This window comes from Hippichthys cyanospilos, chromosome 10, assembly GCF_059441005.1.
Source record: "Hippichthys cyanospilos isolate Australia breed blue-spotted pipefish chromosome 10, RoL_Hcya_1.0, whole genome shotgun sequence".
NCBI classification, from domain to species: Eukaryota; Metazoa; Chordata; class Actinopteri; order Syngnathiformes; family Syngnathidae; genus Hippichthys; species Hippichthys cyanospilos.
In genome coordinates, this window is record NC_142378.1 from 6,829,490 (window position 1) to 7,392,490 (window position 563,001).

General features: G+C 39.4%; 41 protein-coding genes, 2 long non-coding RNA genes and 20 other non-coding genes across 104 annotated transcripts in view; 44 read left to right on the forward strand and 19 right to left on the reverse strand.

Moving 5' to 3' along the window:
- Positions 1-15,196, forward strand: part of angptl1a (angiopoietin like 1a) — a 15,950-nt gene extending 754 nt beyond the window's left edge. The window contains exons 2-6 of the mRNA XM_088426479.1: positions 7,931-8,186; positions 8,417-9,037; positions 12,382-12,575; positions 13,558-13,828; positions 14,421-15,196. Coding sequence (XP_088282605.1) covers positions 7,997-8,186; positions 8,417-9,037; positions 12,382-12,575; positions 13,558-13,828; positions 14,421-14,608 — 1,464 coding nt within the window. The 5' untranslated portion in view covers positions 7,931-7,996 and the 3' untranslated portion in view covers positions 14,609-15,196. The remainder of the gene's footprint in view (positions 1-7,930; positions 8,187-8,416; positions 9,038-12,381; positions 12,576-13,557; positions 13,829-14,420) is intronic.
- ralgps2 (Ral GEF with PH domain and SH3 binding motif 2) overlaps positions 1-47,016 on the reverse strand; it is a 60,004-nt gene extending 12,988 nt beyond the window's left edge. For 2 of the 6 annotated variants that reach the window (XM_088426023.1, XM_088426022.1), the window contains exons 1-10: positions 46,728-47,016; positions 30,449-30,551; positions 29,466-29,552; positions 29,258-29,390; positions 28,971-29,078; positions 27,989-28,039; positions 21,150-21,233; positions 17,168-17,257; positions 16,980-17,072; positions 16,477-16,603 (exon numbers count right to left, since the gene is read on the reverse strand). In XM_088426023.1, coding sequence (XP_088282149.1) covers positions 16,477-16,603; positions 16,980-17,072; positions 17,168-17,257; positions 21,150-21,233; positions 27,989-28,039; positions 28,971-29,078; positions 29,258-29,390; positions 29,466-29,503 — 724 coding nt within the window. In that variant the 5' untranslated portion in view covers positions 29,504-29,552; positions 30,449-30,551; positions 46,728-47,016. The remainder of the gene's footprint in view (positions 1-16,476; positions 16,604-16,979; positions 17,073-17,167; positions 17,258-21,149; positions 21,234-27,988; positions 28,040-28,970; positions 29,079-29,257; positions 29,391-29,465; positions 29,553-30,448; positions 30,552-46,727) is intronic. The other 4 variants (XM_088426025.1, XM_088426026.1, XM_088426027.1 and 1 more) reach the window with 4 other exon arrangements.
- Positions 47,017-47,518: 502 nt separating this feature from the next.
- On the reverse strand, positions 47,519-57,087 carry coa7 (cytochrome c oxidase assembly factor 7). 2 transcript variants are annotated; one of them, XM_088425428.1, is made up of 10 exons: positions 55,447-57,087; positions 54,539-54,602; positions 54,196-54,383; positions 52,240-52,429; positions 52,088-52,145; positions 51,602-51,920; positions 50,953-51,093; positions 49,303-50,658; positions 49,084-49,224; positions 47,519-48,058 (listed from the first exon to the last, which is right to left on the reverse strand). In XM_088425428.1, the coding sequence occupies exons 8-10, from the start codon at positions 49,406-49,408 to the stop codon at positions 47,610-47,612; spliced, it is 696 nt and encodes a 231-aa protein (XP_088281554.1). In that variant the 5' UTR covers positions 49,409-50,658; positions 50,953-51,093; positions 51,602-51,920; positions 52,088-52,145; positions 52,240-52,429; positions 54,196-54,383; positions 54,539-54,602; positions 55,447-57,087; the 3' UTR covers positions 47,519-47,609. The 2 variants fall into 2 exon arrangements, with proteins under 2 accessions (XP_088281554.1, XP_088281555.1); XM_088425429.1 differs by lacking the exons at positions 52,240-52,429; positions 54,196-54,383; positions 54,539-54,602; positions 55,447-57,087 and having other exon boundaries at positions 52,014-52,167.
- Positions 50,093-58,318, forward strand: zyg11 (zyg-11 family member, cell cycle regulator). Its single transcript, XM_088425425.1, has 18 exons — positions 50,093-50,437; positions 50,515-50,680; positions 50,906-51,117; positions 51,660-51,977; positions 52,056-52,169; positions 52,319-52,435; positions 52,624-52,764; positions 52,836-53,012; positions 53,781-53,845; positions 53,944-54,043; positions 54,109-54,159; positions 54,228-54,389; positions 54,561-54,608; positions 55,397-55,594; positions 55,668-55,720; positions 55,833-55,930; positions 56,691-56,883; positions 56,959-58,318. Exons 1-17 carry the CDS (start codon positions 50,414-50,416, stop codon positions 56,870-56,872), a joined length of 2,226 nt encoding a protein of 741 aa, XP_088281551.1. The 5' UTR covers positions 50,093-50,413; the 3' UTR covers positions 56,873-56,883; positions 56,959-58,318.
- Positions 58,319-58,365: 47 nt separating this feature from the next.
- Positions 58,366-62,168, reverse strand: echdc2 (enoyl CoA hydratase domain containing 2). 3 transcript variants are annotated; one of them, XM_088425427.1, is made up of 12 exons: positions 62,071-62,168; positions 61,754-61,993; positions 60,951-61,018; positions 60,800-60,887; positions 60,517-60,603; positions 60,332-60,424; positions 59,859-59,915; positions 59,699-59,761; positions 59,049-59,173; positions 58,734-58,784; positions 58,618-58,665; positions 58,366-58,544 (listed from the first exon to the last, which is right to left on the reverse strand). In XM_088425427.1, exons 2-12 carry the CDS (start codon positions 61,923-61,925, stop codon positions 58,467-58,469), a joined length of 930 nt encoding a protein of 309 aa, XP_088281553.1. In that variant the 5' UTR covers positions 61,926-61,993; positions 62,071-62,168; the 3' UTR covers positions 58,366-58,466. The 3 variants fall into 3 exon arrangements, 2 of the variants coding, with proteins under 2 accessions (XP_088281553.1, XP_088281552.1); XM_088425426.1 differs by having other exon boundaries at positions 61,754-62,156; XR_015866959.1 differs by lacking the exon at positions 58,366-58,544 and having other exon boundaries at positions 59,049-59,169; positions 59,696-59,761; positions 61,754-62,158.
- A 7,988-nt stretch (positions 62,169-70,156) lies between these two features.
- On the forward strand, positions 70,157-86,133 carry lrrc52 (leucine rich repeat containing 52). Its single transcript, XM_088426694.1, has 3 exons — positions 70,157-70,690; positions 70,926-71,464; positions 81,095-86,133. The coding sequence occupies exons 1-3, from the start codon at positions 70,581-70,583 to the stop codon at positions 81,406-81,408; spliced, it is 963 nt and encodes a 320-aa protein (XP_088282820.1). The 5' UTR covers positions 70,157-70,580; the 3' UTR covers positions 81,409-86,133.
- Positions 86,134-97,359: 11,226 nt separating this feature from the next.
- mmachc (metabolism of cobalamin associated C) lies at positions 97,360-99,337 on the reverse strand. Its single transcript, XM_088426028.1, has 5 exons — positions 99,243-99,337; positions 98,921-99,118; positions 98,342-98,494; positions 98,080-98,253; positions 97,360-98,008 (listed from the first exon to the last, which is right to left on the reverse strand). Exons 1-5 carry the CDS (start codon positions 99,330-99,332, stop codon positions 97,826-97,828), a joined length of 798 nt encoding a protein of 265 aa, XP_088282154.1. The 5' UTR covers positions 99,333-99,337; the 3' UTR covers positions 97,360-97,825.
- Positions 99,338-99,571: 234 nt separating this feature from the next.
- LOC148416864 (uncharacterized) lies at positions 99,572-117,925 on the forward strand. 3 transcript variants are annotated; one of them, XR_015866998.1, is made up of 15 exons: positions 99,572-99,626; positions 99,850-99,923; positions 100,008-100,085; positions 100,262-100,304; positions 100,404-100,561; positions 100,760-100,841; positions 100,920-101,034; positions 101,111-101,184; positions 101,332-101,411; positions 102,578-102,672; positions 102,752-102,819; positions 102,988-103,116; positions 104,577-104,727; positions 106,926-107,147; positions 114,166-117,925. XR_015866998.1 is itself a non-coding variant. In XM_088425855.1 (14 exons), the coding sequence occupies exons 3-13, from the start codon at positions 100,020-100,022 to the stop codon at positions 104,714-104,716; spliced, it is 1,050 nt and encodes a 349-aa protein (XP_088281981.1). In that variant the 5' UTR covers positions 99,572-99,626; positions 99,850-99,923; positions 100,008-100,019; the 3' UTR covers positions 104,717-104,727; positions 106,926-107,347. The 3 variants fall into 3 exon arrangements, 1 of the variants encoding a protein (XP_088281981.1); XM_088425855.1 differs by lacking the exon at positions 114,166-117,925 and having other exon boundaries at positions 106,926-107,347; XR_015866997.1 differs by lacking the exon at positions 99,572-99,626 and having other exon boundaries at positions 99,645-99,923; positions 110,811-117,925.
- On the reverse strand, positions 105,728-117,246 carry LOC148416865 (uncharacterized). Its single transcript, XM_088425856.1, has 5 exons — positions 117,057-117,246; positions 111,594-111,761; positions 109,481-109,987; positions 106,947-107,104; positions 105,728-106,470 (listed from the first exon to the last, which is right to left on the reverse strand). The coding sequence occupies exons 1-5, from the start codon at positions 117,127-117,129 to the stop codon at positions 106,426-106,428; spliced, it is 951 nt and encodes a 316-aa protein (XP_088281982.1). The 5' UTR covers positions 117,130-117,246; the 3' UTR covers positions 105,728-106,425.
- A 173-nt stretch (positions 117,926-118,098) lies between the features above and the next one.
- Positions 118,099-142,805, forward strand: ipo13b (importin 13b). Of its 2 annotated transcripts, XM_088425724.1 has the most exons (23): positions 118,099-118,223; positions 118,550-118,666; positions 123,407-123,532; positions 123,602-123,958; positions 124,342-124,595; positions 127,178-127,318; positions 127,901-128,042; positions 128,112-128,278; positions 128,352-128,472; positions 129,329-129,476; positions 129,561-129,742; positions 129,828-129,854; positions 130,545-130,679; positions 132,043-132,192; positions 133,590-133,670; positions 133,762-133,899; positions 134,218-134,314; positions 137,513-137,565; positions 139,147-139,213; positions 140,417-140,475; positions 140,558-140,647; positions 140,770-140,951; positions 141,083-142,805. In XM_088425724.1, exons 2-23 carry the CDS (start codon positions 118,598-118,600, stop codon positions 141,177-141,179), a joined length of 2,883 nt encoding a protein of 960 aa, XP_088281850.1. In that variant the 5' UTR covers positions 118,099-118,223; positions 118,550-118,597; the 3' UTR covers positions 141,180-142,805. The 2 variants fall into 2 exon arrangements, 1 of the variants encoding a protein (XP_088281850.1); XR_015866990.1 differs by lacking the exons at positions 137,513-137,565; positions 140,770-140,951; positions 141,083-142,805.
- A 494-nt stretch (positions 142,806-143,299) lies between these two features.
- Positions 143,300-155,788, forward strand: pfas (phosphoribosylformylglycinamidine synthase). Of its 2 annotated transcripts, none has more exons than XM_088426512.1 (26): positions 143,300-143,447; positions 144,767-144,886; positions 145,001-145,136; positions 145,659-145,764; positions 145,953-146,148; positions 147,203-147,449; positions 147,539-147,663; positions 147,733-147,861; positions 147,939-148,076; positions 148,153-148,281; positions 149,403-149,476; positions 149,562-149,718; positions 149,787-149,848; positions 149,981-150,142; positions 150,440-150,676; positions 150,801-151,031; positions 151,218-151,398; positions 151,535-151,618; positions 151,680-151,835; positions 152,340-152,462; positions 152,894-153,039; positions 153,114-153,321; positions 154,486-154,577; positions 154,711-154,975; positions 155,160-155,300; positions 155,363-155,788. In XM_088426512.1, the coding sequence occupies exons 2-26, from the start codon at positions 144,769-144,771 to the stop codon at positions 155,671-155,673; spliced, it is 3,954 nt and encodes a 1,317-aa protein (XP_088282638.1). In that variant the 5' UTR covers positions 143,300-143,447; positions 144,767-144,768; the 3' UTR covers positions 155,674-155,788. The 2 variants fall into 2 exon arrangements, with proteins under 2 accessions (XP_088282638.1, XP_088282634.1); XM_088426508.1 differs by lacking the exon at positions 143,300-143,447 and adding an exon at positions 143,480-143,618.
- A 58-nt stretch (positions 155,789-155,846) lies between these two features.
- Positions 155,847-161,063, reverse strand: LOC148416868 (E3 ubiquitin-protein ligase RNF170). The gene is made up of 6 exons (XM_088426513.1): positions 160,764-161,063; positions 159,107-159,197; positions 158,633-158,741; positions 157,164-157,237; positions 156,585-156,695; positions 155,847-156,302 (listed from the first exon to the last, which is right to left on the reverse strand). The coding sequence occupies exons 1-6, from the start codon at positions 160,880-160,882 to the stop codon at positions 156,003-156,005; spliced, it is 804 nt and encodes a 267-aa protein (XP_088282639.1). The 5' UTR covers positions 160,883-161,063; the 3' UTR covers positions 155,847-156,002.
- Positions 161,064-162,365: 1,302 nt separating this feature from the next.
- On the forward strand, positions 162,366-173,819 carry hook1 (hook microtubule-tethering protein 1). 2 transcript variants are annotated; one of them, XM_088426643.1, is made up of 22 exons: positions 162,366-162,595; positions 163,986-164,071; positions 164,624-164,696; positions 164,778-164,828; positions 165,037-165,169; positions 165,354-165,421; positions 165,519-165,632; positions 167,044-167,127; positions 167,700-167,863; positions 167,929-168,069; positions 168,303-168,504; positions 168,570-168,680; positions 168,753-168,840; positions 169,513-169,564; positions 169,649-169,789; positions 169,859-169,946; positions 170,026-170,057; positions 170,881-170,963; positions 171,026-171,126; positions 171,201-171,302; positions 171,704-171,772; positions 171,837-173,819. In XM_088426643.1, exons 1-22 carry the CDS (start codon positions 162,551-162,553, stop codon positions 171,993-171,995), a joined length of 2,187 nt encoding a protein of 728 aa, XP_088282769.1. In that variant the 5' UTR covers positions 162,366-162,550; the 3' UTR covers positions 171,996-173,819. The 2 variants fall into 2 exon arrangements, with proteins under 2 accessions (XP_088282769.1, XP_088282770.1); XM_088426644.1 differs by having other exon boundaries at positions 165,519-165,581.
- A 207-nt stretch (positions 173,820-174,026) lies between these two features.
- Positions 174,027-199,296, reverse strand: LOC148416870 (choline transporter-like protein 5). 2 transcript variants are annotated; one of them, XM_088426642.1, is made up of 22 exons: positions 198,866-199,295; positions 192,235-192,283; positions 186,124-186,197; positions 184,001-184,079; positions 183,823-183,907; positions 183,593-183,706; positions 182,812-182,872; positions 182,610-182,730; positions 182,350-182,433; positions 181,654-181,766; positions 181,450-181,581; positions 181,269-181,368; positions 179,773-179,865; positions 178,116-178,206; positions 177,769-178,031; positions 177,600-177,694; positions 177,407-177,510; positions 176,823-176,896; positions 176,669-176,739; positions 176,489-176,583; positions 175,899-175,983; positions 174,027-175,798 (listed from the first exon to the last, which is right to left on the reverse strand). In XM_088426642.1, exons 1-22 carry the CDS (start codon positions 198,900-198,902, stop codon positions 175,686-175,688), a joined length of 2,133 nt encoding a protein of 710 aa, XP_088282768.1. In that variant the 5' UTR covers positions 198,903-199,295; the 3' UTR covers positions 174,027-175,685. The 2 variants fall into 2 exon arrangements, with proteins under 2 accessions (XP_088282768.1, XP_088282767.1); XM_088426641.1 differs by having other exon boundaries at positions 181,450-181,766; positions 198,866-199,296.
- On the forward strand, positions 198,686-205,134 carry LOC148416871 (alpha-N-acetylgalactosaminide alpha-2,6-sialyltransferase 5-like). Of its 2 annotated transcripts, none has more exons than XM_088426648.1 (7): positions 198,686-198,777; positions 201,107-201,325; positions 201,399-201,503; positions 201,841-202,062; positions 202,970-203,379; positions 203,692-203,799; positions 204,715-205,134. In XM_088426648.1, exons 3-7 carry the CDS (start codon positions 201,489-201,491, stop codon positions 204,980-204,982), a joined length of 1,023 nt encoding a protein of 340 aa, XP_088282774.1. In that variant the 5' UTR covers positions 198,686-198,777; positions 201,107-201,325; positions 201,399-201,488; the 3' UTR covers positions 204,983-205,134. The 2 variants fall into 2 exon arrangements, with proteins under 2 accessions (XP_088282774.1, XP_088282773.1); XM_088426647.1 differs by lacking the exon at positions 198,686-198,777 and adding an exon at positions 200,121-200,244.
- On the reverse strand, positions 201,696-217,012 carry LOC148416872 (uncharacterized). 3 transcript variants are annotated; one of them, XR_015867075.1, is made up of 5 exons: positions 205,749-206,042; positions 204,785-204,949; positions 203,026-203,217; positions 202,275-202,391; positions 201,696-202,100 (listed from the first exon to the last, which is right to left on the reverse strand). It is a non-coding gene; the product is annotated as an uncharacterized LOC148416872 (long non-coding RNA). The 3 variants fall into 3 exon arrangements; XR_015867076.1 differs by lacking the exon at positions 205,749-206,042 and adding an exon at positions 216,724-217,012 and having other exon boundaries at positions 201,696-202,391; XR_015867074.1 differs by having other exon boundaries at positions 201,696-202,391.
- ptgfr (prostaglandin F receptor (FP)) lies at positions 214,514-217,178 on the forward strand. Its single transcript, XM_088426645.1, has 2 exons — positions 214,514-215,308; positions 216,704-217,178. The coding sequence occupies exons 1-2, from the start codon at positions 214,514-214,516 to the stop codon at positions 217,055-217,057; spliced, it is 1,149 nt and encodes a 382-aa protein (XP_088282771.1). The 3' UTR covers positions 217,058-217,178.
- A 1,199-nt stretch (positions 217,179-218,377) lies between these two features.
- Positions 218,378-221,047, forward strand: btf3l4 (basic transcription factor 3 like 4). Its single transcript, XM_088426474.1, has 6 exons — positions 218,378-218,498; positions 218,729-218,790; positions 219,608-219,721; positions 219,789-219,990; positions 220,270-220,329; positions 220,436-221,047. Exons 2-6 carry the CDS (start codon positions 218,737-218,739, stop codon positions 220,480-220,482), a joined length of 477 nt encoding a protein of 158 aa, XP_088282600.1. The 5' UTR covers positions 218,378-218,498; positions 218,729-218,736; the 3' UTR covers positions 220,483-221,047.
- A 765-nt stretch (positions 221,048-221,812) lies between these two features.
- zfyve9b (zinc finger, FYVE domain containing 9b) lies at positions 221,813-237,590 on the forward strand. 2 transcript variants are annotated; one of them, XM_088426498.1, is made up of 16 exons: positions 221,813-221,979; positions 224,287-224,879; positions 224,970-225,069; positions 225,190-225,392; positions 226,024-226,135; positions 226,457-226,579; positions 226,657-226,812; positions 232,262-232,486; positions 232,617-232,699; positions 233,613-233,717; positions 233,793-233,943; positions 234,784-234,864; positions 235,233-235,395; positions 236,431-236,536; positions 236,606-236,785; positions 237,077-237,589. In XM_088426498.1, exons 1-16 carry the CDS (start codon positions 221,916-221,918, stop codon positions 237,236-237,238), a joined length of 2,607 nt encoding a protein of 868 aa, XP_088282624.1. In that variant the 5' UTR covers positions 221,813-221,915; the 3' UTR covers positions 237,239-237,589. The 2 variants fall into 2 exon arrangements, with proteins under 2 accessions (XP_088282624.1, XP_088282623.1); XM_088426497.1 differs by having other exon boundaries at positions 221,816-221,979; positions 224,284-224,879; positions 237,077-237,590.
- On the forward strand, positions 227,446-227,517 carry trnap-agg (transfer RNA proline (anticodon AGG)). Its single transcript has one exon. It is a non-coding gene; the product is annotated as a tRNA-Pro (tRNA).
- trnap-agg (transfer RNA proline (anticodon AGG)) lies at positions 227,642-227,713 on the forward strand. The gene has a single exon. It is a non-coding gene; the product is annotated as a tRNA-Pro (tRNA).
- trnap-agg (transfer RNA proline (anticodon AGG)) lies at positions 227,808-227,879 on the forward strand. Its single transcript has one exon. It is a non-coding gene; the product is annotated as a tRNA-Pro (tRNA).
- On the forward strand, positions 227,975-228,046 carry trnap-agg (transfer RNA proline (anticodon AGG)). Its single transcript has one exon. It is a non-coding gene; the product is annotated as a tRNA-Pro (tRNA).
- Positions 228,171-228,242, forward strand: trnap-ugg (transfer RNA proline (anticodon UGG)). The gene has a single exon. It is a non-coding gene; the product is annotated as a tRNA-Pro (tRNA).
- Positions 228,367-228,438, forward strand: trnap-agg (transfer RNA proline (anticodon AGG)). The gene has a single exon. It is a non-coding gene; the product is annotated as a tRNA-Pro (tRNA).
- Positions 228,533-228,604, forward strand: trnap-agg (transfer RNA proline (anticodon AGG)). The gene has a single exon. It is a non-coding gene; the product is annotated as a tRNA-Pro (tRNA).
- Positions 228,780-228,851, forward strand: trnap-agg (transfer RNA proline (anticodon AGG)). Its single transcript has one exon. It is a non-coding gene; the product is annotated as a tRNA-Pro (tRNA).
- Positions 228,975-229,046, forward strand: trnap-agg (transfer RNA proline (anticodon AGG)). The gene has a single exon. It is a non-coding gene; the product is annotated as a tRNA-Pro (tRNA).
- Positions 229,141-229,212, forward strand: trnap-agg (transfer RNA proline (anticodon AGG)). Its single transcript has one exon. It is a non-coding gene; the product is annotated as a tRNA-Pro (tRNA).
- On the forward strand, positions 229,308-229,379 carry trnap-agg (transfer RNA proline (anticodon AGG)). Its single transcript has one exon. It is a non-coding gene; the product is annotated as a tRNA-Pro (tRNA).
- On the forward strand, positions 229,475-229,546 carry trnap-agg (transfer RNA proline (anticodon AGG)). The gene has a single exon. It is a non-coding gene; the product is annotated as a tRNA-Pro (tRNA).
- On the forward strand, positions 229,671-229,742 carry trnap-agg (transfer RNA proline (anticodon AGG)). Its single transcript has one exon. It is a non-coding gene; the product is annotated as a tRNA-Pro (tRNA).
- On the forward strand, positions 229,837-229,908 carry trnap-agg (transfer RNA proline (anticodon AGG)). The gene has a single exon. It is a non-coding gene; the product is annotated as a tRNA-Pro (tRNA).
- On the forward strand, positions 230,365-230,436 carry trnap-agg (transfer RNA proline (anticodon AGG)). Its single transcript has one exon. It is a non-coding gene; the product is annotated as a tRNA-Pro (tRNA).
- Positions 230,531-230,602, forward strand: trnap-agg (transfer RNA proline (anticodon AGG)). The gene has a single exon. It is a non-coding gene; the product is annotated as a tRNA-Pro (tRNA).
- Positions 230,863-230,934, forward strand: trnap-agg (transfer RNA proline (anticodon AGG)). Its single transcript has one exon. It is a non-coding gene; the product is annotated as a tRNA-Pro (tRNA).
- On the forward strand, positions 231,029-231,100 carry trnap-agg (transfer RNA proline (anticodon AGG)). Its single transcript has one exon. It is a non-coding gene; the product is annotated as a tRNA-Pro (tRNA).
- trnap-agg (transfer RNA proline (anticodon AGG)) lies at positions 231,196-231,267 on the forward strand. Its single transcript has one exon. It is a non-coding gene; the product is annotated as a tRNA-Pro (tRNA).
- trnap-ugg (transfer RNA proline (anticodon UGG)) lies at positions 231,908-231,979 on the forward strand. Its single transcript has one exon. It is a non-coding gene; the product is annotated as a tRNA-Pro (tRNA).
- A 1,047-nt stretch (positions 237,591-238,637) lies between the features above and the next one.
- On the reverse strand, positions 238,638-258,356 carry elovl1b (ELOVL fatty acid elongase 1b). 6 transcript variants are annotated; one of them, XM_088425588.1, is made up of 11 exons: positions 258,196-258,354; positions 248,100-248,179; positions 247,909-247,980; positions 247,708-247,823; positions 243,210-243,303; positions 242,551-242,741; positions 242,378-242,458; positions 240,867-240,923; positions 240,683-240,788; positions 239,706-239,842; positions 238,638-239,414 (listed from the first exon to the last, which is right to left on the reverse strand). In XM_088425588.1, the coding sequence occupies exons 5-11, from the start codon at positions 243,277-243,279 to the stop codon at positions 239,088-239,090; spliced, it is 969 nt and encodes a 322-aa protein (XP_088281714.1). In that variant the 5' UTR covers positions 243,280-243,303; positions 247,708-247,823; positions 247,909-247,980; positions 248,100-248,179; positions 258,196-258,354; the 3' UTR covers positions 238,638-239,087. The 6 variants fall into 6 exon arrangements, with proteins under 6 accessions (XP_088281714.1, XP_088281713.1, XP_088281715.1 ...); XM_088425587.1 differs by having other exon boundaries at positions 247,909-248,011; XM_088425589.1 differs by lacking the exons at positions 248,100-248,179; positions 258,196-258,354 and adding an exon at positions 245,179-245,276 and having other exon boundaries at positions 247,909-248,093.
- Positions 258,357-262,351: 3,995 nt separating this feature from the next.
- Positions 262,352-265,980, forward strand: mob3c (MOB kinase activator 3C). The gene is made up of 4 exons (XM_088425762.1): positions 262,352-262,663; positions 263,636-264,186; positions 265,190-265,392; positions 265,621-265,980. The coding sequence occupies exons 2-4, from the start codon at positions 263,769-263,771 to the stop codon at positions 265,648-265,650; spliced, it is 651 nt and encodes a 216-aa protein (XP_088281888.1). The 5' UTR covers positions 262,352-262,663; positions 263,636-263,768; the 3' UTR covers positions 265,651-265,980.
- A 579-nt stretch (positions 265,981-266,559) lies between these two features.
- mknk1 (MAPK interacting serine/threonine kinase 1) lies at positions 266,560-274,498 on the forward strand. 2 transcript variants are annotated; one of them, XM_088425952.1, is made up of 14 exons: positions 266,560-266,685; positions 267,350-267,412; positions 267,818-267,923; positions 268,007-268,105; positions 268,181-268,278; positions 268,597-268,676; positions 268,773-268,846; positions 268,930-269,034; positions 269,113-269,168; positions 269,278-269,373; positions 269,512-269,706; positions 270,342-270,506; positions 270,594-270,637; positions 271,928-274,498. In XM_088425952.1, exons 2-14 carry the CDS (start codon positions 267,350-267,352, stop codon positions 272,199-272,201), a joined length of 1,455 nt encoding a protein of 484 aa, XP_088282078.1. In that variant the 5' UTR covers positions 266,560-266,685; the 3' UTR covers positions 272,202-274,498. The 2 variants fall into 2 exon arrangements, with proteins under 2 accessions (XP_088282078.1, XP_088282079.1); XM_088425953.1 differs by having other exon boundaries at positions 271,964-274,498.
- A 153-nt stretch (positions 274,499-274,651) lies between these two features.
- Positions 274,652-277,088, forward strand: LOC148416899 (transmembrane protein 275-like). The gene is made up of 2 exons (XM_088425954.1): positions 274,652-275,233; positions 275,574-277,088. Exon 2 carries the CDS (start codon positions 275,590-275,592, stop codon positions 276,175-276,177), a length of 588 nt encoding a protein of 195 aa, XP_088282080.1. The 5' UTR covers positions 274,652-275,233; positions 275,574-275,589; the 3' UTR covers positions 276,178-277,088.
- A 7,325-nt stretch (positions 277,089-284,413) lies between these two features.
- On the reverse strand, positions 284,414-342,720 carry faah (fatty acid amide hydrolase). 6 transcript variants are annotated; one of them, XR_015867032.1, is made up of 18 exons: positions 342,329-342,720; positions 341,524-341,637; positions 341,283-341,423; positions 340,454-340,587; positions 340,172-340,378; positions 340,048-340,088; positions 339,772-339,896; positions 338,807-338,932; positions 338,624-338,718; positions 337,939-338,038; positions 337,742-337,785; positions 337,629-337,668; positions 337,421-337,529; positions 337,084-337,229; positions 336,032-336,166; positions 313,117-313,286; positions 296,646-296,749; positions 284,414-284,608 (listed from the first exon to the last, which is right to left on the reverse strand). XR_015867032.1 is itself a non-coding variant. In XM_088426251.1 (16 exons), exons 1-15 carry the CDS (start codon positions 342,545-342,547, stop codon positions 336,041-336,043), a joined length of 1,767 nt encoding a protein of 588 aa, XP_088282377.1. In that variant the 5' UTR covers positions 342,548-342,720; the 3' UTR covers positions 317,133-317,237; positions 336,032-336,040. The 6 variants fall into 6 exon arrangements, 3 of the variants coding, with proteins under 3 accessions (XP_088282377.1, XP_088282376.1, XP_088282375.1); XR_015867033.1 differs by lacking the exons at positions 284,414-284,608; positions 296,646-296,749 and adding an exon at positions 287,741-287,777; XR_015867031.1 differs by lacking the exon at positions 284,414-284,608 and having other exon boundaries at positions 296,539-296,749.
- On the forward strand, positions 317,779-325,743 carry LOC148416901 (diencephalon/mesencephalon homeobox protein 1-B-like). The gene is made up of 5 exons (XM_088426252.1): positions 317,779-317,947; positions 320,031-320,187; positions 320,279-320,457; positions 321,667-322,084; positions 323,251-325,743. The coding sequence occupies exons 2-5, from the start codon at positions 320,034-320,036 to the stop codon at positions 323,649-323,651; spliced, it is 1,152 nt and encodes a 383-aa protein (XP_088282378.1). The 5' UTR covers positions 317,779-317,947; positions 320,031-320,033; the 3' UTR covers positions 323,652-325,743.
- An 880-nt stretch (positions 342,721-343,600) lies between the features above and the next one.
- Positions 343,601-345,182, reverse strand: uqcrh (ubiquinol-cytochrome c reductase hinge protein). Its single transcript, XM_088425202.1, has 4 exons — positions 345,015-345,182; positions 344,774-344,809; positions 343,954-344,115; positions 343,601-343,800 (listed from the first exon to the last, which is right to left on the reverse strand). The coding sequence occupies exons 1-4, from the start codon at positions 345,057-345,059 to the stop codon at positions 343,768-343,770; spliced, it is 276 nt and encodes a 91-aa protein (XP_088281328.1). The 5' UTR covers positions 345,060-345,182; the 3' UTR covers positions 343,601-343,767.
- A 556-nt stretch (positions 345,183-345,738) lies between these two features.
- LOC148416903 (uncharacterized) lies at positions 345,739-357,588 on the reverse strand. Its single transcript, XM_088425200.1, has 20 exons — positions 356,539-357,588; positions 355,521-355,669; positions 355,389-355,446; positions 355,048-355,317; positions 353,799-353,918; positions 353,549-353,689; positions 353,330-353,452; positions 352,293-352,415; positions 351,487-351,609; positions 351,197-351,319; positions 350,007-350,132; positions 349,021-349,149; positions 348,854-348,946; positions 348,681-348,776; positions 347,438-347,533; positions 347,266-347,361; positions 346,538-346,639; positions 346,369-346,474; positions 346,174-346,290; positions 345,739-346,058 (listed from the first exon to the last, which is right to left on the reverse strand). Exons 2-20 carry the CDS (start codon positions 355,647-355,649, stop codon positions 345,980-345,982), a joined length of 2,250 nt encoding a protein of 749 aa, XP_088281326.1. The 5' UTR covers positions 355,650-355,669; positions 356,539-357,588; the 3' UTR covers positions 345,739-345,979.
- On the forward strand, positions 353,366-355,392 carry LOC148416904 (uncharacterized). The gene is made up of 2 exons (XR_015866933.1): positions 353,366-353,935; positions 355,064-355,392. It is a non-coding gene; the product is annotated as an uncharacterized LOC148416904 (long non-coding RNA).
- A 97-nt stretch (positions 357,589-357,685) lies between the features above and the next one.
- Positions 357,686-374,980, reverse strand: ghrhrl (growth hormone releasing hormone receptor, like). Its single transcript, XM_088425201.1, has 13 exons — positions 374,147-374,980; positions 368,662-368,767; positions 367,379-367,486; positions 366,497-366,588; positions 365,811-365,914; positions 365,369-365,501; positions 365,121-365,274; positions 363,761-363,821; positions 362,643-362,712; positions 362,264-362,355; positions 359,993-360,122; positions 358,944-358,985; positions 357,686-357,926 (listed from the first exon to the last, which is right to left on the reverse strand). Exons 1-13 carry the CDS (start codon positions 374,198-374,200, stop codon positions 357,825-357,827), a joined length of 1,248 nt encoding a protein of 415 aa, XP_088281327.1. The 5' UTR covers positions 374,201-374,980; the 3' UTR covers positions 357,686-357,824.
- A 159-nt stretch (positions 374,981-375,139) lies between these two features.
- On the reverse strand, positions 375,140-391,411 carry fyco1a (FYVE and coiled-coil domain autophagy adaptor 1a). 2 transcript variants are annotated; one of them, XM_088425198.1, is made up of 18 exons: positions 391,365-391,411; positions 389,931-390,028; positions 388,460-388,566; positions 388,255-388,380; positions 387,703-387,809; positions 386,962-387,105; positions 386,752-386,845; positions 384,160-386,643; positions 383,999-384,091; positions 382,975-383,093; positions 382,728-382,895; positions 380,204-380,359; positions 379,908-380,137; positions 379,490-379,643; positions 378,234-378,326; positions 377,939-378,149; positions 376,179-376,288; positions 375,140-376,013 (listed from the first exon to the last, which is right to left on the reverse strand). In XM_088425198.1, the coding sequence occupies exons 2-18, from the start codon at positions 389,989-389,991 to the stop codon at positions 375,938-375,940; spliced, it is 4,533 nt and encodes a 1,510-aa protein (XP_088281324.1). In that variant the 5' UTR covers positions 389,992-390,028; positions 391,365-391,411; the 3' UTR covers positions 375,140-375,937. The 2 variants fall into 2 exon arrangements, with proteins under 2 accessions (XP_088281324.1, XP_088281325.1); XM_088425199.1 differs by having other exon boundaries at positions 389,931-390,031; positions 391,365-391,379.
- An 887-nt stretch (positions 391,412-392,298) lies between these two features.
- Positions 392,299-393,511, forward strand: xcr1a.1 (chemokine (C motif) receptor 1a, duplicate 1). Its single transcript, XM_088426144.1, has 2 exons — positions 392,299-392,380; positions 392,450-393,511. The coding sequence occupies exons 1-2, from the start codon at positions 392,342-392,344 to the stop codon at positions 393,467-393,469; spliced, it is 1,059 nt and encodes a 352-aa protein (XP_088282270.1). The 5' UTR covers positions 392,299-392,341; the 3' UTR covers positions 393,470-393,511.
- Positions 393,512-394,167: 656 nt separating this feature from the next.
- Positions 394,168-399,043, reverse strand: LOC148416908 (torsin-1A-interacting protein 2-like). 2 transcript variants are annotated; one of them, XM_088426395.1, is made up of 8 exons: positions 398,676-399,043; positions 398,353-398,484; positions 398,081-398,248; positions 397,539-397,637; positions 397,311-397,460; positions 397,102-397,227; positions 396,966-397,016; positions 394,168-396,117 (listed from the first exon to the last, which is right to left on the reverse strand). In XM_088426395.1, the coding sequence occupies exons 1-8, from the start codon at positions 398,749-398,751 to the stop codon at positions 395,333-395,335; spliced, it is 1,587 nt and encodes a 528-aa protein (XP_088282521.1). In that variant the 5' UTR covers positions 398,752-399,043; the 3' UTR covers positions 394,168-395,332. The 2 variants fall into 2 exon arrangements, with proteins under 2 accessions (XP_088282521.1, XP_088282522.1); XM_088426396.1 differs by lacking the exon at positions 398,353-398,484.
- Positions 398,736-403,341, forward strand: LOC148416909 (torsin-1A-interacting protein 2-like). Of its 5 annotated transcripts, none has more exons than XM_088426397.1 (7): positions 398,737-399,044; positions 399,392-399,488; positions 399,579-399,611; positions 400,084-400,251; positions 400,406-400,540; positions 400,627-400,770; positions 401,694-403,341. In XM_088426397.1, exons 2-7 carry the CDS (start codon positions 399,437-399,439, stop codon positions 402,455-402,457), a joined length of 1,296 nt encoding a protein of 431 aa, XP_088282523.1. In that variant the 5' UTR covers positions 398,737-399,044; positions 399,392-399,436; the 3' UTR covers positions 402,458-403,341. The 5 variants fall into 5 exon arrangements, with proteins under 5 accessions (XP_088282526.1, XP_088282527.1, XP_088282523.1 ...); XM_088426398.1 differs by having other exon boundaries at positions 398,737-398,937; XM_088426399.1 differs by having other exon boundaries at positions 398,924-399,044; positions 399,396-399,488.
- Positions 403,342-403,826: 485 nt separating this feature from the next.
- On the forward strand, positions 403,827-415,463 carry olfml2ba (olfactomedin-like 2Ba). 2 transcript variants are annotated; one of them, XM_088426690.1, is made up of 8 exons: positions 403,827-404,165; positions 405,351-405,614; positions 405,735-405,842; positions 407,703-407,870; positions 408,536-408,752; positions 410,180-411,115; positions 412,442-412,618; positions 413,496-415,463. In XM_088426690.1, the coding sequence occupies exons 1-8, from the start codon at positions 403,998-404,000 to the stop codon at positions 414,110-414,112; spliced, it is 2,655 nt and encodes an 884-aa protein (XP_088282816.1). In that variant the 5' UTR covers positions 403,827-403,997; the 3' UTR covers positions 414,113-415,463. The 2 variants fall into 2 exon arrangements, with proteins under 2 accessions (XP_088282816.1, XP_088282817.1); XM_088426691.1 differs by having other exon boundaries at positions 403,982-404,165; positions 405,422-405,614.
- Positions 415,464-417,675: 2,212 nt separating this feature from the next.
- On the reverse strand, positions 417,676-448,228 carry atf6 (activating transcription factor 6). The gene is made up of 16 exons (XM_088426117.1): positions 448,031-448,228; positions 446,964-447,040; positions 446,602-446,683; positions 446,116-446,213; positions 445,115-445,238; positions 444,747-444,950; positions 441,185-441,342; positions 434,743-434,928; positions 433,506-433,597; positions 432,205-432,339; positions 430,150-430,245; positions 429,825-429,927; positions 429,178-429,239; positions 427,964-428,075; positions 425,373-425,457; positions 417,676-418,853 (listed from the first exon to the last, which is right to left on the reverse strand). The coding sequence occupies exons 1-16, from the start codon at positions 448,125-448,127 to the stop codon at positions 418,657-418,659; spliced, it is 1,908 nt and encodes a 635-aa protein (XP_088282243.1). The 5' UTR covers positions 448,128-448,228; the 3' UTR covers positions 417,676-418,656.
- A 5,914-nt stretch (positions 448,229-454,142) lies between these two features.
- Positions 454,143-485,873, forward strand: rxrgb (retinoid X receptor, gamma b). 2 transcript variants are annotated; one of them, XM_088425913.1, is made up of 10 exons: positions 454,143-454,335; positions 474,600-474,835; positions 479,818-479,962; positions 480,034-480,213; positions 480,338-480,498; positions 481,541-481,670; positions 482,798-482,930; positions 483,108-483,199; positions 484,258-484,363; positions 484,488-485,670. In XM_088425913.1, exons 1-10 carry the CDS (start codon positions 454,305-454,307, stop codon positions 484,633-484,635), a joined length of 1,362 nt encoding a protein of 453 aa, XP_088282039.1. In that variant the 5' UTR covers positions 454,143-454,304; the 3' UTR covers positions 484,636-485,670. The 2 variants fall into 2 exon arrangements, with proteins under 2 accessions (XP_088282039.1, XP_088282037.1); XM_088425911.1 differs by lacking the exon at positions 454,143-454,335 and adding an exon at positions 462,585-462,760 and having other exon boundaries at positions 484,488-485,873.
- Positions 485,874-485,976: 103 nt separating this feature from the next.
- Positions 485,977-496,860, forward strand: lmx1a (LIM homeobox transcription factor 1, alpha). Of its 2 annotated transcripts, XM_088425859.1 has the most exons (8): positions 485,977-486,215; positions 487,348-487,528; positions 493,262-493,482; positions 493,575-493,750; positions 495,093-495,170; positions 495,416-495,500; positions 495,614-495,790; positions 496,475-496,860. In XM_088425859.1, the coding sequence occupies exons 2-8, from the start codon at positions 487,350-487,352 to the stop codon at positions 496,594-496,596; spliced, it is 1,038 nt and encodes a 345-aa protein (XP_088281985.1). In that variant the 5' UTR covers positions 485,977-486,215; positions 487,348-487,349; the 3' UTR covers positions 496,597-496,860. The 2 variants fall into 2 exon arrangements, with proteins under 2 accessions (XP_088281985.1, XP_088281986.1); XM_088425860.1 differs by lacking the exon at positions 485,977-486,215 and having other exon boundaries at positions 487,027-487,528.
- A 4,414-nt stretch (positions 496,861-501,274) lies between these two features.
- Positions 501,275-505,096, reverse strand: sell (selectin L). Its single transcript, XM_088426226.1, has 8 exons — positions 505,030-505,096; positions 504,935-504,972; positions 503,434-503,829; positions 503,070-503,174; positions 501,990-502,184; positions 501,820-501,912; positions 501,727-501,748; positions 501,275-501,563 (listed from the first exon to the last, which is right to left on the reverse strand). The coding sequence occupies exons 2-8, from the start codon at positions 504,960-504,962 to the stop codon at positions 501,527-501,529; spliced, it is 876 nt and encodes a 291-aa protein (XP_088282352.1). The 5' UTR covers positions 504,963-504,972; positions 505,030-505,096; the 3' UTR covers positions 501,275-501,526.
- Positions 505,097-506,137: 1,041 nt separating this feature from the next.
- On the reverse strand, positions 506,138-509,531 carry sele (selectin E). The gene is made up of 9 exons (XM_088426086.1): positions 509,442-509,531; positions 509,297-509,368; positions 508,762-509,160; positions 508,566-508,670; positions 508,292-508,483; positions 508,022-508,210; positions 506,847-507,044; positions 506,631-506,763; positions 506,138-506,544 (listed from the first exon to the last, which is right to left on the reverse strand). The coding sequence occupies exons 2-9, from the start codon at positions 509,334-509,336 to the stop codon at positions 506,484-506,486; spliced, it is 1,317 nt and encodes a 438-aa protein (XP_088282212.1). The 5' UTR covers positions 509,337-509,368; positions 509,442-509,531; the 3' UTR covers positions 506,138-506,483.
- Positions 509,532-511,397: 1,866 nt separating this feature from the next.
- LOC148416916 (14 kDa phosphohistidine phosphatase) lies at positions 511,398-512,584 on the forward strand. Its single transcript, XM_088426227.1, has 3 exons — positions 511,398-511,596; positions 512,144-512,268; positions 512,404-512,584. The coding sequence occupies exons 1-3, from the start codon at positions 511,455-511,457 to the stop codon at positions 512,494-512,496; spliced, it is 360 nt and encodes a 119-aa protein (XP_088282353.1). The 5' UTR covers positions 511,398-511,454; the 3' UTR covers positions 512,497-512,584.
- Positions 512,585-515,654: 3,070 nt separating this feature from the next.
- firrm (fignl1 interacting regulator of recombination and mitosis) lies at positions 515,655-525,913 on the forward strand. Its single transcript, XM_088426225.1, has 25 exons — positions 515,655-515,821; positions 515,971-516,099; positions 516,693-516,733; positions 516,827-516,915; positions 516,978-517,082; positions 517,165-517,305; positions 517,995-518,157; positions 518,272-518,356; positions 519,126-519,264; positions 519,466-519,555; positions 519,637-519,701; positions 519,799-519,947; positions 520,819-520,948; positions 521,046-521,232; positions 521,635-521,717; positions 522,523-522,574; positions 522,977-523,066; positions 523,188-523,373; positions 523,457-523,576; positions 523,650-523,745; positions 523,819-523,932; positions 524,450-524,557; positions 524,644-524,724; positions 524,792-524,938; positions 525,599-525,913. The coding sequence occupies exons 1-25, from the start codon at positions 515,766-515,768 to the stop codon at positions 525,833-525,835; spliced, it is 2,883 nt and encodes a 960-aa protein (XP_088282351.1). The 5' UTR covers positions 515,655-515,765; the 3' UTR covers positions 525,836-525,913.
- Positions 525,914-526,443: 530 nt separating this feature from the next.
- Positions 526,444-532,462, reverse strand: scyl3 (SCY1-like, kinase-like 3). Its single transcript, XM_088426349.1, has 14 exons — positions 532,226-532,462; positions 531,346-531,538; positions 530,958-531,143; positions 530,760-530,873; positions 530,025-530,081; positions 529,848-529,950; positions 529,653-529,764; positions 529,499-529,576; positions 528,926-529,065; positions 528,670-528,851; positions 528,432-528,603; positions 528,179-528,343; positions 526,944-527,539; positions 526,444-526,874 (listed from the first exon to the last, which is right to left on the reverse strand). Exons 2-14 carry the CDS (start codon positions 531,508-531,510, stop codon positions 526,809-526,811), a joined length of 2,136 nt encoding a protein of 711 aa, XP_088282475.1. The 5' UTR covers positions 531,511-531,538; positions 532,226-532,462; the 3' UTR covers positions 526,444-526,808.
- Positions 531,393-539,503, forward strand: lpxn (leupaxin). 4 transcript variants are annotated; one of them, XM_088426352.1, is made up of 9 exons: positions 531,393-531,566; positions 534,571-534,635; positions 534,994-535,049; positions 535,293-535,383; positions 535,717-535,932; positions 537,126-537,299; positions 537,412-537,493; positions 537,569-537,717; positions 538,350-539,503. In XM_088426352.1, the coding sequence occupies exons 1-9, from the start codon at positions 531,551-531,553 to the stop codon at positions 538,614-538,616; spliced, it is 1,116 nt and encodes a 371-aa protein (XP_088282478.1). In that variant the 5' UTR covers positions 531,393-531,550; the 3' UTR covers positions 538,617-539,503. The 4 variants fall into 4 exon arrangements, with proteins under 4 accessions (XP_088282478.1, XP_088282477.1, XP_088282480.1 ...); XM_088426351.1 differs by lacking the exon at positions 531,393-531,566 and adding an exon at positions 533,462-533,681 and having other exon boundaries at positions 535,744-535,932; XM_088426354.1 differs by lacking the exon at positions 531,393-531,566 and adding an exon at positions 533,611-533,681.
- Positions 539,504-563,001: the final 23,498 nt, after the last annotated feature.

Sequence of the window (563,001 nt, forward strand, 5' to 3'; positions counted from 1 at the left end):
GGTGGAAAACGTTTCATGAAAAAGCACATCTGTGATTGTTGTCAACTACCAGGACCGGGAAGGGACAGACTTTTACAATATGCCATAGTTGAAGTAAAAAACGGTACGAGCCAAAGACTTTGCGTTCCGAGATTTGAGAGTAAATCATAATATTTATCCAAAGCTCCAATAAGTCTGGAAAATGAGAGGGGAAGAAAAAACGCTGATATAAAAAGAGAGAGCAGATGCTTGATGAACATCCAGGACATTCCAGCTTTCACCTGAGACGGCCGGTCACTGCAAGTTTTGCCATGCTAACCACAAATCTGTTGAGTGTTTAAGACACTCGGCAAGCCACTGACCGGCTAAGGCAGATTTCAACGATTGATGCTAAGCTTTAGCAATTGTGGAGGTAAAAACACAGTGCTTCCTGTTGATTGGCTGACAGAATTGTCCACCTTCTTCCGTGTTGTTATTGAATGAAAAGGTAATAAAAAAAATCATCATTTACATTTTTTTTTTCTTCTCTGAGCCAAGATTTGAACCATAAACCTCAATCAAACCTTGTGTGCCTGAACGCCTGGACTCAGCTGACAGGACAGGTCGTCAAAAGATTAGAAGGAGGAATCTTAAAGTCTGTGAGGGATCTTCACGGAAACATACTGTAACTCAAAGCTAGCATTATGGGATGAATATATGGTGAAAAGAAACAATAGCAAAGGTGAATCCCTACAATTAAAGGCTCTAGTTCCTCCCGGTTCTCCACTCACCCCTGGATCTCCGAGCAGCTCCAACCTCACCTTGTCAGCGTTACTAACTGTATTACGTCAAGGGGGGAACCCACCACAAGGGGCTCCCACAGAGGGAATTTCCACCGTTGAACAAGTTTTGGTACAATGCCTGCGTGTGTTTCAGGAAAGCACACAGGAGGTTGTGTGTGTTCTGCGGTGATGGAGGGAGCTCTTTGGGGACCGGAGGGTCCTTATCTTGAATGTGACGGATCATGAGCGAGAGGGCAACTGAACCTTCACCTTTTATCCGATAAGATGTACTAAGTAGAAGTACAGAGTCGGGTAAACGCACTAATTCAATGCTGAAATGGATTGAAGTCAAACGTTCACAAATACATTTTTCACTAGCAGTTACGTATAATACTCGTCATTATAACTTTTTACTATTCACAAAATAATTTCCAGATATATCACATTTATGAGAGCACCATCAATCCTAATTTTTGCACAGCACAGATTGACGCTAATATTAAGAGTAAACTAGTCATTTTTAGCAGTAAAAAAAAAGATATTACAACCATCATTTTTCATGCATCACTACAATTAACACTTTTAAAAACATTTTGCGATTGGCTGTACACTGAAAATGACATCACATGTGCTTCGAGATTAGCCCAATCACGGCAAATTGGGCCTATTTGCAAATTGGGCCATAACTGTTTGTTACCTGAGCCCTGGGCACATGTCATTTTAAGTCGACAGCTGATGGCGAAATGTTTTTAAAGTTATTAATACATGCACACAAAATAATGATTATCAAATTGAAAATGGCTGAATAAGTATCCCGTGAATGGAACATTTTCAACTACTAAAAAATTCGAGAGATAGCATATCTAATATTGGTAAAATAAATATTAGCTGGTATGGCTATCGTCAGTTCATTTTGTACTGTCATAAATGTATCAAAGATGGTGGCCAAGCCTACCGCTTTAATTAATTCACTCTTATCCACAAAAATCAAACGTAGGCAACTGGATGACAGGAATTCCCTATAAAGAGCGATTAATTGAAGCAGCAGATGGGTGTTGGGGGCAAGAAAGGGGTAAACTCGAAAAAAGGTGGGGCTGCACCCTAATCCGGCGTAAAGACCTCTGACCTGACCATCAAGCAACATGTTTAGGGTTTCACTATTTGAAGACGGAAAGCAGATGGGGGGGTGGCCCTTATTTAAGGGGAGGCAACCAAGGTGAGATAGAGCTCAGTAGCTAACAAGCGAGACGTCTCTTCCGAAGTGAGCCACTTAATCTGGGAAAACATCTTCATCCACCCCCCCAACCCCCCATTTTCCACCTTTCAAACCCGAGGGAGGGCTCCGACGCAACTGCTGGATCGAGGCCCATTTTGTGAAGAAAACCCTTCGTCTCGCCTTTTTTTTTTTTAATACGTCCCACATGTGGCATTTAACAGCAAGACGTAAAACACCGCCACTCATAAGGCAACACAAAAGCATTTTCCAGCCCACGCTGGTGATGCCGGCTAATTTCTAGGAAGGTATTTTTCATTTAAGTGAGCCGCGTTTTTGGGTCTGAAAAGGTCAGCCGGCTTGCTGTGCTCGCCTCACATTCTGGCTTTTGTCTGATTACGGACAGTGTTTGGAAGTTATCGCTACAACATCTGCGTGAGCAAATCGAGCCAGTTTGTGTGTAGCGCAAACAGTGGCTGGTGACATGATGTCGTAATAAAGGACTTGGACGACAAACACAGAGTCCTCGATTGGGGGGTGACTTTTGTGTCTGAAATTGCTCATTTGTTATGGATTTCAGGGAGCTTTCAAGAGCCAAAAATCCAGATGGGGATTTAGTTGTATTTTTTTTTTTGTGCTAGGAAGTACAGTATATAGGCTATAAAAAATATACATTTTTCCCAGGTTACAGCATTGGTAAATCACTGCAGACAGTGAAGATTGGTGCATGGAACAATCCACAAATGCTGATGGGTGGAAAATGCATCAGGACTTGAAAAATGAACTCTTGTGTCCATAAAACATATAATGAATGAGTTTGAATCAACTACGCAACCTCTATCACAGACATCACACTCAAGGCCTGGGGGCTAAATCCGGCCTGCCATATTTTTTATTTTTAGTGGGTCACTAGAGAAATTAAAGTGCATCTATTTCACTTTTCTTGAATGGATGAATGGTATTGCCTTAAGTTTGGCGGAAAATGCTTTTTTTTTTCTTTACTTTTCACAGGCGTTTCTTCTTCTTTATACAATATATAATTTAAGCAATAGTTTAAGATTTCTGCATGTTGTGTAGGCAGACCATGGTGCTAGTTTGGTTATTATTTCCTGGATTTGCAAAGTTCAGAAACAAATCAAATTAGCCGCAGACACCAGTCGCAGAAACCAATACTGAAATTGGGTGCACGTCAATTAAACCAGTGGAAATGAAAACGGTTTAAGGAACTATGCTATTCTGATTTCAGTCATTTTGAGTGTGAATTTCAGGCCACTGACTTGCCTACTAGGGAATTTGCCAAATTCGGATGCAGGTATCATCTTAAAAATATGTGCATCAAATCGCCACAAAATTGGAAATGGTTAGATTGAATTAAGACTGTCTACTGGACAGCACAATATTTCTGGTAATCGTTATACATAGACTGTACTTGTAATATCTCAATTAACTTGATTTTACAGTGTAAACCGGAATTTGCCCTAACCATAATGCATTAACGTGTACATAATGTAAATCAAGGAGAAGAAAGAGCTTTTCTATCCCCAACATACATAAATGATTCTTTCCAACACTCTAAGTCAAAAACCATTATCCCTCTGCTAAAGCGCATCCAGCAACACATGGAAGAGTTTAAATTTTGTGCTATGTGTGTATCGTGAGCATTAAAACAACTTAAATCATCAGGTATTGCAGTAAGCTGTTACGTAATGCTTTCATTATTAAACAACATATGCGGAGCTCCTGTTTATGCTGTCTGAGACAAAGAGTTGCTTTCATTGTGAATAAATGGGGTGAAAAAACTTTAAATGACTCCATAAATCTCTGCGACTAAGAGGGCTCTCTGTATAGCACACACCTCTGCCAAAACCAATATAACACCATTTTTCACTCTGTCAAATTGATTAAATAAGTTTCCCCTCGCTACTTCCACAAACTGGTCATTTTTTATGTATTTATTTATGAAAAGGGTCTTGAATAAAAGGCCTGAAGCCACAGACGTAAAGTACATTTTAAAAGTTGCTTGTGTGTAAAATATATTATAATTCAGCTTTTTGAGCATTCACATTATCAAGTGTCCAGTAAGTTGTAGTAATACATTATTTTTCTTCAAAAGATGTAAAAATGTTCATATTTGTGAAAGATAAACACTTGAAAGTTGTAAATTTAAACGTGGACTTAAGTGACTCTCAAACATTTAAATGGTAGTTTCCCAGAAAAAAACATTAAATTGTCTTTTGTGACCCCAAACATAATAAAATAGATTTACACATCAATTTTTTTTTTAACCTGATCGACAAATGACCCCGCCATCACAGTATTTCTGATTTAAACACTAAAGAGCAATTTTTTTTTCTAAAAAAGCCCACCCATGTTGGACTTAAAATCCCCAAAGGACAAAAGAGCGTGTGATCCTAAGTTAAAAAAACAAAAAAAACAGGAAGGTGACAGACAAAATACAGTCGCTCCTTTCAAGGCAGAGCCAAAAACAGCAATGTAGCTGAATTAAACCGCAGTGCAGAACTTGCGAGTTAGGAAGAGAGGCCTGTTAATAACTGTCAGAACGGTGAGGACCCGGCTGTGCACTTCGAAAGACTTACGATGCTGGCCCTGTTGCCAAAATATACTGTAAGGCGGGCGGGGTTTGAGGCCTGCGGTGGCTCCTTTGTTGCCCGCTGAGTTTTGCTGCTTTCACAGCTATGTTATTGAACATGCGCATTTGTCAAGAGTGACGAACAAGATGAGGGATGGAAATAATCCTACTGCTATTCGGGGAGCGAGAATCGCTATCACGTTTCCCTTCGTGTGCCAAATCGCTTTCAGCCTAAGTGATTGGGCTAAAACCACAAAAAGGAAGAGTGGGAAGAGAGCAGAGAGTGTGATTGCATGAGAAGAAACGGCATGCAAGATGAGTGCAAAATCAAAGTGTGAAAATTGGCTTTTTTTTCCCTTAAATTAATCCAGACTCTCTCAGCAGAACAACAAACGCGCATATTAACATGTTGTCTTATGGCCTGTGACTGTTTTTCAACACTAACAATTGCTATTTTTTTTTTACTGTGTTAGCATAATATTTATACACATAGCACATTGCACAATTTTAGCAATGCACAAATCCCCTCTCTAAAGAGTCAAAACAATAAAGGAGTTCATCCAACGAAAGAACTGGAAGTCCATTCCCCGACTTGAACCCTACAGATTGCAGGGGTCTTCAATCCTGGTCCTCAAGGGTGGGTCTCCTGGCTGTTGTGTATGCCTCCCTGCAACACACCTGATTCAAATGATCAAACTGTCAGAAAGGTCCCTGGCAGCTGGATAACAATATCCATCATTTGAATCAGATGTCTTATAGCATGGAGACATACAAAACATACAAGACCCTCAAGGACCAGGATTGGAGACCCCTGCAATAGAGCCTGCATTTTATCTGCTGAAGAAGAGACTTAACTCCCCCAAATCCATACAAATGCAAGAATTGATGATCCATGTTCTAACATTGTCACTCAGTTGTGTGCGTGGCTTCTACGTGCCTGTATGCACTCCCTATACTGTAATGTCTGTGTATGTGTGAAACGTAAATTGATGCCATTCAAAACAGTCTGGTTAAAAAGTCATGTTTACGACAGTCCTGACATTAGTTTTTTTTTTCTTTTTTTAGATAATGCTGAAATTGAAATGACATCAAAGTGTTTCGAGATCATTGTCTGTTTTCTGCTCTAGTAATGGCTTACTCTATTAACAAACAATTATAATTTTAAGGGCTTTCAATACTCGTTTTTTTGTTGCAGGGCCCAGTCACTATGCTGTGCACATCGTGTCGGTTTACTCTGTTGCTCCTGCCTAAGTCATTACCGGCCGTCGTCTGTACGTAGACCGCCAACTAGCCTCTGGAAAGACTAGTAATTCATCTGGATATTCACACACACGCAACCCATCGCCGTAATCCGGTCCCGTCTTAACATAGCTCGGAGGGTAGGGGGGGAGTTGTCGAAATCCCTCAAGAACCACAATGGCGTCATAAGGGGAGACACGAAGGGGACCGGGTTTCATGGTCTTTGTGATGAGTCAGGACTGACTGTCAGGAGCGATGCAGTCGGATTAGAAGGCAAAACCAAGGCCAGGGAGCTAAGTGGGGTGGCGTCATAGTAACTGTGCCAGTCGGTTGATGGAAAACAGAAATAGAATTAGCAGTAGATGAGTATATAGACTAATTGGTGCCTTTGTTGAAAGATATATGCTTTTCCTGACTGATTTTTAAACTGGATTTACACTGCAGGGTTCCAGTGATGCAATTACTATTTTTTTTGCTCTCAAGTGACATCATTGGGATATACCGTATGTCATCATCTTACGGAATTAGGAACACATGTAATTATAGTGGTCCGCCAACCGCACAGTCTAAATAACGGTGCGCGATTGTCGATACTCTCCACTTTTCTCAAGCATGAGACCAGGACAGCATTCTCACACACAATCTGCTCATTCAGCTCAGGGCTCTTTTACACCTCATCTGTGCACATTTGCTGCTTAATTAAAGGTCTCTCACAGGATTTGAGCTGGAGTCATGTTAGGCCACAGCAGTTTCCTCAATTTGAACTGTTTAACTACAAAAACGTTGACACAACAATGTAACGTTGGATGGGCAGGATTGTATCGGAAATTAAATGTTTATGCACTGAAATCCCGGCTGTGTCTGTAAAAAAAAAAACTAGACATTAATTAGGCTGAGTGTGTTTGTGATGGGACAAGAGAATTTAACAAGCTGAAATGCTACTGGCATCGTCCATCATCTCATCAACCTTGAAAAAGCAATGTTCCACTCGCATTATTTAAAAAAGGTGGACATTATACACTCTCACCCATTTAAAAAGCATACACTTGAAATGCTTTCCAGAGACAACGATGTTGGCCCAGAAATGAAAGATTCCACCAACATTCATTCCATCAAAATGAATAATTTTGCATTCTCACATAACAGGGAATCTCCACCATTTAACCAGTCCCACAATAATGTATTCACTACAACAATGTACTGTATGTAATGAATGTAAAATATGTAATGAAACGCTCCTCTACTGTTATGCTCTGGCCACCTGTAATTTTCAGCATTATCTAAATAATCCATGACAGACATCTTTATTTGGTGGTGCGCTGTTAGATTTTCCTCATGTAAAGTATGTGCCTTGGCTAAAGACTGTCGATTACAAAGAAAGCAAAGTATGAGAATAAGTAGCAAAGATAAAGTTCAGTCGCCACACAATGGTTCTTAACCTACAGGCCCTCAGATAAACAGGGTGTCTACAAACGACCGAATCAACAGACAGAAAACAGAACTCCCTTTGGCAAGTAATCCAAATGTGTTAATTTGGGTCTTTCCACGCAAAGAAAACTCCGTCAAACAACCACTCACTAAAAAGTGTCAAACGCTAGAAAGGCTTGGTCGTTGTCTTATTATACCACGACAGTTTCCGTTTTGCCAGGGGCTAATTTGAGAGTTAATTATCTAAGGCTTTCCAAAACATTTTGGATCCAATTAGGCCTTACAAGCGAGGCATTTCTCCAAGGACAAACTCATAATCCTAACATGGATTAAACATAGGTCTACCCCTAAATGTACTCGGAATTAAAATCAAGCAAAAAACAAAAACAAAACTCTTGATTCTTTCAACGTTATGATTTTTATGAAAACATTTTTTTGTATGATTTAACCTCATTTGGGTCGTGAGTAAGCAGAATTCCATCTGACTTTTGTCTTTCATCCAAAACCAAAAATGAAGCGGCATTTGTTATGGCGCAATGATATCCGTGTTTTTCATTGAGCCAATGACAAAGTAGGGAGGAATAACTTTTCTATGATGTACAATTACAATCACCAGTCCCTATACTGGATTTAGTTGTACCATACACATTTTATTGTAATTTTCCTGACAAAGTCCGGTTGGAGAACCCCTAAACTTCAAATTTTTTTGTCTTCATGCAGGCGGGCCCGTGGGGCCTTGGAGGAGGGGAGCACTAGTCGCTGTCCATCAATCCCACCGAAACAGCAATGCAGGGGCTGATGTGGAGTCTGTGCGCCCTACTCTGCCTCTCCCTGTGGGAGGGAAGTTCCTGCAGGAACTCCAGGGAAACCCGGAGGACGAAAGAGACGTCTCTTCACAGAAGTAAAAGAGCTCCCGCAGACCCCGACGCCAAAAAGTGTTCCTACACCTTCCTCGTGCCAGAGCAGAAAATTACAGGTTGAAAGCATTTAGATTTTTGTTTGTTTCTTAAGAATGCCTGCGAAAACGATTTATTCAGAATTTTCATTCTGAGGGCGCTGGATTGAAAACTGGACTGTTCTGGTGGTCTGAGAAGATGTTTCAACTCTCAGTCAATTCCATCAATTGATGCACAAAGCCCATAAAGGACAGCTTTATGTCTGTAGCTGCTCTTGACGTCTCACTGCCTGCTTGTCATGTGTTACCAGGTCCAATCTGTGCCAGCTCCACAGGCCCTGAGCCAGACAAAGACAGAGTAACCCGCATGGACCTCGCAGACGTGCGGGAGGTGCTGAGCAAACAACGACGTGAGATTGACACGCTGCAGCTGGTGGTGGATGTGGACGGCAACCTGGTGAACGAGATGAAGCTGCTGAGGAAAGAGAGCAGGAACATGAACTCCAGGGTGACCCAGCTTTACATGCAGCTGCTGCATGAGATCATCAGGAAGCGGGACAACTCCCTGGAGCTGGCCCAGCTGGAGAACCGCGTCCTCAACGTGACCTCCGAGATGATACGGTTGAACTCCAAGTACAAGGAGCTGGAGGTCCGCTTCGCCACCATGGCGGGGGTGGTCAACAACCAGTCTCTTCTTATCTCGGCCCTGGAAGAGCATTGCCTGAGGCCCGTGGGGCGCAGCGACCTGCCTGCGGTGCCGCCGCTAGTGCAGGTGGTGCCGCAGACTATACCGGTCAACAACCGCTTCACCAACGAAATCCAGCGAGACCACAACAACAGGCCCTTTTCGCGAGGATCGCGCAATAACTCGCCCACTCCGAGCCCCTTTGGAATTGACCCTCCGCCGCCGCAGGGAACGCTCACTTCTGACGGTAGGTACCAAGTAGACGAGGCCGTCCATCAATTTATGATGGTTCTGAGAGCTAAGGCCAAAATAACAAATGATTTTATCCAGCTAGTAATAGCAGGGTATAGATTGGCCAAGTCAATGTCCAAACTTAAACCTCTATAGTGCATGCTAAGGAAGAAACTTGAGGAAAGTAAAAGTCCCCCAAAAGCAAATGAACACTTTTTGATCAATTTTCACTTGGTTCCAAGTGGCCTCCATATTATAGTATATGCTTGTCTCTTAGTTCCTGAGAACGGTTTCAAGACCGCCTTTTAAGTGTCTTGTTCTTGTCTGGAAGGATAAGGCATTTTATGTTGATGTCTACTACTACTACCGCTGCTGTGATCGGTGAGAAATTTCACAATTTGTAGAATCGAAACAAAAAGATTAGATTTGTTGAGTTGTACTTTTACTTCGCAGAATTTGTTGTTACAGAAAGCAATGATTTTTTTCTGATTTGTCTGATGTATGCATTCTTGGGTTGGGTTGGGTTGGTTCTCTCTCAGTCGACGTTGGCTAGTCAAGAATTTTAATGATTATGTGTAATGAATGGAAGAATTGATCGCAAACTCAAGCGGCTGTGTCAAAGTGGTGTGCGGAGGTTGGCGGATGAGCTGTTGACTCACTCAATTAGTCTGTGGTCTGAAGAAGAACGACATGTTGTCAGCTACGGGAAGTTGACCTATGTCCAAAGAGAAGCCCGCTGAAATAAGTCTGGCCAACAACGCATTTTTTAAAATGCAGAAAATTCAATACACTGATTGATTGACAACCAATGTAACCTATGATTGATCAAGTACCAATCAATCATTTGCTTTAGTAACATTTGACAGACGAGCCATCTAAAATATTCTTTTGCATGTAGACGAAAACATATTCGATGCATCCTTGGCATGTAAGCGAGACAGTGAAATCATCCAGTCCTTTATTGGCCGCTCTTCAGCAAGCATATGTACCCAATTACTCCAGATTGTCATCCAACAACGAAAAGGAACTAGATCTAGCACAACAAATCCTTACGAGAATTTGCACATCCGGTCTTCATGACCATAGTGGTGTATAATAAAACAAAGAGAGCGCCTAAAACCAAGTCATTCAACTTCAACATTGCAGGGGGTCTTCTGTTTAAGATGGCGTTTTGTTCCTCCGAATGGGGCATAACCTTAAATTTGTTGGATCGTACCGTACTGCATTTAATAGATAAGATAAAAGAGAAAAACAGTATGTATGGCACTGACTATGCACCATTTGTAACCTTGAAGCACTTTATTTCAATTGGTGATCAGTGAGTTGATTACTATGCACATTCCCGATGCAAACCGAAAACCTCTGGTTCAGCTACGTAGGGAAGGTTACAGAGGGAGCACGATTTACGACAGTCCCTTTTTTTCTGTCAATGTCACTCATACTTGGGGAAAATTGGGGAAATCCTCTAGCCTATAACTGACCTATAGGAACATAATTGCCTTACATTGAATTGACTTTATGAGGTGGGCCACCTCCGAATTTGAGATGTTCTCTGTGATTCTTTCTCTTGTGAAGGCCTTGGAGGCTCAGTTTTAAGGGCTATATAAATAAAGTTGACTTAACTACTAAACTGTAACTAGAGGATATATTTGACATTGATAAGTTTTAAATAATAATCTTATGATCCCCTCTTGTAATCCTTCATTAATTTAGATGGTTATGGTAAACTGAGGATCCTTTTGGCAATTGCACAGACAAGTTTCCTTAATTTATGCGCGTATGGTCGATCAAACGTCAACAATGACAGTACCGCTCAATTTCAAACAAGGTCCTTCTCAAAGAAGGGCTTTGCGACTAAAATAACACATTCACTTTGTTGCTGTTACAGTGTATGGTAGTTCAAACAAATCTTCTCTACGTACTGTAGCGACAGTCAGGATGAGAGTAAAAGGTAATACTTCAACCTCCCAACTTCAACAATGACCACTGATAGAATTGAGTCTGTGTACTGTACGTGCGTTCACCATTACTATAAATACACGTTAGCAAACCACAGTTTGGACTACTTAAGCCCCTTTTTGAAACCGCTGCGGCTTTGTGGGTTGATTTAGTTTGAAGTCCTAACATCTCAGGGCTTGTGTTTGCACAAAGTGATGTGACATTGACAGAACTGGAGAGGAATCGGGGAACGGAAGAAAAATAGGAGCGCATGTAAGGGATGTTAACGTTTATAAAACCGGGGGCCTGACGCCAGGTCCTGGGGTGATCCTACGCTCAGCTGAGAAAACCGTCTTCCATTGGCCTTTAGGCCCCAAAGGGCCCTCACGCAACACCGGCGTTCATGCGGGTTTATTAACACTCACACAAGGGTAAACTGAGGAAACGCGGTGGGATGATTCAGCTGCTTCGGCTTTAGGGCCATGCGCTTGTGAATATTCATTCACACAACAATGAAAAATGTGTTTGGATGGCTTTACGTGACAGGATGTTTGGAGGCTTGCGGCTGAAAGGAGATGTTATGCATCCCTTCCAGACACCGATTCGTTTGCCATGAATTTCTTTGCCATTTTTTGTTGGATAATTTAGCGAGTGGGATATCCAGGACAAAATGTATTCATTGTTCCCTATATTTTATTCATTTATGTGCCTCATAGTAATAATTATGAATATTTTTTTCCTTATATTTTTACTTTATCAGTTAATAGAATTTAATTCTAGATTATGTTGCATTTGATTTATTTTATGTTGGGTTGTGTTTATTTTTGGGTGAGTTTTTTAAATGCATTTTATAATAAGATTTTGCATTTTATTTAATTTTAGATTGTATTTCTTATGTTGTAGATTTGTGTTTGATTTTATTTACTTTTACATTTAGTAATTCAATACAATTTTTCGATTTTCAATTTACAATTTTTCATTTGATCATAGTTATATATATACTTTGTTAGTGTTATAACATTTTTATATTTACAGTGTTCCCATGCCATTTCTTGCTTCACTTTGTGCAACTTCAATGCTTCGCGTTTAAAAAAAATATGTCGACCATCATATAGTGATAATACCGTAGATGCCGTGTTTAAGAGTTAATGAGTTAATACTTTACAGTAACATCATCCGGATGTACTGCAATAACCCTGCCACGCTCAGTCTAACCACTCAAACAGCCTGGTAATATTTGCTCTTGTTGAGCCACAAAAAAATACGCTTTTGCTTGAAACGAAACCACCGTTCGTCATTTCGCTTAATTCACTTATTGCGAGGATTTTTCGGTCCCCAGGATTTTTCATTTTGTTTGTTCAGGTTGAAACATTTGACTGGAAATTTGACATCAATTATATTTTCCAATCTGTTCAACTTCAGGTCCGTTCAAGGACTGCTTCGAGGTGCGTAAAGCCGGTCACGCCACCAGCGGGATTTACCTGCTGAAAACTGATGGCAGCGAGCGGCTGATCCAAGTTTGGTGTGAACACGGCCTCGACAACGGCGGCTGGACCGTGTTGCAGAGGAGGCGGGATGGCTCAGTTAATTTCTTTCGCAACTGGGAGAATTACAAGGTATGTTTCAGTCATGGAAATATTGAAATAGGTCTTAATTCGTAACCTACCTCAAGCCCTATATAAATCAGCTGGAGATGACGCCAGCTCACAAGCGACATTAATGAGAACAAGCGCTTCAGAAAATGGCTGGAGGGTTCGTTTCAGGGACACTAAATGAACGCGTGTTCCGTGACTGTAAACAGTTTAGCCGCATATTTTCAAACACAGTGCAGTTGCTGCCAGGGACCGTAACGCAAATATACAGAATTAGCAAAGTGCCGGTAGACGGAGATGGAAATGCATCATGTGTTTATCCTTCCTCATGCGTCAGCCTTTTGCTTCACGACTTCATCGAGATACTCAACCCCTTCCAGAAAATGTCTGCTCAGGGAATTTTCAGCGGCGTCATAAAGAAAAGTACATTTTGAAATCAATAGCGCGGTTTGGCAGTGCAGCAAGAAAGGGATCTTCGCAGCTGTGAATTTGCTTAAGTTGAGCCATAGCTAAAACCTGACAGATGAACTACAGCTTTAATACATTACCATCTCAACAAGTAAGACACACATTTTCGTTTTACTTGATTGCAATCACGTTTGGGAACGTTTCAAGAAGGTCGCAAAAGTTGCACTCTGTTCGACTGCTTGTGTGTTTTGGGAATTGATTGGCCCAAGTCAAAGTGTCAACTGGTTTACACCTAAAACCAAACTACAGTGAAGTCACATGAATAACATAATAATCACGAAAACCCACAGATCCCTGGCTAATCATTCTTCCCCTCTTGACTGGTAGAACAAGGAAATGCAGTAGTGACAAGATAAGATTTGCTTTTTGTCACCCCTCCCACTAAAAAGTAATTGCTTGCATTTTGGAAACTAGATGCTAGAAAGATAGAAAACTAGCTCAGTTGCTTTTAAAAGCAAGTCCCTGAGCAATAAACCTGACTTAATAAACAACGAATCATCCAGCTCAAAAACAAATGAGAATCCCTTCCACCTTGCAGAGAGGCTTTGGCAACATTGATGGTGAGCACTGGCTAGGGCTGGAGAACATCTACAACCTGGGCAAGCAGGGCGACTACAAACTGATGGTGGAGCTGGAGGACTGGAACGGTAAAAAGGTGTACGCCGAGTACGGCAGTTTCCGCCTGGAGTCGGAGAGCGAGGGCTACCGCCTGAGACTGGGCACCTACCAGGGCAACGCCGGCGATTCCTTCACCAGCCACAACGGCAAACAGTTCACAACGCTGGACCGAGACAAAGATGCCTTCTCAGGTGAGCGACTCGGTGCAATTTTCTGCTTTTTAACTTATATTGTGCTTGTACTATGAAAAAAAGAATCTGGATATTGTGGGCTTTTATTCCAAACATCTTTGCTGTTGCTATTAGCTCATACGAGTTAAAATCACATTGTTCTGTTAATCAGTTCACAGCAATAGTCCATTATGTATTTTACCCACTGGAAGTTGGTGGTTTAAGGCTGGCCAAAGACAAGTCATTTGCAAGAAATCATTCTTGGAACACACAACAACAAACAATTCTCTTCCTGTAATAATGTTTTTTTCCCCCCTACCACCAGATCAACTGCATCATCATTATTAATGGCTCATGATTCACATTCCCACCATTTCATTCTACATTTCAACAGAGTTCTTATTTTATGACATCCTCATGGGAGCGGCTGAAAAAAAAAAAAGCCACAAAGCAATTCTGACAAAGACAAAAAATAAAATAAAAAAATACAAGTATAAAGAAAATCGCTTATGAAATATTTATGCTTGTGAACATCCCACCACTGATGATCGTATTGTTATTGATCTATTGGCTTTGTTTGCTCTTGATGACTAACTTTGCGTTCTTCCTCAAGGCAACTGCGCCCACTTTCACAAAGGCGGATGGTGGTACAACGCGTGTGGCCAAACCAATCTGAATGGCGTGTGGTACAGCGGCGGAGTTTACCGCAGCAAGTTTCAAGATGGGATCTTCTGGGCGGAATATGGAGGGGGGTTCTACTCGCTCAAGTCCGTCCGCCTGATGATCCGACCCATAGACTAGAACCTCATCTGCTAAATCTCATGCCTCATTTTACTTTCCAAATTTGTATCCGTGAAGACGCACTGCGCAGGTACGAGGAGAGGACGAGGACTAAACGACGGCGTATGTTCTTGCAAGAACGTTTGGACTCTAAGCAGCTCAAATGCCGAAATGAATAGAAATTGTGGTGAACGTACAGTTAAAAAAAAAAAAAAAAAAAAAGAGTCCTGGAGTAAATACTTAAGAAGAGATTTCTCAAGAGCAGCTTTACAATCAACAAGAAAGCAATTATGCTCATATGCGGAGCTAAAGAATAAACTTAGATATTATTTTTGAAGTGTCACATTTTATACCAATTTTCTGGCACTGAAAGGCGCATATGTGTAAATACCTTAAGCCTTTACTGTTTAATTTAAGAAGTATGCTTCTACTCAGGCCAAAATGTTCACAATGCCACTTTTGCGCACTTAAGCGCAGTCTTCTCAATTGATATTTTGCCAAGTAATGTCATGTGATAGCCAATTTTAAAGCTGGCTGCGATGAATAAAACTGCAACAGTACATAGATGCCAGCAAATTCTCATTGTAATTAAAGCAAACATTTATCCTCTCTCCATTTTCATTCCTTTTAAGTTTGTAGCAAATGAAAATATTCCTGCACACATTAAAAACCACTGCGTCCGTCCCTGTTTCGGAAAAGCCAAAAATGAGATGCCAGAGTGAAAAGGGGGTATACATGTATGAAGGAAAGCAAAATGGTGACACTTGCCAGTTGTCGTTCAATCTGCCCGAATTAAAAGTATTTTGTAAAAACCGGTGTGTGACATTTACTGCTGCAGTTGTTTGCTACAGGTACGAGCGAGCGTAGCATTTTTGCAGGATGATTGACCAACACCATTCACTGTATAGATGAGCAAATGTTTTCAACATAACAGGGTGAGAGAAGTGCGTGCTAAAAAAAAAGGTCCTTTGCTAAGAGGTGACAAATACGGACCGCGAGAATCAAGCCAAGCTCACTCTTGTAAATTCTAGTTAACGTGGGATACCCCAAAGAGCACTGCAATAACGGCGACTTCAGACAGGGTGTCTAACTAACAAATTAAAGAAGGTGTGTTTTATCACAACGGAAGCACACGTCTCTGTGGTCTCTTTGTGTACCCGTGATTGGACTTGAGTGAACAGCATCGAGTTAATCAGAGAGTTGAACAGAGTGGCACTGTGAAAAGCACAAACAAGGTGGCTGGCTGTGTCTACCGGGCCTAATAGCAGCCCTTGCGTACTGAATTTCGGTAGCTATGATATTGAACTAGAAAATATGCCAAACAAAAACAAGAGCAGCCTTTAAACACACACAAGGATTTTCCTCAATGGAAAACATTCATGTCATCATCTTGGCGTTAAAGCAAGGAAAGGGTGTAAATATTACAAGGAAGACAAGTTCAATTTCTCACTGATTTATGCATTTGTTCTCACTGAAAGGAAAATTGGTGTTTTGAATTGTCATCCAGCCAAATGAATATTCAGCAGAAGAAAGGAAAGGCAGAAGATTCAATTGTGTGTTAGCAACACTTCACTACTGCTTTTGTGTTGGCTTTTTTTTTTTTTTTTTTTAAACGTTCCATTCAAAGCAGGAAATTCCTTGTACGTGCATACTCCAAACTTTCAATGAGATGATGTGGCTTCCAAAATGTCTGAGGACATTTTGGAGGCGCGGACATTCTTGCCTTCAGACCTCTTTTTGAGGGTGAAGACTTTTAGAATTTAGGTTTGAATTGGGTTTGGGTAAGTGTTATGCAATAATTTCTGATGGTTGAGGTTAGGGGCTATGAAATGCACGATGTCCTCAAAAGTATAGCCGTACAAACGTGTGTGTGTGTGTGTGTGCATTACCTAAGTATGGTATACACGACACCATGCTCTGGCTGCTTATGTAGTCCCGCAGACGCTTGTAATTGTCCTCTTTGGACATCAGGAAGTCAAGCCGGTCAAACGTGGCTTTGTCCTTACGACTCAGTAACTGGAATGATTGAAATGATGAGAAAAAAATGCATCACTCATTAACACAAGTCACTCGTTCAGAAACTAAAAACATATACCTAAAAATAATACACCGTAATGTCCTTATATGGTTGAATCCATAAAACTTTAAAATCAGTCTACAATGAAGCCTATTTTAGCTATGAGCCTCAAGTAAATAATGTAAATAGACTTGCCAGAGGGTTAAAACCGACTTTTTTTAAAATATGCGATTATTCTCCTGCACTGCACTATCCATCTTGTTTTGTCACATGTGTTAGGTTGCAATAGCCTTTTGTTTGTGTCCTTTAATCAGTCCCTAAATTGTCAAATAAATAAACGGGTCTTGGCTTTAAACTGGGGATAAACACACTTACCGCCCATGTTTTGGTGAGCCTGAAGATGGGAGCACTCTGCAGGCCCGAAACAACCGCCATGACGGCGTGGAGGTTGTTCATTTCGCACAATTTCTACAATAATGACACGAGGCATTAGTCATGTGTTTTCAATGTAAACAATCGCCAGGACTTAAGCTTGTGTTATGCAGTGGCGGGGGAGTGTGTACCTTGGCGGTGCGGATGTATAGACTCAGCACCTCGGCTCTGATCTTCAGCGTTTGCGCGTGGAGGATTTCCCGAACCACCCAGAAACTGGTCTGGATTCAACACACACACACACACACACACAAGAAGAGCTGTTAAAAAGTAATGCAAGATCTGAGCAAAAGTAGGCACCATATAAAAGTGGCATTCTTCAAAGTCCTTGTTTTGCCGCGTAACTTCGAAGTAAAAATATATTTCAAATATTTTTCTATTTTTTATGAGGATGTTGATGCAAGTTAATGTAATGATGGGGAAAAATTCTTGCTGGGCAAAGAAAAAACCCCAACAAGTTTCATCATTTATGACATGCTCATGCGGACTGGGTGAAGTTACAAAGCCACTTTTAAGTGAAGTGAGGTTCATCTGAAACATTTTCATGCACTTTGAACTCAGAGGCGGCTTCTGTGGTTTCAAGGCTCTTAGCTTTGTTGTCATGGTAACAAGTCGGCTTCACCATCGGCCCAACATTATAAGGCCAGTTCACTCGCATGAGACGGAAACGACGCCTGCAGATGGAATATTTTGAAGCCTTGTCACAGAGGCGTTATTAAGAAACCTGAAAACACTTTTGAGTAACAAAAATAAAGGCAAAAGAAACATCCAGATGGTTGACATGGTTTATAAACATAAATCATAGAAAGGATGAGTCTGCGGATGGTTCCGCTTACAAACAAGCCATTGATTCAATCAGGCTGGAACGGAAAGAAGACTGAGGAAGACAAGGTAATTCGTTGGGCAGCGGCTCAACAAGCCAATCGTGTTCCCGATAACACTTGGGAGCATCTGGATATATTGGATTTATGTCCAAATACCATCCTCATTTAAATTCTGAACTGTTGCTGCTTTTCCTTCCACGGTGTAACTACACGGATTCACTCAGCATAGCAGCACAGGTGTGTTGAGTCCCCGTGCGCTGTGTGGGACGTGCGCACATTCTGACCCCACAGCTGGTTTTTGCCTTCTCTTTCCTGGAAAGAGCCACTTGCATTGTTTTTCTTTCGAGGCAGAGGCGAGGAAGCTGCTGGGCGATACGTTTATCCAGCTACTCCTGTCGCATTCTTTTTCCACTACCGCTATTTCTTTCCGCGCAGGTATTGCAGTAGCAAAAACTCTCTTTTCACCTTTGACAGTAAGAAATATGAAGCAGCACTGCGGATCTTTTTGGTTCATCGGGCTCACGGTTCTGAGGTTTGGGATTCAAAAATCATTTAAGAGTTCATAAAAGTTAGGTTAATTAAAGACTAGTCTAAATTGACACGAAAGGTAACACTAATCTGAACTTCTAACATTGCAGCTCTGGTTAGATTTTTAGTTTGGACTAAACTTTTGGTTTAGCCGTTTGGGTTATCCATCACTTGATGACAGATTTTCATCCAGTTTAGTTATTAGGTTATGACGGGAAAAACTTAATACAAAAGTCCATTGTCACAAGGCAGCGCAAGTTGGAAGGGCTCGCTGACACGTTTTGGGAACTAGCGAAAGGTTTATCTGGTTGTAGAGGTGCGGCGATTAATTGGTAAATCAACAATCAATCATCAAATAATTGCTTATGAATAATGGGTTATGATAACTAATTACCTAAGAGAACTAAGATAGCCCAATGTTCATAATTTCAGACTCCCTGGAACTGGAAATTCTTTTGCTGATTTTCTGACATTATAGACCAAACTAGCTATAAAACTATAAAAAAAAATGTGCTTTCTGCAATGCCATTTACAAAATGTGTCAAATATCAAATTAATTGTGGCAGTCCCACTTGGTTGTGTATTTTTACACTTGGGCTGACAATTCAATGACCAAACATTGATATGCAAAGAGTCCTGATTTTACGATGGTACGGATATACATAAATATCCATCCATCCATTTTCTATCGCCGCTCATCCTCACAAGGGTCACAGGCTTGCTGGTGCCTATCCCAGCAACCACACTTAAGGACATTTTATTATTCAAAACTCCTGCCATGCATGTATTTAAAGTGTGGGAGGAAGCTGGAGCGCCTGGAGAGAGCCCACTCGGGCCTGGGGAGAACATGCAAACTCCACACAGAAAGGCAGTAGGCAGCTGGAATTGAACTCAGGTCCCTTAACTGAGATGCGGACGTGCTAACCACCGCACTACGAGCCGCCCTCATGCATGTATAATTCATGAAAAATTTAATGTATGCCACCTTAATTAAAATGTGCTTTAATACATCACTGTTGCGTTTATAAACTCTGCCCTTCCCTACTTCACACATACCAGATTAAAAAAAAAAAAAAGACAAAATGTGCCACAGCAATTGGTCATGAACGAAAAGTGCGAGTGATGAAGTGCCTATATAGATAGAGCACAATTTTATCGTTGCGATCTTTGCACATGTACAAAAAAGTGGATCAATTAGACATTGCCACGTTGACAACATGTGGAATCAGTCTACCATATTGAAATGAAATGCACATACAAATGGGTCGGGAACTGCCAAGTCCATCAAGGCCAGCGGATTTTGACACAGGATCAAGCCAGTTAATGGACCGAAGGTGACTGAGGATTAATATTTGTAATAACCTGGAACCAACGATGCAATTGAGAAAATGTGATTATATGGACTAAGGTGTGTATGACAGTCCGCTATCTCTGCAAGTCCATTAATCTGTGGAACGCTGGCATTTACATCTGGTATTACAGGATGTAAGTCATTACTGCATCAGCGTTTGTGACAAAACTCATAAAGTCAGATCACTGCGCATTCGTCAACACGGGCTGTAAATTATTATCTGTGCCTCTCGTTTAATTGGATGGCCGGGCTCCATTCCTGGCGCATAGCGGTGCCAACAAAGCTACGCGTGAAGGACGAGGGTTTTTGCTGCTCGGCGGGAGTCCGGCAGCCCAATCCAATTATCCGAGCGGCTAATTTTCCTTGGCTGAGATTTGAGCACCCGACATCTTGAATCGCCGTTTGGGATCTGCCGTGTAAAGACTGTTTCGGTTTCCCCGGCAACGCATTCTTGCGTGATGGTCTCATCTGTTTACACTTGGGAGGCGCCGAAAGAGGGTTGAAAGGGGGCCGGTGGATGGGATTAAAATGTGACCCTTTGTTCCATTGCCTACAAGACGCTTATCTAAAATGTTCACAATTGAGGTTATAGCGATCCATAAAAGGTTGAACCAAGGCAATTGAACCTTTCTCATGGTTGAACAGCACAGTTTTCGCTTGTGCTTTGAAAAGGTAGAAAATGACTTGGGGTATTATGCTATTAGGCTAGCATTGTATTGCATTAATTTTGCTATTTTTAAACTAAAAGTTGACTGAAATATTTGTTTTATTCCATATCTCAAACTGTTTTGAAATAGATTTCTTTCAAAAGTTAAAGGACACTAACGTTATTTAGCAATTGTTCCAGATTAGCAGTTTGATGATGACATTATTTTTCATGTATGTACAATTAACACCTTTAAAAACACGTTCCCTTTTGCAAACAATCAAAAATGACACAGAATGCTCAAGGCTCAGGTAACAACCAATCACAGCTCACCTGTTTTCTGGGTTTGGTCATGTGACAAGCTGAGCTGTGATTGACTGTTACCTATGTACATGTGATGTCATGTTTTAGTGCCAGTTTTGAAGCGGAAGTTGTTGTTTTTTTTTAACAGGTATTAAATGTACATGAAAAATAATTTAATTATTCATTTAGGTACAAACAAAATATTCACGGCTGAAACATGCCAAAGAAGTTTAGTATCCCTATGAACTGGGGAAAGAAACGGATTAATGATCAGGATGGTCTTGACCTAGCGAAGTTATTGTGCAGAGTTCAGATGCAAAAAAAAAAAAAAAAAAGTGATGATTTGCAATGTGAAATCTCCAAAAGGAGGACAAAGGTGGAAGGATGAGGTGTAATCCGCCAGTTTGCTGATAACTTTGAATTCCGGAGGGCTTTTAACTGTGATTGATGCGCATGCTCACCTGATTGAACCTGCGAGTGAAGGCCACGACGTTGGGAGCCGAACTGTGCTTCTCCTTCTTGTTCCAACCGCAGCTTGACAGCTCCTGAAAACACACACAATCAGGGGGGGGGGGGGGGGGGGGGGTTGACATCCGGGAGCTGAGCATAGTCAGCGTTTTTTTTTTTTTTTTTTTAAATATGTGTCTACAAGCAGGCCAGTGCGAGGGAGCAGGCAAATAAACGGCTGTAACATAAAAGTATATTGAGTAGAGCACAGACCTCCACTGAGGCCCAACAAACTCGACCATGTTTGACTGATTCAGGGTTCTAGGTCAACCGATCCTATTGTCATGGAAAAGCCCACTGGGCCTGTACATTAAAAGAGTGAGTTGATGTCATTTCATGGTGCGCTACAAGCAGGGTTAGAAAATGACCAGCTGTATGAGGACTGGACACAATAACCTCATGTGTCCATCTGTATGGCATATTCTAGTCTCAAAAACCGGACCAAACTGGAAGCTCAGTTTTTGTAACATATGGTGAAAGCAAAAAACTGATTCCAAGATGTTGGTACGGTCCAGACACGGATGTGGAGGCTCATTACAGACCTGTGTGGAGGGAGGACGTGGCTCACCAGAAATCAGGAGCCCGTCTCACTGAGGTCAACTGGTTATTTAATACAATGTGCTTCGCCCCTGTAGACCAAGTCAGTCATCATTCTTTCCAGACCGCCATCTATACCGTTACATGACTGTTCTTGCACAAAAGTGCTCTATGGTCTTGACAACCAACTGGGCAGAACAGGCATGTGGTTGAAACCCTCTGACCACAAGCACACAGAAAATGATGCTTATCTTTCAATCAGGGGCCAACTGGAATTACTAGGTGAGAAGATGATTAATCGACAAGTAACTCATAAAGAACTACTTGAATTTATTACATTGAGAGACCTTAAATAAATTGTCCAAATGCTCATTATTACAGCCTCTCAACTGTAAATATTTTGGAATTTCTGAAATAATTTGCAGAACTTTCTGTTGAATCAAAATAAAACATTTACATTTACTTTTAAAGGGTGTCCTAAATGTGATGGGCACACAGTGACATTATCTCCAAAACGTTTAATGATATACATAAAAGCACACGTCACATTCTAAAAGCATTTCAGATTTTATATGGGATGTTCAACGAGAGTACCGTTACACATCGAGACAAACTCAAGGATGCACAATGCCTTTTCTGGTTGAGTGAACATGATTACTGGATCTGAAAAAAAAAAAAAATGAATAAGTCCTTAAAAAGACCAAAATAAACTTATAAATTTAGCTTTAAAATAGTACCAGTTTCATCTTACTGCCATTCATAGCTGAATAGATCTAAGGACTTAAAATTTGCCCGAGACTTCAGGAACACCCTGTACTATGGGAAAATGATAACTTCTTGGCTTGTGTGGAACCAAAATCGGAACAGAATCATGATTCATTTATGTTTGTGCATTTTCTACAGTCAGTTTGATCTGATGTCCTGTTTTGAAAATAAGGCTGCAATAAAAAAAAAAAAGTTAGATTCATTGATCAGCCAACAACACAATCAACCGCTGAATCAGTCAAAAAACTTGGAAGGTTTTAATGCTTGAGAAGTGAACTGGTATAGAAGAGGTTGATTTGAAAGTGAATGAAGATGTATACGTGAGCAACCACGCTGCAGTATAAAGAGCCCCAATCTGTGGAACATGCCGAGACGCAGCCCACGCCAACACAGCTGGACACATAAAAGCCCAAATTTTGGTCATTAAAAGCAAAACGAGGCCTACCACGAACTGACGTCAACTTGTTTTAGAGACAAAATGATCAGCTAATGACTCCAGACACACTTGGGCCCAGTAGGACTTAAAAGCACGTCACGAGACGTATCGTATAAACGGTCGTTGCAGGATAAGATAACCAGCTGCAGCGCAACCACAGATGACCTCATGTGCGATACGGCGGCGGTTCCTTTTCCCATTGTCTACATCGGAAACGGAAACCTGCGGCGTCGGGTACCCTGCGAGACCTGAGCACGTGAAGCGTGCCGGGACAAGAGTGGAGGTACGATGGAAAAATTGATTGAACAAGCGCGTTTGCGGCAAGGGACCAGAGATAGGAGGAGGGATTCGCTCGAACGGGAAGGAAAACAGGGATTGTTGATTATGTGAACATCAGCTTGCGGCGGACCAAGCGGAACCTTTGACTGATGTGGGACCGCGCCAAGTTTACTTGTTCCCTCTTGTTTGGACAAAAAACAACAACAAGGGGAAGAGAGAGTTACGATAGGGATAAGGGCAGCCGTAAAATGCCCCGCTGCCTCTGAAGTGTAGACTGGCTGGGATCTGCTCTATGTCCCAGCCGACATTACTACCTTTTCCTGTGCACACCGTTGGAGGCGATGACTTTAGCAGGCGCTCTTTTGCTACAGGCCACTGGACTGATCGTTTGTCAAGAGCAGTAAAATTACACCGAGCGTGTTATCGCTTCAAGTCTGCAGTGCAACCTCCACCGCAGTCTAGATTAGTGATTCCCAACGAGTGTGCGGCGAAAGCTCAGACGCATGATACTACCGTTGCTTCCTTTACGCCGTCTGTAAAAGCTCGTTTTTCTTTTTTGTATTTAAGGGGTCACTGGTCTACCGAACGGCAATGACATGCAATTTGTTTTATTTTATTTATGTGAATGGACAGACGTGATTAAACTAGTGAGAATCACAAAAGCAAACCCAGAAAAGAGGTGAGCTGTGATTAGTTGTTACCTGGGCGCTAGGCAACGATGTCATTTTCAGTCGACAACAAGAGGCAAAATGACCACCCAATGAGATGATGCGAACAGATGGGTTTTGTGCCTTGATTTATATCCCACAAAGGCAATATGAATCAAAATGTTTAAGTCTAGTTGGAGTACATTGAACATATAAAGCTGCAACAACTAATCAATCAATAATCATTTTGATCATTGATTCGTTTCAAGGCCTAGTTTTTTTTTTTTTTTTTACCTAAAATAATCCTAATTATCGGAATTGCAATCCATCAAAAGATAAATATCTGATTTATATAGTCCTCCACATGAGCAGAATTATTATTTTTATGTTTAATCCAAATAAAACCTTTACAAACTTTTGTTTTTATTCTGAAAATACAATGTTTGCCTTTTCCGATGCAATATGGACCAACCCAGCAACTGCATCTTTAGTCACTATATTTTTGCATTTTCTTTATTGCGAATTTAAAATAATGTCCTATTACTAAACTGACCTTTTTATATACGATATATCAATAAATGAACAGATTAATCAAGTGTTAAATGAGTCGCAGCCTGAAATATATTCACGCAGAAAAATTGGGGGAAAAGTCAACTCAAAAAATATTTTGACAATGTTCTATGTGGCTCCACCAGTCTAAACACATCGTTCTGATAAATAATGCATTATTATAAATAATGTAGATAAATAATGCACCCTAACCCTAACATGGCTTGACTTCCCCTTTAAGAATAATTGAGTTTGAAATAACACAGGACTGTATTTGTGGATTCAACTATTATCGGCAAATATAAAAACAAAATTTGGCAGTGATGGGTGACACGAGTAGCTGGCATCTGTAAAATTAAGTTTTGCTGTATTTAAATCGTTGGCACACTTGCCATAACTGTATACTGTATTTGGAAATACATTATTTATGGGGATGTTCATACCTCTGCCTCCAAATTGTAAATGAATGGCCACCGCTGGCTAATTGAACCACACTACCAGGAACAAACTCTTGACACATTTTGTGATACATATTTTGTTTACAGTGAAACCTTGCTTATATACTATACGTCAAACCTTACACCGTAAATGAAAACAAGACTCATTTTGTGTCTCGCGTTTAGCACTGGAAGCCAGTAAGACGTCAGGAGGCCATGTTCTCGAAACACAAGCTTCCATCTACAAGCCTGACACGTCCATGAGATTTCTAAAGTGTGAACGTGTGAGAAAGGCACACGCAGCGCAATAAAAAGCAATCTGATAGCCGAGTTTCCAGAGGACTTTAAAAAAGGATGCTAGGCAGACGGGGGACTCACTACATAACTCACTAGGCTGATGTGATCATGAGTGACTTAGAGGCAAACGCTCCCTGTCACTTAATATTTCATCGACTCCCAGCTTGAGATGATTAACTTTCAAAAATGTGAAAGGGAAAGACTTTGTAAGGACATTCTACAGTCAAATCTCCTGGTATAGAAAAATGACGAATCTGTCCCAGAGCTTTTTAATTCAAGACAAGCCGGTCAACCGTTTCAAATCATTGCGGCACTGACTCGAAACGTGATTTATTATGAACATAGTAGAGGGAATGGACAGAGGGAGAATATCATGGAAAACTGACGGATTATGGCTTGTATACACTCCAATGAAGCAGCTATACAAATAGCTGGCCCTCTGGAGTGGCAAAACTGCAGAAATGGGTATCCTGGGAGGACGGAGAATGTGCTGAAGGTCAGGACAAGAGTGAAGGTATGATGGAAAAACTGATGGGTGGGCACATTTCAACCTAAAGGCGGGTGTTTCAAACATTTCCAAAAGCTCCCGCGGGAATGGAATTACGGCGGGTTCTGTGGTGTTTGCAAACGTGTGCAAACAGCTCAAATGAAATCAGGGCGACAAAAAATAAATAAATAATCACGGAATCTGTTGATCATTGGGAATTAACTGAGGAATCCGATCAGAATTTATTTCGACACAGGACATTACTTCCAATGTGCATTGAAAAGGCTACATTAAGATTCCATTACTGGCTTTGTCTGTAATGTCCGAAAAAAGGGGAAATAATGCCAAAACATGTTGATCATTTATTTACAAAGTAAAAGCAAATGTTTGGATATGTTTTATTTTGACTCAACACAAATGTAGTTCTGCTTCCATGGGAGACTACAGAAGAAACTTTACTGGTGGGACGTTAAAATGGATGGAATTTGGTCAATTTTGAACTGAACTAGGTCTCCAAATAGTTCATCAATAGTCAAAAGTGGTTGTCAATTATTTTGAAAATTATTGTGTTATTATTGTTATTGATGAATTTATTTGTTATTGAGGATTTTGAAGGCATTTGAAGCGCTCGTTCCATAAAAATTCCACATAGATGGAAGCCACTTTTTAAATTGCTAACGGGAGGCAGACATGCTAACCACAAGACCACCGTGATTCTCGGTTAACAAAATTGACTTGAGAGCTAAGGGGTCAAATGCAGGTTAGCTTGCATTACTGAATACATTTTAATCAACGCAAACACTTTGAATTAATCCCGAGGAAGACCGGCTGGGGCTGTTTTTGTGACGATTATGCAAGGGCTTCGTATAAAAATGTCTGATCTGATATCAAGTGAAGAGCAAATGCGGACGAGTGGGAGCACTGCAACGCGTGAAATTTAATTTACGACATCTAAACAGAGAGATCCTCTCATCACGTCTAGGAAGAGATTCTTTCCCGCGTTCCCGTTTTACAACCTTTATCCAAAAGAAAACATTGAACAATGATAAGATGCCTTATAAATCCGTTATAATAGCAAACTAGCCTGTGTAAATGGAACCAAGTAAGGGCAAACATTTTGAAGTTCAATCAACATTTTTGGGAAAAAAAAAAAATACAATTGTGCTCATAGGTTTACATACCCTAGGGTAAAGTAAGAACAAAAAATAAATTACACAAATAGAAAAAAAATAAAGATTATGCAAATTAAATACACTAAACCACTATGTACTGATGATTGCTATGCCAACACTTTTTAATTCCTGCTCTTTATTACTAAAAGTGAGTAGTTTTACTTTCTTTTAGATTAACTACACAATGGCTAACTTTTCTGCTCGCTTATGAGCATTTAAAACATTAAAATTGCATGGAAAAACGAATTCACTTGCATTATGTATTATGTGGGAAAGCTCCCCAGTGCAAAACTTAGCAAGTGCCAAGTTAAAAGAATATTACACAACCGGTTATTTAATACTTTCTTACCCGGCCAGGGAACACAATCGGGATGGCAGGCAGGCGCACGCACACACACTCACACACACACCTGCTTTTTGCATTATATGACCATGCGAAGGACAAGGAAGTGGAAAATAAGACTTTCAATCAAGAGTACTCCCCCTCTACATATCGCCTTGGTCTCCAACAGGACGGCTCTCACTTCAAGATTCCAACACAATAAGCGTGGGCTTGTAAACCTCAGCCAGTGGCTCCATTAAAAGGAGACATTATGGCACTTGTTTTTCCCACAATTTAAAACCCTTTCAAGGTGACTAGAGATATGGTCTCCAATATCCTTCAAACAAGTAAAGAATTCAAGACACTTAAAAATCACTTGTCAAACTCGCTCAGGTTTGGGAGGGTAGAGCTTTTGTTACCACGGCAACCAGGGGCAGCGATGACAAATCAAGTGGGGCAGAACAGATGCTGTTGAAGCATTTATTCGCTATCCAGCTTGATGTCCCAATACAGATAATGGAAAGCTCGCATGAAATTTAATAGAAATAATTTTTTGTTTTGCCTTGTCAAAAAGCGAATTTCTGATATTCGCTACCACATTCTTACAAGTCACACTTTTCATTTCAGATATATGCAATACCATTTCACCAGGGAAAAATTGTGTCACTTTTACTACTTGAGTGTATGGTGCCAGTCGATACATATAGCTTACTATAAATACTGCAGAGATCAGGCTTGTACAATAAAATTCGATATCTGTTCTCCCCAGTATGAGAGATTGACATTTTTTGCAATATTTTTGGGTTGTTTACAACCCGTTTACATTATAATGACTGTTTTGGCATGCATTCACAAACTCTCTCACCTCAGGCTGGATGGCTTTGAATACAGGAGCATCCATGAGTGTAATCTGGCCCTGGAGGAGATAATTTCATAAAACGTTAGAAGAGTTTCACAAAAATAGCTACTGCTTTTCATACTGTTCAAGATCAAGACGAGAAGCTAGAGTGCCCTCTTGTGGTTAAAAATAAGGCCATAACGCCTGCACTCACATTGCAGTCACTCTTGAGCAAAGTCACTCCCATTAAAGTCGGATTTTCAAGCTGCAATTTCAATTGCCCGAGTCCTTTTTAAATACCATTCATCTGCCATGTACATTTCAGATGATACATATCCCATATGGCTAAGATAATGAAAAACAAGGTATTGGTTCAAAATATGTGTAGTTTACTGCCCATTGGTTAAATTAAATAAATGTTGAAGGAATAAAAACGGTTACAAAGGGCTATATGCAACCGCATACTACTTCAAAGTTAAATATAACTGAACCGCCGTACCTACCCATGCAAAGGGTCGACATTTGATTCACTGATTGTATATGTACATGTAGAGGGAGCCATTGTACCACACTTTAAGATACACTTGGCTATTTATTGTTAAGAGTTAGCATTATATTTTCTGTATCGTTTGTTCAAAGGTGGGTGCATATATGACACTGATTGGTGTCACGGTGGCAGACGGGAGAGCCCATTAGTTCTTTTACACTGCATTCCCATTTGCATTTTTTTCAAATCTATATTTAAACAGGCTCCATCCCAAATATTCCGCATATCCCAAATGTGTCATTTGAAGTCAGTAGTGTACATCCATCCTTAGTCGGGATGCGTTCAAAACTTCCATGGAAAGTTCACTTCAGTCCAAAACTCAGCCTTTGACTTTTCAAACCCAACAACAGTCATTGTTTCACCTTAGCTCAGCACATCATGTTTGTGCTTACGCTTCAAAAACGCATACAGGTTAGTCGGACAAGGACAGTCAGAAACACACACACACAAATACACACTTACAGCATATTCTTCCGGTGTGACCTTCAGCACGTCAAAGACAACTGCATCAAAGCTCTTCTTCACCTCAGAGGAACCCTTGTCACTGAGAGACTCTGAGCTGCTGCTCCTCTGGAACACAAAGCACACAGTTTCGTCAAAATGATTGTTTGATGATAAAACAATGCATCACGTATTTATTTATTTTTTTGCAAGGTAGATACGTGTATTTGGCACTGTGGATGGGGGGGGGGGGGGGGGGGGGGGGGGGGCAAATGCTTGGCAGGAGGTACTGGTGATAGAGCCCTGACCTCTGAGACAGTGGCAGCAGTCAGGGCGAGGCTTGATTGGCCATTGGGGAAGTCCATCATTCCCACTGCATGCAGCTCTAGCGCAGGAGGCCGTCGTTCATCATGCTCCGCTGCAGCAAAAGCCCGCCCTGCCCTGACAAAACAAATTAACAAATCACAGCAACACAAAGAGTACAGTATTAAATAGCATAAAGCAGACGAGGCTCACGCTGTAGAGCAGCAGCACCACCTGGTGGCTGGCCTCATTCCAACATCAACAAAGCTGAATTCATCCACTGGCAGATTGATTAGTTCACTGACATTGTGGAGAGAATTGATAAACTGAAATTAGGTCTTAGTGAAATTAGTGCGTATCATATGAATACGTTCATGGGTAATGAAAGTACGAGAGGAACATTAGGAAAAGATTTGCACTAAAGGGATCACAGTACAACCCTGTTGTCCCAATCGTGAGTCACTGCAAACATATAGATGCGGTGGAAAAGCTAAGGCTGGATAAGAGAGTGATGCAGCGTTGCTAATTCAAGCGAGTCTTTAAAAAACACACACACACATACACACACACACACACAAAATCAGCCTTTTTAAACTAGAGATTTAAAAAATGGAATCAAGTTTAAATACCTTATTCTAATTTTACTAAACTCTCGAACTCTATTTCTATAGCAGTCCCTCTCACTATTAGGAAATAAAAAGATAACCCTTCCAAACCCCCCCAAAAATTACCGTAATCCCCCAAGTATAATGCACACTTTTTTCTCCCAAAAATGAGGGCCAAAAGTGTGGGAGCGGGCAGTAACTTACAATGTTTTGAATATAATAATCAACTTACAGTATATTTTCCTTACATATTTTATAAATTAACATTAACATTCCTTACATATTTTATAAATGAACAATTATTCCTCAAGGGTTATCACATGGAAGCTATTTTTTAATATATTTTAAAATCTCACGCTTTTCTGAAGTACTTTCACATACCCCCATTGGAGAACCACTGCACTACTCTACACACCTAACAAATTCTCCCAGGGTATATTGAAGTTGTTTATCCGCATGGGAAGAACATGTTGAGACTAACACGTGGCTAAAACGCAAACACAAATTTTACTGGCTGATCACACGACATGTAACGGCCGCTTACAGCCCCCGGGAGCAAACTGACACGCAAAGAGCGGTTCTTCAGCTCACCGGTTGAGTGTCAGATGAGCATGATTCCGGAGATGAGCTCAGCCTCTCGCCACGTGACGCTGTCTTGACCTGTCAGGTCGTGTTCCGCTGATGCACGCTGAAACTTGAAAAAGAAAAAGATAAAGTCAGTGTTTTTGTATGTGATTGATTCTATTTAACAACAACTACAAATGGGAAAAAAGGGCTATTGGGCTTTAGTGTGAAGTTCTAGGGTGAACCCAAAATGCAATATAACCTTCATGAGTGGACTTAAGTTGACGTTTCCTGAACTTTAGCCTGCATTTGTCACACTATTTGAATTTTTAGAACTTTTTACACTTGAATTTCTGTTCCTTGTGAAAACGCCAACTCCATGATGTCAGACTTACTTACAAGAGACCTCTGCATAAAAACCTTCAGGGAGAAAGAAAATCGTGTGTTTTTTTGCATAGCCTATCATAAATTTCGGCTCTTGAATGATGGTGACAAAAGCATAACATGTTGAGAAGACACCTGAGATTGGTTTTAAAATGTGATCAAACGTTTCTTAAAAATTGCTTGTGTTGCATAGTAAAAATGTAAATGTACTATATTTTTTGACAAGTTCAGAATCACCACTTGTTGTTACTCATATGGCAAAATAAGCCATAGCTTCCTGCAAGTTCATGCCATTTGGGTCATTCCATGTCAAGTCACATACCATCCGTGCGGAAACCCTTTTAATTTTACAGATTTATTTTTAGTAGTGTCATGATGCCAAATGAGAGAATCAGAAGATTGAGCCTTCTAGCTGAGGCAATTTTTGAGTTATGTGCCAGACTATATGTAACCTCACCTCAATCAAGGTTACACTGGATTCCTGATACGATGTGAATTATTAGTTCGTGGCCACTAGGTGTCGCAGCGCGCAAAGGAAACATGTTGCACTGTTATGCACAAGGAATGATTAGGGGTGGGGGGTAAAGGGAAAGCAGCTGCAGACAAATGCTGCATGCTGGCAGGCTTTTGGACATCAGTTGGAGGTTAAGATCCCTCATCCCCTTCAGGTTGTTATCCCAGAGGGAGATGAGGGATGGGGATGCGTGTACAAAGCTCACGAGCAGAACAAACATGGGATTAAGATTTCTGATCTTCTTCTGGTGAATGGAAATATGGATGTTTTTTTAAGGCTTGTACACAAGTTGTAGTCGTAAACAACATAGTAAATGGCAACTGTAAACAATGGAAATATTTTGTTAAGTTGCAGAATTTTTCAAACCTGTCTGTGAGCTCATCATTCTGCACTTTTGCTTAATAGTGGGACAAATTTAAATTTTAACCAGCACCCACATTTGGCAGAGCCACTTTTGTGTTAAAAAACACAATTATGAAGAAACACTCACATCCCTCACAAGAGACATCCACCGCTATCATATCAAAAATCAAAAAGGTGAACATAGCTGCATTGAGTTTTGTTAAAGATTTTTTTAAAAAACAGTATTGCAAAATAACAAAAATACATATGTGAGCATGGAATATGCATAGTGCTAGAATGCAGGTGTGATTATCTGACGGGTCGTATCAACGTCTAACGAAGCTTGTTCGCTGCCCGTCAGCGACCATCCCGTCGCACTTTGCATCCGACAACTGCGCCGCACATAAAGCCGACGCCTCCTCCTTTTGAGTCACCAGCATTTCGAGTCAATCTCCACCGCCACACAAAAAGAATATTAAACTATCTGTGACAAACAGTCAAAGGCATGCCAAAGCTTGTCGGCGAGATTTGGAGCCAGGCTGTTAAATGACATCCACACTCATGCAGGCTGGCTGCAAGTTGTTGTCGCACACAGGCCGAGCGTAATTGCACATGTGACTACGCATTCCGTGAAACAAGCCTTCGCGTTCCTGTCGGCAAAAAAAATGCACACCTCTTTTGTCAACAGCTGTCCATCTCATTTATCAGAAAAGAAAAAAAAAAAAATCAACTTTTATGCACTCGAGAGACCATACATAATGTGTTGTACAACAACACTTAACCATATTTACAATTTCATATATAATGCTGGAAAAGTGGTGTTAATAATTAGGGCTGTCACTACAGAAATTTTTTAGAATTGATTATTCTACTGATAATCAAATCAAGTTTTATTTTGAATTAAATTGCATTGCAAAAATTTTTCCCAAATAATGTTAAAACAAATTATTCAAATTTACTATTGTTTAGCGAATACAAAAAACCTCAAAACAAACAAAAAATAACCATGAGAAGGACTGATGTACTCACCAAACTTTTGAAATGTGATTCAGTTACCGTTTCAGTAAGTGCTTACCATAGTAAAAATAGATGATTGAAAACGTCTTTTTTTAATTAAGGGCTACAGAAATCAGAAAATATTTACCAGGTAAAGCAGGGGTCCCCAAACTTTTTCACCCGAGGGCCACATGACTCTTCTCAGATGTTTGGAACAAAAAGTGTGACGATCGCAAGAGCTATCTGAACGTGATCGTTTATTCTATTGACAGCGTAGGTAAAAAAAAAAAAAAAAAAAAAAAAAAAACATACGTCTAGTATTGTTGGGACCGGGCAAAATGCGGAAGCGGGCCGGATTTGGCCCGCGGGCCGTAGTTTGGGGACCACTGAGGTAAAGCCTAAAATTAAGTTAAGCTATGGCTCTAGATGATTACTTGATTATTAAAGTAGGAGTTGGTTAATTTGATAATTGATAAATTGTTGAATAAATGACACGCCTTCGGACCATACTGAAATATATGCAGGGTAAAAAAAACTAAAGATGAAGTATAGACAACACACGTTTTATACAATACTTAACCATGTTTACAATTTTATATGTAACATCAGAAAAAATAATCACTATAATTAAAAATAATTTTTAAAAAAATTCAAGAAGAAATCCAAGATCTGTATAAAAAAATGTGCCTTTACAAAGTTGGTAACTTAACTATGAAAAAACTGGGTGTGTTACCAGAAGCTAATGATTACTCTAGCGTTGTTGTTTTATTGTATCTTTCTTCCAAAGTAGCCATAAAAGTGCGTCAATAAATCCCAGACGGTTTCCCATTTACGCCTGTGCATATTTTTATGTGTCCCAAGTCCAGGGAAACAAACATGAGATTAGGACATTTAAGGCCTGGTGAGGAAAACGAAGAAAATATCCCTTTGGCGCTTCCAGCGAAAGGTCACAGAGTGCAAGAGGGAACGGGGTTGGTCGTCGCTTTAGGCGCCATTCACACCTCGGGGGCCCCCGCGAGTGTCGCCTATCAATTTGCTTGCGAGTTTGCACGGTGACGCGGCCACTAAATGTCATTCGCGCTGGCCATTTTTTCAGTGTTCGGAGGAATATGCCATAGATAACTGAACTTATTTAACTCGCATAGATCCATCTGACTGCTACCTGAGATTTGAACCACAAACCTCATGGCTGCAAGGCAATCTTTTATCTTACCTGAGGACAAATTCTATTGAAGCTAAATATACTGTACGTACATTTGTTATGCCTAAGAAAAACATTCAAAGCTTCAAAGAAAAAAAAAAATCTTCCTAATGTTACAACATTTTGAGTGGGTGTGTTTAAAGTTAGCGTGCTACGCATGCATGCATTGTTTAGTCTGGCCGCAGTAGGACGTGATGCGTCAAAGAAGCAGCACGTTGCGCCAATGTCAGGCTGGGGTAAAAAAACAAAAAAAAACTGGGTCAGTGTGTTGCAGAGAGGATGTGACAGTCCGTTAAAAGCTGCACCCTCTTCTTTTGCTTTCCAAGCACGCCGCCGCATGTGACGTCGCTGATTACGAACTCCAGCGGGGTTTCTTTGTCGAGCAGCAGAGCTTGTCTATCTGCAGCGCTTCATTAATTCAATCATGGCAGTCCACCTAAAAAGAGCGCTAGTGATCCAAGTCAGGGGTCACCAACCGTTTTGAAAAAGACAGCTAGCTCTTAGCTATGGATTCGTGTGAAAGGCTAACACTTTTCTGAAATCACAGTTTTTCTTCAATAATATCAATTATTCAGGTATGTGACGACGAAAATTTCACATGTAACATTTAAAAATCTCTACTAGTGTTTGTATTTTCAAATGATCAATTCTGCAACATTCATAGAAATATCACAATAGCTATGACAAACGTTAAATATTCAGATTTGTATCCTACTTCATAGCAAAACTTGGTGCCCTAATATTTTTATACGGTATGCGATGGATATAAGAATATCAGTAGTGTTAAAAAAAAAAAAAAGTATGTTTTATTTTCAATTGTGTGCTTAAAAATCTAAATGATTTTTTACATTTTATCCCAAAGATTCTAATTAGTAACCATAGAGTATTTCTTTAATTATTACAATTAAAATACTGTAAGTTTATCAGATGTCATATGCTTTCTACTAATGTTTGAAGTAGAAGTGAAACACCTTTTTTTATATTTAAAGATTTCTTTTTGTCTTCTAGGAACTTGATTAACTTTGAGACTAAACCAGGATAAGACTATCGTAAACATCAACTTTTATTTTGGAAAAAAAATAAAATCAACCTTTTTCGCAGATTTTCTGACGTGATATGGAAGAGTGCCTAGTCTTCATCATCAATTTTGAAAAATTTATAAGAAATATGGAAATAAAACACGTTTTTTAAACTTTTAGTTCAACAAAAATCTGCACACAACACACACTGGCAAGACGTGTGTGTGTGCATTTAAACGAATATCAATTTCAACGAATGTCAATTCTCACCTATGGGCACTTTCGAGTCATCAATAAATCAAATTTACAAGCGAGCCTTATGCATTCAGAATCACTTTCATTAATAAATTATACAGGAGTCATTGATTTACGACAAATTTCCATTCCGTGGGTGATGTCTAAATTCGTTGTCGACACGCTATAGCCGCAATAACAAACATTAACAGAGTAGCGAAGATAGAATTACAGTAAATATATATGCATGAAAAAAACTCCTCTGCCGAAAATATAAAAGCATGACTCTGACTATGCTTTCTTGTCGCGTGCCGAAACGGCAAAGTGGTTTATCCAACATGTTGGTCAAATTCTGCCGCTTCTAAATCTGTATCCTGGCAGCCGCTTGCACCATGGGGTGTGATTATGCTTTTTTTAGACATGCGTCTACCCCTCTTCCTCCTCCTACCTCCGTTCCTTTACAGATCTCTGCTTTTGATAATTAGAACCTTCGCAAAAGGGCTCGGGCCCGCCTCGGTCAATGGAGGACGTGCCGTGCCGGGAGAGGATGCTGAGACGTCAACGTGAATAATAACCAGTCTCGGGTTCTTTTTTTTTCAAATGAGTCCAGTGAAAGTCGCACTACCGACATCACACATGGAATATCGCCAGGATTCCAAAATTGATCTCAGTTTTTCTCTTTCACGTCATGTTTCTGAGATATGAAAATGTTGATTTCTTAAAAATATAAAATAAATCATAAATAAATGCTTTGTGTTTAATCAAAACAAGATGTCTACCGTATTTTTCGGACTATAAGCTGCACCGGTATGTAAACCGCACCAGCAAAAATTAATTAAATTAATCAATCAATCAATAAATAAATGTTGCAGATAAGCTGCACTGGACTAAAAGCCGCAGGGCTCAAATCTTGAGGAAAAAAGTTGTGGTTTATAGTCCGAAAAATACGATAATTTTACTTTGAGAAAATGATAATCGAACCACTGAAAAAATCAGTTTCAAAAGGTTGTTGAGTATGACAGAAAACAGTAATATTGGAAAAGTACAGTATTTTTTTTTTCACAAAAAACTACAAAATAAAATCTCAATGAGCAAACATTAGTTTTGCAAGTCACTTTAACGCAAAATAAAATTTTATACGATGATTCGACCGATGTAACAATTGATGGAATGATCACTTCCACAGTGATTCAATAATGACAGCACTAGAATTTCATGAATAATCATCCCCTCTTATTACAGTCTTATAACAACCAATCAGGGGAATTTTGCTGCACTAGCTGTGAGGAAAAAACAAAACAAAACTAGAAAAAAATGTTGCAACTGGCATTACAATTCTAACGTTAATCAGCATAGAAATCAAACTCAAAACTACATCATTCTACTTCACGGCGGAACTGAAAATGAGTCTCACATCATCAAATCATAAGTAACTCAAAATTCAACTCAAGGTTAGACGAGTCCCTACTATAATTTCAAGGGGGTTGATACAACTTATTACTGTAGCCAGTCCTAAGTCAGGCCTCTCTCTAAAATTGTTGACCAGTCTGACTCGACTGGAGTCCCGCCGCATTTCTGATTCGCAGTAAATAAGATGTGGGCACAGTGCCAAGCGCGTAAGCGGCGGCATGCGGCCGGCCGGCGCTGCGCGATTTGTTGCCCGGGCCGGCGGGCAGCGAGCCCAAGTTCAAGTCCGCTTGCGCCCGACGAGAAGCAACGCTGACAGATGAATGGAGGAAAAGGGAAAAGGAGGGGCGAGGGGGAGGAAATGGTGGCAGTGCGTGGACTGTTAACGAGGAAAGGGCAGCGGAACAATGCGGGGCGGCGATGCGGTCAGAGGAAACGAGATAGCATCTCAATGTCTTCCTCGATGAGTCTCCAAGGATTGGCTAATGTCAACACGGCCTCACTAGTAAAACTAAAGAGCTTGGTTTTTAAAGATCGCTAGAATGACACCGAGTCCAGACCTCCTTCACCAAGGCAAGATGTGGTCGTCCGGCTTGTTAGACAATGCAGAATATCCCATTACAAACTTTGCTACCAATTTCCCCGCTCCGGTTGTTTTTTCCACAATAGAACCTAGCCCCAATGGCTTTGTGATAAGGGATTTCTCAAAGACGCATTTTCAGAAATAGGCGGCTCAGAGCATACTTTCCTGGGTTGTTAATTTCACACTTGAAGGGTGGGCGAGTCAATTTTAGGGCTGAAATCGAGTCCTCGAGTGATTTAGGGCATCTCAGTTAAATCGTTTTCAAAAAGGGATTTTTGTCTTGCCCTGGATACCCCGCTTATTAAAGAAATGTCAAGCCAATCGAAGCAACAATTGTTAATGTTGCGCATGACAATGAAACACAATGGGAACCAGATGAGAAGCCCAACTTTTGTTTTTCTTTCTTCTTTTTTAATCTGAATCGTTGATTTGAATTTTCTGTAAGACATTTGAATATCAAAATTACTTCATAGTTGAAGTCCTCGTCACTTTTATATAAGGTCTCCATTAAGAAGAGCATGACGCAGTACAGTTTGACATAACAGCAAATTACAAACAAATCCAATGATACAGCTGATAATGTGATAACATCTATTATATCAGATCTAGTTAGAGGTTGAGGCATAAATAATGTTGCGTTCAATGAGTTTATCAGGTTCATACAGCCAGTTGTTTCATAAGGAACAAAACCCATGGACGTTCCTCAACTGGAGCTGTTTATTCTTGCGCCATCCCAGTTATTGGAACCCGAGACGGACGCTCGGCTTTTCCCAGGACGAAGTTCCGGGTGGGCCCGAAGGGCTCTTGTGTAAGATGCGGATTTAAGAGGCATGACGTGTTTCAACCTGACAGACCTTATAACTTATGCTCAGGACTCAAGAAACAAACAAGTAGGAGTGACAAAACAAAACCTTCTTTTCAGATCCTTGTTTAAGAGCAGAAAACGTTGTAAACTGTAAAACTTCTCCAATTGACTACCAAGGACGGCTATAGATGTCCAAGACTTATTTTTACTGAGTGGAATGCAGTGAATAAGTTAAACTCGCCAACAAAACACATGTCACACACCTAAAAAATCCTCACATCGCAAGAGACCATTTAAGCAATGGCTACGTGAACAACAAAGGTGCAGCAATACATGTAACCAGACTGTACAACAATAAACGAAAAAATAAAAATATTATAGCAACTTACTGAGTCACTTGGCTATGAAACTCTTCTTTGTAATTCATATACGTCTATGTTTATACTGGCCTCTAGTGGTCAAGGTGCACACAGCAGAAGGAACAAATGCAATTGGCATCGATGCGTAACATCATGATGCACAAACTGTTCGGTACTTTCTGTTTCTCTATGAAAATCCTCTCGACTCTGGTTTCACCTACATTTTTATGATCGGGGGCAAAAAATGTCTCCAATATTTAACAGCAAAATCTGCAGGGTATCTTGCAGCAAGGATCTGGCCTCATTTAAGTCAGCCTTCTCGGCTCACTTCCTTCAATAAATAATGCATAAGTCAAAAACTGCCTGTTTGGATGTAAAGCTGCTATAGACGTTGTAACGCCAGGATCAATCTTGACAGGAACAAATTTGAATACAAAATTGATATACCTTTTTAAATGTAATGAATTACAGCATCAGCATCTTAAAGCCAAGATAAACGACGGTCTTGGTGCGGCCTGGTGAATAACAGCCCAGCCAACCGCAGGAAGACCTGTTATAACTTGTGCCATCAGACTTTTCATAATATATTTTTCGTAAGATTAGTTTTGATCTCAAATCACTTTGAAGCTGCTTAATAGAGCAACGCGGAGATCACGAGCCTCTTGAATCGGCGCGCACGCGTACAAATACGCATGACTTCCTCTAACATGGCATCGCCCAGTCTCGGGGGTCCGATAAAACACACCATTACAACTTGAAACGCAAAAGGCGACCGCACCGCTGCAGGGAGTATACAGTAAGCCTAGTCACAAGCAAGATACCATTCAGTCTTATTTGGTGGGGTCGCTTGAATTTCCAAATAAATCAAATATTTGTTTACGTCATGTTATTTAACATGGACTAATGATGAACATATATGCATTTATCCTACTACAACTAAAAGAGTTGAATGTTTAAGGTTGGGTGACCTCCCGATTGCACCGCTTTGGGGACGTTTGACTTTGGAGGCTCTACGGCGATGTGGCAATGATCTAAAAAGGAAGTAAAAGTACAAGCGAGGTCTCACTAAGAGACGCGGTCGAGACCGAGAAAGGGGAAGACGACGACGAGATCATTTTCCTAATGTGGACATGCCCGTGTGTGTGAGCATATCTGAGGGGGTGCTTCTTTCGCGTCCCATCAGATAGCAGCTAAGAAAGATTGATTTCTTCGTGTGTCTGTGGGTGCGCGTGTGAGCGCATGTTTGTCTGAGGAGTGTGTACTTGTTCGTGTCTGTGTACGAAATGGAAGCGGCGCAACAGCTGAGACTTGCAAGGAAACAGCTGTATCGCTTGTACTTTGACCCCCCCCAAAACGAGCCCCTTGCATCCCTTGTCAAGCCTCCTTCCCCACTAAAAAGGTCATCAAGGGGTCACAAACACGCACAAAATCAGACACAAACACAATCCTACACACGCGTGCAGGAGACGCCCTGTTGCGGCCTAAAACACACACTTACACGCAATCACAGCACAAACACAAGGACACACACAAAATCATTGTATTTTTTTCAAATTCCATATTATTATTATAATTAGTCAAAGTGCTTGACGCAACAAGTCCTTTTTCCTATTGAAATTCTGTCTTTAATTTTAAAGGTTTCAATCAACTCTTATTTAAATGCTTGTTCTACCTCGGCAAATTTATGCTTGCACGAGCTGAATATTTCGACAGTGAACATAAGACATTGAAAAATCCTCGAATCATGAGCGTTCATGTATTTCAACGTTCCATCCCGGTCTGAAGAAAAAAAACAAAACAGACCGCTTTCAGCCTGTTATTTTTATCCCGATAGACTTAATTACAGCGATAGTCTCTGTGGCGCAATTTCTTGCCAAGTTGCCACCAACAAAAGTGCTTGATCATATCCTGAAAAATGAACATGCGTCTTTTTCTCAACACCCTGCAGATGTTTCGTTTGGCTGACACTTGTCCTCATTAACAGAGGATCTTGGCCGAGCTCATGTGGCCAAAGTAAGGCTGCAACTAACTCATATTTTAACAGATCGATTCATCCGCCAATGATTTTATCCATTAATCGATGACTCGGATTTTACAAACAGGACAGTTTAAATTGACAGCACAGAAAATGCAAAACATAAAGTGATTAAAGATTCAGTTATTGATTTGATCCATAGAGCCTATAAAAGGGTAATAAAATTATGATAAATGTTTTATTTTGATTTGACACAAAGATAATACTTCTGATGTGAAGCACTGCAGAAATCTGGATATCATTTATGCAGAATTTATGGCTATAGTACAACATGTCTTTTTTTTGTTTTGGGCTCTCAAGTGGTGCAAATTTGATTGTAACGTAAACAATTAATAATATCGGAAATTGGATCTGAAAAGTAAATCCTGTCTTGAGCGAATTATACGCACAGCCGTCAAAATTAAATTGATTAATTGAAAACTAATTGATTAAAAAAATAATAAATGGACAACTATTTTAATAATCAAAGAGTTTTTTTTCTTCAAATTGAACAACCCTAGAGCGCATTAAAATTGTCCGAACCCTTGGATGTCAGCCTCTCAACAGATATTATCGTTCAGTTTTGTGTATGCTGATTATCTATTGTTCAAAACGTTTGCAAGCATCTGCTTGATGGCGACACAGTAACCTAAATCAATTTCAAAATTTAATGAGTCCACGAGTCCCTCCTGTGTCATCTTATTTTATTGTTGTTTTTTTAAAAAAAAACTAAACAATATCAAATTCACAACAATAATTAGTTATTGACAGTAAACGGGGGGGGGGGGGGGTAAAATGTTGACTTTTGTGCAAAATAATTTGTAAGATTCATCAACGGGATAATGTATAGCTGATTCTAAAAATATGTTGTATCGACAACCCTATAATTGTAAACCGGCAAGAACAAGCGTCTGCTTACGTGTAAAAACAACGTCTGCCAAAACTAACAAAACAAGTTGAACAAAACCTAAATGGAGTTTTTAGATGACATGGGGATTTGCCTAATGTAAATGATCTGAACAAGCAGAACTGGGAGAAGACAAGGAAGGAGCGCGGGATTAAAATTTTGGCAGGGTAAAGCCTCGTCATCGACTTGCACAGTTTACTTAAGGCCCGGGAGGAATAAAATGGGCCCCATTAAAATGCTTTTTGTATGCATCAGATCTTTTGTAGTCACAAGTTTCCATGACATAGGCCGGTCTACTACGTTGGAGACACTCAGGATTTCAGATAGTTAAAGCGGCGCGTTACGAGCACCTGATACCGCATAAAAAGTACACGGGAAGTGGAAGGGAGTGACGCTTGTCTGTTTATAAACAAACGGGACGGTCGGTGGGCTTCGCTTGTGAATGCGGGCTTGAGATTTTACTTCATAAACTAGAGAGGAAAGCATTCAAATCTTATCGTGGTCAAGTACGCCGTTGTCATCACACTCGCCCATAAATGAATCAACATTTGAAACCATACGGCTAATTGTTTGAAACTTTTATCACACTTTACCGGTAATCTGTTTCACAACTGACACGTACGAGCGGAGCACAGATAAAACTTCCGCCACGCCAATCATTCCAGATAGACCACATGGCCTGGCAGCTCAAAGGTGTCAAGTGGAATGGAACGTTCATAGCTGACATTCTGCATTCCGTAAAAGACCTTCAGGCACTAGTAGCCCTGAACTCACCTTTCACCCTCACCCTTTCACCCTAAGATCATTTCATTTAAATGTCCCCTTTACATAAAAGATGAGCATTTTTATATTCTGCATTTTGCACTTTTTTTATTGCCTACTTTATTATTATGTCTATTGTGTGGAAGTGAACAGAATAAAATGTTCATTGTGTAGTTTTTGTTCCCTTACTATGACTACCGTGAAGAAAATCGCGAAAATAAAGCCAATATACACAATGACGGTGCCCTGATTTTTGTTTTAGCCTTACAACCCACCAACTTAGTTGAAATTAACTGTGAAATTATTCTTCCTCGTGTCGCCAAGTTGCTTTACACGCATGGCCTTGGGGAAGAATGTGCAAGAGGGTAAAATGGGCCAGATACAACGCTTCATATGCAGCGCTCAACTCATTTTGGAGGGGAAAAAAATATGCTGCAGCGCGCACAGGTAAATGCAATAGCGCTTTCAGCGCTAGCGAAAATAATGGGTAAAACCGGGTGTCAGCCTCTTGAGATTCTGCATCAAGCAAAAGCGAGATGTGCATGCGTTACATCTGACCTCCTTCCCACAGATCCAAAAATCACTAATCTAAGCGTCTTTGACGCTCGCTTCAGGAAACAGCCAGGAACACCTCACGTCACACCACAAGTCAATCTGGCTTGGCAGAAATAATGACACAGATACACCGTGTGACTTTACACCTTCATTTGTGCAGAACAAACATGCTGATGAATGTTGAACGTTACCCTGGCAACTGAGCAACCAAATTAACAGTCGGGAAGGTGGGCGAGTGGGGTCATAATGTGCAACCAAAAACGCCGTTGGGATGCGCACAAATGGTATCCTGAGGGAAGCCCGGGGCAACATCTGAGGGTAGCGAACCAGCTGGCCACATTGATGACATTCTGCTTGATTTTTCATCCATCAGTAAGAGCATCGTTGGGTCCATTTTGAGCCAAAATTGGTGAACTATGAGGGCATTCTTTTGTCCATCGAACAGAACCTTCGGGTCCATTTCAGGAACATTCTGCAGCACTTTGAGGAGTCTCCTAATCCACTCCCGAGAACTTGTCTATTTTTTTTTTTAACTGCATTTCAGCGATTATATAAAAGAAATGCAGAAACTGTTTTTAAATCAACAAAACAACATATCTGAAGTTTTTTGATGCAGTTTCATTTAAAATTTTAAGTTAATTGAATCATATTTGAAACTCTTGAATTGTCTTGGTATTTATCCAAACGGTACAAACTACCTCCCCCCCATTCTTCAGATAGTACTTTCCACAAATTATCTGTATTCTTAATGTCTGCTTGTTTATTAATAATATTAATTGACTAATTTGATTGTTTTGTTGACATTTTTATCTATTGGCTGCAAAATGCAACCCCAGCCAATAATGTAGCTTCTTTTCTATGTGCCTTATAATGCGGTGTGCCCTACATACGAAAACAGTTCTAAAATAAGCCATTTGTTGAAGGTGCGCCTTATAATCCGATGCATCTTATGTTGCAGAAAATACAGTAGATCAGGGGTGTCAAACTCATTTTTAATCTGAGCCACATTGTAGTTCTAGTTTCTGTCAGAGTTGGAATGACTTTGAATCAAATTTTAAGTGCGTTCGTCATACACTTAGCTAGTTTTGAAATCAGAGGCTTGTAAAAACAGTTCAAAAGAGAGAATGGGAAGATTTTTTTATCTAAAAAAAAATTTGAGAAGTTGAACACATCTTACAAGTTTGGTACTGTAGCCAGAAACTTTAAGTCAAATCAGCGGGCCACAAAAAATGATGTGGCGGTCCGGATCTGGCCCCCCAGTCTTAAGTTTGACACCTGTGCTTCAAATAAATATTTGCAGAATTTATTAAGGCGATTAAAATCGTAAACCTCTCAGAATGACTGGGGAAAAAAAACCTTTGGAAAAACTTGAAAGTCAAATCAGCATCAGCAAAATGATGTGGCGGACTGGATTTGGTCCCCGGGCCGTGAGTTTGACACCCGTGAGCTAAAATATCAAAATGTCATTTTACATTGGTACTAACTACAGGATTGTTGAATGACATTTAAGCAAGTCTAAGATCTATGACCTTATAGGCCACTCTGAGAACATCATTCTTTGTTTTCGAGTTGTTGCAATCCAGTCACAAGACTAAAGTCAACAAGAACGTTCAGAAATGGAACCAGAATGTCACATTCTGTTCCATTTTGGAGCTGTTAACATTATTGATGTTCTTGTCCATTATGAGGAACATTCTATTCCACTGAGGAACATCATTGTTTTACTCGCTGCAAACTGTTGAACATTCTAATAAATCCTGAAGTAATTCTTCATCATATTGAAGTCATTCTGGTATTCTTGTAGGAAATTAAACAGCCAAAGCAAGTCATGATGTAATCAATGCAGAGTATACAGTAGATAGTAAAAGTTGAAAAAGCTCAATGTGAACTTGTGGACACAAAAGTCCTACTTGCATTTGATCATTTTCTCTGCCGACACAAGGCTCAGGTTCAGAGTTCCATTTCATGCACACACAGATGTAATCTTCCACTAATCACATTTGCAGGCCTTGGGCTGAGCAGTTACACGACAGCATTCAACAGATGGAACCTAACGGGGCAGGCGTGGAGAGGATTAGCTGTGTCCAGAAGGTACGGGAAGGTCGGTAAAATCGCAGGGCTACCATCTTGTCTTGGTTAACACAAGCAGGTGTGGTGAAAAGATGACATCTAATCAAAGAGTAGTACATCTGGAAACTATTCATAGGGCTTCGCTTTTTGTTACGTTAGTCTTTTATCCAACGTAAAGACGGGAACATTTTGGGTGCAATGAAGAAATTACTCATCGGTAAAGGAGAAGGAGGAAATGCAGGGCAGCTAAAGCCAATCAAGATTGATTTTGCCTTTTCAGCATTACGACGACACGCAGCAGCAACGAGCATTCCGGTCACGAGTTTGAACCCTTGACCACATGTGTTAAGTGTGGCAGAGCGGCCAGCACTGGAATCTTAAACAGTTCCGTGGAATTTTCATTTTTAGGGTGGATATGCTTTATAAATTTAGCCTTGAAATTTGTCTAAATGACAGCAAACAGTTCGCAAAACACATTACTCAAACATGCAAGTTGTCTAACAGCAAATAAATATGCACTTTAAAGACAATAACTCTCTATGCTTCCATTATTGATTGACAACAAAATGCATTACATTAATGTGTGTTGATACTTATAAGGCACTCACACACTTGACACGGCCTGCAGCGTCAAGTATGGTCGCTTCATTTGAGAAAATCATTAGCGAACAAATTTGCTAACTGACCACTTGAGAATTTTTCTCTGGAAGACCGGTTTGGGAATCTTTTTTTTAGGGTGCTTGAGCACCTTAATGTGACTCCAAGCACCCTGAAAATGTTGATGCATTATTTTTATTATATTATTTTCTTTAGTCAAGCAGGAAAGTACTTGTTTGTAATATATTATTTTAGGACAATATACAGTAACACTCCCCTTTTGCCTCAAAAATGGATTTATCCAACCGACTCATTTCCGCAGCAATCAAATGCTCTGTCGGAATTCCTAATGTTTTGATCATAAGCCCCCATTCCACTGAGAGGCATACAGATTCGAAAAAATGCACGTTCACGTCAAAGTTTCCAAAATGCTATAAAAAATTTGCCAAATGTTTTAGTGATTTTTACCTTGTACAAACCCTGACGAGTATGAGAAGCTTTAAATTGTCCCTGATGACACCAGCACGAATTCAGCATCTGGGATTACCAACCATAATGTGTGAAATTATTGAATTTGAATGGTCAGAATACAAATATCCTATTTATGTCAGCGTCATTTATAGACACACAGAACAATTTATTGCTCCTCTATTAGATGTCATACTTGCCCTGCGTATCCACTTTTGTTCCATTTTATTTGATGATCAACCCTGAAATGTGTGTTTTGGCTCCACAAATGTTGGGGAAACACTACAATACATAAAATCATTTTTTTGCGGTTTCCCTTCAATTGGGGAAACCCCAAACTCATACAAATAAAGACAAGGTGGTTTAGATGCCCTCGTTTATGCTTGCTACCTCTTTTTAAGAACTCGTGAGTCGGGCGTGTCAAGATAAAGAATCACTCATGGCAAACAAGACATGAGGAGGGTGGGTGCACAGCATTGTGTGTGGGAGAACCTCCGCCACACCCAAAGAACTCCCCCGGGGGTTAACCGTGCAGGGGGTTCCACCTCAAGACTGCTCTTGCCTCCGGGCAAACGAAGTTGCCGCAGAAAGCACGCAAATGGGTTCGCAAACAAACAATCAGCCATAATGCGACTCAAGTGGCACCATAACAAAAGCCAAAAATGTCTTTATAACCGAGATTAGCATGTGGCTAACTGGAGCAGAGGGGAGCGCGCGATTTATTGTACGCGATAATCGAACGCATACTTCCGTGGTGGTTTCCGATGGCGTGCGTGTGCGTGTGTGACCTCGGTGTACTGTCTTCAGGTAGGCTGATAATATAAACAGCCTCCGTGCCCCACAACCATATCAAAGCACATTTAGACTGAAAACCAAACCAAACAAAAAAACACATCCCTTATCTTCAAATCAACGTCACTGCACGCTTCGTGCACGCTGACCGCTTTGATGGAGGACGCCGTACGTCAAAACAAACATACCCTCTTTAAAAAAAATAAAGCTGCACTTAACATTAGGCTGCGTTAGCGTAGCCAAACCAACTCGACGGTTGAAGAAAAACTGCACACGAATTAACAAAACAACACTCACCGGACAGGCAAAGGATGCAGTTATTCCCTGTGTCTGATACTCCAGCGGGTTCATGGGATTTTTTTTTTTTTTTAAGGGGGTTTAGTAGTAGGCTGTTACCGAGGGATAGAGAAGAGGAGCGGGCGGTGCACCCTCAACAACAGCTGTGTTCTGTTTTGAATGAGGACCAAGGGGATGAGCTGAGGAGGGGCGGTGCTTGCCCTGGTTCCTCTTCTTCTTTGGTATCTAATCTATCATGGGGACTTCTTCGGATGTGACGTCTCCGTGCTATGATATCGCTAGGCTGAAAAATGGGAATGTCCATTGAGATGGTTAAGTATGCAGCTCTCATGGGCAAGGACGATGGTATGATGCCAAACTAATTTCAAGAAAGCTTGCAAATCGTTACAACACTGTGTAGGGTCCAATTGAATAAAGTCGCTTAATAGGATTAAAGGCATGCCTTTTACGCTACCGCCATCCGGTGGCCCAAATGCTACACTGCAGTATCCCACATGCATTAGCATAGGTACTGAATTTAAGATTTTTATAAAAGTGTACATTAATAAATAGGTATTTTTTAACAGTCCAGACCCACTCGCAATATCTGAAACTTGCCACACAGTGGAACCATATAAATTGAGAAATTATCGTTGATAGGGTTCACTCTTCACATGACGTTTTTCAGAGCAATACTTGGGACACATTTTGTTGATATTTCCAGGCTTTTTCTTTCTCTTTACCACCTTTCCACATCATTACCAAAATTAAATAATTTTGCAGACTAAGTACACAAGACTCTTAAGTCAATGAAAATTTCACAATTTTCTTTTTTTTTTTTTTACAATTTCAGTAAAAGATGGACCCCCACACACATGTATACACTACACATGTCTCTTCTTGTCACTCCCCAAATTTGAGCTGCTTCTCCTTTTGTGAACCGTGCAGTTCCCTGGCCCGGTTCTTCAGCTCCTCAGCCTTCTTATCGTCCTTCTCTGTGCCATCGCCCAGCCTGTACATGCGGCTGGCGTTGGCGCATCCCCACACGTGTCCCAGCTCGCAGGCCCGCATAGCATACTTGAGCGCCGTTGCCATGTCCGGCTTGACGCCTTTAGCGTTGCCTTCGATGTACAAGGCGCTGAGGTTGAAGCAGGACGGGGCAAATCCGCCTGCGCACGCCTTCTCGTAATAGCGGAGGGCAGCATCGGGATCGGGGGAGCCGCCCTCCATGGCCCGCCCGTCGTGAGCCAGCAGACCCACGTTGTGGCAGGCGTCGATGGACTTCTTCCCGCCGACGTTGCATGCTCGCATGAAACATGAATAGGCACTTTTCAGGCACTCACTCACGCCACCTGAAGGGAACATTTGTGTTCACAATTTAAGATTTGAAAATGTACATAGACAAAAACTAAGGAGAAAAACATGATTAGAATTCTTTAAAGATAGAACAAAAATTAAAAGCACTAACATTTCTGACTTTACAAGAACAAGGTCACTATTTTAGACATTTAGATATGAGAGTATTTACTTTGTAGTATTTTGTTTTTTATACACACACACACACACACACACACACACACACACACAAAATACTATAAAGTAGATACTGATACCAAAATAATAATCACGATTATTTTGGTCAATATTGAAATCATGATTATTCATCATTTTTGATTATTCGATATTTTTTAGGTTTATTTATTGCTCTTTTTTTAAACAAGCAGTATCTAAACAAGGTTTCAAGCTTTGACACTTACAAATAACTATAATAAACAAAAAATAAAGTAAATTATTAAATTCACCCAAAACATGGCGAAAACTTGGCAAACAGGGCAACAGTTAACTTACTTGCTGAGTGCAAATCAATGAAAAAAAATGAAGCCTACTTTGAAACCAAGCACATTCTTTACTTTTAAGCAAATTTTAATCAATTACCATTCAAAATGTACTTTTCGATCATTTCAAACCGAATTTATTCTAATTATTTTGCCAATACGATTTTTTTTAAATAGGTCCCAACTGAAAGCTAGTACTGTATATTTTAGGAATCAGGTGTGAAACTCAACACCATTTCACACTGGTAAATAATATATTAGGGTGAGAAAAACAGCTTACGCCATGCAAACATGTGGGAAACCATGCCCCCTGGTGGTTGGATGACAAAGTGCTTGATTTGACATGCACAATTGCCGGCTTTTTAAATGTTAATATCCCCGAAGCTAAAATATCAGCTTATTTCTTCATGGCAGCCAACATCGTGATTGCAATTAAAATTCGATTAATTGTGCAGCCCAGAAAGACAGATGATGTGATATACTTTGAATTATAAGCTGCACATTTCCATAGACATTCAGACAGAAACATCAATCACTTGTACCTTTGCCTGTGACATGATATGCACCCAGCTTGTAGCAGCTTTCCGCGTGAGTATGTTTGTCACAGTTGTGTTTGAGCACCTGTGCAGTAGCCTCGTAGTTACCCCTCACTCCTTCCATGTAATCTGCTAACCTATGGCAACCTGTCAAAATTAAAACCATACACAAAATATGTCATATAATAAAAACACACGTGGGTAAGTAACACAGTATAGTATTACCTTCGGGATCGTTCTCCTTATAGCACTGGAAGCTGTACTCCACACCCAAATTATCCAGAAACTGCGCCACTTCTTTCTCATCTTCAAAATTTATAAGTCCCGCCATTGTGATGTTTAATAAATATTTTTAATGTCCAGTGATGTAATCAACTTCTCGCTACACGACCACTTGCTCGTTGTGACCTTGTTGCGCTACATATGACCTGCGTTTCAACGGCGCAACTTTTAACTATTTCCGCAGCTGCTTACATGTATCCTTACATTAATGAGCTCAAATACAGTATAAAATCGAACGGTTGACTTTACAGCGAGAAAAGAGCGATGCGACAGACGACCGTACAGTTAGCATGTGTTTTGGCAATCTATAGACTTCCTCGGATCCGCCTCCCCATTCTTTACTTCCTGTTTAACCTCTCCTCCCCCACAATGGTATTTTATCGCTTACCGTAAATAATCCGCTATTTTTCAAATCAGTTGATATTACTAGTCATTATTCCTCTGTTGACAAAAATAAATGATGTTTGATGTGAATTTAAAAAATCCTTTATATTTAGGACTTTGTACTGATGACGTAATTAAAGTTAAGTGTCAAAAACGGATACAATCGCAAAAAAGGCACTGCCTTTGCTATCCATTGTTGCCGTTCTCTAGTTTGAGCTCAAGAAAATATAAATAATTAATTCATATTGTTTAATTCGTGATGTTTGAGGATAAAATATCGTTGGCTTAAAACCTATTGGTCCTCACCAGTCACCGTAGACCCGCCCACTCTACTAATGTCCTTCCGGGATTGTGACCTCTTGTTTACGGTTCGTCGCATCAAAAATAGACCGCTCTCATTTTTCGCTTAAACCTGCAAATACGTGCTTATACTGCTTCTGGTGACATACCATGAAAACTGTAAATACCTATCAATCATGATTTGCAACAAACTGGACAGTCGTCGACGCTGCGGTTCGGAGAGCGAACGGAGGTGATGACAAGTGAGCTAGCTAGTTAGCTTTGTTAGCTTCCCCGGTCGTCCCCTCAGCAGTCGTCCCGGCGATCGGGCGAGAGGATCGGCCAAGGACAACAGTTTCCCCGTCGCAAAAGTTAGACGAGTTCCACAACAATGGCCTCCAGCTTTCTCGATGCGGTAGGTTTCTCACGCTCTATATTTTGACTTTGGGTCTGGGGTCTGCATTCGACGAAATGCTGCTGTGTGTTCTGCAGGATGAGGCGTCCCCGGCAAGCCTGACAGACCTGTGCCTCACTTTCGTGAGTCAGAACCTGGAGTGCTTGTGTTTGAAGCGAGCCGACGGGTCCTTGTGCTTCCGGGAGGCAGTGCTGTTCCCCCAGGAGCTTGCAGACCAGCTTCTGGCCAAAATGGCAACCGAGGGTAAAACACACGACATGCTAGGGCTTGCAAAAGTACTCACAATACATATTTCCGGTAAAAATACAATAGTGAAAATGAATAACAACAATATGTCTGTATAATTTATCTTTTTTTTAGTCTGTATGGGCTTCCACCAACGTTGTGCATGCAAAGACTTGGATGTTTCTAATTTAAAACAACAATGTAGCCAGTAAAAAAAATAAATAATGTGCATATCTATGGCAGGCCTGCTGAATGACAGCACTGTGGGCATATTCCGGAACTGCGAATACCTGCGGCTGAGGCGCGCGTGCATTCGCACGGCACGTATATCTGCTGAGGCCTTCCAGCGAGCCCTCTGTCCTCACAGGCTCTCCGAGCTGGATGCTGCCCGGGTCAACGCCGACCTCACCATTCCTGACATTCTGCATGGGCTGGCCACCAATAAATTTTGTCAGGTAACAAAATATGTCACACTCCCTACAAACCTATAGTTCATGCCTCATCAAAAAAGTAATGATACAAGACTTCTAATGATCCAACATTGAGCTTAATAATAGTGGTGTAGTATTGCGCATGATTGCCACTTGCATGTATGCACTCGCTACAACATGAGCGCAACAACATATAATCTGCTGTCCAAAATCGCAATGCTATTATACTTAAATGATCAATTCTTTGCAAATGTAGTCTGTGGGGATTCAGTTGTGTGCATGGCATTCCCTTAACTGTATGAATTCCTTTAAACGTCACAAGTCCATCTGTCGAGCCTGCAGTTTTGTTGCCCATCAGATGTAGTCATGATGTGAAACTCTAACTAAACCTTGGGCTCAGTTGTGTGGTGTTAATGGCCTGTATGCACTCCCTTTAAGAGAATGACAATGATACAAGAATTTCCAAAGAGAAAATGTGTGACTATAGATGTGTATGACCTCCACTTGCCTGTTTGCATTCCTCACAATGGCAAATAGATGAACCCTATGCATCTCTCATGGGTTAGGAGTCTCTCCAGCGTCTGGTGCTGACTGGCCTCACTATGTCCTCCCTGGAAGAGCCGAGCCGCCACGGCTTCAGTTCCCTACAGGGCCTGCGCTCCCTCTCGCTGGCCAACGTGGACTTCTACGACTCGGGTCTGGCTGACGTGTGCTCGCTGCCGCGTCTGGAGAGCCTGGATCTGTCCAACACGTCAGTCACCAACCTGACCCCGCTGCTGGGCCTGAAGGAGAGGCTGCGCTCGCTCACGCTGCACCAGCTGAAGAGGCTGGAGATGAGTACCACACAATTGCTGGGTGTCATTGGCCAGCTGGATGTCTTGCAGGTGAGCCAACGTGGACTTCATACAGAGGGGCCATACAAATGTTTACACTTTTTCTTTGTGGAATCTGTTTGTTGTCAGCATCTGGATATCAGCGATGATAAACAATTCACCTCTGACATCGCTCGTCAGCTGCTTGGACAGCCCGGTATCCTTCCCGCTCTTGTTTCCCTGGATGTGTCAGGAAGGAAACAGGTAACCCAAAAGATCAGTATTTTTTTTTCCAAACACTGTCCAGTGAGTTACGTAATTAGGAGTTCTTCACTTTAAGTTCTTGAAAAGTCAAATTTCCATATTTCCATCGTGCCCCAGAACATTGTTGACAGTCAGGTGTGTTTCTACAGGTGACCGATGCGGCCGTGAAGGCCTTTGTGGACGAGAGACCACAAATGACATTTGTTGGACTTCTCGCCACGGACGCCGGTTTTTCCGAATTCCTCTCCGGGGATGGAAACCTGAAAGTAGGTTCCCCAATCCAAAGTTAGAATAACCAAATAAAGCAGGATTTAAATTAGCTTTTACATATTTAACGGCTACATTTTCTTTCTTAATGTACAATTAATTCATTGATTAAAATAAGTCAATTAAATGTTGACCGTGAGAGGTTGCCCACTGCTGGAATAGATCACGATTGTTTGTATTTGATCAGGTGACGGGGGAAGCTAACGAAACACAGATCTGCGAGGCGCTGCGCCGCTACAGTGAGCGGGAGGGCTTTGTGAGAGAAGCACTCTTCTACCTCTTCAGTCTCACACACGTCATGGAAAAGCCCCGGCCTGACATTTTAAAGGTGCGGGCGCACACTGTTGCGTCGACCACGCTTCCACTATATTGGTGTCGGACTGAAAGATGTCTTTGCAGCTGGTGGTGCTCGGCATGAGGAACCACCAGGCGACACTCAACGTCCAGCTAGCAGCGAGCGCCTGCGTCTTCAACCTGACCAAGCAGGACCTGGCGGCTGGCATGCCCGTCCGCCTGCTCAGTACCGTCACGCAGCTTTTGTTGGAGGCCATGAGGACGTTCCCCAACCACCAGCAGGTAGAGACCTGCTTAACTAGGTCTTTTTCTTATACTTAGCCTCCCATTTCAAATTGGTTCAGCAGAATGTGGCCAGGAGTGTGTATGACCTCTACTTGCCCATGAACCCTCTACAAGATAGATGAATTTCGCATCTTGTCAAAAATAGCAGTGGTATGAAATGGGCCTCAAAATTATGCAATTTGGGACTAGCACTCCACTTAAGGACGGATGGATTGAACCGTGTATTTCTACTATCATAAATAGAACCCATGAGCATCAGGCTTTCAGATTTGTAGCTAGTGGCTTAGTAGTGCACATATGCTCTCCACATAAGGTCTTCCGCCTACAAAAATAAAGCTTGACATAGAACTGTAATTTAAGTGTTTAAAATAACTTTTACACAATTTTCCCTACTTAATGTATAAAATTAGGATAATGTGAGGCTATTAATAGGTGCCATACAAATAGAAATTATATTGGCTGTAACCTTTGAGGCTAGACAATAATGCCTTTGAAAAGTGGCCTCCACTTGCCTGGATGCGCTCCCTATAGCACCAATGGCCAGGTGAACTGCATGTGTTTGCATGGTTGCTCAATAGTCTTGCCTGCATATATCCCCTGCAACATCAGGAGCATAACAACAGAAAGGGGAGGCTTGTATATCATGTTGTACTGAAAACCTTCAGCGACAGACTCAAAACATCCAATTTGGGACTTTGTTTGATGGCTCAGTAGTGTTTATGTACTTTGTACAACGACAGCATGGTGTTCCTCTCCGTTTTCCAGTTGCAAAAGAACTGTCTGCTGTCCCTCTGCAGCGACCGCATTTTACAAGAGGTGCCGTTTAACAGGTAAGAAGTGAATGCTTAACTGGCCAAAACATTAGGTACATAGCAAAAAAACGCAGCTTTCAAAAACATTTTTCCCAATTTTGGTGCATGTTTTCAAGGTTTGAGGCAGCTAAACTTGTAATGCAGTGGCTTTGCAATCATGAGGACCAGAATATGCAGAGGATGGCTGTGGCTATTATTTCTATCCTGGCTGCAAAGGTATGCTTGTTTGTTTATTTCATCCTATACATTTCAATTATTGAACTTCTGAATGTCTTCCCCAGTTGTCTACAGAGCAAACGGCTCAGCTGGGAGCAGAATTGTTCATAGTTAAGGTAACAATCCAAATGTTAGTTAGTTAAAGTGTTCACCTTTTAATGGTTGAAATAATTGTCCCCTGCAGCAACTTCTCCACATCGTACGTCAGAAGGCCACTCAGGGCATGGTGGACGCCACCCTCAAATTCACCCTGAGCGCCCTCTGGAACCTCACTGATGAGTCACCCACAACTTGCCGCCATTTTATAGAGAACCAAGGGCTTGACCTTTTCATCAAGGTTCTCGAGGTACATGCAGACACAGACAAGTCAATTAAATAGCAGTTTTTCGTAATACCTAAATAAGATATGTTATTAAACATGTTTATATTACTCATGCACGCCTTCATGTCACACATTGTCTATTAATGTATACCCGTGTGGGTAGAGTGACTCACTTGTTATGCCCTTTCTCCACAGTCCTTCCCGAACGAGTCGTCCATTCAGCAGAAGGTTCTCGGCCTGTTGGTGAGTAACTTGTAATTATAAGGCAACGTCAAAAAGAAAAGCTGCATCATAGTCAGTTGCCAAAATTTAAAGGAATGAAGCATTTTATAATAAAATCAAAATCAACCAAATAATATAATTTTCTCAGGCCAAGTGTCTGCTAGCCAAATGCACTCATTAAATTCAAAACAGGTTAAAACAGTAGACAGGCTAAGAGAAATTTGCATCACTGTTACATAATTAAGTGGGAAATGTGTTTTTAAAAGGTATTGACACTTTGAGCGCCATTAATGTAAAATGACGTCCACAGAAATGTTACCAAGGAGCACCAACGTCAATTGCTGTCAACTACGTTTTTGTGTGTGTGTTCGTTTTGTTATGTGAATGGGTAGAAAAAAGGTTTGAGAACATTTTAAAAAATTATAACTATGGACTGTCAAAATGTTTCAAATTGGCTGTCAAGAGGAGGCTTTCCTTTTTTAATGTCTGACATTAAAGAATGAATTGTACAAATAGTTTATCCATTTTCTATAGCCGCATATCCTCACTAGGCTTGCTGGGCTGCTAGTGCCTATCCCAGTTGTCTACGGGTTGACATCCTAAATAAAATGTTTATGAAAAAAAATAGTAACTGTTTGCCACTGAAAATGGCCGAATAATAAAAATCAAGTGAAGCCCAAAAAACGATATGAAATGTAACGAGGTTCCAGCAGAGGGCGCTAATGTAACACGTTAGCTTTGCTAAAAACAGACTAATCAGTGTATTGTACAGCGCTGGGTGACTGCATTACTTTCTTGTCCCGTGCTAGAACAATATAGCGGAGGTTAGCGAGCTGCATTGCGAACTGATGGTGCACACCTTCCTGGACCACATCAGGACTCTGCTGCACAGCCCAGAGGTGGAGGTGAGCTACTTCGCCGCCGGCATCCTGGCGCACCTGACGTCACGGGGAAAGGACGCTTGGACGCTCGGCCCTGATCTCAGGTCTTCCCTGCTGGAACAGCTGGTAAGAGCGGCGAACGGGAAAGTGTGATTTTAAAATGAAAAAAAAAAAAGACTAAGCCTCACTGTCCCGCTAGCATGACGTCATCATGAAATGGCCTGCACCTGACTGCGAGATGGTAGCCTACAGGTAAGAAATACATTAGAGGACTTATTTGATATTCTTGACGTCCAACTTAAGATCTCTATATCCAATATAACCCTGCATAAAATATTGCTGATAAACGTGTGTTGCCTTGTAGGTCATTTAATCCCTTTTTCCCCCTGCTGGAGTGCTTCCACACGCCAGGTGTCCAGCTGTGGGCTGCGTGGGCCATGCAGCATGTCTGCAGCAAGAACGGTGAGACACACAATGCATACTCCCTGGGCATTTCATTAGATACATATAGAGATTGATCTTGTCTGTGGAATATTCACGAAAAATATTCATGCATTATACAATAATACTAAACACATAACAAAAGTACCATATTTTTGGACTATAAGTCCCACCAACCAAAATGTTAACAAAAACTTAATTATTGTGACATATAGGCCGCACTAGACTATAAGCCGCAGGTTGTAACATTAGAGGGTTATTCCATACAATGATACAAGGAAGTTTTTCAATTTCTGTTTTTATTGAAAACTTTTATTTATTCAAGCTGCCTGGTTAGAGCAACAGTGTGCCTTCAATACACACTGAGCATTCTGGCATGGTAAGAAATAATAGCAGCACCAGCATGTTTTTAACTTAACAACGACACAATCAGATTGTTAGAATACTGCACCAACACAACAGTAACATGCCTGGTTGCGTATACTAGTGGAGCATCCCAACCCAAACTCAAAATACACACTTTAATAGCATATTCTGTCTATATGAAGTGATAAATAGGTGCAATCAATTAAAAAAAATATTGTAAATTTTCTTCAATTTTTGGGAGTGTTCGTTTACCTGTATTTATACCGTTCTGCCAGTTCAGTGTTTTTCCCCATTAGCCACTGTATAGTCTAATTGTGGTTACAAAAAAAAAAGGAAGACTGGAGAGTTTCACAAATAGGTGTGATTTACACTTCTACAGCCTTTGCGAAAATTTAGTGTGTATATGTGTGCACAGCCGGGCGCTATTGCAGTATGCTGTTGGAGGAGGGCGGCCTGCAGCAGCTAGAGCGGGTGCACGCCAACCCGCAAACCCACCCGGACGTCGGGCATCTTACCGAGAGTATATTGGAAAGCCTCGAACGCCACCGAGCCCGCACGGGCCAGCGCACTGCCGTCAGGCTGACGCCGCATCAATAAACTTTACCGGGGTAAAAAAAAAAATGATCATAATAATTCAGTATTATGGTCAGTATAGCAGTGTCTTAATTCTGTTTGTCTTTCAGGTAAGCAATCCTGCAAGGCCAGAGCGAGTCTCGAATGAATGGACAGAGAGTAACGCAATTGTTTGCACACAAACCTTATTTATGTTACATACGAATGTTACAATTATGCTTCAAAGTTTATGAGATTTTGTTTGACGAGCTGCAGCATGCCGCAATGAAACTTGAGTGCTGTCTATGAGAAAATTAAGGCTATCAAAACGGAGACTGTATCCTAAGCTACAGTGGACATGTAAAATGTGCTGGTATGCTTTGGTTACAGTGTCAAATTCGGAATTCTACAAGGAGAAATTTGTAAATGTATGAGAAAAATAGTCGATAATGAAACGTGATCTCAATGAATTTTACAAGAAACAAAATGCGAAAATAATTAGTAAAGAAATGAAGGCTAGAATGAATTAAATATAATACTGAAAGGAAGAAAATCTTGATTTTACAAAAATCGAATTGTGATGTTAAGAGAAAATGTCCCAATTTTTACATGAGATTTTTACAGTTTATCTAATAATTTTTGTAACTTTTCACCTGCTATTGTGCAATGTTAACCTTTGGTTCTGTTGGAACATGCTTTGGTCAGAATTAGGTCACAATATAAATTTTTTTCTGCAACTTTATTCTGGGATGTTTAATTTTATCATCACACAATTTTACGGCTTTTTCCCAGTTTATTCCCTAGAAATTGCAAGTTTATTCTCGTAAAAAAGTTTTATTGTGGTAATATTACAGCTTGTTTTAACACATATGCTCGTAACATATCAAATCTGTTCTCGTTTTTATTCTTGTGATGTCGATGGTCACAACTTCCAAGCTTTAATGTGACAATTTTACAAAAAAAATCATGCAATATTACGCGGCTTAATTTTCAAGTCAAGTTGTCTCTAAAGTAACTTTATTTTCCTAACATTTTTTTTTTCATAATGCTTAGATCTGATGTCAATATTTTTGCAACTGTGCAACTTTTTCTTCCCATTTTTTAACTTACACACTTATAAACATAATGACTATTCTTATCATTACGTCTAATCTCAAACCATCAATTATTTCTCACGATCTTGATTTTATTCTCTTAACTTTACATCTTCATTTTTGGAAAATCGCGACTTTATTCCTGTAATTTTATACAACCGGGACAATTTTTATGGCTTTTTTTTTCTCGTAACATGATTTTAGCCCTGTGAGATGTATACCATGAGTGAGCATGTTTAATCTTCAATGCTGTAATGGAATGTGTAAATATGCTTTCAAGGAGAAACTGTATTAGCTTATATAGAGTTGTGTCACATTTATTTTATTGTTTACTGTGCTATTATGTTGGTCCTGATGATTTGAGTCATTGTAATAAAAAAATAAGAGTGCAAGTGTCTACATTGGTACTATTGGTCATGATTTCGAATTAGGAAATAAAAAACATGCATGGAAAGTTTTATTTAGCTGACTTATATCATACATGACATTTTTGACTTAATTCCTGTCAGAGTTAGTGTTTGTTACCTCAGAGGGGAAAAAAAATCTTATTGACCAATGTACCGCGGAGGTCTCTTCTCTATGAAGGCCGCCATTCCTTCCTGTCTGTCCCGGGTTGGGATGACCTAAAATGGTGGACGCAACCGCCATTTTTAAGAGGGACACTTACGCAAGCTAACGAGTTGAGTCGTGGCTTACCTGAGCGTAGCACATCCGCTCTATGGCCATGGCTGAAGTGATGTCAACCTAGTTAGGCGTCCAATGTCAGTCACGTTGGAGTTAAAAAGTCAACGATACTAAACAAATTGTGTTACCTCCATGCCTCGGTTCATGGCCTCTTTGGCCATCCGCACAGCGATGGGAGCCTGGAAGACAGTTTGACCATTAGATGTTTACTCTAATATTTGTATGTTAAAACAATTTTAACTTTACAGTACAGCGTATTCTGTATGCTATGTTTGGCCTATTTCTCATTCCGCTGCCACTGTGGCCTCGCCGGCTGCGGGCATCTGAGCTGGAGTAGAAGGAATACGGCACGACAGAAGCCCGCAGAGAAAGACGCGGGGAGTGCAAAAAGGGTCAATGGAAGGAGGATTTAATGGTCTGAGGAGGAGAAGATGGAGGCAGACCTGAGGCAAAATCTCTCTGGCCAGGCCGAGCGCTTCCGCGTACGCCGCTTCTCCGGTTTGGTCCTGCTCCACCACTCTGTTCACCAAGCCCATCTCGGCAGCTGCCTGCCCCCCGACGCGCCTCCCTGTCATTAGTATAAAAAATATATATATATATTACTCCACACTCGCCTCTGACTGTGTAGTGAACACCTGCTTTAAAAAAAAAAAACCTGCAATTGTTCAGTACTCTATATATTGTTCCCTGACCACTTTATACTTCACATTTTGCAGCTTCGGTGGTGCCCCCCCACACAAAAAAAAAGGCTGTCACTACAGCACTGCCTACTTGATGTACCGTTACAACACTCCCACGCTCATTCCTACTATGGATTCTGAAGTAGCCTAACAGCCTGTTAATACTCGGTCTTATTCAGCTGCAAATTAAGGCACTAGTATTTAAACAAATGCTCATCATTCTACCAGTGCTTCTCAATTAAAATTTGCAAAGCCCTCCCTCGGAAAAAGAAAACATTTCCCAGCCCCTTGCCACACTGACGAGAAATAAGATTATCTATAAAAATTTAAGAAAACTATCATTGCATTGTGTGTTATGGTCAATATTTACATATATTTATAAGATTCTGACTTTGTGCGGGTTCAGATACCACCTGTGAAGATGAGTTCCTTTGCCAGTGTCAGTCCCACAGTGCGAGGCAGCCGCTGACTTCCTCCTGTGCCGCAAAACGGGGGAAAAAAAAAAAAACGTCAAAGTCATGCCGTTTTTTTTTTTTCTGCCCCTGGTAAAGATTTCAGAGCGTGACGTCTTACCGGCCCCCGGGAGCAGTCCCCGCGTTGTTTCAATCAGGCCCATCTGCGCAGAACGCGCTGGGGAAAAAAGCAAAAGGGGGCGAGTCAAGGTCGTCCATGATGAGCATCATTAAGGCCTAAGCAGCTACTGAATGTCTGTGGAGACCACCTGGACTGGTCGCCTTGTCAATCACAGGACTGAGACATGGAGACAACCAACTGTTCGCAAGTTTTTTGAAAGATGCAATTCGAGAATTGTAACATTTGAACAAACGTCTGTAAAAATATGCCACAAAAGTCAGAACGTTTTTGTATGTGTGAAAATGTGCCTCAAGATTCAAATGGATCTAAATTTTTCTGGAAAAAATACAGCTCAAAGGTCAGCACAGGTTATGAAAACTTACTGCAAACGTAAAGCTCAGAAGAGCATCAAATGAAATTCACATCCAAAATATTTGGTAAAATGACCCCTCATAAGGTCAAAGGTCACTCACCCGCAGTGCGAAGATCACAGGCCAAGGCTAGCTCCAGTCCACCTCCCACAGCCACACCATCAATGGCTGCTATGGTGGGCATTGGCAATAAGGCTGAACAACTCACAAAAAAAATAAGTCAAATTGATGTATTTATTTATTTATTTTACTTATGAAAAAATTTAACAATTCTTTCTTTCTCTCACCAATCTGAGTCATGAGGGATCGCAATCCGTGAACAAACAGATCAGACTCCTGGTTGTTCATTAAAGACCTTTCTTTTAGGTCTGCGCCTGCAACGACCAGCAAAACCTAAAATGGAAGCTGTTTTAACTGGGAAAATGTCTCAAAAGTTTGGAGCAAAAATTTCTAGAAAACCTATGCATCAAAAATCCAACAAATTAGCCTATTTTCACATCTTTTCAAGTCAAACCATTTTTGAAGCGAGCTTTTTAAGTGTTTTATTGTTCCCGTTCTATTTGAACTCACCTGCACAAAAAACACCAGGAACTAAACTCCTGAAGACAAGCACGCGCACTGTCGAGTCACTGGACATCGAGGACACCAGCTCCCTCATCTGCTCACACATATGTCATCGTCATGCGTGTGCGTAAGCATGTGCGAGGCCGTGTATGCGCACCTGTGACACAAACACATGGCCCAAAGCGTTCCTGGCCTCATGTCTGCACATGAGCACCTCCGCGATGCCTGAAAAAGGAGAGTGTACACTTTTGAGCACAGGTACAAAATGCCTTGGAACAGGAATGATTCAAGTATGGAACTTCAAAATGTGTTGAATAATTTGAGTCAATGATTAGTTAACTTGCTGCGCGCTAGAAATGTTTGACAAGTGTGAAATGGACGCCACACAGTCAATTGTGGTATGAGGCCAAATGTATTTGATTTATCAGAATCAGTAATTATCCAGTTGCTCCAAAATGCTGCAACTCAAGTGATAACACTAGGGGACATGTAAAAAGTACATATTTTTGCAGAACACACATTATGACCATCTAACTAAAGTCATAGTTTTCCTAAGAAAAAAAAAATCTCCAAGTGATTCAAAATGATGTTGCCCGTGTATCGACAAGAATTTATAATCTGAGATGTCAATATTAACAATTTCCTATAATGGATATATTGGAGCAAATGATGTAATTAAGTTTGCTGCCATTTTATTTTGTTTGGGCATTTTTCTAGTAGGTGCACGTTGCGCATGCGCATGTTAATAGCCTGTGACTATGGGACGAAATCCTATGTTTTTAGCATTTAGCCAACAATTACGTTCGAACGAGTTTGCCAGTCAAAATTGTCTACGCTACACTAAGCCCACAACGCTTCTGTAAAACTGTACCCAGCTATATGTGCCATTATAAATACTTCAATAAAATCGCCTGCGTTTGTGATGTTTAGCATGAATATGGCGAGTGTTCCTGGGACTACCTTCGTCCTTTCCGGACAGCCTCTTGAGTTCCACCTCCAGGGCTCCACTTCCGGCCTCCGTGTGCCGTTGTTTGCCGCTCAGAGAGCAACCGTGGCCGGCTACGGCTGCCAGCATTCGGGGCACTTGTGAACCTGCGAGCGACGACCACACGGCGCGGAGTAGAGACGACATGTTTGCTTTTGTAGTGGCTGACGCACATCCGCAAAGTTGCTGGAAGGAAGTTTGCCCCGAGTTTCTTCCTGGTTGTAAGAGGACAGAGGAGGCGCTTTCAGAGCTAAATATTACCATTGTCCTCAGAACCATTTTTAGAAGTTACTTTTTAAGCGTGGATTCTCTTTTGGCTGACGTTTTGAGTGTTCATGGACGCATCTTTACAGATGTTAGGCGCGAAGAGCAAATGCAGTGGGACTTGCGTGATGTTCAAGTACAACTTCTTGGCCCGGACATGAGAAAATTAATGTTTTATTGTCAGAAGTGGCCGGGCGGCCCAGGCCCGATTAGTTACCAAATTTAACATTAGTACGCCGTTCTTAATGTTTTATTGCGAGAATTGGTCAGGGCTGTTTGGATGCCTAATTCAAGAATATTAGTTATTTTTATTGCAACCATAAACTTATGACAAAAATACAAAAATTAAAAAGAAGAAAACAAAGGATCAACGGATATGACAGTTAAGCACCGTTTACATCTTCACGGGGAGTAAGAAGTACAAAAATGTAGCGAGTCCTACCGCTTGTTCTTCATATATTTTTAATCTCATATTAAGACACTAGGTTATTCGTATTTATATACAGCGATGTATAAAAAAAATGAAACAAAACAGAGAACACACTTTAATTGCACAAATAAATGCTAATTAAATGTTTATCCAATTATTAAAATTAATTTATCCAAGATGTTCTTCTTTGTCCAAGATTGTCATTTAGGCAGTGTTTCACGTTGTCTTTGAATGCAACTTGTGTGAAACAAGGCTCGGCCAATCTATAATTATTTATTTATTCATTTATTTGTGACCAGCAAAAGCAAATCATGCACGTCAACTTGCTTGATTCTTACTGTCATACTCAATATTATATTTAAACATAATTAGAAAATATTCGATTTTCCTTACAGAAATATAAACAAATATCATTAAAAATAATAGTAATGATGAATGAAAATTCAATGTCTTATTACTTTTGTCCTCACATATAAAGTCAATAACTGTTGTAAAACAATATGGCAACTTTGGCCAGACATAAAATCAATTGGTTGTAATGACAACCGCACACACACAGGTTTTCCAGCCTGACTACTTTGACCATGCATTATTGAGTGGCTCTTTACAGGTTATGCAATTACAGCCAGACGGCGATATAAACGACTGAGCAGACGTGTATGTGTGTGTGCCCAGACATGAGGTGTAATATCAAGACGTAAAAGAATAGCACTGACGCTGGCAGTCAAGCGAAACGCTACCCGACGGATTGGCAAGATTCTGGTTCCGGGAGGGCAACAGGTCGCCTCCTTTGCCCTCCTCGTGTGTGTGTGTGAAGGCAATGAGACGGAAAACTGGTGGTAGGTGATGCCGGTCGCGGGATTGCTAACGTGTGAAACACAACGTGAGCCTGACGGACGCTGAGTGACACCGATGCTCTGTGGTCAAGGACACAGACGGAGACGCCAGACTTATGACCTGTTCGGTGAACAGCGATCGCTATTTTAACAACCTGCGGGCCAAACATTAAAGGACAAAGTTATTTTATGTGGCATGCTTCACTAAGCTTATTGGTCCAAAGGGCTGCTGCCGGAGTACCAACTAGAACATTAAGAAGTGTAAAGATTCACTATCCTTTTTAAGAGCACAACCACCATGGGCCCACTATTAAATCTACATTTTGCTTACTTCAAACAGCTCTATAAACAGAAACCTACAGCTGCTCAAAAACTGTCCTTGCGCTGACGAATTATAAGAGGGAAGAAACCACAATCCTCTCTAGAGAACAAAGGTTTCAAATCTGCCACTAAATCCACAATTTGTTTACTTCAATAAACCCTAAAATGCTGATGCTTGAGTTCTGACTAGAACTAAAAGTGTCAAAATCCTTCAAAGATCACAAACAACACAAGTCTATGATTAAAAACATTCATCGACTCCCTAAACCAAGTCTCCAAAAACAAATGTGAAACTGGTCCAATATGCTGTTGTTTGAGTTCTACCTAGAAGGACAAAGGACATTTGAAAAACAAATTTCAAATCATTTTTGGAATGTGTGCAGAGTCTATCATGCCAGCCTATATGGAGCACCGAAGTTCTGCTAGCTAGCAGCTAATTCATGCCAGACGTAGCTTTACCTGAGCTTAAGCCATGTGTAAATACTTGCGACAGATACCGCGTGTTAAAAATCAGTCTAATTGAGATGTTAGTGCCCTAGTTGCAGATTAAACATGTTTTCAGAGCAATGTAGTGTTGTTTGTACTGGAGATAGGGAGTAACAAGTTGCAGTAGAAAGACGATTGAAGATGTTACACTGTGAAACACGCCTACCAGGTCATTTGTGTCAATACACTACTTAGTAAACTAAGGCCTATTTTTAAGTTGGCCTTCTCCGCATTTTCGGCGAGTTTTTCTGTCATGCAGACTGTCAACACATATTTCTATATTTATTTACTTTTACACAATGACTAAAGTGTGACATTCGCCAATGTGTCAAACTGCTGCAGTAGAGAGCCAAATATTGGCTAGGAGGACTTTCCTTGATGCTGGATATCAGTGACTGATATCAGCAGCTTCCATGAGTACTCGATAGGACTAATACCTTCAAACATAGCTGGTATGACCCAATACCTAGTATCAGTACTTGCCCATCCATAATGTAAACCATCTTGGCGGCTGTCCAGCATTTCAGCCAAAGCCAGGCCTGGTGGCGACAGCTCACATGAGTCATTGAGAGCAATCCTGTTCCTGCCTTTCTCCTTGTTCCCGCCAAGGAGCGAGACAACGAAGCGATGCGTCGCGGGCATTATGATTGACCTTTCTGTCGGACATCTTGTCACGTTTCAACCATCCGCTTGCTCAGTGGAAGCGAGAGACGGCAGACTGTGGACAAGGAGTTCAAAATGATGATCTCCATTAGTGTTTCCCTGCACTGTATCGTTTTCCAAAGCAACGGAAAATTATCATTTAGATTGAGTGCAATTTGGGCACTCAGACAGATAAGGAGAGATAACTGAGGAAAGTAAGTCGCCCGTCAACTTATGGGCTTAATGCACACAGTCAGACACCTTTTTTATTTATTTATTTATTTTTTACCCCATTTGCACCATTTGGGCAAAAATGTGGGGACACATCACAACTCTTCAAATGATCAAAAATTGCTGATGCTTAAGCACTGGACAGAACTAAGAAAAGCCGAAATAGAATTAAGAATTCATTCTTCAAATCTTTTCAAATGAGTTTTCACATCAATAGCAGTCAATAGGAGTGAATGAATGTTACAAAAAGTTTGCAGGATTATTAAAATGGTTAAAAAATACTGCTGCTCAAGTACTGACAAGAAACCCAGGAGTCCCAACTTTTTTAATGGAACAAATATCACCAAATCCACACATTCTTCAGTCTTTTGTTCAAGTTGCTAAAAACATTCAGTACCAGACATTTTAGACCCTCCCTCAAAGACTTGAAAAAACACAAATAGGTACCAAAAAAAAAATGTCTTTGGGATTGAATGATTTAAGCATCACCTAGAACTATGAAAATCAGTAAAGTTCACAAGCTTTTTGGGGAAACAATCCTCATAGATCTCCCACTGAATCTACACCTATATTTGGGGGCAGTTTTCTAAAGACAAGTCTCCAACTGCTCCAAAATGCTGCAAGATGAAAAGTGTAAAAAAAGAAAATGCCAGGTGTGTCATTACTTTTGTCCACACAGATAAGGTCAATTAAGTTAACTGCTAAATTGGATAATGTGGCAACTCTGGACTGAGGCGGACACACACATACGCCCGCACACACCAGAAGCTATAAACCTAATCAGTGTAACTGAGGGATGATCTTGCCCTTTGCTTCAATTACATTACCTGTAGAATGATGGCGGTGGTCGTGTTCTGAGGGGGAATAAAAAGAGCCCGACATCCTGAAGGAAAAGTTCAGAGGCAAGATGCCCGCGTTGACCTACTACACCAAGACGAAAGCATTATAGCCAAAGGGAGGAATGTTAGCTTGACAATTAAGGATGCTGTTAAGAAGTGTAGAAAAGACGTGAAAAGTCAGAACGTACGTGCGGGTCTTTCTTCCCTCCTTTGCCAATAGAAATGTGGATTCCAAACTACTGAAAAGAACTTTGCAAAATGGAAAGATTCACAATCCTTTTTTGGAGAACAAACGTAATGGGTCTCCTACTGAATCTCATTCTTTAAGCAAGGGACTCTCAAATTATAACTGAATTAAATACAAATGATTAGACACAAACGACTTTGTACTTAGTTATCAAAGCAAAACATTTGCATATGCTAACGTTTACCAAAAGGAATTACCTAGCACAAAATAAAAAGCTAACATTAGCAACCACGTTATCCACAATCACAAGTTGGAACAATAAACAACTAATTTTGGTCATATTAGCATAAATGACAACAATGTAAAAACAACAACAAAAAAAACACACATCTCACAGACACTCGTAGGTCAGATCTCAGAAAAAGAAGGAACAATGCGTGCGCACCGACAGCGACTGCTCGCAACTGAAAACACGCCGTCCTTCCCCAACACAAATTGCACTATCAACAGCGGCCAGAGGTGGCGCCAAAAAAACAAAGACAACGCCAAACAAGACACAGATCTGTAACTGCTAAAAGATAAACTAAATCAATTCCAAAACACCCTAATTATTTCACGGACCCCCTGAAGTCAGGCCACTGACCCCAATTTGCAAACCACTGCTTTACACCAAGCAAGTTTCCCTAAAGTCTCTCCAAGTGGTACAAAATGTTTCTGCTCTCCAACTATATTTGCCCGTCATTTGCCTCAACTTCTCTAGAAGTGGAAAATATACAAAATAATATTAATAAAAATTAAAAAGATGATTATTGGTCATTTGTCTGCAGTGGTCACGCCATCTAAGCACTTTTTTTGCACTAGAGGTGACCACCCATTCCCTTACTCTGTCATTTTCGCCTAATGAAGCGGCCTAATGCTGATGAATGGCCGCAGCCGGTTCATAATTACCAGGGCGGGAAAGTGTACGCCGCACATTTTCATTTTCATGGATTCTTTCACACACAAGTGAGTTTAATGTCACTATAAATACTCATTTTCACTCTTGGGATGGGAAGGAGCACATGATAAAAGCCGGTGAATGTCCATGCCGGAACACAAAAAGTTGTTTTGAATTTTACTTTGATGGAAACTGATACTAAAGATGAGTCACCCAAGAAAAAGAAAAAAAACATTAGTTTATACAAGTGGGCAAAGAGCCACGTACTGCTTCACCAAAGCTTTCAAACGTACAATTGTTCATCATTACTTCCAAGTGAGAGTGTAAAACAAATAATCAATTTTAACATATTCCAAAAGTAATTTTCTCATTCCAAATATGTATTATTTTTTCAAAATTCGACTTTTTCCACCTAAAAATTTAATTACCAATTAATGTCCACAGAAGCTTAGTTACTCCACAGGTGGTTTATAATTAATTTAAATGTATAAAAAATTTCCAATAGTCCAAAAATTTTCACCAAAACTGTTAGAATCAATGCACCACAACCGTTATACCATGTGTGTTATGCAATCAGTTAGTATGTTTGTTATGCAGTCATTATATTGGTAAATTAGGAGCTGCATGAAAGAGACAGGCCTGTGACCCGACCGGTTGCGTGTGATGTTCCTGAGGAACAAGATACTAGCATGGAGTCTAAACTGCTTTCCTCAGGATCATAAACCGATTGTTTACATTGTTGCCAAATGTCCCCCCCAACCCTTCAGGGCAGCAATGACTTTTGTACCTAGGACCAAAGGGTCTCTAAGCAGACTGGAACAAGCTTTCAGAAAGTGAAGATTTCTGTCCACTCTCCTTGCGAGAAAAAGTTTGTTATCTTCTCTCTGCTTTGTTCCTTATTGAATGTTCTAAGTTGCCTGAACCTAACAAAATTTGACAAAATTGTTAAACAAATACCCACAAAATTTTCTACTTTATATCCCTAACACCAAAACCAAGCACCAAAAATCTATTTAAAATTTTAAATTCCAATCCAAACATTCCAACTGAGCAAAAATGTATAATTTTTCCAAATTAAGTTCCATCCATCCGTTTTCTTAACCGCTTTTCACTAGGACCACAGGTGTGCTGGCGCCTTCCAAAAAAAAAAAAAAAAATCTACATTCATTCTCAAAGACATACTCAACAATAGAGATTCTCATTTCACAAATTGCAATATTTTGTGTTTATTCATTTGCCCGTATGGAAAAGTTAACAAGTACCTGCATAATATTTAAATAAGCAATCAACATCCAATGTTCTGCTGACTTCCGCAATTAAAACTGTCAAATTAATGAATAAACTGGCGGCTGCAGTTCGACGTGAATATGCATAATGAAGTCAACACGCCGCCAGAAGGGGGACAGAAGGGGGAGGAATTAGCCAGTGGAGCATATGAGACGAGGTCTGTTATATCTGTGTTTGTTATTCAGACGGGCGCTGCCGCTGCTTTGGGGCCCGGTGATGATTAAGACAGAGAAAAATCAAACCGTCATGCAAATACAAAATGGATTAGAGCCTAACTAGGAAAAAAAAAAACAACAATTAAAAGATGAATTAGGTTTCCTGACGCGTGATTCAATTGTAAAAAAAGGCTGAGCAAATTTGTTCACTAAAAATGATGATACCAGTAGTTGTTGAAGGGGTTTCCGTTTACAAAATGCTGCTGTCCGAGTATTGACTAAAATCAGAAGTGAAGAGATTTAGAATACTGGAGAGTAAACACGTTGCATCTCCTATCAAATTTATATCGATGTCACAAAGTGATCCTGAGTATTAACTTGAATCTTTGGAATCTTTCATAAAAGTAGAGTGATATGCATTCTTTGTAAGAGCCTGATTGCCACAGAAGCAACTATATTTTAGCCTACCCCATAAATGCAAAGCACCGAGCTGCAACTGCGATAGCAACTAAGATGCTAACGTAGTGAGCCGTGCTAAAGGGCTTTGCCAAACTAAACTCGAGAGCAAACGACTAAAGGTTGCAGCTAGCACTTGTGACAAATAAACCAGGAGGTAAAAGGTTACCACTGTGTTCCTTAACTCTTTCAGTGCTATGCTATGGTCTTTTAAAATAGCAATAAAAACAACAAATAATACATTTCTCATCAAATACATTTTTTATGGAGTGTCGCTGACACCCTTGACTAGTGCGTATCTAATATTAAACCAATTGAGCACTGTAGTGATAACTGTGACCATTGGATGGCAGTGTTGCCGTTCTGTACATACAACAGACATATTACATACTTGTAATTCTAAGTAAGGAATGGAAATAGAGGTTTAATATGATACCACTCATGTTTGCATAAACATAGCATACAATATTTTTTCGGGCTTGATAATTGAGTGAAAATGCGAAATATACTGGCCCCCTAAAGTTTTCCTTTTCTGATAATGCCCGGCACTGAAAGAGTTAAAAGTCAGTAGGTTATTCAATTATCGTTATTTTAAAAAGCCAGATTCTCCCCCATACTAGAATGGTTCGACCCAGCTTTTCACGTGCCGCCTCTCATTACCTGTCAAGTTAATGATTTATTTTTTGTGAACACATCTCTGCTATGATCCCAAAAGAGTACACTTTATGTTGATTATTTTTTTGTGGACTAATACAAACTAATTTTGAGAGGTTCTTAAGTTTAATAATGATGGCCTGTTTCAAGACTTTTCTTTGTACTGATTAAGGGTTACTCGACTTGTTTAGAACCATTGATCTAAACAGTCCAAAATGCTGTTGCTCAATAGAACCAGGAAAAATTGAAACACTTCCAACCCTTTTCAGAAATAGATTTTGTTTTTAATCACTACTTTTGCACATTATTTATATTGCACAAGTTGTCTGATGATAAGTCTTCAAAATGTCCAAAATGCTGTGAGAATTAGGAGGGATTCACAATTTTAGGTCCAGCTGCGTGAGTATTTGGTTGTGATATGTGGCCTACAGCAGGTACTGTTGTTTGTACTTATACTCTGCTTATGTGTTTTTTTTTTTTTTTTTTTGTCGGATGAAAGTGTCTCTCCTTGCCCACAAGTGAGAGCATTACCCTCATTGCTTTGTGTGTATATGAGATAGTCAGCGTAGGAGAAGCGAGGGAGTCGTGTTTCATTTCAGTTTAGACCGTCTTGTGCACACCTGATTACGTCAGCCGCACAATTATCCGTTCAAACACACACACACACGCCCATAGTCACGTGCACTGGCGCTCAGCGAGGCAGCTCCGCGCTCAGAAGCATCAGTTAGCGCACCAAGCCAAGCAGCGGGAAGGACGCGCCGCTCAGCCTCCGTCCTCTAGCGGAAAGAAGTGCCGCGCAGCAGGAAGAAAAAAAAAAAGGATCAGCGGAATATGCGCGGGTCATCCCTTTGGCTCCAGAACCGACACCTCCGTCATGCACTCAGCCGGGGACAACTAACTTCCCCAGCATGAGTCGTGCCATTCAGTGGCTCGGTGGGGGCAAAGTCCGCTAAGCTCGCCCACCAGGGTGTCGCCCTTCTGGAACGAAGAGAGGCCGGATCCCGGGAGCTGGGATCCCGAGAGGATGACCAGGGGGGGCGTCCCCGCTCCGTGACGCTCCGGGCTGTGGCCCCCGTCATGCGTGTCCCCCGCCGGCCTGGTGCCCACTCGCTGCGGCTCCTGTCCCTCTTGGTCTTCGTGATGGGGGCGGCCCCCTCGCCGGCGCTGACGGCGGGATGCCCAGACAGGTGCGAGTCGGGTTAGTTTACGGAAAATTCTGGTTTCTGGTGAACTTGTATGAAATCTTTCTGTCGGGATGATACTTAAAATTTCCCCAGATCTTCAGGCTTCTTCCCACTTTCTAAAAACACGTTAGGTTCATTAAAACTTGCTAAAGGTGTGATCAAGTTCTTGATCAAGTATAAACACTACAGAAAATGGATGCACGTGTTCCTGGTTTATTCCAGTTTATTCCCATGGCAGGTGTGTGTGCGACGACCAGCTGGTGGTCCAGTGCGCCGGACGGGAGCTGACCCGGTTCCCCGCCGATCTCCCCCTAGCCACCCGGCAGCTCATCATCTCCAACAACCAAATCGGAGACCTGCCGGCGTTGCAGCTCAACTACCTGTCCGATCTGGTCTACCTAGACTGCAGCAACAATTCCCTCACGGAAATCTCAGAGTCTACCTTCGGGAACCTGCGCAAGCTGGCCTATCTGGACCTGTCCTTCAACTCCCTGCTGCAGATCGATGAACGGACTTTCGGGCCTCTGGCGTCCCTGGTCATGCTGCGGCTGACGGACAACCCGAATCTCGGGGAGATACATGCCGACGCCTTTGCGGAGAACGCGGCCCTGCAGGTCCTGGACGTGAGTCGGAACAACCTGAGCGTCTTCAACATCAGCGGTCTGATTGCACTGCCGGCCCTCAGGTCTCTGGGACTCAGTGGGAATCCGTGGAAGTGCGACTGCGACACGGAAGACCTCTGCCTTTGGGTCCAGATCGAGAGTTTCAAGTTCCAAGGTGAGGATGCGTGAAGTAAATATTTACTGTGCATCCAAATAGTGCTTTGCTTTTTTTCATTAACTTATTCAATGCTAGGGACGTATTTTCATATTTTTTTTAACCACATACAGTCACAGATACTCAAGTATTAAATCAATATTTATGTACATTAAGGACATTAATTTCTAGATATTTAAGCATTAAATCGATTCTTAAGTATTGATATAATGCTTTAATATCCTAAGCATAGATTTTTAATATCTTAAATATCAATACTTAAGTACTGATATAAGTACTCTTAAAAAAAACCTGAAAATACATGTGTCAAATCCACAGGTCACCTGACACACATGACAATAAACAGAAAAAAAAAATCCATCCAAAATCGTGAAAGAGGCTATTTTCGCTAAAAGTATTGCAAAGACATTCCAAGGTCTCCGCAGTGCTTGTTGTCACATCAGCTCATTAAGATGTCGCGATTGCGGCTGCAGTTTAATCTGAGATAGCGGCGCACTTATCGTGCCGTTAGGACATCGTGTGTACTACATGAAGACAGCATGGAAAGCCCATGGGACATTGTTGATGGGAAAAGCCAATGTTAATGCTGCTTATGTGTGTGAAGCCAGTAAAGTGCTTAAGGCGGGGTTTCTCAAAACTTTTTGGCTCTAGGGACCCCTAAATAGAGGAGAAATTTTTCCAAGGACCCATTTATAATCCTAATGCAAATTAAACATTGTGCACAATTATTCCTTGCTTTTCACTAGGGACAGGGACAGAGCCTCGCTGCAGATCGTTGTAATTGACCCAAAAGGTTTTATAATTACCTGTAGATGTCACTGCATGGCCCCAAACAAGATTTATGAATAGGACAGAGCGTTAGCAAAGAGATGTTTTTCCTCTGATTTCAACAGTTACTTGTGAAGTTGTCAAATTCATGATAAATTCTAGGAGATTTCTTTTCATTCAAATCCTGTTAATTCCGACGGAACTTTGTTGACGTTGAAAAATCCTTCAATATTGCAATCTTAACCTTAACTTAGTGCTTCTAAGTTCTAATAGTTGGGCGGATGACCCCAGTGAAAAGGCTTTGTTTTCGTCATGTGAAGTGTAATTGCAATAAATTAAGAAATTTCATCTTTTTTTATATCTTTGATGCACATATCTTTGATATCGTTTTTATATCTTTGAAGCACTTGGTTATTTTTTTTTTCTGTTTTAGACTAGGCTGTCACCTATATAAACGCTGTACATTTAATGAACAGTTGTTGAAAGTTGAATAATATTGCTTTTTCTTTTGTTAATGTTCAAAAGGATACATGTTTAGGTATACTTGTTTTTTTTTTTTTTTAATTGCTAGGGGGGCAAGTCCCCCATATGTAGGTGTGCATTAGAGCTTTTATTTTAAACCTGGTCACCCTAATTAGAAGTTAATGTTGGATCTAATGAAGTCAAGGTTAGAGCTAAAGCTAACTGGAAGATAATGTTGAAGCTAATAGTAGAAAATCAACAACTACTTAATTATCAAGCAATTGATAATAATTTTTAATAATCCATTACTTAGAAAGCTAATTGAATTTTTAACTGTCCCAATCTTCAAAATTTCAGGTTCTCAATATTAAATACTGTCTAGTGTCTGTAGTCGTTCACGTAAGCAGAGTTATTATCTTTGTGCTAATTCATGAAAAAAAACATTTGCTTTGACTTTTTTGCCCTTTTCCCTGCATAAGGACCACACCAGCAACAAATCTTTTTTATTATTATTATAACTGCATTGTCAATTTGGAATATTGTCCTATTTTAAAAAAAACAAATGGAATTTAATCATTAATTTCAATTCTAGTATGGAGTCAAGATCATTTTCACAATTGTGAGACCCCAAACTACAAGTTTGTAGACCCCTATTTGAGATCCGCTAGCTTAAGGCAGAAGAAATCCGGTAATAGTGTCCTTTTGTATTATTTATTGCATGCTTCAACTTCACTCCTCGTTCATGTTTACAATGATGCTGCTGGTCAGATAATGTGCTCCCATTGAGGAGTGCGTATTAAAAGACACTCCACTTACTCTTCGTGTGCGTAACGTCAACTGAAGGGAAACACTTCAGAGCCTACTGAGGCAGGATTAAGAAGAACATGGGAGTGCTTTAAAACACACCTTGTACTTTATCAATTGCTCTTAATAATACAAGCTTAGATTTATTTAGGACCTTCCAAGGTACCCAAGGACACTTTACCCGAGTTAATGGGGTAATTAATTAAATGTTGAGTATGTTATAAGAGTCTACTATACGCTAATAGCGAGCGTGATGGAAGAAGTGCGAGCAGGGTGGTAAACTATTGTTGGAGGCTAATGTTAAAGCTAACTTTGGTAGCTAACATTAGAAGTAATATTGGAAGTTGATTTAGAAGTAGGGTACCAGACTTCTCGTTTTAATTGGGACAGTCCTGATTTTGGGCACTGTGTCGCGATGGATTTCACCAGCCCCATTTTTTTGTCCCGATATTAAGTAGCTCGCGCCCCAGTGTCCCGATTGTTTGTTGCAATTTTTTTGGTTCAGCCAGCAAAGGTCCATGCAAATGTAAATCACACAGTGGTCATAGCAATCAATGCAATAAAAGAATTTAAAAGAATTTAAACTGTTTATTTTTGCATTCACGTCAAACGTGTAAATATAGATACTTCCTGTTTCTGTGTCGACAAATCATGGGAAATGAAGTCAGACCGTGGTCTGACTTCATTTCCCATGATTTGTCGACACATGAGGAACCTGTCATGTCCCAGTTTTATTTTTTATTTTAAACCTGGTCACCCTACTTAGAGGTTAATGTTGGATCTAATGATGGAAGTCAAGGTTAGAGCTAAAGCTAACTGGAAGATAATGTTGATGCTAATAGTAGAAAACAAGGTTAACAGTAGAGTTCCGTAGCTCTTCAGAAAGTAACGTAAACATTGTAGAGCTAACTTAGACATTAATGTTGGATATAATGATGAAGTCAAGGTAAGTGCTAAAGCTAACACTAGAAGATAATATTTAAGCTAATATCGTAAACCTATGTTAGCGGTAACTTTGGAAGAAAACAATAGAGTTCCGTCGCTCTTCAAAGGTAACGTGAACATTGTGGAACTAAAATCGGAAGCTAACATAATTTTGATGCTAATGTTGGGAGCAAACATTAGCGGTAACCTTGCAAGATAACAAAAGGGGTGCATTTGTTAATTAATTCTGAGAGAAAGACTCCTTTTTGTTAATTTTGTGTTCTAAACCAATCAGCAGCCATGCTTGAACTGTTTACAGCTGTATTGCCCAACGCACTGGCGGAATGGGCTAGCGCTTAACTTCTGAATGTGGGAGTGAGCCATTGCGCGCTCGGAGCGTACTTCCGAACTTATGCTTCTTTAGCATTCGAGTGGAACTGTATCTCTAAGTTTGCATAGGAAATCGATATCAGAGCTAAAATGACTTTGGAATCTAATGCTGAATGCTAACATTTATTACAACATTTGAAGCTAAAGTTTAATCTTACTAACAAACTGCACATGCTAACATCTCTTTCCATATCACAATAACTTCCATTTTCAAATCTACAATTACAATGACACTCTTTGTCATTGCCTGGTATCTTTCTGTGCTTAATTACTAGCCATGATCTTTTTAGGAACACGCTACTGACGGTTAGCATCCGTTCCTATGTCATAACAATTTTCTGACGTTTGTTTTTTGTGACCCTTTTCCCCTTTGCCACCTCAGGCACCCGACGAGGTTACTGAAGAGTGTCCGCGATTTGTGTGAATATTCATTTGAAGGAAAAGCTTCCGTGTAGCGACTCCATTCTATTTATTCCTCCGCGCCTGCAGCGTTGCACTCTCTCTTGCGGTTGCTCTCGTTAATTGGCAGTGAATGGTCGAGTGGCCTGACGCGTTGATTCGGACAGGCACTCTGCATCCAGACGTGCACAAAGTCAAAGACATTTTTATTTCTGACGGAGGAGGTGAAAGTGGACTTATCTGTAATGAACTCAAGAGATGAGCCGCAGTGGTGTGGCAAAACAAAGCATGTGGGACAAAACAGGGTCGGGATGAGGTCACCACTCAAATTCATTAAAGGCAATTGCATCATTCAATACAGGCGCAGCATACATTATTCAGCACATTGGACGCATATCCAATTCAGCTGGCCTATTTTTGCAGTCAAAATTCAAATTTCTTATTGTTGTCGTGGTTTTTTGTTGATTCATTTACTTCATTTTATTATATTCTTTTTAAAACTTACATATACAAAACTAAAATATGTTCTGTTGATACACAGACACATACATACATATTATATATATATATATATATATATATATATATATATATATATATATATATATATATATATATATATATATATATATATATATATATATATATATATATATATATATATATCCACTACCATCATCTACCACTTACATATATAACTTTTTCAATTCTCAAAATAATAATTATTGAGCTAACAAGGTAACAAGGATAAACAAAATAAACCCATTATGCGTAGTGGTCATGCTACGTTTTTTCATTTGCTTTTTTTAAAATATGTTTTTTCCATGTTATTTTCATTTTTTTATTGTTCATTTGAACTTCTTTTGTTGTTACTTTTTAAAAACCTTCACGATGACACTGGCCCATTTAGTAGTTTAAAACTCAACCTCAAAAAAGTGCAGTCAAAGACATTTAAATCTACATTTTCCTGCAAGTTCACAATAAAAATAATTTAATTAGATTGTTAAACTCTATAATAAAAATGCTTATATCCAAGCCTTATTTAATCTTTTTTTTTAAATATTCATTTGAGTTTTTCAAACTTTGAAAAGGCTCTGACCAGGAGGAAAACACGAAGCTTGAAGAAGAACACCACACAACATTCCTCCAAGTTGTGAGGAATGAAATGAGAGGATGGATGAGTGAAACAGAGTGAAGAGGGGCTGGAGGGAGACTAAAAAAAAAAATTGAAGCGATAAGAGCTTTTTACCGACCTTCGCTTTGGCTCTGCACTTATCCTCTGCCAGAGGATGAGGAGCTTCTACGGAGAAAGTGAAAAAGGAGGACGACGGTGTTCTGACTAACATTCAAGAACGAGAGCGAAGGCGTGAATGTGGAAAAGGTCAACTATTCTTAGGCACCGTGATGATTGCGTTTTAGCTCCTTGATAGCATCAGCACACATTCCAGACCCTCCAGCTTTAGATAATCACTTGATTGTGTTGTGGAGGCTTAGAAGTCAAACAAAAAAAAAAGTTGAAGCCATCAGTTTTCTTACTTTTGTTAGAAGTTTAGTCTTGACGGAGGTCTGCAGAGTTTACATTCAACCAATTTCTTGAGGGACCTCTGACATTTACATCGCTCGTCAGTGCTCCTATCTGTCATGAGGATCATCAATTTAGTAGATAAAAAGAACGGTTAGCAAGCGTGTCGTCCCAAGATGCTATCAGCTGCGACTCACGTGAGTGCTCGATAACGGCACAGTCCTCTTTCGCATGCTTCTTTGTGCTTAGCAACAAACATAACAATACGCACAATTTCTCTGCAAAAATGAGCACTGCAACTTACAAATTGAAGTGACCAGTTGCCATGCTTACGCCAAATAGCTTGCTCATCACCTCACTGACACAGTGGAACACCCGCGTTAGCATTAGCATTTAGCTAATGAAGCAATTCCAAATGGGCGGGGGTCACCATCTGGGCCATTATCAGACATTCAGCATTTTACAGTGTATTTAACATGACGTCAAGACTTTTTTTTTTTTTTTTTAACGTATACCATTATGTGTGTGTGTGTATTTTTCATATTATATATATATATATATATATATATATATATATATATATATATATATATATATATATATATATATATATATATATATATATATAATATATAGTATAATCAAATAGTCTGATTATTATTTTTAAAATTAATAATTTGCATCCCATTATGAAAAAACAAGAATTTGAACTGACACTACAGGAAATAAAGTGAAAACAAAGTGGCTTGGTCGTGATTCAATTTTAGATGCAGAACATAAAATATTTTAAAATAGGGGGAAAATGTGTGAATTTGATTGTGTGAATTTGTTTTCACAAGTCGACAAATGTTTACCATTTAGAGGATATAATTCCAAAATCTAGGTCTCTAAACAATTAATTATTAAAGTAGTTTGGGGATTTTTTGATAATATTTTAGTTGTCAGTTAATCTTTTAATCATTACACTTCTAGATGGAAGCGAACACCAGAGCTGAAGTTTCCTTTTAAGATTAAAGTTAGAGCTAATATGTAGCTGTCGTTAGAGGTAATGTTGAAGCTAAGAATGGTGGCTAAGATTACAGCTAACATTGGAGGCTAACATTAAAGGTAATGCTGAAGGCTAATACCAGAAGCTAACATTAGCAATTTTAAGTACATGCAGCACTTGAGTATTTTTGCTACTTGAGATAAAAATGACCTCACGGGATCCTGTTTTTTGTCACCTTCTATTTCAGTTTTTTTTTTTTTTTTCTCAGTTTTATCCCCACTTCCCATCAGTCAATCAGGCTAAGAAAAGCTGTATCTGCCAGGAATGTCCTTGACATTTGCGCCACTTGTCAGCACTTCTTATCTGTCACACACTAAAGTCCACTTTGAAAATGCCCAAAACTACTTATTCGTCTTCCTTTGTAGAGGTTGATAGAGCTGATCAAGTTCGAATTAAAATCTTGCCAATGAAGGGTTGGGGGGGACATCAAGTGGTATTGATGTGGGCAGTGTTTGATAACCTTGGATCAAACTCATTACGCAGTCATTTGCACTTGTCCTTAAACATGCACAGAATTTCAATATAGCTGCAATAAAAGTTCTTTAAAGGCTGCCGTTAAATTTGTTGTTTTTAGGACAGTGGTTCTCAACGTTCTTCCAGTGATGTACCCCATGTGAAAAATCTTTTCAGCCAAGTACTCCTTAACCAGTGCAAACCATTTTTGGGTTAAAAAAAAAAAAAAAGACTTAAAACGCACCATCACTGTCTGATTTATTAAACTTTACAGCCTTTCAAACTTCATTTGTATTGGTCCAGATCTCTTCACAAAAATAAAGCATTAACTTAATTACTAATAAATATTTGTCCTCAGAAAAATAATCACCACAAAGTGTCAGACCTGTTCTCAAAAAGGAATATTTACAGTATAAATAAATATTTGTCCACAAAAAAATATTCAACTTAAAGTGTCTTCTTTTGGGAACATAGGAGATCAATAATGTGACAGGTAACGAGAGGTGGCACATGACAAGTTGGGTCGAACAATTCAAGTATGGGGGAGAATCTGGCTTTTTTAAATAATAAAATTGAATAACCGACTGAACATAAACTTGCGTTTTCCTGAAAAAATTGATTAATTTAATAATTATTTTTAAAGGATTTTTGCATGTTTGTTTGTTTGTTTGTTTTATTCAAAATTACATTAAAAAATGGATTCAGAATTGATGGTTGCACACAGAGAAATTGTTACAGCAGTGTACTGAGCTTCCAACAACATAGTTTTCATTTAAGAAGGCCATGCATCAGTGTCATGAGTGCAGATGGAGGGAGACAGAGAATGATGAGGTTGAAGTGACGGTGTCAGGAGTGTTAAGGAGGAGGAAGTGTTTGCCGAAGAGGAGACAGGAAGAGGAAAGCCTGCCCAGACAAAGACCTGTTCAGGCATAGATCGTTCTAGACCGATCATCCGTCCATCCTTCATTTGCAATGTTTTTACCCTTTGGCCTTCCTGGTGCCTGAGTGCACTTTAATGGACAGTGTGAGCCATCAGCCAAAGGGAAAGTGGCCTGGTTCACCTCTCAAATAGAAAAAAATATATAGTATGATTCCTCAATAAACACATGATGGACACTAAAGCTCTGCTACATCCCAATTTATTATTGCATCCACCCTCCTAGGTTCCGCCTCTACACAGGCAATACATACTATAATTATTGTATTTTGCATTCCATGGTGATATGCTTTTTTTTTTTTTGTGATTCAATACATTTAAACTGTGCTTAAAGGGTATGATTTAATCAAAACTGTGTATTAAATAAGTGGGGGTGGGACAACTATGTTATTTAGTTAGTACAGTTTTTATATGGTGCCATTATATAGCAGAATGTACTGTATCCCCTTTGATGAACAGAAGTTCCTGTATTTACAAAAAATAAATAATAGCAATGGTAGTCATTGAAAAACTTAACTTCATACAGCACAGTTTTGACCAAAAGCACTGAAATGGAATAATCGTTGACTGACTGTGTGGTCTGTAAAAAAAACAAAAAAAAACACACACACAAATTGGACATTAGTCTCGTGCTCCCTCTCCGATTAATTGTCTTTCCTCTCCTTCGTCCTCTCGCGCCATTATTATTTGCAGTCAACTGAGCATGAAGGGGGGAGAGGGGGGAGGGGGTAATGATGAGGATGTCAATTAGCGTGTTGCTAATGAGAGATGAAGTTAGATGAGATGATAAAAGGGGGAAAAAAACTGCTTCCTCATCTTTTCTCTAGTAACCGATTGCTCCGTTGAAAGATGAAAACGCCCTTGTGACTTTTAATTTTCCATTTAAAGCAGAATTGTGTTACAATGCCCTCAAAAAGGCACACGTACACATTAACGCCTCTATGGAAATCTTGCTTGTTCTCTGAAAACATTTGAGCTACCAACAATAAAAACATTCAGGAGAGAGATAACGGTTCTCACCATGGCTAAAAACCGATGCTTTCATACAGATTGACTTGCAACTTTTTTCTCGTGATTTGAACCCTGTGGCTGATAAGCCAGTATGATTTATCTGCAGGTTTTTCTGTTTGTTTGTTAGGAGACAATCCGCTGGTAAAGAAAATTCATGTATCTGTTTAAGGTGTCAATTTATGGAACAATTATGAAACAGGACTGAAAATATGGAATCAATGTCAGAGCGCAAAAGGTTTTAAAAAAAAATTGTAATGGAATCTAAAAGTGATGTATAAATTGAATAAGACCTTGTATAAAAAATTGTGATGTGTAAATTTGATATGATTGTACACATGTATGATTTTATGTATATGAATATGTGCAATGTGTTTATACGTGAACTATAATATTCAATCAAAGCATTCAATCAAGTATTCATCCATTCATCTATTTATCCATTCATTTTCTATACATATGTTGGTGCTAGGATGTTGTTGAAAGACGGTAAACTACAAAGAAAGTTTAAAAGAAAAAACTTCCATTTTCCACGACCTGCGGCTTATCCATGACAAATATTGTTTTATGCTCAAATTTTGCTGCTGCAGTTTATCGTCTGAAAAACATGGTTACATACATTGAGGGCGGTAGCATGGAAGAGTGGTTAGCATGCTTGCCTCACAGTTCAGAGGTTGTGGGTTTGATTCCAGCTGCAGCCTTCCTGTGTGGAGTTTGCACGTTCTCTTTGCGGGTTTTCTCGCGATACTCCGGTTTCCTCCCACACTCAAATACATTGTAGTTACTGTATATCGGGATACAATGAGCCCCTTAAACATTTTTTTTAATTTTACCATTGCATTTAGATATAGAAACCAAGACATAAAAATCGTTTTTCAACACAACTTCAATAACTCCTCCCACATTCTCCTCCAGATGAGGGCCAGACGGCGTGCCACAGCCCGGCCGAGCTGGCGGGCCGACGTCTGGCCGAGGTGGGCATGCAGCTGCGGGCGGACTGCCACCAGGGCTTGGGCTACTGGGACTACCTCTTCTTCGTGGCCATCGGCTTCGTCATCTTCTCGGCAGGCACCGTGTCGGCGTGGGTGATGGGCGTGCTCATGGTGCTGTACGAACGCTACAGCAAACGCAAGAGCGAGGAGCTGGACAGCAACGACGAGGACGTCAGGGGGGGCGGCGGGGGCAAGCAGGGAAACGGGGACGTGATCAAGCCTGGCGTGCAGGTTTGATGCCGCCGATGACTCTGAGACCAAAGACCCCATCCGCCGATTCGGCAGTGTTCGGAATCACTCCGTAGCCACTAGTGCCCTATATAGTGACTCGTTCATGCTGTTTGAAAGCATAGAAACTAGCAAGTATCATCAAATGCATCCCACAATGCATTGGGAACAGATGCTCACTCAAAAAGGAATATTGTAGTATTGGCAGAGTGACAGGGACAGAGTCCTGCCTCAAATACTGAAAATCTGCAAGGAAATGACAACCCTCCAAAAAGTTAACTGTTGCATGACAAAATTAAAACGCCACAAGATTTCTCGTCACTGCACAGCGTGAGAGGTGCCCAAAAGTCTTTTTCCGAGGTGGCGCAATATAATTGAGAAGCACTGCTATAAGATGCAACCAAAAGGAGCCACAGCACTTAAAACTGTAAAAACAAGAGAAATGAATGCCCCTACCTCACAATAAACCGTATATAAACAATAACATTTTAGAATTGCCATATGTGCCAATTGTGCCATAAGAAGGCAGAAAAGCACTAATTTTATATTAGACAGATTTTGGCCCCAAAAACAGCAAATAGGTGAGTTTTACGGTGAATAATGGATAAAAGGTTAAACATAAATTGTAGAGGTATTAGGGAGCAAGTGAATGATTCCGAACACAGCTTTTCTTGTTACTGACATATTACTCAACACAGTGACAGAATGTGTGTGATTATATGCGTGTGAGTGTGTGTGTAAACCAAAAGATTAACTGTATGCCTTTACCTCGGCAATCGTAGTAAAGATTTTTGAGAGCAATAATCCCCTGCACAGACGCAATCTCCTGAGAATTTAGTAGGATTTTATACAAAAAAAAGCGTTAACAATTATTTTTTAAGTATTTTATCATGTATTTTAGATGGGCATTTTAAATGAGTTAATTTGCTATAATTATTCTTAAATTGAATTTTAACTTGTTTTATTATCAGTTAGTTTGTAATGTAATTCGCATTTTTCTAATATTTGTCTAAAAAATATATAATTTATTCACATTTAAATATAATTAAATTATAAACTTAAACAATAATTTTACTGCATTATTTAAGTGTTTTTTTAATGATTTTATTCAATATGTGAAAAAAATTATTTTATAGTGTATGTAACAATCTCTTGCAGATCAAATTATTTTCACCTGCAATTGATATTGAATATGTTCATTGGTAGATCCTTTTTGACACACAAAACGTTCGATCTAATTTTCTGCTCTGTATTTATTTTATTTTTTATAGAATCACTGTGTTTATTTTTTTTTCCATAGCCTAATTTCAGGATTTTACTTGCTCTTTATTTTTTTAAATTTTTTAATTTGATTTGTATTGTATTATTTTTGGGTTCTGTTAAATTTAACTTGACTCTATGTTATGATTATAATACCAAAAAAACAAGAGTAATTGTCCCTACTTAGAAAAGTCTTTTGCTGTTAAACCATAATGATACTACAAACTCCCAAAAATTCACTTCAAGCTCAACTTTGCAGCAAAACATTTTTTATTTCCCAAAAAGTGCATATTGCACACATGCATGCCAAAAACTATCCATAACTTCCACCAACAGCCTTAGCTAAACCTAAACTCTTCTAAACCTAAAGCTTTCCTCTCAATCGAGACGTATCACTGCAACTTACCTCCTTGACACCAACTCCTACTTAAGGTAGAATTATGAATTTGTGAATCGTGAATCACTATTATGCAGGGGATTACTTTACTACAAATAATGCTTATATTTTCTTGTATAACATCCTACAAAATTCTCATTAGAACCCTCAATGAGTTGTTTTGTCACTGGGCTGATGCTCTTGACAACACTTGTGTGATTCTAACAAGACATCTGAATGACACACACACACGCACACCCACACATGCAAACGCATCTCCTACTTTCCATGCTGAAAGTCGTTTCAGCATTTATTCAGTATTAGTATATAACGTTCATGTACTAGTACACATTTTGCCTTCACTAGTAAAACAATATAACACACAAGTGGAGTGACTTTTTTCTACAACTAGTGCGACATTTGGCCAACTAGTATGCAATTAAAGCTTACGAGTAAATCACTGTGCTGCACTTGTAAATCTAGTAGGCCCAACTGGTGTCACCTTTGTGGGTCAAACTAGTAGCACCACATAGTGTTGTCTCACAAATTAGATGAACAATAGTTGTCCAATTCATAGGACAGAGCAAACTAGTACATGGACCTTAAACCCTTGAGCAGTATTTTGACCTTTTTGATCAAAATCTGATGTCACCATCTGGGTGAATTTTCAGCTCCCTGGTGTTTTTTTTTTTTCAATGCTTTGATGTGAAATGCTTCTAATATAAAGATCAAAGGATTTGGAGAAAATATTGCACAAGGGTTAAGCGAGGACATGTTACTAGTGAGGCAAAATTGTGCATTTGACTACACTTAAGCAGGCTCTTTTAAACCCGCAAAGTCTCCCCCTCATTATATCTAAAAAACCTCCGCCCACCTTGCTTTGTTTCTTTCAAGAAATGTCAGCTTCACAAATCCAGCACAGTGTGGTTTCAATTATTTACAAGCACGCCAAGTCGCTAGGCGGCAGTAGCTTTGCCAAATACTGACCATTCAGAAAGAACTTTGCCTCTGACGTCACCGGTATCTGCGTATTTGGTGGGAAAAAGAGTAGCGTGATGCCATTTTGTTTGATGATATTCAGTTTCGATGGAAAAAAACGCTAACGTGTAGACTATGCCTGAGTGTACTAGTTCAACTAGTGTAGTGAATTTGACTTCACTATTACCACATAGTTTTGCCTCACTAGTAACAGAGTTCTCTTAGAATGTGGAATTGTCTTACTAGTGAGGAATAAGAATGTACTAGTACTTGGCTGATTTCACACCTGAGTCAGATATTAAATAAATGCTTAATAAGCTTGCCATAGCGCTGTAATAGTAACACTGCTAGGACCAACTCTTGATATATAATATTTTCTTAAGTATGCCCAACTAGTACTAGTAGGCTACTGGACCCTACTAGTTGCACCAAAATGCTCTTTTGCTTTACTAATAACATGTTTTTCTTACATGCCAAAGTAGTTCTAGTAGTGTGCATAAAGCGCATAAGGTAGTGAGAAAACATTACTTACAAATATTAAACAATTGTTATTTTAGTGAGGACAAAGAGTGTACTAGCACACTGATTTATGAAATAAATGCTTTAACATCTTTCTATAATCACACTCAAAACACCCAACATACCTTAAACCAAAAAAAACAAAAAACAACAACAACAACAACAGATGAATGTAAAACAATAGAAAAACATGTGCAAGCTACCTTTAATGTCGCCTGTGTGCGCAGAAATGGTTGAGTGTGTGTGTTTGACACGTGGCTATCTCCTGGACGCCACCCTGCGCTGGTGGAGGAGGTGGATCAGGCTAACGCACGGCGACCGCGTCAGAGTGATAGAGTGTGTCGCCGTGTACGACGGGAATCTAAGTGACTGGCTTGGCTGACCTCGGCCTATAGGCCAACTTTGTGTGTGTGTGCGTGTGTAAGTGGGGCAACATGATCACACGGCATCCCATTGAGCCGACTAGACGACTGATTCGCGACGAGTCCCGTCACGGGGCGAGCTCAGACTCAAAATCAGTTACTCGCCCCTCATGTCATTACTTCTATCAAGGCCGTTTGGTTGTCAGTGAGCAGGACTACACAGCAGTGTTTTTAGACAACAACATGGGACCCTATTGGAGGAGTGAGATAAGGGCAAAGACATAAAATGAATAAAATATGAATGGGATCCGGCTGGAAGTATTGTTATTTTTCTCCTTTGGTTAACATTACAAGCGTTCTACTTGATAAAGTGCTTGAGAATTGTTAGTTATTTTAATATAGTACTTAAAAACGAGGATTACAGTGTTTCAAATGTATGTCAAGACAGCAGTTGAATCACTGCTATTAAATTGAAAGAAATATACACAAGATGACACACGCACGAGATAAACGTCAAGAACGCATTTCAAACTGGGATATTCAACATTAACCACAAGTCTAGCCTCATTTTGAAACATTCATAGTTTTAATTTGAATGTCTGTGTATTCTTATGGAATGGCACCATATTTGATTTGATTGATTTAAATTGGATATAGATTTTTTTCCCCTTTTGAAAGACATGGCGATTCCTTTCCAAATAGTATTTTGCCAAAATCATTTAATTTCAAGTAATTTTTTTTTAGTTTCTTAGAGAAGGCATGATTAACAATTTTATATATTTTTTATGTAAAATAATTAACATAAAAACGATTTCCTTAAATAAAAAGTAACGTGTAATTAATATTGATGCATTTTAACTTACTTGAGGGTTTAATTACTGTTTATATTTACCTTTATTATATCATATATTTTATTACATTATATTTTTTTCTCTTAAAAAACACAAACAACTCATTTGAGGACTTATTTAGACCCGCCTATTTATTTATATACATTTTTTTCCATATATGTATAACATTTTAACCCCAATTTTTCTTTCCACACAAAATGATTAGGTCCGCACACCACAAGGTCCCCAAACACAACACAACCAAACGGTCTCCACTTGGTATGTTTGCGTGTATGGTATTAACTTCAGTGACATACGCCTGCTGATGTTGCTTTCTCTTGTTTTTTCTTTCAAATGTATTTTAATTTTGTACACCATGTATCACGAGCAATAAAGACTTTACGGCTGAGCGGTGAACAACTGATGCTTTTTCAAAACGTTCTCACAGATTCTTGATACATTCTAATTTAACCCATACTTCTCTGAGGAGGGGGGAGAGAAGTGGCAACAAAACAGGCCAAATTTCAGATGTGAACCTTACTCACAGACACAAGTCCAGAAACTCAAGATTCACATTTTTCTTACTATCTATCCACTATTTTGTTTAATTATACACTAGAATAACATTCCAGAAAGAAAAGTATCTTCATCCAAGCCATTAAAGTAACTTTTTCCATATTTGTCTCTGTTATATGAGACCAGAGGAGCGAGACGGCGTGATAAGTGAGGCAGGTGTCCCATTCCTGCGGATGTCGTCTTCAGCCTCCATTAAGCCCGGCCGGGCCGCCTCGTTGCCTTTGATAGTATGCGAGCTAGTGTTAAGCATGCAAGTCCACACTTGAAGAACTGCTCATATGGAGCCCTGGGAGCTTGGTGCAGTGTGTATGTGCGTGTGTGTGTGTGTTATTGACTTATTACATTATATGGTCTATATACCGTGGGCTTCACGCTCAGAAGCTAACATCCCCTCAGAGAAATAACGGGATCAGACTAGGAAGACTAACACACACGCACGCACACACACAAGCGTCAATCCGAGAAATGCTGTTGCGCCTCTGGTCCTTTGTGTTCCTCATAGTAGATGCGGATGGACTGTCAGTCTGTCTTACTTTAGCAAGCTTACAAAGTGCAGCAGACCTTATTCAACTGTCAGGGTTTGAGTTTTAGGTAAGGTTTCAAGTCAGGGTTAGGGTTTTCACTCAGATTTAGTGTTGGAAGGCAGGGTTTGAGTTTGTAGGTAGGGTACAAGTCGTGGATACGGTTTTAATGGGAAAGAAGGTTTAGAAGTTATTTTTAGGATTTTGAACTAGGGTTTCAAGTCAGTGTTAGGGTTTAATTTTAGGATAAAGATTCAAAATTGACTTTCATGTCTGGGTTAGGGCATCAAGTCATAGTTAAGGTTTCAAAGTAGGAGTTTAAATCAGTGTTCTGTATCTAAAATGAGATTTCAAGTCACAGTTTGGGGTTCAAAGTAGTGTTTCAAGTTACATTTACAATTTCAAAGTATGTTTTTAAATCAGTGCTAGGTTTTCAAAATAGGGTTTCAAGTTTTAAAGTACGCTATTGATTTAGTGTTAGAGGCTTTAAATGGGGTTTTCAGGTTTAAAAGTTGGGTTTTAAATAAGTGTAATGTTTTCAAAGTGGGAGTTCAGGCTTCAAAGTACAGTTTTAAAAAGTCATTAAGATATATTTTTTTAAATGAATGAAAGCAAAGTAGGGTTTTAATTCACGTTCAGGGTTTCAAATAAAGTTTTAAATCTATGTTAGGGTTTCAAGTTGGGGTTTAAAAGTAGGGTTTTATATATATATATATATATATATATATATATATATATATATATATATATATATATATATATATGTATGTATGTGTGTGTATATAAAGTAGATGTGAGTACATTTAACTAACCACTAAATGGGGATACAATACAAATACTGTACAAGCAACAATACAAATCTATTTATAGCGTGACAACCCATCACACCACCAACATTCCAGTACTAAAATTAGTATTTCCCTTTTTATGAACTATCGTCACACAAAAACTCAGAATAGAACATTTCCTACTCCCTGGAATAGATATAGTCCTCCTCTGAGATGAACAACTCATTACCATCAGCTTGCCCCTCCAAGGGCCATCCTGACGCACAAATCCCCCGGATCCCCCCACCTCCTTCTCCTCTACCTATTCCAATTTAAACACTTAAGATGACAATTCCCAACCTCAATCTCCTCTTTTTCCCAAACTGATCCTCTTGAGGTGGGGAGGGTGGGGGTTCCTGGGACTAACACACACACGTACGCACGCACGCACACTGTCGATGTGGTATGGAAAAAAAAACCTTGAGATGTCTTTTAATCCTCATCTATTCAGTCAAGTGTCACTGGCTTCGGTGGCATTGGCACTGTTTCTAAAAATAAATCTGTGTGTGTGTGTGTGTGTGTATATATATATATATACAGTATATATATATATATATATATATATATATATATATATATATACAGTGGGCCCCCGGGTTACGAACTTAATCCGTATATATATATATACAGTGGTACCTCGGTACTCGACCATAATCCGTTCTGAGGTGGTGGTCGAGCACCGATTTGTTCGAACACCGAAACCAATTTTCCCATAAGAAATAATGGAAAGTATGTGTGCACAAGTAAATGTGCACAAGCAGTACATGATAAAGATAAAGATAAATAAAGCATTATAAACCATTTTGTATAATTTACTTACTTACGTTTTGGAGAGTGGTTGATGGCATACAGGAATGGATGTGGAGAGGATGGGAGGGAGTTACTCCTTCCATGATGACGCTAGCTAACTGCGACGCGAGGTCGGACACTCGTACACCACGTTCATATTTTGCTATAATTTCCTTCTTCGGTTCAATAGTGGTCCTCATTGTTTTCCTCTTTGCCTTCCCCTTATCACTGTCTTTCTTTGGACCCATTATTAAGGGCTAGAGCAACACGAAAAAGTTTAAATCCGGGAAGAAATACTCGAACAAACGTCTTACTCCGCTGGCGGTCTGAGTTGAACTGGCGCTTACCCGCTGGCCGAGAAGGGCCGAGGAGCGCGTTCGGGTCGGCTCGGCTCGGCTAGTCGAGAACCGAAAATCTGTTCGAGGTCCGATGCATTATCTACTTGAATTTTTTGGTCGAGCACCGATTTGGTCGAGTATAGAGGCGGTCGAGTACCGAGGTACCACTGTATATATATATATATATATATATATATATATATATATATATATATATATATATATATATATATATATTTAGTATACTGTATGTATCAAAATTTTCCATATTTGCATTTTTAGGATTTAGGTTTTAAAAAAGGGTGTAACTTGGCACACGGTTGTGGACCTGCACCAGATTGGAGCGTGCAGCAAGAAGAGAAGCAAGATGAGTTGGCACGAATAACACTCGGATGTCAACGCGGAGGCTGCAAGCTAAAAAGTCATTTGGCCGAAAATCACTCGATACAAAAGAGATGAGGAGGAAAGACGGAAAAAGAGGGCGGGAAACAACTGCTTCCGAGCTCTCCCCCACACAGGCTTCCCTTGCTTTACCAATGGTGCTTTCCTATTGACATAGGCCAGTGGTACTCAAAGTGGGGACCGCGGACACCCGGGGGTCCGTGGCCTGACTGCAGACGGTCCGTGAAATGATTTGGGTGTTTTGGAACTGATTTACATTTTCACAGTTACAGATTTATGCCTTGTTCGGTTTAAATGTTTGTTTTTTGGCGCCTCCTCTGACCGTCGTTGATAGAGCATTGATAAAACTAATTGCAAGCATATCATGTACAGAAATTATTGTATGACTTGTAGTCAATGTGAGCGCATGTGCCTTTAAGAGGCGGGGCCAGGTGAAATGTCTGCAAGTATGGTGTTTTAGGAATACACTTTTTGCGGGGGATTCACAAGAAAATATAAATATAATATTTTCTTGAGGAAATCCAACATTTTTGACTTAAATAAAGGATTTTTTGTATTTTTTTTTAAATGAAAATATACAATTATTCCAAAATAAGTTGTTTATTTTGATCCATAAATTATGGGGTTACCCCTCCTCAAAACATACTATGTTTTTCTAGAAAATGTAAAAAAACCTAACCTGTAAATTGTGTGATTATTTTTCTTTAAGTGGTCCAAAGATTCATCTCACAAGTCATTTGCTCTCTTGTGCTCTTGACAGCATGATGAATGATTGCTGATAAAGATGAAAAATCATCTGTCATTGGCCTCCTCATGTAAATGGTTCCTGTCAATGAAAGTCATTTATCTAACATGTCTGTTTGAGGCTATGTTGGTTTTGTTGCCCCCTCGCCTGGCAGATAATAGAGATAACTGGTGACTGGAGGCTAAAGTGCTAATGGATTTAGCACGGTGGGATACATTTGCATGCCGGAGTGAGTCGATTTGTGGACGGCTACTCATAGAAACCTTGACGCCCACATCATTGTGGAGAAATTTTTCTTTGCAACAGTTGCAAAAGCTTATATATATATATATATATATATATATATATATATATATATATATATATATATATATATATATATATATATATAAAATCAAAATTTCTATATTCTAAATGATTGAAAATAGGTGACTACATCTTCAAATGTTATGTGTTTCTTATTGAAGATTTATATATGTTTCTTTGTATGAAACACTATTTTCCTGTGGTGGGTAAAAACAAGACTGTTCTTTAAAACATTATAACTATGAATACATTCTTGTGAGATTATGCAACTTTTTTAAGTTAAAATTAAATGTTCTTAAAAAAAAACAATTAAAGATTAAACAGTAATTTCGACAGCTTGGCCTTGAACAAAAAGAAAGAGCTAAACTTTACAGGCTTCCCCTCTCATCCTAATTAGGTAAATGACCTAAAACATCTAAATAAACTAATCCCCTATCATTAAACTGCAGTATGCAATCATGTCCAGAAGGGGGCATACATACCAAACAGCAAGTTCAATTTGTGCCGTCAGCACTAGATTGCAATTAACAATTACGCCTTCGAGGATGCATTATTGTGTTTCAAATTGTTTTGAATCGCTGCAGTTATGTCCATTCAGCCATCCAATATAACCACTTGAAAAAAAAACATTTTAAGAACAAAAAAAAAACACACACACATTTTACCACGTCATCTGTCACATACGCTATAAGTAAAGAAAAAAAAAAGAGTTTTCTCTGAGCTTAATTGACAAGATAATGAATTTGAAAACTTCTATCTTGCATTTCCTGGCTAAGAGCTGATCAGAGTGGTATTATTAATTTATAGTAATTATATTAATTATTAACTTATATAAGCGCATTGGTGACTTGAATAGAAAGGCATCCCAGAATGCTTCTCTCAACTATGTGCAAGCAATTTACTTATTTAATCAAATCATATTTATAAAGCAAAATAACAAAAAGTCTCTTAATACTTAATTTTAAACATTGCTTGCCATTGAAACCAATCAGTGGATAAATCATCTACAAAAATAACATTAGTAGCAACGTTTCTGTGGAATCAGCTAATAGGCAGTAAACCAGACCATCCTGGACTCAAGCTGAGCTCTGGTAGATCATATCAAAGCGGTGTGTGATTTAACTGTTGCTGTGGGAGTACTTTGTGTTATGTCACATTCAAGTGCTTTCCAGCTGCGAAAAATTCAGACTCTCCACTGAATTTAGATTTCTTTTTTCCCCCTAGTACGCATGGAGGCGTAATGTTTTGTCAATACTTCAACCTCAGCCATGAAAGAGCATTCCGTAGATGTGTACACGCGCACACACACGGACGCGCGCGTGCACACACACATAGAGTGGCCTGGCCTAAAGTGATCCCTATTTGAAATGCTAATTTGCTTCCCTTCCCGCAGGTGCTTCAAGAGTGTGTGTTGAAGCTAAATGGCTCATCCGAGCGGGTCATCGGGAGCCTTAATGAATTCACGTGTTCTCACATTGCGCTCGATGCGCAAAGCAAACGGCGCCCGGATACGCTTGTAATATTTCGGGGTGTTGGATGTTGAACATGGGCCTACTGTTTTGGTTAGCAACAAAGGTTACTTGAAATGAACTCAGAATTTAACTGTTCTTTCTCTGTGTGAAAGATCAGCTATGTGAACTGAGGTATTTTTTTCGAGATGAAGAGAAGGAAGATGATGACGTGAGAAAATGTGTAATACATCAGTGGAGAAAAAAATGGATTATGCAAATGGGAGCTAAATCCATACAGTGGATTGGGGGGCAAGTGGCAAATTTCATGAGCATTCATCGGCGGCGACTTGATATGAATAAGCCACGTGCATTCTTGGCAAACGTACACCCAAAGCTAATAGCTCATAGAAAAAACACCCCCCCCCAAAAAAAAAAAAAACTCTAAGAAGGGCGCGGGGTGAGAAATGGTGTCTCTCTAAGATGTGGTCATATAAATGCAAATATATATTGTATTAGAGTTGCAACTAAAAAATATTTTAATTAGTTCATTATTGATGGATCATTGAATTGGATTAAGAAAAATGGAAACAAATGGGAGTTTATTTTAAACTGACAAAATGAATTTGAAAATAGTCAAAAATGTTGATAACTGTTTTCCAAAATGCAAGCAAATGTTTTATGATATTACACAACAATGTGTCTGCTTTCATAGTGAATGACAGATTGAAGAATGTTTACTGTTGACAAGATGAAATGACGTTTAACATCTTGATATTGCTAAATTAAAAAAGGTATCTAATCGAATGATCGATTATATACATTCAGTATATATATATATATATATATATATATATATATATATATATATATATATATATATATATATATATATATATATATATATATAGAGAGAGAGAGAGAGAGAGAGAGAGAGAGAGAGAGAGAGCGCGAGAGAGCGAGAGAGAGATTATTAAAATAAAATGCAATTGGGAGTGTTGTTCCAATCAATGCAAATGAACTCATTCAATACAAGGGACGTATTTTCATGTTTTTTTTTTTTTTAATAGTCCAAACATTTATTCACATATTCTTAAGTGTTGATTTAATACTTGAGTATCTGTAAATTAATGTGGTTAATGTACTGATAATGTAAGGATACCTGGTATTAAATGAATTAAGTAAATATGAACAACAAATACAATCAATAAAATAGAAAGGCATTATACTTTCACAGGAGTGCAATCGTTATTGATATTTCCAGTGTTCTTGTTTTGTTGCTCTAGGGAAAAAGCTATCCCTGAGTCTGTTTGACCATCTTTTATGAGCATTTATAAGCTGATCAGAGAGAAACACTTGGAAAGCGTGACAACAAGAGAAAAACAAAAAAAAAATACTGGTAGTCCTTCTTACAGGAAAAAAAAATCATAAGGTGTAAAGCACTGAAGTGAAGTTTAAAAGGAAAAAAAACTAAACCGGTGGATTAAGCAAGAGCAACCTTAGCTCTGCCCTTTGATGGGATTATTTATTTGTTGTTTGTTTCTTTAAAACAGGGACGTTGGGATTGCCAGGTGAATGTTGTTGCAGAGTCGTCCCCCCTGGAGAAATAACCAGCGTAATCCTATTTCCATATCAGCTCTAAACACTTGCAGGCTGCATTCCCAGCATTCACGGCGAGTTATTCGTCATACTTTGTGTATGCCGACTTCTTGGCTAGGTCGCCGCCAGCGTATTGTTGTTGTGAACAATCAGCGTCGCTTGATCTGTCGGCCTCGCTAATGGCGGCCCACGAGAGTCCCATGTTTGCGCTTTAATGCAGGGATGGCTATCGGGCAACTGCAAGACGGCACGAGACGAGTGCTCATACTGTACTGAGATGAGGTTTGTGAGGGCATGTTGACTGTATGCATTTTGTAATTAATGCAGAGCAGCGTTTCAATTCCAAAACGACTTCTGTATGTAAAATTACATACAGGTTATATCACTAATAAAAGGTCCTAAGGTCTTTTTGATTAAAGTAGCTTTTGATTTCTGCAAATACAACATCCTGATGCTGCACTTTCAACAAATTACTATTTTGGGTTCTTTACAACCTATAAAATATCTTGAAAAACTGTTGGTCATTTGGAATTTGGACCGTGGTTTAAAAGTGAAATGTAATCATACTATATTGTTTGCTAAAATGTATTTTTTTCGTGCAAAATCTACTATCTAGCAAGGGACGACTGTGAAGTGGATAAATGCAGAGAGGTGCTGCTTTTTTGGTTAGCAAGAGAATTCAAATGGGTTTGGCAGCTAACGCTTGGGAAAAGGAAGGCAGCAATTAAAGGAAGGTGTTTACCATCTCTTCCCGCCATGTTTTGATTGGCTGAATCATGTCACGTGAGGCGAGAGGAGTTATGGCCCATGAATTTTGCCCAATAACAAGTGAGCGTGTAAACTTGTGACGAGAATACATAATTACTTGTGCCCTTGTAGTTTTTTTTTCTTCCCCCAAACAAAATCGCCACTGGTGCTCAACCCCTCCCTTTTTGCTGACCCCTCCCACCCCCAAGACATTTGTCCTCATCCGACCACCCGGCACACTCTTCACCTTCACAGGCATCTTCACAAAGCGGCCACGCTAACGACGATGAGATTTGGGTGCCGGAGGCCTGGCTGATTATGCTAATCCAATGAGACTGATAAGAAGAAGGGGAATTTGCTTGGAAATGTTCCAGACAAACAGCAGGAAGCACAGAGAGCAAATTCTCACTAGACACCTTATTAGGTACATCTGTATGCTGTCTTGAAATAACAGTGACTAGAATTCTGATAAGGGAGGTATTAATTGAACAATTTCCACACGGCTGGAAACAAATTATAAACGGCTTCACATTCAATTTTTGAAATATACCGTATTTTCCGCACTATAAGGAGCACCTAAAAGGCTTAATTTTTTTGTTGTTGATGTTGATGGTGCGCCTTATATATGGATCAATATTGAGATTGGGATTCATAGATGGCGAATGAATTGATATAGTAAGCTTTACCTGCTTGTGTTTACAGTTGAACAAGGTTGGTCATATTGACATTGAGTTATTATGCTTCTGAGAGTTATTATTTGAGTTATCATTGTTATTACTTTGAGTATTACTCTATTGTGATTGAAAAAGTTTTAAAATATGTCATTAATTGAGGGTGCGCCTTATAATCCGGTGCGCCTTATAGTAGGGAAAATACGGTATGTATAATTATGACTTTTTAAACCTTACATGTCTATAAAATCACATTCAGTACATAACCACAACTAAGTAAATGTATTACATAGACATTAGATATGCAGTAGAAAGTATATATATTAATAAAATAACAGTAAGTGTGTCGCATTAAAATGTGTGTTAATCAAGTAGTAAGTAATGTAATATGAATAAAGTATTTACCGGTATCCACATATCTAATTTAATCTAATTTAAGTCATTAACTGCCATATACGGCTATATATGTCAAAGATTACAGTAATTTTGACTAGCTTGGCAAGTGAATAAGAGATTATATTTTTGTTTTTTTTAAATAATTTTGCTTATTCATTCCATCTTAAAACTCACATCAAAATAAATGAAGGTATGCAAAATACATTATGTATAAATTGAAAAGAGCATTGACATGACAAATATCTATTAAATATACTGTATATACATTATAAAAATGAACACAACTAGGTAGAATGCATGTTTACACCTAATATTTATTATGGCTTTTTAGATTAGATTAGATTAGATTAAGAGATAGATAGATAGATAGATAGATAGATAGATAGATAGATAGATAGATAGATAGATAGATAGATAGATAGATAGATAGATAGATAGATAGATAGATAGATAGATAGATAGATAGATAGATAGATAGATAGATAGATAGATAGATAGATAGATAGATAGATAGATAGATAGAGCACATGTTCATGTCTGCATAAGAAGCAGATTGTAAATTTTTGTGCGTTAAATTCATGTGTTCGCCCCCCTACTCAGTCCTCGTCGTTGCTACGCCGCTGGCCTTTGCCCGCACTCCTTGTGAACTGACTGACTGAGGCCCGTGGGCGGCTGCCAGAGCTTCACTCAACCACAACTCATCATCAAGCGCCACTCTGCTGCTCGTTCTCAGCCTGTGCTCGATGCTCTTTTCATCTGCACACTGGAATGTGAATCACAGCAGCTGCAGCGCTGCATTTTGCGCCAGCATTTTCCAATTTGCTCATTGGAGTTTAAAATGCTTAAACCCTCAAATTTGTGCGAGGATCAAATATTTGATGAGTGGACTTCTCAGTACAAGGTTGCCAGGTACAAAATAAAAACACTTCCACCAAGCTGCTGTAAGCCACAACTCATGCCCAGTCATTCACACACACAACCTGATTCCAGGTCTTGAAAAGCCAGCAGTTTTCAAATGGGGGGTACGAGTACTCTGGGGGGACAGGAAGGCACTTCAGGGGCTATGAGAGATTTTAACAGGGTTGCAGCAGGTATCAGCAAATTTAACACTTTTAAATGCCCTGACGAGAACAATACAAATTTACTTTTCCAATCAAGAGCAAACTAATTGGAGCATGAAGAAACTTACAGCTAAATTATCATGGTGACTCTTTGAAAAACTTGGATGCCTTCATTTTTTTATATGGATGCTCATTGTCACGAGTGACAAAATGCACTTACACAAACTAACTTCTGGAGTTACTGGGGAAAAAAAAAACAAACAAAAAAAAACCTGGAGATAACACTACAGATGTAGTTCCAAAGTTGAATAAAAACAAACATGAATAGCACAGCACTTTCTATTAGTCTTTATTTTTCCACGTGTAGAGGTAATTAGAGGGTACTTGGCTGAAAAAAAATATCTCACAGGTTGTACACTATTGCAAAAAAAAGGTTAATGTTACTACTTGTGGGAAATTTGAAAATGAAAATGAAACGCTAAGCATTGCTGATGAGCTAAAAGTGGAAGAGATGTAGGCGGCAAGAGTGAGGCGATGCAGTATCAGTACAAGCATAATTAACTCTGCTTGAGTGCTGATTCAGTACACAGATAGTTTTAATGGCACGGGTGGGAGAACGAGCGCAGGTGAGAGGCTCATTATAGATAAGGCAGAGTATAAAATCAATAAAAGTGCAAACGTGTAGTGAAATACGTTTTAAGAAGAAAAAAAAATCAGCCATCTATTGAAGTATTGCTAAGTGGATAATGTGTACGGTGAGACGTTCAAGTAGGCACTCGTCAGAGTACTGCAATACTGGCATCTAGCGGCTAAATCATGCAATTACCTCAATTACATTTTTTTTAGTGCAGGAAAACGATATACAGTATTATAGTACTGTATTAGAATCAATTATATTTGAAAAAACACAAAGCATGTAAATATTTTATTTTCAATGAATCAATAATGTAATAATAAAAATGAAATGTATTTTTTATAAGGTGAAAACGGCTTCATCGATGCAAAAAATTATAGCACTGGAAAATATACAGCGGATATAAAAAGTCTTCACAACCGTTGTTCAAATGAAATAAACAAGATAGTTCAAAATACTAGTGCGCGAAAACTCATTGGAGACTTAAGTTGAATGTTTTATGTTTTTTTTAATATCTGTTTAATATCTCTCCCAAATGGAGAGTATATTAAAATAGACCCACCACCAAACATGTATTATGTATACCATATTTATTTTAAATATGTCAGTTTCATTTCATCCATGGCGCGGCACCTGCCTCCACAGGGAGCGAATGTAAACTTCTTGACTGATATTTTGAGCATCTATGACTCAAAAACACCAATACGTTATGTAGTGTCATCATAAAAAATTTGATGGCAAAGTAAATACATATAAATGAGATGCGATCTCCATACTGGACCTCGTGGTCCAGATTCAAACCCAGGACTTCGGAACTGTTAACTGCAGACGTGCTAACCGCCAGTACACCGTGCAGCTACTGTATATTTCCAGACCATGATGTCATTGGGTGTTCATGGTTTTAAACTCCACTTTCACATGAATAGAAGATTCACGAAAAATCTATTACTATTATGCGTAAAATAAAAAAATAAAAATTTGCAAGTGTGTGTCTTTTTTAGCCTTGATAAATGAAGCGAAAAATTTTTGCACCTTTCTATCTCAGCTGTGTCCATTCACCTGAGCTTCTTCCCCTAGGCTCTGAGAGGGTACGTCATCCAACTCTGGCAGGAGACCCCAACTCCTCAGCAGAGCATGTCGCTGGGCAGGTTTCGTAGAAAAATAGTCCCTCTGTTTCTTGGAGTACGTCTGGGAAGGAGTGATGATGTTCCTATAGTTCCAGTCCTATGACATAGAACAATGTGTTAGAACATGAAAAGTTTCATGTGAAACGGTTCTTTAAGACTCCGTGGTACCTGCCACCGAAAGTTGAAATCCTCTAGTAATTTAATCCTGGCCTCCCTGGAGGGCACACAGTCTGGAGGATGGGGCTGTGGCTCTCCCGGGTCCATTTTGACGTCTTGGAACACCAGAAGAGCTCTGATGGCAAACCAGCCTCCCAGTTTTGGATGCACGCACACACCAAACATCTAATGTCAGCAAAGTAGAGGTATGAAGTCCTAAATAAAGTTACAACAATAGACCTCGAGGAAAAATATAAACAATGATCAAGTTTACTTTGTTTGCCCAAGGTTGGTCGCTGATGTCGGACTGTTGGTAATAATAAGCCGCTCCTGACACGTGCGCAGCAGTCTGCGCTAAGAATTTGGGCTTCCTGCTGGGCAGCAGCTCATAGTCATAACTCACTTCCACCTTCTGTTCGGGCAAGTGCTGCAGGACCGCAGAAAAGGCACAACAGATACACAAGGGGGTAAAATAATTGCTAGGGGGTATTTGTGGTGCATTTATTCAGTTTAACGTTAATTTTAATGGAGGCACGTGTATTATTAACACACGGTATATACGGTGATAATACAATAATATTTCAGAAAAAATATATAGTTTTATCCTGAGATGAAGCCTTAGCACTTGTGTTTTGTTGTGATGCCCAACAAAACAGCGTAATGAATTCTATTTTATCAAAACACATGACACCACCAGAAGGGCAGGATGTCCTTCATTGACCACACTAGTACCAGGATAGCTTGAATGAGACATAAGATATAGAACAAACACAAATGTCCAAGGTAGTGGACACAAAGGACTAAACTGGGTCTCAGAAGCATACTGTATAGCCAGGATATGAATATCACAAACCTGTGAGATAGCAGAGGAGACACAATGTTTGACACACTGGTCAATGGGGTCAGAAAGCCCCTGGCAGCCTCTTTCTTCCATGAAAGGAAGGAAAGCTTGCTCGAACATGGAAGGAGTGCTTAGAAGCACCACAGCCAAGTTGTCATCTGAATAAGGCAGGTGCAGTTTGGCAGGCAACACAGAGTTGTACCAACCCACCTGAAGACATGGGGCAAAGAAGCTGACAAGAGAACGCACCGCAGATGGACAGCATCACATCTGCAAGTCGCTGAAAATAAAGTCATGAAAGCCTCACAAAAAATGACAGTAGGTGCAGAAATACCTTCAAAGTGTACACTTCAAAGCCGAGTTTCACAAGACTCTCCTCAAGTAACTTCTTGACTGTTTCCATGTTGACGGCAGAGGCCGCCATTTTAACGTGACATAATCAGGACATGGCATTGTGGGATACTGTGTTCTCATTCCTCGGTGGCAACACTGAGAATAAACGAGACGCTTCCAAGAATATAAAAAATATGTAAATAATGAAACTTAATTACGTAAAAATTAATTCCTAGAGTTATCAAATAAATTTACTGCAGCTGTTCTGGTATTAAAGGGAATATAGATATTAACGACTACAATTCCCAGACATCATTGGGGCCTGCATATGACGTCACCACGCAGCACTCGGGCTCCTTTATTTAAAAGTGGCTCACGAAGCTAGGTGTATTATTTACACATTTTGTCATTAAATATTAATAGTTTTATTATGTATAGACTCAATATGACCGTCCCGTGCGTATCTATATGATTGTTTTACTTGATTTGATATGTAATCACTGTACAATAACAGTCTGCGAAGTGTTATTAGCCAGTATTTTGTTAATTTTTGGTTTAGGACAAAATATCGACTAATTGATAACAATCTGTTTTGTTGTGCTTATCAGGACAAAAATCTGATCCCTAATTAGGAGTGTCGTTGTAACTGGATCTACTAGCAAGTGTCAAAGCTGTTCCCTCGGTACAGAAGTGTAAAGTTACTTGTTGTCACCAAGCACGTTTAAACACCGATGTCTACGGAAATGTTTTTTCTCTTTCCTTGCAGATCAACTGCAAGATGAGCTGGGATCGCCAGGTGAGCTCCATCCTCTCTGCAGCAGACGACAGCGTGGCCAATATGAGGGTGAGTTTATTTAAATGCAGCCCCTCTGCATCAACATCTCCCAACAAGCGTTGTTGGTTATTTTAAAGACACGCAAAAGTTAGATGATTTCACATCCTGTAAGATGCTCCACAATATTTCAAATTATTTTAATTAATACAAATTTAATGTAATTAAAATGTTCTCAATGTCGCCAGGGGAGACTGTCATTACTGGGGAACACCAACAAACGGGAAGAAGGTGGGTTAAACATCCTTTATATGACTGGAAAGAAAAAAGGGGGAAATCCCTGCGTAAAGTGCAGAGGTGGTTAGCTTTTAAATGTCTTCTTCTCTTCAGAGTTATTTCCATTCAGGGAGAAGTTTCATGATTCAGATTTTGACACCCACGCCATTGGCGCTCAGTCATCTAGTGCACAGCCAAGTTTTCCTGTTAGTTCCAGCGTGCAGTGGGCAGATATAGCTTCCATCCAGTCTCAGCTACAGACGCAGAACCAGGTGATTGTGTGAGATGGAATATACTTGCCGGGTACATAGTTTTTTTAATCTGGTTCAAGGCACCACCATATTTGTTATTGTGAACCACATCAACTGAATTTTTAAATGATTTTTAAAAGTGAACAATGTTTTCAAAAATGAAACAATTCCGTATTTCATTTCCAGTCCCATCAATGTTTTTTTTTTTTTTTTTTTAAGGCAATTGAGTCACTGAGCAGGAAACTTGACGACATGGAACGGGAAAAACAGTCACAACAATTTCACATTCAGACCCTGCAAGGTAGCCTAAAATCCCAAGTGGATATGAGCATAGAAAAAAAAGAACAACTAGTCATTGCATACCAACTATGTTTTTCAGCTGAGGTTGACAGATTACGTGAAGACCTGAGAGGGAGGAGACACGAGAAAGAGGAATTTCCAGGAGTGGAGCAAGGGATGAGCGATGTTGGATCAGGCGCCTTCCCTCATGAGAGGTATGTTAACAAAAAAAAAAAAAAAATTCACCCAAGCGAGTTTGCAATAAATCTTTAATTTCCCTTCTTTTCATAGCTGGAGCTCCAAAGTTTGCAGAGTGGAGCTCGAACACCTGTGCAAAGAGGTAGACCAGCTGAAAACACGACTGAGTGAGTCACATTATATCTGCAGGACTGGGCAAGTTCTGATCCCCGTTGTTGGCCTTCAAGGCAACGGGGCATGCACGGTCTTGCCCAAAACATCATCATCATCTCGCATGTCCTTTTATTCATTTTGCATTTGTGCTGCGGGATAAGGGAGGCAAGAGGAGGCGATGATGCTCCAGGAGAAAGAGGCCAGAGAGAGCAGACGACAGTGCCACCAACACAGCAGTGAGGTACATTAATTTTGTCTGTCTGTGTATGTTTTATCCTTGTGCTCTAATGTGTCCATTTTTTGGACAATTTCTTCCATATTCTACTCATAGTATTTTAGTCAAGATATGGAATTTTCTGGAAGTATGATAACAAAGTTGGTTGTTTGCAAACTTTGACATGAAGTCACCATCTGGGTGAAATTTCAGCTCCCCAGTATATTCTTTCATTGCTTCCCTTTGATGTAAAATGCCATTGATGTTAAGAAAAAAAGTTGACCAAAATACTGCACAAGGATTACATTCTGTCACAATGTGTTTTGAGAATGCCCATTTTATCCCCCTATAACATTAATAATTCATTAATAATCCACCGCTAAGAACTGCGTAATACAGATTGCGATTGTTTTGGTTTTGAGTGTAGAAATGAGATTTGGGTGATTTTCAGTGCTGGGGCGGATGTATTGTAGTAGAGTACATTACCATGGACCACCCCAAAATTGTAAAAAGTCCTATTCACCTTTTAAAAACATCTGTGATTAGCATCAGCTGTGATAGCATTTTCCCCATAAATAACTCTAGTAGTGTTAAAAACAATGACTGTATGTATTGCATATGTTACTGTGTTTAACTTATTCACTCCCAGGACAGTTATAATGGCTATAGCGAGCAGTAAAACCCAGTAAAATGGGTTTTTGATGTCTATGTCTATTCAATAGCAGTGAATAAATTAAAGTTGAGGAATGTCAAAGTAGCCCTTGCAACTTTAGCATTTTCCACTGTTAGATCACTTTGAAATGATTTTAGGCTGTTTTGGGATCTTAATTTATGCTAAGTTTTGGGGCTGCGCAATATGGCCCAAAAATACAAAGTTTTTTCCAACATTTTTCTTAAAGAAGATCTGATTCTTTAAAAAATTGATTCAGTGTAAATGAAGCATGCTGATTTTAAATCTGGTTTAACATAGATATCATAGCTAATTCTAATTGTAATTTAAACCTGCTTAAATGTCACAATTAAGTATCTGGTAAGATGATCTGCTTAGATGAGAAAAATGCATTCACTAATTTTTTTTTCATATGAGAGATTGTTTTCAAACAACTTGGAAGTCAACCTCACAGAATTAATTGTTTGGCTTTAGAGGTACCAGGTTTTGTATCTCACAACTATGTCTATGTTGTCTCAAGCAGATGCTTCAGGGGTTGACGGACCGCTACAAATCTCACAGCGCAGATCTGGCTAAAAGCGCCTTTGAGTATGCGCAAAAAGAGGTCCGCCACATCAGGTACTCTTGTGTCTACTTAGGCACGTCCTTGATATTTGCTCTCTGATTCACCGGCATGCCATTTTCTGTTTCACAACAGCGCCACTGTGTCAGAACTGGAAGGCGAGGTCATGCGTCTGCGTGAGCGCCAAGACGCGCTACCAGCAAGTACGCCTGAATTTCCATCGCTGGTCCAAGTGTCCAATTGATTTTCAGTGCCTGTACCCCATTTTAAAACCTCACTTGTATCACTTGACATGCTGCATAAATCCAGCCTAAAACCTCATTTGCATAGTGTATTTTTAATGTTGACCATGCTTTGTTTTGCACTCACAGATGGCTCGCCCAAGCTTGGTAGAAGGCTCAGAATTGAAGAAACCAGCGAGGACTTGGACTTGGAGGACCTTAGCCCGACAGTGAGCCTAGCTGAGATTAGCTCCGATCTCTCGCTGCTGGATGAACCACGTGAGTCAAGCACATTTTTAAGTGGTGCTACAACACTTAAACAAATTACATTTTTAGCCCTTCCTGAGTAAGACATAGACATCGGTGGATTTTGGACTCTGTATGATAACAGTGAGCAAAATTATTGCAGTGTCATGATATTAGTGTTACAGCTCTAAAATGTCCTTTATTTAAATATTTGTGTAAATTTAAAAAAAAAAAAGCTTTCATATTGAACACATTCTATTGTATTTTTTCAACAAAAGGTTAAATGTGCAACAATTGCTTGATTGACAACTGAACTAATTAATAATTATTTTGATAATCGATATTTTAGAGACCTAAAACTTTACAAATCTTCAGAATTTCATCCTGCAACGGTATATATTCGGATTTATTTAGTTCTCTTTGAAAGCAGATTCATTGTTAAATCAAAATAAGATTTATTAACAACTTTTAATTTTGAAAACATTTTTCTGCATTATAGCATATTTACTGACATGTTACAGACCAACACGCATTTTAATAATTTTAAAAAAAAGTTTGTTTTTATTTTCTGCACCATGACGCAGACATGTTGATTAGTTACACAGCTAATGTTTGTTTGGGAAACACTGTATGAGCTTACTGTAACACAAAATCCCAGTGGAGACTCCAAATGCTTCCCAGAGTCATTAGGCTAATGTTTTAAACGCACACACGCACACGCACATGTTTGTATAGCTGTAGTTGTGAAGACATAAATTGACATATTGCATTTCCTAGCTCTTAACCCCAACCTTAAATGTTAGAATTGATTGCAGAAACCTAACCCTTACCCAGATCTTAACCCTAATTTAATTCAAGCCTATACCCTAAGGTAGTGGGTTCTCAAAATGGGGTCCTCGGATCCCAGGAGGTCCGTGGCCTGACTGCAGGGGGTCCATGTATATTAATTAGGGTTATTAATAAAAAATAAAAAAAGTGTATACATGTATAGTTATTTTTTAATTTCATGTTATTTTATATTCCATTGTGGAAGTATTCATTACTGTTCAATAATACCATCAATTCAATAATTTTTTTAATTTGTCAAAATGCGTGCTAACGAGGCGATGAAGTCAGCATAGCTAAACTTTATAATGCTGTTTTTGACTAAATAATTGGATAACGACCCAATTTGTTATAAGGAGGCGTGCACTTTGCAATTTTTATTTTCTAAACTTCAGTACAGCTAAAAAGTAACAAATATATGTGTTGTCAAATTGAATCGGTTGGTGAATAAAAAGGGCCCCCAAAATGTCCTCACTATACCAGTAGAAAACTTAAAACGGTTGTCACAAGTATAGCTGTACAGCAACACACACACAAAAGCAACACTAATGCAGTAGTGCTTATGGGAAATAAGTCGCCGTGTCTTCCATTGTAATCCCAAGTGTAGCAAAGAATGACCACACATACCCACAGTAAAACACTAACGACTCCCTCTGCTCCTCCGCCAGCTCGAGAGCGTCAGAGTGTTCCATCAAGAGTCAAGAGGGACTTCCTCGACGACGAGGAATATGACGACCAAGACATCCTGGATGTTGCCAATGATGTCACCCCAGAATTAGGATCTGACCTGAGTCTGACGGACCTCTGATTCTTTCTGAGGTTAGTGATTGGAATGTAGGAGGAACATTATTAGGGATGACATTTGGCACGGGATTGTGTTTTGTTATTTTCGGACTGCCTAACAAAGTTTCCCTCGCAAAATTGTGGTTCGTTGCAGTCGTATCATATCCTTTCTTGTGGGAAAGAAGCAAAACAGAGGTACATTTCAAATACCTTTTAATAGTAATAATAATAATAGTCCATAATCCACATGGACCAGCAAAGCCTCACAAAGCAACAATGATGAGTTTGACACCTCAACAGAGAAACACAAGTGCATCATTTTAAAAGGTGAATTTCCACATGGATTCATCTCAAAGGGGAATGCATCATATTTGGGTTCTTATAAATTAATCTACGCACTCAATAACAATCATATTTACAGTATGAACACTTCATCAAGGCCACTGCTCCAGTCATATGTTCATGCCACGTTGGGAATGACATGAACAGAAATGTTTAAAAGGCACTCGCACCTGCACTGCAAGAGACGGAAAAAAAAGCATCACCGACAATACTTTATTGAACACATACTGGACACTTCATTAGGTACAGCAGTCAATCAAATTGGAGCACTTTTAGCAAAGGGCAGAATGTGCCATGAAGCTCTTATATTACTTACAAAGATGCACCTAATGTGGTGTTCATTTTAGTGAATGCATTAAATAATCTTTGAACACATACGAGTTTAAAATGCACACGCACCCTTCAAAACACAAGCACACACACACATACTTACAATGCGCTCACACAAACAGCAACTTGACTCAGAAGTAAACATAGAAAATGAAAAAATGAAAAAAGTGCAACCTCATTAAAAGAATAATCAGGTCATTTATGTCCTCCTCTTGTATGGAGGACCAAAAGGAAAAAAAAAATAAAAACATACATACATACAACACACACACACACACACACACACACACACACACACATATATATATATATATATATATATATATATATATATATATATATATATATATATATATATATATATATATATATATATATATATATATATATATATACACACATATAATTTTATCATTTTATTTCCACCTTTATGTACGTATGTATTTATTTATGTATTTATCTAGGCAATTTTGGTCCTCCATATGTTGGGCCTTTCACTCACCCGAAAAGCCTCTTATAATAAGGTTTCTGTATCACCTCAAACAGTGGAGGATGTTTTCTTTCTCCACTGGAGACGAGTGGAGGCACAAAAACACATTTTTGGAATAACACTACCAGACATTATTTTAACACTTAATACTGCTGAGTGAAGTCAATATATGGCAAGACTCCACATTGACAAAGGGTCTCGGGTACTGCTGTTTTGGTTAGCAACTTCTTAATGTGCATGGTTGAACAATGACATCTGTGTGCTGAGGTCACTATTTATTTTTTTTTTTTTTTAATCTGGGCCACTATTGAAGAAAGTAGGTGCATGTTGTGCATGGAAACACCATAAATTGACATTTGCTAGAAAACATGACATCTATGTTATCCTTTGAGCCACTATCAGACCTGGATGAATTGTAGCAACCCACACATTCGCAGGAATGGTCACACAAAACCTGGATTCTTATTGATCAGGAGTCTTATTGATTAAGAGGACAGACCAGGTTGGTTGACTCATGGCAAATAATACCCTTTCAGAGCAGAGGGATGTCATTGTTTGGCTGTGCATCCATATCAGTAGCTGTACATGGACAAAGGTGTTTCCTCCATCATGTCATCCTAAGCAAGGAGAAATAAGAGAAACACACACAAAGTCAATTCATATTAAAGGAGACATAATGGGAAACGTTTGTTTTAGTATTGTCCTTTCAAAGTAAAACCATTTTACAAATCCTATGTTGTTGGGAGGTTTATGTTGAAAGCCATTTTACTTTGAAATGTTAGCACATAACATTCTTCATGCTCATTGTTTGACTTTCAAAGTACAATGATAGCATTAGGTTTTCATTTTTTTTAACTTATTTTATTTTGAAATGCAGACACAGATTACTGTTTCAAGTGCTTACCTTCCAAAATTAAAAAAGAACACATTTGATAACGTTGTAACTTAAGCTTTGAAAATGCTTTTATTTTGAAATCATATATTTAGGAAAAGCCCTTATTCTGAAGTGACATCAGGAAATCATTTCAGTTTCTTGAGTTTCAAAATGAAATTATGTTTTCAATTTTTACAGTTTGGACTCATTCTTCCTCACCATGGGCAAGTCCTGTAGCCTGCGGAACTCCGGCCTGTTGTCTCGTCGTCTCAGTTTGAGGAAGAGGAGCAAAGTAATGACGGCGGCACTGATGATGAAGGCTGACACCAAGCCGGCCAGCAGGGGATCCAGCGTCGGGGAGTCATGGATCATGACGGCTGGAGGGGGAACACAAAGCATGGCGTTTTCATTTTATAATAGGTACATAAATGTGTACGGTTCCTACCGAACATATTTATGGTTAAATTGGAATCATTATTTTCAATTTCTAATATAGTATTTTAATTGAAATAGTTATCGTTTGAATTTCAATTCAAGTGAAACCATTTTCATCATTGTCATTTAGTTTATAAAATAAGTGTAGTAAGATAGCTAGATAAGATAACTAGCTTCAGATAGATAGATAGTGTGCGTGTATATACAATATATATATATATATATATATATACTATATATATATATATATATATATATATATATATATATATATATATATATATATATATATATATATATATATACTTTTTGTATTTAGTTTTCAATATAAAATACATGTATATAATGTATATATTTGAGTCAATTCAAAATGCACTCATAATTTAAAATTATATTACTTTAATTCGATTTTAATATAACTAATATTGATATTTTTTTTTAATTAATTTTTTTATTTTATTTTTGCACTATTCATTTATGTATTTTTCATTTTTAGGATGTACTGTATTTCTCATTTCAATATCAGATTGATTCAAGACTAATTTGATAGTTGAAGGCAGGCTTCTCCAACACACACCTGATTCAAATGATCAGGTCATCAGCAAGCTCAGCAGAAGCCTGATGATGATCGTGATCATTTGAATCAGGTGTTTCGGGGAAAGAAACCTGGAAAACATGCAGAATTCAGATGTAATCCGCATAGGACCAGTACACCGATTTTCGATGATGTCACTATTTTCCAGTCGTCTGATTGGTGTTGTCTGCACACATTAATCCATGTAATAATTAGCATACCTGGACTATTTGATGTTCTTTTCATGTCTTTTTAGAAGATTGAGTGATTTTGAACTGCTCTAGATGATGTACGCGGCCCACTTGTGTTCTTTTATTACTTTTTATGGTGTAATTGTGACCTGACGGTGGTTGTTTTAGAAGTTGGATCCGGTCGGGCCCGCCACAGCTATCTACGCATGTTGCTATGGAGCACTGTTTTGCCAACTCAACAGTTTTCGCATCATCAAGTAAAAACAACCACAGAGGAGTGAGCCATCCCTCTTTGGCTCATGGAAAAAGGCAAAGCGCCAAGTGGGGACTAATGAAACCACACTGCCAGGGAAGTAGGAATGTCTTTTTTTTTCTTTTTGCCGATGTACTAGAAAATTCTCTGCCAGACAGATGGAAAGATAAAATGAATAGGGCGGCACGCTCCCACAGTGGATAGAGAACGCAGTGGGTGTCTAAATAATTGAGCGGGCAGATAAAGAGCTACGGAACACGAGTCTCATGACTGTCTCCAAACAGAGGGAGCAATGTGGACGGCCTGGTGGCGACAGTACTTGTGTGCAGAAGATGGAGAAAAGAGCTGGCTTGTGTCTAAGTAAACAAAAGAACAGTGTTGCTTTTGTTCTAAAGCCAGTTTAGCCTCTGTCATCATCCAAACAGAGACATATTTAGAAAGCACTCACTCCCTAGTGCCAATTCCAGCTCGCTTTTGGTGAGAGAAACTTGATGGGTGTCAGTCAATCGCAGAGCGCAGTCACTTTGACGTAATTTTACCAAAACTTGACTGATGAGATTCTCTTGATGAAAGAGTTAGTTACACCAGGGTAGCTTTTACATGAAAAAGAAGTCAACCTGATCTATATATTTTTACAATAATACCCCCACTAATCTTAACACAGCGTTCTAATTTATGTGGTGTTTGGGAGGTTTTTTTTTAAGAGCCCAAACATTCAATCCCAGGTACTTCTTTACACGTTTTCAACCTTAATCAAGTATTAGGCTAAATAAGGCTCAAAGAATGACTGGCACTAAATGAAAATTAAGTACATAAGTATGTGATCAATTACTTTAGGTAGTCAAGTACTAAAATAATGTAATATTTTAGTATTATAATGTACTAAAATAGCCATTTACATTAATAATTACTTGTTTTTTTTTACATAATTAAGTGCTAGAGTAAATAATCAGGTAATTAAGTATTGTAATCAATTACTTTAGTAAGTAAGCATTAAATAATTGATTACTTTATGTATAAAGTACTAAATAGCCATTTATTTTGTGTAATTACATGACACATTACTTGTTTTTTTTTTTGTTTTTTAAAGGGACAGTGTATAATATTTAGACAGTTTTTCATTATGGACAGCAGGAGTTGGCCTCTGGAGGAGTGCCACCCCCCATGTAATATCATTTAGTGGTAATTAGACCTACGATTATATTTAAAACATTCTGTTAGCCTCAGTGACGTATGACGGATTGAAGGGGTTAAATACACTATGTTCGGAATATAAAGTAAATAGAAGTACTGTACTTACTGTCACCCTTTATGTTGAGCTGCGACGGTGTGTCAGGATGCAGTTTGGTCTGCATGGATGTGAAACTCAGTGGGGCGACAGTAGTCTGCGGGGGGGCTTTGCTGGAAGTCCTCTGTGGTGACGTGAGCGTCGTCGTCTTAGAAGTGGAGGCCATTTTGGAGGAGCTGGTTGTTAAGCGGTTCGTAGTGGAGGTCGTGGTAGCGGCCGTGGAAGGTTGCTGAGTCGTCGTGGGCGTTTGATGCGATGTGGTGCGAGACAAGTGGGCGGATGTTGGTGGATGTGTTTCCACTGAAATTGTGTGGCTCAATGGCGTAGTGGCAATCGGAAGTGAATCTGGTGGCTGGTGTGAAGGAGCGTTTGTTTTAATTGAAGAGCCGTGAGGGGATGTTGTGACAGGGGCTTGAGAGGTGAGTGTTGGAGGAGCTGAAAGCTTTGGCGTTACGTCATTGGTTAGGTTGGTAGATCTCTCTGGGCTGGATGTCGTTGAGTTTCCCTCCATTTCGGTGGCTACCAAAGAGAATGTTGTTATTGGCCTTCAAATAGATGGCATCTACTTGAACAAATAAATGCCTCCTTTGAACCAATGATTTTTTCTACTCCAAGAAAAAAAACTTTTAAAACGAGTTATGTATATGCTCATATTCTCACAACAAATTTAGTAAAAACCATTGCCTGTTTAAAGTCAGTTGCTGACCAAAACAGCAGAGCAAGAAGACTTAAGAGAAGACCGCCACTATCTGCAGAGTTAGGTGGCGCCGGGTCATGAAAGCAAACTGTCGTCCGATATAACCTTCAAGTGCCTGGGAATGTGTGCGTGTTTTGTGCCTTGCGTTGCTACCATCACTTCTTTTCTCACGGCATGGTGAAAAGTCTCACATGGCATAGCTGAATAATTTCTCACTCTCTTCACTTTTACATTATTTAATCCTTTTTATTTCCCCAAACCTGATAGTCTCTAAACCGTAAAAATTATACTGTACTAAAATAAAGCAAATCTTGAACATGTCATATCTAAGGCCATCTTTTTGCAATTTAAACGAATGGAAAAGCCTTTTTTGAGGTCTTGATTAAATTACGATAGTGCTGCTTCTTCTAGTGTGAATACCCAGGGTAGGTATAATACACACATACACCATAATACACCATCAGTCAAACCTCCTTAATAAGCTGGAGTGATATATTTTCAAGTTAATGCTGCAACTATTGAGTATTTTGGTACACTGATATCCTACAGAAAATTCAAAATGAATATCCAATATTTGGACATACTAAATTGTCCTTAGGTGTGATTGAGTGCGCGAATGATTGTTTCTCTCTGTGTTCCCTGCAGTTGGCTGGCAACCAATTCAGGATGTCTCCCATCTACTGCCGGAAGTCAACTAGGATAGGCACTAGCAATTATGTGACCCTTGTGAGGATAAATGGCTCTAGAAAATGGATTGATTGATGGAGTATCCAGTTAAAATGTGATCAGAAGGAACGGCAACTGTGTCAGGCTCTCAGCTTCATAGCGTGCTGGGTCATTTACATCCATCGCGCCAGCCTATATGGACCACACAAGCTACTATCTAAATTATGCTAGAGGCAGCAATAGTGGAGTGAACATCTGCTGATCACTTTCCACAGTTGCTGTAAGTCAGTGAAATTAAGTTTTTTATTAGTGCCATGAGTTGCCAATTGAAAGTGATTAGGGAAAATCGTATTTCAGGAGTTGCGAGCAATAGCTGTACAAGACAAACTAATCAAGTTGTTAAGCTGCGACACGCTGCTGGGAATTACTTCAAAATAAAATCCCATCAAAACATTGGTGTCCATATTTTATTTGGTAAACTAATGTTTTGAAGTTGGCCTTCTCAGGCGTTTTGTAAAATTCTGTTTTATGTTTAGTTTTGTTGTGTGAAGTCAGTTTAGTTGACGTTTTTAGGTGGAAAATTGAATTTTTCATGTCTTCCTATATAGATGGCTCTATACTTTTCCTCTTGGCGTCTGCATGCCTGACGCTCATCAGCTTATCACCATGTGTCGACCTTCTCGACCGTGCATGATAATGACTAAATATATCCCAGCAAATGACTTCCCGTAGTGCATGGCGCCCACAAATCCCCACACTTACCGTTCCCTCTGCCTGATTGCGGCGTCGCAATGGCAACTTCCCAATGGGTCGTCGTATTGTTGCCAGTAGAGGAAGTGGCGTTGGAGCTTTTTGGAACAATAATGAGCGGCGGATCGCTGGTGAGATCCAGATCGCGTTCTGGTGCTGGTTGTGCGGTGTGCTCATCACCTGATGTGACGCAAACAAAGGCAAGCTTGATTCAAGGTTATTTAGTGTCGTGGGCAACAAGTTTGTAAAACTGCGGTTCATGTGTGATCCAAAAGCAGCAGAATTACAAGTTTGTATTACATCTGGACACAAAAGTTGCGTAGTCAGTGAAAACTGTGCGAGTGATCCAATGGACGAAAGTATAGCCCTTATAAAAACGATGCCAGGGGATATTTGCAGCTACAACATAGACGATTATTATTCCCTACCATTCTGAGGTCAGCTAAACTATTTTTACTTAAACACACATTATTAACTAATTTCAATGCATATCAACATGACACACAGGGTTATGAAAAGTATACACACCCCATTTTTTTTAATAAGGCATTTGTTTTCCTCCAACTTGGCTGTAATAGGATTTTATTCTTAAAAGAATAGCATGAAACCTAACAGAAGTAATGCTGTCACACACTTTCAAGTGTGCACATCCTCTTATAACGGCGGATGTGGTTGTGTTCAGAAATAGCTAGTGACGTTCAAACTCAAGGTAAATGGGAGCAGGCACACACTATGTTTCACTAAGATATTACGTGTCACATTCTTTTGTTGAAGAGCAGTGTTTGGCCCTCACAAGTTCAACCTTGATTTCATTGGGAAATAACATACTGTATTTCGGAGGTGATTTTTGGCATCACTAAGACTATTATTTATATCATTTCTCAAAGTGGCTATCGATATGACATTTTCAGGCACTTTTACTAATTAATTGTCAGAGCTTATAAGAGTTTCACCTAGAGCTACAAAAATGTTATATTTTTAGCCCGACTGACAAAGAAAAGTCTCTTGGAGCCAAGTACTTAAAGTAAAAAAAAAAAAAAAAGGAAAAAAAACCTATATAAGTGTAAGTCCATTTACCTGGATTTAAAGCAAATCATTTAAATTAATTGATTGCTGTTTTGTGGCGTAGTACTAGTACTCATGAAAACATATGAAACTTACATCACACCTAACACACTTTAATAGTTAATCTATAGTTTATCTAGACTTTGCTGTCAAATAAACAGTACTTTTATTTTCTTTAATGTTATACAGGTTATATTCACCCTGTACTCAAGCATTTTTTGAATATTATTGAACGCTAACAATATGGCATCCAGTATTTAGCACTATGAGATTAACTATTTGTCTTTCTAGGCTTTAATTTGCTTATTGCGCGAACACGACTTCCCTTTTCCATTGCTCTTTATTAGTTTAACAAGTTTTATTCTTCTCCTCCTCCTTCCCAACGTCCTTTTGAGGAAAACCAGAACGCTCATGTAACATAATGTCATTAGCGCTGGTTAGCTCATTAGCACAATGCCTTTCATTACCTCAACAATCACTCACATGCACAGTTCATCAGTGCAGCGTTACATATTTCCAGCAGCATTTACTCTGATTTATCCAGTGACAGTCACTTTGATAATGAGTTATTTTCAGGTTTTGAATTCCTTTGATGCTTGTTCACTCACAGCTACTATCATTCTCAGTAATTTTTCAAAATGTTAGCGCAGTATGTGCACGTAAATAGACAGAGTTGCCGGCCTGCATAATACCAGCCTTGTGCAGAAGCCTGATACTCTATGAGACTTTTGAGTTTTTGTATATTTTATGCTCTGTGCATGTGTGGAGAGTGGGATCATGCAGTACAGAGAACCACTGTTAGCCATGTGCTGCAGGTTCAAGTTGGTTTCAACATGTAATAACCTGTTCCTGCAATCCTCAAAGCAGGAGGTTTGTGCTACTATTTTAGCTTACCTTCAGGAAAAGCACAGGCGACGTCTGCATGCGTTCTTATACTTGTGAAAACCGCTTTGAGTTTTCTGCCGACATAGTGAAGATTTTTTGGAGAAGTGAGGACATTTAGGTGGCTCCTCACTTATTCAGAGCTCTTGACTTGCTTTTAGAGTTTATGTTTGAATTGCATTGGGGTTGAGGTTAGGGTAAGGATTAGGCAATCATTCCTGATGGTTAGGGTTAGGCCTAGAGGCTAGGAAATGCATTGATGTGTGTGCTCGTGTGTGTGTTTTTTGTTGTTGTTTTTCTTTTTACCTTCTTAACCCTCATAGACGATTGTACACAACTTCCATGTTAAGGTCATCGTGGACAGACGCTATCCCAGCTGAATTTGGGACGAGAGGCAGTGCACGCCCTTGGCTGGTCACCAACCATGTAGCTGGCATGATAAGCTAACATAGCAGTAGATAGCAGATTAAATTCTGTGACATTTAAGCCAAAAAGTGGTGACATTCAAATGTTTTAAATCTTTATCCATTCATAATGTATAGGTTTTTCAACCTTTAGTAGCATGTTAGCGTTTTGTATTTGAAAGGATTTACCCTGACATGACTCCCATTCCTTTTCCTTTTTGCACATATTGCAGGTGCTCACCGCCAACTGACTGACCTCAAACTGTCGCTAGTCTGTCATTTTCTCCTCAGCTCCAATATGTCAGCCTGTAATGAACGCTAGGACTGTCTCTGGGACCTTTAGTGTCTACTAAAAAAAAAATAAAAATACTGTAATAATAATAACAAGAGGATACCTAATGCGAGATTGTGGTAAAATAGGCTTGACTTTGCAGTATATGCAACCCTCCAAATGTAAATGATTGCAAGGGCATCTCTGGTTTACGCCTCAGAGATTCGTTTGGCTTAGGTCGAGGCTCTTGCTGCTCGTTGAAAGCCACAGGAAACCTTTTCGTTTGCAGATTTGGGTGCATAGTGGATATAAAAAGTCTGCACACCTTTGTTTCTGGGCAGTAGGCGAGGGACATCCTGAACTGGCTACCAGCCAATTGCAGGGCACACAAGACAATTCATGAACCCAATCACACCTAAGACCATTTAAAGTGTCCAATACACCTATCATTCATGTTTTTGGAACGTGGGAGGAAGCCAGAGCGCCCAGAGAGAACCCACATGGGCATGGGGAGAACACGCAAACTCCACACTGGAAGATCAGAGCGATCTGGAATTGAACTCAGGACTATGAACCGTGAGGCGGGTGTGCTAAGCACTCATCCACCATGCCGCTCCAGACTGCTAATCATTGTGGTAAACAATAATAATTGGACGAAAACACGCATTTAGTTTTCAATGATCAATTAACAGTTATCAATATTTTAGCCTATTTTTGGACGTTAGAGTCCAAACCAGTAATTGAATGAAGGGATAAAAAGTAAGGGGATAGAAATTAAAACTTGCTTTTTTTAACTCAATTCATTGGTCCAATAATCGACAGATTAATCAATTATTAAAACTATTATTAAATGTTTTTCTGACTCACTTTTTGATAACTAATGTTTTCAGGGTTTTTTTCTAACCATGAAGAACAAGTACAGAGTTCATCAAAGTACATTTAAATTCACTGTTATTTTTCTTGTCACAAGTAAATTATGAGCATGTTCAAAATTCCGTCATGACAAGAATAGTACTGGCAAACATCTGCTGAACGACTGGCGACCATTTGGCGAAACTTTGAACCTTGAACAAACCCTGACAAGTTCTGCCTAAATAGACTTCAATAAAAAAAAAAAAGACAAATGACAGACGCGAGTATACACGCAGGAATGTTTTCTCGTGTCTGTACTAAAATAGAAAAATGAGTGTGTGACAAACGTCACGGTTTTATGCCTTTCACCGTGTTAAGTCTATTGTCATTTTTTTAAATCATAGAGCACACAGAAACCTTTGCTTCTAGTGTGAGATGTGAAGAGTGTTAATTAAGTGCCATCTCTTCCAACGTCTGAGTCTTGTAATTACCTGAAGAAGTGCTTCCTCACTGGATTTTTGTACTTACTAGCTCATTATCATCTGATAATATTCAGTGTGGCAAAGACAAGAGGCCACTTGAAAACACTGCAAGCGGAAAGTCCGCACAGAGCCTACAGTAGCCTACGGCAAAGGCCCAATTAAGTGTGAAGATGTTTTTTAGAGGACTCATTATGTGCCGTGTCCGTTGACAGCCAATGGACGGGGGCTTAAATCTCAGAATTGAAGAACAGACGGGGGAAAGTGTGAACATACGGGCTGTGTGTAATAGGTGATCTGAAAGAGGAAGGGGAAATGTGCGAAAGGCAAAGGTGTGAAATTAATGAGAAGTAGCGACAGCTTCTCTTTGCCCTTCATGGAGCAAAAAAAACTATTTTTAGGAACATTACATCAAGATCTTCAGTTAACCTGAGTTGAATTTTGCAACTGTGGGGCAAATGTTATCCAAAAGCAGATGCTAATGCTAATAGCATGCTACCAAGCATCCAAATTTACAAGCTTTTCCATTTGCAAACAAATTTATATTGCAAACAAAAATGAGTCATAAGCTAGTGTAAGACCTGCTTAGTTGAAGTGGGGGGAAATGGAGGAATTAAGGCAGGCTTGGACAAACTACGACCCTTAAAAAAAGTATTTTGATCATTTAATTTTCGTTATGAATTTTTCAATCATTCAAATCATGGGACTGGAATAGTACCGTTGTAATGCTTTTGTTATTTTTTTTCTTGAAATTAACAATTATTTTCTAGATATCCCACATTTTTTTCTCTCATGAGATGGATTATCAAAACACTCCGTCCATCTGCTCCTGGTCCGGCCGTTTTTTTGAATTTCACAACCCTTTGCAGCCCTCAGCCCTGAATTAAGATACTGTAATGCCCTTGCATTTGGGCAAGGAGAGCCACATTCACTTTCAACTGTTCACTGAATGTGACAAACTGTCAAATTTGAGGGGTGTATGAAAGATTTTAATATGCTGTATAAAAAGCGTTGCTGCATGTCCCAAACAAAATATTTCTTCTATACAAGGAGAAAAGTGTTTCAACGACCTTGGAGCAAAAATGTTAAAATATAAATATAAAAGAAGAACATTAGAAATGACTCAAGCCAACGCTGGCCTCTGGTGTGACTCACAAGGCCACACCCCTTAAAGGCACACATCCTGTACCTGTAACTAGTACAGTGAGTTACAAGCTTGCAATACAGATACTAATGCATGGCAAACAAACTGCACTTTTTCATTCTTCGTATTCTCTCTCTCGTCATCAGCATCTTAAAAGGGTGAGGAGTTTTACTGTGTTTTAGTTGTTAAGCCTGAAAAAGTGCTCAACTTCCCATTATTCCTTGATAATTTAGTAAAGTTAGGTTGTGTCTAGATCGAGTTCTTACAAGATGCAGACAAGGCAAAAGTCCTCACCCATTTGTGCTTTGTTACTTACGTCGCATTACCACAATCCGAGCAAGTTAAAAAGATAAATAAATTCTAAAAAGTGGTGCTTACCATGTTCAGCTGATCCCACATGAAGCAACAGCAAGGCACCAAGGTAAATACGCATTCTAACCTCCATCGTCATCTCTGCTTTTTCCTGAAGATTCTGTAATCCGCTCACTCAGTCACTAGTGTACTGTACTGTTGCAGTTTCTGTATGTGTTCGTGGCTGACGCAGGTTTCTCGCTCTCTCGCTCGCTCTCTCGCTCGCCCTCTCGCTCGCTCTCTCGCTCGCCCTCTCTCTCTCTCTGTCTCTCTACCCCGCTCTCATTTACCAGAAACAGTGCCACGTGTTCCGGGTTCAAAAATAGCCCGCTGAGCTCACGCTTTTGACAGTCACTAAAGGTCGGATTAGTTTCAAAGACAATCCGTTTGAAAAGGAAAAAAAAAAGTGTTATAATTTTGTAGGGACGTTGCTCTTTTTTTTTTTTACTGACGCCTTTTTTTCGTGTGTCAAATTAATTTTCCTGACTTGTAATGTCAAGATTTGGACACCTAGTGGCACTGTTGCACCGTGATTAAGATTTTACTAGTCTTCCTTGGGTCAGTTGGTGTCAGATCTGCCCAACGTAAGTTAATAGACTGAACTTTATAGACCTACAAAATACATAAAGTTAAATGTCTTTTGTTCACCCCTTCACACTCCTTTTGATCCTTTAATGAAAAAAAATGGAGTTGAACCCAAACTTGTTTGTATCCACATCATTGCACTGTACTTGTAACCCAACCGATACTTCATTTTCGTGTGATTGTTATTTAAGAATATTATATGTAGTAACTTTGCAACGTTTTATTGGCGGACTGAAGCTCTTTGTCAGTGACACCCAGAGTTACCACAGTGATTACAGCAATCAACAACAACAAAAAGAATCGCTGTACTTTATTCCCTCACCGCGGTGCGTTCGGGTAACGCGTCAACTGCACTGATAATATTATTACCTTCGCTATTTTGAGCCACGCATGTTGAGAATGGATATTTGTCATCTATGGAGAAAGCGGAAGATTCAACAACAAGGAACGCTCTGATGGTTTCCATTTGTGTGCGGTTCTGCCAGGCGGGTAATGCCAAGAGTTCCCACAGCACTGGAACGCAGCATAGAGTTCCAAGGCGACAGCAAACGCAGCGGCATCAAGCTGCCAGCCAGCCCGCATCGTCACTCGTCTCCACAAGACAGAAAGGTTCGGAAAACCTCCATATGATTGTCATTTAGACAGGCACGGCCTCTCACAAAATAATCACGGGCATTTTTTGCGGTTTATTGAGGGTACGTGTCGTATCGGGACGCGTGCGTTGCTAAAGTTAGCCTCGTTGGTCGCCGTGTTGAATGTTTCGCTATGGGTTCGTGTTAGCATGTTAGCTCATTGCTATCTGTCAAGACTGGCGAGCTAACGTTAGCACGCCGGCTAGCATCCGCTAGATGACCCTGCCCCACTTGATCGTGATGTCAGGACAAATAACTTTCAGTTTTAGATGTTTGTTTCTTTTTTCTCGTGTGTGTTTTTAGGGGTTAGGGGACATTTGACAGCTGCGTGCCCCAGAGGGGGTTGTTAGGATGGAGACATCGGGAAGAATAGGAAATACGCAAGACGCCTTGGACTTCACCGTGGAGAACGTTGAAAAGGTAAGGTTATCGTCATCTTGTTTTGTGCAGGTATAGTCTCGGACTCGAAAAGACATGCATGTAACTGCTGCATACAAGATGCTTACTTAACAGTCTACATTGTTACCTTTTACTCTGCACCTTTTCAAACAGCACCAACTAATGTGTCAGAAATAAACTTGGCACTGTGGAACATAATATTCACTTTAAATAGCTTGCTGGAAGCTAACGTGGCAGTATTGAGCACATCTTGACGTAGTGTTATAGTTAGTACATCTTGTCGAGGAGTACATAACGTGCAGGGGCGTAGTCAGGCTTTTTTTTTTTTGTGAGGTGGGCCTTGGTGACAAAACGCCTCACCAATTGGTGGGAGTAAACATGCACATGTTCATATGAACCCATTGCCTGTTTAGCCATTCAATAACTAAAATGTAAATGTTTATTATATCATCCACCTTCAAGGTTTCGTGAAATAGAAATCCAGACTTTTGCACATTTTCAATTCAGAACATTGCCAAACACATTCGTAATGTAAAAAGGAACAATTCTAAGTAAAAAAGCAACATTCTGCTGATCTTAATCTACTGTATTAGGTAATTACATTTTCTATTCTGTTTAAGGGTACTAACATGCACTGATTCACTAGCTAATAGCCAATCAGAGTGATCCGTTGTCACCAATTGCATAGTGCAACAAATGTCTAATTTCTTCAATCATAAAAGCATTATGATACAAAACATATTTTCTTCATAATTCTAAATATTGTCTTTCATCCATGTTGATTGGGAGCTATGGTGTCAAAATAATGGTCTTGTTGCACAGATCTTTAAACTTTAAATCAACAGTAGGGCCTGTTCATCCACCATTTTGTACAACATTGATTTCGGGTGCTGAACTGTGTGTAGTGTTGTGTTGCTGCCATAAATCTCCCTGCTGGGTGGCTACAGCCACTGACTGAAGGGGTAGGTGGGGGAGGATGGAGACAGGAAGGTGTGTGTGTCTGTATGTGTGTGAGAGAGCCGAGTTAATGTGCTGAAATGGAAGGGAGCGGGGTCTAGTGGGTGCAGAGTGGACCAGAGGGGGAGGGGCATATATAGAGGTTGGCGATGTCATGAAAGGCACAGTGACGATGCTGCTATTGTACTCACTCATTTATCATCTTTTAGTTGCATCCTCTCTTTTTTTCTAGTTAAGACAGGAAGCAAGTAACCATTGCATACATAATTAATGTGACTGTGAGGTTCATTCATAACTTATTCACATTCAAGTCATCTAAAGTGAAAGTACCTGATGTGCGTAATATTGACCATGTTTTCTACATCTCACAAAATTGTGCTTATACAGAACCTTGTGATGGCAACATACAGTATTACAGCAACAGTGAAGTGTTCTTTCATTATCTTGATGTCAGCTTTTCATTATGGGTTTGTACACCACTGCTGCAAACAGCATTTATCTACAAGTAGAATTGTTTTATTATTGCTGAGAGACTATTCAGAGTCCTGACGAAGCACTACTTTTGTCCAAATTAAACATCTCCTCCATCTTCAAGACACAAGTAGTCCCTTGGTATCACTGGTTAGAATGCTATGATCCTTGGCACCTTGATACCGCAAGATGGTGGCAGCTTGACCTCTTTCTAAATTAGAGCGCCTCAACTCACTTCAACATATTTCCCTTCTGCCAAGATGGCACTATTGGTGGACGCTCAAAATCCAAAGCATGAATACACTTACTGTGAGAGAGGAAACCCACCGTTCTGTTGCTGCTGTATTGTGTTTTGTATAGTCTTGATGGTGAATAGTCACACTCGCCAACTGAGTGTAATGTGCTCCATTGTGATGGTTGTTGGTGTGTGTAGATAGTTGTCTACATAAGACTGGAGATGATGGGTCCTTGCTCGGCGGTTGCACTTTTGTTCTTTCTTTGGTCCGGCGGACAACGCTCCGCATTGTTAAGCCACACACTGACATGGCCTCCAAAAGTGAAAGATGAGAAATGCACGCCACATCCTCATTAGCATTAACATTGACTCCATATGCAGCAGAATCGTTTGTCATCTTGTATTTCTGTGAAGTTTATTCATTTTATTTTTGTAATTTGCTAGACTGAAAACATCTGAAGTTAACATCAAACGCTGCAAAGCAAAACATTTTTTAAGACATTTTTTGTCTTTTGGGGCTCTGTTATTACTCATCTTTCCTCTTCCTCACATTCTCAGTCAACAATGCAGTCATATGAAAAAGTGTGAAAATATGCGCCCTTATTACCTTGCCAGTGAAAGCAGGTCTTATTTTTTCCATATCTCATTGCGTTTCATTGATTCTTTGCTGTGGCCTCTTTGCGTTAACTTGAGTCACTTGGCACAATTTACTGCGGCTTTGGCAAATATGAGAGCAGATGGCGAGGCTGTGACCGAGGGGACATTTTCACACTTGCGTCACTCCTCCGCCTTTCAGCGGCCGTTCTGTCGACAGCCCACTGTAGTACTCAGGTGCAGCCAGGTGGCACAGGCGGGTTCCCACTGTGAGTAGCTAGATAGTGGTCACATTGAGAAGTAGCTCAACGAATTGATGTCAAAGTGCCCTTGGGCTCGCTTTACAATTGTCATGTTACCAAACCCAGAAAATGACCTGAGATAGAAGCAGATTTATACACCAATTTTCATCTTTCTTATTCACAACATAAAGCAAAAAAACAACAACATTGCTAACTTTTAATTAAACATCCCATAAGTTGGGCCATTTGTAAATCAAGGTAGCCCTGTAGTCGGGGCTTTAAATGTCTGCCCGTCCGTCAAATATGAAATTAAACAACCAATTAGATCTTTTATCATCCAATAGGTCTTTGTTCATGATGAAAATCAGCTAGGCTGGGTGAAGATCATTTCCTTGCAATTAGAAGTTACCAGGCTCTGCCCGTGGTTGTCATGGTAACCAAAATCCAGAATCGCCATTGGCCCAGTATTATAGCGTTCTTGAATGTACCATAAAAACAAAACAAATTGAATTACTCTTGGATGTGTTTTGATGAAAACATGTCACAGACTTTTTTTTATGGGACACATGGGAATTGTTTCATGCATAACGTCCCCTTTAAATCTGTGAATGTGAGCAGTTAAGGCTTGGAAAGTAAAGTGAGGCCTGTGAGCTTCAGTAATGATCTGCCACCATCACGTTGCTGCGTTCAACTCTAAGAGTGCAATTAGCCGAATAGGGAAGTAGAGCAGTGATGACTCACAAAACATCCTAATGCACATTTGTTTGTTACAGTGATGGAAGATTGCCAGAGCTTCTTCATTTTTCTCCTTTATCCACCTTTTATGCATTAGAAAAAGAAAGCATGGCTTCATGACCAAAATGGGAAATGAAATTTCTAAAATGTCTTCTAGCCAGACAGAATATTAATATTACATCAGAAGTGGAAAGGAAATGATGAGTAGAATTTAATTAAAGCCTTCCAGGGTGAAAGCATGGCCATCATAAAACCTTTAACAGGTCGGCACGAAATGTTTGAACTCACATTTCTTTCAACTCAATCGTTTTTTTTTTTGTATAAGATATATAAATTTCACCAAATACTGTACCGACTAACTTTCTCCACACTTGACATTTTCATGTGTTTTCCCGCCAACATTATAGCCCAGTTTCCAAATAATTTAGATTTTCCATGCATGACATGCAACCAGATACGAGTTACAGCTTCAACCGCATTCAAGCAGTTTCAATATGAATTTAATATAAAAGCTCTCGTGGGCACGATTATTGCTTCGTCTGACCTGTCAGCAGTTTGAATGTTGTGGCTGATGAATGGTTCCATGTTGTTAAACCTGGCTTTTATTGCAAATTTGTCCCTGCATGCGTTCATAAGCCATCATTCATCTCTGCTGTTCTCCAGCCCCCTTTGCTGCTCAGTACCACTCAGCAGCTGTACTTCAGCGCGGCGTTTTTTAGGTCAACGCGTTTGCTAATAGCATAAAAAGTGTCCTGGGGCTTTTTTGGGAACGATATTAAACAATGTTGCTGGCATTTTACACTTTTATTTCAAGTGGAACTGGAGTTTAGGGCAAAATAAAGGAGGTTTATTTATGCAATGGCCAAGAACATCAACTTTAATGCACACAATATTCTAGACTAGACTTAAACTAAATCATCTCCAAAACATTATTTCGGGTGCAGCCCACGCGGCCCGGTACCAGTTGATCCACAGACCAGTACCGGTCCGCGGACCGGGGGTTGGGGACCACTGTTCTAGACCAAATATATGTCAGAGTCCTCTCATTGTTCTGGGTTTTATCAAATAAAAATAATTTGGAGTAATTCTAAATAAACTAAAACAGTTTTTTTTTTAATTTGTTGTTATAATTAATGAAAGCTTCTAGGTTTCACCTGTAAATGTATTCAGGCTTAAAGGGGAACCCAAAATAATTCTTTGAAATATGTTTGATGGGACACCACTAGTCCGAACACAGCATTCGGATTAATATTGCATTTGTGCAATATGAATTAAGTAGAAAAATCCACCCACTTTTATTGACCTTAAGGGCCGGCCATTTTGCCGTTTGCTGTCAACCAAAAATGATATCTCAGTTGTTCGGGACTCAGGACTAGATAAAAATGTTTGGATTTAGCCATTTAATTCATATTACTCGAACACAATATTAATCAGAGCGTGTTTTTGCCAAGAACATTTATGTGCTGGTTTCCTCTTCAATGTTATGTTAATTGAGTTGTATTCACCTTTGTTTGTATTTGCTGTTAGGCCCTTCACCAGCTGTACTATGATCCCAATATTGACAACAAGAATCTGGCCCAGAAATGGCTTATGCAGGCCCAGGTGTCCCCTCAAGCATGGCAGTTCTGTTGGGCTCTGCTCAGCCCAGACAAGGTACAAAATTCACATTCAGTCACATACATATTAGTAAAACCGAACGATATTCATCGTGTCACTCCACAGGTCCCGGAGATCCAGTATTTTGGGGCCAGCGCACTCCACACCAAAATCTCCCGCTACTGGTCGGACATCCCCAGCGACCAGTATGAGTCACTGAAAAGCCAGCTGTTCACACAGATCGCCTGCTTCTCCTCGGGTGCCAAGATGGTGCTAACGCGGTTGTGCGTGGCGCTAGCATCACTAGCGCTCAACACCATGCCAGAGGCCTGGCCCGGCGCCGTGTCCGAGATGGTGCGAGTGTTCCAGGAGGAGGGCGGAGGGATTGACGGGCGGGCGCGCTGCCTGGCACTGTTGGAGCTTCTCACCGTCCTTCCAGAGGAGTTCCAGACCAGCCGTTTGCCACAGTACAGAAAGGGACAGGTAGGTTGGTTTGTTTGACGTCCATTCAGCCATTTCCTGTAGCGTAATTACCATATTTGGGTTAAGTGTTACTCACATTCACATGAGCACCTATTGATAGTGTACAACCTTCAGTGACCCTTTGTTTACTTTTGACAAGCAAAGAGGAAATCACCTTGGACTAGGAATGTCTACCGTTCATATTTCAATCAGTTTGGTTCCGATTCCCCGTACATGGGTTTCAGAAGGAAAAGGATGACCAAATTGTTAACTTTGATTACACGCCCTACCCTACTGTTGCGATGTATTTTCCAGGTGAACTTTGAGGTTGGCTCAATTTTGGAAGTTCCAATGTGTAGATGCTGTTACTACAGTGTCACAAATCCTATTCTTCTTCCTTTTAGGTCCGGGGTGCCTTGGGACAGGAGTGGGGCTCCGTGTGCCCATTGCTGCAGCAACTGTTGCGACGGACGGACAGCCCTGGAGCGGTGAAGGCCCGGGTGCTCCGCTGCTTGTCATCGTGGGTGTTGCTGGATGTCCCGCTCAGTGAGAGTGAGAGTCTGGTGCATGACTGCTTTGTCGCCCTGCCTGACCCCGAACTCTTTGACACCGCTGTGGAAGCGCTGGTTAACGCCATCTCACAGCCTGACTCTCAAAGGTACGTTCCAGTGTACAGATATGGTCAAACGCAAATGAGAAGTTGGGGACACAAAGCAGCCAAATGTGATGTATTGACTGTGTTTTCCTAAGAAAATCCTTAAATGCATTCCATTCTTGAATGGAATGTGTCGTTATGAAAACAAAAACAACAATTTCCCGGTGGCTACATTTGATGTATTATCGCTGTGTCACCTAGCAGACGAGTCTTATTGTGATTGAAAACTTGCTAAGGTATTCGGTAAGTTGTTCACAATGGAACGATTCAAGGTTAGCTGAAAACTAGGCTTATCTTTATCACTTGCTTGCTTTAATAGATTCATATCAGCATTCACACAAAACAAATCTTCACTAGAAAATGATTTCCACATACAAGGAAAATTGTGTGCTCATAACAACTTTATTCATCGAAGAATAACCAATGTGAAGAGGTTAAGCAAAGCTACTAAAAAGTTCCATTTGTAATCATTTGTTTATGTTTTGGCCCTTTAAAAGAATGCATTCAGATGAAAATGCTTTTATCTAAAAAACAAAATACAAGTTTGTTCAACATTTGGATTGATTTACTCTTTGAAGCATGTATATTGATTTGTTTAAACAGTAAATTTATTTAAAGTGCAAAATCACTGTGGGAAATGGCCTAATACACTTCACAAAATATATATGGCCCTATATGACCCACCATATACACATTTTTTTTTACCATGGATATTCCATTATAACTATATGAATGAAAGCTTGTCGTGGAAATATGGGAAAAATATCTGGTATTGAAGTAATGTTTTTACTGCATTGGGAACAGGCAGAGTGGGTGGGCACTGGTTGGGCATAAAAGGAGGGAGGGTTTGTGATGGAGGGGCATGTTGACAGCTAAAAGTGGGGAGGAAAGGCAAGGGGGTGGAGAAGGAGAGCGCATGTCTTGGTTGGCTGGCGTCGCTATGGTTACAGAGCCAGGGCAAGATGTCATTGCAATTGGTCGATGCAGATGTGGCAAGCGCTCGTTACCCCTTTTCTCCAAAGTGAGCATGGGGGGCGAAAAGGATGGTGGTTCTTACCGCTGCTCCAGACTGTTCAGCATCTAGATGCTGACGTGTCACTTTTAATGTGATGAGTAGTCTTAATAGTTTTAATAAAAGGCAAGCCTCAAGCTATTTTTACATCCTCCTGAAATCTATAGATTGATGTTTATTCCCCCGCCTATTAGCCCCCCCCCCCCCCCCCCCCCCCCCCCCCCCCCCCCCTGCCTAGGGTTCTCTTCTGTTTAAACTCATCACAATCAACTCATCTGAGAGCACGCGATTGGTCTAGCTGCGTTCTGTTGCCAGGCAACCTTTTTCCCCTGTCTCTGAGGTAATTGCAGAGGGGATCGCAACAGGGAGTAGTTGGGAAGCGTACCGTTGAAGGGGAGCAGGGAGACCGCAACAGACCCTCCCCATAATACCTCCAAAACTGACTTCTTGATAGTTAAACGCAAATAATTGGGTCTCTGGAGTTTCTACTCATCCACAAAATGTATGTCAAATAATGTTTTCTCAACTGAATGCATTCAACACCATTAATTTGTTACAGACCACAAAAAAAACATCCAGAAAAAAAATGCATCATGTGACTCTTCCTTGAAAGGACACGACCCGTAACTTTACAGCCAGCACCTGTTAAAAATGAATGAGCTGTTAAGTGCTACTTGCAGAGTCAGTTTGTCGGCAAGACACGGGAGCATGTAATATGGTGTTCATCTGATATATATTAATTTGTGATGCAGTTACATTCATGTATGGATGCTGTTTGTGGATGTTAATTCACGAACCTTGCTGCAACCACGCCCCTTATCGACATTGTCCAAAGGTCCCCGGAGGACCGCGCACACACACACACACAGCAATTTTTTTTCTTTTTGCTTTTTCACACACGGACACACACACACACTCGGACACACATCGCCTATGACATTTCAACACACATACACGCCCTTGATCTTTAAATGTCACGCTATCTCATGACGCCATTAAGGATGACATTGTCTCATGATGTCGTGCAAGCTAATCCCAGAGTGAATTAGCTGCGTGTGAATGTTTTTCAGTCAAGTGAGAGAGTTATAGATGAAGAGGAAGACAAAATACTGGATGATTGCAAAGCAATAGCTTTGATTTCAATCTTGTGTAGGTGTTAATTGCTAGGTGTGTCGGATCAGATAAAATAAATAGCCCCCACTTTCATGTATCAACACAAAAAACAAGAAAAAATCCGGGCACAAAGTGTCCCTGATCAACATGTGTTTGGAAAAGAGTGTCAAGGATCCGTTCACAGAATTGGACAAGAGATCTGAAATTTATTTTGCAGGTGCCCATTTCTTGCTCAATCTTTAGTTCATGAATGCAAGACTAATTTAGCCAACATTACTGATTGACACAAACTTGAGTGGACATTTCTATCATACATGAATGCACGGAATTGTCTCAAGGATCTATTTTGAGTGAACTTCAAGGCTTTACTCTGACTTACTTCCACAATGAGCCTCAACTATGTACAAGTCGGTATCCTTGATGAATTGTTAACTATCTTTTGTGTGCTTGTGTCGTACAGGTACGTGAACACGTTGCTGAAGCTGGTCCCCCCAGTGCTGGCTCTCCAGGACCAGCTCAGAGAAGCCGTCCAGAGTGGCGACATGGAGACTTGCCATGGCATTTGCCGCATTGCCGTCACATTGGGAGAGAACCACTCCAGGTTGGTTTGTGCTCTTCTGAATTATATGTTTACACTTGGATCCCTAAGAAATTGTCGTTAACTAAAGAAAATTGGCTTAGTTAGAACCACTAATTTCATACTTGGTAAAAAGTGTATTTGGGGAAAAAATATTAAATGAACAAATAACATCTTTGATCATGTAAATAGTAAATACAAAGAACATACAACAATATAACAAGAGTCGCCTACGGCAAAAACTATTTTGATATTTTGTCTGTAATTAATTTAATGAAAATTATTTGTAAAATTAATACATTCCGTGATTGGTCATTACCTGAGCCTTGAGCAAAGTTGCTTTTTCTGTTGGCAGCAAATGGCATGTGTTTGTTAAGGTATAAAATACACATGAAACATATTTTAGATATTAAATTATTGACAACATATTAACCTTTTACTGCTGAAAATGGCCAAATAAGCTTAGTATCCCTTTTAAAAAAAAAAAAAAAATCAACAAACCAGAAGCACTGTGAAATTGAACTAGCTCCGAGGTTTTAATTATGTCATTTTAGTTAAATAATACATATAAAAGGAACCCAATATTTTTTCTACTTCTCTTCTTAGGATTCTGCTGGAGCAGTTGGATCACTGGCAAAGCTTCCTGGCTTTAGTCAACATGATCATGTTTTGCACGGGCATCCCTGGCCACTACCCAGTCAACGAGACTACCAGTTCGCTCACACTCACCTTCTGGTACACGCTGCAAGTAAGGCTTCACTTTGGCCATCTGCTGTGTTCGTCGCGCTACTTAAGATTGTCTTTCATTGCCTTCCAGGACGAAATCATGTCATTCGAGTCAAACAAGCAGACAGTGTACCTGCAGGTGTACAGGCCGGTGTATTTTCAGTTAGTGGACGTTCTGCTCCACAAAGCTCAGTTCCCTTCGGACCAGGAGTACGCATCCTGGTCCTCAGATGAGAAAGAGCAGTTTCGTATCTACAGGTTGGTGGCTCTGCAAGCGCTTGGGATTTTTTTTTTCTCTTGAAAGAGGTTAAATATAGCGTCTCTCCTTCAGGGTGGACATCTCCGACACGCTCATGTATGTGTATGAGATGCTGGGTGCTGAGCTGCTGAGTAATCTCTATGACAAGCTGGGACGACTCTTGACGAATACAGAGCAGCCCACGTCATGGCAGGTGGGTGGGTCGATGTGTGTCAGATGACATTTCTCAAAATATCCACATGTAGGCATTTCAGACATCCAACTTTCTTATTTATTTTAAGCTATTACAAAATATAAATTGCTAATGCTCGTTTTACCTCAACCGTTAACGATAACGTTAAAAAAAAAGAAAAAACAGATCAGACAGCAATGCTTCAAAATAAAATGTAGGATGTCAAATAATGTTTGAAACCAACGGCATTGAGATGCTTTTATTTTGAAGGTACTCCTTAAAACAAGTTCTTGACAATCATCTACTTGATCATCTTTACCTCAATGTGAGCAGCATTTGATGTAAAAATTGCAGGGTTGGGGTTTTTTTTTTTGATTGACATACTTCTTTCCGCGATCTCAAAACAAAGTTTAGCTGAGTAGATGGATGATGATTAAGACTTAGATGCCAAAAACGATGCGTCCAATGGACAATGCGTCCAAACGTTTTTCTTCTGAGGGCTACATACTGAAAAGTCTAAAGATGGAAGGGCCATTTTGACTTTTTTTTTTTTAAATCAATCACACCAAAATCAAGCAATCGCTTATGGTTTATATGCTTTGACTGTTGATACTTAAGGGTTGACAACATTTTGGGGTTTGAAGAAAAATGGAGGAAATCCCTTTATGCTTCTAAGAATTCATTATCTTCTTCACCATTGCCATCTAGGGAAATGTTACTAGTTAAATTTAAGTTTTGCATTGTTCGAAAAGCCCTTTAAATATGTGCAACAAATTTATTAGCAGCAAATGTAATTATTAATCTATGCTGCAAGCCACTTAATAATGGTCATAGTTTGGGCACCTTGCAAGACAATAACTGAAATGTCGTTTTCCAGCACATAGAAGCTTTGCTATACGGTTTCCAGTCCATCGCGGAGACGATAGACGTCAATTACTCTGACGTCATTCCGGGCCTCATAGGCCTAATCCCCAGAATCAGCATCAACAATGTTCAGCTGGCCGACACGGTCATGTTCACTATAGGTGAGACCTTTACCTCATAGACAAATTTTGCTTCTATTATGCAATGAAGCATTGTGAGCAGGGTGCACACTTTCTTTTCACCAGGCGCTTTGGCTGAGTGGTTGGCGGACCACCCGGTGATGCTGAGCAGCGTTCTGCCCCTGGTGCTTCAGGCTTTGGGCAACCCAGATCTTTCCATCTCATCCGTTTCCACACTAAAGAAGATCTGCCGCGAGTGCAAAAGTGATCTGCCGCCTTATGCCACCAACATAGTAGCTGTATCGCAGGTCCGTTTTTTTTTTTTTTTTTTGCCATGACCATGTTAAAGTTCATATGCATGTATTTATTACGCTCTTTTCATTTTTGTTACAGGAGGTTCTAGTAAAGCAGATCCACAAGGTCAGTTTATGGTATTCATCTCATTTACTTCTATAAGTGGTTCATTGAAAATGCATCATGATTTATGGCAGTTTACCAACTTTTGTTCAGCCAAGTCACCATTTTACATTACACACCAGCAAACAAAAATTTCATGAAACGTTGATACATGGGTCAGTTTTATACCTTCTACTATTTAATAAAACATTTAATTGTTCCACCCATGCTCATAGATAAACAAAGTTGCATTATTTGTTGGAAATAACTTTCAAACCAACTAAAGGGAAATGTGATCGCTTTCTTTGGCACACCCGAGGATCTCTCATGGCACTTACGTGTGCTACAACACACTAATAAGGGACTCCGAGCAGTATGGAAATTTCTTAGAAATAAGTATGTATAACAGCATAAAAAAAGCACTATCGCTACTATCGGTAATACTAGCCTGTGAAAAATAAAAAGTTGCATATAATCAACACCTCTTGTAATAGATTGGGAGGAAACAAATGCTGTTTCATCCATTCTTGAGTTTAAATTGATTTGCAGCTTAATTAGTTTTTTTTTCTGCCAAAATTCAGCATTGGTCTAAAAAAAACCAAACAATCCAGTTAAGTCTGGGCCTTACTTTCTTCCTTCTATTTTACAAAGCTTTTATGTTATGCCAATTAAAATGACGCTTTCTTAATTTGAATTGGCCTCCTTTTTTCCTAGACGAGTCAGTGCATGTGGCTAATGCAGGCGTTGGGCTTCCTGCTTTCTGCGCTGCCTGTGGACGACATCCTGAGGAACCTTCACTCCCTAATCACGCCTTATATTCAGCAACTAGAGAAGCTGGCGGAAGAGACGGTGCGTGGACCAGAACCCACATACCTGTATACACACACAAAACCCTTTTCAATATCTATGACTTCAATTATTTATGTATTTTTGTTGGGGCTAAAACACATTAATTTCATTTTGCAAAATTGATTTGCTAGACACATTATGAGTAAATTGAAATAGGAGCTTTGTTACTGAAAAATACAATTCATGAAGTGGCATAGTACTAGAGCAAGCTCGGCTGGACTCTGGCCAGCAGTAACAGCCGTGTGCGTCTGTGTGGTGTCACTGCTGTGGAACATTTCCAACATGCACAGCCTACACAGTTATACTCGCTCATCACGCTTTTACATGTGCACCCAGCAACGCAGACTACATTTTTGTTTCTGCTTTGAAGTAGTCAGTATTTCAGTCAGGGGAGCCTTTTTCCATCTACTGATTAACGAGCGTGGAACAGTTGCCGCCGATCGCTGCGGGGTGCTACCAGACATCAGCCAAGATGAATCTTTTCCTTCATCTTTGTCCGCAGCCTACACACACACACACACACACACACACACACACACTCGCAGGAACACACTACCTCATCGATCCTTGTTGCCTCCCAGCTGTTGTTTACTGTCTTGCATTTGCTTTGTCAGCATGACATCAGACTGGCAAATGAGCTCGGATGCCCGTCGCTGGACTAATAGTGGCTCCTAGTGGGCAGACCTTCAGCCTCGAGTCTAGGGAGGTGTCGAATTATAGAACATAGCGTGGCCATTTGTACTGTGTCGCATCACCATGGAAACAACAGTCACTAAAACTGGGTGTTAGGTCATTAACCGGATGAAATATGATTGGATATACTTTTCCAATAAACAAACAAACAAAAAATACAGTCTGAGTGAGTTTTTTGGCACACCATGTAAAAATTGGTATTATGTATGTTTTTTGTTTTTATTATTTGATGCCTTTAGCAGAGCTTTCCTTGGCTTATACATAAAGTACTTTTTTTTTTTTGCTTGGGGTACCCAAACATTTTGGCACACTAAAAGCTTGCTTATGCACTGATCTTAATGCATTATGCTCGAACACGTGCTGGTCATGAGACATACATAGCACATGACTTTTGTTGTATAAATGTGTGCTCATGATTGACGCAAGTCATGCGAAAGAAATCTAATTAGGCGGGAGCTTGTTAGTTGTAAACCAAAGACGGGTTTATTAAGTCAACTGCAAAGGCATCTATTGGGGGGAAGCTTTTATTAAGTCACATCTCTGTCTTAACTTCAGAAATGGAATAGGAATTATTGTTTGAATATTCTTCCTTGCCATATATACTGTTTGTTATTGTATATTTAAGTTTTTCTTATGTTTCTTTTCTGTTTTCTTCCATTTTTTCTTTCAGCCTAATCCGTCCAATAAGTTAGCTATCATCCACATCTTGGGGCTGCTGTCCAACCTGTTTACCACACTTGACATCAGTAAGCAGAATGACGAATCAGCGGATGGCTCTGCGCCTGTCAAAACAGCCCCTCCCCCTCCTGGACCCAACCCGGTTAGTGCTTCCCCATCACCACTTCTCCCTGCCATCATTACAAGTAATATGATGAGAAGAATGAATGTCACACTGAGTGCTGACATATGGAATGAGACACTTGCATAGCTTGAGGTTAAACATGCATTAGACCAAAGCTTTTGTCCATATAAAGTGAGCTAGTTTTGTCACGATAACATGATCAATGATTGAAATGGAACAATTCCTTCACAGATCAATTCATCCCGCAAACACACGCACACTCATACAAAATCCCGTGCAGTATCTACCTTTTTTAAATGGGCAAATTAATAATAATAAAACATAAAATAATCATAAAACACAGAAACAAGGTCAGTCTTACCATCAGGAGGAATGGTGCTGCTTACTCCTGTCTGCAAGCAAATAATTAAATGATTTTTCAAAATAAAACATATCCCATCCTGTCAGTCGCAGACTTACTCAAATGCAGGATTTTCTTGAGTTTTTCTATGGCTTGCTACATCAGCATCTTTGTGACTACCGTTAACTGCGGTTGCAGGCACAGCTGGGTGCTTTCCATTTATGTGGTAGACTAAAGTTTAGCCTATTCTTTGGTGAGCAATCTTCTCAATCAATCAATCAATCAAATTTTATTTATATAGCCCTAAATCACCGAAGTCTCAAAGGGCTTCACAGATGAAAGAATCTCACAAAGAATGCATATCACTCTAACAAAGATGCCGTCGCGGGTTTAAAGTTTGATTTACCATTCATCGAATCGACAACTCTCACATGCTCTTCCATTTTCATGTCTTCCTTCTGCTCCTGAACTTGCCCTCCTCCCCATGAAAGGAGCCTGTCTGTGTATACCAAACACAATGACAGCCGCGTCAATTTTCATTCCACGGTGTGATTGACCTTTATTTTGCAAACGCTAAGAACTCAAGCTCAAGAAGTCCGATGTCTTAAACCACAGGTGTCGAACTCCGGGCCTCGAGGGCCGATATCCTACATGTTTTCGAACCTTTTCCCTCAAAAACACCTGATTCAAATGATTGGGATCATTTTGAAGCTCCTGCAGAGCTTGCTAATGAGCTAATCATTTGAATCAGGTGTGTTGGGGAAAGAAAACCGGAAAACATGCAGGATGTCGGCCCTCGAGGACTGGAGTTCGACACCTATGTCTTAAACAGATCTAATCAGCATACAGAATGCTTTAAATCGGATATTATAAATAATAAGATAAACGCAATTAAAAAACATAATTCTTTGACTTTGAAGAATAGTCAAAATAACAAAATAATTTATTTTGACACCCATCCAAACACTATTACTGTACTTCTCATCAAAATGTAAATCCAAGACCAAGTTTAATGTCTTCAACACAATATAAGTGGTTTGAAGGAGAACGCATGTTACCTCTTGTGTGCCTACAGGTGGTGGTTGTCCTGCAGCAAGTGTTTGCCCTCATACAGAACGTACTCAGCAAGTGGCTAAACGACTCGCAGGTGGTGGAGGTGCGTCACCTCCTTCTTTCCGTTGCTGAAATGTGATGACATTTGTTCCTTTCTATCTGACATGTAAGCTTGACGCTATTTCGCCTCTCAGGCGGTGTGTGCCATCTTTGAGAAGTCGGTAAAGACGCTGCTGCACAACTTTGCCCCCATGGTCTCGCAGCTGAGCCAAATGTTGGGACAGATGTACAGCACCATCCCTCAAGCATCGGCCCTTGACCTGACACGGCAGGTATGCACAAATAAATATTTATAGACACGAATGGTAGTGAACGAGTGAAATAAAGTGTCTTTGTTTTGACCGTGTCATCTGAATATGTTTACGTTATTTTTACTTATGCTCTTCTACTTGTTTTCTAATGTTGTTCTTTGTCACGGAAAAAAAAGAAAATCACTTGAGACAATAGTATGGGTTGCCAGGGCAACTCCACCAAGGAGTGTAGTGCTAAAAATAACCAACTGACTATGACTATAGATCTTAAAGGATCTTAACAGGTTGTTTACATTCATTCAGGTCTAATTCTGCGGCATTTTGTTGCCATTGTTTCAGTTGGTCCACATCTTTGCCAGCCAGGCAGAGCATTTCCCGCCCATCAAAGCTCTCTTTGAGCTTGTTACCTCTGTAACGCTGTCCATCTTCCAGCAAGGTAGGACTTGGTAATATTGTGACATGCGCCCCAAAGAAAGAACGTTGAATGTGTGTGTGTTGCCTTTCATTTCACATGGTCCAAAGTACCACACAGCACAGATGAATGAAACTACACTTTGCATTTTTCATATAATTTTCTCTACAGAGACCTATTTCTCACTGTGGCAATACTGGTGTTGCTACATTTTTAAAGCTAAACTGACTGCGACATAAAACACATCACTGTTCAAATGTTTACTTGAATATTCTGTGTCAACTTGTTGAAATATTCAGGACATTCGCCAGACATGACACTTGCTACACTTGCATTGCGTAATGGGTCGATGCTAAAGCCGTAGTGGAAAATTCTGCCTTCACCAAGATAGTGATGCTTTCATGGTACTGTCAGATAGATGTTCAATTAACTATGCAAATTAAAAGTTTAAACTTGAGCCATATAAAACAATGCAGCAATCGGTTCCCTAATGTGACTCTATGTAATGATAGTCTTGTATAATATTGACAAAAGTTTAATTTTGAAAAATATTTGGTAAAGTTTTTTTTTTTTTTTTTGCTACAAGAACAAACTTGTATCTTAGAACAATTAAATTGTATTCTGTATTTACCCATTAACTACATTTTTGACAAAAAAGTTTAAAAAAAAAATCAATTGTGTTTGTTTTAATATGAAATCTTTAAAAACTTTAGCTAACAAAATGTCTTTTTGGTTAAAAAACAAACTATTTTTGGTTAAAAAACAAAGCTATTGGTAAATGATGCAATCAATACACAATACACAGTTCAATTTAACATACAATTGAGGATTTTTATCCTCTTCTTTGTAAAGGCAGAATTTGTGCTGCAAATGATTTCATCAAAGTGTGACGGTGTACCTCATTTTTTGTTCCGTGACTGTATTGTTTCAGTATAGTCTGAAAATTTTCTTTTGGGAATTGGCACTCGGGCCATATATTGCACAGGGGAGGAAAAAAAAACAAAACGTTCTCTCCCGCTTTCATTTATGTTGCCTCCTCCCCTCTTCCGCCCCCCACCACTGTCTCCTGCCTACCTGCTTTCGATTGCTTCCGTAATGGCTGCTTCACTCCCTGACTCAAAACTTTTTCCTTTCCGAGCAGGTGCCTTTCTTCAGTAAGCGATCTGGTGTGTGTGTTTGTGTTTGGGGAACTTGGGTTCTTGAGCCTGAAATGTGTTTGGAGTGTGGGAACAGCGAAAGCTGGGCGCTCACTACAGACGTTGGCCTTGTAAACGTTAATTTTGACCCATCAGTGTCAGGCTGTTGGACTGCCTGTGTTTTTAAATGTTTTTTTTTTTTTTTTTAAAGATGTTTGCAATTGGTACTATTGTTTGAAATGAAAGTCTAGTGGTCTGTGTCCAGCATAAAAGGGAGGTTCTGCTAGCTGACCCTTTCCCAACCATTTATTCCGCATTGAGGGTTCATCTTTGGAGCAAAGGGGGATCTGGTGAGCTGGTTTCCAACACACCCTTCATGCTGATGCCTTTTCCTGAAACACAAGCCCAGATACTTGGGACGGTTCATCTAGTATATGTCCGCCTGTCTTTGGGTCACAAACTAGTGAAACATATCAAATTTTCCACCTAATGCTTAAGTGGCTTGAGATACCTTCTCTGGCAGAATATTGATAGGTTGACTTAGTTGATGGCCTTTGTGGCAAAAAAAAGGCAGAAGAATAAAAATAAAGAATGTAGGTAATTGGATGTTGGCTTGAAAATTTCCAGTTGACATAGAAATGTTGCCATTTACACAGAAAATGAGTGAAAAGGATATAAAAATGCTCAATTTTACATGTGCTGTGAAAGGATAATGTTGTATTTGGCTAATGCTGGAAAACTGTGGATTTCTGGGGCTAATATAGAAGAATAGGATTCGAATACTAACCATGCATAAGAGCCATTCAGTAGGGCCCAACCAAATAAATTGGACAGTAATGGCCCTTCAAATATTGACCAAAAATGGTCAGCCAAATTGATGCATTTTTGCAGATTTTTTTTTTTTTTGGACATTATACTAGCGATATCTAGTATTTACAATTTATTTCACACACATTCTCCATGATTATTCACATTTTACAACAACCTTTTCCTATGAAGTTTGTAAAAAAAATATTTGAGTCTTGGAATTAAATCATGAAGTAAAAATAAAAAAAAATGTTTCTTTTGATTCTGTGATACAATTCTTTTCCAGTAAAATATGACTGCCATTAAAATTCGGTAGTGTGGTTCCACAAAGTGCAAACTTGTATTTTTATTTTCAATGAGCTTTGTGCAGCCTATCAAACTTAAAAACTATGTTAAACATCCACCTTTTTGTGTCTTAATGCTGGTGACTCTCCAATCAGTTTGGTTGCAAAGTTTGCAGATTTCAGCTACCACAGAAATTATAGAGTTGAGTTAACTGAATGACCTTTAAAATTTAAATGAATCACCAAAGTTAAGGTTTTAACCTTATTAGACTTCCTTCAACCTCAAAAAAATCATTTATATAGAAAATGACATTTTGTCAGTGCATGTCAGTGGAATTCATATGGGACAGTGATATTGGACAAAGAGCAAAAAAAGACACCTTTCACTAAAATAATACATTGAAAAGATGGTTTGAAAAGGGTACCAGCTGCAGTCATCAAAAGTATCTAATTACTAGATCAATTAAAAAAAAAGAAAAAAGGATGAGTGCCCAGATTTTACAGGAACTGTAAAAAGGCCATAATATGATCTTCAAAATTGCTCCTCATGATCTGGCTGGTGTTTCAGGGTAAGGAGGTAAGCAAACGGGTGAGTTGGCCCCCTTTCCTCCAAAGCGTCACAGTAACAGAGGTGCCTCCTGGGTTCCCACTCCAAAGCCACTTTTTGTTCTTAGGTTTCTTCTGTTCCTCTCTTTGTTACTTCTTTCTGTTGTCGAAAAACAGACCCATATCAACGTCTCCTGCCTATTCCTTTCTTTCTTTCTTTCTCCCTCCAATAGTCCGCCAACGCTTCACACGCCCCCCCCCCCTCCCAATACGCCCCCCTTCTCTCCCTACCTCCCCTCTTTGTTCCTTACTCACATGTGAATTATTTCAATGAAATATTTTGAGTTCTCTTTTGAGTTCCACATGACTGTTGAATTTGTTCCGTTGCTGTTTGTATATTATTCTTATTCTCTTTTGATTTCTTAAGTTTCATCTTTATTATATTTTAGGACCCAGGGATCATCCTGATATTGTTGATTCATTTATGCAACTCCAAGCTCAGGTGTGTTTTTGGTTACTTATTTCACTCACTTTTGGGTTTCTCTCTTCCTCTTTTTCTAATCCCTCTTTTTCTCTCTGTGCTCTTCCTCTCCTCTCGTCTTGGTTAACGGCCCTTATAATGTCCTGTTGCGTATGGTGTGGCTTTGGAAATGACTTTTCGCCTCAAACGCTCAGCATTCTAACAGTCACCTTGCCAGAAAAAAATGTGATGGTAATTTTTTACTTGATTTGTTTGGTAACATGCAGGACAATGCATGCAAATGGAGGAAAAAAGTGTTTCCATTACATATTTTGACACCTTAAAATCCACCTCATTAGAGCGTAAAACTTTTTTGCAATATTTGGGAGTTTTTTTTTCCATTACCAATTTGCTTTTGCACAATTGTATACTACACAAATTTGACCGTAATGAAAACACGGACTGGCGACAACTAAAATGAATTACGAACGTTGCCCTTGGAGAAAAGAGCGAACGTGTAAGATCTATACAGAAAGGCAGTAGCACAAATTGAGAAAGCACCAACATTTTTGAAGAATTCAAGTACCGTATTTTCCGTACTATAAGGCGCACCTAAAAGGCTTTTTTTTTTAAGCCGATGGTGCGCCTTATAATCAGGTGCGCCTTATATATGGATCATTATTGAGATTGGGATTCGTAGATGGGGAATGAAGTGATAAAGTAAGCTTTACCTGTTTCTTTTGTGTGTTTACAGTTGAACAAGGTTGCTCATATCGACACTGAGTTGTTATGCTATTGAGAGTTTTGAGTTATTATTGTTATTACTTTGAGTATTGCTATATTGTGATTGAAAAAGTTTTAAAATATGTCATTAATTGAGGGTGCGCCTTATAATCCGGTGCGCCTTATAGTGCTGAAAATACGGTAAGTCATTTAGTTGAACAAGATGGAATGTTCCCCGTGTTAGTCACCAGGGTGACTGCTTAGTCTCTGAGCCGCTCTTCCTTTTCAAGTCATTCCAGCCCACAGCCAATCAGAGCCCCCAAAGTATTAATATTTAACTGTAATATTAATCACTTCAGACAAATTGGCTGAAGGATTGTCTGTCTTATTCAAATCTTTTTGTTGTTATTGTTGTTGTCTTCATTCCTCTCCCTTTTTGTTTTCTATCTTTCGATAGATGTATCCGCCATCTTTTTCCTGCTCTATCTGTCTTCTCTCCTCCATCCTGAATTAGTTGTTATGAGATGAGTTGTATTTCTCTTTATCTGCACATGTTGATTACCTGCACACTTTTGTTGCATATTCAACCAAAAACACACACATTAAAATACAAAGGTTTCAAGTCTCAGCCCAAAACCATCATTGCCTTTAGTTTTGACTTAAGTTTATGATTTCAAACCTTTGGTTGCAATTTTTTTTTTTGTTATACCTGCGGAGTTGTGCTTAGGAGCAGCTCATTGTCAGTTTTTGAAGAGTCAGGCAAGTGCTGCGGTCTGGTAGGCCGATCTGTTCTCAGCCCCATATTTCTCTCAGATCTGACTTCCAGGCAGGTAGGATAGGAAGTACTTTTTCACTGCAGCCTCTCAACAAACCGGCATAATGCTTTTGTTTGCTTCTTAGGCCCTCAAACGGAAACCCGATTTGTACTTGTCTGAGAACCTCGACGTAAAAGCCGTGTATCACTGTGGTAAGTTTGGGCTTTTCGGTGCCGCTTTTCCACCAGGCTGTGAACTACGAGTGTTGGTTGTTGGAAGTTCAAATTTGGTGCGGGAAATAAGTTCATTCCGACCGAGGTATTCAGTTGTGCCGCAGGAAATCATCTAATTTCACTTAATTGGGCCAAATCTATTTACTGATGACAAATAATGTAGGTTTTTTTCTCATCTCTCCATGCTAGTGACACAGTGACAAGGCAGAACAAATAAATATTTTTCAGATGGCAGAAGATGCGTAATCAACCTGGTTCCATTCAGACAACTAAAACAAAATCGAGACTCTCACACAGTAGTAAATTTATAAGTGAATTGATACCTTTTTTAAAATGTGGTAGAGATTTTTATTTTTTTTTATCTTGAAAGTATTACATTATCATTATGACTCTTGTAAGACTTTGACTTTAGTCTTGTAAAACCTTTGACTTTAACACTTTCCCTATTATTCCCATAAAAAATGTGGTCTTTTTAACAAAGTTTTCTCAAACACAGAGCTTTAGTCTTGCGATGTTATAACTTTAATCTTGGTTTATGTCCTGTAAATATTTGTGTTTTTGTCTTACTATAAAATTTTCAGTATGCATAATCTCAAATATACAAGTTTTTGATATGACTAAATCTGGAAAATATTACTTTCTAGCGCAAGAATATTAGTTTTTGTCCCTCCAAAATATTACTCTTTGTTTGGGTAAAATTACATCAAATGTTCGAAATGTAAATTTTTTTGGTCTCAAAAATAATTCACCCTTTAGCAAAAAATGATACTTTATTCTTGTAGTTATTTTAATCTTGCTTTTTGTCTGAATGTATAAATGTTGAGTCAAACTTTTTATGTAAAACACCATTTTTTGTGGAAAGTTTACAACTTAATTTTGTAATACTAAGATGTATTGTCACACAATTTTGGGGGGCTAAAAAATATTTAACTTAGTTCTCACATGATAAACTATGAAAAAAAAGACACATATCAAATATTTTTATGTAATGATGATTTAATTTTTTCAAGATTACAGTTTTAATCTCAATATTTTGTTTTTTAATTCACAGCCATCTTAAAAACATATCCCATGAAAATCAACCTGTACTACTTATAGACTCAAAACCTTTTTTCAAACATTTATTTCCAGTAACTATAAAATGCAGACACTGCCGTGACTACTTTTCTTTCTCATTTACAGGGCTTCTATCGCTTAAGTTTCCCGAGGCTCCAACTGTCAAGGCGACATGTCTCTTCTTTGTAAGCGCGCACATTGCAATCACTTTGGTAAAATGACGCTGGAGATGAAAACATGTTGCCGATGATCTCGTGTCCGTTTCAGACTGAGCTCTTGCCTCGTTGTTCAGACGTTCCCCCAGTAGCCAGGCTAATACAGGAGGACGGCAAGTTGCTGATCGATGCCCTTCTGGAGGTGAGAAATGCATGTCATGTAAAAATGTTTATTCAATAGTTGGGAAATGCCTTTTTGCTCAATAACAAAGACCACAAATTGTAACAGATTCCTATTCCGTATATTGTTTTCCACTCTTCCAGGGTATTGGCGGGGGGGCTTCCCGAAACTTGATGGACCAATTTGCGGAGGTCCTATTCAGCCTGAACAAGCACTGTTTCTCGCTACTCTCCGTGTGGCTAAAAGTGGCGCTGCAGCCACCGGGCTTCCCGTCCTCACGGGTGACATCATCACAGAAGGACCACTTCTCCCAGCAAATACTAAGGTAACACAATGGGCTAATTTGGACAATGTGAACCTAGTACTTATTGAAACAACAGTGGAACTGCTAGAATTCCAACATACTCCCATTCTGATTGACTCTTGAATTTTTTTCTTGGACTTTTTTCCATGTAGAGAGCGAGTAAACAAGCGTCGGGTGAAGGAAATCGTCAAGGAGTTTACGCTGCTTTGCCGAGGCCTGCACGGCACTGAGTACGCTGCGGAGTACTGAGCACCGACGCTGGGGGGGAAAAAAAAAACAGAACCCCAATGGGCGACGTTGCCACCAAGGAACTTGTGATGAAGGGACAAGACAAGGAACCTAATTAAAGGGACAAACACCCCTGTGGCTTTTAGGGAGGCTTTTTTTCCCCCCGTCCTCCTTCAGTTTCCCAGCATGCTTCCTCGTGTCCCCTAGGTTCCTTTCGCAGCAAGAGCCCTCAAAATGGACCCAAAAACAAAAATCCGTTTTGCAGGGGTGGGTCTCGTTCGGCTTCTCTCGATCTTCCTGTGGTTTCTTGGTGATTATCCATGTGAAATGATAATGGTATCGTAACGTAGCTACTAGACGTTCTCATTCAGGATGACATATATGAATACGTATATTATATATATATATATATATATATATATATAAACACAGATATATTGAGAAAGTTGTGCTGCTGCTATTGCGGAGAAAGTGATGTAATTGTTTTAGGGTGTGGGGCGTATTATGTACCGCCCTGTGATACCTGCTCTTGCCAAATGATCAAGTCGTGTGAGTATGTTACGCACGCCTTTCTTCAACGCGTTTGAAAATAAAGGACGAGAAGGGAACTCTGGGAAAAGCGGGGCAAACAGGGACGTTGCGAGAGCTTGATGTATCATCATTATTTCATCGTCAAATAAGGCTCTCAGAGGACAATATCCCTAAAGTTTGGACACATGAAAAAAAGCCACATTATTGTGTAACGTTTTCGACAGGACAGCACGGTGGCCCAGTGGTTATTCCACTTGCCTTGTTCAAGGCTTGAGCGCAAGTCATCTCGTATGGAGTTTGCTTCACCCTTGACTTCTTCATTGTCAAGATCATTTAAGACTCTATAAATTGTCAATTGGTTTGCGTTTTTACGTGTCCCATGGTTTACTAAATGAATATCCAATTTTGATGATTTATCAATATCGCAACTATTTCCAACATTTGTGATGCAATAACACCACATTCATGCTGTCATTGGCCCATGTGTCCAGACTTTAAGGCCACCATGTAATACGGTTTTCCTAACCTTGCACCGGTCATAAAAATAATCAAAATTGTCCATAGTAGTCATTTATGCGGCATATTTTGAGTGTGCTTGTTCATAGCTGCGTTTTTAGCCTCTTGTCCAGCGCACATATATTGGACCTACAAGAACACGAGTATAACCTCCTCATCTTTTACTTCATTAAAAAAAGACACTTCTTCAAGCCTCACAATTTACCAGACACACAGTCATGGATTAGACTCCCCGAAATCAGGAGCAATCGCCTCAACGAAGGATCCAATTAGAGGCAAGAATACCGGCCAAGGGGGCCATCATCAGCATTCAAATGTATCTACGCCCATCCACACTCTAATCCTGCTGTTTTATCCGAGGTGCCTGCAGATATGTAGCATGTGTTTGTGTTTGGTGGGTGAAGGTGGGGAAGCCTTTGGGACAATTGACCTGTTTGGATTAAGGAAATATCAGGCGTGACAGACTGGATGCTCATACATGTGAGGGAAAGAAGTTGAAACTTCAAGAAGGATTTGCTGAAAAATCGTGGGAGGTTTGAAATGTACATTGTTTTTTTTTGTACCTTGGCTTTAATTTATTAAATATATCTAAGACTGAAACTCATTTCTGACTTATCTGAAAGTACAATCATCCTGCAAAATGTTTTACAAAAAAATCCATATTAGAGAAACATGATTAATGGAAATACATTAAATATAGAAATGGTTGAAGCACAGAAATAAGTGTACTACGGTGAAAATTGGCGAATATTACAAAATAAAATAAATCGATAAAATGCGAACGAAATCTGAAAAATACTTTTAAAATGGATAATTGTACAACAAAAGACATACAATTTAAAATGTTGAAAATTTAACAAGTATACAAAATATATAAAAACGACTTTTTGGTTGTAAATATTAGTACGTTATCCACATGTATTAGGAAACATCAAACAATAAATTATCATTAACCAATTGGCGACTAGAAGTCGACATTCAAACAATTCTCCTCTGTTGTGGTCGGTGATGCGTTCAAGTGTCACAAGGTTGTCCTCATATTCCCCCTCCCTCCTTCCCTCCTCGAGATAGGCACTGCGCATGCGCGTGGCAGCACTCCGCGTCTCCCAGTGAAGTCCACGCGGATGTCACTCGCTTTTCATCCTTTTCAGTCAAATCGCCACACCACCACCGACCACCGTCACCTTACTTTCAACTTTCACTACAACACGTCACCGGGAAGAAGAGTCGCCTAATATTGACGTAAGTTAGCCAACTTCTGGTAGGATGCTAGCTGCTACTTTAGCTTTTATCGTATTTATCGTATAATGGCGCAAAAGTCCCACCAGAAAGTTTGCCTCCTGTGTTTTCCGCCCTTTTCATTAACACCAGAAAACTATGTATCAATATCGTGCAGTGTAGACGAAATGATGTGTGAGTTTGAGAGACCACGTGAACGTGTGAAAATTTCCGCGCGTGTGTGGGAGTGTGTACGAAAGACAGTTTGGTTTGTGTATGTATGTGAGTATGTATGAGAGACCGTAGGAAAGTGTGAGAGGGAGTGCACGTGTGCGTGAAGAGAGTTTGGTTTGTGTGAGTGTGTTTTGAGAGAGACATACGAAGAAAATTGTCAGGGATTGTTCGTATGTGTGAGTTTGGTTTTAAAATGAGAGTGTTTATGAAAGAGGGTTTGATTTTGATATGAGTGACAGCGCGAAACTGAAGGGCACTGTGTGACAGAAGAGAGAGGGAGTTTGCTTCTGTGTGAGAACGTGATTATTTGCATTTCTAAAATCTTCCAAATTATGTGTCATGCTTGAAAAACTATACAATAAAAGAAAATGGATATTGTACTTCATTTTTGTCAAATGATGCAAAACCTACAGATTTACAAATAATATTTATGCATTCAGTGCCAACCATTTCTCGACTGCTTTCCCCTAGCTTGAATAAATTAAGGGAAGCATTTAGGAACATACCCAAGATTGAATGTCAACAATTCAGTCGAAAAAATACATTGGCATTGAATGAGTTAAAATAATTTTTTAAACTACATAGCCATCCAGTTAGTATAGATCTTTGGCATTTCTAGTCGTCAGTTCCTGTGATAAGAGTTATGATTTTTAAAATAAACTAATTTGCATTCAAGAAAGTCAGTGCAAATGTTCAATTTATTGTTGAAAAAAAATCAATGAGTCCCAGGATTGATTTGGATTGTGTCATGCTTGGCGGAAGATGATGAGATTATCGCTGTTGACCCCGTCGTCTATGCTGACGTTTTATATAGCTATACTCATGTGACAAATTTAGAGCGCTGGTATTTTTTAATATAGTGGCAAATATTGGAAACAAACAGGATAAAAAAAATCTAAGATATACAAAAGATAATGCATTGGATAACAAATAAGGAAAATATAAGATGATTAAAAAAAATAATGCAAAATGTCTGCTTGAAAAAACATAAAACATTAAAAACCAATTTAAAAAAACAAAAGCAAAATATTGGATTATGGATATACTACCATATTAGACAAAAATAAAAACAAATCTAAATAAATACTGTCAATCTTTTAATTCATCAGCAATGGCTGTGGTGAGATTTTACGGCGGTGAGGTGAAGGGGCGGAGCCTGCAGCGGGCAGCCAAGCTCTACCCCCGACTGTCCATCCTCACAGAGCTATGCTACAACGTTGAGCTGACAGGTCGGTGCGAAATAAAGGTCAAATACTTGACAAAGTCTACACACCCTTGTTCAAATGCGAGGTTTTTGAAATGTAAAAAAAATAATAAATTGACATGATCTCTTTGTGCGGCAGGGTGCGACAGTCTGAATGCAGAACACAAGGAGGTCCTCGTCTGGTTGTTCCAACCTCCACTGGAGTCGGAAACCCTCAGTGAGACGCCCAAAATAAAAGAGACCATCGGGGCTACACTAGTGGAGATTGGACCCAGGTATATTGAACCAATTTCTCAAAAGTTAAAAAAAAAACAAAAAAAAACCGTATATAGTATGAATAGGCAGCTCGGTGGTTTAGTGGTTAGCATGTCCGCCTAATAGGTAAAGGACCTGAGTCCAAGTCCAGCTGGCGCCAGCCTTCCAGTGTGGAGTTTGCATGGTCTCCCCGAGCCAGAGTGGGTTCGCTCCAGGCACTCCAGCTTCCTCTCACACTCCAGAAACAACATGGCAGGTGTATTGAACAAAATAAAGTGTCCTTAGGTGTGATTGGGTGCGTGGATTGTTGCTCGGGTGTCCCTACTGCCCAAAGTCTGCTGGAATAGGCAACAGCAAGCCTGTGACCTTTGTGAGACAATGGATGGATAGTACAAATAGACAAAAATGTTTACAAAACTTTACAAAATCATTTCAAAAAGCCAAAATTAGGCCTCGGTGGGCTGTATTTTTATTTGTTTTCATGATTTTTTTTCAAAATGATATTGATCAAGGCTTTGCCTTGTTGTTGTTGTGCTCTTTAGGCTGAACTTCTCCACTGCTTGGTCCACCAACGCCGTGTCCATCTGCCAGAGCGCCGGCCTCGCCAATGTCACACGGGTAGAATTGTCACAGAGATTTCTTATCAAGGTGAACATGACTCAAAAGAAGCAACGATTGACATCATATAGATTTACTTTTTAACAGGATAACGTTTGACCAAATGGTTAGCTACATAAAAAACAAATGTTACAATACAATAGTATCACATGTACAATATAAACATTTTAATATGTGCACAGCACATTGTGACATGTTGTTTCCTGTGTCTTCTCCAGCCGAAGGACGGCGATACGGCCGACGTCCAGAAGGACGTGAAGAATCTGATCACCCTCCTGTATGACAGCATGACGGAGTGCGTCTACGAGCGCCCCATCTCCTCCTTCGCCGTGGACGCCCGAGCTCAGCCCGTGTTTGAGGTGGACGTCCTGGGCGAGGGGCGTGCCGCGCTGGAGAAGGCCAATGACCAGCTGGGTGAAATGTCTAGTTTATTTCCTTATTGGCATACATGCAGTGTCAACCTTGTGTTCTCTTCTTCATGGCCTCTTTTCAATGTGGCTGCTCTGTGTCTGTTGGTGGAGGTAATAGTGTCACATGACCTTGCGCTAATGTTATTTACTAGTCACACCAGGGCCGTGCCTCTAGTTATCTTGCACGTGCTTGTATTGTGACCACTCTCGGAAGAGGACATGACACGCTCACTGGAAACGCTAAAAAAAAAAAAAAATACTCGTGGAAAATATTTGAATAGTAATTTAAAATGTTAGAGAAATAATGCAAGCCTATTACATAAACAATACACAAATATTAGAGAAAAAATAAAAGCCCAAAAATGAAAACTCACACAGGTACATTTGATGAAGAATAATCTACCTAAAATACCTAAATGTCAAGGAAAAAAAAAAAAAAAGTTTAGTCAAATAAAATGTATTGACTAATGCACTCGTATTATACAAACAATGTGCAAAATTATATTAATTTATATGAATTGGACCAAGAAATATTAATATAGGATAGTTATATAAAAAAATATACACAACTCAGAGATAGTACATTCATTCCAAAAAATAAATACTAGACAGAACAAAAATAATAGAAAATCAACATTTATACAATAAAAATAAATTCATTTAAAAAATGTACAAATGTAGACGAACAACAATATAATTATATGGATACCAAATTATTAGATGGAACAATACAAAAATTGTAAAACAAAAAAAAAAACATGCAATAATAATAATAATAGGGCAGCTCAGTGGTGCAGTGATTAGCACGTGCGCCTGACAATTAAGGAACCCATGTTCGAATCAGGCTGGCTCCAGTTTTACTGTGTGGAGTTTGTATGTTCTCCTCGAGTCTACGTGGGATCTCTCCGGGTACTCACCCAGCTAAAAGGAAAAAAAACTTAGCGATAACTAACACGTCCTTTTAATTTATTTAGCTTTTTTTTTCCTGCTATCCAAAATAGCAAATATGGAGTCGAAGAATAACATAAACAAGGCTCTCATGCTTATGCTTCCCCCAGGTCTAGCCTTTGATTCGTGGGATCTGGACTTTTACACGGCAATGTTCCAGAGGATCCAGAGGAACCCGACCAGCGTGGAGTGTTTCGACCTGGCTCAGTCCAACAGCGAGCATAGTCGCCACTGGTTCTTCCGCGGGCGCATTGTCATCGACGGGCAGGAGCAGAAGGAGACGCTCTTCCGCCTTATCATGGACACGCAGGAGCACAGCAACGCCAACAATGTCATCAAGTTCTGTGACAACAGCAGGTAGGACACCATCAAACAAGACAATGGCTTTTTTATTTTTTTATTTTTGCTGCATCAGTGTATGTTTATGTGTGTGTGTGTATTTTTAGTGGCATCAAGGGCATGGAGCTGGAGTGCATCTACCCCAAAGATACGTCGCAAGCAAGTCCTTACGAAACACGGCGGTCGCTGCGACATGTCATCTTCACCGCCGAGACGCACAACTTCCCAACAGGTCAGATCACGCCGTGACATGTTTCCCCCAATGTTATTCAGAGGTTTCACATGTGGTTAAATGAAACAGGCGTGGCTCCATTTAGCGGCGCCACCACGGGCACCGGGGGCCGTATTCGAGATGTCCAGAGTGCCGGGCGGGGAGGTCACGTCATCGCTGGCACCGCCGGGTATTGTTTCGGCAACCTGCACATACCAGGTCCAAGACTCGCTCACTTTCAAAGCCGCTGAAGTTTATTCCCCCTGCCTCTACTTTAATGCCTCCATCCCCTGCAGATTACGCACTTCCCTGGGAGCAAGATGGCGATGAATGGGAGTACCCCACCAGCTTCGCCCCGCCGTTGCAGGTGGCCATCGAGGCCAGCGATGGCGCCTCGGACTATGGCAACAAGTTTGGGGAGCCGGTTCTGTCAGGTGGGTAGATGAGATTTGCACATACAAATGTGATCATAAGACAAAAAAAAAAAAAAACTGATATTTTCCCTGGTAGGATTCGCCCGTTCTTTTGGTATGCGGCTGCCAAATGGAGAGCGACGAGAGTGGATAAAGCCCATCATGTTCAGCGGAGGACTCGGTTCCATTGAGGATGCACATGTAAAGAAAGAGCAGCCGCAGAAAGGTTAAAACACTTTTACTATTTTATACTGTTTTTAAGCATTTCATTTTCTGCCTACTTCTTGTAACCCTTTTCAGAGGTTTTTATATACATTTTATTTGAAATTGAATTGTACCGGATTTTCATTGTTGCCATTTGTATTTTAGGTTTTTATGGACAAAATTAGATTATTGAAATAAGTAAATAATAAAATGTAAATGCACCCAATTATGGCCAAGAGGCTAACTAATTCCCATTGGTAGTTTTCCTGTTATAAGGAATATGGCTAATATAAAGCAACAACAACAATAAAATCACTTTAAAAGAAACACTCAATAAAATCAAAATACAGACACAATACATACTCTACGTTAATTGTTATAAACGTTAAAGATACGTTTAATATTGGGCTGGCAGCGTTTGAGTTAAAAAAAAAGTGTTTTTTTTATTTGACAGATGTATAATTGATGTTTAATTGATGTATATGTAATTTGTGATTTAAAAATAAATTTACTTTGTACTAGTAAAATGTTAGTATTTTCATATTTTTTTCATGCAATTACAAATAAAAAAATAATGCATTCAGGTGAATGAGCAGTGTATTTTGAATTATTTTTGTGTTTTTGAGCAACTAAATATATACAAGAGGCCAATCCATTAATAATAAGTCAATTCATTCAATGTACGAAATTTTGGATATCATTATTTGTAATGTATTTAGGAAATGCATTATAAAATAACAAAAAATATCTACTTTAATTTAGAAAAATGTAATCAATACATTAATTTCGGTAACTGATCACCTAGTTGTCTGTTTTGATGTCAACATAAATCACGAGGTTAGATAAATGCACAATAAAAAAATGTCTTTACAAAGACTGTAATGATCCCTTTAAATGACACCATTTTAGAGTTATTCATTCAAAATGCATGTTTTTTGCGCAACTTAACTGTGACATAAGAGACAAAAGTTTAGAAACACCGTGATGCAGTAGTTGTGCCACTAACGGCAACCACAATAATAAAAAATGGCTTTTAGGCTCATTTTCACGTTTTTTACATTTTGCAGTTGTATAATATGTAGTGGACAGTTTTTGCGACCATTTATCTTGAGTGATGTTCTCTCTGCTACATTCATCAATCAGGTATGGAAGTGGTGAAGATTGGAGGCCCAGTGTACCGAATCGGTGTGGGAGGTGGAGCGGCTTCCTCTGTTCAAGTACAGCCACTAAAACCTTGGTTGTGTGATGCTCACTGACCTCTCTTTAATGCTGAGCATTAAATTGGCAATTGGCACCCGGCAGGTCCAAGGTGACAACTCCAGCGAAAGAGACCTGGGCGCCGTGCAGCGAGGAGACGCTGAGATGGAGCAAAAGATGAATAGAGCGCTGAGGGCGTGCCTGGAGCGCTGCGGCGGCAACCCCATCTGCAGCATCCATGACCAAGGAGCAGGAGGGAACGGTATGATGAAATGTTCCTAAGCTAAGTGATGAAGCTCAATTTTTCCTTTTTCTTTTTTTCATTTCCAGGAAATGTTCTAAAGGAGCTGAGCGAGCCTGCAGGTGCTGTCATCTACTGCAGCCGATTCAAGGTGAGATGCAGCGTAAAGATCAAATCGTCTGAAGTGAATTTATCAAGGGCAAAGTTGTCACCTATAGACCTAGGTTGCCCACACATTGTCAGCATTCGGTATAATTAAATCAGTTTTTCTTTGTCATTTCAGAAAGGTGACCCAACACTTAGCGTTCTGGAGTTGTGGGGCGCTGAGTATCAGGAAAGCAACGCAGTGCTGCTGCGCCCATCAGACCGCTCCTTCCTGGAGAGGGTGTGCCAGAGAGAGAAATGCCCCGTGGACTTTGTGGGGAACATTACCGGAGATGGCAAGGTGGGGGTCCTTGATGAAGACTTTTAAACTTTTGTTCTCAATATATAAGAGTTCCCTGTTGTCTTAACAGGCTGTATCTGTTATGTGCTTTTGACAAAATATCTAAGGATCATTTAATCTTAGATGTCACCAGGTTTGAGTGCTATCTGCACTTTCAACACAACTCACCGCAGTTTTGCTCTCTAAAGAGTTGAACCAACCATTTGCTATACACACCGTTAAGTCATTTTGGCCTGTCTTCTTTGTCCAACAATCATGACTGTGTGTGCATCTTTTACAACTTCTGCCCTTCCTTAGATTGTGCTTGTAAACGACGATGTCAAAGACAGTGAGGCATTGGCCAACCGGCGCCATCCTGTGGACCTGCAGCTGGACTGGGTGCTGGGCAAGATGCCCCAGAAGGAATTCCGGATGGAGCGACTTAGCCCTGTGCTTCGGCCGCTTCTGCTTCCCGCCAAGCTGACGGTCAGAGATGCCCTGGACAGAGTTTTACGCTTGCCTGCTGTAGCCTCTAAACGCTACCTTACCAACAAGGTTTGTTCATGTTACTTGTCCTCAGAATAAAATGAGAATAGGTCAACCAAAAGCTGATCAGTGATCTAAAAATATGAAAATCAATAAATTGATCCCCTTTGTGGCTTTTGGTGGGTTTTTACAGGTGGATAGATCCGTGACGGGATTGGTTGCCCAGCAACAGTGCGTGGGCCCCCTTCACACGCCATTGGCAGATGTGGCAGTGGTAGCCCTGTCGCCGTTTGGTCTGGAAGGGGCGGCGACGGCCATAGGCGAGCAGCCTATCAAAGCATTGGTGGACGCAGCTGCGGGTGCTCGCATGGCAGTTGGCGAAGCGCTCACCAACCTGGTGTTTGCCAGAGTCACAGCGCTAAAGGTGAGGAGATACATTAGCATGACTAGACAAGACAGTGGTACATTGTCTTACAAGTTTATAGAACAAATAACTGATTTTACAGTTGTTCACCCATGATAAAAAATACCCACTAAAACCAACAAAACAGTGGCTCACAACTAAAAAAAAAACAAAAAAAAAACCAATGTTTGTGTGTATGTTTTCTAGGATGTGAAGTGCAGCGGTAACTGGATGTGGGCGGCCAAGCTGCCCGGCGAGGGGGCACTCCTGTGGGAGTCGTGCAGAGCCATGTGCAAAGTGATGGGGGAGCTGGGCGTGGCCATTGATGGCGGCAAGGACTCGCTGAGTATGGCTGCGCGAGTAGGGAAAGAGACTGTCAAAGCTCCAGGTATGCTTGCAAATCTTAGGTATTGCTAGCATTCCCCATTTAAATAAAAATCACACCTCCAATAAACACCTTTTTAAACTCACACTTGTGAACACAGCTGATAACTGTGTAAATTATAATGTTGCTTGTGTTTCAGGAGCTCTGGTTATCTCGGCCTATGCCGTGTGTCCAGACATCAGTGCCACCGTCACGCCTGATCTTGAAGATCCAGAAGGCAAAGGTGACAAATACACAACTAAAAAAATATTGTTCCAGCCGTGACCCTTGACTTGTTTCTGCAGGCGTGCTGCTGTGGGTTCCTTTAAGTCCGGGTCAGCACCGTTTGGGAGGTTCAGCCTTGGCTCAGTGCTACGCTCAGCTGGGAGATTGCTCTCCTGACATGGATCAGCCACAACTTTTGGCTGCCTGCTTCAAGACCACTCAGACGCTATTAAACGGTCAGTTTGCAGTTTGAAAGGCATGATTTTGTTATGGCTTTTTCGTTAAATCTAAGGTAATCCATAGACACTATACATACATAAGTAAAGGTTACTGTAAACAATATATTTATTTAATAAATATAAATTTTGATTTGACTCGTGTGAATAATAGAAATGAAAAGATTCTATTATTCAGATTTTTTTAAATGAATGAATTAGAACAAAAAATACAATGTAAAATAAAAAACATGATTTTTAATTTAAAAACTAAAGTAACCAGCAACATAAATGAAAAACAATACAAATCCTAAATTCCTATTTTCTAATAAATATATCATTCTAATGTATTGATTAAAAAAAAAATAGTATAACATTTTCGGGGATTTTTCTTCGAATATTTTGCAGTTTAGATTTCAGTCAAACAGGGAGAAAAATCTTAGGAAGATTTGTTGCTGTCGTTTTTTGAAAATAATCAAAATGTTGCAAGGAATTGCTCTAATGTCATACAATGCGCTCCCTCAGATCGTCTGCTGAGTGCAGGACACGACATCAGCGATGGAGGCCTCATTTCCTGCATCCTGGAGATGGCATTTGCTGGAAACCGCGGCGTGGATCTGGATGTGCCATCTTTGGGAGCCCCGGGGGGTGAGGAATTTGGCTACTTCATTAGCTCTTCATTCATTGGAAATTACAGACAATTTCATGACAATTAGGCTCAGTTTTGAAAGTCATACTGTATGACCAAAGCCGAGACTGGTTTTAGTTGGCAGCAAGTGCTCTCTAATTCAAATTAGACTAGTGATTACATTCTTAGTTAAACAAATTATTCAATTCCACCTCTGAAATTGAATGATTAGTATGATATAATTAGTATTTGTGTCAATAGTCTGAATTAAAAAAAATATATATATAAAAAATACTTGTTGACTTTATGAATGTGTTTACTTACATCGCACGTCTGTGGCGCCATAAAGAAGAAGAATGCAGGCCATATGCGGCCCCTGGGCCTTACTTTGCCTACCCCTGCATTAGTTTGTGCAGGTGTACCTAATGAAGTGTCTCGATCCTCTATGCAGTCATGGAGCTGCTCTTCAGTGAAGAGCTGGGTCTGATTCTGGAAGTGTCAGAGCCCAATGGTGAAAGCGTGTGCCGCAGATTCCTTGACGCCGGCGTCGCTTGTCATCGCATCGGCAGAACCAGCGGCTTTGGACCAGAGGCTACGGTGAGACCTCATCTTCCTCCGCCTCTTCATCGCCTCTCGAGTCTTCACTTCATAGCTCGCTGCACCTTCCCCAGGTGACGGTGCGCGTGGACGGAAAAGAAGTGTTGAGGGAGCGCCTGGCCATCCTCCGAGCATTGTGGGAGGAGACCAGCTTCCGGCTGGAGCGCCTGCAGGCCGACGAACTGTGCGTTCAACAGGAAGAGGAGGGGCTAGCCAGGAGGACGCAGCCTAGCTTCAAAGTGACCTTCGACCCATCTGAGATGCCCCTTTACAAGCAGCCTGGTAAGACTATTTCAAAGAGGAGAGAACGTGAATGTGAAGGCTTTATTTACTGATTTGCCCTTGCCATTGACTTGCGACCAGTCCTGAGAAAACCACCTTTACCTCAGCAAATGTCATTTAGGATAAGCAACATGTATTAACCACAATAAACATCTCTAGGTGAGAGTATCACTTTTCTAACCTCTTCCCGTTCCATCTCCATTTCATGTCTGCCAGGAATAAGTACTTGTATTATTTATTTCGAGAATGAGTAATTTTATTTTGATTATAAAATGGCGAGTTTCTTTTTTACAGGTGCATTAAGATTAAAAATGTAAAAAAAAAAAAAAAAAAAAAAAAATTGTAGGTGAGGTACAAAAAAGAAGCTCAAACATATAAAATTATGAACACTTTGTTTTAATAATGATGTAAAACATATTTAAAAATGTTTTATGTATGATTTATTTCAGTTATAAGAAGCCATGTTTTTAATAAAATATTAGTTAAATCTGTAATCATGAATTTTCTCTCAACATTTTTTGTTTATTTGCAACAAATTAAACAATATAATTAGCTCAAAGTAAATTAATGGGTAAAACATTTAGGTTGACGTGTATCGGAGAAAAAAAAAGCTTAATTGTTGCAACAAAAAATCTACATTTTGCCATGCGATGTCTATGATGCAATATATTAATGTTATGTAGGACAATATGGTGTTCCACCTGAGTCAATACTGATGTTGATTATTTTCCTGTTTAATAGATGAATCGTTGTAAATGAATTATTAAATAAATAAATAAAAGTTAATGAAAGGGTAATAAAAGTTTAATTTCCTTTCCTTATATTCAAAATGACATGATGACAGGATAGAAGATGCGCAAACTTAAGGATTCTCATGCTGGTTTGGTTTGTATTATCTCAGAACAATGTCAAATACGTTGACCAAAGTTTTCCAAAGCAAAAGGAGATTAATAGATGACAAAAGTTAATACTGTAGGTCTGCTTTACTGGAGGACTCAAAAGATGTAAATATTTACTTCTGAGAGTTTGAAATCCCAAGGTTTTGGACAATTTCGATTTAAAAAAAAAAAAAATTATCAAAAAAGAAATCGATCGATTTGAGTTGATGATCAATTGTCAATGAATCGTTGCATCTTTTAACTCCGCTTTTTAACTGTTTTGCAGCAGCGGAGCAGCCTCGGGTGGCCGTGGTGAGGGAGGAGGGCAGCAACGGCGATCGAGAAATGTCGGTTTCTCTCCACATGGCGGGATTTGAGGTTGGCACGCTTCCCATCGCACTCGAACCTGTTTACAGACCAAATTTTCCAACATGTGGTTTCTGTTCAAAAATGATCTTGCGATTAGCATTCAGTCACAGCATCACAATTTTTGTCCTGGTTTGCACTATAGGTGTGGGACGTGACCATGCAGGACCTGTGCTCCGCCGCCGTCACGCTGGAGCCGTTCAAGGCGGTGGTTTTCGTGGGCGGTTTCAGCTACGCCGACGTGCTGGGCTCGGCCAAAGGTTGGGCCGCCACCGTGGCCTACAACGCCGCCGCCAAAGCCCAGTTTGAGCGCTTCCGGCAAAGAACCGACACGCTGAGCCTGGGCGTGTGCAACGGCTGCCAGCTGCTTGCTCTGCTGGGCTGGGTGGGAGAGAGCCCAGATGGCGCAGGTGATATACAATGGCGTGAAACATGGAAAAGAGAGAATAGTAACTGTGTGGCTTTAATATCGTGTTGTAGTCAGTCCGTCAAACTCGTTAGCAGGAAAAATTGAGCCCGATATTTGATCGTATAAGAAAATTCAAACTGCATCGGGAAAGCCTTGCAATATTGGGTGACTTTTCTGTCCTCCAGCGTCCGACGTGGTACTGACTCACAACAAGTCGGGCAGATTCGAGTCTCGTTTTGTCACCGTGGGAATCCAGGCGTCGCCGTCAGTGTGGCTGGCCGGCATGGAGGGCTCGGCTTTGGGCGTGTGGGTCGCTCACGGCGAAGGTACTTCAGCCGAGCGCTTGATCCATTGATCCGTCCGAAACAAAATTTGTTGTTTCTTGTAGGTTTGATGAAGTTCCGCAACGCCCGGGTTCTAGATGACATCACATCAGGTGGCCTGGCACCGGTCCGTTACCTGGACGACGTTGGTCTACCCACAGAAGAGTACCCTCTGAATCCCAACGGGTCGCCACAGGGTGTGGCGGGCCTGAGCTCCAAGGATGGCAGACACCTGGCCATGATGCCCCACCCGGAACGATGCACGCTAGGCTGGCAGTGGCCATGGGCACCACGCAGCTTCAGGCCACAGCTGAAGACGTCGCCCTGGCTGCGCATGTTCCGCAACGCCGTCGCCTGGTGTAGCCAAAAATGCTGAATGCACCTTGTTTTTCTCTTACTGCTGTACTTTTTTCCATGTTTTTTTTCTCCCTTTAAAAATGAAATTTTGATTTTGTTAAAAATCATTAAACTACTCAATTCGTTATCCATTATCACGGCTCATCTGTTTTCTGGATTTGGTCTTGACTTTCCAAATATTTTAAATTGAAAGACTGCAATAAATATTTTATTTTACACATAAAAACAATGTACAGTACATTTACAATATATGTTCAATTTAGATACTGGTATATGTATATTTTGATTATTATTAATCAAAATGATCATTTATTAAACACACTGATTTTGAAATGATTGAATTTTCTTCTAGCTGGCCACGACTCCGGCGCCGGCGGTGCGTCCTCTCCCCGGCACCATCTGATGATTGACATTGAGAACGCACAGGACGAGCAGGACCACAACCACCAAGTCGTCCAGCAGTCCCAAGAGGCCGCAGAGGGGTGGGGCCACTTTTGAGGATACCGACGGAGAGGCCGCAGAGACGGCGGCGCCCGCGCAGCACAGCGCCACCCGTAAGAAGAAGAGCCACACCAGGCCCCCCGGGGTACCCGAGCCACGTACCGCCAGCTGCAGCAGGACGGGCGCGTCCGAAAGGTAGTCCCGCATCTAGAACAGAATTACAAATTTGTATGTAAAATTAAATTCCAGATTGACTTTAGAATCAAGTCAACAATGTTAACAAAATCCTAAAAAAAAAGGGAAAATTAATACACAATGTTTTAAAGCCAGCCATTAATATTGATTTAGAGATTTAAAAAGCAAAATACAAACAAAATTAATTCTAATAAAATGCATTAATATATTCAAAAGTAACAGTTTGAAGATGACATTTTTTTAAATAATTATGTATTTATTCAATGTGGTGGGTTTGTTTAAGGATGTACTGACTCGTCTTGGTGCTCCAGAATAGCGTTTGTTGTAGTCGCTGATTTGGCCCAGAACATCCTTGGACTGCTGATCTAGTCGGCTCTCATTAAACAACTGACACATGACGCTGACCTGAGGAGAAAATATGACTTTGAACTTTCTCACGCCATTCAAACAAAAACACATAACGTAAAGTCAATAAGTAATGTCTAACTTTTTGTGAATTTTGCCTATTTGCGAATTAAATTTGCAACAAAGTTTTACTTTGGCGCCATCTAGAGACATTGTTGTTAAATTCAATTGCCTACGTTTGATTAAATTCTAAAATGTGATATTGAGGACCTCGTAGTTCGAGTGGAAGATATTCATGTACTCGTATTATTTAAGATAAATAGTACTGATAAGGCCAACGTGTCAACATGTCAGAAGCATGATGATGCTTTATGATCCTCTGTTCTGAGTGGTTTGCCACCATCTTGATGCTTCTACAATTTCAAAACCTTTTAAGGGGTGTCAATTACTGAATAGATTTTCAAATTTTGCTGCAAGGTTTGCTGTTTATAATTCACAAATAGCAGGGCTTTATATGTAGCTTCATACCTTTTGTCTACAGAGGGGACAGTTGACTGCGTCCAACCATGTCCCATGTCTCCAATAGGCGATCAAACAAGGAGCTGGAAAACCAGGAATTAAAAATACATGAAAATAATTGAAAGCAAAAGCACGCACTGAAATGATTATTTAATCAAATGTTCAAAAATATTAGAATACTAAAACAAAATACTGAAAAGGAAATGGATTTTTACAAAAAATACAGCAAAGTAAAACAAAATATTAAATAGACCTAAAATGTAAATACAACTTATGAGGTAGTAATCGTAAAAATGTATATCATAAAGATTTTCATTCATCAGGTTAGTTGAGTCAGCTGACCAGAGTTAGTCATTAAACAGTGAACAGATGGTCTCAAGACCGCGTGCGTCACACTGATGAATTAAACACACAAATTGGATGACACACCAGACCACCGTTTTGACAAACAGCCGCTGGATCACCATCGGCTATCACCTCGCCTTCTTGAAGAACTCCAAGATGAAATGTCCCTAATCGCCACGAAAGCTGCCGGGCAATTTTGGAAACTAAATTGGAATTCATTTTTCATCAATTCATTTTTTTACAGCGTTTATCCTTGTTATAAATAGCATGGTATATGAACTGAACATTTTAGAAGATTAAGGGATCAAATTAGGGTACAGATTTGCAAAATTGGGTTCCAGATTAGTACATGGAGGGGTACATATGAGTAAATTGAAGGAACAAATTAGTAAACTGAAAAAACAGATTAGTAAAATGAGGGTGCAGATTAGTATATTTAGGGTACATATTAGTAAATTAAAAGTACAGATCAGTAAATTGAGAAAACATTAGTAAACTGGGGTTACAGATTAGTAATATGAGTGTACAAATTCGCAAACTGAGGGAACAGATTCGTAAATTGATGAAACAGTAGTAAATTGAGTGATCAGATTAGTAAATTAAGGGTGCAGATTAGTAAATTGAGGGAACAGATTAGCAAAGTGAGGGTACATGAGTAAATTGAAGGAACAGATTAGTAAATTGAGGGTACAGATTAGTAAATTGAGGGAACAGATTAGCAAAGTGAGGGTGCATTAGTAAATTGAAGGAACAGATTAGTAAATTGAGGGTACAGATTAGTGGGTACCGATTGAGGCAACAGATAAGTAAACCAGGGGTATAGATTAGTAATATGAAGGTACAGATTAGCAAATTGAGGGAACAGATTAGTAAATTGAGGGAATAGATTAATAAATTGAGGGAACAGATTAGTAAAATGAGGGTACAGCTAAAACAATTGCGGGAGCAAATGAATATTTTTTTACTTCATGCACCAGAGGTCCTCTGTACAGTTCTAAGGGGCATTCGAGGGCATTTTTCCTAATCCGAGCCCAGAAAAGTCCAACTTCCCACCTTCTTCGAACGCAACATTAGCTCATGCACATTTTCAAACAGCATGTGACTCAAAAAAATCGAAAAATGTGCACTCGTACCGCAGAATAAATGTCCGCAGTTGGTCTGCACGGGGAAACTGGCCGCCTGCAGGCACACTGGACAATGCCGCTCCCTCTGGCTTGTCGATGGACATAACTGTGGACATTCCTGCGCCAGCAACAAGTAAAGCACAAGAAACGGGAAGTGATACGTCCCTGTTAAAGCAGCAGTAAAAGGGAGTGGCTGTATTGTATCAAAGTGCTTTTACAGCCTATATACTCGACATACATATACTGTAGTGTACTGCCGAAATATACTATAGTGTAATATAAACTATCCAAACATAAAATACTTTTGTGAAGCATCAAACAACAGGAATATCTGTTGCATCTGTAGAGCTGGCGCATTAATCCAAACATGTTTCAAAATGTATTGCGGTTCCGTGATAGGATGGAAAAAAGGGAGAAATCAAACAAACAGGAAGTCAAAATGAAATAATAATGAAATAATAAAAATGAAAAAATAATTTGTACCATGCCGCTGGCAATGGGCGGTGACGTCTGGCCTTGGGTTGAGCCTAGGTGACCCTGACCCGTTGGACCTTGAGAAGGAAGACGGCGCCATCTGTAAGGTGACAGGATGCCAAGATAAACACACGTCCTCTCACATTTTATGGTTGTGATGACACTTTGTGTGTGTGCGTAAATCGTAGCGGAGCTTTTACCGTGTCACTGGCACCTCTAAGATATGTGCAAAGCTGAAGCTGGTGTGAAATACCATTTCATTTATTAATTTGTTGAAATGTGAAAATTATTTACGTCATCAAAATTCTGTTGGAAAAAAAATAGGATGATTTAAAATAAGCAAAATTAAATGCCAACAGAATTTGTAAATATGGCAAGATTTTGAATAAGACTCACAGGGAATAAGTACTTTTATAAAGTAAAAAAGTAATATTGTGTTTTTTCAACCTGTAATAATATTTTTAACGTAGAATTATTATATCTGGGGAACTTAGAGTTGATGACTGGAAATAATAAAAATCTGCTACGTAAAAATAACTTGATCTGCATTTAAGGAATGTGGAAAAGGGGATAAATGTTTAAGATTTCTGTGCAAAGTATGACATTTTGGTGATGTGAAAATGATATTCTTAAACTTTTTGAAGTTGGAATAATTTGCATCAATCAATTAAGTGTTATTGTGAAAACTTCCTGTAAACTTCCTGTCCCAAAAAAAGAGGCAACAAACATCACATCGCTAGCTAACAGTATGCTGTGAAGGTAAACTTCAAAATAAATACACCATATATTGCATTAATGTCAATACGATAGCCTTAGTATGCTTTTATTTTGAAGAGAGCCTTCATGGTTGCTATCAACTAGCTTTACTCCTTAGTGTTTCTCTTTTTTTTATTGCCATCACATCAGGTGTGACCAACATCAACACACACTCACACACGTACACGCCTCATCGCTCTTGCTTAGCACTAGTCTAAATCTGTGGTGCATTCGATGGTAATCAGACATTTTAAACTCAGGGTGAAAAAAGGCTAATGCATTAAAATGAATAAATCTGAATAAACAATGTGGGCTTTCTATCCAGCTATTAAAGCAAGAAAATATCTTTCAAATTTGGGACTTTTATTGCAAGGTGTGGCGTGAATGAGCAGAATATTTTGAAGTTGGTACAGTTTGAAGAAATGCGGAAAGAGGACGTAAATATGCAAAGTAGTTAAAAAGGAGAAAACTAATGTGAAAATTGGAATTTGAGAAACATTTGCCAAAATGTACCAATTGATTCGAATATGTTGAAAATGAGATGATTGAAGAAATATGGAGGGATCATTATTTTGGGTGTGTGTCAAACTCAAGCAAAGGTAAAACATCAACTACAGAAATGTATTGCTGCCACACTAGAAAAAAACAAAAACAAAAAACAACAGCATTTTATAATGTAGATTTCACGTCAAGACAGGTTAACATTAAAATGTGAATAATTTGGCTCGGTATACATGCACATATTTCATACATTTCGTTACATATTCAAAATGGCATTTTTGTCATACATCCCCCTCCATCATTTAAGTTGCTCATCCTTGTCCCAAAACATTTTTTTACGCTACCTGTAGCACAATTCCATCCCAAAACATCGCAACGACACTGAAACGCTGTCGATTTGTGACCTGACCTGATCTTGGAAATGTGACTGGCGTTCATAGTGAAGCTGAAGCAATCTGACGAAGAGGAAGTGAAATGCGGCCCGCCAGCATGGTAGTGCGGCCTAAATGACATCTGCTTGTTAATCATCAACCACCTTCTCCTCCGCGGCTTTACAAGCAGTAACCCCTTGAACTCGTCTAAGCGCCGCTGGTCAGATTAGCTAATTAGCACGGAAAACATTCCCGCAAACCATAAAACGAAAAGCGCATTCCAAAAGCTGGTCACAGGATTGCGGCGGGTTGAAGCCAAACTGGAGCACGCCCAGTTAAAAGTGGGCTAGAGCTGACCTGGACAATTATTTACCAACACGCCACTCCACATCATTATGATACCACTAAAATAAATACACGAGAGGTAGGACAAATTTCCAGCTTTGTTTGGCTCAGAGGAACTTCAAGGCCAATCAAGTTTAACTCAGGTACAAGGTGAACACTGTATGTTGTATATTACATAGTATTTTTATTGATGTTTGAGATGTCCTACTGTCCAAGTGATATTGAATGCACCTCCGGCCAACTGCAAGTATCGCATTCGATTTGTTTTGCTTCTCCACGTAGATATGGAACATTGAATGCAAGCACTTTTTTTTTTTGTAAAACCTTGCTCATATAACTGAAAACCAGTTACCACAATACTTCGCTGTCCCACATTGAGAACTCACCACCATAATGCTAAACTAGCTTTGATGTGATGTCATTTCCCATGATTCTTTGACTCCGGAGCAAACGTGTGAGAAATTTCTTGTCAATCACACTCAATAATTAGACACTTTAATATACCTTTTTAGCTTCAAATCAGTCCCTCCATCTGATTAATTGCTAAAATACAAGCGACTTTTCACAGAACTCACCTACATGGATTTCAAATCCTATGGGAATTGCATTTGCAAATATTTATATGGTTTTGCTCTTTCACCTTAAACTGAGAAACACTACATATGCAGCGCGTCCTCTAAAAATAGCACTGGTCAGTCGGGGTGGTGGGGGTCAGGGTGTTGCGAAAGCGATAAAAAGCCAGGCCGTCACAGTTGTATCAAAGTCCATTCAGTCTTGGGTCATCATTAAACATCACAGGATTACAGTATGTGTGTTTTGCTTTTATTTTTAGAAATCCCAGATAAAAAGGAGCAGTGTCATGATAACCACGGAACAGGAAATAGAACATTCTCTGATATAGAGAACCATTTTCTTAGTACAATTAAAAGTAACATAAGGAGCTTTAAAAAAAAATAGTACAGTATTACTGTAGTTTTGCGGCAAACAGGAGTTATCTTTATGCTTTAATGAGACCATATCTAAAAGGAATTATGAGAACGCCACAGAAAACGAGAGATGAATAACATACTGCACAATTTACAATATTAATTTCAAGTAACGCAAGCAAAACCAAACAAAAAAAATGTTCTGGCCCTTTAAACCGAAGATAAAAACAACACGGAGCTCTCTCGTCTCGCCTGGCAATTGGTTTACGTAGCTGTCAATCTTCAAATATCACGGCGCTGATTGGATACGCCAACATCGTGTAAGCGGAAAAAAAATAAGCGAAAAAGCCTATTTGCTATTCACAGGCGATTTTGCGCCGTCTGTGGCGGAGCGACGGTTACTTCCACAATTTCTACGTAATTTGCGTTAAAGCTTTACCTCTCGACAGCAGGTGAGGTCAAATGGGAAAAAGGAGACGCGAGCAGACGGACAAGGTTGACGGACAGGTGGGAGAGGAAGTAGTTAATGTATTTTACCGGCCTAGGTGGGACAAATGGACGAAAGCAAAACGGTTTTGGTTGAAAGCCTCATCATCTGGGTGAGTTTTTGATGTTTGTTTTTGCAGGGCACTTTAACACTGTGACGTAAAGAAGCCAGTCGATGCCAACGAGCACCTGTTTGAAGATGGCCGGGTTTTTCGAGAAAAATACGTATAAATATAGATAAGCGTCAGATATTACCTAAGAATCCCAAGCGTAATATATTTTGATTTAAACTGTATTAACAGCAGTTAGTTTGCTTGATAATTTAAAATAACGGAGGTAGCATGCTACAGATAATGTAAACAAAGGTTGCCAGGTTCGAGTCCCCCCGAGACGATATCCCCCATTTGGAAGATTAATCCGTTTAACCAGGCAGACGAGCAACGGCATTCATCTAATTAAGTCCTTAATTAATTACTCGGTTTGTTAGACGTTTGCTTGGGCTACAAAATGTAACTTTTGTTTTTGATCATGTTCATGACCCCACACTTGTAACTTTGGATCCTTTTTTTAAAAAAATAATTCAAACGCCTGTTGAGCTCATTGAGGGATTTTATGAGTCTGTTTGATATGCATGATGCTTCAAAGTCATCACGTTTTTTTAGATCAAAGGTGCGACCTCTTGAACTGGGGGTGTCCAAATCACATCCCGTGGGCCATTTGTGTCCCTCTGACTACATTTTTGTGGCCCTTAGCGTGTACAAAACATTCATTTTGAAATGGCCTGCAATCCTAGTAAAAAAAAAAAAAGTACTGAAAAGGTTTGCTGGTAGACAGAAGCGGTAACTTCTATGGCTATTTATTTCAGAAAATGGCAAATGCTTGTATGAACAAACGAAAACAACTTTTTGATGGATCGTTTGTTAATAGAAATAATGGCTTTTCCACAGTGTTTGGGTTAAATCAAGTTATTTTTTCAAGCTTTAGATTTCATTTGCACATAGGCGATTTCGCCTATTTTATATTTATTTGCTATGCCAGCCAAACCATCAAACCACTTGCTGAAGCAGTCACGCGGTCCACAGATCATCATTTCCGAGTCTTGCCAATATGAAGTACGCCTAGATACGCATTTTGTGGACACGCTGCTCCCATTATGGTCATAAGTTCAAAAAAGAAACTTCAGTCAAAACTCCCTGTCGGTGCAATTCTACGACTCAAAAGCTTTTAAGCCATGGTCAAAGAGTTTTTTTTTTAATTCCAGATTCTCAAGTTCACTCAGACTACTTTGTTGAGCAACGTGGCCTATCAATCCCCAGGCGATTCTATTTAGAACACTAATCTGTTTAACCAGCAGACGATGGACGGCATCCATCTAATTAAGTCCTTATTAACGCTTTCTTTAAGCAACAGCAGCCCTAAGTAGGCCAACCTATTAAGTGAGCATATATTGGAAGTGGGAGTTGGGGAAAACCATTTGCATGTTTTGTTGTTTTTTGCCTCCAGCTACAGACCTTCAACACCTCTGCACTATGCACAACAGTAGAGGACCTAACCACCGGCGTTGCCATATCTCAGGCTCTTCAGAAAATGTGAGAAGACAAATGTGTGAGCGGGTGTTTGTCTGAGTGCGCTGCGATTGGCTGGAAATCATTTCAGGGTATCCCCCGCCCACTGCCCGAAGACAGCTGGGATAGGCACCAGCATACCAGCGACCCTAGTGAGGTTAAGCCGTTGATGGAGGGATAAAAAGAGCATGGGGTGTCCAAACATGTTCTTCGAGGGCTGCGTGTTTTTTTTTGTCCTCCAAGACACCTGATTCAAAGATCAGGAATGTTTTCAGGCTTCTGCCGAGATTGCTAGTATGCTAATCATTTGTATCAGCAGTGTTAGAGGATGGAAACTTGAAAAACATGGAGAGTCGCGGCCCTCAAGACTGGGTTTGGACATTCCAGAGGTAGAGGTACATTTCACTGCACGTACTGTATGGACATAAGGTGCTTTATTTGTATTCAATCTGTTAGTATAATTTACAGTGGTAAGGCTTGTGTCTTGAGATATGAATGACTGGTCTGAGCTCTGGTTCAAGATAAGAGTTGTCATGATTTTTTTTGTTTTTGTTTGCATTGTGTGTTGTCAAGCAGAGACCCGTCGTGGTTCACTGACGGATGGATCGCTCGCATCAAAACAGATGTGGATGACAATTGGAGGTTGAAGGTAGAGAGCAGCTCTTGGTTATCTTGCGTCTTTTTCCTCATAATTATAACGTCTGTGTGCGTTTGTGTGTGACCTCCACAGCTGAACAATCTGAAGAAGATCCTGCAGATGGTGCTGGAGTATTACAATGAGGTAAGCCAGAAGGTTGTTCATTGCGTTCATGTTGTCCAATGAGGCGCGCTGTTGTGTTGTTAGCAAGACGCGCAAGAAAGAAAACTCTGCACTGCGGCTAAAAAAGCTCGGATCACGTCTGGTATGCGCTGGAGTAATCCCATCTCCAGCCCGTTGAAGCAAAAAGTTCACCTTGTTTCGCTCGGTGTAACTCGCTGTGCTATGCTAGGTCTTGGTCCAGGGGCTCTCAGACTTCCCCCTGCCGGACGTGGCCCTGGTTGCCGAGCACTCGGACCCCGTTGAACTGGGCAGACTGCTGCAGCTTGTTTTGGGCTGCGCCGTCAAATGCGAGCGCAAGCAAGGTGCGGTGCACACCACGCACACATTATTTTGATTTGTCTGCAAGGTTTTTAGTTTGTTCCTAGCAAAGGGGTAAATTGATGGAAATCAGGTGTTGTGAACAGAATCAGATAGAATTTTAAAGCCTTATTGTCCACCATCCATACAAAAACAAAGCAGTACAATTTAGTGCATCTTTATTGGCAGAATACATCCAGATCATCATGACGCTGGAGGAGTCTGTGCAGCATGTCGTCATGGCAGCTATACAAGAAGTCCGTGTACCATCAGCCATCATAAGCTAAGGAATGGTGCACTTGTGTGAATGGGGGAAAAAAAAACAACTTTTTTTTTTTTTTTTTTTTACTACAGCTCTTACATAAAGAGTCCATGACCCCCTTAGGAGCAGAGCTGTCTGGGGACCTGGAACCGCAGGTTAGCGCTATTGGTTTGGAATCCGAGCACTGCAGTCCAAATCACCTTTATGTGAGCATAACCATGCCTGAAAACATTTTTGTTTTCCAAAACCAGTTTGATCAAAATGAATTGGTTTGGACAGGATGCATTAGAAGAAAAAAAAAGTCTTGAAAAAAAACATGCCAAAAATTGAGAAAGAAGCCTGCCATTTTGTTTTCAAGTAGCGTTATAGACAATTCGAGGCAAGTCCTGCATGTTTTCTCTCTCCAACACACCTAATTCAAATGATTAGAACAGGAATAACGCCCAGCATTTGTTTTTTCTACCAATGAAGACCACCAGAGAGCCGATCTGCAGTGTCATGTTTGGATTGGAATTTGTTGTTTTGGTTTTGTTCATGTTTTTTAGTCATTTTTCGGTTCCCCTCGCATGTGCCTTTTCCTGTCTGTGTTCTCGTTAGTATGATTTCGTCCACCTGTCTCCTTACCTGCCCCCCTTGAGTCAGCCAACCAAGTTCCCCTGCCTGTTGTGCCTGTCCAGCTGTTTCACGTTCTCCTAATTTAGTGTGAGTGTATTTAAGTTCCAGTTTAGTTGCACTTATTTGTCGGGTTTTATGTCAAACGTTTGTGTATGTCAAACTGTCGCACTGTTTCGAGTATCCGCCTGAGTATCCCTCGTCAACCTGTCGCTGTTTGCCTGCTGTTCCCCGTGAGTTTTTCAGTTTTGAGACTTGGTTGCTACTTTGTATTTTTTCCTGTACCAGTTGTTCCTTCTTCGGTTCATCATTTAACCTTCATTATTTTGAGACAGCACAGTCTAGCCTTTCTGAATTTTTTGGGGGGTTCACTTCCTTCCTCCGCTTCTCCGACTGCACCCAATGTGACAAGTAGAAAAGAGTTTAGCTCTAAATCACCTGCGAATGGATAATGGTGTACCTTATTTATACAACGAAATTAGCTGTTCACAGGCAATTTAGGATGCACCCTAAAATCCTTCCTGCTGATTGGCTCTTCAGTGGTCTATATAGGTAAAACAAAATGGCTTTTCTTTTGGGATTGTAGTTTTATTTCATAAAAAAGATCTTCAGGAGCTTGAAAAGGATCCAGATCATTCTAGGTCTAATTCCAGAATTCAAATGTTGAAGTAATGCATATAACAATACAGGGCACATGAAAAAGTCTACAGCCCTCATTCTGAAAAGGTAACAGGAAGTCAACCATTTTTATTGGAAGGAGCCATTTTGTGTTTATTCGAAAATTCATATTTTGAATGACTCCTACTAGAAAATTAGTTCAAAACAGAAAAGTGTTTAATGGGGAAAAAAAAAACATTTTTCAGAAGCCTAAACATACCTGAAAATTCACCAATTTAAATAAAATGTGTATCTCAAAAACAGAAATCACATTGAAAGTTGATAACAAAAGAAAAAATATAATTAGCAAATGGTTTTTAATTGCTCTTATCCTGTGCATGTGTTCAGCTCAGAAAAGCTTTGGAGGAACTGTCGGAACTTAGCTCAGAGAAGGAAGCGCTCGCGCAGCGCTGCCTGGAGCTAGATCAGCAGGTGACTACGCTTCTTCTAAACACACTCATACTACACACATTCAGTGAAAACACACACACTTGTCTGCGGGTTAGTGTAAACAAAATCATGCCATTGTCTGGAGCTGCTGTGGCAGAAGGACTGCGAGCTTATACAGTCCGGCCGGCGCTCCGCGTTCACACCGCGCTTGTCGGCGAGCACTGACCGGTCACCTCTTTAACTGGACTCTCGACAGGTTAATTTGCCCCCCTTTGCCGCCCCGCCCTCGGCTGCCAGGTAAGTCCCATATGAGCCAAACTAAACCCCTGCGCTGCGTGGCTGTTGACGCTAACAGGTGCCTCCATCGGGACGCTTCATGGCCAGACTGTGTGAACTTAATGATTGCGCACACGCAGGATGATGTCATTTTATATTTGATGCTACTTGCAAATAACAATGGTTTACTGTACTACCCCAAAAATGTGGGCTGACTAACTGTGTGTTTTTGCATGGATTAACTTGCACTCATTTCATTCACCGCTGCTGTACCATGAAAAATCTTCTTGCCTGTCCCTTAGTTTACCAGTGTCGCTATTATTTAATTTATTGCTCAGGTGGCCATCCTTCAGGAGGAACATAACAGCCTACTGGCTGAGAACGACATCCTGACCGATCGGGCCAATCAGCTAGATGCGTTAGATGACCCCAACACACCGTCTGCCAGGAAGCACACCCAACTACAGCAGCAGCTAGAAGCGCTGCAGGAGGAGAACTTCAGGTTGGTTCTCCCTGCGCAAAACCCATCAATATGAGAAGACTGAAGAAATGTTTTGTTTTTTTCAGACTGGAGGCCGCCAAGGACGACTACAGGATCCACTGCGAAGAGCTGGAGAAGCAACTGGTGGAAGTCCAGCACCGCAACGACGAGCTCACCGGCCTGGCAGAGGAGTCGCGATCGCTCAAAGACGAGCTGGACGTGCTGAGGTTTGTGTCCAAACAATAACAATAGCAATGTCAAAGGCTGGATTTCCACATTTCCAATCTTACCAAACTGCATATGTATTTAGAGATGTATGGTTATGGTAGAGATTTACGTGTAATAAACAATTGACACCAGTGTTACTTGTATGCAACCGCTGTAAATGGTTAGAGTAGAAGGTCAAAAGTTGAAGTAATAAATTACTAGTGATATTTCAGTGTCACATTTTGTCCTTCAGGAACTGTTCGGACCGTGTGGTGATGCTGGAGGCCTCAGTAGAGACGTACAAGCGAAAGCTGGAGAACCTGGGCGACCTGAAGAGGCAGATGAAGCTACTGGAGGAGAACAATACCATCTACATGCAGAACACAGTCAGCCTGGAGGAGGAATTGCGCAAGGCCAACGCCGCCCGGGAGCAGCTTGAGACCTACAAGCGCCAGGTAGGTTTTGAATATGAAATGACTGGCCTGATGGCATTATATTCTGTTGATTTGCTCCACATCAGGTCCAAGAACTTCACAGGAAGTTGTCGGATGAAACAAGGAGAGCAGACAACCAGGCCTTTGAGTTGAAGAAGCTGGAGGAGAAACACGAGCTGGTGACCAAGGAGAAAGAAGTATGACTCGCCGGAAACAAGAGGATCATGGGAGACGGGAGCGTCATTTGTTGCGTTTCTCTTCACCGGCAGCGCATCATCGTGGAGAGAGACTCGCTGAAGGAGCTCAACGAGGAGCTTCGCTGCACCCAAGCGCAGCAGCAACAACTTTCCCAAGCAGGTACATTGCAAATTTTGATGGGTGACCCAACTACAAGCAATGTATTTTTTTTCCTCTAGTTATGATTTGTAATTTATAATAGCATTTCTAGATTTGACTGTTAAACAGAAATTCTTCAAACAGGAGGCCATGTGATTGTATTTATTTATTTATTTAGCTCAGAATCACACTTATTTAACTATATCCCATCGTTTTCGGAAGGCCTTCTAGCATAATGCTAATACACAATGCAAAACAACTCTGGATATAAACAAACTATGACCCTTCCATGTTTATGGATGTTTAACACAACCTCTGCAGCAACACATGTAGACAAAATAATACTCAGGCATATATTCTTTATCCTCTGCAAAACCAGACTTATTCCTAAATCTGACTGAATAATCGATGTATAGTAATAAACCAAACGGTGCTGCTCAATGTATTAGGGCTTAAAACACTGATATACAACTTGAAATTGTCTTAAATCCTATTGATGTTATGATACAGTAATTTAGGGTGCTTTTTTTTTGTAAAATGTTCCAAAAATGTTTTTATGAGCGTTTCTAGATCATGTAACAAAACTAAATCTAGAATTTTATGTAGGGTTTTTTTTTTTTTTTTTTCTTCCCCTCCTCCATACCCTGCTATGATTCACCACAGCAAAAAATTGACCAATGGTCTCATGTGCAGGGATTCTTCCTTCCGGGAACCTGGCAGCGGAACTGATCCCCGTCGAGCACCGGTACAGAGGCCCCGCCCACCTACCGTAAGTCATCATCGAGCCGACGCCCCCCCTGATTTTTCTTTTTGTTTGTCTGGCATGCAGAGAGAAGTTCATCAGGCTTCAGCACGAGAACAGGATGCTGCGAGTGCAGCAGGAGGACTTTGAGAGGGAGAAGATCGCCTCTCTGCAGGCGCAGCTGGAGGACGCTCACAAAAGTCACAGCCAACTGGACACGGAGAACAGGTAGTCATCTCGACTACGTGTTTCCTTCACGACGCGTGTTATCCTCTCCCTTTTGCCCTCAACGTCCAGGTTGAGTCGCCAGCGGGTCAGCGAGCTGCAGCAGCAGGTGGAGGACCTCCAGAGGGCGCTGCAGAGCCAGGCGCTCAAGCCCGATGACGTGAGTTCACCCAGTCCCAGGCTGAAATGCCGTCAAAATAGTTTGAAGCCATATTAACGATTATTTGCTACCCCCACAGTCAAACCTGAAGCGGAAACTGGACGCTCACATGTAAGTCAGCTATCCCCAAATGGATTCAATTGAATACAAATATTTCAATCCAAAATTCTACACACAACAACCCATAATGACATTCAAAAATAGTTTTAAGGTTTTTTCGTTTTTCTTTTTTAACTCATTCAATCCCAAAGTCACATATGTGTGTGTGTGTTTTTTTTTTTTTTTTTTTAAAAAGAGTCCAGGCATTTAATACTAGCTACTTATCTTTTTTTCCCCCAAAAGGAGTGTGTGAAATTAGCTGGTACTAAATCAATTACTACTAATCAATTACTTAGGAAATTAAGAACTAAAGTAATCAAGTAATTCATTCATTAAATTACTTTAGTACTTATAAAGTACTAGATTACTTTATACATTAATATGTATACATGACTTTAGTACCTAATACTTTAATAACTAAAGTAATCATTACTTAGTACTTTGCATTTCATTGATGACCATTTAATTACCTGAGTATTTGACCTTTGATACATATAGTTAAAATTAAGAGAATATTTGTTTCCCTAAAAATCTTACAACACCACGTATTGAGAAATTTTAGAAAAATGGCCTTTTTAAAGTATATCATGAATGTGTATGATATTCGCATGGAACGGACTGCCCTGCAAATAGTGAACATTTATGAATAAACGATGAACATTTAATTTCATTAAAGCTAGTTATATTCGCAATATATTCCGCCAAAAGTGAAGATGGGTTCCTAAAAATATAAAACTCAATTCCACAAATAGGTGAATCTGTATTGCCAAATTTTCAGTTTAAATTTCTTAGTAAGTGGGCAGAATGTGTCAAGGCCGCTTGCTTTTTGGGTCAGGGTGCAGCTGAACGAGGCCCAGGATGAAATCATGAAGAAGAAAGAGTTGCTTGAGGACCTGCAGCCAGACAACACTCAGAATTGTGAGTGCGGCGGCGCCGCGCGCTCGCGTGACCCGGCTAATGAGCCCAATTGTTTCGCTTAGCGCTAAAGGTGGACGAGCTGGAGGCTGCGCTGAAAAAGAAAGATGACGATATGAGGGCCATGGAGGAAAGGTACAAAATGTACCTGGAGAAAGCTCGCAATGTCAGTCTCGCTCTTTTGCCGCCCTTGGTGCGTTGGAGCCGCGGCTTTTCATCGTTTGGCGTCCTCGCCTCCAGGTGATCCAAGCCCTGGACCCGAAACTGAACCCAGCCACTGCGGAGATCCAGGCTCTGAGGAACCAGCTGGCTGACAAAGACAAACAGATCCTCAATTTGGAGGCAAGTTAGTTTTGGACATTTTGTTTTGGATTATTTCATATTTGTATATTTTAATTATATATATATATATACACACACTGTAACTATAATTAAAAATGCCTTATAATGGTGAGCATGTGTAGCTCGTTTAGCCTACCACATAAATGCAAAGCACCCAGCTGCAACTTGAGCCACAGTCAACAATAGCAAAAAAGACGTTAGTCTAGCGTAACGTTTTCGATCAACTGAATTCACCTGTTATTTTCCATTTGGCGATTGGCAAAAGAGAACAGCACCATTTCTCCCCACGGTTGAAAGTAAAGAGAGGTTTGCCTTCTGTCACCAAATTGCCCGCACCAGGCAGATAAAAGTTGAACTGAAGTGCAAGGCTTACGGCAGCATGTCCAATGTCCCCCCCGCAGCGTCAGTGCGAGCAGGCCCGACTGCGCGAGTACGAGGAGAAGCTGATAGTCTCCGCCTGGTACAATAAGGTAAGATCCGAGATGCGGTTCCCGAGCCGCCCCGGTTACGCAGGAACACGCCGTCTCCCCGCAGAGTCTGAACTTTCAGAAGCTTGCCATGGAGTCGCGTCTGGGCGGCCGCGCCGGCTCCGTGCTGTCCTCCGGCCAGTCCTTCTTGTCGCAACAGCGGCAAGTGTCCAACTCCCCGCACCGGGCGCACTCCATCGGCGTGCCCGGCGCCGCCTCCAAGTAGGGCCGGCTCAGAGCCGCGTGCCTCCCCTTTTTTTTTTAGATGCTGTTTCTCATCCAAATTGGGGAAAAATCATACAGCACTCCACCAAATAAAAATTCCAAAGCCAATTTTTGATAGGAAAATAAATTTTTAAACCAATTTGTTGAAATTGGATCATTTCCCACAAGGTATACTGTATATACTTTATGTATGTACTAGGCATGGGGCCGATATCAGATTATGATAACTTTGAACAAAAAAATCACGCTTTTTAAATTACAGCTCTTTTTTTTAGTTTGTTTTTTTATTTAATGTCAATTTAATTGACTTTAGTTTTTGGAGTCAAGAGTTTTACTGTCATATGTATAGTTTTATTATACCACACAATAAAATTCTTATTCTGTTCACTTCCCGAGCAGCAGACTAAATTCCTTAATCGAGCAAATAAATAGCAATAAAAAATAGCAATAAAACAACAAACAAACAATGGTGCTAATAATATAGTGCAAAATATCATGTGTAATATTTGGTGCATTAGATACAGTACACAATAAATAAGTGAATGCATTGTTTTTCATTTCATATATGTATATAAACCCCTACCTCTCCATAGCAAGTCACTGGTAAGCGATTTAAGACAACGACCTTCTCCTTATTCTTCATTCATGTCATGGGAAAAACAAACTGACACTTGAGGCGGCTGGTTGAGTCAACTCCGCAAGCACTAGTGATACCGAACTTCACTGTGCTTCCACAAATACCCACTTTAAGGCACTCTAGACTTTGGAGAAAAAAACAAAAAAAAACAACCTAAAATGATGTAATTTTCAAAATAACTTTGAATGTGATCACCTGTAACCCTTAAAATTAACTCGCATTTGTTCAACTAGCGTAAGTCTGTTTTTGATCAAAAGAAAGTTACGTTTTGAGAGCCAACTTGTACGATCCAAAAAGCGTACGAATGGTATGCTAAGCTTTGTCCAGTCATGTCCCAGAAGTGGGTGACATCAAAATTCAGGCTATTCACCAGTTTAGACAAACTTTTTTTTTTTTTTTTGTTAGACGAAGCAAAGAAAGTGCTGATTTCCATTTATATACAGCAACAGTTATTGAAACCTTGACTTTTTAAACCCAGAACCCAATTATTGGCCCATGCCAAGTATTTAGCCCATTATTATTATTATTGTCTATTAACTACACCATAGTGGTCGCAAAGCACCGAACTAAGGGACCAATCCACCCACAAGTGACCTTAAACACACCGGGGGGACGGGCAAATGAACGATGAGCTCCGAGTAATCGGACGATGGGACTTGAGGCATCCCGGCCGATTCAACGTTAGCCGACTTGACACCAGAACATCAGGAAAATTTGCCACGCTGACTGAAACGGACTAGCAGGCATTATGTAGTCGAATGGCTGATTTTTACTAGAGTGACAGGGATGAGTTTTGCTAGACTTGGTGCAGGCACCCAACAAGGTTGCTAAAACACTGATTTATGTATGAAATGATGCTTAAAATAAAAGTCAAATGAGTAATGAACAATCAAGGGACAAGAAACCCAACATGTATCATGTTATTAGCCATGGAGCTGCACTGATAATATTCAATGTGATCTTAGCACCAGCCTTTTTTTTTTTTGTAATTTCAAATGAAATATTTTTGGCTTCAAGTGCTTTAATATAACCCCGAGATGGCTTATACTGTCAGGATTTGTTTATATGCGGATATACTAACTGTTGGTTCGAGCTATTGGCACAGTACACTTATGTGTAATGTTATGCTTGATGGGGGGGCAAAAATGTGTGAATGAAAAAAAATGTGAATAAATTATAGTAAACTAACCCTTGTGTACTTGTCATTCTGAGCAGTTTTCACAAGCAATCAAATGCTAAATTACTGCTATCGTTATCAAATTATATGAAAAGCACCTTTTTTCCAGACAGGCATTTTGGTGAGTGCAGTATGTTTTGTTTTTTTTCTCTTTTGTCAAAAAGGCCACTGAGACACTTAGTCCCCAAATCCAAGTGTTAACATTCACCACCCCACAATGTGTTTGAACCATTCAATTTTATTTTAAAAAAAGGATTCACATTGTCCTTGAATTTCATCGATTAAAAAACGTCTACGCAAGATGGAATAACCTTCACACAGATGCCAGTTAACAGTACTGCATTCTAAACCACAACAAAGAAAAAAAAAAAGTACCAAAATGGCTTTGAAATCCTTTTACGAACTATCGTAAAAGGTTTCCCATGTTAGCTCTAAAAGTTCAAAGAATTACATTTTGTGCCATTTTTTCCTTTCTCAAAAGAAAAATGTTTTATTTAAAAAGTTATTTTTTGAGTAGTCATTTTGGAGTTAAAATAAAATGGCACCGAAGTCACAAAAAGTCGTGTAAGAACTTGCTGTCTATTGGGGGGGGAGAACATCCACAAATATATTTGTGATTTTCAGATTTTTCGGGTTCGCAAATACTGTACCATACATGTGATTTTTACTGGTTTTAAGAGCCACAAAATTATGCGCTATTTTTCACGTTTTTAAATGTGTTTGTATTAAATATGCGCTATTTTTCACGTTTTTAAATGTGTTTGTATTTATCATGACTAGTAACTTCCGTTCAGTTTTGGATGTGTGATCAGAGAGCATGCATTTATTTTTTTTAGACTGACGTCACGCTGTTAAAATATTCACACGCGGTATTCATGTGGCGTCGTATACAATCTGTCCTCTAGATGGCAGTGTTGCTGTTTCTATTGAACAGCTGCAAATTTTCCCGTGACGTTGTCATAAAGGGACGTGAACTTAAACACTTCTCCCCCTTCGGAATTAATTACAAATGGTAAGTCATGGGAATGCACACAAAATGGGAAAACTATGCGCGTATTTATGAATCTGAAAAATAGGGAAAAACACTCCTGTATTTGTAATTTATGTGTTTGTCTGTTTTCTTAAAGACTGGTGGCTGAAATGCATCCGTGCAGAAGGAACTGGTCAGCTAAGAAATGTGTTTTTTTTCTGCCCTGTAAAATTCTACGAGTGTGACAGTTATTCCTCTTCGATCATTATCTGATTCAGTCCCAAAGACATGTTTTCCATTTTTTTTCAAAATCGCAGCTATCTGTATATAACCTTTGAAGGAAAAAAAAACAAAAAAAAAAACAAGGTCTGTGATTGAATGTCTGGATTTAAAAAAAAAAAAAAACGTGAAAATACGTCTTTGGGATTGAACGAATTATATAAAAAAAAAACTTTTAAAATTCTTATTTATTTCTTTGAAGTCTGTTGATTTTTTTTTTTCAAGCCCAGTAATTTCAACAGGGCTGCTTTGACTTTTCAATATAACTCACAGAGTTCTTTGCAGAAGTGAAAGTGCATACAAAACATGACATTACACCAGAAGACTAAATCGTGCCTTCACTTTTCAGGTGGTGATTGCCTTCCACCACGGGAAGCCCGTGTAGGTCCTCTTTTTTTTTTTTTGTCTCTGTAATCATCATTGTGGCATGTGATTGCAATCGGTAAGGCAGCCAACGCAGGAAGAGGAAAACCAAGACGCAGAAAAAGGACGTGCATCCTAAAGTGACGTTGTCCTTTGAGCCAGCCCCTGAAGACGCTTCGGAGACGTTAGCGACATCCCCGTGAGCAGATATGAAGAAAGGCCAGCGTCCTTCATCGCTTTGCTTTTGGCGGAAGACACCGGTCGCTCACTCGAAAACAGGAACTTCCTCCTGGTTGCTCTTGCCCAGGAGCTTGCACAGCTCTGGAGACATGTAGTAGGGCCTGCTAAGGGAACCGTCGTTCCTCTCCAGGTCTTCGCCTGAAAAATGTGTGGAGGGAGCGGAAAGCGAATCGCTAACGACTTGAGTCCATTTTGGAAAGCCAGCATTGAGGCGTTTTGGCGAAAAAAGGATACTTACAAAAGCACAGGAACAACGTGTCCACGCACATTGCGTAGACGCTGAAAAAGCCATGTGCAACCAAGTAGGCTCCCAATATCACCGTCTGCAACAACACAGATCAAGAACTAAATCATGAAAATGCATTCAAGCCCAAAAAAATATATATTTATTTTATAATATATTTAGAGGCACTCTCCACTAGTAAACACAATCAGACATGTTACTACTGTTGTGTTGGTGCGGTATTCTATTAGTTTCTTTTAGTCAGTGTTAAGGGCTGATGTTGCTGTAACCAGGAAGCTTGAAAAAAAAGTTTTAAATACAACAAAAATGGGGAAAAAACTCAGTGCATCATCTGTCTGCGTAAACATCAGATGTTACAACATGCGGCTTATAGTCCAGTGCGGCTTATACCTGACAAAACCAATCTTCTGTTGACCTTTTGTTGGTGCGGCTTATATGGTATCATCCAGAAAAAATGTTTAGGTATACCTAAAACTTAATGGTTTTTAACACTAACAAAAGAAAAAATTTCAACAACTGTTTTTACAGCATTTATACAGGTTAGTCTAAAACTGAAAAAACAAACTGAAATGAACATTCCTTACCACCAGAGGGACCCAGTAGTAGTTTAGGTAAGGCGCCGCCTTCGAAAATGCGCTGAGGGGTATTTGCCGGGTGAAGAAGTAAAATGCAAGCACGCCTGCGGCACATAAAATCCAAAGTCCCACAAAATGTTGGCTTCCACGCAACAAACGGCTTGACGTCAGCTCACTGGCGTTACTCACCCACAGGTCCTGCGACCAGCAGTTTTCCCAGGAATAGCAAGAAATCCGTTACCTTGTCCAGGACGGCCACTCTACAACCAAGCGGGACGCACAAAAACAGCATTTAGCACAAATATGGCATCTTAAATTCTACTGCAAAATCAAAGACGCTTACCGGAGAATGTTCCTCATCAGGAGAAAGAAAGCCTCCTGGGAGGAGACGCAGAAGCTCTTTCCATGTATTGCTATCTGTTGAGAAGACAGGAAGTGGGTCTCATTTGCTCAGTGTGGATAAATTACCGTAATTCCCCTAGCACTCTTTGGAGCCTGTGAAGTGACGATGACACTTTAACTGGTCTTTACCGCCACCTACTGTCTTGAGGTGAAAAAACAAGTCGACAAAGAATTTTCTGTTTGCTGACGCAGTTTGACCGCCCCTCAACGGAATGTTGCAAAAATGGCCGGAAAATCAATGTCATAAATCTTATGATCATGCATTTCAAAAATTGTAATTATAATGGTTTTAGCTGCTCCAAAATTTGGACAATGATTATTTATGTTGATCTGCAATCACATAGAAATGTCAGAATCGTTGCATTTTATAATTTTACATGTTTTAATCATCTGCTAAGGATTTCAGCTCCTTATCTTAAAAAAAAACATCAAAGGAATTTCCATAATTTGTAACATAATGTCACAAGAGTTAATTAAGCAAGCCACAGAGATGGACACAAAAAAAAACAAAAACGTGACACTCACCATGATGTATGCGTTTCTGTTGAGGAACTTGATAAAACGTTCCAGGCACCAAAAACAGCATTTCAAGCAGGTCATCGTGAAGCGAGCGCATGCAGTCTGGGAACCTAAAAACAAATAAAAAAACGCATCCCATTCTGTCGCCAATCAAATCATCGGAATGGTAGAATTTTTTTTTTGTGGTGTTCAAGCCTACCCTTCAGTTTTTTATCCAGGTACTCGAGAACGATGCGTATCATTTGCACCACGGAGAGGATGAGCGCGCCGAAGGCCAGCGAACCCATGTGGTAGCTGCGGCAAAAAGCATCTTTGAATCATAACACCGAAGCTAATCGGATACTTTTTCCATCCGTTCGGCCACCTACTGCAACGCCCGATTGAAAGAATCCCACACGGGGAAAGCGGGGATGTCTTTGGGCTTCCTCAGGGCCCAGTAGTAGGACGCGAAGGCTCCGGCCAGGCTGCACTGGCCGAGCGCGATGACGAAGTTGACCAGCCACAGGAAGGCGAAGACGTTGAAGACTTGGAAGAGCGCCACGTAACTGTGGTAGAAGTCGTCGCCGCCGTAGGAGTTGAAAAAGCAGCGCGAGTTGGCGCAGTCTTTCGTCAGGCCGCTCGGGTCGAACGTCTGGAAGACGAGACGCCCGCCGCGTTATCCCAAACGCTGCGCTAAACGTTCCGACGGTGACGGCGGGAAAAGGCAAAGGGGAACCTTTGGATTGCACGTGGTGCTTTTGTCTATTTGGCATTGGTCGTTTGTGGGCGTGATGGTGTAGATGGCGGTACCCGACGTCGCTAAACAGCTGGTGGGAAAATAAGTTAAGGTGCGCGCACGTACTTTGTTGAACGGAGGTAATACTTCAAATGGATCTCAATGGCAACGCGTGAGTTAATGTCTCTTATGTAGTATTTTGACCATTTTTGGGTCATTTTTTTTTGCCAAAAAATGGCACTTTCCTGCTAGTGTGAAAACAAAGTGGTCGTCCCATGTTGAACTTTGACATGTTGACACCATCTGGGTGAAATTTCAGCTCCTTAAGGGCTCCTTTCAATGTTTTCTTTTTTCAGACCAATCAAATAATAATAATAATAATAATAATAATAATAATTAGTAATTACTATTATTATTTAGTTGTTTTTTTAACAAAAGAGAGAAAAAAGGAAAAAAAAACGGTATTTTTCGGTATTTTTGCGAACGTAACCCCGTGATAAACGAGGGAACACTGTACAAAGAAACCGGACTGAGCATGCACAAAACCATAACTGCCACTAGATGACACTATCACTCCGCAAACAAGCCTCCCATAAAAAAACTACTACCTACACAATATGTGTTTGAGTTCCCCAACAACGTGCAGTAAGCCTAGGCATTTAACAAAAATGCGCAAAAAGAAAAATATAGCATACTGAAAAAAATATTATCTTGTCTCACCTTACTCCTAAAAAAAAAAAAAAAAAAAGTAATAGTACTTGCAACAGAAGCACAAGGTTAATTGTACCACCCCCTTTCTGTCATGGTCAATCACCCAATTTTTAAAGCCGAAAGCTGTAAAATCAGCAAATCATCAAGCCCTCGATTACTCCCGTCATCAACCCCCCCCCCCCCAAAAAAAAACCCCTCTGTAATCCTACTAAAAAATAAAAATAATTAAACCGCTGAAAAAAATCTATTACAAATGATTCTCAACAGCTTGTATAACAATTCACAGCCTACCCGTCAATCATAAAAATTAAGTAGATGATCTTAAGACAAAATAAACTAGTCTCACGCCACAATGCCTAGTGTGTGTTCCCACGCCACTAGACTGAAATTAGCAATCATATCCACGAGGGAGCATATAAACATTGTTGCGATTAAGGAACAATTATCTCTCTGAACTATTCTCTTAAGAAACAGTAATATCAAACATAGTTCATGTATTATACGTAACTTGGATTTCCTGTCTAAGAGACAATTAGAGTGAAATGCGATGTGCTCTTTGGTTATTGGAATGCCATAACCTCTTTATGTGCATGCGATTTATTCATTCAAATCATATTTAAAAAGCAAAATAAACCGGAACCTCCTAATACTTTATTCTAAATATTGTTTTTTACTCAGACACGTACTGTTAATAAAGACGGTTAATGTTAAGATGTCTAAAGCCATCTAACCCTAACCCCCAAAAAAAACATCCCCAACATTTTGTTCTTGATTCTGAGCCACTGTAACGTTAAGCTAATGTTCTTTATGGGAACATCGCCCCTGCTAAAATGGCCGCTACGTAGGCTAATCTGCCAATATTGAGAGACTGGATACTATTTTGTGTCTGTTAAATCCAAAATGTGTTAAATGTGGGGACCACTCCATTTACTATTTCCAAGGATACAGTCCCACAATGGCCACGTAAGCGATGCAGAGGCACAACAGGATGAAGGTGAAGATGGGGTAGATAAGCGCACCCATGCTGTGTCCGACGGCCCTGTTAAATCAATAAAAAAATCAAATATAAGTAAAAAATCTTGTTTGAGGTGTGGAGATGAAAAAACACTTTTACACTGAGCAGGTGCCAATGCTAAAATAGTGTGGTATGTGGTAGATTTATTTTTCGGAGACTGAAAAATGTTAAATTTGATATTAGTTTTTGTCCGCTTTTAGAAAATTACATTTTATGATGCCCCCATTATGGATTTGCTTCCATGTATATTAATGCAAAGCTTTGATTCGTAGTTTTTTTTTTTTATTGAGTTATGGTTATTGTTTTTGTCTTTGTTCATTACATGTTCTTTCATTAATTAGTTTGTTCTGATGTTCTTCCGTTTTATGTTTTTTGTTTATTATACTGTGTTTTTTAGTTTGCTACGTTTTCAAGTGCAGTATGTTTTGTTTTTCATTTACATTTTTCGTTTCATTGTTTGAAGTTGGTTGCTTTTCATTAGTTTTATTGTTTAATGTTTTTTTAATTATAATACTGTTTTATTATTGATTTTTGTTTATTGAATGGTTTTTGACTTCTCATTTCCTATATGTGTTTTCATATGTGACACTGTCTAGTTTGTTTTTGTTATTTTTTTCATTTTTAGAGATCTTTTATCTTTTTATTATCCTATTTGTATTTTTATTATTGCTTGTTTTTAATATACTGTGTTTTTTAGTAGAATTTTTGGGGGGATAATTGTGTTTATATTACTATGATATTACTATGAGCCTTTTTGTTACCCGGTGACTTCCATTATGTATTTTTTTAGGTTTTCATTTGTTTTTGATATATGTTCATTAAATACTTTGTCTTTTTATTTACTATATGTAAGTTTTTTTAATGGTTTTTTTCATGTTTTTAGTTTACGGTATGGCTCTGTATTATTATTATTATACATGCTTTTTGTTTTTTGTTCCATGTTTGCATTTATAATACATTTGTTGTTTTTCTAATTATTTAATATATTACACATATGTTTAATAATTTTATTATTTAGTTACAGTCATTATATTTGTATGAGTATGTGTAAAATCTGTTGTAAAAACCTTTACGACACAATTAATATATTTTTTCCAGATAAGCATATTTTCCTCATATTGTCTCATATATCTCAAACTCAAAGTTCAAATCTTTATAAATAATTATAATCATTAAAAATACTTATAAATAATAAAATACAATAATAAAATGCAAAAAAAAGTAGTAGAACAAAAACTCCGTATGTTTTGATAAGGTATAATGCCATTTTCTGTCCTACTTTTAAATGTTACTGTACAAAATAAATATTTGAAGCTTGATTTTGAGCGGGGTTAAATTTTACAAAAAGGATGAAGTCAATTGTGTCTTTTTCTGAAATGATCCAGCCCAGTGTGAAAGGGGAAAAAGTGAAGATGGCCGCTACCTACTTGCTTGCTTCCTTCATTAGCGCAATGGCGATCATCAGTCGCTCCCTCAGGAAAATCAGGATAAGCAGAATGATGCCCTCCACCACAGCTAGCACAATAACTTTAAAACAGCACACGTCCATGTAGTTTTGTTATTATTTTTCCAAAAAGAGAGAGAATCTGCTGAAATGTTAAAGCGTACAGAAAATGAACCAGGTCTGGGCGAGCCCCAGGTAGACGCTAAAGTCCGCCTGGAAGTTAATATCAGAGATGGCGATGTCGCCGCCCTTGGTTCCGGCCAGCACGCTGTACTGCCAATAGCAGTGGCCGATACCTGAGGAACACACAGGACGACGGAATAGAAGGCGGCTGGCAACCGCATGGGCTAAACGCGGATGAAACTCACCGTAGCCGATGGAAGCCACGATGGCGGTGATGATGAACCACATCAGGCCGCCGGCTATAAAGCGCAGCAGCAGGAGGAACATCAGGCTGAGCACCATTGCGATTGCCATACCTCTGCCACGTCACACAATTGAAATGCTAATTCACTCACTGGACACCTTGGGCTGGGTGATACATCTTGAAAATAAAATCTCAGAAAGTTTCTGAAAAATCGGATTTTATGAAATTCGAATGAAGCTCAAAACTGAGCTCAGGCGCATCCTTTTTCCACTGATCATCCTGGTCTGATGAGGTGAAGATTAAATTCTTTGATGGCAGGCATCATGTTTGGAGGAAAGCGGGCACCGCTCATCACCAGGTCAATACCGTCCCTATAGTGAAGCATGGTGGTGGCTGCATCATGCTATGGGGATGTTTTTCAGAATCTTTCCGGCTGCACTGTCTCTTCATTTTACACACACAGTTAATCCATAAAAATGCATGTTGCCACTTTTGACTGGGTCATGTCACCACACTTGTAAGCTCAACAGTGATTGCTTATTAGATGTTCAATAAAACAAGAAATCAAATTACTTACACAAAAAAATACTTTTGACTGCTTAAAATTGCTAATTAGGTAAAATATCCCTTTGATGAATCTCAGTTTCATTCAAGATTGTTCATATTTATCAATGTTGAATGTAGCAAGTGAACTCACATCAGGATCCATTCCCAGGAATTTGCAAAATCTTCTAAGACCTTGGTGCTAACATCTTTAGCACGTAACGCAAAAGTCATGTTGCTGTCATGTAGGAGAGAAAAGACGGCATTAGAAAACAGAATCAAAACACTGTGGTGAGAGCGTCTTTTTAGCATCTTTGCGCTTTTTGAGATTTGAGAAAGAGTTTTTGTCAAAAACAGGATAAAGCTTGCCTAAGCACAACTGATCAGCTTGCTTAGTACAGGTAAACTGCTTACCCAGCAGCGTTTTTCAAGTCTGTGGCGGTAACGACTTTATGTCCATCATCAAATTGGGTCTGGTTGTGTGTAGATACGGTCCCCTCATCTGTGGCAAAACTGGGGAAGCACCGATTAAGAACTGGGGAAAAAACAGGAGGGCAAATGGTGGTTTTGAAGGAGTATTGTGAAATCCTATGCTGTGCATGTGGCTTTGACTTACAAGGTGTGCTTGGCAAGATCATGGATGGGCACTCTTCATTTTTTATGAGCTCAAGATTGTTCTGATGAATGGCAAAGAAGACAAACACTTGTAAACAAGACGACTCATTCAATCCAAAAACTTACTTAGGGTACTTAGTTACATTTCTTTCATTTATTTTTGTCCATAACTAAAGGAGAGTCCAAAAAAGGCTGGTACCAAGTGAAGTAAGTTCTAAAGTAGTCAATTACCATAGGTAATCAAGTACTCAAGTAATCTAGTACTTTATGTAAGTAAGTGCCAAAATAATCGATTGTTTTCGGTAATTAAGTACTAAAGTAAAATTTTACTCTAAGAGAGTCCTCAAATGACCCAAGGGAAAATGATTTGTTTTTATATAAAGTGTAATTGTGATAAAATAAGGAATGGCACCTTTTTTTTCAAGCATTTTGATACACTTGGGTTTTTTTCTGCTTAGACAAAACCTTAACCTGTATAAATGCTGTAAAAAAGTAGTTAAGTTGTTGGAAATGGGTTTATATTGCTTTTTCTTTAAAAAGGATACAGTTTGAGGTATTTATTATTACTTTGGATTATTTATGGTCAGTGTGGCAAAATGTTTTCTCTTTCTTCATTGATTACTTGAGTTAATGAAGTACTAAACTAATTGATTACATAGGTAGTTGGGATATGTACCTAATAATGTGGCCTCTCTGGACATAGCCTGAGACAGTTTGCTTTTTCGTTTAGGACAGATGCTCATCTCATGAAGAAAAAAAAAAGGGATAAAAAAATCTGGTACCTTGTTCTCGTCTACTTTCGGTATGCAGAACTGCTTATAATGCTCCCAGTCCTCCGTCTTCTTTTTGGCATTCAAAAGTGTCATAAATTTGTCAGGGCACTTGGAGACACAGAGCTGGGGGAGGCAACACATCGTCTTAACGAGAAGCCCCATCAATCTTGCATAACCGAGCGAGGCGCATAAAACACGCAGAGGAAGGAGATGTCAGGCGGGCACATCAAAAGCTTTACCTGGGTGGTAGGGCACTGAAGGTTGAACCACGTTGAGGGGTTCATGCATCTGAGAAAGTTGGTGTAGAATAATTTGTTTTTGTTCCTGCGGGTCAGCAAAAAGAGACAACATGTCAGAAAGAAGTTTCAAAGTGCACGCTTGAGCGTAATTGTATTTTTTTTTTTAACAAAGACTCACGTGTTTTGTTTCTGGCCGCAGACCCTCCCGTAGCTGTCTGTGGGATAGATGACTTTTCCCAGATCGCCGCTGTACCAGGCTGAAAGCATCGAGTATTGGCTGTTAGGAGCAAACTGGACACTTCACCAAGTACAGATGGAGAGGAAGTAAATAAAAAAAAAAAAAAAAAATCCCATTGTCCAAACTATGGCCCGGGGGCCATTTGTGGTCCACCATACACATTTCTGCAGCACATACTAAAAATTCATTTTCGACATGGCCCGCAATGTTATTTAAAAAGTGAATAAAAATATTTGATGGTAAAAAATGTTAAACGCACACCAGGACTTAGTAGGGTAGCACCAATGAGTCCAAAGATCTAGACCAAGCACTCATTTATGCTCAGGGACCGCATGAAGGAAAATCTATCCTCAAGCGGGCCAGATGGGTAAAAATCATGCTATAAATCTTGAAAAGTGTCAATTATATGCATGTCAATTAGCCCCCAAACAGCGGAGACCAACTGTAAACATATTGTCGAAAAGTACATTTGAAAAAACAAAAGTTAAATTAACAGTAACTTCCTTTTCGCTGCCCTAGGTATCACAACCTAGCATTTTTCCTTAAGTTGCATAAAATGAATAGAAATTTTCTGTGACCTTTTTTTTTCATTCGTTCAAAAATACATATTCAGTATTGTATTTAAAACACACAATAAACAAGTAAATAAAATGAAAGACAACTTCAGAAGAAGCAAAACACCTCAATCAAAATCTGTGCTTGTAAAACTTCTTTGCGAGGAGTGCAAGTGAACTGCAAAGCCTTGAACAGAATAAAATGGCGCTGCAGTGTTTTATTTAGGTCACTTGGTGTCAGCCACGTAATGATGTACATTAAAAAACTCATGAAGAAGTCATGACATTACGTCAAATACACTAGCATAGCTAAGATGTAATTAAAGTACATTTAAAAAGAAATACAAGACTGATTGTTTATATTACAAGAGGGTCCAACGCTGAATGTTTGCTAACGGCCAAAATGGCGACCCCCGCCCTCTGGGAATCACTTCAGTGCGATTTTACCTGCTCTGAGCAGTAGCACGACAAAGCTAAATGCTAATGCTAACAGAAATTTTAACTTTGTTACTCGGCAAGCTATTTGGCACAAACATGGCAACTGATCACATCAAGCTTGTAAGTTGCAGCGTTGATCTTCGTGTTGCTTGTGAAAATAAGAATTTTAGCGAATTGTAATGTTTGGTGTTGGGCAAGAGGAAGCCTGCGGAGGTGGACTGAGTCAGTTGTTATCGAGCACTTGCGTGCGTTATGGCTGACAGCACCTTTGGATGACATTCTATTTTTCTTTCAATAAGAGAAGTGATCAAACGGAACCACGACTGAGTGAATCCTTTAACACACACGAGGGCATTACTGTATTAGACATCGGACTAATGGTTTCGGTGCAACTCATTTTTTCTCTGTGTTTCACGGAATCATCTAGCGGGCCGGATGAAATCTCCTCCTCCTCCTGTACGTTTGACACCTTTGATCTAGACCAAAAACAAATATCGGCTACAATGAAGACAAATACAAAAGCTAAAAAAAATCGCACAAGATTGCAATGCTTTTGTACATTCCATGAATCCTTTAACAATTAATGACCTGGAGACGAGGATGTAAATGAGGACACAACGCAAAGTGAGCCATACAAGAAAGCTGCGCTGTTTATTAAAAGAATAACGCATCCTCTGGGGGAGCCAAGTTGATCAACACCCCCGCACTTCCCACAAGCAGACATCTTGTTGAATAAGCCGCTCTGATATAATATGCGCTTGTTTTGTTTTTTTCCCTGCAAGTACTTCCGCATCTTCCCCCATTTGATAATTCAGATAATCAGTACTCAAATATATCAGCCAAAAATATTGTGCATTATTTTAAATGTGCAGCAGACAAAGTGAAACCCCTCAGTTTAAACGAGAAGCTTTGGGAAACTTCATCTCAATTTGTGGTCACTTAATTTCCTGAAATTTGGTTTTAACTAAAGATTTTTGAAGTTTCTGTATTTTTTGTGTCATTTTTTTTTGTATTTTGTGTGTGATCAGAAAATGTTGTGCGGTATAATCAGCGCCAGTGTGTCACACTCACCCACAATGCCCAGTATGCAATACGCGATGATGACGGAGACAAAAATAATACAGCAGATCACATCCGTGCGGCTCCTGGGAAAAGAAAAAAAAAGTGGGAAAAGGATCGTCAACATGTATGGATGATGAAGATGAGCAGACAAACTACATGATTCATTTTTTATTTAACAGGGATATAAACAGAGAAGGAGAAAACAAGCATTCTACCCTGGAACATCAACGACCATGTTAACAAATAAGATTTTACAAGCCTAGTTTTATTGTATTTTTTTCCCCCAGTAAAACAATCGTCAAGTGTGGCTCCTAAGAAAGTAAAAATAGCAATAATGGTTTTAAGGAGCCTAAACATGTGTTTTGAAGCTCAGCTCAGTAAATTCTATCTGTAGCATTTTCATTGTAGACTTTTTGTACGTGACTTTGTAAACACAAAAATATAAATTGTGACAAGAAACAAAAAGAGAAAGAAAAAGATCTTCCAAAATGTATGCAGCAGGTGTAGCAAACAAGTCCATTCACAGAATAAGGAGCTTCTAGCTAGCTAGCTAGCTAGCAGACAGCACAGCCCGATTTACGCAACACACAGATACTTCTCGACAAGAAAATATCTTAAAGACTTGGTGTACACGGCAGATGTGGTCTAGAAGTCCTTCTGCAAAATGAAGAGCTACTAGATAGCTAACTAGCTAACAAGGCGTGCCATCTGCGAGCTACCTGGCTAACTACTGGCCCAAAATGGCCACCGCATTTCACAACACACCTTGGTTAACAAGTGCTTCACTGTCTGTCAGGAACATTTTAAAGTTTAGAATTACGTTTAACCCTTGAGGCATTCTGTTACAAATTATGAAAACGCCTTTGCATTTTTTTTATTTAAAAGAATCAAAGGGATAAAAAACACAAGGGAGCTGAAATTTCCAGCAGATGATTAAAACGTAAAATTTCAAAATGCAAAGATTCTGACATTTTTATGTGACTGCAGCTGAATGAGATTTTAAAACAAGATTTTTAAACACTGGAACAACACTGGGAGAAAGTGAAAACGGTTAGATTATGATGAAAGTGTTGACCAGTTTAGCATTTAGCATTAGCTAATCCAATAAGACAATCACCTATCACCACCTTGATTAGCAATTAAATGAAGGTATGATATATAATTCGAGGTAAGCATTTATTGCATATCTCATTTTCAACTTGTCGTGTCCCACATTTTATTTTTTCAAAACTGGTCACCCTAGTTTCACACTAATAGCTCCATAACGTTGTAGAAAGTCTTTGCAAACTTTCAGCAATTATCTTCAATCATTATTTTGAAACAAATCTCTGAATTCACTTTATAGGCGTTTTAAGGACAGTAGCAGTCTTGAGCTTTATTCTTTTTTTGTGTGTACAACACTTTGCTCAGAGATATCTCTGTCTATACAATATGTCTTGAGGGACAACCGCTGCTAGAGTTTTATGGACTGTCTGAGACTTGAAAAAAAAAAATCCCTTCAGGGCTGGACTGTCCCACAGGCGCATCCATTTGAAGCCCGACTTTATCTCGATTCCACAAAAGTCTGCTTTTCACCATCTTCACTCTTAACAAGCATCTTTACACTGTGGGAAAAGCCGTCAGTCCAACCTCTTGGAAGTTCTCCTTAAAAAGCGGAGACAAGCAAGTAGTGAGGCCGGTCTTGATGAGAGTCAAGTCCAGCGCAAGGAACACATAATGGACATGTGCGCAGCCTTTCCTCCTTTACATGACTCTTTGACAAAAAAAAATGTTCCAGTATCCCTGGCAATGCTTATGTATTTTTCACCTGTCAATTTTATGGATTTGTTACCAATGTCATACAGAGTCCTGCTAGTGACTAGCTTATAAGAAAATTGAAGGTGTTTAGGTGTGCCTTATAGTGCGGAAAATATGGTAGTTTCACAAAGAACTACAAAACTACCGTTGAGAAGCAGAAATTGGAGGATTTGGATCATTTGAATTTAAAAATGGCTGTAAACGATTAAGACAAAAGTCAGAAATTGTTGAATGCACTGACAAAAATGAGTACAAATCCTATTTTATCGACAATGTTGGTTATACTGTATGTAGTTAGCCAAGCAGAGGTCTTTAAATAATTAATAAATAAATAAAAAACTACAGTCACCATTTACTCTACCATTCAAATGGGCCACTTTGACCCACAACATATGAGGAACATTAATGTATCAGCTGCCATGCAGTTGCTATGGATTTTTTAATCTGCTTTATTATTCAAGATTTAAGAGTTTTATTGTCATATGCATAGTAATACTGCATAATGAAGTTCTTATTCTGGTCACTTCCCCAAGTAGACTACATTCCACAATCGAGCAAATAATAAAGTAGGCAATAACACACAAACAAAACAAAACAAAACAGTAATAGAGCAATAAGGGCAGTAATAATGAACTACTAATAAATGAATAGACTTGCAATTCATTCTAAGTATTGTATTGTATTGTATTGTACCACTCTAATGACAGAGTAGATCGAGTGGAAGAAACTGTATAAATATGAGGATGATAGTGCAAAATATCATGTAGTGCAAAATATCCTGTACTGCGCAGGATTTGTAAGGTGGATGTGTGCGTGTTATGCCATTTAGAAGCGATGCCTGACAGTACTTTGATTCTAGTTTGGTCCAGTTGTTTAAAAAATGACAAACAACGACATTAGGCTTTTCTTTCAATCGGAAAAGCCTGAGAAGAAGCGCCGCTTGGATTGCCATGGCAACCGCATCCTCCTCTTTGACACTCTCATCCTTCAAAGTTCGCATAGCGTACGGTAACGATCACTTGGGTACGCATCATGGGCGATTAAGATGGCTGAGATCTGAGGTGGCGGCTAGCAGCGAGCTCACCTTGCTCCTCCGCAGTAATGAGAGAGTTGCAGCTGATGTGCCAAATACATGCTATACGGACGCGTGTATATTATCAAGACAAAGTGCAAACACAGCAGCGTGCGGCGGCTAATACAAAGTCACCTCAGAAGCATGCGTGTGTGAGTGATGCGGGGAAGCTGACAAAGTGAGAGTGAAAACAATTTAGCTTTGTTCTCTTATCTCAGGAAGGCAGGCCGCAGTGTCTGCTAATTCAAATTTGGTTGATTCCCGAGCACGTTAAAAGCGGATGACCGCTTCACTCGCACGAGCGGGGCCTTCAACGCCGTATTTATTAGGACGGGAATAGGATGGAAATCAATTCTAATCCACATTTTGATTTTTCATTAATAAATAAATAAATAAAAATCCAAAGGTCATTTTGGGTGCAATTCTACTATTAGCCACAAGAGAGCACCATATTATTTTACTCTTAAATGTCAACAAAAGGCAAAAAGTACGCCAAAAGTAGTTCAAGAGCAGCATAGTTTGTCTTGAAAATTAAAACCAATCGCTGTTTAAAAATCCTCTATAATCCTGCTTTTTACATCTAGAAAGCGATGGTTGTAGATTGATTTCAACATTTATGACTTTGGACATGATCATTGGGCCTAAACGATCAATAATGATTTTTTTTATTTTATTTTTTTAGGCCAATGCTGATTTTTTGGCAGAAAAATAACAAAGGTTGCAGATTAATCAGACAGTTAATTTAGGAAAAAAGTAAATAGCATGTTTCCTCGCAATTCATTTCAATAGGCATCAATTATACACAGTTTCACTATTCACGGGCTGGCCTGCTATCTGTTTCCCGCAATTAGCAAGGGTCAAAAGTAAATATTGTTATTTAAAAAAAAAAAAAAAAAAGCTTATTTTTCACCCTTTAGAGATTTTTTTTTCTCAGTCGAACAGAGATGTCCATAATCTCAATAGAAGCAAAAATCAACTACATCCCCCGTTGTGCTATATGGAGTGAAACGTGATTCGGGATTTTTTTTTTTCTTTTTTAAAGCACTTACAGAAAATAGCATGGCTTTGTTGAATCCTATCATTATTCTTGACAGGGAAGCTGAAATGCTCCCATTCCGAGTGACCTAAATGAGCTCCAAGTGCGGCAATTTCAGGGATGCTAGGTGTACAAGCTATATATTCGAAAGCAAATGATCATAACGATAAATTACATTAAAATAATACCATTAATTACATAAAATTAAATGGCTCCGCAAAGTTATTTTGTATACATCTGGATAATCGACACAAACTCTGGAAGTTCGAAGGGGCGTGTCACGGGTTTGCCATTTCTTCCACTCCTAAAACGAATTCCGGTTTTTGGTTTCCCTCCTGCATCGCTGCTGGTCTGGATGTGAGAGTGCGTGAAAACAAGACAAAGTGTGTGCAGTATGTTCTCTGAAGGTTCTCATTAGGGGAGCGCCTCTCAGCCAAAGAAACATCAAAGAATGCGTGGCGCCTTTACCCAGATGGAGGAGAGACATGCGTTGCAGAGGGAGTAAAGAGACAGCAGGACTGACAGCCAAAACACTCTTCTAGAAGCCCGCAGACATGGGATTGAACCGAGATAGCGTCCTGCATTACCTCTGAAAATGACTACATCATCAAAAGAAACAATGCACAAAAAGCCCGAGGAGACCCCCGGGGAGCTTTGCTAGTGCTTCAATACAAAGATCTCTTCTGCATTATCCCGCTGGAATCCCTCAACGCTTGTGAGTCAATTCTTTAGGAACACCCTGCACTAGATATGAAGATCACAGAAAAAGCTGCATCAAGAAACGCTTGCCTTGTCAGAGAGAAAGTGAAAAAGTACTTATATGTTATTAGTATAATAATGTATTGGCGAAAGGAGGGTAGGTAAGTAAGTAAGTGAGTAAGTACTGAGCTAATCAATTATGACATTTTTTTATTCAATTCTTCTTTTTAAAAAAACAGGTACTAAAGAAAGCAATTTTAATTCAGTGATCATGCAATCAATGCCTTTAGGACAATTATTTCACTAACGTAATTCAAAGTAGAAAAGTAATCGATTACTTTAGCTACTAAGGCACTAGATTAATTTAGAGAATTGATTAGGTAATTCATCACTAAATTAAGTGAATATTTTAGAAAATTAGGTACTGAGCATAATCTGGCATTATCCTACTAACATAATCAATTGCTTTGGATAATTAAGTACTAAAAACTTACTTTAATTTGTTGCTAAGGTTATCAATTACTTTAGGTTATTAATCAATTACTTTAGGTTATTAATCAATTACTTTAGGTTATTAAGTATTAAGGTAGTCAATTATTTTAGGCGCTAAAGAAATTGATAACTTTATGTAATTAAGCATCAATTATTTTTGGTACTACAGTACTTTGCTACTGTGGTACTTTAGAAGTAATTGATTACTATATGTATTTAACTTCTAAAGTAGTACTAAAGTAAGTGATTCGTCTCAGTAACTAAGTAGTTAATTAACTGAGATACCGAAGTAGCGAGCAATCAATTAATTTAGGTACAAAAGTACTAAAATAATTCATTATTTTTAGGTAATTAAGTACTAAAATATTGTTTCTAAGATGAGCAGCATCTTTTATAACGTTAACTGGTTACAGTTTCAAATTTGTTTATTACCAGCTATTTGATTTTTTTAAGAAGCGCGATGTTGGTAAAAATGCCAAATATCGGCACCAATAATCAATCCAGGCTATAATTGGTCTATCACTAGTTTGCATCTGACACTTTGGCCTTCAGTGGCGTTTTCCGTTGCAAAACTAAGTTGGTAAACTGCAGTAATATTCGTCGATTATCACAGTATCATGCCCGCAATTACTTATCAGTCTACATAAGTTGCTCCACCATTTGTGTAGCAATCTGAATGTACAGACAACGGTAAAGCTATGGGGTTGTTTGAAATATATAACATAAAATTGTTTTGTTTACTGTCACAGTGAATTTGACCTGGAAGTAGCAATGAACAGATTTTTGTAGGCGCAAATCAGATTTTTCTAGCTGGCCATTGATTTGTGTGGTGAAACGGAGCTCGCCGCCGGCAATTCGCCTCCTGTCTGTATTAACCTGCCATGACAAATGATCAATCTGTCACCTCCCGGGCAGAAAGCTTACACAATACTCAAAGTCAATACACGCACGTCACAAGCTGTGACTAGTTTTAGGCAGATGTAGTTGAAAATTAATATCGTTAATAAAAAAAAATGATCAATACCTGTCGTGAATTGGCCCTCTGAACTTTGGATCAAACTTGTTAGGCTCACCTATAAAGACAAGGATAACAGAGGTTACATTCATGAAAAACATTTGGAACTGTTATGACAAGTACACATATTGTAGATGTACAGCTGATAACAGAAGCTCCTCTACATATGAACATAAAAAGCTAGAGATAAATAAATACAAATAAAGCTACCCAATAAAGTATTATCTTTTGTATGGATGTCGCTTAACAAAGAATAAAATGACCCAGGCAGGTCAAGCAGCAATTTTTTGAGAGGTCAGCAGGATATGTTCCGAGAGGCCAGTCGTTGCTTCAAAATAAACTGTAACAAGCAAGAAATGTACGACGTGTGTGCGTGCGTGTGTGTGTGTGTGTGTGTGTGTGTGTGTGTGTGTGTGTGTGTGTGTGTGTGTGAGAGAGCGAGAGAGTGTAGCATTGTATTGTATTTTTAAACACGAAAAATACAAAACAAAACCAAGTTTCCATCAAATGAAAGTCAGCTAGCTAAATGCTATCATATAATGCTAAAAGCTATGTAAAGAGACTTGGTGGAAAGGAAAATAGCATAGCAATACTCTTGTATAGTCTCTTCCATATAAACAACAAATATTCCAACCACAAAACCTATAGTGTAACGCAGCAGTTTTCGCTTCTTTCTGTCAATTATACTCTTTGTTTTTAGAGCTAGCCAGCATGTGGCACTACACCGACGGCTCGAAATTCAAACAGTGTCAAATAAGCATCTGACTGAGACAAAATAACATCCAACCATCACAAAACGATCACTAAAATGCAAAGCAAATTATGTATCTAGGTCACAATAACCCCAAAGGACCCTACAAAGACTACTGGACCATGATGGTCAAAGCCACCCAGAGGTCCAGAGCTGACTGCGCATGTTTGCAGTCCAAGTGAGTTTGGGGAGTTTACAGCATCATTCAAACCACGGTGAGCTTTTCATTTCACCAGAATCACAAGACATATTGGAATTACCCAGTATCGTTGCTTGGTATTGATGAATACTCAAAATGTAAGTACCAACACTAGGTCTGAAAACAATGTGATATCAGTGCTTTTCTACTTTGAATACAGCAAAATAATGATGCCATTGAGCGGGATGGAGCCAATGGGCAAGTAAGTGGGGATTGCTCAGCTGTATATTGCACTGTATGGCCATTCATTTTTGATGAAAGCACTTGTTTCTGCCATCACTGTGGAAAACAATACTAGCAAAACATGCCTTTTGGGTTTCACTGTTTTTCTCTGGAATTGACTATGAGCAGTAGGAAAGCGAGGGAGTGCAACATGAAATGATCTGCTCCGTTGGACCACCACACATCGGTATCTCCTCTAAAAATACACACAAATAAGCGCAGGATGGCAAGGTGAGGCGCAAGGCCATTTTTTCCAGCATTTTTCAGGGTCTTTATGGATTGCGGGAAGGAAGACAAACTGGGAATTTTCGGGAAAAGCAAAAGTGATACGGCGGCAGAGGCTTGGTGGCTAAACTGGCCATGGGGAAATTTTGGAGTTTCTCAAACGACTGGGTCATTTTTGGGCCAATCGAAGCTTTTTGCTTATAGGAAAAAAAAAAAAGAATGAAAGTATTAAATAAGTTTAGTCCTTTTTTTCCAGATAATGGAGTATTTCTGCTTGAAAAAAGAACAATTGCTGAAGAATTTATTGCTTCTATTATGAACCTATTACGATTATTTATTTATTATTTTAATTATTGTAATTATTATGTGTGGATTCAGGTCGCAAAATACGTACATTTTGTGTATTTTGTAGGATTACATAGACTGATTAGTGGCACTGATGTATGGAAGAATATTTTGGAAGAATAATGTTTTCGGTCTTTTATAAAACTCTGCCTCACCAATAAAAATTTAAACTATGTTCGCTTACCTTTGTTTTTGTTAGTTTTTATTGTCTGAAAACAAAGATAACTGAATTTTAAGAAAAAAAAAAAAATATATATATATATATATATATATATATATATATATATATATATATATATATATATATATATATATATATATATATATTTTTTTTTTTTTTTTTTTTTTTAAATATATTTTTTCTTTCCACGGGTGCAAGCGAAAAATTACACATACTCCCTTTAAGACATTTCAAAAATTTGTGAGCATTTTAGTGGTCAAGTGATTCCATTCTCAACTAATTTTAACAAATTTTTCCTAAATTAATCGCAATGAATGACATTTAGAAAAATAAAAAAAAATCTACCAAGATGTAAGATAGCTACATTATCAAAATCTTAGAATTAAGGTAAAATCAAATAAAAAATATTTTCTTTCACAGTTGAAGTAGTTTTGCCTGAAATAGTATCCCAAAGGGTGTGTTATGTGCATTTATTTCATATACTATTGCATATATTAACACTTATTTAGACAAACGATGCACCACAGAATCATGAATCAAAATATTTCCCAAGATATGATATAGTGCCGCCCCTGGAATAAAAGAGCTAGGGGAACATTTATTAAAAAGCTCGGTTTAAATTGAGTAACTACTGTATACAGACAATATAGGTATAATTGTTTACTATTGCGGTCAGTTTCACTCCTGTGCCAAGTGTTACCAATTCAGTTTGTGCAGGAAAAATCTCGTGGGCACTCACACTCACTCACTCTCTCTCGCGCACACAAAATAATCACACCAGTCCCCCACAGTTCCTGTTGGACTCCATCTCGGAAGCAATCACTGCAGCTAAGAGGCACCAGATGGCTCATTTTTTCTCTCCTTCGAACATTAAGGCTGTTTCAAGATAATATCCACCTTCCCCCCCCCCCATACTTTTGTTGCTCTCGATTGCCCTTTCCGTATCCTTTCTCACATGCTCTCCCTCCGGAGAAAAGCGCAACCTTTTAAGTTCTTGTCTCCTTACAGAGACAAGGCATCAGCATCCAGATCTGTGCTTTAAATTTACTTAGTAGCATCCCCTCTGGGGAGCTTTGGAGGACAGAGTAGTCAGCAATCTCTTTTTTAAGCCTGCTGGATCGCGTATTAACAGTTTACTCTGGAAAGGGAGATGGTGGGGAAAAAAAGGCAGTCAAAGCTCGCTGACAACCTTTTGAAAAAAAAAAACACAACAGCGGGGATGCGGGTTGGGATTCGACCCCCAAGAGGGGCGTTAGCATCTGAGAGTGTCAGCCGGTGACAGCGAGCCTGCTGCTCTGCTCTGTGCTGTTGGCTAGAAGCGCCGTCGCTGTCATGTGACCTTGGCTACTTCTGTGGGAAGCCTTGCTTTTTTGTTCACCAGTAAAAGAAGCTCAACTGGCTTTGGCCAGGGTGGCTTTTTCATCATCGATTGACAACACGGTGGCACTCGTAACTAGTGGTTTTCAACTTTTTCCAAAGAAATAGTCCGTGCGAAATATTTTTTTTTCAGCCAAGTATCTTCTTCTCACCGCAAAGCATTTTTGAATGATTGAAGAAAAATAAAAGCCTAAACCAGTACTGTACCATGCATGTTTGAATCATTAAAGGGCCCCTATCATGAAACATCAACTTTTTGGAGAGCTTTTAACCATGCTACAAGGTTGATTTCTCACCTTTAACACCAGAGGTGGGCAACTTACATTTTTTGCTGGTCCAACATTCGTCATTCGTCAGAACCCTGCCCCTTTCTATCATTGTCAGCCCATCATTTTTTTCAAGCAATTTGAAATTGTAATTGTCAGCCCGTCGGTGTATTTTACCCAACACTTTGCTACCACTAGAGGGCGACATTTGGGTTTTTTTTTTTTTTTTTTTGGTCCGTCATTCGTCAGTGCGCTGGTCTACGTCTGTCTGCACTCATACTAATTATTTTTTCTGTAAACCGTATCTGTGGTTTTGCAATTAGACTGCAATTGAAACACAACACAGCAACATAGCTGCAACATGAGAACAAAGCCAGCAAAGGGGGTTGACTCACGGCTATAATACACCATCGTGTTTAATACAGGGGACTAGAGTGCAATCAATATCCACGTCCACTACATGGCATTATCATGCTATACATGCCTTTCCAACGGTGGATGTCGTTCTCATTTATAACTGCCTGCCCTACAACTATAGAAGACGGTTTCATCAACATTTGTCGAAATACGTCTAAATTTCACCTTTCACATACACTAAAGTTGAAACAAAGTATTGCAGAGGTTGATTTTATGAACAGTATTTAATTACGAATGAAAAAACTTCTATCTTGCATTTCCTGGCCAAGAGCCAATCAAAGAAAAAAAATGCAAATTTGGTTACTTGAAATGCATTTCAGAATGCTCTTATCAGCAAGAAACCTGAAATCATGACTAAGAGAGGGAATATCTACAAATAAATCTCTGGTGAAGTAAAACGCCCATTTTTTCTTACTTCATTCACGCCGCGACCCTCACACGGTTAAGCGGTCAAGATGATGGCTGGATGGATGTTTCAGGCTTTAGTAATTACTTTAGTAACTGATTAGTTTTGAGTAATCGGTTACTGCAGTACGTTAGTACCAATTGTTATTTCAATTGTTATTTTATTACTTCAATGCCTAAATTGTTCTTTAGTATTTAATAACCCAAAGTAATCAATTAGTTGCTACCAGCCATTTTTTGACCCTTCTTTAGCAGAATACTTGGGAAAAGAGTAAAAACATAAATACCTGAGACTGCTTGTCTGAAAAAAAATAAACAAAAAAAAAATCATGTTTGGGCTTGAACGAGTTAAAATAAGATACGCATAAGCTCTGGAGAAAAAATACAGTGAGGTCAATTGTTTCTGATTGAAGAATATGACCGCAATTAAAAAAAAAGTACAGGGGAAATTCCTCATCTTGATTTATATTTAAGATCACATTAGGGCTTCCACGACAGTGTAATTTCCTCCGGAGTGGTGTCTGCTTGTAGTGACAGGACTTCATCTTAAGCATTTATGTTGGCTCGCTGTGAGAATGCAGGATTTAGGAAAGCCACCCATGCGAGAAATTTCTTAATTAACTTCACGCCAGACCTAACGCCTCTCTCTCCTCTTTTTTTTTTTTTAAGTGACTGGAAAAACTATCAAGTCACGTCAGATATCCTGTCCATGAATGATTTGATATTATCGTCATTTCAGTAATTGCACACCACAGGAACGTTAAATCAAAGAGTAACAAGGGAGCTGGATTGACATTTACTATTTTAAAGGAACAAGTGTCATGGAGAGTATTTTTAAATAGCAGATTAAAAAATAAGGGCATGAATGCAACGCTGATAGCGCCATTACTATTGCTACTACTTGCTCACACCACGACCCCACAAAATGCTCCATTAGCTGCATTGAACGCAGCTGTGGCACAATTAACCTCATTAATTGACTCATCTCACAAGTACGGAGAGTGAAAGACTATGGTTGTGTTTCATTGTGTGTGTAATGTCCAGTATTGTGTTATACACACACATTTTTGGGGAGGGGTGACAAGAGTCAAGATGCTTTTTAGATTTTTTTTTATATATATTTTGACTTGCATGCAAATAATTTGAGACAATAGGAAACAACCATGTACAACTACTACCGTTAAAAAAAAACAATTTTTGTCAAATGAAAATGTAATAGCATGTACTTAGGGCTCAAGTGACAACCAATCACAACTCAGCTTCGAATGTCACGTGACTAAAACCAGAAAACAGGGTGATCCATGATTGGTCATTACCAAAGCCTTGCTGAAATGTGAAGTTTTTAATTTTTTCTTAATTAATTTTATTTAGCTATTCCTACCAGTAAAAAACTTTTTTTATATAAATAATTTGACAACCAAATTATTTTTCATGTACAATTAATACTTTTGAAATTGTGAAAGTCACATGACTAAACCCCCCAAAAACGTGATTCATGATTGGTCGTTACCTTAGCCTTGGGCACATGTAACGTCATTTACTGTCAATAACAACAGGTAAAATGTGTTTTAAAAGTCTTATCTGTACATGAAAAATAATGCTATCAAATTAATTATAGACAAAATATCAACATTTTACAGTTGTTAAACAAGTATCCCTTTAACACGATCTCAGTGGTAAATCATCGTTTGGTGACATCATGAAAATAAACTTTTTTATTTTTCAATATTACTGAACAATGTAAAAATACCATCTCACCCATTGAATCCCTAGTTGTTGTCCCCCCTTTGTGCTTGTGTCAGAAACTCGGAATAACACCAGCGAGCTCACCGATGAAGCAAATCGCTGGTACCTTCTAAAATTGCCCAGAAAGCGAGATGTCACTGTCATCACACTTACGCATCAAGCATCTGCGGTGACGACGATTTACGAAAAAAAAAAGAATTGTTTTTTTTTTTTTAATAAAAACATAAAATACGAAGAGTGAGCAAATCATGTTTCACTCAAATTGAGCGGTGGCAAAAAAAAAAAAAAAACACGAAAGTGGTCTGTCGAAAGCACAGATAGCCTAAATGTGAAAAAAAAAATATAACTTGTCATCCAATATTTGTGTGTTAGCAGTCGGCTAACATTCCTTCACTGGACTCTTCCGAACCACCGAGAGGTACGGGGCTCACTGTCATGTTGTTACCGGACAAAAGAAAGACACAAAGAGGCTTGACAATTATTATAGCCAACAATAAGACACTCACCATAGTACACGGGGGGAATAACCGTCTTCCGAGCCATGACACTCTTCAAACGGGACCGATTCTGCGCGTCGTCGCCTTGGACCCGGGGACGGCATATGCCGAGTCGGGCTGTGCAGGTGGGGGGTGCGGGGAAAGGGGTGGAGGGCAACCGCCGTGAGCCCGACAAAACACGGCCACCTGGCTCCGAGGTCTCGGCGGCGGGGGCTCCGGACCGGAGGATGCTCGCTTCGGCCACGCAGCTCAGCTTCAGTGGTGTTTACAGCTCCACTTCATTAATTATTCCAAAATGGTCTTAAAGGGTCCGCCGCTGTCTTTTCTTTTGTTCACATCTAGTTTCCTCGCGTTTCCTTTCGTTAATTCGTCCTGTTAAATTTGGATAGAATCGCTCATGGGTGACTCTCAAATAGATGGTTTCGTATATTATATTATTTTTTTATTAATACAGCAAATACTGCCTTCTTTGTTATGGCTTGGCAAAGTTAAGCAAAACACTGACCTCTACAGGATTTATGGGGTACATCAACTCCCCCTATTTTTTGAAACAAAGGAGTGCTGAAATTGTATGAACAATGATACTCTCGTTTCGTTTCCATTTTAAATTGACATTCGGAAACAACTAATAAAGTACGTCATTAATATTCATTTTTTAGCACATTTAAACACTTGAATGGGTTTTATATTTTTTTGTAATGACATAGTAGTGAATGCTAAGACATGTTTCTGAACATATAATGGTACGGGCCAATAGGATGGGACCACTTTGTGAAAAAGGACATTTTATAGAGAATAAATGCGATGTCGGAAATATTTTTTTCACGCTACTTTCTACGAAATTCACCGTTTTGAAGGGTGAAACATAATGAAACAGAATATTGCAATGCCGAAATTTGTTATGCGTTTTTTCCAAATGGGAGTTCCTGGAGCTATGAAGTTAAAAAAATCGTTTAAAAAAAAAAGCAAAATGAGGTTTCGACTTCCGTTTTTTTTTCAGCAGTATTGCAACGAAAAAAAATCACAATTTTCGCAGAGAGGTTCAATTTTATTTATTCATGCCAAAATGTTTGGGAAACCATCACAAAAATCCACAAAGACTGTAAGTGTGAATCGCACACAACTGCCAAGACAAAAGGGGCTAAATGGCAGACGATTTGATTTAAAAAAAAAAAAAAAAACACGTTTTTTTTTTTTTTTTTTTTTTAATCCAACAATCCATATCATGCAGCTTCTCGCAAATAGTTAACAACTTCCGGAATATTTTTTTTTCCCTTGAGAAGCGTTGCTGTGACAAATGAGGAGAATATGTTAGAGTCCACTTTGTTTTTGTCAATTATCTTCAAGCATTTGTGAAGCGCTATCGGCTGTTAACATTGCGAGTTGAGGTTAGAATACAGATTTGTAATCTCCAAATCCATCCGTATCTTAATTAACTCCTGTGAAGCTTTTCGACTGTTGCAGTCAAAGTGAAACGATAAGCCAACAATGCCGTCACATTTATTTGCACTGTGGGGATTCATTTTTTGCGTAAAAGGCCTGTCAGATGTTATGAGAATTCTGACTATCAAGAATTCACTCGTTTGTTGCTGTGGGTCAAAATGTGAAAGCAATTTTTCATTTCATTTGTTCATGTTATTATTAGTTAAACCTTTTATCCTGTTTAAGTGCGAGTCAACCCATTTTTTTCAATCGTAATATGTTCTCTGTCCCCAAAGTATAAATATGAGATTCTGATTAATTTGTGGAATTTTGAACTTTTATGTCGCTCAGGGGCCATTTTACCGTTTGCTGTTGACTGAAAATGATGTCACAGTTGCATGGAAGTCTGCTTGAATTCCATTACATTTCTTTTTCACTAAGTGTATGCTAAATTTATAATGATTTAAGAAGAGCCGTTTTCATTGGCAGCAAACGAAGTCCGCTATGTTCTCGCCCATACCGGCGCAAAAAACACTTTTCTTTTAAATCCGCAAGTTTCCGCCTGCTTGCATGCGTCTGCAAAAATACTAAAACAAGGTCTACCCTGCCTCTGCGTAGAATTAGATCTTGTCTTGCGCTAGGCTTGCACACTAGATTGAAAGGGGATTAGAAGAGCTTTGCTGTGTTCACACCCACATCGGCGCAAAACACCCTTTTAAAAAAAAAAAAAACACTATTTTGCGCCTGCTTACGTGCGTCTGCAAAAATACCAAAATACATAGATGTTTTGGCTCAATTAAGGATTGAAAATAGGACTTGTGGCACTAGAGACGCGGAGGTGTTTAGGATCATGCGGAGTAGAGGAGAGGATGCGTAAGCTTGTGTGAAGAAAGGAGTCGGGGTAGGTGGGGGCACATCACTGGAGCGTTGCTTCTCTTCAAGCCCCGCGTTGAGGTCCCACTCAAGCGTGCCGACGCTACGTGCGAGCTTTGGCTGAGAAAGGATGAGGACATGGCGGGCACAAGGACCATGTCTCTCCCCCAGTAGGCAAGTTGGATTGAACCTCTGATGCTTTGCACCTTGCGGCTTTGTTGTTGATGATTTGGACAATGTTGTACAGGTTGGTGCTGGCACGCCAAGACGTACACTAGAACAGCAACGTGTGGTTTCTTCGTCTTGCCACAAGGGCTCCAAACGAAGAGAGAGGAAAATGAGGATACGCTTGGTAATTATAAATGAGCGTGCCTTTTTGCTTTGGGAGGGGGTGGGAGGGCGCTTTAGAATACAGGCATGCTCTCATTACATCAAAGCAATGCTATTTTTTTTTTTTATCCATCAAAAAAAAAAGTCATTCCTTTGAATTTTTAATGCACTATTTTAATGATGCTTGCTTTGTATTTTCCAAGCTTCTGTTGGATGCGTGTTGTGGTGTATTGATGAATAACCACATACTGAATGCAAAATTTTTATTTAGACTTTTGGATTTGTATTCCATTTCTATGTGACCTCAGTGAGAACGACATGTGTAATGACGTGTTTGTCTCTTCCATTTCTGTGCTCAGTGTCTAGGTGTTGGTAGCATCGTTATCGTCACCATGGTTACCAGTTTGATGGCGGTGTACAACAGAAGATCTGGTGGAGGCCGATCATTCTCAGCGTCATTAACACCGGCATCAGTTTCACCTTCCCGACACAAAGGAGGTCCTGCGTCTTCTGCGGCAAAGACATCTCAAATGGCTTTGGTATCAACACCAGGGGGCTACACGAGTGTCATGGACCGCAAGGTAAATGATATCCTCCAGACTTCACCTCCGATGAAAGTCTGCAATGGAAATTATATAAAATGTTGATTATGTTTATGAGTTACAATGGTGGTCATGGAATAAATTAACTGTGGGAATGGACACAAAACAGAGTAGAAACATGAATCTTTTCAAAAAGAAATATTTTCTAAATCAATTTGAAACCGGTACAAAGGAAAGCAATCAATGCTCACCTGTTTTCTAAGATGAATCATGTGACATTCGCAAGCTGAGCTGTGATTGGTTGTTACCTGAGCCCTGTGCAACTGTGAGGTCATTTTCAGTGGACAAGTCGCAAAATGGCCGCCCCCCTGAGACAGATAAAACGGGTTGATTTTACTTCTTATATTCCACAAATTGATGACCATGAACTCATTCACTCCCAGATACTTCTTTTTTAAAACGTTCAGACATTCAATCAAATATATATATATATTTCTCCATGGACGAGAATTCTCATCTTTTAAAGTCGTAATAACTAACAAAATTCTCGTTAAATACGTTTTTTTTAATGGAGGGTAGCTGACACTCTTGACTAATGCTTACCTAATATAAGCCAATTAAGCACTGTAGTGCTAACTATGAACACTGGATGGCAGTGTTTCCATACTTACAACACATCTATTACCTACTTCAATTCTAACTGAAGAATGGAAGTCAATCTTTCATATGACAGCACCCATATTTACATAGACATACAGTAGCTCGCAATATTCTGTCAGCCTTGAAAGATGAGTGAAAATGCTAAAAAGGGTAAATGGTAATGTTAATTATCCAGAATGATTAAGGAAAAAAAATTAAAAAAAAAAACAATATTTGATCTTTCGGCCTTATCGCTTAGCTTAAGTGTGTTGCCGTTTGAAATCCAGTGCACTGTTTTGGTCGACAGCCCATTAAGATGCACTGCAAAACGTGCGCCCTCATCACCAGTTCGGGCCAACTCACCGGTGGAAAGAGGGGCCCAGAAATCGACCGCTCCGATTGCGTCATCCGTATGAACGACGCCCCCACCGTGGGCTACGAGCTGGACGTGGGCCGGCGCACCAGTCTGCGCGTGGTGGCGCATTCCAGCCTCCAACGGGTGCTCCTCAGGCAACGGGAGCTGCTCAACGCCAGCCTGGGCGCCGTCTTTGTCTTCTGGGGACCCGGCAGCAGCATGAAACGGGACGGCAGAGGTCACGTGTACAACAATCTCAAGATGCTGAACCAGCAGCAGCCCAGCCTCAAGCTTTATATCATTTCTCAACTTAAAATGACGGCTTTTGATGAACTGTTCAAAAATGAAACAGGCATTGACAGGTAAATGTGCAAATGTCAGAATTCTTAATACTCAACTTAATTAGCAATCTTTAGCTGTGGAATAAGGCCTAAAATTAATTTGATAACTGCTATATACAGTATAGAAATCCCAACTCATCTAAACACACCGTTTTGATTAATATTGCAATTGTGAAATTTGAATTTACTCATTTAAATCCAAGGACATATTTAACATAAGAGGTCAGACAAAATTAGATTTTTTTCCTACTTTTAAGAGTGATACCGTCAAATATAAATTTGTGTTACAATATTTATTAATGTAACAATAAGTAATCGATTTTATGTGTGCAGGAAAAGTTCCAATTTCTGGTTGAGTACCGGCTGGTTCACAATGGCCATGGCCCTGGAGCTATGTGACAGAATCAATGTATATGGCATGGTGCCCCCTGACTACTGCAGGTACATTCTCATTTATATTTTCAAATTATCATTATGTTTTCATCTATTGGAAAAAAAACCCATCAAAAGAGTCATTTTGCATTCAAATAATACACCTTTCCATTGGCTTAAGTTTTCCTCTGCCACCTTATGTTTGAGTGACTCGGACAAATAGTGCATGAAGAGGAGCAGATGGTTTGTTCTGCAACAGTCCCACTCAGATTTTTTTTATGGCACGCCCTGCACCTCGTTCATCTTTAATAACGTACTCAACCGGCGCCGGCAACAGCCGATTTGCTACCTCTTTTGGTGACAAAGGCGAGAAACAACTATAAAATATACTGTATACTATCTTATGGTTGACATGAAGAATACTAATTTGCCCTAATAATAATACACAGCAAAATGTAATTAACCTCGCAGGTAATATTTGAAGTCATACCATAACTTTCCTAACTCATACAAGCTGGCGTTAACTCATTAGATAATTGAACTAGGAATAATGTTCCTGGTTTAAACAAGTTAGCATAATACTCATATGCATAGATTCTTTATCCTCCTTGAAAACATTATTGCTGCAGCTGAGTTTATGGTCTTTTACTGCGTTTCAAAAATCATCCGTCTAGCCATTTCTCAACCAATTGTCCTCGCAAGGGTGGAGAACTCACAGGTGCCTATCCCAGATTTTGACTTTGGGCAGTAGACTGATTGTTATCATGTTTGGTCAGCTACAGGCTTCACTTTGCTGAGACAATACACCCAAAACAATGGGAAGGGATAACAGTACAGTTAATGTATGTTCTTTTTTTTAAATGAATATTTGCATTTATTTCGATGGGGAAACGTTAAGTCGAGGCACAGCTTTATTTGCTTAAGTGAATTACCCTCTGCAACCATATTGATGTCATTTCATGCACTGACTCACATATGCTGCAGATCCCCCTCCCAACCGTCCGTGCCATACCACTACTACACCCCCTCCGGTCCCGCCGAGTGTACCATGTACCTTTCCCACGAGAGAAGCCGACGAGGGAGTCACCACCGCTTCATCACGGAGAAGATGGTCTTCGCCAAGTGGGCTCGGAGCTTCGACATCCATTTTTACCACCCGGACTGGAAGCCTGCAGGGGCTGGAAATATCTCCAGCGCCATTCGAACCGGATCCGAGCTCCTGAGAAGTGAAGCGGACATGCGCAGACTGTAATCAAATTCCCTCCTGGACCAATTTGACTGGCTCAGTCTGGAAGTGGTTCAACACATGCATCTAAGAGAATGATTCAACACAGCTCACAAACTGTCATGATTCAACTTTGGCTGGCTTATTAAAGATGGATGTATATTTTAAATAGAAACCAATGAGGTGTCCTCGTTCTTCTCTCTGGATGTGTGTAGCTTTTAATGATGTGATGAAGTGCACCTTTTTCCACACGTGAAAGAGCAAAGGAGAAGTGGGTTAACATTAAAAACAGTTGGGTCAAAAAACAACACAATTATGTGTAAAAAAAAAAAAGGGAAGTCAGTTTGACCTAACTATTCGATTACCCTAAAAAGTTGGGTCAAATGAAGAATCTATTAAACAACCCAATGTTTTGGGTTATGCTGTACCACCACATGGATTGTTTATTTTACAAAACATTTTGGGTGAAATGAATAAACCTAAAAATTGGGTCAAATGTATAAGCCACGAAACAACCTAATTTGGGTGGAGGGTTATTTTGTACAAAAAACAAACAAACAAACAAACAGTATTTTGGGTTAATTTGTACAAAATAACCCAACTTTTTAGTTTGTATTGTGTGCTATTCTGTTCACAAAAAGTTGGGTCATAAGAGCAACCCAAATTTTGACCCAATTTTGGGTCAAAAAGTGATCTACACCACTTGAGTCAATTTGACCCAATTTTTTTTTGGGGTGGGGGGGTTATTATTTTTGCTATTATGTGAATGCCTTGGAGTGCAGTAGTTCCTTACATTTTGAGATCCAGGAACCCCATACCAGGGGCCTTAGTGATGTTTTTGGAGCTGACAAGCCTGACATAGTTGTCAGATGGGGATTACAATGCAGGTCTACATCCATATCTCCAGAGTGCTGCTACAGAATCCCAAATATGCTTTGTCCTGCATTGAAAAACAAACGAAAGACTTTTGACTGCTGCCTGTTCCCGTGTGTTACGAGAACGTTTTAGGAATTTGACCAGCACCGAGCGCAGAATGTTAAACATCTCAGGTGCTCTGAACCATAACGGTGCATGCGGCGCAGGGGTGCCATTCTAAATTGGCCCCGTTTGCCTCGCATGCAGATAAATGGGCCCTTCAGGTGTAACTAGAACGCTTGACTTGTTTTCCTGAAAGGATTAACAAGTCAAGATGGCTGCAAACGAGCCTGTCTCAGGTGCCTCTGATAAGGATGCTCCGGGCGAAGTCGTTATATCCGCTGACCTTGAACGCAACCGAAGATATAAACACCGGTACTGATGTGCTTTGGATCAAAAGAGCAATTTGGAAATCACATGTGAAGTATTCTGTATGTGTGTATTGATTAACACTGCATTTCCAATAAAAATATTGTAAAAATGTGATAATAGCAAAAGTGACTATGCTGTATGTTTATGAAATTAAAATAAAAATATTTTGTCTTAATTACAGTATTATGACTGTTGAAGACTTTTGCGGTATGGGAGTCCAGGCTAAGCCAATTAACAAAGTCTTTGAAAGGTTTGCAAATGTCATAAATTGGCCGCTAGTGCAACCCAGTGGTTTTGGGGTGACAACATAAACATTTCTACTGCACCCTGTTTGCGAGTTGCCATTGAAATGATTAATGCAAAAATAGGGGGAAATGCATGATAAACCATCAGGTTTTCAATACGTCCAAAATTGACAATATGTCCAATTTTGAATGGCAGTAAATGAGCCTGACATGGGCTAAATTTGACCCCTATAGTGTGTACTTCTCGATCTCCTGTTTGCAAGCATTTGGAAGGTACGGCTACGTGGCATATTGAACGTTGTCATGTTTTGACAATCTATGCAATATTTTCGCCTCTGAGTGTTTTTTTTTTTATGTTTTTCCTTCGATATTACACATCAAAAACATAAAAAAGCCAGAGTTGGCTCAAAATTTCCACCAGGGGTTAATATGACCTATAGAAAAACATGGTTTAATAAAAACAAGTATTTTTGACAAAAGTAGAAATGAACCAAAAAAAAAAATAGTAGCAAAAGTGTGCACACCCTCTCAAAATTGGAGATGTAGCTAAATTCAGAATATACTTTCAGTAATTTAAAGAGATTCTGATTAAGCCCTCAAAACTGCACTTGTTCTCTTGGGCTATTTTTCGACATCTGTGCAGTTGCATTTTGCAGCTCAAATGAAGGTCCATATTCAGCTTCCACAGTATCGTAGAAATCTTAAGAAATAACGTTCATATGAAACCTACATGTCAACAATACAAATGAATTAAGTACCACTAGTCTCTTATTTTCTCCACTTCTAGGAGAGCGAGTCATTAAAATAACAGGTTGTACTGACATCTGCTGGCAATAATTATCACAACAGCTAGAGATAGTACTGTAATTATACACTGTATTTAATTTGATTTTTGTTAGTTCATAAATGTGTACTTAGATATAGAATATTACAAACCAAGCATTACTATTTGCTTACATGCAGAAAACAATAATACAGAGTTGAAACGGCAAAATATATTGGTATCAATACTTTTGCCTGCTTAAAAAAAAATGAAGCTGTATAATAAAGACTAGAGCAACTCTATAGTAAGCAGTAGTTGATTTTTCTACACAGAGGATAAAGAATACATGCCATTAGTTAATTTCAGATTATGTTCATATATCTGGTGAACTACTTTCTTATCCGTTAGAATTTTGGTTCCCTCTTTCCCTTCCTTCTTAGTGTACGTACTTTAAAAACTCACAAAACATGCTATTAGCAAAATGATATGCTCTAGAGACAAAAAAAGCTAATAAGAGATTTTGTGCACCACTGCAAAGTACAGAAACGATGAGGAACATATAGTTCATTGAAGGTCTTTTTCCTCCTTGTGGCACAGCTAACAATCAGTAAAATGCCTGTCTGGGTACTTTTTAGAGCCACTTGGGGCCGCGTGATGGCGAGAAAATGACGAGTACGAACAGAGGAAGAGTACGTTTGATACCTGTGACTTCTGGTGTTAGAGTGCTTTTTTTATGAGGTGCAGGACAGTACAGTGAAGGCAACATTATGGCTTATTTTGTATTAGTATTCTTGTCAAACACACAGCAACCATCTTGGAGCCAGACTTGCCTATTAAGGCATCCAACAAAAGGATGTGATTTTTGGTCTTTTGGACCATGTGGCCCATGTTTCCATCTGTGAGAGCACACTTGGAAGGTGTGATGTCAAATCTGGGAGAGGATTTGGGAAGCAATTTGGGGTTGTTAGGTGTCTCAAGTAAGAAAAGGATTAAAAAAAAGGATAGTGAAGAGCCAATAAAGCCATTTCTGTGTGTTTACTATAAATAATACATCTATGTTCATCTACAGTATCTATGCTAATGACATATAGTGATAGAATTGTTCTTTTCAATAATGTTCTTTATACTTCTTTATATACATTTGTGAAATTTCAATTGTGCAACAAAATCCAGCTGTTTTTATCCATCTAAAGGAGGACGGCCATTGTCACTTTCTGTTGACTAAAAATGACATCATAGTTGCTCAGGTATACAAATGACCAATCGCAGCTCAGCTTGCAGCTACCGAATGACCAAAATCTGGAAACGGGCTGTGTCAACGCCCAATCATTTGCTGTGCACTCGCAATAAATCTTTAGCCAAAAACTGGGCATGGCTCACCTTGTTTTCTGTTAGGTCATGTGATGTTAGCAATGCGGGTTGCTGAGATTTTTCACAGTTAAACTTTGACTTTCCTATCATAATGTTACCATGATCAATTCTCTCTCTCTCGCTCTGTGTGTGTGTGTGTATATGTGTGTGTGTGTGTGTGTACACACAGATAGATAGCTAGTTAGCTAACTAGCAAGCTAGATACATACAAGCTAGATACAAGCTAGATACATAGAGAGAGAGAGAGAGAGAGAGAGAGAGAGAGAGAGAGAGAGAGAGAGCGAGAGAGATGGCCTGCTAGCTAAAATGCGATAGCAGGAAGTAGCCCAAGCTAAAGAACGGACTAAAGAGGCACAAATAATACGCTTTATTAATTTTTGTTGTTGTTGTTTTGTTAGAAGAGTGCATCATCACATTTTAAACTTACTGTAAGGATTCACTCTGACCCAAAGTCAAGAATGATATGGTCCAGCGCCCAGAACAAGGAAATAGCCTGCTAGTCACACAAGCCTAAACTAACATGATAGGCACAGTTAAAAAAAAAAAAAAAAAGGGGGGGGGGGGGTTCTTTCATTTTTTAAAACAATTCCACATTTCGCATTATGTCAGTCCCAATTCACGTTAACTTGAACATTTTTTTGAATGACCCTGTTCCATCTGTCAGTTTATCACATGAAATGCAGCTCTTGACCAAAAAGTTGCCTAATTTGGACTTTTATCAGAAGATAAGATGGTTGATTGGAGATGCCTTCAGTGACCACTCACACAGTAGGACATCTCAAACAACAATACAAATACTAATTCAATACAATAACATTTAGCATTAAAAACTGTTGACCAGATTGACTAGCAATTGAAATTGTTTTAAACATTGCATACTTCATTTTCAGCAAACTTGACGTGTCCCAGTTTATATTTATGTCAATCGAGAGTCGTTCCAGGAGCAAGTACGAACCAAAGGAAAGTGTGACATTTCAAGTGTCCTTTGTTTGTCCAACTCTGGGGTTTTCACACTTCAGGTGGTGGCAGCAACACACTTGCAGATAATTTGCACGCCGCACTCTTGTTGATTTAACAATTGAAGGACTGTAAGTCATAAGAACAAGTATTTCTGCATCCATTAACTACTGTCGTTTTTATGAGCAACATTTCCGCGGTGTGGCAATCTTACTGGCTCTTGAAAGTGGGGAATTCCGATCCCCGTAAACATCTCCTGACGAGCACCACTTTGGGGAGGGATGAGGACGTTTAAAAACGCTTGGGAAAAATTGTGATCGCTTGAATTTACGAGGATTCTCTACCTCTGTTATAGAGTAGTTTTGTTTATATGCTGTAGAGTCCGTAGATTGGGAGAAATGGGGTTAGGGAGAGAAGGGGGGGGGGGGGGGGGGGGGGGGGGGGGGCAAAACGCGTGCCGGCGCATCAAGTATAAACCAAATTAGACTTTTCCCCGCAGGCTTGTTTTCCCCGTAGTGAATTTCAGTGCAACTCAAATGTAGAAAAAAATAACTATTATGCAACGGGGGGATCTTTCTTTGTATCAGGAAGTAAGAAAGCGGGAAGGCGTCAATGCATGCATTTTTTTCACACTGGGGGATTTTTTTTTTAAATTTTATTTTGCACATGCAGGTTTCATTGTCGAGGAGTTTTACTGTTGTACTGTTCTGCCTGAGCTCTGTGTGCAGTTTTAAACTCCATAGGAGAGCTGAAAAACAAAATTGCGACGTTCTTCAATCATTCTAGGCCAAACTACAGCCCGGGGGTCATATGTGGCCCATTAAGCTTTTTAATCGGGCCCACTGATCATGAAGAAATTATCATTTAGGAGGAGAGCGATAATGTTAGATTCCTGAAGGATAGTGGAACTATCTGTGCTTTAAAATAGTAACTCTTAGCAATTTTAAAAAAAAAGCTATTTTGTCCATTTAATTTACACTTGTTCATATATAATTATGAACACATTATGATTTGAATTGATTCATATTAAAATATTTGACCTATTTAAAAAAACAAACAATGGAAAATATGATAAAATAGTGAGTACTGATTTTAAACACGTTTGAACATAAACTGAACATTCTTAGCTCATGCAAAAAATAGTACAATCTGTGTCCGCTCAGCCAAGAAAACAAATCTTAGTATCCGGTTAGGTCAAGTTGTTGGAATAGTTTGACTCGGTCCAAAAATGTCGAAGGATATGAATTGCAAAATATGGTCAAATAAAAAAGATACATTAATGATGAAAATAAAGGTAGGATATAAAACGCATGAATGCAACTTGACCAAATGTTTGGAATCTTAGCTTCTCAACACCAAGAGTTATCCGATTAGTAAAACATTTTCTTTAATAGTGGAAAACAATAATCAACATTTTTGTCTTTTTTCTGACATGTTAAACTAAAACAGTCAGTGAATTATAATTGATTTATGCCAATTTGGAATAATGGCATGTTTGTAAATAAAACCATGGTTTTTAAAACATGTTTTTTTAAACTAGATTAATTATTTAATTGACGAAAAACATTGGGGAGAAATAATAAACAAAATTTGGAACATGTCCCCCAACAAGGGCCCTAGTAAAAGCCTGGAAAAACCTCACAGATGTCCCCATTGGTAACCGCTGAGAACCCCCCTAAAATCTTAGAAGTAAAGAAAAACATGATGGATTGGGGAGGAAGAATAAACAAAATTTGGAACATGTCCCCCAACATGGGCCATAGTAAAAGCCTGGAAAAAACTCACAGATATCCCCATTGGTAACCGCTGAGGACCCCCATAAAATCTTAGAAGTAAAGAAAAACATGATGGATTGGGGAGGAAGAATAAACAAAATTTGGGACATGTCCCCCAACATGGGCCATAGTAAAAGCCTGGAAAAAAACTCACAGATGTCACCGCCAATAGGAGATTGGTGTGTGTGTGTGTGTGTGTGTGTGTATGTGTGCGGTCAATTTTACGTTTTTAGCATGTGACTCTAAGCAGGACTTCATTTAACCAAATTAGCAATCAATTCTTTGAGACAGGATGCCAACTTCTCCACAATGTGTTTTTTTGCATTAAATTAGGAACCCACCAACTCCAATAAGGAGGATTCCAATAATTGGACATGCCCTTTATGTTCTTTGCGGACAAGATCGATGGACACAAGTAGAAGATCCACTTGTTCAAGGAATCCATAGGCAAATGTCCCAGAGGGGCAATAAGGCTCCCCTCCACCTAATTTTCTTGTTATGAAAATTCTATGAATTGAGTCCAGAGCCCAGCTGATCAATTGCACAGGTAGATATTTGGGGGAAAAAAAATCAATTAATCGATTTTGGAAATAAACATTAGTTCCAGACCTGCACTGTTCATTTTGGCATAGGTTTAATGGATAGATGCACTTCCTAAATCCAGTCTTGGAGATGACTTGTTGGCTTGCTCTCCTCAAGCGAGAGAACAATCATAATTCATGTTTTTGTATAGGTTAAAGCTTTTTTTTTTACATTTTTATTGCTGTTGTGCTGCAAACACATCCAAAGATTTTTTTTATTATAAATTAGCGAAGGAACGTAGTTTTACATAACCAAAATATTGCATCATTTTTGTTATGTGAGACTTCTTTGTCCTTCAATGTATTCAAGTAGTACATCCTGAGTTGCTTGACTGGTTTATGGTTCGGTGATTTTACCAGTGGATTGCGAACCTTTAAAAGGCTCACAGTCAAATGAGCCCATTTGGGGACCACACACACACCCACACCCACACACACACACACACACACACGAGCTTGTGTGTGTAACGCTCCATTATATTGGTTGGAGGAGCCATCGCCGAAGGACGCACATGTCTGATGGACAGCATTGATGCTTTTTTTTTGTTTTGTTTTTTGGCAGCATCGGAAATCCGAAGCGACACAGCACTTCTTCGCTTCATAAGTGCCATCAACAGATCTGATTTACTGACACGACAGCAAAAGTTGAAGCTTCATGACGTGAGGTGACAGGTAACTAATATTTTTTTGTATCCTTCTAGGAACTGAATGAATTTGGATTTTTCAACATCCAAAAAGGGAAAAATGTGTGATTGTGGAATTTGGGATGTGGCTAATGAAAAAAATCGGATTTATTCACTTTCACAAAGTTATTTTTTATTATTATTATTGTGGCGCCATTAGCCAGTCATTTGTATGAATGAGTAGAGGATGTTGCTCTAATTTACACTTCTGAAATCACTACAGACCAATGAACATTGTTGATTGACTGGTGTTAATTTTTTAAACGTACTCTTTTATCAAACCCACGGGTTTTCAGATGTCACGTTTTTTTCCCCCCTCATTCTATTTTGTTTGTCTACTTGCTTTGAGATCTTCTTGACATTGATCTGCTAAATGCCAATCTGTGTCATTTGTCTCATACTATAAAAAAGGGAATGCATCTGGCCTATTAACCTTTTGCAAGTCCAAAAAAATCCATGTACTTTTGAACCCCTGGAAACGGTGATACGCGAATGACTGTAATTACTAAATGGTAATTGCTAAATGGCTGCAATTACTAAATGGTAATTGCCAATTGCGAAAGTGAACTCCAGTCATATTTAAATTTGATCTGAAATCCATTGTGGCGGCATGCTGCGCAATTTGATGTATGTGGCACAGGTGCATGCTGTTGTTTTTGTTGTTGATAATTTTTACGAGTGATCAGTATGTCTATTGTTTGATGAATCTGATTTTTAATAACACATTTTCCATACCTTCATTAACTTTTCGAGCACAGCTGACATGAAAGGATGTCAACAAAAACCCTACTGAGGAGTTCCAACGAGACCTTTTTTTACAATTTTTAACAGATTGGCATTAAGACTTTCAAGCTATTTTTTTCAAACTGATAGTAAAAAAATGCATTACCATTTTTTTTCTATTAAATTGGTTGCTGAATCTTGTCTGTCATATGCTAGAAAATCGGCCAAAAATTGAGATGAGCCCTAAGCCTGTGATGTCATTTTCAGTCGACAGCAAGAAAAAAAATGGCCGACATCTGTAATGAATAAAATTAGTAGTAGATTTTGGAATTTAAAAAATAAAGTAGCTTTTGTTGCTTAGTTTGGATTTCACTATAGAAATAATAATGGGACGACCGTTTTTAGAGTCCATCCCAAATGATGGCTCAACATTGAATCTAAAATTTTAGGTTGACCTTAGTTTGGGTTGGGTGCTACGGCAGACCGAAATTTGTCATTTTGCCTTTAAACTCATTTTTCGGTCAATCTTCATCAATCTAAAACTGTAAAAATGAAAACATGCTTTAGAGAACATGTGAGGGATTCTTTTTTATGTAAAATTTTGTCAAGGTCACATGAACCATGAGGTCATATTTATGGTCCAAGTTTGGATTGGTCAGTCAAGTTAGTAAAATATGCACCAATTAAAAAAATGTTAATCTGGAATCCTTGTTGAATTACTTTTCCAATGATACCTCATTTGTGAAGTTTGACCCAGTAGTTCCTGAAACATAAGGCTTCGAAGGAAGGCAGCCCCGCCCCTTTTTGCAGAAAATGTCCAAATTCGGCGAGACGCAGCTCCCAAACCCCTGCTTTGATTGACCTAAAATTTTAGATTTACAGTTGCGTCATCACTATGAACAAGCACACCAAGTTTGATTCAAATTGAAATCAGATTTGTTCATAAACCTCATAGGTGTTTTGGCAGTGGATTACCAAACATATGACGATGAGTACCTAATTTGGCAATCCTAGATGAATTGTCGCGCATTTCTAACATTAAACTGGTGGTAATAAGTGGTGGATAAAGTCATTGAGTATTAAACGCACCTCAACTATTTGGATTTTGATGTTTTTTGGGGTGAGGTGTTTTTAATTAGAAGCGCATGCTATCTTCCAGATTTCAAACCCACAATGTCAGCGAGTGAGGGCGCTGATCTGACTAGCTGGAAAGAGGCCACGCCCACAAACATCACTTGCGCGGAGAAGAACCTGTCTGTGACCGCTTCGCTCATCTCCATGACGGTGGGCATCCTGTCCAACAGCCTGGCCTTCTTCATCCTGCTCAAATCTTCCAAACGAATCCCTCTGAAATCCAAGGCGCCCTTCTCGGTCTTCGCCACCAGCCTGGTGGTCACCGACCTGCTGGGCCACCTGGTCAACGGCTCGGTGGTGCTTTACGTCTACAGTTTGCGTAAGAATTGGGAGACCTTCGACCCCTACGGGAGGGTGTGCAACCTCTTCGGCGCCACCTTGGTCTTCTTCGGTCTCAGCCCGCTGTTCCTGGGGAGCGCCATGGCGATCGAACGTTGCATCGGGGTCACCAAGCCCATTTACCACTCCACCGGGTTAGCCTTCGGCCACATGAAAAAGCTGCTGTCCGTCATCTGGTTCCTGGCCGCCCTTGTGGCTGCGCTGCCGGTGTTGCTGAGGAAGTCCTACAGGGTGCAGACCTCCAGAAGCTGGTGCTTTTACAATTTGAACGAGCCCAGCGATTGGCTCGATGTGTTCTTGCCTCTGCTCTTCGCGCTGCTGGGCTTGCTAGCTCTGCTCCTGTCCATCGTTTGCAATACGGTGACCAGCTGCTCCCTGCTGCTGTCCACGTTGCACCGCAAGCATCACAGCAGAGGGAGGTCTTACCACGTTGAAATGATCTGCCAGCTGATGGCCATCATGCTGGTTTCTTGCGCTTGCTGGGGGCCTTTATTGGTAAGCGGAGCCTCTCTCTACACATCTTTGGCATACACAAGATATTAAATATGGATATTTTTTAATTTGCAGTGAAATTGTTTAAAAGTCAATGTTAGCAATGGTAAGAGTGCTTTACTGCTTGTGTGCAAGCCCACGTTTGTGTGTGTTTTGCTCTCTTTGTGGGGACCTCTTGCACTTGTAGGGACCATTTTGGTGGACCCCACAAGTTGAGACCTCTTTTTAAGGGTCAACAAGCTTTTAAAGAATAGATTTGAGATTTTGTTTGAGGTTAAGGTAAGGGATAGGCTTAGGCAATCTTTTGTGACGGTTAAGGTTTAAGTTTAAGTGACAGAAAATGTTTCATGGCAATAGGATGTCCCCGCTATAACAGAAAAACACGGTGTGTGTGTGTGCAGCATGTTAGGTTAAGTATACGAAAATGTTTACTTATTAACGTGAGCAACTCCATTTTGAACTCATTCAATCCCTCAAAACATATTTTCCATGTTTTTAAGAGTCCAGAGATTCCTTCCCAGGTACTTATTTCTATATTTTTTTTTTTTTCAAATGTTTGGATAAAGGAGTGTCTAAAATGGCTGGTATTTGTTCTAAAGTAAACAATTACTTTATGTACTTTAGTAGTTAATGAAGTACTAAAGTAATCAATAACTAAACAATAACTAACTTAAGTAAAGCAATCAATTAGGTACGTTATTTACAATTAACATTATTAATAATCAATTACAGTACTTTATTACCTAAACTTTAATGCCTAAAGTAATCGATTACTACTTGACGACCTAGAGTGTTTGATTACTTTGTACTTAACCCACTAAACACTTGAAAAAATACAATATGTTCTGATTCAGCCCCAGTAGTCTAAAGATGGCATTGTAATTAAAATTGTGTATCTGGAATATGAAATATGTATGAGTAGGAAGCAAAACCCATCAGTTTTTATCCATCTCAGAGGGCGACCATTTTGCCACCTGCTCTTGACAAAAATCACAGCTCACCTGTGTACTGAGTTTTGTCAAGTGACATTAGCAAGTTGTGATAGGCTTAGGAATGCACACTTTGACCACCAGGGGGCAGAATAATACAAGTGGAAAGAACAAATGAAGTTTCACTCAACTACTGAAAATTATGTGGTAATATAGGTAATTCTTCACAGAGGATAAATAAAATATGCCTGTAAACATTACTATATTGTCTGTCTACACAATGTTGCACGTTTGAGTTCAAATATCCGTTAAAATGTTGTTCATAAGCCCATCCATAGAATTTCTCATGCTGTGTTAACAGAGCATTTAAATGTAAATAAAACAAGACAAAACCCACTATTATCTAATATGCTATTTAGCTTAAAATATGAACTGATTTATTATTTCTTTTATGTTTGACTTTGTACAGACCCGAATCATCCTTCTTACCTCCAAAGACAATCATAACCCAGCATCCGACAAACTGCTGTTTCTGGTGCGCATCGCCACGTGGAACCAGATACTGGACCCCTGGGTGTACATCCTGCTGAGGAAGGCCGTGCTGAAAAAATTCTATCTTATGTTACAACGCTGCTGCAGGTCCAAGTCCCGGAAGCAGGTGCGCTGGCAGCACAGCTTCCTACAAAGCTCCAGCCACTCCAAATTCGGCCCGCCCGCATGCCTCTTCGATGGTTTACTCGTACAAAACACTCGCATCAGTCTGTCAGATGACGCCAAGAACGAAGTGTTTCAAATGGTGCTGTCCGTGTGGAAAAAAGGCTGAAATGGGAAGAAATAGTGGAGGTTTATATCAATGACAAGATGAAAACAGTATGTGATGTAGATGGAGTAACCTGTGTTGGCTCATTTACGTTACAGTTATGTGTTGTGTGTAATTCCTCATTGGTTTCACATTTAAATATGTGGTGGTCCTTTTGGATGCAAATTTCACACAAGGGCCTGTTGGAAGACCAGTAGTTCGATGGCGCATCACATCAATAATTTAAGGTTATCTTTTGTTTAAATGTATTAGGGAAGCTGTTGTTATCACGATCAAGTCCTTTGTATGTACAATGTGAAAATTGTTCCTATACAGTTGATGGGAGTAAATTAAAAAAAAAAATCATGAAAATGTGTGGAAAAATTGCAGGGGGACCTGATTGAATATGGTCGAGTTCTGCAGTTCTCAAATGGGAGTACAAGTATACCCCCTGGGGATACTGGAAGGCACATCAGAAAATGTGTAAGATTTTAACAAGGTTTCTGCCAAGTATCACTAATATAATTCACTGTTTTTATGCTGTAACAGGAAGAGTGCATGTTTCTTTCTAAATTAAGATCAAATAATTGAACCATGAAGCAATTTAATCCTAAATTGCGTTGATGACTCTTTTACAAACGTTGCATTCCTTTATTTTGCTAAATTTTATACAGATACATACATTGCCATTGGTGATATATTGCCCGAAATAAAGCAGATGATGTTACACCAGTTATTTTCTACAGTTCCAAAATAAAATATGCCAAGAGATACCACTACAAATGTAGTTTCAAGGTTAAATAAATCAGAAACGGATGGCATAACACCCTGGTCTAAGTCTTTCTTTTTTTCATTCCAAGGTCTTTGTGCAGGTTGGGGGGTTCTTGGCTGAAAAAAATATGTTTCACAGGACTAGTTGACATTCATAACAAATGCATCTGACAAAAAACACACACACATATTATATTACTGTTACATGACTCATACGAAAAAAAAAAATAAAAAAAATATATATAAAATATATAAATATATATATAATATATATATATATATATAAAAAAAAATATATATATATATATATATATATATATATATATATATATATATATATATATATATATATATATATATATATATATATAGTGACATACACAAAATTTATATTGAAATAATCCCCCGTTTGTGTAGTGAACGTATATACTTTTAACTTACTTTTAATAATTTTAACAAGTGAATCGTTGGAATAAAAAGCTATATTCCACACAATATGCGAAGTAGATGCAATGCGTTTGTTGATGTAATACTGACACCATCCAGAAGAGGGCAGGATATCTTTCAAAATGACTCAATATGTCGTAGCGAAGAAGAGAATAACTCCATATTCATTTGTGACTAATACAAACGTCTTCCTAATAATCTACATTTTTTTCTAAACCCCCGCATGCCTCCGTGGAAGCTTGTGCAGGTTTGAGTATTCGACATTGCAGCGCTTAAGTGTGTGCCGTGTTACGGAAACGTCTGTTAGGGAATGTTTTGTTTTGTTGTCGTGCTCGCGGTAGCGCTACACTAAAAGGTGGAGCTAATAGCTCGCCTCATGTCGCGTGTATTATTCTCATAGTAATTTATAACAATTGGATATTTGTTAGCATGTGCGCTCTGGTCATTTGGCTTCAGCTACGTGTTGTCTTACCGCAGGTAACGAGATGAATCAGGAAAAATTGGCCAAACTTCAGGCCCAAGTGCGGATAGGTGGAAAGGTAAGTGCGAACCCGGAAGTTAGTCTTTCTCCAGAGGTTTCTTAACCTTCATTGGGCCAATCTCAACACATGCATTACGGTTCTCACTGAAGTGTGCACGTATCGTTCGAGAGCGCAGATTACAAACATGCAAAATGTGCTGACTTTAAAGTAGAGTAAAAACTCAGGCAAGCTACACGCTTGGGTTTGCGCAATTTGGCAGGCCATACAGATCTGCTGCGCATGCGCACAAGGTCGCTAAGTGCGGTCACTACATCAGGACAAAAGTACGTAATTTAGATGATAAATTAAAGGTATTCAAATAAAATATCTGGTAATTAAAGTTTTGTCTTTAAACGTTTTATCAACACAGGAGTTTTACTGATTATTGTTATTTTTAAGAATAAAATAGAATGCATTTATTGTCTTTGTACAGGAAGTATAAATGTATTTTGCAGATGTTTTTGGTGGAATTCAGAAGGAATTGTGGGTAATATGTTTCGGTTTAGTGCCAGTGGATGCGGGCTCAGCTGAAGTGTACTTGTAGAACAATGGCTGACCCTACAATTAGGGGCACCAGAGCGGAAGGCACACCACCAAACGTATGCTAATAAAAGTCTATAAACTGAAATATGTCCATCCAATATTAACTCTAAAAATATGATAAAAAACTACGTATCTTATTCCAATTTAATCATGTTTTTTGGGTTACAATATTATATGAATAAATACTAGCCTAATAATATAATGCAGTTCCAACAAAATTGATTATAAATGTATCAATAAGTCAAAGTACCACACAACCACATCAGACCAAAACATTTTTGCATGATTTCAGGGTTCCGCGCGCAGGAAGAAGAAGGTGGTACACAGAACCGCAACAGCGGATGACAAAAAACTTCAGAGTTCACTGAAGAAATTGGCCGTCAACAATATCGCCGGGATCGAGGAGGTAAATACTACACAATGTGGATCTGCAGAATTTTGGTATAACTGTCATTGTGGCGCCCCCCTCTTAGGTCAACATGATCAAGGACGACGGGACGGTGATCCACTTCAACAACCCTAAAGTGCAGGCCTCTCTGTCGTCCAACACCTTCGCCGTCACGGGCCACGCCGAGACCAAGCAGCTGACCGAGATGCTGCCGGGGATCCTCAGCCAGCTGGGGGCCGACAGCCTGAGCAGCCTGCGAAAGCTAGCCGAGCACTTCCCTCGCCAAGGTGGGTTGGTTCATCTACACAAATGCTTCTCATTTATTTTCACTCATATCAAAGTGCCTGAAAATTAACAAAAAAAAAAATCATCATTTGATTTAGAAAACAATGTTGACAGCAACTTTGATTCTAACCCCTGCACAGAAATTGATGAGTGACACAGCACCACCTAGTGGTATAGGTGTGCAATTACACTACACCCCCTTGACAGCTCACCATTACTTTTATGTTCTTTTCTCTTTACTTATAGTGTGAATCGCTAATATTCTTCATTCTTTATTACAGCGCTTGACAGCAAAGCACCAAAAGTAGAAGACATTGAGGAAGAGGATGATGATGTTCCAGGTAAGTTTTTTTTTTCTGGAAATTGTAACCGTCATGTATGGGAACTTGGTACATATATGCTACTATTGTTGCCTAAAAAAAACAATTTCGTGTTGTTGCTGGGCAGATTTGGTGGAGAACTTTGATGAAGCATCCAAGAATGAAGCCAACTGACGACTGCGCCAAAATCAGAAACGCTCTGCAATGTTTTCACCTCTATTGATCTGGACATATCAGAATGGACACACATTAACGCAACAGACACCGCCCTCAGTCCAAGTTGACTGACTGGATTTTAAAAGAAAATGAGACACATTGGTAGTTGTTTAAAACTTATTTGTTGGTTTTCGGGATGGGCGAGTACCAATACCAGGTATCCGATACTGGTATCAGCCCTCTACAATAGGAAACTAAAGGCTTACGTGTCTTGACAGGTGCTCATTAAGATACAATATCTGTAAAAATGTGTATTAAAAAAGTAAAAATTCCATGTCTTAAAGAAAACGTTATCATAGACATATAGCTTTTTTTTTTTAAGAATTATCAGTCTTTTTTGGGGTGGGGGTGAGGGGGGTGGGGGGGGGGGTCCATGTATCAAATGTGCCAGTGGTATCAGTACTTGGGAATGGTGCCTACTTAAGAATTGAGTACTTGTTCTGGTATTGGGCTGAAAAAGGTAGTGACAAACATCCCTTGTTGGTTTGTTTTTAAAACAAAATAAAGAAGATTAACATTTGGAGAGGTCCCAGTGTCATCATTGACAATTGAAGCCTCAAAAAGAGTTCATAAGCGCACAGCCAGAAACGTTTGCTGTACCCACCATCTAATGAGTTACATTGCAGTATAGTATACAGACAATAGAATCTTTAGCTACCCTGTTTTATTAACAGGAGATTGCAAGTTAGTCTGCATGTGTTCACCTAATTTGCTGTTGCTTATTTCTAATGGATTATTTACAGAAAACAAAAAAAACTATGCTATATAGCTGCTTTATTACAATTGGAAACTTCATTTGTAGTGGTATCTTTAGGCATAATTTATTCAGCAACTTCAGAAGATAGAGTAGCATCATCTGTTTTGTGGTCTGTAAAATATTGTGAGGTGTTCCACAGGGCTCAATTTTAGGGCCTCTGCAATTTTCATTATACTGTGCTGGATTTTGTATTAATAAAGTATGACATATTTCTTTCCAGTTCTATGCAAATGAAAGTCCCGCGAAGAAAAAGTGTGCTTTCTCCCGTAGTCTACTGCATAGTACAGTTGTCAACACGCGTAGCTGACAGAGGAAATACTGTAGAAAACCCTGCAATCGACCCAAAATAAAAAAAAAAACTGTTAGTGCCATACTAACTCCAATCACCAAGATCTAATTCAAGGGAAAGCAGGCTGTGTGACGTCATAACTCCCTTGACGCAATAATGGCCCATTCTGCACATACTTCTCATTTCCTCCTCCTTTCGAAAATCTGCAGAGAAACACAAGTGGGGAGGGAGTGGGGGGGGGGGTCGCTCACAGAAGGGTAGAGAGGCAAACCCCCACCTCCCTCCCCCATTTCCCTTCCCCAAGTCATCACCATCATTTGCTGCTGATGCAGCTTGTGCAAGACAATGTTGAAGTTGTTCTCGGCGCGGGACGACGACAACGAGAGCCTCCTGGGGGGCATCGCAGAGGGTGAGAAGTACATCTTCGTTTTTCTTTTTCTTACTTCATCCATGCTGGCTTTGCATGTGCGTCATGATGACGATGATGATGATGATGAGGCGTGAAAAGCGCCGATGCAGCATGTATGCACCACTCGCGTTTTCCTCCCCCCGTTGTTGATCCTCACAAACAAATCCGACCGCATCAAAAATATCAAAAAGGAAACGGGCTGTCCCGTTGGCGCTCGCTCACTCTGCCGGACGGACGAGTGTCGCATTGGCGAGCTCGGCGCGTTTCCAGTCGGATTGAACTCAATGCGTCACACGCAACCCGCAGCAATTACGCCTCACACTTTTTAGCTCCATATCGATCCAGAATACGATGGGAAGGTGATAAACCTTGATGAGATTTCTTCACGCAAAAACACGTGCAATTGTTATGAATCATATCCCCTCCCCTTTGCCATGTGCGTTAGTGTGTGAGGATGTAGTCTGTCATCGTGAATGCGTTTTGACGTGTGATGACTCGCTAAAAAGAAAAATGCGTTGGAAGGGAGTTTTTACGCGTTCAGTTTCTACAATGCGGAGGCGAATCCAGCGCAAGAGTAAATCAGATTAGGAACCTCGTCCGGATTTTTAATTTAGTCTAATGCAGAGGTTCTCAAACTTTTGGGGTCTAAGGGGAGCACTTAGAGAAACGCCCTATCCTGGAAGAGTTGAATGCGAATATAATTTAATCCCAAAATCCGATCGAGTCATCCCAATCTCACAGTATCTATTGTAGTTTCAGTTTTAAAGGGGTATTCAACCACATTCACTTTTTATGATGATCTTGTACGTGGCTTCGTTTCAAACTGAATCGCAATCTCAATTTTAAACTCGGTTTTTGTTATTATTTTAAATTTAACTTTTTACAGTATTTTAAATCTTGACCTAATACATAATTTTGGTATTATCAAGTACATAATCAGTTATAGCAACTGCAATCATAATTTAAATCTCAGAACTAACTTTATTCTCATTGCAACGTTTAATTTTAAATGTTAAATGTTAACATACATGAACTAAATCAATTGTAACTTCAAATTGAATTTCCCCATTTTAATCACAACCTCAATTCTAATTTTGCTGTGAATTCAATCTTTCTCTGGTGTAATGTGCTAATTTTGGGATGATTTCTAAAATTGATGATAATTTAAAATAATAAATGTATTAATCATAATGACAGCATGAAACGCGGGCCTTTAGCCTCAGTTGTAATGCTAATTATAAGCTCAGTTTTATTGTATAGTAATTTTAGCCATACATTAATTTTACACCTGAATGCAAATCTTATTCTTAATCCAAACCACATTTGTTTTTTTTTTTAAATCCTGCACCAAATGTGCATTTTTGCATTGTCATTCTTTTTGCATCAGTCTTACTGTACACATCGGGTGATATCTTTCTGGAGGTGACTTTTGAGGGAGCTGATGTTTCATCTCACAAACCTCTCAAGAACGACCTCCAGATGATTCAATACATGCACTTTAATGGCCACTTAGTGAGCGTCAGCCTTCCTCCCTTTATGACCAGTTATGCAATATGTGGCCGGTAGATGGATGGATGTATGGATGGATGTATTGATGGAATGATAATTATGTAATTATGTTGGAGGGATGGATGGAATGATAGTTATGTTGGGGGGATAGAGGGATGGATGGATGGCTGATAATGAATGGATGGATGATAGATGGATGGATAATTGGATAGATGGATGTTTAGATGATGGGTGTAGTGCTAATTGGATATAGATGATGGATGGAGGCATAATTGGATGGATGTACAGATGATGGATGGCTGAATGATTGGATATATGGAGGGATGGATGATAATTGGATGGGAGGGTGTATAGAGGAATAATTGGATGGACGGATGGATGGATGATGGATGGATAATTGGATAGATGGATGGAGAATAGACGATGCGTGGTTGAATAATTGGATGGATGGATGGATGATAAATTGATGGATAATTGGATAGATTGATATATAAATGATGGATGGAGGGATAATTGGATGGATTTATGAATAGATGATATGATGGATGGATGGATAATTGGATGGATGGATGATTGATGGAGGATATATGAATGGTTATTTGGATAGATGGATGTAGATGATGGATAATCGGATGGATGGGTGAATAGATGATGGATGGATGGATGATGGATGTCTCAGTAGGTTTTCAACCATCCGGGTTCTTTTAAATCCGCAGGCTGAGTCGATGCAGATGGACTCTTCTTTGTTCTGTTTCTCATTTTTTCTAAAATACTCACGATATGCTCTTCTTGAAGCAGATGAAGGAGACAACACATCCCTTAGTGACACCAAGCTGCCCTGGCTAAGCAGACCTTATCTCCTGGTCCTCAAGGATGCAGGCGACATGTCCAAATCCGGGCAAATTCCATCAGAAATCCCTTCGTCCAAATCCCCCTCGGATGAAACGGGCACGCCGTGTGAAGAAAAACCTCCTGCAAAGATGCTCCACGTGGAAGAAGGGGGCTGCATGGTGACCCCATGGGGCGAAGGCCAGGACGAGAAGCCTCCCGGCCCTCTGGTTCTGAGCCTGGCGCAGGGGGTTACAAAGCTGAAGACTTCCAAGGAGGACTCTGTGATCGAGGAGAAGGAGATGGAGGAATCCAAAGACCTCCAGAGTCATCTTAAAGATTGTGTATCCAATGGGGGAGAAGACGGAAAAGCCTCAGCGTCCTCCCCGGCCAATCCGGACAACGAGTCCGGACCGGTCGGCATCCTGACCAAAGATCGTGCCAGTGCCTTGGGGGAGGTCGCCCCAGTCTGGATCCCGGACGCCGAGGCTCTGGAGTGCATGAAGTGCGGCGTCAAGTTTACGTTTACCAAACGGAGGCACCACTGTCGCGCCTGTGGCAAGGTGAAGCTCGTGTTCCGGCCCATTAGGCGTTTTCGGCAATTTTGATGTCATTCAATATATGTGTGTGCATGCGCACGTGTGTGTCGTCAGGTGTTTTGTGCACTTTGCTCCGGCCTGAAGTTCAGACTTACACATCTGGACGGCAAGGAGGGGCGGGTTTGTGTTTCCTGTCATTCAACCCTCATTAAAAGTGAGCCACTTATGTTTGATTTTTTCAGCCCACTGTTTCTTTTTTTTGTTTTGTTTTGTTTTTTTGGACGGGGTTTGGAAAACGGTCCAACAAGAACAACAAGTGGCATCTCCTTTACAGGCACGTCACCGAGGGGGAAAAGGAGGGTGTGGTTCGCAGACCAGATCCACATCGACAAGCAGTCCGAGTCCGCCCCAGCCACCCCGGTCAGAGGGCACGCTTTTTCGCCGTCGGTTAGCCGAGCGACGCGAAGCGGGATGGCCAAAGGTTCAACTGGGTCGCCGCAGCTTCGCAGAGCCTCCAGGCCACATGGGGGCGCTAATGTAGGATCACTGAATTGTACTCCTATCAATCTTCGGTGCGATCTCCAATAGTTGCTTTCAATTATGTTTAAAATACAAACTAGTACCGTCAAGCGATTAATAGTTTTAATAGCAATTTTCATAATTAACCATGATTAATCATATTTTAAGAAGCTATTTTGTATGAAGCTCCATGTTACATGTTAGACTCTAAAAACAGGATCAAAAAATGATTGATCCAATATTCAGGTCAATTTGACACAATATCCTGTTGTTTTTAACACATACACACACACACACACACACACACACACACACACACAAAAGCTTGGTTGCCTTTCACAAAATGACACAATTTGGGGGTTATTTTGTGTGTAAAACCCAATAAATTGAGTCACGAATATTGATTTTGTCATTTTATGAATTAGGTTCAATCCAAGTGTTTTTAGAGCGTAATCTTACTTGCGGATCTAATCTAAAAGTCCATTTTCTGTTTCTACTAAATCCTGATCTGCAGTTTAGATGCAACTTCATTCTTTATCGTGATCTAAATGGTCTCAATCCTAATCTGATTTTTTTATTTCAATTTTTAATCTGTTTGAGGGCCACATTAAGTCTTAATGTTAATATTACATGTCTCTCCCTTTTCCAGGAGGCGTGTGCTCCTCGAAACTGGGGAACGTCCACTCTAGTGAGCAGTTCGGCGAACCTCATCCCGCCGGAAGGCTTGCCCCCCATCCTCACCTCCACAGGAGTCAAAGGAGGTACTGGGGTTACTAATTCGAATTGTTACTCTTTGGAATTTAATCTCGGCGAGTCCTTGAGAAAAACAAACCCATTTGTGTATTTTTGTGACCTAAAATGCCACAATGGCATTAAAAAGAGATAAAGCAGTTATTGGTGTCAAAGAAGTATGCTTAATGTTGCTTGACCTTGCGAATCGACAGAACAATTGCATGGTGATTTATTTTCAAGCAGCGTGAATGTTTTTGAAGGTCCTGCAGATAATAAGGCCAATATCCGAATAATTAGATGTTTGGGTGCCCTTCGCATGTTTAAAACACTTTAATCTGGTCTCTCCTCAGATTACACCGTGGAGGAGCGGCCTTCTGAGACGTTGCTCATACAAGAACTGGAGAGCGGTCGCTCTAACCCTCTGGTGTTTGTCCTCAATGCCAACCTCCTCGCCATGGTCAAGATGGTCAACTGTAAGGAGTTGTTCTTCAGTTTGTGACCACCATCGCACCTGTTTTACACTTGATCATGTTCTATGGTTTTGGGACAGACATTAACAGGAAGTGTTGGTGCGTGACCACCAAAGGGATGCACGCCGTGGGTCAGGTGGAGTTGGTGGTGCTCCTGCAGTGCCTGCCTGAGGAGAAGAGCTTCCCCAGGGAAATCTTCAGCCACTTTGTTCAGCTGTACAGGGACAGCCTCACAGGTGAGGACATTTCATTTGGGACGCTGAGATTCATAGGCTTGTCCTGTGGGGCTAAAACCATGTGGCTATTCTTAATAACATGTGGTGTGTTGTTCAAGTGGAATGAACATCGCTTTGAAAGCCTCAGGCTCAACTCCAGGGCAACCCCATCTTGAGCTACCCTAGAATGAATAGTAGTAATGACCAGTAACAATAACCGAGGCCTGAATTAGATGCGATCTGGGTCAAGGGTCGAGATCACAATCTTTAAAATATCTGCATTAAAAGGAATAATGCTCTTGTCCAAGGACACATAGTGGTCCATGTGACAAGACTTGTTGGTCTCCTGCAGTGGTAGGATTGTTGCTTGGGTGCAAGAAGTCCCGGGTTCAACTCATCATTATACCTACCTCATATTAATCGCTCTTGAATGTGGTCACAAATTGTGGCCCATACAGTATGACAAGAAATTTGGCCATGTGGCTTGATGGTCTATTGGTGTAATTCTTGCTTAAAATGTGTGAGAGGTCCCTGGCTCAAAACCCAGACAAGCCTACCTGTCTGTCTTGAACGAATTGCATGTTGAATGAATTCATCTACAATACCGTGTGGTGGGCCATGTGACAAGAAACTGGGCCAGTGTCAGGTGCATGAGGCTTGTTGGTCTAGTGGAATGATTCTTGCTTAGGGTGCAAGAGGTCCCGGGTTCAACTCCCGGACAAGCCCGTCTTTAGAGTATCTGTCTTCTACAAATATGGTGGCCCATGTGAATGAATTGCCTGTTGATTGCTTCTACAATTCCGGGTGGTGGCCCATGTGACAAGAAACTAGACCAGAATGTGTTGAATGTGGCTTGTTGGTCTAGTGGTATGATTCTTGCTTAGGGTGCAAGAGGTCCCGGGTTCAACTCCCGGACAAGCCCATCTTTAAATTATCTGTCTTGTACAAACTCCATCCTAGACAAATACCATGTGCTGGCCCATGTGACGAGAAACTGGGCCAGAATCTATTAAAGTGGCTTGTTGGTCTAGCGGAATGATTCTTGCTTAGGGTGCAAGAGGTCCCGGGTTCAACTCCCGGACAAGCCCGTCTTTAAATTATCTGTCTTGTACAAACTCCATCCTAGACAAATACCACGTGCTGGCCCATGTGACGAGAAACTGGGCCAGAATCTATTAAACGTGGCTTGTTGGTCTAGTGGAATGATTCTTGCTTAGGGTGCAAGAGGTCCCGGGTTCAACTCCCGGACAAGCCCGTCTTTAGAGTATCTGTCTTCTACAAATATGGTGGCCCATGTGAACGAATTTCCTGTTGATTACTTCTATAATTCCGGGTGGTGGACCATGTGACAAGAAACTGGACCAGAAAGTGTTCAATGTGGCTTGTTGGTCTAGTGGTATGATTCTTGCTTTGGGTGCAAGAGGTCCCGGGTTCAACTCTCGGACAAGCCCGTCTTTAGAGTATCTGTCTTCTACAAATATGGTGGCCCATGTGAAGGAATTTCCTGTTGATTACTTCTATAATTCCGGGTGGTGGACCATGTGACAAGAAACTGGACCAGAAAGTGTTCAATGTGGCTTGTTGGTCTAGTGGTATGATTCTTGCTTAGGGTGCAAGAGGTCCTGGGTTCAACTCCCAGACAAGCCCGTCTTTAAATTATCTGTCTTGTACAAACTCCATCCTAGACTAATACCACGTGCTGGCCCATGTGATAAGAAACTGGGCCAGGTTCCTTAAATGTGGCTTGTTGGTCTAGTGGTATGATTCTTGCTTAGGGTGCAAGAGGTCCCGGGTTCAACTCCCGGACAGGCCCGTCTTTAAATTATCTGTCTTGTACAAACTGCATCCTAGACGAATACCACGTGCTGGCCCATGTGATAAGAAACTGGGCCAGGTACCTTAGATCTGGCTTGTTCAAAACTCCATTCTAGACAAATACCATGTGCTGGCCCATGTGACGAGAAACTGGGCCAGAATCTGTTAAATGTGGCTTGTTGGTCTAGTGGAATGATTCTTGCTTAGGGTGTAAGAGGTCCCGGGTTCAACTCCCGGACAAGCCCGTCTTTAGAGTATCTGTCTTCTCCGAATATGGTGGCCCATGTGAAGGAATTGCCTGTTGATTGCTTCTACAATTCCGGGTGGTGGCCCATGTGACAAGAAACTGGACCAGAAAGTGTCAATGTGGCTTGTTGGTCTAGTGGTATGATTCTTGCTTAGGGTGCAAGAGGTCCCGGGTTCAACTCCCGGACAGGCCCGTCTTTAAATTATCTGTCTTGTACAAACTGCATCCTAGACGAATACCACGTGCTGGCCCATGTGACAAGAAACTGGGCCAGATCGCTTAGCTCTGGCTTGTTGGTCTAGTGGAATGATTCTTGCTTAGGGTGCAAGAGGTCCCGGGTTCAACTCCCGGACAGGCCCGTCTTTAACTTATCTGTCTTGTACAAACTCCATCCTAGACAAATACCATGTGCTGGCCCATGTGACGAGAAACTGGGCCAGAATCTATTAAATGTGGCTTGTTGGTCTAGTGGAATGATTCTTGCTTAGGGTGCAAGAGGTCCCGGGTTCAACTCCCGGACAAGCCCGTCTTTAAATTATCTTTCTTGTACTAACTCCATCCTAGACAAATACCACGTGCCGGCCCATGTGATGAGAAACTGGGCCAGAATCTATTAAATGTGGCTTGTTGGTCTAGTGGAATGATTCTTGCTTAGGGTGCAAGAGGTCCCGGGTTCAACTCCCGGACAAGCCCGTCTTTAGAGTATCTGTCTTCTCCAAATATGGTGGCCCATGTGAATGAATTGCCTGTTGATTGCTTTTACAATTCCGGGTGGTGGCCCATGTGACAAGAAACTAGACCAGAATATGTTGAACGTGGCTTGTTGGTCTAGTGGTATGATTCTTGCTTAGGGTGCAAGAGGTCCCGGGTTCAACTCCCGGACAGGCCCGTCTTTAAATTATCTGTCTTGTACAAACTGCATCCTAGACGAATACCACGTGCTGGCCCATGTGACAAGAAACTGGGCCAGATCGCTTAGATCTGGCTTGTTGGTCTAGTGGAATGATTCTTGCTTAGGGTGCAAGAGGTCCCGGGTTCAACTCCCGGACAAGCCCGTCTTTAGAGTATCTGTCTTCTACAAATATGGTGGCCCATGTGAACGAATTGCCTGTTGATTACTTCTACAAATCCAGGTGGTGGCCCATGTGACAAGAAACTGAACCAGAAAGTGTTCAATGTGGCTTGTTGGTCTAGTGGTATGATTCTTTCTTAGGGTGCAAGATGTCCCGGGTTTAACTCCCGGACAAGCCCGTCTTTAAATTATCTGTCTTGTACAAACTCCATCCTAGACGAGTACCACGTGCTGGCCCATGTGACAAGAAACTGGGCCAGATCCCTTTAATGTGACTTGTTGGTCTAGTGGAATGATTCTTTCTTAGGGTGCAAGAGGTCCCGGGTTCAACTCCCGGATAAGCAGGTCTTTAAATTATCTGTCTTGTACAAACTCCATCCTAGACGAGTACCACGTGCTGGCCCATGTGACAAGAAACTGGGCCAGGTCCCTTTAATGTGGCTTGTTGGTCTAGTGGAATGATTCTTGCTTAGGGTGCAAGAGGTCCCGGGTTCAACTCCCGGACAAGCCCGTCTTTAAATTATCTGTCTTGTACAAACTCCATCCTAGACAAATACCATGTGCTGGCCCATGTGACGAGAAACTGGGCCAGAATCTATTAAAGTGGCTTGTTGGTCTAGCGGAATGATTCTTGCTTAGGGTGCAAGAGGTCCCGGGTTCAACTCCCGGACAAGCCCGTCTTTAAATTATCTGTCTTGTACAAACTCCATCCTAGACAAATACCACGTGCTGGCCCATGTGACAAGAAACTGGGCCAGATCCCTTTAATGTGACTTGTTGGTCTAGTGGAATGATTCTTTCTTAGGGTGCAAGAGGTCCCGGGTTCAACTCCCGGATAAGCAGGTCTTTAAATTATCTGTCTTGTACAAACTCCATCCTAGACGAGTACCACGTGCTGGCCCATGTGACAAGAAACTGGGCCAGGTCCCTTTAATGTGGCTTGTTGGTCTAGTGGAATGATTCTTGCTTAGGGTGCAAGAGGTCCCGGGTTCAACTCCCGGACAAGCCCGTCTTTAAATTATCTGTCTTGTACAAACTCCATCCTAGACAAATACCATGTGCTGGCCCATGTGACGAGAAACTGGGCCAGAATCTATTAAAGTGGCTTGTTGGTCTAGCGGAATGATTCTTGCTTAGGGTGCAAGAGGTCCCGGGTTCAACTCCCGGACAAGCCCGTCTTTAAATTATCTGTCTTGTACAAACTCCATCCTAGACAAATACCATGTGCTGGCCCATGTGACGAGAAACTGGGCCAGAATCTATTAAACGTGGCTTGTTGGTCTAGTGGAATGATTCTTGCTTAGGGTGCAAGAGGTCCCGGGTTCAACTTCTGGACAAGCCTGTCTTTAGAGTATCTGTCTTGTACAAATATGGTGGCCCATGTGAATGAATTGCCTGTTGATTACTTCTACAATGCCGTGTGGTGGCCCATGTGACAAGAAACTGGGCCAGAAACAGTTATATATGGCTTGTTGGTCTAGTGGTATGATTCTTTCTTAGGGTGCACGAGGTCCCGGGTTCAACACCTGGACAAGCCCATCTTTCAAGTATCTGTACTGTACAAATGTGGTGGCCCATTTGAATGACTTGCATGTTTATAACTTCTACAATGCCGTACGGTGGCCCATGTGACAAGAAACTGGGCCAGAAACTGTTATTTATGGTTTGTTGGTCTAGTGGTATGATTCTTGCTTAGGGTCCAAGAGGTCCCGGGTTCAACTCCAGGACAAGCCAGTCTTTAAAATTATCTGTCTTGAATAAATTGCGTATTGACCAATCCCACATGGTGGCCCATGTGACAAAAAACAGGCCCGTATGGTGTTACATGTGACTTGTTGGTCTAGTAGTATGCGTCTCTCTGGGTGCGAGAGGTCCCAGACAAGTCCACCTTTAAATTATCTAGCTTATATTGAACTGCTGTTTAATGCGGGCCCAAATAGTGGGCCATGTGACAAGATATTGGGACATAGTCCATTACATGTGGCTTGTTGGTCTAGTGGAATGATTCTCACTTTGGGTGTGAGCGGTCCTGGGTTCAATTCCCAGACAAGCCCAACTTTCATTGCTAACTTGTGACCTATGGGGCCATACTTAGTTAGTTATGCATTGCTGTACTATTAGAATGATTCTTGCTTTGCAAGTAAGTCCTTCTTTAATACATCTACCTTTGAATTCATGCATACGTATCCCATTACAATGCAACATGACCCAAGGGACAAAAAATAGGGTCATATGCAATTACATTTGGCTTGTTGGCACTTAATACCTGCCACGGATTTGTAAGACCTTGAATACGTCCCTGTGCGTCTCACTCCAAATGTCCTTTTCACTTTCAGGGAAGGTGATCAAGCACCTTTCATTATCGCTGTTCGGCAGCCGTTTCCTGGGCAGCGATGAACATGCGGGCCTCTTATTTGTCCGTCCCACTCGTCAGTCCCTCCAGGGTCTTCCATTGCCCAGCCAGCCGTACCTCTTTGGCCTGCTGATCCATCGGGCGGAGGTGGTGTGGGCGAAGACGTTCCCCCTGCGTCTCATGCTACGCCTGGGTGCAGAATACCGATGTGAGTTGGCACCTCCACGGACACCTAAGCAAAATTTCACTTGGGGGCATTAATTACGATTAGGGTCCTGTTGTGATTGCTGGTCCATATGTGGGTCTTAGGTTTCACTTTTTTTTTTTTTTTTTTGCAGTTTACCCTTGTCCTCTGTACAGCGTGCGCTTTAGGAAGCCTTTGTTTGGAGACATAGGCCATACAGTCATGAGACTTTTAGTGGTGAGTAGTTGCAAGTTCATTGGATGTAACTAATCAAAACATTTCTCAACATGGAAGAAATGGAATTAATTTGGCTAACCTTCCTACCAATGTTTTTTGGTAGCGTATTTACTAAGGAAAATAGCACGGAATAATTATCTTCTTTGTTTAAATAGTAGCACTATATTAGTGATACTAATTAGCCACTTTCAGCTGTATAAAGTTAATGTTTTGTCGACAATTTGATGATTAATTTTCATGTACAATTCATAACTTTAAAAACAAATTTTTGCCAAAAGCTGAAAATGACAGAAAAGCACATGTACTCAGGCTCAGGTAGCAACCAATCACAGCTCAGCTTTTGAAATTCACATGACCTAACCCAGAAAACAAGTGAGCCATGATTGGCCATTACCTGAGACTTAATAGTGTGATGTCATTGACAGCAAGCCTTGACAGCAAGTGTGAAAAAAAATTGTTATTGAAGTGTACATGAAAAATAATTTAGTCTTCAAACCAAATATGAACAAAAATAACATTTTTTTTTCTGCTGCAAATGGCTAGTTTAGTATCCCTTTAAGAGAATGAATTAATTCATTCATTAATTGCAGCTCCTTCTGGTATATTGTCATGACTTATTACCTGCTAATATTATTAGTTGTTTTTATTATTAGTCGTTTTTTTCAGAGGATAAAGAATATGCACCTGTGAGTGATGTTACTGTATATTGTTTGTCTACATGTGTTGCTGCACCATTTCACTCTAATACCTGTTGCTGATTTAAAAGGTGTGGATACAATTCATTAGCCTGTCTATGACGTTTCACATTATGTGTTAGCATTAAGCTAGTGAACTTGAGGACATATTTATGATGTTATTTGGCATTCCTTCTAGAATTCACACCACTTTGCAAATATCCTTTTATCCTTTGCAGGATTTTAGAAATTTCCGTTATAGCCTCCCATTGGTCCCGGGACTCACGGTAGACCTGGAGGCTCAGAGGACCTGCATAAAAATACCACGAACCGGGTACAATGAGGTGAGATGTTTTAATTATTTGCGGCGCCGTTTTGAAAATATTTTTGTTGACAATTCATGTTTCCTGTCACCTCAGCTGATGAAGGCCATGAACAAGTGCAACGAGCACGTTCTGGCCATGGGGGCTTGCTTCAACGAGGAAGCAGACTCTCACCTCATCTGTGTGCAAAGGGAGGACGGCCAGTACCAGACGCAAGCCATCAGCATTCATAACCAGCCACGTAAAGGTGACCAAGCACTGCTTCAAATTTTGGATTGGAAAAACATTAACAAAAAAAGTTTGCAAACACAAAAACAACATGGATGCAACTTAAAACAAAAGCGAAACAAAAAGTACTGAGGTGAAAGCTGCACTGACCAAATGCGCCACTAGAGGGCAGGACTAATAGGCAAAATACAGTAGTAATAGTGAGTATTAAAAAAAAAGAGCGGGTATTAATATGGCCCAGTTTTTTTTCTTATTGAATTAATGTCAGTTTTATGTTTGCAATGTTTTTTTTAAATACGTTTTTCTTTTAATCTTTGTATTTCTTTGTTTGCAGGTGTTTTAATCTTAGTGTGTTTTTTTTTTCTCTTTTAATTTTCTTCCATTTCGGTTTCGTGATTGCGTTTTTTTTTGCTGCGTTATTATATATGCCTTTTCACTGTATTCCTGTTCAACTTATAACATATTATATATTATGTAATTAAACTCCAGGTGGCAAGATAAACGACTGGTGAGCATATGTGCCTCCAATTACAGCTATTCAGAGGTTAAATCCGGGCTACAACAATTCCTGTCTGATATTTGTGTGTTTTCCTTTTACCTGTGTGGGTTTTTCTAAGAAACTCGGACTTCCTCCCACATTCCAAAAACATGCATGGCTGACAAATTGGAAATTGTCCCTCAGTTTGCATAGTTAAACAGCTAAATTGGTCAAATGTATCCAATTTTTTTTTTCTTAGTCAAAGTTGACCAATATATTTTTAGGATATAGCCACATAAATAGATTACCCGGGCTACATGTGTAATTTGTTTACAAAAACTGTTCAAAACCTATATTTGCCTTTTTTCTCCTCTTCTCCAGTGACCGGATCGTGTTTTTTCATATTCAGCAGTGCACTGAAAGCAACTGCAGGTTACTTTGCCAAGTCTAGCATCGTTGAAGGTAACACCATCCACGACACTGAGAACACCTCTGACTTAACCCATGTGCGGTATATTTTTATCATTTTTGGCCCATTTTTTCCTCACATCATTCTCGCAGTATTTTAGCCAAGGGATGGCACACTCCTGCTAATGTGATAACTAAGTGATTGTGCAACATAGCATGTCACCATCTGGGTGAAATTTCAGCTCCCTACTGTCTTCTTTCAATGCTTTCCTTCTGTTGTGAAATGCCTTGGATGTAAAGGACCCGCACAATTGGTTAATATTTACACTCATCCACATAGTTCATATACTACAGTCCTTCTGTGTCAATTTTGACAAATTTATTGTGTGTGTATGTGTGTGTGCCGCCCCTCCCGCCACCAGATGGGCTAATGGTACAGATTACCCCAGAGACCATGGCAGAGTTGCGCAGGTCGCTCCGGGAGATGAAGGACTACGCCGTCACCTGCGGCCGCGTGGACCGAGTGGACAGCCAGGAGCTCGTTTGTGTGCAGTGGGTGGAGGCCAAGTGCGCCCTCAATAAAGGGTGGGGCGCCGCCACCTGCTCGCCGCTCATTGCTCTGGATCCACATTGTTTATGAAAGAGCCTGTAAATCATTTTTTTTTATTAATACCAAAATGAATCATTAACAGGCTTGCAAATATGGCTACCTGTTGAACTCGCGTTTTTTCAGCGTATGCCTCTGAGGTCCTTTGTCCGAATCACATTTGTACATTAGAGTAAGAGCAAAAGACACCACATGATGGCGCCAAACCAAAACTTTTATTGCTTTGCTAATGCCACGGCGAAAGACTGGTAAGCACGACTGCCTCACAGTGCGGAGCCAGCAGGTTCAGTTCCAGCTCCGGCATTCCAGTTTAAAGTTTGCAAGTTCTCCCCGTGCCTGCATGGATTTTCTACAGGTATTCCAGTTTCCTCCCACATTGCAAAAACATACATGGGAGGTATCTTAAACATTCTAAAATATCCTCAAGTGTATTTATGAGTCTGAATGGTTGTTCATCTATGTGTGACCTGTGATTGGCTGGCAACCAGTTCAGAGTGTACAGCGTAAAAACCAGTTGTGATAGGATCCAGTATGCCATTGATCCTCATTAGGAATCAAGATATTGGTTGGATGGATGGATAATGCGACATGAGCGATGATAAAATGATTCAAGAAGCTTCCTTTGGACAAAAAAAGTGTTTTGGCACCATCTTGTAGCATCTCAGCAATGAACAGCGCTATTTGGAAGTGAAATGGGGACATTTGTTCAGAGAACAGCAGTGCTTGTTAGGTATCTCTGTGCCATGGAACTGTTGAAATGAGGTGTGGAGCTTAACTTAGATAATTGTAGTGTTTTGGTTTCACCTTCTTGTAGGTTTAGCCAAAATAAGCATATTGGTGCTATCATGCGTCATCTTAAGGCCAAGGGACTATATTGAAGTTAAGGAGTTTAATTTTGATAAAAGCAGTGTTTTGGTGCTGAAAAACTATGCTGAACTGAGTAGGAGAATTTTAAAAGGGAAAGTCAAGTCAAAAATATTCTTTAAAATAATATGCTTTATGTGTGTTCGCAGGGTTGTGAGCCCCATAGATGGTAAATCCATGGAGTCCATCAGCAGTACAAAGATGTTCCAGAAATCCGAATACAAAGAAAATGGGAAGATTATCCATTGGACAGAAGTATGTTGGACTCTTTATCAATTCATTATGTTAAAATTATTTTTACTATTTACTTCCAATTGTGTGTAGGTGTTCTACCTGCAGAGGGCCGAGCCCCCAAAAGGAATTGCGGCCAACGTACCAGAACACAACCGGCTGATGGAGCGGATCGCCAGGGCTTTTTGCTTGGCGCTGTGTCCGTACCTCAAACTCCTCAAGGAGGACGGCATGTCCAAGTTGGGGCTTCGTGTCACCTTTGACCCCCAGCAGGTCGATCTGACACTTCTTTCGTAACACCTGCGCATTCCGTTTAGAGAAACAAAACAAGACCGACATTACAAAGATAATAAATAACCTTGACATTTGATTGGCGCTGTCAGAGAGGTATTTGTTTTTCAATATTTGTTTTAGTAATTTGAGTCTCATTCCAACAGCGGTTTCTAATATTTGTCAGTCAACTCCACGAACGGGGGTAACAACGGAATGCCATCGAAGTATGATAGAAAAAAAAATATTGAATATGTATTTAGTGCTTTGTGTATTTTTTTTTGTCAATTTTAGGTGGGCTTCGTGGCAGGCAGCAACGGGCACCTTCTCCCCCCGCAGTACCTGAACGCCCTGGACAGCACGCTCATTCCAGTCATCCACAGCAGAGGGCGCAAGAGAGGCGACGAGCCCATAGTGATGGAGCTCATCTTTTACATCCTGGAGTACATCACGTAGAAGTGCCACAAATCTAACACTAGTCGCAAATTTTTCCCTCATCGGGAAAATCCACTCACGAGGACTAAGGTTTTTACTCGTAGTGGTTTTCTGAGCTTACCCAGCAGCAACGTGGGTATCAATCAATCAACCAAGAAATCAAATAAGCAAAGCATTAGTAGCAACAGCCACAGCTTGTGTGGGAAAAAAATAAAACCTTTAACATGGGGGCTGCTAGTTTAAATCAAAGAGAATGACTTAGCCAATAGTGAATGCACATGGAATGAATGCTTGAAAGATGTCCTCAAATGGAATGTTCTTAATTGTCAGCCTGGAATTAAAGTTTGAAACGAAAATGACTTGTCTCTTTGAAGAAGGATGTTTGCAGAGCAAATCTAAATTATGTTTCTGGCTCAATTTCAGAATAAAATGCACAACGTTTAGTTTGACCAAGTCCACACTTTTGTACCCCTCCAACTGAAATAACATTTTTCGTTCAGTGTTTCAGTACTTTTTGCATAACTTGCTAACTTACAAGTTGGCTAAAAAATTACTGTTGCTGAGAAACATGTAGTGATATATTTGGAGGACTTAAAATCATAAAGGATGTGTGGAAATTTTAATAAAGTCATAAAACCATGCATCAAGAACACCCTGAAACAAAAGTTTGTAATTCAAACTAAAAATGTTAAAATAATTTGATTAAAAAAAAAAACACGACACTCATCTCGATAATTAGATTTAAAAACCTACCCAATTCATAATTCGAATTATTTTCCAATTAATTTCAGATAGTAACTTCTATAGTATTTTATTAGAAATTAATGTTCAAATTTAAAATGCCTAAAATTCCCTCATGTTACCCCAAAGAAAATGAAAGTCCACACCTACACAATACCAGGTTTTGTGACATAGAATCTGAAATTAATCTCCAATAAAAAAAAATCATTGTACGCATTGAATTTCGTAAAACAAACTCCAAACACTTAAAACTGATTTAGCAGTATATCAAAAGGCAACCTGAGCACAAACACCTTCGTAGTCATTTGAACTGACCTTGAGCATCCAAAATTTTAACCTCCCTTCCCTTATTTTCTATATACGTATTGTCTCATTAGCTGGACGCAAAAGGAGATAAGCGGCCTATTCTCTGTCAATGAACCAGCTGAACCGAGGGGGTGTTGCGACTTGTCCGCCGCTCCAACAAAGCAGAATGCGTCGCTTGTGTAACTCCTACAAGCGGGCGTCACATTCTTTGCATAACCCAAGCGAGAGGCACAAGACAAGCACATGCTTTTCTTCTTTGTTGCAACGCAACGCCGTTGTCACACACTGGCGTGATGATGACACGATGGCCACGCAACAATCTGGTCGCGTCAAATGGAAATCGAAAAGCAGAATAAGAAGCACGGGCCCGAGATTATTTATGGCGTGGTTTATTGGCGTTTTATTATTAAATACACAATTTAGAAAGTAGAAAGCCTAACCAATACAATTAGTTCTTTTGTTGTAAAAATATTTACAGATAAAAGTATTTTCAAGTCTTCTGTCCAGTCATCTGTCCACAAAGGGGTGATATGAGGACAACTCCTAAAAAGTGAAAGGCAACCAGTGTGATACTAAACCTGCACGTCAGTGAATATCTTCTCTTCATACATTGTGCTTTCCCCTAAATCTCAGAGAGACAACTGAACCAACCAGACGTGGAATCCCCCTTTGTGGAAGTCGTGGACCGCGTTACGCCCATCCCTCCTGAGTTTCACAGACAAAACTAAAAAACTGGACAAGAAACGCAGCCAAAATCATCTTTGGAATCCGTGCGACGGCTTCGCGAGGTCATACTTTTTGGGGGTTTTCCTTTCCCGTTGCCCTAGGCCTTCTTCATTTTGCCCATGGGGGCGCTGCCGTTTTCGTGGTGGGACGTGCCCTTGCTCATGCCGTGTTTGACGCCGTTCTCATGGTGCTTGCCGTTGGCGTACACGGCGGCGCTGCTGGCCGTTCCGTTCTGAGACGGCGCGAGGTGCTGCTTGGGCAGCCGCTTGCCCTTGACGTACGCCTGCACCCAGAAGTTGGAGAAGAGCACGAAGAAGAAGGTGCCGTACATCCACACCAAGTGGATGATGATGGGGAACTGGTAGTCGCAACTTTCCATGAAGTAATACTGAGTCGCGTGGAGGGATACCAGGACAAACTGGGTCTGGCGGGGAGGAAAAAAAAGCAAAACCAAATGTTGAAACGGTGAAAAAGATAAAGGTCAACAAAAAGAAGATCTGAAAAAATGAGAAAATTGGGGAAAAAACATGAAGAATCGTAAACAAAAAAAAATGCAGGAAAGGGAAAAATTAAGGGAAAAAGCGATTCTGAAATCAAGTTAAAATTTTTTTTTTTTTAAAAGTGAGAGGGAAAAAAAAAAACAATGAACAGAAATTGAAAAGAAAAAAAAAAAACAACAGATAGGAAGAAAGAAAATCTTCAAAACTATACATACGAGCTGAATGGCTGTCATGTATTTCTTCCACCAAAGGAACTTCTGGAAGCGAGGTCCGGCGGCAGCCAGGAAGTAATAGAAATACATGATAACGTGGACGGAAGAATTCACCATGGCGTGGAAGGATCCCATTCCGCCTGAGGTGGAAGCGCACATCACATGAGGCGGGTTTTCCCCCAAACGAGATGGGGCCCACGAGAAAAACGTCACGGCGCACGACCCAACCAAAATCCCACCAAAAGACGTCAAAACAACTTTGGTTGCTTTTGCCCTACTGAAGCATTTGGCTCTATACGAACGGGCATTATTGTTCAAAATCCTTCACAACTCTTCCCGCCGCTTTGCTCAGCACTTACGTCGTGGATAAATCCAAACGAACTTCCTTCCTATCCGTGCGCACCTGGCCGTGGAACAGCTGAGCGGTTCATTGTCCCGCGGTACTGGAAATGCCTCCAACCATAAAAGTCCATTTTACAGACATGAATTTATTTTACCGTGTGCTTCATCTAGCCAAAGGTCAATTACTCCGCTTGTGTGAAAGTGATGACAGCCGTGCATTTTGAATTTAACGTTTTTACCCGGTGACTGATTAGTAGCGGTCCCGCGGTGGAACATTTGAAGAGCGTAATGGTAAACCATGAGACAAGATCGACGGTTTGCAATGAAGACATCATTTCAAACATGGACACCTCAGCAGGCACATCCATCCACAAGCTAGATTGAAGTTTCTGATACATTCCATACATCCATTCTAAAACAGTCACCTATGATGTATTTCTAGGGACTAAGCCACAGCGAAGGACATTCTTTTCCCCTGGACAAAATGGCGAATGGACATACCACGTTTTCATCAGACTAAAAACAGTTAGCATTAGCCAGAGACAAAGGCTCTTTGACGAGATGGCAAACGACTGGTATGCAAGGTAGCGTGCGGTCACGTCCTGGACGGGAGCCGGCTCCAGTACGTGTGTACTCACCGGGAGCGTAGCCAACTCCCCACCACCAGGTCCAGGGCATGAAGGAGTGATGGAAGATGTGTAGGAAGGTGATCTGCCCGCTCTTTTTTCTCAACACGAAAAAGATCTATCAAAAAAAAAAAAAAAAAGTTAATTTGACGCCAAACTCGGGGTCAGTGGGAAATTAATCAAATGAGCGACTTACGGTGTCCATGAGCTCAATGATTTTAGAGAACCAAAACAGCCAGGCCGCGTCCACCATCTGAAAGGAAAAACAGCTTATAATTAACTCAGTCATTCAATCATTTACCTTGAAGAATGGAAAAGTATACAGGCAATTTGATAGTTATCAGTATCAAATATTGGTATTATGGCATTCCAAACTGAGTACTCTCCTCCGTGTCATGTCATTACTGCATTGTTGAATGACTAACCGGAACATAGTTTATTACATACAACATAAGGCCACTTAACGATACACCATCCTGATACTCAGCGGATTTAATTAACGCCTTAGTCGTTTAACTATACAAAAAAGTAAAAACAAGTAAGGAAAAAGTACCACAATTCCCCAAATAAGACTTTTTATTTTCCAACCAATATTTGAGGATAACTGGATAATGCGCAACTTCGGGTTTTTATGGTAAAATGAACTCAAGATGTGTCGCAAGGAAAAACAACTGCTTTGAGCGCATTCAACGTTACACTGGCGAAGCGTTCACCAACCGCTCACAATGTGGGAAATCTGAAACACACTTGGTGCGTCTTATAAACGGTAACATCAAAAATAACAGAAGTTGCCATCAAAATTAAGTGTGCGTCTTATATTTGGGGAATTACGGTAATGGTTATTCAGTAGCATTCTTGAAAAAAATATTAAGTGTTTGATTTACAAACGAGAATTGTACATTTAGATTTGAAATAAAGTAATCAAAAACCATTTATTATTAATGGTAATGTAGGACTATTTTGGTATCATAGGTTAAGGTTCAACTGCAGTTCACACTCTAACCAATAGAAAATGTAATCGTTATGGTCAGGACATCAATTATTGATATTAAACCGTTACGTATGTGTGAGATAAATAGTAGTGTTTTTACCTTAAATGGTAATCGCTGAAGGGCTAATGCTAATTCCAAAAGCTAACCAGTTAGCATAGACAAATATTTTTCCTGACTCAATCATATGTATAGAAAATGAATGATCAAAAGTAGATAGTTATTACTTTAAATGGTAATTGCTGGTGGGCTAATGCTAATCGCAAAAGCTAACAAGTTAGCATAAACAAACGCGTCCTCTCTAATTACTCATATGTATAGAAAATAAATGAAAAGTTACTGTATTTCCAACTGAAAGGTTACTGTATTTCCAACTCCTACACCCCTTTAACTTCAGTTAAAAAAAATTACATTAGAATAACAAATTTCAAAATTATTTAATAGTGACATCCCTACCTACACTGTAGCTGCATGTTTGTTCACCTACGCTTAGCATTTTTTGAGGGAGGCGCACCCTCTGGGCACCTTTCACGCGATGTCAACATTAATTGTGACTTGTGCACGTGTTGTTGTACTCTGTTGTGTCAACATTGTATGTATTATCACAATAAACACCAACAATTGTCGTGGTCGGATAAAAAAAAAAACAAAAGAAAAGGAGGGACTGAGGAACAGACCATAGAAAGCAGCAGACAAGATCTGCTGCTGTCCAGCTTACTCTAAGTGCTTGAGGGCCGTTGGACACATCGATTGCGTCGCATCGCCAAGTGTACGTCGTGGCCCACCCAGACATCAAGAACTAAAAACGACAAATACAAATTTGGGCTCGACATGTTGGAATAACTTTGAAAATACAACTTTAGCGGGGTTGAGGAAGAAAAGCGGACTCGCCTCATACACAATGTATATTGACAGCGCCACTAGCGCAAAATTATAGACGATCATGGCTTCCTTCAGCTGGAAGGGCTTTCGGTTGGCCATGATGTGAGGGCCCAGGTACAGTACGAAGAACAGGTAGCACAGCAAAATCACAGTCATGGGAATAGGACTCTGCATCAGGAAATGATTCTTCAGTCGGGGATCTGGAAAGGGAATATTACATTGCACGCCATTTTGACTCAATTGCTACAGGATGTCATTTAGTAACATCACTTTCACACTCTCGGCGGAACCACATCCGTAATTATGTTCGTCTTTACAATCTGTTTAAAAAAACAAAAACGTTTACTCAAAATGTGGCAACAGATTGGAAGCAAAATTTAAATTTCGCTGCTTGGTTTTGAGTGATTAAAAGAGACTTAATTATAATGAGTAGCTTTGAATAATAATAAATAAAAAAAAACTGATGAATTTATTTTTAATGACCTTGTTGATGTGTAATTAAATATTTTTTGTAATTCAGACTATCTTTCATAAACAATTTTGTTCAGGGGTTAACTCCTTTTATATTCTATTCAAAGCTAACTCAAATGCATAGTACTTAAGTGTGTATTTGTAATATTTTAATTCATAACACTGCTTGTATGGTTACTTAAAAAGAAAAGACTGACCAACTCCTGCTACGAGGTAGTCATAGATTTCCATGGCATGTGAGCCAAACTCCTTCAACTCCTGCAGCATTTTGCTGTTTTTCTAACCAGTTACCTGCAAAACAAAAGTGGGAAAAAAGCACATGAACTCATAAACCTCACTATTATTATTACATACACAAATCAACACCACAAATCCAAAAAAACCCCACAGTTTGACTTTTTTTCATATTGCACATTTATTTCGATGATGGAACTTTCCGTTTCCTTCGTAGAACCTTGTGACGCGTTTGGCAGTCTGCACGAGTTTGTGAATCATTAAAAAAAAAGAAAAAAAAAAAGATGTTACTTCTTACTCAACACTGCAATTTCCACAGGAAATTAAACAGCACACTGAAGTGAAAGAATTCACCAACATGCGTTACTACACCACCAGAGAACTAAAAAAAAAAAAGCCACTCAAAGAAAGGCGCTGAATTTTTGGACAAAATTGTAATTTCACCCAAGGCAAGCGCTTCCTCAGGATGCCTGGCTCTGCTCATGCGACATGGCCTGACATCAGACGAGGAGGGGTCATGTGACAAGTGGGCCGGCTTTCCTCACGGCGGCCCTCCTGGCTGCTTCCTCACTCCTCAATACCAACAATTGTTCACACTCGGCCGGCCTGAACTGAAACTTACGTTACTCCAGCCTTACACAGTCTGAACGAGTGTAATTACGAATTTGGGAAGCATGCACGCAGGAATTTTGCCAGTACTGTAAACGCTGCTGGCGACTGGATCAAATGGGGCGTGTTTTCTTTGAAAAGTGGAGCCGGAGAGTGCCATTGTTTGATTTACAATCAACAATGACCGAGCGCACAAGCGCAGCCCTCCTTGAGCTAATATCATTACAAGCAGATACGTTGCCAGGAAAGAACGCAAACAAAGGTGGGTTAAGTATTTACCTTAGATAGGGTTTAACTTAAGATTTGGAACGAAAAGCCTACAGCCACACATTCAGCATAGAACGCCTTGGGCATCAAATTGTGAGCTAACAAGATGGTTTCAAAGTAAACTGATAAATATAATCTAAGAGAATTAAACATTTGAAACAACAACAAAGCCCTAGGTCATTTATCTTACTGATAACCAAAAAAAAAAAAAAAAGGTTAACGAACACCATCAGTGTCACAATGTTTAATCCTTATACTCATTTAGTGCCATTTTTTTAAAAGTAAATAACTAAATGGGATTGTATGTGTGGGATTATATTAATAATAATGGGATTGTATGAGGTCAGCAATTTTAGACCACCAACAGTGGAGAAACACATGTAGACAGAAATTAACAAAAAACTCAACCCCCCATCTTTTTGGAAGGTTACGATTTCATTGATTTTTATTGGCATAAACTCAAAATGTTTTGTAGGATTAACGTGCAAAATGTTCAGACAATAATATATACGGATTGTAAATCAGTTTGAATGTAAAGTTAATATTCATAGCTTGTGCAAAAAAAAATAAATAAATACTTGAGACAGAATGTCTGGACACTTAAAAAATGTTATGGGATTGGTGAAGTTAAGCTATATAAATGGCGGAGAACCACATATGATTCAATAACACAGGTAGGGCTGGGCGATATGGCCAAAAAATTAAATATTCCCCCCAGGCATTGTGGAAATTACATTTTTGATTTAAGGAATAAATCCAACATGAGTGGGATGCAATTAACATCGCAGTCTTGCCGAGTCAAAACAACAAAAGCGGACACAAACGAAACAGCTGGATCTCAGAAGACAATTTAAAAAAAAAAAAAAAACTCTCAAAACATCCAAGTCTGCCTCTACAAAGCCAACCTTCATTTTAAGAAACACCTAAGTCAGTCATTTCTCCCGCTGACTCGACGAAACTTGTTTGGACGGCGGTTTCGTCCGAGCGTTATCGCAAACGGCGGTGTGTTGTGTAGCACTGCAAGATCAGATAAATGACATTTCACAAAAGTCTTACACAAAAAGCTGAGGCTGTTTTTGAGCAATGGCGAGCTATTTGGGGCGGGGGCTTCGCATTTCAGTAAGTGCACCCTCATGTCACTTCACGGTCTTGTTCTGAGGAAAAATGCTGAATAGTTAAGTTTGAGCAGATGATCAATCATCATCTGCTCAGGCAACAAACTCATACTTTCAAATGTGGAGAAAACACACATACCGAAGAGGTCCAGAAGAAAGGAAGTACCTTTTATAACTGGGACTTATCTAGACTTTATATTTTTTAACATATTTGTTGTTCTCTGCAGTTCTGACTTTAGTATTGTTAAGTAGCTGAAATTCTCTGCCGCCCATTCACGCAAAAAAAAAAAAAAAAAGAAAACAGATTTACAGATCGCTCAACCATGACAACCAGAAGCAAAGGTGGGGAAAAACAATATGCATGTCACCTGACAACCAGACAGAGCGCAAAGTGGAAGGAAATTGAACTGCCAGCTTTGCACCTTGATGAAAACCAAACAACTCGCTATTGACAACAAATTCAATGGCTCCTTTTTCCACAACAGCAGCAGCTATCCTCACCTTTAATTATACACACACACTGAATTGTAAAGCCAGTGACTTAAGTCAGTCAGCAATTGAATATTAAATGACGGTAAGATTTTTCCCATCTCAAAACGAAAATTAGATACTTGGTCCTTTTGAATATAACTATTATGTATTGCTGTATGGACAAAGTTGATATGGAATCAAACAAATGATTGAACGAATAAACATGCTGTTGATTTCAGCAAAAAGTTCATATTTTTCAAAGCTATAATTATCGCTGTGCAATTGTAAATTTGATGTGCCCGATTGTCCAGCGGCTCTCAAAGGGAAGTATGTGAAGGCACTTCAGGTGGCACATGAGATTTTAACAAGGTCTCTGCAGGTACTATATCAGCGAATCTAATTTAATGCTGCATTGCAAAAAGTTTTGTTGTTTTTTCCCCAAATTAAGAGCAGATTAATTGGAAAATGAATAAATTTCTTCCTAAACATTACAATGACTCCTTCACAAAGCCTTCATTATAGTTATGTGCATTGTCATTAGCCATGCAATTTTCTGCTCGATCAGCCAAAAATCAAAACAAATGGTGTTCCATTTTCAGGGATTATAGAATAAAATACACCAAAAAGATGCAACTAAAAATGTAGTTCCAGTCAAAGAAATGACACTTCTTTTTTCACTTCATCCAAAAGGCTTTGTGCAAGTTTGAGTGAAAATATTTCCAAGTGGATATTTCCATCCTTCCATTTTCTAGAGCCGCTTATCCTCACAAGAGTCGCAGGGTTGCTGCTGCCTATCCCAGCTGGCTTCGGGCAGTATGCGGTGGAGACCCTGAACTGGTCGCCGGCCAATTGCGGGGCACACAGTGACGAACAACCATTCACGCACCCAATCGCACCTAAGGACAATTTTGTATGTCCAATACACCTGCCATGCATGTTTTTGGAGTGTGGGAGGAAGCCCGAGTGCTCGGAGGGAACCCACGCAGGCTCTGGGAGAATATGCAAACTCCACACAGAAAGACCAGAACGCGGTGGATTGAACTCCGGTCCTTTTAACTGTGAGGCGGATGTGCTACTCACTGCGCCACCGAGCCACGCAGTGGATATATGAAGAGGAAAAAAAAAAAAAGATTGAAAAGCACTGCACAGGTCTGAATTGGGCCCAGTTGAAAACAAACGACTTGTTAATGTTCCGAACTCCAGTTTCTACAGCAATGGTTTACTGAGCAGGTCAGGGCTGCCTGGGGGGTGTGCCACAGCATGGATAAAGCCCAATTTGCAATTCTTGACGTCACGTTCTTCTTTGAAAGCAAGTTGAAAAGGAATTTGATGCTTTAAGTCAAGTTGTGCACACTCCACAATGTATCCCAATTGCATCAGAAGCTAATTAATCAGCAAATCAAGAGAGAAATCTTAATGAGTCAGTTGATAACATTACTCAGTGGCAACCCAATAAAAAGTCCCCCATTTTGTGAAGAAACACCACATCTGAGGACAAACTTCCTCAATAGTGCAAAATGAGTACCATAAAGCGTGTAATTTTTTATCCAACCTACATTACGCTAACAAATGAGCTCCATAGCATTTTTAGTCAGCGCCCCAACCAGAAAAACTACACTACTACATTATAGTCACATAACTGATTGTTGACAGATTTTTTGCATTCACAACATGGCTCGTTTGCATCTAATGAAGGAAACAAAGTGGAGCTCTCTCTGTTCGAAGTCAATGAATCACAGGATGGAAAAAGGTGGGAAGAGTTAATGATGAACAGGGAGAAGGGATGAGGGTGTATTGTAAAACAAAACAAAAAAAAGAGGAACACCCAACATACAAGGTGAAGCAGAAGGCCAACCAATAAAAAAACGTAACCAACAGAAGCAGAGTGAAGATTTAAATAAACCCAACTTGGCGAAAACAAAATGAAAATGAAATAAAACCATGTCGCTCGAGTACCAGTGCGCACCAAGTTCATTCAAATAAAAAGTGAAGGACTTACCCAGCTGAGAAAAGCGGAATTTCCAGCTTCGGAAAACTGAAGCCAGCTTTGAGAGAATCCTCTTGGGGAGCCTCTCTCTCTCTCTCTCTCCGAGAGAAGTGTGAAACGAGTGGAAGCTGCAGTACGACGAAGGAGAGAATGAGCGAGTGTGTGCAATGGAGGGGAGGGAAAGAGGGAATGAAAAAAGAAAAATCAACCGACCGACGTGACTGGTACAGCCGTCTTGCCGATCTCCACCCTCCCTGACTCACCCCGGTGGATGAATAACCAGCACTGAAAAACGGAAACGGGAGGGAGAGAGAGGCTGAGAAGGGCAGTCGGAAGAGAGAGAGGGAGAGAGAGTTGCGAGATGTGTGAGGTTATAGCGGCGCGGACCCTATTTAAACGCGCACCTTGCCAAATGAAGGGGGACCTCGGTCTGACTTCCAGCGCTACTCCCCTCCCACCGCTCAACGACTCTCCTGGCCACACCCTACCCACACACACACACACACACACACACACACACACACACACACACACACATTAACGTATTCACATGGAAACATGGCTCTCAAGTTGCCCTGTTTGTCCTCTACGGGGTGGGGAGATGACATTATTCAGACGGAGGGGGCGAGGAATCAATGGCACCGACTATCATGAAAGCCGGCCATTGTTCTATGTTATTGCAGCTTTCGCTTTGCGAGTAATGGCTGAACAATTCATTAATAGGTGCAACGATTTGTGGAGTTAAAAACTAGTTAATATAAATATTATATATAAATAAATATTATAAATAAATAAATATTATAAATATATTATAAATAAATATTAAATACAAAGTTAATATAAATTCAGTTGCAGATCTTAAATTGTGCAAATCCTCAGAAGTTCAGCGTCTTAACACTGCTTCCATAATTTTTTATGTGTACAGTCCAAATCAATAAACGAAGCAAAAAAAAACAAAAAAACAAAACAAAACTAAAAAACAAACAAAAAAAAACATTTTATCTTCTGCGCTGTCAACTGGGGGAAAGGAAAAACTATGGGAACCATTTTAAAATTAAGGTATGGGTATTGAAACTTGTAAAATTCCGATTGAGGAAAAAAAAAAAGATTACTTCGATTTGCTAAAGTTTGTAGAGCGGTACAAGATTTCATTTTACAGATTAGCGATTAAAGACACCCTTATCGGGCAGATATTTGATTCAAAAAGTCAAGTCAGAAACTTTCAACAAAACAAAAAACATGAATGTTGAACATTAAAACAAACCTATTGATTGATTAGTTAATAATGGACTGATCATTTAATGATATCATTTGCAGCCCTAACTTTACATTAATTTGCATTATATCTGACTATTTTAAACACGGTGTAGCGGTATTATCAATGATTTTCAACCACATTTGCGTCATGTGTCAACAACTCATTTGTATACTGTATGATAAGTCACAAAACAATCCTTCTAGTGACAAATAAAAGAGTATAACAGCAAATCACACGGAATAAATTCATATGATCATTTTTTGAATTTTTCTGACCAACATTTTTTAGTCGCGCACTTGGTATACAATCATAGTCAAAACAAAACTTTGCTGCGTCGCACGCTCGTTTACGTTATCAGGGAGGAGGAAACAAAAATAAAATAAAAGCAACTTCATACCTGGGCGCCATCGCCTACCAAGCACGCTGTTTAATCAAGGGCTGGTAAGCACGGTGGATGACATCAGATACTTAACCACTTGAACGGGAAATGAGAATACCTCAAATTCTTTTTGTTAGTACATCATTACTCATCAGCAAAGTTACTTCTTAAAATGTGACTTCACAGCCACACCCTTATGTTGTCAGAGCCTAAATGTTAAACAGTAGTAGTCATGTCATATAATAGCAATAGTAACATTATCCAATTGTGACTCTTAAATAAGAGAACTGAAATAGCCGGTGTGAGGAACAATGCACAACCGAGGAATTTCATCCACAAGATCATCAAGCGTCGCCTCTGCGGGCCATTTTTTGAGGGAGGGGTGGGGCTGCAAATGCTCAATACGGTAGCTAGTAAAAATAGATAAATAAATAAACAATACAGCACTTTCATGTAAACACAGCTGGACTTGACGAAAACAAAGTGCAGCGGCGCACAAGTGCAACAGACCGCCTGGGCTGGTTTGACTTGTCACTCAAGCCCCGTTGGGGTGCGGGTGGGTAGGGGTGGCGTGGCAGCAGTCCAGCGCCCCTCCTCCCTTCAAATACCACAGCACACCTGACAGCAAAATACATCATCGACCTGGGCCGCCGTTACTGACAGTACCATTTGAGAAATGATTGTCATCTGGCCCCGTGAGGCCAACGCCTCGTCAAATAAGGACCTTATAATTGAAGGCTTTACGCAGGAAGCGGAAATGAAAATTATTTAGGTTTAGTTTAGAAGGAAGAGCTCCTCTGGAAAGTCAAGTCACCTAACCTTGACGCCAACTTTTCTTCGCCTTTGTTGGACGACGTCCTCGGTATTCTCTTCCTTTGCGACATAAGAAAAGAACAATTTTTCAAACAACTTCACTTTTCCTAAATGACGCCATTGTGTGGCGGAAAGTATTGCTGATGTAAATCTGTTTGGTGAAGTTTTTAACTGCAAAGCTATCCATTGAATAATAACATGAAAGTTCCTTAAAAAAATATATATTATGGATTCAACGTATGAATTCATTTAAACTATTGAAAAAAATACATGCACAGAAATTTGCCTGTGCTAACCGGTTAGCAATCGGAATCAGCATAAGTGCATTAACGAATGCCATTTAAGGTCAAATACCAACAAACATTTAGTTCACTTTAATATTATGAATACACTGCACAGCAACAGCGTTCTTAAAGTCACTTGACCATGCAAGAGTTGCCTTGGAGTTGCCTGTAACTTACGACAAGGTCATTAGCTTCCTATTAGTCCTTTTCTGCTACAGCTTCTTGATGCTTGACTTGGAAGAAAAAGAAAAAGCAAGTAGTATTGAAATCGAAATATCTGTCAGATAAATTACAATTAGTATATTTTTTTCCTAATATCGCTTGTTCATTCCTATCACCAAGTACTTTGATGCTTTAAATGTTGCTGCTGAAAATAATTGTGGGCAATAAGCTTTCATAAAGGTTGGCCTGGAGTAACATTGCTATAGATGCCTTCAGGGTTGCATATAGGCAACTGATCCTATTCTAAGAGTACTTCCGGTTCATCTCGCTCGATAGGATCAGGAAGGAAATTTCCGAGGCAGAAACAGGAATCTGGAGAGGCCCCAGGACTGAATATTTACTGCCGAATAACATTCAAGGTGTCGTGAACTCACTCACTGCCATTGAGTATTACAGACATCCAAAAATAAAAACCTTTGACTGGCATTTCAATCAAAAAATGATAAAGGACGTAAATACCAGTAAAATTCCAGACAAGATGATTAACATTTGCACGCAACAATGCATCAACATCTCTAGTCACATCTAGTTTTTAACCTTTAACCTAATGTACAAATCACATCATTGGGTGTGGAGTTAAAAGCTTTTGAGTTGCTGCCACTAATAATTATCATCATAATTGGTATACAAGCCAAGCAAAACAACTCAATAATACATTTAAAACAACAAGCGTGCTGCACAAATGCGTTAAGGCAGAGAGCGCAAACAGTCATGGTCATTTTTCACCAAAGTGCAAAGAGTCAGACACCGCTGTCAAGGACTTGCTGCGCAGATCTTGTCGACGCACTCTGTGAAATACTTGCATTGCGATGATCATGGAATAAATCCAGGTTACAAAGGGACTACACAAACAAAAGTACTTCAAATAAATAATAAGCGCATGCCAAAGCCACAGGCAGTTCAAAAACATCTGACCCTGGGGCCAATCTTGTACAACAGGACATTTGCATAAGAACCTAAATTTAAAAACGAGCAAAAGAAGAAACACTGGATAACTCATCAATGAGTTACCTCGGACAAATTGTAAAATTACAAAAAATGTTAAACTTTCAGTGGGGATAAGGGTGTAACAAAAAAAATATATAATCATAAATAAATGTTTTAAAAAAAAAATAATTTGAGGAACTTGTCACATTATTTATTAAATAAATTATTATTTATTAAAATTATTAATCACCGCATCCTTGAATTGTATAACAATTGCGTCAAAAATAATTTTCGGGGAGACATACACTACATAAGACTGGACAATACATCTAATTCGATTAATTCGAATATTGGCTAAATTGTAAAATGTTTTGCGCAAAGTGAAGAAAGCTGAATGAGTTGGGTGGTGCACAAGACGTGTTTACAAAGGTTACCAACTACTTTACTGTGGCTTTTAAGCAAGTCATGCACAAACTATAATGTTAAGTTGGCCTTAAATGATTTCAAATTGGTTCACATTATTGTCTGAACATGAATAAAATCATGCATTTAAAATTTAAGGCGAGTAATGTTTATTAAAAAATTTAACAGTCCAAATTATGGTCTTTGGAGAAATTTTACTCCTTGTATGTAAACAAAAAGCTGCAGCTGTACCTTACAAGAATAGAAGAGTGTTATAGTGTCTGGAGGGATGGATGAATGAATGAATGAATGGGAATAAACAGAAATCAACGACAGAACAATGAGATCCATGTACAAGAGTTGAGGAAGCAAGAGTTACTACAATCCTCATCATACTGTAATTAAGCACAGCTCTACACAAATGCACCTCAAATGAGTTGTTAAAGTAATTTGACTTTGACAGTGTCAACACATAAAACAGAAAATACCTTTGAACACTATCTTTGGAAAGTCAGATCCCTGGAATTTGCTGTACTATTTGTGGTCATTTAAAAGAGCTATTGCAGTACAATCTTGGCGATCTGGGTGTGTACACAATGTACCATGCCGGTTGAACAAGTAAAAACAACAACAATGAACATTATTTCCAACTAATTACTTTATTAATAGTAGTACATGTATCTACATAGGGACCATTTGGCATGCATGTTTTACCAGGAGCTAGATCGCATAGATTACACACATCCGTGTGTGTGTGTGTGTGTGTGTGTGTGTGTGCAGCTAAGGTTCTCTTGTCATCATATACTGTAGAATTTACGATTACACCATTGACATGCTTGTTTAATTGTCAGAAACCATTCTCAAAGTCATAGATGGAAAAGACAAAAACAATGTTTGATGTAGTGAACAACATGCACTAGATGAAATTAACCATGTTCAAAACTCAATAAATCACAGAGTTGTGAGGGCAGGAGACATTAAGTTGCAACCTAAGGCAACCGGGGGATGGAGCCAAAGTCAAAATGAGCGGTAACAAGCCGGTGTCACTCGGCTCCTCACGTCTCAATGTCAACAAAACTTGCTCTGCCGCTTTTTTTTGCAGCTACAAGATAAGGGGGAAAAAAAAGTAGAAAAACTACCTGCTTCCCAAACACAGCCAACTCAAACATAAGAAATTAAGTAAGTTTATAAAGTCATGTTTGACACCATTTGCAAATGAGGGAATATTTTCAGGGCCAAGGTCAATACAATTAGCTGTGTTATATAATGATTTACGTGTGACTTTTATGTCATTGACATAATGGCTGAACTCTGTAAAGATGTATAAATGTAGGATTGAAGGAGTTAAAAATAGTGTAGTGGATGCACTACATTTAAGTTCAGAGTATTTACAAGAACAAATTGCAGACCAACGGTGGCGACTACTCAGTACTCAAATAGTAGTTTACTTTAACACCTCCCAAAAAAAACAACAAAAAAATCATCTTAGTGGAATGTCACAACTAGGCTGAGGACTGCAATTTTCACGTTGCTAAGTTTCATGTTTAGTGGCGGGTGGGTGTGAGGTTTTGCTGTTGTGGGTGGGCGCCGGGCAGTTAGGAAAGACCACCCACACACACCTCGCTCAGATAAGGGTGACCCTTCACCTTTACCGATCTCATTCTCCCGATGCCACACCCTTCTTCCCACCTCCACAAGTTTCTCCCCGTCTCACCAATGACTCACATTTACGGAACTTTCCACAGACGATAAAATTGCATCGCTCCATCCTTATGAATGAGCTCATGCCCTATGGCAGAGAAACTGCCTTATAGGAGACGTGAGTCAATTTGCATGATGCCGCAGACCAGATATTTGGAGGCAAACCAAAATCCTGTAAACATAGAGGCGTGTCTACTCAAAGAAACACGTTTGGATGATTTCACTGCAAGTCAGATTGGAGGACAAAGGTGAATTGCGACTTTGGCAATAGCAGGATGTGAACCAAATTGTTTGCCATAGGTGCAATTACTTAATGTGACCGTACAGTATTTTAAGCTGTTGCATTGTTTGTTCATATTTTCAAGGGGCGATTTGGAAGCAGCACATTGTTACATAATGTTTTTGTTCATTGGCACAAAAATAAACATGTAAAATGTTTTATAAAATGTCTTAAAACCCTTAATATGGCCTGACGGAGCCCCTTTCTCCTACTTTGGACTAATGTCAGTCATTTGTTGTTTTCTTTTAACTGTAGGGAGGTTTAAAGAAGAATTTAAATTTCTGGAGAGCATAATTGATTTTGAAGAATTACAATTTTTTCCCCCTTCATTGTTGCCATTATTAAATGCTCAAATAACCAATCATGGCACAAACTGCAAACCACACCAAACCAGATAAGAGCTGAGCCGCAATAGGCAACTGTAGCAACTGTACAGGAGCAATTTGCAACTTTTAAAGGAGAATGAGTAAAAAAAAAAAAAAATTGCCAAGTGTAATCTGCTCATACCGTGAGCAACCAGCAGTGATTTACATCACCAATGTTTCAAGATTACATTAGCATATCTGACCATACCACACCCGTGACAATTGTAACGCTAAATGTAAAACAATGTACTTTTATCTAAAAACATTTCGCTCACTGGACGACAAATGAAAGTGTCAAACTAACCTGGAAGACTAGTTAGATGACACAAGGCTTCTGGCATGTCTAAACCAATAATCTTCATTGTGTGCATTTTGGATTCCAAGCAAAGTGGGCTTTCATCTAATTTTCTAATGATGAACTGATTAAAAAAACAAAACAAAACAAAAACGAAAAACTAATGATTTAATCACAATGAAACTCCTTTTGTCCTAAAAATAAAAAGGCAACCATTTCCGCTATTCTTGTGGTCACGCTTGCCAAAACAAAAGAGCATGAGGATTAAGGCCACTGTGAGTTCCTGGCTGAAGAAACTACTACAATTCTTACCTGTGCTGTGTTTACACAGCAAACAGGTTAAACAATAAAAGAGTAGGCGCATACATAGACTGACCTACAACTACAGCTGGCATTGAGCTTGGTACAGTGAACATGTGGCATAGTCTCATATGTAAACAACTAATTTGTTCTGTTCTCTGTGAAATAGACAGTTTAGTAATTCAAGGGTAAGAGGCCAGATTTGGCATGCTACATGACTTTTTGTGGCCCATTAAAGCAGATCAAGTTAGATTTGCTCTTTTTTATTGTGGCAGAATATACAATATGTCCTTTAAATTTCTTCACATTTTACGGCTATTACCATTTTTTTTTTTTTTTTGGCCGAATACGACAACAGTATATTTTGGTTATCATTAGTTTGCAGGATTTCAGATTTTAAAATACATTTATTGTTAAAAAAAAAAAAAATACTAATAAAACAGTGTTATATATCACAGTAGACAATTTCGTTCCAAAGGAAAATGAGGAAAAAAAAGTCAATGCATCATACTCTCTCAAACGTTTGTTTTAATAATCAATTAGTCGAATTACCTATCTTGTCAATCAATTGGATGAAAAAGTGTTTATTTCCAATCCCTTGAAAAAAAACAAAAAACAAAATAAAAAACAGGACATTCTTTCAAATTGAGAGAGCAATAACATAAGGAAACTACGATTCATTTAGTGGTTTGAAGCCCTCAGGGTCAAGTTGCCCAAAGGTCATCAAAGGTCACCAAAATGTCACCAGACATTCGCTTGCACAGCTCATCACAAAGAACACGTTTAAAGTTTCTTCGCAACAAGAGTCTGCGGCCTCTGGCGACAACTTGGTGACCTTGAACAAACCCTGAGTAGATCTAAAGAGCCACTACCTTTGAAGAGCATTTGCCCTCCAGTGGGACAGGGGATTTACAAGGACTACAGAAATAGGAGAATGTTTACTAGTGAGAGGCTGAAATTCCAACGAGTCGGAAATCCCAAAAGAATTTTCAGGCCACATCAAACTGTATTGAAGCATCTTTTGTGGAAATAATGCAAACCCATAAATCATTCTCAAGTTGGCCCTAGCTAATTAGAGATTAATAATGACAAGCCAATAGCTTTGAACTGGTTTCCAATTTCCATTGGAGTTAACAATTGGTAGGACTCAACACAAACACTTCCGATGTTCTCATTTCCTGTCACAAGAAATTAAATCAAAGCTGTATAAAAAACGCTATATAAAAAAAAAAACAACTCATGAGCATTTGATTTTAATTGCCACAAATAAACACATTTGCTCTTAAGCAGTTATAATTGTTGGAAAGTTTTAACCTGGCAAGGATGCTCGCAAGCAGTATTATTTTATGCCAAGGTCACCTTATCTCACCTTTACAACTTCTCAAGCGAAAAGTGCAAGAGAGCTGGAGGGGGTGTGGTATTACTCCGACAGCAAAAATTCCTATTGTGAAATAAAACGATCATATCGTTTCAGCTTGACCTCCAACTAGGCTGTGGCTGCAACTCTAAAACTAGGGTCATTTAATTGAAATGTTGAGTGACAGTTTAACAACCTTAAAAAAAATTGATACAATTATATATACACTTTGTCAAATATTGATTGGTTTGTTTTCATTTGTCCCTGATTACATTTAGGAAATCCAAGGAAAAAACTCATTTAATGTTTCTCATTTAAAGTTTGATTATTTTTTTAAGCATTTCACGACAAACTTCACTATTACGCCTTATTAAAAATTTTATGGTGTGCTAAAATTTCATGGGTGTATATTCTTTTACATTTTAATGAGACTTTTCTTCTCCTCTTTGCAAATATATTCAGCTTTATTAAGCACATTGGCTTGTCCTGCGTAGGAGAGGCGCAACACTAAGAAAAAAGCTTCATATTTACTCAATTACCACAATTAGATTACAAGCAAAGCAATATTAATTCATTTTCACTCTGCTTAGTATTGAGTAAATAATTAAATGAGTGTTTTAATTATCCATTCAATATGAGTAGCTTGGAATAGAAAACAAAAGTAAATAACTTTGTGTATGTACATGTGCAATTATTTTTTCATAGGTGCTATTTAAACTTTTAAAATGTTTATAATTTATATTAACTATTATAGTTTGGGTGTCAGTTCCCTTTTGTTTTCAACAGTGTAAGCTACACATTAAATTGATAATTATAAAGGGTTTTATTGACTGCATATTTACTTTATACTACTGCTTTTAACTCATTGCCTCTGAGGAAATTTGATTTTTTTTTCTTACAGTTTATATAAATAAAGCTGCCTTGCATTTTAATATAATGGCAACTGCCGTTTGTTTGAATATACTTAATTGTTCTTCTAAAAACACAACTTATAAATAACGACATTTTTTTTTAAACAGTCTTCAAAATTTCAACTTGTCACTAGTAAATATTCTATTTCTGTAATCATCCTTGTAAATCCCCATCCCACTGGAGGGTAACTTCTTTTCCATGAATTAATAAATGTCCTTCAATGGACATTTTGCCCTGCTACTTATTTATTTCATGCAAAATCTGAAAGCATTTTCATCTTCCCAGTCCAATACTTTGGCAGTTTGCAGTGTAAACTACATGCTTAGCATAATCAAACACCACAGGCAACACACTATGCAAACCTTACAATAAATACGCTACCCGCCCTCCACTTTTAAAAGAAAATTGCCAGGTGTTAACAACTGTGTGGGGAAACAGTGTTTTGCTCGCATGAACTGGAAAAAAAAATCATCCTGAAAAAAATATACAGTATACTTTTATGTTGGCAATGAACAGAAACGCCATCCTGCAGTTCTTAAAAAAAAAGTGTGGCACCTGTACCACGTGGTTACAAACACACATCAAATACATTTACGTTCACCTTCAAAACGCGTGTGTAATCCAGAATACCAAGCTTATTTATAGATTTTGGATGATTTAATTCAACACGTCAACAAATTACCACACTTCCTACTTGCCAAACCTGCACAGCGTTCAGATGCACGGAACTTCCATCAATAAATCGATTAAAATGAGGAGGGCGTGTCTCAAGACGCGCTGTGAGCAAAAACAGGTGCAAACACACATATACATACATATTACATACATATTACATATTACAGCCACAAAATCACACGAGGCTTTACAGTCACGAAAAGCAACAGGTAAAACAAAGTTTTGAGAATTTAAAATGAGAAGCCCTGCTTGAAATTGGCGGGGCGGAAACGTAACTGCGCCCAACTCGGTACGCGGACATTTAGGAAGTATTTGGTCAAGTATACTTACCCACTGTTTTTTTTAGGAGCTTGAGGATGGAAAAAAAAACTGGCGAAGACGGTCGAAACAAGACGGTCAATTGGGCCCGAAGCGTGTGTCAAGTTGCCTCAACCTGTTTCATTTCCGCATCACTCTCTGCAGCCGAGATGATCAAAATACCTTCGATTCCGCACAGGAAGAAGGTGGAGTCACAAGCCCAGGCTCGCTTTTGAGTCGCTTCGTTTATACGTCATCAACTGACAGCTTCAACTGTGTCATAAAAAGTTGGAAGTATCAGAAACTATAGTTCATTTCATTTTGGTACTGTCCATCTGTAAGTTTGTTTAATTATGTGATTTTGTTCCAACACTATTGAAAAGGATGTCATGACAGCCTGGAAGAATGTATTATTTGGCTTTGTTGAAAGTAATATAGAAAAAAGTGAATCTATATATTTAATAAATATATGAATGTTTTTGTTAAAATATCACATTAATTGCTCCAAATCTATTCGGTGAAAACCATGGTTTAATATGTTCTCTAATGAAATAAAACAATACATTCTTTCAATGAGATGTTCAGACATTAAGAAGGAAGAATCTGCAGCTGTATCATACAAGTATATTAGAGTATTATCAAATCCGTGTGTAGAATTGAAGAAATCAAAACATTCGGCAATTCTGATCATAATTCAGCACAGCTCTACACAAATGCACATCAAACAAGTTGTTAAAGTAATATATGTCTTTCTGACAATGTCACTTAAAACAAAAACACAAAATACCTTTGAACACTATGTTCGTGAAGTCAGATCCCTGGAACGTGCTATGACTGGTAATTCAAAAGAGCTATTGCAGTACAATCTTGGTGATCTGGGTGTGTATACAATATAGCATACCCATTAAACAAGTAAAAAACAAAACAAAACAATATTTCCAATAAGTTACCATATAAAGTAGTATATAGTATAGTAATAGTGCATGTATCAACACAGTGACCATTTGACATGCATGTTGCACCAAGAGCTGGATCGCAGAGATCACACACACCCATGTGTGTGCAGGTAAGGTTCTCATGTCATCATATACTGTAGAATTTACGATTACACCATTGACATGCCTGTTAAATTGTCAGAAACCATTAGCAAAGTCATAGATGGAAAAGACAAAAACAATCTTTCATCTAGTGAACAACATGCAATAGATGAAATTAACCATGTTCAAAACTCAATAAATCTTCATGTTCCAATTCATTTTCCCTTAATCTGAAAGGAAAAACCAACAGTTCTTATCATTGAATTGTAAATAATTAATAAGAGTAGCTGATATCTAAAAATACTGTCAAAAAAAATCTAATGTACACCTTAAATGCCTTCACGTACCCCTAGCGGTATGCATACCTGCATTTGAGAATTACTGCACAAAAGTATGGGACCACCTCTGAATTTTTTCCCCGTGTATGCAAAGGTAAGCACTAATGTATAATATACTTATGCAAGTATATATATAGAAATTCATACATTTCAAGAATACATTTCATAAACAAATACATTTGGGATAAAAAGCACTAATTTTCGATAGAAAGTAACATTACATGAACCAGAAACAATATTAATATGTAAAACGAAAAGGGCTTTACTTTATAAATTTGTTTTTTTTGAGGGGGGGGGGTTGTATTTTTTTTTAGCGAATATCAAATTGTCGTTTTTAATATTTTTTTCAGAGAAAAGCAGATGACACTGTCAATATTTTTTCCCAAAACATATTTAAAAATAAGACGGTTCTCCATCCTTCAAATAAGAACAACAACATATATAGAAATTGGTGTTTTTTTCCAAGAAACTAGATCAAAAAAAGGATCATCCTGACAAAACACATTCGAATTCATCGATGAACTAATGATCAAACACAATGTGCTCTGATGATCACAAGCCCACAAAAGAGACACAAACTCTACAAGGGTCATCACCTTGCAGCCCATTCAGGTTTCTTTAGAATTCCAGAACCTGATCCGAAACACGGATAAAGATCAGCAGTCTGCTTGTACTTGTCTGTCAAACAACGGCTCAACCGGATGTTTAACAGAGGTGCTCTGTATAAACCATGCTTCTGCAACACATTCTTGTCATATTTAACACAGTGTGGTCAATTGCTACTGGGAAGTGTGTTAATGACACTTTTCAGCTGCAAGGGACAAGTAAATGAGGTTTGAAGTTTAAGTTCAACTGCAGCATGTCTTGGCTGCAAGTGTGAATATATTTGCCCTGCGCGTGACTGGCGACCAGTCCAGGGTGTTGCCGGCTTACCCAGTCAAAGCTGAAATAGATTCCGGCTCACCTGCGATGGACCAACGGCAACATAAAAAAAATTGATGAATGGAGTAAAGTTGTACCCATTAATTGAATGAATTGCAGTGTTTAAATGAACATATATTTTCGTGAATGCTTTTCATCATGACGTGTTGATTTTGAGTATGTATGCTAAGTCCCTAACATGTCAGGCTACGGGTTTTTACCATGATTACTTTTGTAGTACTTTCAGTGTGACAGCTGAGGCAAAACTGGTTCCGCTGTCACATTTCTAGCTGTTGAGAAAAACATCTGGCATGAAGCCATTGACAGTGGCAGGCATATGTCATGCATCCACATTGTGGTGACGGCTTTCATATGAGCTCACAAATTTTTTCAATAGGCCCTTTTGAAGCTAAGTCATTACTGAAGTAAACAAGGTGAAGGTGATGCAATGGCCACATTCCTAGAGAGAAACTCATTGCTGTAGCAGAGGCTTTATGAGGATATGCGTAACACTAATCATACAACTGCTGCACCTCCATACCTTCTACGTTAATAGCTTTCCCTATGTTGCAGTCAAGCTCCTTAATTTTATTCCTCGGCAGCTATTGAATTTATGTTGAATGTAAAAAACATAATATGAAATCATGTGTACATCTGTATTTCCAATAATCTTTCCCATTCGAAATGGAAGATATTATGAGAAATACATTTAGAAATGTGATACTTTTAACCAAGAAAAATAACTCCATTTAATGTATACATAGATTAATAATATATTAGATAGAATGTAGAGAATTTGACCCGTTTTTGGTCGATTGTTTGCTTCAATCGAAATAGATGACGTGTCGTAATTGTACTTGTTTTGGCCACTTGAGGGCAGTATATTACAAACATTGATATAGGTTGATACTTTCACGAAGTGCACAACTATGTTAAAAAAAAAGCGGATTGTTATTTTTTTGCCAGGGAAAATCTAGACAATATGGGCCTGTATACAGTATTTAGATTGGTCGCAAGGGTGACGTTTTTTTTTGTTCCAGGGTTTCTTACCAGCAGCGTTATCAAACAATAAATTGTAGTTATGAGGAATCCAAGTGGCTCATTTGAGTTACTACAACTTTTTTTATTTTATTTTCCAAACCCAAACATAATAAAAAATCCATAAGATATAATACACAATACATAAAATACAATTGAAAGTTCGACTTTTGATTGTTTTATTAAAAACACATTGTAAATATGTCCACTCTTGTTTTTTGGTGAGACAAGAATAGTCATCTCATTTCATTTTCAAGTTGATTTAAGAGCACCTGTTATGGGTTACAAGAATGGATCAAGCTATTCTCTCAGGGCAGTCCTGTTTTTTTTCCTGCTTCTTTCTATAAATAGTACAAAACCTTTGCTAACTTTGAAATTGAACCTCAAAATTTACAAATATGATTCTGTATTTCTATTTTATTTCTGAAATATAATTATATAGTTTAGTTTGTATGCTGGAAACAATTTCAGCCTCTGAAACTTGTGAAAGGGGTCTCATATACCCAGCAAGTATAGAAAGAGTCTTGTGGGTTGTCTATCTATATACAAAGCAGAGAAACTGATACCTTCCGCTCTCTACCAGAGAAAACATCGGAGCCCTAGAGTCACAATGTGTTCCTAGTTTGAACTTTTGACTAAAGCCCATTTTATACCGACTTCTATAAAAATATTTTAAAGAGGCCAAAAATTTAAATGATATGTTGCCATGAAAGAGCCAAATATTCGGACATATTTGTGGGATTGTTGTGCTCTCTGCTCTCTACTTGTGGTGGATAGACTTGGCCCAGTTCATCAGAGAGTGGGCCGGGCTTCCGTGCGCTAGTAGGATGAGGAAAAGTAAAGGGAAAAGAAAGAGGAAGGACAGAAAGAAGGCCTTTCCCAGCCCTCCTCCGTTCCGATATTTAGCAAGAGCAGACCCAGAGACAAAGTCAGGATGTGACATCATCCGCAGGAAGGGAAGCCAAAAGACTACTTCAGCTTTTTCTTGAGTTTTGTTTTACTGCAAAGTGAAGTTGGATGTCTGTCTGAGGCAGGGAGAGAGAGAGAGGGAGATAGGGGGGAGGAGAAGGGAGTAAAGCAACTGGAGCTGTCCTCCAGAATCCACTCCCGGCCTCTCCCAAGGTTTTCGCCAACATTGTGGAGCCGTCATTGTAGGATAACAAACAGGTATAGTAGAGGCAACTTTTTCCCATTTTGTCCTATTTGGTGACTAATCTTGATTTGATTTTGATTGACCAGGCAGGCCTTGAATGGCTTTGTTTTTAACTGTGTGGTGTCAATAAACGCTAGGGAAGTATGTGTGGATGTGAGATGTGTGCATGATCAGACATGCTTCAGCTTGAGACTTTGGCGGAGAGTAAAAGTTTTTGAGCCCACATGTGTTTTATCTTTTTTTTCTACTACAAGTTGGTTTGGTTGCTATTTAAATATTCCTCTGAAGCCCTTTTGTTCTGGAGCTATCTCGTGACCACGTATTCAAGCTCCCCCACCGAAATGGCCGGCGGAGGAAAAGAAATGATCTCTTTTGCAGATCACACACTCTCAAATTATTATGGTGATGTCATCTTTTCCCTCAATACAGTTATTTTCAGGGGGGATTCTTAAAATGTTTTATCAAATGGACAAATGATCACATTTGGATGCTGACTGATCGTGAACTCAAAAAGAAACTGAAACCTCTGCTAACTTCAGAGAATAACAGCAGGGATTGTGTAGCGTCACTTTGCACACAAATGTTGATGATAGTGTCACGTTGCACCCAAGGTCACTTGACAGCAGAGTCCAATCAGTGGAGGTCATGCTCAAAATGGAAAGTTCACTATACAGAGCATAAGCCCGAGAGAGTTAAAAAAAATGTTGCGTATTCCAAATGCCAAATCATTATCAAATGTAATGAGCAGTTTATCGCGGTTGTGTTGGCTCGGTTAATGTTTGGCATTTATCAGACGGCTGACAAATGGAATGAACGCTTGCTGGGACAACTGAGACTTTTATTTTTGCCCGAGAAAGAGTGTTCACCACACATGCTTTGATGGAGAAAAAATAAGTGTAAGATAAATATCGCAACACACGTTTTGTACTAAAGAAGTGAATGACAATCAAGTGATGGAAATTAATTCTATTTTTTATGCTTCACAGTGAATGTCCTGACATCTGGAGGGATTTTTCACCAGGCTTAACCCCTCGTGACCTCATCCAGGCCCTCCTCAAGCCAATCAGACACCTTTTATGAATACAAGCTGCCCATCAGTGTTTTAAACCTCCTGAGGACATGGCCTTGTGCCTGGGTCAGGTGTTCAGCAAAGACAAAACGTTTCGACCTCGGAAACGCTTCGAACCAGGCACACAGCGTTTTGAACTGTACAAGAAGGCCCAAGCCTCTCTCAAGTCTGGCCTTGACCTGAGGAAGGTGGTGCAACTACCCGAGGGCGAGAGCCTTAATGACTGGATCGCCATGCACGTGGTGGATTTCTTTAACAGAATCAACCTGATCTACGGTACGGTCAGCGAGTACTGCACCGAACGCACCTGTCCCATCATGTCCGGGGGGCTCAGGTACGAGTACAGATGGCAGGACGGTGATGATTACAGGAAACCCACCAAGCTGCCTGCTCTCATGTACATGAACCTGATGATGGACTGGATAGAGTCGCTCATCAACGATGAGGAAATCTTCCCCACCAGAGTAGGTGCGTGAGGAGACCTTTATACAATGTGTTTAATTAAGCTTCATCAACATCCTACAGATTCAAACGAGGTTAATTGAAGCATGAGACTGACATTTAGAAGCAATCAAAAGGTGGCCGTGTTTTGTCACGTCAACACACTTGATAATTACTACAATGGCATTCGTTATCTGGGCTGATGATAAATTGTCACAACGAAATGCATTGAAGTGCAGAAAATGTGTGACTTGGTTTCCCCTTTACGACGAAAGTGGCATTTTTGCTTAGTGGAGCATAGAACAGGCAGTCATTTGCATAGCAATGATCGGAAATATCATAATCAATAAAGATAGAAGCCTGGTTTAGCAAATACAATGAAAAAAAGCATGGCCTCAAAATAGAATCCTATGGAACACCATATGAGTGAAGAGCAGATGCAAACACACTAAGTCCTGTTTGACACCCCTGGCTTATACAAACCTTTAACCTGTATAAATAATGTAAAAAAAAAGTACAGTAGATAACAGTTGTTTAAAGTTTTTCTATATTGCTTTTTCCTTGCGTCAATGTTGAAAAGGATACAGTTTTAGGTATACAATTTTCATTTTTTACTCATACAATCTTATTTATGGTGGCCATGGCAAGTCGAGGGGCATGGAATGTTTTTGCTTTACCAGTGGGGGCTTTAAAAATATGATTGAGAAGCACTGATATACACACATATGTTTGAAGAGTTTTCTTATGCGTAAGCTTTATAGTTTTGGTCGGTTCACTTCTAGCATTCTTGTTAATAGCTACCACAAAAACAATTTCGGCTTTGCTGCATTATATGCAAAATACCTTGGTTTTATCAAATGTACCATCGGGGTGAGTTTTCGAGGCAAAACTGAAAACAGCTTTAATGTAAACATCAGCACATCTCTCATATTTTTTTGGTGCTTCATCAAACGTCTTACCATTTTAAAATAAACCTAATTTCTTAAAAATAAATAAATAAATAAAAGTGATTTTTTTTTTCACATTACAGGTGTTCCTTTCCCCAAAAATTTCCAGCAGGTGTGCAGGAAGATCCTGAGCCGGCTCTTCAGAGTGTTTGTGCATGTTTACATCCATCATTTTGACAGCATCTGCAGCATGGGTGCAGAGGCTCACATCAATACCTGCTACAAACACTACTACTACTTCATTTCCGAGTTCAACCTCATTGACCACTCTGAACTTGAGCCCTTGGTGAGACATTAGCATGACCTTGACCTTTTGTGACACGATGCATCAAAATGTCTTTGTTAAATGTCTCTTGTCGTAAAGCATAAAGTGAGACTGATAAAATCCATAATATTTTTTTCCTAACGGTAAAGCTCAAGTTGTGTAATAATTAAAGATATGAACCACACCTTTATATAGTTTATACTGAAAATGTGGCTTTGTGATGTGATCCTCTGTTTTGTTGTCCTACAGAAAGAGATGACTGAGAAGATTTGTAATTAAACTGCAAAGATGAAGATGTTCACCTTCTAAGGACTCTAAACTCTTGATTTTTTTAATAATGGGTTACATGTGGGCAGCGTGAGTGTCACTGTGAATTTTTACTATTCAACTACACTTTTCAAGTGGTGTAAAGATGTGTGTTATGGTGCTGTTTGTATTAGGCTCTGAGCTGGTCAATTGTTTCTGTATTTCCTCCCATCGTTTATTATGTGCATGTATTTATCGTTGATCTTTTTGTAAGATATCTTGAGTTTTTTGGACTTATATTGATTCAAAGATTGTATTTTAGAAATTTTTACAACCTATGAATAAAGGGAAAGAAAAAATATGAATAAAGGAAGTTATTTGCTGTGTGTTACCTTAAAGTTTGGGTTATCAATTTTAGGGTCCACCTGGAATCCGTGAATACAGGTACAGTAGTTGCTTTGGAGTCTGCATCGCTCCTGACCGTGGAAACATATTTGCATCTTAAAAGCATGTACCATGCTCATGTGAATGAGTAATAATTATCAATTAACAAATAGTAATAATAATAAATTGGGTTTAAAATAAAGTTGAAAACACAAAACATAACTAATATGATAAAAGATTTACTGTATTTTGACTTCTTTGGATAAGCCATGCAGTATTCATCATCAGAGAAATTAGGCTGTCAGACTAGTTCTCAGTAATATTCACAAATATAAACCATTATCTGAACAACTAACGACAATAAGTTGATTACAAACATGTGCAGCAGCATTTTTGGAGGTTAAGTTTAATCAAATATTGTATAAACGACAAGTTGAAGACATAAGAGAAGAACAAAACTTTCTGTGTAACGTGCGATTTGCGTAGAATTGCGTCACCGTGACGTTTCACATCTAACCAATGGGAGAAGAGAGTATGCGGAAGTAGGTGTGGCGGTGTAGTTTCATGTGGTTTCCCGCTGGCCGCGTCACGGGTTGGTTGTTGGGTTTCAAGCTAGACATGGGAGTTTACATCAGCTATTGGAGGCTCTGACCAGCGGGGATTCGGCCAGTTCGGAGAGTTCAGGTTAGACCACTTCATGTCTATTATGCTCTTGAACGACACCTAGCTTAGCTTTAAAATACGTAAGATCTGCATGAATGGCTGTCTTGTGGCGGGATTTTAAGTTTTTGCTAAGCTAGCAATGGCTAGGCTACCAATATTACGTCGTTTGTGTCCGCTTTAATACACAACCACTAAAATGTATTTTACTATATGAGTGTTGTGAAGATTTAAGGTATTTACTACATAAAGTCAAATGTAAGAGATAATGTTTACCTGTTGAATGCTAGCTGTCAATGACGTCACGATCTGGTTTAGATTCGCTAACGTTAGCTAACAGCTAGCCAACTAGCTATTGGATTTCATACTGATGTAGCTAGGTATTTATATAGCACTTATCTCAGAAGTCTTGAGTGATTTACAATATTAAAATGCAAAATAGTCATTGGCACACCTATAAGTCAACATCTTAAATGTTGTCACAATTGGAATTTAGTGTTTTAATGTCTTGAAGAGACTTGCTTTTGAACGAATGTCTATGTGGAACCCAGGGAAAAACCCTTGTTAGGAAATAACTGGCATGTGTGATGATGATGTTCTTTACTGGCATGAGCTTATCTTATTGCATCTGAGTTTTGGCTGATGCAGGCTATCGCAGGTCAACTAAATATTTGTCATGTTCCCTCAGATGGCAGCTATGGTGAGGCACAGCATGACGACGGAGTTGCAAGTCTTTCAGCAATCGCTTCAGGTATCATCTGTCACCGCGATGATGTGAAACATTCGCTTATCAGTGCACTAACTTGTCAGACTTCTCTACCTTGACACACAAATGTTCCATCCTTCTCAATGAGTCATGTACCATGACTGGATCTGTAGATATTTCTTGTAATGGCAGATAAGATTACCATTTTATATACACGTGGTGAGCTACTGTTCTGGCGTACTGTACTAGAGAAAAGATGGGTGGAATGACTTTTTAAATAAATGGTATTTTTATGTTGGTGGTGTTCTATCTTTTGAAAGTAGGTGTTTAAATAAGAAATTAAAAAAAAGAAAGCCACGCATTTCCTCTTCTGCTTTTCCAACAGAATGAGCACTCAATTTTTTTACCCCTCTTTAATAGTTCCTTCTCACGTTTCCTGTATGTTCCAAGGGCAACACCCTGGCTCTGGGCCAAGGAGGGCAATGTTATGGGGAACAAGAGCAGCTGAATGGGATCACTTCAGAGGACAGACAGCACATCTCTCATGTCCCTGCAGGTACGACAGCCCCATTGTTGAACGCATTGGACATGGTTTCAAATGTCTTCATTTGTTCTTTTCGTCATGTGCTGCTGCATCAGAAGTTGAGAAAAGTCAACCTTTGAACATCCCAGATGCTGGCAAACGAAAGAAGAAGAAAAGATCAAGAGCGGCAAACAGCTCCACTGGAACTTTTGATGGTAGTAATGTTGGGAGTTTAAATAAGAGTCATTGTTATATGTTTTGACTTTAATGCTGTTCTTTATTAATCTTAGACCTCTACAAGCTGACTGAGGAGGTGCTTGGTCAGGGGGCCTTTGCCAAAGTCCAAGGGTGTGTCAGCCTGCAGAATGGGCAGGAGTATGCAGTAAAGGTGACTTTTCAAATTATTTTCTAAGGAAGGGCATAAAATATAGATAAAATTCAGTGTAGAATCTAGTCAAATTGAGTATAATTCATTGTTATCCTAACTAAAAGAAGATATGTACATGTTTTATTTTCAAACAAGCGCAAGCTTTGCTTTAAATAAGTCAGTTGAATTAAATGCACACATTTTTTCACTCATAATTCAAGCAAAATGTCATTGCGCTAGGAATATGGTGGATAACACAAAAGTTGAAGTCATCTAAGGCTGGTACTCTCTCATATAACAAATAACTTTGCATTGAAATGTATTTTTTGTCTGACACAGATCATCGAAAAAAGCGCAGGTCACAGCCGCAGCAGAGTCTTCCGAGAAGTCGAGACGCTTTACCAATGTCAAGGAAACAAGTAAAGGAATTCATGTCATGTTTCTAGGACAATCTTTGAAATTTACCACAATTTATTTGAACCCAAACTAAATCTGGATTTTTTAATTTGACCCAGGAACATTTTGGAATTGATTGAGTTCTTTGAAGATGACACCTGCTTTTATCTGGTGTTTGAAAAGTTGCGAGGAGGTGAGTTGAAGGAGCAGAGGATCATTTTCACTCCAAGTTAATGCTATCCTCATCAACCTAATATGTCTGTTTTATCTTGATAGGCTCCATTCTCACGCACATCCAGAACCGGAAGCACTTTGATGAGCTGGAGGCCAGTAAGGTGGTCCGTGACATCGCCCAAGCGCTCGACTTTCTTCACATAAAGGGTAAATCACCTTTTTGTACAATCTACCCACATCCAGCTCACATCCTAGTTGTCATGGTAACAGTATGTTGTCCTACAGGTATTGCTCACCGGGATCTCAAACTGGAGAACGTCCTTTGTGAATACACCGATCAAGTAAGTCAAGCTGCAAATGGGTGCTTTAAATGAACATTTCACCAACATGTTTTTTTTTAATTTTTATTTTTTGGGGTGCCTCCCGGAACCTCCATCTGACACTTTTCAGGTTTCACCAGTTAAAATCTGTGACTTTGACCTCGGAAGCGGTGTACAGCTTAGCAGCGCCTGCACACCTATTACCACGCCTGAACTCACTACACCCGTAAGATTCCGATCTTCAGAGTCCAAACACTGCGTTATGGCACATAACCGGGCCGTGAGAGATGATCAATTGTACCACAGGAAATCTTCCAGTTCCTTAATTTGTTTATTTAGTTTTTTTTTTTCCCTCGCTTTTTAGTGTGGCTCCGCAGAATACATGGCTCCGGAAGTGGTGGAGGTGTTCACCGACGAGGCTTCCTTCTACGACAAACGCTGCGACCTGTGGAGCCTGGGAGTCATTCTTTACATCCTGCTAAGTGGCAGCCCACCCTTCACGGGCCACTGTGGCAGCGACTGCGGATGGGAACGAGGGGAAACATGCCGCACGTGCCAGGTACGTATTGGTTGCCAAAAAGCATAGCTGCTTAAATCAGTAGTTCTCAACCTTTGACCACTGACGTACACCCTGTGAAGTATGTTTTCCAGTCCAGTAGCCTCTGACCAGTGCAAAACATTTTTTGGGGAGATGTTTAAAAAAAAAGACGACAAACTGCTGTCCCTTCAATTTCTGGTGAGAAAAAAAATGGAGGGGACTATAACTTATATTTATAACTTATAATATTTTCTTCAGCAACTCCTAATGACTAGTCATTAGTGACAAGTCATATTTAAATGTTATTGCAAAGAAAGAATAAAAAAACTTTTTAAACATCTTATTTTTTAAAACATACAGTAGCCCATAGCGTTGTAAAGGATTTTACCGCGTGGTGTCAAACAAGTTAGTGCATCTAAAGTTGAAAGATCTGAGGCGGAGCATGTTCATAACTTCTCTCCATCACCTGATCAGCATCTGACTAACGCTATCGCTCCATCAGGTGACGCCCGCGCCCTCGTCACGAGCAGATAGCATTTCCAAATTAGAATGCGAGCGCAGTGGGAACACGGAGCTGACGTGCTGAGAATATCGCCTCCGTTCTGGAATGTGTGATGCGCGGCTAATTAAGACCGCATGTCATGTTCCGCCCCCAGAGTCACCTGTTCGAAAGCATCCAGCAGGGCAAATACGAGTTTCCGGACAAAGACTGGGCTCACATCACAGACGCCGCCAAGGATCTTATCAGCAAGCTGCTGGTACGAGACGCCACCCTGCGCCTCAGCGCAGCTCAGGTCCTCAAGCACCCCTGGGTGCAGGGGGTAGGGTTTTTTTTCCTTTTCTTGTTGACATGATTACATATTGGAGATTTTAATTTCATATGCAGTGCTTCTTCTCCCTTTATACAGAATGCACCAGAGAGAGGTCTTCCAACTCCTCATGCCCTACAGAGGTAAGATGGAAAGTCACGAAAGCACAAAAATAGACACCTTGATATAAAGGAAGGAATATTTTAAACCAATCGCTTCTCCATGCAAAGTACTATAACATTAAAACAGTAAATGCAACAAAATACTAAAATAATAGTCTTATCTAAGCAAAACTATTCCCCTACCTTCAATATAGATCCCTGTACTAAAACAATACTTCAATGGGATTAGCCTGAGCACAAAAACAACAAATGTAAAATCTCAGTGTGCATGTACAAATTTCCCCTTCGGCAACTCGCTTAAAAAGAATTGTTGCAACAGCTCAACATGGTGGAAGACTATGACCAGCATGTTTCATTTATCTTTTATAGCCTGAAAATGTGCAAAAAACAGTGCTCAGCATGACTGTAAATACTGTAGGTAATCCACTCAGTTACCCTTTTTAAGCCATTTTAATAATTGACGACTAAATAAATTCTCATGTAAAATCAACACTTACAAAGAAAACACATTTTGCCACTTGCTGTTGATTGAATAAGACATCACATTTACTAAATCAGGTGTTTCAAACTCCGGTTTGAAAATGTTTTGTTTTTTAAGTTAAAGACAACTTCCAAATTTGGTATTTTAACCTGAAACTTGAAATCGAATCAGCATTTTGCGGGCCACATAAAATGATGCGGTGGGACAGATCTGGCCCCCAAGCATAGAGTTTGACACCCGTGTACTAACTGATCAGGTATCAACCAATCACAGCTGAGCCTGTTAATGTCGCATGACTAACAGGTGAAACGTGATTGGCCGTTACCCGAGTCTTGAGCATTCGACAGCAACTGAAAAAATGTTGTGTTTAAAGGTATTAATTGTAAATGAAAAATAATGATTGAAATTGTAAAAAGATGACATTTTTTGTGCTGAAAATGGCTAATTGTTTGGCTGATTAATTGGTTGACAGATTTAATCAGATTGTATTAGCCCTTTGAAAAAGAAATATTCAATTTTGTTGCAGATTTTTTTTCCGCATTAATATATAACAAGATAATGAGTCAAACCCAACATTTTTTTGTTTAATCGAATGATTTTTGCTCATTTTTTTATACGCTCTAAAGTTAAATGCTTACCCACAAAGCATTAAGGAACAAAAAATGCCTTTAGTCATACTACTATATTTGTTTAAATGGCAAATCAGTTGTTATCATTGGACCCTTTGAGTGATTTAATATGCAGGGTGTCATTGGCATTTTTTTTTTTTTTTGTGGAACTACATCTAACTGAGCGATGCAAAAGGTTTGCAATCGCCTTTCACGTGCCAGAACCCCTCTGAAGTATTGTGTTCGCCGACCCGTTAGGAACAGCAGCGCCAAAGACCTGAGCCAATTTGCGGCCGAAGCCATCGCCTTTCACCGGCAGCTTTCGCAGCACGACGAGCAGCGGCAGCAAGAGCGGGAGGAAGAAGACCAAGAGGTTTGCCCCGTTGTGGTTTGCTCCATGAGGCTCTCTCCGCCGTCCAACTCCAGACTGGCTCGTCGGAGGGCGCGGTCCCACGCGCTGCGCGGCCGAGAGAGCGCGCCTGAGCTCACTGCCTGAGAACAAATCGCACGCTGTCCTTTTCTTGCCTTGTGTGTTTGTGTGTGATGGGGCAGCCTGTCAGAAGTGATAAGTGGTCTTGTGGAAACTTTTTCTTCTTCTCTTCCTCATTGCATGTGATCTTATCAGTTGCAGCGAAAGTAGCACTTCCTTTTGGAAGCCGTGGGGAAACCTCTAAATGTTTTAAACCTAATTTTGTTATGTTACTTTTTTTTTATATGAACAAAAATACAGGAGGTCATTTACTATTTTTGTATTGTTGCCAAACACCTTGTTTTATATGGTTGTCTCATAAGGGCTTGAAGAATCAAAATTAGTGTTACTTTTTGTTTAACTAGTACTTTTTGGGCCTTTGAAACCTGTGAACGGGGCTGCGTTCAGATAGCAGGGCGTTAATGCTCAATTCCAATTTGTTTGTGAGGTCAATCACATTTTCAAATAAATGCATCCTCCATGTGACCTATGTGTAAATGCTATAAAACATCCAAAACGATCTCGCATACGCATTGAGGACACTGTCACACGCAGCAGACATGCTGAATGTGTAGTGTTTATGGAAGTACCTAGTGATGCTGAAATTGCTGACGTACCGGATCCAAAAGATTTCAATCTGTTAAATTTAACTAGGAAATTGAGGAGAAGGGTAAGGTTATTGGCCATGGCGTTTTTGGAGCAGAGGGGCAGTCGCAACTTTCGAGGGTCGAATGAAATCGGTTTGGCCGTTCGTACTGCAGTCGCATGACAAACGATCGGATATGGATCAGTTTCAGGATCGCATACCTAAGTGGTCACATTTGGAAAAAAAAAGAAGAATTTGCGTTGTTCAAACTTCCATTAAAAGATCCGATAAAGGTTGCATGGAGGCAAAAAAAAAAAAAATGAAATTGGGTGACTTCAAACTGCTGTCTGACTGTAGCCAGGGAGTATCAGGATGTTTACTTAGCTCAAGTTGGGTGTATTTTATTTTTTCAAAATGTGAAGAAAGAACTTGGAATGATTTGTTTTTGTGTCATCAAACTTTCACATGCAGCGAGGGAGCGATAAATGGGCCGATTTTGGCCCTTCAAACGTCGACCAAATGGCTGATTAATGCCAATTATTTTAATTTATTACCTTTATGTATTCTATCTATTTACTTATGTTCTATACAAGTAACACTGTTGTCATTATTTATTTCACATAAATCCATATCACAACATTGCATCCTCAAATATATATCATGAAAATTGTTGATGAGGTAATTCTGCGGCCTTGTCATTCAAAACAAAGCAAATCTTAGGTTATGCGCGCGTTGATTAATGCAAGAAAGCTGTGCAACAAATTGATGAGTTTGGTTACTACTTCACACACAACCTTAAGTGTGCGTTTACAAAACTATCGAGAAATATTAACCAGGACAACAAATCAAGTGTCAATTTTAAAATATGACACCCATTCAAATACCAGTAAGGCAAACACATATGACAAGGATTAATGTCCTTATAACTTCATTAATTTTGCCATTTTTCCTAAAAGAAAAAGTTAGTGGGGCCCCAGAATTTGGATTCGTCTCAGGCGCGCAGCAGTACAAACAAGCTGATTTTGCACAAGAGGTTTAGTTTTTCTTAAGATGTGAGCATTTGACTTGTTGAAGTCAAATATATGATTGTCAATGGATGCCATATTTTTATCTAAAGGGAATATTTTTATGTGAACGTGGTGCATCGATCAGCTGAATGATGATGAAGTATAGCAGGTATTCAACATTGACTACAGTTTCTTGGAAAAGAACATTTCAAAAATAGTGACTAGGAAATTATAAAACTCATTGAAATGGAAGAAGGTGGTTAACCCCATAAAATTATTGTATATGATTTGAAGTCGAAGGAGCCCAAATGGTCATTTTTTTTTGCTTTTCTTCATCATGTTCTATTGTTTCTCCTGATTGTGCCAAAAACGAGGTACAAACCAAGTTTGAATAAGCTAAACTTTACATGGGAATATTTGATTTAAAAACTATTTTTCTTTGATAGAGATTAGTTTTCAAATGATGTGCGCGTGCATGCGTGTGTTCGTCCGGTGTCGTTTAATTCCACATGGTTGCCGTGGACACAATGTCTCTATAGCAACGCTGAGCCGCTGCCTCTAAATGAAAAGCCTCTTATCTGTGTGTTTATTTACAGCATTAGCACAAATGGGAAAAGTATGCAATTACGGAGCCCCTCACCATTGCAACTCTGATTATGTTTTTTAATATCTTATGCAAAAGGTGTGAAGGATATTTTCAGGCTCTTTTCAATAAAAGATTCTTGAGGGGCGATTGTCTTGGGTCTCATTCAATGTAATTTTATTATATCGCTCAAATGATGTGTAGGACACTTGCACGTAAAATATCAACATTATAGGAAGATTCGTTTTTAGTGCAGGTAACTACTGTGAACATTAACTGCAATAAAAAGGATTTAAGATTTCATTTGTATTATGTAGCCTTTTAATTTTGTACTGTTTAGGAACTAAATTCAGTGTGGGTTGATTTATTTTTATTTTTGTTGCTTGATGTATTAGATTTTTAGGCGAATGAAGTAAAAATGTCCTGTTTTTAAGCTTTTTAAGAATTTTTAAATTCATATAATTTATTTATAATTACACTATTTAATGTCCTTGATTGTTAGTTTTTAACATTTTTAATTCCAAGTAGTTTCCACCTTTTTAATATTTTAAATTTAAAGCCATCTCATGTCATTTTTGTGATATTTTATTGTCTTCTATTTAACATAAATTTCAAATAAAAATGCATGTGATTCTTTTGTTCTCTATTTAACATAAGTTTCAAATAAATATACATGTGATTCTTTTATTATTACAATTTTGTGACGAATCCAGGTTGAAAAGTGGGCGTGCCATTCCAATTCAGACTGTAAAGCAGCAGAGTGCAAGCCAGAAGCTCAGTGTGTTCCTCACCTGCAGAGAGGAAACATCTGACGTCCGCTTCTCTTGCATATTGCCCACTTTGGACATGGACAGGAAACCGCCATCAATGCCTCCCATATAATGTAAGTAAATCTTACTATATTACAAGTGATTGTCATTGGTTTGCGATATATATATATATATATTAATCCTCACAAAAAATACATATATTAATATGTATACAGTATATTAACATTTTTTTTGTGAGGACAATTTGCGCCCCCGTGTGGAGCTTTCCTCTAGAAATTAGGAAACCTATGGCGCTATACAATATCACGTGACAGTGAATACCCATATCATGTCTGACACTGAACCATTCAAATAGTTATTTTAGCAAATTCCGCACTGTTGAGAGGTGCTGGTGTGGTTGCTTTAGAGAGCCCCGTTGTGTAAAATCCCCTCATATAATTTCTGTTCTTGCAGCTTTTCTCTTCTGGTGATGACTCCATCACTTTTGCATCTGATCTTCAGTTGCTCTGGAACCCTCACAAGCTCCTTCATGGTGCTGTCAGAAAACAGCCGCAGGTCCTCCCCAGCCAAACGGGTCTCGAAACCCAACGTGCGCCTTGGTCATGGCGGCCTGCCCTCGCCGCCGCTTTGCTGCGCGTGCGGCCTGTGCATGTTGCTGGCCGGCCTCAACATCACCCTGGTGGGCGCTTTCGCCTTCAGCACCTTCGTTCCGAGCGGGAACCCCCCCATCGTCATCGGGCCGCTTCTTCTGCTCACCGCTTTGGTTTTCTTCGCGGCGTGCTGCGCCACGAGTGGCGGGGGCCGGCGGGCGGGCTCCGCCCCCCGGGTCAAGGGGTCACAGCGAGCGGGGGCGACTTTTGAAATGGAAACCAGCGAGCACACGCTGCAGGACACCACGGCGCTTCAGTTTAGTCCCACCAGCTCGAAAGCCTCATCCCGCCGCGGGTCTGACGCCATGCTGCCGGCGCTTCCTGCAGGGGGCGATGGCGAGCATGAGCGGTGTGCCACGTGTAAGGTCACTGAAAGCCATCAAGACTTGAATTCTGCAGGTGAATAGAATGTATTGATAGGGGCCGAGGGCTGCAAGTAATTGACCTCACACCAAACCTCATTTATATATCATTCACTGCCATTCACGTCTATAGACGTCAAAGATCCATTTTACCTGGGTTGGCAGTGAATGTGATCATTGTCAAATATTAAAAGTCAATGTTGTAAAGATACCACAAACTATGATCCCAAAACACTTGAATATCATTTGAAATTCATTTGACCACATCATCCTTAACCCTTGTTGCATTATGTCACAAACAATGGACATTCCTTTGATTTTGTTATGATATCATAAAATAATCAATGGAGGAAAAAAGAACTGCTGAAATTTCAAGCAGATGATTAAAACGTAACATTTCAAAATGCAACGATTCTGATATTTCTCTGTGATTGCATCTGGACATGCGAGATTTTGTGTACAAAAATCATTACTGTCCAAATTTTGGACTGTATAAAACCATTATAATTACAATTTTTGTGATGCGTTTTAATAGGATTCATTACATTGTTTTTGCTGCGATTTTTGCAGCATTCCATTAAGCTGCAGTCAAACTATGTCAGCAAACACCTTGTGTTTTCACTTCAAGTCAGTAGTTGGCGGTAGAGACCAGTTAATGGAGTTTGTATGGACAGAACTGATGCCACTGAACTGTTTGAGTGGTTGAAGGAAAAAAAATATTCATAAATAACTACTTATTGCGCCTTTAAATGCATTTAAAAAACTAGGAAAAAAATGCAATGTGTATACTTTGCAATGTGTGTGCACACGATTTAAAAATAAGTGCCGCTGGGAGTACATGGAAAGACTCATGGTATCTTCCACCAACCCAGGCTAAATTTAGCCCTCAGGCTAAACACTGGAGACAAGATTTTTGAGTTAAAATTGATCACATCAATGTACTTTGTTATTTGTGTTTCATCTGTAGTGTATATATATATATATATATATATATATATATATATATATATATATATATATATATATATATATGTGTGTACTGTACATATACATCAGTGTAGGAAAAATGTACTGTGTGTGTGCTGTATATGAACACATCAAATGACATGCTTGTTGTATCAAAACTTAAATGATTCATGCTGCCAATTGCGCAAGTGTAGCTAATGTTTTGGTCTGCCACTGTCCTTTCCTTGGATCTGCTCTGCTGTTCTTCTAAGTGTTCAATGGACCACTATGATTGGAGAGTGAGTGTACAGTTGACAAGGTGTGCTCAATCCTACATATGAACTTATGTTGCAAGAAATCGTGGATGTTTTTAGGGCTGCGGCACTGTCATTGCTGAAATCGGACCATCCAAGCAACCAAAACGAATTGTTCAGTAGTTTAAATAAACATTAAAACTGTCACAAATCCCACAAACCAGATAGAGAGGCCACAGCTGGAAGTACTTCAAACCACTGGCTGGATGATGACCTAATATTAGCATTAAAATCCTAACTCTAATGTGAACCATTACTCTATATTAAACACCTACTTCTTCATCGTTTTCTTTATAGCAACATGATTACCGTGGGCAGATTGAGACCTTTTATCTCGTATACACAATGCCTAAGTTTGTGTGAGATAGGGTGTGTTCGTTTACACAAGCACACGAGCACGATCTTGAGTAAACACCAATCTCGCCTGTGTGTGGGAGCGGTTTATGAATGATTATTTGGCAAGTGAATCAGCTCAATTATTACTATTCTTGGTCAATGATCTACTTTAAACTCATTCTTTAAATGACTAACTCTCATCCCAGGAACGTAGTAATGCCTTTTTGCACTTTTGATGGAACACTCAAGCAGAGCAGTTTTAAAAGCAATTTCATGCTGTATTTAACGGCAATTTAATTTAGTGGCATGAGTGCAAATGAGCAGAGATCCGAGAGGTACAATACAAACAAGAAGAAGAGAAAAATGAAGGCTTGTGAGGAGCGTAAAAAAAAAGTTAATTTGAGATAAACGTGGAGTAAAATGGAAAACATGAGACAAATGACAACAGATGAGTGCTTTCGGAGTAAAACATCATAATCGCCCATGTAAGACCAAAAAGTATTTGACAAACGGAAATAAAAAAAAATTAAAAAAGCTTATTCAACATATTTCTATAAATGGGAGATCGTCACAAATATACAATCACAGAGTTCAGTTACAGATTGCGACGTAATTCAGACGTTTTTTTTAAAATAAAATAAACGATTTTATATTTAAAACATCAATTTGGTGTGTTGTTTATGCTGCGCAACAGTTGACGACGTGTAAGCTGTTACAAGTACTACAAGTACGACCGACGCCTTTAAACTGTTGCGCGAAGTTTGTTTTTGATATTTTTTAAGTTAATACAGCAATGTTGTATATTATTTTTTTAGTCCTTCCTCTTTTCATTTTATCATTTATTCTTTTACTGTATTCTTTTATTACCTTAGCTTTTACACATGCAATATTAAATGCGTGCATTTCAGAAAAAACACGAGAAGGCGAAATGTATGTTTTTAGTTTACATTTTTTCAATTCAATATAATAAATGTATTGTACATAGTACACGTTTGTTATTCATTCATCATTACATTTTTTTCATCGTTAAGATTTTTATATTTCAATTGTGTAAACGTAAATTCATTGGGTGAGACAAATGACTAATGGAGTTTTGACTTCCACCGCTAGAGGGTAGTATGCTCATTCAGACGCCACATCTTGGTGCGGAGAAGGCGCAATCTTTTTCTATTTGAACAACAGTGGGGTTCAATAACAGGGTTTTAAATTGTAGTTAGGGTATTAAAGGAGATGGCGGTTAAGGTTTCAAAGTATGTCTGCTATTTAAAAAAAGAAATGCTTTACTATATTCAAGGGAGGAAAATGGTCTTTTACTTTTTTAATTTATCTGTGTGTGTGTGTGTGAGGGGGTGACTTCATAAATACGGACAGTTTTTTTTCGAGGGTCTATTAATGCAGATTGATGGAGCCTTGAAATGGATCAGACTCATGGCCGTCTTTCTATTTATTTGATCTTTGGGTCTCATGCACTATTTTCAAGGGAATTCCATTATTGCCCTGCAGCGTTTGAATAGCAGCATGGAAAAAAAATAATTTCCCGCAGGTAAAACATTTCATTGGTAAAATATCCCAAAAGAGAACAATCACAAGGTCAACGTGCGTTTGACCGCGCTGGGTGAACAAAATCGGGTGACTTATTTTATACATTTTTTATGGGACTGTCCTCCGCAATAAAAAATAAAATAAAATAAATAATAATGAATAATTTTATGGGTTCATGATGGCGTACATTTTACATGCATGGTAGGGCTGCACAATTAATCGAGTTTTAATCACGATCACAATATTGCCTGCCACGATTAATTAAGCTGATCCACATCGATATTAACGTTTAAAAAGTCAAGCACTTTTTACAAGTCAAATCAAGTTCTACCACCAGGGGGCAATTTTTCCCACATTTCCCATATTTTCTCACTCTAATATATTATTTACCAGTGTGAAATGGCGTTGAGTTTCTCAACCGATTCGTAATATTTACAGTGCTAGCTGTCAATTGAGACCCGGTTTTGAGACCCGAGAATTCGGTTTGGTATGACCAGAAATGACATTTTGACTGCTAATTGATTAAAATTGTCTTAAAAGTAAATAATGTGCTTGGTTCTAAATAGGCTTCTTTTTTTTTCATTGGTTTGCAAAAAACTTAGCTGAGTTGCCCTGTGTGTCACTTGTTTGAATTATTATTCACTTTATTTATAGTTTATTATTATTATTTGTAAGTATCCCGCCTTGAAGCCTTGTATATACGCTGCTTGTTTAAAAACAGGCAATAAATAGACGTTTGACCAAACATGATGAATAATCGTGATTAATAATAGTTTCAATATTGACCAAAATAATCGCTATTATTATTTCGCAGCCCTAATGCACGGTGTTTGCGTGTTTACACAAAACCGAAGGCCCAATCAAACCTCATACATTTCCCATAGGTCAAACATTTTTTGACCAGTGATTTTGAACAATATCAGGTGTTTGATTTGACACGTTCCTCACGTGACCGCTCGTGTCTTTAGCGGGCGAGCGTTTAACGTCCTGTCTTATTCATTATCTGAGCCTTCCCTCTAATTCCCTAATGACTGTTGTGAGCGCTGACTCGGCTGTTGTAAAACAAATGATATCTCTGTCCTGCTGGAATAATCCTCATCTATTTCAATGCCAGGGCCCGCATTAAATTGACGGACGGGACGCCCGTGCGTCTGTGTGTGTGTGTGTGATGAAAGAAAGGAAAAAGGGGGTGTACAGTATTTCCATCACTTGATAAATGTGCAAATGCCCGGCGACGCTGAATCAGACGTTCCGTGTTAATGTGCGTTCATTTCTCGCCTCATTCTCTTGCAGGCCTTTGTGACGCCGAGCTGGTCATATTTTGTCCCAGATTAGCCGAGTGACAGTTGCCTCTGCTCAAGGTATTTAGAAGACATAATTCATTCATGGATCTAGAAGTGCCCCCATTTGTCATTTAAGGCATGGCGCTATAGCGGAGTGTGCGTGCGTGCGTGTGCGTGCGTCAGGGGAGATGAGGGGCCAGGGCACTTTTCATCTGATGTATTAGCTGGCATATGCAAGCAATGAATTATCAAGCAGGAAAAAGGAGTCAATTATCCAGTCCTAAAGAGGGGGCCGGGCCTTTTGTGCCCTTGGGGCCCCTTTCCATATTTACCATATCATTTTCACAGAAAGGTACGTTGGGAGATCTGAAGGGAGGCACGTGCACACACACATATATATACTCAAGTAAATGTCTTATTGTAAATGTGCCTGTTAAAAAAGTGTACAGTCACCAAGGTTGGCAAAAAAGTGGGGAAAAAAAGGTGTTTAAAGCTGTTTCTGTAGTAAGTTGTTTGATAAGAATGAGGCAGCAGGTGGCTCTGATTGAATCCAATTCAACCACCAACACAGAGATGAAAAACAATACTCACATGCATATATTCTTTGTCCTCTGAGAAGAATGACGGCTCTTGTTTCATGAAGATCTGTGACTTTAATATACTGCCCTCTGGTGGCCAAAGCACACCCAACAAAGGAGCGTCACAATGAGCACAAGTGAGACAAATCTGGATCAATTATGTATTTGAATTCCTTTTGATTTTATTATTATCATGTGTTACTATAAAGTACAATACAGTTTGCTAATCTTCCTCATAAAAATGCCCACTTTTTGTGGGGAAGGCTAGCTGGATTAAACTGCTTTCCAAACGTTCCAAAGCCAAATAACAATTTCGTACCTCAAGACACCACAGCAAACACTTCGACAATAAATGCAGGTGCATTAATAATAAATTAATCATAGGGTAGAATTTGTTGTATTTGCTTTAGTTTTACTTTTGTCGGCAATGTTTTTTTTCAATAGCGATGGATTAAAAGAACAACTTTAAGTGCTTTGCCATTCTAATCTAAATTATTAAGCTTTGAAACTACATTTCAAAGGGTATCTCTAAAGTGTATTTTATTAACTCTAACCCTAACCCATCTCCACAAGCTAGATCATGTAACATCATTAGTTTTATTTTGGACTCGTCTGCTGGAATATTGCATCACTACTGACAAAATAAATAAAGGCATACAACATTTTGCAAAGGAGTCACTATAACTCTACTTTAAAATTTTAGCAATACGTTCCTTCATGTTCTAATTAATTTGTTCTTAATTTAAAAAAAAACTACTGTCCACACCATGCCATCAAAACGGATGAAATTATATATATATATATATATATATATATATATATATATATATATATATATATATATATATATATATATATATATATATATATATATATATATATGCACATAATCCATTTTTCCATCCGCACCAACTCCTAAAATTGATTTGGTGTGATCTGGAATCGCCATGCTGTGACTGCCACTTCTGCTGGACCACCCTCTAAACACCCCCCAATCCCCGCAGCTCACTTACACCCCCCCTTGACTGACTGCTTGACTCCCACTAATAGAGTGGATATGGTAAATGAAACATTCGCTATTTTCATTCCAAAAGTCTGTCACCCGCCGTGTGACATAGGTGAGCGTCCTTCACTGGTTTTGATGAGGAACGGCCGCGCGTGTGTGTGTGATGCCTCCAAGTCGGCCCAGTCAAGGAGCGTCTCTAGGCCCGTGGTTCCTGACAGCGCTTGACATTTAGGTAAATGAGGTGGTTAGACTGCATTACGGCCAGGCTGATAGCTCGCTAATGGGTTTTAAGTTGGGGAATTTAGCAGCCGAGCCCATCGGGGACGTTTTTTGACAGGTGGGTTGCTCCGGAATAAAGACGGAGGGGGACTCTCCGGGGATCTTGGCTGGAGAGGAGACGATGTTCTAAAAATAAAGCGTAGGTGACGGCAAACCTCTTCAAGGCAATCAAAGAAAAAAAAAAAAAAAAAAAAAAACGCTGCTAAGGGTGCAAAATAAAAAGGTGGACAATGAAGGTAAGATAAATAGTTCAAATCATCTTTTCCCAATAGTAACAATGGAAAGTTCATTCAGCTTTTGCGCATTAGACCGCAGGGAAAAAAAACACGGCAGCATACTACTATTAATAGAATTAAAAAAAAAAAAAAGGACGCTACATTTTTTTGTTTTAATTCAATGGACATTGTGATGTTTATTCTGTGTGTATGTCCTGGCCACCAGAGGGCAGTATAATATAGACAAAGGCATACGCAAAGATTTCAACAACGGCCTCGTTAAGCTGCAATAATATTAAATATTTTCTGCAGAGGATAAAGAATATATGCCGAAGAGTATTCTTATATTGTCTGTTGATGTTAATATTATCGCATCACACTAATACTGGTCTTACTTATATTGTAAGGTATCTGATTGTGAGAAATAAAATATGAAGATGAAAAAATGATTGCAAATCATAGCAAATCCAGTCTTCCTATTTTTGGAGGGACTTCATCCTGCAATACTGATGTTGCTTACTGAGACGTTTTTGTTACCATACAGTAGCAATTCTTGGCATTTAAAAATTTGAATTCAAATGAATTTTCCTAATATCTTTATTTCATTGTTTACAACAGACACAATGGCGTTTTTCAATAACCTACATGAATAAAGAAATGTTAAAAAATGATGAGATGCATTGAATCGAACACATTTTATCTATGTACTTTTTGCAAAGTGATGTAGTAATAGAAGGAACCTTTTTTTGCCTTTGATTCATAAACTTTTTGAAGTTTTAACAAATGGTTACATCAAACATAAATTAAGAATCACGCACTCACTTAAAGGCAAAAAAGAAATAATAGAAGTTGACCTCCTTTCAACAGCAAAGCGTTTTGTCACGTTATCCTTTATGGGCATAAAAAGGCAGCAAATGAGTGATTTAATTTCAAAACAAAAGGACCGCGCACATCCTTTTGTTGTGTTTGTGAAGGTTTATAATTTTGCACGCTGTATATAAAGAGTGCGAACGCATCCAGATTCCAAGCTGCCTGCAGTCTTAAGGCCGGGCGTCTAAATTTAGCGGCTAACGATAAACTCTTAAGTTTTAAGACATAGGCTAATGCGTACGGGTGTTAAAACCAGTGGGACAGTTTAGTGCAGATTAAGGGACGTATCAAAGTCTGGTGCAAAGCTCCAAACGGAGCGGCGCGCTTGTTTGCTCGCCATCTGCCTTCACAAAGAGAAAAAAGTAAAAGAACGAAGGAAAAAGCGCTCTTGGCGGTGACTCAAGTGACTCGTTTGAAGGACCTCGAACGTTCCGTTCGGAAAGTGAACTCGACTTGGACCCGGGAAAATGGAACGGACCTGGCTGGGACCGTTTGGTTAGAGCGACTTGCTAGTGACAAATTGTTAAAAAAAGAATTCTTGCAAAAAGTTCTGTGCATTTTTGCAAAAGCAAAAAGTTTAGCCTGGGTTGGGAGAAGTTTACGAGAGTCTTACTACATTCGAAAAACTATTAGGTCAAAAATAATGCGAATTAGGTCATCAACGCTTTTAATTTACATTGGGTCAAATTATTTAATACACAAAACCCCCAAATTCTGTTGTGTTCTACACCCAATTTGGTAAGTTTTGTGTCGGCCATTCTAAAAATTGCATTTAACTCATTCAATGCCAGGGACGTATTTTCACGTTTTTTTTTTTTTTTTTTAAAGATTCCAGACATTCAATCCCAGATACTTAAGCACTATATCTGGGATTGAATGTCCGGACTTTAATAAAAAATATGTCAGTGGCACTGGTGGAAAGTACCGAAATCATTCATCTTTGTGTCAGTTTTCATATCACAAAAAATCCCTGTCATTCCAACGGGGGTGTGTACACTTTTTCTATCCACTATATGTATGAAAATCTAGCTGACAGTGAGGTTAATCAAGCCGAGCCTAGCGCGATGCAAAAGCGGGCCTCCTCCTCTGCCAGCCCCTGAAATGGAGTCTGGAACAAACAGAACATTGAGGGGTCAGATTTAATCCCCTGCCCCCTTTCTTTTGTATTCAGATTAGAGACTAAGGAGGATTTAGAGGAGCCCGGAGTCTCTTGTTAAGAGACGCTGTTCTCCACTTAACCTGCAATTTACCTGTCACTTAAGCCGCACCACAGCCATCAGCCAACACCTTCCGCATAGTGGGGGAGCTTTTCTTTTTTGCCTTGTTTACAACACAACACTGGCCAAAGGTGTTGTGTTCACTTGAGCTCTCCAAATCGGGATTATGGAGCTCGGAGAAGTGTACGCCTCACAGTGGAATGAAGTGGTGACCTCCAGCGAGATCAAACGAACCTAATTTGGATCACCATTTGAGCGTACACCTCATCCGTATGCCTTAATTTTGAATTTATCATTTAAGCAGTGTTTTCGCTGAGAAGACATACAGTAGGTGAGTAGTTTTACTTGATTTTAGTTTTATGTCACGGAGAGCTACAGTGGCCTGCGTTGTTTATTTTTAAAAGCAACACTAATGAATTCTTCAACCCTCATAAAATATTTTAGTTAATGATACTTTTTTCATAGCGGGAGGTGTTGGTGAAGATTGCTCCGATGCACGATCTGAATCGGCCCGAAAGCCCTTTTTGATTTTGGAAGAAAAAGTTGTCTGTGGAAACAGTGAGCACAAGAAGAAAGGAGACACCGTGACCTAAACACAGGACAGAATGGTCTATGGTCTATGGGTGGCCATCATGTTTTTGGAGAATAAGATACTAGCAGCGTATGAACTGAGAACTGATAGGGTAGCAGCCCCCCCCCCCCCCCACACACACACACACACACACACACCACTATCGCGTGTTGATTGTTGCATTGTCAACGTGTGTCCTCCCCCAAAACCCATTAGGGCGGCAACATCTTGTAACTAGCGCTACTCCAATCAATAGAGTGCTAGTAGTATCTGGTACTGCGAATGCATCTCCTCGCGAGTAAAAAGGTTTTGTCTTCCTTCCTTGTGTGTCATTTAGTCAAGGTTGTAGTGTGCCTGAACCTGACACTTGGCTTCTTTCCAAAATGTTGCTTTGTGTCTGAAATGCCACAAGGAACCAAAACAAAACATCAACAACAACTCTGTCCTTATTTAGCAGTGACGGAAGCGCCTAAAGAGGAAAACGGAAGAGAAAAAAAAGGGCCAGGGTGAGGCTGGCTGTGAGAGAAAGGCGCTTTGGGTTGTCAACGTTTTAGAAGCTTAGAGTCAAACGTATCCGGGCTCAGGAGAGAGGAGTCTGGGTGTTAGGCAGCCAGAATGACTCCTGATAGAAGGAGTTTGCGGCTCAAGTCGAGAGGAATCGTCTTGGCTGCGGGATGAGGCGGCGACTAATTGATTCTCTGAAGTTTCCTGTCGCACAGCCCGATTACAGGTGTGACCGGATTAAAAAAAAAAAAAAAAAAAAAATGAAGAGGGGGTTAAAAAAAAAAAAAAACAAGGGATCTGGAGGAGGGAAATGGTGAAAAAAAAATATCAAAGAGAAAAGAAGATGAGGCCTGCCATAGACGGATCAACATCACTTCTACTCATTGATGAGCTTACTCCTGCATCGTTTGTGAGCGCGAACGGCGCCGTTTGATCTCAAACCTCAGGTCGCGTTACCGGGCCGCGCCCCTTTTTTCATTCTACCCGAAGCAACGCATTGTACAGCCGCGGCGCGCTCGCCCCGATTACTCACTTCTTGTTAACACATCTCGGGGCCCGAGGCGGCGCCGTCTCGCCGGCCCATAACGTTCTGTGACAAGACGGAGCGCGGGAGCCATATAGCGAGGAGGCCAAAGGAGCGTTAGGACGCATATCTCCACCTAAGCTGTCACGCGCGCGGGCCGTTATGGCTTGTTTAGCGCCAAAGTCCAATCCCAGGCCCCGCAGAGCCATTTTTCCAGGACGATCGATCGGGGCCTCGGGCCAGCGCATTCCGGGGCCCCCGGTCCCTGATCCTGTTCAGTAATAAGCGTACTCGTGTCAAGGTGGTAATTATCATTGATCTGTGGCTGCCGCGACGGGGCGCCGGCCCCCGTGTCGTGATTCATACCCGGCTGCTGGACTTCAGGCGGCTAATCAGCGCCACGTACGGTTTCGTGATGGAGTTGGAACAAAGGACTTACTAGAAGAACCAGTGGGGTACACGTATTTTGTTACTGGACATTTTTCAGGTGTCTGTACTTTTCTCTTGATCAAAACTGAACTATGATATCGATATAGTACCTCAATTTGATAGCAAAAACAGAACGTTTATATTATTTTAGTCTGCATCAGTGTTGCACAAATAGTGGGGGCGCGAGGCGATGCCGGGGGGCACGGATGAGCCATGGGAAAAGACTCGCAATAATTGCAATAAAATAAGAACTTTTTTTTTTTTTTTTTAAAGTTTCAGGTACTTTGATGCACTTGTTTTTTTCAGTTTCAGACTATGCTGTAACCCGTATAAACACTGTAAAACACAGTTAATGTGTAATTAACAGTTATTGAAAGTTGATTTATATTGCTTTTTTTTCTTTTGATAATGTTAAAAAGGATACAAGGTTATGTATACAGTACTTATAAACTAAAAGATAATAATGTTTTTTTAGTGAGTGCGTGAAGTGGGGGGAACTTTTCTCTTTCCTAGGGGAGCTTGACAAAATTTAACTTAAAAGTATTGTGAGCTGGTGTTCCAATACTTATGTTAAGTCTTACTTTAGAATGGTTATAAACACATTTGGTGATATTTTGTGTCATTTGTGTTTTGGAGTGTAATGTCTTCATCTTGGTGTTGTAATGTCTTCAAGGCATGTGACAGGCACGAGGGGCAAAAGGTGGGCGACGGAGAGAGGTGGAAATGGAGAGAAGACGGCGGCGGCGGCGGCGGCGGTGTCAAAGCGGGCAATCCGTTTTCTCTCCGCGAGCGGCGGAGCGGGACGCGTGTCACCTGCAGACCAAACCCCATTTCCTCTGATTAAGTCCTCAGAAATATTCCATTTGTCAGTGTCAAGGCGGCGGAGAGCAAGGCAGCCAGCCGTGTCTGTTGACTGTGTCATTTTCCAATTTACATCGACGACATCATCTGTGTTGTTGTCGTGTCCTTAATGTCCCCTCGCGCCGCCTTGATGTCTTTGTTGTTTCCTCTGCTGTTACCTCCGCCAAGGAGTCTGTTAGAATGATTGCATATAGGTTATCCCGTATTTGTTTTCTGCAATAAGTATATTGGTAGATTGGTATGGATGAACGTATCCGGTTTCTGTTGTTTGTGAAGAAGAGGAATCGACGCGTCTCAAGACAGGCGCCTTGACCCCACCTGTAACCAGACTGGAAGGAGATCTGATAAGGTCAGGTTCCTGTGCGCTCTCCTCGCGAGAAAAACAACCTTGCTGTCTTCCTTCCTGTTTGTTGTTTATTAAATGACTTTTAACAGTATACCTTGGCCATTTACATAACAACAGATTGTTGAAAACCATACGCTACCACTCAAACGTTTGTGGTCACATATAAATGTCCATTTTTTTTTTTTTATTAAATTCAGAATATCTAACTTTTGAACAATAATTTAATGGTAACTTTATATACAACCAAAATCAACATATTTTGTTTCAAAACTCATTCATAATATTGTGTTTATTGTGTTGATAATTTCATGATTAAATACATTTTTTTAATGAAACTTTTTTTTAATCACACTTTGCATCAACAGAATTGTACTGCTGCCTGCCTTGGCCATATGGGGGCAGTATAACAGATAGATGACTCAAGACAGACAGTTTTACTGTAACACAGTAGCTAGTTTCAGCTCCTTTCAGAGGATAAAGAATATATGAGCATGAGTCCCGTTATGCTCAATGTGTTGCTGCACATTTGTGTTCAAAAATCAGTTTCCTTAACGATTACGTTCACAGAATGCTCACTTTTTGACAAAATGAATTGAGTTCACTATTATCGGACAATAATCGTTGCTACAGTTTTTGCAAGGCAAGGGGGGAAAAAACTCATTCAAATGACGGCTTACATTTTGAAAGAGCAATTCAGGTCACTTGTATCTTAAGGCACCACTGTATATCCGTACCTATATATACATATATACCCTTTAGCTATCATCTGCTTCGACTTTCTCCCCCATTCCAAAAACACCAAGATGGAAAATTTCAATCTCCCTTCTATCGTCTCATCATCCCGAACCATGTCGCAGGCGCTCCTCTTTCCATCTTGAGTCCCGGGTGGGAGCGGGGAAGCCCGAAAGGAGGGCACGCGACTGTACTTGGTGGCCAACTTCAATACGGTTGGGCCTATTATTAGGGCTCCCGTTATCAGGCGGCCATCCCGTCGTGGGCCCTCTGACAGGTAGCGGGCGGTCCGCCTTGATGACTGGACTCAATCACCTGTGACACTTTTGATTTGATGTCACTCGTCGGGTCGCTCTATTTGTTTGAGCAGTTAAGAGGTAATTGTGTGACATTGGCGGCGGAAGGCGTGCTTCGGCGCCGCACCCGCTGAACCGAAGGCAAGACACGAGGCGAGACGGGGCACAGCGATAATAAATGAGGGCTATTTCCCTCTAGCATTACCGCACTGTGTGTGTGTGTGTGTGTGTGCGTGTGTGTGCGGGCGTGTGTGTGTGTGTTGATGGGGGTACGGCGATGAGCCACTCCACCCTGAGGGAATTCAACTGTGAGATGCAGACGGCCTGCTCGCGCACTCATCATGGCTTTCTCCGCTATGTTCACGATTGTTTCCGCGTGTCATTTTGTTTCCTACGCTCCCAGATGGAAGCGAACGTGTCACTTCAGATGGAACTTCGGGAGCTCCGGAAAAGACACAAGGCGATACTTTGTGTGTTCGTTTAAGCCGTCGCCATCACGGGCCTGAAAATGGAACTACATCAGCAGATGAGGATGTGGTAGATTTTCATTTAAAATATACATTATATTTGAAAAACATCATTTTGGATCGTAATATTTACGTTAATTTTGGTAATATATTGTATAAGACAGGGGTGCTTAATAGTGTTCACTGTGAGTTACTGTTGATGATATGGGACAAATAAAAACGTTAATTGAAGTTGAATATATAATTGAATGTGCTTTCAGAACAACACGGGGTTGTTTACAAGAGGAGCTAAAAGATTGTCAAGGGGTAGACTGTCGTTGCAACCATCCTTCCTGGTGGAACTTCAAAATAAAAAGGTACTAAGGCTGTACGTTCCTGTCATATATTACTCGCAAGGGTACGGTTTGTTTTGAAGTATTGGCTAGCCTTCTCACAACATTTTGACTGTTTTACTATAATGCAGTAGCTTGAAATTCTTTTGTGTATTTTGTTGTTTTCTGTTTACTGTGTCTATACTGCTTTTGTGTTACTAGACAGTGGGAAAAACGGGGAAAAATAGTTTAGGCAACTCTGATACACTATCTAATAGAGTAACCTAAATACAGCAAAAACTTCATTCAAAGTATCGGTGCTCGCGATTGCAGCTGATCCTAGTTCGTATTGGCCGGGTTCTTGGAGCAGTTTTAAGACAACAAAATAAACTGCAAAGTGACTTGTACATTTTCACAACAATTTAAGGAAAATGCTATCTTCAAATGTATAGGTGTTTTTTTTTTAATAAGCTGTATTTGTTCATTGGGGAAGAATTTTAAGTATCAAAAGTAATAGTGGTATCAGAACAAGGTATCAATATCAGTAACAACTCATCCTGGTATTGGTCTATAAAAAGTGATACCAAACATTCCAACATTCCAAAAACAAAAAACTCTCATGCAGCAAAAACTCACTCTCACCAAAAACAACTCAAAAAAGTCTCATACCCAAAAATCTCATACACATAAAAATGCATACACACCAAAACATCTTCCATCCATCCATCATCCATTGATTTTTTTTCAACCACTTATCCTCCTTCAAATAAAATTTATAACAAAAAAAAATTAACAGGCTCACCAAAAAACTCTCACAAAGCAAAAATAAATCCCTCAGACCAAAAAAGAAAAAACTACATACCAATACAAAACCTTCACTCACCAAAGCAACTCTTACATGATCTAACAATCATTCTCACACATAAAAATGTCATACGCTTTCAAAAAACTCCCACACATGAAAATAAAACCCTCTCACACAGGAGAATAAAAACATCTCACGCCCAGGAAAAAAAAAAAAAAAAAAAACACAACAGAAAAACTTTGGCACTCACTGAAAAAATTGACACGGAGGAAATAACTTCTCACATGAACTAAAAATCTCACACAAAAAATTCACTCACATAAATTGCAAGCCCTTTCACACTAATTTTTCTTTGTAAAAAAATAGCTTATAATAACAAGCGCTACATGAAAAGGATATAGGAGCTAAAGCCACAAAGTGACTTATTTTTGCAGGTGCCAAAAAGTTTAATAATCAGAATACCTATGAAGATTATTTGGGCCAAAGTTTTTTCTAAGCCACCGCGAGCATCAGGCCAAACCAGAAGAAAATCTGATAAGGCGTGTGGCTGTAGTACACGCTCACTGTGTATTCGGCGGCTCCCCGCTCGCCTTTGAATGCCAGCGCTAATCTGGAAGCGGAATCCTCCTTTTCTTATGTAGAAGACGAAAGAGGAGAAGTCGTCAGCGATGAGTGCAAATCTGTCAGCTCCGGCCTTCCCTCCCTCCCTCCCTCCCTCCCTCCCTCCCTCCCTCCTCATCCGTCGTGGGGGGACGCGAGGGGGAAGTTTAGGTGAGGGCGGCGCAACGGGCCGGGCTGGGCAACGACGACAAAAAAAATTGAAAAAAAAACTGACCCACTTCTGTTTTGTGCCGTGACCGTGAGGCGGCACCAGGAATGGCCTCTAAGATGCCAGCAGAAAAGCTTTTTTTTTTTTTTTTTCTTCTGCGTGTTGAGCTCATCCATTTGTTTGTTATCTCAATCCTGGATTTGGAGAGATACAAAGCTGATTAAACAACAAAAGCATATGGGAAGATAAAGAACACTTAGGTAATGGGTTTAGCCCGCCTGTTTAGCACGCCAAATTCATCCCCCCCCCCTTTTTTTTCTCTCGGCTCAAAATGCATTTGTTATTCTTTGCTCGGTCTTGATCCAGATGGAGAAAATAAACGAGAAAAGAGAACCAAAAAAAAAAAAAAAAAAAGCGGATTTTTGGGCAACTCTTTCGAGTGACTTGGGAATCGGCATCAAAACTTAAATCACAATAAGGTAATGTACGTTTATTGATTATGATATTAGGAACATATTCAAATGGGGGGGGGGGGTCAAATACTGTATGTCTGAACAAACTTGTATCATTGTGTTGACATTATGGGAATAATGCAGCCGGAAATTCACTTTGCCGCATGTTAAAAAATTGCATTTCACCGACAATATATTAATGGGTTCATAAATTAAGCAAGTTAACATTTACTTTATGGGTTTTTAATTATATCCATTCAGCATGTTTTCTCATAATGCTAAAATTTGTGCATGGGCAAGTCCATTATTAAAAAGAATGCTATGTTTTTAGCATTTCGCCAACAAGAACGTTCGAACGAATTTAAACATGTTGGAATGTCCTTGTAATTACGTTTGAACATACTTGTAGGTTAAAAGCTAAAAAAATATATAATTTTCCCATAATGCCACAAGGTATTGACTTATGACTATGACAGTAATATAATGCAACTTTTTTAAGCATTTGGCCTGGACTATACCTACAAATTAAAAGTTAATTAAAAAAAACATTGTGTATTGTCATTGTTTTATCATTATGAATATTCTGCATTTTTTTTCACAATGCCACAAGATGGTGCATGCACAAGTCAGTTATTTGAAAAATAGATGACTTTTTATCATTTAGCCAAGAAGTACGTTCAAACAAATTTAAATATGTTGGAATATACAAATATGTTCACATTTAATTGTTGGCTTAATGCTAAAAACACAACATTTTTTGCCCATAATGCCACATTGTATTGACTTGCACACGCATAAGTAAATCAATTAAAACAAAAGAATATTTTTTGTTTGCATTTTTACTTTATTATTCCAATACATTGAAAACCAAGTAAGTAAACATTGTTTATTAGTCATTTTTATGGTTTTATTAATTTGTTCAGGGGTAGTGCATTCACAAGTCAATAATGTTTTTAGCATTTAGCCTACAAGTATAATCAAATGTATTTGCAAATCCATTTGAAAGTATTGACAAATAAGTGTACAAATGGCATGGTAATGGGGGGAGTGGTTTTGGACGGACAGTTAACGGCCAGGGGAAGCATTAGTAAAATGAAGCTGAAATCTGATTAGCAGTTTCAACATTGCTAGTTTGCATATTTTTGACTTACTCAGAGGAAGTACTGAGTATGAATACCTCAGTACGAGTATGAGTACTGGAAACCAGTCGCCAGTGTACCCCCGCATCTTACATGGTATGTAAACCAATATGGTGCATTAAAACAAGCCTTATTCCCCTTAGCAAACCTGCTAAAAGCAATCTCTGGCTCCAGCATTCACGCTGATAATAACAACCCAAAGAGGTCAGCGAGAAGGATGGGGGGGGGGGCGAGGATGTATAAACATATTTACACCCCCCCCCCCCCCCCTTTTTATGGAAAGCAGCCATGAGAAAGGTGCTTACTTAGAGCAGATAAAGAGCACGATGAGAGGCAGCGGACTTGGATTAGGGAAAGGAGACGAGCCGGGCCAGAAAAGGCAGGGAGAGAGGAGTTGGGGGTGAGGTGCGTGCGTGCGGGGAGGGTGTCGGCGGAGGACAGCCAGGCCGGGTGCCGGTGTCTGGGCCGCTTGGATATGGGGGGAATATTAATCTGGGTTTAGCGCGAGCAGGACCCCACAAACGGCTCAAGCAAACAGAGCTTAGAAGGGGCCAAGCCTCGGAGAAAGTCCTAAATCTTCACATTAGCTCCCCGCGTTTCTTCTGCTCAACCCGTAAGCTCTTTTTCTAAAGGACAGCACAAACAAACCGCGAACCCCCCTATCCCACCCTCAACTCGCACGTACCCCCCTTCCCATAGTACCTCTTGCCAGTCTTACACTTCCCCTCTCGCGCTCTCTCAAAATCGAGACGGCTTTGAGATTGCAGGAAACGTATAAATCCAGGGCCTGAGTGGATAGGCAAAAGATTAGAAGCCCCCCCACCCCTTCTTAAAGGGACAGGATGCCCTCCGATTGTGTCACTTATTCTCCTCTCTGGCCTACTTCTGTGTCAGCAAAGAAAGAGGGAGCAAAGAGAAACACGTGAGCCGCTGTATCGATAACCTCGCTGAGATGCGGAAAAGTGGAAAAAGAACTGAAATGGATGGGGGGGGGGGGTGTATATGGCTTGGTGGAAGCATTCCATCCTCCCAAGCGGGGAACCTAAAAAAAAAGTCACTTGAGGGTCCTGAAAAATTAGAATGCATTCACTATTTACAAGGAAATTAGACCTTGATTTTTTTTGCTTTGAGAACAAAAATTTGAGATCGGAGTGCTCTATGGTGGCAGCGAATGCAACCCGCATAAGGACAAGCAAATAAACATCAAACAAGGAGAGTTGAATGAACATTTAAATCAACCAAAGAACTGCTTTAGAGTTTCTTAACTTAATGCTAACACATTGCAGCGTACTGGTGGCTTGGTGTTATCATTTTTTCAGTAATAGTAAACATTTTAACACAAATTGTGGGGTAGCACATGTAAAGTGATAATGTAACAACAGTCTTTACTGACACTAATGAAAACTGGACAGGTGGACAAGGTCTGTTGTGAGTTTTTAAAAAAATATATGGTGCTGAATTTCATGATTTACATCAGGCAACTTTTGAACAGCTAAAGATCCTCTGGAAGATAGATCCAAAGGATGGAATTCACAGCAGTTATTGTTTTTATTTTGTTTTATTTCAATTTTATGTATTTTAAGTCTGGCTCTTAGCTGGGCAGCTATGGGTCCTGGAGAAAATGTTTTTTTTTTGTCATTCTTTTTTGGTTCTTGTAAAGTATGTGGCCTTTTATCGCCATATTTATTATTTCAATTCTATTGTTTTGGGTTTTACGTCAGGCATCATGTTGGGCAGCTAAGTCTTCAGAAAAAAGTTGATTCGTTCAAAGAATATGTTCTTTTTATTTAAATGATTGGTTTTGTTAAAATTGATCAATTATTGTACACGTATTTTCTGCATCAGATTTGCAAAATATTTATGATTGGATTTTTTTTTTTTTACAAATTGACTTTGCTTGGCTAATTGCAACATTTTTGGCTCATTAGTTCTGCCACATCATATTTGATGCTCCATCCTGTGAGCCAGGAAAGGAATGTAGCTAGGTGTAAAAAAAAAAAAAAAAAACATGATATATAAGATAAAATACAGGAAAATTAAATAAAAATCTTGATAGGGTTAATCATATTTGAGCCTATCCCACTCAATGTGACTTGGGTGAGAATGCCTTTTTTTTTTTTTAATAAAAAAAAAGTTACAAACTGAAGTCCCCCACCTCTACTTAGTGATAGCTGCTTTGCCAATCAAAAAGCCATCCCAAGCCATTTGGGGGTAATATTAGCAGACTGTCCTGTGACTGGGGGTAAGGTAAGGGGGGGCGGAGGTCCTCTGAGTGAATCGTCGAACCTCATCCCGTCACCCGCAGTTCGGCGTCGGCGAAGGAAGCGGGAGGAAAAGTGCCTTCTCACTGAGTTTCATTAACCTGACCACATGCGCCAAAAGCTGCGCTTTTAGACTTAATCAAAGTGACACCGACACACTTGCAGCAATCTGACGCCTCACCTGGTAAGCTCATCCGGGGGCCCGCTGGCTCTCCGGTGCACACTTCAACCGCACGTGCATGTATTTGCACAAACACGCACGATGTGGCCAGTTCCAATTAACTGGGAAAAATTCGGTTTGATATGAAGCAGTCCTTTAACTGTGAGCCTCGTAGCGTAACCCCAATGTGATTTAAACATCAAATGGAGCCCTTCAAGGTCTATTGGCCTTATTAGTCACACTTTTTAAATATTAGGCTGGAGGCCCAGTGATTTATTTTAAATTTAAGTACAAACAGTACAGCCGTTTATTAAAATATTTTTTTAAGGTCAGAACCCCCACAATAAAGATGTGAAGAAATTGGCACCTCTATCAGTCATCCTCTTTTGAGAAACTTTAGTACTTAAATTCAAAATTCTCCAAATTGTATTTACATAGTACCATATTTAAAAGCACTTATGCAAAATATTTTTAAAATGTATCTAAACATTATCCATATTTTTAGACATTTTATATATATATATATATATATATATATATATATATATATATATATATATATATATATATATATATATATATATAATGTTGCAAATATTTATTAAAAAAATTATGAGGAACAAGTTACTTCCCATTGGCTGCAACTAATGATTACTATGATAATCAATTCAACTGTTGATTGTTTTTAAAAAATACATTTTAAGTTTAGGTCTTTGATTTAAAAAAAAAGGGAAAATTTTACATTAAAAAAGGTATCCAAACAATTCCTCAATCATCAAAAATGACAATAGATTATTTTCCTTTTTAATCAATAACTTGTTGATTAATTTTCACACCTCTAGTTACCCCCAAAGAAGCATACAGTGGGATTTTAAATAATTTGTCACATTTTTCAAGAAAAAATAAAAGAAAATTAGAATATCAATGAATACTGTATATGTATAGGTGTATATACATATATATACATACATATATATACTTTTATATATATATACACACACACATATATATATATATATATATACACACACACATATATATATATATATATATATATATATATATATATATATATATATATATATATATATATATATATATATATATATATAAGTGTTAAAATGAACATGGCCTTGGTGAATCGTTCCTTGTAGATATATGAGCCCAACAACAGCAGCCAGTATATTCAGGGAAGTTAAGAATTAGTGCGCGATTAGCCTAATGCTCCGCAAAGAGGAGAAAGTAGCGCCTTAAAAGTGACAAGAGAGTAAAAATCCACTTCTGTGGACAAGAATTACTTACGCAAAGGAGCAAAATGGGGGGTTTAGATGTGTACAGTAGGAGGACTGCTGGTGTTTAAGCTCCCTGCAAAGTCTCTCGCCGGCAGCATTATGGCGCCCGTGCACCTGTCAGACAACACAAGACGACGAGTCGACGCGCCTTCATCAAAAGCGGCCTAGCAAATATTAGACAACCTTCAAACATTAGCGACGGCGCGGCCCCCCATACCTCCGTGTGCATGCGGGAAAAGATTTATTTTAATATATTTAAGACTGCTTTTTTGGGTATTGAGCAACCACGCACACACGCAAGTTTGTGTTACTATCTTTGTGGGGTCGTCCCATTGACGTAATGCGATGGACACGCGGGGCTCACCAAAGAAGTAAAAAGACGGAATGTGAGACACACCTCGTAAAAAAACAAGCACATAGGACACTTCATTCGGTATACTTACACTACCTGTTGAGCGTTTTTAGGCTATGGTAATAGTGCAATATTTTGCAAGAAATAATTAATTTATTTAAAACTTTTTTTAAACTCACATCCGCAAACATTATCAAAGACACACTGTTCCACCTGGTTACCCTGCTTCCAGTATGTATATGCTGCTCTTTTGAGTTTTCGCCCAATCCAATTTCAGCTTCATTGTCATGCTTTGCGTATTTTCCGCACTATAAGGCACACCTAAAAGCCTTGGATTTTTTTTGAAAAGCGCATAAATTGTGAGTTTTCATTTTTGGGGGATGAAAAGATAAAATAACTACATCGCCATGTAAATTTTTCCATTTTTACCCCTGCATTTCAGTTATGAATGTATTTTATTCAATTGAAAGTTTTATAAAACCCTGTTTAAAAATTGTATATGCTATTTATGCTTCAATTTTGTTTGTATAAAAAAAGGTGATTTTATAAAATAAATCCAGAAACTGTTTGTAGATCATCAAAACAATATATTTGAATGATTTTGGTTGAACATTGATTTAAAAAATAAGTTTACTATTAATTTGAATCCTAATTATATTCTTTTAAACGGTTGACTCCTTTTGGCATTGACCTAGACAGTAATGTAATCAAAAGATATTTTTTCCCCCCCATTCTTCAGATAGTACGGAAATAAAATGTCTGTTCATTAATTTTGGGACTGAACGGAGTTGTGAAAACACATTCTATTAATATAGTTTGACTGACTGATTGTTTTGTTGACATTCCCTTTGGCATAGCTCCATCTAGTGGATGCATAGTAGCTTCTATTTTTGCACCTTACAATGCAGTGTGCCTTGCGTATGGAAACATTTTAAATAGACCATTCATCGAAGGTGCGCCTTATAATCCTGTGCGCCTTATAGTGCGGAAAATACGTTAGTCCAGATAATGATTACTAAAATGATATCACATATTGATGTATTCTATGATGGTGACATGATAGCATTGTTATTATGAGGTGGATTAAGTCGCTTAGGGCCCAGGTATCAAATGCGCAGCCCGTCACATAAGGAGCTGAGTGTGTTTGTGGACAAAAAGCACCGAGGTGCCAAGGAACAACCTTCATCTGAGCAGATCAATCTTCCCCTGACACTTCATTTAGGCTGCATTGATGTGGAATTAGGGCCCATTACGCCTATTGGCAGGATCTGACAGTGCTTCACAGTTGATGCCTCTGCTGAATAAAGCAGATAAGACTTTTTTTTTTTTTTTTTTTTTGCCACACATTAGAATTTTTTTCCCCAGACTTCCATTCAAGCCAGTCATCAGTATTGCTAATCAAATAAAAGAATACGTAAGGGTTTTCTTCCCGTCTCCTCCATTCGGTCAACTTTGGCTCAGGGGATCATAGCAAAGCCTTTTCAAGGGTAGATTTCAACTCCATTAACTTTTAATATCTTCAGTATATATATTTTCTCAAATCTACAACCTGAATGCACTCTTAGCCATTTTGTATCACTGACTGACTCCAGGCCTAATCCAAAAGGGTGATTTATATCATTCATAGTACTCAAAAGGATTTTGTCACAAAAAAGGCAGGTGCTAAAGTCACAATGACTCTCATTTACCAAGCGGTATTGGAAATATAGTCGTTGGATTGAAAATATAGGCAAAATTAAGTGTGTGTTCAACGTAGACAAAGTGACTTGTGACACTCAACCTGAATTACTCAACTCTCCTGTGGGTATTTTTTTTTTCTTATCAGACTTGTGATATTTTTAAGTGTGATAAATTCATCAATTAATTGCTTTTTACTTTCACTACTCAAAATATTGAGTGCCATTATACCTATCAAAAGATATTGCTTCTTCTGACTCCCTGTGGGCAATAAAAGTCCAAAAAAATGGACCAATTCCACCAAATCAGTGAATTATCAGTTGTGGAAATGCGGTAGCAGTTTGACACTGCTAGAATACAGTGATGGCAAAATGAAGCCTCATGAAGCACTTAATATTTTTTGGTCCTCCAGATGGCGCTCTTGGTTTGGAGGTTTACTGCATTTCCATTGCACAAGCCTTTATTTCCAAACCAAGAGCATAGAGCAGGGGTTTCAAATTAATTTTTATCGTGGGCCACATTGTAGTGATAGTTTCTGTCATAGGGCCATAACGTGTGTCAATCAAATCATTTTTAAGTGTGTTCGTCACCCACTTAGTTAGTTTTGACATCAGAGGGTGGTTAAAAACTAGTAGTCAAACTAGCAGCCAATGGACACCTTAAAAAAAACAATGATCATGTCATGTAAACAGTCACTGGAGTGCTAGGATTGGCGTCTTTGTGTTCTGGAAACCCAAAGGTGCTTCAGTGTTTGGTCAGTGCAGGTGAAGGCTTGCCAGAGGTTGAGAGTCGGGTCAGCCTCACCCGACGTCTCCCCCTTGCCTCCGGAGGGTTCACACCGAGGCCCCCCCGGCGCATCCCCTCACTGACCAAGCGGCTGAGAGGCACACGGATACCCCCTTAAGGAGCTTTGCTTTCTGCAGGAAACTTAATCTCCTTTTTAAACGCCATGCCGAGGCTCCTCACAAGCCCCTGAATGGAACATTCGGGGGGGTCGGGTTAGGAGCCAGCGGCAGAGTATCTCCCAGCCCACATGGCAGCCCGGCCCAAATCTGAATACGCGAGGCGATGCTCCCAACGCCAGCGCGGGAATTAAACCGCCGACGGGCCACGCCAAATGCGCCACCTCGTCCTCCGGTCCTCCTGCAGCGCGTCCTCGCATTGGGCGGGCGTGACGGCCTGTGACGGACTGACATGACAACATAGACACCTATTGAAGGGAATGTTATGCTGGCTTTTGAGGAACAAAGATACTTCAATTCACGCGAATGAAAACATATAGGATGCATTTTTTAGACTGCATGGGTTCCAGCCAACAGCCACCATATATTCAACAATGTTTATTGGACATTGGACTTTCAAAATTGCATATATTACAACAATATTTGTGTGTTTTGTGAACATTTTAAGTAATTGTCCATTACGTTTTTTTAGACAGTTTACAAAAAAAGCGGGATTTGTTTTTTTTGTTTTTTGTTTGGGGGGGGGGGGGGCTGTCAGCATACTAAACGTATCTATCTATCTATCTATCTATCTATCTATCTATCTATCTATCTATCTATCTATCTATCTATCTATCCAACTAACTAACAATCTGCTGGCTCTGGCTAGCTAGCTACCTATTTAGCTTGCATGCTATATGGCTATCAAAAATTCATAAGGACTTAAACAGTCAATTTAAATGTATCAACTCTTTCAGTGCCATGGACGATAATTCTTGTCTTCTAAAATAGTAAAATAATAATACAACTCTCATCAAATACGTTCTTTTATGGAGGGTAGCCGACACCCTTGACTAGTGCTTTTCCAATATTAAGCCATTTGAGCACTGTAGTGAGAACTGAGACCATTGTTTGGCAGTGTTGCCACACATACTACACAAACATTACAAAAGTGTAATTCTAAGTAAGGAATGGAAATCAATCTTTCATATATCACTCACGTTTACACAGACATAGCACACAATATTCTGTCAGCCTTGAAAGATGAGTGAAAATGCTAAAAATACTAGCATTCAAGAAGTTGCCTTTTCCGATAACGCTTGCCACTGTAAGAATTCATATTTTTATAGACGTCCTGATCAGGGAGACGCCATACTGTATCAGTAATTGTACATATATGCCTTCTTCCGCTGTAGCAACATCAAAACCACGTAAAAAGGCAGAAAACGTGCTTAGCTAGATAGCCATTTGGCTAGCTACTGGCTACTTACCCGTAGCAAGTTTGAGGACCAATTACAAAGCCCGTGAAAGATAAAACTAACAATATCTGCCCTTTTTATGTTTGTATATCAAAAGTAGTTGGTATAATACAAGCAATTCAAGTTTTATTAATGAAATATCGTCGTCTAATCAAGTGTGTTTTATAGCTTAGCAAAGATGTACAGATGACAACACCAGCTCTGTTCTCATTGTCAAAAGGCAGGAAAATAAGCATGAAGCCTATGGAGGGGAGTCAAAATCTTTGCGGCATTTTATCGTGGAGGACGGTGTGACAGATTATCAGAAAAAGAAGGAGCGGCAGAAGCACCGTGGGCCCTGTGCATGACATGCTCCTTTAGCAGCCTGTCAGCGGACTATTCCCCAAAGCAAACACAGCCAAGGCGTTGTGCGGGCCCTCATAAACTCCCTGAAAAGGACTTTAGAGTGCCAAGGAGCCCCAAGAAAACAAGATGTGTGCAAAGCAAACAGGCCTCACAAAGCCCTCGGACACGGTGTCTTTAGTTAACCTAACAGCGGTTACAGTGTTCACTTGTCGGCGCCTGAAAGGAAAGGCACATTTTATCGCAGTGGGTGCAACAAATGGAGAACCGCGGCGCTCTATTTCATGCTCAAGAGGAGTAAAGAGGGAAGACCAGTCGCTTAAACCAGTTTTCTCTTGCTAACAGTCATTTGAAAGCATTTTTTTAAAGCCTCCCACTTCATCGCCTAAAACGCAGCTAATATTTGGTTTATCCCTTTAAAGAGCATATTAAACATATTAACACCAGGAAATTAAGGTTTTTTTTTTCACTTTCAATGTTTTACAAATTGTAATTAATATAAGCCCTGTGCCATGTTATGGTCTGTTGTTTTATTTGTTTAAATAATACAGGAGATTCGCGGTGATGCCACTTGGAAAAAGACGCTATGGATAACAACATAACATTATAATTATGTGTTCGATCGGCACTTACTCGTCTTAACATTACACATCAAAAGGAAAGCATTGAAGTAGGCACTGAGGAGCTGAAATTTCACCCAAATGGGGACAAGATGTCAAAGTTCCAACATGTCATGACCACTTATCACATATTGGCTAAAATGAGCCAAAAACTGGCAAAACATTACACAAGATTTACTAAGCCAAATCCATTGATTTTTATTCATTTCAAGCGGGCAGCCATTTTGCCACTTGCTGTCGAATGAAAATGATACAGATAGCGACCACTTGTTTGAGTTTGGTCAGACGATTGCAAGCTGAGCTGTGATTGGCCGTTACCTGAGCGACTGTGACATTTTCAGCCAACATCAAGAGGCAAAATGGCCGCCCCGACAAAAACATAATGCAAAACAAAATGCCGTGTTTAGACTGACGTGGGCTCACTCTTCATAAGAAAATTTTGGGGTTGACGTCCCCTTTAAGAACATCTCCAGAGGATAAGATCCTTTTACGAAGTCCACCTGTAAAAGACTTAAATATTTCTCATTCCCTGAAAGCTCTTTCTCCTTCATAAGCTCCCTCTATGGTTATACACCGGACCCTAAAAATTTCACCCCCCCCTTGGCTTCCAGAATCCTCATCTGTCTTGAATCACCTTCATTGGTCCACTTCTTTAAGGGTCTTTATTAATGCAGAGAAAGAGATAGTGAGTCTTCAAAGACCCAATGGCCAAAAAGAAAGGGAAGAGGATCTGGCCTGTTGGAGTGCTTAGTTCTGACTAAATGAGTCTTGACAGTGAGGATGCTCAGCCGGTATTGTAACCAGTCAACGCCCAAGCCCCCCCCCCCCCCCATATATCTCACTGCCTTAGATGCTCTGACGCCCCCTCCCCCTGTCCAGCAGCGACACCATAGCCCGACCACATCATAATCCTCTTAACGCTCTGCCTTATTAACCATTCATCTAAATGACATGAAAGCACAAGTGTGTGAGAAGGAGATCCACAGAGGTTGGCCGGTGCAAAAAAAAAAAAGAAACTAGCCAAAGATGCACCCCCTCCCAGGATAAAGTGTGAGCCCACTCGCTATCTGAAATCATATTTCTCCTATTTGATCATGTGACAAGTGTATCTAAGTCCGTTCAAATGTACTTTAGGGCCCATCAAGCAGAGCCAATTTAGCCGAGAGCGCGGGCTAAATTGAATTCCAATTAAGACGGCGGCGCCCATGAAGAATACGCGACTGATCCACGTGGCTTTTGACTTTTTCAATTTGGGAAATTGGGCATCGCTTGATCCCTCTTATGCCCTCCCCCCCCCCAAAACCTCACAAATACTAGCGCCGGAGGAAGCCACTCATTAGGGTCCATTTGTGAATCAAGTTTTTATTCTCACCCCATTCGGAAATGAAATTTTAGTCTTTTGACCCAATGTGTGGCCCCCTCATCTAAAACTATTGGGTAGTCCGATATGGAAAAATTGATAGTCCGATACCAGGCTTCCTATTACTGAAATTGCCTAGAAATGGCAATGCGAACTCAAACTCAAATGAAGTGGGATGAGTTGTTGAAATATTATAAATCAAGAGTAAACAACTAGCGAATCCAGTCGAAAAATATCAGCTCAATATTCAATACAATCAATTGACTAGGTGGCAATATTATACATTAGACTGTATGCTATCAAGAATAAAAACAAATAAGCAAAATTTGTGAATAGCCTCTGAATGAAATCTCTGAACAACGAAGATAAACGTTCAATATTCTGAAAATGGTCAGAAAAAAAATTGCCCGCCATACACTAGCCAGTGCCAGCACCCAGAGTGGTTTTTCGCTTTCAGCAAAATTTTAAATGGCCCAAAAGGTGTTGATACACTGCCTTGATGGCCTCCATTCACTGATTGCTTAACACTTTAAAATAATGCTCAATAGTCAGTTCAAACGTGCAAAAACACGTACTTCCTGATGACAATTGAAAAAAAAAAAAAAAAATTACATACACATGCTGTCAAGGGACAAATTTTTAACTAATAAATCACAATTATTTTCTACAATTAATCATGATTGATCACATTTTACAACAACTATTTCCAATTGAGCTTATTCGAATATTCACCCAAAGAGTCTTGGAATTCAATACGAGGTCACCAAATATTAATTTTACACTCGTTTGATTCTTTATGACAAATCTTTCCCTATAAAACAGCACTATTGAACAAAACTACAAAATAAATAAAATAAAGTAAAACCATGTTAATGTTTGTTTTACCCTTGACAGCCCTAATATATATATATATATATATATATATATATATATATATATATATATATATATATATATATATAGTTTGTGTGCCCTGTGATTGGCTGTGTCCCATACCTACTGCCCCAAGTCAGCTGGGATAGGCACCAGCAAGCCTGCAACCTTGTGAGGATAAGCGGCTATAGAAAATGGATGGATGGATATATATTAGAATCAATGATTTAACTGAAAGACCAGCAAATGATGAAATTCTCGCCGATCACTGATGTTGCCGACCCAATCTGCGTCAAGCCTGTTATCCATCTACGGATCCGTCCGCCTACTGCGAAACTGCCACCTCAAGCACTCTTGAGGATACTTGGCCCGAGCCCACGTTCAGAAAATCTGCATGGCCCGGCCCCTCCCTCCCACCCACCCAGTCTCAAACGCAACCGGGACCGGGGAGGCTGCGCTCGGCCGGCCATCTTAAAGGCGGGCGTCTTTAATTCAGCCAACTTTGAAGTGGCACTCCGGCAAATGCACTCAATCAATTATAAATGAAATAATCTCCTTATGATATTAGAGATTTTTCCAGTCTAAGAAATAGCGGGAGATTAGGGCACCCAAATCAGTTTTAGCGGTATCTAAAGTGACAGCAGCAGAATCATTGGAAGGAGCGGCGAGGAACTTAAAATGATTATGTAGATCTGTGTCAAACTGGCGAATGTTTCCGCAAATCCCTCCGCTGGATCGACCGCGACGAGGGAAACAGATTATTCCCGGCCTTATTTAAAGGGTTGCACTTCTTAAGCGGGGGAAACATTCATATATATTTACACTTATATTTACACCTCGCCGCACCGCCATCTTTCTGCCTCCAGGGTCAACGAGTTACGCGTGCCTCCCTATTGTGCTGCGACTCAAGCTGTTGTTCGCTCATTCGACGGACGAACGGTATGTGCGCGTGCGGTGCAAGATTAAAACACTGACTTCTTTTCATGTGTTGCCTTTTGATTGATGCGGGTACCAGTCAAACGTGTGGAAACAGTCGCTTCATATATTGGGAATATGAGGGACCAAATACATTCTTGTGTTTATATATTTTAACCCTTGTGTGGTATTTTAACCATTTTTGGGTCATTTTCGGACGCATCTTTCTGGCAGTATTTTAGCAGTATTTGAACTTTGACATGTTGTCACCATCTGGGTGAAATTTCAGCTCCCTAACACCTTCTTTCAATGGCTTCTCTTTAATGTGAAATTCCTTTTGTGTAAAGATCAAAGGATTTGATACAATTCTGCTCAAGTGTTATACCGACGATGCAAATTTAATAAAGAAAGACAAACGCAAGGCCAAAAACGCACATTAAAGCAATGATGCAACTTTAATGAAACTAAATGTTGGGTCTGTCCCTTTTTCATTGACTTTGTAGTATTGATTTAATGTGGGCTGCGTAAAAATCCAAAAATCCATCCTTCCATCTTTTTTCTACAGGTAATTTTTTACACTGCCTATCCGAGCCGTTTTTGGGCGGGACACCCTAACCAGCCAATTGCGGGGCACACAGGGACAAACATCCATTCACGCACAAAGTGTCCATCACACCTAGCATGCATGTTTTCTGGAGCGCGAGAAAGCCGGAGTGCCCGGAGATAACCAACACAGGCACGGGGAGAACATGCAAACTCCACACAGGAAGGCCGGAGTGAACTCTCTGAACTTTGAGACGGCTTTGCGAAGCACTCTTTTACCGTACCCTAAGGAAAAATCGTAACCTCGCAGAAAATCTCACAAAATGAGGTCAAACTCAATTTTTCATTTAAGTACTGCAAAAAAACCCAGGCGGTTGTGTCTGCCCCTTTTCCACACAATTTGGGTTATTTTTGACCAAACTAACCACTTGTAGTGTGTCTGACTTCTGGTGCATTCACACGATGTCGTGTTTTACAGAGTGCACAAATGGCGTGACGTTTGGATGTGCTTTCTACTGGTGGTTTCTTTTTATGCTCTCAGATCATTACTCACAGAGGCGGAAATTATGACCCAGCGCACATTTCTACCACGCTGGGGCTCATTCATCTTTGATTACACCTTTCAGATGATATAAATTAGGCCTATCCCACACTGTTAGCTTGATGGATTACAGGGGCCCATAGGAAACGCACTGATCAATATCATGGATTAGCCTCATGAGTTTCCAGGCTATGCCATCACCCTTGTCGGGTTTGTTTGCGCGGCGCTCTTCGTCACTAATAAAGACCTCGGAATGTCGCCGTTTGAACTTTGCGGTATAACGTCGCTTAACTTTCATTTAAGTGATGCCGTTTAAAGACAATTGGCCTCTGCAAAACCTAAACAGTGGTCATTTAACTGAAGTGAAGTGAAGGTTAGTGGCCTCAGCTTGCCGGTTCGTCTTGAGAGTGAGCATGAAAAATCTCTGCCGGAATACAAGATATGGAAATGACTTAAAATAGGCTGCGTCAAAAGAAAATGGCCGACTTCCTGTACAATTTCACGGAAGGGTCTTTGAGACTTTTTGGAGCAACCTTCTTTTTTAGACATCTCTCCAGTTTACTGTTGGTAATCACTGGGAATCACTGAATACATTTGGAGCATCTTGTTTTTGGTATTTTATCTTTACTTTTTTTTTTTTTTTTTAAAGGGGGGTGACTCTTGTGGGGTATTTTGTCCAATCCTGTCATCTTTATGTCAAATGCATTTCCCATTAAAGGTAAAGCATTGAAAGAAGACGCTAGGGAGCTGAAATTTCACCCAGATGGTGACAACATGTCAAAGTTCAACATGGCCCGACCACTTAGATATCACGCAACAAAAGTGTGTCATCCCTTGGCTAAAATACTGCCAAAAAGATGTCAGAAAATGAACCAAAAATGGTCAAAATAACACATAAGGGATAAAATCAAGAGGCCTCTGAGAACGCCAGTTGCTCATCGCTGATTTACAAAGTTGCTGACTGGACAGAAATTAATTTAATTAACTAATCGGCACCTTTGAAAAAACATAAAAAATAAATAAAAAGACCATGTTTAGGATATAAAATCTAGTGTGTGTGACAGGAACCGCACTCAAGCATTTATCAGGCTTAATGAAAAGCACAAAGGGGCCAAATGAACACGCTTTTAAAAATCAATCTCACCAATTACTGTCCATCTCTGTGTCACGCTTGCTTCGGCATACATTAAAAAAAGAATAGGAGGGAGAAAAAAAAGGGGGGGGGGGGGGGGCAGATGCTGAAGAGGAGGTGAGTGACAACTTCATGTTTGGGTAATTATCACCACTCCTGCTACGTCGTGAGGGGCCTCTTAACAGCCTCATTGTTGGTGTTAAACACTTTGGGCTACTTGATTGATGAATGAAAAGAGAACATGGACACACACACCTCTCGTGGGACTGTGTGAAAGTGTGTATGTGTGTGTGTGCTACCCCCGCCAGCTGGGCAACCTAAACACAACACACACGGCTGGATTGGATTGTGAGGACTATACCACAGGGGGGTGGCTATCAATACATTATTCATAACCATCTGACGGGACGGAGCGGCTCACACACACAAACACACACACACACACACAATGTGAATTCGGCCACTTTATCATATCATTGACGGCTGTGAGTGAGAAGTCCCCGCGCGTCTTTTTACTGCACTGTCATCAGCTTCCATGACACTCCCCTGTGTGCTCTCGCTCATTCATAGTCATGACCTAAATGGACTAATAATAGCAAGTCTATTATGTCCATATGGATCTCGGTTGCTTATTCAAATCAAAACCAACGCAGCTTTTATTGCTTTAGAATGTCTTCTGACAAGGTGCGTTATTTTGGTAACTTAGGCAAGCCAGCAAAATAAGAAATGATCATCTACTCTGTATAGTAGTGCTATAAAAGCAAATCTTGAACGAATTTAATGTCAAATTTGTCTGCACACAGACAGCAAGCTGGTCTACAGTCACATCAGCCAATGAATAAGTCAGTGATGGTTGAAAATTGAAGGACTTGAAACTTGCAAATGAATTGTCCAAAAACGGTCAAAGTAATCAACAATTAGATGTAATAAATATAACGAATTAATTCAATGAATTCGTCACTTTAAATACTGAAGATTTGAAAATTAGCTACATCGTGGAACTGAGATTTTGCAAAAGTTGCAGAATGCTTTCTACATACAAATGAGCATTTATATCGATGGTCTCATATTTAGCTATTTTTAGAAGTAAAAAGTTAATATCCAGCCATTTTCTCAACCGCTGGGCCCATCCCAGCTGTCTTTGGGCAGTAATTTGCGGAAATGTGGGAGGAAAACAGAGTTCCCAAAGAAAACCCACTTAGGCACAGGGAGAACATACAAACTTCACACAGAAAAACTGGAGCCAGAATTGAACCCACAAAATCTTCACCGCGCCATCCCAAATTTGTTTTGTTTTTTGTTCAGCATCAGCATTCATTATTTTTCATTATTCATTATTAAGAATATTTTCCACAGGATTTTTAATAAATAAATCAAACCTTTAAATCAATGTTTCTTGGGTCATATATTATGCAAAAATAATAATTCCAAAAATAACAATAACTAGAAAACACTCATGATCCTCGTTCTATTGAATCTATGAATCTAAACTGTCGCTGCCTCTTTGTGTCGTATGTGATTTTGACTCATTTTGCTCAATCGAAAACGGTCCAGAACGGTGATTGTGGACAGCCGGTCAGAAAAGAGTTAATTGCAGACATCACGCACACAGCACCCAGCGGGCCCGGCCCACGCTGCGGATTTAAGGTGGCATTCTCAGTTTACAGCCCAGCAGGCGGCTAAGTACAACTCATTAGCAGTATACAAACACCGTAAATACACGTCTCCACCGGCTGTCTCGGGTCCGGCATCTCCTCAATGCAACCACTGTGAGCCGGAAGGATTATTAGCGTACTTTTTGCCGCAAATTACTTTAGGTACTAAACTACTAAGGGAATTAGAACTGATTTGACTGACTTGAATTAATAAATGGATTGATTACTTTAGTTAAGATATACCTAAAGTAAATGATTACCTGAGTTCTCAGTAGACATTTTAGACCCTCCTAATAAGTACTTCATTAGCTAAAGTATTTGTTTACTTCAGTACTTAACTACATAAAAAAAGGTTACTTTGGGACTTAATTCATTTAGTAGCCACCATTTCCAAACAATCCTTTAGCCAAACACTGTGGAAAAAATGGAAAAATATACAAATAAGTACCTGGACTGTTACAAAATGTCAAAATATGTCTTGGGGATGAAATGAGTTAAACCCAAAATGTATTTTTCCCACAAGTCGTAACATGACATTCTGATGAATATTTGTTTGTGGAAAATGAATGAAGCAGCAAAATCCACATTATTTAGGACAGCTAAGGGAGCAGCCATTTTGCCACTTGCCACAGATGATTCGTGATTGGACGTTACCTGAGCCCGAGTAACTATGATGTCATTTTCCGTTGAACGCCGTGGCAAAATAGCTACCATCTAAGATTGATAAAAACAGGTGAATTTTGCAGGGGGTGCGAGGTGATGCCACGGGGGGCACGGATGACCCCGGGAAAAGCCTTTTTTTTTTTTTTCTAGTTTCAGGCACTTTGATGAACGCATTTTTTTTCGGTTTTAGACTAAGCTGTAATTGCTTTGTTTCTTTTGTTAAAAAGGGTGCAGGTTCAGGCATACTTAAAAATATTTTTTTAGCACGTCGGGTGGTGGGGGGTGCGAAAAAAATGTCTTTCCTGGGAGGGCTTGACAAAATATAACTGCGAAGCACTGGTGTAATATAACTTGTATTACCGATAAGTGTCTCTATGCACACTAAATATTAACAGTGCAACTAGATATCATCCAGTCCCCAAAAAATGATGTGGCAGATGTATGTTGGAAGTATTAGTACTCATATACATCAATTTCTAATCTACTGCAGCTTCTTTGTGTCATTTTGCACTATAGAAATGAACACGATGACTAGAAATAATCCATAAAGATTAAGACATGTTTACCAATAAAATATTGCTCCCATCTAATCTTACACGCCCGCAAGGCCCAGTTTCGACCATCCGACACCTTCAGTTTTGTTTCGCATGTTTTCCCCTTGCAGGCCGCGACCGTTTGCTCAGTGGCTTAATGCCGGATGCGGCTCGTCTTTGGAGGTCAGCCAAAGCCTTTCTAAGAAGGCTTTTTGCGGAACACGGCCTAAAACCAGATTATAAAGCAACAATAAAAACAATCCCTTATGCTCATTTCACAAAACAACACCGTAGAGTCATAAAGCTTACAAAAGATGCGCGTATCTGCATGCTAACTTAAACGTATCAGCGGCCATTATGGCGATGAAGGCCCTAGAGAGAAGACGGCGCTTAAGCTGCACAGATGAGCCTCAATTCTCTAAAAAGTCGGAATCCACATGACCCGCAGATGCTTTAGCGCAGATTTGACAACAAAAGACAGATGTCGAGAGGTACCTCGCGCTATCGCGCCGCCCGTCCCTTTGAATGGCGTAAAGACTCGGAGCTGTTTCTAAGTGCTCCCAAATCAGATAAAAACAGACGGAGAAAACCCAACTTCTCCGTGTAAGAGCGCGCCGCTTTGTGCGGCTCATGTGGACCAGAGAGGATTACTCTTGGATGGGAGCCTGGCTTTGGGAGGACTATGAAGACGGGAATATGGACTTTATGGGATAACCGCAGTCAAATAGTGGATGGGAGCTATTGTGTGCGCCGGGAACGTTGTTCTTCGACGGCGATGCTCCACGGTTTCCACGCAAATTCAGGATGTGTTGCCGTGGCGGCTGGCCTATTGGGGCATGCGTATTCCCTTGAAAAAATCAAATCATAAAAGAGACGATAAAACAGTAATCTTTCCCCGTTTATCAATGTGGCAGGACAATCAGTTGCATAAATCAGGTTAATACACGGCCTTCAACCCTATTGGACAGTTGTAAGAAATTCATATTACGGCAAAAAACAATCAGGAGAAAAAAAAAGAGTGGCGATCATTACTTTAAACATTTAATGAGAAGGTATGTCCAAACCTTTGGCCTGCACTGTATTTGAAAATGGAAAATGTTTAATATATCATATGAATCAATGAGGGCCTCACATATATTTGAGGTAGCCTGTAAGTCATTTACAATAGCTTGAATTTTTAAAGGTGTGTTTTCCAGTAGAGGTAACTGTAGGAGGCATTCATTTATTTATTTGAAACTGTTATTATTGCAAATCCATTCATATAATTACAGGAGAAGATGATTTCAAATGGTAGTATGCAAAGTGTCATATTTTGTAAATATACCACTGAAATCTGTTTGAAATAATTCAAATAATGGTGGCGGTTTTGGGGGGGGGTACAAAGTTCCTCTCCAGGTTCATTCAAAAGCTGTCCGAGAGTAGTGATATTGTCTGCAAATAAAACATGAGTGAATGTTCTAGAAACAATGCAAATGTCATTATTACTGCGTACAATGTGAATAACTTAGGGCCTATCACGGACCCTTGAGGTACGCCATAGGTCACTTGTAATAGCTCGGACTTTTACCTGTAGTCTTTGAAAATCCATTCATGTAATTTCGAGGAAGGTATCGATCCTAAATGGTTATTTACAAAAGTCATATTTTGTGATATGTAATTGAAATCAGTTTGAAATTTCCGGTGCGAGTGACGCATGGACTCTATTCACATCTGACTCTGCTGTAGGTTTGGGAGCCCCCATCCCATGGGTGACAGTTAATTACTCCCAGATAAATCCATTGGCAATTTCTCCAGTTGCACCGTCAGCCCCCCGCACTTCCCCACTAGACCACTTCCTCCTTTTTGCTCCGTCTAAGCTCATGTAATGAATCACTAATCACTCATTCCCTCATGAGCATCCCCAGTCTGTTATCTCTTAATTACCCCCTTCCAGGGGGTAACGGGGCACCGTGCGAGGAGGCGGGGCCGGCCGAGACGAAAAATAGCATTCCAGCAAAGTCCGTCTGTACCCGCGTTGTATATTAAATTTTCAAATCCAGAACTTTCAAGTCTCGTGAGGAGAGTGTGGCGTACGTAGCGGCGGCTAGTAAATTACCGTCGTCACCTGAGAGCCTCCGAGCGATGCTCGTTTATGGACTTGGAGACCCGGAACAAAGCAAGGGACCCAAATGGTTCTCCGGTGGAGCATTTAGAAAATGGAGTGCCCGACTCGGTCATTCGCCCGCCGCCGCGCTTGGGATGGGGACGGCCGAGACGCAAATTGGAATCGGCGGTGAAAGGAGGTCACGAGGATTTGTCCGCCGTACGCGCCGCGAAACGGCGCGCGTTGACGTACGCGGGAGGTCGGCTCAGACAAAGGCCGGCGCGTTCGCGAGCTGGTAGAAGCAGACTTAGGGTTTGTCGCTGCCATTCAGCGTCTTTTGGGGGAATTCCCGCGCATGGAATCGCCTCAATTCTTCCTGACCCGAGAGCTTTCTTGAAGGTCACGGTCAAGAAAAGAGACATTCGCCTTCTCTCTCTCTCTCTCTCTCTCTCTCTCTCCCCCGAGCCAAAGTTCAAGATCTCCTAGTCGACATCATCGGCGCGAACCCAGAACGACTTCCAAATGTGACAGGTGCCCCCTCGCAGGTCCCCTTACGCTTCTGGAATTTAATCTGGCTAATTTCAACATATCCCGCCGGGGATCTTAAAGCTCAATTTGAGAATAAAGAGAGACCCTGAATGGCCCTTTTTTGGAATCCCGGTGTCCATTTTGTGTCAATCCCTTGGTGAAAGCCTGTCAAAAATGGTTAGCTTCTCCAGAGAAACTACTTCTTTGCATCTCAGCCCCCGCTCCTGCCCTGCGTCTGCACAATTTCTTTCTCTCCTCTTGTTTCTGGCCTTTTGTTTAGATAAAGCGAGGGATTAGGAAAGATTTTCTCCCGTAAAGTAGTGGTTTGATGGGCTTTTATCCCACCATGTTGCTAAAGCTGTGTAGCCCCGGGATTAGGGCCCGACAATAGGAACCCTTGTGCTGGGCCGCAGCCCGAGGGGCACAAGCAAAGCGCGGCTCTGAGAAAGAGGGAGGAAACAAACCTGCCAACCTCGATATGTCAACGTCTGCGAGAGGGAGCGAGAGGGAGAGCGGCCTCGGGTTTTGCCTCTGCGGGATCAGGCCGGCCGGGATAACGAGTGAGGAAAACTTGTCGTCGCGCACGTGGGACGGGTCTTCAGGATGTTCCGGAGCGCATTTGCATGTTCGATACCTGTACAAAAAAATAATAATTAATTGGACGGATGGATGGCTTACTGAAAAAAGTTGTGTGATCCAGCAGGTCAAGGGTGCTAAACTTTCAATAATCCACAAGATATTTTTTCCCCGTTTTGCGTAGGGGCTATCACGATTCCAAAATCGATTAAATGTTTAAAAATGTGTAAGTATATTTGGATTCATAGTAAAAAGTTGATTAAAAAAAATATATTTTACACTATCAAAACAATTAGGTTAAAGACAACCCAGTATATAAACAAGACTGGCGCAATATTTGCGTCAGTCTGACATAATTTAATGGCTTCTTTCAGAGAAAACAACAAAAAATTGGGTTGTTTTGTACACCAAGAATTGGATTTTTTAAGTTTGTCATTTTTTAGCCCATAATTGTTTTGTTTTGTTTTTCAAACTCAACTGTGTCTGCATGTTTCAATCATCGGCCCAAAAAAAAATGGGTTCTCTTGACCCAGGTCGCAATCCTTTTTGACCTATAATTTTTCACCCAACAGTTTTTTTTTTTGGTACATTCTTTAAAACCATATGAGTCAAAAATGGACCAATGCTTGATTTGACACTTCAATGGTTGTTTGACATAAAATGATCAACAGTTTTGGTTGGTTTGTCAACAGCGACTCAAGTTTTTCTTTCAGTTTTTTTGTTTTTGTTTTTTGTTTTGTTTTTTGTTTTTTACTGCAAAACAACCCAGAAAGTTGGCTAAAGTTGCCCCAAGTAAAAAATGGGCAGACACAATACTGGGGTTAATTTCACCTAACCTTCTGGGTTGCTTTACACAAAAGAACCAATTTTTTTTTTAGATTTTCTCCTCTTGTTTTATGCAAACCAACTTAGAAAGTTGGGTCAAATTGACCCAATATTGTCTCAATCGCACACTTTAAGTTTATGACTATTCTAATGGACAGCTGTGTCAAAAATGACCAAATTTCAGTGAAAAATAAAAGACTTCCCTGTTTCTCCTTTTGATTGCTCTGCCAAAAATAACCCAATTTTGGCCAAAATTTGGACCAACCTGCGACTTGGTTCATTCGACCCAACGTTTCGGGTTGTTTTGTACAAAACCAAGACAATGCTAAAGAAACAACTAACCAACCTTGGCATCAAGTCGATCCACTTTTTGACCAAAATTAAATGTTTTTAAACCCTTTGCCGCAATCTTCGGCTCCACGACAACACGTGGAACCCACCGCAGGCCAGCCAGCGAGTTTGAGGGCTAATTGCAAGTCCGAGGACGTCTAATGGCAGCTGGCATTGCTACTCCAGTCACAGGAGTCCCTTGGAAGCGCTCCATTCCGAGCCATACATCAAAATGATTAATTTCAGCCAAATGAGCGCGCGTGCGGGCTAACCTTGACGGCGAGCACGCGCAAGCCACGCCGGCTAATATATTCATGAAGTTCAAGAAAGCTTAATGATACAAGTTAATGGGCTCTGAAGGCTGAAGGCGTCAACTTTCTCCTCGACTTGACGCACAAGGCTATACAGTGGCCACTGGAGGAAGCAAATGACAAACACGCCGGCGTTATAAAACCTGATTAAAATCCCAACGAGGTTCATAAATCGCCTGGGCTGAGCCGCCTCGAGTCCTGATGCAGGGATAAAGTTTGCAGGCGGGAAGAGGATGATGGAGAGGAAAGGCGATGAGTTAGATCTGGAGAGGAGCTTAAAAGTGGGGGTTTGAATGCGGGCCCGGCGCCGAGAACAATGAAAGCGCCCGGGAAATCCACGGAAATCTCAGATGAATTCGAGGTTTAGGAAAGTTAGCAGTCTGAAGGTGAGCACAATGAACGGCCGCGTTTGCAAAAGGAGAGCGAAAACTTCCACCGCTGCAGAAGGGAAGAAAATGTTCGAAAGCCAATGAGTTGCAACTTTGAATAAATCAATCACCAGAGGAAAACTGACTCTTTTTCTTCGACCGAAATCTCATTTTATGTGTGGATTGAGAAATGTTTGTAGGTATACACACACAACTGCACATCTACAGCTTCCTATTGCGTTATATTTACACACTCTGGCTCAAAAATGCCCAGACATTTTTAAAAAATGGCCATTTTTGGCCTTGTTTTGCACAAAACAACCTATAAAATTGAGTGAAAGGGGCCCAGGTTGTGGGCTCATCCAATTATTGACCAAAATTGGGATATTTCAGGGGTGTAGGATATTTTATATTCATATCATCCTGAGACTTAGCATATCTATGCACGTCCACTCTATAAACTACACCAACAGTAGAGTCCAAAAAAAACCCAATTATGAGTCAAAAAAAAAAAAAGCGGCCAATATGATACACCTATTGTGTTACTTAAACCAAAATAACCTATTTTGAGGATTGTTTCATGTGAAACAAACTGAAACCTTAGGTCAAATTGACCCAGTTTTGGCCTGTCCTTTTTAAAAAACAAAACAAAAACTATTGGGTTAGTTTTGACCCAACTGTATTTAGAGTGTAGTAGAGTTCTAAGGAGAGGACATCATCCTGGTCTGTCCAATGACATCTCATCTGTTTGGGTACAAAGCAATTAACTTTACTGTCTTGCTGATACAAAATGGACACAACAGTGGACACAAATCAATAGGCATAATATTTGCATATTTCACAGAATAATTTACACAATTATTTGTATTTTTTCTGTCTTTCTCTGTATCTATCTATCTATCTATCTATCTATCTATCTATCTATCTATCTATCTATCTATCTATCTATCTAGTTAGCTAGCAAGCTAGCTAGCATAAAAAATATATATTTTTGTTAAAACGTGATCAACAAAGCTGGATCAAATTGGGCTTTTAAACAACTTTTTTTGGGAGAGGGAACATTTTTAACCAATTCATTTGCATAATAAATGAGTGCAGTGATATTGAAATCAAATTTGATGCATTAAAAAGGACAATCAAGCTTTCTATACTTCAATTTTTTTATTTTGAATAGCACCCCTTTTGATTAAGGTTCAACCTATCTTTAAAGATTGCAGACAAAACATTAGTATCACCCTTTAACTGGTGTGCATGGGTAGTGATTTAAAAAAAAAGTTTTATTAAATTTCTATTAATTCTAAAACGAGGGTAAAAAATATGTGTTTAGGATTTTTCTATTTAAATACACGTGTTTTTTTCTCATAAATTGATTTTTTTTTTTTAAACGACGTGATCTCCACTATAAAAATCGCATGCATAATCTCATTATGTATTATTGTACGGGATAGCAAATGATCCAATGACGTTTAAAGTGATATTTGAGGCGATTCCTTTCTGTTTTAATTGCTTTGTAATTTTTTTTGACCACATGCAGTGGCCTTATTTCTATTGGCTCACAAAGTTAATCCGATTGTCATTTTCTCTTAGGGCCAAGTGTACTTTGGGCTTTGTGGGGAACACAAATTCAATATGGAAAAAACAATTTCACTTGTTTTGTTTTTATTACTAAAAATAAATAAAAAATAAATAAGGGCTAGATAGTGATAACCATCTGTTGTATGGAGGGGGGCTTATGGAGGAATATAAGAAAATAATGTAAATTGGCTATTTTTCTTTCCCACGCTGCATGGCTGCGAATGTGTCAAATATCTCCAATGAAGTTTAGCATAGCCTCCCTGTCTCTCACTTTGCACTTCAGAAAATATGCAAGCTTTACTTACATTAAAAGGCTACTTCGTCTTCTTCTTTTCGCTGCCCTTAAATCCAAAACCTAAACGCTTTTTTCCTCACGGAGAAGAAATCTTTTGAGGGGAAACCTTGAAGAGGAGCGGGGCATTATTGTTTTAATCCTCTTACCAGCAGTCATTTGAAGACATTTTTTTTAGGGAGGGTCTGAGTGAGATGGCGTCTTGTCTACCAAATCCCGAACCCCAAAATAAATCCCTCGGGGGGCCGACCGGGAGATGGTGCAAGCAGGAGCCCCGTATAGCCTGAGTTTCCAGATCGGGTGACTTTCTGACAAACAGGCAAAAAAAAAAGCTTAATTAATTCAAGCATTTAAAGCTCTTTTGTGTCCGTAATAACCGTTACGAAAATTATTTTTTTTTTATATCACAAAATTGCTAACCCACTACAAAAACGTGTTTGTGCACAAATACTTGATCAAACACAAATATATATTTAAAAAAAACGTAAACACAATATACACACGTGATTTTTAATTGTAGGCATGAAAGTGCTGATGCTAAAGTTTTACATGTATACACGTACTTATTTTAATACATTTAAAACTAAATATGACTGCATTTCAATGTTGACAAAAATAACACCGATTAAAAGTAAGCGTTTTTTAATTAAAAATACGACAAATATTAAGGATGCGTGTTGTCAGGAAAGTACCGCTGCTAAACTTAAGTGGTGGAATTGGGCGGGGCCGCTAGTAGTAGCAAAGCGACGTGATTGGCCAAAACTGTAGCTACGTCACCGCGCCCACTGCACTTTTAAAAGGGCCGAAGGATGGACGCCACAAGCATCTTCTCCACTTTTCAAGAACCAAGCGGGATGTTTGCAGGATACGCACAAACAAAGTCAAACGGGAAACATTGAAATGCTATTTTTAAACCACGTAGCGAAAATATGAGGATTTTTGGCGAAACTATCTAAGAGGACGATAATCGTTGCGGGTGGAGATATTTTACTTTCAAAAGAACATAACCAGGCAGGAGGTAAGTGGGGGAAAGACTGATTTTTTTTTTTTTTTTTTTTAGTGACAAAACTCAAGTTTAAATTGTATGGTTCCTATTTTGCTCAAGTAAGGAAAATGTTTCTATTTGTAACCGTGAAATATGTTCGGCTTTCAGTAAATTGATTTTCTATTTTTTACGTGTGTAATCTTCTCACATTTTCTAATGTGAAAGAGAAATGCCGTGAAAATAGATTATAAAATATGATTGCCTAAAAAAACGACTTTTTGCTTTTTAAATTGTTATCTTGGCACATTTCTATTTGATTATGATCGTGTGCACTTTTTTTATGTATTACACGCGGTGTTTTTCTTCGTGTAAATTTTCCAGTTTGCATCATAATGTTTTCACTATACAACTGCACGCCTGGAGCCAAACGCGATGTCATTCATAAATCCACGGTCATTAGCATAATGAGGGTTAAATCACAGCCCGGAGCCAAATGTCCCGAAAAAAAAAAAAAAAACTACACAAGAAGTGAATTATGCTGATTCTGATTCGCTTCTTAAACGGTGCAATATACACGAATACCGCCTCGGGGTGATGGAGGCAAAAGAAAGCGAATTGATATTATTTTAAATGTGATAAACACACACAATTGACGCGTGCACACGTGCATGCTGCACGGTCGACCTTTCGAGTGTCAGCCGAATGATAAATTAATAGGCCGGTCCAGTTCAAACCTATTTGCACCAACATTAGACAGGCGTCCACGGGGACTCCACGCAAACGTGTCAGTCAGCCTGCAGGCGTTTCCAACACAACGCGAAGCCAGAAGGGAGGACAAAACGGGCTAAACTGTCACGCGGCGAAGAAAAGTATTTATTCTGTCCGGTCATTAGTAAACCATAGCCGTCGTCGTCTTTAAAAAGACAAAAATATATAAATTAAGAAGTAAGATGATCTGAAACGAAACAAAGAAAAATTGTCACTGTTAGAATGGATTTTTAAAAATTGGATATAAGAAAGAACACACAGTAAAAACGGGAAAAAATCACTTGTTCAGAAGTGCCAATTTTTTCCTATACTGTATTTGTATGATTAGGACTAAGCACTATTGCATAATTTGAAGATGACACGATGCATCAATCATCAAGATGTTTCCCCAAAACGTAACTGCACCTGTTCTAATAAATAAAAATTAAATTGTAACTTTTTTTTGTGAAGAAATTCGGGTGAAATCGCTATGAAATATATTTTTTGTTAAAGACACTTACACACACACACACACACACACACACACACACACACATATATATATACATATACAAACACACGCACACACTGTACATGTGTGTGTGCGTGTGTGTGTTTATATATACATAATGTGTGTCCAAATAGATTTAGTCAAACTCTGGGTGAATGCATCATTACTTTAAAATATACAACTAAAGGCAGCATTATTATTTATCATAACGTGAGAAAAATATTTTTAATGGTTTAGTGTATACAGTGGTCTGAAAAATATCAAAGTGTGGTAGTAGTATGATTACCTGTTTGTGCACAACACAATTTTTTAAGCTATATATTACAACAATAAAAATTAGACGTTTTGCTTTAAATCTTATTGTTATGGACAAATTATAATTTGGTGATGCTAATTAAATGTGGAAAATGCACCAAGCCCGCACACACACACACACTCACAGTACACCCACAGTTGTTGACCTGTTGCCATTTAAATAACTGATGCAACATCAAACTCATGCGAGAAAAATAACAAATAATAATTATTACTCCAATTCGATAGAGTATTTTTTTTAAATTTTTGATTATGATTCATCAAAAAAAAAAAACCATCTTTCACAATGCTGTGCACAATATAGTGCAGTCATTTTTGTTGCACACTACCCAGAAAACACACATAAAATTACTACAAATATATCTATGGCATCTATCTATGCCAGCAACATATAGCGACACACAAAACTTTGAAATGCTCTTCCACTGCATTGCAGGAGATGAAAGTCGCTTGGACCCGTGCCTTGAAATTTTTCAAATGTAAATGATAAAAAATGCAAGCACTGCAATTAGTGGCGTAACACTAACTTGATGCTCTCTCCAGGTCATGCAGCACTACGGGGTAAACGGCTACTCCCTGCACGCCATGAACTCCCTCAGCGCCATGTATAACCTCCACCAGCAGGCGGCGCAACAGGCCCAGCACGCCCCCGACTACCGACCCTCCGTGCATGCCCTCACCCTGGCCGAAAGGCTGGCTGGTAAGTGTCACGGGGCGTCGCCGCGGCGGAGGCGACCTGAATTAAACGTGCCGCTACCTTGTTTTCCCTTTCAACGGCTGCACATTTCAAGACATCATCCTGGAGGCCCGCTACGGCTCCCAGCACCGAAAGCAGCGACGCAGCAGGACGGCCTTCACCGCCCAGCAGCTGGAAGCTCTGGAAAAGACCTTCCAGAAAACTCACTACCCGGATGTGGTCATGCGGGAGCGGCTGGCCATGTGCACCAATCTGCCTGAGGCCCGAGTACAGGTAAAATCATCTTGAACAGATTTTTTATTTTTTTTTTGCCAACATTTCTACGTCTACAAATATAATAAAAACTTTGCGATAATCGTGAGCAGACTTTTTCGAGATACGAACCGGCATCGGGATAAGTTTTTCTTTTTTGCGTTACATGAGAACTGATTTTTGAGAGACAAGCGCTGTATAGTGGCCGTGACCTCATCTGACCTCACAAAAAAGTAGCAGTTGGGTAGTTTGTTTTACACAAAAGGCCTTAAACAAAGCTTCCAGTCGGAGTTTAGGGACAAACTAAACATACTTCGAAAAAAAACGGATCACATAAAATGTTTAAAACAACATAACAACTGATACACCAATAACATTTTTTAGCTTAATGCAATACGGAAATGATCAGAGATGGGCTAGCAGCTATCATAGGCTAGCATCGGATATTTTAACGCTAAGTGCTTGAAACTGCAGATATGACAACAAAACTCACAGGCATATATTCTTTATCCTCTGTGAAGAATAACTGAGATCACTGCTGAAAAGTTGATGTCCCCGCTATCTCCATTTGTTCTTATTATTCTGTCCCCAGGTGGCCAAGACTGCTATTTGCTCAAAAAAATGCACTGAACTCAATCCTATCTCTCCTTTCAGAACAAGAACAAGAGCAAATTGTAGTAAGCGGACACATTTTTAAAACAGTTACAAAAATTGGACCATGTCACAGAAAATAAATGATCTATAGTCACCACGGTGTGTTGTTGAATAGAACTTGCCGTAAATAGTTTATCTTTGCATAAAGTTCTTCAGTACATAAACCAATTTATTAGTGGGATTAGCACTAAATTGTATTTTATTTTGCACTCTCTCTTCTGTTTATTTTCCACTAGCTTTGTAATTTTTTCATAATTTTTAAATGCCGTGGGCCACTGAAAAATGGATGACAAGTCGCAAATGGTCCACGGGCCGTAGATTGGACACCCTTGTAACAATGACAACGACAATTCAACTCAAATCAGGCACATGAGAAAGAGCAGCACAATATTCACGAAGTGAACGGAAAAAATGTGGCCAAATCTTTCATTCATTACTTGCTATTAAATTGGATGATCAAATTTTTTTTTTCAAACATAAAATGCAAGGCTGACCCCAGAAATAAACCCCCAAACTCAGATTTGTGGCCTAGAAGCGGTTGTGAAACGTGACAAAAATGCACCAAATTTCCTTCAGGTGTGGTTCAAGAACCGTCGGGCCAAGTTTCGCAAGAAGCAGCGCAGCCTGCAGAAAGAGCAGCTCCAGAAGCAGAAGGAGGCTTCGGGAGCCGCCGAGGCCTCGGCCGAGGACACCAAGGCCGAGCCCACGCCCCCCGCCGACGCCCGAGTTACCCCGCCTCCCCCTTCTTCCGCCTCATCCTGCCACTCCGAGTCGGACAGGCCGGCGGCGGCGGCGAGGTCTCACGAGCCCGGCGAGACGAGCGTGGAGGTGAACGTCACCTCCCCCGAGCCGTCGGACGGCGAGTCGGCGGCGGAGGACAACGCGGACGCCGAGGACAGAGTGAGGGGGAGGAACAGGGAGGAGGCGCAAGGGCACGGGGAGAAGCAGCCCGCCGGCGGATCGCCGTCCTACAAGCAACTCAGCCCGACATCAGGTAGGATTACTTTATTCTGGCTTCTGCTGCAGGAACGACGAAAGATTAGCACATTAAGCTAAATTTAGGACTTGGGACTTCCTTCAGGAAACCAAACACAAGATTTGACTTGATATTCATGTGATACAACTTGTCACTGATGGTCTCTAGTGGTAAAATTTTCCATGTGTGTGGGTTTTTTTTTTTTGTTTTGTGGTCTGACGAGCCAAAAGTTACAGGTCATGGTTTGAATTTAAAAAGGTTGGTGAGAAAAACACTAAACTTAAAATGCAATATGGTGGCTTATTTTCTTCAGTTGGAGCAAGGTCTTAAGGTGGGGGGGAAGTATAAACGGTTCCGAAAAGCAGCTCGTGTTTGCGCAAAAAAGAAAAAAAAAAAGAAAAACCCTACAAGGAAAGCCGAATCAGAATGGCAGCCGATGTGCGCTGATTTTAATTAACTATCAATTTGAATGTGATGTGTTCATTTTGAAGATATACGTGTACTCAATTATGAGTTTGGCAGCCATTTTGTTTAGGATCATTTTTCAATTTGGAAATGATCCTTCAAGAAGTCAAGAAAATTCTCTTCACAACTGGTTTCTATGACCCTCTAAAAGTCCAAACACTGCAATCTGATTTTTGTATTTGTGCAATATCAACCTGGATGATATACACCCCTGGGGCGGCCATTTTGCCACTTTTAATTTGGTCATGTGATCACAAGCTGAAGTTTGATGGGTCATTTGTTATCAGAACAACGTTTTTGTCGACAGCAAGTGGCAAAATAAAATGACGAATTAATCAAATTCACTGGATTTACTGTCCATAAAGTCGATATGTTGAACATAATTATATATTTGTAAAGGGATAATGCACATGAATCACCTAACATAAACATATTGTAAAGAAAATACTTCGACAAAACTTCATATTTTGCCCAATCCTTCAATCTTTACATTTAAGGCATTTCACATCACCGGTGAAGCATTGAAAGAAGACACTAGGGAGCTGAAATTTCACCCAGATGGTCCCACTAGTGATCACACTACCAGGAATGTCCCACCCTGTGGTTAAAATAGCGCAAGTGGCATATGGAAGGAAAACTGTTCCTGTAGTTTCCGGCCATGAAAAAAAAAAAAAAAGTACGATTTTGTCAAGTAACAAAATCCTCTTCCCGTGTGCCAGACTCCCCCCTGAGCTCCCCCGCCCTGCCGTCCTCCAGCAACATGCCCGGCGGCCCGTCCCAGAGCAACTCGTACGCGTCGTCGCCTCTCAGCCTCTTCCGACTGCAGGAGCAGTTCCGCCAGCACATGGCGGCCACCAACAACCTGGTGCACTACCCGTCCTTCGACATGAGCGCGCCGTCCTCGCTGCCCTACTTGGGCATGAACGTCAACATGCCGTCCCCCTTGGGCACGCTGCCCTGCCAGTCTTACTACCAGCAGATGTGGAACGGGCCGCTGCTGCCGGGGGCCTCGGCCGGCCTTCCGGGAAGCCTCAATAGCAAGACCACCAGCATCGAGAACCTCCGGCTCAGGGCCAAGCAGCATGCGGCCTCGCTGGGATTGGACACGCTCCCCAACTGAAGGCGCTACCGCCCTCCCATCCGGGCCCGGGGACTTTGGCTGGACCCGCGGCTTCCCCGGTTCAGTCTCTCGCCCGCGCTCAAAAACTTCAAATGGCTTTCGGGGGCCGACTCCATTTGAACTGGCCGACTCCCTGCTTTTTAAAGGCTTCCGTCATGAGCATGTGTCCGTCGGGAGACAATGAAAAGAAATGAATTTGCGGTACAGTGAACCCCCACCCCCACCCCCACCCCTTGTCGTGGGGGTAACGGTTGAGCCACTCGTAGCTACCTCCACAAATGTAATTGTTTATATATTCCACAAGAGGATGACAAACCACCCTTCAATATACTTATTTGGCACTAAGATTATTCAGAATAGAATAGGATTAAAAATAGGATAAAAAAAATCCCCGAAAAGGCAAATTTGCAAAATCTGAACCAGGACTAAGCAAGGGTTCACTGTATTGTGAATTAAATATTATTTTATAAGCCAGAATCATGCATGTAAACATGACACTGAAGCAAGGCTTACATTTGCCAATGAATTAGCATTCAATGGAAAAACTGTGAGAAATGCCAATCAGTTTGATCAGTATAATCCCTCAAAATTGATCTAATTGTTTCCTTTGATTTTTTTTTTTTAACTAAAGCTTAAAAAAACATTTAGCAGCATCCTGGATGCCGTTAATCCCTGTGCAGTATTTTGAGTACTTTTCTCCATAATTTTTGCAGTATTTTAGCAAAGGGATGACACACTACTGGTAGTGTGAAAACTAAGTGGCCGAGCCATGTTGACATTTGACCTGCTGTCACTATCTAGGTGAAATTTCAGCTCCCTGCTGTTTTCTTTCCTTGACGTGAAATGCCTTTTATGTAAAAATCAGAGAGGTGGAGAAAATACTGCACACGGGTTACACTAACTGTAAAGAATATATTTTAAGGGCTCCCCCAACTGACGTGAATCGAAAATTGTGAAAAAAAATGACAGTACGGTAAATTCGCAAAATCCAAACCAAGTCTAAGCAGGGGTTCACTGTAGTCTGTAAATGAAATACTATCTTCTAAGCTCGAACCGTGCATGTAAACATCACACTTAAGCAAGGCTTACAGGTGGACCATTGCCTATAAATTAGCTTTCAACAAATAAACACGGTAGGAATACAAATTGATCACCCCCCCAAAAATGCTTGGCATCATTTAGAATGGCTTTAAGGTAACAGAATGAACTTTTGATTGCTCAATTGAAGTGGAAATTGTGAAGAAAAAAACAGACAGTACTGGTAAAAGAAAAAAAGCACCATAAGTAATTGTTAGCTAATATTAAAACTTTACACTGATCCCAACATATTTCTATCATTTCAAACTAATTTAATAACACTACCCTTAAAACCGCACGTACATGTGACAGACTCCCAGTAACGACACAGGCTAAACTTTACTACTCAACACACGAAGCTTGTCTCTCAGTTGGGATGTACCACTTCATTACATCATTACAAAAATACTCATTTCCTATTTAGATTGAGCTGTGGCACTTTCTTGTGGCATTTCCAAAAGAATGCAAAAATCACAAACTCTTCTTTTTTTTTTTAACTTTAAACATCTTCAAACGAAACACCTAGAAGACAGTCAAATAAAATCTGAAGGAGGGGTTCTTTAAAATGTGACCTCTCGTGTAAATTCATGTGAATCACGAATGGACAAGGCGATTACTGTACACAACTGAAAATGTCAAGCAACGAATTGACAAAAGGCTAACATAAACAAAAATCACCCGCATTGTGTTATGCTTGAAATAAGCATTGTCTGATCAATAAGTCAAACTGAAAAAAAAAACAACTACAAAAATTGCATCAATGTAAGCGCAATGTGCCAAGTGTCCAAACTGGTCCACCCAAATGAGACGCCAGAAAAGCAAGTGACGACAAAAGACGGTCAAAATTCTACAACGCGAAAACCAAACCAATGGCAGGATTCAAGCACGAACGGGCCGAGTGTATGTATATTATCTCTGTAGATTTAAGATGTGTATTATCTTTAAATCGTTAACAAAAAAGTGAGTAATTTATCTGTGAAATGTAAAGAAATAAATCAAGCCTGACAGACGAAAAGTTGCTTGCCTCTTTTCCTTTCTCAAAAATCAATGTGATAAGCTATCGCGGGGGTGTCAAACTCATTTTTATCATTTTATGGATGTTTCTGTCAGAGGCTGTGAAGTCACATAAATTTTGAGTGGGTTCATCACACACTTACCAAGTTATGAAATGTTGAAGATAATTTGCAAGTTTGGTATTTTAGCCAGAAACTTGAAGTCAAATCAGCATTTCCCGGGCCGCAATAAATGATGTGGCGGGCCGGATCTGGCCCCCGGGCCTTGACTTTGACACCGGTAGAGCCTATAGTGTGAGAAAATAGTCATTAAAAAATAAATCACGACTTAATTTTTAGTGATTCATTTTTTGTGGCGGGAGAAAATGTAATATAGGGTTTAAGTTTTAGGGTGAAAAAGACATTGACAGATTATTAGTGTTTCTTAAATAGTGCGACGGGGGGGTCGGGGGGGGGGGGGGCTGGAAAAGGCTTTGTTTTTGTCTTGTGTCATGTGAAGTTTAATTGCAAAATTCAGTACAATTTTTTTATAGATAATCTTATTTATGGTCAGCTTGGCAAATGGGGGGGCAATAAATGAAATTATTTCCTGGGGGGGGGGGGGGCTTTGCAAAATATAACTGAGAAGCACTGGTTTATTAACAAAAGTATTTCAGATTTGTATTTTTTTATTATAAAAATAAAAACTTTTCTTCCCAAAAAAGACGCTTAGGGGACCAACAAAATTTGCAATTATAGTTTTGATAACACAAATGTGTATTATTCATTTTCTGAGTGATTGCATTTTTTTTTAAAATAAGAAAAATCTTAATTTTGTAATTATTTGAGCAGTTTTTTGACCTTCCTCAAAAAAAAAAAAAAAATTGAAAATTTGCTGTTACAATTACCAACTTGTAGTACACACAGCATGCAGTTTGCCTCCATCACACGACCCGTAAATAATTGCGACACACGGACGTGCCTGGCAAGTTTCACGACGTGGCGCACGGGGGGGAACCTGCCGCTTGTTCTGCCTCCGCGGGAGAGCTAATCCTGAATGAAGCGGGGGTGTCACACCCACCCATACCCCCCCCCCCCCCCCACACACACACACACACACACACACACACACATCCACCCTGTCAGCTGAGGTTTGGCTGCAGCGAAACCGAACGCTTTTGCCATAAGAAGATTACCTCGGGTCGGGATATCGATGGATTAAGTAAGAATGGAAGGAGATAAAATAGGAGGGAAAGGGTTCATGCAGTCAGCAAAGTTCACACACCTGTTTTTTTTTCCTTCTTCTTCTTCTAACCTGACTACAAAAAAAAAACGGAAGATATTCCCTGCTGACCTACATTTACAAAATCATTTCTGTTCCACGAAACATTAATTGAACCACAATTGTCCATTTTTTTATTTTGTGGCATTTCTCTTGGTTTAATTGTTTAGTATGCGTATTTTTATTTTTTTTGCCAATCAGATTTCAGCCTCAGTGTTGCCATGTTAATGTAATCTGCCTGGGGCCTTCAGAATCAGCATTGCTGGCAGATGTAAAAACTACACATCAAATTTCAGTCTGTCCTCTGATTGATTGGTCAAAGCAAGTCAAAATTGAAAAAAAATGTCAGTGGCGATTTTAAGACACGCACAAGTGTGGAACTCCCATTGTGGAGAAAATATTTTTCAAAGGAAAAGTGCAAGGGAAAAATGCTGTACATTCGAACGTATTGTTGGTTCATGCGTTCCTAATAAAATTACGAGTATGTTTTAACGTATTTACCAACACGTTCAAATGTCCTCGCAAATAATTGAAGAACGTATATAGTGGGCGGCACTTTCGAATGTACTTGCAGAGCCATTTGAAAATATTTGCAATGCACTTGTAAATACACTGGGAACGCATTTACGAATCTATTTGCGCATACTTGAAAATATGTTTGAGAATATTTAAATGCATTTAAACATACTTGTAAATGCAAACTGACTTGAAAATACGTTCAACAAGTTTGCCAAAAATATTTGCTCAAAATTTGAAATTCTGGATTTAAGTCATAGAATACATCCAATAATCATCATCTATGGTGGGTTTTATGTATTGTACTTGATTTTTTTAAATTAGAAAAATACTAATTCTCAAGTGGTTCTCAAATGGGGGTGCGGGTAACCCTGGGGGTACTTGAAGGAACTGCAAGGGGTAGTTGAGAGTTTAAATAAAACAAAGATGACAAAAATGATTTAAAAATAATTTTTAATTAATTATTTTTTTCAGGAAAAAGTTAATAAAACCAATTTTACGTACGATAGGTTATTTTATTTCATATTGTAAAAACTGAAATCCTCCCCCATACTAGAATGGTTTGATCCAACTCGTCACGAGCCACCACTCGTTACCTGTCGAGTTAAGGATTTATTTTTGTGAACGCCTCTTTACTAAAATCCCAAAAGAGGGCACTTAGAGTCGAATATTTTCCTGTGAACTAATCTATATTTATAATTACTTCATTTTGACGACAAGTCTGACACTTTATGTTATTTTTTTCGTGGACAAATGTTTATTAAAAATTAAGTTAAAGATTTATTTTTGTGAACAGATCTCTACTGTAACCCAAAACAGAATAATCTATGTTTAATATGTTTTTAATATTTTTTTGAGAACAGGTCCAACACCTTATCTTGCTTATTTTTTGTGGAAATATCTGTATTAATAATAAAGTTGTTGTTTTTTTTTTATAACCGATCTCTTCTGTAACCCCAAAAGAGGACCCTTTATGTTGATTATTTTTTTCTTCACAATACAAAAGAAGTTTGAAAGGTTCTAAAGTTGAATAAATCAGACACTGATGGCATGTTTTGAGATTTTCTTTTTTTTGGTTAAGAGGTACTCCGCTGAAAATATATTTTACAGGGGGTACTTGACTGCGGTAGTATTAAGAGATGGATTAAGTCTGGTAAGTCCTCAGTGAGGGCCCGCCACTGCAATAAACTATATTAGATCACTTCCTTGGACTAGAAAGGAAGCGTTTGGTGTTTTAGTAATGGGACACGTTTACACAAGACAACACTGCTATTAGCACATGCACTTCACATCCTTTTAAATATGAGGTCCATTTACCATCAACACTTGAGTTTTATTTGCAACACGGCAGGCTAGAAGTTAATGCTGTGTGTGTGTGTGTGTGCGCGCGCGCGCGCGGGCTAAGCCGCTGAAGGTTTCCAGGAGCTCTTTGATGTGTATCTCTGCAATGCGCTATTAGAGGGATTTTCCTAGTTGACAGCTCAGAGAATGTGTGGAGGAATTGCGATGCCAGCGGGCCTAAAAGAATGCTGGAAACAGGATTAGGATCATATTCTGGCAGCGCCTGTCACTTCATCAATGGCTAAGGTTTCCTCAGTGACAGCCCTCCTTCTCTGCGAGCCTAAAACCTTTAGTGGGACCATAAAAGGGGTGAGAGAGGGTGAAAAAAAAAGGGGGGCAAACAACACAATGATTGAATGGTGCGCCGTGATTTTCTGGGCCGGTTTGGATGCGAGGGGCTTTGTGCTGGGAGGTCGGAGAGGGGCGGCATTGATTTGGAGGGAGGGATGAGAACCGGGTAGAAGGAGGGGGGGATTTACATCAACAAAAACATGGTCCCCCCCCCCCCCCCCCCCCCCACCCCCCGAGGACACCCGTTTACGCAAGCGGGGACGAAGTTTGGTGTCCCGCAGCAGGTGCATGAGGGAGGGGCTCCTCATAGACCAGGATGCACTTTGGAGTCTTGTTTGCTTTTACTCGCTGAAGTGAGATGTTCTACCGAGGTGTTTCTCTAGGGCACGGGTGTCAAACTCAAGGCCCGGGGGCCACATCCGCCCCGCCACATCATTTTACGTGGCCTGCGAAATGCCGATTTTGCTTAAGGTTGGCTAAAATACCAAACTTAATATTTACGGCCCTCTGACAGAAACTATAACTACCATGTGGTCCACGATAAAAATAATTTTGAGACCCCAACTAGGGGCAGTGCTTCTCAATTATTGTTTGCAAAAAAAGAGAAAATATTTCACGCCCCGCCCACTCATCGCATTGACTATAAATAAGAATATGATCTATAAAAATGGTATAAATGTATCAATTAACAATTAACAAAACACCTCTCAACAAATGTTAACTTTTTACAGGGTTTTACAGGTTAAAGGTTAGTCTAAACCTGAAGAAAAAAAATAAGTGCATCTAAGTGCCTGAAATTTAATTAAAAAATCCTTACTTAAATTAGAAAATACTTTTGACCAACTCAACCATTTGATGCTAAAAAATAAATAAATCATGAAGGGTCAAGGGTGTCAGCTACACTCCACAAAAACCATTTGATTAGAATGTTATTTATGATTTGTATTACCTAATGACTTGAGAAAAAAAATGTTGACAGAAATTAAAATCCTGCACAGACTTTGTGCACCACCTAGTGCTGTAGATGAGCAACTACCATATCATTTTAAGTGAACCGATGTCCCGTAAGTGAATTTTTAGCAATCGAATTTCTTTTTAGCAGTTTCCATGCATCTTTCACAGACAAACCTATCCTCTAGATTTGGGATGCACCAGAGCTGGTTTGACTTAACCCGAAATTCAGTCACATCGCAAAAGACACGGCAAGTCAGCCGATTTTTTTTCGTGCAGCCACCGTGCGTCTTCATATTGCAGACAGGCGCCCAAACAAAAGCCCCTCTTTTGGGCAGGAGTGTAACTCTACATTTTGCTGGCCCCCATGAAACATCACTTCCACAATGCGGCAGGAGTTTGATTGTTGGCGACAAGTTATATAATGCCAGGAATTAGAGGCGAGCATGCAAATGTGAAATCCTCCCCAGGTTCTGGTGAGGAGCGCTTGAGATGGACTCTATCTGCAGGCTTCACTTGGGCTCCCCCGGCTTTGTGCGCTCTTCCTTTCTCCTCTCCGACTCGCCTGTTAATCCTGACACGCACCGTCTGCATTTTCTTACTGTACGTCTTTAAGCGCATTTGCCGAGCATTTATCTCCCCAATGTAAACCAATTTGCCTATAAGGGCCCGGGGCCAATCAAGGCGCTGGAAGGGGAAGAATGGAAAACCCAAACGTAGCAGATGTGCACAGAGGGCGAGATGGAAAAAGCTTGGCGACGACGCGGGCTTTGACGAACAAATGAATGCAGCAAAAAAAAAAAAAAAAAGCGGAACCGAGTGGAAGAAAGAGTGTCCCTTGTCCGAAGGGTAAGCTTTTCAAACTTGGGATAGGGGCCTTTAAAGCCGATAGAGAGTGGATCACGGAATTGTTGAGTCACACAATCGGAGAATCATACCGGGCTCGCTTGTTAATCCTGTCATAGGGAAAAAAAAAAAAAAACGCTGGGTATACTTTGGGAATCCCGGCCTCCTTCTGCTGATATTGAGAAGCTGCTGTATTGACAGATGCTGCTGTTCAATAGCGCCTGTGCACCTGTATCAGCTCTCCGGTAATCTCCACTTGTCTCCTCCTACTACAGCTCCGCGCCTGCCGCGTGTGTGTATGTGTGTGTGTGTGTGTGTATATACAGTATATATATATATATATATATATATATATACATATATATACACATATACATATATATATATATATATATATATATATATATATATATATACATATATATATATATATATATATATATATATACATATATATACATATATATATACATACATATATATATATACATATATATACATATATATATATATATACATACATATATATATATATATATACATATATATATATATATATATATATATATATATATATATATATACATACATATATATATACATATACATATATATATATATATATATATATATATACATATATATACATATATATATATATATATATATATACATATATATACATATATATATATATATATATATATATATATATATATATATATATATATATATATATATATATATATATATATATATATATATATATATATATGGGATTTTTCACTAGCCTGGCCTTATCATCACCCAACTTGGGCTGACTTGGAAAGCGTTATAACAACGTCAAATTTGAATATATATTTACTTTCAATCCCTCAAAATGTTCAGTGGCATCAGCCCTATTCATACATATGTAATTTTTCTTTTTTTTTTGGGGGGGGGGGCTACCTTTATGTACAAAAACTGTACAAATTTGATAATAGCAAATGCAACGACACTGCATAATTATATATTTATGAAAGTTAAGAGGAACATTTATTATGTCGTAATTAAAGTATGATGATGTTTGAAGACTTTTGCATTATGGGAGTCCAGGCTAAGCCATTCATCGAAGTCTTTGAAAGGCTTGCAAATGTTATTAAGTTGGCCCTGAGCGCCACACAGTGGTTTTGGGGTGTCAACACAAAAGTGTCTATTGCACCCTGTTCGCGAGTAAAACATCAGGTTTTCAATATGTCCAAAATTGACAATAGTTCCAATTTTAATGGCAGTAAATGAGTTCGACATGGGCTAAATTTGACACCTATAGGGTGTACCTCTTGACCTCTCATTTGCAAGCATTTAGAAGGGACGGCAGCGTGGCAAATTGAGAGTCATCATGTTTTGACAATCTATACAATATTTTAGCTTGCTAGTGTTTGACGACATTTCCAATTTTAAATGGCAGTAAATGAGACCAACATGGGCTTTACCTTTGATGTGGCCGAGTTGGGTCAAAATTTCCCCAGACCAGACGACCGGAACGTGAACAAGAACTTGACTGTTGGTGGAACAATACAACGTTATATTCCAGCAACAGTAAAAAGCCGTTCTCTCCAATTCAGTAGAATGAAAGACACGGTGGCAAAAACACATCATTAGCAACAAACTACTAACAGTGCAATGATTAGCTCTTTTTGGAATCATTTGACTTTTCTATGCTGATGTTGTAATATCATTTCAAATGTAATCAGACTGGCGCAAAACAAAGGTTGAGGACTCTAAAAACCAGGAGCCCCCCGCTGTGTCACATATTACTCCGATGGCCATAATGACCATGCGCTCCTTGGTCCCTGAAATGGGACATTAAGAGAGAATCATCCCAGGTTAGTTGGGGAGACAGCAAGGTGTTTTATTTGCTGGCGCACCAGCGCCGTAGGAGCCGGACCGGATGACTTTTGAAGTACCCGATCTTATAGCCTAAGGTTGCTGGAAATGAGGTGTTTGGTGCTCTTATCAAGGCGGACGGTTCGGGCTGAACGCGTTCAACAGGCTGATCGGCGTCCTCCTCCATCACGCCGCTCTCTTCATATTTCACGATACACTAGCTCACCACTTTGCCTTCCATTCCGCCCAGGATTGGATTGGAATACTCGCACCCTAAGAACTCAATCAAGACAGTTGCAAAGTTTTCAAGCCATGAAGCCAATGGGGGTTTATGTCCCATGTTGTCACTATACAAATCCTTTGGTTAAATAGGATGTTGACGCTTTACCCACCATTAAGTTTTCCTCTTTAATGTTTTTGTTCGTGTTGCTGAATGTATGTTTTATTCAAGAGTCTTTTTTTTATACCCATACAGAAGAACTCAAAATGGAATATAAAGCACTGCAGCGGTACCTTAAAGGTTGTGCCTAGCCACATGCACAAAGCCTGTATGGTTCCTGAAATAATCATATCTTCTTTGCAGAAATTTAGTGGAATTATCTTCATTGGGACAGTATGTTACATAGATTATTATACTGTGTGTGTAAACAGTAATCCCTCGTCTTCCGCGGACCGAAACCCCTCCCGCGAAAAGTGAAAAGCCGTGAAGTGGTGTCACCCCCAACACAGAATTTTCATGCAATTGTATGAGGGTAACTGAAAGTTTTTCAACTTTGCAAAAATCTCGTTCTCATGGGTTCAGTCTCGTGAGATATCTCATCTTTTGGGTTTTGTATCTTGTCTACTGCCTACATCTAATACGTACTGTGTGTGTGTGTGTGTATATATATATATATATATATATATATATATATATATATATATATATATATATATATATATATATATATATACATTTAAAGTATATGGTATTAAAGTAATATAGTTATTTAGTAAAATAGATATGCTATATACATATATGTTTGTTCACACATACACACACGCACGTTTACATTTAAAATGTATGGTATCAAAGTAATATAGTTATATAGTAATATAGATATGCTATATACATTGTATGTATATATTGTATTCCCCTTTGGATTATGTTGCTGCTCTGTAGCTCTTTAAAATAATAATAGTAAATCAAATTCCACCTGCCCGATTCCCATCAGATTGTAAATGGTGTTTGATGTAATCATGATCGGGACATCCCTAGTTGTTATATTAATTACATAACACCTTGCACAACCTATCATTCCTTTATGACACTTAATTCAATAATACACTGGTTTGAATTCCCAAACTTTAACAATAGTGTCGCATTTGCATCCCGAGTTCCTGCGGGATTTTTCAGAACATTGTGAAATTCCCCGAAGACCCGGCGAGCGAGTCTCTCCAGTGCCTCTTAAAGCTTAACGCTCCCTGACTGAGCGGCACAGCAAGAACCAGTCGCTCTCTCTCCACGCGCCTCCGATAAGAGCCCGGAACAAGCTCTCAATTGCGGCTCCCCCGCTCGTCTCGCGTGCCCGCCTTTTTCTCGATTTCCCCATTCAGACGATTGTAATGGAAAACGCCGGCGCTGTACCTAATGGCTTGGCATCCCCGCGAGAGCTGAGGGGGGGGTGAACATATGTAAATTTATGTAAACCCAAGAGAAAACACATATTTACAATAGCGCGGGGTAATGTGACGACACGCTAGATGGAGGCGCCATGTGTCATTAGGCTGCTTTATCGCTTTTCTTTTACCTGGGAGGTGCTACAATCACTCAGTGAGCGCAGAGGAAGAAAGGAAATGATGTGGAGCGGTGATGAAGGCCAGGAGGAGGAGGGATACAAAGCCAGACTTTTTGGGGTGAAGAGAAGGTGCGCAACTCATTTATTACGTATTCACAGAGGACAAAAAGTTTCATTGTGGCATGCGCCATCATGTTTGATTTACATCACGCTTTTTTATTAACTACAAACCTTAGAGATTCTAATTTGGGATGTTCAAACACACAGCTTCGATATCAAACCTCATGATCTTCATTGAAATATTACACAAATGTGCGAAGAAAAAATTGAGCAATGATCAGTCAAGTAAAAAGCACGAAAAAAAAAAAACGTTTCAAATGTGAGAACGTTTTGTAGAGGGATTAGTCCAAACAATTAAAAAACAACTAAAAGACGCGGATAAGGTCAGCGTGTAATTTCTCTTTCACGGGCGGCAGTTGCGAATTGCTCCTGTCTCGCTCCTGTCGTCATAAGCGAACGTCAGGACATTTTCATCTGCGCGAGCGGGGCCGGTGCGAGAGTGCATAATAAGGAAGGAATCCTTACAAAGGCACCGATGAGGTAACATAATACTTTGGGAGTGTTTAGGGTTGAAAATCAACATTGGAACACAGTTAAAAGCTCCAAAAAGTTGACTTTTCATATTATGGCCCCTTTATAAGGTAATAAAGATAATAATGCTATTCTTTAGCCTGTCTATGGCATTTCACATTATGGGTGTGCATAAAGTTAGAGGCCTTTAAGGCAAATGTAAATTGTAAATGAGTGATATGTTTGTCAGTAAACTTCCAGTGAGAGACTCAATATTGAAGCCTTCTTTAAACCATTGTGCGTTATTTGTGAAAGTCCATCTTGTTGTAAGGCTAGTTGGTTTCAGGGCCTTCATACAGGACTTGACTGTCTGTTTGTCTCTATCTCTTTTTTTCTACTTTGAAATGGCAACAGGTCACGTCACTATTAATACAAAGCACCAGAAGGTGCTCGATTTTCACATTCAAAAACATGTAGCTATGTATTCCCAAATACAGGGATGATTTAGACAGTTTTCTTCTTATTTTCTATGTAATACATACTTCACTTGATCAGTGTTTACACTACAGTATAACTTCATGAATTTTACTAAATATATTGCAAATACAGTGGACCACCATGAACACATTGACAAATATGTAAAGCTATCTACAGTGATATCATCACAGTGCTGTATGAATGTTTAGGCATAGTTTCCCATTCAATAACTAGAAAATACGTTTTTTTCTATTTACATGTAGGTATGCCGTGCATTGTTTCTTTTTATGAAATTACGAGACACAATCAAATCATCTTGAGTGCAAAAAGGAAATGGTTGTGTTTGGAGTTAACATCGCATCTAAAGTGCACAGGTGTTCACTTAACTGATACCTTGAGGTCTCAATTCCTCCTGCTCTTTTTCACAAGATCCTCCACCTCCTTCATGAATCGTAGACACAGTTCGTCCTGCCATGGCCGGGCCACACACTGCACAGCCATGGGCAGACCCTGACCTCCTGATAATGCCTACACAAAAATACACACACGTAAATTCACAAAAAATCTCCAGATGTCAGATAGCAGTCAAAACGCAGTCTGCTTTCGCCACCTGTTGACTGACAATGGAACTACAGCTGAGTTTTTTTTTCCACTGAGCGCCATACTCCAAAATAATCGAAAACTGTGGAAAGCTGACCGTTTTAGTGGAGGACATTCTGTTTCTTTCCAAAAAGTGTTCTGAAGAAAAAATGTTTTTAGTCATAGTTAATTTGTTTCTTTGTGTATCTAAAAAAGCATAACGTTATCCCACTATAGTGCTGGTACTTATTTTTCACATATTCGTCTACATCATCTATATAGACTCAATAATATGGTTAAAAAAAAAAACTTCACATGGGCAGTATAATGAAGTCTCCAAATTGATTATATTTATAAAAAAAACAATGTATATTATGAATGTTGAGTTTTGACATTGCAACATAAGTAGTAAAATATGTTAAAACAGACTGATTTTCAGAAATTATTTTTCTTGTAATCTTATTTTAAAAAAGTCCAAAGAATTGTTGTGAAATGCTGACGTCAAATTATTTTATAAATGAAAATAACTATAACACACAAAAAGTTGCTTTTTAATTTACATCTACACTAATCAGAACACACTTTGGGGGTGGTTTCTATCTGTGAAATGCAACAAAGTAATTTGTAATGTCACTTTTTAAATCAAGTAATCAGTAAAGTAACTTCTGATGACATGATGCAAAAACGCACATTAACACAAAAGAGTCAATAACCTAATAAACAGAACAGACTGGCCTCTGGGAAGGCATCAATCAAAAATTTCACAAAATATAACTAACATGTAGCACATAAATGATTAGTATTATTAATGTTTTCCAGTCACTATGTTAATGAAGCCCACCGCTCATGTTTGCATGTTACATTACCTGTTTGAAAAGCTTGTCCCAAAGGTCCCGATGCGAGCCTTGATAATGGTGCAGTTCATCCTCATCCTCTGCCGTCACCGTGGAAACGGGAACGACACCAGCAGGAAAGTTGAGCAGATTGTAGATTGCCGTGTAAGACAGGGGAACTGGATGAAGACAGGTCAAACAAAAACAAATCAATGGAATGATCATTTTGATTTTTTTTTTTTTTTTAAAGTAAATTCCAAATTAGATATTCGGCAGAAGAAAATCTGACCGTAAAAATGTTACAATTTTTATTTACTTAGTTAAGTTTAGACTGTGGCATAATGCAAAGAAATCTCAAAGAATTCCTTACAGCTCAGCCTGCCGCAATATAAGAAGTTATAAGCGGGTCCAAACATGGGGCAGAGCAGCACGTCCATGTTGCATCTTGTCCATTCAGTCAGGGTCTCATTAATGTAGTCCTGATGGACAAACACACAAACACAGCAGCAAAAAAATAAATTAAAAAAACCTTCAGCACCCCCTTCTGCACATCTTCAAACATAATCAGCTCACAGTACCTGCACAACTGAGTGCTGCTCCCACAGCTCCATGACAGATCTGATACATCAGAGGACAATGAGCGAGTATTGACACGTGTTATCAAAGACGAAGAACATTTCAAACTTCTCACCCGACTCCAATGGTTCCTTGCAGAAGGAGAGAACCACGAGGAGACTGCAGACAAATGAGAAATGGAAGCACAGCTGTTGGGCACACCTACAAGATGCGTGATTGGCTCCCAGTTTTGTATGTTGTTTAGTTGATTTCTTTTTTCTTGTAAAAACCATATGCGTGAATGGTGAGTAAGCGAAGACTACAAGTACTCACCAGAGGCCTCATAAGGAGCGAGAGGCTCTTCCTCAGCCAGCAAGGAAGATAGAAAGGAAACACTTGTAGTTTCAGAGTAGGATCAAGAGGTCCCCCCTTCCTAAAAGTATAAAACAAAAGATTGATGATTGAAAATTGATTCATGATCATTCATAGTAATACTCTCCTAGTTCACACACAAATGTTAATGAATGTCATTCGTCACCCTGAAAAAAGTAAACCATTAAACAAACAATAAACTTAAACTCAAGTTTAACAATTAAACTTAGTTTTTACATGTTAATACTTAAGATTTGGATTTTGGGTTGGTTTTTTTTGGAACATCATGTTAACAAACGTTCTTCTCACGCACACGCACAATTGTTTATTTAACCCAGCGACATCACATACGAAATTCTGCCTGTTTAGTGCTTACACACAATGTAGTTAGCAAAGGTTAGCTAAACTCGCAACTATAATTTCTATGCTTTCGTTATAAGAACTCAGCAGTGGATATTTGAACACAAACAGTGCAGCAACACCCATAGACAAACAATGGACACTGAACCTTGAATAGAATTTTTTACATCTGTGATGCTGTTAAGAACGTTTCTATCCATTCTATTACAGTGCAATGGGTAGAAAGAAAACAAATGATATCTTGAGCGTAGGCAATACTGTACAAAACCCTTTTTATACGACTCACAGTTTTTGGATCAAGTTGGCCCCTCCATCTGCAAAGATGCCGTTGGAAATGAGCAGAAGAGCATCCTTAATCCTCGGGGGACTATATGGCACCACCTGTGTGTTTAGGCAAACATAAAAAGATGGTGTAACATCAAAATTTACCATTATAATTTGCGTTTGTGTGTTTAAAATGAAGTCTTACGGTATGCCCCGCCTGCTCCAATAAAGCTTTGACTTCTCGGAGGCTTCGGGCCATGCTCGGCGTCAGTGGAGTGAGGCCATCACTTTCCATATAGCCGATCCTCAGCTGCTTGGCGCTCTTATACAGCTGACACACACACGCATACACACACGCTTAGAAGAACGTTATTAAATTGAGACATCGTCAACTGTTAGAATTTAAATGCCATAGATAAGGGCTTTCTGAAAAAATAAATAACTGTGAGCTGCACCAAAGATAACATGGTTGACAGTAGGGCTAGGGGGAAAAGTTGACCAAGTCAGGTAAGTCTATTATAATAATAGGTTGATTAAATATATATCTGCCACGAAGCTTTGTTTGAACCATGTTTGTACCATCATTATCTACTATTGCAACAGTACGTAGTGTTGGAATGGCGGCAAGGGTGAAAGACACCCCCAAAATGCTCTTTTTGAACTGCATGTGTGGCTAGCATAGCTAACAACAGCTTTCCATTAAGTTGTCCTTGCTGACATGACCACCATGTATGATGTAAAAGTTTCCCCCGCCAACATGGCCGCCACACCGATGCACTTTTAAGCCTGCTGTAGCCTATTGTAACTCTGTCTATGACAAAACAGCAACGCAAGCAAGAAACATTTGACTCGTCTCTGTTTGCTGATGGCGCCAAAGCACTATTTCTTGGTGACTCCTCTGGCATATTCTGCCTATTCGGGAAATCAGACTTTGAAAAGCAATGAAGCAAGATGACATCTAAGTGGACTTTTTACAAAGTTATGTCCAGTGAGTCCAAGTTCCGAAACAAGGATCCACTGTCCATACCAAGCTGTAACATTTTTGTCCAGTGCTGCCATAAGATTTTACAACCACATTGGCTCAATAAAAGTTAAGCAAAACAGTACAATGGTTTAGATGGCCGGTATAAAATGTTCTTGTAACAAATAAATGATTTAGCCAGAACACACCTGCACATTAAAAGGCACGGGAGGAACAGTTGGATCCAGGGCAAACATGTGGTCGCAGAGCAGCGCCTGCATACACAAGGCCAGGCCGTCCACGTCCTTCGCCAAGGGCCCGGCTGTCGCAGACACTGGTTCGACCACAAAAATATACATATTAGAAATGTTATGTAGTTTAGCACTCTTTTACAAATTTCGATGATCAACATTTTGACTTAAATTTAAACTGTTTAATTTAAACTAATAACAGTCATTAAGCAGACAACACGAATAGTTACTGACCTGACTTTTGCCCGGGACAAACACTGCTCATTCCAAGTTTGCTAAGGCACAAATAGAGTATTGTATTTTGAGTATTGTGAGAATTGACTCCCTATTAAGAACTGAATGAACAAAAGATGATGACCTCAGTCGTCCCGCAGTTGGCTTGAGGCCGCAAATTCCACAGAAAGCAGCGGGGATACGGATGCTGCCCCCGATATCGGTGCCTATGCCGAGGATGGATCCGCCTCCGCCGATGAGAGCCGCCTCGCCGCCTGAAGAGCCTCCGCTGGTCTTCTTGGTGTTGTTCGGGTTCACCGTTTGCCCGTAGATGATGTTACTGCAGTCGTAACTTGGGAGTGACACGCGGAGAAAAAAAAAAAGTATGATTTTTGTTTTGAGGGTGAAAACCTGTACAAAGGGTTACCTCAACATGCCTTGGGAGACGTTGGTTTTCACGAAGGGAATGGCGCCTTGTTTCCGCAAAACTTCCACGATAACGGAGTCCCTCTCGGCCGAACGGCCGAGGAAGGCGAGCAAGCCGCAGGAGGAATCGTAGTTCTGAACGAGCGGGATAAGATGCAAATAAAATCTTGTCACACGTGTGCACGATTTTTTTTTCCCCCAGAAGGAATACATTTTATGATCCATCACAAGGGTTCACTTCTCTGCATCCTTATTTATAAGTGTTTATCAATCAGCTTCTAACAATACAGAAAAAGTTACTTTAGGTTTTAAAGTACCAAAATAAATCAATTACTTTACATACTAAGGTAAATTACTTTACATCTTGACTACATAGAGTAACTATATTTCTACAGTACTTGATTGCCTTAAGTAATTAATTACATCAGTTACTAACTACTGAAGTAATTCATTATTTTAGAACTTAAATTGTTTACCGGTAGTTTCAGTCATTTTAGATTTTCCTTTAGCCAAACACTTGAAATAAGACAACTACCTGAAGTTGGATATTTGGATGCTTAAAAAAAGCATAAAAAAATCCTTTGAGATTGAATGATTTAAAGTAATCAATTACTTTAGTTCTTAAATACTTAAAATAATCATTTACTTTGGCATTAAATTAGAAAAAGTAATCAATTACACCAGTACTTAATTAACTAGAATAATCAATTATTTTAGTACTAATCTAACCAAAGTAATGGATTACTTTAGTACTTAAGAGTACTCAAGAGACCACTAGCAGTTACTAGTTAAGATATGAAGTGTTTTGGAGGATCAGCCAACGTGTTTACCTTGTACGCAACGTTATCCTTGATGCTAACCGGAACGCCATACAGGAGTCCTCGCTTGTTGGAGTCCAATGTTTTTAGATGGTCAAGACTCTCCAGCAGGATGGTGGTGCAGCAGTTCAACCTTTTGTTTTCATCGATAGTCTGCAAAAAGAATAATAACACTGGCGTTCAAATAATGGGCCGGACCAATTGTTTGCTTGACCAATTTTAGGATAAATAAAACTGCTTTGGTATACTGGACCTTTTCCATGTAGGAGTAAAAGACATCTTCTGGTCTCAGCAGGCCATCCTGCAGTTTATTTGTCAGCTCAGTCAGGGAAAAAGACAAAATGGAAGATGAATCCATTTTTGGATGCTGGAAGGAGAGTCACATGTTAAGGTAAATAACCTAATTCCTCAGGTGCACACACCAAAGTCAATACAATTTAACTATGAAAAGCCATATTTGAATACTACATTTCAGAATGAAAACTAAAATGTACATTTTTTTTTTCTATTGCAGGTTTATCTCTAATGTTCTTGTTTTTTGTTTTGTTTTTTTTACTTTTAATTTGGACTAGTCAAACAATAACAATTGATTTGCTGAACCGCTTGTCCTCACAACTTTTACGACATGACATTTTATTTATGACCAAATCTATTGCAGGTTTACCTCCCGATTGTTCTTGATATGTTTCCTCCTGTCAGATCAGACAAGAATAAGTTTTTTTTTTAAGAAGAAAAAAAAATCAACAGATTTTGGTTAAAGTGGGTATTTTGTGGGACGTAAACTCCGCGAAAAAAAGGAAACACTGCAGTATGGTGGTACTGAAATTGAATTTTGTTTTTGTTTTGTTTTTTAGGTGGGACTGTAAACCAAAAAATAAGACATGTTTAACACATGTGTTATGACAAATTTTGTCCAAAAAATACTAACAACGAAACGTTTTTAAAAATGCTACATTTAAACTTTTTTTAATCAATTCCATTTATAATGCACTTCTACTTTGAAGGCCAAACGTCAAAGGTATTTATTTTATTTTTTTTATTTTTTATTATGGACTTGCCGCGTTCTTGTAGCGAAGCACAGCCTCCTCAGCTTTAAGGAGGCTGCCATCTCTCTGCTTCCTGGCTTTCTGGATCTTCCGCTTTGCGTCCAAGCGGTCGTCCACCGCCCGGGCGAGCACCAGAGCCCCCGCTAGGCAAGTGGCAGCCCCGGCAAGGAGGACGGCTGCGGTCCGGCTATCCAACTCCAGCTCTGGAAGGAACCGTTTGACATTGTCCATACTCGCTAGCTTAGTCCGCTTTAGCCAAACAATTGACGTTGCTGTCTAGTATGACTGGGAGCAAGCCAAGCTCGTCTCGTATTTATGTTGCGGGTTTGTTTTGTTTAATTTAAATGGGAGGCATAAGTCTTGAGTAACTCATTTACTCGAGATGACACCGGTGCAGTATTTCCTTGAAGAAATTAAAATCCACGCATGCGCCCATAGAATGAGTGGGAACTATTCAAACTGCATTACTTCAAACGGCCTGCTAGGGAGTGCCATTTCTTTCATACGAGATAGAGTAACTTGGAAGCATTTTCACCGTTTTGGATATTTATCTATTTACTAGGATGAAGCCTTTCGGTTAAAATAAAAAATACGGTTTGATGCATAAACATAAGCGTGATAGAAAAGATATTTAACTGACAATTTCTAATTAAAAATAATTATTGCATATTTAATTAATGAATTTATTCAAATTGAATATATGAAACGTTTAATCATTGACAACCCTATTTAATAGTATGATTACTTATTTGATGTATTCAATTCAATTTTAACTAAACTTTTAATGAACGACACTTTTAGTTTTACTCATTTTGGCACTTTCAGTCCTCCGTAGATGTAACATTTAAAAAAAAAAAAAAAAAAAAAAAAGAATCCACACTTGCATCATTTTCCACATAAGAAAAATATTACTACAATGGATGTGAAATGGAAATGAAATATTTCAACTTAATATGTTCTGAGTAGCCTTTCTGCATTGCCATGAAAAAGATTTGCCCCTTCCTGATTTTTTTCCCCCTTCACACAAATGCTCAGGTAACCTATTTAGAATGTCTCAAACCAAAACACTCTTCGTGTAGTTTAACTGGGAAAAAATGAGTGCAAGGAAAAGAAAAAAAAGTTACCTTGATGGCCCAAAACATTTAAGAGTAATAATTATCCATAAATAAGGCAATCAAAATGGTGGCAAATGACTTAATTCTCTACTATAGGAGCATGATTACATATAATACATAAAACAATTTTAAACAATAACTATGAATTAAAATAAAAAAAAAACACATACCAGGAGAAATAGTTTCCACTTTAATAACTGCTTTGCAATTTCCTCACATGATCATACAGATAAAACAACATACAGCATATTTTTACGCATACAGCAAATATTTTAAATATATTTCAAAGCTTCTTCTTCTTAAGAACCACTGGCCCAGCTAACTGGAAGAGCAGCTTCATTTAACCGTATGGAAGAGTTTGTGCGCCACCTGGAAAAAAAAAAAAAGGTAATTAAGATTACATTGACCTCAAAGGTTCACGAACTACCACAATATCAGTTCAAGTTTGGCATTAAGCTAGCGGATTTTCATGAAGCAAAGCTAGGTTCAATAATAACATGATCATTTGTTCAGTTGACTTACACAGTGGTCCCGAGCATGAAGGAAGTCAAAAAGCTCCTCCGTGCAGTCTTCCGTTGTGGCCGAGCGACTGTTCACTCTGGTTTCACATTCTTCCAGACGTGCCTGAGTGTGCACGCAGTGCTCTACCTCTGCACACTTTTCTCGCATCGTTTCCAAGGGATCCTGCAAAATGGAGGAACCTAACACTGTCACATGTCATTTTGATATTATGTAGCAAACGAAATAGTGAGGCTGGAGGGTATTGAGTTAGAATGATGGGTTTTTTTCAATTTGACTACTGATTTTGAGCAATTACTACACTATGCCTATAGGAATAGCAAATGCCAATTACTCAAAAGTACGTTCACCTAGTCTGTTTTCCATTTTGGGATTTGGTTAATTTTCCTGACAAAAAAAAAAAAAAAAAAAACCACTTTGAAACTTCCAACACAAGCAGGACCTTCCAATGAAGTCACAAAAAAAGATAGAAAAAACATACACTTATTCTTTTCCAATGTAAGTGGCTGTTACAAATACAGTTTGGCTGGTCATATTGTCTGTTGTTCATTAGGCCAACAACCCCATATGCTCGCTTTTCTCATGTATGCATATAGATTAGGCAAGATGACCATATATGAGGAAACATAATATAAACATTAACACAAAATCCAAACTCTTACGTGTTTTTCCACAAGAAAATACATATTTGGGGGTTAACCGGTGGCTTGGACTTGACAAAAAAAGCACCCCAAGACTTCAAAAGGCATCAATTTCTACTATTTTCTCCTATTCGCGGGTCAGCCCGGTCACAATCCCCGCGAATGATGGGTGTCGAACGTACCACTAAGTCTGCTTCCTCCTCGTCTTCCTCTTCTTCCTGAAATCAAACGGCGATTGAAACAGTGATCAGTGACCATCAAGCAAGTTTACTGTTATCATGTTTACACAATACCCGCTACGATTAACCCAAGAAAGCGACGAGGACGCTCACCTAGCTTAGCCGCATTTGGCTAGCTACAAGCTAACGTTACCAAACATTGGGTGACATTCGTTTATCCGCCTTTATAAAATGATGTACTTACGTCGTCCGGTTCTCCGTTCATGATCAATTTCTCGTCCAGGACCATATTTTCTGTAGCTCCGTGTCCGTACGTGACACACAGACCAAACCAAATGTTTTATTTGGAGGACACAGCAGGTCACGCTTGTGGGTTTCAAAACAACGAGCTGGTTACTTCCGTCTTTCAAAATAAATGCCGTATACTTCGATAGTGTCCCTAGCTGATGCGATACATACTTTAAAAATTTCATAATTAGTTGTGAATATCATTACCAAAATATCGGCACTGGCCAATTTGCGCCTGAGTTCTTTTTTTTTCTTTTAGATACAGCAAAGAGGTTTAAATTCGGCAAGTCAAAAGCGGAAGTAAACTGCGCAGTGACATATTCTCTACTACCATCGTGTGGCTAAAAAGGGTACTACACAAACAGAGGACTCCTCTCCTCGGGCCAGCTGTATGTAGTTTGGACTCTTATGGGTAATTTAAAGCTAAATGGCATAACAGGTTGACTCATGCACAAAATATTCCAGAGGATTCACGGCTATTTACATTATGCATGCTCACATGGCTTTCATTTGGCAAATGGTTGCCAGGTGTTAGAAGATTGCGCTGTGCAGTTTGAAGTCCTTCATTAAGTGTAGGATTGACCAACAAGTAGGACTACAATGCTATACTGTAATTTTAAAGACTCTAAAACATATTAAACGTTCTTCCAATATACACACCCAAGTCAGTGCGGACAGTGTAGCTATAAAAAAAAGAACCTTTAATCCACCATAAAAAACGCAATGATATACAGTAAAGGATTCATTGTACAGTTGACGTTCAAGGTAAGAGAAACAAAGATGATTGTCAATTTGGCTTGTTCAGTAGTACTAAGCCATAGATTGCTTTCTTTCTATAATTTGGCAAACTGTAGTCATCACAGCAGTTGTTTCAGCACATACTGAAATGTGGTTCCTGGAATGTTTATTTCAAAAAGTTCATCATCTGCCTGTCCTCTCTTGACACTGTATTTTGTAGCCCACCCTGTACGCTTGCAAATACACACGTGCCTGGTTCATCCTGTTGGGGAAAAAAAAAAACAACACCACCAAATCATATAAGTAACTCACATTCGGATTTAACTTGACGTTTTAAAATGATGCTGCTCCGCCAACTAATTTGCATATTCATGAACCTGTACTTGGTGCAAAGCTGAATCCCCAAAGGTCCACAACGATCAACGTAGCTTTCCCTAAATGCTTTTCTCACCGCTCGAGGCATGCTGACCACAGTGGTGACCACAGGGCATGTCCTTCACATCAAGAAGAACACCACACTTGAGACCAAAATAGAGTCGCACCATTGATTAGCATGTAGCATGCATACTCACAGTTTCTCACAGCGCAATCCCGCCGTGCCTTTGGGACACGCGCAAGTGTTGAGAGGACTGCAGGTGGCTCCGTGCCGGCAGGGAGGAACGCACGAGGTGATCACCGCTGCGCGTAAGCGCGACGAAAAGTCAAGACGCGCAACGCGTTATGGGAAAAATATGCACTTACCCGTTTCACAGAGTCTTCCGGTGAACCCTTTGGCACAGCGACACCTGTTGAGGCCTTCGCACACGCCACCGTTTTTACAAGACTTCTGGCACTGAACGGGCTCTGAATGAAAGCAAAATATGATTGCAAGCATCAATCGAAACAGCAGAATGGGTGTGAAAGAAGAAATTGGACCTCACAGTCATGTGACATGGCACAAAGTCACATGGTGTTTGATTCCAGGACATGCACAGGTATGGCAATACTTTGCTTTAGGCTTCTGTTTTATAGTTAAAAGGATACTAAACTCATTTACCTATTTGAGGCATTAAAAAATGTATAACATCGTCAATAATTAATTTGCTAACTAAATTATAAATAACATCTCGAAAAATACATTTTTACCATTTGCCGTTGACTGAAAACCGCGTTTACTCAGTGCTTGGGTGTCAACCAATCACAGCTCAGCTTGCGAACATCACATGACTAAACCCAGAAAAGAGGTAAGCCGCGATTGATCGCTACCTGAGCCTTGAGCACACAGATTTTTACATTTGTATTTAATTTCTAGATTGTACATGAAAAATAATCTACAAATGATCAAATTAATTTTCAACAAAATTGAACTTTTTTTCTTAACACTAAAATTTCTGATCAAATAAAGTATCCATTTAGCGAGTCCATCGTGAGCAGGAAGTGCTAACTAGTAGTAACTATTTATATTTAGACAACTCTTGGCAAAATCTTACCTATCTGGCAACGAGCTCCTTGCCATCCTCCAACACACGAGCACTTATTGACGTCCACGCATCGGCCGCCATTTTGACAAGCGGGTGTGCACAAGGCTACAAAACACACAGAAAAACTGTTGTCGCCGAAACACAAAGTTAATTTTTGTAGAAAGAATGCCAGATTACTCACGCAAAAGACACTGGGGACCAGTGTAGCCAGCGGGACATTGGCAGCTATCAGGACCCACACAGCGACCGCCATTAGCGCATGAAAGCTCACACACGGCTGAGACCAAGGGTCAGAAGCATGGGCAACATGGTTTGAAAATGTAATTCAATAAAATAATAGTAATTTATGTGTACCAATTAATCCAAACATGGTATTCTTATTAATAGTTCTTGAGTGGAATATGAGCAAAATCCACTCATTTTTTTTATCGCTATCAGGAGGCAGCTATTTTGTGACTTGTCGAATGAAAATGACATCACAGTCGCTCAGGGTAATGACCAATCATTATTATTACTTTAGTATTGTCCATCTGTATATTTATTATGGCAGAAGCTAGTATGTCATTTTGTTCACAATACTATTGAAGAATGTTTTGACTTATATTGATTTTTTCTTTATTTTATTTCTATTTTATCTTTATTTTTACAGCGCTAGTGTGGTGTCATTTTTTTGATAGCAGTGCAGCATTGCCGTCCTTTGAGATGGATGAGTGTGGTTTTTGCTGCCTAATTGAGAATCCACCAAGTCCACTCTAAAAACAGTTGGGTTCAAAATGGTCATGTGACATTCACAAGCCTGAGCCATGATTGATGTTACGACTACCCTGAGCAACTGTGGTTTTCAGTCTCACAGCAAGCAGCAAAATGGCCACCCTTTCAGATGAATAAATTGAATGCAATTTTCCACCTAATTCATATTCAACATAATACTAAGCAGAATACCATTTATAGAACAATGAAGCTGTATAGAATATATTTCTGTAAAAGCAGTTTTTAAATGGACTTCCCCTTTTAAGAGGCATTGAAACATAGAAGCAGCTTCTAACCGGGTATCAATTAACCCCTGGGGGAAATTCTGACCCAACTCTGGCTTTTAAGGTGTTTCTGATGTGTGAAATCAAAGAAAAGCATACAAAAAACTTTAAGAGGCTAAAATATTGCATAGATTGTCAAAACATGACGACTTTCAATATGCCACGCTGCCGTCCCTTCTAAATGCTTGCAAACGAGAGGTCAAGAGTTACACCCTATAGGTGTCAAATTTAGCCCATGTCGGACTCATTTACTGCCATTAAAATCGGAACTATTGTCAATTTTGGACATATTTAAAACCCGATTTTATCATTCATATCCCTCAATTTTTGCATTAAAACTTTCAATGGCAACTCATCGGACACCCAGGGGTTAAATAAGAGGCTGAGTACCTGTGTGGCAGCCTTCTCCAGTCCAGCCAGGAGAACATAAACATTTGTCCCAGCGCATACATGTACCTCCATGCGCGCAAGGTGGGGAGCACATGGCTGAAATACATATGGATTATTATTATTATACTGTACGTCTATTTGTCTGTATACAGTATGTCGGTACAGGAAGAAACCTGAGCAGCCGAGGCCAGGATAGCCTGGAGGACAATCGCAGCTGTTTGGCGCCACACACACTCCGTAGTTCTGACAGGGGGGGTCACACACAGCTGGAAAGAGCACATGCTGCGTGTCATGCCGACTCGAAAACTGTACCGCACTGTACTTGTGACGTTTGACTCACGCCGACATTTGGTGAGGTCGTCGGTTAGCACTTGATAGCCTTCCCGGCAGGTACAGTTGAAGGCGCCGGGATGATTCTCGCATAAGTGCTCGCAGCCTCCGTTTGTAAAGTCGCCGCACTCGTCCACATCTTGCAACAGAAGGCAAAGGCAGATGAATTTAAAAGTATGGCTTTGACGCCAACTTGTGGCATTTGTAGGAAATAAGAAATGATAAACCTTTGATCTCATTGTAAAAACGGATATTTGAAGTTTATAGCCGTCAATGTTAGTGAATGAGTTAAGGTAAAGGAAGGGTTACTAGGGATATAAAAAAAAGAATAAAAAAAGAGCTGGCTAGGACAGAGTGCTTACTTTCCCAAGCCATATCAATTACCAGTGAGCAGCTGACCCTACATGTGAGATACTTTCCAGTTGCATTCAAATAATCTGACATAGCACAGCTGCCCGAAAAGCCAATGCCGAAACCAATGTTATTGGCTTATCGTGACATTTTTTTCTGCTTTCAAACACATTCAGTCTTTGGTACTGTATACATTTGAAATAAAGGTTTGGAAAACAAGGTCAGTCACACCTTGAAGGACACTGATAGGCTGTCATTGTGTTTGGCATACCCTCATAGGTTCCTGTTTTGAGTTCCGGGGCAGAAGGAAGTCGGGAAAATGGAAGAGCATGTGATAGTTGCACGTCTGATGAATCGTAAATTTAACTTGGAAAAATGGCCCAATGGCATTATTACACTTTTTTTTATAAAGAAGGAGCTTACTTACTACAGAAGCAGCTCAAGTTTAGCCTACTACATAAATGCAAAGCACCGAGTTGTGACTGTGGCCACAGCTAACATTAATGTAGCGAGCCACAGCAAAACTCTTTTCCAAACTTAACTAGAGAAAACCCCTCATTTGAGCTAGTCTGAGACGGACTGGATGCCCGATGTTTTATTTTATTATTTTCAAAAGTCTAATATTTTGACCTAGTTAGATCTTACCATCACAGCTTCTGAGGTCCTTATTCAATTTCCATCCAGCACGGCAGCTACAGCGAACATGGCCCTCGGCCCTTGTGATGCATACATGATCGCAACCGCCGTTTCTCAGTTTACAAGATGTGACATCTGTACAAATGAAAAAGACACAACAGGAGAGTGTCTTGTAAAGACAAACAAACACCTGTAAAAATTCTACCTGCATCAAATGAAAGTATTTCATATTAGTCCACCAGCTGGTGTTACATTTCACGCCTTTTACTGTTTTCTCTTTTCCGCAAGGGCTTCTTGCGACTGGTGATAGGAAAATGAAGCTTCATGAAGCACCTGTGGTATTTTTTTTAACCATTTAGATGACTGGTGTAAAGCAATTCATCTCAAATTGTGGAGCGGGGTCGTGTCGGGAAAGACTTTGCTTTTGCACTGTGTTGTGTAATTGCACATTTTCTGCACCAGGTGGTGCTGTGGCACTTTCATTTTCAAAGTTTGCAGGGGTTAAAAACTTGCTGTCAACATTTATCATTTTTCAAATCGGCACAATGTTTTGTACCTTTTTCTTTAAGTGAAAATATTTAAGATCAGCTCCACATCAATTTACATGAGAGTATATTAATTTTCATTCTTTTTTTCCCAGCAAAAAAAAATTGATCAGTTGGTCAAAAAATGTTTCTAGTTTGAATAAGGATTGCCTTTTTTTCTGGCACTTTGATGTACTTTAAGCTTTTTTTCAGATTCAGAATAAGCTGTAACTTATATAACCCGCTGTAAAAAGTAAAGTTTACATTCGTTGGAAGTTGATTTAAACGGCTTTTTCTTTGTTAATATGAAAAAGGATAGCATTTTTGCTATGCTCATACAATTTTCATAGACAATGATTTCATTTATCATCAGCAGGGGGAGTGGGCAGGGCTCAAAATGTTTTCTCTTTCTTTGTGGGGTATCTGCAAAAAATAATTGAGAAGCACTTGTTTCAAGATAAAGGCTTGTGGAAATGTAATACATGTCCACTGTATCGTTGAATCAAGTGTTCCATTTAGAGAAGTAAAAAAACATATCTCAGGTGCTTCATGAAGCTTCATTTTTTCATCACGGCTTGCTACTTATGTTGCTGAGGTTTTTGGACAATTATTGAGCACTGTAGCACTAAACTGGGTAAAAACTAAAATAGTTGGACATGATTAACAATAACATACTGATGCAGGTGAGGTTGTTGGTGTCCAACAGCAGGGGAGGCGGGCAGTGGCAGTCGTGTCCCCCTGGAGAATTGGTGCAGGTGTGCGAGCAGCCGCCATTCTGAAGTTTACATTCATCAATGTCTAATGAAAAAAAAAGTAATTACGAATAAACTTTTTTCACTCTGCAACTCATTTTTCACATCACTGAACCACAAAATGCGCTCTTGGAAAATTCATTGAAAATTGTTGCAAATGAGTAGGTAGACCGAAGCGAAAAGAAAATGAGTGTCAACGTCGGGTAATCTGACCCACGCAGGTGTGGCCGTCGATGTGGAGCTGGTAGCCCGGCCTGCATGAGCATTGGAAGGATCCCGGCGTGTTGACGCAGAAGTGAGCACAGCTTCCGTTCAGTGACAAACACTCGTTCACATCTACAGATGCGGACACATCACATTAGCTTGGCTAACACTGCAAAAATACTGTCCAATCACATTTCCTTGCGACATACTGTAATTCCCCAAATATAGGACACAAGTGTGTAAAGGACACACCCTTAATTTTAGGGTCAAATTCTGGTATTTTTGTTGTTACCGTCTATAGGATGCACCAACAGCGTGGTGATAATTACAAAAACAGTTTCTGGATCGGTTTCTGGATACATTCTGCAGCAATGGCTTTTGTACCTAGGGCAAACCCAAATTAATAATTGAGGAGCGGAAAGGATCAGTAACCAGACCCGGAAAGACATCTGAGAAGATCAGGTTTCTGTCCGCTCTCCTCGCGAGAAAAAAACCTAGTTGTCTTCCTTCCTGTTTGTTGTTTAGTAAATGTTCTGGGTTGCCTGGATCTAACACATTCATTCACATCAAAACATCTGGCAGCCTCATGGTTTCCAACTTGCTCTGGTACAAGTATCACTTTCTTCTTGAAAGCTACCATAATGTTCCTATGTGTGCTTAGGGACTTATGTGACTGACGGATGCAATCTTCCTCGAATGCTGTCAAATAAATTCTAACCGTTTATGGGATTGGCCTTCATTTTTGGGAAAAAAGTCCATCCTATATTTGAGGAATTATGGTAGTTTACTGTAAGACGTTGAAATCCTTGGTTCACCTGTGCATCCGTGTCCATCTTGGTCCAGTAGGTAACCGGAAGTACACTGGCAGCTGTAGCCTCCTGGTTCATTTGTACACTTGTGCTCGCATTGTCCGTTGTTCAAGGCACATTCGTCGATGTCTGTGAGCAAAAACGCAGTCGGGAAACATCAGCGCTGGTGTCACGTCACACACTACGGTAACAATCTATACCAATCTGTTTCTTAAATCAACATAAAATGACTACGCTACAAAAATAGCCATAATTTTCAAAATTGTCCACTTGAAAATGGCTATTTGAGCCCACATTTTGAGAGTTGACTTTGCATTATAGTACACTACAACTTTACTTTTTCCCCATTGGCAAAATTTCACACATTCCACTATTTTTCCAAGGGTGTCTGTGTGTGTGGCACCACACTTTCATCATTTGATTGATTGCCTAAGCCTAACCCTTACCCGACCAAAATACAATACAAACATAAATTCTAAAATCTCATAAAGAGGTCTGTACTACAGGGGCCCAACAAAATGGCCCCACAAGGATAACAGCTCCCCACAAATATGCAAAATTCCTCAAAGACAAACACACACAGTCACACAGTTTGTCAATAAATATGCATGCATTTAGCTTGGAAACATTATTTTTCATTATTATCTTCCCTCCAGGGGCCACTAGATTAAAAACCACAAATTTAACTCTTCACAACTGAGTACTTGGATGTTGACTCTAAAATTCAAGATATTCAGTGGCATCAAGCCTATCTATAGTAGATTTCTTGATTTAAAAGAAAAGTCAATGGGACAAAAACTGGACTTAAATCACCTTCCAGGGAATCCTTTTCTGAGCGCCAATCTGAAACATCAGAGACTAGATCTTGGTGCCCCTTTGACCTCTTTTGACATCCCAACAGAAATTTCAGCTCTGTAGTGTTATTTTTTTCAATGCTTAATCTTCGATGAAACACAAAAAAAGTCCAAAAATTGTTACCGAAATAATACAATGGTGAAGTGAACCGAATTGAGTCATTTACAGTGGTGCCGCCCACCACTCACCGAAACAAGAATGACCGTCTCCATTGAAGCCTTGGTAGCACTGACAGAAGTAAGAGCCAATGATGTTGCCGCAGCGAGCGTTGACGTCGCAGCCGTGAGCGCCTGACACGCACTCATTTATATCTGAAAAGAAAGACATATTATAGCGCACTTGCAGCTGTCACTAAAACCCGCTTTGAGGTCTGAAATTTTCAAATCGTTCCTAATTTCTCGCCTTGCCTTCACACTTTTGTCCGTTCCGAGCCATGACGTACCCCACAGGGCAGGAGCAGCTGAAGGAGCCGAGGGTGTTTGTGCACACCGTGTTTCCGTCGCAGGCTCGCAGGCCCGTCACGGCGGCCAGAGCGCACTCATCCACATCTGCGGAAGCAGCAAAGTAATTAGCGGAGAGGCAGGCGGCCCAAAACGGCGCGGCTACGTATTCCTTATCATGCCCTAACACACACAAAACTGATCTCTGCGGACGGACCCTGGCACCCTCCTTCGCTCAGCAAGTAACCACGGTGACACTGGCACAAGTATGAGCCAGGCGTGTTGGTGCAGTTTGCGTGGGGACCGCACGCTGATTTTTCTCCACACTCATCGACGTCTGACGAGGGAAGAAACGCAAGTATTAATTTCAGTGGATTTCAATGTCAATTTCAGCAGTTCAATTCCAAAAGTGGGCGGTTCGGTGTAACAGTGGTTAGGACGTCCGCCTCAGAGTTAAGGGACCCAAATCCAGCTGGTTCCGGCTTTCTTGTGAGGAGTTTACATGTTCTCCCCGTGCCCGTGTGGGTTCTCTCCAGGCACTCCGGCTTCCTCCCACACTCCGAAAACCTGCACTGCACGTGAACTGGATTTACTAAATTGTCCTTTTGTGTGATTGGGTGCTTGAATGGTTGTTTGTCCCTGTGTGCCCTGCAATTGGCCGGCAACCAGTTCAGGGTATCCCCTGCCTACTGCCCCAAGTCAGCTGGGATAGGCACCAGCAAGCCTGCGACCCTTGTGAGGATAAGCAGCTATGGATGGATGGATATACACAGTAAAAAAATATACATTTGAACTATATTTAATCACAGAAAAAAAAATTCTAGTTAATCGCACAAACAACTATTTTCTATGGAGCTTGTAAATTAAAAGCTTAGAATTTGCGTGAAAATCATCAAATAAAAGATTTTTCTTCAAAGATTAATGTAATAAGTGTGTTTGAGATGATACACCCAATATGTAAAATTACTACAATGTTTGAACTTGGCATTAGGTCGGCATTTTTTTTCCAAAGCTGTCAAGCAACTTTTTGAATGAAAAAGTACAGCTATTTTTAGGTTCTTATTGTTGTTGTTTTTTTAACTATTTGTACATTTAAATTTCTCGACCAAGTTAATGCTATAACTTTGACAGCCCTAATATAAACATACATCATAAGTACAAGATATATGTGTACTAATTGAAAGTGTTAAAAATGGCTTGCTATTTTCACTACGCAAAGCTAATGGTTGAATAGACTTGCTATTTTTGTGCTATCCTATAAAGTGATGATTTTGGAGGTACGAAAATTCTGTCTGGCACCAGCGAGAAAGCGCCATGTAATCAGTTGGTGATTAGTTATAACGCTTTCAGCATTGACTCGTTGAATTAACGTCAAAGCTGCACATGAAGACAAAAACACTCACATGCATATCTTCTTTATCCTCAGCAAAGAACACATTTTTTTTTTTGTCTTTTTGACATTTTACCTTTGCACTGTGCTAGTCCTTCCAGACTGAAGCCAAGTGGGCAGATGCAAATGTCTCCGGTCTTCAGCATGCCGGACGGGCAGCCGCAATCCGAGCTGCCGTCAAGGATCACCTGGTTGTCCGGACACTGAGGAGCAGAAGTGGACAACTTTGGCGCGGTACTCGTGGGCGCTTGTCTGACAGCGTCAGTTGACGATTGGCTGGAAACGGACGCTTGGTTGAGAGCAGTAGTGGATGCTGCTTGAAGATCAGAAGTGCTGGTGGAAGTGGCTAATGGGAAAGAAAATTTGTTAGGAGAAACATGAAATAAAACAACAACAAAAAAAAGTTTTTCAAACCACCTATTGTAGTTGTGGGACTCAAAGTGGATTCGCTGAAATTTCCGATAAGATTCTCAATCTGTAAGAGAGGATAGTTGAGAATTGAGGTGATCAATTCTGTGGGAACCTTTTTTTTTTTTTTCAGTTACTAGCCTGGTCCTTGACGAGGTCTGGCTCAGTGTTTTTTAGGACTTCATTTTCATCTCCTTTGGTGCTATTTAATGATTCGGTCGCTGACGAGGTCAGCAGCAGGGCTGACAGGAAGATGCAGAGGTGAGGCATGCCTTGATGAAGAGCTGAAACTATAAGACCAAAAAAAAAAAAAGCATATATAATAAATCGTGTCTTGTTGATTTATTTATTGCTTATTTAAAAAATACATATGAAAAATGACCTTGAAAAACAATTATAAAATAATTGCAATAAGACTCTTATTCAATAGTCAGCGGCAATCAGGTAACAAATGAACCTAAAAAGCACTGATGGGTTCAGAGCAGTGGAACTCAACCTTTTTCAACAATGTCCCATTTAACCAGAGCAAAAAAAATTGCAGAAGTAATACAGGAAAATTGTGCAAACTAATGTCAATGCACATCCCTATAAAACTTTACAAAACTAAGGTAGACAACGTTTTGCAAAGGATTCGCAATATCATAATTTAACATGAAATTCTTTCTCGTTCCAATCAATTTGCTCTTGATTTGTAAAGAAAACTACTACTGTTCATCTCACTGCATTAAAAAGCATCAAAATCGGTTTGAAACTGTTAAAATCTCAATCAACATTTGTAAACCACTGTTTGATGCAATGTCAATCGAAAAGATACGTGTTTTATACGTGAAAGGTAAAAGATATTTTTCGATCACCGTAACGCGTCTAGACAGGAAGAACGACAGAAATGAAGTGCACCCTGTTATTAAATGGTCTTGAACCCCATTCCTTCCTCTCTCTTATTCAGAACAAAAAAGGCAGCGAACACAAACAACAAAAAGAAAACTATTAACGAAATTGTGGAATTAAAAAAAATATTATTCCAAACGTCGATTAAACACGGAAGTGAAGACCCCCGTGAAGACATTCCGAATGAATAAAAACAATTGTCGTTTAACGTTATTTGATCATATTGACAAGTTTAAGTTGATTCTAAGTGATGAAAAAGTACGAAACTTACCCCGTTAACGAGTTTAAAAGAACATTTGCGATGGTTCCGAAATGTCCAGTTGTCTCGTTGTCCCGCGACAGAACTTTTTCCCCACTCCTCAAAACGTACAGAGCCTCCTGCGGGGAGGGAGCACATCGTGGCCCGGCGACGAACCCTGACACGGGGGGAGGTGGTTGACAGAGGAAGGGGTGGTGGGGGAGGATGGGTTGGTGGTTCTGGTCGTAAAATAGAATTTGGGTCAGCAGGTCAAAAGCATTTTGGAGGAAGTAAGCAAAGTTATGCTTCATATTGTCGATGTTTGAATTTAGTGAGTACGAGCGGCCACAAGGGGGCAGCACTGCACGCATACTCAGTCGAGTCACCGATTTATGTTCATTTCATGAATTTGACGTTTAAAAAAATGCACACAGAAAATTAACGTAGAAAATCACATTAAATTTGCAGCGGTTGAAATAAGACGGAATGCAAAGGTAACATATGTTAAAGGGATATTATAAATCATCAAATAGTTGTGCAGGTTCAAGTAAGGCAACTGTTAAAAAAAAGTCACAAAGGGAAAACATGTTTTGCTCCATTTAAAATGGAACCATAAATGACCCAAATTTTACGCCGGATAAAATAAATATGGATTTAAAACACACACTGATACACAATTACAACAACAGCCCCAGAGAACACTTACCTGTAAGTTCAAGAACAAGAAAAAACATGACACTTTTCAATAACTTGTTCCCATAATTCAATTTACTTCAAATATTTTGGAGCTGCCATATCGAATATAACCTTATGAGAAGTGAACAAAGCGACAGCGGCTTGCTCTTTTAACAAGACGTTCAAAAAATCCATTGCAAGCAAACATCGAGGCAAGGAAAAATACACAAGCTCAGATATTCATGTTAAGGCCAATATGCACGCTACACGTTTTTGTAATAAAACCACAAAGGTCGCACAAGGTGCACAAAAGGACCATTTAGACCTTATTTCCTTCTTAGTAGAACAAACGACTTAATACTCATAGAAATTATGTTAACACAGAATACCGTGTTGAAATAATATTTGACAGAATCATGCAGTGGTACCGCTGAGCAGCATACTTGTAACGGTGGAATTACAGTAAAATGGACCCCAATATATACAAGGGTTGTGTAAAACTGCCTTACAAACCAGAATGAGAAGATATAAGTATAGTGGGTATGTATAATGGTTTAAAAGTTGCTTCTCATTCTTAGAATGGGACATACAATTAGTCTTTAGAAGCAGAGCTACGTGTGTGTGAGTGTGATGTGATGTCACATCTAGAATGGTGTGTCCATCATGCTGCCCTTGGCCGCGGGGGACACCACGCCACAGCTTCTCTCCTGCCACCTTATCCACTGCATGTGTATCTCTTTTTGCACCTGTAACACACACACACGTTTGTACGGCTGTACTTGTGAGGACATCCATTGACATAATGCGTTGACTGGCCCCTAACCCTAACCATTAGAAATGATTGCCTAACCCTAACCTGAACCTACCATAAAGAAAAGAAAGAAAAAAAAACAGAAGAAATTAAAACACGGGTCTTAGTCCCCACCATGCTGCAAAATCCAAGCGCAAACACACACAGCCACAAGGTTGTTTTTTCTTTCTATTCTAGTGGGGGCATCCCATTAACACAATGCATTGCATTTCCTTGCCCATCACAACAAATTGCGTAATCACTTTCCCACAATGAACGTCCTATGAAGATTATACATTGCATTTCCTAGCCCAAAAGCCAGTGGTGTCAAACATACGGCCCGCGGGCCCATTCTGGCCCACTGATGGGTTTAATCCAGCCCGTGAGATTATTTAGTAAAGTGTAAAAATGAGCAGCATTTTTTTCTTCTTTTTCTAAATTGTTGTTTTAAAGTTATATAAATATATACAATGATTTCATTGGTTTGGCCTATTTAGGAATAGATTTTCCTCCAAAAGGCTGCAAGCTATAATGAGTTTGACATTCCAAAAGCAAGTTTTGACCCTCAAAAAGAGGTCTGAATAAGTGAGGACCGGCCAAAATGTTCTCACTATGTCGGTAGAAAACTCAGAGCGGTTCTCACAAGTATAGCAGTAAAGAAACACACACACATTTTTTTATTTGGCAGCCATTTTAGTTTTGGACAAAAAGGCGTATTAGTTTTAGTCAGGCTTCAGTCATTTCTTTTGAAAGGAGCCTTTTTTCCTCGAAATTACCGACACTTTCCGCCATGCTCGATGGCATTGGAGCTGGCTGAATTATTACAATTAATTATTTGAGTTCTCCAACAAGTAGTAGCCGTTTGGAAAAATATGAACGCTGGAATTCGCCAAAAAATTATTGCTTCAGACCAAAATGGCCGTCGTCGAATTGAATACTGTTAATGACAGATTTGTGTGCGTCGTGCACTCACCTCTTGATTGAGGAAGCAATACAGGATTGCGACAAGCAGCCCCTGAAAAAAACAAGTCCTTAATGCGATTTACAGTATCTGACCATTTACCAAAAAGCGAACACCTGTTGGAACTGTTGATGGACTATTACTGTTAATAGTCTCATTTCCTCACCTAATTACCAGACTGGAGGGTACCAAGAACTTAATTACCTCAGGACGCTTGATTGCCGACTCCCATGCTTATGAACGGGAAAAAAACTTGCATTTAGTTTCAAGGGAGAAAACAACTCTTGCATTTGGTTTCAAGAGCAATCATTGGCCGGACCTACTCGTAAATTCATACATTATTCATTTTCCTTCAGGGAGATGACTCTTACGGAACAGTAATTCATATAATTTGAATCTGCTAATGAATATTGCATTTACAACGCAGTCACTAAACAGAAGTACAGGGATGGTTTGTTTCCTCTAAAATGTTGTTTTCTCCCCCGTCAAAATGAGTTGTACTAAAAGCAATTGTTCAACAGCTTTATGTTACAGGTAGAAATGGACACAGTTGTGATATTTTTTTAATCCCCTAGATGGCACTCTCTGTTCAAAGAAGCCACCAAGAGCACCATCCAGAGGAATAAAACAATAACATGGACGCTTCATGAAGCTTCAATATTTTGATTTGAGGATTTTATGCTAATTTCACAATTTTAAGTGAATAACTTTTCAACGTTATACAAAATAGTTTTTGAAAAATGTGATTGTGACTGTGATGAAAATATAATGACATAATATAATTATATATATATATATATATATATATATATAATTATATATATATATATATATATATATATATATATATATATACACATATATATATATATATATATATATATATATATATATATATATATATATATATATATATATATATATATATATATATATATATATATATATATATATATTACAGAGCTGATCAAATGTTGGCACGACTTGTCTGAAGCACTTTTGTAAGAGAAAATGTTTAAAAAGTGAATTACTAGTAGAGTGGGAAGTGGAACACAAGCTACCTGAAAGGATCCAATGCAGAGCTCAATGTAGAGGCGCAGGATTACGTTGAAGTAGTCGGGCAGAAAATTGAAAAAGATGTAGTGGGTGCCAAACAAGGGAATGAGCAGCAAGGTGGACTTGGTAAGCCGTCTGGTGGAACAAACACATGCAGTGCAGGATGGGAAGAGTTATAAAGTGAAATACACATTTGGTTTGAAAAAAAAAGAAAAAAAACCCCACCAAATATTGCAATTCAGCTCAAGTAAATTATTGACAATTGTGATATTATAACCCTCTAAACACAAAGAGATATGCAACATAACATTACTCCCAAAGAGTATTTTTTTAATCCTCAGGGGAAAAAGGAAAAAAAAAACGATAATACTGCACATTACTGAGTCACAGTAGTTGGGAAAGTCTTCTTCATTTGTGTCTTCATGACTGTATTACACTGCCCCTAGTGGCCAAATCATACAAACCAGTCGCAATGAAATAATCATGATGGACCAACGGCAATTCGTCAGCTTCTGTTAAATAATGGGATTGCCAAGGTTGTTATTTTAAGTTAAAAAATTGGGAAGCTCTTTTTTGTGTTTGCATGACTGTATTACACTGCCCCCGGTGGCCAACTCACACACACCAATCGCAATGAATTCATCATGAAGGACCAACTGTAATTCTTGATGAATTATGGTATTGCCAAGGTTGTTATCATTCAAGTTAAATAGATCGGTAAAAAATAAAAAAAAAGAACAATAAAAAACAAACCCAAATCAACCATTAAAAAAAAGTAGTGTATAAATAAAACTAGTGAATAAAAAGGGAATAGAGTACATAACATGCTGCTTCATTCAGTACAAAAAAAAACAAAAAAAACAAAACACAGCATCCTGCACTGGTAAATTTCCATTACAGGAACACTATCTGCTTATTATGTCATGTACCACTCGGTACATTTTTATGATGGTAATAGAACAAGGGTAGGGAGGAAAGGTAGTGTGTGCTCAACTTAGCTGCCTACAGCCAACTCGGCTTTGCATCAGTGCATGTTTTTTTATTTTCATCACGTACACTATGAGCCCACTTTCCGCTAATCCGCCGACTCATTTCAATTAGGTATTGCCATCATGCCTCTCGTAAAGTGGTCAGTGCCTGAATTAATTCATCACTCGATTTGCACACAATTGACTTTGCAGAAAAGAATACTTCTTTAGTAGGGATAGGACGAGACACAACTTTCACAAGGCCAGATGTCTCAGATTGAGTCCATAAGAACTAGATGAAAGTTTTTTTAAAACAAGCTAGCATGCAAATGGAAACATAATCTAGTATTCAAATCGAAACATAAAAAGAGACAAACTGTAATTTGCCAACATTTTAGCATCCTTTTCTTCAAACTCTGCAAAACTCAGAGCATCTTGTATTTCTACTGTAGAGCTGCAGCTATTGTGTGTTTCGATATTCGGATGAAAAAATAAGAAAATGATTTTTTGTTGGTTTATTTTTCTTGGTAACAACGAATAAACACATAAGCCCAAATAAAACATTTACAGTATATCATGAATGATATTTTTTGTATTATTTTGGCAACAAACAAAATTTTTATTTTACATAAATATTAATTGACATTTTAGACAACTTTCACAATACATAATGATCAATGAATTGACGTGATGAGCACTGAACACATTTGTACTTTCGTTTTTTTCCCAAAAGTGATCAGTACAAACGGCAACTGTCAAGCTGCCAGCATCGAAGTGAGTAATTTGAAACTGCCTTTGAAAAGTAACTTGACTGCTCTCAGTGGCGCTGGCATGCTGCTAGCTAACAGCTAATTTATGCCGCAGACCAGTGTAACTAAGTCCTTTTTTAGTGCCCTGAATTAGCAGTTGAACATGATTTCAGGACAACACAGTGAAGTCAATCATTTCTGTGACACGCTTCCGGGAACAATTTCAGAAAATATACCAAGGCGTTCATGTTGTTACATTATGGCATGGTATTGTATTTGGTTAATTTCTTACCATATTTGTTGGCATTTTACTGTCATGCAGAGCATTAACTAAGTAGAGTCTTCCCATGTATCAAGACAAAGAAATCGTGTGGCGATCTACACTCGCAAGATCTCGCTGTATTTTTAGCGCCACACATTTGGTACTCTTTTATTGTCATACAGGTTTTTAGTACCTTCTGTCCCTTACTCAACTCAACTTTATTCATTAAACACTTGAAAGCAAGCACCACTGCATACAAATGAAGATCAAGTCTTCAGCTTCACTGCTAAGAATCACCTGTACTGTGAGGAGTTGTTAAACTGGATCAGGCGGGGGCTCAGCTTCTGGATCAAAATTCGGACGATGTTGACGAAGAGGATGAAATTGACCTGAAAGAAAGAGGAGATTGAGTTGGGGAGGCGGAGGTGGTGGGAGGTTTGCTGTTTTATTGCAGCCGGCGTAAACAATATGTGCAGTGGAGCATATAACGAAATAGGACACAGGCATCCGCACAAAAGATGCTTTATTGAAATTTATGATGACGCTTTATCAGCGGAGGAAGGCGTTTCGACAATGACGAGAGTAAACAAGTCATCTGCATGACAATCTGGGAGGTGTGTTGTGCGGAATGAGCAGTGGACTTCAATGCAGGAGTAAAACAATGAGCAACATTTACCACAATGGACACCACAATCGGGCCTTTGATAATCCACCAATAGAATGAATCCTCATTGATGTCCCAGCATCTGGAATAGGGACAGGGAAGAGACGTTTAGAGACATAACCCTTGAACAGTGTGCTTTAAAAGTCTGGGTCAACATCTTGATCCAAAGAGGGGGGAAACCAAGAATTCCGATGAGCTGCGATCCAAAGATTTAGGGATGTTGAGAGATTAACGTTTTTTATACAAGCCATTCAATTCCAGTTGTTCATATACATTTTCTTGAAAGAGCTAAGAGATTTGCGTTGGACCGCTACTTTAGCTTCTTTGTTGCTATCATTAGCTGTGGCTAAAGTTGCAGCTGAGGACTTTGGATTGATGTGGTAAGCTAAACTTAAGTTGCTTCTGTAATACAAAAATCCTTCGGAAAATGCTCCTGCATTTTCACATCTTCTGCTTCTGAACTACAGGCACCTATCACTTCATACCCAACTTAATGACAGCCAATCAGTATCCACTTCAGGTTTTGCTTGACTTTTGCTTTCCAACCCCCAACTACTAAAGCACAAGTAGCCGATGCACAGGAAGGGATCTAATCAGATTACAGAAAGCTGGAAATGAAAATCTTGATTAACACTATCTTAAAAAATAACACTTAAACTATGACTAATTAATTGGTCGCAATTAATCTGTTATTTTGACACCCCTGCTAACTTTATTACATACACTTTTTTGCCTCATGATCCAACTCATTTCCATTTAACCTGATCCATCCACAACCAATATTTTCTAAAAATTTTCTTTTAAATTTACTCAATGTTTGGCACCCATTCAAAATCAGGGCCACTTTAAGATCATCAAATTCAGCTTTCAATCCAAATTGTTGGGTCGAAATAATTAACCCAGGCTTGTCGAAGAGTAACCCTAAGCTGCTAAAAATCCACTGCTACCCAGTGAGTTGGTTGGAAAAACAAATCGGCATTCTTTAGTGTGTAGCAAAGTAATCTGGGTCCAGGAGATAATGCACTTCTTTGAAAGGTCAACTGAATCTCTGTAGTGCACTAACATTTGAGCTTTCTTCATAACTACATTGTGCGGAATACGATTGACATTAAGAAGGAGAAAATACAAACTCTGTGTCTTCAAAATACACCCTGGATCCAATCCACAGTACAATGAAGAAGACAGGAACACCTGGGGAGTTAAAAAAAAAAAACAATCTTGCTGAGACAATCCTTAACAACAAGAAGCTAGAAACACACTCAGGTTTCTTTAACAGCCCTAAAAGTGCTATTGATCCATTCTGTCAAGAAAAAACAAAAATCAATGGTAAATTTAAGATGATGTCAACGTCTTCTACTTCTGGGACTTTCGCTGGACTGAGGCAAGAAAGCTCTTTTTTTGTCCAACCTAACTGGGCTCATTTTAAGATCAATATGAGATTTTCACCATCTTTTGATACCCTTTAAATTTGCGCAGCGAGAGCCTTCATGTCTTATCTCGGCCTTAATCCGAATAAAATCATGAAATGCTCACTTTTCCTCCCGTCTCACTGTGCCGCTCTCCAATGGAAGTAATCTTCTGCGCTGATCACATCGAGGTAAAGCCAAAACTCAATTCTTCTATGCATTTTATTTCGGCGAGGCCGCGCAAAAGGTAATTACGCTATCACACATCTTACTGGACACGGGCATTTGCTTTAAGGAGACTTATTATGTTTTTTTTTCCTCACAAAATAGTCTCCATATGTTTTAACTCATTCACTATCATGGACATCAAAAATCCATTTTAACTGGGTTGGTAGTGAATGAGTTAAGAACATCATATATTGTTCTATTATTGATGACTACAGTATAAAAGAACGGTCACCAAAATGCATTAATTTGGATAGACAGTGCTCTATGTATAAGATTAAATACCGGCTTGGTGTCATTTTCGACCGATTTGGGCCATTGATCTAGACACGTCTAACAAAAAGCATTAAAAAACACTAGCAGGCTAAAAATTACCATAGAATGTCAAAACAGGTAGATGCACAAAACAGCACCATGCATTTATTCCTAAATGCTTGCAAATTTACTGGATGGAAAATTGTACATTAGGGACCCGTATGACCCCTGACACCCAGCGGTTATTGTTGGTACAGTATATTTATAATTAATTGGAGGTTGGAGTTAGGGGAAAATACAGGTGTAGGCTTAGCAAGTGAACAAATGCTTATGTGGGCCATTTATGATGATTAAAAATGGGGCTTAAATTTTTGTGCAACATCCTTGTTTCCAATGTCCTTATGTTTCCTGAGCAGGTAAATTTTTAGCTATGCTTGTGCTGAGACTGTTTTTATTTATTTATTCTTGATCATACTCTTGAATAAATAAGTAAAGAACAAATATCGGATCGGCGCTTCTACTTAAATACAGAGCATTAACACATTTGCCACCTTAGAAGATTGCCAAACAAATATTGGAATGCAAATAGATTTGAGCGTCTCACCCCATCCGAGTAGGCTGAATCCCCACAGGCACCTGCGTCTGTAGTACAAGGACGAGAGCAGCAATGAAGTGAGGTAGAGCGCCTCCACTAGGAGCCAGAAGAAATTGGCCATTACGCAATAGTGACAAAAGACCACAGCGGCCTTACAGGCAAACTGGGCAGAGCAGAGTGAGGAGGAGCACAAAAAGGTGAGGAGTTAGTATGAGAGAGAGGAAATAGCTAATAAAGCTGATGGCCTTTTGTCTTACAGTGGAGAGGGTGCAGTGGTTGGTGTCGTCGCTGGAGAACAAAGTGGCGTCCTTGATAAATACTGCTGCGGCTTTCAGGATGAACGTGAGGAAAAGTTGGATATGGATGAAGTTTCTGGCGCAACGGAGCCTCCTGGTAAAAGAGGAAAATATTATATAAGTGTGTTTGTACATACATACATATATATATATATATATATATATATATATATATATATATATACATACATATATATATATATATATATATATATATATATATATATATATATATACATATATATATATATATATATATATATATATATACATACATATATATATATATATATATATATATATATATATATATATATATATATATATATATATATATATATATATATATATATATATATATATATATATATTACATACATATGTGTGCATATTGACAGCCTACCTAAAGAGGAGCAGGATGGCCACGGCAGCAGTCAGCACCAGCAGAGAAATGCTGTAGCCGATGGTGTAGATCAATTTCACTGTGGCAAAGAAGGTCTGCTCCGTCTGCACCCACAAGAAGAACCTTTATGTTTCCCAGGAAGATTATCCCACACGACTGTGACACGACTCTAAAAAGCCTTTCGCATATTTTAACTTGAAGATGGTGAAGAAATGCAACGTGATAAATTGATTCAAGTGAAAAAGTTCCTTAATTCATGTAAAATCAGACCTTGCAATCACTTGAATATCAGGTGGGTTTTTATTACCTTCACAAAACGCAGTGTGACGCCTAAAGTAGTTTGATCAATTATCTCTCGCTTATTTTTTTCTTTGAACGATTATACCACATTCTATTTTCAACAAGATAATTTCAGCTATAATCAGATGGATGACAAGCGATTGCTTTGCTCCAGTATTTGTATATTAGGCTCAACTGTATTGAGGCAAGGCGCATATTTCACTTTAGAAAAATCACATAGCACACCACTGAATAAAATATCACAGCAAGTATGAATATAGAATACGCTGTATATTCAAGGTAGCAGTATAATTGTATTCTGCTTTCTAGTGGAAATTATGTAGATAAATCAGAAAAACAAACCAAAAGCCATTTTTACTTCATCTCAGCTTGACACCGTCTCTCACCTCAGGTATGTCATCGTCCACACTGCAGGCGACGTCATATGGCGGGAACGGCCTGGACCAACCGGAATCGGTGCAGTTTCGGCTCACATGTCCTTATGCAAAAGAGGAGATTAATTAGATTAGCTCTTACTCATGGATATGCATAAAAAGGGGGCGGGGGGGGGGGGGGGGGGGGTGAACATGCTGGGAAAGCGGTTTCATGGCCAGTCTTCTGATTAATCGCTTTATTCCTGATGAATTGGCAATGTGTCATTAAATAGTAAACATAACTTTTGCGCACGCAATGGCATGATAAATTGCTTTTAATTTCAAAATAGGAAAGTTATACTTTTTCGGGAACAAACATATTGAGCTCGCAGTTGAGAAAAAAATCCATACCTGGAGGATGAAAATGCTTTCTTTTTGAGAACACCCACTATCCTTTGCAAAAAAAAAAAAAAAAAGTCTAATACATCTATTTTTTTCATGCTATTTCTCCTAATGACTTAGCCGGGCTTTATAATTACAGCACTAATAAGCAAACAGGATGAAAATTGGCATCATGAACATAATTAGCGCCGCTCCTGCTGAGCATCACTCGATGATTAAGCGAAATACACGTCCTACTTTGGCAGCCTCTCGTGACACAACATTACATTGTTCAGTCATTGAGATCAGAATTTTAATGGCACTTTCGGATCACTGACTTTTTCTAAAACACTGCTAACCCTCCCAAAGCGGATAATTAACGCCGACCCCCCCGAGCATCCAATCCATGAGTCATTTCATCTTTAGAAAGAACAAGCCAAACGAATATATGAATAGACAAACATTCATAACAACCCATGCAGTTATAGATCAAAAACCGCGACGGTATTGGAAATAATCACGCCAAAAAGTCACCTGTGCTGTTTCTGAAGAGGGAAAAGACAGCAGGACAAGCATTGTGAACTGTTTCCCCGACAGCAGCATGAGGCCAACACACCACTGCGTCCCAGAATGCTCGACAACCTGATGGAGGTAGAAAAGGAAAAATGGCATGTTTTTTCGGGAAAATTCAAAAATTGCCCACAAAATACGCTATATTTAGAATAGCACCTGAATGATTTTTCCCCCCTTCTGTAGCGTTCCATTTTGATAGCTGAAGCCAGTGAACCAATACATTAAAAACATAAAGAAACTATATAAGCAAAAAGCGGAAAATTCAAAAATTCAGAAATCATATGAATTTTTGAAACAATTGGTAATTTATCAAAATGTGACCTGAGGTTTTGGCCCAATGTCGGTGATAAACAAAAAAATTATTATTATGTTTTGAAATTAGAGGCCAGCTGTTTGTTCAAATAATGTACAGTATAAACATTTTTAAAAAAAGATCATTTAAAAATTATCTTTTGTAATTTAAAAATTTTAAGAAAACGATGCATTTGCTTTTAGTGGACCACATAAAATCTGTTCAGATCTAGTCCCCTGGTCCAAAGTTTTTTCAATCCTATGAAAATCCTATGAAAATATCTCGAACTATTGCTCCACATTCAGGAGAAAGCTTACTTTTTTAAATTCCTTGCTACAGTGAAATCATGTTAACTGATGAACTAATGTGCAAAATGTAATGTCTACTAAGATATATTGTATTTAGTTGAAAACTTAAACATTTCTAGCGCCAATCAGAAAAGCCCAAAAATGACAAATTTGTATAACCTTTAGCATTGTGAAAGACATCAAGTTATGCTCAACATTTCAAATGTATCAGTAATTTATCAAAATAACACCTATGCGTGGGGACTGAACAATAGTATTTATTTTTTGAAAGCAAGAAAATTAAATTCACCACATTGTGACTGAAGTTCTTCTTTAAGCTTTTCAGAGTTTGGCGCTACTATGACATCACAGACTAATTTGTTATTGTTAGCTAGCTAGTTAAATCCCTAGGTACTTCATATATATTTTCCAGAAATTATCAGGAAGTCCATACTCTACTTAAGATACGCCATGACAGTGCAAGCAAACTGTTTATTTTTTCAACGATCAAGGCATCATTATCGTTAATTGTTTCGTTGACAGCTGAGTCCTGTGGTGTTATTAGACTCCAATGTGTATAATTGCGAGAAGTGTTTCACAGCGGAGTCTTGTTAAAACATTTCACACATCAACTGGGGGGTGTTGTTTGAAAATCAAAAACACACCTTGTGCACTTGTATTTCCCTGCTCAGCGATGGAGCGCAGGCAGCGGCGTTCGTCTTTCTCCAGTTGGAAGATGAACTCGCATTCGGGGTGCAGGCTTGTTAGCGCCTACAGACACCACAAAGAGAATCAACGGGGTTCTACGCAAATGCAGCGGACATGGGAGAAAAGCGTATTTAGAGAAAGGTGAGTCGTAAATCGCATGCACCTGCTACTCATTAAAAAATGCTAGGATGTTGGTCACCTATTTCCTAGGTTTAGATCAGCAGTATGCTGTAGTTTTTACTAGTGCTGTCAAGAGATTACAAAAAATGATAGATCCTTGTGGAGTATCTTGACCATTTTTGGGACGTTTTCTTGCTCTTCATTCTCACAGTATTGTAGCCCAGGGATGGCACACCTCTGGTAGTGTGATATATGATGGTTGTGCCATGTTGAACTTTGACATGTTGTCACCATGCGGGTGAAATTTCAGCTCCCCAGTGTCTCTCAATGCTTTCCCTTTTATGTGAAATGCCACTGAGCTTTATTCCTAGAGCGCTTTCATCCAATCCTTTGATTTTTACATAACATTTATTCCACATCAAAGGGGAAGCACTGAAACAAAATACAGAGGAGCTGAAATTTCACCCAGATGGGGACAACATGCCAAAATCCAACAAGGCACAACCATTTAGCTATCACATGACCAAGAGTGTATCCGCTGCAAGAATAACGTGGAGAAAAATGACCCAAAAATAGTCAAAATACTGTACAAAGGTTAAAAATGTAATTTAAATAGACATACATCCTTTGTGTTATTTCTCAACTGGCTGATAGAGACTAAAGAAATCCTGATCATGAAGTACAGTACTGTATAGCCTAATATTATTGATTCCCCTCTAAATCAGCACTTGGGAACTATTTAGCTGAACTTAATCAAAGTCTCGACGTGACTTAGACTTGAAATTTATGACTTGACAAGTGTCCCCTTGTTTACATTTGAACAGCTGCACTCTAAGGAACAAAAAGATTTGATAGGACTTTCTTAGTCGGGACTTAATTGATTTGTTGCCACAGTAACTTGGGAAACACTTGAAGCTCGAGGGTTAAGACTCGAGACTTATTTATGAGGTGCACATATGTGACTTTTACTCCTTTTTGCTTAATTCATTAAAGGCGTTTGTCCCTGTGGAGGGCCAAGATTGTTTTGGCTTCAAGCAACTTTGCACTCCATCAAAGTCAGAGCCACAGGAGATGCAGCCTGGCACCGCTCGCATCACCACCGCGCCAAATAACCACTCACCATCACTTTTATACAGTATTTGATTACAGAGTGACATTTGTCTCACAATATGACAAATAAGAAAGCCTTGTTAGTGAGCTGGCGAGAAGACGGATGAATAACATATTTAACATTTGGATTGAGATTTATTAGTTGAAAGATCCAATTAAAACAAGTAATCTAATTGATTAGAGGCTTTTGTATCAAATTAATCACAATTCGTGCAGGACAAAGTGCCGGCGGCAACGTATAAAACGGTTAAAACGTGTTTACGTGATAAACAATAAACCTATCGGTCACATAATACATCCAAGTCAATTTCTTCTCATTCATCCAGTAACAAGTGCGACAGGCTTCATTGTTGTGGAAAATGTCAAAACGACCACCTCAGTGCTAAAAAAAAATAAGCCAACAAATAGATAAAAATGTAAAAATTGTCTTGTATTTGTGCATGTGTAATGACAATAAAGAAACCTTGATCATCATGAAAGTAAAATTGAATTAATTATTAAAATAGATGAATTAGCCAAGCATACTTGAGGCATGCTGGTCAAAGTTGACATGATAGGCACGAAATTTAAAACTGCACTTACAAAAATTGCTTTCACGGTTAGGAAAGGTTTTATAATGAGAGAAAATATTAATTAATTTCCACCTAATTAAATGATGCTATAAAAAAGGCGAATCCCTATAAAAATATTATGTTGGCCATTAACTCACGCAGGCCGCCCTTTATTCTAATAATAATAATAAAAAAAAAAAAAACCTTGGATACAAAGTCGACTTTGTAAAGACATACAAATATCTTTGGTATTGAATGAATTAAAAGTTCTATTGCAGATGAACTAAAGCACAAGGTCAGAAGATCCAATCCAATTAGGTTTTATGACATGCATACATTTGCACAGGCAGATTCAATAATCGGAAGCTGTAATTTAAACAGTCCCTGAGTGATCGCACACATTTCCTTTTAGATTAGCACCAAAAAGAAAAGGTCAAACACACGATCCCGGGCGACCACTGTGACTTCAAATACACAGCAATCAACGTGTTCCAAAAAGGTAGAAGCTTCTCATGTATTTCCCTCGGTACGTCCTCCTCCAATTGTTTTTACGACCGTAATAAGCTTAAAAGAAAAACAAAAGAAAACACACGACGGGGAAGATCAGAGGGGCACACAATCCTCTTGGCGCTCGGCAGCAAAGAAAAAGAACCGCTGCCAAATAGGCAAGAGGTGTGCGGCGGCATTTCCGTTTCCATCTGCAGGGAAAAAAGGGCCCGGAAAGTAACCTGAGCAAATTGCTGCTTCTAATGTCACGCTAACGATTTAATGAGCGGCGTTAGCTTGAGATATGATGAGTAATTGTCATTCGTTTCGCTTTAAAGTCACAAAATAGAGAAAGTAGGTGTAAGTTTTAATTTTTGAAAACTTTGTTTTCTCTAAGTTGATTTGTTGCATTTAAAAAAACAAAACAAGGTTTAATTCTATGAAGCATCACCGATTGGCTGCCATTGTGTTTGGCATAACCTGATAGGCTCCTGCTGCGGGTGGGAGGGCAAGTTCAGGGGAGCAGAAGTAAAATGCGAAAATCGGCATGTAAGAATTGTCAGTCCAATGAATGGTCAATTTTCCTTCAAAAAAGGACACCTTTGACAAAGGTATGCAATTTCTTTAAGAAGGAACTTACTGACCACAGAAGCAGCTCAAGTTTGGCCTTCCACATCAAGGAAAAGCACCCAGGTGTGACTGCAGCCACAGCTCACGATAGCAACAAATACGTTCATGTAGCGAGCCACAGCAAAGCTCTTAGCCAAAATAAACTCAAATACATTATTACATTCCTAAAAGGGAAAAAAATGCTTGAAGCAAATAGGTTGGAATCAACATTTTGCCTGACTGGTATAATCTTTGCAAAGATAGAATTTGACAGTTTCACTGTTTCTGTATTAGATTTTATGAGTTTACTATTTTACAAGTGCGTCTAAGGTTAACGCTGACCAGTCAGCATTTATGGAACGAAATCCCACTCACATTCCGTTTCTGGTCATTGCCCATTATCTACTATCCACCCAGTAAAGTGGGTGTCTGATTGGGGTCACTTCACTGCTTCTTGTTTTTGAAAACATCACCACGGGTATTAAGGCACGGTAAACAAAGACATGGAACGGCAGACATGTTAGTATGAAGTGTCCAAACTTTTTCATTTGAGGGCCACATACAGAAAAACGGAAGGATGCAAGGGCCAATGTCCAATTATTGGGGATTAGCCATCAAACTTTGCAAATTAACAATTTAATCATTTGTTCCAGTTTTTTTTTTCTCGTTCAATTAGACACATATTTTTGCTATTCACAGGCCAGTCCCTTGACTTGATGGGATGTACAATGTCCTTTGGGTGTGTGTGCGTGTGTGTGTGGGGGGGGGGGGGGGGTTACATTTCAATTCATTTTGGGAAGTTTTTTTTGTACTTGCCACAAATTAGTAGCTTTTGGGCACCTATTAGTGTCTTATGGCTAGAACTCTAAATTTGTTTTGCTACAAATGAGCATTTTCCATTCATGCTGTTGTCAGTTTCATTTAGTTTTATACACAGCTAGGTCTAACTCACAGTCTAAAAATAGTCCATACATAAACCATATTCTCAATCTCATTCATTTTCAAAACACAGCCAAAAACATGTGGTCATCTTGTCTAGTCGGATGTCAAAGGGGAAATTTTCAATCAAAGTGAATGAGCAAAATGACTTGTCATTTTTCACAGTGGCTGCTTGTGTGTGTGTTTGTGTGTGTTTTGTTTTGGTCCAAGTGCACTTATGTGAGTGTTTTGCAGCTTATTATCATTCTCTAGTTCCGTGCAGCGATGCAGCGAGATTGAAGTGGAACATTGTGATGAGCGGCGGCGGCCATGTTCACATTCGCGCAGCGGCGACGTTGATCACCGCACTGATCGATTGTCCGCCTCTCTGAATTCCATTTGGTTCTGGAAATAAGCGGAAGTGGGAATGGAGTGGCGAAGGCTGCCGTATAACAGCTGCTGGTTTAAAGAGGAGACCATCAGAGGCTGTGCGCATGCACGCAAGTGTACAGATGGAGTATTTGTCTTGTGGCTGAGCCGCACTCTTGATTTGCCCCAAATAAATTGAGCCGGTGAGAAATTAAATGGCAGACAACAAACAGAAAGTAATTCAAATCTGCGCCTCTGTTTCCTCTCACGGTTTCAATAATCAATCAACAATCAATTGCTGAATCTTAAAATGTTCTGAACCCTGATTTCCTTGTGAGTGCAAACTTTAAAGCAGTCAAATTTAAAAACTGAGGCCATGTGTGCACCAAAAGTGTGCACACCCTCCTCAAACTGGCTGTTCTATAGTGTGTAGACCCGCATTGCAGTCGGGAAATTTCACGTGTTTTTTGCATTTTGGACGTAATTCACGCATGTAAGAGTTTTATTGTGATCAATTGATTTGGAACCAAAGTTTAAGATTATGGCAATAAAGATATGTTTGGCATTTCATTGTCAAATACAAAAACAAACTCATTCAATGCCACTGAAGGCTATGGACGTCAATGATCTTATTTTATTAGGCTGGCAGTCATTGGGCTAATTCAACTCGACAACATACGTCACTGAGATACATGCATTACTTGCAGTAAATAAATAATAGTAACAGTATTATTAACAGTAAATAAATAACTGACATTTTGCAGAACTTAACTCATTCACTGCCATTGACGACTATAGACATCAGGAATCCATTTTTAGTGGGCTGGAAGTCCATATACATACCTATGAAAATTGCAACTCTTAAACCATAAGAAGTACCATACTGTATGATCAAATATTTTAAAAGCTGAAAATTCAGATGTCTGTACAGATTTCTTGTGAAAAGTATAAATGGAGTAAAATGAGTCTTTTTTCAGACAATACAGTTTCATTCAACCAATCAATTGAAAAAAACTGACACATACCTCCCATAACCCATCATTGTGCTCACCAGTTCAAAAATGCATTGATGTCATTTTAATTGACCTCAAAATCACCTAAAAGAGCTCCATTTTGCATGCTATCATTCTGATTGAAGCTTACGCCACAAGTCAGTAAGAGAAATTACACAGAAATAGAAACTGAACTAATCCTGTGTTACGGTTTCAGCAAATCAACCCCTCAAACTCTCAATTTTCCAGCAAAACACATTGAAAGAAGAAGTTTAGAATGTACTCACGACAGGAACCAAGCACAGGGTGAGCAAAGCCCCTCTGGAGCATATTCGCCGCATGTTGCCACTTACACGGCGCGGAGCCAGTGGAGAGTGGAGCCCACGCTGGAAGCGGCTTAGGGATGCCGAGCCCCCCTCCCTCTCTCTCTCTGTCCAGGTTAATATTCCTTCCACCTGTCAATCTCCCAAAGATGGCAAATACAGTATACTTCCACTGTTTGTTGTCAGAATAAAAGCATTTATCGGCAATCCGGAAATTCACATAAGAAAATGCATACTTACCAGTCACCTATTTGATTAAACCTGTACAATAATGAGCAATGAAATCATTCTAACCGCACAGCAAAAACAAGAGTACAAGTAATTCAAATGGAAGTATGAACTACAAACAAAACAAGAACAGAATTGCAATTCAAATGAAAATTACCATTAAGGCTAAACTGCGGGTATAGTTACTGTTCCGGTTACATTTAATGCATTTTGTCATTAGAATCTTCGCACTTGTATTTTTTTTCACAAAAGTATTCCATCCATCATTCTATGCATCCCTCCTGGAAACAACATTGGTGTGGCAATTGGTGAATATAAGGTTATAAAACACCTTCACCACAGAAGGCACTTACAAAAATGGAACAAACAAAAGTCCTCCTTGCAAGCTCATTTCCTTGCAGATGCAACTGCAAAAGTCAAGGAGAGAAAATACAAAAGGCAAAAATAGAAAAGGCACAATGAACGCCTGCTAAAGTGCAGTGCAGAATTGATTTTACCATTTTGGAAAGACATTCCACAAGATATTTACCTGTTTGGGATCAACACATAAATGTACCTTGTACAAATAATTTGGGCAGTGATGAAATTAAATTAGAAAAACTAATAAACATTTAACTGCTTTTGGTAGCAATGTCAAAAGATTTTAAATCTCTAAGCTTATGTCTGACTCGGTTACAGCAAGCACACTGCAATAATTCTTCACACAAATAAAACCCATCAACGCAATGATCATACCAATAACACATTTTATATTTTAACAAGTGCAGCGCTGTCGAGACAAAACAGCTTTGCATACAAATTTGAACTACTTGAAAACAGAAAACATCGGAAGTCAATGCTTTAACAACAAGTTTTTGTCCCCCCACAAAATGTAAAAGAGACAAAATCCAATAAAGGTAACAAAAAAAAACCTATTAAAACATATTGCAAAGACTTACTAATCCCAAAAGTGAACCCCGATGACAAAACCATGAGTCAATAGGCACTTGGAAGCTACAATATATTGCAACATCTCAACTCATCAAGTCAAAAGGAGATGACGGCGCCAGTTAAATATTTTGCTTTGCTTCATAGAAAAACATAAAATGACAACTAAGTGCCATATGTATGTCAAACTCCTGAGAAGTGCGCACAGTGCAAATAGTGGTTATACTAAAAAAGGACAACTTTCGACATTGAATTGGAAGACTGCACAACACGCTGTTCGTTATAAAACAAAAAAGTATATAAATGCATTAAAAAAAAGCTGATAGCGTTGCTTTCTTGCAGTTTTCCTTCTGCTAGTGTCACTTTTTTCTCCAAAGTAAAAATAAAAACTTAAAATCAATCAAAGCATACCTTTCCATTACTCAAATGTAAAACTATTACTTGGTGTTATTATTTTCTTGATGAAATTAGCTATTGCTTAAAAAAAAAAAAAAAACTGCTTTGCTTTCAATAAAAACAAGTGTCGCGCATGCTGTTTTTCTTAAGTCCCTTTCAGTTGCCATGGAGATACCTAAGTGAAGTCCATGTCACGCTAAAGCTTCAGGGGAAGTCACTGCCATCATAGATGATGGGCTTTTCCATGGTCAGATGATAGAAGACTTTCTTGGAGATAAACCTGTGAGGGGGAAGAACAGTTCCGTTCAAAATCCCATTAGCTGGTGCGTGGCAGCTAGATAAACAGTAGTAGGAGACGATGTCTTTGTTTTTAAGAAAATATCTCATTCATGAGCATCTGCCCACTCAGGATGAATCACTTGCAGGTAAAGAAGCTCGCACTTACCGTGAGAAAGAGTTGTCAAATATGAGCACGTATCTTCCCGGCCGACGCACTTTCAGCTGTCCCTGAATGGTCTCCTTGTGAGAATTGCAGCGTGTCAGCGGAATGAGGACCTTGCCGTATAAAGAAATAAATAAAACAAAGATGAGATTAGATGTATAGATGTATAGATGTATAGATGTATAGATAGATAGATAGATGTATAGATGTATAGATGTATAGATGTATAGATAGATAGATAGATAGATAGATAGATAGATAGATAGATAGATAGATAGATAGATAGATAGATAGATAGATAGATAGATAGATAGATAGATAGATAGATAGATAGATAGATAGATAGATGGATAGGGCAACGGTTCCTACTTTGAAGAATCCAACTTATAAAACCAAATAATTACATTAATAGTTCCTCATAACGTCAATGACTTTTAATCTACAATTCAAGATGCAATAAGATGGTAAGTGCCTCGCGATTTGCTGACAAGCAGTCCAAGGTGTACTCATCCAACTGCCAAAGGCACCAGCCCAACCGTGACGCAAATGAGGACAAGGCTTCCGAAAATTGATTTTCAAGACAATTCAATAATGTAGGTGGTTATGGGTTATTAATGTCTCAATCCGGCGTGTACTTCAGTGGCTCCACAATCACGTGGGGGGGGGGGGGGGGGGTCACATTCTATAGAGCGTGAAAGAACACTCTTCTTTCAGAACATTAGGCACACCTATGAGATGAAACATAACTATCGAAAGAGAACTCATTCATTTTTAAATGATAACATGCTTATTATTGTGGTTGGAAAGATTAAGCACGGTATATATATAGTAATTCTGTTGGACTTGATTGACATGAAGTATTTCAAAACCATTACAATTTAGAATAAAATAATAAATGTGTAGTATTAAACACTAAAGCAATAAAGCATTTTGCTATTATTTTCCTGTGGAAGCTATCTTCAGTTATTCACTTTAAAACTCAGCAATTTTCTTGCTTTCTGTAACACGTTAAGATGCCACAAGACGGTGCCCAAAACCTGGCTAATAGGAAAGGTGGATTCAGAGTCAAGCAAGGATTCTTGAAGTGATACATTTTGACTGGGAATAAAATCTTTATATGTTGGCCATTAAGTTCAGTTACGGTTGTTAATGGAAAATCTTATGATTTAGAAATGATCTTACACTGTTTTGGATTATAATTTAAATTTTATTTGTCAATGAAAGCATTTATATACATTGGGAGTGTGGGGCATCAATTACTCTTATTGTGGCAGGGCTTGTTCCATATCCCCTGCGTAATATTGTTTTGTCGTTCGCTCAATAATGCATGAGGATAAGAGTAGTGGATGAAAGCACAAATAGAGGGTGACTATTCATCAATCCTTTGACGTTTCCTAAAAAAAAATGTCCTAAATACATCAAGTTTGACAACATTTTTTCTCAAGTACTTTTATAATTATGATATAAAAGTATGGTCCAACCATATGGTCTTGAACCATACATATAGTCCATACTCTATTGTTTGTGCTTATGTGTTGGCATATCAATCTAACACACCCAGGGCCTTCAATTTTCGTAAGGGGGGGGTTATAAATCAAACTATACTTTCAATGGGGTTGTTCATTTAAACACATGGATTTGAAATTTGCAGCGGAGGCTATGTTATTAAGTAAATATTGACTCTGAAATGCTCCAGATGAGGCACAGTTATGTGCCGTTATATCTACAGTATGTGTACCTGAGGTGAACATGAGGGCATCTACCTTTGATTGTTCCAACGGAGCCTCAGCAGATTCTTGGTAAACCACACTAAAGGAGATGCTTTTAGGTTCAGAGGAAAACATCCAGCTGATGGTCGGCCCCGAATCAGCCACGGCGACAGTCACCGTGCTGTAACAGCTGGATTTGATGAAGAGTTCCTGGGAGCCATCCCCAAACTGAGAAATATCCTCGATGCTGAGCGGGACAGCCATCCTGCAGGGAGACGGCCATTTTATTAAAAAAAAAAAAAAAAAAAGATAAGGCAAAAGTCAGCTGCGAGTTGATGTCAACACTCACGTGAGTTCTCCTGACTTGAGAAGATTGATTTCAGAATCTTGCACGGTGGCTACATTATCCTCCGGCTCATCAGGGGTTAATTCTCCTACAGCTCTGCAAAATTTATCACCACAAAGAAAAATAATGTCAAAATTCCATCCCAATAATGCAACCATAAAGGAAAGAGGAGAGGGACAGCTATCCATAAAGATGGCTTGGTGAAACCCTTCATGATAATGACTTTTGCAATTGGATGCTACTCACAAGTCCCTGACAATCCTCAACCAACATCACGCATCTACAGAAACCTTTTTTTCTGGGGCTTTCAGACAAATCTTCGCAGCCAATGATATATGCTCTGTCGTCATGGAGATGACAAAGTTGTCATTACGTGTTACCGTCAGAAGCCGCTGATAAATGCACTGATATGCAGTTGAAAGCTCCTCCAAGTGTGCGTTGGGAATATTTTGAACCATTATGTAGCTCAAAAAGTGAACCCACATGACTTTCACACATTTACTTGGAACAGCTATATCATTCCTCGCATTAGGGCTGACTGTTCTCTATGGCACTGGTTCCTAATCTTTCCTCAATGATGAAGAAGGTTGTGAAATGATTTTAAAACCCTGTGAAATGAGAGCTGTGCAGGTCCAAAAAAAAACAAAAAACAATAAAAATGACATGTTGCAAAAAAAAGTAAAAAAACACAAGTCAAGGACACAGTATGTTACTTCATGTTCCCATTCATTAGTTCTTAATTTGAAAATAAAAATGTACTGCTCCTACCACAGAACTGAAAAGCATTCCATTAACTCTGCTGAATACCTACAGGAACTCTCTTGAAATCTCACATACCACCTGAAGTGCTTTCACATATCCCCATTATTGAGAATCAGAGCTCTAAGGCCCACGTGAAACCAACCAAGATTACAAAGTATTTGTGCAAGAACAATTATTTTTATTTGGTGCTGATTAAGCCAAAGGTTCGCACATTAGCATTCTTACCACAACCTGAAGATTTGTCTATTTTCCAGACTGCAGCCTTTGTTTTTGTTGTTTTTGTTTTTTTTGTTCTATAAAACTAGCAGTGGCGCGTTCACAGCAGGTAACAATTGCTGTTGTATCTCAAGCAACAGGGAACTTGCGTACTTCCCTAAATTCCACTTCCTATCTTTAAAGGTGACAACGATTTCGATAGAAACAAAAGTGATGGCGTGCTGGGCTAAAAGCTACAAGATCTGAACCATACCAAGCAAACCTAACTAGAATCTGCTTACATGTCTAAGGATCTGGGTGGCCTCCGCTCCTGTTCTCCTTCAAAGGAGCCGCCTGTGGTCTGTGAATTGGTGTCACTGTCATACACGCCATTTACCTCCTCTTCCGTGATGATATCAAAAGCGCCGTCGTCAAGCTTATGGCTCGGGTCTGAAACTGGGAAAGAATTTGAGGATGAGATTAGGTTGCAAAAAAAAAAAAAAAAATGGACCAACTGCACCTGCAATTACTGTGAACCCAATTCATCAAAGGGGATATGTTCCAAAAATGTTGTTTGTCAAAAGAATCGTTAGTTGCAGCCCTAAACTACATAAACAATTTATTCAACCAATCGTTTTGATTATCCTTAATTCGTTGACGTAAAAATAAATAAATAAACGCAGACCGCGCAACAGCGTTCAGGATTAATTCATGTCATACCTGTGACACTGGGAGTGGGTATATAAGGGGCAGCCTCAGGGGTAGGATGAGATGCGAATGTGGGCGGAGGTGGTTGCTGTTCAGCCGGGCTGAGCTCGGCGGCGGTGAAACGTTCCACCACTGCGCCGTGTTTGCTGTAACACTCCTTGCAGCAACGCTCTTTCTTCCCGCTGTGTTTGATCATGACGTAGTTGTTGCTGCAGTAGTAGCAGAAGATGCGACCGCAGAGTCTGCAAAAAGAAAACATGTCATCGGTGTGTCTTGAAAAGTGTCCTTTTTGGATATGGAACACACACCTGCAGTGATGCCTGCGTAGCCACCAGGTAAATTGGCCTTGACAGTCCAGACAGTGAGTGGCATCTTTGTCCGCCAACCACCGGCACTCCTCCTCCGCTCGTAGTTTCTGCTCAAACTCCAGCGCGTCAGATTTCTGCCACAGAGCATCTTTGTCCCTGGGAGGAAAAGGCGACCCACATGTTTAAGGGTCATCATCAAGGTCAACAGCACCAAAATAAACCCGAATGAAATACATTGTTTTCCAATTTCAAAAAGAGCTTTACTGTACGAATAGAGCAAATATTTTTATATACAGTAGCTATTGTATTGGTTTGTATGATGTTTGGTTAGTGTATAACATAAAAGTTATTGAAAAAAATGATTAATTTGTGTGTCTGTGTGTGTGTGTATATATATATATATATATATATATATATATATATATATATATATATATATATATATATATATATATATATATATATATATATATATATACACATTTTTTTGCAAACTTGGAGACACTCAGCAATGTCATTTTTAATTTTATTTTTTTTTAAAAAGAACTGTTTTGTTCTAAATAGCAATCATATTAATAAACCAGAAACTGTCTTGACTAGGTGCAACTAATTAAATTAATTAGTTAATACTGTTGTAAAAAAAAAAAAAACAATGGTCCTCATTTACTTATAAATAATTAAAAGTATACGTACTTTGAGCAAGAAAAAAAAAAAAAATCACCAGCAACTAGACAATGTGCACACCGGCATTTTTTTTGCATCACTGTGACTTTGCATTAATCAGAAGTAATAGCGTATGCCTGCAGTGACCTAATTAGCATAACCTACATCCATTATTTTCCAAAATAAGGGCTTTTGTTTGATGCATTTCAGCCAATTTGCAGTTGAAAGTTGCAAGAGATGGCCTAAAAAATCTAAACCCAATTATCATTGTATTTTCGAAAGGTCTATAAAATCAGAACGTTTGGTAAAAACAAAACCTGACAACAATATTGAAAAAAAAGAACAGGTACTTTGGAACAATTCAATAAACAAAGTGTTGTATTGTAAAAAAAATTAAAAACAGCACAGATCGCTTAATATTGTTAACATAAATATAATTGCAACTATTCGAAAGTGCAAATGCACCTGATGTAAATCTAATCATATGAAATTTGACAGATAGTTTTTCGAAAGAGAAGTGCTGAATACAATCGCTGACATTCAGTGTTCATTTTTCCAATATGTAAAAAGCCTTGTGGGCACTGAGGCACAGACTTCAGTATTAGTCAAGTCTGTGACTGAGGCTACACCGGATGTTGATATCAGAAGAATAGACAACGCTTCTATTCTCGCTTCCAAATTCAAACAAATCTTGCCGCCTTTTGCTCGCTGCCTTTCCGGAGAGAACAAAATCTGCTCTCCCAAGAAAAACTTGCTCAAAACACAGTGTGACGATCAAAGAAAAGGCAACCAGTAATAACGAGCTAGTGGGCCCCAAAACGGATAATGATACACGTCCTCACTCCGCTTGCTGCTCTTGACTGACAATAATAGACTCTAGGCCAGTCGTTCTGTTACATTTTACACCAAGCACAACCTCAAATTGTAATGAGTGCTCAAAATACCATTATAAAGATGCACACGAAAATACATTAGCCTAGTTGGTGTGTTTATAAAAATACTACTGCTTATTCAGCTATTTTCAGAAAAAAAAAGTCATAATTGACTAAAATATTTTTCGTACACAACGCCTTTAAAAGCACATTTTCAAATTTTCTGTCGACTCTAAATGACATCACACGTACAGTGCTTAGAACTCAGTTAAGAACCAATCATGGTTCAGCCTGCGAAAGTCACATAAAAAAAGGGGGCTGTGATTGGTTGGTACTTGAGTCCTGAGCTCATGCGACGTCATTTTCAGTCAGCAAGAGACAAATTGTGTTTTTAAATGTATTCTTTGTAAATGAAAATTGATTTTGTTATCAAATTGATTACAAACTACATTTTTACTGCTGAAAATGGCTAAACAAGCAAACTTTTAACACTGTGACTAAACAATAAAAATGTACTAAAACGTTCATGGGACACAATTAACTTTTTCTGTGATTTTCAGCAGTAAAAATGTCATTTTTTGTTTTTAATTACAGTAATTTGATAACTTCATATATAATTAATACATTGAAAAAGGCATTTTGTCACTTCCTGACAACCGAAAATGACACTAAATGCACTAACAACCAATCACAGCTTAGTTGTTTCTGTTTGGTCATGTGACCTTCACAAGCGGAGCCCTGATTGGTTGTTGATATAATGTCCTTTTCAGTCTACAGCAAGTGGCAAAATGTGTTTTTAAAGGTATTCATTGTGCATGAAAAATAATTTAGTTTTGAAATTACATATGGGCAAAATATTAATGACTGAATGCTGATAATAACTAAATCAGTACAGTATCCCTTTAACTACAAAATAATTGTACATATGTATTTTTTTTTCCAGGTACCGCAAGCGCTACTAGCACCAAACTTTGAGAATCACGGCTCACCTTATAAGCTGTATGAGGCGTTCCTCCAGGTAGACCTTGGTACTGTTGAGATCCTCGATTTCAGCAGTCATCTTCAGGTGTTGACTTTGTTGGGCGTCTTGGGTTGCACGCAATTTCTGCTTCAACTCCTTGCATTCGCTTTGCAAGTCTAAGTGTGCACTTTCAGCACTGAGGAGGAAGAAATACACATTACCGTGAGAAGGCTCCCATTACGCGGGGCTATTTGTAAGCGTTGCAATGTTCGAACCTGGTTAAGGCGTCTCTCAACTGTTGAATCGTGTCATCGTTCTCACGAAGCATGGCTTCAGTCTTGGTGATATGGGCATCCTTTTCACCGCACAGCTGCAGGTACTGCTCATTCTCAACCTGTGAAAAACAAAAGAATAAAACATATTGCTGACTTGGGTTTGACACCACTTTTGTCAAACAGATGCAGGTATCTTCAATACAAGGAATTGATATGTTTGGCACATTTGAAAGCTTGACAAAAAAATACTGCGGCCAAAGTTCTGTGTCAAACTGCTGCAATACAGTGCCAACGACTGCAGAGGACGACTTGATGTAAATTTTCCCACTTAGTATTAGTTGCTGGTATCAACAACCTCCACAATAGCCAATACTTAAAAGTCCTATATCAGTCCGTAAGAATACTAGTACCTGGTTTTAGTGTATGGTAATTGGCCATTCCTAGCGTGGGCAATTAATGATTGAATTGACAAAGATTTGACAATGTTTTTGTTTTTTTTTTTATGATCAATTTATCATTTTTAGATGTAGTTTAACGTTGTTTAACATTATTCATCTCCTTGAACTCATTTTAAGTGCTTTCTCTGGTATAAGCACAGTACAGCAAAAATGGATGAAATGGTAAAATTATTAGTCACTACAAACCAATTTAAGGCAACGATCAATTAAATTTGGGCAGCTACAGTCCGCAATTTAACCATTCTGCATGGTAGCATCAAAGTATAATATGCATCTCATTAGAGGTATGTGTGAGAAGAAAAGATCTCAATGTATTACAGCTGAAAGTTAAACAAGGCGCACGCCTCAGTGCAATTATCTCCCAGGGGGCATTGATGATGAAGGCAATGTCTTGTTTTTTTTTTTTTTTTTTAATCCTCACACGACATGGCAGTTAATTGGCTCTGCAGAGGCGTCCTTTGACTTCAAGTGTATACAGTATTCATACTTTCACATATGAACACTCCAGAAAAGAAAGATGCAGTAAAATGAATAAATGTGTTGTGCGGTGCCTGTAGAACACAAACCTCAAGTTCAGACGCCCTGTCCTGCAAACATGACACCTTCTTCTTCTCCTCCTCGAGCTGGCTTTTGACCTCCTGAAACTGCTTCTCCGCATTCTAATAAGAGAGATGAGTGAGATGAATGAACATGGAACAACAAGTGACACAGCAAAGTTTTGAATCACCTTCATCTGGACTTGATGATTCATGTTCTCTGAGCTCATCTGGAACTTCAGGGACTTCATCTCCTCTTGGCTGGAGACCCCAAGGTTCTGCAGCTGGTCTCTGCTTTTCTCCAGCTGTTCTTGAAGTTTTGTAATCGCTTCCGGGAGTTGCTCTTTGTGGCTCAGCTCCGCTTCCAGTCTGTCATTCTCAAGCTGCAACTGGCCCAAGCACTCCTCCAGCCGCTCCACTTCCTGCCTCAGTTCCTCGATGGCGATGGCATCTTCCGTCCAGTGCTTCCTAGCCTCCTCCTTCTCTGCGCTTAGCTTACAAATGGTCATTCCTAACTCGGCCATCTCTGTGTTAGCCCTATGCAGGCCTTCTCGGATTTCGGTGTTTTCAAGGGCGAGTCGGTTATTCTCCACTTTAAGGGCTGACATCTCTTCTCGAAGGGCGGCGGCGGAGATGGAAAACTCGGCGTGGGCGGCCATTTCTCTATCACGCTGCTCGGTTAGCATCTCTTCTTTCTTTTTGCACTCTAGGAGCTCCGCTACATGCTTCTGGTTCAAGGCCTCAGTCTGGACTTTCAGCTGCTCGGTAAGAGTCCGGAGCTCATCCCGTTGGGCTTCAGTCACCGCCAGCTGCGCTTGGGACTTGACCTTCTCCTCCTCTGATCTCTGTAAGCTCACCTTGAGGTCAAGAATGTCTGCCTGGAGTCTGGAGACTTCTTTCATGCTGACCTCCAACTGGCCCTCCATCACGGTTAGCTTGACGGCCACTTCCTGGTTCTCTTTTGCCTGGACGACGCTTCTCTCCAGCTGACACTTCTCCATCACCTGCTTCTCACAGGTAACCGTTTCAATCATTTCTGTCTGTTTTGCACAAGCCGCTTCCGCCTTCGCCTTTGCCGAGGTCAGCTCCTTCTCTATGGCCTCCAGAGTAACCACTTTGGACTGGACCTCAAGAAGCTGCTTCTCTTTGGTCTCCATCTGTGCCTCTACAGCTCGCAGTTGCTCTTGAAGTCTGACTTCATTCTGCCGTGACTCTCCTAAGCTCTTCTCCAGCTCGCCAATCTGCCCGTGAACGCTATTCAAGTCAGCCTGCATGCGAAAGAGAGAGTCTTTGACCGTGTCCTGCTCCTCTCTCAGGCTCTGGTTCTCCTTCTCAAGCTGCTTGAATGTAACATTTGAGAGCTCAGCGGCCATGTTGGCACGCTGCAGACTCTCCTCCAGTTTGAGATTTTCTTCACGCAACCCCTTTTCTTTTTCACCCACAGTCACCTTAGCATCCTCCAGCTGTCTCCTCAGTTGTTTCTCAGAAGCCCGGAGCGATGCTAATTCACCTTCGAGAATTGTCCGGTTTTCGGCCATTTCCTTTTTAAGTTCCTCGTTTCTCTTCGCCGAGGTCAACAGTTTCTCATTCGATTCTATTAGAGTGGTACACTGTGTTTTGTATTCTTCTATCTTGGAGTCCTGGTCTCGAACCAAACTCTCCAGGTTATTGAATTTTGAGGTCAGTTTATCCCTCTCAGCGCTCAGACTTTGATTGTGGTCTTCAAGAAGTTGCAGCTTTTGGCACTGGGAGGTCAGCTCTGCCTCTTTCATCTCCCACTGCTCTTTTAGAGAAGCAATTTCTTTTTCTAAAGTCTCCCTCTGGCTAGCCAATTTTTTGTGCAGCTCCCCCCGTTCCTCGTGTGCCTTTCTTTTCACCTCCTCCGCCTCTTTATCATTCCCCTCTAGGGATATTTGGAGGTCCTGGAGCTGCCTCTGTAAATTGCTGGCCTCCTTCTCTCTTAGCGTCAATGTTCCTTGCAACTTTTCAAGGGCGTGCGACTGTTCCTCGAATCTGGTCTGCAGTCTGCCTTTCTCCTCCGACTCAGCTGTAAGAAGCGCTCTGAGCTTGGTTTCAGCATCCTTTGCCGAAGCCTCCTTCACCCTCAGCTCCTCCGTTTGTCTCCTCTTCTCCTCTGCTTCAGCGACTGCCTCCATCTTACCCTTCTCTGCATCCTTCAAGTTGTCTAACAACTCATGTATCTTTTGCGCTGAGTCAAAGTAACTAGCCGCCTGCTGGCCCTTCTCATTTAGAATTCCGTCCAACTTGGCCAGTAGCTCAATGTTCTTCCCCTCAGAGGCAGCCAACTTTTCCTGGAGAAAATGTTGTTCGACCTCCATTGCTTTTTCGACCGTCTTGAGCTTTTCCACCTCTTTGGAAAGGCTCTCCTCTCGCTCCCTGAACTCTCCCTGTAAACCTCGTTGCTCTTCTTGCGCATTGAGTGACATATCCAGCTGCCTCTGAAGCTCCACCACAACAGCTCTGAGCTCGTCAGCCTCGCCGCTCAGCTGCTTGACTTTATCCAGGAGTTCCTGCTGCCTCAGATCAGAGCGGTCCAGCTCCAGACGAAGGTCTTCAACAGTGCTGATGTCTTCGCTGCAGGGAGGCAGGGAGTCGTTTGGGTCATTCAGTAGGCTCTGACCGTAGTCAGGGCTGGAGAGGAACTCAGATGCGTGCTAGATATTTATCAGACAAAAAAAAACAAGAAGAGAATATCAGCAATGAAGAAACCTGACAAATTGGAGCCTACTAGAACAGATTTTGTTTGATGTTTGATTAGTTACCTGGGAGTAACTGCTGGCCAGACTGTTAATACTAGAACTGCGGCTGGGTGGTTTCCATGAGTGCCCGGGTGAGCTCGCACCTCCAAGTGTCCTCCTGTTGAAAGTTGCGTTTGTAATTTCAATCAATCTTAATAGCTTCAACTTAACCCCCATTTCCAATCTTGATGTGTTTCTGTTTGATTTTGATTTGCCCTTTGGCAAAACCATTACCTTGCAAAAGTGGGCCAAGAGGCATCAAGGTCATAGCCTCTGGAAGCGACATCAAAGTGAATCTCATTGAGTTCGTACAAGTGATTGATGATATCGACGCTGAGGTGAGGCTTCAAAAAGGGGCTTCTTGCATAGTACCAGTCACTGCAGGGATAGAGATATAAACACCTCAAGACAAGGACAGCCAACATTAAAAAACTAACAGCAAAAAGTAACTAGAATGTTGTAACTACAAAAGTATGTTTTTCTTCTCAAAAAAATGGTAAATTAATTGGAAAGTGAAGCAAGTCCTTGCTACATTACATTAATTACTTGCAAAATTGTGTATGCCTTCATTTTGTTGCGTTTTAAATGGACGTGAATTATCATTTGATTCGCAATATTCCACAAAGTGAGTTGCAAAATAAAGTAAGACTAGAGGTTTCATCACAAATGTAGCTCCAAGATTTAATTAATCAGATGTGGCTTCAGCAACATGCTCATGTTAAGTTTTTTTTTTCCCCATCCAAAAATCCTTTGTTATAGAGGGGGTACTTTTTCAGGGCATTCACAATGGTGGTATTTTTTTATATATATTAGGGCATTATTTTTAATAGATATATTATCACAGTCCTGTTTGCATTTGTGATCCAATTTGCACTAGTTAAAAAAAAACGTGTACAGATAAAAGCTATTCTACTATAACCATAGTGTGTTATTTACTGTCCAAAATTGTTGGTAACATCTGATCGGAAATTTTACCTGGTGACTCTCTGGTTCATGAGGCACTGCTGCAGAGTGTCAGCCAATCGCTGGTGCACGAGTGAGTAACGAATGAACGCCCGGCCTTTCCCCAGCGACGTCTTCAGCTATCAGTGGGAGGAAAGGTTAAAAGTGAAACGTCCTTTTTGAATGAGTTGCTTTGATTCAACTTTTGCAGCAAATGATATGATGACTGAGAACCTACACCATAATTGCCTAACGCATGGTTGTGTTACTCTGCAGTGACATTCAAAGAGTAGCCATGCTACAAATGCCAATTCATCATCCCAACGCTCAGCTCCAATTTAAATCACATTGCGCCACATGACTGAGCGCAATAAGCAAGCGATCCATTTCGTACAGACGTAAACTGACTAATTTGATTTGGTCTCGCAATTTCTGCCGTATAACAGTCAATGTTCAGTCAGTGGTGGCGTCTGCTTCTTCATCAGAATTCCTCACCAGCAGCGTCGCCTCCGATTTGACACTTTTCATTGAGAACTGATTACAGTGAAATCAGGCTAGGCGAATATTGCATGAAAGTTTTCATACCTCAGATATGGATTTGACGAAGCGAATGCCATCGTTTGCGCCTTTAATTTTAGCCAGGCAATCAGTGAAGTAATCCCAGTAATCTTTTTTTGTACCGAGAAATGTTGTCTTCTCCTTCTGATCAAACTGAAACACAAATGGTGACGAATTTGTAAAAGGACATTTGAAATGACATCCGGTATTTGATGATAATTGGGACACACACTTGTAGCAGATACTCCAGTTTGTAAGAGAATTTGTGCAGGCTGGTGCTGTCATCTGTAATTGGCTCCCCATTTTCCTTGTACTCTTTAGCAAGCTCCCCAACAGCCTCTGCAATTTCAAAAGAGAAAAAAAATATATGTATTCGTCAACGAAACAGCAAAACACATGCACAATATACAATTGGAAAGGCCGTTTTTTTTGCTTATTTTCATACATTTGAGTGTAATGTTTATCTTCAAACTCTGCTTAATTACAGTGACTCATAATAATATTGAATACATTTTATAAGAATATACCATATGCATTTTTTTTTATTAACACTGCAAACTACAGGAAAACTCCCCTACTATATTTTATTGGGTCATTAGTAGAGATTTTCAATACCACTTGTTTTCAGGCAGTAGCAGCACTCTACTCTTGAGTTGACTGATACCACTTTTGATATTTTTTTTTCTCTAACCCCCACCAAAAAAAGCCAGATTTTTATCTATTCCAAAATAGCTTCTTATTTAAAATGCTGTGATATTAATGGTCATTTTCTATTTTAAAATATTTTCACTTCTAGTTCATGATCATAAAATTGCCACAAGAGAGCGGACGATACTAGTAATACTAAGGTAGTAATAATAAGTAATTAGGTCATGAATCGACATATTTTGTATCAGCTGTGGTATTTGGACAGCCAACATTTTTTGAGGCAGCTGCTCTAAACTAACAGCTCTGATTTTTAAATATGATGATTGCTATATCTTAATAAATCCCATCCACGATTTTTTTTAAATATAAGACGAGCCAACAGTCACTGTTTTATAATCAAATAAAACAAAAAGCAATACAATTGTTGTTTTTGGATTATGATAACACAATAGACATTTATCAAAGAGGGTTTAGTTTTAGTGGTTAAATATTTTTTAGCACAAAACATTGATCCAAGTTTGAAATTCTTAATTTCTGCTCCTAAATGGTAAACTATCAAGAAAATAACAACATCAAGAATTGCCAGTCAGCATTATTTGAGCACTTATTTGAGCAAGTTTTGCTTACTAATTCTTCTAGAAAAGTAACAAGTTCTATTGAAACAGTAAACTTAATCACACTTAAAGTTATTTACTAACCTTTCAGTATACATTTCCATTGTATTACAGCACTACTGTATCCCAACAAGTCTACTCCATGTGCATAATCTACTTGCCTCGTATCCACCGCAAAAATTGGAAGGACACGTGCGCTGGGTGTACCCTTAGCACACGCTCTTTGTCTGGCTGCATGCTGACACAGACTTCGCCGCTTTTCAATGTTTTCGCTGTTTTAATTTTTAAGCTGGTGAGGCGAGATGAGCTGTATCCAGGAGTGCCGAGGACACAGAGAGTGTGACGATAAAGCCTTGTGACTCTGCAGTTGCTACCCCATTGTCAGGCCACAACTGTCCAATGCTGATCTATTCACACACGCCCATAAAGCTGATAGCGTACCATGTAGATCTCGGATAATCCTCTGGAGCTGGCTCTCCCCGACCGAAGCCCCGGCAGCCATGACCCCACTGCTCCTCCTCCCTGGAGTCACGTCCAGTCTGCTGAATCAGAAAATTACAATCAGCACAGGACAAAATACTTCTCTATAAATAAGCATACTTTTTGTCTCATTCATGTAGTTGTGTTTAAAAATAACAAAAGTATGCTAATTCTAAACTCAACACAATTGATTGTGAATTGGAGCCACAAGAGTAGTATGTCATCCAGAATTTCATGATAAACACTCATGATGTCATACTGGGCAAATTGTACAGCAGCGGTTGGTTGCGCATTTGGTAAATGGGCCTTCAGTGAGGGAATTAAGTGACTTAATCCATCTTCTAATGCCACCACTATTAGGTCACGATTATAGACACCTTTCATCCACAAAAATGAAATTTAACCAACCGCATCATCTGGAAAGGTTCGCAATAGATTTAATAATTATGATGCAAACATTTATTATTGAAATACAGTGCATCATACTCATCACAATAATTATTAGATGGAATAATGTCAACCGCTCGCATTGCAGACGTTTTATTAGTTGAAACACGTTTCCTGTGGCTGAATAGACACGATATAAAAATGCCAATGTCAGCGAGGGTCAGCATTATGGCCTTGTGAGCATGAATATGAAATCTAATTGATTAAAGAAAGAGTCCCATTGTTTATATATAGTACTTGAAGTTACATGGGCCAGCACTACTGATTCTGAAAGCCATGGGTAGATTACATTGACATGGCAGAATATAAAGGCTGATCAGATTGAGAGAAAAAAAACTACGTTGAAAACACAGGTTTAATGATATTTCACGTACACAGTTGTTAACACCAAGCTATTAGACAGAAATCAAAGTTCATAGAATTGATGGAGTTTACGATACTTATCAATGCTATCGACACCCAGTTTGGAGGTTGAAAATATGCTTATAAGAATAAAAAGTGTTTAACGAGAAGGTATAAAGTGTGCAAGATAACAATATAATCCAGATCTTATTCGCTATTACTGCCCCGTCCATTTGTTGAACAAGAACCATTAAGAGCAATGATACGATTTGCAACGATTGCCGAGAGCTAACTGGGTTAATCTCCTACGGCTTTGTTCAACTCTGACAACATATTTGACCACTCGAGCAAAAACCAAGTGTGACTGATAACAGCTTCAAATATATTTTGTCAATAACAAGCGGAGAAAAAAAACTATTTTAAGCTCTTACGCAAACAACGGGCAAATCGTTTTCCTCAAGTTGATTACTGACTTGTAACTTCAAGACGGTAAAAATTCAAAAAGCTTCTGTGTCAACACCTCGCCTATAAACGAGAAATATAATTTAAAACTTTCAAACATGTTTTCGCATTTGTTATTAACGGAATAAGTAAACTTTAACATACTTTCCAGCATATGACTCATGTCCATATCAGCCCAGCTGCACTTTTGGGATCAACACGGAGCAGCTGGCGTGACTGACATCCCGTCATCCACTCACAAACCCAAATTTAAGCCCACGACCAATCGCATTGCAGAAAATAGGCGGGATTTGACGACCAACAAGGTTGCATGTCGCCCAAGTGTAAACACTGGCGTCATGTGATCACTGGCAGCAAGCGATACTTGTCCTAGTTTTCTGCTGCTTGTTTTGTAGTTTCACTACATTTCATAATAATAAGCAGCACAGTTGTACATACAATTTACATACTACATTATGTATAATTATATTTTTTAACAAGGAAAATATACAGATTGGGCCATTTGTTTTTCTTTTTTTTTTCTTAGTGAATATCTTTTCTTTTCTTTTCCTGCCTGCTTCCTTCCTTCCCTCAAAGTTACTTTTGACCTTGGCCATTTATCCTAACTTTCATACCGGTTTTCCTAGAATATGTCAGCTTTTTGTATGATTTCTCTCTCAAACACTCTTTTTTCCACTGGCATATAACCCTAACCCTTATATTGAATTTCCTGTGATTTTAGTCAAACTATGTCAACAAACTGAAAATTATTTGACTTGTGTTTCACCTCAAGACAGTAGGCGGCGGTAGAGACCAGTTAATGGCTATGTATTAAAGTGTCATCATCACGTCACAGACCACAGACAGACCAAACCATTTTTCATTTTTTTTTTTGTGGGTGTTAAAAATTTAATCTTCATATTCATAAACGTTTATAAATAACTTTAATTATTACGCATTTAGTGAAAAAAATGCAATGTGTAACGTTTGTAAAAGCCGGATCTGGCCCGCGGGCCATATGTTTGCCACCCATGATATAGGTGGATAACATTATACCAAAAACGGGTTGAGCCAGTAAAGCAAAAGCGGAAATCCAAACTCTCGTGATAATGAACAAAATGCAGCCTCTAAGTACAGTTTGAATGACCGAGAGTGAACGGCAAACATTAAGTCAACTTCAGGTAGGTTTATTTTTATTCATTCTTTCATTACATTTTACAGAATAAAAAAATAACTGTAATTGTTTCCAGGCACGAAAAATGAATGTCTCAAACTTTTCCTACGACTACAACTATGAAGACGAAGCCTGCGAAAAGAACGACGTGGTCCAATTCAGCTCCATCATGGTTCCCGTTTTCTTCTCGTTTGTCATAACGCTCAGTCTCTTGGGAAACCTCTTGGTCCTCCTCATTTTGGTTCTGTACGAGAACCTCAAGTCCCTAACCAACATTTTGATTCTCAATCTGGCCGTGTCGGACCTGGTCTTCACCAGCGGGCTCCCCTTCTGGGCCATCTACCACACGTGGGGCTGGCTCTTCCACAAAACCCTCTGCAAAATCATCACCTTTGTCTTCTTCATCGGCTTTTACAGCAGCGTCCTCTTCCTGACTGTCATGACCGTCTACAGATATCTGACCGTGGTCCGCCCGTTGTCCGACCTCAGACCAAAAACTGTAACCGCTGGGATTCTGGTGTCCGTCCTGACGTGGATCGTCAGCATCGGAGCGGCCGTACCCTCGCTGCTCTTCAGTTCCGTCGTCTCAATTCCCCAAAAGGACAAACCCTCCCTGGGTTGTGAGTACCAGGACGACCTGTGGGCAACGGTCGCCGTGTCCCAACAGAACCTCTTCTTCTTCGTCGCCTCCGCCGTCATGGCTTTCTGCTATTGCAGAATACTGTGCGCAATCACCGGAAGCAGATCGCACGCAAAGAGCAGAGCGGTGAAACTCGTCTTATGCATCGTGGCCGCCTTCTTTCTGGGTTGGATCCCGTACAACCTGATGGTCTTTCTGAAACTTTTGTCCTACAAGTTGGTTCCACCATTCGATGACTGCCAGATAAGTATCCACCTCGATTATGTGTTCTATGTGTGCCGACTCATCGCCTTCTCCCACTGCTGCATCAATCCGTTTTTCTATGCACTGGTTGGAGTGAGGTTCAGGGGTCATCTGAATAGTATGTTCTATAAGATATTCAAAGGACCAAGAGGACACTTTGAGACAGAACAGCGGAGGACACAAAACTTGATCTCACAGGGATCAATGTATTAGATGCTATCTTATCTATCTATCTATACATTGTATTGTATTATAGAACTGTATCAGCTGTCTACAAATAAAGACAAATAAATACCTATACAATGTTTTGTTTTGTTTTTGCTTGAAACAAAACACATCCACTGACATTAGTAAAGAGAAGAACTTTTTTTCATGTACAAGGGGAGGAATTGCAGTTGCGAGCTTGTTTCGAGGTTGGCACAGTACACCGTTGAATAAAGCAAATTAATGAAACCTGCGTAGAACTTCCTTAAATACTGGGGAAAAAATGTTTACATGAAGAAGTGGTCTAACCGGTCTTTACTGTGATATATACACAATTCAAAGGCTTGGAATCTTTTTTTTCTTGAAACTGCATAATACTCCCATTGCCGCCACACACTGCAAAATGTTTCCCCAGTTATGCTACTGTAACTTACCTTCAGTTTCAAGGGATTAAAGCAAACATTAATGAAACTGACAACAATCTCAACTCATTCAATGCCAGGGACGTATTTTCACATTTTTTTTCTTGAGTCCAGACGTTCAATCCCAGGTACTTATCAATTTTAATACTTAAATATCTAGAAAGTAATGTCTTTAATGGAATAAAGTATCAATATAAAAAAAATGCATCACAACTCATTCATTCAATTAAGTCTTTGATTTTCAGTGTTTTTAGTGTATAGCTATGAGAAGAAAAACAGCTCAAATGTATCAAAATAATCTTTATTCAACATATTCAAGTTCATTACATTTCAGGGTGTCAAATAGTAATACAGGTGCCATCACAAAAAAAGGGTGAATTTAAAAGCACAAACCAAAGAAATGTGATTTTTTTTGGTCAACATCCTGAATTATTCATTCTCTGCATATTTCAAAAGTCATTTTCTTTTCTCTAAAGGCACGCAATTGTCATAAAAATCTATACATAGAAAAGGGTCATTTGAGAGCACAGGTGCAAAGACGAAATATTTGTACAGTTCCAATAGTCACACAAAAAAACTGAACAAATTAAGGGACGAAACAACATATTACAAAGAACATGAAATGCAGTTTTAGGTCTAAAACTAAACCTTCATTTTCAGTGCAAACCAGTCTGTTCAAACAAAAGGAATGAAAGTGGAATTGAGACTAAAAGTTTTTTTTTTATCAGCCCTTGTGTGATGTTTGTTACGTAAGAGCGAATCAAAATCTTCACGTCACAACAAAAGAGCAGCACAAGATTGCTTGCTGATCAGTCTCGAATGTGTTTCCATACAGGGCACTCAAAATGGCTAATTTGAGTGGCGGACTGTTGCGAATGTTCCATTTCTTAACATTAAATGTCAATGTGGTGACTTGACACGAAAACAAGTAGTACAGCTGGACTGCGTTTAACGATGAGTTCGCTCCGGTCACTCCATGTAAACTGGAGACTTTTCCTTTCACCCCTAAGACCATTTGAGGCTTAGACGGCTAAACAGAGACGCTTATAAACAACGGACATGTTTGCGGCAAAGACATTTTTGCCACGTCTGTGACAAGATGACAAGTTCTTGAAGCGAAGGAACAGCGTGTAAAAAAAGTCAGCTGCATGGTGTCTATTTCGGTAAATAAACGAATTAGTATTGTTTTACAGTTTGAGGTGTCAAGACATTGTGCATGACATCTTTTCCAAGAAAAATATCTTGTTTTCTCCTCTTTTAGGTCAGAAACTAGTGATTTTGGTGAAACTGATGTTCTTACGATCTCCTTTCATTTTGGGTAGTCCGTGCTTCACAAGTGCTACTGGCTAGTCCTCCGAATGTGGCCTCAAAACGTCAACACAATCTTAGAGGTGAAAGTAAAATTCTTGACGGACTTACATGAGATGAACCAGTCAGTTTTTCGATCTCCTCAGCATCCGTTCTGCTCTATCTCCTTCTCTGCCACCACGGGCAGGACCAGGTGGGAGATGCGGCTCCACAGTCCGCCAAATTTGTCCATGTCCATCTCGTCGAAGGCCGTGTGCTCGCTGGGGACCAGCAGCCTTTCTTTGAGATAGCCCTCAACCATCTCCTCCACGGCGAGGATCTCTCCGTCAGCCTCCTCCCTCGGCAGCAGGACAGTAAACAAAAGGAAGACTTCCTTGTAGGCGGCGTGTTCATGGTCACAGTAGCGATATAAAATGATGGTGGAGCCGGGCGGTAGCTCCTCCAAGCGGTGGATCACAGCCGCCGCTTGCTTTCCCCTAAAGGCCGCCTCCAACTGCCCGTCGATGTCCAGCTTGACCTCGTCGCTTTTCAGGCCGGCTTTGGCGGCGCCGTCGATTTGGAGCACGGAAGCGTTCAGCGCCGAGGAGAAGGCGGAGGCCAGGCCCTCGGCCAGGCAGGCCATGGTCTTCTCGGCGCTTCGTCCGGACGTCAGGATCAGACTGACGGGTTCTGTGGGCTTGGCGCTTTGGAGGTGCTTCTCCAAGTGTTTTTTGCTCCTTTTCCACACTTCGGCTCTTTGACTGCCGAAGCGCGCCTCCAATTGTAAGAAGCGCTCGGCGAAGGGCTTCAGCTTCACGGACCTGGCTGGACGCTGCGTTCCGGTAGATTCCCGGTAGAAGGATATCAACTTGTCCTTGTAGAGCAGCAGCGCAACAGAACTGAGAAGCAGCAGGACCACAACCAACCAACAGAAACAATGTAGGAATCCTGAGAGGAAAACAGACCCATGTTCACGCATGCTTTGGTCGGTCAGACAGATTTTTACTCTGTGCCATGGACGAGAATTCTCATCTTTTAAAATAGCAATAACAGTAATACTTGATAACATTCTTGTCAAATACGTATTTTTATGGAGGATAGCTGACACCCTAGACTAATGCTTACCTAATACAAGCCAATTGAGCACTGAAGTGATAACTGACCATTGGATGGCAGTTTCCACACATACAACATTGCTTTTACCTACATGCAATTCAAAGCAAGGAATGGAGTCAATCTTTCATACAATTTTTTAAAGTGTCTGAAAATGGCAGTCACTAATTGTGATAAATCAAATTATATAAATATATATATACCAGTGGTATGGTATATATATATATATATATATATATATAAACATAAAATCAATAAAAAAAAATCTATAATGAAAAGTACATTTGAAGTGTAAACATTTATCTTCTCCATTGGGAGTCACCACCTCCCATTCTACACGGTAGCATCTGTGCCTTTGAATGTGTGTGGCTTTAAAAGGCGAGGCCTGGTCTGGTAAGTGACGTGTGTGCATCAAATTAGAGTGCTATTGGATGTTATTTCATGCAGTCATTGGAATCTCCAAACAAATGTGACCATTGCAGAGTTAGTACAGAAATCTGCTTATTCGGTGTCTATTTTATTCTTATTAGATGTATATTTTATTACTGTTTGCTCAGTGCAGCATTTGACAGTACACCAGTGGCTGCGTCTATCTTTGACTACTTGTGGGGGCATTTCAATATGTCCTAAAGAAATAATCATTGAAGCCCTAATTTTTGTCATTGACATAATTTGATCTTTACCTTGTGATGATCCTCCAGAGTATTTCCGGGCATCTTCTTGTGTCTTTTTAACTAAAGAGGCCAAAAAAATGACAGAAATAGCAACATTGTTCACTAAAATAAATGGCCAGGTGGCTTTCCTTTAGGGTCAAGTCACCTTTTTTCTTGTGCGCGACTGGTTCTTTCTGGGTCGAAATGTTACTGGCTCTGTGCCGTAACGTGTATGATGTCGCAGAGGGTGCATTCGCACTTAGGACACTGTGGTGGTTGATTCTGGAGGTAACTACACATGGAAGAGATTTGGAGTGAAATTCACCAAAGCAAAACAACTTTACTGCCAAGAAAATTTAGTCACGTTGACCCTACCAGAGCTTTTAGCTTTCGTCTCCATTTCCTTCTTGTACTCAGCCATACTGGTGATTTTGCGGCCTTGCACATTGCTTATGCTCTCCGAAGATCTCGTCGGCGCGCTGGGCTTTGCGAATGTGGCAGTTTCCTTAAGTGAGGAAGCTTTGACTGAAGAAACAAACAGCAAAGAACCAACTGTATCATACCAATTAAATCAATGCTTTTAAAAACAGAAACGGGTCATACCTTCTTCCAGTTTTGTCACGTGTCTGTCTGTATTTTCACTTATACGGCAGCGCTCGCCAAGCACAACAAACGGGGACAAATTCACATCTCCAGCGGAGCCTGTTTTATATGAAAGGAAATGATGCATGGTTTTGCGTGGCTAATCGTTGTTATCAAAATAATACAACTCTCTTAAAAACTACCTACATGCTAACTAAAATGTGCATGTCAACCCAAGTTTTAGTGACTTATTTTTGGAGTATTTGTTGCAATTTAAAGCCCGAGATCAGTGGTTCCTAACGAACCCTAAGAGATAGGTGAGACTACTCAACTTGTCAATTCATGATGCCAAAAGCTGCTTGGCCATCGCTGTTTGCAGATAATCACTTTATATCTCTTGGCCAATCAGTGCTGTGGGGAATTTACTGTGCTTAGTGGTCAAAGTGTGACTGATGTGGTAATATGTCAGGATTTATTTTTTTTCGTTTGGTGAAGGCGCATATGAAACTGATGGGGTTCAGTAATTCAAAAAAAAGTTAAGAACCACTGCCCTAGATTCTTACCAAGAGCTATTTTGGGCTGATACGGTCTTTGCACAAATTCTTCCTCAAAATCCATTTCCAGGTTGTCATTTTCCTCCGGTGCTGATTCCTGGAGATCCATCTCCTTTTTATCACCACTGCTTCTAGACGTTTCTTCTTCCTCCAGTCGACTCTTCTTACCAGGGGACGCTGGAAGACAAGTTTTGGTCCTCTGAAGCACTTTTCATTCAAAATGAATGGTATGACATGAGGTTTAATTGTCGTTGAAGCCAAACAAAATACAGTCGGCTCACCTTCATCTTCTGAGCCATTCTCCACATTTCTGGACCCATTAATATTTGGGACAGAAGAAGATGACGCCGGCTTTTCTATCCCTCTTTTAGACCCCCTTATTGGACCTCTTGGGGTCGCTTGATAAGTCGGAACTAAACAGGGAAGAATAATTTTAATTAAGAATGACTGGATTTAGTGTCTTCAACCACAATTAACACGAATGTAGTGAACACGCCAATGACAGTGTAGCCATTAAATTAAACGCCTTTGGGTTTACTGTGAAAAATAAAAACGTGTTAGCTTCCAAGGCTAGCGTCATTTACGTCACGTATGTTACACTTACTTTTTATCGCTGACTGTAGTCGCGTCGATCTCCTCGAAGCCCGGGGATTCGTATCTTCAGAAACGTCTGTATCCATTAATGGTTTATTTTCGAAATGTATACAATACCAATTAAACAATTTCAAACATCGCAAGAGCAGTAGATAGAGATTACGGGGGAAGAATTACGAAGAGGACTAGAAAAGCGGAAGAGCAACTTTCCTTTGGTTGGAGTCGTCCCCCCTGCAACACGTTCCCCTGCAAAAGTTCCGTCTATAAAACAAGTAGGTGCTGTACTTGAACGGGGACCAGTCAGTGAAAGAAACACAAACTCCAGGCTACGTTGTAGGCAGAATTTCACGTTGATATGAGGCGAGATGAGAAATTTATGGTAATATGTTCTCGAAATATGTTTTCCACGACGGCTTTTTGTCCATATTGCAACTGTGATAAGTGTTAGCATAGACTTGCTAATGTTCGAAGCTAACTGGCTTTCAACGTTTTAATTTAATTTTGTTGCGTTTTCTGACCCTTCAAGTCCTGGTAAAGTAATTATATTCGGTAACATATTTTACTCGATTGCACACTTTGTACAAACTGGATTTGGTGTTTTGTATACCAAATATGTTTGGACGAATCGTTTTGGACTCTGGACGCTCAAAGGCAGTTGTCCGAGGTGGTTCAATGTGCAAGTTGTCGTCATCATAACTTGACATGCATTTATCTCTTTTATCCTAGAAAGATCTCTAATTGGGCCCGCTAGATTGAAGCTCTCAACCAGTCATGGAAGAACCACCAGATCGAGCCGTCCATTCCCTTCAGGAAGCTGAAGCAGGTAACATGCAGATGCTAAACTTGAAATCGAAACATGTATCGGGTGTACTGGGTTGTGTTTTACTATGCACCTAATGTCTCATGCTAACAGATATAAAGGAAGAGGACGAGCTACGTTTCTCAGGTAAACTTGTTGGAGTTCTAATGTCACCAACCCACAATTCCACTTCTAAAAACATCATTAGATGTTTTGTTTTGTTTCATTTTTGTATTGCAAGCATTAAATGGATTAAAAAGTTGACAATGTCACATCAAAACTAACCCTTTTTGTAGCTATGCTTGTGTACAAGTAAAAGTAATTATATTTAAACATGCATGCATGTTTAAATCTACATAGTTTCACTGGCTTTGACATCACGTCTTGGATTATCATACTTTTCTTGCTTCCCTTCAAACTGAGCATTTTCACCCCCCCCCCCCCCCCCATTGGCAAAAAACAACAAAACAAAACAAAAAAACAACTCAACATTTCACTGAATGTATTTGTAATTAGTGTGCCCGTTGTGCTTTTCTTTTCTTTTTCGTCAACAAGCTGGTACTATTTTGGGATTACGGAACAGATACTCTATCATCTGGCCCCTCTAATTGTGTTCCAGGCAGCGATCAGCAAGAAGAGAAGCCCATCGTTCTGACGAGTGGGCGGAGTCACGGCGAATTGGCTGAGTCAAATGAGGAGAACAGCGCCACCCCACTGTTTGACCTCGATGGTTACGCTGACGACAAAAATCGGGCCGAGCCAACAAGGAAACAAGACGAGTTTGCTGGTGAGCGCTAACAAATAGAACTGGTCACTGTGTACCTTAAGCAACAGATACTTTTATATATTCTTTATCCTCTGTAAAAAAAACAACAATTACTGCCCACTACTTGTAAGTTAGCACACCACTGTACTTAAAATCCGTTTTTTAATTGTTGTAGCTGGGGACGACCTACTAGGTGATGAGGAGTTACTAGCTTCCAAAAAAGAGTGTGACGCAAACCCCGATCATGTAGACGGTCCCATAGAGCATCTCCAGGAAGACCTTTACGACACAAACCGTGATGATCAGCAAGGTGTGGAGAACACAATTGACATTTGTCTGATGTTTTATATATGGAAATATTCACCAACTAATCTTAATAATCCCTTTGTCGATCAGAGTCGAGAATTAGGAATCCTGTGGAAGAAGATGCTCCACAGGTGCCAACGGAGAATCAGGAGGATGATCTAAGGACTGAGGTGGAGAACATTGGCCCCACCACTCAGGAAACTGCTGATTTAGGAGTCACTGGAGTAAGCGGAGGTAACTCAAAACTCATTCAGCTCTTTTCTGTGCTGCTGATCCTGGTCACAAATTGAAGTCTGCCTAAAAGTGATCTCGACTGTTTGCACATCGACAGATTTTTTTTCAATCAATTATCCACATGTACTCACATTTTAGTTCCTTGTCGAATTACCTATTTGCAAATTTCTCTACTGTATTATACACTATACAGCTTATGAATGTCACATGACCAAACCCAGATAATGTGTCATGATTGGTCATTACCTCTGCGCTAGTGTGATGTCATTTTCAACAAACAGCGAGTGACAAAATGGCCGCCCCTTGAACTGGACAAATATTTCATATTCCACAAATGCCTGATCAGAATACCATGTTTGGACTACTGAGGTCACAGTATTTTATAATATATATAAAAAATGTTTACTTCCACTTTAAAGGCTGCAAATATTTGGCCACGGCTTGACTTATTAAAACCTGTCGATTTTACTTTTTTTGTTATACATTTCAACATAAAGCAAGATACCCCTCCACCCACAAAAGAGCAATAATTTGGCAGAGGTCTGCTGTAAAATTAAATACTAAAAGGACCAAGGTTCAAACGGTCAAATGTTGTGCATCTAAATCATTGCTTTTATTGTTGTAAGCGTCAAGGCATAAGTGTCGAACTCCAGTCCTTGAGAGCCGGTATCGAGCTTGTTTTGATGCTTATCTCTCAAACATACCCGATTCAAGTGATTAAGATCATTTTCAGAGCTTTCATTTGAATCAGGGATGTTGGAGAGAGACACCTGGAAAACATGCAGGACACCAGCCCTCAAGGACTGGATTTCGACATGAAATCTTAATTTTAATTTGCAGATGAATCAGTAATCAGAGTTTAATGTCAGAATCCTTGTTGGTCAGACTTTATATTTAACTACCAAAAATCAATGTCTGCACAGTAAGAAGATACCTGCTGGGCATGGGCGTAGTGTTGGTCCTGGTCGCCATGGCGGTGCAGCAGGTCCTCCGGCCTGAGCCGCAGCCTCCGAGCGCCACGCCTCCCATCGAAATCTTCCTCAAGCAGCTGGAAAGAGTCCAGTCTCGCTTCGCCGGCCAGCGGCCAGAGCTGTGGAGCCGAAGCCGGATTCACCTGAAGAGGCACCTCCTGACGCAATGGCCCAGCGAGCCCGTCAGCCTGATCCTGACGGCCGGCGCGGCGGGCCGCCGGACCCTGCCGTGCCTGGCCGGGCACCTGGCCTCCGCCTTCTCCTCCGCCCTCAATGCCTCCGTGCTGCACATAGACGGCGCCAGCAAAGCCGGAGAGGACAGCGACCAGGTGAAGCTGGACATCGACGGACAGCTTCAGGGTGCTTTCGAGGGGGGCAAACCCGTGGCGGTGATCCACCGCTTCGAACAGCTGCCTCCGGGCTCCACCCTCATTTTTTACCGCTACTGCGACCACGAGAACGCAGCCTACAAGAAGACCTTCCTGATCTTCACCGTGCTGCTGGAAGGAGAGGACGAGATCCCTGCCGGGACTTCTTTGAGCGCCGTGGAGGAGATGGTGGACGACCACCTCCAGAGGAAGTTCCTTTCGCACGGTCGCCCGCTAGCCTTCGACAGCATGGATAGGGACAAGTATGGGGGACTGTGGAGCCGCATTTCGCACCTCATCCTTCCTGTCGCTGCCGAGGCGTGGACGGAGAACGAAGGGTGCTCGTGAACGTTTGGATTATCTTGGACTGCTTTTTTGAACTTGGCGGCAGAATTTTTGACAGGTTTGATGAAAAGATGGCACTTTATAGACGGTTGTTTAAGCTCCGCCAAGGCCGATCAACACTTAACACCTGTGAGTGATCAAGGAAATAGCATTTTTTAAACATCAATGTTTTATTAGTGTATTTATAAAAAAATATTTTTGACAAGCAGCTGTGGTATTTTTATCTCCTCTAGATGGGGCTCTTCTTTTAAACATAAAGGCTACTGCAATGGAAATGTAATAAAATTACACTGCATCTCCACACCAATAGCGCCATCTAGAGGACCATAAAATATCAAGTGGTTCATGAGACTTGGTTTTTCCATCACAAAAGTTAACCAAACTGCTCTGAAAAATAATTTTATAGGTTACAAATGATAAAATGAATGATTCAGGTCTAGATGAAGGTGTCTTTCTGTGCAGTATTAAAAAAATAATATATGGTGCATAAAGATATAAAATAGTTTTTTTGTAGTCCTAAAAACACACTATATTATTCTGATGATTTATTTTTTTTTTTAATTACAGCTATTTCTATTGGAAACATGTAAACAATACCCCAGTCCAGGCATGATCAAAAGAGGAAAGAGAATGTTTTTTGTTCCAACAATCTTAGAGGTTATTTATGATTTAAAAAAAAATGCCCATTGCTATTTTCTGTTTGACTGACTGTGCTTTCAGCATTGCAATACACAAGATTATTTTGCAACAGTGTCTTTTCTGACTAAAACTGGTGCGCCTAAATCAAACTTCCTGTTATATTCCAAGTAGACCGTAAATACTATTCTCTACTGCTTCATACTGTAATGTGCCTTCAATATGCAATAAAAAGAGGCTTACTTGGTGAATTGCAGTGAATGATAGTGACGTATAGAGGGCAGCATTTAGCAAAGCCTAAGCTAACACCAAGGGTGGTCAAACTTGTGCGGTTCCCGGGCTATATTTGCTTTTTATCAAAGACAGAGGGGCTCGTTCTTAGCTTAATGAGATGCAATGAGAAAAAACATTAATATTTAAACTTATTTCAATTGATCGATTCTTATTTGTAATTTCTACTTTGTGATTGTAAAACTGCTCCCAAGAGAGCGACTAAAACTACACTGCACAGCATCTTAATGCAAGATTTTCCTTAATAGTTTTGTCACCCTACCACATAAAGCGAGAGCCACCATCCAATGACACGGAATGCATTTATTTCGTGAGACTTACTTTTACAGTGCTGATGTCTCGCGAGTTGAACTCCTCCTCGCTGCGCCCGACGGGCCCGCCTCCTGTCGGCACTCGCTCAGCTTCAACACGCACCCTCTCCCTGCCTCCACTCTCCATCAGCACATTGACATCATGGCCTCATAGAGCCTCATCTCCAGAATCTGGACTCGCCATGAGGAGGCCAAGGACGCTTCTTGGCTGCTAACTTAAACAATCTGCAACTTTTTAAAATTTCTGCCTCTGCAACTTTTTTCAATTTCTGGCTCTCTCACCGAGGGACTACAGTGCTGGCAGCATGTTGAAGTGGTGCGTTGTGATCTTGGTGCACTGTGCACTTTTTGTTGCCGTGTCGCCAAACAGCCTGGCCGCTGCAAAGTCCAGGTTGCAAACTGACACAGAGTCAGGGCAAAGTGCCAACAAGCTGCAGGAGGTGACAGATGACGAGCAAAACACACTTTCTGAGGTAAGGTGTGAACTTAATGCATCATACAGTTAAGTCCAGATGGATTTTTGCCTTTATACACCACTGACATGGATATGGAATGAAACAGTCACTATGTGATTGTTGTGTGATACAGTTTGAGACTTTTAGGTTTTTCCTTAATCATTTAAAAGAAGTACAGCCGTTTCGTGTTTTTTCTTCAGTACTATTTACAAGATGTTGCTTTCCTTTGTTAAAAAGAAGGAGGAACAATTGCCAACCAAAAGATACCTTCAAAAATCTTAAAAGTTAAGATGGTAACACAACAAAGACCGTGTCACAATGATGGAGTGCGGTAATGAAAAGAAAGAGTAGTTGGTAATCCAAAGCATACCACATCATGTATCAAATACAACAGATGAAAGTGTCTGGCTGCTAAATGAATGCGCTAACGAGTTCACTGACAGAAGTAAAAAGATGGATTTCAGTTTATAAAAAATGACGACAAAATTAGTGGCTCAAGGTACTAATTGATCATAATCAAAGAATCGATAAAAGGTTTTAAAATGTATTAAGACTTAAAATACTTCTCTAATGCATTTGTAAAGTAATTTTTAACCAATTGCAACATTTTCTATAATTAATAGCAATCACTCCTACTTAACTATTTTCTTTGAAGTTTGTAACATTTACTGGAGTAAAAAGAGTAAAATCAGCAAAGAAAATATTTTTGTTTCAAAGTCTCCAAATAGTCTCGCTTGAGATGCTATGCCAAAGATGCACAATCAATACGATGTTTGAATTTGGTTTTGCAAAGTATACAGATCTATTATTTTAACAACAAACAACTTTTAGACGAAAATTATGTTAACGCCCTACCCAAGGAAGTGAATAGACCCAAGTTACTGTGCCCTAATATATATATATATATATATATTTGAGGGCTTCTAGCTTTGACTTGACCTCAGTTTGACCATTAGACAACCACCCTCACTTTACATTCTTAAAACCTTCATCGATTGAGATGTTCTGCATTGAATGACTTAAAAATTAAAGTCTCCACTTGACTTACTGATCATTTCGTTTTCAAGCCACTGTGGTGTGGTATGAAGGCAAAAAAAATCCTTCTGAACTCAAATGTATGTTTTTGTTTTGACACCTGACAACTTTTTGTGCACAAACTTTGAGCGAGGTGGAAAAATACATACCGTCCTTTTCTCTTTGTAGCTGCTGGGTGATTATGACAAAGTGAAAGCCCTCTCGGAAGGCTCTGACTGTCGGTGTCAATGTGTTGTCAGACCCCTGAGCAGGAGCGCCTGCCGGCGGATAGAGGAGGGCAGCGCAACCGCGCAAGACTCGTACACTGTGGAGACCATCACGTCCGGTCCCGAGTGTAAGTGCGCCTGCGTCGCTCCTCCCTCAGCGGTCAACCCCTGCGAAGGAGAGCTCAGGCTGAAAAAGCTTAGGGAAGCCGCCAAGGATGATGCCAAGGTGAATTTTCATACCCCCCCCCCATCTAAAAAATTCAAAGGATCATCATGGAGCTTGATTGGCACTGCGGTCTCCAGTTGGTCTTCACGTCTTTTGACCGAGTCCGCTTGATCCTTTTAGTTGGCCAACATCCTCGAGCTTCTGGAGGGTTCCTATTATGGGATGGATCTACCGAAGATGCACACCACCATCAGCAATCTGGTAGACCGTGTGACACGTATTGAGAAGGTACCAGATGAAGGAGAAGGATCCATTTTGCGTCATGATAAGGAATTAGTTCTTCACAGGATATAGGAAGCTTCAGTTAGGCCTGAACAGACAGAAGGACAAAAGTATTGGGACACCTGGGAAGTGAAAATACCCAAAAATAATAAGTGGCGAAATGGCCGCCCCCTAAGATGGATAAAAAACATAATATTAATCAGAATAACGTGTTTTGCCTTGTGGGGCCACAACAATAATATTTTAAAGACTTGACTTCTTATTTAATGATTAATTAAACACATTGCAGAGGACATTTTGCTCCGGCCAAAGAGTTTATAGACTGAGCCAAGAGTTTTTTTTTTGTTTTTTTTTAAACCTCACTGTTTAAAACGGCCACAGCTTGACGCATAAATGATTTCTCTTTACAAATATTCCTGACTATTCCACCAAACAGCACAGCTCGAGATAATGAATAAATATTGTGGGCTGACTCATTACAGACCCAAATAGACTTTTTAGTTACGGACCTGTTGTAGATTCTGCTCTGAACATGAAATTGTTTGTCACAAATTCATTTTACCAGCCTGGCTGTCAAACTGAGTCACCTAAGTCTGAAATTAACTCATGTAAAAGGAACAAGACCCATATATTGGTAAAAGGAATACTTCAAAGAAAGAGTTCACATGGTGTCCCAATACTTACGTCCACAGTATCACTTTTATGTCCAATAAAACAATCCTTAGATCATAAAACAGCAAGTAGTATACAACATAATGTATGAAACATGGTGGAGGTCATCTGAAAAGTGGGCGAGTTATTACCGTAATAATAATAACTTTTATTGTTATGCAAGTGGGGTTGCATCAGAAAGCATTAAAGTCCCAAAAGAATGTAGCGGTCTGCGTCTCCTGACCCCACATACTCAAAATAAATCCCAATTGTAATCATGGCCTGGACAAATTACGGCATCTTCACCTCATAGTAGACGGGAAAAAAAAATTGAAAAGAGGGAAAACGTATTCGTATTTGCCATGTGTGGACTTACGCTTTTGGTGTAAATGTTGCCTTGATATTCCACTGGCTGGCTCACTTGCGTGAGATGTGACAGCCATTGTTAAGCACACTGAAAATAGATGTGCTTTTCCCCACTAAGTGGCCTCTGGAGACTTTTTTTTTTGCATGGGAAAACCTGGAGAAAAATGAACCTCCATTTAGACTTACAGTATTTATACAGTACATAGTCTCCAGTATATACAATATTAGATACTGTAGCAGCTGCTGGCACATTTGCACAAAGCACTGAGCCACATGATCACAAGCTACTGTTTACAGTTGGAGTAGGGTTGTACAAATAATCTTGGGCAATGAGCCATATGCTTAGTGCTTTTATTAGGATCATTCCATGCTAAATTACCCAACAGATTGAACCAAACCAATTTTGATTTTCATTAAACTTAGTGTGTTAGTGATGGCATGACACTAAGTCTAAAATTTTAGGTCAATCGAAGCAGGAGTTTGGGAGGTACGGCTCGCAGAATATTAAAATTTCCTGTAAAAAACAAAAAAGAAAAAGGGGGCGTGGCTTCCTTTCTTTGAACTCTTATAGCAGAGGAACTTATAGATCAGTTTTTAGAAATGAAGGATCATTGGGAAGAATTCAACAAAGATTCCAAATTATAAAGTTTAGAAGATTGCCAAATATTTTACATTTAATGTTATGCTATCACTATCAATAAGTACACACAGTTTCATCAAAATACATATGCAATGTACAGTGTCCAACAATAAACCAAAATTTAGCAATATACTGAAATTCCTGATTTGTTTTCTTATTTTACAATTACGATGACCGTCAAACTCATATTTGTTTATGACTGTGTAAAGGTGATGGCTTTAAAAGAGACCAAAGATGAGGTGGCGTCCCAAACGAACCCACCAAAGCCAACGGATAATCCAAAAAGTTGGACCACGGCCCCACATTCACCTTCACATCAAAAAGATGATCAGAATGGAGAGCAACTCAAAGGACCAGAAACATCTAAAAAAACAATGGTACAGTAAATCTTGTTTTTTTTTTTTTTTTACACAACTCAGTCACTGCCATTTTATGTATATATATTTTTTTCCTAGTGTGGAACGTGATTTAAAAAAGATGAAATTATACTTTAGTAGTGGATGGAGGATATATGAACTTATTAATGATAAGTGCGGGATGGCCGGGTGACTGTAGCACTGACCCCATGACAGCATCCAAGTGAAATGGCGATCCTGTCCAGAAGTGTTGGGTGGGCTTCTTCCCCAAAATCGAATCACCATGCTGGTATGCTTTCTCAGGGGTATTACGCAAGGTTATTGATGAAAACTGAAACTACGTGGAACAAATCTAAATGTGATGATGAAAACATGGCAACAAGATGCGCTGAGTCCATAAACTAGAAAGTCGGTTTGAAAATGTTGTGTATCTCCAGTAAACACAAAAATCTAGACAAAACGAGTGAAAGCTCTGACTGTTAAACAAAAACAAATTCTGTCCCTATTGTTATCTTATTTTGAATAATTTTCCCTAGGTTTACCTCACAGTGTTACATTTATAGTGCCAAGTATTGCTACAAATAAATATTTATTGATGCAAGCTGTTTTTGTTTAGAAAACTGCTCAAACTTGCAACGTTTCATCTAGCCGGAGGGTTGTGAAGTTGTTCCTTTGTCTACAAATAGGAGAAGCACGGGGAGAAATTTGGTGCCGGAACTCTGTCTGACGGCTTGGCCCAGGTCACCAAGGTGAAGCCACATGGGGCTCACAGAAAGCGTGACGATAAGGAGGCATCTCAAGGATCCAAGACTGCTCTGAATGGCATGGTTATCAGAGGAGTGACTTTTTACAAGGCTGAGCCAGAACCAATGGCCACGGACGATGGGGAGTATGAAGAAAATGGTGAGTGCCACCAGTTGCCAAACAATAGCCATGGTCAAGGCCATGAAACCACAGGATATGGAGTATTTGTCCACCCACTTTTTTTTTTTTTTTGCATTCTGATAAGAACCATCTGGTGGGAATGAATGACATTTAAGGAGAAGTCAAACCCCCAAAAATGAGGGGGGGATATTTGTCTTACTGTGAGTCAGATAATTTGTGGCACAACAAATCCATTTTTCTATTCTCCGGGGCAGTGCAAAATTCCTTAAAAGTTAAAGTGAAGGTCAACCAAAGCATTTCCTTTGTAATAATATGTTCTTTGCGCCACTGCTAGTCTAAACATGGCATTCTCATTAATATTGTGTTTGTGGGATATGAATAAGGCAGTAAAAGCAGCCCATTTGGAGAACTCTCACGGGGCAACCATTTTGATGCTTAGTGGACTGAAAATATCACCAGTTTTACGTGTATGGTCATTTGCTGTTCGCCCGATTGGTCGTTATCTGAGCCCTCAGTGACTAATATAATTTTCAGTCAATAGCAAGTGGCAAAATGGCCGCCCCCTGAGATGGATAAGATCAAGTGGAATTTACAGGTCAAATACAGCAAAAAATTGTACTGTTATTCATAGCAATGCAAATTTGTCATTCATGTTTTTGCGTAATCTAGCTAAGTAACTAAAAAAATTGGGCCAGTAACTAACAATTATTTTAGTTATCAGTTAATGACAATTATTTTATTTATTTCTTTTTATATACTGATAAATCAATTTAATTGATATGAATTTTCATTAATTTAATTAAAAATAGGACATTTTTCTCCCAGTAGCAAAGATCATGCACTAAAATATTTTTTTAAGTTTCGCTGACTTGTTTGGTCTGTAAAAATCATTGTTTTTCAAAATAAAAGCAAATATCTGCATATGTTATATTTCTATTCTACACAATAATAGTTTATTCCATGCTGTTTCACAAACTGCTTGAGGGCTGAATTTTTTAAGTCTCCAAATGAATAATTGATTATATTGGTTATCAATTACTTATTGTTTTAATTGCTGCACTATTAAAAATATAGACCTAACAAAATACAAACTGAAGGAACTAATACGTATAACGTTTAAGTCCTTATCTGACTAAGGACAAATGTTGGCAGTTATCAGGAAGGTAGCAGCTCTTTTTTTTATTTCATCAGGGTTTTTCAAACTTGCAAATGTTCACCGGGTAGTTGCCAAAACATATTCAAAATTTCTTTGCAAAATGAGCAGTACAGGAAAATGTCTGTTGAACATATGATGAACGTTTGCGACCTTGAACGAACCCTGAAGAGAACCGTTTGCTCTTTAGCGGAAAAGGAGTTTTGACAGTAGTAGGCAAATTAGCATTCAATTTCTACGTAGAATAACGGCCGCAATTTATTGCTGGCCTCGATTTCTCCATCGTCTGCAGATTTTGAGTACCATGGATTCAGTGGCGATGGTCCAATGGACCTCCTCCTTGAGGAGAATCTTCTTCAACACAAAGTTCATCGCCGTCACAGGAAGAAGGTGGAGCCAAGGTCATTTCGCCCCATGACGACTAGCCTGACTCACGACTCAGCCAGCCAGTCAACAACTCTAACAGATGTTCTGAGCGAAGAGATCGAAGACATTGATGCGCCATCCGTTTCTACAACAATCCAGAGTGACACAAACACAACGAGCAAAGTCGCGTTTGCGCCTTACACAACCGCAACGATCCCCACCGCGATGAACTCTACACCTCGATCCGTTCCTTCGGAGATCATCCGGGAAGCAGACCCTACCCCAGATGTAACTACCGAGGAGATGACCATGACAAACCTCGCCAATGACGAGGCGACCCCTACAAGTAGCACACAAACAATCCCGAGACAAACCTCAAGCGTGGAGACGAGCGATCAAAAGCAAATCACCGAGATACCAAACTCCTCTGTGAAGGAAGTGTCCACCAGCACTGGGTCCCATACCACCGATCGAATGCAAATCACGGAGATACCAAACTCCACTGCGAAGGGTGTGACCACCAGCACTGGGTCCCATACCACCAACATTCCAATAACTACAGGTACTCAGGGTGCCCCCACAACACCACAAGAAACCGAACCGACCAAACTTGCAGTGTCTTCTACAGAAAGTCTTACACACACTTCCCCTCCGGTCACCACACCTGCAACGACAGCTCCTCCTGCCACGACCACCCCGATCCCAAGCACTACAATGACGACCACTACAACTACACCCACGACCACCAGTCAAGAACCAACAGTAAAACGCAAGTACAAGATCAGCTGGGAGGAGGAAGAGGAGGATGTGGAATTTGATGACATAATGCAAAGGCAGGAAGGAGCAACAACAAGAAAACCTGGTAAATTGAGTCTTTGTCCTTATAATTCGATAGTTTGCGTTGGACGGATTGTAGATCAAGAATAGCAGAGTGTCACTAAGTACAACACAGATCTTAACTCATTCAATCAAAAAGACATTTCAAAATTTTTTTTAAGAATTCAGGGATTCAATCTTAGACGACTAAAGTTTTGTCATATTCATCTTTCGACGGTTCGTATCTTCTACTAATCCCTTTTGTTTACACGCTTCGATTACAATTTGAATCTTTTGACTGCAGTTAAATGAAAGTACTGAAGTAATTGATCGCTTTGATACTAAATTACAAAAGTGCCAGAATACTTTAGTACTTCAAACCTTTGGTACCAGCCATTTTTAGGCTCTCCTTCTGGAAAATCGTAGAACAAGATGTAAATAAGTTCCTGGAATTGTATTTCTAGACTCTAAAAAAAAAAAAAAAAAAAAAAAAAAAAGTAAAACTATGATTTAAGAATGTAAAATCCTATTTAAATCAGCCAATTCTCTGTCACTGACTGCGATAGACGTCAAAGATCCAGATTTACACAGTATCCAAACAACCAAAGATTTTTCTGTAGTCAACTACAACGGGATAAATCAAACTGAAAATCCTCTGTAAATTCGTCAATTGGAAAGCAAGATGCCAAAACATGTGATTAGCAATTAGTTGACTCTTCTGTCAATGCGTCGTAATAAAGTAAACTTATTGACTGATGGGTTTAACTTCTAGTATTTGTACTAAGTGATAAGTTTGTCTTTAAAATTCAGAGTAATATTTCTCATAACTGACATCCGTGCAGTTCTTACTCAATTTTCCAACCACAATCATTGCGATCGACTGAGAAACAATCCGGGGAGTGTCCAGCTTTTCCCTGCGACCCTGAATAGGATCTGCTGTAGAAAATGAATGGGTTGGGTCATTACTGAAAAATTACAGAAGAATGTACGCTGCCAGAAATGGTCAGAAAAAAAAAATCTTTGACCAGCACCAAATGTTAAGTTCTTAGCCCCTCAAGCAATAACAAACGTTGTAGGAATTGCTTGAGTAGTTTTAAGAAAACCTACAGACTAATACTTATCAACTCCTGGTCTGAGGTTGCTTAAAAAGAAAAGAGTAGACCATCAAATTTTGGAAAATACAAAACAGTCTTAGACAAATACAATTGGGTATTATTTGGACTGTTCTGTGCCAATGTGGCAACCTTGCGTGCGTCAGACTGGTTCAAACAAAAGCTTGTTACTGTAATTATTTTCAGACTCTTTGAGGTAGGTCTGGAAGATGTTGATGCTCTTCTAAATCCTCACTCATAACACCCGGGGTCTCTTGCAGAGGAATGTAAGGACACTCTGGCAATCATCTCTGAACCAGTGACTCACAATAAGTACGGCAGGACCGAAGGAGCCTGGATGAAAGATCCCAAGTCAGACAAAGACCGGATTTATGTCACCAACTTCTATTACGGGAACAACCTCCTGGAGTTTCAGAACATGGAGGTTTTCAAAAAAGGTAAAAGAACTTTTGGTTGATCCTGAGCTTTTCTGACTGGCTTCTTTGCAATCTTCTATTCGGAATATTTTAGAACCTATTTCACCAATGCTTAGAACTTCTGTTTATCATTATTCTTAGAGCATTTTGCCAAATACAACTAACATCCTTTTGGTATATTTTGATGGCTGTTTTGTTATCCCTTCCAATCATCCTCAAGCATTAAAGCATTAATTAAAGCATTAAAGCATTGAGCATTAAATATCTAATTATTTTTGTCATGTATAGGCCGCACCAGGTTATAAGACTCAGGTTGTAACATGAAATATTTATACCTAAATATGGTACACTGAAGTTTTTAACATTTTTGTTTTTAGTTCAAATATTTTTCCAAAATGCCTTGTTATAGGACCATCATGCCTTCAACAAACTGACATGACTGTACTTTTAGAAACAAGAGCAGCATGCTTTTTAGAATACTGCAACATCATCACAGTAACATGCCTGATGAAAAGCCCACCAGAGGTTATTGAGCATTATGATCTTCCTCTTCACCCTCTGCACTAAATCCATTCAGGATTCACACTTGTGTCAGGTGGCTGCAAATATTTTGGTGTGCACCCAGGAATCATAGCTGGTAGAGAGTTTGTTTTCTCAATGGCTGCTTTCACAGATTCTGGTGGAAAATTGCATCTGTTGGCTAGTTAAAAATAAATAAATAAAAACAGTAGCTACAACGCACTGGACTATAAACCGCAGGGTTCAACAAGAGAAAATAAAAATGCTTATAGTCCGAAATTTACTGTATGGCATCCAAGTTTGATGCTCATTTAGAGGATTTGCATAAAAAAAACACTATTTATAGCCTAAAATGTCTTCTTTTTTATGTCTCTTCAAGGCCGCTTCACCAACTCCTACAAGCTTCCCTACAACTGGATCGGCACCGGACACGTGGTGTACAATGGCGCTTTCTTCTACAACCGGGCCTTCTCCCGAGACATCATCAAATTTGACCTGCAGCAGCGCTACGTGGCTGCCTGGACCATGCTGCACGACGCCGTGATGGAAGAGTCAACGGCGGCGTGGGAGTGGCGCAGCCACTCGGACATCGACTTCGCTTTGGACGAGAGCGGCCTGTGGATCATCTACCCGGCGATGGACGACGAGGGCTTCTTACAGGAAGTGGTTGTCCTGAGCCGACTGAACCCAGTGGACCTCAGCATGCAGAGGGAGACCACGTGGAGAACCGGGCTGAGGAGGAACCACTACGGCAACTGCTTCATCGTGTGTGGCGTCTTGTACGCTGTTGACAGCTACAACCACAAGGAGGCCAACTTGGAATACGCCTTCGATACGCACACCAATACTCAGATGATTCCCAGAATGCCATTCACCAACAATTATACCTACACAACCCAAATTGACTATAACCCCAAAGAGGGTGTACTATACGCATGGGACAATGGACACCAAGTTACGTATGATATTAAGTTTGCGTATGTAGACTCCAATTAAGGCTTTAATTGTAGGAAATTGACATTCTTAAATGGATTGTAGATCAGTCCAACTGGCCTATAATGGCCATTTGTTCAATTTGTATCTGAATTTAATAAAAAAGTGAGCCACGATGGTTGGTGAACACATCATGCTTTGTAGTGTAAAGCCAGCCGCTAACAGAGGGACTCAAATAGACATAAAATGCAAACCGCATTAGTCGATGGCTGACCCTTGCTCCACACAACTACTATCACCACACTCAAAACCAAACAGGCAACATCTTTAGTTTCTAATCAGGAATTATGAAGCACAACCTATACTTTATTGAACCACAATGACGTAGTCCATTTGTCGATGAAAAACCACCGACATTCTGAGCTTGAGATGACATGAGAATAATTTTACCGGTTAAACTAAACAAACTATAAAATGAAAGAAAAAAACATGCACTTCTAGTAAAAACTCCTAACAACCCAGGCTAAAGTTAGCTCCCCCTGGTAACAACCAAAAGAACATTCATTTCATTCATTCATTTAAGGCCGTGCTTCTCAATTATTTTTTTGCAAAGTCCCCCCACGGAAAGAGAAAACATTTTGCGCCCCCACAGTCGCTGCTGTGACTATGAATGAGATCATTGTCTATGAAAATTTTATAAGTATACCTAAAATGGTATCGTTTTTGACATTAACAAAAGGAGAAAGCCAATGAAATCAACTTTCAGAAAGTGTTAACTTCACTTTTAAGATAAGATACGATTAACTTTTGTCCGCATGAGGAAATTTGTCTTGGGCAAAGTGCGTTAGACCACAGCAGTGTTAAAACAGACAACATTTTATACAGTGTTTATGCAGGGTACAGGTTATTCTAAAACTGAAAAAAAAAATGCTTTAAGTGCATCAAAGTGCCTGAAATAAAAAAAATATCTGTCAATCCTTGTTTAAACTAGAAATGGTTTTGACCACCTGAACCGTAAATAGATCTGGAAAATTACCACCAATTCCTAAAAAATTGTAACCTGAGGAAAAAGGTATAAAACATTGTAGTTTTTTTTTTTTTTTCAAAATCAAATTTGAGAAGGACTGAGTTAAGATATTTTGTGTCAATACATATCCTTGACAGCAAATACTACAATACTACAAATAGGTCAAATCATGATTCCTGTCAAGCTAACAAAGTGAAGGCTCACTTTAAGTAACCATAATTTGAACTGTTTGTTTCTCACAATGAGTGATATATTTGTTGTGAAAGATCACATGACATACCCCAGTATTTTGATTGTTGGTATAAGCATTTGCGCTGTAGACGCCATTTATTTGCAATTCAAAGATGGTCATCAACTAATAAAATATGGTTGCAGAACCGCACATAATGTGCCTGAAGTGTTCATTAATCTATTATCTAGAATCTGATGAACGAGGAGGAGCAAATACATGCACACGCACCCATAATGTTTTATTTTAACTCAAATACACAGGGAACAATTTAAGTCCAACTTACCATTAATAACTTGCATGCAGGTACAACCCCTATGAAAAATACGGAATCATTTGTTTTGAAGAATGTTCATGCAGTTTAATTTTGTGGGAAAAAAATGCAGATCACAGACAAAATTAAAATTTCAAATACCATGTTTCCGGTTTTAAGAAATACAAGAAGGAATCGAGAGGAAAAAAGACGTTGTAGCCAGTAAAAGTAATTTTTTACACCAAGCAGTGGAAAAAAAGTTTGGTATCCCTCAATTCTGAGGAAAAAAAATGATGTAATCGCCCTGTAAATTTCCATTCTGGACTGACATGAATCATGGCTCAAACACGCGAGATGCCAATGAAACAAAAGAGATGATTATCAAACTTCTTCAAGAAGAAAAGGCAGGAAAGATGTTGGTTGTTCACCATCAGCTGCCTCTAAAAATCTGGACAAAAGACATGGTGAGGTTGCTAAAGGCAAGCAAACTGGTAGACCCAGGAACACATCAAGCATCAGGACCGAAAACTCAATTTGTGTTGAAAACAGAAAATGCACAGCAAAACAAATGAGGAACAAACGGGAAGAAAATTGAGTCTTAGTATAAAGGAAAATGAGATTTACACACAGGAAAGCTAAACCAAAGCCATCATTAACACCCGAACATAAAAAAAAAAAAAAACACGGTTACAACAGGCGAAGAAAAAAGCAATTATGGACTGTGGATGACTGGATGAAAGTCATATACAGTGATGAAACATGAATCTGCATGATGATGCCGCCATTACGCTGCGATTTACGAAACAATTGCATAAAGAAAACAAGCAAATTTCCACAGGTTGATGATATGCGGGTGCATGTTAAGTTAAGGTGCCAGGAGATGACGTCATGACAGCTTTGATAAATGTACAAGTTTATGTTGACTTTTGGTCACTTTTCTTTTCCCATTAATTGAACATTAATTTGGGGATAATGAAAAAAAAATAGGATGACAATGTTCTCATGTTTCCTTATTTTTTTTCTCACAATGGAGTGATTCCAGACTTTTTTTTCCTTCTGCTTGGTCTAAAAAGTAACTGTTACTACCACATCTTTTTTTTAATCTTTTTTTTTAAGCCAGAAAGTTGTCGTTTGAAATGGAATTGTTTTGTATGTTTTTTTTCTTTTTTTTTCTTAAACAACTGCATGACCATCCTTCGTAACTGGTGATGCCTTAATTCTTGGCCAAGGAATGTTTAAGATTTTAAGCAGTTGACAGTAAATGAGGATCTTTTCAAAATAAAGGACTTACCTTCACGTTATGAACCTTTTCAGATTAATGGAGAAATGTCAAATCGCCAGTGACACCAGAAATTCTTGAAGCTCCAACCATATTTGTCTTCATTAACTGAACAGCTAGTTAAGTGGTATTTTAACAAAATTCATTAGCATGCAGGTAGCATAACAAGAGCAGGACCAAAGTTATCATTTACCTTAAGCTTAAAAACATTCTATAAAATGACATTCAATACATAATATCGAACTTCCGAATTCCTCACACCCGAAATAGCTAAAACGTCGTTGACCAGTCGGGTGGTGGCTAGCAAGCTAATATCTAAAAACATAGCAAAATTGGATGGACTTCCCCATGGCAAAACAGGAAATGAAAGTTTACCAAAATAAAACAAGACTAGTGGTACAGATCGGTTTAAGAGAATACTACGTCCGGCTCAGTCTTTTTCACGACCGGAGATCTGATGATCAGAAAACCGAAAACATGTGGAAAAAGTACTTTCGATCAGCGTGAATCTGACCATTTGGCAAAAACTAATTCCCTGCGGATTCAAAATAAAAGTGTCCAAAAAAATAAAGTGTCGGAAAATGTCACAAAAAGCATTAAGGTTCCACTTCACTATTTACTATATTATGTCTTACACTCTGACCCACCCAAACAAATTTACATTTGTGTCCACTTCTATTTTAGACTTTTTTTTGTTCTGTGTAATACAAATACGTCCAAAGCACTTCTTTGTAGGTGATTATTTTGCCTTTGATGGTTGCAAAAAGCTGGTGTGAGTTTAACTTCAGTCCTGATTGACTTCCACCCAAAAAACAGCCCCTAAAAATACTATAAAGCATCAGGTAAATCCAGTGTTTATTTAAGAGTATGCACAAAACACACATCTGCAAATACAACTGTCTTGCAGTGACAGTGTTGGAATCAAATTGTATAACTGAGATACTCACAGCAAGACCGTTGAAAAATGATACAGGGGTTTAAAATAAGCATGTAGCATATCATCTCTAGTCAGAAATGAACATCTCAGAGCACAAGTATTGCAGTGGTAATTAATAAAACTTTTTTTTGATGACTTACACTACATTATTTTAAATTCAAAAGGCTTGACAAAGTGCACTATCCAAAAAGTGCAGTTTTATCTCTCATTTTACCCCAAAAGACACCTTCAGCTCAAATATAAACAAAACTTCTAGAAAATACAACTATAAAACACACAGATAAAACATCGCTTTGTCAAAAGTTATGACAATAGAAATAAATACATACAATCTCACAATCTGTTCACAAAGGTAAAAGAAACATTCAAGAAAGTAGGAAAAAAAATACAACAAGTAATTACACATAGTGGTCAGATATCGCTCCTTGTATGTAGCTGCTTCTCCTGGACCATTTCTTCAAAACTTATGAATACACTTTGCAACAAAATTCAAGTGAATTCAAAAGAACAATGTGGCAATCCCAACTTTTTTTTTGTCTAAAAATGAACTTGAAATGTTACTTATTATGATGTTAATTATTATTTAGCTTGGTTGCTCAAGAAATGAGCAAAGAGAAGTGGACTTGAGGATAGAGCTGCTGTGGCCATTTTGTGTTGTGACGGGGTGACATAGGGTTCACTGCTTAGCCACCTGCTGCTTAGCAATTACCCGTACGTGGGACGTCTGAGGTTATGTGGGGAACTCACTGCGGCTACACAAGGAGCTAGCTCCCAACGCTCACAGTTTACCTTCCGGAAATCAGACCATGACAAAGAATGCACGCAAACTATTGTCTTTGCTTCATGTCTTTTGTTTTTACTGATGGTTATTGTCGACCGGGCCTAGGCCGAGCCCATGAGTACGCCGACGGGAGGGGCGGCTTGGGCGTCTGCGGGGGAGTGCTGATAAAAGGTTTGCGTGCGGTTCACTCTGAGCATTGGCGGGATGGTGGCCGATCGGATGTGGAGGATCCTGGTGTCGGTCACTTCGCAATCGATCTGCATCATCACCTCGAATTCCTTGTCTCCGATGATGCTGTCTGTAAGGGAAGATGAAGAGATACGATTATGTCATTGCATTCCAGAAGTGCCTGCGTGAGTGTTTGAAAACCTTTTCCCACAACACTAAGTTTTTACCAAAAATGAGCATGTTTGCTTTTTTTAAGATTGCGTTTTGAGAGCCATTTAGTAAGATCCAAAATCCAAAACAATTGAACATTTCTCTCGTGTCTACAAACAATGGACAGCAGGACACCACACTATCACTCCTTTTTTTTAGCTGTCGTTTGCTGTACGAAAAAATTCTGCCATTAGCACTCTGAAGTAACGCCGGCAAAAACGCATTTCTATCAGATCTGAGATCACAGTGACACCACCCTTAAATGAACCTTTTACAGCGTGAGACATGCCCTTCCTCCAATGTCAAACCATCATCTACCAGTTTAGAACCGTCCATCAAATTCCAATCTAGTCGCGCCCTAAAGTGTGAGAAAGGACTTCCTTTGAGGCAGCTGGAGGCTCACTTCCAGATGGGAAACTGTAGGTGAGTCACGCTGGATTTCTCCATCATACAAACACATAGAGGCTCCCAACGAGAGCTGGACACGCAGATTTGCGACTAGAAAGCAGCGAGACAGAGAGTGGGGGATGCAGAACTATCAGGCCCCTTGTGGTTTTAGAAGAGGAGACAGTTTGAAATGAGACCATAACTTACCTGACCCATCTTGAAATTTACAAGCATGTGGTTTTTTTAACAGTGGAGACAAAATATCCACGAAAACCAAATCTGCTTGTGAATATCATTTGTGAAATGGTATGATTAATACTAGTGTCACGAAGAGGAAAAAAAAAAAAAAGACCAATTCATCAATGCAGAGAAACGCCATGTCGTCAGTTTGACATGCCTGAAATAATGCATTTGTTTTTCCTTTAGCTCCTTAACCGACACTGACCATCATTGTGATATTGTTTGCTTTGTGAATATTGGTTCCATTTAAAAATGGCAATAAAATAAACATGACCCCATAGCCTTCTGCGATGTGAAAAAAACAAAAAAAAAAACCTCATTGATGAACAACTGAAAAATCCATTTCATTACAGGACATCAACAAACAAGAACGATCCCCCACAAGGGGAACAAACCAAAGACCAAGGTCCTCTTCAGAGCTTTCTGCTACGAAACGAAGCAGTAGGAAGCTTTATAATACATCAACAGAACCAAGCTGTTTAAAAGCTGTTGGATTTTTCCAGGTGCCTGTGCAAAACATCAGAATCAGAGACAGTCTCACAGCATCTTCACATCTTTGCAGAAAGAATCTGGGAGCTCCCTCTACAGCCTGCAAGAATCCGCAGGTGTTCATGTCATTAAATGTTCGTCCGGACAATGACCTCATCGAACGCTAAGGTTCATTCTTCGCACCTGTGTAGAAACACTTTGCAGACCTCTTTGGATGGAATCCAAGATGAAGATCTGTTACGCTTGGACTATTTAAGCCTCACCCTGCTCATCTCAAAGTAACTGAAGCCTGTAGAAGCTGCGTTGAGTGGGCAAGCAGAACTGGTGATTTAGGAATTTTAATCCACTAACCACTGAAAATGTGCTTAGGAGAGCACAGATCTCAGTTAAAACCGCAATTCCGTAAAATGCAAATCCATGAATCAACCCACCCCACGTTCAAAATTATATCTGGTAAGTCAGGCCCGACATGAAAAACACTTACAGTTTTAAAAGGCAGCTTTAAAAAGTGTCCCAATAAAAACGTGTAAAAATCAAGGTCACTCTGTAAGACAGTAACCCATCCCCTTTACAGTTAAATGCAGTATCCTTTTAAGCCTCTCGTATCAAATATCACTAAGACAGTCAGCCAATCCGAATGAACTATGCGGTGAGATGAGAGCCGGGTGAAACGTGACGCTTGTTAACTCACGGCCACTTTTAAAGCGCCGCTTTGTTCAAACCAGATGTCAGGAAAGATTGCCCGTCTGTCTGTCCAGTTTTGGCTCCAAGAACATAAAACCATCACTCAACAAGTCAGTAAGTGACACGGGACGTTTACATTTGCGTCAGCTACCTGGCAGAGTGATAGTTTGACTTTGAAAATAAATACAACCAATGCACTGAGACATTTTTTTTTTATATGCAAGTATTGGCAATTTTATAGCTTGGATACTTGGTCTCTACGCCCAAAAATGAGCATGGGTCATATTTATTAGAACTAACTTTCTGTCACACAGAACGCTCCAATGAGATGCAAGTTAGGTTGATGCAGTGCTCCTCAAATAGTGGGGGGGGGGGCATGAGGTGATGCCAGGGGGAGCACGGATGATCCCAGAAAAAAGGCTTTGTTTTAATAATTTTCATCATTTTCTTTTAGTTTCAGGCACTTTGGTGCACTTGCTTTTTTTTTCCGTTTTAGACTAAGCTATAACCCGTATAAACACGATAAAAATAATTAACAGTTGTTGAAAGTTGATTTATATTGCGTTTTTCTGTTGTTAATGTTAAAAATGATACATGTGTAGGTATACTTAAACAATTTTCAGCAATAATAATCTTATTTATATTCAGTGCATCGACTGGGGGGCGCGCGAAAAGTTTTCACTTTTCTAGGCGGGCGGGGCCTGGCAAAATATAGTCGAGAGACACCGGGTTGATGTAATCAATCTGCTTCCTCAACTATATGCCCCGTTCCTGTTTTTGGTTTGAGACTTCAAACTCAACTCAACCCTATTATTATTTTTTTTGAAAAGACACCAGCAATCCTAATAATTACCCTGTAATTTGCGGGCTACAATCTGGAGTGATCACTTCCTGTCTGAGGGCTCTTATTTGTTCCCGCTTAATGTCAACCCTCATTCTTTCACCGAATCACCCTGATGAACTAAAGGGCACAATAAAACAACCACGAGACATCATCATACTCTTTGGCCAAGCCGCCAAATCTGCCTTTTGCTCCTGCATGTTCTCCATCACTCATTTCCAGATACCATCTGGAGGTGTTCCACAACATTTCAGTGACAGAGCGAGCTGCTGCGGGCTGATAAAGGCTGGAGGTCTGGCACGGATGCCTGAGTAATCCAGAAAGCCATTTTGACAGGATGCTATCTGCCGCATTGGCGCCAAGGCTGAAGTAAATATTCAGGCATGTCCTTACAATGACTTTACATTTTTAACACAGAAAAGGATGTAAATAGAAATCATTAACAGGTGCAGGTCTAATGCATGAACTGCGATGAAATTATGAGCTGATATTTTCCCCCTCTCATGTAGACAATTTAAATCATGTGCCTCGATTGGAGAACAATTGGTATAGAGAATAAAGCTATTTTCCAGCTTCCTTTTGCTTTAAAAAAAATCTTATAACAATTTTTCTTTGTAAGCAGTCATGGTTCAGGTGGTGGTAGGATTATTGAGTAGGGAGATCTTGTAGGGTTTGATTTGGGAAAAAAAAAGCTTCCCAGTAGGTTCTGAATTTGAGAAGCCCTTGTCCTACACCTGGTTCAAATTTGGGTACAAACTGGTGAATTCCCCTGGACAGTTGAGTAATGCCATTTTTTTCAAATTGGGATTATCTTTGAGGCACAGTTAGAAATACTTCGATTGAATCTAATCTCATATGTACTGTCCGTAGTGTATGTCTTTTACTTGAACAGCATGAGCGAATCTATCACACTGGTGAGCGCTCTAATGGTGATGCACTGTTTAGATTAGGATAGTAGGAAAATTTAATCCGGCGTTTTACCTTGAACCGCATGTGGCTGTTGCCGGTTACCCGCAGAACACATGTTCTCAAGAGCAAATAGCCTGTCTCCCACGGTTGATCCACCTGTAAATGATGTCATCGCCCAAACATTCCTCTCCTCCAAACATGTCACTTCCACTTGATTGAGCTACTTTCAAACTCTAACACTCATTAAATAAACACGCACACAGTCCTTATAAGGAGCCACTGCTCAGTCTGATACAACTCTGAGGAGATGCCAAAAGGTCGAGTGACTTCATTCAAAACCTGAGTATGCACGTCGAAGACTATCCTGTTTAGTTGTTAACCAAAATACCACCGCATGTTAAGTTAGTCCTACTCCATATGAAAACCATTTACTGACTGGAAGTGAAACGCATTCCTAAAAAGGGAGCTGGAAAGAATTAGAAATCCTCTGTGGAATAATCAAGCTCCAATGAGAGGATAGTGCCGCTCACCCAGTTGCATTTCATCTCTTAGAAGTTTAAAAAAGAAAAAAAGGAAAATCTTGAAGTCCACTTTCATGGAGGCGAGAAGGCAGGCAGTCATACCAAAGAATCACTCTCACATTTTTGGTTGCTGGCCTTGTGGCATCTGGCGCAGCAGCTGCTGCGCTTGCATTTAAGCTAACGTAAAACTGGTGTCAAAGTCATCACTGTCGCCAAAATCTTCACCCTGGTTTTCTTCAGCGAAAAACTTCAAGGAGATAACCACAGTGTATGCATGCATACAGATGCAAGCTGCAATTCTGATTTATTTTTTAGCAGTAATTGCTGCCAACGTTTAGATTGAATCTAGATGGCACATTTGTTTGGACCTTAATTTCATCACAAAAAAAGGGTCTACATTTCATATTTACAATTGTCATTCCTCCATGACGACACATCTGATGGGCGAGTCTTCCTTGCAGAGCATGAGACTCATATTCAAATCCTTTAGGTTAGGAGAGAAAAAAAAAAAAAAAAAAAAAAAAAAAAAAAAGCTAATATACCCTTGGCAGCTTGCCACAGCATCAGATAAGAAAAAGGCAACAGAAAAATAGATAAAACTGCCAGTGGCAGATGAGAACTACTTGCAACAATCTTGATTGACATGCATTGGCAATGATGATGCAGCACATCTTGAGAAGAATTTTATGAACTCATCAAAATGAAACACATGCAGACTTGAATGATTCATAAGACGGGTGACAGCCAAATGGTGACCTAATTGTAACAGGAACAGTGGGGGTTTACCTCTCGTCCACCAGTTTTCCATTCCAATTGGCTGGAAGAAAAGTCCCTGGTATCCATGAAAGATGGACCCAAGCCGCTGTGCTAGATTAGATAAGCTAAGTGGTCTTGCACATCATTACTTGTAACCTAACGCAACCTTTCCACTGCACAATACCAACACAGCTTAGTTTGGAGTGGTTAATTTTCCATCTTGAAAGTACAATGTGGAAGCTGGGCAAATTTCGCCATATTGAACACATCAGTTCAAGAAAGAACCTCCAACACACTATAACAATGGAGGATGGGCTATTCTATATTTACTTTAACCTAACAGAGGAAGTTAACTGTAGCATGTGTATTTATTTTATTCGATTCTAGCCAAGAAAAGGTCCATTGAAGCAAAGTACAAATTATGGAGTTGAATACTGCAGTATTCAAAGCCAAGGAACATCAACGGGGTGGACTAATATTAGATGCCATATTCATTTTTGTCATTTGAATAAGTGCCACTGGGGCAATGTTGTGGGACATAAAAAAAATAAAAAGAGTACAATAACAAAGTGCTGTAAATTCCGACGTTTTGAACCCCGTGGCTTTTATTGTGATGTGGTTTATCTATTGTCCTTCAAGCAGTCAATAGATTTACACGTCGACATGTCTGACCATTGTAAGCATTAGCCTCCATGTCCATAGAAAAAGTTCTTGCTGATGGGCCTTAAACCCAAAAATAAATTGTTCAACAGTGCTACTGACATCTGGGGGGAAGAAAGTTGGATTTTATTTTCAAACTGTGTGAATCCACTGATGAGTGCAAACATGTGATTGATATTTTTAATACGTTTTTCTCATGTTTATGATAGGTGTGCATTAAGGTCTTCTGGAATTGTTATTTTTAAAAGTGTACCCTCAAATGTAGCACAAACGAGTCCAAGTTAATCAGATAATGTACAGAGAAAACTGGAAAATTAAAATGAAATGCTTTTTTTTTTTTACTTTGATACATTAAATTTCTAAAATCATGTAATTTAAAGGTGGATTGGAAACGCCTCACACTTATATAGACAGTCAAACTTTAAACTATATCCGAGTGAGAGGCATAAGGATACAAAAGCTGCTTATTTTTTTCCTCTTCACAGAATCTTTTTTTCCGTTTCTTTTAGTAGTATGATTATTATATAAAGATGTCAGGCCTGGCATCTGTTAAATTATTTCAAGTACATGACTTGCAAAGCCACCACCAAAAGGAAATCACAACACTGAAAAAGCTTTTTTTTTTTTTTTTTTTTAATCTTTGTGCCTGTGGTTTGGACAGTGGCTGTGCAGCCACGTTGCAGCTCTGCTAAATGCAGCGGGGAGAAGAACAGGCTGTGACAAAGGCCACTGAGGACTCCAGATGAAAGAAATTTGGGGTAAAAACTCAACAATAGTGAAACTACATTGATACAGGCAGCACACATGCTAGAAGTTGGGTCACGGATGTTTTTCATTGCAAGTGTTAAAGAGCACAAGTACGGCATTCATGTGGAGTGGTACTGAGCTCCCGACTCGCATGAGTTCAAGTGCTGACTGATCCATTTCCACGACTGTTGTGAAGAGTCCTTACCGTTTATGTTCATAGCAGGCAACACCACAGACATCTTTGGGCGTCTTCCTTTGTTGTGGCTGGTGGCAGGAAGTAGCAGATGATCCTGAAAACCAAAACTAGAAAGTTATGGAAAATATTCAACGGGTGTATTATCCTTTTATAAATTAGAGGCTTCTCATTTAAGGGTGCAGAAAAGATCCCTGTGGTCAATACTGATCATTTCTTAGAAATGTCACAAAATTGTGTCCAATTTCCACACTGAAGCCTATAATCAAAATCATCTTCCTCCGTTCCCAAGAGACGAAAAAGGCCATGATTTGTTTATGAGGCTGTACATTTTAGTACAGTGGGATGGGAGTTAAGAATTTAATACAAATGCATACTTAGTTTTTTGCGTCTGTGTGTCATGCATTCATGCAAACACCCGTATGACTAAAAAGCAGCGGTTGAGTGTTTTGTTATTATTATGACACTATGTGTTTTACTGCATTTACTATGACTGTGTGTTTTACTGCATTTAGTATGAGATCAGTGAGAGCATTACTAGAGGATACGAGGATTGAGGGATGCCAAAATTCTACATATCGTGGGCCAAACCACTTATACTTGTCAACAAGCCCGAATATCAGGACCAGAATATGAAATCCACATCAAACATAAAATTTATGAAGAATAAATCATGTCTCACAAGTAGGCTTAGCATAGTATTTAGTGGAACCTCACACAAACACAAGCGACTTTTCAAGCGACAATTTTTCATTTTAAAACTATACTTCCCATGGGAAATAATGTAGAAGTCAGACCTTGGCCAGGATAAAATCCAATTAGCTTTACAGGCAACATTAACATAAATAAGTATTCAGTACATACAGTGTGATGCCCCAAATCTTGTTATGTGTTGACTTGCCATTTGTCACAAGTACAGTATAACTAAAATCAATGGAAAAAAAATGGTGTAAGAGAATCACTGATGTTTGAGCACCAATTTAATGTGCTCAGTACATGTGGATGTTCTTATTCTTTCAGGTCATTTCTTTCTCATTGCAATGGCAACCACTTTTATAAAGCTAAGTAACAAGATTTTACTACCCTAATACCTGTGAGCAGTTAAAACCGAATCAGTGGTGGTGTGCTAATATATAAGGTTTACAATCTGATATATGCTCATGGCACGGCGAACAAATAGGATGAAAGCCACCATGAGAGAATTTAACCCAACATGAGCAAGTATGTGACCATGTAGAAAATATCATGTATATTACTGCTTATCGTTAAAAGTATTTTCAGCCAGACAATCTTGACTAAGAGATTCATGCTCCGTAATGACAGGTACCTTTTCCTTGAGACATTATGACTAAAACCCTGAAGCGAGTGTTTCCACCACGTCACCCCAATACACCCTTCCATAAAGCTGCAGGTGCCACAACACAAGGAGTACTTCAATTTTTCTGGTTGCGCAGAGAGGTATATTTTCCATCCCCTCAGCTCATTTCACGCTCAAAGAGAGGCCATAGGTGCTTATTTATCTGTGAGGGGCTTTAAGTGATCTGGGGTTCCACAGGACCAAGTCAGAGCAATGTGAACAATGAGCTGAAAGTGGATGGGAGGGCAAAAATGGATCAACTATTCACAAAACAAATGTGAAAATTAATAATGATTGCCTTCAAATTCCAAATTCAATCCAGAACCTTGGCTCGTCTTGTAATCACATCATACAGAGTGGGGAAAAAAAGGCCCCCATACTTTCAAATACGTAGATCCAAGAACCCAGGAAACAAAACACACACAAATAAAACTTGCACGCGAACAGATTCTTACAAATTAACTACCACAATGAGCAACTAGGCAGTCGACCGCTAGCTCGCGGCCGATGCATTGAGCATCCCTACTATACAAGATAAACATAATTTCAGGATTTGTTATGGATCAGAGAATTATATTACCTGTGAATAAATACACTTTAAGATGAAAATATTATTAACATTTCAGTAGGTTTATAATGTTTTTGTTTCTAAACATTAAGTGGAGAAATTCAAATGGGAAAAGACAACTGAAAGGAGCCCGTTGTATTTGTTCTGATACTCCCTGTGTGAGTATCCTCTGGAAAAACAGGACAGCACTAAAACCCAAACGATCAAAGACCTTTTATTGAAAGTGATGTCCAGTCTTAATCATGTCAAGCGAGAGAAAATAAAAAACAGGCCCCTTGCTTAAAGCGAGGAAAGAAGCCTAATGAAGAAAGGCAGAGGGGATGAAAAACGACAGGTCGTCGTGCATAAAACTATAAACCACGCACCTAATGATGGCAAATGGGCCAAGAGAAGAAAGGACTGGAAAAGGCAAGTTACACCCTTGGGTGTGTGAATATTATCCCATTCGCCGTTGTGGATTCACAATACATTTTTATGTTAAGGAACAGACATATTACACACTATTTATGATTCATTCATAAGGCACTATTAGTCATTTCATGGACAGTTTACTGGAAAAGACAAATTTATGAGGGTCTAGCGGATAATTAGTGAAACTGTTAAACTATTACAAAGTGATTTTACATTGCGGGTGTCAATGAGAGTTTTGTTTTTTTGAGGCTATAAATCAAAACTTACCCTGCGGAAAGATACGACGTAAAACGTGTCGCCTCGCCGGTTCATCTCGGCAAAGAAGTCGCTGTACGTGTGTGTGGGTCTGTAGTACACCTGTAGCTCACTGCCAGGGATCCTTCCAAACAGAAATATGGCATCAGAAACATGGTAAAACAAATCACTGCAGTCATCCATCTATTTTTTAAAGGCACTTTACTCTATTAGCCCATTCAAACTTAAAGAATTCATTCTCATCCATTCACTGTGTATGTGCACTGTAACCACAATATAACCCCGATTTTAAAGAAGTCGCCCCCAAAATTTTCTTGTCAATAATATTGGTGGTCAAACAAAAAAAAGGAAGTATTAGCATTGGTAGAATTAGAAAAACAATCCTAAATAAAAATCCCTAAAAAATTCAATTGCCTATACTATTTTTTGTGAGTGATTTTCATGCAAATAAGCAAACCCCTCTGTGATCTTTATGCAAATCAGCAAACCTCTGTGTCTAGGATATGAATCAGAAAGAGGAAAAAAAAAAAAACCTCATAGTTGAACTTAGGCCGCTGGACCTGTTAAAACAGTTTCCCCTTCGTCCTTCACATTTCCGAGCCAAGGAGGGGAAAAAAACTATAGGGGGCCAGCAAAACCTATTGACTCCATCTGTCTGATGTGAGTGCAGCTCAGCAGAAAAGGTTTTGAGAGCCAAAACTCTGAAGTCAAGTACTGGGGTCATCCTTTACAATCTGTGCTTCATTAAACTGTAAAAAGCAAGAAGGGGGGACAATTTCCAAAAAAGGAGAAGACATTTTACCTCCCATTATGGTTCCATTTAAAGAACCACTTAAGTCAAATGCCATTATATGAACACTTTGCTTTATGCGATGGTGTCATGTCATGGAAAATGTATAATCTTAGGTGTATCGTTTTTCTTCCGACAGTGTGTGTAATTAATGCCAGGCTGCAAGTAAGTTGTCCCACCAAAGCTTTTGAAAGGGACAAAGGAATTCAAAATCATGTTTATGACACTCTGGCTTGTTAAAGGGCGAATAGCATCTTTTCCAATTCCAACGCACATATTGTGCCCCAGACAACATTTGTTAGTATTTATCTGACTGAAACTTTACCTCTGTTGAGCTATATTTCTTAAAAATTAAGCTTCATTAACTGTGCAGTACTGTGAATACACTAACCACTCCTTAATGACTCTTTAAATTAAAGATCATGCCATTACTCACTTTTCTTTGGCAGATGGAACTGTGACAATTTGAGAGCTCTCTGCATCCTTAGGTTCGGTTTTCTGTTGGAAAATTGAAAACATGGTCTCAGTTATGGTACCACTCATTAACAACAATAGCATGAGCTGACAAAAGGCCAACCATAGAGGTTTTTGATCCATGCTGAATGTTAAAAGATCATAAATATATATAGCTTATGAATAAAAAAAAAAAAACCCTCTATGTCTACTACCACACAAAATTATAATGAATATCTGTGCAGCTTTTAATGATTTGGAGCTAACCACGGTAACACTGGGAGAAAAAAAAATATGAGAAAAAAAAAAAAAAACAAAGCAGAGGGGCGGGGGCTTGCAGCAATTCCACAGATGCCCCCTTGAGTGTTGTGTTTACTTTCTCTTGGTTGCCGAATTAAATCCTGCTCAAAATGGAGGAACAAGATGACACAAATGTGGAAGGTGTGCGTGGAAGTAAAACAGAGTTTAAAAAAAGAGAGGCTTTACTTTGTCAAAGACCTTCATGATTATTAGATTACTTAGTTTTAGTATAGAGACACAGTGATTAGCTAACTTAGTTTTAGTTCAGAAATATTTTTTAAGAGGTATGCATGGCAAAAAGAGTTTGCAGAATGAGCTGATGGGACTTGCCAGAATGCTCCTGGAGGGTCTGAGGTGGTTGTTACTCATGCGCCTGGATTTGGTCAGCTGCACGTCATGTCGGTGGACCCAGCCCCTCAACTCATGGGCCATCCTGTCGATCAAAGTCAGCAAACATTTAACACATTCAATCCCAAAAACATATTTTTATGTTTTTTAAGGTTACACGCATTCAGGTACTTTAGGTAATTAAGTACTAAGGTAATTGATTGCTTTATGTACTAAGTGCAAAAGTGAATGTCTGGAATTGGAGGATCTATTTATTATCTATGGTGGGATATTCAGTAGGTCATGCTTGAAGGAATTAAACACTCACTCAATACACTTGGTCCTATTAACAGGCGGCAGGCAAGGGGGCGGCGGCCTAAGGAAGTTGAGCTCCTTCACCACCATCAAGGCCTTGTCTTCAGCACTGCAATGCCACAAAGTGATGACAAGAGGCCAAGAATGTTGATGAGAGTCAAAAACATGTTGAACTTGGAAAAGCGCATGCGACAATTTCACATTCACTTTAATGATCTGTTAAAAATGTTCTTCTCATTAAGAATATGCTTTCAATGCAAAGGGAGAGCCAAGATGGCCACTTGCCTTGCGTCTGCAGTTAAAACACCCGTGACGAGTGGGCGAGAGGAAAGCGAAAGACTTGGTTTCAATCTGGGTACAAGTGCAATTTTATTGAGTTCTTTATTGCATTGATTGAATTTTAATATCTCCCATGTGTAACAATGGTAAGGCTTCTTGCCAGCCAGTATAGTTTAAGCCTATGGCACACATGATGGATATTTTGGTACATTGCTGATAAAAAAAAATAAAATTAAATTAAATCCATGTCATAACTTTGGAAGCACCTTCAAATTCTAATGGACCCAACACATTTAAGAAGACGTCAACCCCCAAAAATTATTTTCACTAATGTGTATTGCAGCCCCACTAGTCTAAACATTTGACATTATGATTAATAAGGCATTCGTGGGATATAAATAGCAAAATCAGCTGTTTTTTCTTTTTCTTTTTTAATGCATCTATCGGGGTGGCGACTTTCCCCCTTTGCTACAGACTGAAAAGGAATCCATAGTAACCACCAATCACAGATCATCAAAGTATGAAAATACTTCATACACCAGTGTTTTCAGTAGAAGTAAGCATGACATTAAAAGCTCTTTTTGTCACATATTAGGCATTTATATTTATTCTACAATATTGTAGGCAAGTAAATGTTTATTCTCTACAAAATGTATTTTTGTTACTTTTAGGCACACGCTGGCCCTTTTCTTTCTGTTGTGTCATTGACGTATAAAAAGCTGTTAAATATTAGCCCTGCAATCAATAGTTGCTACTGCCAAGCAATATGACTTTTATTAGTTGACATATTGCATTTATTCGTGTATTAGGTTTAAATAGATGACCAGCTGGACCTACAAAACAAACAGCTGAGTGTCAAATACGGTTCCTATGCATGTTTTTTTTTTTTATAGGCCATGACCAACAAATGGAGAAAAAAAGAAAAACGAAAAAAAAAAAGAAACCTTCACGAGTCAGCATATACTGTAACTATTACCGTAAGTTTATGGATCGCTGACGTCTAAACTCGGAGCCCACCTGCGAGGGCGCTTATTACCAAAACGTGGGCCACCAAAGAAATCCCCCTCAACCTCGGCCAACTTTCCAAGTCCAGGAAAAAGTTCTGTTAGACAACATGTCAGACCACAGGGGCCTGATCGTAACTCTGACGGAGGGGCGCATATTAACCTTTCTGCACACACAGCTTCCTATTCAGGCAGACCCCCAGATTAGGTTGCATTATTCCCCCCAATCATCCTGTCCTCTGCAAGCATTTGGCACTGTCACCCCTTTTTTGAAAATGCTAATGTGTTCCTTCCTCCCTGTATTGGTTTTACGAAAGCTGATACTACAGGTGACTGGCTTGTATTAACAAGTGACATAGTGCACATGTATATCTGACAAAACACATGCTGCCAATACTTTGGCCTTTACCCACCTTGCAAAACATCATTTTCAGGTTGCGGGTGTGCAGAGGTAACGTACCAAATACGAATGTTATTTGTGCAATTTACAAATGAGGCTGGATGGGCGTTGATTGCTTTTAAAATAGAAAGAAAAATATATAAGCCCTTAGAAAAATAAGCTGTTACTGGTGATATAAAACTGGATGTCAAACATGGCCTGACCCCAATTTCCACCTTGCTACTCAGCTCGGTGATATTTGAAGGCACACACGTTTGGAGAAGAGGCAGAGAGCCCCTTGCGCTCATGTTTACAAATGTCGTAATGAGTTGGTACCAGTTCAAGCTAGGCCTCAAACACAGGTGCATCATTGGACACAGAGTCAACGTCACGTCAAGCACGTTACCTGTATGCCGTCTCAACAGCGTCGTTTGCAACAGGCTCGCCCTTGCTGTCTGTTTCCTGGGAGAAACCTAGCAGGTGTCTGCTATGCTGCACAGACATAACCTCCAGCCCAGAACCCGAGTTGCCCTGAAGTTGACTGATGAAAGCGGACGTGGAGAGAAACAGAAAGGAAAAATTAGGATACTTGGGATGGTGGAAAGAAAAAGGAAATTCCAAGTGGCCCTCATCCTGTGAACACACAGTAGTTTTTTTAAGCCACAAAACACAAATTCAATTCTGATCTAGTCTGTGCGATCCAAAGCACACTGAAGAGCCCATACGGTGTCTTCACTGCTTTTACAACACCAGGTGGCATTTTCATTTTACATTTCAAAAAGGATTTTGGCATGTAAAAAGTGGGCATACTTTTGTCTTGACACTCAAAGCTGATCTCAGCTAGGGAGCACACCACAAAAGCAACAAAAACTAGAAAGTTTTTATATGCAAGTGCTGCACAGCGAAATATCAGAACCAGTAAAGCTTAGCAAAGTCAACAAATCCAACTCGCATCCCTTGTGGAGGACATCCTCCCCAGGAGAAAAAACATTTTTATAACATGACATCAGAGAATCTGTTGTTATAGTTGGAATTTAAAAATACCGCTATTTGCAAATGGGCCAAATGGAGCTCTTTTATATAACCTGTCTTAATTCATCAGATGTGGTAATAGTCAACGCAGAGATAAAAAGGAATGACCACATAAGTATTTCACGCCACACGTAGAGCGAGACATTGTTTTGTTCCGATGGTCACATGGGGTAAATGTTTACATCCGACCAAAACCCCAGCAGGGTTGTTCTGAGGCTTATTTCCCTATTAGTCACAAAGCCCTATAAACTCTAAAGAGAACATCTGAAGAATGATTGCAAAGATGACCAAATGAACAAGGACATAACCAGACGGACCACTTAATTCTTACGGTCCATGGTTGCATTGAAACACATTGTATGCATCAACCGCTTTATTGTAATCACGGCAAAGTCGTAGCTAAAGCTAAAATTGGCCCGCGATTTGACAAACTGTCAACCGCTTGCAGCAAACAGCCTGATTCAATAGGAACTAGTTTGCACTGTTCCCAATTAGCCTTTGGATTATGTCTGACATGACAGGCAGGAGTCCCACAGTGAATCATCGGGATTCCCATTTATTTCCTCCGGTGAGCACACAGTAAATTAAATATAGCAGTAATGGTACTCTTACAGTAACTGCCAACGACTTTTCTTAAAATAAAGCGGCAACAACAAACGTCTATTCCAGTGTTACCTTATTGGTCCGACATTAAGCACAAGGAAGACCAGGACTGCCATGAGGCACACAGCTCGTCTCTTGGGAGCAGTTGCCTTCAGCACGGAATTCTGTGGGGGGCAAAAAAAGAAAGTTTTTTTTTTTTTTTTTTAATTCAAACAGCATGTCTAAGCCTAGTTGTGTATGACATCATTTTATGTGGGACTTTTTCCTCAGAAGTAGGATGTAGCTGAAGTATTTCAGTAGATATTTTTCAGGAATGTTTTTATTTTCTGACAATATTTTTACATTACATCTCCCTACATTTGAACACCACTGACATTTACCTTACTTTGCCAAAATTGGCTTATTACTTTTTCAACCTCTGTGGATGAGAAAATAATCGGTACTTGGACTTTATAGTGTGTATGAGTACCTCTACTACCTTTGCTTTTCTCTGGAACAGGGGTGGACGACTGGAGGCCCATGACCACACTCTCAGAGTGGCCATATCAAAATGTTCTAAATTATTTTAGTATTTTTATATAACCCCAAAAAAATCAAATAAAGACATTGTTAAAACAAAAAAAAAAAACAGGCAAGGAAAAGTAGGAGGGATGGGGAAAAGAAATCTGTGAAATAAGAAAAAAATCAACCTCCCCCTCCCAAAAAATTGCAATATGATCATAGCATACAGAATCATGAGAATGCATGATTATGCAGGGGTTGAATAAAGTTCTAAGTTGTAATATCTCAATTCACCACTAAATGGCAGACATGGTTTAGGGGAGGGGAGGTAGGCGGAATAGGGAAAAAAGGAAGCTGTGAATGTTGTTTTTTTGGGTGGGGGGGTGCAGAAATTAAATTTCGTTTGGGTCAGCAGTTCTGTGTTGACATTAAATAGAATTTTTTGCACTAGGGGAGGAAAAGGGAAAAAATAAGAATGAGGTTATTTGATTCAAATTATTTGTTGTAGAATAACTATGTGGTTATTTGTTTCAAATTGTTCGTTGTTGGGTTAGGATAGAGCATCTTTTCATAGAGCATAGATAATGTATTATGAAAAACAAAGAGCACCTATTCTGCATGTATGCACATGTCCATTTTTAAAATGTGATTTTTTTTTTCTACATCTTGTTAGGAAGTATATGATCTTTTGCGGGCCTCGCCCAGGGACACCGATGAAAAATTTGACTGCATTTAAGTTGCTTATCCCTTCTCTCAAGTGTTAACGTCGCCAACATTGCCTAAAGCTCAGCGATGTCTCCATGCTCACCTCACTCAGCAGGCCTTCCAGTTGCCTCTTGAGGCTGCCGTTTTCGCTTTTAAGTGCCGCATTCTCCGACAGTGCCATTTTCAGGCGTGCTTCTAGTGACAGCAGATATTCTTTCTTCTTCTTGCGGGACAAGGACGCAGACTCGCGGTTCTTTATCATGCGCTGCTGCCTCTGGGAAAACTTTGACTGAGGTTGGAAAAGTGGGACAGGCAGAAACAAGGGGTGGGAGAAGAAAAGAACAACACTTAGGAATATGACTCATGTCACAGGATTGATCACATCTGGATGCGTTTGGGGAGCACCTATCCAAACAGGACCAATGGGGCAGCTATGATGTGAGAATGCAATTTATGCCCACACGAACCACCTGCTGGGGCTGTATATCACTCGCGCCTTACACTAGTGTGACATCATGTTTATACATGTTCTAAATTGCCTTTCATTTCTGTGATGAATGTCCCCAGTCAATCTTGTGTACTTATATTGCATATTATCCAAATATAAAGCAGTTTTTTTCACATTGAAGCTTGAAAATCTGCTTGGCTGTTATTGTGGTAATATTTTATATGTTATTGTAATGGAGAAAATGCCTTGACAGTTTACTGCGAACAAGAAATGAAAATGTGCAGAGAAAACATGGAATGAAGTAATGTGGTCATCGGTTCTACCTGCACGAAACCGAGTCTACATCAAATGTTGACAACTTGGAACAAGCCAAATGTGCCCTGTTACCGAGCCATATGTTGCTTCAACATTTACAAATACAAAGGCATTATTATCTGTTCACATTGCATCTCATTGTGTTAAAAGTTCCATTACATACTTCATTTCTGTGGTCATGAAGTGTGACAAAAGAAAAGAGTGACAAGAGCAGAATGCTGGCAGGAAAGACAAGAGACCACAGTGCCAGTAAAAAGAAACATGAGATAGAAGGAATTGGATAAAGGAAAAGGAGGTCAGGGTTGCTTCACTCGCATTCCTGTTTAGTACTAATGATGGGGGAGTCTTAAATACAAATGCTTAAGTCATCTGTCAATGGGTTCACGACATCCATGCACCTCATTCACACCCCAGAGGCTATAAGTGCATGTGATGAAGCTTCTGTTGAAGAATATTTACATCAAAATGCTTTAAGCGCTGGTGAGGAAGGATGTGTTTAGGGAGCGTGTCATCCGTTTGAGAAATGTTTTCCTATTACGGACCCACAAAATCCTCTGATGAGTTAAAGACTTGAAAACAATGTTGAGCTACGTTTGAACAAGCTGTGGGAGTCATACGATTTCAAACCAAAACTTCATTTTAGAGAAATAAAATGGCTCATTCAGTCGGGCACTTTTTTTTTTTTTTTTAAACTTTGAACAGGTATGTGATCCGCTATAATTATGTAGATCCCAATTAATCAATTTGCAAATCAAGAACTATTTTGAAAATCAAGTACTCATCTGAAAACATTTTTTTAATGAAAAACAATTGTCCAAAGTCTTTGTCAGCCTCAACACTAATTATTTCTAATATTTTGTAGTTAAAAAAAAAGACTATTTCTGTGTTTAATCAAAAAATTAGCAAAATGCTGCTTTTAATTAAAAAAAAAAACACCTAACTACACCTGTAGATCAGTTTCATAAAGGTCGGTGAGAATTTTGTATGAAGTCAGAGTCTAATATTACACAACCTCTTAGGGATTGCCCAAACCGTCTCATAACAGGGGATAAGAAATAAAACAACTAATTGGTAGTAATCAAAAAATCTGGATTGAAAAGGAATATCTGACTAATTGATGGGAGTAATAGCTAGTAATACATTTTTATGCAAAATAAACCTTGATCCAATTATTTGCTCAATAAATGGCATAATCAATACATCATTGATTCTATAAATATTTGAATGACAGCCCTACTTCATCTAAGATAGTTTCACACTCAAGCTACATTGTTAAACAAAACCAAAAACATATTTTTTGCATTTTAACAATTTAGAATCTGGCGTTTCCTGAAAGATCACATTTTACCCAGTCACACCTTTAAAACAAAGCAAAACAGAAATGAACAAAATACTGGACCAATGCAAATATTGAGAAAAAAAAAAATCCACGCTACTACAAACAGACGCGTTCCATAGGCCTCTAAGATCACAGGACTAATAGCCCTGTCAGTGATTAAGCTATTTGGATGACAGTATTTGTGTTCCGTCTCCTGAGAAACTCCTCAGTCTCCCAGGCTGGATATGGGAGTCGTGCCACGAGAGTGAGGCCTGGGAACGCCGCAACTACGCAGTTACCAGGGAGTGGAGAGCAGAGTGAACGTCGCCTCGACACCACATTGGGGTTGAGGATGGCAAAAACGTTGGTTGCCCATTTGCTGCTGAGAAAATATTCATGCGTGGGTACCATGTAAACCATACAAACACATTAAGTCTGCTCATGAGCAGATTAGATGTCTCTAGCTGTCTTTTCAAGGGCCGCAGAGGGGACCAGCTGCTAACAGCTGTCAGTCGGTCATGCAATTGTGCAGATGAAGTGCTACCTATGGAGGAAGTGTGTGATTATCCCATCATGAATGGATGGGATTCAGTTCACAAACTGAAACAAATATATCTTTGCTGTCCTAAACATGGATCACGGTGGCCTGGGTGCGCATACAAGAGAGGTGACTTGTGAGCCCGCAAAATTTCAAAACAAAAACTATACTAACTATACTTTGTACATTACTAGGAGGGTTAAAAATGCTTGAGAAAGACTGAACATTAAACAGACTCCAAAAACATGCATTGTAGGTTGACTGAGGACACTAAACCAGGGGTATTCTAAGTCCGGCACGGGGGCCATTTGCGGCCTCCAACGTGTTTTTCATTGGCTCGCCACGTCTTCAGATAATGTATGAAAACCGAATCCTGTATTAGGTTATGAGACAAAGGTAAAATGCTAAAAGATATTATTAACATTTAAAACTTTAATGTTACAAAGTATCACTCATTTTGATCATTTAAACAAATCTATAAACCATATTTGCTCAGGGTGCGTGAAAATGGTGAATGTCAGGAATGTTAATGGATCAAAGACAGCTTAACAGAGATTCATTTTTGTTTTATTGAAACATCATACCCTACTTGAGAAACTAATAAAAGGCAGCGGAGAAGAGGCTCTCATCAGAACTGGTTAGAGTCTAACCCGTGGTCTTTTCTGTGCAGAAAACCAATTGTTCAGACGCTGACAATTACTCAAAATTACTTGTAATTTATTTCTAAGTGCCATTTTACCCATCTATGAGTTAAAATGGCCTTATGATTTATTTAGTATATTTAAAAGTGGTTACATATTTGCTTCATATGCCTAATTGGATTATATTGAATTGTGTCCCAGCGCCGCGAGGCCTGTAAATTCTATGTACTGCCGCACCAAACAGTTTGACTGTATCCAATAGTAAGAATTCTCTGTACATAAACAATCCTTATTCATCACTAAAAAACATGTCATTGTGAAAGTAAATGTTGTAAGCAACCATATTAGAGCAAGTTAATGTAGCTGCTTGATGCCTTTATTGCCTGTGCTTTCACATAGAGTCAAAAAGGAGTCATGGCCATCTCACCAGACAAAAGCCTGCATCATTTCTCCAAGTTCTTGCATCTGGGTCATTTCAGCACATGGTGACAATTGGTGTTAGCCTTTTCCAAGTTTTAAACACAATATTATGCAGGACGGTCAGATGCATTCGATTCCCACAAACTCTGGGTGAATAAATCAAACATGCCTTTTATGTGGTTGCAAGTTTTCCCGAAAATTAGGGGAGCCATAGATTTTTTTGAGCAACTCAGTAATGTTTGTTTGTCTTTTACCAACACATTAAACGCCATAATTTTAAACGTCTGTTTGCATTTGCAGTTCTCCCAAACGTTCCATAGAGAAATCTATTAGGACAACATACGGTAGAGTACAAAATCCTCATAAATATGTCAGTTTTTATTTACTTCGAATGATGGGTGGTGAGTCAACGTTGTCGGGATTTTGAAGGTATAAACCTATTTTTATATGTGATTTTTCTATCAAGTAAATTTATGAAACCTAAAAAAGCACATATACTAAAACCCTGCTGCATTACAACTAGGGCTTAAATGAACCAATTATTTTCATGTTTAAATGTTTGACTTCTATGGCTACATTAAAAAAAAAAAAATCACTTCAAATTGACATGAATTATTTATGATTCAGAGACTGGTTTGGGCTGTAAAATGTAACGTGTAAATAGCCCAAAATGAAATTATTTTTCAAAACAAATGCAATTAAAAAAAAAAAAATCAAAATAAAGATCAGATCAGTCTGCTTTCATAGAGGATATTTACTGCTGAGAAGCTGAAATTCTAATGATTTGTACAATTTTAAATTAAAAAAAAAACCTATATAAACAATCATCAGAAATGATGACTTTGCTAAACTTTGATAAATGATTAGTTGCCAAGTTATCAATTACTTGTTGTACCTCTATTTCATTGCTAAAAGTTAAAGGGTATCCAAAGGACACACACTGTAAAAATGAACGATCAATCAAGATTCCCACCACCCAATACAGGGTCTTCTGTAAATCCCCTAAGCCTGACAATGGAAGATTTGTGGAGGCTGATGTGTTTAATTCTGGAGCAGCCAAATCCTCCGGCTGTGCAGCAGAAGCATTACATAGCAGGGACCCCACCCGTGATGGATGTTTACAGCTGTTACAAAGGCTTCATCTAGCACAACACCTGTCTGAAGCATGTAATCGTTTGCAGCCATTTAACACCCGGGCTTTTATAACCTAACTTTACGTCACAATACAGTAAAAGCCTGGGCACATGAATAGCGGGTACTAACACCTGGCACAGGCAGGCCGCGTTTAACAGGCATGATGTGACGTTTGTTGTGATCCAGCCCACATAGTACACCACTGTGCTGCATTTCACGGCTGAATAGATTCGCAACAAGAAGGATATGACCTACATAAAGGCACAGTTTTATTTGACCTTCACCATCTCTAGACCTCTCACTGTAAACAAGTCATTTTCAAAGAACTACTGTCACTAAAATGGACAAAGCAGGACCTGATTTGAGGGCGTAGTGTAGAGAAAACCCCATTCAGATTTTGATTGACTTGAAAAGTGCCTCATCATCTGGTTTGTTCAACTTGTTTGCATTCCATTTTCTTCGGACGATTTTTGTTTTGCTAAAATGGACCCGAAGAGATCTTCATACAAGCGATTAATGAAACATTTTGACAAAATGGACGCCAAGTTAAACAGCAAACACAGCATGTGGAGACCCATCTCCCAGGGAAAAAATGGCGACAAACAGAGCTGTGAGAACATTTCTCGGATCATCAAAAAGGTCAGACAAAAGCGAACCATCGCAAGCAGCAGAGCTGTGGACCTAAGCCTGAAACAACATTGAGGCTCTGTGTAACAGAGGCAAACAATCCAGACAGTCAAGGAAAGATTTGTAGATGTTTAAACAGAAACAATGCAGACAGAGTATGTGTACAAAATGACATCTATCAGGAAACTTCACATCAACATGGCAGTTCATTACATTATCTTAACTTACACACGCTATTAAGTCTGTTGCAAAAATTGTAAATTCCACATGCGAATCATAACCAAAAGTTACTAAGTTATTCTTTATTTCTTATCAACATCTATTTTAAACATAATGCAGAACACTATTTTTTTTTTTGCAAAATGAATATGTAAAAATGCACACATATGGTAATTATTATTGTGATGTTGACAATGTATGTCCTGGCTGAGAACGACATTATTGCGATGTTATGAAAATGTATGTCCTGGCTTACGCCGCTCGGTGGGGCAGTGGTTAGCACGTCTGCCTCACAGTTAAGGGACCCTAATTCAATTCCAGCTGGCTCCGGCCTTCCTGTGTGGAGTTTGCATATTCTCCCCGAGCCTACGTGGGTTCTCTCCTGGCTTCCTCGCACACTCCAAAAACATGCATGGCAGATATATTGGACATACTAAATTGCCCTTAGGTGTGATTGGGTGCTTGAATGGTTGTTTGTATCTGTGTGCCTTGCAATTGGCTGGCAACCAGCAAGCCCGCGACCCTTGTGAGGATAAGCGGCTATAGAACACGGATGGACGGATGGATGGACGTCCTAGCTGATTACGATTTATTTGTGGTAGGCGCTTCTGCCTCACAATTTTGAGGTTCCTCTCTGCTGCCTTCCAGTGTAAAGTTCAACTAAATGAGGACTAGATATGTGTGGAAAATGGACTGACAAATTGTCTGACTTCCAGTTGTTGGCAGTTCTATATTGGGGTCTAATGGGTGTGCCATTATTTTCACTGGCATATGAGGCAGTTATGATTGAACTCTACCAAGCAACAGATGGCAATTGTCACATTGTTGTGTCAGGCGCAGAGCATAGCGTTTCCACCCCACCCCAAGTAAAAACCATTAACTCACGTCGTCATCCGAAGAAGGGCTTTGAAGCGTGACCACCGGTGGGGCAACAACAGGCCTGTCATGGCCCAGGGTTGGCATGGTGACCACATTGCCAGTGACAGCCTGCGACGTGTTGATCTGGACTAACTGGCTTGGTTGTGACAGCATGATGGGTTGGCCTACAAGTGAAAGTAGATAAAATGCTTACTTATACTTCATACATATATATCGATCATACATAACCTAAATTTGTCATTTACCATAAGGTGTCTTTGAGATTTTAACAGTTCACAAAAAAAAGTTTGATTTTACAATGAACTTCATAATCATTGTTATAAGTGCATTTTATCGTAACATAAAGGCTTGATAGTAATTTCTTACACTTGTTTGAAAAAACAAAAACACTTAGACACATATAAAGCAATAATTGTATGGTTTTGATTCAACACAAGGATAATAAGGTTGCTTGCATGGAGGACAAAAGACGTAGCAGAACATTTACAAGTGAAATAATGCCATAGTTTGGACAATTTAAAATTTAACTTGGTCTCAAAATGATTACTTGACTATCAGAAATAGAAAGAAAAAATTTGGTAACTAAGTAGACAATTTACATGCAAACTAATGCAATATTTACTCTTGCTGACGGGGTGGACATTTTAGGCCGATGTTATCGTTATATGAGCACATGGTGGTCTTTCGCAACACAGTAATACAATTAGCTAGCAAATGGACTACTTAACAAATAATTATACATCAAAGATTTCACAATAAAGGCATTACCTTATCCCAAACAAAAGGTGTGAAAGAGTTTAGCAGACATATGATTACACATATATAGACATACATGATTGTTATGTGTATAAAGAGCCCCTGGCTGCATCTGGAAAAGAGCCCCCCTCACTACTGATGACCTCCTTTAACCCCTCATCTCTTTAAATGCCCCTCAATGTAATGTTTACAGGTGGAAGAGAAGTTTCCTGTCAGTGATCTGTCATTTTTGTAGCATCCACATTGCAAGTGGAGAGCCGTCTTTTGTTTATGCGCTCAAAAAATGCACATTTTTGAGCACCTCGTAGCCTCGTTTGGAAAACACAGGTTACATTTGATAGGATAAAGCAGCCATATCACAAAAGAAAAGAAAGCATATCAAAGCAGTAGGTAACCCCACAGGAACTCCACTTCCAGGAACTCTTCCCAGCTACTCTTAATGCGAAACAGCCCGTCAGAGCTAATCAAATGTTAGCTACCTCTTCTAATTAGTGCCTGTGCTGTGCCAAACACTTTAAAATCAGAGCGATGACTATAAAAGCCTCAAGAGACCAGTTTGTTCTTTGTAAATAGTACATTAGAGCCCAGGCCAGACAACCAAATGAAAACATTACTGTCATTTTTCTTCCATTTGATTGATGCAAATAGCTCAATAGTAAAACATTTTCAAAAAAGAACAGGGAACTTTAGACTTTGGTCTCTGCGGCAAAGCTCCGATGTATCAGACTTGGCCATCTGTAGCCGTGGCTAGTACCAAGTGGACGACGGAGGAGCCAAGTTCAAACTCAAGGCAAGAAGAGTTGAGCAGCTACACCGCCCACTTGGATGATAAGTATTTACATGGGCTGAGGTGTTAAAAGATGTAACACATTGGGGGCTGTGAAAGCAGGATGGGAAAAACATTGAAAATGGAAGATACATATCTATAAGGTGCAAGATACCGAAGAAACATAAACAGTGTCCCAATCAAGAACTCAAACCTCATACGCAAGAATTGTACTAATAACATGATGGCATTATTCAATGGAAGGAAAGTTGATTTATTAAGTCCACTTTCAAAATAAATATTCACTGTACTTGTTTTCACTTTATCGACCTGAGACCCAACCTATTCTATTCTCCACTACGGTAGGCATTTGGTTTTGTTCTAAATCTACATCTGACTCTTTTGACCTTAATTAATGCTTTGGTGTCCGTGGATTTTTCACTAACCCAACTTGGGCTGACTTTGAAAGGGTCATAACATCGTCAAATACAAATATATTTTTACTTCCATAAAAATTTATATATATTTGTTTGGAACATACAGCCCCTTTACGGACAATAATAGCAGCACTGTGATAATAGCAAAAGCAACTATGCTCTAAATACAGTATATCTCTATAAAATTGAAATGGGAATATTTATATGTCATAATTATATTGAATAAGTCAATATATCAGAACAACAGAATACATACATGAAAGCAAATGTCCAGTCAAACCAAAAGTAATATTCTGCGCTGGATGAGATATAATGATAACCTGATGCATTTAGTTATCCGCATGAGGCTTTCCTTTAATAACATATCCAATGATGCAACGTAAGCATGAAGCAATTCCAAGGCTGTTTTTACTTTGAAATAATTTCATTTCGTGAGGATATAAAACCTTCATTTATTCAGTGCTGCAGATTTTGCAGACAGGAATATGCAGATACAGTATGTTATATGTTGCATGAAATAAAAACGCTTCCCTGCAGCAAAATAAAAGGATGTCATACATTTTCCGCTAGCGCCCCCCGGTGGTTTTGGGATCTCAACAGAAAATAATTCTATTGCACCCTGTTCGCGAGTTGCCATTGAAAGAATTAATGTAAAAATCGGTAAAGCATGATAAAACATCGGGTTTCGGCCTTTCCATTGGTGTCTCCTGTGTCTGTGTAGGAAGCAATTAACCTTGCTGTCTTACAAAAACAAAACAACAAATAGGCTGGGTGCCACGAGGATATGATAAGTAAATGGGCCAAAATCTTTCATTACAGTTAGGGATGGGCTAGTACTGATAACTAATTATCTAACCTTATTTTATGATATTCGCGGCAGCCAAAACTAATATCTGATGCTCTCAGAGCAGTTTTCTGATCGCAACCTCGAAATTACAAATTAGAAGTACATAAAATTGCCATTTGTTTCATATAATTTCAAGGAAATGTTTTATTGGAATAGGCAGGCCTGTCTCAAAAATGATCCGGGGGGATCAAAGGTATTAGTAGTATCGGTAGTAGTGACATCTATAGTTAATATAATCAGTGCCTTCACATACATGCGTGGGTATTACAGTCATAACATTAGGAAAGTAAATTTAAACACATTTTTTACTTCAGTAGTGTGGATACATCTGATAGCCCATCACATTAATCAGTATCCAAAAATAGTACTCATTTTCAAAATGCTTGATAACCTTGGATTTGGGAACTAAAGATTAGTACTATAAAAAGCTTGAAAATGAAAAAAAAAGTTAAACAATAATAAATGATTGTTTTCCAAGCACTGTGAGAAATCGTGTTTTAAAATAGACAAGTCTATGACTTGTTTTTCTTATTTTGAATGGGTCATTTTCCACTGTAGGCCAACAGTGCCCTCTGTTGGTTGCATTACAAATGACACGTGTACATTGGTGATATAACAGCTTTTCTTTTTCTCTCAACGATATTAACCAAAAGTATTTAAAAAAAAAAAAAAAAGACAGCAATAGATGTTTCTTCCCAAAAAAACAAAAACAAAAGTTTGATGCAAAAAAGTATATGCAGTGTTGCACGTCTAAGCTCATACCTGGGGAGGGCGCTGGCTTGATGCTGATGGGAGTTGCTTTGACCACAGGCAACATGGTGGTCTGCAGGGGCTGGAGGATGATTGTCTTGGGTTGCAGAGAAGTGGCCGCATGAGCCAAGGGCACAGCTGCAATCAGCGGTTTGGGCTGGATGGAAACTTTGGCGCTCATCTGAATGGGCCTGTTGCTTGACTGCACCGGTTTGGCTGTGTTCCAGCAAAGGTGATACAAGGACAGGACTGGTATTGTTTATGATTTTCTCACTGTGCGGCTAACTAAAGACATTTTTATATAGTCGTAGCTGAAATCACCCATGCAGAAGAACAGCCAAAAGCATCTGAACTAAGAGTTGTAATGTTGGCCACCTCACCTCGTGTTGTCTGGCTGGACCTTTTTGGCGCTTTTTTCGGTGGCGGAGTGATTTCAGAAAACCCGCTGGACTCAGAGCACACTGACACCGGGGATGGCTGTGACTGTGGAGATAAGGCCTCATCCTGCAGGAAGAATATGCGAATGAACATGAAGTGAACAGAGTTACGGGTTGGTCACGGAGTGAGTTACATCTGTTAGTCAAGTGTTAGTCAAAGCTTAAGCTAATCAAAATCTGGTCCATTATTAAGACAGGGTAATAAATGCTATCACTACTAATATAAAAGCTACAAGACTTGATTTACTGGTCATGTGACAAATATTATAATTATAAATAATAGTTCATTCACAATTTTGCAAAAGTCACAATAAAATGTCACATGCGCTAAAATGTCAAAGTTGTTACAATGGGTTCATTGTGGCACAAAAACAGACTACATGTCACACTTTTTTCATATAGTAAACGAGAAGTCAACCCCAAAGCTTTCTTGACTATAATGTTCTATACACCATTATTATTGCATTTACAGAATATGAATTGAGCAGAAAAACCACTATACCACTATATCAATGTGTGTCCTCGTGAATTTCTAAATTTAAGGTCCTTTTAGTGTCCTTGGGACTACATTCCAATTGTTTGCAGAAGTCACTAGGAAGGCCTGCCCTTATTTGCTTAAGATGTGTAAACACCTGCTCTTTAAAATATGCTAATTTGACAAAGCCTGTCAACACTTTTTGAATTAAAAAATTATGAGCCAACATTGACAAGACGGACTATTAATACTAAGTTGACAACGTGTTTATGGCTTTTGTTAATAAGCATCTCTCCGGAGTGAAGTGTACACTACAAGAGCATCTGTCTGTACTTGGGTACCATCTGGATTTGTGTGCATATGTAAATCGGAGGGAAGGAGGGAGGGTGGGAGATCCGAAGGTCAAATTTGCATTGGAAATGCAAGTCAAAAGGGGAAAACTAAGAAGGTGTGAAGCTACATGTCTTACGTGTAAGGAGTATACGGACGACGTTTCTGTAGCTGTCGGGGAGGGGACGGAAGCCAAGGTGTGAGCAGGTGACAGCGAGTTTACGCTTCCCTCACCATCTGGATGGACAAGGACAAAAACACACAGGACATTGTGTTAGACGACGTATGTACGCAACTGACATACTTTTTTGCATTAAGCCACTTAGCTCGACAAGTCTTATTTCTAACCAAAAACCTGCTATTCTGGAGAAGTCAATACTTTTCTTTACAACAATACTATATGCCCCCACTAATCTAAACATAGTATTATGGTTCAAAGTGCATCTGTGGAATATGAAATTAGCAGGAAATTTCCAGTTTATATCTATTTGGGAGGGAGCGTTATGCAAATTGCCATCGAATGAAAACAACATCACAGTTGCTTGGGACTCAGGTAATGACCAATCTTAGGGATACACTGCACTGCATATATATACAGTAATCCTAAGGAGATGTGTTGTTGTACCTGTGCAAGTGTTGCTTGTGTAGTAATCTTCAGTCCATGCAGGTATGGGAATATCAAAGTCAAGGTCTGGACCTCCGCATGTCTAAAACACCAATAAGATACTTTTTTTTGTAAAGCTTGAAACTCACTTGACAAATTTGTGCTCACAAGGCAAACAAACAAAAAAGTTATGGCTCATAATTAAAAAAAAAAAAAAGGAAATTGGGAGTACCACTATAATGGGCTGATGTATTTTTGAATTAAATAATATTATTACAAATACTTATTAACCCATCAACTTATGAAAGACAAAAATATTGACTTTTACTGCTAAAACTGGCTAGTGATCCGTCCATTTAAAATTGAACTCAAACATTACTCACATAGTCTGCGTTCTCAAGAACCTTGAACAACTCGTCTGCATCCCCCAGGGAGTCGAGTTCATCAAAAAGACTGATGTCTGATGTAAGACAAAAAAGCAACATTAAAAAGGTTAGTGTAACATTATTACACCACACAATACACAGGCAAAATATGAACCTCTTTTTGAACCTTTACAGTTTTTAGGAATAACCGCCTCCTCCCTTTCCTTGTGAGAACCCAGATAAATTACTTGAGAAAAAGAATTGTCTACCAAAACTTAAAAACGTAAAACAATTTTTGAAGAAAATAATATCTATTAAATATTATCACAATCACAAAATATTCACATTATAAACCACATTCACTTCTTCTAAACTCTTGGTGACATTGTAACTAATAAATTGCATTAATTTGTTGAAACAATTGTGATGTGAAATGTTCATACAATTTTACCTCTAAGCGTAGTTTGTATAGTCAAGAAGGAGTTTTAACCATTCAACGGATAACGTTCCTATTATTTCCCATTGGGACTGTGTTTAAGCAGAATTAAATCCTACTTGGTAGTGGCTTTGACCTTTTAACCACATTTAACTGCAATATAAGAATATATTTGACGTGTGTATATTCATAATGATGATAAGGTTGCCCCCCTTTATTCGATAATGGCAGCGCAGTTCACGGGTACAAAGTGTACCATTTTGTCAAACGTAATTATGCATGAATTTGACTTAAATGTACATGAATGTTCAGCTACTGGTCGCAGTATCTTATCAACAGCATTCGAACCCCAAACTAATGTACGCATTTTGTCATAATAACGTAAGAATCTGCAGTCTGGAACCAGCATATTTGTTTATTGCCTTCGAACACAGCCTGTTACATCATCGCGTCATTTCCAGTTAGCTAAATGCTAACTCGTGCCAAAATAAGGCGCATGCTACACCACCCCCACTGCTATCACGTTATAAATTCTATATTATAGTAATAATTTTTTAAACCTTTCGCGAAGCACAACTTGATTTGCGTATGATCTTCACTGGTTAATACACACGTCTATCCTTGCGAAGGTCTTTAAAAAAATTCTTACCCCACTCGCCTCCCTGGTCGATAGTAAAACCTTTTTCCGGGTTCATCATGGAACAACGTTGATGGCTATCGAAGTCTAAAGTTAAGTTGGACGACATTTTCCTTCAAATTCATTGATAAGTTTGATGTCAGAACGGTAACGCCGAGAGATCAAATTGTGTACATCTAAAGATTCCGACCGGAAGGAAAGTGATATTGCTGTCGTAATATTACACGTCTGGTTAATACACTAACGACGGCAAATACGTAGGGACAAAAAGGACGGACACTATGCTGTAACGCGCATCGGCCACTCGGGGGCAAGATGATTCTAGAAACTGGAGGTGAAAAATGGCAGAATTAACTAAATGAAAATGAGGCAAACTATAGTGATCAAACAGGTATTTGCCCTTCATATGTCACTGTCATATCACTCAATACGCATAATTATTTGTTTATGTATTTATTTATTATTTACCGTAATTCACCTCCTGTATAGCAAATAAAAATTCGAAATTCATGTTCATTATAGTTACTATTTATTGATTAAAAAAGACAATGATCATTGGCGAATACTGGCACAGAACTTGTGTGAATGTGCTGAAGTTAGCATACAACTAATTTACATAAGTTGTCCCTTGGCATTAGACATAAAACAAAGATAAGATGTATCAATAATTTACATACAAACTGCACTCATTCTCACAGTTACTTTAATTGTATCATGCCAGGCCTATAAACTGACAAAATAGCCAGCAAGCACCCTGCTTTACCGTGATAACAATGGTAAAACAAAACCAAATGGCACCAAACACAGCAGAACGTGACACCATTTGAAAGGGCATATACAATTCCCAACCCACTGCAGACTGCTTGAAGTTTGGATATGTGCCTCGACTAAATAAAGGATAGAAAACCCTGCCCCAAGGTGTGTATTAAAAATCTGAAGCAGGTGTACACCCCACTAATCCGTCGTGGACATTTCAGGTCACTGGGAGATTAACCTGAGGTGGTCTGTTTGACTCCGCACTGGATTGGATCTTGTCTGTTGCATTTTGACAGATCAGGAGATCATCTCATTTGACTTTGTTATGGCGCAAGAAGCACTTGTTAAGAGTCGGCCATCTGCTACAAGTCCTGACTGAGCACTTTAGAACACAAAAACCCAGGATATTCAAATAAATGAGTAAATTCAAATTATCACACTAGTTTTCAAACGATACTTCATAATTATATAAAATTTGCTATATCCATTAATTTAACATGACATAACGAATAAACAAAGTTGCTTTAAGGTTGAACATTTCTTGTTTTGTATTTTTGTAACAACATAATGTCATTTTTGGCACTGAGCAGCCGTTACAGATGTAGGGCTTAAACGCTCATGTAGTTCCAACTAGAGTATAGTGTTAGTCTGAATACAGTATAGCAATGTCAAGTTGTTCTCAAACGAGCGTAAGAGTACTTCCATCCATTTTCTATAGCTGTTCATCCTCACAAGGTTCACAGGCTTGCTGGTGCCTATCCCAGCTGATTTAGGGCAGAAGGTGGGGGACACCCTGAACAGGTTGGCAGCCAATTGCAGTGCTTTAAAATACTTCATAATATCCAAATCGCCTGCACGTACTTGAAGGTCAAGCAGTCATAATCACATTGATATTCAACACTTTAGTATCGATATGGGGGTGAACCATAACAACAATATGATATCATACGTGACATTATTGATATTTTGGCCCACCTGTATAAATCTATAAAAGAACAATAGGCCAACATGTGTTCTCAAGCGCTTTGAAAATGTGCATGTGCTTGATTTGAAGAGTGAGTTAATAGCGTGCATGACGGCAGGTGCTTGGGGCCAATGAGAAGGGGCATCCTCATATTGATTGTGTGTAATGCCCCTCATATCCAGACATGGACATCGGATTAGCAGGTTATCCCAATAAAGAGTGCTTTAATAGGTTAAGACTGTGGCGCGATGTCTCAAGCTTTTCGTCTGAAGTGATCCTGTTATGATTGTCATTTATTTAATATGAGAATCTGTGTTATGCCAAGTGATTTGAATGTTAATGTAATGCTGAAAATTCACTGGTTTCCAATGTATTTTTAATCCTGCTGTTGCTATGCATATGTAGGGTTACAAGCATTACAATTTACATTCACAGGGATAAAACAAGGATTAATCGTGATATTATGATAAGCAAATGGCCCTTAACCACAAGCCTCAAATGTTGTTGTTTTTTTCCTCATAAAATCGCATCATCGTCCAAGGTGGTTGCATGTTGTGTCTGCCTCTTGTTATATGTAGTCATGATGGCTGGCGATGATAATAAATGCTCATTAGCAAAACATACACAGACAATGTTGTTTGTTCAACACCGATTACAAAATGCTTCCCATTTAGCGTTACCAACGTTTAACGTTGGTTGTTTCAGACAGTCTTGAAAACAGTGCAAATAATGTTCAGCAGGCGATGTTGCTTGGTTAAACCTTATCCAATTTTATATTTATGCAATGTTGTTTCTAGAATTTTTCTTAAATTTGTAATTCAAATGGTAAGATTCCACAATGTCTCAAATGACTGCAACAAACAAAAGCCCTCTGGATGCGAAGATGTGTTGAAGTAATTGAGTCGAAAGTGGATACTGTTCATGAATAAGCATAAATGGTTTATTCTATAAATTATATGAATATTTTTGTTGGTACTGTTTAAACAGTATACAAGTACTGTATAGCTAACGAAATAAACAGGTTATTAAAAGAGACATATTGCCACATCTTGTGATTGGATCAGGAATCAATCTTTTTATTTCTAAACTTGCTGATCGGAGATCGGAGAAAGTCTATCAAAGATTATTTTCAAACAAAATATATCATTTATTGTTCGTGTCATCTTCAAAAATTGTGTCAACTGACAATAAGTGAAAAAATGACAGAAAAATGCAGGCCCCAGGGCAAAAACAATTGCGAAACCCTGGCTTTATACCACAAACTAGCATTTTCTGGATAAACGGCTCCTTGGTTGGTTCAAACCAAATGAAATGATTCCGTTTTTTTTCTTCATACACAAACAATAATCATTCCACACAATCATCTGGCCACATAAGGTAAAATCATTTCAGTGATCTGCTGTGTCAGGGAAAAAAAAGCAAGAGAAGTGGTGGAAACGCTCCTCAAAACAGAGAAACACCCTTTGTAAAAAAAAAAAAAAAAAAAAAAAAAGCCAGTTCAGACCACATTTCATCTTTTGTGTCCCAGATTGATGACCTTTGAGATGGATGATGTTTCTCTGCGCTGTGTTGCATTGTTTTATGCAGGCCAACACAAAGAGGGTAGAACACTTATCATCTCAGTCGTATGTATGGAACTGGGAGGAGGGGTTGTCACACAAGTGAAGGGGTGTGGGAGGGAAGGAGGGGGGTCACCTCTGATAAAATGTAATGGAGATGGGCTAATGAGAGCACAGGCAGATGGAGGGTGCCCTCTCCCGCGACAACAACAATATCCTCAACCTCCAACCAGGATGGAAGAAGAACATGTGTTTATTTGAAGGCTCCTCCAGTTCTCTATACATTTAATGTAGATATATTGGATAATAAGCAGTGTTTTAAGGTGATACATGCAGCAGCTTGTTAGTCAGGTTTTTTTTGTTGGCCTTTTATGGTTCTTGGTTCCTTGCTAGCATGTGGCCCACCAGGTTTGTAGAGCTTGGTTTGGGATTAGTGCTTGGGAGGACATTGTTTAGTGGGAATGGGGCTGTGAATACAAAGGGATTAGTGTAGAGAGTTGCTTCATTGACTGCGTGTGTATGTGTTGGTGATAGGTGATAGCATGTGGAAGTTAATGGATGAGCCAAAGAACCTCCAAAACGGTTCAAATGAAGCTCTTTGTAAAAATCATTTTTAAAATTTGTTATGTAACAGATGTAAAAATGTAATATCCAAAAGTTGGCTCGAAATATGTCTCTCCACAAGTTCCCATGCCTTCACTCCTAATGTTCCAGAGAGGGCATAACAAAAAAGCCCTCTGAAATCATCTCAATGCCTTGAACCATGTGCCACCATTAGGGCCACACAAAGAACGGTCTGACAAATGACCACTTTATGTCCCTCTTTGACTTTAATGAATTTATACGTTATCTGGCCTCTAATGGAGGCCGTGGCGGAGGGGCTGGCGCGAGGCCATAACAAATGAAAAGCTCTGATTAGCGCAGAATGAGCCGAGAAGGAAAAAAATGCCATTCATCTTGGTTAGCATCCTCCTGAGCTCTTTTATGGGTCGCTGTTACAAGGACGGTGGAGCCAGGGGTGCCGGTCCCATTAGTGGGGCAGCTGAGTGGTCAGCGGCCCCGGCGTTGACGGAGCGTCTGGCGCGCTCGCACAGTTCAAGTCAGTGAATGGCTCAGTGCAGCTTGACTCTTGAATAACCTTCGGAGGTACCGGGAGCTTCACCCCTGCATGACCCCTCTGTGTGGAGAGGGGTGTGTGTATGTGTGTGGGAGGTTGGGGGTGTACTCCAAAGGGGCGAGGAGGGGGCCACCATCTTGTCTTAGTCCCTCTCATACTAGCAACAGGTAAACAAGAGATGAAATAAACATCTAAAGCAGGGGTGGGAAAACATTTTGACTTGAGGGCCACAGAGACTTGTAAAATTGGACAAAATGGCCAGACCAGGAGCAGATGGATGGAGAGTTTTGTTAATGCACCTCATCAGAGAAAAACAATCTGGAAAACATGTGCTTTAATTTCAAAAGAAAATCAACAAAAGCATTACAACAGTGTTTTTCGAGTCCCATGTATTTAACTATTTATTAAAATGACTCTAAAAGAACAAAATACAGCTTTTATATAACTTTCCTGCTGACTGACAATTTCTTCATGTTTGGCTGGCCGGATTAAAAGTTTATCGGGCTGCAATATGGATTTTTTTTTTAAAGAAAAAAAATCAAGATAATACACACAATAATGATGAACGGATAGATAAATAAACCTGATTAACTGGCTTCTCTGTGTTTCATTGTCTTGTATACCCTCGAAATACTTGATGAACATGTTTAAACAATGAGATTGTGAATGTGAAGGTTCTCTGCAGACCATGCCTTGTGCTGTAAAATATGACTCCAAAAAAGTCAAAGACTACGAGAAGAGCTGAACTTTAGTTGGGGTTCAACAGAGGCACTTTACATACAGTAGTTGTAGATTTGTGGTACTCCCCATTAAAAGTTTGAATGTGATTGATAAATTCTGAACACAGCCACACTCTCAGGTATGAGGGTGTCCACACTTGTGCAACCACATTTCTTTCTAAAATATTTCATTTGATTTGTTATTGAGTTATACATGTTGTGTGTCACATTAACTCATTCAACAAGCTCACTAGTTAGCTAGCTTGTGAGCAAACTAACTAGCTGATGGATGGATGGATGGATGCATGGATGGATGGATGGGTGGATGGATGGATAGATAGATAGATAGATAGATAGATAGATAGATAGATAGATAGATAGATAGATAGATAGATAGATAGATAGATAGATAGATAGATAATCATTGAATAGTTAGCTTTTTTGCAGAAAAACATGCACCAGTATTATCAAAGGTACATTACATAAAGCATAATTGCTGTAACTTAACATCTCACTGATTGATGCTTTGCATGACTACAGATTCAACATGGTTCATTTTCCGGTCTTTATGTTCATTATTTAATAGCCGTTTAGATGCAGAAAAAGATGTATTATCAGAGGTACTGTATGTAAAACAAGTTACTGCTAGTGTTGAGTGATGCTGTGCTGTGCTGCAGATTCAACATGGTTTGTTTTCCTGAAATGCAATGTGAATTTTACTTTTAAAAGGCAATAAATGAAGTAAAAAAATCATGTTATATGCGTGTGGAGCCTTTTATTGCCATGCTTCCTTCCAGCAAACATTTCTTTCCCGGATTCTCAGCTGACAGCCTTGGCGTCTGATTCTGGGTATTTTGTTTATAAGAGAATTCTTCTATTTAACCGTAAAGTGGGCCAACAAATTATATGAAAAAACAACAACAACACCGAGATCCACCACTGCAGCAGCAGAGGCGTTTGGTCTCGATCGTGTTGAAGCTTGATACGGACCACTGTTGTCGTTGGGAGAAGTGCTGTTTTTGAGCGGCCCCTCCTCCTCCTCCCTGGCCGGGCCCCCCGGGCTTTAGAGCCGCCTCGCACACTTTTCAGTCCGGCCCGGGAGTGGAATGCGCTGGGATGCCGAGCACCGCCAACTGTAGGACACCTACGAAATCTCGATAACAGCGCCGTAATGGACAGCCATGATCCGTATGTCCATTTAAGTAAGTACGCTTCTTTCTATGCCACTTTTTAAGCCGTCGCGTGGAAAGGGAGAGAGACAGATACGAAGGGCACTTTGCGGAGGAGTATTCCCCGGCCATGGCGTCCTCTCTCCGGGCTTTCAGCACACGCAGCCTCGGTCCTAGTGCCCCGTGCAGCCGCTCTTCCACGCTCTTATTTTTGTGCTGTAAATAAAGTCAGGTGGTCGTGGCGGTCAGGCAAGGTCAGAGGTTGGCATTTTAATAGCGCTTGTGTAATTTATGAGTCTGCTCAACTGTTTGAAACTTAAATTTACTGCTCGGCGCATTGAGAGGCGTAGCGTGATAACAGACAGCAGAAACGAGCGGGTTTGTTGTCACAAACTTGCTTGTGGCACAAAGTCGCAGCCCCCCCCCCCCACTACACACCCCCTTTCTCACAACGTGGGTCATCTTGGAGGGCATCCATCCCACGGATAGCGTGATGTCATTTTGCTAAGTAAAGCTTCACTCCTGCTCTGACTCGACGACTTTGTCCTTGAACCAGCTGATGGCTTTCTTTTTTTTTCTCTCTCATTGCCCTTCTATTAGCAGAATTGTTTATGTGACAGCTTTACAGCCCCGTGGAGTTGGCAACACGTGGATCACAGTGGGCCAAAGGAGATGGGTTTTGTTTGTTCAGTATACTGAATTAACAAGTTCAATTACACACATTATATGTTTTAGTCATCATCATGTGATGTTTTGATATTTTTGGTCCGTGTGCTAAAGAAGTACGGCATGTGCTTTCAGAACAGAAGCATCTGTAAACGCTGGAGAAATTTTGTGAGAATCCATAATGAAATGACAGTGAATGATGTGGAATTGTTTGCAATGAAATTGAATCATCTTGAATAATGTGGAAAGTGGTGGCGGATATCCCTGGCACCTGGCTGAGAATGCATGTCATTTTGGTGAGTTATTTAAAAAAACAACAACAATCTAAACCAAAGTTCATGGTGTCCCCCGCCTACTGCCCGTAGACAGCTTGGATAGGCAGCAGCAAGCCTGCAACCCAAGTGATGATAAGCAGCTCTAGAAAATGGATGGATAGAATTTGGATGTATTTTTAGCATATGTCGCGGGACGCTTAAAAACCAAGAGACGCACATGGCCCCCGGGCCACAGTTTGGACATCCCTGATCTAAAGTGGTAAAAATGGCTTACGCTCTTTGATGATGCAATGCTAATGGTTGAATGAACTTGCCATTTTGGGGGTCTCCTGAAAAGTGATTTGGGGAATGTGAGGAATGAAGAATTTGAATAATGTTGAATGTATAAATGTTAGAGGAGAAAAATAAATAAATCCAAAATGTGAATTGTTAATATTACTTTTTTACTCTATATTTTTTCTTAGAAAATAGTTGTTTGAGGAACATTTTTGTCCTGAAGACATGTCTATGTGCTCTTTAGCAAGGTGTATGTCGTATTAAGAGCCAGTGTTTTCCAATTTTTATTGAACAAACTTCATTTTTACATCACGGTATTGCTATTGCTGGGCCAAAACCTCCACATAGGTCACATTATGTATACAAAAATGTATACTATTAGTCAGTCCACACGTTTGCTATGTGATGTACGTCTGTGTGTGTGTTATTTACATATTTTTGCTATTTAAAGTTTCAAAAACCGCTTGCTAACTCACATTACAATACTAATTGCAAAAATAATGTGCCTTCCAGTATCAAGTGGAAAATTATTTAGTTGTTATGCCTGTCACTACACCTCCATGTCATTAAAGGATTCCTAAAATAATTAATCATGGAGTTAAAAAAATAAATAGATGAATTAGGTAGCGTACGATAATTTGTTGCGGCACACCTGAATATTTGTTGTGACACACTAATGTTCCGCAGCATAGTGGATCACAGGTTTGGCCAGTGACAGAGTTTTGGCAGTTGTACAGCATCATTTTAGATTTCAAATAAAAATATTAAAATATGATTGAGGCGTAGCCTTTCAGATTAAATTTGAGAGAGTTCTCATAAAATTCGGTGTTTTTCATTCAGTAATTTTATGTAAATTTGTTTTGTTTGTTTGGTAAATTTGCTTAAAAAAACTTTGCTGCTTGTCAGTTTTGCCAGCTTCATTTGTGTCTTTAGTGAATTAACCAATAGTGAGCCCGTTCATTTTTGATGTGGTGTGTTTTGGATCTCTCCCTTTTTTGACCACAATTCTCTTCAGCCATTGTGTTGTATCTTTTTATCTTATGCAGCTCCACTTAATGTTTGTTGTTATCTGATAATTATATCAGTCACCAATCAATTGCCACAGTGCCTTTTTTTACCCTTGGAAAGCAGATTGAGTGTAGTGAAAAATAATCACGTTGCATTAAATAACATAAAATGGGCCTTTGAACATAAACAGCCTCAATATGCTGTCACTAAATTTTCAACATCATTCAGAGAGGCTGGTAATCGTTTCCATAACCAGTATGCTCCCGAGGAAAACGGAAGAGACATCTGGATAGGACAACTTGCCTATAGCGGTTCACCGCATATGGAATATGCGTTATCCCAAACGGTCGGATTATTCACAGTTTTGGTAAATTCAATATCAACATATTTCAGCATCTTAAAGACAATAGCAGTCAAATGCAATTTTTAGATCCAGCTCCTGAGAAATCTTTTATCCAAGGGTGGTCTATTTCTTTTAGAAGCTCATCCAATCCACAAACACGCTGGTGTGGTTTAATAATTGTTTTTTTTTTTTTTTTTTTTTTGCATGAGACTAATTTAAAATGAATGATTAGTCATTTGGAATGTCATCTCCCAAGAACTTTTTCGCCATTCAAATGTTTCTTGGATGGAAGTCATGTTTTACCACAGCCATAAATGTTATTTATTTCTTGATAAAATTGACAATTCACCAGAGTGCATAGCTGTCTCGAGATCTGATTGCTCGGAGGTCCACTCATCTTTTGTCAGACATCTGTTTCAGTCAGCCTGATGAAGGCCCGCCCTTCTCTTTGCAGAAGAATCATCATTTCGACTTTCTCAGCACTTTTATTCCTTTCAAAAATTTCCCATCCGCCGAAGTGATCCCAACGAAACCCCCCCCCCGGGCTGCCTTTGATGCTGAGAACTTCTTTAAGACGCCGTCACAGGGACGGCAAGCGAAAAGAGAGAACTATAAAAGAGGAAGAATCACAGGGCGGGCTAGAGAAAGCAGTCGCCCTGTTTGATGTGAACAACCCGTGACTTTTGCAAGGGTTCACGCTCTGACTCAACACTTAGATCCAGCCGCGCTTTCATACATAAGTTCCGACTTGCCAACATATAGCTGATTGTCTGGGACCCGACCGCGACCACGCCGTCATGTGACTGAAAGAATGCGGCCGTTGCTGTGAGTCTGTGAAGCAGTGGCAGCTTTAAAAACCTGCTCGCTGACTGCCAAGCCCTGCACACAGTGATCCCCACCCACTCCCACACAGATAAATAAACCACACAGGTAGAGAGGGTGTGGCTCTTGGCAGGTTTACTCAAGGATTCTCGATACTTGAGACCATTAGCACACAATACGCGTTCTAGTAATGAGTGTGTGTAGTTGTGTGTGAGTAGAAAAGGCTGCTTGACTGGATTGTGTGTGTGTGGGCGCATGTGCTTATTGTGAGAACAGAGTTGAGGGAAAAGAAGGGGGCGCAGGGAGGCCATTCTCAGGGCTAATTGTCAGTAATTAGTCATTAGCGAAGAAGGTCAAACCCTTGATTTAATTCCAGATTTAATCAAGCAGAGGACCTTGGAAAGGCTGCACCGGTGTTTGCTTGTGAGGTGCATTTTGCAATGTCTTCATTAATTGTGCAATAACTGCACGCAATCCACACAAACTCGCACTACCAGCATTTGCTTGTTTTGAGTGTGCTATTGACTCCCTCAGAGTTGTTTATGGATTTTGAAACGATTTTCCCACAGTAAATAATGGAAATATAACTAAACATTTTCAGAGTCAGACTGTCACTATCATGAACCCTTTATTAACTCTACAATCTTCTAAGTAACATTTTATATTGCAACTGACATTTATTTTACTAATCAATAGAGCTGCAGTTATTTTTGGTATTCGGACACCCCTCAGAAAATATGGTTTGAGTATGGAGTATTCAGATAGCCATTATAAGCACAGAAGACCAAATAACCCATTTCCACTTACTGTATGTTTTGGACTATAAGCGACATCGACATATAAGCTGCAGCAGCAAAAATTGAAAATAAATAAATACATGTCAAGGATAAACCACACCAGAGTATAAGCTGCAGTTCATAACATCAAATATGTATGCATATATATATATATATATATATATATATATATATATATATATATATATATATATATATATATATATATATATATATATATATATATATATATATATATATATATATATATATATATATATATATATATATATATATATATATATATATATATATATATATATATATATATATATATATATATATATATATATATATATATATATATATATATATATATATATATATATATATATATATATATATATATATATATATATATATTTCCAACTCACAGTAACAACCTGTTTTCATCAGACTGAACATACCTGCATGTTTAGCCCAGAATATTTATAGAAAATGATTGGATGAATGAATATTTTCAAGAAGTCGCAAATTCTAGTCTGTAATACTGTTTATGGTAGTCGTGAATGACGTATTTTTTAACTTAAATTTAGGGCTGTCAAAGTTAAAACGTTAATTCTGGAGATTCATTCACGATTTATTATGTATGTGTTAAAATAGAATTACGTCAGTAAACGATTTCTGTGGGAGCTGAATTTTGCTAAATTTGCAACCAAACTAAGAGGACAGTCATTAGCTGACCTAACTAACCCTTACCCGACTGCAGTCCAGCTTTCATGCCCATCACACTGCTCTAATGTAAAGTACAATATACGTGGGAATAACAGTATCTATTTTCGTGTTGAGTTACTTCAGGGACACTCTGGCCTGTATATACATTGTGAATACTTTTATAAATTTCTCTGAGAGCAAAGGGTGTACCCACAAATCTCTTTTCAAGCTTTTTTTCAAGGTGTTCAGCACGTACGCCGAATTTAGCACTTGGGGTTAATTCACTGTGTTTTATGTGGGCCATGACATTCTATTATAACACAGAATGCTTTTAAGGATTATTTCTGCTTCTCCCGCTGGGATTTGTTAAGTCTTGGAATGGTAGCTTGTATCTCCTCATTTTTTCTCTCACGTCGGACTTGTGGAGTCTCTTTTGCCGGGCTGCCGCCTGCGAGGGGATCTGATTACTGCTAGTGGCAGACATCCAAGTACTGTATGGACATTTGATGCAACTACACACAGGTGCACACCAGAGAAGACAGTGTGTCCTTTAAGTAGAGCATGTACAGGGCTTTGCTTAGCACCCTTTCGATGCTAATGTTTATTTATAAGACTGGAAGGGCATCAGGTGAATTTTTGATATGATGACAGGAGGTACTAAAGAAACAGCTGCACACCTCCTTTAGGAACAGCTTCTATTCTCTGGTGATTAGAATTAGTAAGTGTTTTGCAAACTTTACAATCACATTTTTGGATACTAAATAAAGCTTACAAACAGGCAAAACAGCTTACAAATACATGGGTTCCAAGTGACTGTTTTTTCACTGGAGATGTAATTGTTGATGCTAGCAGTGAATAATCACAACAAGAGGCAGTACAGATAAAGAACAAGTCTTCAAAAAGAGGCTACAAACTGTTTATTTACAATGATAGTTTAAGTTTATTATCATACTGAACAAAGACAGTACATATTATGTATTTAAAACAACCATTTGACTGCTTGAAAATCTGCTAGCTTAATGCTAAAAAGAGCTACACAGTATCAATTGAAATGAAACTACAAATGCGGCAAAAATACTGTAGTTTTGTTTTTTTACATCTGATTTAATTATGCTACTATTTTTCTAAAGTACATCATCATGAAGTGACAAAAGCAATGCATAGCATAGCTAGCATACTATCATACTGGACAAAGAAAAATATACCGCATGTTTTGTTTTTAAAGCAACCATATGACTTTGCCTTGCAATCTGCTAGCATATTGTAGGATGTTATTTTTAAAGGCTGAGATTGATTAGGTGCATTTTTATTCATTTTATTGAGTAAGTCATATTTGAGTTACATGTTTGAGTTGCGAGCTTGGTCAGAACAAAAATCAGAACAAATAAAACTCGTATATCAAGGCAGTGTATTTATCTATTTATTTATTTATTTTTTTACCTTTTTTTCTGTGTCCTCAGCTTCTTGATCCAAGGTTCAGGTCAAACTTGCATTCCCCTCTTGAGTTTTGCAGTTTATTTAAGTTCCCCAAGGCTTCGCTATGTATTGTTCTTCTTTGCCTTTAAGGTATATTTTGGGCCTGCGTTTGCATCTGGCTTTTCGCTTTGCTGTCTGTTTACTTGACCACCATCCAGCATTCTAACAAGACAATTCCTGACTTCCTGGAATGCTATACATGAGAAACACTTCGGCCAAGGATAAGGACACGTGCATATTAATATCCATGAGCACACGGGCAGTCAACCATGTCACAACTGGCCCGTTTTTCTTCATGACATCAAAGAGAATTGCAGATGTTTTGAAGAAGTTACAACACGGAGGTAAAATTCTTTCGCCTAGGGCCCCTTCTTGTCATTTTCTGTTTTCGGAATTCACGGCTGATTTGCCATGTTTCCAGCACATAGATAACCCATAAGGCTTAAACTTAAAAACTCAAAATATTTTGACGAAATCATACTTTAAAAGGATTCCATTTCCAAATTTGTTCGTCATAGGCTGACACAAGTCAACCCATTCATCAAAAATCATTCTTGAAGTGAATAGCGAACAATAATTTTCTCCAAGACCCAGTAAAGTGGAGTCATAGATTTGTCTCAGACTACAATATATTTGAATATAATTGCTGAAAATATGTGCAAGGACTGAAAGTTATGTATTCTATAATGTTGAGCTATTTGTCACCACTTAGGATTTTGTGATTGTATTTGTATTTATTTTTTTTTTACTTGGGCTCAGGTCAAACACCGGCCAATGCCACACTTTTGAGTCACACCCGTTTACCCAGTGCAGTTACAAACAGTTATTAGTACCAAACTCATTTATACCTCTAAATCGGATGGCTATCTAGTTAGCTAGCTAGTAATATCTAGTCCCTGAAAATGCATATTTCACAGATGCCACAGATTTACAACTTAAATTCATTATTTAAATTGCCAAGTAAAGAGGTGATGCCACAACTGAACCCATGGCATTGGTCTGTCAACTGAGAAGAGACCCCTCAATATGTTAGCTTGCAAGCTAGCTGGTAGCTGCTGCAAAGGTCCTCGACCAACCGCTTGGGTATACTGGCTTCAAGCAACTTATTTGCGTACCTCCACAGGTCAGGCTCTGTACTGTTTATTGTTTTTTTTATTTACAATTCAGAATTCATTGAGTCGTTAACAATTTTTTCCAGTATGTCAAGTTTAGAAGTGTTTCACTTTATCAACAAGACCATAGATGGAAAATATCTTCCTTCTCCGATTTTATTGTTGCTTGTTTTCTGCCTTATAAGTCCCTAAGATCTCAATTACTCAACCAATGAAGATTTCAACCACAAGGGACTTTATTTCTCTTTAGTCTAGTTTGTATATTTTGGGACCATTTATTATGAAAACACCAAAATATATGCACCTAATTGAACTAAACAAGACAGTTTGGTGTAAACGGGTCTATATACTATTATGTATATATATTATTTTTCTCTTCTTGGGCCACCTTAACAACCTTTGGCAATGGAAACTGTCCTCGGTTTTCTAATGTCTGATCCCTTTTAAGAAGCTGTAATTGGAAACTACCAGTTATACTGTAAGTGTGATCCCTCCCATCCCAGCTCCTGACAGCTTTAATGCCCTTTCCGCCCCCTCGCCATCACCCCCATTTAATTCTATGCCAGACACCCTGCACTATAACAGGTGTCCCTGCACAGTTTTAGGCACAGCCTGAGGTATGAAGACCCAAGTTGAGTGGGCGACTGAAGAGCTGATTTGTGTCATCAGTCGGACAGCAAACAGTTCCTATGGGATTGATCTCCCGGGAAGGATAATCTGGCTAATCTTGTAACCAGGGTTGATGGGCTCCGCCTCTTTTTGCTCTCCACTGATACCCCTTCCGCCTCCTCCTCCTTCTTACCATTCCTAAAAAGTAGCACGCATCCGGAGTTTCCGCCTCATTTTTAGTTTGTCAGCGAACTATCACTCAAGTTGGACGTCTCGGACGGCGACTGGCGCCCTGCCAGCTCGCACCTGAAGGCATGTGGCAACCTGCGGCATCACCTGCAGCTGGAGGTGGCGCCGGGAGGGAGATGTGTTATGGCCACTGTGAGTAGTTCACTCTGTGCGTCCTTGTAGGGAATAATAGGAAGTAGATAGGGGTCAGTGTTTTAGTTATTTATTTTTTTCCTCAGGGTTTTTCCCACACAGTTAAACTCGCTAACGGATGCATTATGATAATACCTCTAATCCCCGGGCGCGTTTTATAAAAACGCATCTTCCCATGGTAGAAAGTCTCTGCGCAAATAATGTGTGCTGCTGCTTTGCGTTGGATTTTCCTTTGTGATTACACAAAAAAAATTAGAGCATATTTATCTTTTAGAGCCGAGAACCATATTTGGTAGCAGTAGGAGAATAATAAAAGCAATAAATAAATGTGGTGTTTAAACTGATTAAGTAAAAAAATGTTAAAAAAATATATATATATTTAGTCAATGTAAATGACGGTACTTATATATATACCGTACCTTCGTTTTTTAAATTATTTTTTGTATTTTAAGGTCAAATTGAGGTTAGAGGATGATACTGATAGGAAAATAAAGTAGCTTTTCTTAGAGTTTAGTAAATTAAACAATATAATTTATAAAATTAAAAGAAAGAACTGTACATATGCGAGACTATTCATTCTCAACCTTCAATGACGTACATCGTCAAATATAGAATATACAAAAATGACTTAATGCTGTGCTGTGCATGTCTGATTTATTACTTTTTGAATGGATTGCCTGCTGGAAAACTTCGGTTACGCATAACAATACAAATTAAAATACATTTTATCAATGCCAATTTGAGAACTGATGTGCTAGCCTTATCCAGTATGATCCAAATCATAAAGAAATGCGCAAATCTTATTTGGACACATGTGCCTACTTTGAAAAATTTAATTGATAAATCATTCCAGTTGAAATGTTTTCTTAAGGTTGATGACTTAAGTATTAATCCGCAATTCCCGAAAATGTTTAAATAATGAAAAATGAGGGTGTTTTCAATTTATTGACAGGTACTATATTTCTTTCATTTGTTTATTTTTATCATTTCAAGGCCAATTTTGCTGTATTAGTTCCAGATTGTAGCATATTGTTTGTAAAATACAGCATTTGCTCCAATCTTGGTTCTCAGTCACGTATGGTGATCGAGTGGTATGCACATCTGCCTCACAGTTGAGGTTGGGGGTTCAAATCCGGGCCTTGGCCACCCTGTGAGGAATTTCTCCCTGAAGATGTCTGTCAAACGCTCGCTTGTGGTCTCGATTTTGAGAAAGCCTTCCCCTGAAGGGGAATCCCCCTTCTCTCACATGAGTTGCTTCGTCCTTCACTATCTGTTTGTCTCTCAACACGCTTCCCTTCCGATTTGCCCTCTCCATCCTGCCTGCATCTGCTGTCCGTCAGCCAGCATCCTTCCGTCAGCGCTTGCTCTGGTTTTCTGCTTTCCTTCTTCCTGTGTTTTAAGAGATGTGTTGGGACTTGGGAGGTGTTGACGTGAACTCGCTTGTTCACATACTGTACTCAGCCAATTATCCAGCATCTGTGCGTTGTGCTCTTCTGCTGTCCTTGAATGAGCCATTGTGTTGACGCAGGTTTTTCCCTATGTCATTGTTTTTTTTCACATGTACTCGATATAAAATTTGGAACTCACAACGGCATTGGAAAGGTAGACTTACATTGTTAGTGCCAATATGACAACATTAATAATACCACTTCTATGTCACTTATGTGCATTAGGTTTATGGGTGAATTTTATCTTCTCCTTCCCTGAACTTGGCTCAAACCGTTTGCAGGACTCACTGAGACATACCGTTTACACTACTGGGCTGAACTAATGGAGTATTGGTGTCTGTGAAACACTTGCGGCCCACAAACCGCAGTAGACCTGCGGGCCGGTTCTAATAATAAATCAATATCCTCCCGGGGGCCCTAGAAAATCGGGCTGGCACTTTGACAAATGTGCTGTATGGAGCATAATATTGTAAAGACTTTTGGGGGTTTACTACCTTTTAAATGTATAATAAACCTAATGTTTTTTTTCAATTGTAATACAGTTTATTGCTTGCGTTTGTTAAAGCACACATGAGACCTTGCAAAAACAAATTATTATCCAATTTTCAAATTAAATTGCAACTTTGTGGAGTTAATACAAGACTGAAAAAATAGGTACATCTGGAAAAGAAGTGATTTTGGAGATGGGAGGATTCCTCTCAACTGCGATGATATAGTACAGTAATAAATAGCTAAGGAATATCCGCTAAAAAATCCCAGCTCAGTTGTTACCACCTGATGAAAATAACTTGACTAATTTGGCAATGTTCTGTAGCAATTAGTGCAAGTTAATCGTTTGTAACCTTGCACAAACAGTGAAATGAAAGCCGTGAGCAGGCTTTAAGTTCCACAATGGCTAGCTACAGTATTTACCATCACAGGACTTGAATGAAACGTCACAAACCTGTAAATCGCGCAGAGTCTAATGAGGTTTGTGTAACTGGGCTGTGTGTGTGACAGAGCATAACAACTGTTTTTGTTAAATTGTGCATTTTGTTCTGTTAATTGTACGGTGTTGTTGAAAATCACATGCACATCATCTGTTCAAGAGCCATGTTGTTAACTTGTTCCAGTTAATAACAATTTGCCAAATATCCTGTGTTGCACCATAAGCTAAGCGATTTTGGGGCAGATTTGATGTGCTTTGTAATTATCTTGTCGAGGTGTCAACCTGTACACTTAACACAGGTTGTTAGGTTTGTTCATTTCATTTTAGCAGCTTAAAAACTTCTTTTGGAGCAAGCAACATTATTCATTTGGAATGAATTCAGTGGTTTGCTCTGTCAGAAAGTCCAAAGGTCATGTCGCCCTTGGTGTGTGCGTTTGTACGCTTGATCCCTTGTCTTTATGTAAAAATCATATTTGTTTACTGTCTGTATTAATTTACTTTCTTGCTTAAGTTAAATTAACTTTATTTTTGCACGTTTCGTGACTCATAGGTTTATAATGGTTAGTCAGTTTGTTATTTTTTTATTCCACTTTGACTTGTTTTTCAGCTCGACTCGGTTTGTTATGGGATTTTTTTATGCTTCATTTTAGTTTACGCTCTGAAAACAGTTGGGTCAAAAAAAATACAATTTGAATAACAAATGGACTGATCTGGAGTGGCTAAGATTTGCACAAAAATGTTATGCATTGAGCATAAACATTTTTTCTATCATGGAATTTAAATTGTTTTTTTTTTTTTTTGTACACAATAATCCAGAATTATGGATCGAATTGACCTAAATATTGTGTCGGTCCTTTTTTGACTCAAATTGGGGTACAACATTTTAGTATTGATTTCATTTATTTTTTTCATATGTAATTAAATAATATTGTATAGTAAATAACAGGTAAGTAACGAAACTTACATACATTTGCCCTAGAACTGTTCTTTGTAAAAACGATTGGGTCAAGGATAACACACTTGGGTCAAAAAGGGGACAGTCCACTGTTACCATTTTGTACAAAATTAATAAATCATTTGTAGCCAATTTTTTACACGTTTATTTCTACTTAAAAGTACAAATAGATATGTTACAGCTCCACAAATACAGAAATAATAATAGAAATATTCATAATAAGAAATGAATATTAGTGGCAGAAATAGATTTGCTAATAATCTCACTGCTTCAGCAGATCAGTCTATGAGTGAGCTGATTTGTGCTGTTTGTGTTTTAAACTTTTTATCAACATTTTATCTCAGCTCTGTCGCAGCCCTGGCCTCCACATTGATCCGCCGCTTCTGTGTAAAATGCTTCATTCTGGCAAGTCTGCCTATGTCCCTCCCTACGCCGTGGCTGTAGCTTTGCGAATGGTGATTTTTTTTTTTTTTTAATTTATGTGGTTGCATACTGTACTAGCATTTCTTAATTGGTCAATTATTGTATTAAACAAAAACAGAAAAAGGATTCACTTTTGTAGAAAATGGAGCAGAGGTCATTCATCTTCTTTTCAGGGAAAGTTTGTGTGTTCACTCGAGAGTTCACTACGGGGCAGACTTTTGGGGGTCAAAGGAGTTCACCGGTGCAAGTTGTTTGTGTTATTACAGCCGCATGGTTTGAGGAACAACTATTTTTTTTAAATACGTTATGCCGGAGAAATGAGAGTCAAGTGCTGTAAATTTTCTTTTAATTTTCATTTTAACTGTGGCTTTTGAAGTTCGTCAGAAAATATGCAGTATTTGCTGTCAAATACATATGTCTGGTACAGATTTATTTATTTCATTTACTTAACCTTTATTAAGCCAGGTAAGGCAAATGAAGACAAATTTCCATTTGTAATCCTGACCTGGCAGCACACATAATTGTGTAATGGTAGAAGAGAATAGAATAGAATAGAATAGAATGCCTTTGTTGTCATATTAAGTAAAGGTAAATAAATAGGTGAAAAAAAAATCTAAACAGACAAAAAACAGGTACAGAGCGACCATGTGCCAAAAAAGTCATTAACTTCTTAAACAATGGTATTGGGATGAATAAGGTGAAATTTCATGTTTTTTTGCAGTGTTAGAGTTGTTTGTGTTCGGAAAAAAAAGAATGTCGTGGGGATAGATCATTATGCTGATTAATCAGATAATAAGACGTTTTAAATTCTGTCCCTTTATTGAAAAATGAGACAATATTTCAGAATGACAGTACAACAACATTTATAAACGAAGATTCACTTCATAATGTCATAAAAACGTGAAAAATGTTGATAATTCTTGTCAAAATAAGAGCAAGTGTTTTATTTGGGTTCAGCACAAAGATAATAAGACTGTCTGAGACCACAGAAGGAGATTGTTCTTGTGAGAGGCTGAAATTCCAAGTATTAGGACAATTATCGATTGAACTAGGTCTCAAAACGATTAACCTTCATAAGCCTAATGAATTAAAACAATTATTGATTCATTTGATAATGCATTAGTCCTTAATTAATCCATAAATTGTCGCAGCTTAGACCAGTGGTTCGTATGTGCGTCCTAATCAGCGCAAACAAAGCATTTTTGGATGAAAAAATAATCGTTGTTTGTGATTTATAAAACTTTCAAACCACATTCGTGGCAATATCTCTAGGCATACATTTTACTCAGCTCCTGAAGATAGATTGTGTAACGTCATCTGTTTTTGTTGTTGTTGTTTCTGGCATATCTGCCCCCTAAATTTGCATACATAATAACAACGTGCAGCTGTTGAAAACATAACAAAACTAAGGCACAAAACATTCTTCAAACAAGTCACGATTGCACAATTTAGCATGTTCCAATTAATTTGTTCTCAATTTGAAAAGAAAATTGTACTGCAAATTCACAGCATTAAAATCTAATAAATTAGATATGCTGATACCTTCATCCCCATTTCAAAACCACGTCTACAGACAAAATAAGCACAGAAATAGCAGTTCATAATACTGAAACAGAGATGCACCCATCCGACAAAACGCAATTAGAAAATTAACACCTCTAGCAGATGGAGCCAAGAACAAAGGTTGATGTTTTGCATAAGCGTTTAAAGACGTAAATGTATATATCTATCCGTCTGTCTTATACGTGGTCCATCTATTGATCTATCTCCACACGACAGGGGCTTCTCAACTGGTGGTCGGCCGAGATTATATGTGTGTGCTAGTAGGATCATGTTAGCTTTAGGGGGGGAAAAAAAAGCAGATTCCGTGCGGGACATTGCCCCCGCCATCCATCAATCTGTCCATCCCTCCCTTGCTGTCTGCCTCCTCATCCTCCTCCTCCCGCTCCTCTTCGGCCTCCCACCTTCTTGACAGCTGGCCTGCTGAGCTGCACATACTTACCCAGGGATAAGAGGATTTAGTGACACAATTGATCAGGCATCAACCTCATTTAGCAAAGAAATTAATGTTTATAAGGAATTGTGGTTATGCACTAGTGTACAGGTTTATTTTCATCTTTGATGCGCCGCAGCACTCACGATTCGGGGACTTGTTAATCACACTAAATGTCCGCGCAAGGTAACTAACGAGCTCTGCAGACTCTCTGCTTGATTACTTTAGGGTTAGTTCTGCTCTCTGTCCTTTGCTCGATGACAGCTATGCACATATGAGCCTGCAAACTCTCCTCCGCACATATAAATGGAGTCCCATAGCCAACAGGTATTGAACAGATGGACGTTTAAGATCTGTCTTCGTAAGAGCTAATCTGGTATTTATTAAGGCACATGTTGTTTTGGAGTCGATCTGACGCTAGCATCCCGTCACTGAGCCCACTCCTACACTGTTCTCCGGAGAGGAGATATTATTAGTTAGTGGGCCGCTGGCTTATTGAATTACACCACAGTGGATTGCTCCATCCAGCTATCAGTGTAATTAACAGTCAAGGATTTAGAGGGTTTTTCATCCCGGGATGTTTCGTTAAACCTGTTGATCACCGCATCAGGTGAACGTCTTGGCTATTCTTCCTCCCGTAAAGGTTCTTCGGGCGTGTGATAAAAATAATTAGAATCTGAAAATGTGTTTTAATGTCTTCCGTTGTTTAATGCAGGGATTATTTTCCTAAAAATACCTGCAGTATCTGTTATATACAGTACATATACAGTATCTATCTATCTATCTATCTATCTATCTATCTATCTATCTATCTATCTATCTATCTATCTATACAGGGGAATAACAAAATCAGTTTTAACTTTTTTATTTGAAAGATGGGAAGATGGGGATGAATTAAATTGATCCACTTTATTATTGAGATATGCACTGAGCCTCTTTTATTAAATATATATAATCTCAAAAGGAAACGGCTCATATACAGCTCAGAAAAGTGAATTCAAATGTAAAATGACTGGAAAAAAAAATCATTGCATATTTTTTTTCCATATATACACACACACAAACACATACAAAAAACAAATCAGTATCCCAGTGACCATTCACACCAAATCACTCTACTTTAAATGCATTGTCCTTGAATTGCATCACACCCTGAGTATGGGATACATATTCTTCCATACCAAATTCTGAATCCACACAGCTGTTGCTCATGTTGACATGGGCCTCTTTCACATTGCCTTTCCAACAAATTGCTACATCAGACAAGAAACATTAGATTTACTTGTCCGTGCCGTTCTGACTCGCCAGAGCGGGACATTGCTGCATCCGACGTGCATTTTCACACAGCCGTTACGCCGTGGCGCATTCAGAAAATTAAATGGGTGATGACATCAGCAGACTATTGCAATTGATCTTTTTACAAAGCGGCATCAGCAGAGAATTTGCGGTGTTAAACTTCTCACTTGTGTGGTCGCATCCCTCGGCCCTGTTATATAAGAAAATAGTCATTGGTATCAAGGAGGACACACCTGCAGACTACCATATTTGGAGGACGTTTTTTTTTCATATGCTATGCTGTACAGTGAGTGTGAAATGGTAGTAAGTGGTTTTGGGATCATACTTAGTGATATATTTACAGTTGAAGCTATTGATCTAGGCAACACTTATAAAGGAGGTATTTGTGGGGCCATCCGATATTCACAGACCACTGGAGTAGTATTATTAGTTAAAGAAGATTATTTGATCATTTTTCATTATTTCCACATTTCAAGTTTTGGCTGAATCGGAAAGGATTACATGAAATGTCTTGAATGTTAATGTTCTGCTATTTTAAGTGTAACTGTTATTCCTCTGTGTGCCATTCAGTGAGTTGTACTTCCCCTGGTCGCAGGCGTTTCCGGGAATGATCCATGAAAGTCAGGCCCGCAAACAGGACATCTTTTTGAACATGGTTCAGGAGTTTGGCAACAGTTGACCTTTGGTTCGCGGTAAACGGGTGGCCTTCACTGCTCTTGTCTGTTTGCTCTCAAATAGATGCTTGCGTCCTCACAGCAATATATCGGCTTGGCCTGAGTCCATCAGACAAGAATCAATGGAACAAATCTGGAGTGGATGGTTTCATAAGATGGGAGTATGCCCTCAATGTTTGATAAAGCTCTTTTGTACTACGTGTAATGGATGACGACTGAAGAGTAAGATGCTTCTTTGTATGGCAATTGAACAATCCCTTGAGGTAGTTTGTTTGAGGATACTTCCCTTTTAGTTCCCATGTGCTATAATTTATGCTACTTTCGTTAAGCTTGAACTTTTGGTGCAACCATATCCAAGCGTTCTTTGAATGCCTTAGTGTGATTCTGCCCGCAGACTTCTTCATAACCTCTTTAGAAAATACTGGGAACCTTTTTCGGAAAGGTCCAAGTTACATGTTCATTAATGTTTGGATTTTATAAATGTCATGTGGGTCCGGATACAATGCACACAATTTCTCTGTGCATTTTAATTTACTGTAGTGACAAGAGAAGTTTAGAAGTAAAAAGGTTAGCTGACCTATTAATATGATAAGCCTGAGACCATGTAGAATGGTGTCGTTGTCCACATCTGCACTGGAATCTTCCTATTGAGTGCCTTCACAACAAACACAAAGCTCGGGATTTGATCTTTATATGAGCTCTATAGTGAACTCCTGTCCAGCTGATCAGTACTTTTTCAGTACTTTTTACATAACTTGATGTTTCCGACCTCACAACATGTGTTTGATCTCAACTAGACCAATGCATTTCCTAGTTCAATTACAACTGGTGTTAAATCTTTCCCAGTCATCATGCTGTAATATAGAACAGCCAGAATTGTGCATTTTCAGCACTCACAATCACAGGAATAATTATGAGCAACCAGGTCATTGTGGTTATTGTGAATTTTAGGGTTTTTAAGCAATTTATATATGCAATTTTCATTACGTTTCTATAACTAAGACATATTCTGTCACATATTGTGTTTTACAACAATACTTAACCACATTTACTATTGTTAGCAAGTGGGAATTTGTGCTTTTTGTGGGGTGACCCAGACCTATCTTCTGTGAATAGCTGTGTCTATATTTTTAAATGTCAATACTAATAAAAGCTAGACCTTTTATAGTTTCATTGAGAAATGTAATATGAATAATTAAATACATTAAAGGACCTGTACCATTAAAATTGAAGTTTTTTTCTTAGCTTTTAACCATGTCAGAATGCCTTTTTCTTTCCCCAAAGACCAATCAGATGACAGTGACATCAGCCATTTTCGCCATGCGTTCTAGAACCAAGTTGGAAGTGATTCTGAGGAACGTTCAATTGCTGATGAGTTCCTGCTCCAGCCAGCCTGGCCTTTTTACCTCTTTATTTATTTATTTTTTTGGAGGGGGGGGGGGGGGGGGCTCCATCACTTACCAAAGCTGCCCATTCAGAAATAGAAGGCAATTTAAATCAATTAAAGTGATGGACTACTTTCATTCAACACAGTCATCCGTATCTGGAGGCTGCTCTCCCGTTTCCTCGAATAAAGAACTCGTGATTAGCGTTCAGTCCGTGCTTTAAATATTGTTGTGGACTAGTGAGTGAGTTAAGATTGGCGCTGACTTTTTGATCGTCATCATCATAAAAACTGGACCCAGTTTTGTGCTTTTTCTCCGATTAAGCGCTTCCAGATTAGACTAGAACTTCACAAGGCCTGACGAGAATTTGTCATGCACATAAAGAAGTCACAGCGCAGAATGAAGACAGGACAGTACAGTACACTGACCATCTATTATGTAATCCTTTTGCATTAATGACTCTGCACTCCCGCTCTCATCGAATTATATCGTCTCCTTTTGTTGCGTTGTTAGAGCTTGTATGTGCATTGGAGAGATTCTCTTGTGTACAGTCTAAGAGAGGGAGGTCCCAATACATATTTGCCTTCCGGGGATCACTTATGTTATACTTGGGGAATGTGGGAGCCAGTGAGGGGATGGAAGCATTGGCTTCTCAACTAAACAGGAAGTTGCACAACATCTGTTCTTTAGCATACAATGAGCGAGTGAATGGCCACTTGGATGATTTCATGCCTCTCTCTTTCACAATACTTTGACATATGCCATAAGCCAAATTAAGGAGGACTGTTTTATCGCTTCTGTTGCAAAATACACAAAGTGACTGCTCTGCATTATTACTAATAGGATAGTAGTGAAAGTGCGCAAGTGTCATGCAAAAGTCAGCAATGTTTAACGGAACTGATACAAATGATGTGCCTAAAAATTGCATTGTCATCAATTGATAGAGTATCGCGAGCTTTTTTTGGAAATGTTCTATTCTATTCTAGCTTCCCCTCAAAATTGCAATGTTTTTTTTAGATGAAGAAAATAACTCTCTACAATCACATAATTAAATAGAAAATAAAGGAATTATTTAGTTAATACAATGTGCCCCCTTATGGTTTTCGTGTCCTGGCCACTAAATAGCAGTAAAACAGTTACCTAGACAAACGAATTAGACTTTTACTCAATTAGTATATACTTTTACTCAATTAGTATAACTAACAGTAATCTGCAGTGATATTGGTCTGCTTTTGGAAAGGATTCAAATGATGTATCAGTTTTGTTATACTGCCGGTCTATATGTGTTGCTGCATCATTTGTCTCTAAGCAGACATTTCTAAACTCTTTTAATGCCCAGTGTTAATTGGAAAAGGAAACCTCTAGAGGGCCAGTTGTTTAGCATTTTCACTCATCTTTCAAGGTCAACAGAATATTGTGTGCTATGTCCATGTAAATATGGGTGGTATCATATGAAAGATTGATTTCTATTCCTTACTTTGAATTGCATGTAGGTAATACACTTTAGAGATAAAAACACGTTTACCAAGACTGCTCGAAACCACATCTCAGAATTGAATAACCGTACTGTCATTTGACCAAGATTGCATGCTACCACACCCATATGACATTTGCATCACATGCCTCATCATTAGTAACATTTCACTCCCCCCCATCCCCCTAAAAAAAGTTGCTTTATTTGAGTCACAGACATTAGCACTGAGACGAGTGCATATGTGTGCAGCACATGGCAACCTTTATGCATGACGTTAATGTCATGCGCTTACATCGGCGGTGGCACGACCCCGTTGGATGCATGTGCTTGTATTTGTCGCAATTGAGGTTGGTGACAAACAAGTGGCCTCACAGCTATGGAACATGCATGAAATTACACACAGTGCATCCCGTTACCCTCTTGACTGACAGATTTCCTAAGTAGGTCATCTATGCAAATGCCAGCCTGTCAGTTCACATCAATAGATCTAAAGCAAGGTCAGCACTATGGCACCAAAGTCAGGAAGGCATCACTCTGTCTCACTCATGTTGATAAAAATATAATTAAAGGCTATCTTTGGGTTCACTTTCATTTTTGCTGCAACACAGCACAGTGACAACCTTGTTTTTGCAATAGGAGAGATACATATTTTATTATAGAAATGTGAAGTGGCAAGAACCGAAGCAAACCAAAACACATTGCATATAATATGACCAGTTTTAGTGCTCCAGTGCTGCTGTTTTGCTTAGCAACAACATTCACAGGGGACCCAGTATCTGACAATTTACAGTACATTTTCTGTCATGTTAGAAAAATTGAAATTTACAGTTGAGGAAGTCCTTTATTTGTCTTAAGTACACGACTCCTGACTTTTTATTTAAAAAAAAAAAAGCTACAAGTATTTCTACAAATATTTCTTCACCGCATTCATCCACGCCATTAGCATATTTTTCCACAGTAAACACTATGCTTTAGATTCCTTTGCTTGGATATGTGTTGATCAAAAATGCTCAGCTTGCTTGAAAATTGTGCTGTCTGAAGGGACGCTACGAAGACGCATGTCTATGTATATCTTTTATACAGTATATTTGTTTCACTGCCCAGGATCAAACTTCTGACTCTTTCTTCTGAATCAGCAGTTTAGCGATATGTCATCCATTCACATAATCACACCCATTCATGTTTTTTTTTTAATTATAGCACTTGGCTTTAATTCATATAGTTTTATGTCACGCCCTAATCAAACACGCCTTTCTCTCGCAGACTCTACCGGGCCAATGAGCACGGCCCACCCCCACGCCCCGCCAATGGGTGGCATGGTAGGCCACCCGTCGGTGATCAGCACCTCGAGGCACTTGCCGTCGCCCATGTCCACGATGGGCTCGCACATGAATGGCCTGGCCTCACCTTACTCCGTCATCACCTCGTCCATGGGCTCGCCTGCCGTATCGCTGCCGTCCACGCCCAACTTGAACTTCGGACCACTCGGAAGTCCGCAGGTGAAGTGAAGCCATCTCTGATTAGATGCTTGTGTCGAAGAACATAGTTTTATGTCATTGTTGCAGAAATAATGAAAAGTAGATTTGCATCTCTCTTTCCAGTCACATATTGTATAAAGTACAAGCCTATCTCCATATGCAGCATTCGACTGACATACATGGAGTCGTATGTTCATGCAGTCATAGAGGGCTGGTCCATCATAAATCGCTCTTAAAAATAGTACAGTGGCATATGAGTCGTGTATGTGACCATCACAGTATATACTTGTTTCTCTCTTCAGCATGTTACCATCTATGCTAAAGGAGAAGTCAAGTAAAAAAAAAAAAAATCCTTCAATTATATATTCTAATCACTTTCATTAATTTATTAATTTAATTTATTCTAAATATATTTTTAATATTCTGAAGAATATTGCATGCATTTAATATGAATTACGCAGCAATATTCATCAGTTTTTTTTCATCCGTTTCGGGGGCGGCCATTTTGCCATTTAGCTGTCAACTGTTGACTTTGGTCATGTGATGTCCGCAAGCTGAGCTGTTATTGGTTGCGACCTGAGCACAAACCAACTGTGATATCTCTTTTAGTCGGCAGCTTCTTGCAAAGTAGCCACCACTTGAAGAGAACAAAAACAAATGGAGTGTTGCTTAATTTATGAGAATGAACGTTTTTAGGCTACTGAAGTCACATAGAACACATTGTAAGAACATTTTGGTCTTGATATGACTAAACACGTTACCATTTGCTTTATAAATTCTGGCTAGTTAAAGGTTTTACAAGCCAATGCGTTTGCCTTACATACACTGGTCATCCTCTCCTCATTTTCACCGTATACTGACCTTTAACTGTATGGCTCTTGAGGTCATCCCGGTGTCTGTTGTCATGTGAGCAGACTTAGGTGCAGTCCTCCCATTAGTCCTTTAATGAAGTACTGCACAAAAGAGGGCGAGCGAAAGAGAGAGAGAGAGAGGCCCAGGCTGTTGCGAGTGTGTATTTTCGTATGCTCTATTTACCACTGAGACTCCAGCTTTTGTGTATTTCTATCATCCAATTTTGTCATGACTTTTCATGCCTCATACATCGATTTCAATGTGTACAGCATTTTTCATTGATACGTTATACATATGTAGGATACTTTGTAATAATAACATGTGTCAGAAAAGTTCCAGGACTAGCGTCAATAAAGCTAGACAGTTTTGCATGTGAGCCCAGTCCTGGAACATTTCTGACCCATGTCATACATGAAAGTGAAAAAATAATGGAAGCATTGCTCGCTATTATTCTGTCTGGCATAATGGACTATGACAGCGAGCTAATGGAGGCTCAATGGCCACAGAAAGTTGTTGAACATCCGCAAACATGCCTCACAAAAGCCAATGCTGCACTCTACATTCAGTACGTTCCGATAACAGTATATAGATCCATGCCTGTAGGGACACTCAGTATTAATACTTATACCAAGTCATTAGGTCATCCTACTTTGTTGTCTGGTCAACTGAAGTTCATGGCCACAAGTCAAATACTTGTCCCTGTCTCATTGTGTGTGTAAGTCCAGCTTTCAGTTTGTGCAGGCAGTCTTATTACATTTTAACCAAATAAATAGCAAATATCAACTAATATACCGCAGAGCCACAGAACTGTAACATAATCTGTTCCAGATGGTTGTTTAGCCCACTTCAACTGAACCAGCAAATTGGTTGCTCTATTAATAGTGTTGAGTTGAGGGTTGAGTATTTATTTGGATAAAATAAAGCAAAGTGCAAAACACACGCATGCACGCACGCACGCACAGACACAACACTGCATTCTTGGAATTTGGATAATATTTTACTTCAGCTTATTGGTCAAAAAGGTTTACAGGTTGAATTTGTTGTTGTTTAAAACTCTTTAATGGCCACCATAACAGTTTGGCACACAAACTTGACTGTTTTTACATTTTCAACATTTGCTTGGAAGTGAGCTTGATCTCATTAAACATCCTCTTATACTTGGTGTATGTAAATTAGGCACAAAAAGTAAACAAAGACTCCTAACATATTCATTGTTAGTTTTTCATATTTTGGTTTATGAACGACTACTGAAGATAATCATTTATTTTTTTTATTTTTTTTTTATTTACGTTTTTGCTAGTTTTATAAAAAATACAAATTTAAGTTTAATTTTTTTTATGGTCGTTACTTTTTGCGTCCTTATTAACTGTACTCTAATTCTTAATCAAGCCGTCTTGCGTGAAAAATGATTCCAAAATTTTCATTTGAATAGATTACCCCACATGTGGTTCCCACCATTTAATATAACTTCCGAGCATATTACAGACATCAAACGCTTATTATGCCGGGGCAGTAGTTAAAAGTCAAGCACAATATGCGGTAGCGATTAAAGCAATTGCAATCAAAACATAGTTGTAAAAGTGACAACAGAAAAGATTTGTATAACATGCAATATATTAAGTGACCTTAAAACACAAGGGCAACTATTTATTACATACAATAGCTTAGGTCTTCAGGAGTTTTTGTGGTGGTATTTGAGACTTCTTTGTAAAATGCAAATGTAATTAGTAGGCTAATATACCTAACATTGAGAGTTATGGCATGTGCAGCCTTAATTATAAGGGTTACTTGTATATTAGGCTTTCATTTGTTTTGCTGTGCCATACAGATATGAGGTATGGCTTTTTAAAATTTCGGGTTGTTGACCCCTGGTCTAAGCTATCAAAACAGTGGAGATGCATATTCAAATTCATGCACATTCTGCTGTATGTTCCGCATAGAATGCTATTGCATAAAGAATGCATGATGCATCAATAATCTAAAGCACAGCGCTTGTCCCTGTTAGAAGCATGTTGTTATGTCTGGAGCTGAACGGTTATCCGAGCAGCCGTTTAGAGTTGCATTTTGTACACGGGTGAAATTAGTTGCCAGTGAAATCTGTGGACAAGCTCTAGCTGCTAAAAGGGATGGGATGGATGCTCATTTAAGTACGAGTGTCTGCCTTGTGGGCACAAGCGGACGGCGAGCGAGCTCATGGGATGCCGACAGGAAAGAATCCCACGCATGCTCTTCTCAGCCGGAAGGTCACCGCCGCCGAGGTCTGGGATGATTCCACCATTAGGCAAGCGTCGAAGGTAGAGTGCACATTGTAAATAAGTGATAGGAAAAGCCTGAGGTGACGGAGACGCGGGTCCTTTATGTCACACTGCATCAAATATATAGGACAGAAGTGCATTTGTGGGTCAACGTTTCCAGCTGGGATGCAGATGTTTCCATATAAACAGCAAAATAAAACTCCTGCTTGGGTTAAGGGATGGGATCATGATAATGAAAACATCAGAGAAACCCTGCATTGTTCCAATTTACACGATTTTGTCCCACATTGTGCACGCTTCTCTTTTTGAGAATACAAGGAAAAAAACACAGAACTTTAAAACTTTAAAATGTATTTATTTTAGGTAATTTTCAAGGAAAATGTTTGTTTTTGTTTCCTTTTTGGAAATATTAAGGAAATTAAGGAAATTGGGTAAGGTAAGTTGGAAGAGCGCTATATAAATAAAGTACTTGAATCAACATGTTTGGATTAAGCTTCAGGCCCACTAAGATGCGAACATGTACAATTTTTGTCCAATGCTGCGAATGCGCTTTCATGTCAGGGATTGGTCAGGCTTTGTTCCAGATCTCAATCGTTCTTACGACGTTCTTAACATTCTGAAATAGTCTAAATTGTTTTGCATGTCGCAAGAAAAATTTGAACATTTCTCTAAATGAGATATTTTTCTCCAAATTTTGAAGTAAATTTAGACTTGCTTCTATCCCAGCTATCAGCTAGTGGGCTGTGAACACCCTGAATTTGCCAGCCAATTGCAGGGCACATTCGACGTGCTAAATACACACCGGTTTCAAATAACTATTTTTTCACCAAATTTTGGACCACACTGAATAAGCAGTAGCTGATTTTCTATGACTATTTTTGGACTGAATTTGGGTCACAATGGCTAAATATAACCCAATTATGAACGACTCATTTTGGACTGAATTTGGACCACAGTGGAGTTTTCAACAACTGGTTTTGGGCTAAATTTTGCCCCATTGAACAGTTTAAACACAATCCCATTATCAACGAGTGTTGTTGGACTAAATTTGGACCACGTTAGACAGGCGAAACACAACGCAGCTTTCAACAAATATTTCTTTACTAAACCAAGTTCAGACCATCCAGTAGACGTCTGGTGCTGGGTGGGTCTAATACAAGTTTCTTCATTTTCAACTTAATTTGCTGCAAATTTGAAAAAAAAAATCCTGTTCCTGTCACGGTATTAAAAAGCTTTAAATTTGCTTATACCTGCAGAAACCCTCTTAGAACCTCATGTACCGCCTTGAAGCGCCTTCATCATTCCCATTTGAGAACCGTTGGTCTATACGTACCTTGCACGTGGCTGAGTAGACCATGAGACCATGTCTCAAACACGAATGGTCAAAATGAGAACTCTGTAGAAAGCTCTTTAAATGGTCATGTGACAGTTGGGACCAATACTTTAAAGTGAGCTAATGTGTGTGCAAAAGTCAAAGCTTTACCCAACAGCTCTCAGTAGACCCCCTCAATTTCCCAGCATGCCTAGATTTGGCGCTATCGCTTCCTTTTGCCTCTTTTTGAGAAACACACTCAGCGACCATGTGACTGGCCTCATGTGCCTCTTCCAGACTTAGAAACATTAAGAAACCTGCATGACAAGCCTCAGAGAGAACAAGTCAGCTTTCCCACCGCGCGGGCATGTGACACTTTCACAATAAAATTGTGAGTGTGTTGTCGGCTGGGGCTGCGTGTAACACAATGGTGAGCAAAGGACAAAACAAGTGGGAGAAGAAACAAAAACAGGAACTTATCACGAGACCACCTAACACCATTCACTCTTACTTCCCCTCCACTTCCTGTCCTTCGCCAGTTCACTTCAATTGACTGTTGTTTTCTCATTATTTTTGCTTTCCAGATGAACTCTATGAACAGTGTTAGCAGCTCAGAGGACATCAAGCCTCCGCCGGGCCTGCAGAACCTGGGGACCATCAACTACCAGTGCCCCAGCCCGGGGGGGATGTCAAAGCACATCTGCGCCATCTGCGGCGACCGCTCCTCAGGTAACCTCAGACGCTCAACACAGGGTTTCCTCGGGCTAAAGATGACGCGTTTCCTTTTTGTATGTGTGCAGGGAAACACTACGGCGTGTACAGCTGCGAGGGATGCAAAGGCTTCTTCAAGAGGACCGTGCGCAAAGATCTCACTTATACCTGTCGAGATAGCAAAGAGTGCCTGATCGACAAGCGCCAGCGCAACCGCTGCCAGTACTGTCGCTACCAGAAGTGCCTGGCCATGGGCATGAAGAGAGAAGGTACGTTTCTCGTTCAGATTGATTAGGGACAGTGGATTTAAAAAGTCGACGCCTCCCTGTTCAAATGCCAGGTTAAAAAATAGATAGATGCTTTTGAAAATCAGTGTGTGTGTTCATGTTGTAGCGGTACAGGAAGAGAGGCAGCGTGGGAAAGAGCGTGGGGAGAATGAGGTGGAGTCGACCAGCAGTTTCAATGACGAGATGCCCGTGGACAAGATTCTGGACGCCGAGCTGGCGGTGGAGCCCAAAACGGAGACGTACTCCGACGGCAGCCCCGGCAACTCTGTAAGTGTTCAACAAAATGATGAACACACCTTATTACCAGGCGACTGTAGCAACAAAATCTTATTTGAACCCTTCAGATGTTATGAATCATGCCTAGCTATTCACAAATTCACCCTATTTGCGTTTTTGTTTGGGAAACCTATCAGAAGTTAGTTGTTTTCTTCAACACTCGAGGTTACCACAAGATGGTGCCAAAACTAGGCTCAATAGGAAAATAGTAATTGTTTTTCTAAAAGTCTTTAAATGACTGCATAAAGCCCTCAATAGATAGATAGATAGATAGATAGATAGATAGATAGATAGATAGATAGATAGATAGATAGATAGATAGATAGATAGATAGATAGATAGATAGATAGATAGATAGATAGATAGATAGATAGATAGATAGATAGATAGATAGATAGATAAATAGATATTTGAATTACAGTTGTTACTGTGACTTTAGAAAGAATACTATTCACCCAGTATGTCCCAACGGCGACAATAAACCAATAATCTATACTGCCCCATCTAGTGGTCAAGAATGGAACTAGAAGTAGTGATCGTAAACAACCAGTGTTGGGCAAGGTACTTCAAAACTGCAAGGCATGATTCATTCCTTACTACTGTCTATTATAGATAGATAGATGGCTTGAATTTGTTATTGTAAGTTTTACGAAGAATACAATTCACCCCAAGGTGTTTGAGATATTAGCCGGTCGCATAGAAAGTGAGAATTGAATAATTTTGTACGGCCAGAGGAAACTGGGTTCAGAGGGTCCATCCAGTACATTCGGACTTGTTTCTCTTGGTCTCGATTTCCAAATGATCTCCTTCGAATATTGCGTGAATGATTGCTTCACGCTTAAGCAAAAATTCTTGTGATATTCCTACTGCTGTGATCCAACACGCTTTAGGCTTGCCAAAACACTTGTTAACACGTCTCGGGAGAATGTCACTGTTGTGTAAACCCCAAAATAGGCTTTGCTGTGCAGATTTGATGTTGTTTTGACTTTTGTTCTGGAATGCCTGCTCAATCTCCATGTTTGTCGGCCTGTAGACCAACGATCCTGTCACCAACATCTGCCAAGCAGCGGACAAGCAACTTTTCACTTTAGTTGAGTGGGCCAAGAGGATCCCTCACTTTTCTGAGCTCCCACTTGATGACCAGGTCATCTTACTACGAGCAGGTAACCCCACCATATGTATTCATGTGTATACTTAGTGTCAAAGAACAATTCTTACGAAAAGAGGCCTCAAGCTATTCATTGCAATTCCCTTTTGAAATTAGCTGTAAAATAAACAAAAAAAGAGAAACTTGGGAATTGTATGTTGTGCACTTGAAGTCTGCTTGCTTAATGCTGACATACAAAGCTCAGAAAGTTCTAAAAACTAGCAAGGATGAGCTATAACGACGTAGTTAACTGTTGTGTCTTTGTGGCGGCCATGTTGGGAGAGGCAACATTTTTTATCAAGGAATGGACTTTGAGATTATTTATTTCTCGCTCATTTTTCACTTTTCATTTTTAGGTTTTTTGTCAGCTCCAAAACGTTTGGTATTAATATAGAACATTAAAAAAAATTGCAAAAGCAGTTATTTATTCACATGGGAAACTTTTTCACTGTGTAATGTGTAACACCACAAAAATTTTGATGAAGGTGCCCCACCTCACCAATACATCTCGACATGAGAAAAGAACATGAGAGAGCTAGAACTGCTGCGGGGCATCGCAATGTTAAATGTACAGTATGTGATATGTCGTAGTCATAACAGAAATTTTAAATGGCCTCAAGGTAGGGAGGTGTCATTGACTTTAGTATGTTTATTGGTATGTCTATTTCCATTAGCTCCTATGCACTTTCTATAATGCCACAAAGTCATAATTTATTGTTACCTATTTTGGACACCCCTAACCGTGGCTCACAATTTCGGTTTTGTCCCAGAACCCAAGTTTGAGGTCCGCTAATTAAGTGTATATTTGACACACACAGTAACATTTCAATAGTCAAGCTGCTCATGGCAGTTGTTAGTCATCCTCAGGCAGGCGGTCTATTCAAATCTCTTAACATTCTCTTGACATATTTACCATTTAACTAAATAGAGCAGTAAAACCAAAAATAGCCCGTAAATCCCAGCAGTGCGTTTTCAACTGAGGTAGCACTGACCTCTGCTGGTGAAAGATGTTATTACAAGAATAAGTCTTCATACGTTATGGCCAAATTATAATATTGCAGGAAAGAAATTGAAATTGAAAATGAAATTTAGAAAGATATGCCCTCTAATTTTAATATTTTTTTTAACTGTTTCTTCCTGCAGGCTGGAACGAGCTGCTCATCGCGTCCTTCTCTCATCGGTCGGTCACGGTGAAAGACGGAATCCTGCTGGCCACGGGCCTCCATGTCCACAGAAGCAGTGCCCACAGTGCTGGGGTGGGCTCCATCTTTGACAGGTTGGGAGAAAAGAAAAAAAAATACACATACACGCTCTTAGGTAGGATGTATGTTTAGTAGTCGCTTGAAGTGCAAATTGAAATTAAGGATTTGAGACCACTGGTATAACAACAAATTTCAATTTCAGTTTTTTGTGGTACCTATAAGTGACGCTTAGGTTTTTGATATTCTTGCAGAGTCCTGACAGAACTGGTGTCCAAAATGAAGGACATGCAGATGGATAAAACAGAGCTTGGCTGTTTGCGAGCCATCGTCCTGTTTAACCCAGGTCAGTTCTTCTTCATCCACTCACTCTTTTACTTTTACGCCACTGATAGCTCCCTGAAAAAATATCTTTTGCTAATACAGTCCCTTGTTTATTGCGGGGGTTATGATCACAATAATCCCAACAGTAACCTAAATCTGCAAAGTAGTTTTTAAAATTTGGTTCTTTGGTTTAAAAACAAACAAACAAAAAACACATCAAATTATTATTATTATTATTATTATTATTATTTTTACTATTATTTGTCTGCAGTAAAAATATCAGTATAAATATGAAAAAAAATAGCAAGGCAAATCTACAAAGGACATGATCATAAACGAAAATTCATGGAGTAGAGGTTTAATTGAAAAAAAAAAACACTACAGAATGTTTTGTTGAAACAGTTGATCACCGCATCAGTTGGTTGTCTTGGCCTTAAGTTTCTTCTTGGGTTTAGAGAAAACTGCTTTGAATTAGAACATCAGCTTTAATTTAAAAGATGTGAGTGCACTGAATTGAACCAAATTGAATTGTTCAACGATAATAGATATAATGCCTTTATCGTGGAGGTTATGTTCCCAAAAATACCTGCAGTAACCGAAATAGAAGTAGATATTTTTTGTCCGATTTGAAAGAGGAAGAATATCAAGAAAAACAGCAAGGTAAACATGGCAATAGATATGGTTGTAAATATGTAGCAGAGTTTTATTCATTAAAAATAAATCCTATTTTTTTATGTGTCTTACCTAAAAAAAAATAGCAAGCAAAATGCTGATGTAAACCTACAATAGAATAGAAAAAAATATGGTCATAAATGAAAATCCGCAATAAACTAAAGTCGAATAACCGTAATCTTGCGAGGTGTTTTATTAATTCTTTCCTGTACCACTAGAGGGAGCCCTACACTTTGTTTCCCCAATATTAAAATAAGAGCGGTTTCCAATTCAAGTTAACTTTATATACAAAAATCTGTAATGTATAAAATTGTTTTAAAAAAATAGTGGAACATGAGGAACGTAATATTTTGAAGCCTTAAAGTAACCCAGGCCAATCACGGTTGCTGTTTTTGGCTGTTCATTTAGATGCAAAAGGTCTCTCCAACCCAATGGAGGTGGAGGCACTGAGAGAAAAGGTTTACGCCTCTTTGGAGTCCTACACCAAACACAAATACCCAGACCAGCCTGGCAGGTGAGAGTCACCTTTTCAGATTGTTTTTAACATAATTATTCAGCAATGACTTTATTTTATTTTGTGGGATCACATTATAAACTTAATAAGAGTACATGAATTCACAAAGTGGTTTTGGGTTCAGGTTTGCCAAGCTGCTGCTACGCCTGCCCGCTTTGCGCTCCATCGGCCTCAAGTGCTTGGAGCACCTTTTTTTCTTCAAGCTCATCGGGGACACGCCCATCGACACTTTCCTCATGGAGATGCTGGAGGCGCCGCATCAGGTCACATGACCCCTGTCAAACACCCCCTCTTGTAAATAGCCCTGGTCAGCAATAGGAAGATGGACTGCGGGGAGAAAAGGACACTGCAAATGTAAATGGAATATTTTATAACAATTTGAAACAGCAACATTGTAATTGAACTTGATTTCAAGGCTGCGGTGAGGACGGAGTACAAGCGCAATTGTTTTTGTAAATATGTCATTTCTGATGTCCCTTTTGAGAGCAAGCCAGTGCATTTGAGAAGGAATCAGATTTTATTCATAGAGTAATTGTATAAAATAAAACTTTAAGTAAAAAAGGAAAAAACTGTATTTCTTAAGACACGAGTATTCCTACAGAATAAAGTTAAGAAATATATTTGAAACACTTTGTCATTCCAACAATATTTCCTGCACATTCAAATTGACAGTAGTCCACTATTTTAACAGTAGTTACAATTGAATGCACCACATGTTGGGAGTAATGCAATACAAAAGTAATGCAATGATGGGCGTCATTTACAAGTCCAAGGAAGCAATAATATTTATTTTGGGATCATTTTGAGCATGTAAGTTTACTTAAATTTAGTTTAAGGTCATTCCACTGGATGTGTAATGAGCATAATGAGCTACATTTAGAATGTCAAATCCATTTTTGCAGGTATTTTGTTGAGAGTAATGTAAAAGTAATGCAATTTTAGTGTAATATCTTATATTTCAAATACAGTAATATTATAATGTAACTAATTACTCTGGAATGACAGTAATAAGTAATAAATAACGCGTTACAGTTTTGAAGTAAATTGCCCAACACTGGTTGTTTACGATCACTAGTTCTAGTTCCATACTTGACCACTAGATGGGGCAATATAGATTATTGGTTGTTGGGACACACTGGGTGAATAGTATTTATTTAGTTACAGTGACAATTTTGATTCAAATATCTATCTATCTATCTATCTATCTATCTATCTATCTATCTATCTATCTATCTATCTATCTATCTATCTATCTATCTATCTATCTATCTATCTATCTATCTATCTATCTATCTATCTATCCTTTGACAATCGCAACATTTACTAGAAACGCATATACATGAAGATTACAATCATATACTATGATTTCATTCCAAAACATTGATCAGTGAGTAGGATGTGCATAACATGTATGATAGGCTACATTTTCTTTACAATTTCATCAAATGTGACTTTTATTTCAGTATTTTTCTGAAGAAGAATGAGAATGAACATAAATTCAAGTTAGGGTTTTTTTTGTGTGCACGTGTGTGTGGGGGGGGGGGCAGTGAGACAGTGTGTGTGCGTGTGTGTTTTAAAGAGGTAATTGCACCTACACGTGGTGCAAGTCTCTCTCTCTCTCTCTCTCTCTCTCTCTCTCTCTCTCTCTCGCTCTCTCTTGTCCCTTTGTCAGAATACTTAATAGAAAGTCCTAACAGTGTGGAAACAAGTTAACAAGAAGAAGGAGAAGAAGAAGCTAACACGAAGGAAAAACTTTCAGGCAATGAACTGATCGCCACTTCCACCCTCTTGGAGATGCTCTGAAAGGACCCCAATACTTTTAGCATCATTTTTGCAAGCTCACTTTAAAAAGGTATGCACCTCACTTCCTGTATTTAAATCTCTAATATGAGGGAAAATGTTCACTTCAGGTTCAAACAGGTTGAATCGGGTTAAATATGTAATGTGTATTTGGCTATAAATAATAAATACATTTTATACGTTGGAGAAAATATTACAAATATTTTAAAATAATTAAAATGTATTATTATACCCAAATACATGAACAAAAAAGTGTTTTTTTTTTATCAAATATTAATATATACTGTAGATGGGCCTACAAGTAAACTGTATATAAAGTCAAAAGGTTTCCAACGTATATTCATCATTTTTTCCATTTATTACCTGTAATGATTTGGTCAATATTTGATATTTTGATGAAATATTGTTTGTTTCTTCCAAAGAAATGTCATTGTTTTGTAATAAAATAATGATTACAAAACACAAATACTTGTTGTATAACAAGGTTTGCAAAACTCACTGCATATAAGAAATGTAGCAATATTAGAAATGATATACCCAAATGTGTTAAACGTATATTAAATTTACATAATACTATATTTGCTAAATATTTTGTATATTTGATAATATAAAGCTTTTGCCATTGGTGGTAATGGATGTTAATGTTTAAAAATAAAATTTAGTACTTGTGTACAATTGAATGTAAACATACATATTTTATATCAAAATGTAAATTCTCTCAAACATTACAGTGTTCCCTCGCAGTTAGGTTATTGTGGCTTTACTATTGCAGATTTACATTGCTATTTGTTTTTGATATTGTTCTTTTAAATCAGACAAGTCAAAATACAGCAACTTTTTATTTATTTATTTATTTAAATAAACCTTTACTACATGTATTTTCGTTTTTGTCCATATAATTGCAAGTCAACCTTGCCTATTTTTAAAAAAAAATTCTTTCTTCGAAGTAGAACCAGACCAAAAAAAAAGATTTGTTGTATTGTTTATTTATTTATTTTTACAAAGGAAACAAACTTAAAAAAGAGAACAAAGGCAAAAAAAAAAGAGGGAACATCTTCTGTTTAATTGCATTATTTAATTAATGTTGACAATTTTAATTTGATAAAAATGTAATAAATAAAAACCAATAAATAAAAATAAACATCAAACTTGTGTTGTACATAATATCGCGTGTTTCCTTGCAGACATGCAGCACAGGCCGGTGTGCGCGGGCTGCCGCAGACCGATCACCGACAAGTTCCTGCTGCGTGTGGCCGACGGCCTCCGGCACGAGGCGTGCGCCCGATGCTCGGCGTGCGGGGATGCCCTGCGGGGTTCCTGCTTCGTGCGGGACCAGCGACTCTACTGCAAGCGGGACTATGCTGAGTGAGTGGCACCCTTATCGCCTTCTCGTTTGGAAAGGTGGGAAACCCCACACTTTGATTTCTAATTTCATGATTTTAATATAGCGTACGATTCCGGGAAACAGGTTTTGCGGAGTGAAGTGTAATTGCCCATCCACGGCACCAGGTGGCGCAATGGCACTCTCATAGTCAAAGTCTGTGCGGGAGTTAAAACTTTTTAAATTGCTGTAAAAATTTTTTTTTTTAAATCACGGTAATGATAAGTGATTTCGTCGTCTATAGCAGGGGAGAAAAAGGAAGTGGAGAATATGCGGGTGTAAGTAGCCCTAGTTACGTGTAAGTAAGGCCTTAAAAAAAATCAGTACAATGCTTTTTTTATGTTGTTTAATGTTATTTAATGTTATTTTTTTCTGTGTCAGATTAAGTTGTAACGTTGACATTTGTTGAAAGTTGATTTAAATTACCTTTTTTGCTAACGTTGAATAAGCTACCATTTTAGGCATACTTAAACCATTTTTGTAGATCCCCTTAGATAACAAAATGTGTTTTTTTTTTCCTGCTGAGCTATGCAAAACATAACTGAGAAGCATCGCTTAAAGGATTAGGATTCTCATCTTTTGAAATAGTCGTATAAATAATACAATTCTGGCCAAATACGTTTTTTCTACGGAGGGTAGCTGACACCCTCGACTATCTAATATTAAGCCAATTCAGCACTGTAGTGATACCTGTGACCGTTGAATTGCAGTGTTTTCACAGATATGACACATGTATTAGAAGTAACTAAGGAATCGAAATTAATCTTTCAGATGATACCATCCCTGTTTACATAAACATAGCACACAATATTCTGTCGGCCTTAAAAGAGTGAAAATGCTCAATGTACTAGCTACACTTGAGGTTTCCTTTTCTTATAACGCTTGGCACTAAAAGAGTTAAGAATTGAGTGCTGTCTGAAAAAAAGTGGTATCCAACATCCCTAATCATCACAGTGTAGAATGTAAGGACGGCGATCCATGTAATAAGTAACCCTCACATGGCGGTGTTGTACTGATGTTATGCAGAATAGAAATATCCTATAAATAAAGAAAATAATGGAGGTGGGGAAGGTGATTAGGAAACAGCAAAGAGGTTAGGATGGAAAGGTGGGAACCGCTCTTGAAGGGGTGGGTAGAGGGGCTTACCTCTTCACCATATGTTGGCCCCCAGCTTGCGGTTACCGGGCCAATGGACTTAGCGATTTTAACACATTTTGACAAGGTGTCATTTGAGCTCCACCCCTGCTTGTTTTGAGCATGTGTGTGTTGGTATCACACCTTCCCACCCTCAGTCACCTTGTTCGTTTCATGAGAGGACTTTCGTGGAAGTCAACTCCACTTGCAAAAAACATGACCGGGAAACTTTCATATGTAAACAATGCAAGTCAAAACAGCCTGAGTGGCATGCAGGAACACATTATTGATGACGTTACAGTAGTTACAGTCACATATTCTCAAAACGATACTTTAGTATTCATCTTTTGATCATTTTTGGGTCATTTTCTTCCCCATAATTCTCGCAGGATTTGAGTCAATGGATGCGCACTCCCGATAGTGTGGTCGTGAAATTTTGAACTTTGAAATGGTGTCATCATCTGGGTGAAATTTCAGCTCCTTTATCGTCTTTCAATGCTTTCCATTTGAGGCGAAATGCATTTGATGTGAAGATCCTATTTTGCGATAATAGGATGGCTACACGGAAATCCTTCGTTTTGATTAAAGAGGTTCGATACAACTTTTTATCAGACCGATACCAGTGTGAGTACTCAAGTCTTGAGTAGCCATTGATACCAATACCAGGTGCCGATGCTTCTGATACAATAAATTTCCACCCTTAAAAAAAATGCCAATTTTAGAGAAAAACTGGTGGAGGGGTCGTTAGCATGTCCGCCTCATAGTTCAACAAGTTTGAATCCAGCTGGCTGTGTAGAGTTTGCATGTTCTCCCTGAGCCCATGTGGGTTCTTGCCAGGCGCTCTGGTTTCCTCCCACACTCCAAAAAACTGCATGGCAGGTATATTTGACGTACTAAAATGTTGTGATTGGCTGCGTGAATGGTTGTTTGTCTCTGCGTGCCCCACAATTGGCTGGCGTTCCCCGCCTACTGCCTGAAGTCAGCTGGGATAGGTGCCTGCAACCCTTGTGAGGAAAAGTGGCTAGTAAACTGGATGGATGGATCTATATATTCCAACAGGGCATTTTTTGTTAAAACTTTCTCTTCATACTAATATCTTCTTACTCGTATCAGCTGGCATTGCGAGTACCGATACCTTGAAATAAGGCCAAGTATTGGCCCAATACCGACACTTGGTATCGGTACTCCCCATCCCTGGTTTTGCCCCACACCCAAAGAGCAAGTTTTATGAGGTGACCATCTGTGAGACGGTCTGTCGCATCCTTTCAAGAGACGACGGTGTGAACGTATTTTGGCGGACAGCGAACGCCACCGGCTCCTGGCGTCCGAAGCACGGCGGCATCTGGAAAGCCCCTCTCGCCTCGGCCCCAGTGCGACGCTATGGGACGAAACCCAGCCGACCGTGAAATATCTGACCTGACCAATTAGCGGGAGGCCCGGTGCCAAAGCTCCGCCTCTGAGATCTCCCGTCTTCAAATCTAACACCCACCCACCTCCTAGTGACTCATATTAGCCGTTCCCTCTCCCGACCCAATATTTATTTGACATTATAAAAACATCACTAAATTGAATCCGCACCAGTTCAATGTCCGCTCGCTTCGCGGAACCTGAATGGCAGTGGTCATATCGGTCACATGACTGTCCTTGACCCTGGAGATCTGTATCTGACACACACGGGATCCTGCTTCACCTGATCCAGAAACTAGATCCGCTTCTGTACGTGTCCACTAGACCGCACCAGTCTAAGCTTGTGTTTTTCGCATGGGGAACATTACAGCTTATGTGCATGTCGATGTTGGAGGGGGGAATTTAACCCCAAATAACCTATCCAAAATACTCAACTAAATATTTTGTCTATAAATAAGCCATTCCGTCCGATTTAATCCAAGCGAAGTGTTATACTATCGACATATTGAAACCATCGCATCGTCACGTCATCCAAACATTCCAAGCATTCCGGCATGTCGGCCATATTAAAGTGCATACCGGCGAGGGCACAGGGCAGACGACCCACATGGGTCAAGGCGACCTTGTTTGACCCCTGAGGAGGCTTTGCTGTTTCCCCCGGCAACCACACAGCAAGACTCAGAAGAACGTAATAGGATGTAGACCTTTTGACAAGGATGTACCGGCACCTTTGCTTGTTGATAGTCACAAGAAGCACTCTGTAGTAATCTCATCACCACTGGCTGATAGCTGCCTAAAAATTAGTCTTCTAAAATAAATAATGAGATAATATTAATGGCTAAAAAATGACTAGTGAATCAAGAATTAATGAAGTACTAAAGTAATCTTTTGATACTAAAAGTAAAGTAGTTCTAAAGTACTAAAGTAATTACTTTAGGTGTTTGATTACCTAAAGTAATTGATTACTCTAGTACTTGATTACTTAGACGTACCTAAGGTAATTGACTACTTTAATGTAAAAAGTATTAGATTACTTTCAAACTAATTCATAATAATTCGTTTAGTAACAGACATTAAACACTTCCTTAGCCAAAAATTGAAAAAACATGTCAATGAGTACATAGGATGGAATGTCTGGAATTTTAAAAACGTAAAAATGTGTCTTTGGGATTGAATGAGTTAATAATGAGTTGTGTAGAATAGGATTTAAGGAGCAAATCCAAGTTTTTTCTTCTATCTTTGGCCTTGGCCATTTTGCCACTTTCTATAAACCGATAATTACATTAGCTTAGGTAACGACCAATCATGTTCTTTTTTCAATATTTTTTCATATTCCAGTTGAATTCATATTCCACAAACACAAGATTGATTAGAAAACTGACCAGTGGGGCTGCATACAGTTTATTTTCACACCGAGAAGTTGGGGGTTGACTTTCGTTGGAAAACAAATGACCAAAGCAATGTACGGCAAAGTCAGTTTTTCCTGCCAGTTTGCTGAGTGCACCGGTGACCCACAAGCCAAATCTGGAGACAACTCCAGAATGATGACGCATCATCAGACGTGACAGCTCCAAGATGGGTCGGTGCCAGCCGCCGGACAATAGTCCTGCTGCTTGAGTGCCGAGGGGGAGGCGGCCGCGTCTTTGTCCCTCTCTGGCCGAGCAGACTTCGGGATAATTCCACGGATAATTCCAGGGACAGGCGGCCCAGCCGCTCCCGCCGGGATATCTGATTCCCTCCCTCCGCCTGGAGCCATGGCCTGCCGTGTGCCTTTTCTGGGCGCTCCCCGGGCGCTCGGCCGCCGACACGGCAGCCGGAGCCACGGCAACGGTGTCACGGTGTGGCTAAGCCCACGTCGCTCCTGGTTGCCAGGCGCTAAGGCGCATTGCCGCCATGCTGAGGGTATGTGTCTGAGTGGCTGGGGTGGGATGAGGCAGAAAGGGGGGGGGGGGGGGGGCATGTTAAGGAGTGGGTTTGAGGTTGTAAGGCATTTGGAGTGAGTCAACTCAGCAACATTCCATGAGAACATATCCTCTGTTATTTGCTGAAAAACTCACCTATTCGCTTTTTTTTTTTTTTTTGCGTTCCATGCATAGTGCCTTGAGATGCCACCCCCGGTTTGTTTACAACCAAACTAAACATATACCAAAGAGAATTCTGCCTTGTGTTTTCAAAATAACCACATCACCCATGTTTTCACCCTGCTAGCTTAATGCTAACAATGCCAGATGTATCCAAACTTTTTGCCCAACATCCACATTGAAGCGGACCCTGGCATGTTCAAGTACTAAAATTACCTTTTGAAATGGCCCACAATCTTTTCATATAAGTAATGAAAATTAGTGCATTTTGACACAGCCTGCAATCCTACCACAAAAATTATGAAATGTTTTGATGGAAGATTACATCATCACCTTTAAAACAAAGCCTTAACACTGCAGTTTTTTTTTCACCCTGCGCAATATTTTGTCCTATTTTTTGATCTTTACATTAAAGGCAATTCACATCAAAAGATAAACATTGAAAAAAGACACTAGGGAGCTGAAATTTCACCCAGAAGGCGACAACATACAAAGTTGAACATGGCATGACCACTTAGTTATCACACTACCAGGAGTATGCCATCTGTTGACTAAAATACTGTTGGAGAATGTGGAAGAATTTGTCCATAAAGTGAACACAACACGACTAAAAAATAACTACAGTACAATGAATAAAACAATATGTAATCACTTGCTTGCTTGATTGGTTGATTTCTAGTGTTGACTTAATAATAAATAAATAAATAACATGGCTTTTCCATCTTTCTATTTTTCTGTATGTGGAAAAAGTTAAGCAATGAAGTGTATACACATGATGTAGCAACACATTTAGACAAACAACTATACTCATACATTTTATCATCTGCAAAGAATAGCAAATATTAGTGCCGCACTGATGACTTCAGAGGAGTTGAGACCGCTCAACAAACAATACTTTTATATTTCTGTCATATACTGCCACCAGGTGGACACAGCAGAAAGAACAAGGTCATCGCCATTCATTTGCTCCAGTGGGACAAAAATGGTTCCATTATACGTCTTTGCAGTGTCCACACATTCAATCAAATTGAAAGGATGGTCTCCCCATTGAAATACGTATAATAAAAAAATAATAAGCAATAACTCTTTTTCTAGGCTGTTTGCTGTGCGTTGCAAGGGCTGCACCGAGGTCATCTTGCCAACAGAGCTGGTGCTGCGTGCCGGGCCGGCCGTCTTCCACCTTCGCTGCTTCACTTGCAGCGTGTGCTCCGCCCCCCTGAGGACCGGAGACCGCTGCGTGGTCAGGGAGGGACGGATAGTGTGCTCCAGAGAAGACTACCACCGGCATGTCAGCAGCCCGAATTTATCTGATACAGGTGTGGACATGAGACATTTATTGCGTCTCCCCCTCAAAATGCAAACCCAAATTTTAATTGTTTCTTTTTTGCACGCGTTCGTGTTCATTTAGGGAAGAGTGACGACGAAGAGGACGAGCAGGAGAACTCGGCGAGGGTCGCAAGTCGTCCGCTTCGACCCGATGAGCAAGAAAGTAAACGTCCCAAAAGACCTCGCACTATTTTGACCACCCTGCAAAGACGGATCTTCAAAGCCTCCTTTGAGGTTTCAGCCAAGCCCTGTCGAAAGGTGAACTTTTCTGTTTGACACATTTTGCAAATGATTCTGCAAATAATGTATTTTGAATTAATTATAAGGTGTAAATTGTCAAAAAAATGGATTCACATTTGAATCGAGAGTCGATTCCAAATCAATGTAAAATGTCCCAAAAATCCAACAAAATAAAACACATCTGCGTCCTGATTTAAAAAAAAACACACACACACCAAATAATATCGTTTCAATGGATGTAGTATGCTTTTATTTTGAAATTGTCCTTCTCGACGGTGGTTGCTACCAACTCGCTTTACTCCTCCTTGCGACCCCATTTTGATGCAGTCACGTCACGTCTCTGCTAACATCACCACACCAACATTAAAAAAAAAAACCCATCATATTCAATTGCTGGTTAAGTACTATTAACTCTTTCAGTGCCAAGCATAATTGGAAAAGGAAACCTCTAAGACTGTTAGTATATTTAGCATTTTCGCTCAAAATATGTTATACTGTCGGTCTACATGTGTTGCTGCACCATTTGTCTCTAAGCATACATTTCTCAACTCTTTTAGTGCCAAGTGTTAATCAGAAAAGGAAACCTCTAGAGGTCCACTATATTTAGCTTTTTCATTCATCTTTCATGGTCAGCAGAATATTGTGTGCTGTGTCTATGTAAACGTGGGTGACATCTTATGGAATATTGATTTCCATTCCTTACTTGTAATATGGGTGCCGTATGTATGAAAACACTGCCATCCAATGGTCACAAGTATCACTACAGTGCTGAATTGGCTTAAGCACTAGTCAAGGGTGTTGGCTACCCTACATAAAAAAATGTATTTGATGAGATTTCTATTATGTATTGTTTTTATTACTATTTTAAAAGACAAGAATTCTCGTCCATGGCACTGAAAGAGTGAAGAAATCACAAGTCAATTACGCTGACATTGTATGACTCGGTGCAAGCATTAGTGCTAGTCACTAACTACGTGGTGCATTCAAATGTAGTCGGACATTTCAAACTCAATGCAGGTTTGCTAACCGTCTATAAACGCTGGCGTATATCTATATCGTATATATTTTACTTAAATAAATCAAGTCACTTGTGTTTACAATAACTAATCAATTAACAAGGGCAAAATGAATGAAGAATCAGGAAATTCTGATCCAGAATTGAACAGGTTCCTCCTCTGCCTTTGTCCATCAAGTTGGCTGAGAAGGTCTCAGAGAAAAAAAAAAAAGCATCAAATATTCTGAAGCTGTTCTCAATAAGCCAAAGAAAAAGGCACAACACCTCATATGACCTTGACTGGACCTCCGTTGTTTATCTTGTTTGTAAAATCTGCTCTCTTTATTTCCTGACTCTTAATCAAAGGTACGGGAGACCTTGGCTGCAGACACTGGCCTTACTGTCCGTGTGGTGCAGGTCTGGTTCCAGAACCAAAGAGCCAAGGTAACACACACACACACGCACGCAGACTATAAGAAAATCTCTTTCGGCACGGTGCTGTATGCCAACAGTGATATCAGCCTAGTTATCTCCTCATTGAGGAAACTGATGACATTTCAGCGCATGGCCACCACTCATGAAACCTCATATTCCCTCGCAATGTGGTCTTGTGTGGTTCCCTCCTAGCGCACTGAAAGATATCCTACACCTAATACTTCATCGTTGAGTAAACACACTTTTTTTTTTAGATGAAGAAACTGGCCAGGAGGCAACAGCAGCAAGAACAGGATCAGCCCACGCTGGATCAACAGAAACAGCCATCACATCTCAAAGGTGAGCCACAGCGGATTTAAAATGGTCTCTGGATAATGACAAGTGAACATTTGGGACAACAACCTGGAACATCTTTGCAAAAACCTTCATATTTTGATGCAATTGCTCCACAGCATCCCCCAATGGCGGATCTACCTCTCAGCTGGAGCACCTGGGGTCTTCTTACTCCCACGTCCAGCAGCAGCAGCAGATGGGATTCACAACAGTGGAGCAGCAAGACTTTGACATGGACCCCTTCAGGCAGGGCCTGACCCCTCCTCAGATGCCAGGGGATCACATGCACCCCTATGGTAACGCGCATGACATCCTATCACAAAGGCTTGTGATTACTTCCAGAGTTTTGTTAGTTAGTTTTTGCCGCACGGTGGAGCAACACAGGTAGACGGGAATCTAACAACACTCGCTGGCATATATATTCTTTATTCTCTACAAAGAATGACTAGTATCACTGTGGCATACTGAGCAGCTTTGACATGCATTATGTCTGTAATATGCTGCCCCCAGTGGCCACATTGTGTATACTAGAAGGAGCAGCACAATGTCAATTGAATACAAGTAGAAAATATGACAAAATTGGTTTCATTCTTTACATTCTATTATTTCCTGTCTCATTCCAGCAATGCTTCTCAAAAAGTAGGGCGGGCTCCCTTGGGGGGCGCGAGGTGATGCCGGGGGCCACAGATGACCCCAGAGGGGATGTTTTGGTTTTCTCATGTGAAGTGTGGTTGCAATAAAATAAGAATTTTCTTTCAAGGCACTTTGATGCACTTGCACTTATTTTTTTCTGTTTTAGACTAAGCTGTAACCTGTATAAACGCTCTAAATATAATTTACATGTTAACAAAGCTTTTTTCTTTGTTTCTTTGTGTGTGCATGCTGTCAAAATGTATTAACCTGGAGGAAAAAAAAAAGAATTGTGCAAGTATACCAAATAATTTGTCTGGTGTCCAACTCAAAGGCGTTTTCTTTTTCAGGTTTGAATGCCCTTTACAGCAATGTGGTAGACGTCGACTACTTGTCTCTGGGTGACACCTCATCCCTCCTCACACCCATCGACTGCCTCTACTCCATGCAGGACTCATACTTCACCTCCTGAGGGGTGATCCTCATCGCGTCCACCCTTTATTTAACTACATGGATCATACAAAAATGCAGACAGAAGACAACGGGGTGTACAAATAAGTACACTGTGACACTCATGCAATACTGCTGTTCATTTGGTAAAGTATGCTCACATTTATGTCCTGTCTTCCTCTCTACTATGCTTGAATGCCACATTATGAGATTACAGGATGTGATAACTGTCTGAATGTGTATTTATTCTTGTAGAGTGTGTTCATTTTGAATGGATGAAACAACTTTGATCAATAAATAATGGCTCTGAAATAATGTCTCACACACAGATTCAAACAACCCTGCGAAGAGATTCAAGAGTTTTATTACCATATGCATAGTAACGCTACACAATGATATTCGTATTTGTTCACTTCCCAGACTAACATTCCACACAATAGAGGAAATAATAAAGTAGGCAATAAAAACAGTAATAGGACAATAAGGGCACAAACTTGCCTGTCAAACTTTATGTCACGTCCTGTTCCATTCTTATCCACCATACACAATCCTGCCCTGTCCTTCTTAGTTCTACTACGCATTATCCCATCCAGTCTAAACCTTTCTTGCCATCTCCTACCCTGTCCTGTACCACGCTGCGTTATCCTGTTCCATGCTTAGCCGCCAAACACAATCCTGCCCTGTCCTACTTAATTCTATTGTACCTTATGCCATCCTGTTCCATGCTTATCAACAGCAAAACATCCTGCCCTATCCCACTTAGTCCTATTGCATCTTACCCATCCCGTCCAAACATCTCGCTATTTCCTACACGGTCCTGTACCATTTTCCCTTTATTTGGCCAATACCTTTCTGTGCCATCCAGCCCCACCATAATCTTTTACCCCATCTAGTCCTAATCTGCCCTACCTGTCTCTTGCCCCACTGAATCCTGTTCTGTCACATATCTTTCTATTGCAACCTCTTCTTTTCAGTCCAGTACTCTTTTCTTGTCCTGTCCTTTCCCTTCTCAATCTGCTTTTGCCTGTCCTGTCCAGTTCCCGCCCCATTCCAGCCCACCCCAACATGCTCTCCTCACTCCATCCTGTCCTGTTTCACTCAGTTTTATCACCCCCGAGCTTGCCTGTCCTTTCACATCCTACTGTTTCAGTCTGTCCTGTCCTGTTCAATTACAAAACAAAACAAAAATCAAGCAACAATAAAATAAAAAAGGGATTATACTCAATTTTCCTTTTGTATGTCAACTCCGTTTCTGCATAGAGATCCAGTTTGGCTATAAAACAAATTGTATGGAGATTAAACAGCATCTTGTAATGTCCTTTTCCACGGTAGCTTCCGTGGGTCATATTCGCATGGTATGTGTTCTGCTATGATGCAGTCATCTCTCGGCATCCAAAAGATGGTTGATCCATTGTCGCGGCTTATCAGTCTGATCCGTCTCGCCCCGGTTATCACGCTGGGTCATGACAGCACGACGGGTCACTGGCAGGTAAGCGTCACAGCCACGCCGCCATCCTCAACACAAAGAGCCTTTTCCAGGCACTCCCGCCAGCTGGAATGCAGCGGTCCTGATGAGAGGGTTTTGAGGGTCGGCGTGACCCGGGAGATACGAGGACCCCTCGCTTCCTTGCCCTCGCCGTGAACCCTCTCCTGGAACCCGTCTCGTGTTTCCCCCGCTATGAAACGAGACCTCGCCGAGTGGAGAGCGCAAGTCAATGGTCAGGAACAATCTAAGTGTCTGTCAGCGTTCCGTGCTTCTGCCAAGGGAGCCAAACAAGTGTGCAGCAGAGTGTGCAGTGGGGCCCCTCTTTTGTGTCTACATGCGCTCCCGGCGTTTGGAACTCAAGTATCACGATGCCTCTTTATCTTTTGAATGAGATCAGGGGTTCCAAAGACTCCTTATGGGGTGAACAATTCTCTTGGGACCACCTTGTATTGCAAATAGAACTTACAACTACTGTACTGTGTACCTCACTATTCTCTTCAAATTCAAAAGTTGCTTATTTAAAAAAAAGGAATGTTATGCTTACATTTTTCAGTGGAGAGAGGTTCTAATCATGTAAAAAATATTGTGAGCTTTCAAATCTTTTCAAAATTGAAAAGTTAACAAGTGATAGAAGACTACAACTACTGTATATACTTGTAATAATACACCTTTTATTGGTAAAGACGCATTTATTTTGGAAAAAAATCCAATTCGTTTGAAAAAAAAAGACTTTCTGTGTTGTCACATACAGATGCGGATGAGTCAGATAAAGTTAGTATTTTGACTTAAGTGAGAATCCTCACTTTAAAGTCTGAATTTTTACTATTTCCCAACTTAAAGTCAGCATTCTGACTTCCGCATCATGAAAACCTCAAGTGATTTTTTTTCAAAATCAGAATTCTGACGTATCTCTGGGAATAGTCAAATTTCCCACTTTATACTTAAAAATCTGACTGTAAAATGAGAATTCGGGAGCCAAACTCAAGCCTAAAATATGAGAGACAAAGTGATCACCTCCTTTCCTGCGTGCACAGTTTGCACACACACGCACACACAGTTGCCAGCAGCGATATGGTGAGGGGTTTGGGAACAACACTCGATCAAAAGCCCACAGCGGGTGGCGATAACCTCGTTATTATGCTCAAGGTAGCCGACAGTTTCCTGTCAGCGCTCCGGTTATTTATTGCGGCGTCCGTGCCAAGAAGCAGGCCACACACACCCACACACGCACGCACACGCAAAGTTCGATTTTCACCACTTCACCTGCACAATATTTGACGTGAAACCCATTGTTAATTGCTGGATGAAAAACACACCTATAACAGTTAAAAAAAAAAAAGAAAAGGACAGCGAGCGAGACACGTGACGTCACCGCGGCCAGCTGATAACTTTTGAATCACCGTCTATACGCAGTTTGCTTTTTTTTTGTCCTTTACCTATTATTTTATGCGAAACCTATCTTTGACTTCTAGATGATAAGATCGTCTATTTGTGTCAAAAACAAGAAAAAACAGCAAGGATGAGACGTTTGACGTCACAGCAGTCATGTGACAACTGAAGTTGTCTGTCTCCATCTGAACTCGTATTACTAACTACAAATCTTATTGTATTTAGAAAAAAAAAACAAGTCATAGAGGTATAACTGGCTCAGTCGCTGTTTGTGTGCCCTTTTAGTAAATTAATAATTAAACACAGGTGAAAGTGGACCTAATTGTTCCCTTCTTTCCGTCACCTAAAATTGACACGTCTATCCTTGATCTTTGCAGGTAAGCTATCTACTGACTAATAGGTTGGTTTGTGAAAAGCAGGGGTTAAAATGGCGTGCAGGGATCATTTGATATCCTGATGCAAATTCAACAGAACTAACATGTACTCCTCAACGCTATTTTTAAAAAGGCCCACTTTCCCCATACACAGTTAAATTCTACAATTGAATCAACTGGCTGGAAAGGTAGCAATAAAAAGTTATCTATCGTCTTTTAGCGTCAGCTACAGTAAAGGTTTTGAAATGTGTGCCAGTAGAGGGCGTACGTGTGCTTTGAATCTTCCCTGCTGCACTGACCATCCAGCTTTTGACTAAATATTCATCCCAATTGTAACCTCTGAAACAAATCATGTTATGTTTGTCATTTTTTTCTGCATGCTATATGTGCATGTTTCTAGCATGCCTTCATAAATAAATAATCTTTAACGGAATGTAATTCTTAAGGGTGAGAGGATAGTATTTTAATTTAATTTCGCTCAAACTATGACGAGAGACAATTCAAATCATTTCTAGAGGTTCGTCACTGTCAATTACTTGTCATGTCCCATTACCAAGCGAAAAATCCTCTCTCACATTGTCGTTTACACATTTTTTTTCTTCTCTGACCTGAAACTGTGTTAGTCATGAGTAGTGGCTGAACTTTCTGTGATCTTCACTACTCATTAATGTGCATTTCCTGGCAGACAGGAAGTGCATGACTCCAACAGAACAATTTGGTAAATTTGTGCCAATCAGATCTTCTGATCCGGTGTCACACCCTTGAGCCACAGGTCTTGGCATTGAAATACGATGGAATTGCATGCTAAAGATTTTTGTATTTTTTTGGAGGGTCTATTTTTTTATTACAGAATGTGCATTTAAAATGACCACTTAGCTTTGCCTCTGTAAAGCTAACGTGCTAGCATAGAAAACTGTATAGCAAGACATGTACACAAACAACATAATAATACTCACATGGATTTATTGTTTAGTTTGTGGGAAAAATGACTAATATATGTATCCTGTAATATTATGATCAAGGTACAATAACCCCCGATGGAACCTTGCTTCACATACTGTAAACAAAAAAATATCAAGTTTCTGAATATTGTTAATTTAAATCATGTTAATAATATTGGCATTGCCAACTTTTTGGATCATGACCTTTTTTAAAATAAATATGATTCGATCAACAACAAAAGCAAGAAAATGCACAGTAAACAAACAAAAACTCTCCTTGAACAATCCAGGTTAAACTTAACTCCCCTTAACACACATAGCTTTTTTATTGGTCAAAATGTATCACTCCAAGGAAGAACCTTGACAATATATATATATATATATATATATATATATATATATATATATATATATATATATATATATATATATATATATATATATATATATATATATATATAAGATCAATATACATCAGTATACATTATACAATATTTTTGACAAGGGGTGGTACACTCCTGGTAGTGTGATAACTGAATGGTTGTGCCGTGTTGAAATTGTCATGTTGTCACTATCTGGGTGAAATTTCAGCTCTCTAGTGTCTTTTTTTGAGTGCTTTCCCTCTGATATAAAGATCAAAGGATAAGACAAAATACCGATCAAGGGTTGAACAGCAAGTGAAAACTAGAATGATTAGAACATAAATGACCTAACATAAATTATACTGTATAGATGCTTGACAATATGAACGCAGTTTGACTTTCATTCCTCCAATTCACTGGACAATCTGGCCGTCAACCTGCAAAATTGGGACTCTTGTCAACTGCAGATCATTATAATATTTACATCACCAAATTATGCTATACATATACACATAACAGAATATATAAAATTGACCACATTTGAACAAATGAGGTTTCTGCGTTGATAATCAACATTTTAGTCAGTAAATCAACACTTACCTCACTTGACCTGCCTTCTTTCCTGTCAGAACAAAAGGATTATTATGGTCTGTACGCAAAGCATCGCGTCAGTAGATGCATGCAAACACTTACTTTTCCTGCTTTTCATCCAACTAACACACATGCAGCAGCTGCAGATAAATGTAAGAGCTCCGCAGCCCACGGCAATCAACAGGAATTTATAGCCTGAGGAAATAGTGATAACGACTGTTTTGCCAAGGATAATATCAAAAAGAAATTCAGGGTAACAATGATAGGCTCACTGGCGCAGACGGGCCTCGGGCCGCTCCAAAAGGCCGACAGCCCGCAGGTGACCTCCGCCGAGCCGATCCTCAGGAAACCGGGGTGACATGTCAACTGACACGTTGTGGAGTTGAGCGTTTGGTTTCCATTGGCGCAGCGGAGGTAGCCGTTGGGGTGAAACGGAGGGGGGCACTCCACAGCTGGGACCACAGTGGCTAAACAAGGACACGCAATGCAAAATATCTTGAAAGACAATCAGAACGCCTCAACTTTAACTCATTCTATCCCAAAGACATTCAATCTCAGGTACCTTTTTCACATGAGGTTATTTTTATTATTTGATTTTATTAATTTGCTAACCCTAACCCTACCTAAGCACTGAAGTCATCATTTACTTTTGTATGTAGGAACTTAAGTGCGTACATACTAAATACTCAAAATAAATCACTTTAGTACTGTACCTGATTACCAGAAGTCCCCAATCACCGGTCCACACCCGAAATAATGTTTTGAAACTGATTACGTTTAGTTCTTTCTTTTGTGCTTTGTTTGGCTTGATCTGTTTTTTTTTGGCGCCGCCTCTGGCCGCTGTTGGTATTACATTTTGTAGTGAGAAGGATGGTGTGGTTTTGAGAGCAGTCAGTCGGTGACACACACGTTGTTTTTTCTCTGTGAAATCTGACCCACGACTGTCTGTAAGTTGTACGTTCCTTGTAAGAGTGTTGATGTATGATAATATGCCCGAAATTAGTTTGTTTTTTGAATCAACAAATTGTGACTGTGAATAACATGCTAGCTTATAATAATTATTATCTTCATCATGTTATATAGTGTTGCCCTGATACGTTTAGCTCGTTTGTATTTTCGTTTGTACCAGGTATTTTCCTTGAAATTAATAGCTTTTGTAATTCAGTTTTATGTTTGACTTAAGGTCATTTGCGTACATTTTTGAACATTTTGAGCCCCCCCAGCCCTGATTAGACATTTTTATCACACAGAAAACAATCAAATGGTAAGTCATGTAAATTCCAACACGTCTCACATTTAGTGATTCCAAGTGACCCGCACATCTCAAGAAGTGACCTTTTTTGTCTCCTTACCAGTTTGACAAGCGTCGCCTTCAAAGCCGGGCTCACACAGACAGGTGACGTTGTTGACGGCCTCGCGACATCGTCCTCTTCCACATACAGTTGCGTTACATTGAGCTGTCACGGAAATGAGTGCAACACTTTATCAGTTCATCAAGTTCATCTGTGTGATTACCGTATTTTCCTGCACCATAAGGCGCACATAAAATCTTTAATTTATAATGCGGTGAGCCTTATACAGCGTATAAACTGTGAGTTTTCATTTTTGGGGGGGCGAAAAGAAAAACTTAATCACCATGTAAATTGTTCAATTATTAACCTCTGCATTTCAGTTATAAATTTGTTATTACAATAAAAATGTTTATAATACGCTAACCTTGATAGCACACGGCATATTTCAGGTTTCTGCACTTCTCGTCGTTCCATTTCCCTCGATTGGCTCCGGCGTTGACGTAAAGCTCCACGCAAACGGGCCAGTTTTGGTTGTTGTTGGGCTCGTTCTCCGCCCAAGAGTCCGCGCCGACCCACGTGCTGTTATTTCCGATCCAGATCCAGTTTCCGTTCTTTTGGGTTCTGGTGATCCCCAGCCAGTAGTAGGGGCTGTGGTTCTTGTTTGGCAAAAAGGAGACCAGCGCGGCGTTCTCATCCTGGTTCTGGATGACCACCATGTCTGTGTAGTGCGTCTGGCACCACTCTCGGGCCATGGTCCACGTCATGGTGTCGTTGGAGTAGTGGTACGTCCATTGCAGGCTGAGCCCTGCTAAGGAGCCGCCTGATTTGATTTTTGAGAGCAAAAAGGTTATGATCGTGTTAAATGTTTCTGTTAACGGGCACTTTTTAGTAAGACCATTTTAAAAAGACATCCCAGGCATTTCTAAATGAGATGAACAAATCGTTTGTGTTCAAAATCCGTTTTTTTCTTTCTAGTTTTGTCAGCCCATAAATAGTATTTTGCATTAACAGATTCTCAAACTCAGATTTAATGTTGAAAAATAACACGTCCAAACATTTCTAAATGGGGTAAACACATTATTTGTACTTAAAATCTTCTCTAGCATCAGCATTAGTTTTGTTAGCCATTCATAGTGTTTTGGATTAGCATTAAGCTAGCAGACTCCTGTAGCTCAGGTCCTCGTAGCACATTTTTAAACTAAACTGGTCGTTTCTAAAAAGATGTAGCTTGTCTTCAAATTACATTTTTTCAAGCAAAAACATCAAAGCTAGTTTCCGATCAATAGAATTTGACATTAGCATTAAGCTAGTGGTGGACCACAGTAACTGATATCATTTCTCATCATGCAAGCACCCGAGCAATGCATTGTACCTCAAAACTTCACAAGTAGAGTCACTTGTGGATCAAGGTACCACTTTCATTTACTGTATTGATAAAATAATGGTGGCCAACCTATTTTTCAATAATATTGCACATTAGCATTGATCCGGTGTACTGCAACTGATTGAATTTCTTGTCACATAAGCGATGAAGCAAAGTTTCGTATCTCAAGTTGTGTCAATTGTAAATCAAGGTACCACTTTCATTTATTGTAATGATAAAATAATGATTGTAATTGTTTTTCTTTTAAATTCTGATCAAAACATTTCCAGTTATTTGAACTATTAGAAGGTTTTTCACATTTAGGTTACAATGTGTTGTTTCAAGCCTGGATTAGTCTTCAAACAACATTTATGGTTTTCAAATTTCAATGAAAGGTTTAGATCCAGTTTATGGTTTTAAAATTCCAATCAAAAGTTATGGTGTGTAATTAGAGTCAGGGTTTCAAAACATCATTAGGGTTTAAAATGAGAGTTTCAAGGCAAGCTTAGCTTGTGCGGCTGTGCTTAAGAAAGTGGCTAGCGAGTGGCATTCAGGAACCCACCGAGAAGCAACGCCAGCGTCCACTTCATTTTCAACGACCTGCAAAGCACAAATATTAGCAACAACTCATAATTCATAGAGCGCATGCTCACTTACTCGTAATAATAGAAGCTATATTATAAACACCGTATATAGAAACAGAATCTTCACGTCGCTGTCATTTAGGTGAAATCTCGACAGTGGTAGTCAACTGCTTTGAGCAGCAGCCGCTCTTATGGGCGTCAGGACAATACCTGGATGTTTCTGCACCGAGTCAATCCAAGTGATGAGTGACTCCAAATTTCAATAAAGTCTGATAAGAGTGCGGGTATGAGTCACACTTTTTTTTTTTTCTAAATGACAGCACTCATACTTATTTTAAAAAGCACATTTATGAACTGTGCTTGCTTTGCTTTAACGTGTTTTTGTTTTGTTTTACTGTGTTCCACAACTGTGTGACAGTCAGGTATTACATTTCAAGTTTTCCGTAAAATATTTCCTCTGCAGCAAATACTGTAACAGTTGGACAATGGTTTGTAGTTACATAAGTGCGCTGATTAATTACTGTGTCACCCCCAGTGATCTCACATCTATTCTTTCCTCCAAAACGCTGATGAAAGGCAAAACAGTAATGATGACACACCAATATGAATTTCCCCCATGCACTCAAAAGATAATAATGGAATATTTCCTCAAAAGATCGCTTTATTCCTCTGCTCCTGCCCAACTCTGACCTGTCAGAGTATTTTGAGACAAGCACTATTTAACAGTTAAAATTTGATCCAAAATAAACAGTATCTAACAAAAATGAGTCCATTCTAAAAATAAATTGATTCTCTTTTAAAAGGCCAACACTGAATCAGTGTAAAATATGTAAAACTGTGTAAGGTAACTCAACACACAGCCATTGATGTCTAAATGCGTGACAATGTAAAAATTGTGATCAAAGTGTCAATATTTTGTGCAACCACCGTTATTTTCTTCAATGTTGTTCCATGAAAAGATGTAATGATAATACTTATATTAATATGTCCCAAAAAAGTTCTGATGCACAAACCTTGTTGATACTTGTCACATTTTTAGAGTTTATCTTAACAGTATAAGGCATTGCTGATTGTGCAAATGAGTAGTTTTCATCAACTGATAAAAAAATAATCACATTATAGTACAGACAAGATACACACACCAATTGTATTTTGTTCATTTTTTTTCTTTTATTGCTCAATACATTTTTTAAGTACAGTACATACACATAGTGCCATCATATACAAAAAATGTTGAAAAAAAGACATGGGAAGACAATGTTTTCACATTAAACGCACGTCATCAGTGTATAAAAAAACATTTAAAACGCTACAATAAATAATGTCACTTATTACATAAATACACTAAATTACTCACAGCTTTATTAAACCTGGCAGCTCACTATTTAACGTAACATCACACTTCCTGCGTGCTCCTCGATGTTTCGAACAATGTGCTCAATACAAAACTCCCTTTGGGAGAAAATACGTGAATTTTTGGAAATTCATCTTCATCTGTTGTTAATGTGTCAAGGTGATGCAGCAGTCCTATATGAGGCTGTCGATGCTGTTTTTGTAGACCTGGGGCGGGTCTTCAATATCGGAGTTGCTGCGAGAAAAGACAAAAGACAAATCGTGAGCTCAAAAAGCGAACTTGCTATACAGTACATCGTGGTATTTTTTAAGCAGTCTTACCTGTTCAGCTCAAACTTTGTTGCCTTTTTCCTCATCCGTCTGAGGATCCACATGACCAGTGACAGTGTAGACAAGGATACAGCGCCACCTATTGTTGCACCGGCCGTAATTGCACTCATCTCAGAGGTGGACTCTGCAGGAACACATTAAATAAAAGTTCATGTCTGAGCACCAAATTAAACTATTTGAATTTTTTTCGCTGGTCAAATTTCACACCTGCGCATGTTGGAGGTGTGAAGTTCCAATCGCCCAAGTGCGTGCACGTCGTGCTGACTGCGCCTTGGAGCTCGTGGCCTTCATGGCAGCTGAATGTGCAGACTGTATTGTGAGGATAGGGGCTCCCCGATGGCACGAGGGATGGGGTGCAGTTCGTGTTACTGTTTTTGGGAACTTCGGGGGCGGGACATGTGATTGCTGTAGATAAGGAGGAGGAAACAAGGCGCATGTTAGAAAAAGAGGATTTATAACAGATTTATTTGACCTGTAGAGGTGAAATGGGTAATCATTGAATACACAAGTAATCAATAATCATTCGAGATTTATTTTTGATAATAAATTACTTTTAACTTAAAATGATCCAGATCCTCAGAATTCTAGTTGTTTATTAACTAGTAAATATTACCCAATTACCCATGAGAGCAGATTATACCATTGAAAAAAGTGACTGCCCAAAATAAAATTTTCGGAATCTCGATAATAACATTTTAAGTTGTTTATACAGTGCACGTCTATTTCAAAAATGTATTTGATTCCAGTTCATTTTATTGTGTACTACCTGATGTTTTTTTCACTGTAGTTATCTTTGTCGTGAATCAAAATAAAACAACACCTGCCTTTACTTTGCCTATTTTATATTATGTTATGGACACACAAAACAACTGAATCATAATAAACAATTTGCACGTGTCCTGCAGTGTCAAGTTTGAATAATGTTCTGTTTCTGAATAAAGGTAAGAATCTGTGAAAGTAATTGACAAAGTGTCCATTAGTGATTGTAAATTAAATTTCAAATTATAGAAAAATCAAACGAATTCATTGTTCATTTTTTCCACTAATGATCGTGATTAATCACATTTTCCAACACCTATTTTCTATGAAGATCGTAACAGACATTTACTTGAATTTGACATCGCAAAGTACTAATTTTCTTTATTTTTACCAATGATCCATCAAGAATTAAAAAAAAAATAACCCTTCTCCTCTGTTTGGTTGCATAATTGAGAGTTCAGCTGTTTATTTAATGGTTTAATGGTCATTTATAAATATATGAATGCTGTACACTTAGTTTTGTTTTGTAATTGCTTAGAACATTATAAACTCATTATAAAGTAGTTCAATAAACCCATTAGTGGTCCTCCAAAATTTTTGATCTAGATTGAATATCCTCTCACCTTCACAGCGTGGCATCATCTCGCTCCAGCGCTTGGCTGACGTGCACGTGGCGCTTTTCGGCCCCTCCATCCGATAACCGAGGTCGCAGCTGAAAGTGCAGCTGCTCCCATAGCTGAACCTCGTATCCGGGTCATCTCCGCATCTGACCGAGCCGTTGTCCAAGTGGAGAAGAGCAGGGCACTGCACGGCTGCGGCGCATGAGAAAACAGGAAATGAGGACTCTCCAATGCAGGAAGTCTACTTTTTGTTTGTGAGGATTTTCCACTCACCTTGGCATGTAGGAGGCGGATGGGACCAGTTTTTGGTGGCGGTGCACCTTAAGGGTTCCGGCCTGCTGAGCGTGTAACCTTCTTCGCAGGAGTACTGACAAAGTGAATCAAAGGTAAAGTTGCCGTACTTGTTGGTGCAAACCAGGCTGGCTTTGGGAGGGAGCGTAAGCTCGCTTTTATTGCACTGAACCGCTGAAATGAAGCATGTAAACACAATTAGGAAACGCTTGCAAGTTTGTTTTGTTTTCTATCTATGCAGCGACTTGATCCTTACCATGCTCACACCTGTCTCCGTAGAAGCCTTCAAAGCACTTGCACTTGTGGCTGTTGATGGTTTCCACACATTCTCCATGCACGCATGAGTCTTTTTGGCAAGCGGCTGCAACAAGAAGAATTTTGTTACATTCTTGAACATTCACCACATCTGCAGTCTTTTTTTTTGGTGTGGATTTGCAGTTCTCTGAGCTCACCTGTGTAGCACAGAGCCGTTTTCTTCTTCCTGCACCTCTCGTCATTCCATTTCCCGGGCTGCGAGCTCCTCTTGATGTACATCTCCACGCAGTCCTCGCTATCGCCGTGGATTTTGCCGGTCATGCCGTTGTTGGGCTCCCCCTGCGCCCAGTTGGTGGCCTCGGCCGTCAAAGTCTTGTTGGTGCCAACCCACGTCCAGGTGCCGTTGATCTTACGGATCCCGATCCAGTAGTAGGTGTCCTTTTTGGGCAGCCAGCTGTTGAGATGGCCGATCTCCTCCTGGTTTTGGATGGCCACCATGTCGGTGTAGTGCTCCTGGCACCACGCTCGGGCCTGCTCCCAGTTCATGGTGTTGTTGGAGTAGAAGTAGGACCAGCACTCCGCTTGCAGGCAAAGCACTGAGGATGGAGGCACAAGAAGAGCATTTAATTTTTCGCCAGCGTCCACAAAGATAGATCATTTTGTTGTAAATCAAATTCACATTTTTAGAACCCAACTACAAAACTGACAACACAGACTGGAATTTGCACCTACTTGAGAGAATTAAAGCCACGCTGATACACAAGCTGGACATCTTGGATGAGAAATGAATCCACAGAAAAGCTCCTAAAAAAAGTAAAATGAAGTCAGTCAATTTCCAGCATTCTACTGCATTCTCATTTGAAAAGTCCATACTTACAATTTGAAGGGATGAATAGCAGGAGTGTCACTGTTGTAGTGTTAAGTCTCGATGAGTGAGTGAGATGATTGTGGCTGAAATGAGCTGCGCCGCCTGCTCTTATAGTCCCTCATCCGCGTGCTCCGGCTTTCCTGGAAGTTGGCGTCAGCCTTTTGGTGGAAATTCCCACCCCCTTCTAATGCCCAATCTACACCGTATCCTCTGAAAATTCCAGAGAGGGACGAGTAGGAGTGGAGGGGTGGGGATTTCTTTGTCTTTGACGGAAGCGCCTGTTGATAGCATTATTTTCTCTATATTTATCAGAAATGTTAGAATTTTCATTTTCATTTTTAAGAATTTCGGTATTTTTGAAAAGGTGATATTACCTGTTCATGTACTGTATATTTATCTTTTTATAATTAACAATCTTCATATTTTCATTGAAATTTCAAAAGAAAAACAAAACATATTTTTTCATTTATAATGAATGCACTTTTATATTTTGGATATTTTGCAATAATATGGTGTAAAGAAAATAAAGTTTTTAATAAAAAAGCTCTAAATACATCAAAATACATTTGAAAAAATGTGCACATATAATTAATTATAATTATATAACTACATGTATAAGACACACATATAGGTACATGAAATATATTACATATAAACACACGTGTATACAGTGCATACATTCATACAGTCTAAACAATATTTTACAGTATACACACATATACCCTATATATACATACAGTATGTGTATGAATAATGTATGAACATATGGAATAATAGTATAATTGTATATAGCCTACTATAATGAATTCACATGTATGTATAATTTATATTCACATGCTACAATAATATAAATGCACACATTCCTGGGTAGTATAGTGTATGCATATACTTTGTGTACACATTGTGATATTATGTTAATTTTCATTGTTGTTCTTTTGCTACAGATCGTGGGAGGTAGGGCTTAATTTTGGAAAGACCCCCCAAAACAGAATTTTTGCCACTCCTGCTCGTCCAAAATTTTGTTACAAGTTTCGTTCATAAGTGTGAAAAACATTTTATATACATAAAAAGAGAAAACTTGAAGTGACAGTTTTTTTTTTCCATAATCACCAATTACTTAACTTGAAATATTTGGCTTATTTCTGTGTTATCTTTGGAAATAATATAACATGAGTGTATTGAACACGTTGCAGTTTACTATCATCACTGTGATTTATTCCTGTAAGATACACGGAAGGATAAAAGTACTTTAAGTGTCTAGGGAAATGCACAGACGAGTATATCCCTCATTAACAAAAAAAGTGACATGTAAAAAAAAAAAAACGTGACAAGAAAGGAAATGCAACACAATGCAATGTTGGCCACTACAAAGACTTTACTGGTATTTTAACGAGGGTCCTGGGATAAGGGAAATGTGAAGCGAGGGAGCCGAGGCGCCTGCTGGCTGGCCGCTCGCCTTTCCAGAAGTGACAGTGCATTTCCTTCCTTCCTGCCCCCAAAGTTTGCATGTTGTTGACACCTCTTCACCTCCACCCTTTCCCCTGAAAAATAATACAACAGCATTTTATTGGCCCCAGGGAGGAATTCTTTTTTTTGGTTCGGCTCTGCTTCACCTTCCGCAACAGATGATTTTTAGATTTGTTCTTCTGTTCTCTTTTGTGACTCTTTAATTTGGTGCGCCGCACTTCATATAAATGGGATGTCTATCTATCTATCTATCTATCTATCTATCTATCTATCTATCTATCTATCTATCTATCTATCTATCTATCTATCTATCTATCTATCTATCTATCTATCTATCTATCTATCTATCTATCTATCTATCTATCTATCTATCTATCTATGGCTTACTTTGGCCAGTAGAGGCCGCAACTGCTAACATTAAACTGTTTTTCGGAGTACAAAACGGTGCCTGTCGCTTTAAGGCCGGAAGTACTAGGGAAAGTCCTTATAAGGTTTGTTTGTATTTCCTGAGACCTGCTGCCTGTTGTCTCAACGTCATTCAAACCAAAAGTAAGCATGTCGGAGTCCCTGGCAGCAATCCCCGACGTGGAGATTGATCCTGAGGGAACTTTCAAGTACATTTTGGTACAAGTGAAAGTGAAAAACGGCGATGCCAGCAAAAATATTGTTCGCGGTACAAAAAGTGCCGAGTACCACAGTAAGTCAATGGAAATGTCACGTAGCGTTATCCAGTAGTGCACGAGTATAATCCTGTACTGTTTTTATTTTAATTCACGGTTCATTTCACTCAGGAATACAATAAATGCAAAACGTTACAAATTCAATTACATTTATAATAAACATCAATACATTGAACTTCAATACATTGTTTATTTTTTAATGCTGCAGATGAGTGCAACCGTTTTAACAGTTTATACTATAAAAACGACTGCGTCATAATTTCTTATTGCTTTAGCTCCATCTGCTGCTGGAATAAAAGTGAGGACATTTATAAATAAAAATAAAAAGGAAAGAAAAGCGCCAATTGTGCCCAGGTAACAACGTTCTTATTTTAATTGCTAATTTTGAGCAAAACTATGTTGATGGCAACAGGAGTTTAACATGTGCACTTTTGCAAACTAATGTGTTATTTAGTGTGGAAATTAAGTGTTTTGTACCTATGACCAATTACACATTAGCATAAGGCTATTTTTAGCTGGTATCTTTTGGGGACCTACTCATGGCGTGCTGTTAATTATTTGCAGATCATATTTTTGAGAAGGTCAAGCCAGCTGTGGAGGCCTTGGGCATGGAGTGTCAGTGCCTGGGTGGAGGGAAGATAGAGCACAAGAGTCAAGAGAAAAAAATAAGGGTGTTTGGAGAGTCCACTGTAAGTCATTTTTCAAGACAAAGTTAACCACAAAGCCAATGTTGTGCATTAAAAGTCATAGGATCGCATTAGACTATGAGGCTGTACTGAAAATAAAATACATTGTAAATATCACAGCTTCATTTGTGTTTCCAGGGTTTTGGTAAAGCAGACCACTCCATTTCAGTAGAGAAGTTGAAGAGCGTCTTCAGTGACTACGAGATCACCTGGAGTGATGACAAAAAATAAGCGATTTTCTTCACATTTGCACTATTTAAAAAGATGAGTCAAACGCTGTATTTTTCTAAAATGAAATAAACACACCAACACAGTGGTATATGCCACCGCAGTTTTTTATTTTTTTTATTTTTTATTTAGATTGGACTGATGAGCAAGCCTTACTCAGAAATAGAATGACCTCACCCATACTTTTACTTTTAATTGACTGTAATCACAGTTCGAGGCTGTGTGCCAAGCGAAAAGTCCATACAGGAAGTAGTGAGACATTCGGAATCACAGACATATCCTGCGATTTGGATGAAGTGTTTCATTTTTTTATTCCAAACACAAAAAGAAAAAGGACACTTTCGTTTCATATCACAGTTTAATGTTTACGTTTGTGAATTGTGTGACATTCAACTGTAAATTCTCGTCAGGAAAGTGGGACTGGGAAAAATAACCTGCTCGCTGACTCCATATTGAGCAGAGTATAAGAGTCACAGACATACCTGGAGTGAGTAATCTGGATATTCTGGCAATCTCCCACTGGGCCAGGCTACTATATGCTGATCGGAGCTGCACATTGTTTTTTCTGGCCAACAGATGCATTTTGAAATTAACAAATAGCTAGTGGGGCAGGAAAAAAAAATCTGGAAAGGCCTACAAATTTGAGGTTAATTTGAAGTACTTTCAATGTTGGTTTATGCATTGCTTGACACTTATTAAAAACTTTACGATGGTTTCATACCGGCTGAGAAATAAATCGAATCGAATTGATTAATTCATCATTTTAAAAATCGAAAATTTTAAAATTAGCTGCAATGATATCAAGGTTTTGTTGAATGGGTGGTTCACAAGAGGTGTTTACAGTAAATACTAAATAGTGGTAACAACAAGTTATGCACAAGATAACTATTTTTGAATGTTACATTTAGGTTAAAACTTATTTAAAAGCGGTATACTTTATTGGTGTCTGCACATGATTGACTTTTTTTTTTTTTTAAATCAAACCGTCTTTGAATACGTTTTTTAATTGGGCTTCATTAGTTTGTTTAAAATCGGAATCACCCAGAATGAGTGAACAACAATCAAGATTTGTGTTCCTGGAATTAATTCCTGGGGATTATAATTTAGTGGGCAGTGGATTTAAAAAGTAATTTTCTGACAACATAATCACCACTACTTCCTCTTGGTGTTATTGCACATTGAGTCAACATGAGTTCCCAAAGGTGCATGTCTGCGTTTGAGCACTGGTGCCATTTTTATCCTCAACCTCATTGTTTTGTCATGAATCTACCTTAAAGAGGAATTGGAGGCCCCCTCACCTTGAACGGAGGATCCAGCATAGCATGTTGGCAACTCTGCCAATTACCCTGTGACCTTGAAAGGAGAAAAACAAAAGGCTGTCTTCCTTCCTGGATACATCCTAATACCGGGGGCCAACTTCCTGTGAACCGAGAAACTTTCCGTTATCCACAAACAGGCAGCAGCAAGGAAAAGTCTTCAATGGATAGACTCGGCCCTCTTCTCGGAAAACTTATCTGCTCGAGTTGGGCGTCTGAAGTGGGGGAGTGTTTTCATAAACCCATGACAGAAAATTGAGGTTAGCGAGTTATCAGTTTCCTTCGAATTGAAACCTATTACAATGAGGTAGTCGTCTAAATTTGGCACACCACAGAGAAGTGTTGTTTTAACATGATCACAAACCACAGAAATCACAGATGTCAAAGGAAAAAAATCAAAGGTTGCTTGTGGATTTAATCAGATTCCCACTAAGCCAAATTTACAATTCCCAAAATGAACTTCTTCCTCAGCAGACGGCAAGAGACACCTCCAGCATGCTGCCGGGAAACACGGCGCAGTGAAGGTGTCTTTGTTTATTCCACATTTCAACAGGTCAGACACAATAGCTTTCCCACACACTGAGCCCATCAGCTCCCGCTCAGACAACTCCAAATGAAGCAATCGGAATTCCTCAACGTATTCGTCATACATGAAATTGTGGGCCTTGATTAGTAGCTTTTATAAATCAAATAGTGCTTCATTCACATATTTAATGTGTGTTTTTTTTTTTGGTTTTGTTTTTGCTGTACAGCCTGTTGGATGACGTATCCATTCTGGTGCTCCTGCTAACCGGCCTGCTTGCTTTCGGCGTGAGCGAATCTGCGCTGGTCAACAAGGTCTTCACCGGCATCAATCTGGTGGTGCTGGGCTTCGTCATCATCTCGGATTTGCTCCGTTTGGCCTCGCCGGCATCCTGTCTGGTGCCGCCACCTGCTTCTACGCCTTGGTTGGCTTTGACTGCATCGCTACCACAAGCATGTCTAATTATTCAGTACTACCACATACATAAGATGGCGGCGCATGTATACGCAGCGGCCACTCGCTCTCCCGACAATGCGTTGTCTTGTGTACATGTAAAACGCAGAGGATAGTGAGAAACGCTATTTCGATTCCTTTGTATGTTAAGCACATGTGAAGAAATTGACAATAAACTTGACTTTGACTTTGACTTTAGCACACCTGCCTCACAGTTCTGAAGTTAAGAGTTTTAAGTAGGGCCCCAACTGATGAATATTTATTTTTAGGTTGATCCTGCTTTTTAGAAGGAAAAAAATGCATATTAGTGATTAATTATTGTTACATTTGAAAATTATAATGATTAAAATTGTATTTGTTTTTACCCCAAATGCACTCCAATGGGTGATAACTGCATATTTGGGCTAGCTATAGCAGTTAATTCTTTGCACAACTTTTTTGCAATGCTCATCGAATCGTTGCTTGGAAAAATTAAGATTTGCTTTTTTTGAATGACAGGTCCGCAGAATTACCTCATCAACAAATTTCATGCTATATTTTTAAGGATGCAAGATTATGTATGTATGTGTAACAAATGATGTCACTAGTGTTACTTGTATCCAACTGATGCAAATGTTTAGAGTAAATAAAGGTAAAAAGATAAAATAAAAGGCAAATATCGGCCATTTGGTGGATTATTTATCGCTCATTCCGATCCTGAAATAAACGTATGCTAGGACGCTGATAACCCCCTGAATTCGTGTTTTTTTAACTGCTTCCTTTTCTTATTGTTTTCATTATTATTTAAAAAAAAACAAACATATTTGAATATTTTTAGTTTTGCCGTAAATTCCAAAGAACCAAAACACAAAACGTGACGTCACATCCGGTTATGGTGCATACGCGCGAGACATGAAAGTGGCTAGCTGACAAACAACACTTCACAATTTTGGGCGAATGGAAACGACTAAACATGTGATTGTCTGCGTGATGTCAAACATATGCGACACAATAATGCGACAAGCGAGGACGACGACAAAAGTTGGCTATTAAATCTGTGAGTACGACAACGACAATGCTATGCTAGCTAGCAAAATAATTTTATCGCGTAGTTCCCCTTGAAAGTCTTGAGTGAGAGTTGGCCAAGTTGAGCAGCTGACTCACGTCTAATGTGAGTCACTTGTTCGTCATGTGTCGTTCGAACAGCGTGTCCGATCTTCTCCGGCAGCCTGGCGACAACATGTCCCAGACCAACACTTCTCTCCTGGACGAGGTGGTGCTGTGGAGTCAGGAAACCTGCCGCCAGGAGCTCAAGGCTGTCCTCCCTAAACTTACCATATCCTCCTCCAACCTCTCTTCTCGTGTAAATGTCCTTAAAATTATAATCAGGAAACAGCTTTGTGGCATACTTTGTTTTGACATTAGAGGCAACTACCACCTATTCGTATTGGAATTTATTCTTATCTTATTACTGAAAACCGCACCTACAACAATAAAAGAACGTCATGTGTTTTTTTGCCTGCTAACAAAATAACATAAGTTGGCAACAATGTAAGTCTTCTACTCAGACTAAGGAAGTGCATCTAAAATGCAGGTAAATGAAAATTTAACAGAGTTACCGCAGTTAGCCTGGTCACTGCACTTAGCAATTAATACTTTTTATGACCTGACATGATCAGTATATTTTCCTTTCAAATTAAAAGTGAATGGATTTGAACATGAAGCTACTTTTTACTAAGTCGTGTTAGTGACATCTTTGCACACATTGCCATTTTGATGTCCTGGCACTAGGACCATGCCTTTCCACCCAGAAGGCAAGTTGGAAGGAACTTTTGAAGTAAGAATTAAAAAAAACTTCAATGTCATTGTACTGCTAGGGGCAACAAAATGAAACAAACTGTTCAAAAAATATTCTTTAACTGTTCACACGCTTTACATCACAAGTCTGAGGGCTGGGATGATAATCTACGTAAGTTCCCTTTTTAATTTTATTTTAATTTATTAAAATTCTCTGATCAATTTTGTCATTTTTAATTTTTTTCCCTCCCCAACTTCCCTATAGGTGTACTTAAAATAATAACAGACATGTTCCTCCCACATATTCCTCTATCAGACCTGGAAAATGAATGTTTCTCCAAGATCTTACCAAAGGTAAATAAATGGTCCATTTTTGCAACGTTATCTCTTTTTAAGCGTCTTTCCCATATCTCCAGGTGGTGACTATATTTGGCTGTATGCTGAAAGAACTTTCAGTCCAGGTGGGGAGCTTGTCCAGTCAAAACACAGAACTGTGTTCCTTACTGAGAAACATTCTGAAGGTAGATTACCACGTTTTTATTTTTCAGTCGCAACATGTTTCCCAAAGTTTGCCAGCTTATGTTGCTAAAATTTTATTTTCAGTCCCTGATGCAGATTATCGATGCAATGTCCGCATGTGTGCGTCACGTCTGCTCATATGATGAGGTCCCACACCTTCTGTCTATCCGCACCTTATCATCATGCATTTTGACGATTCTGCGAGACACTTTCCAACACTGTATGGTGAGTGTCTTCTTCTACAGTTGCAATATCACTTTTTATGTTCATGAAATGATATGTAAACATGTGGAATTAATTTTATAAGCACAGATATATAAACTTTATGGCTTAAAGATATTTAGTTAAATTGTCTACTTGAATCCAAGATTTTGAGTCGTTGTCATGGTAACACAAAGCAGTACGGAACAAATATGTCATTGTGATGTCTATAAGGAATACTATAATCTTTTAACTTGTTTACTCTCAAAGACATTTTTTTTAAATGCAAGACAATTCATTCCCAGGTATTTAGCCTTTTTATTGTTCAATTTTGCAAGTGTTTTGTTAAACGCGTCTCTAAAATGGCATGCACTAAATTAAGTACTAAAAACTATTACTTTAGGAAATGCAGTACAAAATAATCAATAATTTTATTTAGTCCAAAAATTGAATACTTTGAGTACTTCAGTAGGTAATTAGTAAGTAGTAATCAACTGTTACCTTGAATAATCTATTACTTTAGGTACCGTATTTCCTGCACTATAAGGCACACCGGATTATAAGGCGCACCCTCAGTTAATGACATATTTTAAAACTTTTTTTAAACTTAATTCTTTAACTTAACTTTAACTTAATTCTTTATTCACCAGCCATCTTAGACCCTCTTTTAGCCAAACTTGAAAATAATATATAGATTGTGACTCTTCAAAAAGGTGGTGGAGGTGGTCTACTGTGGCCGTCTCTCCCTGGTGGCAGACCTTCTGCAGAGTCTCTTCAAGGAGGCATATGCCCTCCATAAGGCCCTTTTGGAGCTCCTGGACCGGCTGTCCCTCGATAGCAGTGCCTCTGAAGAAGAAGTGTCAAACATTGTCATAGGTTGCACCTGTTGAGGAGCGATGACTACGTCATGTTCCCTCTTCATCATTTTCATTATTAAGATCATTTGCCTTTGAAATGAACATAACGTTTTGCTGTCATAATCTTCACCAGTGATTCACAGCCTCCTGGACATTTGCTCGGTCATCTCCAACCTGGACATGGCGCTGCATGCAAACACGTGGAAGTTCCTCATCAAGTCAGTGTCACAAACACTCGGGATGTTGACCTAAATTCAGAAAAGAATAAATGATAACAAGTACATTGTAGCTATTAGGCATTACACAAAACAGGATTTTGGAGGTATTCAATGGTTTCAAGAAAAGGAAAAAAAAAATCTTATCACTGATCAGATTAGAAGGTTGACTAGTCTTTCTAACTCATTTAAACACCTATTCTTTGTGGTTGAGCCCCATTATTTGCAAGGGATTGACACAAATGTAAAAAACGAAATAATTAAGTAAGATTTTAAAATATACATTTAAGAATACTGTATACCTTTTTTAATATTGTGAAGAAAAATACATATGTGCACTTTAAAATATTTACTGTGGATGAAATTATCCAAGAAAATTATGTGTAATAAATCTAATACAGTTTAATTTAAGATAGGTTAGAAAATAGTTAGAAAAGGCGAGAATGTATCACATTTATTTTCATTGTGTACAATGAAATTAGAAGCGCTGCTCCAAATGTTGCATATTAAATTTATATGAACAATAGAATAAATACACAAATAATAGTTTTACAGAGTGCAATTGTTTTCCGTTTGTTTTTTTTTCTTATTCAGAGGGTTAAATGTTCCCGAGTAAAAAGATTTTATCTATTTTTTGCATGTTTAAAAAAAAAACATGGGAAGAGAATCACATATTAAATAGCATAAACAGTATTGATGATAATAACAATTCAATTGTTCATCACAATTGTTCCTTCCTACTGTGGTGTGCTTCATTTTAAACGCTCCTCAGACAGAGTCTCAAGTACCAGTCGCTGGTGGAAGAACATCTTCATCACGGCGACATCAGCTCCAGCCTGTGCAGCAACCTGTTGGCTTCCTTCCAGGCCGCCGTTGACTTGGCCGAGCAAATTAAGCACTCCGCTCTGCAGGTTTGCTCCCACATGCATTGCTATCGGCGCAGCTGTATCCCACTTATAGAATTATTACTGCCACTTCCTGTGGTAAACCCCTCGGTTGATGTATTTTGCATTGTATAAGGTTGTTGTTGTTTTTTTAAGTTAAAGGTCTCACCTTTAGTACATCTATCTCAGCTGTTTTGCCCTTGTGTTCTTTTTTAAAATTTTTGCTAGGAGGCAACACAGAGCGCAGAGCACAAGCTATTCCAGAAAACTGCAAAGATGTGCAGATTTTTTGCCAACACTTTGGTGCATTACGTAAAGGTCAGGAAAAAGAAAACGTCGTGTTGCGTAATCATCTTCAACTTACTTGCAAATCTCTTTACACGCTTTCTACCTGAACAGGAATTCAAGCCCTTTCTAACAAAGTCTTGTGGAAGCTTTCATGAAATGTATCTCCAGATAATCAGGTTTTTTTTTCTTTCTTTCTTAATTAATTATTATGATGACCACAGGTGTTTGTCTTGGCACTTTTGGACAATGTGGAAATGTGTCACTATCTTTCAGTAAATTCCCTCCCAGCTTGTGCGCCCCGGTTTTGGCTCCGCCTCTTTCCGAGGAGTTGAAGGCGGCCGCCCTTGTTCCCATGAATGCACTTCTTTGTCAGCTCTTACCTCTCAGGCCTTTTGCCGAAGTTGTCTTGCGAGAAGGCCCGCGTGAGTTTGTTGTCTAAATTCAGAAATTCTGTCTGCATTATTATAATTATTATTATTTTTGTATGGGTTAGCCATAGACATATAATGAGTTCCATAAAATGGCATCTTCCAACCTTTATTGAGCCAAGGTAGCTATTGTATACACTTTCAAAAATCTCACGACACACCTGCAAACAAAAATGTCACAGAGGAATATGACCAGTGAAACATGGCTCTTCTCATTTTACTTCCTGATGTATGAATCGTAACATGAATGTAATATTTGTAAAATAGTGTAACAATTGTAAAATGGTGAATTCATTGAATGAAGTCAATTTATTGCCCCGCCCCCCTTTAAATTAATGAATAGTTATAGATTTTGTTTCCAAATACAAAGTTTAGTATATTTAGAAGAAATTAGTGAAAATTATATTTTGCAAATAAAACCCAAATACTTAAAAAAATTCAAAATGTCCCAAAAGTCATGATATCATTTAGAAGTAAATTATTTATATAATAATAGATTGAAATGTAAAATACAATTTTAAATAACATTTTAACAGACATTTTAGGGTTCGTTATTGTACATATTTTGTCTGCTAAAATCCATGTAAAACATACTTGTAAATTTGATATAACACACATTTTAATATTGAGATATTATCGAATAAACATTTACAGTACTTAAGCTCAGAAATGCATGCACCACGTTGGCTGATTTTCTCCAGTGAACGCATGCATATTTTCAGTCAGGCGTTGATAAAATGACCATTAGCCATTAGTTGCAGAATTTTTGTTTAAACAAATTAGGATTTTATTAAAAAATGTTATATATTTATTCCATTTGTGGCAAAACCTTGTCAGTTTATGAACACTTCTGATGTACTTACAGATTTAAATCCACAGCATGAGCTTCCTCAGTGTCTTCTGCTGGCTAATGTGTTGGATCAGTTGGCCTCCCAGCCTGAGGAGGTGCTGCAGCTTTGGCTCTCTGGCAGTGAGTTTTCAGAGGAAACACCCAGGTACAATTATCTGAAGACTTTTTTTTTTTTTAAATCACGTAATGGTGGTTATTTTCACACTGGTGACTGAACTACATGGCCTTTGACCTTTTTCCAGGCTTCCTCTCTACCAGGCAGTCTTTCATAGTTTTCGAAGTTGCTACGCTGAGCGGAAGCTTCCAGTGTTGTTGCCGGGGGTGATGACAAAAGGGCAGGCCCAGGGGCAGGTGTCTTTGCACCATCACGTGTGCGTGCACCTCTGCGCCAGCATCGCTGTTCTTCCTCCGCAATATTTCTCTGTTCTGGTGAGTTCTAAAGACAAATATAATCTTGCATTATAAGTAACACTGGGACTCTTACAAAGAAAACACAAAAAAATAGATTTCTCACTCATTTTATAGGCCAGTGGTCAGTGAGGTATGTTAGTTAGTAAACGGACATTTCGAATGGGCCATGTAAGTGTGCCTAAGTTTCACTTTGTGTTTCGTGTGAAATCTGGTGTTTTGTTTTATCCTGCCTCTAATCTCATTTCAGCTCCTGTCTGAGGGATTTCCTCTCATTCAATACAAGCAACACTTCCACTTTGATTTTTATTTTATTTTTTTGCTTTTACTTAAATTCGTGATAACATACTCTTCCTCTGTTTTCAATACAGCCACGTGCTTTTTTTTTTAATGATTATTGTTACTTTTTCTTTCTCTTTCTAGGAGCGGTGCTTGCTGGAAGCCACGCTACAGACTGACACACAGACTGCTCTGTTGGCCACGGATGTATGGTGCTTCACTGCCCGGTGAGCAACACATATGCACCTAAAATACATCTTTTATGGTCTTCCTATTCCTAGCCTTATAGTAGGCCCCAATTGATATATATTTTTTTTTGAGACCGATGCTGATTTTTGGCCCCCCAAAACACTGATCACAGATTAATCGACTAATTCTTCAATATAAAATGAATACATTTGTTTCCTCTTAATGCATTTCAGTTGGTCTCATGGCAAGTATGCAGATTTTCATTATTCATGGCTCATTCTGCTATCTATTCCCTGTAGGTAGCAGGGGTTAGCAGTAAATATATTATTAAAAAAATAAACGTTCATTTTCAGTTCGCAGAAAACATTGTGTGGTGTAATCAATTAAGTTATAATGACAATAATGCTTGTCATATATTTCTGTTGCTAGTAGTTCAATGGGTGTCATATTTACTTACTTTTACTTACTTATAATACTTATCTTATTTTGTGCTTCTAAAATGCTTGAAGATGCCTACAAATGGCGTGACAAGATTGTGTGTTAAACTATATATTTAGACTGAGCTTTGTATTTTGGAGGAGATACGTTTTTAGACATGCATTTCCAGTGCATATTCTATATTTAAAGAAAAAAAAAGTTACATTTTGAAGTGATACTGAATAAATGGAAAACTTGGAATTTCATCTATTCTAAAGATTTTAATGTTGGCTTGATTTACTTTTTAAACAATATTACTGCATACTCATGTGTTCCTTTTCCCTGACTAACAAAGTTCATTGCTATTGTAGTTTTAGATTTTTATTCATTGTTTAAAATTCCTTCTATGTATTTGTATTTTTACAGGTACGGTAGCGCTGACCTTTGTCTTCATCATGTCCTCCTCATTGCTCACCTGGTGGGTAATATGTGGGAACTGGGTGTTGCTTAAGGAAGCAGAAAAGCATCTTTTGTCACACTTGATTAAAGTGCTGACATCTTAAAAACACTTAAATTATATTAGAACATGAGATTTAATTCAATTGTATGTTTTGATATTTTATTTAACCACTTGAGAGAAGCAGGTACAGTATTCCAATTCTCAGTGTGGTGCAAAGCTGTACGGCAATAAAAATAACTCTCAAATCCCATAATCTCTGTGGGGTCCCCAGCGGCACCCGACTGAGGTGACGATTGATATAATCCTTTCATCCATAATCCCTTAAATTCAGGCCCATCTCACACATTTGCATGAAATTTCTGAACCCCCTCTTGAGTCTTCACACTATCAAGCAGCTTTCCTTTTTTTGTGCCTCCTCAGGTAAAAACGTGCTCGGCCAACTGTTATCAAAAGTCCCATTTGGGCTTGCTGCTCAGACGCATGCTGTTCCTCATCACGCCCAGCCATCAGGTTAGCAGTATCCACACAGTAATCCTGCGGTTTTGTCGCAAAGAGCAAACAATTGCTAGAAATTGTGAAATACAAATGTATGTAAGTATATGTTGTTGTTTTTTTTTTTTTTTTTAATCAGATGGAATTCTTGACGCGTTTCCCTCCATCGGAGGCTGAAAACTTCCCAATATGGTGCCAGATCCTCCTCAGAGCACTTTCAATTGATGTCCGCAACCGTGCGGAGACGGATATCATCCTTTTAGCTCAAAACGCTTTGACCGATTGGCAGAGTGCAGGTTACAAACTCGGTCAAGTGGGAAAATTGGTGAGGACCCTAACACAAAAATAGAGTCCAACAATGGGGCAGTACAGCAGCAAGCTTGAATTTGGTTCTGGTGTCATTTCTAGAACGCGGTGCTACAACTCCTCCTAGTGGTACTTCAAGGAAAGTCATCAGTAGTGGAGAACTCCGAGTCATGTGTCTCGAGGCTAGTCACACAACTATGGCAGAGAATGACACCACAACAGGTGTCACACTACTCACAAATTGTGTATATGCACATGTATTAGGATACATAACACTTGTCTCTGCCGTGTGCAGGTGCAGACTCATCATGTGTTGCACATTACTCTGCAGCTCCTTTTGTCAATAACGGCGGTTGTGATGAAAAACGTGAATTCTGAAGTCATTCTTCAGGTATGTATGGATTTAAGATTTCATTTCAGTAAGTCGTGGAGATTGTGTGTTATGTCATTTGTGTGTTTTGTAGGCCCTACTGTGTGTAGATGCTTTCGTGTCTGAGAAGTGTGCAGATGAGTTGCTCTTGGCAGCTCTCGAGTTCCTTTCATCACTAGGGAATATCTTTATCCCTCCGGAAAACCAGGTAAGACCACTATGAATCATAACAATGGGTGCGATTCTAGCCAATCACAGCACTGGTTTTGACACGGGCCTTTCGTGAGTCTAGATTTGAATTGCCACATTGAGCACTGACTTCAATGTTTGTGATTGGCTGGAGTAAATTCTTAATTTTCTGGTATCAAATCTAGTAATGCGGTTCGGCACACGAGCCAATCGTTAAGTTAGTAGATTTGATCAACTGTCTTTGAAACTAACTGATTAGTTTCCAGCCAATCATAACCTGCATAGTAGTGGATTGGACTCCACTCAACTGCTACATTTGATCTGCTGTTAGCCAATCACGATACTGAATTTGACTACAGTCTATCATGCATGACACCCAATGTGATACCAGCCAATCGTAATACTGGAAGTGACACAATACAATTGCTTCACTACATTTTACTCAAGCCAATCATGACATGATTTGATGTTAGTATTCCAGTACAATTGTGGTAGTTAGGTTTTGTTACTGATTTTTATATTTTTATTCTCTTCAGAAGGAAATTCTTCCCCGGTTGAGCCGACTGTTTGGAGTTCTGTTGGGACAAAGTTCTTCCTGGTTGCTTCATCAACACACTTTGGAGGCTTTCGCTCATTTTGCGGAGGTATAGTAAGAGTCCCAATAATAGTAAAGTATGTTACACCCAACCTTTTTTTTTTTTTAAATCAACATTCATACTTAATGTTAAAGGTGACAAAGCACGAAGAGGTCATTTCCAATAGTTTATGTGAGGAAGAAACCAAAAGCAAGGTGGTGAATTTTCTTAGCAAGGTAAGAAAAAGTTAAGTTTTGTTAGTGAATGTCTGTGAGAGGCCCTAAAGTGGCTGTCTTTTTGTAGACTTTTAATACAGCGGAAGAAAGCAAGGAGGCGCAGCTAGAAAAAATTAAAATGGAAAAGACTGTCTTAGAGGACCACAACCAAAGGCTGGAAACCGAAAAACAAGTTCCCATGGAACCTTCTGCTTCATCTCCGACCCATTTAGAGGTTAGTAAGAAGTTTTACACATTAGAATAAATACATGAATCAAAAAAGTTCCTTCATGTGAAACATGCCTATGAGGAAAAATTATTTAAAATTTTAAAAAATCTCAGAAACAGCAGCAGGCTAATATAGTTTAAAAAAAAAAACATATTAGGGAAGGCAATGCCAATTTTTTACATTCATATATTCAACAGGAAAACCAAAATATTGGCACGCAGGTGATTTGAGAGTAATAAGCACATCCTGCATTTCTCCTGCAGGGCTGCTTTTGTTGCATATTTTGGTATTAGATTTTTTTTTTTTTTTTTAAGATAAAAGATTAGATTTTTTTTTTTTTTCCCCCAAAGAGACAATTTGACCAAACTAACTCAGACTGGTATGTTCAAAAGGGATCAGTCGGAATGGCAAACTTGTCAAGACATTTGCATCAAAGTTTACAGCCATTTTTCTCAAACTGTTTCTGAAACGTAATCGGACTAGTCTCGGGGAACTCGAGTGCTGCAAGCTAGTGGCTTATTTATGCAATACGCTCCGCTAAAAAGCAGGCAACAGGCACTGAAATGTCCACGTAGAAAATGTCCACGACCTCAGATCCACAGAAAACACATTTTATCCCAATTTATTATCTGTCTAACGATGGATGTTTTTCTGTTTATCGTTCAGCCGCAAGCAAAACGAACCCGGCAGGAGAGCAATGCGGACGAGGAGTACAACCGCAACATGCAGACAGCTGAAACTGCGCTGCGAGCCCTCCATGCATTGGCCACACTAAAAACGGAAACACAGTCGCAGCCGCCACCTCCTTCGTGGTTGGCATCCAGACTTCAAGAGCTGCAAGGACTTCTAAATGACATAAGGTCAGCTACATCCACAAATTCGCCCGCAGGACCTTTATTGTGAAGAATGAGGTTGCCTGTCTTAGTTTTTTTTAATTTTTTTTATATTCAGTCTTGACTGATGTTGATTAAATATTTGAATAGAAAATTGTTGTCTGTTTTTAATTATTGTACCCACTATTGTAGTGGGTCAATTAAGTATTTTTTCCCTTTTTTATATGGCAGTTGGATCGCTTCTTTTGTTGAACTACTTAAATATTTTGCTACACAAACAACATTACTTTTAACATGAGCCAATAATATTGACCAAATAACAGATATGTGATGTCTCTATTAGGATTTAATCCTGAAAAGTGATTTCGGATGGACTAGGATTCTGCCTGATCCCAGAGTAATCTGAAAAGTTCAGTAAACATCCTTAAACAAGCGTCAACAAAGTTGGGAGTTGAAGTTTCTATTTAAACAAAAACAACACCAATATTTTCTCTTCCACTGAAAATGAGCATCAGCTCCAAATATGGGTTATGGGCCTCCTTAGCTGGTTATAATTGGTAGTGGCCTTGGGAAAAAAAACAAACAAAAGAACAAAAACAACCCCAATCTGTATCTACATGCATGTACCTACAAAGTTAAACATTTTAATAGGCCAGAAATGACAAACAAAATCAGGTTTCTGTACAGTAAACGCTTTATTTCACCAGCAACCGCCCAAAAAAAGCCACTAATAAATTAATCTAATGCATACTTCACATTCATTCAAAGTGCAACGAGTTTTCTAGACACCAAACCTGACACGCCATGGATAAATCCAGATCCTTACATGCCCTCAGCAAAATTGGCACATCATTTTTTTTCCCCCACCATATGTCCTATCGGCATCATCTTGTGTCAGTTGTCAAGCAATTAATGGCTTCGTTTACACCCCCACCCTTGTAATCAGCATTGATCCAGTTGAATAAAGGCAATTAATTTCTGCGTCAAAAATCAGAGTCGGTACAGCTGAAGAGTTTTATTTTTGGGGGGTGTTCCGGTAAATGTCATCCCCAACCATTTTCATCATCCCAGTTAAGATCATCTCCATCGGCCCAACCGTCTCCTTCAGCCTGTGATAAAGAAAGCCACGTTTTCATTAGTCAACGTTAACTTGTATGCTTCTGCTGTGGCGCGCTCACCTCGGTCATATTGGCAGCAGCAAACTTGGCGGACAGCGCCGTCGTCGTCGTGGCGCCGCCATCGCCGCTCGCGTTCAGTATGAGCAAAGCCGAAGACGACAGCTTGATATCTGGCACCATGTCCGCAAACAAATCCAGTTCTGGATCCACTTGTTGCTGCTGCTTCTTCTTCACCTTGATGGTGAACTCCTCCCCGAGACCTTCTTGACGGTTCTGCGGCCCCACAGGGGCTCGATTGGGCGGCTGTGCCTGTTTCAGTTTCAGGGGTTGCGAAGAGCCAAATCTTTGTGGCTCAGTGATTTCTTTTCCAGGCGGCGCTGCAGGGGAGGCCTCAGAGGTGGCTTCCGTATCCTCAAAGTCGTCCCAAGGCTCTTTTTCAGCTTCCGCAGTCTGGTGTCGTCCGGCCGGATCCGAGGTCTCGATGAGGATCCGGACCGGCTGGCTCTTGTGGTCCTCGCTTTCTTCTGGGTCGCTCCAGTCAGGCCAGTCCTCCCCGTGGTCTTTTGGCAAGTGTGCCGCCTCCTCTGGGCTGGAAGAGTCCATGTCACCGTGCTGACGGAAACCATTTAAGGTAAGAAACGTGGGTTTGCTGATGCCTGCAACACAAAGACTCCTGCCTGTTACTGTTTAGTAAAGCAAATGGCTTCTTATAAGTTATCTGCTATTTCACTGGTTAAACTCAATGGGGATGCAACTATCATATGTTTGGATTCAATTATTGTCTTGATGAGCTTATCAATTTATTAGGTACGGGTGGGATGATTAATCAACAACGTATCTACTACATAATTAATCCATACTGATTTTGGATCATTGATTAATCATTTGGATGCCTTTTTAAATTCAAAAGCCCTCGTGATTTCACCTGCTTAAAAGTAAATAAATCTCTGATTTCCGCAGTCCTCCATTAGAGCAGACTGATTATTTTTGTTGAATTAAAAAACATCATTTGCTTTTACTTTGGAAAACGGTGATCAGCATTTTTGCCTAGTTACTTACATTACACACAGGCTTTCCTGTCTGTGCTTTCAAGAATTTAGAAAAGCCGAGCGTGGCCTGTTAAGTGACGTTTGTACCAGTGAACAAGAGCATAGTTGGCTGTCAACTCAGGTAAGCAGTTCTCTCAAATTCATATTTTTGTATTTTTCATCAGTTATTTTTGCTTTGTTCCTCTGAGCAAGTTTATTTATTCATTTATTTTTAACCTTTCGTTTGATTTTTCTTAGTTTTAATACCTGAACTCTGTTCCAGCACATAGTTTCTTGAAATCTCTCTTCTCCCCAAAAATGGCCCCGTGTTGTCCTTAACAAGGTCTTCAGGCGGTCTGGGGAACAAATTCAAGACCTTGGAAGGCTGCTCCATCTGAGGGAAGGAACTGCCCATGATGTGGACGGGTGACGCTGGAATCAGAAAATGAACCTTCAGCCACTGAAACTGGCATCTTAAAAAAAAAAAAGCTGAGGGCTCCTTTGATTTTCCTCGACTTACTTTCTGGCGTGGCCTCTGCTGACCTGCTAAACTTGGGAGTGGAGCGCTTGAAGACCTTGGTTCTCTCTCCTCCCACCACCACCTGAGCCCCAAGCAAAGGCACCAAGACGGCCAGACTCTGAAGCGTCATAGTGACCAGAGCGTCGTTGGTGTCTCTCATACCGAGCAAAACCTAGACAAGAAAGATTTTTTTTGAGGGGGGGGTCTGCTTTAGCTTTATGGTGCCTTCACAGCGTACCTGAGGTAGGATCTGGATCTTCAGCTCCTCGTGGGAGAAGAACTGAGCGTAGATATGGATGTGCGCCAACAAGACCATCCGCACATGTTCCTCGTTGACTTTGAAGAGCCTGAGGAGCTGAGGGATGACGTGCTTGCGATAAAGGGCCGCAGAAAGCAGGCATTCGTCACCGCTACTGCAATCTGTCAGAAGAAAAGCTTTCGGTAAGATACGTGAATTTGTCAAGCGTGTCACGCCCACCTATTTTTCGTCTTACCTTTCTTTGGTTTCAGGAGATGTGGCAAAAAACTTTTGACCGCCATGGGCTCAGCAAACACCAGGGAGTTGAGGAGTTTGGGGACCAGACGGGCAGCTATCAGCTCCTCGGGGAGACTCTGGACTCGGTCAAGAAGAAACCTGTGCAAACAGAAGATCCACGACAAAGTACGTTTTAGATGACTTTTTACTCCGGAAGGCACTGAAAATTGAGTTGCTTTTTTTTTTTCTTTTCAGGGAAAGAGCATATTGGATGTTTTATTAGGTTTTCCTTTATATTAAAAAAAATCTATAATTGTCATTGTGGATATACGTGGATTTTTTTCCACCATGATTAGCAGGTGGCCACTAAATAAATAGCTAAATAAGAAAATCCCTTCAAATTTGGGATTTGGGGCAGAATTGTCGTATCTTTATTCTCAGAAATCCGACTTTAAAAACCAAAGTGTTTGAGTACTTGAGTGAGGATTGTGACTTTCAAGTCAGATTTCTAACAGTGTGCCACATACGAGCAAGCCTGTGTTTACATTTGCATTAAAATCTATCACCAATTTATCCTTTAGTAGCTCCTCACTTGAAAAACTCGTTTTTTTCTTCTTCCGTCTTCAGCGTGAGGCTGGTCAGAAAGTTAGTCACTTCCAGAAAGTCGTTCCTACGCAGAAGAAACAAACATGCGGCATTTAAACAAATAACTACGCCAAGAAACGGCCACGCGACGGCGAATGCACCTGAAAAAATCATGAGTCAGTAGGGAGCTTAGGGCGGGCCTACAAGCGGGGTCAGAGTTCAGCGGGCCTGCCTGGAGGGTCTTTTTCAAACTGTTGGACAGCTCTTGCGACACTGAAACGAGTCATGAGCGTCTCATACGATAAGACACCCGTTATAATGATAAAATAGAAAAAGCGCGTGGTCACTTTGCTCACCGTAACCATTCAAGAGCGGCAGGAGGGCCTCAAGCAGGGATCCAAATGAGTAACAGTCCCGGGAGTGGGCGTTTTTATCAGCAAGCATTTTAAAGCCCTCCACCTGGAAACAACAATTTTCTTTTAAAGCAAAATTGTGATCTTGTGATAGAAGGCGCGTATATTTGATATGCTGACCTGCTCCTCCGGAGGAATACAGCTGGCATCTCTCACGCTTTCAATACTAGCAAGAAACTGAGGAAAAGAACATCACAAGTCATGTTTAAATAAATGCAAATTTTTAGGCCTGCATGTTCCCCCCCCCCAAATATACAGCGGTTATACAAAGTCTACACACCCCTGTTCAATTTTGTATTCCCAACAATATGCCCAAAATAATTTCAAAACCTTTTGAGAAGGGAAGTAAAAATAACAAAGATAATGAGAATGCGAAAATGTGCACACCCTCTCAACGTCAGTGTGGACGGTTCAGAATTAACCAATCACTAATCGTGTTAGGGGCGAGCTGTTTAGAATGTCTAGCTCACAGTTCAGCGGTCCCAAGTTCAATTCCAGCTTTCCTCTGTGTTCTCCCTGTGCCCGTGTGGTTCTTTTCCATGCATTCCAGTCTCCACTCACATTCCAAAAATATGCATGGCGGGTGTATTGGGCTCTCCAATTTGTCCTTAGGTGTGATTGTGAGCTTGAAAGATTGTTTATGTGTGCCCTGCGATTGGTTGGCAACCAGTCTGTCTCCTGCCCGAAGACAGCTGGGGTAGGCACCAGCAAGTGACCCAAGTGAAGTTAAGCTACCAAAGAAAATGAAATAATCATGTGGCCCCTTTAAGTAATATTTCCTGACATAAGAAAGTGATACTTTGCCGAGTGGACAAACTTGTAAATCTTGTGAATTACTCAGGTGTGTCATCCCACCTCTGGAGTTGCTTCTGAGAACTTGCAGACAGTCTCCATTCCTCCTAGTTTCCAATGTCCATCTTCACTAACAAATACAGACGAGATGCACACGTTGTTGTGGCTCGACTTTCCCTGGCGGTTCAGGACAGTGGATTAACTAACATGTTCATTTGTTTTTCTCCGACCCAAAAAATTCTCCATTTGTCGCGAGCTCACCCTCTCGTGCAGGAACACAATTGCCTGCAGGAGGTCGTAGATTCCGGCGCAGATCTCTTCTGGGGGGAGGCTGTCCAGCACCAACTCCAGAGGCTTGACGCGCTCCGTCACCAGGTGGATGCTGCCGTCCTGCACTGAGCAGGACAGGAAGCGCAGCAGGCACGGGTGCCTCAGGGTCTTCAGGTGCTGCGATGGATGAAAATGTTTTTCAGCGGTGGGGAAACACGAACAACTTATCGAGTAAAAGACAGGGAGGAAAGTTAACACATTTTTATTCTGTAAACACACCCAATATAGTCAATTTTTTTATTAGCAAATTTGGATTAGGCCTCCTCTGTAGGTATGGAATGATTGTGTATTTAGACCTTGACTTTTGAATTAAACATACCTTAGCCGCTTTATTGACCTTGTCTTCATTGCCGCGCTTGTGAACAAACACAGAAGCGGTCCTGCCGTCCTGGAGCAGCGCCGAGAACATGGTGAGACCGAAGGGCAGGCTCAAGAGCGGCTCCTCCGGCGTGCAGCTCCGCACGGCGCTGCTCTCTGCGCCCATGGCTGCTCACCTTCCACTGCACCACAACCTGTGGATGTAAATGGGCATTTTACTCGGTAAGTTTGGTGCTTAAAGTCCTGAAAAATCTGAAAAATGCCAAACTCCATCCTCTGTCAGTCAGGGCGGAGATAAGTGAACAGTTTGACCAATACTTGTTGGAGCTGCTGTATCCTGTAAATTTCTGACATTCAATAAACTCTACATAATTAAAAAATATTTTGAGAAACACTATTTGGTAAAAAAAAGACTAGCCATGGTCAGCCTTACTATATACATAGTTGTTCTTTTCGGGGGAAAAACAGCATAGTATTTTTTTTGGGGGGGGGGCTACTTACAATCCATGACACCACCCCCATAAAATACTACTTAAATCACAAACTGAAGACACGAAATAGCGAAAATTACACAAATGCATACCGAACAATCGTCATACATTTTCCCCTTTAAATATGATCAATGTTCCTGTTAAAATGAACATTAGCACGCGCGTACTTTAACATTAACCCGGATGTTTGATTGGCATTACTGAATTGTGCCCTTTCCTTCTCATGCATGAAATGAGGTTAAGTTAGGCCAGTAAATACAATCTAAAGAAAAATGCATTTCATTTTCAAGGCCGGAAAAGCTCGTGCAACGATCTCAATGAAGCACCATTACGGTCGTCCCCACTGTCAGACAAGCACATGCAACACTTTCAATTGCAACCGTCATTTACCCGTTTGACTCCACTGGAGGCGAGGAAGACGTTAGCCTCGCTAGTTGCCTTCCCAGCTGGCCATGGCTACGATTCGCCGTAGACCGAACAGGAACGCGTCCAAATCCGCATGCGGGGCTCTATGGCACTTCTTAGTTCACGCGAGTGATAGAAACGGTCAAGTTGTTGTTTACGAAAACGACAGAAACCGATTGGAATTCATTTCGACTGCGCTAACGCGCTGTAAACACGGGCATTTCCGGTATGGGTGAAACCATGACAAAAGGGGGGCTGCTTTACATTCAAGTTTACAAATTCCTTGTTTTAGCCAGTTAATGTCTAGTTTTGAACGTGTTAGTACCGTTACTCATGTCTCAAACTCTTACCCCTCCCAAAAACAGACTTTTAAGTACTTTTCAGCTGATAAAATAAATCGAGACAAAATATGAACCTCCCTAGTTTCTGTGTCAATGGTCTCGACCTTAGTGGTGTGAGGTTCTGACGTTATCGCAAGTGACTTCTCCCATGTGGTGGCCAAGATTTTATTTCTTTTATTTATTTTTTTTATAATTGTATTATATTTACTTATTCTTGGCTGCAACTGACAACATTTTACGATGTTTGTATCAACTTTTTTTGAAAAACAAGCGGCCAAGATTTATTTTGGACGGATGTTAAATTATTCATAATTTTTCAGCAGTTGAAAAGTTAATATTTTTCTATAGCTTAATTATTTTTATGTACAATTCATATATTTACAAACATTTTTCGCCACTTGCTGTCGACTTAAAATTACATCACGTGCTCACGGCTCAGGTAACAACCAATGACAGCTAATTTGTTTTCTAGAATTGGTCATGTGACATTCGCAAGCTGAGCTGTGATTGGTTGTTACCTGAGCTTTGGGAACGTGGTCTTTTTCAATTGACAGCAAAAAGTAGCAAAATATGAACTAGGTTTAATATCTCTTCAATGCTCCTTTACTATTGAATTTATTAAAATGTTTTCTTTTTGCTGTGGAAATTGTTCTTTATTTGTACTTCAAGAAGTTAAAAGCGAAATTTAAGTCTAAAAAATTCTTTACCAGCGTTGTAGGTGCCCCTACTGTACTAAAAATGGTATTTGACCAATTTTATTTGTTGAATAAGAATTAAACAAAAAGAATCCGCCTTTTAGTCAGTTCATTTATTTGCTTGTTTTTCTTCTTTGACATTGTTACAGCAAATCACAGTCAAAACTGACTTTGGTATGCTTATTGGAAAACAAAATTAGGTCAATGTCCCCACTGATAATATTCAAAATGTAAATATAAGTGAGCTTAAAGTCAATAAAAAAGTCTGGATTCAGCAACAACAAAAATATCGTCAGAGGAAGTGAAGATATGACATGTGGTTGGTTACGTTAGTAACGCAGCAGTCGCAGGGAGGGGGAAAACAACATTCACACATACATTCAGGGAGAAACATGGATGAGCTCGGTAAGGCATTTCTTTTTCCTATTAATTTTCAGTAATTCTCAAAGTTGATTAATTTGGAGGCAAACTGATCATATGTAGCCATCATTAATGATTACTACATACGTTTATTTTGTCCCCCACACTAACTTCCTTCTTGTCTCAATTACAACATATTGCAATTGTTTAATGGTAAATGGTATGCTGTCAGAACGTTGCTTTTATAGTGTTCATAATTCTCATTTTTGATTGAAATTGACAAAGATATTATTTTAACCTGATTATTTATGTGGTATACAGATACACCTCTCAACAAGCCGGCAAAAGTGCTGCACATGAAGTAAAAAAAATAATAATTAAAAAAAAAAAAAAAAAAAAAAAATATATATATATATATATATATATATATATATATATATATATATATATATATATATATATATATATATATATTTATATACTGTATGTATGTATGTATGTATATATATTTATATACTGTATGTATGTATGTATATATATTTATATACTGTATGTATGTATGTATGTATATATATATATATATATATATATATATATATATATATATATATATATATATATATATATATATATGAAAAATAAAGACTGGGGTTTTAGACAAATTTTAGACAAATATCACAGTGATTACAATCGCTAATTCTGCATGAGATTCTTTCAGCAGTTTTACTTCTGCAAAATATTATGACATCACTTCCGGAGGAAACCCGTTTGCACAAATTCACTTCAAATATTCACCACATACATCTCTGTGCTCTGAGACAAGTTTGACAGGAAACACAATGACACCAAGCAGCTAAACTTGCAACACTTGAAAATAATGTTGAATGTGTACAGTGTATGCATGAATCCCTGTGAATGTTTGAATGTGTTCTAGATTTGTTGTTGGAGGAGCTCGCCCTCAATCCGGCTTCAGATGGCAGTAATGCAATCTGTCAAGAGGTAAAAGAAAAGCAGCCACAATATCATCACAGATTTACATATGCATAGACCAGAGATGGGTAATCTGTTCAAGGGCCACATTTGATTTTCAAAATGGGGCCTTTGTAGAAGAGGGAAAAAAAACTTTGTAAATATATATTACACAGTTTGTTAATAATAATAATCATCCTCAATTTATTTTTCAAGCCACTGTTAATTTGGAGATTTGTTTCTATATACTACAAGATAGGGCTCTACGATTAAACAAAAATGATCACATTATTTTGGTCAATAGTGAAATCACGACTATTAATCATGATAATTCGTTTAAAAGGAACATCTGAGTATCTTGTTGAAGTATTGTTTTCATTTTCCACAGGCGTCAGCTGCAACGAGAGCTGCACAGCAAAAGGGGTCCAACCCAAGACTTTACAGGTGTCCTGCGCAGTATTCTGTCTTGATTTAGCATTATTGCACGGACTCTGAGCAGCCAGAAAAGGGAAATATTCAGATCCACTTCCTTCTCTACGGTTATAATCAAAACAAATCACGCTTAAGAAATACTAAAAAAACATTTGAAGTTGATTTTGATACATGTAACATAGAAGACTGGAGTAGAAGCAAAATGATATTATAGAGTCTACAGAGCATACTTGAGTGTGTCTTGTGGGGTTTTAGTGAGCCACCTCTTCCTGAAGCAACTTCCCAGGACTCCCCCACCATAGAATTGGACGCCATTTTGCAAGATTTGATGAGCTTGGGATCCGAGGTAAGTGTTCTATTGCTTAATGTCTTCTACACATTGTCAGTGTGACTCTTAGATTTGTCTTTACTGTATTGAGTTTGCACGTTCTCTCAATGCTTTGAAGACTCTTGAATGTCTACGAATTTGAATGGTTGTTTAATATCCTGGGAAAATTCCCTTCCCATTGGATAAACAGTACTGAAAAAAATGAACGGGTGGCTGAACTTGTGATCTTAACCACTCTCGTCGAAAGGGGGCAGCATTGTTCCAATGTGGACAATGATGGAAATGCTTTTCGTTGTAGCTCGGCTGAATTTTATGCAAGCGTCTAATGTCAGGCCTCTTATCTTGATTCAGGATGCAGGATCTTCACCGCTTTTACAGGAGCCGTCTGTTGAGCAGAAAACAAAAAATGGTCAAGAGGATTCGGATTCAAAGACTTCAGAGGGAGGTGAAGATAAACAAAGCATTGATGATCTTCTTGGAGGACTGACCACTGACTTGGAAAAAATTGGAGTCCGCACTGCAGCCAAGGGCCTTTGTGCAGCGTGTAACAAAAACATTGTGGGGAAGGTAAAAAAAAAAAAAAAGTGTATGATAATGTTTGATCATTTTAGATGAGAACACTTCAGTAGTGTGACAGCATTTCCATTGTGTGTATTAAAACATTTCTCTTGTATTTGTGTTATAGAAGTGTGAGAGCATTTCAGTCGTGTGACAGCACTCAGTTGTCCCAATTAAAAAAGATCAGTAGTAAAAATCAGTGTTTTAGTAAGGGATAGTTTCAGTAGTGTGTGAGTATTTCAATCCTGAGTATTAAAACATCTCATCGGTGAGTATTAGTGTTTTAGAAGTGTGTGAGAACATTTTCAATGTGTGCATGAGAGCATTTTAGTAGTGTGTTTTATTTGTAAGTATCAAAACATTTCAGTAGTGAATATAAGAGTATTTTAGAAGTGTGTGAGAACATTTTGGTTGTGTGTATGAGAGCATTTTAGTAGTGTGTGTTTTATTTGTACGTATCAAAACATTTCAGTAGTGAATATGACTGTTTTAGAAGTATTGGAAGTTTTCAGTAGTGTATAATAAAGCATTTCGTGTGTGTAAGTATTACAGTGGTATGTTAAAACTTTCAGTTGTGAGGGTTACTGTTTTAAAAGTGTGTGTGTTTCAGTAGTTAGAGGATTTTCAGTAATGTTAGAGTGGTTTAGAAGTGTGTAAGAGCATTTCAGTGGTGTGTATTAAAACAATAGTGATATTAGAGTGGTTTTGATATGTGTTGGTTCAGCTGTATGGCTAAAACGTTTTTGTAGTTAAGTGTTTTAGGAGTGTGAGAATGTTTCAGTGTGTGTCATTAGTTTGTGCAAATGCATTTCAGTTGTGTGTGTGAAAGTATTTCAGTAGTGTGAATTAAAACATGTTGGGAGAGTATGGTAGAAGTGTGTAGAGGTGCTTCACTTAAAGGCGTGGCACTATCAGTTGTGTGTATGAGATCATTTCAGTAGTGTATATTTTTCAGTTGTGCAATGAAAGCATGTATTTGAGAGAAAAATCATTTGTGTGAGAGCTTATGATTTTTTTTTTCGTTCCAGTTATGTGAAAGTGTTCCACAGTAAATGTAAGAGCTATTCAGTTATAAGCACAATAACATTTGTAATATTTATGTATTTGAGCAGGTTAGTAATTCCCTAAGAGCATTTCACTTACATTTTGTGTGCTGCTGATCTCACACGTGAGCTGCTTCTTTCTTGTCTTATCTTGTTCAGATGATCGCAGCATTAGGTGAAATGTGGCACCCGCAGCACTTTGTGTGTGCAGTGTGTAAGACGGAGTTGAGCACGGTGGGCTACTTCGAGAGGGATGGACGCCCGTATTGCAAGAAAGACTACGAGCAGCTCTTCGCTCCACGCTGCGCCTACTGCAAAGGGCCCATAGTGCAGGTAAGAAGCTCTTAACCTTCCGCAATACTCCATCTGTGACCGTGACCGAATGGACACCTCTGCGATAGGCCCTAAGCTAAGGTCAGACATATTTTTTGTTTTGGTGCGATAGGGCATCCTCACAGCTCTGGACCAGACGTGGCATCCAGATCACTTCTTCTGTGCACACTGTGGAGATTTCTTTGGCGATGATGGTATGATGATGAAATCTACGAAAGGGGTTTCGTGTAAAAAATGCAACTGAGCTCATTGGGGGCGTGTGTTCAAAGGTTTCCTGGAGAAGGATGGGAAGCCTTATTGTTCCAAAGACTTCTACCGCCTCTTTGCCCCCAAGTGTGCTGGCTGTGGGGGGTCAGTGACAGAGAACTACCTAACAGCAGCCAACGACACGTGGCATCCGGAGTGCTTCGTCTGTGCGGTGAGCTCCTCATCCTCACGCGTACATAGTTTTCTCACCATCCGCTACTTAAAATCCACTCTGCATCCGACCATTCACAATGGCGGGGAAGAACAAATCTTTGCAGTGTTCCCTCGCTATTACGCGGTTCACCTTTTGTGACCCTGCTATTGTTTTGGATTTTTTTTTTCCGTTAAGGTTTGAATAATGATGGTAAAACAAAGCTTCATGAAGCCCATGTGTCATCATTTTACTCTTTAAGATGGTGCCTAGTGTAGTGGGGCTTGCTAGCGAGCTCCGCTCTCCTCGCGAGAAAAATAACCTAGTTGCCTTCCTTCCTTTTTGATGTTTCTTAAATGTTTCTAGGTTGCCTCAACCTAACATGTATAATAAATAAAAAATACATAAAAATGACCAAAGAAAATCAACCTGTACTTTTCAGCTTTCACTTATTACAGGTTTTTTTTGGAACAAAATCCCCATGATAAATGAAGAAACACTGTATATTCAACCCTTGTGCACACACTTTGCACATTGCGTTTTTTCTCCCGATTTTCTAAAAAAAAAAATAAATAAGGAATTTCTATAGTATGTAACATCATTCCACTTGGGTTAAGTAAATCAGTTCACTGTGTGTGTGTTCTTTTTTTTAGGACTGTCTGAAGCCCTTTTCTGACGGGCGCTTCATGGAGCTGGATGGGCGCCCGCTGTGCCAGGCGCACTTCCACTCGCGTCAAGGCACTTTGTGCGGCAGCTGCCATCAACCCATCGTGGGCCGCTGCATCTCAGCTATGGACAGCAAGTTTCACCCGGAGCATTTTGTGTGCGCCTTCTGTCAGCGGCAGCTCAGCCAGGGAATTTTTCAAGAACACAAAGGCAGACCTTACTGCTCGGCGTGCTTTAACAAACTCTTTGTGTGATTTCTCGTGGTACGTCTCTATCAGACCCAGCCTATTCCTTCGTTTCATTGTCGTGTCCATTTTGTCTCATTAGGACAGAATAACAATAGCACATATTGTATGAAATACATATTTTTGCATACATATACTGTAAATGTACATAGACACATATTCCGACTTTTTTTTCAGAAACTAAGTTGAATTACTCAAATTAACTATAATGATATTTAATTCTTTAATAAGCGAAGATGAAGTCAACCAATTGTTACAGTAATGTGTTTTATGCAGCCCGACTGGTCTAAACCGAGTATTCTGATTAATATTAAATTTGTGGAAGATGAAATGAGCAGCAATATCCCCCTGTTTTAATCCCTGTCAGGGGGCAGCCATTTTGCCACTTGCTGTCGACTGAAGATTACATCACAGTTGATGAAAATGTGTGGATTTTGTACCTTAACTCATTTAATACGTGCATAATATTGATAAGAATTCAGACAAGTGGGGTTACTTAGACCATATTATTGTGAATAAAATAAAAAAAAAAAACTTTAAGGTTGACTTTCCTTTGCCTATGTGAAAAGTGTATAAAACTTGTTTTTCCATTTCTCGAATTCCCCACTGTCCTCAAACACACCATTTAGAACACTGGTCAAAACAAGTTTAATACCTGTCCAGTTCTTTTCACAAAGAGCCAAAAATGTTTATACGGAAAGTCAGAAATAAAACAAAACTCCAGAAGTCTTAATTAACATGGAGCCATGATGCTCGCATAAAAGCAGAAAACTGCACTTTTATTAGCGTAACGTCACTTTAGAATAACAATCCTCTAACGTGTCTTGCGTCTTTAAGTTGACTCGCTCATTGTTTTGCCTATCAAATATACTGCAGTTGACCCCGCGCAGCATCGTATCTTTAGCTACTTGCCGCTTCGTTTTTGTTGGCCCAACGAGATGCTTTCCTTCGGCTTTTCTGCAGACCACTCACTAAGACTCGTTGCTTTGTGAGCGCTTGCAGAGGTGGGCATTAATCATGCTGTCGTCGCTCTCCTCTTATAGTCTGGATGCACCACATGAGCTTTTGCATCATGGAACAAGTGCCAATGCACCATTAAGCTAAGTCCAACAAGCCGACTGATCTTCTTCCTCTGTTTGGATCGCAAAATCATGTTCAATTTCACGCGCACTGTAACATGTAAAGGCACAAGTAGTACATGAAAATGGAAAATAATAATATTAATGAGTAAAATTACACCTAAAGAAACAATATGGGCCTATCGATGGACTAACAAAATTATGTTTATGTGTATTATTAATATGCAATACAGTAGATAATAAAAGTATGTTTATACTGTTCAATAAATCCCAATCACAGTTGATATATAGTATATATGTATATATGTAAATATATAATTCATATATATTTATCCATCTATCCATTTTCTAGAGCCGCTTATCCCCACATGGGTCGCAGGCTTGCTGGCGCCTATCTCAGCTGGCTTCCGGCAGTAGGCGGGGGACACCCGGTTGCCAGCCAATCGCAGGGCACGCAGAGACGAACAACCATTCACGCACCCAATCACACCTAAGAACAATTTAGTATGTCCAATTCACCTGCCATGTATGTTCTTCATTAAGAGTGGGAGGAAACCGGAGTGCCTGGAGAGAACCCACGCGGGCTCGGGGAGAACATGCAAACTCCACACAGGAGGGCTGGAGTGAGATGGAATTGACATATATATTTATATGACTTAAATATATACTGTATATCAAAAGTAATGCTGTATAATAACTCAATTAGCAATTACTTCAAAAATGTATAGAGAAAATTCTTATGAATTCATTTGAGTGCAAAACAAATGGATCAGGGATAATATGATGGTTTCACATTTAAATGTATTCTTTTTAATTTTACTGAAATAAATAGGAAATTTAAAGTGGAAATATAACAAATTTAAATGTTTGAATTAGCAATTAGTTGAGTTCAAATTTAAATTGTAAAAATAGCTACAGTATTAAAAATACATAGAAAAGTAAATTATGCTTCAATTAGTTGCAAGATGAAATACATATATGAATTGCCTATTAGTTAGTTAAATTTAACAAATTAACTTTTTAACATGTTCAATACATTTTAAGTCCAGGACTGATTCATGTCTTATTAAACTGCGCGTAGTAAAAGTGAGCAAACATGAAATGCGAGCACGTCTCCTTTTTAAAAGGGTGCCGAATAAAGGGCCATGTGTGGAGACAGGAGAGAGTGTAACTCGGGTGACATTTATAACAGTGAACCGGAGGAGAGAACATTTAGGTGGGGGCGGGGGTGCATTGGCCCGTGAGATGCTTAGATTGGGGGGTGAAGAAGGCAAGGAGGTACAGTTGCAACCTTTTTGTTTTGTTTTTTTAACCGAAATACAATCCACTGACAGAGACTCCTACAAAAAGTTCAAAACAAAAAATGGTGACCTCTCCATTCTTTCTTTCTCTCTTCTAAGAAACATCTATCTATCTATCTATCTATCTATCTATCTATCTATCTATCTATCTATCTATCTATCTATCTATCTATCTATCTATCTATCTATCTATCTATCTATCTATCTATCTATCTATCTATCTATCTATCTATCTATCTATCCATCCATCTATCCATCTATCCATCTATCCATCTATCTATCTATCTATCTATCTATCTATCTATCTATCTATCTATCTATCTATCTATCTATCTATCTATCTGCTAGCTAGCTAACTATCTAGAGCGCTACATAGCTAACTGGCTAGTTGGTTTTTCTAAATCAAACTCTGTCGCACATCTTTAGCTCGACCAATCAGAGGAAGTCATATCACAAGACTATTTAGCTCAACCAATCACAGGATGGAAAAAAAATCTGTTGTCACTCAAACAAGGCCTTTTTTTTGAAAAAAAAAAAAAAAAAAGCATTGCTAATGTCAGTTACAGATTACATTGACATGGCAACACATAGAAGCTGAAATCTGATTGGACAAAAAAAAAAAAAGAGATAAATGGCTGGCATGTGTGCCGCTGAGCAAAACCTTCAGCCAACCAGAAGTGTTTCTGTGTGCGCTTGTGTTTAACCACAATCGCAACTTCAACACCTCAGTAATAACTTCCAGCCAGGGCGGTCTCCTCCACTTCAGCCCATGTTTTTTCTGGTGCCGGTGCAGGTATCACACCTGATACCATGACTGCTTCCCCTGTCCAAAAGAAACATCGAGCTGTTCCTGGCCTTTCGCTGGGCATTTCTCTGCCATCGCACACACATATCGCCTCCTCTGTACGCCCACTGATCCTTCAGACTGCTTTTGCTTTTATGGGTTAAATGGAGGGCCAACACTTTGGGAGGTTCTTACGAAAATCACAAAACATGAAGTGAAATCCCTTTCCGCCTTTCGGTCTCATCTTGCCAGCAGCCCCTGCCAATGTTTCTTCTTGGACCTCCATGCTAAATACACAGTGGCGGTTTTGTGTAAAACAAGTGGTAGGGCACCAACCACTTAGGAAAAATACAGTACTCCCTTACCCACACTTTTTTTTTTTTTTAACAGAAGCAATCAATAAGAATAGGGGCATTTTATTCTTTTCTCAACGCCGAAAAAAGTGAGTTTAAGAAAATTATTACTGTATTTTTCCGACAACTTTTTTCTCATGATTTGAACCCTGCGGCTTATAGTCCAGTGCAGCTTTTCTGCAGTTATTTTTTTCCTAGCCACCAGTAGACAGCTATGAAATATATATATATATATATATATATATATATATATATATATATATATATATATATATATATATATATATATATATATATATATACTGTATATATATATTACGCAATGTGTTTTTTTATGTTCACTAAAATAATCAATTAAATAAATGGAGATATACCGTATTTTCTGGACTGAAAACAATGGTCTATAAGCCGCAACAGCAAAAATTGAGCAAAAAAAAGACTTTTTGTCATGGATAAGCCCGGTCCAGGTACCAAAAAAAAACGAAAACCCTGCAGATAAGCTGCACTGGATTATAGGCCGCAGAGCTCAAACCATGAATAAAAAGTCACAGCTTATAGTCAGTAACATACGTATATATACACGTATTCACACATATATAATTTTTGGAACTTCTGATGTTACGACCTGTGGTTTATAGTCTGGTTCGGGTTTCTGTGACAAAGTGTTTTTTTTTTTTTTTTTTTTTTTTTTTTTTGCTGGTGCGACTTATTATGAAAAAAGTAAATAATCTAAATTATTTTACTGGACATGAACATCTGATTGCTTTTATACTCACATATTTGTAGTGAAAAGTTCCACTTTATGGGGCTGACAGTAGTACTATAGCAAATGAATTCCGGGTAAAAAATAACCTTATTATGGGTCAAAAAAGAACAGACCCAAATTTGAGTCGGTTCTTTTTTGACCCATAATTGTTTTTAGAGTGTGAAAAGATTCTTTGGGGTCTAGCTTTTATCATTCAGTTCCTTATCCTTTCACCTTTTTTGTGGCATTGAATTAACTCCTTTTGCTCTAAATACTTCAAATAGGGAATAAAGAAAACAAATCAAAACAAAATAAATACCTGAGGGATTTCTTGATGAAAATTTTCAGGCCCTATATACTGTATTAAATGTCTGGACCTTTGGCTTATATTAAAAACAAAAATCACACCTGTTTCTGAAACGCCTGAAGATTATTGCGCAAGGTGCTCATCGAAAAAAAAATTTGTGGAAGTGATATCTCTCCACTGAAAGTCAATGTGAGCAAAGTCTAGCCTGGGTTGTTAACGGAAGACATTTATAAGCATCTTTGCTTCATGTGCATTTACACGTGCTCTTTGGGTGCATTTTAACCAAATCTATTATGACGAAAGTTCATGTTGATAGATGAGTTAGGAATAATATGAAGCTGTTATGGGATCATAATTTGTGGTGCAGTTTTGGTTGTAAAAGTGGAGCTTGTGGAGAGCTAAGACACAGCGACTAGCAAGCTAACCTTCGGATTTTTGTCATTTGTAGCTGTGTATCCTCCAATTTTACAGTGGTTGACCCAAATGCTATTGGCTTGGGCATACTTGGAACTTGATGTTGCCCACGAAGCAAACCGGTTTGGGTTTCATGGGAAAGGAAGAGACAGTGCGCTGTTTTCTTTTCTCGCAGTCTGTCAGAATGATGGATGGCTTCATAACGCTGCGTCATCGTGTGGGTGTACAGTATGAGATGCCAGGGTGCAAAAGGTCCAGGAGGGCCTAGGATCGGTGGCGCTGATGAAATGAAAGCCCGCTTGGGTAGCTTCGAGATGGTTCGGAGTTCTAATTGTTGTTGTCGTATACATTTATCGATTCAAACTGGGTCAAATGAATAATCCAATTTTTTGGGGGTCAAAAACAACAGATTGGGTTAAAAAGGGACTGGCCCAACTTTCTGGGTTATTTATTTGACCTAAAACGATAGGTGAAATGAGCAATCTCGGAAACAAGACAATTGTTTGAGTCGTTTGGGTCAAAATGGCAATGCCCCAATGTTTTGACGTTAATTATTTAACCCAACAAGTTGGATCAAATGAATAACACAAAATAACAGTTTTTTGTCAATTGGATTAAAAATGAGTCAGATTAGGTCAGAAAGGGACTGCCCCAACTTTTTGGGGTATTTATTTGATTTAAAATGTTGGTTAAAACAGAAAACCTATAAAACAAGTCTCTTGTTTTAGGGAATGACCCAATGTTTTAGTTTATTTAACCCAACAAGTAGGGGTCAATTGAAGAACCCACAAACTAACCATTTTTTGTCAGTTGGGACAAAAGCAACTTAGATTGGGTCAGAAAAAGACAGCACTAACTTTTTGGGTGATTTATTTGACCTAAAATAGTGATCAAAATGGAAAACCTACAAGTCTCTTGTTTGGGTCAAAACGGTAATGGCCCAATGGTTTTGCTTTTATTTTACCCACCAAGTACGGTCAAATGAATAACCCACAATGTAAGCCTTTTTTTTTTTGTCAATTGGGCCAAAAAATTGGGTCAAAAAGGGACTACCACCAATTGTATGTTTCTTTTGTTTTTAATTTGAAGTCGCTTAAAATGGAAAACCTACAAAACAAGTCTCATGTTTGGATCAAAAAGGGACTGAAGTTTTTTTATTTTTCAACAAGTAGGGACAAAGGAATAACCCACAAAGTAATCATTTTCTGTCAGTTGGGCCAAATATAACCTAGATTGGGTCAAAAGGGCGCTGGCCCAACAAAAAGTTGGGTCGAAATGAATAACAAGGTTAAAAAAGGATAACTCACTGGACAAGCTTTGTTTTATTGTTTCTATTTATACCCAAAGTTGTTTGGTGGGTTTATACACATGACTTCAACTTTAGGTTGTTTTCTATTTTATTCATTTGACTCAATGAATAAATTTTGGGGCAATTCTTTCTTTCTTTATTTTTTTAACCGTAATTGGTGAAAAAAAAAGTGCAGTTTAAAGGCTGGGACAAGGCCAGTTGTAGATATTCTGCCTATCCAAATCTTCTGCCTGTGTGGCCGCCAGACTACTCATCATTATGGGATTTTCTAGAAACAGTAATGGTTGCCTGTAATAACGCCCAACAGAACTGATCTGCCTCTTGAGGTTTAAACAGTTTTGCGGTTTTCTCAAGGCTGGGAAGAAGGCGAGTAAGGCAACTGCTAACCATTTGATAGCTGGGCCGAGGTACCATTCATGCTAGACAACCCAAAACAACTTCAGCGACAAACCTTTACATCCGCCGCCGAACAAAATAAACCCACCCAAACCAAAAGTCTTCGACATATTCTTCCAGTCTGCATTATTGTGCCATTTCCAGAAGATAAACAATCAACGGATTAAAAAGAGAAAAAAAAAAACATTTACAGTAAATTTGGCCAGGGAAAGGATCATTATGGGCTTAACTGTATCTATCTGTATCTGCGTGGTTACCAATAAAGCCAAACAAACAGGAACGTTGGCATTATGCATTCATTTTTATCGCCTTCACTTTTCCTCCATAATGTCCGTCTATGGAAATATTACAGGCAAGTCTCCATTTAGGGATTAAAGCTCAAATTACTAACTCCGTGGCTCATTTATGTTCCCCATCCAAGTTGCTTGTGGACATGTTCGCTGATACGATAATAACACAAAATGCGAAACACATTTCAAAATAAGAAATTCTTCCCAGCATTGATGGGCTGAGGTTCTTATTTTGATGATGTTTGATATTTTAACACATCAAAAATGTGAAGGACAACAGAGGAGGAGAAAATTGAGATGTGAATTTTCCTGAATGACCAAGGCAAGCATGGGAACATTTGCCGTTGGTGTTGAGTTGTGTAAGATATATTTAAAAAAGAATGCTGGAAAAATAATATACTGTGGTTAGTATTTCTGCTTTACACGTTCATAATGAAGAAACACCCTATAGAAAATGCATGAACAGGCAAAACGCAGTGATCAACAAATTCAGGAAAAGCATTAAGTCAAAACTAAAATGTAACAAGCGCTGCACTGGTGTTGGAAGGACACACACGCATCACTAGCTAAACCACAATAACCTTGATGAACTTTAAATTTATCTGCCAACTCACAAGGACAAAGGAACTAGTTCCCGAAATACAACAAAAATACAACAATTTGACTCAGCCTGGTATGGTCAAAAGTGATCAGTAACAACGGCAAATGTGTCAGAATGTCAGTATAAAAATGTGCAGTTTTGAAGTTAACTAAACTGCCCCATAAAAATAATCCTAATGCTCTCGGCTAGCTAGCGGCTAATTCATGCTAGGTGATGCTAGCAGCAGGTATTACAATAAAATGTCCTTGTAAATATGTTTGGTTTTTTTAGTGCCCTGAAATGGCGAATGAACGTGATGTCAAAACAAATTTGTATTGTTTACATCATTAGAATCATTTTTCATCATCGTTGCGACATTATTCCGGAAAATACTTAAAAATTAAAAAAGTTTGAAGGTGTTTGTCTTCATTCATTATTTGGTATGGTAACTTATTAAGCATTGGCTGGCCTTCTCTCCATATTTGGCGGTATGTTTTAATGTCATGCAGCACATTCTGCTGTGTATTCCAGTGGTTCTCAAATGGGGGTACTTGAAGGAATTCCAGGGGGTACTCGAGATTTTAATTAAAACCAAAATACATGCGAAAATTCCTTCAAATAAATATTTATTAAAATGATTCAGCAAAATATAAAACGCAATTTATGTTAAGTTTTAATATTTTAAAAGACCAGATTCTCCCACCATACTAGAATGGTTCGACCCAACTTGTCACGTGCCACCTCTCGTTACCTGTCAAGTTGGTGATTTATTTTCAACTAAGATCCTAAAAGAGGACACTTTAAGTCGAATCATTTTCTGTGGGCAAATATTTATTTTTAATTGTTTCTTTTTCAGAACAGGTCTGACACTATAAGTTGATTATTTTGGGGGGGTGGGCAAAAATGTATTAATAATATAATCAAGCGTATCTCAAAGCACCCCTGGAATTCGTGATCTTTGGGGTATTATGGCAAAAGCATGCCACATACATCTGGGAGCTGCTTTAATTTGTGGAAAAAAAATCTGCGATAATGAATGAATCGGCGGGTTCGCCGGCGAGAGGGAATCTGCGGTTTACGAGCCTTAGAGAGACTTACGAGGGACAAAATCCAAACACCGCCCCTTAAGAACAGTCTGTATCCTGTACGCTCAGATTACTTTGTAAATGTTCCTCTGCAAACTTTGGTGGAGAGCGTGCAATATCAAAACAGAATCCAGTCATCTGCGGGCGTGTGCAGCGTGATGAGTGAGGGGTCCGGAGGGCTCGCTCAGAAATGGACTCTCAATCACAGCGGAGCGCCCTGTACCCAAATCCGGTTAAAAGGGCTCAGTGCCAGCTCATAAATCAGCAGACTGTTTCGCCGTACTGGCTGAAGACCTCTGAGCTCCCCAGAGTGTAATGTATAGTGCAACCCTCTCACTGGTGGGTACAAATATTTCATTAGTGTACTTATTTTTCAGGTATTTTCACTTTAGAACTTATTTTCTCCGCTGTACGTATAATTTAGTCCCAACATTTGGGTATCTGTACCTTCTGATGCTGTAAAAAAAATATAAAGTAGTATTTTGGTGCACAATGTACGGCCCGGGGGCCTTTTTGCGGCCCGTCGTTTATTTTCAAGTGGCCCACAGCATATACCGACCATTACTTTGCGACTAAAAAAATTTGCATTGTGGGGCTATTCTAAATATAATTGATGACTATTTAGAATGGATGGATGGATGAAAAAAAATACAAATCATGCAAAATTCCTCCAGTCCTGCAGGTGGCAGTAACGCACATTATAATATAGCATAAGACCATGAAGAAGACTACTGCAGCCTGTCAAAGCGTCATATAATATAATCGGATCCACATGTTCTTAAAAAGCAATTTGTATGACACATTCACAAATTTACTGCCCATTAAAAGAATGTAATTCAATCAAATGTAAACAAAGTACACGCACATAAACCATATATCATGCAAATACACAGTAGCCTGTTTGTGCATCTAGCGTACAGTCAAGTATGTGTCTGCCGACGCAGTTTTTGTACATCTGTAGCCGAGCGGCTCCCACTGTATTAATGACTTCCCCGGTGACAAATAAAAGCCTCGAGCTTCTCCACCTGGACCGAGCGTCGGCGCTCCATCTCAAGCACATCATAATTCATCTCTTCTACGATGAGACTGGGGAACGTCCGTGACGTTATTGTTATTGATGGTCGCGGATTCAGGTTCATAGGCTTGGGTAAAAGGAAAGCTTTTATTTATGGGTAGACACGGTTTTATTTGCAAATCTAAAATGGTATGAATGCTCCGTTTTTATTTTGATGGATTTAAGAATGGGTCTCGGTTTTCAGTGCACTGAACCGTACTGACAAGGACTTGTAATATTTACGGCATTTTGGATATTTAGTTACATAGACGGGGCAAAATATTAGAAATATCTCTCTGGGAATCCTTGCATCAGTGCACTTTTTCAGTGAAGAATTGGAACGTTAAAAGTGTGAATAATGTTACAGCGGTTTCAGCTTGTGCTTTTATTTTAAGTGCATTTGTCATGTGCAGTTTGGTTGTATTTAACTTTGACCAGTTTCAGGTGTTTTCTTTGTGTAAGGTGTGGGCTATCGGGAGCTCTACAGGATATTTTGTTGTGGCCTGTGATAACAATAATAAATCATATGCCATTTCCCTTATATTTTCAATGCTTCCTTGCTACCTCTTTTTTTTCTTGCTTCTTTACTACCTTGCTTCTAAATGTTCTTTGTTCATTCATTGCTAGTTTAATTTCCTTCCTTGCTTCCTTACTTATTTGTTTCTTCATTTCCTTGTTTTTTTTTTTGTTCCTAGCTTCCTTTCCTTTCATGCTTCCTTGTTATCTTGATTCCCTACATCCTTATTTCCTTGTTTTCTTTCAGGCCTTGCTTCCTTGTTTTCTTTTGTTCTTGTTTCCTTAATGTATTTCTTACATGCTTCAATGTTTCCTTGCTTTCATGTTTCCTTGATCCTTCGCTTCCTTACTTTCTAATTTCCTTGTTTTCTTGTTCCTTGCTTCCTTTCCTTCCATGCTTCCACGTTTCCTTGATATCTTGCTTCCTCAAATCCTCATTTTCTTGGTTTTTTTTATCTTTATTTTGTTCCTCGTTTCATTGGTTTCTTTCCTGCCTTGTTTTCTTTTCTTACTTGCTTCTGGGATTCCTTGCTTCAATGTCTCACTGTGTCCCTTCCTTCCTCTTTTTTTCCTTCCTAGTTTCCTTGATTACTTATATTCTTGTTGTTTCTTGTTTATCTTCCTTGTTTTTTTTCTTTTCTTACTCTCTAGTTTCTTTGCTTTATCACGATTCCTCATTGTTTTCATGCATCCTTGTTTTTTGCTTTCCTGCCCCCCCCCCCCCCCCCCCGATTAAAAAAGACGATTAATAGGCCTTTTCTTTGTTTTTCTGCTGTTGTTTCGCAGCTTATTGATAGATTGAAATGTTCCAATTTGAAACATTTCAGTTTACTCCTATTAAATTTTTTTCTTAAAAATTCCAAAATTAAAACCACTGCACCTTGGACATTCCAAGTCATATCATTCTATGTCATCCAATATCATTCCACCTTATTCGATATCACCGTGAATCAATTGCATTCTTCTCGGTATGTGAACTATTTCTAGGCATCCTCTTTATTTCCACTGTGCAAGGTGACATTTTTGGAAATTTCTGCAAGTCTAAACTAAGCCAAGTAGGTGGTGACATTATCGCAGCATAGCCACACACAAGGCGTATAAACAGAGCTTGGGGCTAAAGCATACATAAATGTACACAAAGTCGGTGTATTTTCTTTTTGTCAATGTCTTAAAGTATAGATCACAGCTGAACACATGTTCCAGATCAAGCGAAGAAGCAGAAAATGACCTCACTAGATCTTTCCTACGAGAGCTCAGTACGTGTATGTTTGTGTGTGTTCTTTATTGAAGAGCCCTCCAGTCATACAAGGCGTGCTGTTTCATTTTTTTTTTTTCCTCTCCGGACCTTTCTGTGCGTTTGTTTTTATGGTGCCGTGGAAGCCATGCTGCCGACTGTTGACGTGTTTCATCTGCGGCTCTGTGTTCATGTCACTGTGTGTGCGTGCGTGTGTGTGTGTGTAGCATGATCGAGACAGACTGTTTCCTAACAGGCCGCGGCCCTGTTGACAGCCTTTCTGCTTCCTGTCAAGCACCAGAACAGCTCTATGTGTTGCTGAAGAGGAGATATAAGAAGGATTGCTCATATTGGAGAGTGCTTTGTGAATGTGTGTGCGTGCGTGTGTGTTTATTCTAGTCCACAGCCAGGTTATTATTAGGAGACGCAGCTTCAAAAGCTCCTCTGGCCACTTCTTACAGGCCATCAATTACAGTCACTTGAAAGCAACATTTAAATCAGTCCATTATGTTTGGCAAGCCTAATGAGACTTGCTGTATTTATCTCAATGATATCTAATTACTTTTCTTTCAATGAGCCATTATTGGAAAAAAAGGTTCAAAATATTAATGGGGAAGCTAAGGCATGGTAAATGAAGATGTAGTATCGAATTTACAAACGACCATAATATCAGGTACACACATCAATTTTCGAGATAAATGGATCTGAAATGGGGATACGAGAACCTTTGGGGCATGTGAATGCACTTTCGGGGGTACGTGAGATTTTAATAGTAAATCTAATTTATTACTTTGAAATTGTGCAACAGGAAGAATGCACTTTTCAAATTAAGAACACATTTATTGGAATATGAAGTGACTGACTGCTAAAGTGCGCTATACTGTAATGACTCCTTTGCAAAATATTGCTTGCCTTTATTTTAGTATATTTTATACGGATGCAGATTGTCTTGAGTTTTCCGGAAAGAAATAAAACGGATGATGTTACACAAGCTATCTTCCGTAGTTGTTGAATAAAAGACGCTTGGAGCTATCACTACAAATGTAATTTCAAAGTTTATTAAATCCGACACGGATGCCACAGAACTCAGTTTAAGTCATTGTTTTCCCATCCAAGAATGCTTTGCACTGAATAGGGGGGATTCAAATATTTCAAAAAAAACTCCGAATGCCTGTTCTATTACATTAAGTTCACAGCTGAGATGCAGCCTTATTTTAATATACTGATATATTTTTTTAGGATGACTAAGCAGTTACTAAAGCTAAAAAGGTCTGAAAATGTACTACACATTGTTGTAATGTTGAAGTACGACAAAGTGCCTTCAATTTTGGTTGTGTGGAATGACACTGGAGCAGGTCTATATCACTGCAAATTATATGTACAATAATAAACATATTATTATACAACTAGAGAAAGTATGCAGGGGTCTTGATTGAAAGAAAAACAATAGCATGTTAGGAAGGAGGTAAGTTTAGCCTGGGTTGTTAGGAAGAGTCTTTGCAGCATGTGCATTTTTAAAAGCGAATAATCTGTAACTATTAATTTTTAAAAGTTAAGTTTTTAAATAAGTTTGGAAGGATGTTAGGATGTTTCCAAATGGCTGATACTAAATGAATTGATAACTGAAGTATAATTACTTCAGCTAATTAAGGACTAAAGTAAATAATTACTTAAGGCCCTAATGTTAAGTAATCGATTAAATTAACAGTGAATTCACAAAAGCAATGCACCACTTTGGAACTTAATTATAATCAATCCAAAATCGATTAGATACTCAAGTATTAAAATAATCACTAACTTTCGTACTTAATCACCAAAAGTAATTTTAAGTAACTCAAGCAATTACTTGAGTTGTTAATTAATTTAGAACCAGGAATTTTTAGGCCCTCTTTTGGCCTGATGCTTGAAAATTTTGAAAAATTTGTAAATTAATCCCTATAACTGAACTGGACTATTAAAAAAAACAACATACACATACGTCTTTGGGATTGAATGAACTCATGCATTACCAGAGACGGATTTTTTCGATTCTTTAAGAGTATGGACATTAACTCCTAAATACTTAAGTATTAAATCAATACTTAGGTACATTAAGGACATCAATTTCCCAGATACTTAAGTATTAACACAATACTTAAGTATCTGGGATTGAATGTCAGTACTCTTAAAAAACGTGAAAATACATCTCTGGCATTGAATGAGTTAATAAAGGCATTTTTTTTTTTTTTTTTAATGAGGCCTTCTTGCAGCACACAGTATCTTGTTGCCCTCTTCTACATATAACCCAGCAGGGATCGAAAACATCGTGATTCCCGAGGAACACTTTGCAAACGTGAACATTTACAGATGTTTCTAAACAAACCGTAGCAAATTGATATTGCTCCGCTTTCTACCTTATCAAATTATTCCCGACGTCTTCACCTGACAAACTCAGCATGAGTCACAAAGCCTTTGACGTCCTCCCGTCAACTCCAAACATTATCCGACGCCGGCTGCTTCCTGTCAGTCCGCCTATGATATCATCATACGCGCGTTAGCTTTGATGCCATCCAGTCGGCATACATATGCTATAAAAGCCCCTTCAATAAGATAATCTTCAAAGGAAGCATGATGCCCATCTTCAAAAGGAGTCCAAATCTTGACTTTTCACATGTGCGATTCATGCAACACACGCTGTTCATGCTATGTCCCGTCACAAAAAGGCCCAGTTTGAAACCGCCACGCGACCGAAATGAGCTTTCCACCGTATACGTATGTTTCCTATTTCCATATCATTCTAAAAGGCCTCTATTGTCATCTTCCGAGATTTGCCTCCGCCACAAGAGAGGAGGGGATGATTATTCCTCCGAGCCGTGTTCTTAACAAGGCAAAAGGTAGATTTGCTTAACAGCGGGATGAGCCTCATTCACTCGCCTTCATCCGTCCACTTTGCTTCTCTTCAATGAGAGGCGAGAGCCCGGATGGTTATGGCGTAATACAATTTCTCACAATGGTCCGTGATCAGGGGTAGAGAGGATGCATCGTGGGCGCCCTCGCCGGCCAGCTTTGATGTGATGCACTCATGCATGAAGAGAGGCTCCAAGTGCGCGAGGAGAAAAAAGCTGGGGGAAAAAAAACACGATAATCACAATAGTTGGTCTGATTAGGTCGTCGGGAAAGTGCTTGTAATGGTATGTTTACGCCTCACATAAAAATATATCTTTTAACTCTAAACAGGGCTGTGCTCCAGACTTGATATGGGACTTTTTTTTTTTTTTTTTTAAATCTCATACTCACATTACAGATGTAATGTGGACACAAAATTAGCATATTGTGTGAACGGTATTTTCTGGACCAAAAATATTCTCTATCAAAAGTTTAGTAGAATGAGTTCATATCTGAGCTATCACTAGAGTCTTTGACTTTTTTTTTTTTTTTTTTGGATGATGATTTTATGCTGATTCCATGCTTTTACCCATGTAAATATGCAAACAGCTTCATGGAAAAAAGCTGTCAAAAATGTGATTAATTGTGATTAATTATAGACAATTTTGTGATTCATTTGTTAAAAAAAACTATTCATTTGACAGCACTATTTATTATGAATTGACAGCAGTACATGGCAAATCTTAACTCTGTGATTTAATGAGTTAAATTAGAGGCTCAAATTAGGGCCACGGATGGCTGGTATTTTTCAAAGACAAAATTTTATGCGAGAATCCAGATATTCAATTCCATTTATTAATTTATCTGTATTTTTTCAAGTGTTTGACTGAAGAACGACTTAAAATTGACTGGTACTAAATATATTAACAATTAAGAAAAGTAATCAGTTAGTTTAGTACTTGATTACAAAAAAAAACCCAATTGCTTTGGCACTTAGTTAGCATAAAAATAGTTAAGAACTCTAGTACTAAAGTAATTACTTTTGTATCCAATCACCAAAATTGTTTATTTTAGCATTTAAGTATCTAATGTCATCATACATTTTAGCACTGAATTACCAAAAGCAGTCGATTAATTTGGCACTTAATTTCAATCAATTGAAAATTGAATAAACAATCAATTCTACTTTTGTACCTAATTTCCTACAGTGATTGATTAATTCAGTTCTTAGAGCCTGCTTTAACTGAACACTTAAAAAAAAATACATGAAAAAATAGCACCTGGGATTGAATTTGTTAACTCCAAAAAACATTAAAAAAAAAAAAAAAAAAAAAAAAAATATATATATATATATATATATATATATATATATATATATATATATATATTAATGTTTTTTTATGTATATATATATATATATATATATATATTAATGTTTTTTTATGTATATATATATACATAAAATATAATATATATATATATATATATATATATATATATATATATATATATATATATATATATATATATATATATATATATATATATATATTTTTTTTTTTTTTTTTTTAATGTTTTTTGGAGTTAACAAATTCAATCCCAGGTGTATGGGTATATGGGTTATTATAGAAGAAACCACTCTATCTGATGAAAAACAACCAATTGACTTGCTATGCTTTGTCAAGCACAAAATGCAGACTAACTGTGTGCATGCTTGGGGTTTCTCTTGTATTTCCAGAGATGAGCACAGGAAAGGGGCGTTTGCGCCACTGTGGCAATGAACACAGCCAATGTTTTTCTGGGCCAATGAAAGGGGCTTATCAACATGATGTAACCTTGGTTCCCTATTTTAAAAATATGCTCCCTTTAATTCCATTCATTAAGTACTCACAGAAGACAAAAATGTCATGTGAGCCTTCCCTGACTTCACCACCCAAACTTTGAGGGAAAAAAAATCTATGAGAAACAAGTCCCGGAGTGACCTCTGTCAGTTTATCTCCTCCCTGTCCTGCCTTTTGTCATGTTGACCCCTGAGTGATGAAGATAGACAGACAGGCATCCTGTGCGCATGTTGACATGCCCTGAGGGGCAGAACTGCACAGGGATCGGGGTGAGAACGAAATCGAAATCTAAATAAGTGAGTGGACGCTCCACAGAAAAACGGAGATGTTTAAAGCCTGATACACGTGACATATTTGACCATTTTTGATGATTTATACAATACAAGAACTGCAGGTATATTTTTGTATTGTTCACCAGAAGAAATTGGTGTCAAGGAGGTATGCTGGAGTGATACGTTGATAGATTTTATTTGTCAAGGAGGAGCTACGTTCTTGATGAAAGACTTTTCCGAATTTGTTTTGTTGTGTGACTTGGCATGCCTCAAAAATTCACACTTTTTTTTTATCAGCTCAAAGCGGACTCTTGAATAAAAATGACCAATCAAGGAAGGCGCAAAACAATTTTGCAAAACAGTGCAAAAACTCATTTAGTACATTTTACCCGAAAAAGGAAGTACTGTGTTTGTCATATTCATAATCCACAGACAATTATAAGGACTTCTCACACTGTTTATTAGGGCATGTGTTCCACCTAGTGGTGATTGGTGATATTTCAACTTAAAATTACAGTCATTCCATGCAGAATTTGCATGTTTCTAGATATTTTTTTTCTTCTTTTTAGTATTTGGGATTTCACCCAGTTCATTGGAAATTATTTTACACCACCCAAAAATGACTTAAAGGGACAATGTGTAAGATTTTCATTATGGACAGAAGGAAGTGCTGCATTTAGCATTGTCCTTAGCTATAACAGACATGGCAGCCTCTGGAGTAGTACCCCCCATGTAATATAATTTCATGATAATATATCTATTTATATATTATATAAATATATTATATCTTATTATATTATTTATTATGTTTATATTTATATTATTATTATGAAATATATAATTTATTATATTTAAAACATACTGTTGGTCATTACAACCATATTTACAAGTTTTTGAAATTTGTAATCATTTCATTTATTCCTTTTTAATGAAAAACAGTCAAAATCTTACATATTGTCCCTTTAAGGGTGGTCAGTAAGAATATAATTGCATGGCCCATAAGCTGTCTAATTCCCATAACTGATAACGACAATTAGAAAAAACCTAAAGGGTGGCATAGTTTTTTTTATTTTTGTCAATCCCCTAAAATTAGAGGGTCTTCGGGTAAAAAAATTACACACACACAAAAAAAGACACCTTGCCATCTTATCTGGTAACTGGAGTTAAAAATAACCAAATTATTGGTCAAAAAAGGTTGGCTTCATATAACATACTCCATGTTTTGAGGTCGTGTTTTATTAAACAATCCAGACATTGTTTCGGGCAAAACAACCCAGAAAGATGGGTCAAATTGACCCACATATTATGTTTGTCCTTTTTTTGACCTCTATTTGTTTTATTTGTGGGTTCAGTGTGAAAATCGTGGTTACCAACTTTTTTTTAATGTCGTTTTGGTTACGGCGAAAGACAAAAAACAAAACAGTGAAAGCTCCAGGTAGCTCATCTCGACTCATTAGCGACCACACAAGCACTTGTCACGATAAATATGCTACAAGATGATACAAACTGGAAACCGGATCTCTTCTGAGACATCCGCCCTTCGCTGACCAATCGCAAGCGAGACGAATTCCTCAAATTCGCTCCTATTGTTGATATGCGCGTACCCTCAGTCGACTTGTCTTCCACTTGCCTCCCTGTCTGCAGCTGGTGGACACATTGACTCCCATCCTGACACTGTCCTCCTCCTCCTCCTCCTCCGCCACATCCTAATTCCCTCTCCTCTCAAGCTATCTGGAAGGGGAACCCACAATAACATTTCACCGGAGACTCCGTCAATATTATTCTTTGACATCTTCAAAGCGGGACAGAGGATATTGGAGCCCAAAGCTGGAGACGGGTGGAGATAGAGAGGGGGAGCGCGGCTGGGTGGGTGGGTGTGGATGTGTCTCCGCTATGTGTGTGTGTGTGTGTGTTTTCCAACCCAAAGAAGACAGAGCGGCTGTTCAGTTTGGTTCGTCCGGGTCCGTCTTACTTTCCCCTCTCAAGTATGGCTGCCTGAAGCTATGAGCCCCTCCTCGGTATCCATCATCTTCAACCTTTCTTTGAAGCTCTATCTTTGCACCCTGGGGTCAACCGCATATCAGCCTCCATCAGCGATGTACGTGATCCTCCGTTCTCCACTAGGGGGCCCCGCGTCTCAAACAACCCTGCCAGTGTGTGTGTGTGTGTGTGTGTGTCTTGTGGTGCGGTTTAGAGGGTAATAGAAGAAGCACCTCTTTCATTACATGCTCATAGACAAGTTATGATTTCTGAGGCGGAGGCGGTGAGTTACAGCCACATTTTTGAGGCAAGATTCCTGCTCGGTATTAGACAGACAGGCAGCCACGGAGCTGCAAGGGCAAGCAGACACTGGATCTTCTCTGCCGGGGCCACGTCGCATCCTCTTTCTGTCTATTTACATAAAAGGTATAATGGAAGTAGGATTTGACTGCAGATCTTCAACAATGAGAATAACTGGATTCGACTTCTGCTTATTGCTAAATTATTATCGCCAGAAAAACATCTCTAGGATCTTCTTGTCACATGAGGAGCAGCGTTTGGACCATGGAAGTAGAATGTATTTAAAAACAAGAAATCCAACGTGAGCTCAGCCAGCATCGGGAAACGAAACTTGTAAACTAGACTCGGAAACTAGACTAGAAACTGAGGAGAGTGATTGACTTGAAAGATTGTGCGCTTAACATTCAGACCACGTGTCACTTCGAAAATATAGCTTAAATACTGTTAGACATAAATAATTTATGGTATAATAAACCACACTGAAGGACTTTTCAACTACATGCTAGCTGATACACCAAGGAACAAACCAGTCACATCAATAAATACAGGGCCCTATATGACAAAAACGTGATCCAAAAAAATGACAAAGGTGAAAAAATGCATGATCTTTTTGACAAAGATGTCATACACATCCCTATAGCGACTGCATAGCAACTGATATCACAACCCATCGTTCCAAACAAGAAAAAAAAACGTGCTAATTTCCAGTGGATTGGAAAAAGTCACTCTGAAAGCTGCAGCTGCTTGAATTCTTACTGGTATCGGGAAAATGATTCTAGAATCCCTATAGAAGCTTTCTGTGAGTCTAAAGATGTTAAAATCCAACACTTGGACCAAAAAGCTCTGAAGCTGTTGAAACTAAATATAGAGTCTTCTTATGATATTTCCATAGCCCTCAGGCCATCCGGTGCTGGCTTATTAAGTGTGTCCAGAACCAGACCTTAACAAAGTACAGCAGCAATTGGGTCTCAGGCTTCTTAGTTGTGGAACAAACGCATTTAACACCTGGGATCCGCACAAACTGTTGGTATGGGGCCTGAAAATTCTCTAAAGCTCTCTGGATTTCCTTTGTGGTGCTATCAAAATATACGTGGCTTACCATTAACAGTCATGAATTAGTGACTGTTAAAACAACGTTGACGCTGCGGAGTGATAACGTGAAAGTAGAATTCAAAATCCAGCACCAAGGCTTGATCCTACGGAAAATGATTATGCTTGTTGTGTAATACAGCTCACATACAAAAAGGCCATGAAAGCTTTATTTACTTGACGGAGGTAATTATTTCCATTGGGAAAATTCTGTTTACACTCATTGTTCTTCTCAACAATGTTTTTTTTTAATTAGTTTGAAACTTCATCCTTCGGTTAGTAAATATTTGCCTTGTGATTCCTTCAATAACCAAACCTGGCCCCCAAATGTTGATCAATGGAAATTACTGTAGTAAGGCTCCAGCTGGCACTACAGAACCCCAAATATTCTTCTGCAGTAACAGAAGTAAGGCAATGCAAGGCCTCTCCCAATATCCAAATTTTGTTAAGAAATGTTTGGCTAACATTGGATCTCAGATCTGCTGACTCTCCAAAGGTCACTCCCAAATTCTTGAATTTTGGTCAGCAAATGCACGACCCAAAGTATGTCTCCATTATGCAATCTCCCCAGCAATTATCTTGTACTCTTGAACTTATGTTTGTTCCAGTAACCAGTTCTAATCTTCAGTGATATAACATCAAGCTTTGGGTACTCATCGTAATGTAGTAGATAGAGCTATATTAATATAGTAGTAATGTAACTAATTTATTTGGTAATAACATGTTGATGGGGGAGGGGCATGAAATTGGAAGAGCAGGTATGAGTTGTCGGGTTATTGATTGGTAAAATTCATTCGAAAAAAGGCCACGGTGTCACCTTTGATCAAGGTAAAGTGCTATGCAGCCGAAGTTTAGCCTACCGCATCAATGGGAAGCACCCAAGATGCGAATGTAATGCGCCATAGCAAAGCTCGTTTCCGAATGTACCACCGGTGTTTGAACAAGTCATAACAGGAGGGAAAGTTTTATTTTAATGTTATTTTTCAATTGCTTGGCCACTGACATTCTTCCTACTGACCTCCAAAACTAAAAGTTGCAGCCAGCACGTGGGACTGGTCTAAAATGCAGCACAATGTAAATGATCAGAAACACATTTGTTAAAGTCTGTTAAAGAAAAAGGTTTTTGTATATCAATCTTCTGATCAGAAATTTGGGAGTGGTATAAAAAGGGTTAGGACTTAGTAAGTTTACCTTGAATGAGACAAAACATATGGACCAAGTGGACCCAAATGAATAGACAGGTTCTCAGGATGAGACGTTGTTTTGCTTTCAAGCGTCTCAGAAAATGCATGCGTCGTGAGATTTGTCAGGGAACGCCTGAAATTCAAGGTCGCTCCATTTAGATTGAATGCATTCCATCAATCCTTTGATCTTTACATCAAAGACATTTCACATCAGAGGGAACGTGTTCAAAGAAGACGCTAGGGAGCTGAAATTTCACCCGGGTGGCGACAACATTAAAGGTCAACATGGCTTAATCGCTTAATTATCACACTCCCAGGAGTGTCCCATACTTTGGCTAAATTATACTGCGAGAATAATGAGGGAGAAAAAGATCCAAAAATGGTCAAAATACTACGTAGGGGGTAAAAATAGTGAAAAATATGCCCCAAAGTGTCCATTCCTTCCTAACATTTCAAGTTGAAAGCGTACTTTGGTCAGTGACTGTTGTGCAGCATGCCGTAAGGTCCTGGAGCCCGTCCAGGAATCTCCCGCAGCCAGCAGCTGAGAAGCTCACTTTCTAACGGGCCAAGAATGCACGAGCTCCTTCAAAGGAGCGAAGTGCGGTTAAAGCAGGTATAAGCGACTCCACGGGTGCCCGCATTAGAGCGCCCGCAACCGCTAACTGAAATCTCACACCTGGACCAGAACAACAGCACCAACGAGGGGACAAAGGATTCAAATTAAAAAAAAACAAAAACATAAGACAAGTGAGCGGACTCGAGAGCTGCGGAAGAATGCGGTACTTTCAGAAACATCTTGATAAATGGCGCCCATGCAGAAAAGGACTCGAGAGTCAGAGGTCAGCGTTTTTTCCCGGCGTGTTAAAAGACGAGGAAAGAAACGTGCAACGAGTGCCGCGGCGGCTTGCCGGGAGGGTGGAGGACGACGCGAGGAGAACACGGCCCGGCACAAAGAAATGCTTGTATCGCGTCCGTCAGCTTACGGTCCGCCGGGAGGGGGTCCTGGGGGCCGCGGGTGTGAGGCCTCTCTGTGATAAATGTCCCCGCTACTTGACTCTGTCACCGGGTCCTCGACCGGGACAATGGCGAGGGTCAAAGCGGAGCAAAGGGGCCACTTTCCCCTCGCTCTGTTTATTTCATACGGGTCTGCTCCACATCAGGACTTTGCCGGACTACAAAGTAAACAAAACACTTGCGACTGTTGTCTTTAGTCAAACCTGTATATTTGCGACCATTCATCATCGCCGTAAAGACTCGGCGCTAGCCGCCGGCGAGTCAAACACAAACGGACGGAGATGAATGCGAGGCTGCCGAGGAGGAAGCGCGCGACAGCAGTTGATGGATGCTTCATTTACATTTGGGGGATGCGGCGGAAAAACAATGATCACACACGCTACATGCTCAGTAATCAAATGGTTTGGCCCCTAAAGCCAAATTCATATACAGCCGCTATAATGCTCAAATGTGGTCTCAAAACGTCATCTTAAAACCTCTACAATTCAACAATTTTTTAAAAACGTCTTAGGGCCGCACAATTAATCGAATTTTAATTGTAGCCGCCACGATTAATCAAGTTGATCCTCGGCAATATTAACATTTAAAACGCAGACTTCCGTACATGTCAAATCAAACACTTTGTCATCCTACCACCAGGGGGCATAGTTTCACACGTTTGCATGACAAAAGCCTCTGCTTTTCTCAATCTGATATATTATTTACCAGTGTGAAATGGCGTGCAGTTTCTCACCTGATTCCTAATTTACACAGTTCTAGCTGTCAATTGAGATCCATTTAAAAAAATCCGATTGGTAAAGAAAAATGGAATACATTCGGTTTTAAATGACAAACATGACGAATAATCATGATTAATAATCATGATTTCAATATTGACCGAAGTAATCGCGATTGATATTTTGGCCGTACTCGTGCAGCCCTATCAAAAAGGTGAGTAAAAATGACAGAATTATTGTATTTGCAAAAGTATGCACACCCTCCTATAACTGGGTCACTGAACAGCTCCCACCATTTAAGCTACCTCAATTTGGCCCCGAATGAAGTTTAGCTTATCTAGAACGCTTTGCAATTCTCTCCACTTTCTAAAGTCCACCAGAAGAAAAATAACCCCAAGCATGCGCAAGCTAAAGCCAAACATTTTTCACATCAGAGATAATATCATGCAAGAGCTTACTTTTTCCACTCTTCTCTATCTGCTGGACATGATTGGTCGTTGCTCCAGGGGAGCCCAATCGAATGAAATGCAAGAGAGTAAAAGGAAAAGATGTCTCACAAATAAACAGTAATTATATTCTGTAATAATGCATTTCACAATGACTTATTGTGGGCATCCATGCATCCCTGGCAGTGTGTGAGAGCACTTCAGGGGTGTGTGAGATTTCAACAGAGGTTGGGGCAGGAACAGTACATTTGAATTTTACAAATTAGGAGCAAATTTAAAGTGTTATATGGATGCCATTTTCATTATGACACATTTTTCTGTCATACCAGCGAGAAATAAAATAATTTATGTTTTGTGACCCAGAAATATGGAGTTGGTAAGTAAAATACACTCTAGGGGTGTCAAACTCATTTTTACCGTGGGCCACATTGTAGTTATTTTTGTCAGGGGGCCAGAATGCATTTTAAGCACGTTTATCACACACTTAACTAGTTTTGAAATCAACTGTTCAAAAGATCGATTAGGATTTGTTTTTTTTAGACAACTTGTAAGTTGGTGATTTTAGCCAGAAACTTGAAGTCAAATCAAGATTTGGTGGGCCACATAAAATGATGTGGCGGGCCGGATCTGGCCCCCGGGCCTTGAGTTTGACACCTGTGGCCTAGAGCTACCACTACAAATGGAATTTCAGAGTTTAATAAATAAGACACTCAGCACTCTCTTTTAGTTTGTCTTTTTAAAAAAAAAAAAAAAAAACATTTGTGCTGGTTAGGGGGAACTGGGTTGAAAAAAAATTGACAGGGGGAACATTTTCAAAAAAAAAAAAAAAAAAGGTCGAGAACCACTGGCCTTATCACTGGTTTATCAGCGTTGGCAAAATCTGTAGAGATTGAATCTGAAGTGAATTTGTTTCTTTTGTTATAAAAAAATGCATAAATTGATATTTTGTGTCTGATCTGACTTAGAAGAAGGGAAATTCATATGAAAAATGGTAAGTAAGAGATGGTCATTATTGAAAATCCATCTAGTCGAGGTTACGTTTGAAAAAAAAAGATATAGTTAAAAAGAAGAAAAATTGCAAGAAAAATATCAACATCACCTGCAATGGACAAAAGAAATCTCATAAATGACAATCTGCGATATGAGTGAAAATGCAATAATTGAACACTGATATAGCGAGGAAAATCATGAGAAAAAAAAATCAAAATTACGTTTTTAGTTTTTGTTTTTAGTTACGTAC

Excerpts from the sequence above, each read along its gene's own strand:
- coa7 (XM_088425428.1), bottom strand. The coding sequence starts at position 49,408 with ATGGCGGGACTTATAAATTTTGAAGATGAGAAAGAAGTGGCGCAGTTT. Across the intron at positions 49,225-49,302 it reads TAAGGAGAACGATCCCGAAG|GTTGCCATAGGTTAGCAGAT; the intron begins GTAATACTATAC and ends TAATTTTGACAG. Across the intron at positions 48,059-49,083 it reads ATATCATGTCACAGGCAAAG|GTGGCGTGAGTGAGTGCCTG; the intron begins GTACAAGTGATT and ends TGTTCCCTTCAG.
- zyg11 (XM_088425425.1), top strand. The coding sequence starts at position 50,414 with ATGGCCTCCAGCTTTCTCGATGCG. Across the intron at positions 54,609-55,396 it reads AGAAGGTTCTCGGCCTGTTG|AACAATATAGCGGAGGTTAG; the intron begins GTGAGTAACTTG and ends GTCCCGTGCTAG. Across the intron at positions 55,931-56,690 it reads GCATGTCTGCAGCAAGAACG|CCGGGCGCTATTGCAGTATG; the intron begins GTGAGACACACA and ends ATGTGTGCACAG.
- echdc2 (XM_088425426.1), bottom strand. The coding sequence starts at position 62,057 with ATGGTTCTGAGGACAATGGTAATATTTAGCTCTGAAAGCGCCTCCTCT. Across the intron at positions 61,019-61,753 it reads GCTGTCCGGAAAGGACGAAG|GCATCGCGGAGGTGCTCATG; the intron begins GTAGTCCCAGGA and ends CTCCTTTTTCAG. Across the intron at positions 58,545-58,617 it reads AGCGGATGTGCTACGCTCAG|GTCATCCCAACCCGGGACAG; the intron begins GTAAGCCACGAC and ends CCACCATTTTAG.
- lrrc52 (XM_088426694.1), top strand. The coding sequence starts at position 70,581 with ATGCGTGTCCCCCGCCGGCCTGGTGCCCACTCGCTGCGGCTCCTGTCC. Across the intron at positions 70,691-70,925 it reads ACGGCGGGATGCCCAGACAG|GTGTGTGTGCGACGACCAGC; the intron begins GTGCGAGTCGGG and ends TTCCCATGGCAG. Across the intron at positions 71,465-81,094 it reads CGAGAGTTTCAAGTTCCAAG|ATGAGGGCCAGACGGCGTGC; the intron begins GTGAGGATGCGT and ends ATTCTCCTCCAG.
- mmachc (XM_088426028.1), bottom strand. The coding sequence starts at position 99,332 with ATGGCGGCCTCTGCCGTCAACATGGAAACAGTCAAGAAGTTACTTGAG. Across the intron at positions 98,254-98,341 it reads ACCAACCTTGGGCAAACAAA|ATGTTTGGTGTGTGCGTGCA; the intron begins GTAAACTTGATC and ends TGCTGACATTAG. Across the intron at positions 98,009-98,079 it reads ATTTCAACTTTCGGTGGCAG|GACTGGAACTATAGGAACAT; the intron begins GTACCACGGAGT and ends TCTATGTCATAG.
- LOC148416864 (XM_088425855.1), top strand. The coding sequence starts at position 100,020 with ATGAGCTGGGATCGCCAGGTGAGCTCCATCCTCTCTGCAGCAGACGAC. Across the intron at positions 101,412-102,577 it reads GCCACCAACACAGCAGTGAG|ATGCTTCAGGGGTTGACGGA; the intron begins GTACATTAATTT and ends TGTCTCAAGCAG. Across the intron at positions 102,673-102,751 it reads AAAGAGGTCCGCCACATCAG|CGCCACTGTGTCAGAACTGG; the intron begins GTACTCTTGTGT and ends GTTTCACAACAG.
- LOC148416865 (XM_088425856.1), bottom strand. The coding sequence starts at position 117,129 with ATGACGATGGAGGTTAGAATGCGTATTTACCTTGGTGCCTTGCTGTTG. Across the intron at positions 111,762-117,056 it reads TGTGGGATCAGCTGAACATG|GTGATGAGCACACCGCACAA; the intron begins GTAAGCACCACT and ends GCGTCACATCAG. Across the intron at positions 107,105-109,480 it reads GCTCAACATAAAGGGTGACA|CCGTCATGATCCATGACTCC; the intron begins GTAAGTACAGTA and ends TTCCCCCTCCAG.
- ipo13b (XM_088425724.1), top strand. The coding sequence starts at position 118,598 with ATGGAGACATCGGGAAGAATAGGAAATACGCAAGACGCCTTGGACTTC. Across the intron at positions 123,533-123,601 it reads CTCTGCTCAGCCCAGACAAG|GTCCCGGAGATCCAGTATTT; the intron begins GTACAAAATTCA and ends GTCACTCCACAG. Across the intron at positions 133,900-134,217 it reads CCCTTGACCTGACACGGCAG|TTGGTCCACATCTTTGCCAG; the intron begins GTATGCACAAAT and ends CCATTGTTTCAG.
- pfas (XM_088426508.1), top strand. The coding sequence starts at position 143,513 with ATGGCGCAAAAGTCCCACCAGAAAGTTTGCCTCCTGTGTTTTCCGCCC. Across the intron at positions 151,619-151,679 it reads TGAAGATCCAGAAGGCAAAG|GCGTGCTGCTGTGGGTTCCT; the intron begins GTGACAAATACA and ends TTGTTTCTGCAG. Across the intron at positions 155,301-155,362 it reads GTGGGTCGCTCACGGCGAAG|GTTTGATGAAGTTCCGCAAC; the intron begins GTACTTCAGCCG and ends TGTTTCTTGTAG.
- LOC148416868 (XM_088426513.1), bottom strand. The coding sequence starts at position 160,882 with ATGATTAACAAGCAGATGTCATTTAGGCCGCACTACCATGCTGGCGGG. Across the intron at positions 157,238-158,632 it reads CTGCGGACATTTATTCTGCG|CTCCTTGTTTGATCGCCTAT; the intron begins GTACGAGTGCAC and ends CTGGTTTTCCAG. Across the intron at positions 156,696-157,163 it reads GTCCCCTCTGTAGACAAAAG|GTCAGCGTCATGTGTCAGTT; the intron begins GTATGAAGCTAC and ends TTTTCTCCTCAG.
- hook1 (XM_088426643.1), top strand. The coding sequence starts at position 162,551 with ATGGACGAAAGCAAAACGGTTTTGGTTGAAAGCCTCATCATCTGG. Across the intron at positions 164,829-165,036 it reads TGCTGGAGTATTACAATGAG|GTCTTGGTCCAGGGGCTCTC; the intron begins GTAAGCCAGAAG and ends GTGCTATGCTAG. Across the intron at positions 171,773-171,836 it reads TCTCCGCCTGGTACAATAAG|AGTCTGAACTTTCAGAAGCT; the intron begins GTAAGATCCGAG and ends GTCTCCCCGCAG.
- LOC148416870 (XM_088426641.1), bottom strand. The coding sequence starts at position 198,902 with ATGGCTCGGAAGACGGTTATTCCCCCCGTGTACTATG. Across the intron at positions 182,434-182,609 it reads GACTTGAAAAACGCTGCTGG|CAACATGACTTTTGCGTTAC; the intron begins GTAAGCAGTTTA and ends CCTACATGACAG. Across the intron at positions 178,032-178,115 it reads GCACCACGTGCAATCCAAAG|ACGTTCGACCCGAGCGGCCT; the intron begins GTTCCCCTTTGC and ends CTCGTCTTCCAG.
- LOC148416871 (XM_088426648.1), top strand. Across the intron at positions 202,063-202,969 it reads CGAGTGTCATGGACCGCAAG|CCCATTAAGATGCACTGCAA; the intron begins GTAAATGATATC and ends TTTGGTCGACAG. Across the intron at positions 203,380-203,691 it reads AATGAAACAGGCATTGACAG|GAAAAGTTCCAATTTCTGGT; the intron begins GTAAATGTGCAA and ends TTATGTGTGCAG.
- ptgfr (XM_088426645.1), top strand. The coding sequence starts at position 214,514 with ATGTCAGCGAGTGAGGGCGCTGATCTGACTAGCTGGAAAGAGGCCACG. Across the intron at positions 215,309-216,703 it reads CTTGCTGGGGGCCTTTATTG|ACCCGAATCATCCTTCTTAC; the intron begins GTAAGCGGAGCC and ends GACTTTGTACAG.
- btf3l4 (XM_088426474.1), top strand. The coding sequence starts at position 218,737 with ATGAATCAGGAAAAATTGGCCAAACTTCAGGCCCAAGTGCGGATAGGT. Across the intron at positions 218,791-219,607 it reads AAGTGCGGATAGGTGGAAAG|GGTTCCGCGCGCAGGAAGAA; the intron begins GTAAGTGCGAAC and ends GCATGATTTCAG. Across the intron at positions 219,722-219,788 it reads ATATCGCCGGGATCGAGGAG|GTCAACATGATCAAGGACGA; the intron begins GTAAATACTACA and ends CCCCCCTCTTAG.
- zfyve9b (XM_088426497.1), top strand. The coding sequence starts at position 221,916 with ATGTTGAAGTTGTTCTCGGCGCGGGACGACGACAACGAGAGCCTCCTG. Across the intron at positions 221,980-224,283 it reads CCTGGGGGGCATCGCAGAGG|CAGATGAAGGAGACAACACA; the intron begins GTGAGAAGTACA and ends CTCTTCTTGAAG. Across the intron at positions 225,070-225,189 it reads TCATTCAACCCTCATTAAAA|GCACGTCACCGAGGGGGAAA; the intron begins GTGAGCCACTTA and ends TCTCCTTTACAG.
- elovl1b (XM_088425590.1), bottom strand. The coding sequence starts at position 243,279 with ATGCTGCAGGAGTTGAAGGAGTTTGGCTCACATGCCATGGAAATCTAT. Across the intron at positions 242,742-243,209 it reads CTACCTCGTAGCAGGAGTTG|ATCCCCGACTGAAGAATCAT; the intron begins GTCAGTCTTTTC and ends TTCCCTTTCCAG. Across the intron at positions 239,843-240,682 it reads GGGAGTTGGCTACGCTCCCG|GCGGAATGGGATCCTTCCAC; the intron begins GTGAGTACACAC and ends CTTCCACCTCAG.
- mob3c (XM_088425762.1), top strand. The coding sequence starts at position 263,769 with ATGGCCTTGTGCCTGGGTCAGGTGTTCAGCAAAGACAAAACGTTTCGA. Across the intron at positions 264,187-265,189 it reads AATCTTCCCCACCAGAGTAG|GTGTTCCTTTCCCCAAAAAT; the intron begins GTGCGTGAGGAG and ends TTCACATTACAG. Across the intron at positions 265,393-265,620 it reads ACTCTGAACTTGAGCCCTTG|AAAGAGATGACTGAGAAGAT; the intron begins GTGAGACATTAG and ends GTTGTCCTACAG.
- mknk1 (XM_088425952.1), top strand. The coding sequence starts at position 267,350 with ATGGCAGCTATGGTGAGGCACAGCATGACGACGGAGTTGCAAGTCTTT. Across the intron at positions 268,279-268,596 it reads GGCAGGAGTATGCAGTAAAG|ATCATCGAAAAAAGCGCAGG; the intron begins GTGACTTTTCAA and ends TGTCTGACACAG. Across the intron at positions 268,847-268,929 it reads GTTTGAAAAGTTGCGAGGAG|GCTCCATTCTCACGCACATC; the intron begins GTGAGTTGAAGG and ends TTATCTTGATAG.
- LOC148416899 (XM_088425954.1), top strand. The coding sequence starts at position 275,590 with ATGACTCCATCACTTTTGCATCTGATCTTCAGTTGCTCTGGAACCCTC.
- LOC148416901 (XM_088426252.1), top strand. The coding sequence starts at position 320,034 with ATGCAGCACTACGGGGTAAACGGCTACTCCCTGCACGCCATGAACTCC. Across the intron at positions 320,188-320,278 it reads CCTGGCCGAAAGGCTGGCTG|ACATCATCCTGGAGGCCCGC; the intron begins GTAAGTGTCACG and ends GCACATTTCAAG. Across the intron at positions 322,085-323,250 it reads GCAACTCAGCCCGACATCAG|ACTCCCCCCTGAGCTCCCCC; the intron begins GTAGGATTACTT and ends CCCGTGTGCCAG.
- faah (XM_088426251.1), bottom strand. The coding sequence starts at position 342,547 with ATGGACAATGTCAAACGGTTCCTTCCAGAGCTGGAGTTGGATAGCCGG. Across the intron at positions 340,379-340,453 it reads GTCTCCCAAGGCATGTTGAG|TTACGACTGCAGTAACATCA; the intron begins GTAACCCTTTGT and ends GTCACTCCCAAG. Across the intron at positions 338,039-338,623 it reads GCCAACTTGATCCAAAAACT|GAAGGGGGGACCTCTTGATC; the intron begins GTGAGTCGTATA and ends TTATACTTTTAG.
- uqcrh (XM_088425202.1), bottom strand. The coding sequence starts at position 345,059 with ATGGTCCTGGACGAGAAATTGATCATGAACGGAGAACCGGACGAC. Across the intron at positions 344,116-344,773 it reads AGGAGGAAGCAGACTTAGTG|GATCCCTTGGAAACGATGCG; the intron begins GTACGTTCGACA and ends TCCATTTTGCAG. Across the intron at positions 343,801-343,953 it reads TTCATGCTCGGGACCACTGT|GTGGCGCACAAACTCTTCCA; the intron begins GTAAGTCAACTG and ends TTTTTTTTCCAG.
- LOC148416903 (XM_088425200.1), bottom strand. The coding sequence starts at position 355,649 with ATGCCTCACCTCTGCATCTTCCTGTCAGCCCTGCTGCTGACCTCGTCA. Across the intron at positions 353,453-353,548 it reads GAACGGACAAAAGTGTGAAG|ATATAAATGAGTGCGTGTCA; the intron begins GCAAGGCGAGAA and ends CTTTCTTTTCAG. Across the intron at positions 351,610-352,292 it reads AGATGGACACGGATGCACAG|ATGTGAACGAGTGTTTGTCA; the intron begins GTGAACCAAGGA and ends CCGCATCTGTAG.
- ghrhrl (XM_088425201.1), bottom strand. The coding sequence starts at position 374,200 with ATGCGGCGAATATGCTCCAGAGGGGCTTTGCTCACCCTGTGCTTGGTT. Across the intron at positions 366,589-367,378 it reads CCTCTTCAGAAACAGCACAG|GACATGTGAGCCGAAACTGC; the intron begins GTGACTTTTTGG and ends CTTTTGCATAAG. Across the intron at positions 357,927-358,943 it reads ATTGCTTCCTCAATCAAGAG|GTGCAAAAAGAGATACACAT; the intron begins GTGAGTGCACGA and ends TGTGTGTTACAG.
- fyco1a (XM_088425198.1), bottom strand. The coding sequence starts at position 389,991 with ATGGCTGCCGGGGCTTCGGTCGGGGAGAGCCAGCTCCAGAGGATTATC. Across the intron at positions 388,567-389,930 it reads GATTATCCGAGATCTACATG|AGGCTGTTGGGGAGCTTGCT; the intron begins GTACGCTATCAG and ends TTGAAATTGCAG. Across the intron at positions 380,138-380,203 it reads CTACGCAGGCATCACTGCAG|ACTCTGCGGTCGCATCTTCT; the intron begins GTGTGTGTTCCA and ends TTCTTTTTGCAG.
- xcr1a.1 (XM_088426144.1), top strand. The coding sequence starts at position 392,342 with ATGACCGAGAGTGAACGGCAAACATTAAGTCAACTTCAG. Across the intron at positions 392,381-392,449 it reads AAACATTAAGTCAACTTCAG|GCACGAAAAATGAATGTCTC; the intron begins GTAGGTTTATTT and ends AATTGTTTCCAG.
- LOC148416908 (XM_088426395.1), bottom strand. The coding sequence starts at position 398,751 with ATGGATACAGACGTTTCTGAAGATACGAATCCCCGGGCTTCGAGGAGA. Across the intron at positions 398,249-398,352 it reads GAATGGCTCAGAAGATGAAG|CGTCCCCTGGTAAGAAGAGT; the intron begins GTGAGCCGACTG and ends CTTGTCTTCCAG. Across the intron at positions 397,461-397,538 it reads CGTGACAAAACTGGAAGAAG|TCAAAGCTTCCTCACTTAAG; the intron begins GTATGACCCGTT and ends TTGTTTCTTCAG.
- LOC148416909 (XM_088426397.1), top strand. The coding sequence starts at position 399,437 with ATGGAAGAACCACCAGATCGAGCCGTCCATTCCCTTCAGGAAGCTGAA. Across the intron at positions 399,489-399,578 it reads CCTTCAGGAAGCTGAAGCAG|ATATAAAGGAAGAGGACGAG; the intron begins GTAACATGCAGA and ends TCATGCTAACAG. Across the intron at positions 399,612-400,083 it reads GGACGAGCTACGTTTCTCAG|GCAGCGATCAGCAAGAAGAG; the intron begins GTAAACTTGTTG and ends ATTGTGTTCCAG.
- olfml2ba (XM_088426690.1), top strand. The coding sequence starts at position 403,998 with ATGTTGAAGTGGTGCGTTGTGATCTTGGTGCACTGTGCACTTTTTGTT. Across the intron at positions 405,615-405,734 it reads CCGCCAAGGATGATGCCAAG|TTGGCCAACATCCTCGAGCT; the intron begins GTGAATTTTCAT and ends TGATCCTTTTAG. Across the intron at positions 405,843-407,702 it reads GTGTGACACGTATTGAGAAG|GTGATGGCTTTAAAAGAGAC; the intron begins GTACCAGATGAA and ends GACTGTGTAAAG.
- atf6 (XM_088426117.1), bottom strand. The coding sequence starts at position 448,127 with ATGTCGTCCAACTTAACTTTAGACTTCGATAGCCATCAACGTTGTTCC. Across the intron at positions 447,041-448,030 it reads CGACCAGGGAGGCGAGTGGG|ACATCAGTCTTTTTGATGAA; the intron begins GTAAGAATTTTT and ends GTCTTACATCAG. Across the intron at positions 418,854-425,372 it reads GCCTGCTATGAACATAAACG|ACAGCATCATCGGAGACAAG; the intron begins GTAAGGACTCTT and ends CTTCCCTTACAG.
- rxrgb (XM_088425911.1), top strand. The coding sequence starts at position 462,694 with ATGTGGCAACCTGCGGCATCACCTGCAGCTGGAGGTGGCGCCGGGAGG. Across the intron at positions 480,214-480,337 it reads CATGGGCATGAAGAGAGAAG|CGGTACAGGAAGAGAGGCAG; the intron begins GTACGTTTCTCG and ends TTCATGTTGTAG. Across the intron at positions 483,200-484,257 it reads CATCGTCCTGTTTAACCCAG|ATGCAAAAGGTCTCTCCAAC; the intron begins GTCAGTTCTTCT and ends CTGTTCATTTAG.
- lmx1a (XM_088425859.1), top strand. The coding sequence starts at position 487,350 with ATGCAGCACAGGCCGGTGTGCGCGGGCTGCCGCAGACCGATCACCGAC. Across the intron at positions 493,751-495,092 it reads CAGCCAAGCCCTGTCGAAAG|GTACGGGAGACCTTGGCTGC; the intron begins GTGAACTTTTCT and ends TCTTAATCAAAG. Across the intron at positions 495,501-495,613 it reads ACAGCCATCACATCTCAAAG|CATCCCCCAATGGCGGATCT; the intron begins GTGAGCCACAGC and ends ATTGCTCCACAG.
- sell (XM_088426226.1), bottom strand. The coding sequence starts at position 504,962 with ATGAAGTGGACGCTGGCGTTGCTTCTCG. Across the intron at positions 502,185-503,069 it reads AGGCGACGCTTGTCAAACTG|CCACTGTGGTCCCAGCTGTG; the intron begins GTAAGGAGACAA and ends GTCCTTGTTTAG. Across the intron at positions 501,913-501,989 it reads CCCGAGGCCCGTCTGCGCCA|GCTATAAATTCCTGTTGATT; the intron begins GTGAGCCTATCA and ends CTATTTCCTCAG.
- sele (XM_088426086.1), bottom strand. The coding sequence starts at position 509,336 with ATGTCCAGCTTGTGTATCAGCGTGGCTTTAATTCTCTCAA. Across the intron at positions 508,671-508,761 it reads AACGGCTCTGTGCTACACAG|CCGCTTGCCAAAAAGACTCA; the intron begins GTGAGCTCAGAG and ends TTCTTGTTGCAG. Across the intron at positions 507,045-508,021 it reads GATGATGCCACGCTGTGAAG|CAATCACATGTCCCGCCCCC; the intron begins GTGAGAGGATAT and ends CCTTATCTACAG.
- LOC148416916 (XM_088426227.1), top strand. The coding sequence starts at position 511,455 with ATGTCGGAGTCCCTGGCAGCAATCCCCGACGTGGAGATTGATCCTGAG. Across the intron at positions 511,597-512,143 it reads AAAAAGTGCCGAGTACCACA|ATCATATTTTTGAGAAGGTC; the intron begins GTAAGTCAATGG and ends AATTATTTGCAG. Across the intron at positions 512,269-512,403 it reads GGGTGTTTGGAGAGTCCACT|GGTTTTGGTAAAGCAGACCA; the intron begins GTAAGTCATTTT and ends TTGTGTTTCCAG.
- firrm (XM_088426225.1), top strand. The coding sequence starts at position 515,766 with ATGCGACACAATAATGCGACAAGCGAGGACGACGACAAAAGTTGGCTA. Across the intron at positions 518,357-519,125 it reads ACGTGGAAGTTCCTCATCAA|ACAGAGTCTCAAGTACCAGT; the intron begins GTCAGTGTCACA and ends AACGCTCCTCAG. Across the intron at positions 523,067-523,187 it reads TCATCACGCCCAGCCATCAG|ATGGAATTCTTGACGCGTTT; the intron begins GTTAGCAGTATC and ends TTTTTTAATCAG.
- scyl3 (XM_088426349.1), bottom strand. The coding sequence starts at position 531,510 with ATGGGCGCAGAGAGCAGCGCCGTGCGGAGCTGCACGCCGGAGGAGCCG. Across the intron at positions 530,082-530,759 it reads TCTCAGAAGCAACTCCAGAG|TTTCTTGCTAGTATTGAAAG; the intron begins GTGGGATGACAC and ends TCTTTTCCTCAG. Across the intron at positions 529,765-529,847 it reads GCCGCTCTTGAATGGTTACG|TGTCGCAAGAGCTGTCCAAC; the intron begins GTGAGCAAAGTG and ends GACTCGTTTCAG.
- lpxn (XM_088426351.1), top strand. The coding sequence starts at position 533,591 with ATGTGGTTGGTTACGTTAGTAACGCAGCAGTCGCAGGGAGGGGGAAAA. Across the intron at positions 535,384-535,743 it reads TGATGAGCTTGGGATCCGAG|GAGCCGTCTGTTGAGCAGAA; the intron begins GTAAGTGTTCTA and ends CCGCTTTTACAG. Across the intron at positions 537,300-537,411 it reads GCAAAGGGCCCATAGTGCAG|GGCATCCTCACAGCTCTGGA; the intron begins GTAAGAAGCTCT and ends TTGGTGCGATAG.